Here is a 576,716-nt window from a genome sequence, read left to right as displayed (position 1 = left end):
TAAGTTGTGCGTGGATTGGGCCTATTCTATAGCACTGTGCCAAACTTTTAGGATCGCCCACAATCTGCCCATGCACCTCCCCTGTCTGTGTCCTTTTTCAGATTTGCGTGCTAGAAATGACACATACCATTTTATAGAATGTGCCTACCAAGTTGTGCGTGTAACTTTATTTTTTTTTAATTCTTTATTGATTTTTTTAGTTCAAATATTTTATTGATTTTAATATACAATGTACATTAAGTACAGAAAAAGAAATGTACTACATGGTGGAACACAGTATGCCTCACAATGAAATATGAAAGTGTTATAGCAGAAAAGCATAGATCCATGTACTCCTATGCTAAGATTCTTTATTGATTTTTAATCAAAAACAGTGTCATACAAATGAAAGAACAAAAGATATTCCACATATTACACTATTATCTATTCAGGTAACATAAATATCATTCAATAATTTCATTTTCCTGCATATAATAATATCATAATATATCCTAATGTACAATACAAATAAAGAATAAAGTTACCCAAATATCACTATCAATATCTGTGCGTGTAACTTTTAATTAGTGACAATTAAGTCAATTATTAGGTGTCGATTGCCAATTATCGGCACCGATTGCTCTTCTTAAGTACATTGCAAGCACAAATCAGCCTGTGTGCACTGATTTGTGTGTGCATCTTAAAGCACCTTATTCAGAATTTGGGGGATGGAAGGCAATTTTAGGCACCTATTTTTTTAAATAAAATATTACCATAACAGGGCTGGGGAGGGCTTCAATGTCTGGGAGGGTGTAGATGGACTGGAGTGAGCTTTGACAGAGACTTCAGTAGTTGGTACCTAAGAACAGCACTGGCCAGACCTTTGGATTCTTGCCCAGAAATAGATAAGAAGAAAAAAACCAACAAAATTTTAGATTGAATCAGGTTGGGCAGACTAGATGGACCATTCAGGTTTTTATCTGCTGTCATCTACTATGTTACTATGTAATATGTGCCCAGAGTTTAGGCACAAACACTGATGCCCGCTCTAGGTCAAGAGTGTAAATGTTTGTGTCCAAATCGCTAAAGCACACACAAAAATCTTAGCTAACACACATCAAGCACATTTGCTACATATCTTAGTGGAGTGGGGGCATGGCCTAGTGGATGAAGCGCTTAGCTGGCAACCAGAGAAGGCTGCTTCAAACCCATCTGCTGTGCCTTGTGATCTTGGGCAAGTCATTTAGTGGCCCTTTTACTAAGCTGTAGTAAGCACTAAAGCGTGCTTACCACATGTTATAAACTACTATTGCGGGGTGCGCTCAGAAATCCTGTGGTAATTTGGGGTAGATGTTATTTTTTAACAGTGGGGCATTTCTGGAAGCAGGGAGTAGGCATGTACAGCGCCAGTTGAATAGCAGAGCAACATCACTGCATGCTAACTGATTAGTGTAGGATTAGTGTGTGAGCCTTTAAGGGGAAATTCTAAAACTAGCACCCAAACTTAGGTGCCCTACTGGTGCCTAAGTTAATTGAAGAATGCCGTTAGAAACGGCAAAAGACAGCAAGGTTTGAGTGCCTACCGACGTCTAAATTAAAGGTGCCGGAATCCTACCTATGTAGGTGCTTTAGGCTGCTGAACACCAAAGCAGGCATGGCCAATGCCGGAAGTAGAGTTAGGCGGCCTAAAACGCTTATGTAAGCGAAATTTGTGCCAAGCTAGGCACCCGAAATGTAGGCCCGGAAAACCCTGGCCTAGGTTTCTGGCTCCTATCTTTCCTGTAAGTGCGCTTCTGAAACTGGTGCCAGTGTGTGGTTGGCTTGCGATCGGTGGCCGCACTTAAGGCAGCCAACGATACCGTCGCCGGTTACCGAATCTGGGCGTTACTGCCTAGAAAGTAGGTGGCAGTAAGCGCTCATGCACTAAAGGCCATGTGTTAATGGGGAAATTAGCACGCGGACATTAATGGGAATAATGAAAAATGGGACCATTTTTCCGCCATGCTTTAAGTGGCTTCAGTATGCAAGAAAAATCCGTGCCAGTGCCGGACACAGTGTAGGTTAGTAAAGTGGTCCCCTTAACTATCTATTTCAGTGTATCGCGGTCGATGGTACGGATAGCAGGATGCCCCGACGAAGAAGCCAAGGACAACTACACCTACACAAGAGAAGACGACCTCACAGCCAATAAGGGAGAAAAAGCAGGAAGGGACAACTCAGACACAGGAGGGGACGACCACACAGCAAACAAGGGTGATAACACAGGAGCAGTAAATGATACCGTAATTGAAACTACAGGGACAGCCAAGAGTAGAAGGTCCAAAAAGGTAACACGAAGGGAACTTAGATGTATGTATACGAATGCTAGAAGTCTGGGTAACAAAATGGGGGAACTAGAGACAATAGCAAGACATGACATATTGGATATCATTGGCATAACAGAAACATGGTGGAATGAAGAAAACAAATGGGACACAGTACTACAGGGATACAAACTGTATAGAAGAGATCGAGTAGGGCAGAAAGGTGGAGGTATTGCTCTATATGTTAAGGAGGGAATAGATTCTGTTGAAATGGTTACAACAGAAATGAAAGAGAAGCTTGAGTCACTCTGGATCAAAATTCCTGGTCAATATGGCGCAGATACGAAAATTGGCCTTTACTATCGTCCACCAGGACAGGCGGAGGAAACTGACTCAGAAATGATGGAGGAAATCAAACAAGAATGCAAGACAGGCAATGTAATTATATTGGGAGACTTCAATTTCCCAGGGATAGACTGGAAACTAGCAACCTCCGACTGCGGCAAGGAAGCCAAGTTCCTGGAGGTGCTAGGGGATTGCTTCCTGGAACAAATGGTAAAAGAGCCGACAAGAGGCAACGCCACCTTGGACTTGGTCCTAAATGGCCTCACGGGACCGATAACAGAAGTGGAAGTCATGGTTCCACTGGGAACGAGTGATCACAATGTAATCAACTTTAAACTTGACATCGGGAAAGGGAAACATGCCAAAACCTTAACCACCACCTTGAACTTTAAAAAGGGTAAATACGATAGCATGAGAGCCATGGTAGAAAAACGACTCGAGAAGATGGTGGACAAACTTGAAACGGTTGATCAGGCATGGACCCTACTGAAAAATACTATCACAGAAGCACAAGATCTCTACATTCCGAGGATTTCCAAAGATCAGAGAACAAAGAGCAAAAGAGAACCGGCATGGCTTACCATACAGGTGAAGGAAGCCATAAAAGAAAAGAAGGACTCTTTCAAAAAATGGAAATGCATAAAGACAACCGAAGCCTGGAACAAACATAAAGATGATCAGAAGAAATGTCACAAGGCGATGAGGGATGCAAAACAGGAATATGAGGAAAAAATAGCCCAGGAGGCCAAAAACTTCAAGCCCTTCTTTAGATACGTGAAAGGGAAAAAACCTGCAAAAGAGGCAGTGGGACCCCTGGACGACCAGGGAAGAAAAGGGTACATCAAGGAAGATAAACAAATCGCAGACAAACTAAATTCCTTCTTTGCGTCCGTCTTTACGAAGGAGGACACCTCAACAATACCTGAAGCGGAGAAAGTGTTTGCAGGAGAAATAGAAGACAGCCTCACCACAGTTGAAGTGGACTTAGACCAGATATACTATCAGATCGACAAACTTAAAAGTGACAAATCCCCTGGACCGGATGGGATTCATCCGAGAGTCTTAAAGGAATTGAAGGTTGAAATCGGAGAGTTATTGCAAAAACTTGCAAACCTGACAATCAGAACTGGACAGATACCGGACGACTGGAGGATAGCGAACGTCACCCCAATTTTCAAAAAAGGATCGAGAGGGGAACCGGGCAACTATAGACCTGTGAGTCTTACGTCTGTCCCTGGCAAGATGGTTGAAGCACTGATCAAGGATAGCATAGTCCGGCACTTGGACGCACACGACTTGATGAAACCCAGTCAACATGGATTCAGGAAAGGGAAATCATGTTTGACGAATTTACTCCAATTTTTTGAGACCGTGAACGAGCAAATTGATAGTGGGAAGCCGGTGGACATAATATACTTGGACTTCCAGAAAGCGTTCGACAAAGTTCCACACGAAAGACTTCTCAGGAAACTACAAAGCCATGGCATAGAGAGGGATATACAAAGGTGGATAGGCAAATGGCTGGAAAACCGAAAGCAGAGAGTGGGCATAAATGGGAAGTTCTCCGACTGGGAGAAAGTGACTAGTGGTGTACCCCAGGGCTCGGTACTTGGGCCGATCCTTTTTAATATTTATATCAATGACCTGGAGGAAGGAACATCCAGTGAGATCATCAAGTTTGCAGACGATACAAAACTATGCCGGGCGATCAGATCGCAGGATGATAGAGAGAAACTCCAGAGCGACTTGTGTCGGTTAGAAACATGGGCGGAGAAATGGCAGATGAAGTTCAATGTGGAGAAATGCAAGGTAATGCATTTAGGCAATAAAAATAAGGAATACGAGTATACAATGTCAGGTGCAACTCTGGGGAAGAGTGAACAAGAAAAGGACCTGGGTGTACTGATAGATAGGACCCTGAAGCCGTCGGCACAATGCGCGGCAGCGGCAAAGAAGGCAAATAGAATGTTGGGCATGATAAAGAAAGGAATCTCGAGTAGATCGGAGAAAGTTATAATGCCGCTTTATAGGGCAATGGTCAGACCACACTTGGAATACTGCGTCCAACATTGGTCTCCCTACCTAAAGAAGGATATAAAACTGCTGGAGAGGGTGCAGAGACGAGCAACAAAACTGGTGAAGGGTATGGAGAAACTGGAATACGAGGACAGACTTATAACACTAGGATTGTTCTCCCTTGAGAAAAGGAGACTGCGTGGGGATATGATCGAGACCTTCAAAATACTGAAAGGAATCGACAAAATAGAGCAGAGAAGATTATTTACATTGTCCAATTTGACACGGACTAGAGGACATGTAATGAAGCTAAGGGGGGACAGGTTCAGGACTAATGTCAGGAAGTTCTGCTTCACTCAGAGAGTGGTTGACACCTGGAATGCCCTCCCAGAGGAGATTATGACGGAATCGACCGTCCTAGGCTTCAAGAGCAAACTAGATGCATATCTCCTTAAGAGAGGCATATAAGGATATGGTGGACTATAAATTAAGCCAGGTGTACACCTGGCAGGGCCTCCGCGTGTGCGGATCGCCGGACTTGATGGACCGAAGGTCTGTTCCGGAGAAGGCAGTTCTTATGTTCTTATGTGTGCCACAGCACACTAGTGTGCCCCATAGGATTCCAGGTATGCCCCAAGATGCCAGCGAGGTGGATAGGTGCCAGCTGACTGCTTACAGTATGTGTCACTCGTCTTAGTCAACCAATGCCTGTGTCACCCCCTCCTCACCGACACCTCTGCTCCTTCTCTTCACCTCTCCTTCTGTAGCACTACCCCATCAGTGGTAATAGGAGGCTCATGGCTGCAACTGGAGGCCATCCATGCATGCGCGGACATCGACATCATGATTTCAAACAAGCGCGTGATATCATTGTGTTAATGTCTGTGCTTTACCGGGTGCCCTCCAGCAGCAGCCCCGAGATTAGTGTGCCAGCAGCTTAAAAAGTTTGCGACACACTGATCTATTTCCTCATGTCTAAACTAAACTCAGAATGAAGAGAGTAACAAGAAGATGAGGAAAGCAGAAACCAGAGAAGACAAAGGTAGAACAAAAATTTTCTATTTATTTATTGCTTTAGGAGACATGTGTCACTGTTTCTGTGGTGTTGCATTGTATGCAGAGTCCAGCTTCTTACTGGTTCAATTTAACCTTTATCTATGTATTTCTATTTTATCCTCCATTTTTCAAAACTGTGGAGCATTTTTTAGCGCCAGCCATGGTGGTAGCAGCTCTGATGCTCCGAATTCTATGAGCATCAGAGCTGTTACCACCGTGGCTAAAATCCACACTACAGTTTTGTAAAAGGGGGAGGGTTTAGTTTGTGATGACATATTCCATACTAGGCAAAGGTGTTTTCTGTGTTCTGTGTGTTCGAAAGACATGGTTTTCTGATAGGATTGACGGTGTAGGATTGATCTGTACTAGTCTGGCTTGTTTAGTTTTACAATGAGTGTAATGATGTTGTACTGCTCACTGCAGTATGTAAGATGCCTTTTCCTAGGTACTCATGTGTGACATGTGGCTTGTTACTAAAAATCATGTTTTTCGTACAGATGGGGGGATGCCAAAAAATGATCTGAGACGGTTCCACACGCGACTTTTCCAGATCTTATTTGAAAATTGGTCGCATCCACGTTCATGAAATTACTTATTTGTTTCATGATTCCAAGGACTCCTGAGGCAGGCCTGTTGGCCAAAACATGTACGTGTCGAGTCATTGAATCATTGATTGTACCATGATGATTTTGGAAGAATAAACGATTTGTACATCTACAGATAAATTTGTGGACACTATTTTAGTGCACATCACTCTTTTTGGACAATTCCATTCTCCTTATCTTTCATAAAAACATTGCTCCAAGTTATATAACATCAGGCAACAATGTGTAAAAACAACTAAAAGAATAAATTAATAATGATAATAAAAACTTTATTTTTATATACTGCAATATCACAAGCAGTTCAGAGTGGTTTACATAGGAAGAGACTATATACAGACAGCGATGAAACAAACAAGACATTCTAATTACATTAGCATGGTAAGATTATCTGGAAGCATTTTAAATAACATCAAGGCAGGAATGGAGTCAGAGAAATTTATCAACGGGGTTTTAATTGACTTCCTGAAAGTTTGATAGGAAGGTACGTTTGAAATAAAGTTGGTTATAAATTTGTTCCATTTGCCTGCATAGAATGATAATGATCTATCAAGGAATCTCTTGTAGATACAGCCCTTCAAAGATGGAAAAGCGAACAGGTAGACACTACATGGGCAAGTTGTGCCTGGAAATTCAAAATGGTGAGACAGGTAGATTGGGGATGAACCTGTTATGGTTTTGAAGCACAGGCAAGCAAACTTGAAAATGACCCTTGCTTCCAACAGCAGCCAGTTGCGTCCGCACATGCGCGGATGCCCCCTTCTGATGCGATTTTTACAGGAAGCTTTTCAAAACCCAAAGTGCTGGGTTTTGAAAAGCCATCCGATCCCCCAGACATGTCCTCCAAAACACAATTCTGTGTCAGGTCTGTTTTACTTAAGGTTACCAGACGTCCGGAGTTCCCCAGACATGTCCTCCAAAACGAGGACATGTCTGGGGAACTCCGGACGTCTGGTAACCTTAAGTAAAACAGACGTGACACAGAATTGTGTTTTGGCAGCTAAAAGTTTGCTTAATTCAGAAGGATGCCTATAATCAGTCCTACTTATTGTGACAGGGAAGCTCCTGTCACAGTGAAAACTACTGCTAAAACTCCCCAACATACAGCACAGGGTTCTGTAAAACCCGACCTGGAGCCAGAACAGCTGGCTCAGCCCAGAGAATGCAAGAAAAGACAGGTCTCAGCACAGCTCAAGAGCCAGATAGGAAGGGCTCTAAAAACCACAAATTTCCCCTATCACTCCTTTCCCCAAGGCAGGGAGAAACTTGACACCAATTTGGAAAGGGGTGGAGTCAGTCCACGGAGTTTGCAGGCTGGGAAGCCTCAAAGGCAAAGTCAGTTAGAGTGGAAGGGGGGAGGCTCAGCTGGCTCTGATTGGGAAAGCCAAACAACCCACGGTGATCCTGGCTTCCACACATTGCCTAAGCCCCAGCAGGGACATTTTGCAGGAGTCCAGCCCACAAGGAGAGGCAGTATAACCCACAGGAAGTATAGTGACTTGCCTATTAAACCCCAGAGGGAAGGGCTGGAAGTTTACCCTAATGGAAATGCTACAGGGGAGCTGGCAGACATGCAGAGAGGGGGATGGGACGTAAAGCCTGGAATGAATGTGGAAATGGAAAGCCAGGGTTCCCAAGAGTGTGAGTGGGAAATGTACAGTGACCCTGGGGGTAGTGTGTTTGGTGAGGACATGGATCTGGAAGAGTATAGTGTGTGAGGGTCCAGTATTGTCCTGTGGGAAAAGTTTCTGCTCCGTTTAAACCTGAACTGAAGCAGGGCTGGGGCAGCCCTGCCTAATTGAGTGAAATTGCTACAGTAAATAGCACAGTGTTCAGACTCCCCAGGAGCAGGAGATAAAGCAGATAAGGGTCACATCGGGAGGGCTGGAGACCTTAAACTAAAGGGAGGCGTGACCCTCACAGCCTGGCAGGCAGAGCTGTGGATGTTCCTTGGGAGAACAGCAGAAGCAAAGTTAAGTTTGTTTATACTGGGACTGTGAAGTAGCTGAAACGTGAGAAAGCTGGCACGGGACGTGCTCAGCTGTAAAGCAAGGAACAGTGGTCAGGAGAAACTGATAAACCCAAAGGGGATATGGGACAGTGAAGGTACTGAACTACTGGGGCAATTTTGAGTTTTGGAATTTTGATTATTGTGGTGAAAATGGGCTATCCAGTCCCTGACTTAAGCCCCATATGACTCTCCTGGACTGAACAGTATGAGAGTACGGGAAGTGCCTGGGTACATCTAAGAAGCCAAGTTTGAATGGTTTTTTCCCTTATTTTTATTTGGGACACTAATAAACTTGATGCTGTTTTCCCAAAAATCCGGGTTTTCCTTCACTTAACCATATAAAAGACGTACAAAATTCTTACTTGTGGTCCAAGCCGGGCTTTCTCTCATACTTGGAAACTGGCCCGGCCACATTATCCTCTGTGACTCCTGTGGGTTATTACTGTACCACCAAACAACAGACAGTCCAAGGGCTCAGCTTAGTGCATAGAACCTGTAATATCTCCAATGCTACGCTGAAAACATACAGGCTTTTTTTTTTAATGTGTTTATTTGCAATTGCAGCTTAGATCATACAACCAGCACACAAATACAAGTGAAAACATCGTAACACAAGAAAATGAGAATGAAATAGAACATCTGTGGTACAATCCTGCCACAATTACCAATTTACAGCTTCCAGATACATCACTCATTCCTTCACCATCCTTATCGCAACAGACACTCCCCAAACACTCAATCACCCACACCCATTCTCTCGACTGTCCAGGCTGGAACCCTCTCAGATCCCAAAAGGTATCCCAGGTATTACATATAATAGAAGATAATGCATTTTACAGAGGTAATACATGTCAACTCGATCGGTTAAATCGGGTGTAGTGTAGAAGAAATTACAGTACATTCTAGATCGCAGATAAAAAGATGATATAGGTGGGTATTTCCGAAGTCTTTGATTGGGAGCTCATTGGGTGGTGGTTAGAGTGATGGGAGATATTTTTTGAACAGTAATGTTTTTATTTCTTTGCGGAATTCTTTTATGTCTGTTGTTTTGGTCAGTAATTTTGAGATGTCAGAGTCTATTTTAGCTGCCTGTGTCCCCAGGAGGTTGTCGTAAAGTTTCTTACGACAAGTACCGTTGAGTGGAGGGTAAGTGAAAAGGTTCTGTGTTCTTCTTCTTCTTGGTGGGAGGTAGTGGTGAAAACGGTTATTTAGGTAACTGGGTGCCATGCCGTGGGTTACTTTGAAAATGAGACAGTAGAGTTTGAATTGTGTTCTTGCTTTTATTGGTAGCCAGTGGGATTCAAGGTATGCATTGGTAATGTGGTCGTGTTTGCTGAGTGAGTATATGAGTCTGAGGGCTGTGTTCTGGATGGACTGCAGTTTTTTTATCGTGTTGGTCGGGCAAGGTAAGTAGAGGCTGTTGCAGTAGTCTACAATACTTAGCACAAGGGATTGGACAATGATCCTGAATTGTTCTTTGTTGAAGAATTTTCTGATTTTTCTTAGATTTCGCATTGTGAAGAATGCTTTTTGGGTGATTTTTTGGATTTGTGTTTGCATTGTGCATCGTCTGTCTAGATGTATACCTAGGATTTTGAGGGCGCTCTGTATAGGGTACTTGATTGAGTTTACTTCCAATCAAGTACCCTATACAGAGCGCCCTCAAAATTTACTTCCAATCAAGTACCCTATACGGAGCGCCCTCAAAATCCTAGGTATACATCTAGACAGACGATGCACAATGCAAACACAAATCCAAAAAATCACCCATTCTTCACAATGCGAAATCTAAGAAAAATCAGAAAATTCTTCAACAAAGAACAATTCAGGATCATTGTCCAATCCCTTGTGCTAAGTATTGTAGACTACTGCAACAGCCTCTACTTACCTTGCCCGACCAACACGATAAAAAAACTGCAGTCCATCCAGAACACAGCCCTCAGACTCATATACTCACTCAGCAAACACGACCACATTACCAATGCATACCTTGAATCCCACTGGCTACCAATAAAAGCAAGAACACAATTCAAACTCTACTGTCTCATTTTCAAAGTAACCCACGGCATGGCACCCAGTTACCTAAATAACCGTTTTCACCACTACCTCCCACCAAGAAGAAGAAGAACACAGAATCTTTTCACTTACCCTCCACTCAACGGTACTTGTCGTAAGAAACTTTACGACAACCTCCTGGGGACACAGGCAGCTAAAATAGACTCTGACATCTCAAAATTACTGACCAAAACAACAGACATAAAAGAATTCCGCAAAGAAATAAAAACATTACTGTTCAAAAAATATCTCCCATCACTCTAACCACCACCCAATGAGCTCCCAATCAACGACTTCGGAAATACCCACCTATATCATCTTTTTATCTGCGATCTAGAATGTACTGTAATTTCTTCTACACTACACCCGATTTAACCGATCGAGTTGACATGTATTACCTCTGTAAAATGCATTATCTTCTATTATATGTAATATCTTCTGTAATAAGTATTATCTTCTGTGAAATTGTAGTATCATAACTCATTACTGTTCCTGTAACTTACTCTTATCCTGAAATGTAACTCTACTGGAATGTCCCAGATATTTTCTATATTGTAATCCGCCTAGAACCGCAAGGCACAGGCGGAATAGAAATCCCTAATGTAATGTAATGTAAAACTACCCATGTGGATCACTTGGACTCTGGAGCAATATATCTTTCCACAGGGACACATAATCCAGATGAGCCACCCGTTCTTTGGTGGGAATCCGCTGGATCTCATATCGAGCCACCTCTGCTAGTCTGGCAAGCCAGTGGGAATAGGTAGCGCTCTTGTCAGACACCCAATGTTGAAGCAATAGCTTTTTAGCCACCAAGACAGCCATGTACAGAACCTTCCTCTGAGAAAATGAGAAACCCTCTAGCAGCAAGTTCCTCTGATCCCCCTAACAACAGCAGGCCATAGTCCCATGGGCCTACATCGCAACTCAACCATACTCTGTCCAAACTATGACCCCTTTTATCAAGCTGCATTAGGGTTCTTTATCACGGGCTGCTGAGGTAAAGGCTCCAAAGCTCATAGAATTCTTATGAGCGTCGTAGCTTTTACTACTATAGCCCCCGATTTTAAATAAAAACCCTAACACGGCTTGATAAAAGGGGGCCTATGTCCGTGGAGGTCATCTACATGCAGCGAGAATATAACATCTTGTCAGCATACATACTTGTCAGCAAACAACTGCACGGTTTAATAAAAGACCTTTCCACCATGCACCTCTGGCTTTATGCTTGAAAACCCTCCATAGAATTACCCCATCCCTACCCTAGTGTGAACAGAAGCCAATTTCTTAGAAAATAATTTCAAAAGTGACTAAACTGGAGCCTGCTCATTCTCTTGACAAATTCTCTTTCCAGCCTGAAGTTCCTGGAAAAGGGAGTAAAAAGGAAGTCCAGCCTGGCAAATCAGATAAGGATTGATGTGAAGACACTCTGACAACAGCACCTGAAGGCAGCTTCCATAACATCAGCTCATAAACAAACACATTAATAATCTAACTCACACTGTGCCACAGAGAAAATAATTTCCAATACACACACACACACACAAAATGGAGCACACACACACACGCACAAAATGGAGGCAATTTAAGAAGATTTACAAACCATTTACATGTGTAAAAACCTGATTTATCAATGCTAGTACTGGTTTTCCACTTTATATATTAAGAAGATGAGTTTTTTTGAGAAACGTTTTGTCATTATTTCTGACTCCACCGGTTTTTTGAGTGGGCGTTTTTCAGCATTGTTTTTTACATTATAGATTTAGTCTACTGTACGCTGGTTGACTGGCCCACTGTTTATTTAATGCTATATTGCACTAGAGGAGTAAAATTATGTGATTTGTGGCGATAGAATGAGGCAACCACTCTTGATCTGCCTTAAAGGAAGAGCTGGAGAGCACAGATTATTCACTGGCATCTCCTCATTAATTATATTAATTTATTTTCAGTGTGATGGCCTTCTTGTGTGATTGTCTGAATTCAAGAAAGCATGGGACAGACATGTGGGATCTCTTACGGAGAGGATGAGATAGTGGATACTGCGGATGGGTAGACTGGATGGGCCATTTGGCCTTTATCTGCCATCAAGTTTCTCTGTTTCTTAAATTGGTGTTAATTGGTACTAATTGTCATAATGACATTTACATGCATATCTGCATTTATACTGGATTTTACTAAATGGCAGTAGAGGTTTCTACCATGGGCCGGTGAGGTAAATGCTCCGATGCTCATAGGAATTCTATGAGCATTGAAGCATTTACCTTGTCGGTCCGCGGTAGAAACCTCTACCACCATTTAGTAAAAGGAGCCCATTGTCGCTATTCTAGATGTTGTACATGCTGTTTCCATCACAACCAACATCTAAGGGGTTGTAGACAGTGGGGGAGGGGGCATGGGTGGATCAGAGATATGCGAAGAAATTAGTTAGGCTTGCAGATCATAGAATGTTAGGAGTTTTACATCTAATTGCCAATATTTAGGGCTCCTTTTACGAAGGTGCACTAGCGGTTTTAGTGCAAGCACCGGATTAGCACGCGCTAGCCGAAAATCTACCGCCTGCTCAAAAGGAGGCGGTAGCAGCTAGCGCATGCGGCAATTTAACACCCGCTATTCTGCGCATTAAGGCCCTAGCGCACCTTCGTAAAAGGACCCCTTAGACATGGACCCTTACACCAGCCTTTGACATGGAGTATGTACTCGTGCTTAAAGTTAGGAATGGAACTGTGGACTTACATTAGTATTTAATAGCAATTTCATTCTGAACTGCCATTCGTAGATTTTGCACTTAGTGTACAAGATCCTGGCATCTAAATTTTGGTGCTTTCTTGAATCTAATCCCATGTGTGTGCCTTCATATTGTAAATACAAATGTAAATCACAAATTCACTACAGTTTACTAGAAATATGCCCACTGGAACACTTGCACATAAAAAGAACAATTCTATAATCGGAAGTGCCAAAAAATTAAAGATTATGGAGAAGTGGGTAAATTAATAATTTTAATTCAAAATTACCACTTTAGAAGGCTAAGAGTCTCTATCTGAGGCAAGAAAAAGCCTCAGGTCTCTTGGTTGAGCTAGGTACCTCCATTACCCAGTGGGATGCCTCCAGCCAGTTAGGTTTTCAAGATATCCCTAATGAATATGCATGAGGCAGATTTGCATATAATAGAGGTGGCAGGCATGCAAATCTGCCTCATGCATATTCATTAGGGATATCTTGAAAATCTGACTGGATGGGGGTCCCCCAGGACAGTTTTAAGAAGTCTGTGCTAACCTATTAGCACATGGTTAGTGCGTGAGCCCTTACCACCTATACAAGGTAGCAGTAAAGGCAAATGTGCTAATGCCACGCATTAATGGGGAAATTATTGTGTGGCCATTAATAGGAAAAATGGAATATGGGACTCTTTTCCTGCTGCACTAAATGTGGCCTCAGCGTGAGGGAATGCCCCAAGCTGGAAATAACACTAGTCATTTTTTAGCACTGCTTAGTACAAGGGCTCCATAGAATTTATTTAGTTATTCAATTTTCTATACCGTTCTCCCATGGGAGCTCAGAATGTTTTTTTACATGAATTTATTCAGGTACTCAAGCATTTTTCCCTGTCTGTCCCGGCGGGCTTACAATCTACCTAATGTACCTGGGGCATTGGGGGGATTAAGTGACTTGCCCAGAGTCACAAGGAGCAGCATGGATTTGAACCCACAACCCCAGGATGCTGAGGCTGGAGCTTTAACCACTGTGCCACACATCCTCGGGGCACCTAATTGGAGGCACATAGCTATACAATTCCCCCCCCCGAAGGGTAATTTTATAAAGGGCTGCCTATTTTAAGAGGGTATTAAAGTATCTATATAAGTGCACTTTGGGAAGAACAGTCCTGTTTTCTCTTTATATGCACCCTGGAGCAAGTGATTTTTAAGAACATAAGCAACCATAGTTAAATTGTAAGAATGCTAGAACAGGTAGGGAAAATATTTATCTGATTTTAAACTTACTGTAAACCGCCTTAAGTGAATCACTTCATACAGGCAGTTAATAAACCCCAATTAATATATAAATAATCCAAATATTAGTTACCTTATGCTAGGATCTACTTTAGGAGTCAGCACCCAAGAAAAAGATCTGGGTGTCATTGTAGACACTACACTAAAAAAAATCTTCTGCCCAGCATGCAGCTGTGACAGAAAAAGCAAACAGAATGCTAGGAATTATTAGGAAAGAGATGGGAAATAATATTATAATGCCTCTGTATCACTCCATGGTGCATCCTCACCTTAAGTACTGCACACAGTTATGGTTGCCATATCTTAAAAAAGATAGCAGGATTCGAAAAGGTTCAAAGAAGAGTGACCAAAACAATAAAGAGAATTGAACTCCTCTCGTATGAGGAAAGACTAAAAAGGTTGGGGCTCTTCAGCTTGGAAAAGAGATAGTTGAGGGGGGTATGTGATTGAGGTCTATAAAATCCTGAGTAGTGTAGAATGGGTAAGAGTGAATTGATTTTTCACCCTTTCAAAAAGTATTTAAAAAACAGGCTTATATGGGAATACTTATAAAACCAATAAGAGGAAATAATTTTTTGCTTTATGTGCTTTACCTCTCACTACACTGAGTGATTGTCAGCCAGTTAAATTCTTTGAATTTGTAGCCCAAATATTACCAGGCTGGACTCTATGATTCTTCAACAGGTTTCTTTAATATCAAATTTAAAAACATAGAATAAATACATTCAGAGTTCTGCAGATCTTAAAGCAGCCCTTCTCTCACAGAATCCACACTTCTGGCAACATCCTAGACATAGGGAAAGCCAGGAATGTCTTCAGCACAGACCCTGTGTGCTAGAGGTAATATTGCACCTAACATATAAAGATGTAAACCACTTTGGTTTCTAAAAGCGGTATATCAATACTTAATAAACTTGAAACTAGCTTCTCTCACAAGCTATATCTACTAACAACTTCAAGTTAGGAGGCTAGCAAATATAAAATATACTGTAGAAACAGAATGAAGAAACAATGCCCTCTCTATGCTTTCTCTACAGCATGTGTTGGCTAAACATGGAGCCTGTTTCTTCACAGAAGGGAAGAGAGAGAGAGAGAGACTACAGTCATATGCCACCCCAATGCACTCAGGGCTTAAAGACACATACTCTCAGTTTACATGTCTAAATAAGCCTGCTGCACTGCAGCCATGCACATTAAGAACTGGTGACTCCACTTACTAAGCCTTCAACGGTGTATGCTATTGACATCTTAAACAGCTCTCTGTTCACATGACTATGAGGACAAAACACTTAAAGAATAGTTAAGCTCTGGAACTCATTGCCAGAGGATGTGTTTACAGCGGTTAGCAAAGCTAGGTTTATAAAAAAAGGTTTGGAAAAGTTCTTGGAGGACAAATCCTTAGTCTGGTATTGAAACATAGAGACATGATGTCAAATAAAGGCCAAATGGCCCATCCAGTCTACCCAACCACAGTAACCATTATCTCTTTATCTAGCTAAGAGATCCCATGTGAATTCAGACACAGTCTCTGTCTATCTGTAAACAGAAAGACATGGGAGAATCCACTGCTTGCCCTGAATCAGTAGCATGGAACGTTGCTACTATTTTGATTTCTGCCAGGTACTGCGTTGATACTGTTGGAAAAAGGAAACTGGGCTAGATGGACCATTTGTCTGACTCAGGATGGCTTATATAATACTAGCATAAGTGGCAGAAATTGCACCTCCATTGCAGGCACAGACATTTATACCTGCTTAAATGCATCTGTAAATGTCCATGCCTACATTATTTAATTAAATGCATAAACTAACTTATTTTATAATCTACATGTGTATTTGAGAGCTCCACCCATGTTACACCCATACTCCACCCCTGTGCCCCTGTTAGCAAACCATGCACCACTATGCCATTGTATATACCTTTAAGGTGGTCAGGTGAGCCATATATGTGTAAAACCAATTGCATAAGCAGACACAATCTTTCCATGTTCCTGTTCATTACATTGACATACCTCTCACACAATTTTATAAGAATATTTTTTCTGTAGTTGTATACTTAGAAGAATGCCTTCTAAAATTACCTGTACAAAGCCCATATTTTTTCAAGAAATATTTGGACTTTAATATTTTTGTCTGTGCTTTATCTACACTCTGCCTAGAGAAAACTGTAGTGCAGATTATATAAATTTGTTCCAATAAATAAGCATTGCACAAATTGATTTGAGATAGACTGTCTTCAGGCTATGGCTGATCTGACAAGTATTCTCCTACAAAAAGAGTTTGAAATCTTTCCATACCGCCCAGACAGAAATACAGTTGGAGCTCTGCATGAAATTATGATTCATTTGTGGAGACAAAGATTTGGTCATGTTGGGAGAAGGGTAAAAAGCAATTGTCCAGAGAAATGAACTGCCCTAAGTGGCACTGAGAGAAAATAGCATTGAACAATTGCATTAAGTCCCAGCGAGCTTGACAGAATAAGAGACAAGGACAGCAGGGCAGATTTATCTTGGGCTTTTAAATTAGTAGAAAATAACAGACTAGGAAGAAAGTAGAGAGAACAAAAGAAAAGGAAGGGGAGAGCGTATGATTCAGAGAAGTGAGTAGTACTTTCAGACAACACAACTTCTTTACCATGAGACGCCTACACCAATAAGAAAAGCTAAGTTCCGAGGGTTCGCCTGCTCTTTTCTGTAAAGTTATTTATAGGGCTAGGCGACCAACATTACGGTATACATTCTTTTCATATAGGTGCAGCCACAATGGCTAGCAAGTTAGGACTAACATGAGAGCAATTCATGGAGTTGGGTACATGGAGTTGCAACCAATAGAAATTATACATCAGACCTCATCTGTGTCAGTGACACCCAGTGATAGACAAACTTTGATGCCGTCTCTTGCTACTGTGCTCATTTCACCTCCTGTGTTTCATTCTACAGATCTCCTCACTGTTTGGATATTTGTACATTAATACCTACACTGGGCACAAAGAAGGGTGATGTCCCACCCATTGGGTGAAAGCCTTGGTCTGTTAATGTCAGAGGTCTTACTGATATGGCTGGGACAGCATAGGATGGAATCAGCTTTGGATGCGGTAGAAGAAAGGCTCTGTCAGGGCTGGCCACGAACAGCCTGTTTACAGCACTGCCACTGCTGCTTTGGATAAGGAATGGGGGATTGGCGAGTCAGGATTGCTGCCACTGCTACTGATATTTGGGTGGGGTAGGAAAGAGATGCCTGATTGGGAGTTGGGGCCTGGGTTGGTGAGGAGAAGAGAGACATGGGAAAGTGAACGCCACAGCTGGATTGAGGAAAGGGTAAGGGATCCCTTAACTGGCACAGCTGGAAGGCGGCTTCAGTGAGGGTCTGGGCAGGGAGAGAGACAGAAAGAAAGAAAGACAGCGGGAGAGAGAGAAAATGAAAGAAAGAAAGATAGACGGGGCAGGGAGGGAGACAGAAAAAAAGAAAGACAGACAGACATCTACTCTAGCACCCATTAATGTAACGGGCTTAAACACTAGTATACAATATTACAATATTCCAACTGTCATCATGTGACTGGGCTAAGCAGTCATACCCATCACATATCCACACCCAGGCACCTTGGTTCTCTGGTAAAATACAACAACAGGGTTACATCCATACAGCAAACACTCCATTAAAATCCCTAACCAGGTCTTTGCAACTCCTCCTGTTCAATCCCTGGGTCCTCCATGGACTCCTTCTCTCCAGACTTTTCCTGAATCCCCCTGACCCTTCATTAGCCCTCCAGGTCTTCAGTAGCATCCAGTGCCATAACCAGTCCCTCCACTGGTTGTCACTGTCCCAGCCAGTCCCTCAGTCCTTTGGCCAATGCTCCCAGGGTCATTGGACTCTCCCAGCTTCTTCATCCCTCAGTTATCTTATCCACTCTCCCAGCCCCTCAGTCATCTTCTTACCAATGCATGCACTCCTAGCTTATCCATCGCCCAGTCATGTTATCCAGCACACATGCACTGAGGGCTCTCCCAGCTCCTCCGTTGTCTTCTTGATGAAGAAACATACTGCCCAATCAGTCCCACCTCTGGTTGTCAAGCCTAAGCCCTTCAACTCCAAGCTCTACTGGGTCCATGGCTACTTCTTAGCTCTTTTCCTGCCGGTGTATAGGTCCCAGAGGACCCTCCTATCACTGGGCTTTCTCTATTACAGCAGACCCCCCGTCAGGACTGATCAGCCACGCAGGGCATATCTCTCTCTCCCACAGAACAGGGCTTCCATTCTTCACTGCACCAGCACCCCCCTAACAGGACTGGTCAGCCTGGCCACTTTACTCTACTCTACTGCACTAGGCCTCCTATCAGCAGTGACTTTCAGGACTTACCAGGAGTTAGGCTGAAGCCAGCAATCCTCCTCCTGAGAGTCACCCAGCTCCCAAAGGAGCTTTTTGCTTTCTAAGCTGGGAGCTGTTATTTTCAGCACTACAATCCACTCAGAGTGAGTGGACAGCTCCCAGCAGTACTAGCAGCTGTTTTGCAAATCAGCTCTCCCCTCAGTCTCCATGAGTTCCACGGCTCGGGCTCCCTCTGTTGTCCAGTGATAGGTAATCCATCCTGTCATACCAAGTTCAAAGTAACCAAGGCATAAATAAGATTCAGAACAAAGTGTATCAATATATGAACGCATCTTATGTAAAGAATTAAAAACAAGATCTAACCACAGAAACTGATTGCTGATGAAATGTCAATACAAAATCTAATCGAACCTTCTTTATTTTTCTCTCTCTTTCCTATACCTTGATGTATTTCTTTTCTGTTCTATATTAATTATAATGTTGTAAATTGCTCTGAAGAGTTATTTATATATCAAATGTCACTAAACTTGAAACTTGAACAGAATAACACAATAAATGATGGCAGATAAAGATCCACATGGTCCATCCAGTCTGCCCAACAAGGTGGTCAGAGCAACTCTGTGTGGACCCCAGCCACCCATGCTTAAACACTGATTGTCAATTCTCCATCATGCCAAAAATGAAGGAACTCTTCGTTGTAACAATTTGTCATCTCCAAATATTTCTTACAGTATTCAACTTACCAGTCAAGATGTCATCCTTTCCCCCTGAGCTACACAACACCCTCACTTGCAGCACAAGACAATAAAGTGATCTGTGGTAAACAAATTAATAGAAACGCTTTTAAAACAGAGAATAGTGATTTATCTGGAATACGATGGATTACAGGACCGGAGGCAACATGGATTCACCATAGGTAGGTCTTGTCAGACAAATCTGATCAATTTCTTTGACTGGGTGACCAGAGAATTGGATAGAGGGAGTGCGCTAGATGTGGTGTATTTAGATTTTAGCAAAGCCGTTGATAGTATTCCACACAGACATCTAATAAATAAACTGTGTGTCCTCGGGATGGGCCCCAAAGTGATAGGCTGGGTCAGGAACTGGTTGAGTAGAAGATGACAGACCAGAGGAAGGCTACTAAAATGGCACGTGGTCTTCATCATAGGGCATATGGGGACAACTATCTCACACAATAAAGCCACCCAAACACACAATTGTAGTCTTCTCACTCCATGACTGAAAAGTACTCAGAATCGATGTTGGTAGAACAACCACAACCGGGGTCACACCCCTAAATGTAGCTTTCATAGTCTATCATAGCGCAAAACAGTCTGTATGCATTGAAAACTTGCGTACATTCAACGTATTGAATTAATAAAGTAGAATATCTTACACTTAACTGAAGCAGAATTATAAACACCACACGGGTTCTGACACTTTTCTCTATGTCGGCTTCCTCAGAGAACCCACTTTAACTCTCAATTTAACAAAGTGGTCACCTTTTTCCTAAGAAAAAAACAAAAACAAGCTTAAAAAAACATTCAAAGTTCAGTAAAGCTTCTCTCAGCACCACTGGTAAATACCTCTCATTTTTCTAATGACACTTTCTCTTCCTGTTTATTGGCACTACCCCTTCGCAATTTATCCTGGAAATCAGCCATTATTACTGTCACTCAGAGATACAAGAACGCCCACCACTCAACCTCAGGACTGAAACCAAATGGGGTTACCATCTGCCAGTATATATCTAAGCCTGCTCTTGCTTCCAAAGGTAAGCCGGCAAATTTCAGATTGTCCAATGAATGAGATTTTTCTTTCTCAAATGCTCTGTAATTCCAACTCGAATGGATCTAATGTCCTATATACAACAGATGAGATGGGCACATAATCATGTAAACCACCCCTCTGTTCTACATTCAGTCCCAGACCGCAGAGAATATGCTTTCTTCAGCTGCAGATGCACAATCTCTTCAGTCACTATGGCGTGGTCGCATACGCTGCACTGGCCACACCAATAGTGTCCTCTTTTGTCAATTATAATAGATGTTGTCCAACTGCTGAACTGTGATCAAGTCACTACAGGACCCTTGTATTCTTCCCTCTTGAATAGGCAAACCAGGGGCAGGGTGTCTCTCAAAAATGTCATGATACTGTAGAATGTCCCAGTAGGTTTTGATGACTTTTTTAAATTCTTTATTAATTTTCAATTCGAGTACAAAGTGCAATAAATTTTACATACAATTAATATCATGAACTATATTCGATCAAAGAATAATGCAAAAATTATTTCCCCCCTCCCTCCCTCCCTACCTACCTACCTGGATGTGTGTGCAAATCAAATTGGAAATAAAGGCATTATACAGTCAGAGTTAACAAAATTCATTAATGGACCCCATGTTATTTTAAATAGTTTATTATGATCCAATATTTGCAATCTACTGGTCAATCGCGATCGACCTTTTGGGCACCCCTTAGAGAGAGGAAGAGATAATGGTTACTGCAGATGGGCAGACTGGATGGGCATTTGGCCTTTATCTGCTATCATGTTTCTGTGTTACTATGCAACACTGGAGTTACCAAAGCTTCACCTGTCATTTGCCACTGTGAGATTGTAGAGCTCTGTCCAGCATCAACCTCAGTTCCCTCATTGTGGATTTGACTAGTCTTTTGCCATTTGCAGAACACAGATCATAGAAGTCTGCCCAGCTTTATCTTTAGTTCCCACTATTCTTGCCCAACATAACACTTCAACAGCCTCAGATTTTTTGGTATGTGCCAACAAGACCTCTATGATGTATGACTGGCATGTGCTTACTATTTGCCTCAATTCAGGAAATGAGTCAAGTAGGAATATGCATTTATGAACACACAATCAGTTTATTGGTGCATCTTACATTTTATGCATACTAAATCAATTCAGTGCTTATAAACCTATGAACTAATGAATAGAAAATCAATGGAAACACATTTGAAAGTTCTAACAAACATTACAAATTGTATGAAGCAAACTAAAAACTAAACTATAACTTGAATTTAGACTGGATCATCTTCATCTAATAAAGCTCGACTCGGTTTACAATAAATTAAAAAATTGAAGCACAATAGCACACGCTAAACCACTTGCCATGCTAGCCGCTACCGCCTCCTCTTGAGCAGGTGGTAGTTTTTGGCCAGCGCAGGAGTTAACGCGTGATGAAAAGTCACGCGCATTAACCCCGGTAGCACGGCTTAATAAAAGGAGCCCTTAAACTTACAATTTTGAAAATAACCAAGTTTTTACGGAAGGATTGAAGTGAACCTAATTCTCTTAACCTTAGGGGAATATTGTTCCATATTTCTGTTAGTTAAAAATTAATGAATAGTTTACCAATAGAAACAATGCCTTTAAGGGAAGGAAAAGACAATTTAAGTTTTTGCATAGTCCTAACCAGACCCAGTGTTTGAGACTTCCAGGAAAGAGGAACAAGTAGAGAACCCTCCAGGGTTTCAAGACAAAGTTGGACAAGTTCCTGCTAAACTGGAACGTACGCAGGTGAGGCTGGACTCATTTAGAGCACTGGTCTTTGACCTGAGGGCCGCCGCGTGAGCGGACTGCTGGGCAGGATGGACCACTGGTCTGAACCAGCAGCGGCAATTCTTATGTTCTTATGTTCTTAAAAGTTAAACAGGCACATTTAAAGTGTATCCTGGAAAATATTGGAAGCCAATGAAGTTTAGCCAGCAGTGGTGATACATGCTCAAATTTACCCTTACTAAAAATCAGCCCCTTGAAAATCAGGAAAAAAAATTCCAGAAATGGCAAAAAAAAATACTTGTGTACATCCCGAGGAGAAAGAAATTACAAGGCACGTTGCTTTCACCAGAGATGCCCCTTCCCCATAGAACCAGCTCCCTCTGAACTTCAAGGAACACAAGGTCTGTATGAACTTTAGAAAACAGCTGAAACCATATTTTTATGCACATAGATATTTAAAACCTGTGGAGAATTTATAACCATGTAGGTTGCTAAAGAAGTAATTAGGACTTTGGACTAATGTGGGTAATTGGTTTAATGGGAAGGGGGTGGCAGTTTTATGTATTTTATGATCTGATGTTTTTTTTTTGTTAGGAGAGCAGTAGTCTGTACCCTGCATTTTATTTATAATGTTAATTGTTGTTGTTTTTATAATCCGCCTGGTCCTGGCAGAGCCTTATAATGTGTGGAATATAAGTATGTTATTAAATTCAATTAAAATAAAAGGGATAAGGCATTTTTAATTTCAGCATGTATGTGAGACTTTGCTAATACTTGCATAGCATTTTCTTTCTTTCTAACGATGGTGCTGAGAGAGATCTAAGCTAGAAATGATAGATTTTTTTATATTCTTTTCTTGTTCTTTTCTCTGAAAGTTTCCTCAGGAATTGCATCGTATAACAGCTGTAAGCAAAATAAAAGTGGGGTTTTGACTTCCTTCTCTTAGCTGGAGCTGACATCTTGGGTTGATGATATGAATGCACTAGGTAAAATGCCATGGGCTGTAGGGGCCACCTGCTAGCTGGAAAAAAAATGATGGTGGCATTAACAGTGCTAGAAGGAGTTGAGTGTGGCAAACAATATATTTTCCTCTAGCTGTGCTGCTGTGCCACCTTCTAATATCATAAAACTCTTCCTCCTTGTGGCCCAGCAACAAGTAAAGAGCTAAAATATTTCATTTCCTGCAGCTGCAGGGTCAAAGTCTTACAATAAGAGCCATGAGGTCTCACAGCTTATACTGTATCGTGAGACTTCACCTTACTGTAGCTTGAGATGAAGCACTTAAATTCTTTACATGCTACTGGGCCACATGGGGGAAGAGATTGATGATGAGATTGGGAGGGATCTTGGCAAATGTAGTGCAGCAATATGTGTGATGCACTCATCCAGGCTTCAATGCACAAGTATTATAGCTCCATGGGAAGGGCGAACATTCCCTGAACCTTCCACTGCACTCCTCCCCTCTCTCTGCAGACTTGAAACATCTCCCCTTCACTGCACCTACCAATCCCACATACTTCCTGCAAACCTGGGTATGGCTATAGTTTGAGTAAGCTGGAGGGAGTCATGACTCCCCAAATATTGTGGGTGCTAGTGTTGAATTGTACCCTCTCTCTTCCACAGCCAGTGTGCTCAAAAGCAAGGGTGTCAAACCTCAGTCTTCAAGGGCCATAACCCAGTTGGGTTTTCAGGATTTCCCCAATGAATGTTCATGAGATCTATTTGCATGCACTGCCTCCATTCTTTGCAGATAGATCTCATCTCATCATTCATTGTGGAAATTCTAAAAACCAAGGTTGGACACCTCTATTGTAAAGCATCACACATTCTTTGCATTTGTGTGTGCAAACAGTGCACTAAATAATTTTTTTATATGGTGTGTTAGAGTGGAGAGTGGACATTCTTGTGCTAACCAGTTAGCATATCTACCTTCAGTCGCATAGTAAGGGGGGGTGAGGGGGCCTTCATGCTCGGGGTGCTGGCACCCCTCTTCCTCTCTACCCTCCTCCTCCTGCCGCGCGTACATTCTTTCTCTTCTCCCGTACCTTTTAAACTTCGGCGTGAGCAGCCACCTGCGTCAGCTTTGGCGCTCTCTCTCTCTGATGTCACTTCTGGGACCCGTGCCTAGGAAGTAACATCAGAGAGAGGCCAAAACCAATGCAGGCAATAAGTCGGTGGCTGCTTGCACCGAAGTTAAAAAGGTATGGGGAAGGGGCATGCACATGCGGCAGAGGGGATGGAGAAGAAGGCGGGGAGAAGCACCACCGCCCAAGGCGCCACTCACCCTCGCCACTGGACTGTGCCTGGATAACGCAGAAGCCCTTAGGGCCTGATTTTGGAAATGGCGTCTGCCGCAGTAAGTGCCTGCAAAATGGGCAGCTACCGTGTGTCAATCACCGATAAGCACCGCGTCTAGAATCACATCTATTTTTTGGAAAGATGCCTTTTAAATGTAGACATTTAAGGCATCTGACTCACGCCTACGGAAGCCCTAGGTACGCCTACAGATGCCTAAGGCCACTTCCGGCGTAAGCCATGCCTAGGCCAGCCATAGGTGTCTGTAGGAGTGCCTAGATGCCTCTGTAGGTGCGTGTCAGATGCCTACATGCATCCTGATTAGATGGTGGTAGGACGCTACTGCCGCCTATAATTGGGATGCCATGTTCAGAATCAGGCCCTTATTGCCTACAAAATAGATGGTTGTAAGTACTTCCACGATAATTTTTAAAAATGGCCTCAAGAAAACGGCAACATTAGCACATGAACTAAATATCAGAAAAACCACTGACTTAAGAAATAAAGACTGTGTGGCCAATCTTTAAGCCGTGAAAATATAATCAAAGACAGGGTAGTATGCCTCAGAGTATGGAGCCTTATACCCAATTTGGGGTTTTAACATGAAACATTTTACTTGCTTTTGCTCACGTCATAAGCAACCAACCCCCTGCTAGCTCTTACTCATTATTTCTAATTTATACTTTTATTTCTTCCTTATTTTAATAAATAACTTCAAAAGCATCTCATAAAAAGGCAGAATTTACTCACTCTTGATACTGCCTAGCAAATTCTGCCTTTTTATGGGATGCTTTTGAAGTTATTTATTAAAATAAGGAAGAAATAAAAGTATAAATTAGAAATAATGAGTAAGAGCTAGCAGGGGGTTGGTTGTCTATGACGTGAGCAGAAGCAAGTAAAATGTTTCACGTTAAAACCCCAAATTAGGTATAAGGCTCCATATTCTGAGGCATACCACCCTGTCCTTGATTATATTTTCACGGCTTATAGATTGGCCACAGTCTTTATTTCTTAAGTCAGTGGTTTTTGTGATATTTAAGCCTTCTTTCATTAAACTGTGCTAGCAGTTTTTAGCACGAGAAGCTGCGCTGAATGCCTCGTGCTGCTCCCGATGCTCATAGAGTTCCTTTGAGCATTGGGAGCAGCACGAGGCATTCAGCACGGCTCCCCACGCTAAAAACTGCTAGCACAGTTTAATAAAAGGAGGCCTTAGTTTATAGTACTTTTCAACCACTATAATTTTTTCTGTTGATAACATTAGCACATCTAATCTGATTAGCTTTTTTGACTGGGTTACTAGACAACTGGACGCCGGAGAGTCACTGGACGTGGTATATTTGGACTTCAGTAAAGCATTTGATAGCATCCCTCATCGAAGATTACTGAACAAGCTGAAATCGATAGGATTAGGAGACACTCTAACTACATGGGTTGGGGATTGGCTGAGCGGTAGACTTCAGAAGGTGGTGGTGAACGGTGCCCTATCCGAAGCATCGGACATGATCAGTGGAGTGCCGCAGGGCTCGGTCCTGGGCCCAATTCTATTCAACTTATTCATAAGAGATATGACGCAGGGACTTAGAGGAAGGGTATCACTGTTCGCCGACGATGCCAAACTTTGCAACATAGTAGGCAAAAGCTTATTACCTGATAATATGACACACGACCTACTGTTGCTGGAACAATGGTCGACTACTTGGCAGCTAGGCTTCAATGCTAAAAATGCAAGATAATGCACCTGGGTAAGAGAAACCCGCGTAGAACTTATGTACTAAATGGTGAGACCTTGGTTAGGACCACGGCGGAACGCAATCTAGGAGTGATCATTAGCGAGGACATGAAGGTTGCCAATCAAGTGGAGAAGGCCACCTCCAGGGCAAGACAAATGATGGGATGTATCCGCAGAGGTTTCGTCAGCAGGAGACCTGAAGTTATGATGCCGTTGTACAGAGCCATGGTGAGACCTCACTTGGAGTACTGTGTTCAGTTTTGGAGACCACACTACCGAAAGGACATGCTGAGGATCGAGTCGGTTCAGCAAACGGCCACCAGGATGGTCTTAGGGCTCAAGGATCTCACGTATGAAGAAAGACTAAAGAAATTGCGGCTGTACTCACTTGAGGAAAGAAGAGAACGGGGAGATATGATTGAAACGTATAAGTACATCACGGGACGCATCGAGTCAGAAGATGATATCTTCTGGCTCATGGGACCCTCGACCACCAGAGGGCATCCGCTGAAAGTCAGGGGAGGGACGTTTCATGGCGACTTCAGGAAGTACTTCTTCACCGAGAGAGTGGTGGATCATTGGAACAGACTCCCACTCCAGGTGATAAAGGCCAGCAGCGTGACGGATTTTAAGAGAAAATGGGATACTCACGTGGGATCTTTAAGGGAGTAAACTCAGGGAGGAGGGATACTTGGAATGGGCAGACTTGGTGGGCTATAGCCCTTTTCTGCCGCTTTTTTTTCTATGTTTCTATGTTTCTATGTTTTCTATCCCCAAGAAAACCGAAACACCTAATTTGATTTCAGTGAATACTAAAAAATCATCTTTTTGAGGAAATGTACTCCATAGTGTAACTCAAAACAGACCTATTCTTCTGCTTTCACTTGCTCTCCTGGAATTATAGATAGGAACAGATTTTTCAAATTATGGGGAACTACAAGTACAAGGGGGCACTCGGAGAAATTGAAAGGGGATAAGTTTAGAACAAACGCCAGGAAGTTCTTTTTCACACAGAGGGTGGTGGATACATGGAACGCGCTACCAGAAGAAGTGATAAGCAGGAGCACGCTACAGGGCTTCAAAGAAGGTTTGGATAGGTACCTAGAGGAGAAAAGGATTGAGGGATTCAGATAGGAGTAGAAGTAGGTTATAAGGATAGGATTAGAGGTAAGTTACAAAATTAGTCTGGGACCACTGTTCAGGTGATAGGCCTGATGGGCCGCCATGTGAGCGGACCACTGGGCAAGATGGACCTCTGGTCTGTCCCAGCGGAGGCACCTTCATATGTTCTTAGGCCATGTTCTGTGTATCTATTCTTCTCTTTATTTTTCCTTGTAATAACCTACTCCCCAGTACTTCAATGATCTCTACTCTGTATGTTATTTGCTCTAAACAAACTGCTAATCCCCATATTGTTAATCTCATGAATTGTAAATCGCCTTGAACCTAGTTAGGCATAGAGCGACCCCAAAATTGCAGATTAGGTTAGATTAGATTAGACTTTTTGTACGGTGCTAACTGCAATGTGTAGACACAAAGGAGTGGAGAAGTCCAAATAAAGACTGGTGAGCTCCAGATATTTCATAAACAACCTTCCTTTATTTCTTAATATAACACCGACTCGACATGAACATATTTTGGCCTAACGGCCTGCATCAGGAGTCTCAAAAGTTTGTGTAAAAGTAACCGGATTGGAATCCGATGTATACTTCAACCTCACAAAAGTAGATAAAAATGGAATACAATAAGGATATCGATGTGAAAAAACGCCACCATTAGCAATCTGTACGCGGTGAAAGCCACTATGACTTAGCCAGTCAGCCGATGAATATTGGCTTGGCCAGTTATGTTCGTAAACCGCCTTGATGCTATTTTAACGACTGGTGGTATATCAAGACTTTCTAAATAGAATTACCCTTATATGTTGATAGAATTTTCAGCAAAAAAAATTAAGTTCCTAAGTATGACTGAAATATCTCCTGTATTTATGTGCCTAAGTCTGGTGTTCAGCATTCTTTGAGCATTACCACCAGTAGCCACCATGCTTTTCAGAGCCCCAGCTCCACGGAGTCACAGAGCTGCCACATCTTCTGGCTTTCCTCTTGAAATCCTCTTCAGTGCTTGAATAGTGTCAAGGTGTTTATTAAAATAACAACCAGGATTTGCCGTATTTATTTTATTCCATTCCCTTTAACTTTATCTCATCCATCTCTGTTGAGGAGAGGACACAGTATCAATAACTGATGCCCTGACCCTTAGTCACAATAATTTATAAAACTCTCAGAAGCCAGGGCTGACTGATGAACCCATCAAGTGGAAGAAGGTGATGTGATTTATTCACTTAGTGGATTGTGTTCTTCAACATTTCACCCTGAAGAGGCCGCAATATCCCATTAATCATATACATCAATAATAGAAGTAAATATTAAGCCTGGAGTCCTATGGCAGCATCATCTATTCTCCTAACATTATTTTGTTTAAATGTTACATTTTCTTAGTTTTCTTATTTTATATTTCCTATATCATAAGAAGACTAGATAGAGATGAAGAAAGGGAAGGAAAGAATGCCGCACTTCAACTCATGATACATATTAAACAAAAGGTAAAGAGAGATAACAGAGTCAAGGAGTGGAATAGTGGCTAGAGCTGCTGCCTCAGCACCCTGAGATTGTGGGTTCAATCCTAGTGCTACTCCTTGTTAGCCTGGGCAAATCACTTAACTCTCTATTGTCCCAAATATCATAGTTAGATTGTGAGCCTACGGGGATAGATAGGGAAAATACTTTTGAGTACCTGATTTTATCGCACTTTGGGAGTCAGCAACTTGCGGTATCTCAGTATCACAGGTTGCTGATCCTTGTGGTAAATGAATAATTCTGCTTGTAAGCCAGCTCACAAGCAGCATTATTCCAGTGGCTCAGGAGCATTGAGCCTCAAATCCACATGCCAGAGCTCAAGGGAGCCTCAGTGCCGATCTAGACCCAAACAGTGCTGAGGAGGTCTGCCTGGATTTTTATGGCACTATCCTTTAATGTGTTGCTGAAAATCTTATGATCCGGTCAGTGCTACTTAACCAGATAGAGTCCTCTCCACCTATTTAAGTAGCACTGAATAAATGGCCCAAAGTCTCGATGGATATGACATTTGGCTGATGCTTCAAAGAATCCTTTTCGATTTCTAATATTTTGTCAAGGCTCAACCTCTCCAAACACGTGGAGGGGCATTTCAGATTTTACGTCCAAGTCCAACGGTAGATGTTGTGCTCAAAATATCTAAAATTCTCATCCTGAACAAAGCAATTTTCAAACCGGAAAATCATCTGGTTTTTGTTTTGAAAATGTCCATTTGCCAGATATTTTTGTGCCCAGTATTTATTTCTTTAGACACATTTAACAAAAAATCAAGTCCTAGAGAAAATGTAAAAAAACAAGCTGTGTGGTACTATTTCTTATACACTGGGGCAGCCTAGTGGTCAGTGCAGTAGACAATACATAAAGGGACCCAGGTACAAATCCCACTTTAACATCCTTATTTTGTATTGTGATCCCTCCAGGAACACCTAAAACCCTACTGTACCTAACTATATACCACTACAAAAGCCTTCAGGTCTGCAGGTGTCTCCTATCTATAGGTACGGTTGGTATTTTATGGGTTTTTGGAAGGCTCACAGTTCCGTCACAATTGTACTAGTTAGAGTGGGATACTGATCTTGGTCCCTTTCTCTACAGTCTACTGCAGGGGTGTCCAATGTCGGTCCTCGAGGGCCGCAGTCCAGTTGGATTTTCAGGATTTCCCCAATGAATATACATGAGGTCTATTTGCATGCACTGCTTTCATTGTATGCTAATAGATCTCATGCATATTCATTGGGGAAATCCTGAAAACCCGACTGGATTGCGGCCCTCAAGGACCGACATTGGACACCCCTGGTCTACTGCATTGACCATTAGCCTACTCCTGGCAGCAGCTTGTTGTTCTAATACGGGGGTTGGCAACTCCGGTCCTCAAGGGCTGCAATCCAGTCGGGTTTTCAGGATTTCCTCAATGAATATGCATGAGATCTATTTGCATTCACTGCTCTCAATGCATATTCATTGGGGATATCCTGAAAACCCGACTGGATTCCGGCCCTCAAGGACTAGAGTTGCCCACCCCTGTTCTAATAGGAATGGCCATAATATCTAAAGCTGTCCCAGAGCCTGGCGTGTACCGTCAGTGTCACATCTTTGGGAGGTGGGAAGGGTCAATGGTCACTTGGAGATTAAGTGGAGGTCATACCTTAATCCTTCCAATGTTCAGCTGGTCATTTAGGGCACCTTTTTGTGACCTAGTCATGATTGAAATAGGTCTAGGGTTATCATATTTTCAAAAAAGAAAACGCCGGACACATGACTCTACTGTGTTTCGCCTCCAGCTTTCTGGGGGCAGGGATGGAGGGTGGAACAGAGTGGGGCTAGAGGCGGATCTGGGAAGGGCTTGAGGCAGAACTTGGCAGGGCTGGGGCAGAATGGGGCATTCTGCCCCAGCCCTGCCAAGTTCTGCCTTAAGCCCTTCCCAGATCCGCCTCTAGCCCCACTCTGTTCCACCCTCCATCCCTGCCCCCAGAAAGCCTCCTTTCTTTGCTACAAGCTCCAGCCTTGACTGGAGGGCCTGGAGCATGCATGATGCATGGGACATCATTCGCACAAGCTCAGAGGCCTTCTAGATGCGGCCGGAGTTTGTAGGGGCTTTCCAAAACTCAAACAAACACTGGGACATGTCTGGATTTTCCCTGATTTCTGGTAACCCTAAATAGGTCCAGATAAAAAAAGTTCCAATTTGTACCCTAAGGGGCATTTGGACGATCAGTAAAACAAGTTGTCCAAGTGCCAATATTTGAACCGGGTTTTAGACGTATCTAAAAATGATCTAGGTCTTTTCAATGCCACTGAACGCCCAGAACTTAAAGGGGCGTTTTAGGAGGAGTGGTGAGGGCGAGATTTGGACGGGATGTGGGCCAAGTACTGCAAGTATAACTAAAAGTTTAACGAGGCTGCCTAGACAGAACTTATACGTAACAACTTAGGTGATTGAAAACCAGATCGAAGGGCTCCTTTTACTAAGGTGCGCTAGCGGTTTTAGCGCACGCTTAGTGCGCGCTACAATGCCATGCGCGCTAAACACTAATGCCTCCATAGAGCTTGCATGAGTATTTTTCATTTAGCTCAGGGTTTGCGTTCGCTAATCTTCAACGCACGCTAAAAATGCTATTGCATCTTAGTAAAAGGAGCCCTAAGTGTATTCAAGGCAATGCACAACTCTAAAAACAATTTATGACAGTATACAGGGAAACAAAAAAAATCATACAGCAAATACATGACTTACAGGATAGACAGGACCAGTACGGGATAAGGGATGGAAGTACAATAATCGAAAGCAGATAAGACATTCAAGAAAAACCACCAGAGGAGGGTTTTTTTTTTTAATTTTTTTCTTAATAGAAAAGATAGTTGGATATTTAGCAGGATTTTATAATGTCTTGCAGTCAAAAGCATCTTTAAAAAGAAAGCATTTCAGCTGACTTTTAAATCTAACAATATTTTTTTCCTCTCTCAAATAGATTGGAAGGGAATTCCACAATTGGGGGCAACGACGTATTAATAGTTTTAAGTGAGGGAACGGTTAGCAGATGTTGGTCATTGGACTGGAGTATTCTAGTAGAGGTGTAGGGAATTAAAATCTTATTGATGACCTATAAGGGAGTTGTGGTAGGATGTTTATATGGCACGCGCTTTGTGAAGTTTGCAGCAGTGCCCTGTAAGGTGCCCCACTACTGCGTTGCCATGTCTGGGTGCCCAATCCATCACTTTGGTGGCCCCTCCTATGTCCAAAAGGTCTTGTTCTAGGCATTTTTGACTTGGACAAATTTTTGGACAGGAATGGGGTATAAAGATAGATGACTTAGCGGTCTGGACGATCAAACGGCTGGACTTAGACGATTTTTGAAAAAACAAATTATTATGGACGTATTTTTCAGGAATGGACTTTTGACACTGCCAACTTTGGGCGACTAGCGACTTAGTCCCAAAACAGACTTAGATGTGTTTTTTGATTATGCCCTTCTAAATATTTTATCTTGTTCCATTATCCCCATAAATTGTCCAAATTCTGGTCTATCTAACTCCCACCCAAAACAAGCCCCAGCACATTCCCTTGTGATTTAGATGAATTACAGAGAAAGCTATTTCAAATCTGAGTTTCAAAAACCGAGATGAACATTTTTCACAGGAAAATGTACAATCTGCCACTTTATGCTTTTTTGAGACTTTTTCTCTTTTGAAAATGAGCATTGTAGTGTCTTCCTCTCTCCATCTTTTTAATAGGTTCAACTTCTACTTTTCTCAATAAACGTGCATGCATGAAAACTCATTTTTTTAATTCTTCACCTGAGAAATTCATTGTAATAGTGCTAGAATTTATCTTAAATAGTGGTGTTTTAAAGTATAACCCTTTTAAAAAACCTTGCTAGCGATTTTAGCACTGGTTGCGGCAGTAACAGCTCTGATGCTCCTAGGAATTCTAGGAGCATTGGAACTGTTACCATCATGCAGTTTTGTAAAACGGGGGAATAAGTGTGCTATGAAGAGAGAGAGAGAGTGGTTGAGAGTGATTTAAGGAATTAAGCTAAGTTGAATCTCTTAGGTTTACAAAAAATATATTTTCAGATACCAACAATACTTTCATCTACTCAAGTCTTTCCAAATTAATATAGAACATCTACAGTTTCCTATTTTTGCCACAGAGACATCTTTCCAATAACAGGTGCCTGTTATTTTGAACCGAAAAATTCCTACAAGGTTAAATTTTGTAGAAGTTGATTGGAAATGCATGTGGGCAGGGTGAAGTACCTGCTCTGCTCTGTCCACCACCTTAAAGCTTCGGCATTACTTTGTAGTATAATAAAACCATGCTGCATAATTATCACGTATTTTAAGAAACTTGTAGATTGTCCTGGTGATTGATTATTCGGTGCTTAAGAAAGTGAATTTTAACAAAGCTTTTCAATGAATGCATAAGCAGGGCCTAAAATTGCCTTATGCTAATACCCCTGGCTCCTGCAGTGGATAAACTGACGACACTCTCCAGAAATGAGGCTTGATTGGTGAAAAGGAACCATCACAAAATTAGTGCTAAAAAGCGCGATAGGGGTTTTGTCCAAGATTACTTTGTACATAGGTACTATTCTAAGTCAAATTTAAATTTCTTTTCACTTGCTATAGATTAATTGTATGGACCTGATTTTTTCACCCAGAGAAATAATTTTTCCATGAGCCAATTGACTTGGGTGCAGTGATCTCATTGACTACTCTCTAATTTACCATCCTGCTAAGAAAAGTGATTGATATCTCAGGATAACCCTCAAACCAGTGGCATAGTAAGGGGGGAGGGGCAGGGGGATGGACTGCCCCGAGCGCCGTCTTGGTGGGGGTGCCAGCACCTCTCTTCTCCACTCCCCATCCTTTCCTTCCCCTCCCCTACCACATGCCTATCTGTGACGTTACCACTTTTGTGGACGCTACCAATCATGGTGTCATTTATAGAATCCAGACCTAAGTACTCCCATGCTTAATCTGCATTATCTGAACTCTGTTCCTTTCCAGTGTATCTTACACCTGCCATGATTTATTTTTGCTGCCTATGCCAGTCCTGCACTCAATGATGTCACTTCCTGTTTTTTGTCTGGCAGGACGTGACAGAGAGAAGCCTATGGGGCCAGCATAGGCAGCAAAAATGAATCGCTTCAGGTGCCGGGGACTCCTATAAGGTACACCAGGGAGGGTGGAGTTCAGAGACAGGAAAACAGATGTCAGGATGCCACGGAGGAGGGAAGGGAGAGATGTTGGATGTTGTTTATATCTATGGGAGAGAGGGGGTATGAAAGGGTTCATCCACAATACTGGGTTTGGTTATGTTACTGATCCTGGTGCATTAATGAACCTGAAGTACTGATTTCAATGGAAAGTCAAGCATTATACATAGAATGTCGAATTGGGATTTAGTTCAAAAACAAAACCGGCCAAAACTAGGTAATTTGGCACTTCTGCACTAGTGGACTGAAAATGAGGGAAGCTGGGGAAGTTTTTTTTAATCCTCCATTGCCTCTGGTACAAACCAGAGACATCAAAGGTGTTTGATTAAAATGGATTTTCATATGTTTCTGATAGATGCAGCGTCATTATTGAACCCTTGAAAAAGCCTAGCGAAAGGGCGAAACGGATCCCGTTGGGCTTTGGATTATTTGCTTCTATTTAAGATAAGTTATTGTATTTCTTTGCTGGGTGGAAGATAATTCATTAAGAATATGAGAGAAAGGATCCACCATTAAAAGTATTTTAAAGAAAGAAGTCATATAGAATATAATTGATAATTATAGAGTGTTAAAAAAGGAGGGGGAGGTTTTGAGGAAAATGTGATGGAAACGTGGAACTTGTAAGTCTTGGTCACATATTTATTTGTCCAAGCCGGTTTCTGAGATTCTCAACCACCCTATCTTAAACACTTTATGCTTCAGTCTATGGCAGGGGTAGGCAATTCCGGTCCTTGAGAGCCGGAGCCAGGTCAGGTTTTCAGGATATCCACAATGAATATGTATGAGATAGATTTGCATGCACTGCCCCCCTGAGATGCAAATCTATCTCATGCATATTTATTGTGGATATCCTGAAAACCTGACCTGGCTCCGGCTCTCGAGGACCGGAATTGCCTATCCCTGGTCTTTGGGATTGTGTTTTTCCTGTGTACATTTAGACTAGCCCAGGCAGCTTGTCAGACATAAGCTCCTGAGTCCTGAACTCATCTGACAAGGTCTCCCTAAATCTTTGTGGCCTAGGAACATGTCTAGTTTGTCTGCACCATCATCTGGCTCTGCTTTTAAGTGAGCTATTGACTCAAATTCTTCACCAGTTCATTCACCTAAGAATAGGTCAAGAGCTCAAGCAATGTGTCAAGCTAGATTTCAGAAAGTTGATATTCAGTGCCCTGGCACCGAATTTATGGGGTAACTGTAAGAGGGTGAGTCTGCCAGAGCTCATGAAGGTCCCGGTTGATATTCAGATGGAGCCTGCATAAGGTTTGAATATTGGCCAACACCCACATAACTTTTTTTCTTCAAGGTTGTTTTTATTTTTCACTCTCCCAATTCCCTAATGTGTACTCTCACTCTTCATGAGACACTGTCACTTTTCAGAAAAAGGCACAAACATTCTCTCTTCTATTGCCAAGCTGCTTCTGCTGCTCATGTGCTCATTCACACCCCCAAACAGTTCTGCCCACCATAATGCAATTTTCTTGCATTTGCTACCAGCTTTTTTTCTCAACCTACATCAGCATCCCCCTTACATTTTAACCCATTCCTTTTACATTCCTAGGGTTACTATATAACCAGATGTACCCAGACATGTCCTATTTTTAGAGGACATAAGAACATAAGAATAGCCTTACTGGGTCCATCAAGCCCAAAAGCCCGTTCTCATGGTGGCCAATCCAGGTCACTAGAACCTGGCCAAAACCCAAAGAGTAGCAACATTCCATACTACTACTGTCCAGGTGTCCAGATAGTTTCCTGAACTGGGGGAGTTTGTCAGGTCTTGGCCTCTATCTCTCTCCAGCCCCCACCCCGGAGTCAGGTATGGCTCTTCCCTGTCCCCGTTTACCTCCTCTGCACTGCAGTCTTCCGGCTGCAGACAGTGTCAGCAAGGTGAGCCTGAAGCCTTTGGCCTCCTGCCTACATGGGAATAGAAAGTCACACCAGAGAAAAGGCTTCTGCGACATGTTGAAGGCAGCAGGCTCATCTTGCTGACACTGTTGGCGGCCTGAAGATTGCATCGCAGAGGAGGTAGGTGGGGTACAGAGAACAGTCATACACAGCTCCGGGGTGGGGGACTGGAGAGAGAGAGAGAGAGAGAGAGAGGCTGCACCACTGGTTCTCGCTGGGGGAGATGTTGAGAGGAGAGGAGGTTGGATGGAGAGAAAGAAAGAGAAAAAAGCACCTGTGGGAGAGGGGGAATTGGAAATAGGGAGAGAGAGAAGCACCCGCAGGGAGGAGGAGGGTTGGAAGGAGAGAGAGAGAGAGAAAGAAAGAAGCACCCATGGAGGAGTTGGAAGGAGAGAAAGAAGCACCCATGGGAGAAGGGGTGGAAGCAGTGGCATAGTAAGGAGAGCAGTCCACCCCGAGCATCGTCTTGGTAGGGGTGCCAGCACTCGTCCTCTTCTCTGCCCCCTGCTTTTTCCCACTCTTTTCTCTGCCTTGCACGCACCTTTACTTCCCCCCACCGTACCTCTAGCTCTTTGCCGGTGCGAGCAGCAACTCCAACCTGTTCCTTTCATCAGCATCGGCTCGCCCTCTGTCGTCACTTCTGGGTCCCACACCTAGCAAGTGACGTCAGGGGGAGAGCCAATGCCAACACGGGCAGCAATTTGGTAATCCTGCTCATGCTGGGAAAGTTGAAGAGTAACAGGTAAGGGAAGGGGTGTATGTACATGACCAGGGGGGGCAGGGAAGGAGCAGGAGGCAGAAAAGAGGGCTGGGTAGGGGTGCCACCACCTTGGGCACCACTCACCCTCACTATGCCACTGGTTGGGAGAGAAAGAAAGAGAGAGAGAGAGAGAGAGAGATGCACTAAAAGGATACAAAGGATGGGAAGGGTGACTAAGAAAATGGGTGAAAGGGGGGATGGGGCATGGCCAAGGGTGGAGTGTGAGTGGGGCAGGGCTGGGAGCATGGTTGTGTGTCCTCTTTTTTGTCTTCACAAACATGATAACCTTAAACATTCCTAGCCCTTCTAAAAAAAAAAAAAACCTCCTTCTTCAGGACACCCACTGGTTTTAACAAGCTCTCTCCAAAGCCTCATGCATAACACAGTCTCCCCCATAGCCCTTTTAGTTTAGCCTCTCCTTCCTGTGACTACAGAAGACTTTCCATTGGCTGGATCCTACCACAGTCACTGCAAAGGAAGGGAAGAGGATAGGAGTTAAGTTTGGGGGTTAATCCATGGATCAACACAAATTGTAGGGTTCAAGCCAATCTGAAGTCATCCATTTGAATATTTAATGGACAACTCCCTAAAAAAAAGTTAGTTTATTTATTTATTTATTTAAAAAAATTTGTATACCACCTAAGTTCTAAGCGGTTTCCAAGCAGTAAACATTCATAAATGACTTTCAACCATCTTGTCCAAGTATTTTCTGTAGCCTACATGTAAGCAATAACAAACAGCTTGCATAATAATGTTTCCAAGAATTGAAACACATAAAACTTAATGCAACCTCTGCGTAAGGCGCCAACAAACAGCTGAGGTTTTAATAATTTCTTGAACTTAGCCTAAGGGCTCCTTTTACGAAGATGCGCTAGGGCCTTAACGCGTGCAATAGCGCACGCTAAATCGCTGCGTGCGCTAGCTGCTACCACCTCCTTTTGAGCAGGCGGTAGATTTTTAGGTAGTGCGCGCTCTAGCGTGCGCTAATCCGGTGTGTGCGATAAAACCGCTAGCGCACCTTCGTAAAAGGAGCCCTAAATTTCTCTGAAAGCAACCTCTTTTATGCCATGTTATGATCAAACTGATTATATACAGCCCTTGGAGCCAAAATGCAGGCAGAAATATTAATAGTGCATGCAGTACTAGTTATTGAGATTTTTTTCTTTATATGGGGCAGAAATGTTTGCATAAACAGTAACACAAAGACATTAAATCAGAAGTAATGTGTATAAATGCCTTTTAGTAAATAAATCCTTTTCTCTATTATTAGATTGCGTGATACTATTATTAAATCTAATTCCGACAAGTCCTCTCCTGCTTGAGCAGAAATTTGCTCTCAGCTTTTCTTGAAGATTTTTGAGAATTATATTGTTCTTTATACTTCTCCCTCTGTATTCAAGGTGATAGGGGATTAACAGACCCCCGAATACAGAAAAACCGCAAATAACTTTTTCATATGTTATTCGCGGTTTTCTTTTCTTTTCTTTTTTTTTAATAAATCTTTATTGATTTTTAAACTAAAAACAGTGCCAAACAAATAAAGAACAATAGGTATTACATACAATGCACTATTATCTGTACAGGCAACTTATATATCATTCAGGATTTTCAAAATTCATATATTAAATAATAATACATTTTAACATAATATATGATTTAAATAAGTAATAAAGTTACCTCAATGTCACCATCAGTATTTATTTATTTCCCTCCCTCCCCCCCCCCCCCCATGGATGTGTACAGGAAATGAATAAAATAAATATTATCATACCTCCATAAATTTAGTCAGTGGGCTCCAAACTTTATTAAATACACCACTAAATCCCCTACATTCTGCATTAATTATTTCATATTTGTATGTAGTGCATACATTCACCCACCAAAAAGTGTAACTTAATCTGTCATGGTTTTTCCAATTACTCGTGATCAATTGCATGGCTATGCCCGTCATGATCATAAAAACCATCGTGAAACCGCGAACAACAAAAAAGACCATATTTGTGGTTTTAGTTGAAAACATTTACAGTGCATTTTCATTTGGAAAATCCTGAAAACCTGATCTAGAAAAGGCCGAGGTTGGACACCCCTGTCTTAGTGCATGGGAAAGACACATGCAAAGATGTGCTTCCTAAATTGGAGGTAGTAAGTTTCCTATATTAAGCCCCCTCTTCTATGAAATCGTGATAGCGGTTTTTAGCACAGAGAGCCGCGCTGAATGGCCCGAGCTGTTCCCGACGCTCATAGGAATTCAATGAGCATCAGGAGCTGCGCGGACCATTCAGCACAGTTTTGTAGAAGAGGGAATAACTCCATGCAGGTACCACACACTAATGATATGACCTGAAATTAAATATATTAAAATATTCCCACCAAATATGCAGTATTAAATCTGCTCTTAACATGCAGTAAAATCATGTATTACTGTGCATTAAGCCCAGATTCTAGCACAGTTTGGTAAAAAAATAAACCCTAGAATAGGTACTAGAAATGCACTGGAACTACAGGGCAATAGGATAGCAATAAGGCTGCCCTAAGGGCTCCTTTTACAAAGCCGCGTTTAGGGTTTTTTTCTTGCCAGCCGTGGAGGTATTAGCTCCAGCGTTCTCAGAATTCCTATGAGCGTCGGCGCTAATACCGCCACTGTCAGCTATTTAAAAAAAAACCTAATGTAGCTTCGTAAAAGGGAGTGGGGGGGAGGGTAAGTTTTCTGTAGATACCATATTCAGGTACTGCTACCAAATACTGACGATGTTTATTTACAATATTTGAGACATCGCCAAATTTTGGACCAGCCAAGTCTAAGCAATGTACAGAAACCATAAAATTATAACCCTAGAAGAAAGAAATCCAACAAAAACAGGAAAGGGACTCCCTCAGAGGAGAAGGAAACATTGAGTTCCGTCTCCTGTTTAGGGACTAGCACTGAATGTCCGGGCTTAATTCAGCCAATGGTGGTCAGAGTTTGAAGAATTATCGGTCACCACTGGCCGAGTATTTCCTTTTAGGGCTCCTTTTACGAAGCTGCGCTGGCAGTTTTAGCACGCACTCAGCGCACACTAAATTGCCACATGTGCTAGACGGTAACGCCGCCATTGAGCTGGCGTTAGTTTCTCCGCGTAGCAAGGGGGTTAGCGCACGCTAATCTGCAGCGCGCACTAAAAACGCTACCGCCGCTTAGTAAAAGGAGCCCTAACACAAGCTCTACGGAGGCGTTAGCGTGTAGCGTGCGCTAAAACCGCTAGCACACCTTCATAAAAGGAGCCCTTAGTTTTTCGGTGTGTGTATGCTGATAAATCAGGCCTTTGTGAGGTGGGGGTTTTTTTTTTGGGGGGGGGGGAGGTTCACTAAACTAGAACAAAAGTGAACTATCCAGTTTTATATATCTAGAGCTCTCAGGCATTATCTTTCTATCCCTCAACATAATGAATTGTATTTGAAGTTTAGGGGGAAGAAAATCCCTTTATTTTATTAAATATAAAGCTAACAAACAAAAAAGCTTTTTGTGCTACTAAGGTTGTTTTATTGATTAAAATAAATGCCGGAGCTGCAGCCAGTGAACTGTGAAGAGCAATCCATCTTAGATGGATAATTGATTGTTAAGAAAATCACTGTTCTTTGGCCAAAAATATACCTTTGTTGTTTTATGTATCCCATATGTATTTAGGAAGAGCTGGGTGGTGTCGTGTTCTCACATTAGCCTTTGATCAAGTGAGTAGGTTCAGTTGAACTCTAGAATCATTAATATACGCATTAAACAACTGCAGATAAAGAAGACCCACACGCTCCATCCAGTCTGCCCAACAAGGTAGCCAGAGACACAGCCGCCACTCTGTGCAGGGACAGCCACCCATGCTCAAGTCTCCACCAGGCAGCTAAACATGAGAGTCTCGGCTATTACCATATATCTACCCCCAAGTGCTTCTGACAATATTCAGCATAATGGGCAGGACGTCTTCCCCTCCCTCCTGAGCTGCACATTACCCTCACCTGCAGTTGTGGAAGATTCATCTGTCTCTTGCCTTTTGTGGAACACAGACCGTGGAAGTTTGTCTTGCATCGACTTTGGTTCCCTCCAATTCTGGAATTGCTTGCTGAATCTTCACCAATCTTTTTGCCATGTGTAGGCCACAGACCATAAAAGCCTGTCAAGCACTGGGCTTGGTTCTCCAAATGCTGGAGCTGTCAAAGCTTCACCTGTCTTTGTGGGAATATGTGAAAGAATGTTACAAAGTAGCTCAAAAGCTGAGTATGTTAGCATGGGGATACATGATGTTTCTCTTCTAGGTTACCCACTCAGAATGTGGACACAGAATAATAGTTGTTACTAATATATACCACTATTATACCCGACTAGTATTTTAGCCCCTTACATTAAGGGGTGCTAGAATATGTCTGTGTGTCTTTATTTCTGTCTCTCTCTCCCTCCCGCTGTCTGTCTCTCTCCCTGGCCCCCTTTGTCTGTCTGTCTTTCTGTGTCTCTCCCTGCCCCTGTGTCTTTCTTCTTTTCTTTCTATCTATCTGTCTCTCTCCCTGCCTCCTATGCAGCAGCATTTCTCTCCCCCCACTTCCCTGTGCAGCAGCCACAGCAGGATTCCCTCCCCCTCCATTTCTCTCCCCCCACACCACTTCCCTGTGCAGCAGCAGCATTTCCCCTACCCCCCTTTCCCTTCCTGCGGTCTGGCCGGCTCCCTTAGTCCCTTACCGCCCCCCCCCCTTCCCTTCCCGCGGTCCCGACTAACCTTACGATTCCAGCAGCGTCTGCAGCATTCTACACACTGCTGCTTTGGGGCCTTCAGTAGAAGGCCCCGAAGCAGCAGTGTGTAGAGTGCTGCAGGCGCTGCTTGAATCGGAAGGTTTCAGGACCCGCAGCCCTTGCCGAACCCAAAGCAAGCTCTGGGTTTTTGGTTTTTTTTTTTTACGCGAGCCGGAGCAGGAAGAGAAGCCTGGGAGGCAGCAATTAAAGTCTGTCCCGGCCCCCGCTGACATCGCCCTGGTCAGTTCACATCCTTAAGTTCAGACTGCAAGAGCCGCCGCATCTGACAGGTTCCACGCCGCCACGCACATGCGCATTCCTACCTGCGGGTCCCTACAGCTCACGGAAAACGGGAGCACGCAGGTGAGAGTGTGCATGCACGCTTAGGGATTTATTATATTAGATAATCCATTTTTCAAACACTAGATTTCTCATTTCAGTGCCCAGTATATAAAGATACGAGGGTGAATCAAAAATTAAAGGCAATTGTTAAATTATGCAATAACCGGAATAGAGCTAGTGAAATGCAACATAAGTACTCATACGTTGCCTGTTGGATAGTTCATCCAAGCACAGTGCAGTGCTCACTCTTATGTCATGTGGCAACCACGAGATCAGAAACATGGACACTCCATTGCAAGATCGCACCATTGAAGAACAACGTGCAGTTTTGCGCTTTCTTTGGGCAGAGAGAGTGAAACCTGTGGAAATCACCATCGGGTGGACATGGCACCATGAATCAACGAAAGATTTATGAGTGTATAAAAAGGTTTAAAGCAGGGAGAACAGATGTAACCGACAAAGGTCGTTCTGGTCGCCCATCAACATTGTGCACCCAAGAGCACATTGACAGGATGGATGCCTTGATTAGAGAAGACCGACAGATAACGGTGTCTCAGTTGGCTGCAAATTTGGAGATCAGCTACGGATCTGCATTTGCCATAATGCATGATGACTTGAGATACAGGAAAGTAAGCGCACGATGATTTCCCAAACAGCTTATTGATCTGCACAAGCAACAGTGTATGGAGGTTGCGACCCAGTTCCTGAGGTGGTATGAAGAATATCCGAGTACTCTGGAGAGAATTGTCACCAGTGATAAGACATGGGTTCATCACTGCAACCCAGAGAGCTAAAGACAAAGCATGATAAAGGAAAGCAAGTGGCGTTCACCTGACTTCAGGAGCAGCTGAAAAAACGTCTCTGCAGGAGCTAGTTGAACAATACAACAAATGTGCTGGGTGACAGGTCAAAAACGCGCAAGACAATCGCGCGCGCTGAGTTGTCTTGTGCTCAGTTGCTGGCGCTCAGTTGTCTTGCGCTCAGTTGTCTTGCGCTCAGTTGTCTTGCGCTGAGTTGTCTTGCGCTCAGTTGCTGGCGCTCAGTTGTCTTGCGCTCAGTTGTCTTGCGCTCAGTTGCTGGCGCTCAGTTGTCTTGCGCTCAGTTGTCTTGCGCTCAGTTGTCCCGCTCGTGCTCATTTCGGTGAATAAGTTCCGCTCAATTGTCTTGCGCTCAAATGTCTCACGCTCAGTTGTCTTTGCGCTCACTTGTCTTAACGCTCAATTGTCTTCCGCTCATTTGTCTTGCGCTCAGTTGTCTCGCACCCAGTTGTCTGAGCGATTTTGTCCGCGCGCGATTGTCTTGCGCGCAATTGTCTATGAACCAATGTGCTGGCTTGCACGGGGACTATGTGGAAAAGTATGTTCAGTTGCTCACAGTTATTTCTATTAAAGACGTTAAGGGCTCCTTTTACTAAGCCATGTTAGAGCTTTAATGAGTGCAAGAGCGCTAGACCTTAATGCCAGCATTGAGCTGGCATTAGTTCTAGAAGCGTGCAGTGTAGCGTGCGGTGTAGCACGCGGTAATTTCCTGCGTGCACTAAAAACGCTAGCACACCTTAGTAAAAGGAACCCTAAATGTATTTTGACTTTACTTTTTGATTTACACTTGTATTTTCAGACTTCAAGATGTTGAGGATAAACGGGTTACTAATAATGTATTAAAGATTTAATGTAACAAATATAATGAACTTATATAACAATTGGAGCAGTAGTTGAAATGTCATTTTGGATAAACAAGATTATATTAATCACATCAATCAACTAGAGTTAATGCTTTTTTTTATTTTTTGATCCCATCTCTGTATGGAATAGCTTATCAAATTTTATTTGACTTGAGAAATTGTTCAACTAAGTTTCACATATTATTAAAAACATATTTTTGAATTAGCATTTAACATAAAGTAATCTTCATGTTCCCTGGAATGCAGTTTTGGATTTATGGAGTACAGTGACCAAATCCTGTCTGTAATGTATAATGATTCTTGAATGACTATTGCCCTCTTTTTCAAAGGCGCGCTAAGCATTTTAGCGTGGATTTAGCGCACACTAAATCAATGCACGTTCTAACGCGGCCATAGGATAACATGCACGTGTTAGTGTTTATCGCGTGCTAAAAAGCTTGTGTTTTTTATTCATTTTTTTCCATGGCACACGCAAAATATCTGCCCCATTAAAAAAATGAATAAAAAAGACAGGCAGGCCTGTCAAAAAAATATACCCCCTTACAAACACCTGTGCCTGGTCCCTCCTGCTCCTTCCGAAAAGGATGTCCATCTTCGGGAGCAGGTGGGGTGCCCGGTCCCTCCTGCTCCTTCCGTCAAGGATCAGCGCCAACTTCGGGAGCAGGAGGGGTGCCCGGACCCTCCTGCTCCTACTCCGATCTTCGGGAGCAGGAGTAAAGTCTTCCTGCTCCTGCTCCCCAGGCCGCCGCCGTCCAATAACGGCCTTAGGCCCCGCCCTGGCTCATCATCTGATGCACGGGGAGAGGCCTAAGGCCCTGATTGGCTAGCACGCCTTAATAAAAGGACCCCAAGGTTATTCCAGAAGTATCTTTGACTAAACAAGATGGATATTATGAGTATATTTTAAGATGTATACTTTTTACAAATTATGACAATTGTATTATCTCTATTGTGACCCACTTGGAACTTTACGGTTAAGTGGGATATAAATATGGAAATTAAATTACTGAATCTAGCCACTGGGGGTCAGTGTTAAGTAACATAATGGTACAACTTAGCATTTCTATAGCACTACTAGAAACTAGACCCACGCACTTATTCAGCGCATGTCACTCTGAGACTCCTTTCTCCTAAGATGGCTCCAGCCACATCCTTTCCAGGAAATGGAAGTCTAAATTCAGGAATTTAACCCAGGTTCATGCACACCACTATCACCGAGCCAATGAACTGGCTTAACTTAATATTTTATTTTATCAAAAAAGGATGAATATTTTTTCTTTATTATTGTGAACATTGAAAAAAAAAAAAAAAAAAGTAGTTACATAGTGCACTGAGGCTGAAGTTTCCTTTTAGGACCTGTTAACTTGTCTTACATGAGAATGACTTATGATCAAATAACATCTCTCATGAAAATCTGTGCTCAACCTTTTGCACAATTATATTTTCAGTAAGTGAAACATTGACTATACTTCTTACTGACTGTCACCATAAAATAAACTGTTTCTTAGACTAAATTCCTTTGAAAGCTACCTCTATAAGACAGCAGCTTCTTTTATGCCGTGTTGTGACCAAACTGAATATAAACAACCCATGGAGTCAAAACACCGGCCGGAATATCAATACCCATTCACTTAATCATGAAACATCACACAGCAAGTCTTGCACAAACTCCAGCGCATTTCCAGTGTGACTCATTCAGTTGCATATTGACAGCCTGCTGTTTGGCCAGAGACATTTGCAGGGATTACAGCTCTTTAAAATATATTGAATCTGCCTTTTCAATACCCCTGCCTGATCATTAAACAGCATCCCACGCTCCCATAGTGTCAGACCACATATCTTTCTACCTTGCCCCCCCCCCCCCATTATCTTCTTCCCATGGCTGCCTCCGACAGCAACACTTAAGTACATGGAGAGGGGGGGGAGTTAAAAATGATGAGCAAAATTATTTACAATCAAAGCTGGAGTGGGGGTTAGACTAAAAATGTATTCAAGTTTACAATATACCCCTCCCCTCCTTCCTTCTCTTCACAATCACATGATGTCCCTCGCTGCTCCTTTTTCCATTATGTTTCAAATTCTAAGCCTTCCCCCCTCTGGCTCTTCCTGTGGTCCCATATAGTGTCCACTTCGGTAAGTTCACCCTGTACAAAGCAGTGCAACTTACTTATAGAAAGTCTGCTAAAAGAATAAACTGGATTAAAATAATTTGCTGCACAACAGTTTCATTGTATCTGGTCCTGTTTGTGCAGTGTAATCCTTTTAAACAAATATTTGATAATGAAATTGCTTGTGGAATCAAACTTAGGGAACTGGGAAATGTGATTCTACAGACCCGTTAAATAAATGCTACCTTGGTTTTCTAGTCTAAGCCAAATTCATTATTTGTTTAACAAGTGTTTATACAAGCACCCAGTCATATTCTAATACTGCTAATATATATATATATTATAGCAGTGTATATATATATATATATATACATATATATATATATACACTGCTATAATATATATATATATACACTGCTATAATATATATATATGTGTGTGTGTGTGTGTATATATGTGTGTGTGTATATATGTGTGTGTGTATATATATATATATATATATATATATATATTCTAATACTGCTAATATATATATATTATAGCAGTGTATATATATATTGCAGTATTAGAATATATATATATATATATATACACACACACACACATATATACTCCAGCTATATATATATATATACACACACACATACATACACTGCTATAATTCAATCAGATCAATCCATTCATATTGGAGTGAGCTCCTGGGTATAGTGGATAAATTGACAATTTCCATCACAGGGGGAAATTGTGTCTTGGTAGCCATACATTTGTATTTAAAAAACCTTTTAGGAGAACTGACTCTACAGTTCACAGATCACCTTTGGAGAAAAAAAAGAAGCGTAGCACTGTACCAAATCTGGGAGCAAGACAGCCATCATGTGCCAAAAAGAGAATGATATAATCAACAGATAAAAGGTAAAAAGAATTGTGGCGGGGGGGGGGGTGAATTAGCAAAGTGAGCTACTGGTAAGTGGGGCTAGTTTATCACTATTTTAGGACTGGTTTTCTTTGCATTCAATGGGATTATGTGCTATGATAATAGAACTTGTGGTAAAATAAACTGAGGTAATGGTAGCACACGTTGATAACTTCCCCCCTAAGTATCCCAAGTCACCAAATACCCTAGTCTAGAGAATTAACTCTGTTGCTGCAGGGCTACCACTCGCTCTGGCAGCTGTTAGGAGGGTGATTTTATAAAGTCATTTTTGCAGGTATGTGGCCACATACAAGCATAAATGGCCGTTCACAAATTACCAACTAGCATAAAAGTATGCCCTTTGATATAATGGTAGGTACTGGCTGGTAGGTACACACAGGGGCAGAGTTTGGGCACATCAATGGTGAAGTTCGCAAGAATGCACATAAATAATACAACATACTAACCCCCTCTTTTGCCAAGGTGCGCTAAGCGTTTTAGTGCGTGTTTAGTGTGTGCTAATTCTACATGTGCGCTAACCGCTAATGCATCTATAGACTAACTTGCAAGCGTTAGCATTTAGTGTGTGGTTAGCGCATGCGAATATTTAGTGCGCACTGAAAAGCATATTGCATCTTAGTAAAAGGAGCCCTAAGTTATACACATATTTCAATCATCTAGGTATGGACATTTACAGTGCACCTGCTCAAGATCAATTTCTGCCACTTATGCTTATATTTTATAAATGTACAAGAAAATGGTATACAGGGTATACAGTGTTCCTCCGTGAATTCATGGTTCGCAAATCACAGACTCACTCATTCGCAGTCTGCTCTGACCGCCTCTTCCTGTAGTAAAGTCGAGCTACACCAATCATGTCAAAGCAGCTCATGATTGGTGTAGCCCGACTTTACTACAGGAAGAGGCAGTCGGAGTAAACCGCGAGTGATTTTCTTCACCTGCCGGCGCTCCAGCTGCCCTCTCCTGCCTTTCCAGCTGCCCTCTCCTGCCTCCCCTGCCTTTTGACAGGCGAAAAACTGCATTCACTTTTTTTTTTTTTTTATAATTTGCAGGGGGTCCTGAAACAGAACCCCTGCGAATTTCAGGGGAGTACTGTATACAAAACTTGGACCTTCAGATGGTAGTAATATTTCTATTCAAAAAACACGTCCCTACTAACTAATCTCTTCCCCTTTTGCACAAGCTCTCCCTCTCTGGAATAACACATTAGTCAATTCCTAGAACCTTTCCTTCCAAAAATTTTCTGATTCCTAAATAAGCATCTACCTCACTATCCAATAAACTTCTTACGTCATTGTTAGGTAATTTCTCTTCTGTAACCCGTATATACTGATATTCTCCACTGTATCCTGTTATCACTTGATTCTCTGCTATGTAATTCTTATAATTGAATCCTCCACCTCACCATGTAAAGTACATGAATCACTGTTATGTAATTCTCTAGATAATCTTTGTTACGCAATTCTCTCGGTAATGTCCAGATCTCTTATAACTTGTAATTCGCCTAGAACCGCAAGGCACAGGCGGAATAGAAATCACTAATGTAATGTAATGTAATACCAAGTTTTGCATCTGACTTTTTAATTATCAGGTAAAAGCCACTTCTTCATTGGTCCACAAGGTACTTATTCATGAGACTTCAAATTTTCAATATATTCATTCAAAATTTTTGTTCATTTATCCAAGATCAAATTCTATCCACAAACTGCTTTACCGCTCAACACTCAATGAAGCCCCTAATTGTTATGTTGTATAACTTACATTGTTAGTTGGTGGTTGGGATTTCAGGAAAATGGTCTTGGGATCACATTATTAAGATCATTACAGTATAATCTCGTTATAATGGACTTCAAGGGACCTGGAAAAACAGTTCGTTATATCCAGAGTTGCATTTTTTAAAACTTTATTTAGGTCAGATTGAAACAACGTACAATCAATGAACAACAGTCACTGCACAAGCATATCAGCAATATCAATAACAAAACTCAGCAAAACAAAGGTATGGCACGAAATGATTGCAAAACTAGAACCCTAAATGTCGTACTGAACTGGAAAGAAAAATACTCTGTCATTTTCTTCTGGGCTTCATTTTGATACTATATCACCGGCATGCCATGCGCCTTGTAGGTGGAGCCTGCATGTCTGTTATAACCGAACAAAACTACAACTAAAAGCGGCTCTTGGGGCCAGATTGGTTGTCCATTATATCCGAAAGTACGTTATATGCAAGTGCGCTATATGCGATGATTTTTTGCATGTTTATAAAGGTGCACGGCCGGGACCAGCAGACCTCGTAGATAAGGTTCCATTATAAGTGAGTCCATTATAACGAGATTATACTGTATTGTATTTTATAAAGGCATATAGGCATCTATGTTGTGACCAGTCAGACTCGGTGCCTGCCTTGGTCCCCTTTAAGAGCTGTAAGAAAGGCAGCGCTAGGGGTAAAAATACCACCCAGAAGCCTAGGCTTCACTATCCAGCTAGGTTTACTGACTATGCTGAGGAAACCTTGTCTGAGAATGAACCTTTCCCAGAGGAATTCAGTTAGGAAGAAATGGAGACCCTACCCAGTAGTAAAACAGTAGTGTGCAAACCTGCAATTGTGAAAGTTAAGCCAGACACCACGTGTAGAAAACTTTGTAGTTTTCAGGAAGTCCACTGGGGGGGAGGCAAGAGAGTCCCATACTAGAGCGGGTTTGGGCAGGGCTCACCTACCGAAAAGCAGGCAGTTTTTCCCTCAAAGGCAGGACAAGGGAGAAAGAGGAGTCTCTTCCTGGAGGCAGAGAAGCCAGTTTATGTCAAGATAATGACCTGGAATCCATGGACATTGAAGAGGCTTCCCCAAGCCTTGAAGCAGGAGCCTTAATTCAGGAGGAACCTGTGGAGATTGTGGAACAAGTGGTGTCAGGTCCTGATGCAATGGAAGTAAGTTTAGCTATTGTAACTTACTAGGATAAGCCCTGCACAAGGACTGTGTTTTGTTTGTTGGAGATTTTGAAAGAGACTTTATTTTGCACAATTTTTTGCAACTGAATTGTTTTTGAGATTTTTAAAAAATTATTTTATTTATGCATTTTTAAAACATATCCACTCATTAGAGAAATACAGAGTTATCAGAAAATATGAATAGAAAAATAGAAAGAAGAATAAGAAATACAAAGAAAGAAAAAAGAAAATTCAGTTATAGCCAATTCAACATAATCATTTATTAATCAAACATTATTAAACTCTTCCTTAGACCATAAATCAATATTAGGAGAAACAAGGAAAGTAAAAGATAAGGAGATATCAATACAAATAAAATATAAATTTAAAGGAAAAGGCTTGACGTGTTTCATATATCATCCATCAAATTATAAACTGCCCTAAATATTATTGTTCCGGAGTAAAGAAGATATAATTTATCCCAGCATATCTGATCAAACATTTATAGAGGTAGCTTAAAAGAAAAGTAGCTCCCAAATTTTTTACTTCGTCTCATATTTAGAAATAGTTTCCTTCGCTCTTGAGTTATTTTTGTGACATCGGGAAAAATCCATACTCTTTGACCGTAGAATAAAGATTGTGAAAAGCGGAAAAACATTCTCATTACTGCTTTTAAATCCTGTTATAAAGTTCCAACTGCTGATTTACAAGACAAGCAAAGGTTCTGCTGATTAGCATCTATTTTAGATAATTTCAAGGGAGTCCATAAAGCTTTATGCATTAGAAAAAGAAAAAAAAGACCACATTATACTTGCCAAATGCAGAGATTTAGAAGTAGATACCCAAATCCTTTTCCATTGTGTCTCATTCAGCTTTATATTCATATCAAACTACTATGTACTTTGCAGTCCCTTAGGTCACTTATAATTAATCATTTTAATATGCTTATTCATGATCTAGATGTAAAAGCTGTTAATAAAAGTCTTCACAAATAAAAGCAATGCTGATCAATTGGTAAATCTATTTAACATACAGTAAATAGATTGTGGTGTGGATCCGACACAGTCAGTATTTCGGTTATGAATAACCAAAAATCAATATATGCTAGAAAACTGTGAGTTAGAAATAAAAGCATTGAGCATCCAGAAAACTGTGAGTTAGAAATAAAAGCATTGACAGCATGGAATGCTCCATGCAACAAGACGCATTCACAATGTGGTATAATTGGATCAAGAGCATCGGTTCCACAGTTTTGTTCTTGGCTTGGTTTTCCCTCTTCCCTGTGGAACAATTTGGTGATTTTTCTTTGTTTTGACTTTCCGCTCAAAGTCAGAGATACGCCTTTGCACCCCCCCCCCCCCCCCGGAAGATCCCTGCTCACAGAAACAGCCCACAAACGTTCCTACAGCCACTTCATTCCACACCTTTGGAACCAACTCCCCCCCCAACTTAGACAACAGAACTCATTATTAACTTTCAGGAAATCGGTAAAGACCCTCCTCTTCAACTAAAGATCTCCTCTGTCTTCTCCCCCCCTTACACCTCCCTCCACTCTCCTATCTCCCCCCCAAAACTCCAATATAACCCTCTCTTACTCTCTCCACCAACAAATTGTATCTAAACGCATATAACTTTCCTTAAACTAAACTACTGTATTTCCCCCTTCTCTCTCTCTGCTTACTCTCCCTGTACTTAATTCTCTCCAAATTCTATAAATCCAATGACTAAACCTGTTGTATTACTTATATGTCTATTTACTCTCCACTGTGTATGTTCATATGTAGACCGTTCTGAGCTACTGGGAGGACGGGATAGAAATCCAAATAAATAAATAAATAAATAAATAAATAAATTGTTACAATACATGAGCTTCTGTAAAGGTGTTACAATACAGAGTTAGTGTTTTTTTGAGATGGTTTTCAATACAGACACATTTTATACCATAATCAGCGTGAGGAGAGGGAACTATAGGGAGATTGCTTATACAGTTCAAAGAAAAGCATGGAAAGAGAATTTGAAGAGCGTGAAAGACAGTGGAGCCATGTAAAGCATCCACAAGAATAGGCTTCAAAGCAAGCCTTGTCCCCAAAACCTTAAATTCATTCCTGATGGGAAGGTAGTTTGGACTAACCCCCTCTTTTACAAAGGTGCACTAAGCTTTTTAGCGAGCGCTAGATATTAGCGCACGCTAACCACACGCTAAACGCTAACGCATGCATGTTAGTCTATGGACGCGTTAGCGGTTAGTGCGCATGTTTATTTAGCATGTACTAAATCTGCGCTAAAACGCTTAGCGTGCCTTTGAAAAAGAGGCCCTAAGTGACACAACTAGCCTCAAGTTCTTTGGATCACCAGTTGTTACTGAGTGAAATACCAAACCCAGAGAGGATTACTATCGTTGTAACTACAAAGAGCAGGCTCATTGTATTTCATTTCTATTTCGCAGTCTGTATTTATAAAATGGTATTTCCATGTTGCAGGCTTTTTTCAGTTGATTCCATGGCATCAAACGCTCCCAGGAGGAAATACACCTCCACACACCTCCTGGTCAAGCCCTCCTTCTACAAAATGCCAGAAGACAATCCTACTCCCATTTTTTACCAAGCTATTGGAATCTACTACCACCACAGATAAGATCCATAGAAGGAAGCCTGAACTTTAGGAAAGCAATAAAAAAATACCTCTTCACCTAATCCCTTACCCATTACCCATTAGTAGGAGCAATAAAGGAAAATGGTTACCTATTGCTATATGAGAAACAACAAAGAGAAATCTACAGAACTCTCAAGTAACAACCAAGAGATTCTAAGCGGTTTACAAGGAAAGAGACTGTATAGAGACAGTGACATTACAGAGTACTTACGAATTTACATTGGCATGTTAAGTTTAGTCAGGTTTATTTGGAAGTGCATTGGAAGTACATCAGGTTGAAGTGGGGTCAGAGAAATTTGTCAAAGAGATAGGTTTTTATTGACTTTCCAAATGTTTGGTACGAAAGTGCGTTTGAGATGAAGTTGATTAAACATTTGTTCCATTTGCCTGCTTGGAATGATAGTGTTCTGTCTAGGTATCTCTTGTAGGTGCAGCCCTTTAGGGATGGAAAAGCGAACAAGTAGGTACTGCGAGTATTAGTTGTGCCTGGGAATTTGAATTGTTGAGACAGATAGGTTGGGGATGAACCTGTCATGGTTTTGATGCAAAGGCAAGGAATCTTAAAAATGACCCTTGCTTCCACAGGCAGCCAGTGTAGTTTTTTTTTGTAATATGGGCTTACATGGTCTGATTTCTTGAGGCCATAAATGAGACGTACTGCAGCATTTTGATCGATTCTCAGTTGTTTGATGGGTTTTTTTAGAGATCCCAAGTATATAATATTGCAGTAGTCTAAGGTACTTAAGATCAGGGATTGAACCAGCAGTCGAAAGGAAAAGAAATTGAAGTATTGTTTAATGGTACGAAGTTTCATAGAGTGAGAAAGCATTTTTTGACTTGAACATTAGTCTGATCTTCAAACATCAGGCTTCGGTCCAGGGTGACGCCAAGGATTTTGGTTGTGGGATTAATTGGAACTAGATACTCTGTATAGATCTAATTCAGATGAACAGACTGTAAATAAATCAGCTGTAACCTGTCTTGAATGTATTATATGTATGTTAACCTGTCATGACTATATACTATGTATGTTAATCTGTAACCCGTTCTGAGCTTATTGTGGAGGATGGGATAGGAAATAAATAAAAAGGGTCAGATGTAGATCTAATATTAGATTACTCTATATACACAAAATATATCCCCTCCTTTACAAAGCCACACTAGCGTTTTTAGCACCGGCTGCGGTGCTAAGAACTCCGATTCTCATAGAATTCCTATGAGTTTCAGAGTTCTTACCTCCACAGCCGACGCTAAAAAACGCTAGCGCGGCTTTGTAAAGGAGGGTCCATAAAGAGACTAATATCAAATTTGGATGCATTTTCTAAATAGGAATGGCTTGCTATTGATTTCATGTTTGACTAAAACTGGTCTGCAGAGTGTGTCAGACACCTGTCAATGGAGTGAATAATGGACAAACCTAATGAATGTAGCAGACACTTTCAATATGAGCAGAACATGCCAGAGAAAGAAGACTGCTAATCAAGGTTCAGAGCCATAATTTTAATGCACTGGATGTGATCTGGTACTGATTTAGTCACAGGGTTTCAGACAACTTTATTTTGCAATGAAATATTATCATTCAACATTTTGATTAATTTAGGTTCTCATATAAGTAATATAATTGGCGTGGCAGTACATTATTAGACTGTGGACTTCAGCAAGAAGTAATAGAGGACTAAATTAATTATCCATCGTTCATATTAAATCACAGAAAAACATGTTGCTGTAATAATTCATGAGTTTCTACCTAGTAATGGAAGCTTTCTATGGTAAGAACACTTTTCTGAATCTCATGCAAGTCCACTCCTGACCCTTCTTTTTCCACCTTCCTGAACTATACATCTGGAAGAGCCATCCAATTAAGGAGTATCATTCCATAACTAAATAACTCAAAAAGGTGCATGTAGCACATGAAAAATGATCATGAAAATTGTCAAGCTACTACCGTAAAATATTTCTTTTACTACTGATAATGGGCAATGAACAATAATCGAGACAATCCCACTCAAGCTCTACAATCCCCTCTCTGATGCTTTCCACTACAACGCCCCCTCCCCAATGCTTCTCCTCTACAGTCCTCCCGCCATGTTCTCCAGCCCACTGTCCGATGCTCTCCCAAAAAGCCACAGTGCAACACTGGAGGAAGAGAAAGAGTAATGTAGTTCCCCTGAATTGTGCAAAATATAAAGATAACAGACTTCAAAAACTAATATATTATAGTCATTATACTACAGGTTAACAAATACAAATAAGACGTCAAAACTTCTTTCCACAGGTCATGACAGTGTATAGCAGTTACGGTGCCCTGTTCTGACATGTGGAAAGAGGATTTGGTCTCCAAACATTAATTTAAAAAATGTATTAAAATTAGTCCAATAGAAAGATATCACCTTATTTCCATTTTCATTACTTATTAATGCTTATTAACACAGCTGCTACTCTACTTTATCTATATATATAAAATCGGAGGTATGTATGTGTGTGTGTATGTGCCGCGATCACGCAAAAACGGCTTGACCGATTTGAACGAAACTTGGTATGCAGATCCCTCACTACCTGGGATGATATGTTCTGGGGGTCTCGCGGCCCACCTGCACACGTGGGCGGAGCTACAAACAGAAATTCAGATTTCACCCATTCATGTCAATGGAAAAAATGTAAAAAGCTGCCATTCTCACAGTAATTCAAAAATGGCTTGACCGATTTGAACGAAACTTGGTATGCAGATCCCTCACTACCTGGGGTGATATGTTCTGGGGGTCTTGCGGCCCACCTGCACACGTGGGCGGAGCTACAAACAGAAATTCAGATTTCACCCATTCATGTCAATGGAAAAAATGTAAAAAGCTGCCATTCTCATAGTAATTCAAAAACGGCTTGACCGATTTGAACGAAACTTGGTATGCAGATCCCTCACTACCTGGGGTGATATGTTCTGGGGGTCTCGCGGCCCACCTGCACACGTGGGCAGAGCTACAAACAGAAATTCAGATTTCACCCATTCATGTCAATGGAAAAAAGTAAAAAGCTGCCATTCTCACAGTAATTCAAAAACGGCTTGACCGATTTGAACGAAACTTGGTATGCAGATCCCTCACTACCTGGGGTGATATGTTCTGGAGGTCTCGCGGCCCACAACTCTATGTTGCTTGCTCAAGGGTGGGTTCACCCAAGAATCTATATGTTCTTGCTCCAGGAGGTGAAACTAAAATTGTTGTTTATAATCACGTTTTGTGTTAGTTGTATTGTATTCATTTTGTCAAATATTTCACATTATAATTTGAATATTGTACTTTTTATTAAGCTGTAAAAAAATAATTTCATTCACCACTATAAAGTATCTTTATTTCAATCCATTTACAGTGTTATTGCTATAATTAAATACCCGTGCAACGCCGGGGCATCAGCTAGTCCTGAACTAAAAATAAAATTCATTTTTTTTCTATCTTTGTTGTCTGGTCATTTACTTTTTCTAAATATGTTGGTCCCAGTCTCTGTTTTCTGCTTTCCTTGTTTTCCTCTTAACTCTCTAGCTAAAATTTCCAGTCAATCTGTCATTTTTCTCTTCCTTCTTCTCCTTTTTCACACAACTTTCTTCAATTTATTTCTCTGCCTCTGCCCAAATTTATTTCCTACTACTCAGTCTACAGTCCCCCTCCCCTTTTTTTTTTTTTTTTTTTTACTGTGTCTACCTACAGCTTGCCATCTCTTTCCCTCACTCTGGCTCCCTATTTTACTTCCTCCCATTCTACCCAATATCTGCTACCTCTCCCCATCCAGCATCTGCCCCTCCTCTCTTCCATTCAGAATCTGCTTCCTTTTCCTCTTCTATCCAACATATACCCCTTCTCTCCCCATTCCATCCAGTGTCTGCACCCTCTCCCTCTCTTCTCCCTTCTATTCAGTGCCTGCCCCCTCTTATTCACTTCCCTTCCATCCAGCACCTGAGCCCTCTCTCTCCTCCCCTTCCAACCAACACCTGACCTCTTCTCTTTCCCCTCCCTTTCCACCCATTGCCTGACCCCTTACTCCCCCTTCCATCCAGCATGCCTTACCCCCTCTCTCTAGAGGTGGTAAAACAAAGGTAAAGGCATCACAAGGCCGGTTTATCCATCCTCACAGCTGCTGGCCCCACCCCCCTTTCAGTTCTGGGGCAGAGCCAGTACCTGCAAGAATAGACTGACCCCACAATACCTTTATCTTTGTTTTGCCACTGTAGAAACATCAGCAGTGGTAGCAGGGTTTGGGGAGATTTGGGGGGAGGGGTACTATGGCACCTGTGGCTCCCCCCTCCACCCGTTCTGATGCCCATGGCTTTAAGCATATGTCATGCAAAGACTTTCACATATATCTCAGAAGCCAGCCAAAGTTGTTGAGGGGTATCCACTCTTCTGATAAGTATGCTTTGGCTCGGACTCAGTCACACTTAAATCTGGAAGTTTATGAAAAATAGATTATTGTCTGCTGCCATTTACACAATTGCAATGAATAAATATTTCTTTAGCAAAGGTAACAACCATTTTTATTTTGTCTCTGCAAATCTGGTAATCCTAGGTGGGGATATTCAGCATGCTTAACCAGGCAGCACCACTGTAATTCTTTCTGACTATAGCAACAGCAGCGGCAATTCTTATGTTCTTATGTTCAGTGGGACAGTTCATGGGAGCATTCGGGACAGATCCAGAAGATACATGGGCTCCAGCCGTATTCAGTGCCAGTGACCATATACTTAACTTGGGAGATACAGCCACACAAAAATCAGCCTTATGTTTGCCTAGTTAAGTATGAATATCAAACAACACTCATAGAACTTTCAGGTCTGCCAAATACCTGAATATTGAATGCTGGAGTTGAGACATAGCCCAATAATAAATATCCCAAGGCTGTAGAACCGACGACTCTAGTGGACTTAATATTGCCTGGTATATTGGCACACGTAACCCTCTATTGTCCTAGGTACAAAACTTAGATTGTAAGTCCAAAAGGAACAGAGAAAGCACCTGTATACAATCAAAAATACAATTCAAATTTTACTGTCTACTATTTAAAGTAATGAATGGAGATAGCCTAGTCTACTTGAACAACCACCTTATCCAAACTGTCCCCACCAGGCTAAGGAGAGCCCAGACACCATTCATGCACCCCTTAATCAGAGACATCAAACGCAAAATGTACGATGGCCTACTGGCCACGCAGGCAGCGAAACTTGACCACCAACTCTCCAATCTACTGATCACGACACCAGACTACAAAACTTTCAGAAAAGAAATAAAAACCCTGCTATTCAAGAAATCCATCAAGACAAACTAACTCCACAGGAAGCATTCCAATCCCTCCAAAATAACCTGCTCACTATGTAACTCTTCTGGAATTGTCCAGACAGCATCTTTTGTAATCCACCTTGAACAGCAAGGTAATGGCGAAATAAAAGTCACTAATGTAATGTAATTCTAACTCTATTATATAGCGCTAAAAATCATTCATGGAAATGTGGGTGCATGCAATTTAATTGCCAAATGAAAAATTAACACCAATAATCAAGTATCAGCACTAATTAGCATTAATTCAGGTCCCCTTTTATCAAGCTGTGTTAGGGTTTTTATTGCCAGCTGCTGCGGTAAAAGTTTCAATGCTCATAGGAATTTTATGAGTGTCGGAGCTTTTACCGCAGCAGCCAGCAATAAAAAAAACCTCAAACACAGCTTGATAAAAGAGAGCCTTAACCTTACATGCTCATCTTTAGACCTTGGGATCCATGTGTAAATTTAACACATTGATCAGAAAAGGGAGCAGAGCATGGGAAGGAGTATAGGTGGATTGGGGTGTTCCTGTGATTTGTGTGTAGCATTACAGAATAAAGAAGATCTGTACCCAATTTAGGAATGAGACTTACACCAGGTTTCAGTTGGTGTAAATCCTTTCACTAAACCAATTCCAGGAGCTAATATATTAATTGCTTGTGTTAGAATGATTAATGCAAAAAACTATTACTCCACAAGTCTAATTATTCAAAAAATACAAATGCAAAACAACAAAACAGCTTAATTGTGAATTAAATTTATAAAGTGCTCAGTCACCAACCACACAGTGTCACATAAAATGCCAGCGATGGTTGTAAAGAGGGACCGTCATAGCACTGAGAATCCCTCTTACCCAGAATTCAGCACAGATCCTGGTACAAAATGCAATTCTACAAATGGTGCCCAACTCTGAGAATAAAATAGTGCAAAAATTTATTGGTGTTGATTTTTAAAAGAATTTTGGCCAATATGTAAACCTCTTTGCCAGGTACTTAAGCCTAGAATGAGCACCAGGGAACTACAGAGTCTGACCTCTGTACCGGGAAAGATGGTAGAGTCACTGATAAAGGACAGCATCATTGATCACCTTGACGGAAACGGGCTGATGAGGACCAGTCAGCATGGTTTTAGCAAAGGCAGATTATGTTTGACGAACTTGCTGCACTTCTTTGAGGGAGTAAACAGACAGATAGACAAGGGCGATCCAGTCGACATTGTATATCTGGATTTTAAGAAGGCGTTCAACAAGGTTCTGCATGAACGACTACTTCGGAAAATTGCAAGCCATGGAATTGAGGGTGAAATACTCATGTGGATTAAAAACTGGCTGGAGCATAGGAAACAGAGAGTGGGGGTAAATGGACAATACTCGGACTGGAAGAGCGTCACCAGTGGGGTGCCACAGGGCTCGGTGCTTGGACCCGTGCTCTTTAACATCTTTATAAATGATCTGGACATAGGTACGACAAGCGAGGTGATTAAATTTGCGGATGATACGAAGTTATTCAGAGTAGTAAAGACGCGGGGGGATTGCGAAGATCTGCAACGTGACATAATCAAGCTCAAGGAATGGGCATCGACATGGCAGATGAGGTTCAACATGGATAAGTGTAAAGTGATGCATGTCAGTAACAAAAATCTCATGCACGAATACAGGATGTCCGGGGCGGTACTTGGAGAGACCTCCCAGGAAATGGACTTGGGAGTTCTGATCGACAAGTCGATGAAGCCATCCACACAATGTGCGGCGGCAGCAAAAAGGGCAAACAGAATGCTAGGAATGATAAAGAAGGGGATCATAAACAGATCAGAGAAGGTTATCATGCTGCTGTACCGGGCCATGGTACGCCCTCACCTGGAGTACTGCGTCTAGCACTGGTCGCTGTACCTGAAGAAGGAAATGGTACTACTCGAAAGGGTCCAGAGAAGAGCAACTAAGATGGTTAAGGAGCTGGAGGAGCTGCCGTACAGCGAAAGATTAGAAAAACTGGGCCTCTTCTCTCTCGAACAGAGGAGATTGAGAGGGGACATGATCGAAACATTCAAGGTACTGAAGGGGATAGACTTAGTAGATAAGGACAAGTTGTTCACCCTCTCCAAGGTAGGGAGAACAAGAGGGCACTCTCTAAAGTTGAAAGGGGATAGATTCCGTACAAACGTAAGGAAGTTCTTCTTCACCCAGAGAGTGGTAGAAAGCTGGAGCGCCCTTCCAGAGGCTGTTATAGGGGAAAACACCCTCCAAGGATTCAAGACAAAGTTAGACAAGTTTCTGTTGAACAAGAATGTGTGCTGGTAGGGCTAGTCTCAGTTAGGGTGCTGGTCTTAGACCAGAGGGCCGCCGCGTGAGCAGACTGCTGGCCATGATGGACCACTGGTCTGACTCAGCAGTGGCAATTCTTATGTTCTTATGTTCACTGTTGGAAACTGGATACTAGGTTTGAAGGACCTTCGTTCTGCCCCAGTATGGCAACTCATATGTTCTTAAATGCATGACCCTTATCCCACTCCCTGTTAGATAACAAGACACACTTAACCAAACTGACAGTATGTAAATAAATTCTGATTAAATCCTGAATGTTAAAAAAAAAAAATTACAACTTGAAATTGCATTCTAGATTGAGCCTTTCCTAAAAAACAGATTTCTTAGATTTTTTTTTTTTTTAAGCTTATAAACCTATTTTGATTAGCCCAGGCGCCTCACGCCTTACCTGTGGGCAAGGTTTGAGCCGCCTGGGCCAATCCGGCCCCATTCCTGGGATGGCTGGCCTGCTGGACGGGCGGGCTTGGCACCCATCCATCTGGCCAACGATTTCAGGGTACACAGGGTGGGATTGGGGGTGGGGATTATGGGGTCAGCAGGGGGGTCATGGGTCAGCGGGGGGGGGCCAATCGAGGTCAGGGGGCAGTCGGGGGGGTTGCATCAAGGGCAGGAGGGCCTGGATCCCTCCTACCTGTATTTTAGTGGGGGGTGGGGTTAGAGAGTGTCCCCGGGCCAGGAGGGCTTGGGCTCTCTCCTGGCCGGATCTGGGGGAGGGGGGTGTTGGGGATCACGGGGCAAGAGGGCTTGAGCTCCCTCTTGCCCCAATGTCATCAGGAGGGGTTGGGTTCGCGGGGCAAGAGGGCTTGGGCTTCCTCTTGCCCCGATGTTGTCAGGGTGCTGTTGGGCAAGAGGGCTTGGGATCCCTCTTGCCCCGATGTTGTTGGGGGGGATGGGGATCGCGGGACAAGAGGGCTTGGGCTCCCTCTTGCCCTGATGTCGTCAAGGGGGGTTGGGGATCGTGGGGCAAGAGGTCTTGGGCTCTCTCTTGTCCCGATGTCGTCGGGGGGGGGGGGTTGGGGATCGCAGGGCAAGAGGGCTTGGGCTCCCTCCTGCCCGGATTGTTGTGGGGGGGGGGGGGTTGGATTCTGTAACCGGTGTTGTTTTTGACAGACACCGGTTACAGAATCCAGCTTTTAGGCGAAGGTCTGGCTCCTCCTTCACCTAAAAGCCCTTGTTTTGGATGTTTGGGGCTTTAGCTTTTTTTTAGGTTGAATATATGGTATAAGTTTAGACGTAGTGGTGGTCTGGGCGTTTAAACAGCTGAACATAGAGGCAGGCCATTATAAAAAAAAAAAAAAAAACTCCTTTTGGACGTTTTTTTTAAATAATGGACATTTTCCCTGCTTCTACTTTCAACGTTTAAGGCCTTAGGCCAAAAGGGGACTTAGACGTTTTTTTTTGTTATGCCTCTCCACGTGTGTAACTGGGAGACACGTTCATGCCGTGCCCATCTTCTGCCCATGTGTATGCTCCCTTACAGTTAGGCACTGTAGCCTGCATTCTCAAAACGGTGCCTGACCAAATGGAGCCGGTTACATGTCACTCAAACTGCGGCACTGTTTTGAGAATCACGGTCTATGTCAAAGATATGACTGGAAATGTAGGCCAGGATTTTACAGGCCTACATTTCTGGTACCTATCTTCGATGTAGAATCGCGCTTAGCAGCGCCATACATCAACCCCGCCCATAACCATGCCACTTTTGATGTTCAGCGCTGGTAAGCATTGGCGTAGATGCGATTTAGGTGCCTTTTTGGTAGGCATCTCACAGCGCCTACTTTTTTTCTTAATTAGTTTTTGATTGTTTTTTTAATGGCACAGCCAATTACTGCACCATTAATGACCAATTTAAAAGTTAGGCGCCGTTTAGGTGCCTACCGGTGTCTTCTGAACAGTGCTACGGCAATTGAATAGAATAGAATAATGCTTAGTGCATATAAGCAGTCAACTGTCAATTTAATGGTATCTTTGATGTCTATAGGTGGTGCCTATCTCAAGGTGGAGTCAGTGTAACATTGGCATCTAGAAGAGGCCCAGAGACCTCACTGCCCAAAATTGGAGAGTATCAGAGGAAAAGGAGAATGGATCCCTGATGTGGAGACCTAAATATAATTGTAGAAAGAATGTGGATCCTTAAGATAGGGAGAGGGAATCAATTTCCAAATATTGGCAGCCTTGGGGTAATGGTGGACATGACAGTAAAGCCAACGGCACAGTGCGCAGCGGCCGCTAAGAAGGCAAACAGAATGCTAGGCATAATCAAGGGGGATAGGAAAGGAGTGGTAAAGGAGGAAAAGGAAGTGGCAGACAGATTAAACATGTTCTTCTCGTCGGTCTTCATGAAAGAGGACACATCCAATGTTCCGGAACCGGAAAAATTCTTTAAGGGGGACCAAGAGGAAAAATTATCGTGCATGGAGGTAAGCCTCGAAGACGTACTCAAACAGATAGATAGGCTAAAAATTAACAAATCCCCAGGCCCGGACGGAATTCACCCAAGAATACTAAAAGAACTTAGAAACAAAATAGCAGAGTTACTGCAGCAGATTTGCAGCCTATCCCTGAAAACAGGAGTAATACCAGAAGACTGGAGGATAGCAAATGTTACACATATCTTCAAGAAGGGATCCAGAGGCGACCCAGGGAATTATAGACCGGTCATCTTAACCTCAGTTCCGGGGAAGATGGCCGAATCATTGATCAAGAACAGTATCGGTGAGCACATAGAAAAAAAATAAGCTGATGAGAACAAGCCAGCATGGTTTCTGTACTGGAAGATCTTGCCAAACAAACCTGCTGCACTTCTTCGAGGGGATAAGCGAACATTTGGACAAAGGTGACCCCATAGACTTCCAAAAGCCTTCGACAAGGTACCTCATGAGCGCCTTATAAGGAAACTGTGGAACCACGGGGTGGAAGAGGACATACACAGATGGATCAGAAACTGGCTGGCAAACAGGAAACAGAGGGTGGGAGTAAAGGGACACTATTCTGACTGGAAAGAGGTCACAAGTGGCATCCCACAAGGGTCAGTGCTGGGACCACTGCTATTCAATATATTTATTAATGACTTGGAAACAGGGACAAAGTGTGAAGTTATAAAATTTGCGGATGACACCAAACTCTCCGGTAAGGTTAGATCTGTAGAGGAATGTAAAGAACTCCAAAGGGACCTGGACAAACTGAGTGAGTGGGCAGATAAATGGCAGATGAGCTTTAATGTGGAGAAATGTAAAGTTATGCACATAGGGAAAGGGAACCTGATGTTCAACTACACGATGGGGGGATGACATTGGGAAAAGGCAACCTAGAAAAGGACTTGGGGGTTTTGGTGGATAAAACAATGAAACCGGCAGCACAATGCGCAGCGGCCTCAAAAAAGACGAACAGAATGTTGGGCATTATCAAAAAAAGGTATCACTACCAGAACCAAGGAAGTTATCCTCCCGCTATACAGGGCAATGGTGCGACCGCATCTGGAGTACTGCATCCAGTACTGGTCGCCGTACCTAAAGAAAGATATGGCGATACTCGAGAGGGTCCAGAGAAGAGCAACAAAAATGATAAAGGGCATGGAAAACCTCTCGTATGCTGAGAGGCTGGAGAAGCTGGGGCTCTTTTCCCTGGAAAAGCGGAGACTTAGAGGGGATATGATAGAAACTTATAAGATCATGGAGGGTATAGTGAAGGTAGAGAGAGACAGATTCTTCAGACTGGCGGGGGCAACAAAAACTAGAGGGCACTCAAAAAAATTGAAGGGAGATAGGTTCAGAACAAATTCTAGGAAGTTCTTCTTCACCCAGAGGGTGGTGGACACCTGGAATGTGCTTCCAGAGGGGGTGGTTGAGCAGAGTACGGTTTTGGGTTTCAAAAAGGGATTGGACGAATTCCTGAAGGGTAAGGGAATCCAGGGGTACAATTAGAGGGTTACTATACAAGACAAAATGCTCTTGATCACTACATTGACCTGGGGGGCCGCCGCGGGAGTGGACTGCTGGGCATGATAGACCTATGGTCTGACTCGGCAGAGGCAATGCTTATGTGCTTATGGGTATTACAACCAGAATGAAAGAAGTTATCCTGCCATTGTATCGGGCGATGGTGCGTCTGCATCTGGAGTACTGCGTCCAATATTGTACCTTAAGAAGGACATGGCGTTACTCGAGAGGGTTCAGAGGAGAGTGACGCATCTGATAAAGGGGATGGAAAACCTTTCATACGCTGAGAGATTGGAGAAACTGGGTCTCTTTTCCCTGGAGAAGAGGAGACTTAGAGGGGATATGATAGAGACTTACAAGATCATGAGGGGCATAGAGAGAGTGGAGAGGAACAGATTCTTCAAACTCTCAAAAACTACAAGAACAAGAGGGCATTCAGAAAAGTTGAAAGGGGACAGATTCAAAACGAATGCTTCTTTACCCAACATGTGGTGGACACCTGGAATGCGCTTCCAGAGAGCGTAATAGGGCAGAGTACGGTACTGGGATTCAAGAAAGGATTGGACAATTTCCTGCTGGAAAAGGGGATAGAGGGTATAGATAGAGGATTACTGCACAGGTCCTGGACCTGTTGGGCCGCCGCGTGAGCGGACTGCTGGGCACGATGGACCTCAGGTCTGACCCAGCGGAGGCATTGCTTATGTTCTTATGTTTTCTTTTTCTCTGCCCCCTTAACCCCTGCAGTCAGGTTTCCAAAAACGAGTTAATGTAGGTTACAGGGATAGTGCAGAACATGTCAGGTTACAGTGACTGCATAGCATTTAACAGGAAAATTTAAATGCAGCCACATTCTGTGAATAATTATCTTTCTCCACAGGAAGTAAAACTATTTTAAGGTGTACCTTAAACTAGGCAGATAATCTACTTTTAATCTACTAATCTTAATGCATTTTTTAATATATGGCCCCTTTATCTCATTTTGACACATGGAATTGAGCAATGACATAAGGGCCCCTTATCTACCCTGATTTAGCCTGAGAGAAGGACAATGAGATCTCCTGCAGGTTCAGTTACTTTACAGCAGATGCTGAGGTTGCCTCGCTTCACTTTACACAGCTCTGTTCATACCCTTTGGTTGTAATCAAGTGCCAGTGGTTTTCTAATTGTCGTGTTGCCAATTTCGTTGACGCTCCTGTAAGCGCAGCTCTTCACAACCCAAAGAGAAACCATCAGAATGTAAATTGGCAATTCTGTTTATTATAATATAAAAGTGGAATAAGAAGACCCCCCCTCTGAACACCTAAAATGATCTATTAATGTAACATCCATTCCAGCAAGGGTAGTGAAAACAGTGTTCAGGGACGCACTGATAAAGAACTCAGGAAATGACAAGCAAATAAACAACCAATTTGACTTTGCCAAAGGGGAATCACGTCCATCAACTCTCCCACTTCCCAGTGCGGAGACAAAAGGATTGCAGTCAAGGGAACAGAATGGATTTGATATATTTGTAGTTTTTCAATATCTGTAACTGCTGGCTCATGACTGATTTCTTAGGGAATTAAAAGCGCAGTGCCAGCAGCGGTAAGAAGACATATTAATAACAAGTTGATTAAATTGTAATGACAAGCAGGTGAGCTATACAATATAAGTCAATCTTATTTAATATAATAGAGCCTATTTACTAAGCCATAGTAAAATTTTGAAGTTAAAATAGGTTAGCTGCAAAAGTTAACCTGTGGTAGCTTTGAAAATTCCACAGTAATGGTCGGGATGTTCTCAGCACTTAGAAGGCAGCCATGCCGCAAACATGGAGCAAAGATCACAACCACATCTTAACACGCTCCAACTTCTGCTTTCAGAGCCATAGTGACCCAATGGCCATGAGTGTCATAGTGCTAAAAATAGCTGCCTCTCTCTCTCTCTTCATTATACCATCCTTAGGGAGGGGAAATACTGTAATCTCAGGGACTGTGCCCCACCAAAATAGTCTATATCATATCAAAGTATAACACGTTATTTTATTTCAGTCTTAGCACTGAGTGAAATGGTGTGGTGGCTGTGTTAGTCCTCTCTTCAAGGTAATATGTAGAAATTTAAAAAAAAAACGTAAAAGGAAAACATACCTGTTTTATTTGACTAACTTAAGGCTCTTTTTTACTAAATGGCACTAGAGGTTTTTAGCGCAGGCCAGAGAGGTAAATGCTCCGATGCTCATAGAATTTCTAAAAATCTCTAGTGCCATTTAGTAAAACCTAGGGTTCCTTTTACTAAGCTGCACTAGTGGTTTTAGTGCACGCTGCAATGCCCAGCGTGCTAGACGCTAACGCCTGCATTGAGCTGGTGTTAGTTTTTGGCGCGTAGCATGGGGTTAGCGCACGTTGCAATGGCCCTTGTGCTAGATGCTAACGCCTCCATTGAGCTGGCATTAGTTTTTGGCGTGTAGTGGGTTAGCGCATGCTGCAATGCCCCGCGTGCTAGACGCTAATGCCTCCATTGAGCTGGCATTAGTTTTTGGCGTGTAGTGGGTTAGCGCATGCTGCAATGCCCCGCGTGCTAGACGCTAATGCCTCCATTGAGCTGGCGTTAGTTTTTGGCATGTAGCATGGGGTTAGCGCACGTTGCAATGGCCAAGAGCTAGACGCTAATGCCTCCATTGAGCTGGCATTAGTTTTTGGCGTGTAGCGTGGGGTTAGCGCATGCTGCAATGCCCCGAGTGCTAGACGTTAATGCCTACATTGAGCTGGCATTAGTTTTTGGCGCATAGTGTGGGGTTAGTGCGTGAGGCAATGTAGCGCCTGCTAAAAACGCTAGCGCACCTTAGTAAAAGGAGCCCCTAGTGTTAGTGTAGTTTATGATTAGTTTTCAAAGGTAAACCCCTTCTTCCTCAGATCTGAGGAAGAAGTGGCTAATTTCAAAAGCTAATCATAAACTACATTAAGTTAGTCTAATAAAAAAGGTATTTTTTTCCCTTTATGTTTTTATTTCTACATATTACCAATCTTAGCACTGAATCTTTACTTTGGTCCTTCTAGCATAGGAGTTAAAGAGCCATCTTAGGTGAACTGTAGCATTTCTATTATTTTTGTAACCTTGGTCATAAAAAAATCCCAGGCGACTCCAGCAGCCTCCAAAGTATACCCACTCCTTCATAAAGTAAAATCCCTAATGGATCACTGGGCCACAAACACCTCCTCTCCTCCCTGCCCATCCTGGACCTGTCTGTCTCTTTCAATTAAAAGCAGAATATTGAAGCAATATCTCCCACCAGCAGCAACACCAGTGAAGGACTTCAGAATGGGACTGGATAAAATGCAGACCTCACTTAGCCCATGGGCCTCGCAGATCTTAACCGCACACCCATAAACATTTGCTTCACCTCAGGGTTGAGTGGGATCCGTGAGGTCCACGGGTGTTAAAAGGAGGATCCCTATGGACCCAGTGCCACAGCTGCTTTCTTTTTAAAGCCATGTGCTTGCGCTTTTAGTTCTGTGGGGGTCCACGAGATCCTCTTTTTAACTTTTACCTTTGCTGGCTTCTTTTCTGTTGGTGGTTGCAACTGATGGTACTGAATACTAAAGTGCATGACCTTTAAAAGAAAGCAGTCGTGGTGTCGGGTCCACAGGGAGCCTCCTTTTAACGCCTGCGGACCTCATGGATCTTAACTCCCGCGGACCTCACGGATCCCATTCACCCCCGAGGTGAGCAGACGTTTAAGGATGTGCAGTTAAGATCCACGAGGTTCATGGGCTCCTTGAGGTTCACGTTTTATCCAATCCCCTTCAGCACAGCTAATCGCTGCTTAGAGAGATGCTAATTGGGGATGCTTTGGTCTGGAGAGTGCCTAGACCAGAAATTCCCTGGACATAAAATTCCTCAAATAAGTGAATCTTTTTGGGGGGTTTTCTTTCTATTTTCCTGTTGTAATCTCATACAGTTCAAAAGCAAGAAAGCAAGAAAGCATGTTACCATAGTGGTGTGAATAGTTTATTACTGCTTGCTCACATTATTTAATGTTGCAGTAATTTGCAAATCATTAGTGTACCACATCAGTACTAAAAGGTTTTTTTTAGCACTTTCATTAGGAAACTGCTGCTCAAAGTCCAGTTCTAGCACATGACTTGTTAAAAGAGCAAGAAGCATATGGGATGGTCCTTTGAACAAATACGCAAACCACCTTTGGCATGGAAGTTGTTTCTTTGGTGAATGGTGGAAATGTAAATCCAGTTCCCAATCTAATCTAATCAAAATCTTGGACTTATATACCAAATCATCCCTTACTTAGAAAGGGCTCGATTCGGTTTACACAATTAGATTACAGAGAAAAAAAAACCTTTCCCTCATTGAGACCGTTGCCTAAAAACCGATGAAATAATGTATTTTTCAAGATTTTACAAAAAACCTGAAGGAATAAGCAAGATCTTATCTGAGAAGGTAGTTCAGTCCAGATCGCACTTAATAGATATGGAAAAGAATAGGAAATGTTACTAGTAGACTTTGTTCCTTTTGTAGGGGGAAAGAGAGAACATAAGAATATAAGCAATGCCTCCGCTGGGTCAGACCTGAGGTCCATCGTGCCCAGCAGTCCGCTCACGCGGCAGCCCAACAGGTCCAGGACCTGTGAAGTAATCCTCTATCTATATCCCTCTATCCCCTTTTCCAGCAGGAAATTGTCCAATCCTTTCTTGAACCCCAGTACCGTACTCTGCCCTATTACGCAATCTGGAAGCGCATTCCAGGTGTCCACCACACGTTGGGTAAAGAAGAACTTCCTAGCATTCGTTTTGAATAAATATGAATTGTTCCACTGCCTGAAGATCTCATGGTGTTTAGAAGTAAAGAAATCAAGGGAGAAAAAAGTACGTGTAAGGTTTAAAAACTATAAAGTCACATTTAAACTGAGCTCTCAATCAAAAAGGAAGCCAGTGTAGAATAGAGTCCAAGCAAACTGATCCATTACTGCTTGACCAACTCACAGATGCCATAGCTGGAAAAATAAGAACATCTACCGGTAACTCTCAGGAAGAGTTCTAGTCTTTGATACAATTCAAGTTTCTACACATAAAAATCTGTTGTCTGAAGAACAGCTGGAATTTTCAGAAATAATGCAATAATATTAAACAAAATGATGTCCCCTAATCTGTACTTGTGAGAAATGCTTTTAAAGAAGAAAGTATAAAGTGTCTCTGAATTATCTACTAGCTAGATTTGAGGGAGGGAGTGTATGCTTATGCTATGCATTTCTACAGATGCAAGCAGATGACTTAGAAAACATATTACCATGAACTCTGTGACTTTCAATAATAGACAGTACAACATTTGCTTAAATAGTCAATTTCACTGCTTTATACTTCACTAATCCCTTCTGCTGAAATTGCATATAAATGGCAAACCTATTCAGCAACAAAGTATAGTTAGTTTGAAAGAACAGTTTTTACTAATAATGAGTCCAACAATGACCGCACATATGGAAGAAGTTTCATCTCGGAACAATGTATGTGTGCTTTGTTGTGAAATGAGGTTATTGCATTTAGCGCTTGGTGCACCACCTCATTTCTTGGTAAAATGCCACAGAGAATCTAATATTATAAAAAGCCAGCCAGGGAGCAATTTACCAGAGAATACTATTGGGGGGAGAATGTGGTGTAGTGGTTAAAGCTACACTGCTCCCTGTGACCCCGGGCAAGTCACTTAATCCCCCCCATTGCCCCAGGTACATTAGATAGATTGCAAGCCCGCCAGGACAGACAGGGAAAATACTTGAGTACCTGAATAAATTAATGTAAACAGTTCTGAGCTCTCTTAAGTGAACAGTATAGAAAATTAAATAAATAAATTATCCAGATATTCAGCAGAACTTAGGTTACATTTTCTGCTGAATATCTACTTAACATACTAACATATCCATCTAGTCTGCCCAGCAAGGTATCATGAGTTGAATCTGGCACTTCTTCACGATTAAAACCTGGTATACATGGAGGGGCATAATAAAAAAAACAAAAACATCTAAGTCCCCTTTTGGCCTAAGGCCTTAAACATTGAAAGTAGAAGCAGGGAAAATGTCCATTATAAAAAAAAAACGTCCAAAAGGAGTTTTTTTTAAAAATAATGGCCTGCCTCTACGTTCAGCTGTTTAAATGCCCATTCCACCACTACGTCTACACTAACACCATATAATCAACTTAAAACAAGCCTAACTCCCAAACGCCCAAAATAAGAGCTTTTAGGCGAAGGAAGAGCCAATCCGCCTAAAAGCTGAATTCTGTAACCGGTGTCTGTCAAAAATAACACCGGTTACAGAATCCCCCCCCCCTACAATGATCCTGGCAGGAGGGAGCCCAAGCCCTCCTGCCCCGCGGCACCCCCGATCTACCCAAGCCCTCCTGCCCCTATGTCAGCGGGGGGGGGGGCACGGTTCACCAGGGCAGGAGGGCTTGGGCTCCCTCTTGCCCAATTGTTGTAAGGGGGAGGGCTCATCGCTGCAGGAGAAATGGCTCATCTCTCCTGCCGCGATGATGATCGCCCACCCTCCTCCGAACTGCGGCACTTCAGGGTGAGCATCGCCATCAGGGGAAGTGCCGCGGTTCAGAAGGGGGTGGGCGATCATCATCACGGCAGGAGAGATGAGCCATCTCTCCTGCAGCGATAGGCAGGTTGCTGGGGCCGCTGAGCTGCAGCGATCAGCTCAGCGGCCCCTTTTTCGGCACATACCTGTTTTGACTTGGTCTAAGTCAAAACGTATAAGTGCCGATTAGGCAACCTGTCAAAATCTTTGGTTATACCTGTTGTACGCCTAGGTCTAGGTCTAGGTCTAGGTCGGCCCACCTCCCGCCCACCCCCGCCTTTAAAAACGCCTCTTTTCTCTCTGTGCGTTTAGAGTCAGGGGAAAGGCCTAAGCTGGTTTTAGATACATCTAAAAACCAGCTTTGATTATGGGTACTTGGACGATCAGGCTTTTTGATTGTCCAAGTACCCATTTAAGCCACTTTTTAGACTTTTTTTAAAATTTTTTTTATTATGAGCCCCTTAATCTCTATCTCTCCTTGCCAATTTGGGGGCAGAAACCATAGAAGTCTGCCCGGCACTAGTCCTACTTCTAACCACTAGCATTGCCATCAAAGTCCATTCCAGCCTTGATCCTGATCTGTTTTTGCCATTGACAGGGCATTGCTCTTACTTCCTACCTCCTGAAGCTGTCATCACAGATCACTCCAGTTATGAAGTTACTTAGGTTTTGCTTTAATTTATTTATTTATTCATTCATTCAATTTTTTATACCGTTCTCCCAGGGGTAGGGAACTCCAGTCCTCGAGAGCCGTATTCCAGTCGGGTTTTCAGGATTTCCCCAATGAATATGCATGAGATCTATTTGCATGCACTGCTTTCAATGCATATTCATTGGGGATATCCTGAAAACCCGACTGGAATACGGCTCTCGAGGGCTGGAGTTCCCTACCCCTGGTCTAGATATTAAGTGTCAGGTGCTGAATATCTGCTTCTGGCCACTGCAGGGTATTCAGGCACTGCCAATGTTCAGTAGCTATCCAGGCAAGCTAGGACAGCTTTTCTTCCAGCCTCATTTGCCCAGATAGCTAGTCAGGCACTGGTGAACATCGGTGATGCCCCACCTTCACTCTGCCCCCAAACTACTGCTGAATATTGACTTCTAACTATTTTACTTTTCCTTCCCTATACCTCCAGCAAAAGTTTACCAGGCAAATGGGGGGAAACATTTAAAGATTCAGATATATGCAAATAAAAGCCCAATGTGCGGCGGCAGAGGTTAAAAAAGCAAACAGGATGCTAGCAATTATTTTAAAAGAGATGGTTAACAAGACTAAGAATGTTATAATGTCCCAGTATCGCTCCATGGTGCAGCTTCAGCTGGAGTATTACGTTCAATTCTAGTCTCTTTATCTCAAGAAAGATATAGCGGCACTAGAAAAGGTTCAAAGCAGAGCGACCAAGATGATAAAGGGGATGGAACTTCTCTCGTATGAGGAAAGACTAAAAAGGTTAGGGCTCTTCAGCTTGGAAAAGAGACGGCTGAGGGGAGATATGATTGAAGTCTACACAATCCTGAGTGGAGTAGAATGGATACAAGGGGATCAATTTTTCACTCCATCAAAAATTACAAAGACTAGGGGACACTCGATGAAGCTACAGGGAAATACTTTTTAAAACCAATAGGAGGAAGTTTTTCTTTTCATTCAGAGAATAGTTAAGCTCTGGAACGCGTTGCCAGAGGATGTGGTAAGAGCGGATAGCGTAACTGGTTTTAAGAAAGGTTTGAACAAGTTCCTGGAGGAAAAGTCCATAGTCTGTTATTGAGAAAGACATGGGGAAGCCACTGCTTGCTCTGTATCGATAGCATGGAATATTGCTACTCTTTGGGTTTTGGCCAGGTACTAGTGACCTGGATTAGCCACCCTGAGAACGGGCTACTGGGTTTGCTGGACCATTAGTCTGACCAAGTAAGGTTATTCTTATGTTCTTATGACTTTATCCATATAAATCTGTAAAATATGGAAGCCTGCAGAAGATGCAACTCTGAGATTATCCCAAAGAACCAAAACCTCTGCTCAGATATATTTCACACAGAAATGTGTTTGCAAATATACCACCTCACTCTAGAAAGCTGAATACCCAAATTTGCAACTAGCGTGCAAATTTGCTCATGTTATACGTAGAATAAGGTCAGTTGCACAAGTAATTTAATTTAATAATGAGTCAATAATTATTAATGAGCAATAACAGTAGTGCTACTGCCACTACTCAAGCAGGACTAAGATTATTAGCAGCTTTTTAAAGTATGTAGGTATCAGTGATACAAAGCAATAGCCAACATTTTACGGTATCAAACCGTTTCTTCAGGGCTTTATCCTCTTTCACTACCCCACATATTTGGCTATCACTGATACCTACATACTTTAAAAAGCTGCTAATAATCTTAGTCCTGCTAGAGTAGTGGCAGTAGCACATTCACTTCGGAAGTTTTTTTGGCCAGTGATGTGGGTGGAGGTGGTTTGAGCTTCAGCTCTGCCATAATAATATTTGATGCCTTTTTCTTCCGTTGTGTTAGTGCTCTTTAGCTTGTAAGTGGAGTATTTCTATTTATTTATTTATATGTCTAAAAAACAGCACCATTTAGAGAATCCAGCCTTTCTGCCTGGATAATAGGTGTCAATAAGTGCTGACATGCTATTAGAGAAATTAGTGCATGGCCATTAATAGGAAAAATGGAGAAAGAGACCATTTTACTTCCATGGTAAAAATGGACTCAGCACGTTGAAAAGGGGCATTGCTGGGAATAGTGCTGACCACTTTTTAGTGCAGCTTAGCAAAGGGGACCCTAATTTTAGGTGATAGACACTTTAGAAAGGTCAGCGGTACTTGTTTTAATTCACGTCTACTGCTGTAATTAATAAAAATCTAGTGCCTTTGAAAGTTAATCTTCTATTCCAAATATGAAATTAGAAGAAAGAAAACCACAGATATTATTCTTGATTCTGTTAAACAACAACAAAAAAAGCTAAACTAATTCTGAAGGCCCCACATTTTCCCAGCAAGCCTGAAGGAGCAGGTTAAATAAATGTGGCATTCAGTCTGAGAAGTCCATCTGTTATGGGAGTGTCTGCCTATATGTCATCACAGGACATGAGCAGAGCAAACCATTCACACGCCAGTGCTCCTTATTTTCATGCCTAGCAGCACACAATATTAAAAAGATATGGGATGCTAAGCAGATCCCCTGATGGATTCTGCTGTTAACATTATTGATTATCTGATAGAAACCCTGCCCCGTCTTTAACGTTAGTCTTCCCGGACTGTTGTACCACCAATCAAAACAATGCAATCTTTATAGCTCATTTCCAACAAACTCCCAAACCATCAATACCAGTCCTTCCCCACTTGACTGCTGCAGGAGTGTTTAACATGCTGTCAGGGAGGCTGGGAGAATCTTCATTTAGCTAATGGAGTGCTAATTCCTTTGCAGGGGAAGGGGACAGATCAGCTTTGGCTCATTTACTACACGGAAAAGGGTCATTAAGATGAAGGTGACAGGCTGGGTAGTTAGAGTGAGGCAGATGTGCTAGCAAGCACTTGGTAGGATGCCTTAGTAATCATGGGGAGGGGGAGCATGGAGAAGGTGTGCAGGTTTTGCCATGAAAATATTGTATATCAAATTAGGAGCAGGCTTCCACAAGACAGAAATGAGAGACATTGCACCCCTCCCCCCCACCCGAGATTCCAATTTATCACCCACAAGGAAGTTGACGTTTTCAAGCGGTGACCAAAATATATGTAAGTCCTTTAAAGTCTCACATATTAAAAATATGCCTCATATATTCAGTGAGCTGCTAAGTGAATAATATATCCAGTTAATTTTAATTGAGTGGAAGAGTAGCCTAATGGTTAGTGCAGCGGCCTAAAAATCAGCAGAACTGGGTTTGATTCCCACTGCAGCTCCTTGTGTCTCTGGGCAAGTCACTTAACCCTTCATTTCCCGAGGTACAAAATAAGTACCTGTATATAACATGCAAACCACAGAAAGGTAGAATATTTGGTTCATAGGCAGCAGAACACTTTTTGTTTGGGAGGGACCCAAAAGCCCTATCCCTGACCTCTCTCTCCAGCTCCTGACTCCCCCACATACCTCCTCCCCAGCCGCTGTCATTTTAAATCTTCAGGCAGCCATCAGTGACAATGAGTGAGCCTGCTGCCGTTGGCCTGCCACGGAACTCTTCATTCAGCAGCAACTGGACGCTGCAGAATGAAGACATCTGGGGCACGCTAATGGCAGCAGGCTCACTTGTTGTCACTGCCCAAAGATTTAAAATGACAGCAGCCGGGGAGGAGGCAGGTAGGGGGGGGGGGGGCGGGAGACCATCTCTTCTGACCTCAGATCACCAATTTTTGGAGGGGGGCCATGGCCCCTTTGACCACCTCCATTCCGATGCCCATGATCTGGCTAACCTTAGATGTAAATATCTGGTTCAAATGGCCACTGTATGGCTGCAGTTAGGGGGATAAACTTGTTGGTAAACTTGGCTCTTCCCTCCCTTTCAGAATCGCTCAGCTCTGGAACAGTCTCCCTTCCCCTCTCCGCAATTTGAGCCCCCTTCTACCATTCCGTAAGCATCTGAAGACCTGGCTCTTCTCCAAAACGTAACCCCGTCCCTTTCCTGGCACACTTACACCTAACCTCTCTTCTCTCTTACTTATATAATTCCACTGGAGTTCCGTTCCTTCCCTAACCATGTAAACCGTGTCGAGCTCCATCTGCGGAGATGATGCGGTATATAAACCCAAGATTTAGTTTAGTTTAGTTTAGTTTAGGTGCTGATGTTCAATATTATAGTTGCAAACTAAACTTTAAAACTCCCCCACCAGGCACACCCTGACAGAAGCCCCTTTTAGAGAAATAAGACTAGGAGATGGCAAGGGCAGGAGCAACTGGTGATTGTCCTCCCAGCACCTCACAAGAGAGATTTCTTAAGAGTAGGCTGGGGGGAAGGCTTTGGAAAGGTGGAGGAGTTCAAGACTTAAGGGGGTCATCCAGTGAATAGATACCTTTTGGGTGGGGGGCTTGAGGGGTCTTCTGGTGGAGGGTTTAGCCCATTGGAGGGCATTATTAAGGGCTTGACTCTTACCTTTCATGCAGCCAATGCCCCTTCTCCTATGGTATTTGCTGCAGAAGACGGGACACTACCTTCTCTGGCACAAGAAATGGCTTTGCAGCAAGAAGTTCTGGGCCAGAGATTGAGGGGTCATAGAGAAGCACATAAGGAAGATAGAGCACTGGCATCTTCTGCATGCTCTCTTCTCAAGCCCCTTAGCACTGTCCTCTTCCCCTTCCTGAAGTGGCCTTCCTCCCTCCCCCTGTTACTTTTTCCCATCCCCCCCCCAAGAAAATAAATAGCAATTAATAATCACAGCTGTCCACTGTATTTTTGCTTGAACCTTGTTCCTGTTCCCTCTGTCATGTCCTCACATAGCCCCTTCTCCAAAGCACACCCCTTGTCTCCCTGTGCCCTCCCCCCCCCCCCTTGGTTTTGCATCATTCTCTCTCTCTCTCTCTCTCTCTCGCTCTATTGGTCCAAAATCTCTCCCCTAGTCTTGTATCTGCCTTTCTCTCTCTTTTCTTCTACTCCTGTTCCCCGGATCTAGCATTTTTCCACCTTTTTTCCCCTTTGCTCTGGGTCACTCTCTCTCTCTCCCTTCCCCTCCCTTCTTTCTGTCAGCAGCTAGCTTATTAGGGCAAAAATCTGCCTTGGGAGCCATTGAGTTACCACAACTGAGAGGGCTCCTCCTAAACATTTGAGCCCTAGGGCTCTTTACCTTGGAGAATAGATGGCTGAGGGGAGACATAATAGAGATCAATAAAATCCTGAGTAGAGTGAAACAGGTAAACTCAAATTGATTGTTAACTCTTTCAAAAAGTACAAAGACTAGGAGACATGCCATGGTGGTATTACAGGAGAAAATATTTTCCACCCTTTTCATAAATAAGCTCTGGAATTTGATGCCGGAAGATGTAGTAAAAGCTGTTAGCATAGCTCTTTTAAAAAAATGTTTGGACAAGCTCCAGGAGGAAAAGCCTAAACTGTTATCAAGGTTGACTAAGGGAAAGCAGAATGGCATCTTGCTACTTTAAGGGATACGTCCAGGTTTGTTGAGCTGGATTGGTCACTGTTGGAAACAGAAAATTGGGCTTGATGAACCTTTCGTCTGACTAAGTTTGGCAATTCTTATATTCTTGGAATTGGATTTAGCTCAAGGCAATGTATATTTATTTATTTATTTTCAGATATAGTATTTTTCTGTCCCCAGAGGGCTCACGGTCTAAACTTGTACCTGAGCCAATGGAGGGTTAAATATTTTGCCAAAGACCTCAAGAAGCATTAGTGGGATTTGACCCAGGATTCCCTAGTGTTCTAACCCTTGAATTACTCCTTCATTCTTCCTAGTTGCTTCTGGTACATCAGAGATTTGAGGGGGTGGGGGGAGGTAATTCTAATACAGCTTCAAAATGACTGCCTAGACTTCATGTGGGAACGGTGAGGGGACAGGGATGAATCTTTGTTCCCGTGCAACTCTGGTGTACAGTAAGGCCCTGATTCTATAAATGGTGTCTGAAGTTAGGCATCTAGATCGGTGCCTAATTTTCAAATTAGGATTGGCACTGTTAATTAGAATTATTATTGAAAAGTGCCATTAAAAAGTAATTAAAAATAATTTAAAAAATTATGTGCTAGATGCCTATCACTTCAAAGTAGGCATCTACGGCAAGGTGTCTACCAGAAAGTAGGCATGACTGGGGAAGAATCTGGGCAGATTTGGGGCATAGTTTGACATAGGCACCAGTAGGCACCTAACTTAGGTGCATTCATTTAGGTCAAGAAAACCCTGGCATAAATAAATGGGAGTACACCTAAGGTTTCAATGCTTCCGGCACCTAAGACCACTTAAGTGCCGCTAGGCGTGATTCTACAAACAGTGTCTATTGGATGATTAACAATTGCATTCAACAGTGCCTAGAAGCTAGGTGTCATTTATAGAATCAAGGCCTAAATGTTCAAGGCTAGATCTGTGCATGGTCATGCATACATTATAGTATTAATGATTTGTACATGTACATGTGTGCTTCATCAACACATTCCACCCATGCAAATGCAATGGGCATGCTATCAAAGCATGGTATTCTACTTGGTATTCTAGAATAGATAATTGGTATTCTAGAATAGATAATTTATCATGTATATGCCCACTTAAGTGCAAAAAGGCATAGACATCCACCATTTACACACGCTCTTGCCACCTAAAACTTTTCCCCAATACAGTATATTACATTACATTACATTAGGGATTACATTACATTAGGGATTTCTATTTCGCCATTACCTTGCAGTTCAAGGCGGATTACAAAAAAATTATCCAAGATGTATTACAACAAGAACTTACAAAAAAAAAAAAAAAAATTGGTCATTTTCAAAAAGAGTAAGAAATGGGTAAGGTTATTTGTTTGGGGTAGTTGGCTTTAGTGAGAGGTGGAGTTTGAGACTTGCGGTATTATTTCTTTTTTCAGAGTTTTCTTGAAGAGTATGGTCTTTATTTCTTTTCTAAAAGTCTTGTAGTCGAGAGATGCCGTCAGTAGATTGGCAATTTGGTTGTCTAGTTTGGCTGCTTGAGTGGCCAGGAGGCCATCATATAGTTTTTTCCGTTTGACCTCCTTAATTGGGGGGTATGAGAATGGGGTGTGAGTTTTCCTATGTCTGGTTGTGGTGTTGTGGATGAGGCGGTTATTCAGGTAGTTTGGACTGTCTCCGTATTCATATCCAGAAACAAAGGATGGTTGCTACAAGTCTGAGGCCATCTGAATGACTTGACCTTGGCTAGAAGGGGAACCAATGTTATCTGAGCAAACTGTCTTAGTGTGAAGGATGGGTTGTAAAGTGGAGAAAACCAGAACAAGAAAAATAAACCATAGCTGGTTGGCTGAAAGCTCAAAGTTGTTACAGAGGCAATGTGTGAAAACTTTGAAATTCCATTTAAAAAGTAACCACCCCTAAAAGACTAGTGTACTTAGAAATAACTTCATAGGGAGGGCATAATATGTTACTATTGAGTAGTTTACATCAATTTTTTATTGCATTATTGTTATTGATGGACGATTCACAATACTTCAATTTTATATTGTGCTGTTTGTCATATATCTCACTACTCTGTTGGTATTGGTGTTAGGTTTTTACCTCTAGTTTTCTTTTATTTTTGTATTTGATGAAATTTCATGTAAAAAAAAAAAATAGGGAGGGCATTTCTGATAGAAAGCAGACTTGTATGATGCAAAGTCAGTGATTGCATTTAAATTCACAATATGCAAACATGCTTTGTGGTGCAAAACATCACCATCCTACTGGGAGTCAAGCTCTTCTAGGGAATAGATCAGTAGTATTAATTATGAAAGATACATAGAGACATACCCCTCCCCCTCCTTTTAAAAAACTGTGGAAGTGGTTTTTAATGCTGGCATGCTGAATGCTCTGCGCTACTCTTAACGCTCATAGGAACTCTATGAGTGTCGGGAGCAATGCAGAGCATTCAGCATGCCGGTTTCTGCGGTTTTGAAAAAGGGGGGATAGTGCCTTATTTCCTATTGGTAAGCATGTAATTGGTTAACACAACATATGAATAGATTAGAGCAGTGCTTCTCAATCTTCTGCTGAAGGGACACTGCCAGATTTTCAGGATCACCACAATGTGCACGCATGCTATATTTTTGCATATAATGGATCTATGCAATATGCAAATTTATCTCATGCATATATATTATGGTAATCCTGAAAACTCGACTGGCCAGGTAGGTGTGCTTCCATGGGAAGGTTGAGAATCACTGGATTAGAGGACAAACAATCGGTGCTACCAAAAGTGCTCAGTAAGAGAAATCTGATGAAATTCCATTCCCAAGTCTCCCTACAGTTGTAAGATTTCATCTACAGTCATTCCTACTTAGGTGCACATTTTGGTTTCTTGCATTCATTTTCAATCTCTTGAGTTCTGTTGCCCTCGTTTATTTTTCATTTTGAGATTCTGTAGAGAAAATGTCTTAATCACAGCTGTAGCTTTCAGCCAGAGCTGCATTTCAGCGGCCAATAGCAAATTTCTTCCTATTTTTTCTTGCACAGCATCAGCTCAGATTCTAAGTGCTGTCTGCATATTGTTCACAAGTATCAAGGCAGGCGCATTCAAGTGCTCTCTGACTATGACGGACTTGTAAAGAGATCTGAAAGAGATACTAATGTAACTATTGCCATCATAAGGAAGGAAGGATTTGGTTACATAGTGTCAACCAGTTAGCTTCTTTAATGACCATGAAGATCTAAGAGCTAAAGCATGAAAGAGCAATTATTGTGTCTTTATGACATGATTAACAGCTTTATATGATAATAGCACATGGATAAAATGCAGTAGTCAGACGTATGTCTCAATTCAATTTCTTTTTTAAAGAAAAGTTGTAAGGTAAAAGTGCTTCCCTGTACACAAGTTGTGAATGACTTATGAAGGCTGCCACTTCTGTGACAGTTTCTTGGTGGTTTTCCTTTCCTTTCCCAGTCCTACTACTGCTACTTATCATTTCTATAGTACTACTAGGCATACTGTGACAGGGAGAGTCCTGTCATGCTGGAAGAAACCCTGCAGTGCTCTAAAACTATCCCTAAATCTACCCCTAGAAGCAGTCAGGTTAGGGAAACTGTCCTGCAGAATTTATCCCCAGTGAAAGGTAACCTAAAAGGGACCCGATTATATTTGCCTAGTTCTAGTGTAGGAAGTGCTAAAAGCAAAGAACTACAAGGACCAGCATGCACCAGGCAGGTGAAAGCAAAACCCACAAAGGGATTAGCTTCTGCAATCAGCTCTGCTGGGGGCAGGGTTAATGAGCAGGGGAGCTATCCAGATTCATTAACAAAGCACCAGAGAACCACAGGTGTTTTGAGGGGCAATCAGCCCATGCTAGGGAAAAGGGAGTGTTCTCTAGGCCAAAGCAGGCAGAGGCAGCCACAAGTTTACAGGATACTGACTCCTTGGAGAGAGGCAGACCGGTGCCAGCCAGGATTCAGAAGACAGAAGCCAGCATTCCCCACAGGAAGCAAGGAGTAAACCTCAGGACTGAAACTTCTAATCATTCTTCTGAAGGTAATAATGAATTTGATACAGAATTGCCAGAAGAAATGCTTACAAATGATGTTGAAATGGAACCTGAGGAGTCATGCTTATTTGAGAGCATGATTACAGAGTAAATTTCAAGTTTGAAGTTTATTTAAAATTTCTTAAACCGCCTAATCAAACCTTCTAGACGGTGTACAAAAATGTTAAAACCATCTATTAACTAAAATACAGTTTAAAAACATACAATACTAGGGTAAATACTAACTTTAAAAGACTAATAAACTAAATAAATAAATAAATTTACAAACAGAGACAAGAGGGAAAGAAGGGCTAGAACTACAATTTGTAAAGAGAAGAAAACATGTAAAGTTTGGGGAAAGTAAAAATGCTGTTTCTGATAAGGTGGTGTTGCCTCACAAAACTAAGAATACCAGAAGAGTTAAGAATTACTGCCTCTGATTGAATTAAGAATACCAGAAGGATCAGGAATTAGGCACCTTAGCATTTAGCACGCATGCATCTTTAGCTTGCGCTAAATTGGTTAACGCACCTTAGTAAAAGGACCCCTTACTCAGTTGTGGTACAGGTTTCTACTGCATCCTGGAGTGCTAAATGCTTCGATGCTCATAGAATTCCTATGAGCATTGGAGCAGAGTCGAAGCATTTAGCACCCCGGGCCATAGTAGAAACCTCTACCATGGCTTAGTAAATGAAGGCCTATGTTTTTTTTTTTAATTGTTATTTTAATCTGTTTATAATTGTGTTTATAATTATTAGTGCCAATTAAGCTGTAAAAAAATTGTAAGGCGCCTAGATTAGTAGGCATCTTTTATAAAATCAGGGCCTCGGCAGTAAATGTTCAGATTTATTTTAGCTGCAGCATTAAAAAAAATAATAATAAATAAAATGCTAAGGGCTGGATTCTCTGATTGGTGCCATTTTTGGCAGCTGCCTTAAAAGCAACCATCAATAGTGTGTCAATCACGCGATGGTTACTGAATCGCACCTCTGGCAAAGGTAGACACTGGAAATGTAGGCCAAGGTTTTCCAAGCCTACATTTTTGGTGACTACTTTTGACGTGAATTGTGCCTCCATTGATGCTTTAGGACGCCTAAAGCCACTTTTGTTGTTAGCCACGCCTACAGTGGCAGTAGGTGGCCTAAAGTACCTATGGAAGTGTGATTCCAAGGCCAGTAGGCGCCTTGAAACTCAATTAAAAACATCATTGAAATTTACTGAGCTTGGGCGCCTACCGGCCTGCTGTTTAGAGAATCCAGGCCCAAGTGCCCCAGCCCAATATTGACCTGCGTTGATTTCATTTATACTGTGCATCACTTTAAGTGAAACTCTTTTGCAGAGCTGGCTAACAAATCATAATAAGAGAAATAACATTTTTATATAGAATAGACATCCCATGCAGGCAGGAATATTGAAGTGTTAACAGAATTGCTCAAACAAGGGCACCCTTACACGATTGGCCTTTGATTAATCCCTCCTGGGCTATGATGAGTTCTATAAAAGGACATTATGGGAATATTGATCCCAGTTGATGCAGGAATTATCCTGCTGGACAGAGCGGGATCCTTAATTAGCTATCGTGCATCTCGTAAATTAGCAGATCATTAGCTGGCAAATTAGCTATAACTAGAAAGCAGAGACTGATTTTATTTTATTTTTTAAATAAATATATGCTGAGGTATGAGTATTAATAGGTCATGCAAATGCAGAATCCTAGAGGATTTAATAAAGATACAACTAGGGATTTTTCTATGGTTTGGTAGAGATTGTACAATGGTGTTCTTAAAAAATAATTGTAATGTTCATATATTCTGGAATTGATGAATGCATGCTCAGGATCTTATAAAATCCTATGAGTACAGCAGTATTGTGATCAGGCAGGTGAATTGCAACGCAAGCCCATTTTCAAAATGAAACCTCCCATGGAGTTTTCCCATGAAAAATCTAACTAGTGCAGAGACCTGCATAAGTAAACACCTGCTTTCAAGTTTCAAGTTTGTGTAAATATACCCATGAAAATTTGCCCTGGGCCGGTGAGGTAAATGCTCTGCCACTCGTTCAATTCCTATGAGTGTCAGAGCATTTACCTCACCAGCCTGCGGTAAGACGCTCTTCGCTGTTTAGTAAAACCCAGTGTAAATTATTGGCATGTATTTTTGCTGTTACTGTTAATTTATGGAGCTCTGTTCTATTTTTATCTAATATTTTATTGTACATTGCTCAGATGTGGTTATACCACAATTTAGCAATAAATCAAATTTTTGAAGGTGTTCACTTAAGGCAGTCTACAGCAATTAAATTTTTGCATGCCTTTACCTAGCCATTATTAAATCCTCCTACATAATGAGGGCACCACCATTTAAGTACTATACCGAGAATGGGTTTAAATGATGAGAATATTAGCATGCACAAATATATGCCAGAATGGAATCAGCCCAGAGGAAGGAAGGCCACTAAAATGGTCAGTAGTCTTCGTCTTAAGGTGTATGAGGACAGACTTAAAAATCTCCAAATGTATACTTTGGAGGAAAGGCAAGAGAAGGGAGATATGATAGAGACATTTAGATACCTATGTGGCATAAATATGCATGAGGCAAGTCTCTTTCAACTGAAAAGAAACTCTAGAATGAGGGGGCATAGGATGAAGGTCAAAGGCAATAGATTCAGAAGTTAACACAGAAAATACTTTTTCACAGAAAGGGTGATGAATGCTTGGAATGGCATCCAGGTGAGGTGGTAAAACGAGAAAGTGTACCTAAATTCAAGAAAGCTTGGGACAAGTATATTAGATCTCTAATGGAGAGGAGGAGATAGTAGTTGGCATGGTTAGGCCATATGGTCTTTATCAACCTTCATTTTGTTCTGTCTCTTTTCTGGCTTTGCCCTATTCTAAAGGGTGGGACACGGAAAAGTAGCCCACCTGTAATACCAGTGGCAGAAAGATGGTGTTCTCCCTGGAACATCGAATAGTGATTGTGGAAGGCTATGTGCAAAACGCAAAAAATCTTCATCGACAATACCCAGGAACAAAACCACCAGCTAAACATTGTATTCAGAGTCTAGTTCGGAAACGGGTTCATGAACTGTTTACAGAAGAGCGAACTGTGAGCAAGGGGTTATGGCCACCACATTCCCAGGATTTGTCCACATGTGATTTTAATCAGTGGGGCAATTTAAAGCAGAAAGTATACACCAACAATCCACATACCCTGGATCTACCAGCTCTATGGCTGATGTAAATGACCATGCCTAAATTTGCTAGTATTCTATAAAGGAAATTAGGCACCTGATTTACTATATAGAATTCTGTATGCTCCAAATAAGTGCCTTCTTGGGATCTAAAAAAAGGTGTCCCTTTATAGAATTGTCCTCTTTGTGTTCAGAATTCCAATTTGACTAATCCATCTCATGAGGATTGTTGAATTTCCGAGAATAAAACTTTAAGCTTAAAAGGCTCACTTAACCACTAGGCAAACCAAGCAGTCACCTAGGATGGCAGTGGCAAAGAGCAGCTGGTCCTGACAGCTACATAAAGAAACAACAATGTGCTTTTACCAGCGAGGACTTTTGCAATAGCCCATTTACTTGAATAAATGGATTTTAGAAATTGTTCTCATTATGTCGATATGGATAAAACAAAGTATGATGTCTGTTTTATGCAGCATTATTCTGGGAAGTGTATTGTTGGGCTAATCGAGTTTGTTAAGTTTAATGATCAAAATCTTGGAGGAGTGGAGACAGTGGCGTAGTGAGCAGAGCCTGAGGGAGGGGGTGGAGCCTCTTTCCCCGTCCTCTTTCCCGCTCCCCCCCCCCCCGCCATGCACTCACTTCTCCTTCCGTTTCCCCATACCTTAACTTCTCCGGCATCAGCAGCATGCCCACGTTGGTATCGGTTCGTCCTTTAACGTCACTTCCTAGGCATGGGTCCTGGAAGTGACATCAGAGAGATCACTGATGCCAACGCGGGCAGTAAAAAAGGTACAGGGGAAAACAAGGGGGAGTGCGCGCATGTCAAGAAGAGGAGTGGGGGCAGAGAAGAGAAGGGGTGCTGCACCTTTAGGAAGACCACGCCTGAGGTTGGAACCCCCCCCCCTCCGTACACCCCCTACTACGCCACTGAGTGGAGAGGGGGCTAGGGACATGACAGTTCATTAAAGAGCAAATTTTATAAGAAGCGCCCAAATGTTAGGCACCGCATTAGGCACCATTCAGCGCGATGCAAGTAAAATTGGGTGCTGTTTAGTGAATCACGCTGAGCGGCACCTATTTTGGAGGCGCCTAATAAATAGGCCAGCTGTAGTCACAACTAAAAGTTAGGTGGCCATGTGTAGCGTTTAAGCACGCTTAAGAGCCGTGATTCTGTACTAAGGTGCCTAACACGAAGCCACGTCCATGCCTAACGTGCATAGCGCCTATTTTTTTGAAGGCCGCCTAAATTTATAAAGGCGCCTTGTTACAGAATCACTCTTTCTTGATAGGCGCCTATGTCTCAGGTGGTGCTGATTAAAAACTTAATTGAGCTTTGTTATTCAGTTTAAATAGGCGCCAATCTAGTTGGGCACCTCCAAAACAGGTGCCTCAGAGGCGCCGGTTACAGAATTTGTGAATGGGGCAACTTGATGTTTTTACTAGGGTGCCTTTGCACTGGCTCTGCTAACTCATCACAAGTCGCTTTTCTGTCCATTGCTTTGGGTTTTTGTTTGTTTGTTTGCTCAGATGCATTTTCTCCTTGAAGGGGCCTTAGGAACTGCTTCATATGTTAGAGATGGAGTGGTGTTTATGGTGGATGAAAGAAAATGTTCACAAAATATTTTGTCTTTTGTAAAAAGGCAGATAGAAGGAACACGGTGTTATCCATGCCCAGTGACAACTGGTACAAGATCCACACAAGTGGTAAAATTGTCGATGCAAAGTTAAAACGATGCAAAGCAATGCTCACGAGAGACCCTGGGCTCTCAATTACAGCAATTACCTTATAATTACAGGCAGCACTGTCAAGGGCTTTTCAAAGCACACTTCTATTCTTAAGGAATCTGTCAGCACGACATTTTCTTTCCAGCCGCAATAACACATTAGTATTCATGTTGGAAACAATAAAAGTCAGACCTCCCCAGTGTGGAATAAAATGGGATGAACGGTACTAGCCAAAAACATTAGAGCTGATGAAAGCTCAGAGAAGGCCTGTTGGAAGCCTATGATAAGAAAAGGATAGTGAAGCGTCACCATCTGATGGGGTTCACAATATTACCTCTTTGCTAGAACCTAGAAGCTCAAGTTGCATAAGATATCAGAAAAGAGACTTTCAAGTTGGGACATTTACAATTTTCTGGGGGTATTTTACAAAAGGCTTACTGAAGGACAAAGGGTCATGAGCTTGATATACCTTTTTTTTTGGTACAACCAAAGCAGTTTTCATTTATTATAAGCAGGTTGCCATATTTGACTCCTGTAAAATCCAGACCCATAGCCCCACCGCCAGGCCCACCCAATTCTATCTAGCCCCCACACCATTATGCCCAAGTCATGCCCCGTGATGCCCCAGCCGCACTCCTTCAACCTGTTCTCGTTCTCGGGACCATATCAGGAGGGCATCTGCGCATGTGCGGAAGCAATGTGACCGCATCACACACATGCATACATGCTTGAGACATCGCAGCATTGCATCTGCACCTTGGACCTGATAGGGTCCAAGGTGGAAACTTTTCAAAACCTGGACAAAGTGCTGGGTTTTGAAAAGCCACCCGGACATGTCCTCCAAAAATCCGGCTGTCTGGTAACCCTATCTCTGTCCCTTGTGGACTTACAAGCCCAGATTCTCTAAATGGTGCTGTTGTTGGCAGGTGCCTTAAAAGCAGCCACCAATCATTTGTTACCGTTTAGAGCAGGGGGTGTCCAATGTCGGTCCTTGAGGGCCGCAATCCAGTCGGGTTTTCAGGATTTCCCCAATGAATAGTTTCAAGTTTATTAGGATTTTATATACCGCCTATCAAGGTTATCTAAGCGGTTTTTACAATCAGGTACTCAAGCATTTTCCCTCTCTGTCCCGGCGGGCATGCACATAGATCTCATGCATATTCATTGGGGAAATCCTGAAAACCCGACTGGATTGCGGCCCTCGAGGACCGACATTGGACACCCCTGGTTTAGAGAATCATGCCTTCGGGAAAGGTAGGCGCAGGAAATGTAGGCCAAGATTTTCAAGGCCTACATTTTTGGTGCCTACCTTTCATATGAATCACACCTAAGGCAGCACTTTACAACAACTAAAGCCACTTCTGGCATTAGCCAAGCCTACAGTGGCATTAGGTGTCATAAAGCGATTCTGGTTCCGTTTTTTTAGGTACCAGTAGACGCCTTGAAATTTATTTTAAAAGCACTTTTAAATGACATTTTCCTCTTAACTTAGGCACTGGTAGGTTACCTACCGGAGTCAAAGTTAAGAAGCCGTTTATAGAATATGGGCCACAATCTTTGTACCTGGGCAAAATCACAAGGATCCACAGTGGGAATCGAACCCAAAGAGGAATTCTATATCTGGTGCCTAAATTTATGCATCAGGAAAATTTGTACCAAGAGCCAATTCTATAAAAGCCACTAAACAATATTTATAGAATAGTACTTAGCACGGATTCCCGTGTTCAACTTTGGGTGTGAGGACTTATACCTGCTGAAACCTGGTGTAAAAAGCTGGTGCATGACCAGTGGTAGTTGGGTGTATCTCTTTCTATAACTGCACCTACATTTTCACGACACCCGTGACCTTCCTTGGCCATGCCCCTTTTGAACTGCATATGAAACTATTTAAACATGCAATGTTATAGAATAGCACATAAGCTAATCTGCTTATAGGTCCTAATAGTGCCAATTAATGTCAATAATTGATTAACGGCCCATTAACTAGTTTGCATTCAAGTTTGGGATCAGCATCCAAATTTCAATTACTTTTATATGAGAGTAAATAAAAAATTAAAGGCATGGGAGTGGCCTTAGGGATCTGGCCAATTGGAGTCTTAGGCTACTCCCAGTGCATCCCAGAATGCACTGGGATGAAGGCCCAAGACTCTGGTTGGCCCAGGTTCCCTATATGAGAGGCCTTAGGTGCCTGGGCCAATCAGGCCCTTAGCCCCCTCCACGGTGCATCCTAGGATGCACCAGGAAGAGGAAGGCCCGGCATTCTGGAAAGACAGGTCTGCCAACTGGAGGGAGTAGGTATCCCTGTGGCCGGACTTGCAGAGAAAGGTATGAAAGTGTCCTGATGGGTTTCAGGGGGGTGTTCAGGGGGGTCATATGTTTGAGGGGGTGCCTGAAAGAGGGAGTGGGCATCCCTCCTGCCAGGGGTATTAGGGGGTGCCAGCAGGAAGAAGTGGGCATCCATCATGTCAGGGGTTGTTTCAGGGGTTCCAGCAGGAATGAGTAGGCATCCCTCCTACTGTGAACAGCGTGGGGGAGTTTGAGAGTGGTGGCAGGATGGAGTGGGCATCCCTCCTTGCTGACTTGCGGTAGGGTTCACAGTCGACAGAGAGAACCGAATTCAAAGGGCACCTCAAAGTCTCCTGTATGTGTCCCTTTCTTCCATTAGTGGGTCAAGTAATTCAGCCCTTAAGCAGCAATGAGTTGCCATATAGAGATAGGACAGACTTTTTTTAGGCAGTTTCATTTATGCGGTAAACCTGGACGCTTAAGGGCTGAATATCAACTCTGAAGCAGCCAAGTGCTGACTCTGCTCCCAAAACAGCCTCAACATAGCCTGCTTTGAATTCAACACTAACTACAAAATTCTGTGGCACTTAACTGGTTAAATGCTGTTGAATAATAGCAGCTATCTCTGAGTAAGTGATTTAACCAATCAACAACTGGCTAAAGGGGTGAATTTTATAAAAGGTACCCAAAGATAGTCACCTTAATAAATAGGCACCTAATTTCCCCCTCCCCCTCCCCTTTACAAAACTATAGCATGGTTTTTAGCGCTGGCCTTGGCGGTAACAGCTCCGATTCTCATAGAATTCCTATGAGCAGCCAGCCAGCCTTTATAATGTGGACTTGAGTATTAATATTTTAGTTTGAAGTATTTTTCTTATGCTTTGTAAGCTGCTTGATTTTGTTATGTTGTAACAATTAATAAATTTATAAATAAAAAAAAAAAAAAAAAAGAATTCCTATGAGCATCGGAGTTGGTATCGCCGCAGCCAGCACTAAAAACCACGCTATGGTTTTGTAAACGGGGACTTAATTAGTCAATTTGTTTCAATTATGAGCTTTAACCAGCTCATAATTGAAATAAATAGAAATTATTTGGGCAACAGGCGCGATTCTACAAAAGATAGATTGCACAAGGCACACTTACTTGTCCATGGGTTTGGAACCTGCTGTATGGATCTGACCTGAGGTGAAGCCTATGGAAGGGCCCTGCTACCTATTTAATCAATGGACTTTATTTGTTAATTGATGTGGCTATTGTTGGGATTGTCATTAACCGCCGGAATCTGTAATCGGTGCTGATAGCGAGAGCCGCCGATCACATGACAATTGCGCGTCGGCACCGGTTGCATGAAAGATAAGGGCCAGAAATGTAGACCAGGGTTTCCTGGGACTACATTTCGGACGCCTGACTTTGCATGAATCGCGCCTATACAGGCGCTTCAGGCTGCCTAACACATTGGCCACGGCTACTGTGGCATTTGTCAGCCTAAAGCGCCTACATAAGTGCGTTTCAGGCACCTTTTATTTAGGCTTCTACCTCACTGTTTTTCACCATTTCTAATGGCATTGTTAAATTAACTTCCCCTTAAATGTGTATGTGAGAAGAATTGACCATTTCTAGGTGGCTATTAATGTGTTGGGATCTGTGAGCTATTAGGCGGAATAATTTCCTTTTCTATTGTAACACTGGAGTTCCATTCTATTTTCTGTTTTGTTATGTAAACCACCTTGACCTGTGCTCAGATTTGGCAGGATAGCAAATCCCAGTAAATGATAAAAGGTAAACATTTCAAACCGGCTTACCAGGGTATACTGTGTTGTCCCCCTCTCTCCCACTCAAAGTATACTTGGGCTTCTATAGTTTGCATATCTATAGCTGTTTTAAAAAAGAGGCCACTCCAGGGTTGTGTATATTTGCACTATTTCACTGATCAGCTGCCCACAGAATTATCAGATATGAAGTTTTTGGACTCTCTATACGTACATAGGGAGAAATTCTATATATGGCGCCCAAAACTTTGGCCCGGTTTACAAAAAAAAATGCTTTGCACTATTCTATAAACTATGACAAAAGTTATGCATGGTTTATAGAATAGCACATAGGCGTGATCATTTGCACCAGAGTGTCTCAAACATTTTTCGCTCCGACATACTTAGGGCTCCTTTTACGAAGGTGCGCGTTTTAGCGCACGTACCGGATTAGCGCGCATTATAGCGTGAACTAGCCAAAAATCTACCGCCTGCTCAAAAGGAGGTGGTAGTGGCTAGCATGCACGGCAATTTAGCACGCGCTATTCCATGCGTTAAGGCCCTAGTGCGGCTTTGTAAAAGGAGCCCTAAATGGAGCAAATGTTTTTCGTGGCACATTATAATTGAAATCATAAAATTGCAAAACCAACAAAAATTTACATACACACCCTCCCTTTTACAAAACTGTGCAAGAGGTTTTTAGCAACGACCGGTACTCTGAATGCTCTGCGCTGCTCTGACGGTCATAGAGTTTTTATGAGTGTTGGGAGCAGCGCAGAGCATTCAGCGTACTGGCCGGTGCTAAAAACCTCTTGCACAGTTTTGTAAAAGGGAGGGGGTAAATTTGAGAGTTATTTATTAAAAGTTCTTTAAGCTACGTGTGGGTAATTGTAACATCGGTGAAACTAAAGTAGATAGAACAGAATTGCTAATCAATGTGATGGATGTGCTTGTTTTTGAGTGCAAATTAACTCAAAATGCAGCTCAACAGTCGACAAACAAACACGCATTTCATCATCCACCATCTGCAGTCATTCTCTTTTTTATTTCTCTTCATTTCTAATCAGAACTGAAAATCCAAGTTCACAAAGATAAAAAGATCCAAACAGTAACAAAGCCTTGATTCCTTTCTTGCTCAAGTTAGGATAAATAAAATTACTTGCTGTTTGTTTTCAAGGACTAATCACGTCAAAGAATGATGCCTGTCTGGGTGGTTGTATCCTTACGCACACAGACTCTTGCATACATCTGCCCATGTCATTTATTCTAGTCCATACTTAGGAAGAGAATTTTTAAAAATAAAGTAAAATTTTGGAATCTTTTGTGGCACACCTGTAATCTCTTCAGGGCACACCACTGTGCCTTGGCACACAGTATGAGAGACACTGATTTATACCAACTAAAACCTAGTGTAAATCCCCATGCCTAACAGGCATAGGTCAGTCATATTCTATTATAGTGCATGTGCATTTCTGGAATGTCCATGACCCATCTATGCCACTCCCATGGCCACACCCCTTGTCCATTCCATGCACTAAAGTTTACATATACCTCTTTATTGAACATGCCTATGATGTATGCATAAATTCTAATTAGGGCCAATAATTGCTTGTTAGTGTGCCAATTATTGACACAGATTTGGCTCATTAATCAATTAAAATTGCATATGCAAATTAGGCACAGGCCCAAATTTGTGACTCAAGGTGCCATATACACAGTAGAATCCAGGGAATATTTCATTACAGCTAATTTTCACAGATAAATTACCCAGGTGGTTTCTTTTTGAACATTGGCTACAACAAGCTATGCACATGGAAGTACTTTGTAGGTAGGTGTGCTTTTGAAAATTGCCCCCTCAAAATATTTCCCTGCTGAAAGGGAAACAAAAAGATTTGTTATATTTTAACTTGTCTCTACTCTACAGGAGCCCTAAATTGGAATAGAATAATGATAGGTTATGTGATTGGTGTTTCTTCATCAAGGTACTTGTCTAAGCCAGCCCAGGCATGTTGATTTTCATAACAAAGCATGCAAGGACAGAATCTACGTGGTACAATACAAGCATCTGGAGTGTTTGAAATCTCCTCTTGGGAAGTCCTGACATTTTACAGATGGCAGTTTTTTCTTTTGCAAAAGCATAAGATATTCATATGCACTGCCTTCCAAAGACCACAATACAGCATTCATCTACCCAACCAAGGAACATGTACTGCTTGTAATAACATTATAATCCAAAACTCGATAAAAAGATTTTCAACCTCTATTTCTGGAGGATAAGCCACTAAAATAAATATTTCCCATCCCATCGTTCCCCAACCACAATTCTAACTCTGCGCCAATCACCGAACCTGAAACAAAACCTTATAAGGAAGAAACTCCAATCGAATCCCAAATAGAAGAGAACTTTTAAAAATATTAGGATGTAAATTATGCCAGCGCAGATCAGAGGGTAGGGATGGGCAGCCAGAAATGATTCGTTTTGGATCATTTCCTGTGTGGTTTATGGAATTTTCATTTCATGTGGATTTTGCTGGTCATTTGTCAGTTTCTGCTAATAATGCGCACTATGCGGTACGAGAGCGCACTATTTTAGAAAGAGGGTACACTCTTTTCCGGATAAGATTAGCATGCACTCACAAGTTTGTGTATGTACTCTAGCTTGCGCATGTACAATAGTTGTGCATGCTGGTGTGCCCCCTTTCTACATAGTCTACATCAGGGATCTCAAAGTCCCTCCTTGAGGGCCACAATCCAGTCGGGTTTTCAGGATTCCCCAATGAATATGCATGAAATCTATGTGCATGCACTGCTTTCGATGCATATTCATTGGGGAAATCCTGAAAACCCGACTGGATTGCGGCCCTCAAGGAGGGACTTTGAGATCCCTGGTCTACATAGTCTGCACTCTTTCCAAAACGTGTGCATCTATTATCAGCAAAAAAAACAAAATCCCAAATATCATGGTATGTTTTGCTTTTTTTTTTTGGGGGGGGGGGTCTTGATTTTCTCTTGTTTTCATTTGCTGCCTACATCCAAGAACATAGGATGTCATTGACATTTCCTAAGTCATTGCAAATAACCCATTCTTACAAAATGATTCCTGCCCAGGCTCCACATATGTATACACCCATCTGTAGACTACAAGCTTTGCAAGATATACATCTAGTTTATTTGTTTATTTACTTAAAATTATTTTTAGCCCGCCTATCTACAAATCCACTCAGGAAACAACGTAAACATAGAAAATCAGCAAATAACAAACAACAAAATGCAATAGTAATACACAGAAAAAAAATCATAAAACATCCAAACATCTTTACACAATCATAAAATCTAGAATAGAGCTTATGCAAACTTGTGCCATTTATGAAGGAACCAGGAGAACTCGGTTCAAAACCGACTGCAGCTTCCTGGGATCTTGCACAAGTTGCTTAATTCTCCATTTCCCTAGGTGGAGCCTATCAGGGACAGGAAAATGCATAATGCCTAATTCCTAAAGGGAGTGAAGAGTGGCCTAGTGGTAGAGCTGCTTCCTCAACTCCCTGAGGTTGTGGGATCAGATCCCAATGCTCTCCCTGTGACCCTGGGCAAGTCACGTACTGGAATTCTAAATTGCCCCAGGTACAAAATAAGTACTTGTATATACAGTATATAAACCACTTTGAATATGTAACTACAAAATGGTGGCATACATGTCCCATTCCGTTCCCCCCCCCCCCTATATACCACTTCATGCCAGGGATGGGATCTTGGGGAGAGGAGGCCTTTCTGGGCTTAGTTATTTATGCCACAGGAGGAGTTAGGCCTTGGGGGGATCCACATGATGGTATTTGCCCACACATGGGGGATTACCACAGGGGGAGCTGCTTTGAGAGGGTAAATGAGGGGGGTGAGGACCCATTGTGGGCTTACATAAAGGGAGGGATGTTATTAAGTGGGCATTTGCCATTGGGGTGTTTGCAGGTGGGGGAGTGGTTGCCTTCAAGAGGGATCATTGGTAGAAGATGAGGCTAATGAGAGGGGGTTGATGATAATGGAAGCAATAATGCTGCAGGGGGTCATGACTATTAAGGGCCAGCAATATTGATGCTGCTCCCATGTGTGTGTATGGAGGAAAGTGTGTATTTTTTTTTTCTACATCCAGCTTTCTAAAATGACTGCTCCGTGAAGACATGAACTGCCTGATATTTAAAGCAATTTGAGAGGGCAAGAGAGTCTCCTGACTACTTAAATTGCTCATGGCTACCTCTGAATATCAGCTGTGACCAACCATCTCAAAAATGGGCAGGTCACGTGTAATAGAGAGGGGGGCAGAGCTGGGTAGGAGGCAGCAGGTATGTATGCCTCAGCAATATTCAATGTTAACAACCTATATATAGCTAGCAACCTAGGTATATATAGTGTCTCTTCATTATTTAATACTTCCAATCTGTTTACAGTTTATATTCATAAAAATTCAAATTTTTTTTTTCTTTCTCCGCCTTATAGAAAAAAAGCATTGAGCAAATCTTGCAGACACTAATATTGGGAGCAAAATTTCAGAAGAATAACACTTAGCTAACAACCCTTCGCCTTGGCAATTTCCTCCCATTTCTCTCCTCTCATGAGGCACTGCAGTACAGGACAGTCATCCCTACAAACAGCTCCGTTCATCAGGCAGTAATGAATGCGGAGTGAACAGCAGCAAACATCTGGCATGTCAGAACACCAGAGTCATTAGAGAGCTGTTAACCAGTTTTTCTGCTGATCTAACATGGTTTTGCACATCTTTTTGTGCGTGGAATTGACAGCGTTCAGTGCTGGAAGATTTTTGTTGAGAACCTACATGAACAGTGCATCCCTGAAATGGTTATAAGCCACACAGCACTGGGATTTCCAAACGATGGACCCATCAACTTTTGATGAGTCAACAGGAAATAAAAATCAGGAACATGCCATTAGGCAAGAACTTCCAAGCACATCCAAGTTCACAAACAAAAAAGAACATTTATGAATTACAATTGCAATAACTGGAAACAGGAGAGAAAGAGATCTCCTCCCTAGCCCCCTCCTATCTCCTCTTTACAAAGACAGGATTGATAAGTCTATCAAAAGGTTAGTGCCCAAGGATCCACAGCAGTAGTGGGCTCATTCTCCCCTAATCAGTCATAACTAGTAATATGTCAACCGGATGGTTAGGGGCTCATGACCCTTACTGCCTGAGAGCCTGGATCACTATTAGTCTCCCCCCTGGCCTTCAGTTCCCTCTGTGCTTGAGTTCTTGCCTGTGTGAAGGCATGGGGAAGATCACAGAGAACCAACCATTACAATTCTCATCACAAAATGAGAGATGGATCGTAGCATCTTGCTGCAGAATGAACTAATCCTAGCAGGTTAATTCCCTCTTCAGTTCCTTCTGCCTTATTAAAGCTGGCAGACACCCTGTCAATGCTTCATTACCTGCAATGCTAGAATGAAATACTTTGCCGTAATGAGCTATGGAATTCTGGGGCCCCTGCGGGGTGACCCAGATGACTGCGCTCTTCCTGGAAACTGGGCCTCCCTCCAAAGCCTTGAGCTGACAAAACTCAGCAATTAAAGGAAAACAGTTAACACTTATCCACAATAAATTGGATTTCAGCTCTTCCCAGCTGGCAGGTCTTCTGCTTCATGCCCCCTCATTCATACAGTGTATCATACCCTTACCCTCTATTAGGGCTTTGCTCAAAGATAAGCTTTACAAATGTGCTGATAAATGCTGATCTTTACCTCTAACTTGACCAATTCACTACCACTGGTAATTAGAATTTGTATTATGGCATGCCCTCTCATTTCTCAATTCAGCACAAGTCTGATTCCACTAATTATATACCAGAAATGGCATTCCAGATGGAATAAAGCTAGAAAAGCTGAGCATGAAAGAAACCAGCCTAAAATATTTAGAAGGTAAGAGGATGCTATTGCATGTCGTTCTGCGTTAGTAGCAGAGTTGGCAACTGAGCATGAAAGAGACTCGTATCGATTAAGTGATTTACCTATCTTCAAGGCCCCTGGGTTCCCAGACAAAAAAATCATTTCACGAGCTAACAGTAGATGGAAGCAATAGCCCAGTGAGGCCTAGGCCACCCAGGTGTGATCAGCTAGAGAGAATACATTATTCCACGATGATGTTTATGTGACTTCAAATTATTTTCTGCTGATTTTTTTCTCTATGGGTTTTTGCTTGATATTTTTTTCCTCTGTCTCTTTATTTTACTTTCGATAGAAGAAAAAATGGCAGAGAGACCAATATTCAATGCTATTTAACCAGGCAGGGGAGTTGACTGGGTGACTATCGGCTTGGCCAGCTAGGGCAGACGTGGCTGCGCTGAAACCAGAAATTCAATGCCAGTGGTTGTGTTGCTGTCGACCATGGGAGGTAACTGCACTGCCTCCCGCGGTCTGAATATTGACCCCTTTGTGCCCAAATATTCAGTACCAGTACCTGTATAGCTGCTGGAACTGAAAATTGAGGCACAATGCAGCGGGAAGTACCGTAGTTAACATTTAATGCAATGTTCACTGTCACCAGCTGAATATTACCCCTAAACATTTTTTGTCATCCACAGTCTGCTTAGACATTTTATGTACTTTTTAAAATCTTGTTTTCAAAATTCTAAGTCAACAGAACTGAAGGCTGGAAAAGCTTTTGGAACATATATACAAGAAGAAATACAGTAAGGAAAAGCAATAATTATGCTGCCAATGATAAAATGAGATCTGGGAGGCAAAAACCTCATCAAAGAATAGAAAATGAACTTCCCTGTAATATACAGCACAATAACATTCTGTAACTATGTTGCCCATTAAAGGAAATCTTTAATAAATTAGAAAATACTACCTCAAGATATAGGCTGAATCTTAATTTTAAGAGAAAATAAGTGCTTTTATTGCGTATATGAAAGTAGGAGACTACTTGCACAAGCTACAGACACACCGTGAGCTAATATTTGGATCTGGCACCTACTAATAAATCAAATGGACTAAATATTTTCACCCGGCTCCACCTAAACTCCTCCCCCAAGCGTGACTATGGAAGAATTCTATAAATTGTGCTAGGCACCAAAAACTGGGCATTAAAGGGCTCATAATCGAAACTTAAATACATCTAGAAACCCGCCCAAGTTAGCAACTGGACATTCTAAAAGACAGGTCGTCCAAGTGCCGACAATCGAAACGGCTTTTTGGACGTATCCAGGGCCATTTTAGGCCTCTGAATCCCGCTATGCTCCCAGATCTGAAAGGGGCATTTTTGGAGGAGTGGTTAGGATGAGATGTGGGCCGACCTAGACTCACCCCCTCTTTTACTAAGGTATGCTATGCTTTTTAGCGCACGCTAAGCTTTTTAGCGTGCGCTAAATATTTGCGCGCACTAAACACACGCTAAATGCTAACACATGCGTGTTATCCTATGGATGCGTTAGCGTTTATTGCATGTGTTGATTTAGTGCGCAATAAACACACGCTAAAATGCTTAGCGCACATTAATAAAAGAGGGCCTTAGTCGTCCTGCAGGGATAATCGAATATTTGGCGAGACTGTCTAGGTGAAACTTATACGTTGTGAGTTAGGTGATGTAAAGTCAGGTATAAGTGCTCAAAAGGTAAACACTGCAGAGACAAAGTAAAGACCCCCCCACATACTCCCCCCCCCCAAGTTCACTGACTCCATTGCACCCCCACAAAGTTCAGAATAGAAACATACCTCCAGAACATCAGCACCTGGCATAGGAAAGCCTAGTAGAGCTATACAGAGGTGTCTTAAGTAGTTTTGGGGGTGGGCTAGTGAACCATAGAGAGAAGGACCCAGATCAATAAGCCACTCTAACCACTACATTCATGGTAAAAAAAAATGTGAGCCCCCCCAAAAAACCCTACTGTACCACCATATAGGTGCCACCTGCAGTCATAAGGGCTATTGGGGTTGTAGACGGGTGGGTATAATGAGTTTTAGGTGTGTTTTAGAGGGCTCACTATACCCTATAAGGGAGTTCTGGTGAGATGCTTATGTGGTACCCTTTCTGTGAAGTTCACAGCAGTGCCCTGTAAGGTGTCCCTCTGCTCTTTTGCCATGTCTGGGTGGCCAGTCCATCACAATGTTGGACCCTCCTACATCCATAAGGACTTGTTCTGGGTGTTTGGGACTCGGACAAAGAGAGACATAGTGGTGGACTGGACGATCAAATGTCTGGACACACAGATAGAATATTTTTGAAAAAAATATTTTAGAAGTATTTTTCGAGAATGGACATTTTGCTACTGCTTACTTTGAGCAACTAGCACCCTACATCTGAATTGGACTTAGTTTTTTTTATTATTATTATGCCCCTCTATGCTAGTATTCTAGAATGGCAGAGTTTTATGCCAAATCTGTTATAGAGCAATATCATAAGTCCACAGATAGGCACCAAACTAGGTGCAAACACTTACACCATGTCTATGTTGGTGCTAGACAAGTGAGTAAATATATTGACTGTAAATGAATGGATGACTAATAATAAGCAGTAGTTCAATGTAGCAAAATCTGAGTTTCTGGTGATAACTAGATATGTAGAACTATCAATGGAATTAACTTTAGGAACATCTTCCAAATTGTTAACAGTTAAGACTGTCATCAGAAATTTGGGATGTATGATTGATGCCAGCTTGTCTTTCCAGACATAAATTGATAAAAATAATTTGATCTTGTTCTATTATTTAAGACTGGTAATGAAACTGTCAATGTTAACAATAACTGATTTCAGAATTGTTGTCCAATATCTGGTCCTAACAAGGCTTGACTTTTGTAATTCCTTGTATATTGGGATAGACTAAGTGCTTTACAAATTGTACAAAACATGGCAGAAAGAGTTGTTGAGGATCTATTCTAAAGAAATACCAACATGTGACACCAGTTCTGAAACAGTGAATTACAGAATACAGTATAAAATACTATAGGGTTCACAATCAAAAAACTAAAACAGCCAAAAAAACCTGCCTAAATTGGCACTTGGACATCCTAATCGCCGGGACGTCCAAGTGCCAATAATCAAAATCCTTTTTCTGGAGGTCTAGCGAGACGTTTCTCCCACTGTGCATCCAGAGTTCCAGAGAATATGCTGGGAGGCGTGTTATGGACACATTTTGGACAGGCTAAGGGTGTGCTTAACTTGGATGATTTGCTGTGATAATCAAACTTTTTCCAAGACGGCCTGGATGGAACTTAGATGTTCAGAGCTAGACCTATTTTAGAAGCATCTAAGTACCACAAAGGTACCCAAACTACTAGATACATGAAGGTATAACACTCACACTCCCCCACTGCTCACTAACCCCCTCCAACCCCCCAAAATCTGAAAGAAAGAGTACATACCTGTCTCTAGAACACCAGCACTTGGTATGGGAAAGGTGTCTTAAGTAACCTTCTAGATTAGCTAGTGAACCATGGCGAGGAGCCCATAAGCCACTCTAACCACTACCTTTATAGTAGAAAGTGTGGGCCGACTAAAACCCATCAAAACCCTACTCTACTGCCATATAGGTGCCACCTGTAGCTATGAGGGCTATTGGGGTGATAGATAGGTGGGTCTAGTAGGTTTGTTTTGGAGGGCTCAGCATAAATTATAAGGGGTATATGGTGAGATGTGCTTCTGGCACTCTTTATGTGAAGTTCACAGCAGTGCCTTCCAAGTTGTCTCATTGCTTTTTTGGCATGTCTGTATGGCCAGTCCATCACAATTCTAGACCCTCCCATGTCCAAATGGTCTAGATTTGGTTGTTTTCAATTTGAACATTTCTTTGGTGGAAAATTGGGTATAAAGTTAAGTGATCTAAGGATTGGATGTCTTGGTTTAGACGTCCAAGTAGACAATTTTTTATTTATTTATTTATTTTTTTTTACCATTTTTGGGAGGTCTAGCAGTTTAACTTTTGAAAATGGACATTTCTGTGCTTATGACTTTGGATGTTTAGCGGGAAATGTCCAAATTGGACGTAGATGTCCTTTTAAAAAATGGCCCTCCGCGTATGATTTTTCAGAGTTCATACTGTGATATGCCGAGGTATTTTAAACAGACTGTACAAATGTATGTCTCACAGAGAATACTGTGGGTCAATACTGAAAAACATGTAGTAGTACCAGATTTGTGTCAGATATCTCAAGCCACAACTGTTTATGGCTCATTTTCAATTGTTGGACCACAAACTCTGGAATGCCTTTGCTAGCACACTGCGAGTTTGCAAACAGTACAACAGATTAAATAACATCGGCATTCACATACTTTCATTGCTCATACCCAAAATTAACTTCAGTCAATAAAACTCCACACACTTGTTAAAGTGGATAAATAAATTCTGGCCTCAGCTTTATTTACAAGCAATGCAATAACAATAAACCATGAATATAAATAAATTCAACTTTCCCAGAGCGGTCTTCACCAAAACCCAAACCTACGTCAGCTAGTCGGTAACAACCTAGCTGACAGCCCCCACAAATTCATCTTGTGTTTTCTCAACATTGATCCAACTTTTGCCCCCCTCCCCCATGAGACCTGTGGTGCCACAAGTATCTGCCCTTCCATCAATCCCTGTATCCATGCATAAACTAATCATTGACCACCCGGAATAACCAATTTCCGCCAAAACTGTGACAAACACCCCCCCCAACCAACCCTTTAAACAAATATAATATCAACTCAGAAACATCAACAACCGGCTCGTGAAACCGACAAACCAAACCCCAATTACCCAAACCCCCCACCCCCAACGGGACAGGGTGGGTGGGCAAAATTGTTAATATTTTCCCACTCCCGTCCCTCTCACCTAACTACCCATTCACCAGCACCCTCACTACCCTCTCCTTCCCTGAAATATCATAGCTAAACAATCTAATTCACACAGTCCAAACTCCCGCTCAGCCCTCAGCCAATCCTAAGCCACTTCCATTCCACCAATCACTTACAGATTTTCCCCTAACAACCATTCATTCCTCATTCAACCAACCATAGCTCACCCTACCTTACCTCACATTAACCTCCACCCCTCCTATCCCCCCCTCATCTAACCTGTCACCATTCCCTCTTCAATAGCTCAGCCACTGTTACTGGCCCACTGTTTAATTCCTGGGCCCTTAAACTATCTGAAAACTTGTGCTTTTATGAAAGCCTTCCTAATTGCCTAAGAAAAGCCTCTAATGCAGTGATTCTTAACCTTTCTTGAGTCACAGACCCCCTTTAAGAATCTGATGAAAGCTATGGACCCCTTTCCTCAGAATTATTCACATAAACACAACTTTGCATGCAATGAATATAATGGACTTTATATATCGAGATTTGATTGTCTGGTGAGGGTGGAGTTGGGATCTCTGAAATATGTATTTTTTTTTTGAACCTTCACACTTAACTGCATTTCTGTCCCTAAAGTGTCTCGAAAGGGTTTGAAGTTTTTGAACTCTTAGAAATTAAATTCTGGCTCAGATGTTGGAACTTTGTTTACCTAATATTTTTGCAAGTTTATTTTTCTTCATTCTAGCAAGCAAGGATCTCAGTTATTATGTGGACTTGAGATGGATTAGCCAAAAATGCATTTCCTTTCTAGATATAGATTATGTATTATTTGTTCTTAGCTAATACTTTCTTTTCTGTACAAAATTAATTCTTGAAATTGTATGTTTAAAATTAATAAATAAATAATAATGGACTTTATATATCGAGATTTGATTGTCTGGTGAGGGTGGAGTTGGGATGGAAGAGTTTCTGTTGGGTAAGTTTTGCACTGTCCTGCGTTTGTGTTCCTTGATGCTTCTACTAGAGCTATACTGAATAGCATTATTTACTGTTCGGGCAAATATGAATAACGAAACATATTATTTGACCAAATATGACTACCAGATACAAATAATTGGCATTAAGCTTTAACATAATGAACAATAAATGTGAAATCGGAGATCAATCAGCTATCTCCCGCCGTTGATAGCAAAACTAGAAATTCGGTGACCGGCATTGAATTTCTGCAGAGAATAGCCAGCTATGTCAACATTCATTGGCTGGCCGGCTAAGTTTTAGCATATAAAGATAGACCTGCTTTTCTCCTCATTGAACTTAGCTGACCAGCTGCTGAATATATTGCAGTGACCGACTATGTTGCGTGACATAGCTGGTCACTGGCCAACCTGCCAAATGGAATCTTCAGCAAGAGATGGCCATCCATCTCCAGCTGAATATCAGTAGAGAGCCAGCTATGTTCTCAGTTGTGTAGTGAGGGTAGGAGGCACCCGGGGCAGTGGGGCCATCCTGTGCCCTCCTCTTTGCTCCCAGCTCCTTCCACGCTACCCCATCCCCACTCCTTCTGTGCTCTCCCTTCCCACCTCCATATCTCTTTAAATCTTTGCAGCAGTTTTTCCAGCCTGCTGCTTGTTCCGGCATTGGCTTTCCCTCAGATGTCACTTCCTGGCCCCATAACCCAAAAGCAACATTTTCTTTGTACTGATATATGTGCTGTTCTCTGAGAAAAGAATAAAAATGTTTGGAACTGGAAGATTGCTATTATAAACAGGTATATATCCAGTGGCATAGTAAGGGTTGGGGAGGTGCCTGGGGCAGTGGTGCACTTCCTGCACCCCCCTCTCTTTGCTCCCACTCCTTCCACACACCCCGGTCCTTTCTGCCCACATTCCAAATGTGTGCTCTCCCTCCCCCCCCCCCCCCGTACCTCTTAATCTTTGCCAGCACGAGTGGCTTCTGCAGCATGCTCCTCGTGCTAGCGTTGGATTCCCTCTGACGTCACTTGCTGGCCCTATGACCTTCCAGTGATTCAGAGGGGAACCAGGCTGGTGCAAGCGACGAGCAGAAGTTGCTTGTACTAGCGAAGGTAATACAGAGGTAGGGGGTGGGATGGTATGAGCATGAGCATGGTATGGTGTGGCAGAGCGGGGCAGAGAGATGGCAGCACCCCCACCGACTTGGCGCCCAGGGAGGTCCACACCCCCTTACTATGCCTCTCTCTCTCTCTCTCTCTATATATATATATATATATATATATATATATCGACCTCTTTGGGGCATCCTGAGAGGCTTTATAAAATAGGCACAGGCAAAGCATATATGCCAATGCAGCTTGTTACCACAAGAAATCTGTTATCAAATTATTAGCAGTAGGAGCAATTCTGAACAGCATGCCTACTTCCAACTGTATTTTCATACCGTGTAGGTAAACTGAAAAGGACGCTATTTGGGAGGTGCCTCCTTGAAAATTCCTTCCATCCCTGGGTCCCTGGAAAGTTGTATTTTAAAGAGGAGAGTAAGGCACAGTAGTTAGAGCTACAACCTCAGCACCTTGAGATTGTGGGTTCAAACCCCATACTATTCTTTGTGACCCTGGGCAAGTCCCTTAATCTTCCCCTGCCCCAGGTACATTAGATAGTGAGACCACCAGGACAGATAGGGAAAATGCTTGAAGTACCTGTATGAAGCTGCTTTGAGTGTGGTTATAAAACTACAAAAAGGCAATATATACCGTAACTCAATCAATAGTATGGTACAGCTGTCTGAAATGCCTTCAGAATTACTGCAACATGTCAAACATTAACATGTTATAGGTCTGGTGCACCAGAATTTTTTTTTTCTAGCACAGCTCATTGATGACCAAGATAACTTCTGGCCAGTGGCGTAGCAAGGGTGAGAGGTGCCCGGGCTGGTGGCACCCCTCCCCTTCCTTCTTCTCTGCCCCCTGACCTCTACCTCCACACGCTCCTTCCCTGCCCCCTCCTGCTGCGTATGCCACTTCCCTTCCACGTACCTCTGTAATGTTCGTGGCGTAAGCTGCAACCCCCATGCTGCTGTCGTGCCAGCATCAGCTCTTCCTCTGATGTCAATTTCTAGGTGCGGGTCCAGGAAGTGACATCAGAGGAACAGCCGACACTGGCATGACAGCAGCTTGGGGGTTGCACCACGAACATTACAGAGGTATGGGGGAAGGGAAGCAGTGCACATACACGGCAGTTGGGGGGGGGGTAGAGGAGGATGGGTGCCTGCGTCCTCACCAAGTCGGCACCTGGGGCAGACCGCCTCCCCCCCACACGCTTACTATGTCACTGCTTCTGTCATTCCAAACTAACGCATATCATCATTCAAAAGTCATACCACATCCAAAGCAGATTGATAGCACAGCTTTCCTCCTTCGTTCCCCCCACCAAATCATGCCTGTGAAACGATGGCAAAAGAATAAATGATTTTAAGCAAACACATCAGATGTCTATCTGCAGAATGTGACCCCCCCACCCCCCACCCTAAAAGAGGATGAATTCACCTAGAAATCACAGCCCAACAAAAATAGGGCACAGACTCATCCTTCACATAGATCCAGATTTATTAATATTTAAAACAGGCGCATAGATCTAAAGAGCCTGGTTATTTATTTGTGCAAGGCCTATCAATCACTGTTGTCCCTTCAGAATGCCAGACCTTTAACTACACATCTGTTTCCGCCTGCTGCTTTCCTGTCCCTCCATTTCTTGTGCTTAATATTTCATCCATGTGGCTACCACAGGATTAAGGGGCTGCAGTTTGTATGGACCCTCGAATATTTATCAGAAAAGCAGAGTCATAAAAATGTCTTCCTTTCCTTCCGTTAATGCATAGGTATGTAAAACTCAAAGTTGTTAATGAATAACCTGGGGAAAAATACCTGAACTCATAGTATGTAAAGTGCCATCAACAGCAACGCCCAGAGACATGTAGAGAAGTTGCTCTTTTGAGACAGCAGCTGAAATCAAAATCAAGCTAAGCTATTGCATGAAATGAGTTTGAGGTCTTTTTTTCATATTTCCTTGAGGGATATGAAGTGTATTTCATGTCAGAAGTAGATTTCTTTTTTTTGCTTTAAGATAATTAGCCAGTAATCTTCCCGCTTTATTCGAAGTTCCATAATTCAGAGCTTTATGAGATACCAACTGTTTCCTGGCCAACTGGGAAGAAATTTCATTATACCTATATTTTGCTTTTAGAAGGGCTTGAAAAGTGTTATGATCCCAATTTGACTTCAACTATAACTCCAAATCCTTAATATCCTTAATAGAGATATTTGGAGCATCGAGATAAAACAGTATATTTCTGTGTCTCGTTGGTCACGAATTTGGACTTGGAGATTAGATGTACAGCTTCAGCATCTATGAGACAAACATGGTTATTTTTATTGCATAGGATTTTCTGGACCGCAGTTCGTTTACAAAAAATAGATAATTCTAAATCTAATAGATGCTGGCATTTTCATTAACATAGGGACTTTGGATCATCTGTTGTATTTTTGTCCATTGATACTTGGTTTCTGGAAGTCAATTTGGGGACAAATTAATCTCATTCTTGAATCATCTATCCCCTTGTCATTTGAGGCGATAATATGTGGTACGCTACTTCATATTAAAACTACTTTAGATAAATATAAAAGTTGCCTTTTCCTGATCTTGACAGGAATAGGGATTCAACTGATTACTCATAATTGGAAAAACCATGATAGGATTAATTTTACTTTTTGTTGGGTAACTATGTGTACTACGTATAAGTATGAAAGGAAGATGGCGGAACGTTGGGGGACTAAGTCCTTTAATGATGTATGGAGTCCATTGACTAATTTTATTGCATTATAATTAGAGTTATGTTTCTTTCTTTCTTTTTTCATTAGAGTCCTTGCACATCCAGGGAGGGTGGAGGGGGGGGAAACGTATTTTAAAGAGTTAAATTATTTCATTATAATAGTGAAATCATATCATATATATTATTGCTTTAATAATTAAGATAAGAAGGGGAGAAAATGATTATTTAATGCAATAATTGTATAGTTAATAGTGTGTTTTCATGTAGTTTGTATGATTTACCATTGGTATTGCACTATCAAAGTTTAAAAATCAATAGATTTACACACAAAAAAATGTGAAGGTGGAACCAATGAAAGCAAAAATCCAAAAGCAGATTTCCCTTAATCCTTTAGGACTTTTCTTTAAAATAAAAATAAAAAAAGTAGATTTCTTCCCTCTTTTTTTTTTTTTTTTTTTCAAACATAGCTCTGCTCAAGTACATAGATAATGGTTCATTGGCAGAGCATCAATGTGTTTGGTCAGCTCATCTTATTTCTCCTGCTGCTTTATCAGGGTTTTTAGGTTTTTATAGCACCCAATAAATGCACTCGCACCGCTGGCATAGTGAGGTACCCAGGGTGGAGGCGCCCACATCTCACGCTCTTCTCTGTCCCCCTCCCCTATCAAGCGCACACCCGCCACTTATTTTCCCCTGGACCTGTTTAGCTTCCCCGGCGCGAGCAACATCTCCAAATTGCTGACGGCTTCGGCTCTCCCTCTGATGTTACTTCCTAGTCACGGGACCCAGACATAATGTCAGAGGGGAGCTGCTGCTCGTGCTGGTGAAAAGCTAGAGGTAGGGTGGGGGGGAGAGGAAGTGAAGACACTCACATCGCAGGGGAAGAGTGGGAAGGAGCAGAGGATGGAAAGGAGGAGAGGTGCCAGCGCTCCCACCACGACTGTGCCCAGGGCGGTCCTCCTCCCCCCCCCCCTTACTATGCTACTGGCTCATGCACCTAGTGCAAAAATCCTGGATACAAGGAAAGGACCAGATTTAGGAAATGGCTTTCAAATTCAGGCACTGTTAAAATCCTCAGATTCTGTATATGGTGCTTTGATTTGCGCTGGATGCCTATCGGCGCCTAACTTAAGGCGCAGTGTATAGAATATGGGCCTAAGGGCTAGATTCACAAACCTGTCTGATCGGGCCCGATCCAGGCAGGTCCGATGAATTCAGAAAACTGCAATATGCAGATGGGAGCGATCGGAGGAATGCCCCTATCTGCCTGCCCGGATCGCTCTATAGCGATTCCAGCACATGCGCATGCGTTGGAGCTCCGGGACCAGCATAGTTTTTGGGTTTTTTTTAAGAGCCGGGTTAAAACCACCGGCTTGCACTGGGGCAGGCAGGCAGGCAGGCGTGTTCGGTGCAGGCAGGCAGGCGTGTTCGGGGCAGGCAGACAGGCGTGTTTGGGAAGGAGACATGAAGGAGATCAGACGGGGCTGGTGGCAAGAAGTGCAGCCCCGCTTTTAACCCGCGGGTTAAAAGCACGGGCTCATAGTGAGGCATGGCAGAGGCAAGGGAAGAAGAGAGCAGGGCAGCATGGCGGAAGAGAGGAGAGCGGCAGAGAGCTGTGCGCTTTTTGGATAGTTTCAGGGCTGCAGGGCTGGGATTTCAGGCAGAGAGCTGGACAGTCGGAAAGGTGGTGAGTGACTTGTCCCCAACATTCGCTTCTTTTGATCAGCTAGCCAGTTGGTGTTCCTGAAGTTTTCTTTTTTGAATTACTTCCTTCCTATATTTGCATGCAATTCCCCCTCATTTGCATGCGAAGATCAGATCGGGCAGGACTTGGATCGGGAGTAAGGTTAGTGAATGGGAGCGGGGTCGCAAAGTGATCGGTACACGATCGGTTTGCTTTGTGAATCTAGCCCATAGTGAATAATTATGCACGTAAATGCGAGGAACATCTCCAATCTGCCCATGTCCTTCCCATTTTCATGCCCCCTTTTTGGCACCGCGTGCAAAATTTAAGGGTAGATCCCAAGCCTAAATTTACGTGCATAAATTTAAATTCAATTCAATTAACACTGATAATTGCTTGTTAACATTTCATTGCATCACTCCTGGAACCAGGTGGTAGATTTCAAGTGGCCCTTGTGTTAAATGTCTGATTACACATTGATAGCATCAACCCACCCTTTTGGAAATCAACTTTGTATATAGATTTAAATATTGCATTGTTATGCTCCGTCTGATTTACACACAATTGTCACGCATCAGAATACCATAATCAATTTTGTTTGCATTCAGAGATGTATTATTTGCTTAATATGAAAAACCATGTACAAATGTAATGAGATTTACGCCCCAGTCCATCTATAAAAAGGAGAAAAACAGACATCGCATAATCAAAAGACATGAATAAGGATCAGGTGCCCAGTTACAGAATATAGATCAAGAATAGGATAAGGGTTCAGAAAAACAAAGCAATTTCACCCGAGCTCTCATCCCAAAATAAAGTGGGACCCCTAGCCCTTGTCTACCCTTTAGCATTCTTTATGCACCTTTGTTATGGATACAGGAGAAGCAGGTTTGATGCTGGGATTGGAAGCTGGCTAAGCATTGCATTGTTTAGCACATAGAGAGCTCAATTTACAGTGTGATCTTTCAGAGCAGAATACTTGAAAAGCCCAGTAGAATAATCCCCGTACATCTCTTTATTGTGTGAGGCATAATGAGCAGTGATGGGGATACTAAGCAACCCTTGGGTCCTAAAATGGGAGTAATCTGATTCTCCAAAATCATGTAATTTTTTGCATGACTGAGCGTGCAGATGTAATAAAAATCAAAGGAAAAGTCAGACTTTGAACACATTTCTAACTGACAATGATGAATGGCAAAGGGACTGGCTTGCAGGCCAGCTAACCTGGAACCTTATCCTTCTTTAGCACTGTTAGGGCTGTTCTCTGGACAGTGGTGCAAGGTCCCTGATAATAACAAGCACTTGTTAATGGAGAGAACAATATGGCACCCAATGCTACTGTCTATAGAAATCATTCTGCAGTAGTATCACTGGGAATAACAGGAGTAGTTCCGCAGAGCTAGAAATCGGCTGTAGTAAGGCCGCTCCTGGAAAAAACCCACCATGAACCGAGACAGCCTAAGCAGCTTCAGACTTCTCAAACATCCCATTCATCTCAAAAATATTGGAAGAGACAGGACTCGCACAACTACAACACTTCATGGAGACAAACATCACCCTCTCCAACTTTCAATCAGGCTTCAGGAAACATCATAGCACAGAAACAGTGCTACTGGACATCGTAGATGACTGCTGGGAAATCCTAGATGAGTGAAACGATGCATTGCTGGTATTATTAGATCTAAGTGCTGCCTTCGACACCATTGACCATTCACTCCTCCTGTCCAGGCTAAAGACCATTGGAATCCGTGACACCGCACTGGGGTGGTTCTCCTCATTCCTGAATGACAGATCGCAGAGAGTACTGCTAGGAAAATCCTTATCCGAACCTAAACCACTCCACTGCGGAGTGCCTCAGGGAGTCTTACTTTCACCACTCTTCTTCAATCTCTATGTCAGACCAGTAATGGACATAGCAGAAAATATCAAATCAGGATCCACTTATTTGCTGATGACCTACAACTCTACCTCCCCTTAGGTCAACACCAGGACATACAAATCAAGAATCTCCAGTCATGCTTAACAGAAATAAAGACCTCGATGACCAGGAACAAATTAAATGAGTCCTAGACAGAACTCCTCTTGATACACAAATATCCGTGCACATACCCCCATCCATCCTTTTACTGAGGTACAGACACCCTTACGGCCAAAGATAATGTCCACAGCCTAGGAGTAACACTCGATTCAAACTTATCACTGATGGATCATGTATCCAAATTAGTGTCATCCTCCTTCTACTACCTCCGCCAGTTTAAATGCATATGTCACAGAATCCAAATTCGCCCAACTGCTGTACGCTTTTGTACTATCCTGCTTAGATTATTGCAACACACTACTAGTGGGCCTGCCTGCCAAAACTCTCTCCCACCTCCAAAGTGTGCAAAATGCTGCAATCCATCTCCTGAAAAACCTAGGCACCCGTTACCACTAGCACTACCCTTGCACTAGCATCCATGTACTGGCTGCCCATTCAAAAACGCTGCACCTTCAAAGCCCTGGTCCTCACTTTCAAAGCCTTCCACGAAATGATTCCGCACTATATAACAACTAAACTTCAAATCTACTTCCCAAAGCGACCACTGAGATCCCAAGAAGAGAAATGACTGGCCATGCCACCTGGTCGCTCTCTTAAGACCGAAACAGCCCGCAAAAAGCTCCTACTCGCATTTCATACCCGGACTATGGCACATAATCCCCCCCCCCCCCCATCTTTTAGAACATTAGATGGACTATGGAGCTTCAGGAAGCCCGTAAAAACCTTCCTCTTAACAAACCCAGTGCCTTAATGATATGTGACCAGAAACTCAGCACCTCCCCTACCCAACCTACTGCACACAATCGCCATTCAGAGTTCAATGTAACTGTGCCACCCACTCTCACCCAGATGCTGCATAGTGTTAATATGTTTTATTTTTGTCATGTCTATTTTGTCAATCATGTCTCTAACATATTGTGAATGTACCTTTTAACCTGCTCTGGGCTCCTTTGGGAGGACGGGCTAAATACATGAGCAAATAAATATATAAATAAATAAATATTGTAAGGAGTGGAGGTTATTATAGCTACAAAAAGTCTATGATGATTTAATTAATATTGTTTGGCCATAGCCAAGGAGAGGGTGCTTTGTCACTTACCTCTATTTTCAACATACCATAGGACCACCTCATTTCAGTTCCAGGAAGAAATTTGTTAATACTTACTGCGAGTTTTTGGAGATTCTATAGCCATATTGGCCCTGCAGAAATCCAAATTTTTTGGAAGCTGTGGTACTACTATGGAACATTTTTGAAGCGCTGAAAGGTGTATGCAGCACTGTACATGTGCATCTAAATATAATAGACGGTCCCTTCTGAGAAGAGCTTATTGTTTGTCTCGTTTAGATGGACAAACAGTAGATATAGGGGTTGCTCACAGGGAGAATGGTAAGATGGGCATAGATATCTTATGGGGAGTGGGAGTTACAAGCCGCCTCATAAAAGCGAGCTTTTAGCTTGGATTTGAATACTGCTAGTGATTGAGCTTGACGTAATAACTCAGGCAGTCTGTTCCAGGCATACGGCCCAGCATGATAGAAGGAATAGAGTCTGTAGCTGGCAGTGGGGGGAGAATGGTACGAATGGAAGGGACTTACCTGATGAATGGAGTTCACGGGAGAGAGCATGGGGTGAAGATAAGTGAGGAGAGATATTGCAGGGCTGCCAAGTGAATGCACTTTAGGTCAGTAAGAGGAGTTTGAACTATATTTGGAAATGGATAGGGAGCCAATGAAGTGATTTGAAGAGAGAGGTAATGTGAGTATGGTGGCTCTCGCAGAATATTGGACAAAGTGAAGATGAGAGAGATGGTTGAGTGGAAGACCTGAGAGAAGCAAGTTGCAGTAAACTAAGCAAGGTGTGATAAAGAGTGTGAATAAGGGTTTTGATAGTGTGCTCAGAGATTAGATGTCATATTTTGGTAATATTATAGAGGAAGATGACTCCAAGTTTATGAGCAAACAAGACAGGGAGTATGAGAGTGCTGTCCATAGAAACAGAGAATGGGGGTGAGGGAAGTGGGTTTAGGTGGAAAGATAAGAAGCACGGTCTTAGCCATATAGGCCTAGATTAACTAAACTCCCCTTATGTTTCTGATCCATGGCCGGGCGACTGAATCACAACGAGTCTGCATGCAAATGGATGCAATTGGAGGCACGTCCCACACTGACCCCGGAGCGATCAGGCAGAACGATCTTGACGCATGCGCAGACCATCTTCTTTGCCTGTGCGCTTGCTCTCAGCACAAGCGAGGAAGGGAGAGGGGGGAATTGAGAAACTAGCAGGGGGAGCCGAAGAGCCTGGGGCAGGAAATAGGAACTAATAGCTAGCTTGCTTTTTGCTATTTTAAAAGCTGGGGAAGGAGCAAGAAATTGTGCAGTGCAGAGTCTGGGGAGCCGCAGATGCTAATGGTAACTAGTAAGATGACAAAGGGAGATGAAAATGATTTATCACGCTGAAGTGGCCACTGAGAGAGAAGCTTCCTTACACATGAGTGGAGAGACCCATCCCTAACACATGCTTTTTCTGGCAACTTCAGAAGAAAAAGGTCTACAGCCAGTTTTCCCCTTCCAGCGAGCCCGTGGTTTTAACCTGTGGGTTTAAAGCGGGGCTGCACAACGGCGTGTTCTGGAACAGAACACGCTGTAGTGCAGCCCCGCTTTAAACCCACAGGTTAAAACCACGGACTTGCACTGCAGGGCGGCAGAGAGCAGGAGAGTCGGGGGCGACAGGGACGTGAGCAACTGGTCCTCGGCAGTCGCTTCTGTTTTGATCGGGCAGCCCAGTTGGAATTATTTTTGTGAATCGCTGCCTTCCTACTTTTGGATGCCCTTCCCCTCATTTGCATGCGCAGATCGGATCGGGAGGAAAGTTAGTGAATTAGGTTGGGGTCACAAAGTGGTCGCAAACTGTTTGGGACACGATCTGTGGGCTTAGTGAATCTAGTCCATAGTACATTGTTAAACCACAAGATGGGACCCACTTCATCACCATTCAATACCATGATTCTTATATTGGTGTAGCAAAAGACACACAACCTGCAAGTCTTTCAAATACGATTACATTTTTCTTTTAACAATTCATGTTTCCCCAGCAAAATTCCTTATCAGACTGACTCAATTATTTGCCAATGTCTCTGCTGGATAGGTGCAAAAGAGCTCATTGTTGTTGGGCTGCCTTGATAGTAACACAAAACTCCCTAAGAAGACTCCAGGCAAAACTAGATTACAGGGCAAGCAAGCAGGAGCTCCTTCTTCCCACACTTAACACAAGGGAACACTGCCTAGGAAGAACTGTTCCTGAAAAACCATTATAGCAAACCCTGCAGGGAATGCCTTAGCTGCATGGTTTAAACTTCCTCAATACTCTAAGGTGGTGAGGTCCTGCTGCCATGAGCATGCTGGGATATTCAGGGGCCCAAAGGACCCCCTAATGTTTGTTTAATTGGGTTTGATATACCATCTTTTGGCCAATTGTAACAATGCAATTTGCTATTTATTTTACTCATTCATTTGGATTTATTTACCACCGTTTTGAAGAAACATAGAAACATAGAAGATGACGGCAGATAAGGGCCATAGCCCATCAGGTCTGCCCACTCTACTGACCCACCCCCAAGTCTACTACCCTAGGGATCCCACTCCTGGTGACAGGTTCCCTTGGCTTAACCCTCTAAGGGATCCCACATGGGCATCCCATTTGCTCTTAAATTCTTGCACGCTGTTTGCCTCGATCACCTGCACCGGGAGCTCGTTCCAAGGATCAACCACTCTCGGTGAAGAAATATTTCCTGGTGTCGCCATGAAATTTCCTGCCCCTGAGTTTGAGCGGATGCCCTCTTGTGGCTAAGGGTCCTTTGAGAAAGAGAATCTCTTCTTCCATCTCGATACAGCCGGTAATATACTTAAACGTCTCGATCATATCTCCTCTCTCCCTACGTTCCTCGAGTGAGTACAGCCACAAATTTTTCAGCCTTTTCTTGTACGATAGATCCTTGAGCCCCGAGACCATCCTGGTGGCCATCCGTTGTACCGACTCTACTCTCAGCACATCTTTTCAGTAGTGTGGCCTCCAGAATTGCACACAGTATTCCAAATGAGGCCTCACCTTGGTTCTGTATAATGGCATTATGACTTCAGGCTTCCGGCTGACAAAACTCACCCCAATTGTATAGCAAGTATAACTTGAACTTAGGCAATAGAAAATATAGCAGTAAAAATATTCACGGGTTGATATTAAAGCGATTTAACGGTTCCAGGAGAGAGTCCTGGCCCATTAAATCACTTATGTGGGGCTATTCACTGATATTCAGTGGTACTTACCAATAACTGGTTAGTGCTGCTGAAAAATGGCTATTTTGTGGGTAGTCTGGGGATGGAGTGGTTCAGCACTTAACCACTTAAGTTAACTGGATAAATAAAACATAGTCCTCTCCATATGGTTTCGCTTAGGCAGTTAAGTACTGACTAAGGCGCTTAACCAGATTAAAAATAGCCGGCCATATAAACCTGGATATTCAATGCCAGTGCCTGGACATGGCCTAGCTATGAATATCCAGGTATAATAGTGGCGGCAGTTAAAAAAAAAAAAAAAAATTCTGGCTGTCGCTACCTGAATATTTGCAAAGTCAACACAATATGCAATAAACATAGACAGCATAGGGTGTAAGAGGAGATGGAACCTACAGCCAAATAAGATTACAATAGGGCCTTTCTTGTACTTAATGATGATGGCATGTATCGTGGGTTCTCGGATTCTGGCTTACTTTGAATATGTTATCTGCTCTTGTATAACTTGTGGTATATGCTTTTGTGTTCTTGTATTGTATTGTTGACTCCTGGTTGTTTGTGTTCCCTCACTGTTAATAAACATATATTTAAAAAAGAACAAAAAGAATGACAGGAATTAGGAGATAAAGGTGACTATCCTAAGCATAGTTTGCAGTTGGCATCAGAAAACGTGCGTGTGTGGTAAGCAATACCTGCTATAGCAAGTGCAGCCAATATTAGTCCTTGTGTGAATGGCCAGCTAGTTAGTTACTTCTTGCATTAAAGGCTTGAGAGATGAACCAGCTTCACTTGATTCCTGAAGTAGAGATAATCAAACGTTAGGTGAAGTCTTCCTGGAGTGTAGGGGTTTCAAGATTATCAGCATGAGAAATCAGAGAAGAGCTATGTCTTCAGATCTGTTTTGAATCTCTTATCTGAATACTCCAAAGGGAACCAGGAAGGGAGCTCCAAGAAAAAATGCATTTACCCGGTGGCAAGGTAAAAGGGGGGGGGGGGGGGCGGTCTGCCCCGGGTGCCATTTTGCTGAGGGCACAGCACCCCTCCACCTCTCTGCCCTTGCTTTTCTCCTTGCCACGCATGCATGCCCCTTGCCTTCCCCATTCCTTTTATACTTCCCCGGCGCGAGGATGCTGTCCACGTCAGCATCAGCACTCTCGCTCATGTCACTTCCGGGACCCGAGCCTAGGAAGTGACGTCAAAGGGTGAGCTGACACCAATGTGGGCATGCTGCTTGCTCCAGAGAAGTTAAAAAGGTATGGGGAAAGGGAAGAGGGGGTGGGGAAGAGGGCGGGAAGGGGACACCTCTCACCTTTGCTAAGCCACTACCCCTTAAGTCTATAAATTTGCATGGACAGTTTCAAAATCTGTGCAAGTTATAGAATGCTGCCGGTTGTGCACCTAACTTAATTTTGATTTAGGTGCTAATTGGCTTTGAGTATTGAGCTTTGAGTAGTGTTAATATGCACTAATTTATAATTATGCCTGTATCTGCTCTTTGGCATTATGCTACAAACATATAGGCCTAGATTCACTAAGCTCGCCTTTGTTGTGCGATCTGTGGCCGAATCTTCCCGGACGACCAATTCACTAAGCTTCCTCATGCAAATTAATGTGATCGGAGGCACACCCCACAGCGACCCCTCGGATCTCTGCAGATCGATCCAGGCACATGCACAGACTTTTTTTTTTTTTGCCTGCAGATGCAGTCTGCGCATGCACTGACTCTCCACCAAAGCGAGGTCAAAACAGGAGGGGGGGGCTTTACTGGAACAGAGCACCCTTGAACAGAAAACATCGCAGCCAGGAACAGAACACGTTTTTTAACCCGCGGGTTAAAACACGGGCTCACACTGCAGTGAGGGGCAGCAGAGAGCAGGAGCGTTGGCAGAGCTTGCCTTCTTGTGCAGGGCTGGGATTTCAGGGCGGCAGAGAGCAGGACAGTTGGCAAGGACGTGAGTGACTGGTCCTCAGCAGTCGCTTCTTTTTGGATCAGCCAGCCCAATCGGTGTTCCTTCATTGGTTTAGTGAATCGCTGCCTTCCTACTTTGCATGCCATTTCCCCTCATTTGCATGTGTAGATCGGATAGGGTGCGGATTGGATCAGGCAGAAGGTTAGTGAATCGGGTTGGGGTTGCAAAATGGTCGGGACACGATCAGTGAACTTAGTGAATCTAGCCCATAGTACCTAAATGCTATAGCATGCAAAGGGGGCATGCACATGGGCGGGTCAGGGGTGTGTCTTGCAGTTGCACACATAAGTTCGAGAAAATTATCGCTTATATGCACATTTGGGTGCAACTATTTACACCACGCATTGACATCGTATGCATGCTCATGCCTAAAGTTGGGTGTATAAATGCCAACTTATGCTATATTCTATAAAGGTGTTTACATGTGTTATTTTTGGTGCCTTTTGAGAATTTAATAGACTCTAGCCACGCTCACAGAGCACAGGGAATGACAACTAGGTTTTCCGACTGAGAATGCAAAGAGGGGGAATGGCATATAAGGAATCGGAAGGCTGAATAGATTGAGCAGTAGTACTGTATAAAAAACCAGTTAACCTTCAGCCTGACTATTCCAGGCACAGAGGAGCTTGATTTCATCAGATAGATATATTGATTAGTACATTGAAAAGTCAAGCTACTCGTATATAACAAAAATCAGGATTTGAAAACAAGACTTCAGGTAAACTGTCAAATTATTTAGAGCTCTCTTTGCTTTTCTCCCATATTATTTGATTTTTAGCAGAAGAAGGCTGTGGTAGATGATTCTGATCAATTTCCTCGATTGGGTGATCAGCAGTGTTCCCTCTAAGCGGGCGGGTGTTGTGAGCAAACTTTTTTCACCGTGAGCCAAAAATATCGGGCGCCAGCAAGTTATGAGCCAACTCGCCCGATTCTCCTCTCGCCGCCCTGCCATCTGCCGTACGCCTCTTCCGATCGTGCGCTGTGACGAGAAACGTGTGCGCTGCGATGTAATATTTTGTGCGCCAGCGCACGCCAGCGCAGCTTAGCGGGAACACTGGTTCAAATGGTTTTATTTATTTCCCAAAATTTATTTTTGTTATACGCATTGAAAATATTTGATATTGCGTTTAAATCAAAATCTCAATAAACTTGAAACGAGTGCCCGTGAGATTGTGGGAGGGTTAAATACTCAAAACTTAGAAGTTTTTGCTACGCCAGCTTTCTGGTATCTTTACATACAGTGGCGTACCTAGCATATGTAACATCCGGGGCCCATCATTTTTTGGCACCCCCCCCCCATCTGTAAGAAAAACATGATTTTTAGTAACAAACCACACGTCACACATGAGTACCTAGGAAAAGGCAGCATCTTACATATTGCAGTGAGCAGTACATCAATACACCCATTGTAAAACTAAACAAGCCAGACCAGCACAGATCAATCCTACACCGTCAATCCTAACAGAAAACCATGTCTTTCGAACACACAGAACACAGAAAACACCTTCGCCTAGTAAGGAATATGTAATCACAAACTAACCCCTCCCTCTTTTACAAAACTGTAGTGTGGATTTTAGCTACGGAGGTAACAGCTCTGATGCTCATAAAATTCTGAGCATCAGAGCTGCTACCACCAAGGCTGGTGCTAAAAACGCTTCACAGTTTTGTAAAAGGGGGGATAAAATAAAAATACATAGACAAAGGTTAAATTGAACCAGCAAGAAGCTGGACTCTGCATACAATGCTTCACAGAAACAGTGACACATGTCTCCTAAAGCAATAAATAAATAGAAATTTTTTTCTACCTTTGTCTTCTGTGGTTTCTCCTTTCCTCATCTTCTTGTAACTCTCTTCCTTCCATCCACTGTCTGCCGTCTCTCTTCCCCTATATGGCATCTTCTCTCCTTCTATGCCCCTTCCAGAAACTGTATGCCTCCCCCTTCCATCTCTCCTTTCACCCCATTGGTCTGGCATCTCTCTCCTCGCCTTCCCTCTCCCACACCTCTCCTCATAGTCTGGTATCTCCCCTTCCCTGATTCTCTGGCATCTCTCTCCTTTCCTTTTCTTCCATCTTTCGCTCCCCCTCCATGCTCTCACATCTCCCCCTTCCTTTTCCCTTAGACTGGCATACCTTCCTCCTATGCTCCAAGCCCTGGCATCTCCTTTAATTCCCTCCCTCATCTTCCTTCTCCCTCCAGCTGGGTACCGCAACACTCTTCCCTGCAGCTCTGCACTTCCCCACAATTGCCATGCTTCGGTTCCTCTTCTTCCTTCCTTCCTCCCCCCCCCCCCCGCGGGACCCTGCGGCACCATCAACTCTTACTCCCTCTAATGTCGGCCCTGCAGCTCCAGACTTCCTCGCACCTTCTCCCCTCCCCCTTTGGATCGCTATTATTTTAAATGTTATAGCCGCGGAGCTGTATCCATCAGTGGAGATGTCTAACCTCGGCCTGCCCCGGAACTCTTACTGCAGCAGCCGCCCGTCTAGGCAGGAACAGGAAGTCACTGTTGCAGTAAGAGTTCCGGGGCAGGCCGAGGTTAGACATCTCCACTGATGGATACAGCTCCGCGGCTATAACATTTAAAATAATAGCGATCCAAAGGGGGAGGGGAGAAGGTGCGAGGAAGTCTGGAGCTGCAGGGCCGACATTAGAGGGAGTAAGAGTTGATGGTGCCGCAGGGTCCCGCGGGGGGGGGGGGGAGGAAGGAAGGAAGAAGAGGAACCGAAGCATGGCAATTGTGGGGAAGTGCAATCCCCCCAATGCGTCCCCTTACCTTACCGACGCGTGTGTGCGCTGTGAAGAGAAACTTTGCGCTGCGATGTAATATTTTGTGCGTGAGCGCAGGCCAACGCAGCTTAGCGGGAACACTGGTGATCAGAGAACTAGATCAGGGGATTGCATTGGATTTGGCATACTTGCCTTTGATACAAGTTTCCAAGTTTATTTGTCACTTGATATACCATCTATCAATGAATAACTAAAGAATTGGGAGCACCTTAGTTTTCCTTTCTGGTGGGCGAGCTTATGCTTAACTTATAAGTATGAGAAAATGAATGCTGACTTGCTGGGGCATAATAAGATATTCAAATTGGTTTGGGATCCATTGACGTCTTTTTTAGATTTGTTTTAGTTGCCCTTTATCTTTATCTTTATTTTTGGTTGTTTTGCACCCACACATCCAAGGGAGGGTGGGAGGGGAGGGGGTATATCTTTTGTTTTGGTATTATTCCTGATGGTAATTTTAGATGGGGGAGGAAATTTTATTTTTTGTATAGATTCTGATTGTTTATAAGTGCTTATTTGATTATTATTATTTGTATGTAAATTGTATTGCACTTTTTGTTGGCATTAAAAACTAAATAAAGTAAAAAAAAAAAAAGAATAACTAAATGGTTTACAATAATATTATAATAAAAAATAAAAACATTGTCTAGGGGACATGCGATGAAGTTACAAGGAAATACTTTTAAAATCAATAGGAGGAAATTTTTTTCACTCAGACAATAATTAAGCTATTGTATAAGTATTGATTATTTGATAGGTAAGGGAGGGAAGGGTGGGAGTTAAGTATTTATCACTGTTACCATTGATGATTATTAAGTGATATAAATATTGTTAATTTGTTTGGACATTTTATCACACTTATTGTAAGTTTGAAAATGAATAAAGAATTTAAAAATAATAATAATAATTAAGCTCTGGAACGTATTGCCAGAGGTTGTGGTAAGAGCAGATATCATAGCTGATTTTAAGAAAGATTTGGACAATTTCCTGGAGGAAAAGTCCATACTCTGTTATTGAGAAAGACATGGGGGGAGCCACTGCTTGCATGGAATGTTGCTACTCCTTGGGTTTTGGCCAGGTACTAGGGACCTGGATTGGTCACTGTGAAAAGAGGCTACTGGGCTTGATGGACCATTGGTCTGACCCAGTAAGGCTATTCTTATGTTCTAAATAAATACATGCATACATCAATCCAACACAGGAGTCATGTGAATAACTGAATAATCTGGGATGCGGTGAATGGTGGAGAGGGGTCTTAGAGTGATAAACTGAACTGGAAACGTTGAATCTGTTTGTGGTACTGGCACAGACGCTAAGCCATGGTCTGGCTCCCAACATTTCTCTCCTAGGTTCTGCGCAGGCACCAACAGCACAGAGAATGCAAATGATATTTTTGTTTGGTTTGGTGTCATTTTAGATGGAAAGGGGCAAAAAGCAAAATAAAAACTTTGTTGGTGTTTTTAATGCCATTTTAAATGATGATACACAAGATCTGAAGAAACTGTCCTTTGGTGCCCAGATACTAATGAAAGAGCATGGACCCTGCACACCTGCCAATCATGTGACGGTGCCCTATAGAGAATCGTGCGTCTGCGAAAGACAGGTGCTGGAAACGTAGGCTACTGTTTTCTGGGTCTACATTTCTAGCACCTATCTATGCCATAAATCACACCTACATAGGCACTATATGAATCCTAATGCCACTTCTGATGTTAGCTTATTCACATATAAATACCTCAAAAGACAAGTTCAACCATCTTTTTTGAGACCTCGGCGGTGTTGTGGTACATAGTTCATAAGAACATAACATAAGAATAGCCTTACTGGGTCAAACCAATGGTCCATCAAGCCCAGTAGCCCATTCTCATGGTGACCAATCCAGGCCAAAACCCAAGGAGTAGCAATGTTCCATGCTACTGATACAGGGAAAACAGTGGCTTCCCCCTTGTCTTTCTCAATAACAGACTATGGACTTTTCCTCCAGGAACTTGTCCAAATCCTTCTTAAATCCAGCTACGCTATCCGCTCTTACCACATCCTCTGGCAACGCGTTTCAGAGCTTAACTATTCTCTGAGTGAAAAAAAATTTCTTCCTATTTCTGTGTAACTTCATCAAGTATCCCCTAGTTCAAATACACGCAGACTATACACACTCCAAATCGTCATTGGTCTCAGATTTAAAGTGCTCAAAAGAGCTATTTTTGTATAAATAAATAAGTACTTTTTACTTAAAGATTTTTTAGAATTCCCAACATAGGATACTTATCTTAGTTAGTGTGCAAAAACGCAGCAAAGGGGTACATTTTCTGACATAGGTCTATGTTTCGCCAAAAGGCTGTTTGAAGAAACTCCCCCTTTTTTTCACTGGTGCAATGTGTCCCACATTATCAGGCTTAAAGCAAACCCATGGGATCATTTTTGAACCATGATGAATGATGATTTTCATTTCTGCATGTGGCATTTTTCATTTTCGGCACAGCTGACAAATTCCACTGGGACCTGAAAGTGCTACCTTTGTGGCCCCCATGCCTCCACTGTTCTTGAGCTTTCCATGTTTCAAACAATTTTTTCTTTTGGCAGAGCCATCAAGACAGCATTAGTATCACAGCGGGAGAACAGCGGGCAGACGCAAAAACAGATGGCGAGGCAGTGTTGGTTTCACGGAACAAAAGGCAACCCTCGAAAATGTACTGCTTGCTCTGTCTTTCTCCAGCAGCTTAATCTGCCAGAGTGAAATGGCAGAGAAATACCAGGGGCTCCTAAGGAGCGTCTTCATCAGTACTAGAATGCTTTTGTGACCTTGGACTTTCAAAGGCAAGGTCATCCTTGCCTGTTTCGCTAGTGGTGGGGGGAGACCAGTAGCTGAGAAGCTGTAGATATTTTGTCATTACAAGATCTTTTTCATTCTCGAGATTGGATGGAAAATGAGAGGTTATTTATGTTTGGAGAAAAAGACAAAATATGTGTGCATAGATCCTAAGTGGGTTGGTATTTTTCATTATTTCCTCTTTTATAGAATTTCTTGCAAAATGCTGTTCAATACAATGAGCAGGTCTCTGTGGCTTTCAAGGACAAGAGATCAGAACTGCAGCTGGAGAGGCTAAAACACACCAATCACTGCAAATAAAGCAGGTGGGAATGGCAGGAGATGCAACAAGCAAACAGGATATATTATCTTGTAATTCTCTTAGGACATGATTAATGAATTCTTGATCTTTATTTCCAATATTCTTTAGCTGGCTTCTTTCTTGACTTTTTTTTTAGGTGTGTTCTCAACATGCCTGCTCAGAAGGATTTGTCTGTATGTCTGCCCACCTATCTGGCTGCATTAGGTGATGTGTGCTTGCCATCCAGGTGCTTTTACCGAGGTGCACCCAATGCCCACCTTAAAGAGAAGAAAAATTGCACAGCAGCACAGAAAGAATGTAATGTCTGCAGGGTCCCCAGGTCCCACTGATAGAAGAGTAGACCTACTCGGTAGCACAAAAGGGAACTGCGGGCAGGTTCTCAACCTCAGTCCTTCTGCACCAACATTCTTCAATGCAAGATGTGAGGGTCAGTGGCTGTGTCCATTCATACTCTTGATTCTTTCTTCTCTCAAAGAATGAAGCAGGGACAGAGCCAGTGACAAATTCTGTCACTGTGTAATTCTCCTTCTGAACTCCTGCTGACACAAGAAAAGAACCACATGGCAGCACAGGGAAGGATGAAGTGCCATTGAATTTCTAGGGTAAAGTTCACCACCACGGACTTAGCCAGCGAAGCCAATATTCAGCAATTGACTGGCTAAGACGTAGTGGCCAAAAATAGACCAGTTTTTTACATGAGTCTATCTGGCAGAGTACCTTAGCTGGCAAGCTGCTGAATATTGGCGGTGACTGGCTATGTTGCATGAAATAGCAAGTCATGAGGCTATCTGCTGAATGGTATATTCAGCCATCTCCCACTGAATATTGATGTATAGCTATGTGCAATTTGGCCAGCCGGAAACCATTTCTAGATTGCCAAATAACGTTGAATATTAGCTGGAGAGGATCTGCATAGCAAGAGGACAGAATCATCGTAGAGAGCAATTCTGCTCAAAGCACAACATAAATGACTTTTAGAAAATCATAGAGGAGAGTAACTTGCATGGACTAACAGTTACAACTCTAACCATCTTATTGGGCAAACTACTTGTAGATGGGCCAAAACCCTTGTGCTGAGAGACCACAGCAGGCACTGTAATTTTCCTCTTTGATTCTTACACACCAAATACTTAGATAGTTTACCATCCTGGTCCCCATATAGAGAATGTCACAGGGACAGAATTTGTATCCATCTCCACATCATTCTTTAAGGAGAGCAGGAAGAATCAGAGTATGAATGGGCACAACAACTGAACCTCAAGCCTTGCAGTTGAGATAGATACTAAAGAATGACAAGGGATGGTCACTACCAGCCTTTGTAATAATATATCCACCACCCTATTACTAAACTGCGGTAGAGCTTTCTTCTGTGGCCCAAAGTACTAAATGCTCCGGTGCTGCTCTGACACTCATAGAATTCCTATGAGCATCAGAGCACTTAGCGCTCCAGGCCACGGTGAAAACCTCTACCACGGCTTAGTAAAAGAGGGCCATAGTTTGCAAAACCAAAGAGGCAGTTGACAGAAGTGCAATATATAGTCAAGAAGAATTTTTTGATGAGCAAGTAAATAGGCCTGGTTTTGATATTTTATTCTTCCCTATGAAAATAAATTTATATATATATATATCTACAAACCTCTAATCCTTAATATCCTTCATTCTCCCAGGTTTAATTGTTAATATCTTTTAAAGTAGTCTCCCAAGTAATCACTGAAATGCTAACAAACAGGACATTTTACATAAGAACATAAGAATTGCCGCTGCTGGATCAGACCAGTGGTCCATCGTGCTCAACAGTCTGCTCCCGCGGCAGCCCTTAGGTCAAAGACCAGTGCCCCTAACTGAGACTAGCCTTACCTGCATTTTGGTGCACACATTAGCAAAGAACCGTGGACAACCTGGGAGACTATTTTGAAGGATGTGACCAATTAAAGTTTGTACTTGTACTTTGTTGCTCATGTTGTACACTGTATGCCATAATAAAACAATGATTTCAAATGTCATGTTTTTTGCTTCTCCCCTACTAGAGATTGTTGCACTCATCTCTTATCTAGTGGCAACATTAAGAAGTACATGTCACATACTTTCAAATGTATACTGTATATTAGATTTCCACTGTTGACGTATTATCGAGAGAAATAAATATACATACACACATTCTATATATACTGTATATTTGGCCCTCTGGACTTTGATTACCTCTAGGTTTTCAAACCAGGCATCATTTCACAGACATAAGAAGTGACTTCATGCCTTGGGGTTAGGTGTCGGAGAAGGATGAGAACACATATGATCCCCATTGTCAGGCACAGCCTTGAAATAAATTTTCTGTCTAGTTCTTTGCAAATAATGGGATCCAAGTCTTCCAGAATCTCACCCATATTAAAGAGTACAAGACAGGTTGAACCTATAATTACATTTATAAAGACCCTCTTTTACTGCGCTAGAGGTTTCTACCGTGACCCGGAGCTCTAAAGGCTCTGACTGCTCCATCACTTATAGGAATTCTATGAGCGTCAGAGCAGAGTCGGAGTATTTAGTGCTCTGGGCCATGGTAGAAACCTCTATTGTGGCTTCGTAAAAGGGGGAGAAGTTATCATAGAATGCAAGAAAAATTAAGCAAGTCAGAAAATTGGGGAGAAGAAGAAAAAGTTTTCAAATGGCCCTGGTTATGAATCTCTCCTTTGTGCATATCACTCCACTCACTGTCTAGTTCTTACTAGCATCTACACATCTCTGCCCGTCTCCCTTCCAGATGTGATATGGAATGTCAAAGGGATCCCTGCCAGCTTCTGATCCTCTCTTTGCCTTCTAAAAACACATGCCCTAGAGAAATGCAATTAAAATATTATAATTATTTGTTTCTGAGTGTTTGCCTTTATTATCTCCTATTAAAAAGATGCAAATCTGAAAAGAATTTAACATTCCAGTCAAGCATACAGCATACTGCAGGGAAGGAAATGTTTGTTTGTAAAATGTTCTGTTTATTTGGTTGGACTTTTTATTTTATTTTATAACTTGATAAAAATGGAAAAATATTAAATTAGCTGTAAAACTTTTTCCCTGTACAAACTAGTAAAAAGTAGACAGGTTGATATTTAGACTGTGTAACAAGTAGCTTTTTTAAACACCTGAGTAGCATTTTTTTAAAACACATTTATTCAGAATCTCCATACATGTGGAGGGTCATAATCAAAAACAACAACTAAGTCCTCTTTTGGCCTAAGTCCTAGGCGCACAAAATAGGCAGCATGGAAATGTCCATTCTCGAAAAAAACATCCAAAATGAGGGGGGTTTCTGAGAATGGCCTACCTGTACATTCAACAGTTTAATTGCCCAGACCACCAATACGTGTATGTTTAGAACACATTCCCGACCAAAAAATCACCCACATCCCAAACATCCATAAAAAGACCTTTTAGGCGAAGGAGGGTCAGTCCTTCATCTAAAAGCATGATTCTCTAACCAGTGTCTGTCATAAACAACAAGAGAATCCTGGAACTATTCCCCCCACCCCCTTCCGTCCACAATGATCGTGGCAGGAGGGATGACCAGTCCCTCTTGCTCCCAGCAGGAGAGATGCCCAATCTCTCCTGCTGCGATCCCCTGAACCCTCCCCGAATATTCCCAGGCAGGAGGTATGCCCAATCCCTCCTGCTGGACAAACACCCCGAAACTCCCAAGCAACCTAAGATTCCAGTTGACCCAGGTCCTAAGGCCCATCCTATGGGTGGGTCTTAGGTTCCTGGGCCAATCAGGCCCTAGGTCCCTCCCCAGTGCATCCCACAATGCACCGGGAAAGGGCAGGCTGCCGGCCATCACAAAAAAGTTAGAGGGGGGTCCGGGGGGTGGGGGTGGTCAAGTAGGGTTAGGGGAGGTCCTGATGGGGGTGATGGTGGGGGATCCGGGGGGGTGGTCTGGGTAGTCTGGCAGGGGTTCGGGACAGTTGTCTGGCAGGAGGGACAGGGTATCCCTCCTGCCAGGGAACATTCGGGGAGGGTTCGGGGGATTGCATCAGGAGAGATTGGGCATCTCTCCTGCCACGATTGTTACGGGTGTGGGAGGACGCATTGCATGTGTCACTGAGCTGATCATGGCAGCCACAATCATCTCAGCGGCCCAATTCTGAAGTTATACCTGTTTTGACTTGGTCTAAGTCAAAACATATAAGTTCCATCTGGCAACCTGTCAAACTTTTTTGATTGTGGCTGCCAGACGACTGTCTAGGTCGACCCACCTCTCGCACTATCCACTCCTCCAAAAACGCCCCTTTTCACTCTGGGCGTACAGTCAGTGAAAAGTCCTAAGCTGGTTTTAGATATGTTTAAATCCAGTTTTGATTATCGGTACTTGGACTACCTGTCTTTTTGATCGTCCAAGTACTGACTTAGGCCAGTTTTGAGAGTTTTTTTTGAATGAGCCCCATAGTCAGTGGCCTGAATATACAAACAAACCACTTAGGCACTACTGGCTATACAGATACCCCCTGATATTCAGACAGCAGAAGACAGAAATTTTTTGTCCACCACCAGCACCACCAGAATTGAAAATTCAAGACCAGACTTTATACGAGTTTCACACTGAATATCCAGTTTAAAGGCAGCTAGCACATGACCGATTAACATCCCCCCCTCTTTTTTTTTTTTTTTTTTAATGAAGTTGTGTTAGACTTTTTTACCATTGGTCGCAGTGGTATTAGACCCAACACTCATAGAATAAAATATTCTTTTTTTTTTATCTTTATTCATTTTTAAACTTATAATAAGTGTGATAACATATCCATACAAATAACCATAAATATATCACTTAATAATCAACAATGATACATATAATATTCTCTTATCTCCCTCCTCCCCACCCTTATCTATCATATAATCAATACTTATACATGTTGTATAAGTATTGATTATAGAATAAAATATTCTAACATGGCACAATTTCATTTTGTTCTTCTACAGGATGGTACAGAAGGGAAAAGAGAGCCATGAAGTTTGTTATCCGAAGAATTTGGCAGGAACCCACTGACCACTCAAGCAACAACTGCTACTTTTGCATAATGGATTCTTCCAAATGGCAAACTGGCAAGCATGCATCTGAAATCACATATCCGGACATTCCTTCATCCCTTGCCCTAGTGTTACATTGTCCTGAGCTCTCCCAGAGAGAGAGCAGCTGTCTTCAGAAGAGAGCAGCAAGTCAGAGGGTGATGGAGATCTTGTAGATCCAGTTTACAGAATCAATGGTGCAGCTGATGAAAGAAACCCATGCTATCCAAATTTAAAATCTAAAGGATACACTGGGAAGGCGAAGGCCCGCCATTGTGTAGAGGCAGGCTTACCAGCCAACGGGTGTATATATCTTTGTGGCTGGCCTTAGTACAAATGGTATAGAGGGGTTGGAGGGGTCAGGGCTTAGGGGGTGTTGGGGTGGGGGATTCAGGAGTTTCGGTGGTTAAGAGGTCATGGGTTCGGGGGCTTGGGGTTCGGGAGTGTCAGGGTGGGGGGTTCAGGGTTATCGGTGGTTGGAGTGGGTCATGGGTTCAGGGAGACCTGCAGGGAGGAGGGAGTGAGCATCTCTCCAGCCTATCATGATTGGGGGGATGCTTCAGGGGTTCCGGCAGGAGGGAGTGAGCATCCATCCTGCCAGGGGACTGAAGGGTACTTCAGGGGTTCTGTTAGGAGAGAGTGGGCATCCCTCCTGCTGATGTTGGGGAGTCCTCTGCCGTATGGCTACATGATTTAATTTAGGGCTGAATAAAGGTTGTCTTAATTTAGGCCCCCTTTAATCAGGAATGACTCAACGCTATAAATGACCTCGTCCCTCTCCAGGTCAAGATCAGAGGAAATCACTCTTCAAATCCACCTTCGAGTTTCAAAACCCCAATGAAGAATTGTCACATTAAACATGGATTTCTTGAAAATAACCAATGGGTCAAAAATGCTATTGGGATCCAGTGCATGACCTCAAGGAATACTGATAAAGCCCAGTAGTTTGACTCTAAAAAAAAAATATTGAAGGGTCAGAGCTGCAACCCAAAGGATAGAGAAGAAGGCAATGCAGGAAGTTAAGAAAATCTGAAAGGTATGTGCAAAGAGCAAAAACAGTGAAAGATTCTATGAAAATATGCTGAGAGATTCTATGAAGGGCCAGTAAGGAATGGCAAGTGAGATAATTAACGCTGGCTTTTACTAAATTGCAGAAGAACTTACCGCGAGCCGACAAGGCAAATGCTCCAATGCTCATAGCATTCACTTCACCTGCCTGCGGTAAGAAGCTCTTCCGCGGTTTAGTAAAAGGAGCCCTAAATTTGCAGATGATACAAAACTAACTATTCAAAATTGTTAAAACAAATGCAGACTGTAAAAAAATTGTAGGAAGACCTTAGGAAGTTGGAAGACTGGATATTCAAATGGCAGTTGAAATTTTTTTTAAGTTCAAAATGTTTATTGGTTTTGTATAACAAACAGTAAAATAGCAAGTACAAGCAGAGTCAGTACATTCAACAAGAACAGTAAACAGTCTGCAATACTGTGGACAAATGCAAAATGATACACATTGGGAAGAATAATCAAAATTATAGTTACCAGATGCTAGGGTCCACCTTAAGGGTCAGCACCGAAGAAAAAGATCTAGATGTCATCATAGACAATACACTGAAAATTTCCACCCAATGTGCTGTAACAGCCAAAAATCAAACAGGAATGTTAGAAATTATTAGGAAAGGGATAGTAAATAAGACCAAGAATATTATAATGCCTCTGCATTGCTCCATGGTGTGACCCCTTGTTTATTGCATTCAATTCTGATCGCCATAGCTCATAAACAGTGTTTCTCAACTTGGTCCCTTGCTAGTCAGGTTTTCAGGATATCCACAATGAATATGCATAAACTTGATTTGCATACACTGCCTCCATTATATGCAAATTTCTTTCATGCATATTCATTGTAGATATCCTGAAAACTTGACTGGCAAGGGGATACTCCAGGATTGAGTTGAGAAACACTGTCATGAAAGATATAGCGGAATTAGAAAAGGTTCAAAGAAGAGAGCGACCAAAATGATAAAGAGGATGGAACTTTTCTCATATGAAGAAAGACTAAAGAGGCTGGGGATCTTCAGCTTGGAAAAGAGATGGTTAAGGGGGAATATGATTGAAATCTACAAAATCCTGAATGGTATAAAACAGATAAAAATGAATTGATTTTTTTACACTATCAAAAATTACAAAGACTAAGGGGTCCTTTTACAAAGGCGCGGTAGCGGTTTAACGCGCGGAATACCGTGCGTTAAACCACCTGACGCGCTAGTACCTAACGCCTCCATTGACAAGGCGTTAGGATTTTAGGCTGCCGCGGGGATTAGCGTGTGATGAAATGTCTGACGCGCTAACCCCCGTAGCGCGCCTTGATAAAAGGAGCCCTAAGGGACATTCAATGAAATTACATTAAAATACTTTTAAAATAGGAGGAAATGTTTTTTCACTCAAAGAATAATTAAGCTCTGGAACTCATTGCCAGAGGAAGTGGTAACTGGGTTTAAAAAAGGTTTGAACACATTTCCAGAGGAAAAGTCCATAGTCTGCTACTAAGGCAGATATGAGGAAGACACGGCTTGCCCTGGATCGGTAGCATGGAATGTTGCTACTATCTGAGTTTCTGCCAGGTACTTGTGACCTGGATTGGCCACCATGGAAGCAGGATATTGAGCTAGATGATCCATTGGTCTGACCCATTAGGGCTATTCTTATGACATCTGTTCGTGTTTCATTTGCAAAGTTGAAGGTGATAAGCATTAAGAAGATGGAGTCATGGGGCAATAAAAAATAGGTGTTGGAATGGTAGGATGTAAATGGCAGGTGATGTAAAATATAGGGGTCTAGGTCATGACACTGACAGAAGTTATCAAGGAGCAAAGGTCACCTGATTTGGGAGTAATGTGTATTTTAAATGTTTTATGTAGAGATTTTAAATCATACAAATCAAGCAAACAAATCTCTTACAGCAAAGCATAACAGGAGGCAAAAGAAAAAAATAAGCAACATTATCTCATAAGGTACTATAAGGGTTCTTCATAAAGTTTCCGCACTTTCATATTTTCATGGGAAATGGTTGGGGGTGGGAGAAGTGGTAAGAGGGCGTGTCGTAGAATGTCATAGGAAAAATGTATGAGTATGTGGAAAAGTGATGTAATTTGCTTTTGAGATATTTAATAAATACTGTTTACAGAAATAAAAGTGCAGAAACATTTTGAAGATCTCTCGTATAATTTAATCCTACTCAGTTCAAGTCCTCCAAATTGGAGATCCAGTATCAGAGGAGAAAAATAAGGGAAAAAATATATACATTAAAGAAAACAAAGAAGACCATGTACTAGCTTAAAAAGAGATGGCCAAGTTTCTTTATCTCTGTCCCTTCCCTGGTATCTTCACAGAAAGTCTCTTGTTAGTCAAGAATTAGATTAAATGAGAAGAATGCTAAAAAAAACCCATAATATGCCCAACTAGTCTTTAAGCCCGTTACATTAACGGGTGCTAGAATAGATGTGTCTGTCTGTCTGTGTTTCTTTATCTCTCTCTCCTTGGCCGCTGTCTGTATCCTTCTGTCTCCCCCTCCCCCCCTTAAGCAAAGCTGTCTGCCCCCAGCACCCACCTCCCCCCAAAATGTCTCTCCATGGCCCTCTTCTGTCTTCCCCCCAGAGCAAAGTTGTCTGTCCCCAGCACCCCTCCCCCCAAAGCAGCCCCCTTTCCCTATCTCTCCATGGCCCCTTCTGTCTCCCCACCAGCACATCCCTCCCCCCTAACCCTCTCCCTGTCTCTCCATGGCCCCTTCTGTCTTCCCCCCCCCAGAGCAAAGCTGTTTGCGGGCGGCTCCTTGAACAATCTGCGCTTACAACGGTCCCACACTCGCGGTCTGGCTGCCTCCCCCACCAAAGCCCTTCGTAGCGGCAGCCCCTCCCCCTGAAGACACATTTCAAATCTGACATATTGTAATCACAAAACAGAAAATAAAATTATTTTTCTTACCTTTTGTTGTCTGGTCATTATTCATATCATGTAGGGTTCCCAGGCTATGGTTGGCTTTTGATAACTCGCTTGCCAGAGCCCCTTCTTTCTTCTTCCCTCCCTCCATCCCGGCAGCTGAAGACAGGCACCTCCCCACAGTGGTCTGAGACAGGAGCGAGCATCCACAATGCGCAGATAGTGAGTTAGGAGAGGTCTGAGGTCAAAGAGGGGCTCAACAGCGCACAACCACCTTTCCTTCCCTCCCTCCATCAGGTGCAGTGCAGCTCTACCAATGTTAAAAGGAGCTACGTCAAAATTGGAGGCCTGCCACTGCCGTAGCACTTTCCCCTCTGCCTTGGTCCCGCCCCTTCTCTGACATATGGGACCGCGGCAGAGGGAACGTGTTACGGTGGCGGCAGGACTCCAATTTCAAAGCAGCTCCTTTTAACATAGGCGGAGCTGAACTGTACCTGATGGAGTAAGGGAAGGAACGGTGGGCCAAATTTCGGCAACGGCAGAAATAGTTTGGCGGGTAAGTACACAGGGCCGGACGCAAGAGGAGCTGCCACTGCAAAAAACCCGAGCAAGGGAGCCAGGCGACGGAGAGGGCAGGGGGTGCTAGCCGCCGGCAGCCGCCGCTCTGCAGGTGGAGAGCAGGGAAAGCCAGACCGTAAGCCGCGCATGCGCACTTCCTAGCTACAGCTCACGGAAAACGGACGCACGCATAGGAAGTGCGTATGCGCGGCTTACCGTTTTATTATATTAGATATTCAGCACTATATAACCAGCCAGGAATGGTTCCTGACCAGTTAAATAGCACTAAGCTAGCTAACAGCTAATATTCAGCACCAGATAGCCTCTGAATATTAGAACGTATAGGTCCTTTTACTAATTAGACTAATTAGCGCACACTAACTGATTTAGTGTGCGCTAACTGATTTAGAGCAGGCTAAATGCTAACGTGTCCATAGACTATAATGGGCGCGTTAGCGTTTAGCGCATGCTAAATTGATTAGCACGCTAAATCAGTTAGATTGTGCTAAAAAGCTTAGCACGCCTTTGTAAAAGAGGGGGGTAGTGGCTAGCAAATAGACGAGTATGTCACGTGACATAGCTTGCTATCTGTAAAAATTTAAAGCAATAGCCGGCTAAGTTTAGCAGACAAATCAGACTGTGTACATAGCTGGTCTATCTTTAGCCTTTATAAACTTAGGCAGCCAGCACTGAATATTGACATAGCTGGCTAAGGGATCCTTATACGAAGCCACGTTAGGCTTTTCTGTTTAAATCGCCGGCCACATTGGTTTTCGTTCCGACACTCATAGAATTCCTATGAACGTCAGAGCTAATACCACTGCGGCTGGTGATTAAAAAGCTTAACGTGACTTAACACAGCTTCGTAAAAGAGGGGTAACTTTATAGCGGATAAAAATAAGCTGGGTCTTCAGTGCCGGTCACTGGAAATGGCCTGACATTGAATTTAGTCTCAGTGCTCCAATGGATTTAGCCATAGACCTCAGCAGTATTATTGTGTATATTTGACTGAATACTGTGACGCGGGAAATATGGAACCGGCTGATTAAGGGGGAATTTTCTTGAGACAGCTTTGGCGAAGCATAGTCCTATGTAGGAACACTATCCCTTAGCCGCGTTGACTGAGATGAGTACCGGTATTTGTTCATTTATACTGAACTATAACAGAACATATATGTAAAAGTATAATTTTAAAAATATATTTAAAAAGATTTTTGAGGCCAATGACGATCTTGGTGCAATACTCTGTGTGTGAAAGTCAAATATACACAGTAGCACCGCCGAGGTCTATGACTAAACTTCTTAAGGTGCTGTGATATGAAGAATATATTATAATCTGTACCTTAAATGAGTTGTGTCTAAAAGTTTAGTGCCTTATAAAATTTTTATTTATTGACCAATATATTTAGAGCATGACTGTTAATTCTACATTTACTTGGAAAGCTTAAGAACTCCAGGACAGAGCAAACAAAATTTATTTTGTCGTTTCTGTGTATTTCAGCCTGCATCAGGAAATACCATGAATTTACACCCCCATACAAATGTTTCCCTCTATTCTTAAAATACTATTTAAGTGCCCAATCTCTATCAGAACTACTGCTGAACGTCGCTATCAGTGTTTCATAGGACTATTCAGAATTGGCCACTGGGACTTGAAATAAATCCAAATAATGTACTGTAATTTCTCCCTCTGTTCTTGAAATTACACACCTTTTCACTGGTAAATAAGAGACCCACAAGATAGGTTACAGTCACACTGAGAAATATGAAGGAGAAATTAGGAGAAATTTTGGAAATCCAGAAAAAAATTAATAAATCTCAAGTTAACACTCCTAATTATATTTCCAGCAGCTTCCAATTTGGCTTTAATCAAAGTAGCTTGAACTCCTTGACACTGAGATATTGAACATTCAAGAAACCCCAGCTTCACCTCCAAAGAATTAATCTTTCATATCTCACTTTCTTGTAGAGATATTTTTCTTTTCAAATCCTTAACTTGAGAAGTTAAAACATAAACCAAAGGGAGCATACTTTTTGCCAAATCAGATATTGCGATCCAAATAGAGTCCACAGTCATTACTGGTGGCTTACTCATAGATAATGATACAGTAATATTATCAGCAGCTGTTCACTCCAAAATTCCAATGGCGCCCAGAGATGTCTGGGTAGATTCCTGTGCACGGGGCATTTGCTCTTCCCCGTAGCTGCCTGGGTCCACTCCTGCTCCAAGCTCTGCACTATGTTGAGAGCAGAACTCACTTTACATGGCTGCTGGAATGCGGTCTTTGTGCCTGAGCCATGGGATAGGTTCATCATCATCTCTCTTCATAGGGATTCAGACTCCTGCGGGTTCGTAACCATATTTTCCTGCTGTTCTCCCCCTCATGTCACATAGGCATCAATTATTCCTTCACAGGTATGGCAGAAGACCTGGATGGCTGCCCTATCTGTACATCTTTACTCATGTGATCCTTAATTTCTTGCTAATCTTATTCACGACTCTTCCAAGGAGAGTCCTGTTCATCTCACCAGAATCTTTTGTGTTTTGAGATTTAGTTCCCACCTGAAAATGCTAACATCTTCTATTAAACACATTTGGACATTATACATGTTAGAATTTTACTTTATTAGCAATCCAGAACAGCATTTGTCAATTTGATTTGATTTGATTTCTTATATACCGCTATATTTGTCTTAACAATATAACATAACATAAAATTTTATCTATATACGCCGCAATACATCATGAAGTTCGAAGTGGTTAATAGGGGTTAGATAGAGGATCATACATAAGAAGGGAGGGCATAACGACAAATAACATAGGAGTATAGATAATAAAGGATCATGGTAGATCAGAGTCAAATACAGTATAGTTTATAGTTTCATAGTTTATTTAAATTTTGATTAAACGCTTATCCAAAGGTACAAAGCGTTGTACGAAGTAATTAAAAACAGCTGGGAGATGAATATTTTTAAATTATTAGACATACACCATCTAAACAAACATACTTATGACCTGAAAACAGTGGGAAAACAAAAAGGGAAGAACTACAATTTCTTAGAAAGAATATATAAAAGGAAAATACAAAGGGAAAAATAAAAAAATACAGGAGTAAATACATGTGTTAAAAAATCAACATTAGGCATCTTTAAAAAGCAAGTATTATAGGCTGCTTTTGAATTTCTGCAAGTTTCGTTCAGCTCTAAGATATAGAGGGAGAGATTTCCAAATTAAAGAGGCGGTGACTGAAAAAAATGAGAATAAGACGAGTACCAATTATCTTTAGGGATGGGACGTTAAGGGAGGCGACAAATGAAGAACTCAAGAAATAAACAGATTGGATCTCGGGACAAATAAAGATATGGTAAGGGAGGAATGAGTCTATACATAGAGACTTCCTTTATTTTGAGGAGAATGAGAGACATACAAAGAGGGCACAGGGTTTAGTGCTCTACAAGGAATTTATTGAACAGATATGTTTTAAATTTTTGCCTGAAAAGTTTGTATGATGAGGATGACCCAATAATGGGGAGTAGTTCCCAGATATAGTGAGCTGCTTGATATGATAGTAGTTTAGTCATGTAGGCTTTTTTAGGTTTTCCTAGCAGGGAGGGGTAGGCGAAGATGGAATTGTAGTACAAAAGGCAGGTCAGAGGGGTGAACTCAAATAATTCAGTTGCATAGTTTGGTAGGAGGCCATAGAAAGTTTTGTACATGAAGCAACCAAGTTTGAATATAGATCGGGACTCAATCAGGAGCCAGTGCAGTAGCTTATAGTAAGGCGTGATGTGGTCGGTTTTCCTTAGGCCGAAGATAAGGCACACCACTGTGTGCTGAATTGTCTGGAGTCTGTTATTGGGGCATGAGATGTAATTGAAGTTGCGTTCGTTTAGCATGCTGAGAATCAGAGCTTGGCATAGGATTTGGAAGGGAAGGGTGTTGAAGTAGGAATGGATTGATCATAGTTTCCAGAGTGCTGTAAAGCCTTTGCAGACCACTGCGGCAATTTGGTTTTCCATGGTCATTTATCAGTTTAGAATCACTTCTAGTATTTTGATAGTGGACTGTAATGGTAGGGTTGTACCCCCTGATCATGATGTTTTCCTCATGGAGGTTTGAGGGGCTTGCAAAGAAGAACATTCAGTTTGTGATTTCAGTTTGTGATTCATCATCCTGTTTTCCATTGTTTGGATGATCTCTTTAATTCGCTTGGATTCCTTTGAGGGCAAAGTGGGTATAGGGAGGAGGACCGGGATGTCATCGGCATAACTGTAGCTTTTAACTCCCATGAAGGCTAGGTGGTTCCCAAGTGAGCATAAGTATATGTTGAAAAGAATAGGGGACAGTGGGGAACCTTGTGGGACTCCTCAGGGGGTGGTCCAGACAGGACAGGTTGTTGTCGTGGAAGACTTGATAAGAGCAATTGGTTAAAAAGCCTTTGAACAAGTTTAGGACAGATCCTGTGATGCCTATAGCATCTAGGCTATAGCTGGAAGACTGGGCAAACAAATGGCAAATGTGCTTTAACGTGGAAAAATGCAAGGTCATGCATATAGGGAAAAAGAACCCGTTATTCAACTACAAATTGGGGGGGGCATTGTTGGGAGATAGCAGACTTGAGAGAGACTTGGGTGTGCTGGTGGATGCATCACTGAAGCCATCTGCACAGTGCGCAGCGGCCTCAAAAAAAGCCAACAGGATGCTGGGCATCATAAAGAGGGGCATAACAACCAGGACGTGGGAAGTCATCATGCCATTGTATCGAGCGATGGTGCGTCCACATCTGGAATACTGCGTTCAGTATTGGTCGCCGCACCTCAAGAAAGACATGGCGGTACTTGAGAGAGTCCAAAGGAGAGCAACGAAACTGGTAAAAGGGCTGGAACACTGCCCATATGCTGAGAGGTTGGATAGGCTGGGGCTCTTCTCTCTGGAAAAAAGGAGGCTCAGGGGAGATATGATAGAGACCTTCAAGATCATGAGGGGCATAGAGAGGGTGGATAGGGACAGATTCTTCAGACTGAGGGGGACAACAGGTATGAGGGGGCATTCGGAGAAACTGAAGGGAGATAGGTTCAAAACAAATGCAAGGAAGTTTTTCTTCACCCAAAGGGTCGTGAACACTTGGAATGCGCTACCGGAGGAAGTGATCAGGCAGAGTACGGTACATGGATTCAAACAGGGATTGGAGGAATTCCTGAGGGATAAAGGGATCGTGGGATACTGAGAGAGGTGCTGGGATGTAACACAAGTATAGAAAGCTAACCAGGTAATAAGTATAGAAAGCCAACCAGGTCGTGCATGGGCAAGACCAGAGGGTGAGGACTTTGAAGGGAAGATAGGACTTAAATGAGAAACCAAGGTGGAAAGGGGCCCCTTCTGGTGATTCAGACAGGTCGTGACCTGTTTGGGCCGCCGCGGGAGCGGACTGCTGGGCAGGATGGACCTATGGTCTGACCCGGCGGAGGCACTGCTTATGTTCTTATGTTCTTAGGCCCGAAAGTAGTATGTGGTGGTCTACTAAGTCAAAGGCGTTGCTTAGATCGAATTGTAATATGATAGTGCTTTGTCCTCTGCTGAAAAGTTGGTAGATATCATTCGTTAGTTAGGCTAGTACTGTCTCTGTGCTTAATAGTGGTTGAAAGCCGGATTGGGAGTCATGAAGAATATCATGCTCTTCTAGGTAGGTGAGCAATTAGTGATACACTAGTCCTTCCAGTAGTTTCACAACGAAAGGGATAGAGGCGATGGGTCGGTAGTTAAGAGACAGAAGAAATAGGTTCCTTGTTGTTCTTGGTAATGGAGGTTATCATGATATGCCCTTTGTTCTCTGGGAATGTTCCATTGTTCAGCATTGATTGAGTCCTGTTGAGGAGTAGGCCATGGAAAGCAGGAAGATCGAGTCAAATGATCTCGGGTGGGCAGGTGTCTAATGGGCATCATCCATGCACGTATTTGGTGTAGAATTTCTGGAACAGGTTGATGTCTTGGGAGGGCAAACGTTTCCCAGATTAGATCTGCAGTGTGGTTCTGAGGGGATATAGCACATGGGTGGTTTTCAGGTGTGTTGGAGAGGAGGGTTAAACAATGTGGAGGGACTGGATCTTGGAGCGGAAGTAATCAGCAAGGTTGTTAACTGGAATCAACAAGATTGTTAACTGGAGGTGGTTCTTCCTGGGGGGCTAGAATTAGTTTAGTGGTGTTGGTCAGTTTAGATACTATCCTGAAGAGTTCCTCGGTGTTGATGGAGTGGTCACCCACCGGCTTTGAGTAGCAGGCTTTGCGCTTTTCTTTCAAATACAAAGAGGAAATCCTGCACTGTGATTTGTTGACAAAGGTTCCATAATGTACCATTATCCTGCCAGCATGACTCAGACCTCCAAAGCTTTTATCTCTCCTCTGTGGTGGCTGCCAGTAGAGTATGGCATGGAGAACAAGAATCTTTCTTGTAACTCAAGAACTGAGCAGACTATGCAACTCATATTTCACCAATCTGAGTACTTTTTATAGCAACTTCAACTGACTGCCCAGTTGTCTTCTCTACTTCCAATTTTAATTGCTATTAAAGATTAAAAAGCAAATTACCAAAGCAATCAGATGAGATCCACTTGTATATATTTTACAATAGCTCCTGAGCAGCTTGCAATTCCCTGTCAGCTGGCATTTAATTATCATGCCAGATTTTCAGCACACAATGACAGAGCACTAAGGGCCCGTTCTTTAAAGGGCTATTCTTACCATACTAGAATGCTCTGGTTAATTGAAGAAAATGTATTCTTTTCTTCACAGCAGGGAAATGATTTTCAAGAGGTGGATTTTTTTCCCCTCCTTGCTTCAATTAGATCTTAATCAGTGACATCAAGCAATGCAGGGACTACGATTTCAATCAGTCAGTGTTTGTGAAGAAATATATATATTCTGTGTCTATATTCCCCAATTATCCTTCTAAGATGAGTGGGATCTCACTTTGTCCAGGAGAATAAAAAGGGAGTAGAGTTGCACAGAGCAGAAATGAATCAGATTGCATCAGATCACTCAGCAGGTAAAGCCCACAGACTATGTGCAGGTGTCTACAGGAAACACTGCTCCTTTGCATGGAATTGACCACAAATTAGAGTCAGCTAGGAAATGCTCATGGATTCTCCCTCCAGAAATTTAGCACGTTTTCAAGTAGACTGCAATCAAAGTTAGAAATAAGATTGATCTGAACACTGGAAGTGGTGCAGTGAGTGGGGGGGAAATTGGTTTAGAAGGCATTCATATGTATTATTCTTGTTTGTCTTCTACTCTCTGATATCTAAGATGGATATATATACGAGGATATTTACTGGATCTTTCAATGATGGTCCTGTTTAGTATCATATTTACTTAATTTTTTTAAACTCTCTCACCTTTAATTTTGCATTCCCTCTACCACAAAAGTTATTTATCACCTAGATTACGGTATATATCTTTTAGGCTATAAATTCAGATTCAGGGCCCAAAACAATGTGTTATGGATTTTCTGTCCAGCTTTACTCTGTGGGACCTTTTATTACGGGCATCTATGCAACCAACTCTTCCATCTGCTGTGCACTGGTATCTACCATAAGAACATAAGAATAGTTTCACTGGGTCAGACCAATAGTCCATCAAGCCCAGTAGCCTGTTCTCACAGTGGCCAATCCAGGTCACTAGTACCTGGCCAAAACCCATAGTAGCAACATTCCATTCAAAATCCTAAAGAATAGAAAGATTGTGGAACCCAAAGAGTAGCAACATTCCATGCACAATCCCCAAAGAGTAGCAAGATTCTAGAATCCCAAAGAGTAGCAACATTCCATGCTATCAATCCAGGACGTCTTTCTCAATAACAGACTATGGACTTTTCCTCCAGGAACTTGTCCAAATTTTTCTTAAAACCAGCTACACTATCTGTTCTAAACCACAACCTCTGGCAATGTGTTCCAGAGCTTAACTATTCTCTAAGTGAAAAAAATATTTCCTCTTATTGGTTTTAAAAGTATTTCCTTGTATCTTCATCGAGTGTCCCCTAGTCTTTGTCATTTTTGACAGAGTGAAAAATCGATCCACTTTTACCCATTCTACACCACTCAGGATTTTGTAGACTTCAACCATATCTCCCCTCAGCTATCTCTTTTCCAAGCTGAAGAGCCCTAACCTTTTTAGTCTTTCCTCATACGAGAGGAGTTCCATCCCCTTTATCATCTTGGTCGCTCTTCTTTGAACCTTTTCTAGTCCCGCCATATCTTTCTTGAGATAAGGAGACCAGAATTGAACCACTGGAGTTAACTTCACTGCAGAAAACATTTTCACATACAACAGTCATTAACAAGCAGGTAGACTACTTATTAACAATACATTGAAGCCCACACTAGTTTCTGCATCAACCCTTTAAAAAATTTGTAGCACGCTTACAATGCATGTGCAAAGAACAAATAGGTAAAACAAATGAAAAATATGCCAAAAAATCTGGAAAATTTCATTTTAAACAAGCATGATCTTTTTTTGTCTATGCATACCCCTATTGTGAGCAGAGCATATGTTCTTAGATCTAAGGCAGCTCTGCTCCCTTTTTCCAGATGGACTTCCTGTTGTTAAGGAAACCAATGCATGGGATAGGGCCATCACAAAGTCTATGAGCTCACATACTGAATGCTGGGCCATTTTTGTTTTTTGCCATTACTAGTATAGATCACTCGATCAGCTGGGTCTATGGATCTCTCTATGCTGTAAGATCCACATGGGCAGAATTTAACCCATTGGCTTTCTTACTGTTTTTATTCTAATTCAGAAATCGTTATTAATATTATAATAAAACATAGAGATGTGAAGCTCCATGTTGCATAGATTGTTAGCAAAGGAGCTGAAGACAAAGTAAAGGCAGACCTTCAAGAAAACAGTCTTTATTAACTCTTTAAAATCTCAGGTATCAAATGGGGTTGCCCGACATGATCATGTTTTGCCAGATAACATTGTATCACATATCTTTTCATGTTTTAAAAATCAGACACGCACTATGGTTTCTTTATCCTATTAACTTTTCATTCTTATGGCTTCTCTTAGGCACTTTATAGATTCCTGTACTTAATCTTATACTCTAATACACACCATGGCACTTTTTATTTTCGGCCTTTTTTGGCACATTTTTTTTCCTCTTATGTCTCTTGTCGATGTTTCAAGCCTCTTTATATAGCATGATCACACTTGGCTCAGTTGTTTTAGCCTGCAGTCAAGTATAGACACTAATATGCATGCTCCAGATTGGCATCACAGTCACTTCTTATCTTTCCATCTTTTTATCTTTCTCTTTATCATTACCTCTTCCTTTTAGGACCCCTGAGGAAGGCATGTTCGCCAAAACATGGACCGTGTAGGGTCCGGTTGGATTTTTATCACTGTATTTTTTTATCATTGTACTTTTTAATTGAATTTTCATGTTTTTATATGTCGGTGTATAATAAATTATCTCCAGAACATCTGTATCCACAGTTTTTTGTTTTTGTTTGCCAGATAACATAACATGAATTTGTATTTATATACCGCAAAAGCCTTTCGGTTCTAAGCGGATTACAAGTGAGGTAAGGTTGAGCAGAGTCAGCGAATTGCAACACAAATTGGCAGGCAGATAGCAGAGGAGTTTATAATGTGGTAATAAAACAGATCTTTACAAAGAGGAGGGATTTAGAAAGAGGTAGAGATGGCTGTGAAAACAGGTTAAAATTTTACCTATTCAAGCGATAATGCAACTAAAATATTTATTTTAAGTTGATGAGAAATTCTATTAGAGCAGGGTTATTAACTGGAACAGATAAGCTGTTTTGTAAAGATGTCTGAATGTTCTGTAGGTGTTGGAATGCATGAGAGTGTGCACGTGACAATTCCAAGAGATAGTGTGCATGTGAGCATTCTCACAGTTTTCCAGAGGCAGTTAGAGACAGGATTAGAGTAACAGGATCTGTGTTACATGTGTGAAACACAAGGGGAATTCTTTTGTTGGAAATAAGTGTTAAAATTTGCTGACACCAATTAAATTGTTTAAAGTGAGCAAGTAGCCATTGAGGAGTGTTTTGAGGAACTGTAAAGCAAATATTCTAATATTAAAGAAACGTTTTGTGAAAAAGAAATTTTTAATAAGAGCATGAAGAAGGGTAAAAGAGTTGAATTAGTCTGGGAAAGCTTTGCTGAATAAATTTCAGTGAAGGTTTGAGCAAGGTTAAAGTTGGTTTTTTTTATAATTCATTTTTGTTTGCCAAAGAAGATGGAGCTTCAGAGATAAAGTAAGTGTTTGAACTGATAGCTTCTATTATTAGTACAAGCAAAACACAAAACGCGTTGATGGTGTGTTTAGCAAGAATTCACATTCCTCCAATAAAGCAACAAAAGTAGACAAAAAAATCATAAATAGAAAAATGGAGAAAAACAGACCTCACACATGGACAGCCGGGACTACACTGAACACTAAGCCGTCCGAATCATCACTGGTCTGAAAAACTCCATACATGAAAATTCAATCAATCTTTCATCTAATAAATAGATTTTACTTTTCAAGCTTTTACTCCTCAGGGGGTGTTTTGAGGCATATTTCAGCCTGGAAGCGGACAGACCTGTTCGGTATATATGTAAATCTGTGCTCTCTTTGGATTCCTCTTCTGTCCAATTTCTATGCTATATTTCTGACTCTGTATTACTAAAGACATAATGAGAGGAGCTGGCTTCACTATCGTTTGGTTGTAAGAAGCGGGGAGAGATTTGGACACTGCATGGATCCCCTGAAGTAGCCTTTCCAGGAAAAAACAGAAAGTCTTTTCTGTCGGGACTAGGAGTTTAAAGCCTTTTTTGAAGTTCTACGCCTTCAGATGAGTGTATTTTCTCTGTTATTGTGACTCTTTGCTCCACGCCTCCACAACCACTTACACAAGTGAAATTGAGCTGTAGCCCTCGCTAATAATTTAGTTAAGTTTGGGATTCTGGTCACTCCTTTTTGGATACGAATAATGCATTGAATTTTGTGCACACTGCTTTCACTAAAAAAAGTTTTTGAAGAAAAATGATTCTATATGAATGGAAGTGATTTATTTATTTATTTACATGTATACAGAGTTTTTTTATAAACCCGTGATGATGTGCATAGGTTTGGGCACTTGTGTAGTCCCAGCCTTCCACAATTGAGGTTTATTTTTCTCCGTTATATTATGATTTTTCATACAGTTTGTGTTATGTCAGCAATTCGTGTTTATGTGGCTTGAATGATTCCCTGCTACTAACTATTATCTACAATACGTGTTTGACAAATATTTATTAAAGACATAATGAGCCATTTCCAAAGGAGGAGAAGCTTAAAACTAAATATGACTTTAAATTACAAGGTGGTAGAATCAAAACAATTCAGGAAAAGCAAAGATAGACTTGTTTGGCTGCTAGTTGAAAACATAGAAACATGATGGCAAATAAAGGCTAAATGACCCATCCAATCTGCCCATCCGCAGTACCCATTATCTCTTCCTCCCTCTAAGATATCCCATATGCCTATCCCAGGCTTTCTTAAAATCAGACAGTCTCTGTCTCCACCACCTCTACCGGGAGACTGTTCTATGTATCTACCACCCTTTCCATCAATGATGCATATATAACATATACATAAAACAAAGCAGGCATAACAAGGAATCTTTCAATCCTTTTTCATACTGGACCCCGACACGGTCCATTGTTTCGGCTAAGATAGCCTTCTTCAAGGGTTTATGAATGTGGCCTATAGAACAGAACAGCAAATAAAATATTACATTATATTAGAGATTTCTATTCCACCATTACCTTGCGGTTCAAGGTGGATTACAAAAGAGTAATAGATGGAGGGTTACAATAAAAGATCTCTGGTTATTTTTAGAGAGGGTAAAAAGAGAGTCATATATATTGTCAACAAACATACTGTATATAAACACAATGAAAAGATGGAATTATGAAACATGGATGAGCAGCATTGGATAATAGTCATTTGGGTTGATGAGTTTTGGCAATCTCTCCGTAACATCTTGGATTTTGGTACCAGGCAGACAGCATACCTCTTGGGAGATCATGTCCGGTCTGCAGATGGACCCGTCTTTACCCCTCAGAAGGAAGTCGCCAACCACCACTACCTTACACCTCCTAATGGTCATGGATCCAGCAATTTTTATGATTTCAAGCTTTGGTCCTTCTTCTCCCTGGGATACTCTCACCTCCTTCATTTCCAGGGCACTTCCTTCTCTCTCTCCCAAGCTGGTTCCACCTTGTCTGGCCCATAGACCATATTGTTGGCATGATTGAGGATTCACCTCATTCTGGCATGGTGATAAATTGATTAGTATAAACGTCAATGGACTAAAATAGGCCTCATTTGTTATTGTTTATCATCCATTTTAAAATAATGAAACCCTAATCTTTCCAAGGCTTGCACAATTCTACAATCCAACAAAGAGGCAAAGAAGGAGAAGTGATCAACAGATGACCCGTCCCAAGGAATCCAGCTCCACAACAAATGTTGACAGCCAGCAAATTATGTCCTGAAATACCACCACAGAATAGTAGTATTTACCATACGTATTTCTTTCTCTTATAATGCACTTCATTTTACAAATCATTGACCTTTTCTCTGCATCACTGGTTGCATAAACTTGTCTTGTCACAGAGTCAATTGGCTTGAGAAAAGATTTGAAGCTCACAATCCAGCTGTTGCTAACTTTAAAACTGCTGGACCCAACAGACCTGAAGCATTCACAGAACTGCATGAAGGACTAATTTTTATACAGTTCTGAAGAAAGAGAGAGGGAAAAAAAAAGATTGAAGCCCAGGTCTACGAATGCTTAAGAAACAAATCCATTCAATAAGGGCAAAAATTAGAGGACTGTTTTTCAAAAAATATAGTAGAAGTGGAAATCAAATAATAAATACAGGCACACAAATTTCTAAGAGGTTCTGTGGTACATGCTAGCATGCTCTTACCACAGATTAAAGGGCTTACTGCAGGACATGTTTAGGCATCCTGCCTTAAGTTCCAAATTTGATTGCACTGAGTGCTAAAAATATTTTTTATATTTTTTCAAGGGCAGAGGGTGGGCATTTCTGTTCTAATCAGTTAGGAGGAAATTCTAAAACCGGCACCTAAACTTAGATGCCTAAGTTAATTGAAGAAAGCTGTTAGAAATGGCAAGGTAGAGATGCCTACTGGTGCTTAAATAAAAGGTGCTGGAATTGCGCCAGCTCAGCTGATTGGGACTTCCTCTGCCATGATCGGCTGATGGCAGGCTGTGGACTATTGTCAGGATCTCCATGCAAAGACAGATGCCAGAAATGTAGGCCAGGGTTTTCCGGGCCAAAATTTCTGGCACCTGTCTTGCATGAATCACGCCAGCATAAGTGCATGAGGCGTGATTCTCTAACCGCTGCTGTCACGTGATTGACACACGATCGGCAGCCACTTTTAAAGCTGCCACTGACATCAGTACCAGTTAGAGAATCCGGGCCTTAGTGCATCCATGCTAACCCACAAATTCTATAAAGGGTGCTCAAAATTGGGCACAGATCCCAGATTGGCATCCTAAATAATTAGTTAATTGGATCCAATTATTGAATTATTGGAGATAGCAAGCACTTAATTGACACTAATTATGATTTGGGTGCTGATCTGGCTGTGCGCTGCTCTGTAACAATAGGCATATAAATTGGCTTGTGGCAACTCAAAAGGGAGCAAGGCCATGGAAGGGGCATGAATGGGTTAAGGACATTCACAAAATATGTGCACAATTTTACAGAAAAGCAGGGATCCGTACCCAACTTGTGTGCCATGATTTGCTCCAGGTTTCAGCTGGAGTAAGTCCTCATGCCCAAAGTTGAGCATGGAATTTGGTGCTCAATTTTATTCTGTAAATAGCACTCATCCCGGAGCACCCTCTATAGAATAATGTTGAGTGCTGATTTTTATCGGCACCTAATTTTTGGTGCCATATATAGACTTTACCCCTAACTGATAACTGCAGGATTACTGCAAGAGCCCTTATCACCTATAGGATTGTTAAGCAGGCTGGGCTGTGTAGAAGCCTCTGTTATAGAGGGAAAATATAAGATTGGGCCAGCAGTAGGTTTCTTTTCACAGCTAAAGTTTCTGGATTCAGACTGAAAAGCCATCCAAAAAGACCTGAACAAGGAGGAAAAAGAAGCCAGCCAACATGAGAGAGAAAACCTGGAGATAAGTTTTTTTGTGTGCGCACGCCATTTGGGATGTTTAGGGGTCGTTTTACTAAGGCGTGTTAGCTGATTAACGCACGCTAAATGCTAACGCACCTTAGTGAAAGACCCCTTCATTTTTCTTTTGGATGGAGTACTCAAGCCACAGGTTTAAGCTTGGATTATTTTAAAAAAGGATTCTAAATTGAATTAATGAAAACATCAGACATTTTACTGGATTGACTTACCTGCAGGTGGGGTGATTGCTTTTTGGTGGGGTATCACTGGAGCTGAAAACAAATAAGAAAGATTTATACACAAGGAACCATTTGTTTGGGGTGAAAATTAAAGTACATCTTTTAGAAAATGTAGTAACACTTATCTGATTTTAATGTTGCTTAGTGGGATCTGGACACTGGGGATCTAAAAAAAAAAAAAGAAAAGCACTTTAACACTCAGGTATATTTTTAAATTTTTTAACAATTTTAAATAAGATGTTATAAATGAATTTTTAATTTGAATTTATCAATTGTTTTTAATTGTATTTATTTTAGTTATGTGAGCTGGGTAGAATTAGGGTTATTTTAGATAAAAATATATTTATAAAAACAAATTCTTATATTGTCATTTATTTATGATATATATTAATATAAGATTTTGTCATCCCCATTTTCCTTTCCCTATTTATTAAGAAAATGTTGAAAATGCAACTATTTGTCAGTGCCTTCATGTGCTAATGCTATTTGCTGTTAATGCTTTCCCGTCCTGTAAATATGTTTTTGGGATTTTGTCTTTCCATCTTGTAGGATAAATTTAAAAGAAGGTTTTAATAATATTGTTAGTTAATGTTTTTTTGTGTTTGCCTTATCGAAATATGTTTAGCATTTTTAATATGTGTGCATGTAATCTTGTAAACCGCATAGTTTTTATGCGGTAAATAAATTTTTAGATAAATATGTGTACCCACATTCCTCAGAGCGGAAAAACTGAGATATCAGCCTGTTTTGCGACTACAACTGTAGCAGATACAACTGCGGGATGTGGTTACAATTTGGCATAGTCGGTAAGTGCTACTATGATAATCATTTTTAATGGTCTTACGGCAGTGGCATGGTGATCAATTGATTAGTTTAAAGGTTCATGAACTAAAATAGGCCTCATTTGTTATGGTTTATCATCAATTTTTAAAATAATGAAACCCTAGTCTTTCCAAGGCTTGTCCAATTCTACAATCCAATAAAGAGGCAAACAAGGAGAAGTGATGAACAGGAGTGGTCTAGTAGTTAGGGCTGCAGCCTCAGTACCCTGAGGTTGTAGGTTCAAGCCTAGTGCTTTTTCTTGTGACCCTGGGCAAGTCACCTTATGTTAGATTGTGAGTCCACTGGGACTGATAAGGAGAAATATTTCAGTACCTGAATGCAAACAACTTAGGTTATAAGCAGTGTATAAATGCTAAATAAATAAATGAGTGCATGGCCATTAATTGAAAGAATAGGAAATTGACCATTTTACTGCTGCAATAACAATGACATTAGCACGCAGGAAAAACCCATTTAAGGGCACACTAAAGCCCCCTTTTACCACAGTTTAGTAAAAAGAATAGCCTTACTGGGTCAGACCAATGGTCCATCAAGCCCAGTAACCCTTTCTCACTAACATATATCATTCAAATGAACGGCGTATCGCTGTGAGGAGGCTGTGACACGCTGTGAGGAGACGATCCTATTAAGAGTTGTTCATTTTGAATGCCGTTCATTTGAATGATATACGTTAGTAATGTGAGTTCTATCTCGCCCACACGGTATAAGTAGCTCTGTAAATTCTCATTGGTTCCCTGAGGCAGGAGCAAAACGTGTCTAGGTCACGTCGGAACCTGCAAGCTCAAGATAAGTTTGCTGTTTCAGATCGTTGATTTTGTTATTTTTTACAAAGTTTGGTAGCTTAATGCACCTGAAGTTATGCCATATATCTAACATCTATTTACAACTGGTGCTTTGAATTAAGCGATGATTGGGCAGTGAGGTGATAGTGTTGGGTCCGCCCTGTTATCACCTCCATATCTCTGAGCACTTTTAATTCACTATTAGTTGCATAGTCTTGTTCAATTTGATCTTTATTCAATAGAGTGTTCTTGTTTGATGTATACTACTGCCATTTGATCACTCTACTCTCACTTTTTGAGAGAATTTTGCCCTACATATTTATTTGACCAATCCAGGACAAGCAGTGGCTTCCCCCATGTCCTTCTCAGTAACAGACTATGTATGGACTTTTCCACCAGGAAATTGTCCAAATGTTTCTTAAAACCAGCTACACTATCCGCTCTTACCACAACCTCTGGCAATTCATTCCGGAGCTTAAATATTCTGAGTGAAAAAAAATTTCCTCCTATTGTTTTTTTTTTAATTTGAAACAATTTTTATTAAGTGACAGCAAACAAACAGCAAATAATACAGAGCATTCACAAAAAGAGCAATATACTGAACAACTTCCCCCCCCCCTCCCAACAATCCCTCTAACCCCAGAACCCAGTAAATACTTTCCCCCATCCAAAGAAGAAAGCCTTCAACAGAGAATCCAAAGAAACAAATGGCATGAGAGGGTGGTACTCTTAACCCCCCCATGCAAAAACCAAAACAAGCTCTCCAGCAGTAGACCCCCCCCAGCAACCCTGGACCCCCAGCCAGCATATACTAGCACAACAGATGATACTCTGTTCCCCCAGCCCTCACCCCCAACCACAAAGAAGAAAGGAGAAGAGAAAAAAAAAAAGGAGAAAGAGAAAGTAGAAGATGAAAAGGAAAAAAAGAAAGAAAAACACCAAAATAGGGAAGAGGAAAACCTGCAGATCCGCACCTCCGGCAACACAATGTGGCGCCTTCCAATAACATCAATTTAAAGGGAATTCAAAATGGTACTGCGAGCTTGAGGAGACAAGCATTGAACATAAGGATCCCAAACAGTAAGAAAATGTTGTTTACATTTAGCACTAAGATGAGCCTCCCTACGTTTCAACAGCATATGTGCATGCAAGCGGTTCCGCCAAGCCCAATAAGATATTTAAGCAGGTTCAACCCAAGCCATAAGGATCATTATCTTTCCCAGGGCTCCAACCTTCTGAATAAACTGACGGTGACCTCGTTGAGGAAGCCGAAAGGCTTCATATTTATCTAGCAGAAAACCTGCCGCTGACAGCGGCACTGGATGAGCAAAGAGGGTTTCCACATACAGCAAGAGCCGTCTCCAAAAAGACTTAACTTTAGGACATCCCCAAAAAACATGAAAGAAGGAATGTGGCTGTAAAGCGCACTTCTGACAAAGGGGGGATTCAGCATTACCGGCATAATAGAGTTGACTACGCGTAAGATAGCCTCGATGGATAACCCGAAATTGACATTCAAGGAGCTCAATGCTCCTCCTATTGGTTTTAAAAGTATTTCCCTGTAACTTCATCGAATGTCCCCTAATCTTTGTCATTTTTGACAAAATGAAAAATTGATCTACTTGTACCTGTTCTACACCACTGAGGAGTTTGTAGACTTCAATCATATATCCCTTCAGCTGTCTCTTTTCCAAGCTGAAGAACCCTAACCTTTTTCGTTTTTCCTCATATGAGAGGAATTCCATCCCCTTTATCATTTTGGTCGCTCTTCTACGTGAATTTGATAGTAGTAACATGTCTAAGTTTACTCCCAATATTAGGTCTTATTTGCCTAATGCAGCTTTTTAAGCAAAACCTTAGCCGCCAATGATGGGACCATTAGAACATTAGTTTGCTTCATATGTAAATTACCCCTCCCCCCTTTTATCAAACTGCATTGTCGAGTAGCGCGAGCTAACTGCCAAGCTGCCCATTCTATTTCTATGGGCGGATCAGCATTTAGCTCATGCTGCTCATTAGTGCAGCTTGAAAAAAAGGGGGGAAGAGGTAAATGAGTTGCACATAAATATTTGAGTATCTTTTCCGCTCTATACATTTTTCTGAGTGTTTGTGCAATTGGAAGTTTTTTGGCCAGTGAGGTGATTATTCTGAAAAGTCATTAGAGTTTGGGACTCTGAAGTATTTTCCTTCCTTTTTTATATATAGAAAGAATTGTGACATTTGATTAAAAAAAAAACCACAATTATATGAGCTTTGTGAGATTTCATAGGAATATTGTAACATTGAGGTTGAGAAATAATTTTTGGGAAATTTGTTTGTACCATAAATCAGAGGATCCCAAGACTCAGAATTACTTTTGTCCTCTACATCAAATAGTCCAGAGTTCAAGCCTTCTCATAACCATTGATTAAAACCCTTTCATCCCTTAGAACTGGAGATACAAGGTAATGAGTTATAATGAATCTGACTTCTCAGTTAATAAACGGTTTCTTTTTCCTATCTGGAGTTCAATATTTTAAAGCTAATTGTGTCCCTGTAGTAAGGTATTGACAGATAAATGCAATATTTGTATTCCAAATGCACCCATTCTTCATCTCGCACTGATGAATTACACATTTGTAATAGCTTTTATTGTTCAAGCTTAAATGTTTTAATGAGTAGTATAATGCAAAAGACCATTTCTCATCTTAACTGGGTTTGTTTCACGGCTAACCTGGATTAGGCTATGGCAGACAGGTAGAGTGGTCCCCATTTTTGTTAAACAAAGATTATGAAAAACAAAATAATCAAGCAGCGTGAACGGTTGCACAGCATCATGTCAGCTTAAATTGCGATTTTTTTGACACACAGTCAACATTTCAAGAGCCTCCGTGACAAAATAGTCACTACAAATGCTGACATGTTGATCCAAGTTCACTAGAATTGCATTTGAAAGAGTAAAACTGAAAACATGGTAAGGAAAACAAACAAAAAAAAAGCTTAGAAACTGTCATTATTTCAAAAGAAAGGGATCTTTTATTGTCATCCCTGAATTTAAAGTATTCTAAGCATATCGGCATGCTCCTTTCACTGGACTTTCCTTGCATGAATGATCTGAGGATATGAATCCAAAGCCTGAAAAAGACAATATTCAAAGGGATCAAACACATATTAACTGGCTGTCTGAAGCTTGCTTCCATCAGTGGGCTATGAGTCTCTGCACTGTTCGATAATTTTGGTACTGTTAACTGTACTGAGAGAAGATGTTCTTGAAGGGAGGAAAAGTACACATACAGACCATATTTTCAAATTTTGTCATGTGTACTTTTTCAGCAAAAGTTTTCCCAACCAAAAGCAGGCGCAAGTGGCAGTTTTCAAAGTAAAAGTATGAATACTGCTACACTTTTGAAATCAGTGCATAGCTCAGGGGTAGGGAACTCTGGTCCTCGAGAGCCGTATTCCAGTCGGGTTTTCAGGATTTCCCCAATGAATATGCATGAGATATTTTTGCATGCACTGCTTTCAATGCATATTCATTGGGGAAATCCTGAAAACCCGACTGGAATACGGCTCTCGAGGACCAGAGTTCCCTACCCCTGGCATAGCCTGTGGATAAAATGTGCATATGAGAGGTGCGTGCTTTCTCCAGCTGCAGACAGTTGGAAAATTGTCCCCTATTAGGGCAGCTCTATAACTGGGCACCCACATTTATGCACCATTTCGTTATCATTTATTTGCGGGAAGGGGTAAAACGCGGACCTCACGGACCTGACGGACCTCGCGGATCTAAACCCGCATGTCCTTAAAAATCCGAGGTCCGTGCCACTTTTAGGATCCGTCAGAGTTAAATTGTCATAGAGCTCTGTCAGAGCCAGACTGCAAGTGCGCGGACCTCGGATTTTTAAGGATGTGATGTGCAGTTCAGATCCGTGAGGTCCGCGAGGGAGTCGGGGGCCTGAGCTGAGCTGCAGGAAAAGCGAAGGCAGACTTCAGATCCTCCCGCACTTTGGGTTGAGGAAAGAGAAGCCCCAGTTTGGGTGGATTCATTGGCTTAATGTTGTTAATGGACAAACAATGGACACATCTGTCCTTTCTTTAGCTCATCCTCTTCAATTTTTTTCCCTCGCTCGGCTAATGGTAGAAACTAGTAATCAGTTTTAAAAGAACTAATAACATCTGTGTATTCAGCTAGATGTGCTAAAGACAGGCAAAAAAGGGGGGAGGGTTTCTTTGTTTCTATCATCAGAACTGGCTGTCGGGAGGATCCTCTGAACAATCTATTCGTCCCCTTCAACAAATCGTTCAGGGGTCCTACACAACAGGACCTCACGGATCTGAACATCCTTAAAAATCTGAGGTCCGTGTCCCTGCCGCTGTAGTTTCTGTCGCTGACAGACCTTGATTGAGACGGATCCGTCTCAGCATAGTGAGGGAAAAGTGTTAGGATCCGTCAGCGCTAAAAATCTCTTCAAGGTCTGTCAGAGCCAGAGACTAGTGCTGGAGTTTGGAGACTTCTTTTCCATAGCGTACGTCCAAAACCTATGTCCCTGCTCTCTTGGCTTCTGCTCTGCCACTCCAGCACTAGTCTCTGGCTCTGACAGACCTCGAAGAGATTTTTAGCGCTGACGGATCCTAACACTTTCCCCTCCCTATGCTGAGACGGATCCGTCAGCGCTCAAATCTCATCAAGGTCTGTCAGCGACAGAAACTACAAGCGGCAGGGACACGGACCTCAGATTTTTAAGGCCGTACGGGTTTAGATCCGCGAGGTCCGTCAGGTCCCTGAGGTCCGCGTTGTACCCCTTCCCTTTATTTGCACTTTCTAAAATCACCCTTTTTACAATAGAATAGAATATGAGCGCCCAAATGCTGTCATAGTATAGGCAGGGGTAGGCAATTCTGGTCCTCGAGAGCCACAGGCAGGTCAGATTTTCATGATATCCACAATAAATATTCATGAGATAGATTTGCATCCCAAGGAGGCAATGCATGCACATCCATCTCATACATATTCATTCAAGCAGTTGAATTTCTCCAGCGTTTGTGCTGGGGTAAGATCCTGATTTGGAGTTCTCAGTCGTGGTTGAGGCCAGCAAACAATATACTGTATGATGAAATGTTAGAAACTGTGATTAAATGGAGCCGGTTTTAGTCTTAAGCTCCTGATGACGGCTTAGGGTGAAACACAGAATTGTGTCGAGCTAAAATGTTTTCAAAGATCAAGTTTGATTGAATGAAAGTGGAGGCAAATCCAGTAAACAACGGCGTGCAAAAGATAAACAACTGAGAACTGATACAGATAATAAGATTAGGCACTGAATACAGTATTTTATTGAAGGGATAAACTTTTCATGAATTTTAACTTTTTCTATGTGTCGGATAGATTGGGAGGGCTTCACTGTTTGGGAGAACAATTGTGTATATGTTTAGTATGAAATGATGCTATAACATGTTTTAAAGGTTTTGATGGTGCTATATTATTATAATAAATGATGAATTACTTATAAGCATAAGGAGTAGAATAAAATATAGCTCTTATTTGTGTATTTTGTATACATATTCATTGTGGATATCCCGAAAACTTGACTTGCCTGTGGTTCTCGAGGACCGGAATTTCCTACCCCTGATATAGGCTGTCACTGCATGGCATCAGAATGTCCATTTAATATACATCCTGAGATATGCATATGAAGAGCTATGTAATATGGGATTTCTGCTTGTGGTCGATGTGAAAGGTGGAACTACATACCCTGGCTTGATTCTACTTGCACGAAGTGGTGCTATTACATGATAGGATTAAAAGAAGTGAATAACGAATATTTGAAAAAGAAGAAAATAACAACTACTTACCTCAAAAAGAACTAAGACGTTTACAAATAATACAAAATACAGCAATAAAGAACATAACAAACTCCAAAAAATTTGATCATGTAACACCCCTCTTGAAGAATGCACACGGGTTATCGATTCCTCACAGAATAACATTCAAATTAGCTGTACTTACATTTAAGATCCGTCAGTCAAACCAACCTATTTTTCTTGACAGACTATTGATACCTTCAAGTACACTAACCCCCTCTTTTACTAAGGTGTGCTAACCAATTCCAGCGGTCAACCACCCTTTCGGTGAAGAAATATTTTCTGGTGTCGCCATGAAATTTCCCACCCCTGATTTTCAGTGGATGCCCTCTTGCCCTCTTCTTAAAGGACCCATGGCAACAAGAAAATCAGGAGTGGGAAATTTAATGGCGACACCAGAAAATATTTCTTCACCGAAAGGGTGGTTGACCGCTGGAATAATCTTCCACTGCAGGTAATCGAGGCCAGCAGCTTGCCAGATTTTAAGAAAAGATGGGATTGGCATGTGGGATCTCTTCATGGAGGAAGTTAGGGGGTGGGGCACTAGTGTGGCCAGACTAGATGGGCCGTGGCCCTTTTCTGCCGTCATTTTCTATGTTTCTATGAACGCTAATGCATCCATAGACTAACATGCACGTGTTAGCGTTAGCGCATGCTAAATCGATTAGCGCGCGCTAATCGGTTAGCACGTCTTAGTAAAAGAGGGCCTAAGATCCGCAGATCTGAATCTTCTGTCTATTCCTTCTTTAAAAATTATCAGTACTAGAAGAGCTGACATTTTCTCTTTAACAGCGCCGCAAACATGGAGTCACCTCCCAACGTTCATAAGAGAAGAAGTACGACTAGATAAATTCAAATGCACCCGTAAAAGTTTCCTTTTTAATGACGCTTTTCAGAGTTAAATTCAGGAATAATATTAGATGCAATCACAACTATAAATTAGCTTTATTATAGCTACAAACTAGCCTTAATTAGGCTGTTACCCAATCCTCCTTATCGTTTTTACCTTTATTGTTTCCCTTTCCTATTACAATTGTAGTTCCACCCTTCTTCCCTCGTCTACTAACTGAGTTTATGTCTTAGTACTGTCTTCATGTCTTTACCTTAATTTTTAATCTAAATTGCTTAGAAATATTTTATAAGCGTTTCATCAAATTTTTATTAAAACTTGGAAACAACAAAAAGTTTTTAGCTTAAAGTTGAGGGTGAGGAAGGTGTTTTTTTTTATGCCAATGATCTGATTAGGAGCGAGGTGGTTATACTGCATTTTGGCACCAGCTGGTGCTGTGCCCCATTTCTGAGGCATTTTCCACCTCTTAGAGAGAAAATTAAGTGCAGGAGTTGAGTATCACTAGTCTAATTTCAGTGGGTTTAATATAATAGTAAACATTTAGTTATTCGACCAAGTATTGGTTCTAGATGGGCAGGGGTGAGATTATGACTGTACAGCCCTCTACTCACTTCTTCTTCCTCTGCTTGGCATTCACTTTCACCCCCTCCAAAAAAGAAGACTTTCTTTCTTATCACTTCTGATAGTGGAGTCGATTTTTGTTTGTTTTCTTTCAGATGGAGACCGCTTTCCTTCTGTTGAATTCACACCATCACGTCCCTTTATCTGAGTGACTATAAGGAAACAGGTTTGAGAATGAGGCACAGTATCTTCACAGAAGCTCCAGGGAGAGCTCATCAGCATTTGATTTGTTTTATTTCAGGCCCCCAGCCTGTTTACACAACAAGAACAGGTGGTAGACAAGCTTCAAACTGCATAGATAGAATGGAAAAAATAAGTGGAAGCTTATATGCCCCACTGCTACGAAGATAGTTAATATACTGTACAGTAGCTCTCCAATAGAGAAGACAACAATTCGCAATAGAGCATTGCCTTTTCCATGTGCAAAGCATGTTATAGACAAAGAACATGGTCCTCATAAATTTGATCATGGGTAAACACATATACATTGTAAATGCATAGAAAGAGTGAGATTGATATTCAGCCCACAGTAGAGAGTGACTTATAAGACACTTCTTGCCACAGGTTGATCTAACCCCAAATGCTCAATGCCAGGGCATGTGTGGTTCCTGGCAATGAATATCTGACCTGGAAGTTAATTGGGCACTGGCCGATATTCAGACCTGTGCCCGGTTGGCTCAGTGCATAAAGTTATGACAGATGTTTTGCTGACCTAATTTTTTGCACTTATGTAGCTGGTTAACAGACTGAATATCACTATTAACTGGCTAAGCTGTGGCTCCACCCAAACTCTGCCTCCAGCTTGCCCCTTATTCTAGCCAATTAGCGGTGCTATTCAGCAGCTGTACCCAATTAAGTGCCACTGAATATCAACAGCCAGCTAACTCAGTGGTGTTTAACCTATCAGGAGTCTCTCCTGCCTGGTTAAACTCCTTTGAATATCTACTCCAGTGTGTCTAACTTGTATACCATCTGTCTTCGGCAAAGCAACCATCTGCAGAGGGGTGCTCCCAGGGATATAGCTCGTATGCATGCATGAACATGCATAGAGTACATTCACAAATTTACAGCTGCTTGAGTGCAGGTGTAAATTTGTAGGTGAGCATATGTGCACCTCTAGGACTGAAAGCCTATGTTGCTTTTAGAAAAAAGGCTTGAAATAGGCACTTTTTAAGTTTCAACTTTATTAAAAATTTGATATACCACCTTATCAATTTATTTCAAGGTGGTTATACATTTTAAAATAGGGTAAAAACAAATAATACAAATTAACATAACTTTAACAAAAAAGCATACGCGACAAAACAATAACATACTAGACTAGACAAATGGGTACGAGTGGAAAAAAAGGGTAGAACTACAATGGTTAAAGAAATGTAAGATATAAAGGTATAAACACTTCAACAGAGCTGCCCTATTATAAAATTAGCCCCTAATACAGGGGTTCTCAACCTAGTTTTTGGGACACACCTAGCCCATCCGCCCCACAGCTTTATCTCAATAAATGCCCATGCTCCAGACCACTAATACAGTATTGTTACCTGAGATAAGCACAGGTAGCTATTAGGGTTGTGGTTCTGAACCCGGTCCTTGGAACACACCTAGCCAGTCAGGTTTTCAGGATACCCACAATGAATATGCATGAAATAGATTTTCATGGAAAAGAGGCAGAGTATGCAAATTTATCTCATGCATATTCATTGTGGGTATCCTGAAAACTGACTGGCTAGGTGTGTCCCAAGGACAGGGTTGAGAACCACAACCCTAATAGCTATCTCTCAGGCTCTATTGTCAGCTCACTGGCTGCCCTTAACCAAACATTATGTCTTCAAGGGCCTGATGCTAGTGTTTAAATCCTTGTGCAACATGGTGCCAGGCTACATGATGGCCAAGCTTCCTCTGTACATGCCGAGCAGGTCCCTTCGCTCACAGGATGAAATGTGCCTCAAAACCTCCTCTGGTCATGCCCTTCAATTGCAAACTGCCAAACAATGTCCCTACTCCCACTTCATACCGACCCACTGGAATCAAATGCACCCACAAATTAGATCCCTTGAAGGACTCCTCAACTTTAGGAAAGCAATAAAAACCTACTTGTTCACCTAACTCCCCCACCCACGACCAATAGATTACAAAGAAATGTACATTATTACAAGATCCTCAGTAGGATAAAAACTTATACTATAATTGTGACAAATTTAACCTGTAAAGTGTATATTACAGATATTCGTATTAGATCCCTAGTATGTGTTGAGTTAGGTTAAAAACATGTACCAGAAAAAAAACAACAAAAAAAACTTGTACTGTAACTATGGCAAATTATAGCCTGTTAACTGTTTATTATGTATGTTAACCTGTAGCCCAGGGGTGTCCAACCTGCGGCCCTGTGAAGTATTTTGGGCGGCCCCGGTCAAAGGCGATGCAGTGTTTTCCTCTGCTGCCCCCAGGTGTTTACCGTCTTGCCAACTCCCTCCTCTTGCTGCAGCGTTTGCGCATTTGTGCGGCCCCAGAAACATTTTTTTCGGCCAATGTGGCCCAGGGAAGCCAAAAGGTTGGACACCCCTGCTGTAGCCTGTCCTGAGCTCTTTGGGGAGGATGGGGGTAATTCTATTGTTTGCAACTCTGATTTGTGTATATTGTGGGTATCCGGAAAATTCAATAGAGAGACAATTTTCAAGTGTACATTTTCTTCTATCAGCTACTGAAGCTTCCGCATGTGGCTTAGTAGTTCAGCAAAATATGTGTATTCACATCTATATTCCTATTTGAATGACTGATATCTATGACTGCACTTTCTTTCAGTGCTATCAAATGAAAAACTCTCACATAATATTGTAACTATGTGTGTTTAATGCCAATTTTGTGAATGATCCCTTTAGGTATCATTGCAGATGAGTGTGATATATGTACAGATGTCCAGTTACGACTGTCTATTTGCCACTGTATTGTTTCTGCATGAATGATTATCATATTCAGCACTCCAGCTGCTAATATTTGTATGGGAGAGCCTGAACCAGTAAATTTATAGCTAAAATTTGAGCTAAGACTCAGATCACTAGTGTTCCTCCCTCTGCAGAGAGCTCCCTCCCTTACAGCTCCCTCCCTTACAGCTGCTACAGCTATTTCCAATTTCTTAAAAAGCTGTTGTATGTTTTGAATTTAATATTCAGCAAAGATAGTGAGATTGATTGTATTGTTCTGATGCCTTTTGTTTTCTTTTGAAAAGTCAGAGCAAATAAATAAATAAATAATGACGGGAATAGCCATCCAGATGATAACGCGCAATTGGAAGAGTTATGATCGCCTTAATTATATCTTCTGGTGGGCTAACTTATGTTCTAGTTACAAATATGAAAGAATGAACACTGAAATTTTAGGATATAGTAGTGCATTTAAAATGGTATGGAGCCCATTGACATCATTTTTTGAGTCACAATAGCTGTCATGTATCTTTTCTTTTTAGCTGACTTCCTTACACATCCAGGGTGGGAGGGGGGTGGGAAAGTAATATTATTTATGGTATCTAGTTTATTGAAATTATATATTTCTAATTTTTATTAGTATACATCCAGGGTGGGAGGGAGGGTGGGAGGAAAAGCATTATTGTTTGCTATACCTATTTTATTGAAATTATATATGTATTTCTACTTTTATTTGTTAAGAGGAGGGGGGGAGGAAATGATTATTTTTTGAATTATTTGTATATTTAAAGTTTGTTTCATGATTTGTTTATGTTTAAATTCATTGTATTGCACTGTTAATATTTGAAAATTAATAAAGATTTACAAAAGAAAAGTCAGAGCAAGATTCACTGCTTGCAAAAATAAAAAAAAGCTAGATTAATATTTAGCCTGTTTTTGCTCAAATTTTTATTTTCATTCTAGATTTCTAAAACAATTTTAGAACACTGAGCAAAACTGGGTTGAAAAAGGTACCTTCAGCAAGTTCCCACTATCCCTTGGGGACTTCAGGGACAAGACATTTCCCATCACGCTGCACTGCCAGTCTGTTTTTCCAAAATGGTGCTGGCCAATGGCAACAAGTGAAGAAAATAAAAGGGAAATAATATGAAAATTGACAGAAAAATTCAAAAACAGCCTAAGTAAAAAGTGAATAGATATATATAAATTACGTGGGAAAAATCACATTAACTATCTGCCTCTTTTACAAAGCTGCGCTAGCGGCTGCCGCGCGGCAACAACCCCTTGAAATCTCTATGGGCTTCGGGGCCATTAGCGCAGGGCAGCCACTAGCACGGCTTTGTAAAAGGAGCCCAATATGTTGCAAAAAAAAAAAACTTTTCTATAAGAAGAAAACCATTGTCTCGGGATGCTGACACTGTATTTGAAAATATAGCATTTTCTTGAATGTTGAATCAAGTTTGCTTAGACGACTTATCATTTTTCCTGATTTGATTTATTATCCAAGAATGCTGTTTGACTCCTGATGCAGGCGTTATACACCGAAACACGGCTCATGTTAACATAAGAACATACTAAATATTTGTCCTGTTCATTGAGACCCGTTGTGCTGTTTTCCTTGATTCACAGATGGGCACCATACAATGCCCTACTTCAAGATGAACCTACCATACAATTCCACATTCATTGACTATTGTCCTGCAGACCACATTTGGAATAACTTCACCGCATTAACTGCAACAGAAGTCATTGCACTCCTCACTAAACTATCCACACATCAGCAGCACCTTTGAAAATTTTCCCAATAAACTATTAGTGATTACACCAGATGCCATTAATCAATAGCTAACGTTGCTCTTTATAGGCATAGAGTGATCCACAAATCTTAGATAATAACCCAGCCAATATTCAGAGCAATTTAAGCAAGCAGAAAAGGATCCTGCTTGGTCAAATTGCTCTGCCCATCCCAGTCGCTGATATTCAATGACACTTAACCTGATTGCAGACTCCCATGGTACCCTCTGCTTATTGCCGAAGCAGTCCAGGGCAAAGCTGGGGTAGACATGGAAGTTATCCAATATTCGGTGCCATTACCCAGAAGGTGATTTTGGGGTGGACCAATGGAGAGGTGTCATAGCCAGAAGGAGATGATTTTTGGGAGCACTAATTGGACGGAATGCGTGGGCATGATGCATTTCTTCAACACCTCCTGTGCTCTCCACAACACTTTACCAAATTTGCAACAACTGAGCATGTGTGGGATGCTGGTATCAGCAGCTCAGAGTGTAGATGCTGATTGCTATAATGTATGGCCTGGAAATTTGGAGATCCCCCATCAACTACAGTAGCCGGGTAACTATCTGGCCAGGTAAACTGTACAGTTATCTGGGTGCCAGTAGTGAATACTGAACAGCACTCAGATAGCTCTGGCAGTCACCCAAGATTTGCATATTCAGTGCTGGTACATGGATATTGCTCAGCACTGAATATCTGAGTCTAATTCAACCCATAGCACTGACCACCATAGGATGAAGATATACCTCAGCATCTCTATGCTGTTGGTAATACTTTTTTTTTTTTCACCTAAAGCATAACTTGTTAAGTGGCTTTTAACAAGCCTGTTACATTTTATTAGAAAATGCTAAAAGTGGCTTTGTGTCAGTTTTATTGCATAGGCCTGTAATTGTTTGTAGCTAAAACACCACCAAAAGTCCAACAGGACATAATCTCACAGGTACCAAACAGCAAAGAAAACAGTGCCAGCAGTGTGAAGTAAAATCTTCTTTATTTCAGTCTGGGACGTACAGTGTAACATGGACCCGACACCGCACTGTGTTTCGGCGAACATAAGCGCCTGCATCAGGGGGTCACTGTAATACAGGATCCACAGAACAAAACAACTCCTTTACCAGTACGCGAATCCAAGCCGACAAAGCTCAAGATACCATACGTCCAAAAGCAACTGTAGGTGCTTATGTTCACTGAAACACAGTGCTCTGTCGGGTCCATGTTACTGTCTGTTCCCACTCTTTTCTTTGCTTTTTCTTTATTGATTGTAGCTACCTATGTCTGCAAGTTGTATGTGTATATATTTCTTGAAGGTAATGTTGCCTCCAGACGCAAAGATTCTACCCCTGAGCACTAAGAACTCACCCGCATAGTTTAATTTTATCCTTGTGAATATGGCAAGGTGACTGGCAGCTGTATTTATCTATTTGTGCAAGCAATCAATAGATTAAATGGATGCTTTTAGTATTCTGGAGCAGTCTTCCACTTTGGAGTCCATTTTCTATGCTAAATGGTTTAATACCTTTTTAAAGAGAGACAGATAAACCTGTCTAATTATGAGGGGCAGGGGAGGAAAAACAAGCAATACCATTCAACCTGCTTTAAATAGGAGTGAGCAGACAGCTCAGCTTTGTGGCTCGCTCATCATTACAGATATTGAAAGAGCTGTCAGTGTTGAACAAAAAAATAAAAGGGAAAGATCAAAGACCTGGTGAACACGATCAGAAGTTTCACTTAATGATCTTGCATGTTTCATAGTGTATGGAATGAGTTTAACAGAACCATGAAGGTAAATTAAACGCTCATGTTCCCCTCTATGTACAGGCGAAATCGACCACCAAGCATTTCTTTCCAAGCTCTGAGAGAGAGGGGTGCCTTACTGACACTGATATATGCCTTACAAAAACATTGCCTTATTAACAAAAATATCACAAGCTAAACAGCTAATTTTGTATGCTCGGTGTCTGACTGCTTGCCTTTCTTAGCAAAGCCAATATTATGAGCTCCCACAAGCTTTATTCTACCATAGGTTACTTGACAACCCAAACAGCTGTTGCGCATCGCAACACTCTCTGCTAGTGTCATGGAAAATGAATTTCTCAATTGTGACATCATCAATAAGAAATTTTTTTGGCAGGACCGGGCTTGTTTCAGAACACAAGAACAAACAAATTCAGTTTTGAACACAGAAGAAACAGAATTAAAATGGTGACTGAAGAAAATTCTTGGAGCTCTGACTTGATTAAAGTCTCGTTTTTCTTAGAAGAGATCGTTTCTTTATGGCTGGAAAAAGCATATCTTTATAAGATTGCCCCTTGTTTCTAACATCTCTTCTACATGAGCAAATAGGAGAAAATAATTTTGTCACTCAACACATATATGATAAAAGCAGTTAGCATAGCTGGGTTTAAAAAAGGTTTGGATGAGTTCCTGAAGGAAAAACCCATAAACCATTACTAAGATAGGCCTGGGGAAAGCCACTGTTTATTCCTGAAGGGTAGATAGCATGGAATCTTCCTACCTTTTGGGATTCTGCAGGTATTTGGAATTTGGATTAGCCACTGTTAAAAATAGGATCCTGGCTAGATGGACCTTTATTTTGATCCAATAGGGCAATGTTTATGTTCTTATGTAAGACCAGATTTAATGATGTTTCCATCCTGATGACTGTTAATAAGAAGACATTATTCATGCATATTAAAATATCCCTTGTCTAACAGCAAATGTCTCAGACTTAGCCTCAGGAAGACTAGGGCTGCAAAGTTACCCAATTCTAGGAGATACTAATTTGGCCAGTTCTGGTTTTGAATTGACCTTCCAGAGCAGTGTGGCATTTGTAGTCCCTGATTCTGGCCATTGAAGTCAATTTAGCAGATACCATAATGCATCAAGGTGGAGTTGTCAGAATTCCATGCCTCACCTAAAATCTCCCTCCTGGAACTGGGTAATTTGGCAGCTCTGGGATGCAGATCTGACGCAGTCAATTGGTCACATGGTTGCTAATAATCTTTAACCTACTATCCTACTGGTGTCAGGGCCAGTTGAAAGGGTTATAGTACCCTGAGCCGCACCCCCACCCCCACACACACACATCTCGGTGGTGCCTCCACCCCCAAAGCTTAAGCTTATCTTCTCCCCCCACTTTTCTCTCCAGCCCCTCTTTCCCTTCCTCCTCTTTCCCCCATGGCCCTCTAAACATTACCTTGCTTGCCAATAGCAATAGCAAGCTGCTTTTGGCCAGCCTTGGCTCTTCCCTCTGCCATGTCCTGCCTACAGTTTCCTTTGAGCAGGATGCAGCAGAGGGAAGTGCCAGTGCTGGCCAAAAGAAGAAACTATGCATGCTATTGCTACCAGAAAGCAAGGTAATGTTTAGAGGGCCATTGGGGTAGAAGGAACAGAGGGAGAGAGGATAGAGAGCAATGCCAAACAAGGAGCTGGAGAGAAAAGGGGATAAAATGTCAGCCCAGGTACATCACTGGTTGGCGAGCTGAGGGCCTAGGGATTTTGGTGCCCTGTATCTTTGACATCCTGGACCAGAGCCCTACCTGGTCCAATGGTTGAGCTAGCCCTCACTAGGGTGGAGAATTTCAGACCATGGCCAAGGCTGGAGATAATGTATTGGGAATGGGAATATGGAAGACAGTGTAATTTACAGCAGTTTAGTTAATTAATATATTTTTAAATCTCCTTTTAACTACAGAAAAACAAAGGGACTTTTAGTTGTTTTCCTGAAGAAAAATAAGGACTATATTAGCCTATGCAACAAAGTGGTGGTAAAACCAAGACTGGATCAGGTATCCAGAAAAATATGCAGCTTGTAAGAATGGGCTGTCATTTGCAACAATATGAGAAATATCCACGACATATCCCATGTCACTGCATGTTGTTAAAACCCAAAAATGAGCAGAAAAGTCTTGAAAATGTACGGTTTTCATTTGTCAAAAGAGGGTGCAATAGTTGGAAAAAGTGCACACTCTTTTCCTGGTGCAAGCATATGCGAGAACACTACCCATAGGCATGCTACCAGGAAAGGCCTGTCTGAATAAAGTAAGTGGTAGATATTCAAAGCAATCTAAATGGTCATTAATGGCTCCTGGTCATTTAAATCATTTGTCCAAGGCTAACCAAACGTATTCAGTGGCACTTAACTGGATAGTGCAGCTGAAAAAGCCCAGTTTGCACCTAAGCCAAAACTGGCTACTTTGTGGGTGTTCCAGGGGCAGAGTCAGCACTTAGCCTGTTAAGTGCCAAAATGTGGCACTGAATCATCTAGAATAACCATATAAATAGGACTATATAAAACAGAGTCCTTTTTTTATGTGCTCATCATAGTCAGTTTATATGTGGCTGTATTTTATCTGGTCACATATGCTGATATTCAATGCCGCTGTTGAAACATGTTCCCAGCATTGAATATCTGTGCAAAAAGCTGGAAGCACTGGCTGCTACCAGATGAATATCTACTCCTAGGTTTTGAAAGAAGTCTTAAACGTGTAAATGCTCAAAGGCAATCTATTCCAGAGTGTTGGAACCATTACACTGAAACAGGAGTTTCTAGTATAGTTATATGAACCGTAAGATTCACATAGAAGTGAAGGGTCTGAATTGGAGAATACGGTATACATATATTAAAAATGAAAGAGGTCAACCCATTATAATGAACCTGATAGAGAAGGCTGAGGATTTTAAGAGGTATTCGATATGAAATTGTGAGCCAGTGTTCTTTTACTAACAAAGAGGTGACATGGTCATACTTTTTGGCATTATAGAACAGTTTGACACAGATATTTTGAATTAACTATAGTCTCCTGCTAGTTGTTAGCTTTGAACTTTGGAAAAATCAGATCACATTAGTCCAAAAATGAAAGTACCAAAGAAGGAAGTAATAAAGAGTACTACAATCCAAGATAGAGTGAATATATAACATTTGTTTTAATTTAAAAAGGACGTTTTCACTGTCCCAGAGATGTGTTGATTGAAAATTGGGTGTCTGTCCAGGATTATCCCTAAAGCTTTTATTGAATCACAGAAAGGAATGAATGCACCATTTAGAAATAATGAATATAAGTTAAAAGCTGTATTAAGCCATGGAGAGATGACTTAAAAAGATGGATTTAATATCAGCTCAAATTAAAAATATGAATTCTTAGGATTGAATTAACAATGTTTGGGGAATTAGAAATTTAGTAAAGAAGATTTAGGCCTTAAACTGAGCCTTGGGGCATACCACAAGGCAAGTCATATTGGCTTGAGGTAGATCTGGACCAATGCACTTTAAAAGAGGGCCTGATATATGATGATTTGAGAATCTCTGAAGAAGAATGAAGTGACTGTAGCAGTTTTCCGGGTCTCGCCACGTCTGGGTAGGTAGAACCGACATTTCAGCCATCATGCTGTGAGGTTTGTAGTGTGTCTTTATAAATATTGGGTCTACAGACCTGATTGAGAACAGAGCAGTCTGTGGGTCAAAAAATTTGAATTTTTGGTGGGAAAATTTGTTGGGCTGACCTGATTGCTACAATCATGATGTCAGCCACAGAAACCTAAGAGAACAAAAATGAAGTAGTCTACAAAATCAAATGCTGCAGAAAAGTCTAAAGTAGAACATTCTTACTTTGATCCAGATTAGCTATTATGAAGTCTGTGAGGTCAACAAGAACATGTTCAGTATTGTGAACTGGGTGTAAACCAGTCTACTACAGGTATGAAGCATTAATTTTATCTAAGCAGTGTGAGCCTTGGGCAGTCACAAGCTTTTCTAAAAACTTTAGAAATAAAAGGAAAATATAATGTAGTCCTGTAGTTAGATGCTATTTGGGAGTCTGATTTTAGAGATGAATAAATGTTTCTTTCTACATGTTATCTGGTTTACAGATATACAGTCATGGAATTTAAAGATAAGGATTCTAGAGGAAACAGGAAAACTCTCTTTGTATATAGATTCATGTGAAAGCCTCTGTTTCTTATAGATTAAAGTTGAATTTGCTAGCCACTTTGAGCACAATAATTCATTCCAGAAATTAGGAGAGCATTGGTGGTGCATTGGCTATGAGAATTCTACCACTCTGTGATATGGGGAATATTCCAGATATTCAGTATTGGTACCTGAATTAGGCCCAACACTAAATATCAAGGGCTAATTCAACCCATAGCTGACTGCCATGGGCTGGATATCACGGTGGGGGGGGGGGATATTTTTGTACTCTCAGCTTCTAATTCCCTATAAAAGAAACACCTTCAATTAGAATTTGCAAAAACCTAAGAACAAATGTCCTATGTACAGTCAACAAAGACATGCATAACGTCTTAGGTGAATCTCTTCAAAAAGCCAGTTAATAAATCCCAATAAAATATAATATAATAATAAGATTGTGGGATAGAAGTCTCCCCGAGTCATATTTGAGTCTTTACATAGGATATATCAGCAGCTCAGTTTGTGGAAACTTAATCTTGATTCCAGGTTTAACACCCATACTTTTTGTGAGCCCTCCCAAATGGTTAAGGTCCATGGAGTCAACAGGCTAATATATATTAGGGAATTGAAAGATGCCTTTCTTAGCAATATTGTGTTCATTGACCCTTTATCATAGATTCAGAACTGACTTAAAGTTAAAAATGTTCCTACTCAGATACATATTCCTCTTCCTGCAGCTTCCTCTGTTCTTGACTATCTCCTACCCAAGCTCCAGCCCAGCTTGACCCAAGGCAGCATCCAAAATCTTTTGGTATCAGCCAGGACCCTAGATATAGTCAGGTCACAATAGCAATCAATCCTCCCTGAAGCCCTCTCAGTGTATTCTGTAACATGTAATAACTTGTAGGCCTACAAATAGCTCTACATATGCTTCTTGAGTGAGACGTCAGAGCAATTTCCCTCACTGTCCATCTTGCAAAGAAAGGTTATCAAAAGCAAAACACACTATAAGGTGAAAATTCTAGCAGAAATTGTAGTAAAGACGTGCCAACAGTGAGCTCTGTATAGCCTTGCAGGCATGTATCTCTCCTGTGTTCTATACAATATGAAGCTGGGACACATTCAGGGTGCAAAACATTAGGCAGTGCTCAGTGACATTTTAAAAGAAAATACTTTTCTCCTCACTTCAGCCATAGAAAATCTGATACTAAGCAAGTCCTGGGTTTGCCCTGCTGCATGCACATAGATGTACTTCAGATTTTCTCAAGAAAAACAAGTCTGTTTGGATTGAACCACTTCCACCAAATAAGGTAGTTAGACCCCCCACACACACACACACACACATGCACTCCCCCCCACCACACACACACACACACACAGATAGTACAATCAAGTGGTGTTGGACCAAAAGATAACATTAAGATGCTCCTGAACTGGAATCACACCAACCAAACATTTTTTTCCCAGAGAAAAAAGGGGGGGGGAAAGGGGACTGAATTCATACCACAACATCTCAAAGAGAGATGCCACCATCTCCCAGAATTATCTTACCTATAAGCAAGAAAGTAACCCATAGGCTATATCCCTCCAAAGACAGAAGGATGAAATAAGATTTTAGCCATTGAAGATAAAAGAATATTTTAGCAACCAGGAAATAAAAGCCTTTCTACAACTGCATGCTTTTCAGATCATTGAGAGAATTCCAAAGCAAATTAGTTGGCCTGTTTGTGGAAGAACTCAGCCTCCAACAAAACCATCTTTCCAAGTTTTCTTGATGAGCACTTTATACCGCAGTATCCAATTCATTTAGAAGTTATCATGGGAAACAGATGGGTTTAAAAAAATAATGTAGGAGAACATTGTATTGCAAAAAGAAACACAGCATTCCATTTCTGGTCAGTCATATGAAAAGAAGGTCCATCGCAGCCTCCATGGGTAAATTGTTCTCTCCGGTTCTAAACTAATCAAATTTAGTGCTACATCACGCATGTCATTGGAATTGTAATTTTATCTAATTAATTATTTAGTAGGATTATAACAAGTCTAGCCTGGGCATAGGCAATAAATAATGACAACAATAAAATATTCAAGTAACAGTACACATTATAACATCGTATGCTACTTACTATGTCAACACAATAAACATTAAATCATAATAGACAGCACAGAGAGCAGGAAAAGTGGGAAACATATAGAGAGATAAGATAAAGTAACAGGAGCTGAGGTAGATGAAAAGGGTGACTAACTTGAAGAACAATTGCACAAGAATCAGAAAAGGTGCATGCCCTATCTTCCTCTAAGTCAAAGGGAGATAAATATTCAGCTATGCTATCTCCACAAAAAGATGCAAATGCTGTCTGCCTATTTTATATACTGATTTTCAGCACACTATCTTTTTAAGATAGGACAGCTATTTAGACTTGAGGCTAATGAGAAAGAAATTCCTTTTTGGGACATCTTAATAATGAACGATAAAGGGAAATTTAGCACTAGTATTCACCGGAAACAAACCAATGTTAACCAGCTTGTTGCATTTCAATAGCTGCCAAAGTAGAAGTTTGAAACAGAACCTACCTTACTGTAAGTCATTTGCTAAGGCTGAGATGCCTTTATTCAGCAGACCCAGATTTTATGAGAGAAGCAGATGATATGAATGAAGTATTCTTTGAAAGAGGTTACCCCTCCCCCCTCCAAAAAAATATGCATTGAGAATGGTTTCAGAAAAGCACACTCTAGGAATAGGAATGAACTATTGATGAAGATAGGAAAATGGAAGAAAAGATTTGTTTGTGCTTTGGAATTTAATTGGTTCTCTAGGGATATTGTAAAATATTGAAGAAACATTTGCCACTTATAATAAGTATTGATTGCTGTCTTTGAGAAGAATTTGTTGGTGGCATATAATAGAAGTAAGAATCTAACCCCTCCCCCCTTCCTTTTATGGGGAGTGTGTGGTGCAGTAGTTAGACCCACAGCCTCAGCACCCTGAGATTGTGGGTTCAAATCCCACACTGCTCCTTGTGACCCTGGGCAAGTCACTTAATCCCCCATTGCCCCAGGTACATTAGATAGAGTGTGAGCCCACCAGGACAGATAGGGAAAAATACTTGAGTACCTGAATGTAAGAACATAAGCATTGCCTCTGCTGGGTCAGACCAGAGGTCCATCATGCCCAGCAGTTCGCCCACGCAGCGGCCCATCAGGTCCAGGACCTGTATAGTATTTTTCTATCTATACTCTTCTATCCCTTTTTCCTTCAGGAAATTATCTAATCATTTCTTGAATCCCGATATCGTGCTCTGTCCTATCACACCCTCTGGAAGCTCATTCCAGGTGTCCACCACCCTTTGGGTGAAGAAGAACTTCCTAGCGTTGGTTCTGAATCTGTCCCCTTTTAATTTTTCTGAGTGCCCTCTTGTTCTTGTAGTTTTTGAAAGTTTGAAGAATCTGTCCCTCTCCACTTTCTTTATGCCCTTCATGATCTTGTAAGTCTCTATCATGTCCCCTCTAAGTCTCCGCTTTTCCAGTGAAAAGAGCCCCAGTTTCTCTAGTCTTTCAGCATATGAAAGGTTTTCCATAACTTTTATCAATCACTTCGCTCTTTTCTGAACTCTGTCGAATAACGCCATATCCTTTGTAAGGTACGGCGACCAATATTGGACGCAGTACTCCAGATGCGGGCGCACTATCGCCCGATACAACTGCAGGATAACCTCTTTCGTTCTACTGTAATACCTTTCTTGATAATACCTAGCATTCTATTCACCTTCTTTGAGGCCGCTGTGCACTGCATCAACGGCTTCATTGTCTTGTCCACCATTACCCCCAAGTCCTTTTCTAGGGTGCTCTCACCCATTTCCAGCTGTACTGCGGGTTTCTGTTTCCCACATGTAAGACTTTACATTTCTCTACATTAAATTTCATCTGCCATCTCGCCGCCCACTCTTCTAGTTTGCTCAGGTCCCTTTGTAAATCTTCAGAGTCCTTTTTTGTCCCAACTCCACTAGTTTGGTGTCGTCTGCGAATTTTATTACCTCACACTTCATCCCTGTTTCTAGATCGTTTATGAATACATTGAACAGCAGTGGTCCGAGCACCGACCTCTGCGGAACACCACTCGTGACTCTCCTCCAGTCAGAGTAGTGGCCCTTCACTCCTACCCTCTGCTTCCTACCCGCTAAACAATTTTTGATCCATCTATGTATGACTCCTTCCACACCATGGCTCTTCAGTTTCCGTAGTAGGCGTTCATGGGGTACCTTGTCAAAGGCTTTTTGGGAATCCAAGTATACGATGTCTATGGGGTCCCCTTTGTCCATTCGTTTGTGAATTCCTTTGAAAAAGTGTAATAAGTTCGTTAGGCACGATCTTCCCTTGCAGAAGCCATGTTGGCTTGTTTTCATCAGTTTATTTCTTTCTAGATGCTCATCGATGCTGTCTTTTATCATTACATTACATTACATTAGGGACTTCTATTCCGCCTATACCTTGCAGTTCAAGGCGGATTACAAAAGAGCTAACTGGACATTTCCAGTGAATTTACAACAGTTTGGGGGTTTTTTGTTGGTTTTTTTTGGTTACAAGGGAGGAGAGGTACCTGGATTAATTCTGGAAGAACTTGCAAATTGGATATTAAATTGACCGTACGTTACTGTGTGATATAACAAATAGATTTCAGTTAGAGTACAAATAAGATTACGTAACATTTCAGGGATCTGAATACTTGGTTGGTGTTTTGGGGAGGAAGAGATTATTTAAGTGGAGGTTTTGGGGGAGAATTTATCTAGGAGGAGGGGGAAGGGTCGGGTTAAGATATCTGGATAAATTTTTATCAGCGTTTCCGCCATCTTCCCCGGTACCAAGATCAGACTTACCAGTCTGTAGTTCCCAGATCACCTCTTGATCCCTTCTTGAAGATGGGCGTAACATTTGCTATTTTCCAATCCTATGGGATCTTGACTGTACTCAGGGATAGGTTACAAACCTGCTGTAGTAGTTCCGCTATTTCCTCCTTTAGTTCCTTCAAAACCCTAGAATGGATTCCGTCCGGGCCTGGAGATTTGTCACTTTTTAATCTATCTATCTGCCTATGTACGTCTTCGAGGCTTACCTCCATTGATGTTAATTTCTCTACCTGGTCCCCTGTGAAGATTTTTTTCAGGTTCCGGCATGTTGGATGTGTCCTCCTTTGTAAATATTGATGAAAAGAACATGTTTAGTCTATCCGCCACCTCTTTTTCCTCCTTCACCACTCCTTTTCTATCTCCGTCATCCAGCGGTCCCACCTCTTCCCTAGCCGGCTCCTTCCCTTTAACATATCTGAAGAACAGCTTGAAATTTCCTGCTTCCCTGGCTAGCCTCTTTTCATATTCTCTTTTTGCTCTTCTAACCACGTGGTGACATTCTTTTTGATGCTTCCTTTGCTCTTTCCAGTTCTCCCCGTTTTTGTCCTTTTTCCATTTCCGGAATGAATGTTTCTTGTCTCCTATCGCTTTCTTCACTTCTTTGGTTATCCACGCCGGGTCTCTAGTTTGGTTCTTTTTGCATCCTTTTCTACATCTGGGGATGTACAGATTTTGCGTGTCCTTGAATAGTGACCAGGCTTGCTCTACAGTCTGGGATTTCTTTGAGTTGTTCCTAAGTTTCTTTCTTACCATTACTCTCATCGTTTTGTAGTTATCTTTCTTGAAGTTTAACGTTGTTGCTGGGGTTCTCTTGCCTTTCGATATTCCTACTTCAACTTTGAACTTGATTACGTTGTGATCACTGTTTCGCAATGGTCCCACTACTTCCACTTCCTTTGCAGGTCCTCTTAGCCCATTGAGGATAAGGTCCAGAATGGCATTTCCTCTCGTCGGTTCTCTGACAAGCTGCTCCATGAAGCAGTCCTGTGTAGCCTCCAGGAATCCAGTCTCCCTAGCACATTTTGAGTTTCCAAGACTCCAGTCTATCCCACATTAGTTGAAGTCTCCCATAACAATCGTGTTACCGCTTTTGCATTCTCGCCTCATCTCGGCTTTTACAGCCCAGCAGAGGAGAGGCAGCGTGGGAGCCCTGCTCCGCCCTCTCCCCGACCTGCGAGGGACCCGACTCCACTCCCAGCAGCGCGGACATTTGCTTTTACAGCCCAGCAGAGGAGAGGCAGCGTGGGAGCCCAGCTCCGCCCTCTCCCCGACCTGCGAGGGACCCGACTCCACTCCCAGCAGCGCGGACATTTGCTTTTACAGCCCAGCAGAGGAGAGGCAGCGTGGGAGCCCTGCTCCGCCCTCTCCCCGACCTGCGAGGGACCCGACTCCACTCCCAGCAGCGCGGACATTTGCTTTTACAGCCCAGCAGAGGAGAGGCAGCGTGGGAGCCCTGCTCCGCCCTCTCCCCGACCTGCGAGGGACCCGACTCCACTCCCAGCAGCGCGGACATTTGCTTTTACAGCCCAGCAGAGGAGAGGCAGCGTGGGAGCCCTGCTCCGCCCTCTCCCCGACCTGCGAGGGACCCGACTCCACTCCCAGCAGCGCGGACATTTGCTTTTACAGCCCAGCAGAGGAGAGGCAGCGTGGGAGCCCTGCTCCGCCCTCTCCCCGTCCTGCGAGGGACCAGACTCCTCTTATGCCACCACAAGCCAGAGTCTAAACACACAGGCGATTACCTTCACCAGAGAGGAGAGCGATCAGAATCTCTCTCCATCCTCTTCCGTGTCTGATTACTATTTAAAAAAAAAAAAAAAAAAATACCCTCGAAACCACCAACACCATTGCCACAACTCTAACCAAAGAGATACTAGATCCAAAAAATCTTCCACCCCACAAACAAAATGGAAAATCACACATACAAAATCATACTTGCCCTCCTAATACTCTCACTACTCATTTCAAACTGGCAAACCACAGGATATCACCTATCACCCATCCCAATTCTGACAGCAACCTACAGACGACCACTACCACCCAGAAAAATCCACACCACCAGAACCCTAACATCCTGCCCACTGACCAGCCAAGAACACATTCCCACCGTCTGGGGAAAACGACCTCCACCAAAGCACAAGACCACCACACAAAAACAACAAACACCAGCAAAAAATATCATCTACCTCAATTGCAACCTTAACTCCAACACAAAACACACCTCATTAGCCTGTGCCTACATGAATATAAGATCAATAAGTCCAAAAGCAAATCTAATCAAAGACTGGATAATCAAAGAACAACTAAGCTGTCTCTTCCTAGCCGAAACCTGGCTAACATCCAACTCGGACCCATGCATAACCGAATTCTGCCCCAAAGGTTATAAATTAGAGATGGTATGTCAAGAAAACAAACAAGGGGGAGGACTAGCGATTCTAGTAAAAAAACAATCTCAACCTAAAAGTGCTACACAAACAATCAACCCCTCACTTAGACCTTCTTGCATGCCAACTCTCCGACAACACACTCACAGGCACCTTGAACTATCTGCTATGCTACATCACTCCAGGAAAATGGAACACCTCAAAACTTGATCTCGAAGAATTCTTATTCCAGAACTCTCTAACCTCCACATACAACTTGCTCCTAGGAGACATCAATCTCCACCTCGAAGACCACACATCCAAACAAGCAAACAAAATACTCTCATACCTCGACGCCCTATCCTACCAGATCCTCAATCCGGAACCCACACATGAAAAAGGCCACCAACTTGATATAGCAGCATTCACGCCTCATAACCTCCACACCCCAAATATTCACATCACCAATGGTATCTGGCATCCCTCTCTTTGGTCAGACCACCACAAATACACCTTCACAATCAACTGGCCTCAAAATAGCATAAAACCTATGCCCCAAAAAACAACCTTCAAATCTAGACAGAAAATTGAACCAGCCACATTCTGGGACAAAGTGGACCCTGCAATCGACCCCACTGACCCTACAGACTTCGTAAAACACTGGCGCACCCTAAGTGAAACAACCTTGAACGAGCTAGCCCCAGAAAAAACCAAACACAGAACCTGCAGACCCTCAGACAAGTGGTTCGACTCCGAACTCCACCTATTAAAAAGGCATTGCAGACAACTTGAAAGATCTTGGAGAAAAAAGAGAAATGTCCAAACCAAATCCGCTTGGAGAACCCAAATCAAACTATATAACATCAAACTTAAGGAAAAGCGCAAAACATACTACACTAAACTAATTGGCACAAACAACTCCGACACAAAAACACTCTTCAACTTAGTAAAAAAACTTACGGACACAAACCCATTCCTTGCCACTCAAGACAATAAAACACCAAAAGCTTCCCAATTAGCAGACCATTTCAAACTCAAGATCATCAAAATCAGAACTACCTTCAACAACTCAACTACCATACTCGACGAGTTAATAACAACCCCCACAACAGAAGAAGCCATAACTGCAGACAGAACATGGACCACCTTCCCAACTCTACAATGGCCTGATTTGAACCGACTATATAAAAAATACAGCCACACCTCATGCGACTTGAACTACTGCCTATCGTATCTACTCACAAATGCCTCCCCTAAATTCAAAACCAGCCTCACGCAATGGATACAAAGCACTCTCACAGAAGGCCAATTCCCACAAGATCTTGGAGAGATCATAATCACACCCTTACTGAAAGACCAAAAAGGTCCTGTAGACACACCTACCAACTATAGACCTATCGCTTCGATCCCATTATATGTCAAGCTGATTGAAGGACTTGTGGCTCAATACCTCACCAACTACCTAGCTGACCACAATATACTTCACTCATCCCAATCAGGATTTAGATCTTACCACAGCATGGAAACACTACTAGCAACACTACTGGACATAGCCCGACAATACCTCAGTAAAGGACACAGGATCCTAATTATCCAACTAGATCTTTCCGCCGCCTTCGATCTAGTCAATCATACCATACTACTCCAGATACTTGATGCAATAGGGATCTCAGGGGTGGTTTACAACTGGTTCCAAGGATTCCTTAAAACAAGAACGTACAGAGTTAAGATAAATGATATGAAATCTAACCCATGGTCAAATCCATGCGGAGTCCCGCAGGGATCTCCACTTTCACCCATTCTATTCAATCTCTACATCTCCTCCCTTGGTACCACTCTAGACAACCTAAATGTAACATCATTCAGCTACGCAGACGACATAACTATTCTCCTCCCCTTCGAAACCCAAGACCACACCTCAACAGGACACCTGGAAACAATACTGGACGAAGTAGAAAAATGGATGACAAACCACAAATTAAAACTAAACTCGGACAAAACCAAATTCTTAATGCTTGAAACGGACAAAAAACCATCCATAATAGACCTGGAAATTAAAGCAATCAAATACCCAATCCAAACCTCCCTCAAAATCCTGGGAGTGCTGATAGACAGATGCTGCACTATGCAGACTCAAATCAACAAAACTACCCAAAAAGCATTCTTCACAATGCGCAACTTAAGAAAAATAAGGAAATTCTTTGACAAAGAACACTACAGGATCATTGTACAATCCCTGGTACTAGGTCTTGTGGACTACTGCAATATCCTATATCTACCATGCCCTACAAACATGATCAAAAAACTACAGACCGTTCAGAACACAGCTCTCAGACTAATCTACTCCCTCGGAAAATATGACCACATCACCAACGCCTACCTAGACTCACATTGGCTACCGATTAGAGCCAGAATTCAATTCAAACTATACTGTCTAATCTTCAAAGTATTCAACAGTACTGCACCTGCCTATCTAAACGATCGCCTAAACCGTAACCTTCCACCCAGAATAAGAAGAACACTGACACCATTCTCATACCCACCACTCAATGGCACTCATCGTAAAAAGCTTTATGATAACCTCATAGCAACGCATGCAGCAAAACTCGAACCCTCCATCACCAGATTGTTAACCTCAACATCTGACTTCAAAGCATTCTGTAAAGAAATCAAAACGCTGCTATTCAAAAAATATATACAATCTACCTAATCTCCCTCTCCTCCTCCACTTACACCGACCAGGTTTTGCTCACTCCCTGGCACCATACCCTCAATCGACCAAAAATATATTAAAAAAAAAAAAAATACCTGGAACCTAATTCATCCTACCGAAACCGATTACCTACCAACGTATGGAAACAGACTATTTGATATGTATAGTAATGTAACCTGATTTATCTTCCAATGTTATTATGTCTACACACTCATTCTGTCATTAAGTCTATACCCTCAATCTGTATTCTCCAATGTCATGTACCCTCCTGGAAATATCCAGCTCTCTTCTTATGTAATCCGCTTTGAACCGCAAGGTACAAGCGGAATAAAAAAAAATCACTAATGTAATGTAATTTCTTCGTCGCTTGCTTCGGATTGCCCAGGTGGACAATAGTACAGACCTATCTTTATCTCGGGCCCATTTCTTCCTGGTATTTTAACCCATAGCACTTAGGCTATAGGTGGTATATAAATACTTAAATAAATATAGCTGTGCTAGATGTTTTTAGTGCAAGCCAGTAAGGTAAGTGCTCCGACGTTCATAGGAATCAGTTTTACCATGCCGGCTCATGCTAAAAACCTCTAGTGCAACTTGATAAAATGGACCCAAAAAGAGCTTCTAGTCTCTTCAGTATTTCAAAGTACATGTGTTATAGATGAAGCAACTTAGATGGGCTATTATCCTTTGTGGTCATTGTTCAGTTAGTTATGCTAACACAACGATTAAAACCATTAGAAATATTCCATGTGAGACACTTTTCAAACTGTAGAAGCGAGAAAGTAATCCATGCAGATATTTATCTATGTGGTTTAATGTATAAGGCAGTATGGGGAGTGTGTGGTGCAGTGGTTAGAGCTACAGCCTTACCACCCTGAGGTTGTGGGTTCAGATCCCATGCTGCTCCTTGTGATACTGGGCAAGTCACTTAATCCAATCCACAAAAATAAGGAAAACAACTCCACGTCAAATACTTCAAAGCATGAAAACAAGTGGGGAAGGGACTGTACACATCAGCCTTAGAAACAATAAGGTTTATTAGATATAATCATACATTAAAACATATCTCAGGTGTAAATAAAAGTCCAGTAGCAAAGGAAAAGGACTTTTATGTACACTTATATAGATAGATAGATAGATATAGGCAAGACCTAAATAGCATTAAATAGAACCTTGCTGTGATAGAAAAGGAAGAATCTTGAGAAACCTCTGGTGGAATATTCTGTTCAGTTCAATCATACTTTTGTACTCAATAAACCTAAGACCCCTTGGAGAGCAAGAAACAGACAGTATTCTGTTAGAAATCGAACAAACCAATTATTTCAAAGTCTATGGGAGTTGTGGAATTCATTGACACTACTGGCTCATAGTAGAGTACTGAACCTATAATCACTGTACATAATTTTAAGTTGGTCTATGAGTTTAATCACTGCATAATAATGAAGGAGAGTAGGAGGGTAGGGGGGTCATTGAATCAATTACTTATACAGTATATGATAACAGAAGGCAACAAAAAAAATTTTTCGGAATCATCTGACAACACAGCACATTTTTCTAAATCAGTTTTTCACGCTGATTTCAGATCTGTTATTAGTTTATTTCAGTCACGTAAACTGTTAAAGTCATGGCTAATGTTAGTTTGTAGCGTTTTAGCATATAGGGTTTTAAGAACTGCAGTATCAACTTAAAGAAATGTTGCAGGATCTTTGGTCCAAAGTCAAATAAGCACATAGCATAGCATAATTATACTGGACTGTGTCACTTAGCAACTAATATTTCTTCAAAAATGCATAGAGTATGATTTCATTTTGTGAGTTGTGTCTGGATTGTCACAGCACAACATCCAGCAGTAGACGGCCATCATACGCTCATTCCAGAAACCTTGGTAGTGACGTTTCATTAACTGTATGTCCTGGTGAAAACGTTCTCCTTGCTCATCACTCACCATACCAAGATTTTCTGGGAAAAAGTCAAGATGTGAGTGCAAAAAGCGTAGTTTTGATGAGTCAAGGAGATTCTGAACTCCTTCCTTGTCTAAAGTAAACTTATGGATGCCCAGAAAGTTTTCCACTAACCACTTGAATGCTTCCCAAGCTTCAAACTCAGCTGCTGAGAGTGATTGCTTAAAATCTTCATCCTGCATAACGGGCTTGATCTGTGGGCCTATAAATATCCCTTCCTTCAGTTTTGCAGTGCAGTTTTGCACCTTCATTTCTGAGCCCTCTGGATACAGGTTTTAATGGAGGCCATTACACATGAATCAAACTAAACTAAGCTCTTAAAGCATATGAGGCTAAAACTCTAAAAAAAAGAAAAGAAAACTATCAAGATGGTTGTTCAGAAAGTTCTCATTATTCCTAAATGCATCTTTGAAAATAAAACTGATAGACCACAAAAATAAATTTTCTATGCTAGATGACAGAAGTGCCTCACTTCATATCACAGTGTGTGCATAATTCATAGCTCTCTAGTAATATGCAAATTCTCTGCATTCTAAAGGCTGCTCCAGCTAAACCCTGTAGGAGTTCTTCACTGGAAACTATGGAAGTTGGAAAAAGAAAAAAAAAAAAAAAAGTACCAGACAGGGGAAATCTTATTGGCTCCTTCTTAATTGTATACGTTATGGCAAAGGACTGATGAATTAAACACGAGGCATGGAAGCAAACATGCAGGCTCCGAGCTCAAGTCACAAACTTGTTTATGCGTTCTGCTCTGCCAATTTTCTACTGAAACTCGCTACTCATCAGCGTCATCCACCACTTTCTGCAGAAATAAGTCATGTATAGAGTGAGTCAAAATTCACAGCAACATTCACTCTGATGGCGCGTGAGGAGAAGGTTATGGAACAAAACCATACATAAACTATGGGATGGAGATGTATGCAGGGCAATCTTTTTCAGTTAGTTTGGGTTTCTTTTTGGAGATTTTGATTTTTTGTTTCACACATTTGTTTTTAAAACTTTTTTGTATTAAATCATGTTTATTAAATATTCACGCTCATTAAAACTTTTTCATGCACAATAACCGTCTTAACACGTTAATTCTAATCTAGTCTAATCTAGTCTTCAGTTTATATACCGGGTCATCTCCCGTCAGAGCACGACTCGGTTTCCAAGTGGTCAAAGACCAGAATATACATGAAAGTAAAAAGGTAAGAGAAAAGAGATTAGTTAAATCTATCATAAAAGTAGATATTGCAATTCATAGCTTAATGTATGTTAACTTGATTTACCACACGCTAAATTAAATTTAATGGATGTATGAAATGAAAGTATTAAGGAAAGTGCAACCATATTATGAAACTGGTTCTTATCCTGGTGCTTGGGTACCACCAAAGCAGTCTGGATTTCAGGATATGCACAGTGAATATTTATAAGGGAGATTTGCATGGATTTAAGAAGGATTTAGCTCTGACCTTTTCAACAGTAGGTTAAGGCAAGTTACATTCAGTTTCAGTAGCTATTTCTCTGTCCCCAGAGGGCTTCCAATCTATCTACAAGACTGTTTCTGTTGCATGCAAATCCGTATCATGCATGCCCTTTACAAATAAGAAAACAAGAAGGCAGCCAGTCCACTAGATCCATCATGTGGCAAAACAAAGAAGCAGACCAAACAAGATCCAAATAAAAGGTCTTTATTAAAAATACTCCCGGGAACACACACTTTTTTGTTCTGTCAAAAAAAAAATATGGAACCAAAAAAAGTAGAAAATCACTGGACTAAGGGCTCCTTTTACTAAGGTGCACTAGCGTTTTTAGGGCACGCACAAGATTAGCACGTTCTATAGCGAGTGCTACCCAAAAAAATTACCGCCTGCTTAAAAGGAGGCGGTAGCAGCTAGCGCGCACGTCATTTTAGTATGCGCTAAGCAAGCGTGTGCTAAAAATGCTAGCGCGCTTCTGTAAAAGGAGCCCTAAGTGTATAGCCTTCTATGGAGACTGCCCCAACTTTGTTGGTTGGGCTGAGAACTTTTCAGCGGCCCCTCGTATTCCATGCATCTACCAGCCTTTCCGTAAAAAGCATTGCCTTAGACCAGTCCTGAACTTAGTGGCGTAGTAAGGATAGGAGGCACCCATGGTGGTGGCGCCTTCCTATGCCCTCTTCTCCGCTCCCCCCCCCCCCCCGGTTCCTTCTGCACCACTCACTCCTTCCCCACCCCCAAGCCACACTCGCACTGTCCCTTCCCCCGTACCTTTTAAATCTTTAGCACGAGCAGCTTCTCCAGCCTGCTGTTTGTGCTGGTGTTGGCTTTCCCTCTGTTTAGAATATGCAAAGTAAGGCACCCTCAGAGCACCTATATAAAGGCACACAGTTATAGAATCCCCCCCCTCTCCCCCTCAGTGACTTGTGGATTTCTGGAAACAAAATAGGACCCTAACTCCCAAAAGATCTGGGATTTTACTTATTAGCCACTTTGAAAGCTGATTGGCCAGATAAGCTCCTAGAATTGCGCGTTCCTTTTCCATAGCAAAGATTAAAGTGTCATTGGCGGCTATGTTCTCTCTAAGTGGAGTGTGAACAATCGCTCATACATTTTACATGGTCATTACATGGTCACTCACAAAAATATTGACCCTACTTGACCTTCAAACAAAATTAAACTATAAAAATGTAGCCACCATTTTTAGCACCGGCCACAGCGGTAACAGCTCCGATGCTCATAGAATTCCGTACTACAGTTTTGTAAAAGGGGGGGGGGGGGTTGTGTGTAATTAAACTAAACTAACTCAATTACCATGCATGTGATGGCTTTTTGTGCTATATACAGAAATGCATTGCTAATACAGGGATCAAAACTTGTTGCTCACACACACACACAAAAATTAGCATGCACCCGGCCACTCCTTAGAGCAATGTTCTTCAACCCCCGGTCCATGGATCAGTGTCAGTCCACATAAATTTCCTGCCAGTCCACAGGGCCAGCACGTACATCAGGCCCAAAACAGTGTTCTTCAACCACCGGTCCACGGTGCGATCGATGTGGCATTATCTTCGAGCCAGCTCCCTCTTCCTAATTGATTCAGTGCACAAAGTCACGGGCAGTGGCTCCTACAGGCATCCTGTGCCTGAACTGGAAGCCTTCTCTCTGACGTTGCAACGTCAGAGGGAAGGCTTCTAGATGAGGCAAGGGACGTGCAAGGTGCAATTAGTACTATTATGGAGGCGGGGTCTGGGGTGGACATTGAGTAGAGATGGGCAAGGCCCACGACTTAGCCCAGTGTTCTTCAACCGCCGGTCCACGGACTGATGCTGGTCCACAGAATAATTTTTTTATTTCTGCCGGTCCATAGATGTAAAAAGGTTGAAAAACATTGCCTTAGAGGAAGCATTGCTGGGTGGGTTTGGTATTATTCAAAAGGGAAATGTAGTAAAGAAAGATCTTCATAATGCCTTTTATGTCCTTTTAGTGACATCTTCAATTTTTAAGTTTTGTGCTAGTTTCTTCCAAATTTCCAAGTTTATTTGGGATTTAATATCCTATTTATCAAAGAAATTATCTAAGTGGCTTACAATCTAGTTATAGAGGGGAGGGAGTGTGCGGACAAAACAGGACAGTGGGGGAGAAGACAGAACTACAAAGATGGATATGAAAAAGTGAAGGACAACAGTATTTCATAGAGTTTTCAAAATACTTCCCTTTCTTGTATGTATATTGACAATGAAAGCTCAAATTGATGCTTTGGTCCCAAAAAGTTTTTTTGTTTTATTTTTTAATGTTATGGAAACTGCAAGCTATTAGATCATATTTTGATACTTCTTCTTTTAGACCACAGGTTTCAAAATCGGTCCTTGAGGGCTGCAATCCAGTCAGGTTTTCAGGATTTCCCAAATGAATATGCATGAAATCTATTAGCATACAATAAATAGATCTCATGCATATTCATTGGGGAAATCCTGAAAACCCGGCAGGATTGCGGCCCTCGAGGACCGACAGTGACACCCCTGTTTTAGACTATTGATGCAATCTTTAGTCTTGAGCATTTTGGATTATTGCAATGAAGTTCATCTTGCAGGTAATCACAAAAATCTTTGCAGACTACGTATTATTCAGAATACTGCTCTTTGACAGATTTTTAATCTCAAAAAGACAGACCATATTACACCTTATCTCCTTAAACTACATTGGCTCCCTGTTGAGACAAGAGTTATATTTAAATCTGGTTGTATATATTATAAGGTGTTGCATGGTCTTGCACCTAGTTATTTAATGGATCATTTTAAATTTGCTATTTCAAGACGCTCACAGGGCAAAATTGCTTTGTATGTTTTTCCATCTGCAAAAAAGTTGTTCACATAAAAGATATTTTCAACGGTTATTGTCATTTCAGACTGCAACCTGGGATAAAAGTTGTAGTCATTTGTTAGCTTCCTCATCTTACTATCAGAACTTTAGAAAATTGTTAGAGTCGTTTATTTGTCAGATTTCTAGAAATTTGTTTTGTATTTCACTGACCCTCCCCCCCCCCCTTTACAAAACCATAGCATGGTTTTTAGCGCCGGCCGTGGCGGTAACAGCTCTGAAGTTCATAGAATTCCTATGAGTGTCTGAGCTGTTACTGCCACGGCCCGCACTAAAAACCACGCTATGATTTTGTAAAAAGGGGGGTGGGGGAGTGAGATTGTTCCATTTTTTTTCTTGTTCTGTTAACTACATAGAACTTCTTGGTGTTGCGGTATACAAACTAATTTTTATGTTATGTTATGTCACTGTCACTTTTATTTGTATTCTACTGTTCAACGGCTCCCCCTTCTGCTTCTATTCCTTTCTCTCCTCTCTTCTACCTTCCAAAGTATTTAGATCAATGCTGTCTTGTTAAAATGTTTATTTTATTTTTATTTTTCCTCTAACTCTACTTTTCACTTCTCTATTACCCTCCAGGTACTTTAGTTAGATTGTGAGCCTTCGGGACAGTAAGGGAATTTTTCAAGTACCTTTCTTATTTCTAATCTTAATGTATATTTTCTGTAAACCGCTTAGAACCTAACGGATGTAGCGGTATATAAGAAATAAATTACATTACATTACATTACATTACATTACATTATTACTTTCTTTCTTCTTTGGGGAGGGGTGGCCCAAGACATACCGTTCCCTCTTCATAAAATAATGCCGTCTAACAAAAAGGGATTGGAGAAACTGGTTGAATCTGTCCCCCTGAGAATAAAGATCCTTTCGAGAAAACTGAGATTCATTAAGTATCCAAGAGAGAAGACAGAAGGAACAAGTAGCTGTCAGTATTAATGTTACTTTAATTTTGTAAATTAGTACAGCAACCACATTTTTTTTGCTTTACCTCTGTTTTACCATCTGCCTGCCTTGACTGTAACTCCCACACAAAATAGGCATTTTGCCCAGATAAATTGCTTAATTAGATTTCTGTTGACTCAGACAAACATACCGGATTGACAAGGTCTACTATTAGGAATACATCAGAACGCCCATTAAAGGTAGACAAAGTGTGCGGTAACACAGGCACATAGCTCACCTATGGTTGCAGTGATGCAACGGTCCTATTGAACTCCTTTTTTTGAGGTGCTGCTGTCCTTAACAAAGCAGGAAATAGATCTTAAAGCAAAGTGGCTTGCATGACAACTGCAGAATAAAAAGTGTATCAGTGCAATATTGACTCATATACTGTACACACCCATGGAAACCAGACAGACCCAAAGACATAAAAAGAAAGTAACAGTTTCCCTTTTGGAAACAGGTTAAGGGGTCATTTATAAAAAAACATTTTTTTCCTTCAAATATATACAAGTATAAGTGCATAAAATGGCACATGTATAAATTTAGGACAAAGTATAGGGAACAGAAACCCCATGTACAATCCAACAAAGAAAGAACAAGCAAGGAGTGGAATAGAACACGTCAACCTTGAAACCAACAATCTTTTATTTCGATAAACTCAAAATAAATACAGAAACACATGAATAAAAACACGTGTAAAAAGCCCTATAAATGTAATGTCCTTATATTGAAGGATCCAGTTAATGACCTTTTCAATATAAGGATATTACGTTTATAGGACTTTTTTGAGTTTATAGAAATAAAAGATTGGTCTCAAGGTTGACGTGTTCTATCCCACTCCCCACATCACATATATAAATGTGCCCCTCCCCCATGCAAACATAACAAAAATGTGCAGTTTTTTTTTTTTAATTCTTTATTCATTTTCAAACTTACAATAAGTGTGATAAAATGTCCAAACAAACTAACAATATCTATAATCACTTAATAATCATCAATGATAACAGTGATAAATACTTAACTCCCACCCTTCCCCCCTTACCTATCAAATAATCAATACTTATACAATACTTAACGATGTCTATGTTTGTCTGTAAATTAAGCTAAAAATAGGTGCCTTCTTCACCTCCAAAATTAGACTACCGGTATATGTTATAAAATTACTCTCCTCTTGAGGCCAGTCCTGGTTCATAGTCATGCAGAGGCATGGAGTTTGATTCCCGGATCAGGATTTATTCTCTGGGCCATGTGGGGTTTGGGATGCTGTGAAGGCAGCTGTTACATCCCCTGATAATAGGGAGTCTCTATCATTGTTCAATACTGCCACCTAATGGCTTTATTTAGAAGCCACAAGTGAATAATTTCAGAAGGAGCTCTGGTATTTGGCCCCTGATCACTGACCATCATTGCAAAGATTGTGCTGAATTTGGATGCTATAAAACAGAGAAAGAAAATGTCCAGATAGTTGCTTCTGATTTGAGTTGGAAGCCCAAAAGAGCAAGAGAAACTGATGAGACCCCCCCAAAAAAAAAAAAAATTAAATGATGACAGAAAGATTATATCTGACTAGTGATACGTACAGAACAATTTAAATCATAAAGCTAATCATCTGCAAGACTTTATGGATAAAAAGGAATTTAGAAAGACTTAGGATAAAGGTAAGGATACTGATGAGAAATAGTGAAGGGGAACAGTCTGTTTCAGAGGCTCAGCATTGCCTAATCATGATATACCCCAGGAGCTCAGCTGAGCCGCAGAGAAAAACCTAATTAAACAAGGCATCTCGAGAAGGCGCATCCAGGAATAGGGCTGGAATATAAAACATGACTGCTGCCCATGGATCATGGTGTGGAATTAATAAACTGATGGAAGGGACAGGAGAATCAGACAGTAATATTGATAAAAATGCAAGGCAAAGAGAGAGGAGTCATACAATATTGGATGGCAAAGCTGATAAAAATGCCCGAGGGACCATATCACCAGTTATGAAAAATGGTGGTGATTTGGGGGAGTGGAAAGGGACAGGAGAGTGTTGACACAGCTCAGGCAGGCAAGATTACTGGAGGAAGACTGGTGTGTCCTGATCCCTGTGTGATAAAGAATAAAAAAGCACTGGCTTTTGGGCAATGATCACTATCAAAGCATGAGTTTATCTTCAGCGACATTAACAGTAATGGCTTGGATTTTGAAATTCTTTAACACAGAGTTCTAAATAACTGTATTTTTCCTGTAAAAACCCCCACACAAAATGAAATACTTTTTGTTAACCTAGCACAGGGGTAGGCAATTCCGGTCCTCGAGAGCCGGAGCCAGTTCAGGTTTTCAGGATATCCACAATGAATAAGTATTTGATGGATTTGCATGCACTGCCTCCTTGTGATGCAAATCTATCTCATGCATATTTATTGAGGATATCATGAAAACCTGACCTGGCTCCGGTTCTCGAAGACTGGAATTGCCTACCCCTGACCTAGCACATCAAGGAGGCAATTCTAGAACTGAGCCCCCTCCATTTAGACATCCCAGCAGCATAGTGAGGGAAGGAGGCATCTGTGGTGGTGGCACCCAGAATTGCCATGCCCCATACCCTCTCCCCCCACCCACACTCTTCCCCACCATGCACCTCCCCCCCCCCACCCCACCCTGGTACCTCCTCAAATCTTTGCCAGCAGTGAGCAACATTTCCTAGTTGCTGCTCGCACTGGCCTCAGCTTTCCCTCTGACATTACATCCTGGTCCCACAAGATGCTGGTCACTGCAAGTGAAGATTTCGAAGAGGTACCGGGGGTGACAAGGAGGAGAGGTGCTGGCACCCCTGCTAAGATGGCAATGGGGAATTTAAATAAAAAAGTACCCAGGAATACCGTGATAACGGTAGAACATTCTGCGGTAGTGCCATGGGAACGGGGACTAATATCATGGCATTCCTGTGGTAATGGGGACAAAGGGATGGTCCCACTAAGCCTCAGTGAGCTCCAGGTTATTATTCCTGTTGTCTGCTTCTACCCACAACATTAGGATTCCATGTATGCTGCTGACATTAAAACCCCCCAACAGTTAATTTCTGGCATTGCATGAATCTTGTTGACTTGTGCCATGCTATCTCCAAACTTCCACATTATTCTCATAGGGCAATGGTAGGCAATTCCAGTCCTCAAGAGCCAGAGCCAGGTCAGGTTTTCAGGATATCCACATATATATGCATGAGATAGATTTGTATCTCAAGGAGGTAGTGCATGCAGATCCATCTCATACATATTCATTGTGGATATCCTGAAAACCTGATCTGGCTCTGGCTCTCGAGGACTGGAATTGCCTACCCCTGTCATAGGGCAACTCAAACATGCTGGGAATCACACAATGCTGGAAGTGAGCAGCTGTTCTGGGGTTCACACTGGCAGCCTGTCTATCAAAAGAACCTTAGAAGAGGACATCCTCCCCCAAAGGTTCTGAAGGAGCACCACTGACAAAAGGGCTCCTGTAGCCCCCACCCAAAAAAAAAAAGATGGAAAAGCATGAACAAGAGCTGCGTTCCTTTCTGTTCTTTCATCTCTTCTTCACAATGATAAATGAATATGAGATGTGCAGAGCCAAACTATTACAACCACTTACCAATTCTATCGCGCTACTAGGACATATGCAGAGCTGCCAGCTCATTCTCATATTGGTCTCCCGAGGGAAGGGAAGGGAGTTAACATACTTCAATTTTTTTTTATTTTTCTGTATTTCTGGGAAATATCAATTTCACCAAACATGTTCTCATACTTTTTAATCAACTTCAAAGAGCAACCTGTCTGATTGTCTCTCACAGATTGAATTAGTTTGTGCGACTTCACAGGTCAAGCCTGAAAAGTACAAAGCTGTCGATCACAGACTAAATGAATTAGATCCCAGTTCTATCTCATAGCCACTTGCAGGGCAACTCTATAAAGTACATAGTCATAGTTATGCACCAATTATGTACATATTTGATATACTTTGGGAAGTAAAGCTAGTGTTGGGCAGACTTCTACGGTTTGCATCCTACATATTGCAAAACAGGGCAAACTTGTATGGTCTGTGTTCCATTATGGAAAGACAGATCTGAATGGCTGGAGTGGGATTTGACAGTAACTCTGTCTAGCAGTTGAGAAGCAGGACCAATGCTGGGCGGACTTTTATGGACTGTGTCCTGAGAATAGCAAGGACATATCAAGCATGTGTATTTTATATCGCATTCAAGTCAAATGCTATGAGTGCATCTCAGAGGGGGGAGGGGAATAGATCTTAAAGTTGATAATGCACAAAGGGGTCCTTTTATTAAGGTGCACTAATTGATTTAGCGCGAGCAGATTACGCTAAATGCTAAGGTGCCCATAGAATATAATGGATGCCTTAGTATTTAGTGCGTGCTAAATCAGTTAGCACACCTTACTTAAAGGACCCCAAAATGTTAGCAATATTGTTGGATTGCCAATGCAAATTTCGATAGTAAGGTGTTACATACATACGTAAATACCAAAATTCTGCCTAAGTGTTATTCTGTAAATAAGCATGTCATACAGATCACTTATTTAACAAGTAGGCATATAAAAGTGCAGAGTAAGGGTGAAGCATGAGTAAGATTCACACTTTTGCACTTGGAATTAGATACCTACAGTACATCATCACACTTAGATGATCTAGGAACCTAACTTAATTATTTTTTAAATAGTCTTAATCAGTGTTGATAACAAGTTTAATTGACTTGATAATTAGCTTAAATTAAAATTAATTGGGTAATAGGTACCTAACTTGGTAGGCACTTACTGATTTTGGGTACGCATCTACCAGAAAATGTATTTAAGGGAATATCATGGGCAGATCTTGGGCATGCTTTCCATGTAGGTGTCTAAAATGGAATTAGGCACTGGTATTTAGGCCAAGAAAACCCAGGCATAAATAGGAGCGCCTAAGGTTCAAGTGCCTACTGGTGCCTAAGTCCATTTTAGAAACCGCTAGTGTGATTTTATAAACGGTGCCTAACTGAAGGTTGACAGATGCTATGTGGCACTCAGCCCAGTCCCCAAAGATAAACTCCACACTCTTTGATCCCCCCACCTCCAATCCCCCTCACAAACCCCACATCACCCCAGCCTCTGGTCCTTCCCTACATTGAAACCCTGCTTTTTCTGATCCACACAGCATTCAATCTAGAGGCAGGTCTAGGGATCAGGATTTTACGAATGTAAAATCTGGCAACCCTACATCTATCCATAAACAGCATTTCTTCCATCTCTCTTTCTTTCCCCACCCTTCCATCCCTGTATACCGTCTCCTCCCTCTCCTGTGGTCTGACATCTATCTTCCCCTTTCTTTCTCCTATGGTCTGGGCTTTTTATCCTCTCCTTCCCACAGTCTGGCATCTCTCTCCCCTCCTTCCTTTCTCTCCTCCCTCCTTTGTGGTCTGACATCTCTGTCTTTCCCTTCCCCTCCCCCTGCCTTAATCTGGAATCTCTTCCTCCACCTTCCTTTCCTTTGTGGTCTGGCATCTTCTTTCTCATCCTCCCCCTTCCCCCTCCACCCCCCCCCCCCCCCGACTTCTCCAACCAGTTGTCTGATATTTCTCTCCTTCCCAACTCCCATAGTCTGCCATCTCTATCTGCCCCTTCCCTTTCTTCCCCTGGAGGTCTGGCATCTTTCCTTCCCCTTCCCATCCTCGCAGTCTAGCATCTCTCTAACCCTCTCCATGCTACCATCCCCCTCCCCCCCCCACCCCCCCCGGTGTGGGATCTGGTGCTTGCTCACCTAGCACTGCTTTAACTTTTGGCTGTCGGCAGCATAAGTAAAGCACCTATGTGGGAACAGGAAGTAGTAGCAGAGCGATAGCTTTCAGGTCACTGAAGGGAGCATGTTTGCTTTACTCATGCTGCCGATGGCTAAAAGTTACAGCAGCACTGGGTGAGCATGCACTGGATCCCGCAAGATGGGGGGAGGGAGAACTCTAGATAGATGCGGGGGGGGGGACTTCGAATAGGTACGCAAGTTGCTATAGGATTACTAGATGTCCGGTTTCCCTGGATAAAAGTTGTAAAATTAAAAAGCTTCCCGGACACCTGACGCAGTCGGATCCTTTTACTAAGCTGCAACAAAATGAGGCTTTTCCCGTGCACTAAGGCCATTTTTACTGCAGCTATATAATGGCAGATTCTTTATTTTTTGAATTTATGGCTATTAATGTATGTGGAAGACAAAGCTTGAAGAATAACATCTAACTTTATTTATTCTTTGACTGATCATGCACTAATGCTGCCACCAGTGCATGGCCATTTCTAGAAATTACAGTATAAGCACTTACTGCCATCTATTTTATAGACCGTAAGATCCTGATTCTATAAATAGCACCTACCATTGGACACCTAGATCAGGGCACCTAGCTGATCTAAGTGCCTAACTTACACTGGTTTTTACAAAGCTGCGGTAGAGGTTTCTACTAGAGAATGACATGGGGACCGTTTACCGCGGTATACCGTGATCACCGCAGTAAATCCACAGGAATGGAGACATCTGCAACAGGTTTACCGCAGGAATGGGGACAAGACCTTTCACCGCCCCACAGGAATGGGGACAAGACATTTTACCACCCCATGGGAGCAGTGAAAAGGCATGCTCCTATGGTAAAAAAAATTGTGCCTGTGTCAGACTCGACATCTCCTCCCCAGCTCCTCTTGTGCCTATTTTACCTTCTGGAGCCAGCCATGCCATGATGAAGACAGAAGGAACCCAAACCCAAAGCCTGAGACCAATGTGATTTGAAGAATAAAATTGCCAGCCAACAAAAGGTAGAAAAACCAAATTTATTTTATATTTTGTGATTAGAATATTTCAGTTTTGAAATATGTATCCTGCTAGAGCTGGTATTAGACATACCTAGGGACCGCAAAGCCCAGGCTTTGCTTCTTTAGCTTCCAGCTGGCTTAGGGCTCTCTCTCTGATCAGGGGGCAGTTGCCCTAGTTGCACTCCCCTAACACTTGATTTTTCTATGTAGCATTCTGTAGTAATTTGGTTTTTCAGTTTTCACAATAGTGGAGGGGATATTTGTGAAAGGGAGGGGAGACAGGCGTTTTGTTGATCCTTGCTCTGTTTTATCTGTGTTTCTAAAAAGACAATTCTACAGAATATTGTCTCTTTTTATACTTTAATAAAATAAGTTCAGTATAAAATCATAACTATTTGAGGCATATGCGGATGGGATCTGACAGTTTGCAGGGTGGGACGGGTACCGAGCTTGCGGTGCGGGGATGGGGATTGAGCTCAGAGGGATGGTGTAGGGAAGGGGACTGAGCTCGTGGGGACGGGGCAGGGACGGGGACGAGCTCAAGGGGATGGGGCGGGAACGGTGATAAAACTTTTTTCCCAAGTCATTCTCTAGTTTCTACCATGGGTTAGCAAGGTCAGTGCGCCAACATTTATAGAATTCCTATCAGCGTCAGAGCATTTACTTCACCAGCCCACGGTAGAAACCTCTACCACATCTGTAGCTTTGTAAAAGAAGTCTTTTATTTTTTAATTGGTTTGGTTTGATTGCTGCTCTTAATTAAAAAGCACAATTAGAAAACAATTTTTAATAAATTAACCCCCTTTTACTAAGTCACGGTAGAGGTTTCTGCCATGGCCTGGAGCGCTAAATGTTTCAACGTTCATAGAATTCCTATAAGCATCGGAGCATTTAGTGCCCCGGACCGTGGTAGAAACCTCTACCTCATCGTAGTAAAAGAGAGCCTAATTTTCCAGTTGGCACCTAACTTGGTAGGCACGATGTAAGAGGGGCTTTGAATATCAGACGATTGCAACCTATAATTCTACTTCAGTGTAATACCACAGTACAATGAATTGTAATAATTTAACTGGGGTAAAATAATTGCCTTTGAGGGATCGCTGAAAAGTTCTCAGCCCAAGCAACAAAGTTGATGCAGTGTCCATTGAGGGCTATACACATAGTCCAGCAATTTTCCAGTTTTTTTTTTCATTCCGTATTTTTCCAATGGAATGAAAAAAAGTGGAAAATCACAGGACTAACCCCCTCTTTTACTAAGGCGCGCTAATCAAATTAGTGCACGCTAAACACTAACACGCGCATCTTAGTATAGCCCTCGATGGACACTGCGCCAACTTTGTTGCTTGGGCTGAGAACTTTTCAGCGGCCCCTCATAGGCAATTATTTTACCCCAGTTAGATTATTACAATTCATTGTACTGTGGTATTACACTGAAGTAGAATTTTAGGTTGCAATTGTTTCAGAACACGGAGCACGTCTGATATTCAAAGCTACAAAATATGATCGGGTAACTCCATTTTTAAATCAATTGCGTGGGTTAACAGTTAAGAGAATAAATTTTAAAGTTCTTACATTGATATATAAAATGTTATATGGTATGGGACCAGAAAGTTTATTTAGCAATTTAGCCTTTCCAGTCAACCAAAGCTGGTTTTTAGACGTATCTAAAAACAGCTTAGGCCTTTCCCCTGCCACTAAACACACAGAGAGAGGGGGGGAAAGGGCAGGCAGTGGGTGGGAGGTGGGCCGACCTACACCTAGGCGTACAACAGGTATAACTAAAACATTAACAGGTTGCCTAGTCAGCACTTAGACCTTTTTGACTTAGACGTAGTCAAACCAGGTCTAAGTACCAAAAAAGGGGACACTGAGCTGATGGCCGCTGGCGCCATCAGTTCAGCGGCCCGGCAACCTACCCACCGCAAGCATCGCGGCAGGAGAGATGCCTCATCTCTCCTACCGAGATGCCATCACTCCTCTACCCGAACTGCTGCGACCCGCGGCAGGTAGGATTGCTTCTCGTTTCCTGCATTCTTTGAAGCTCAGTTATTCAACAAGTAAATATATTCTTTTGAAGTCTATGATGCGTAAATTTTTGAATATGTAGGAACTAAACTTTGGAATGATCTTCCTTCTAAATTAAGGAAAGTTTCTTCATATTATATCTTTTGAAAAAATTTTAATTGATTTATTGTAAATTTGCTGAGAACTTCAATGTATTATTTTTAAATATTGTTATCTGTCTAAATGAAGATTACAGCTTTCAATGGAAGTAAAATCCGGATTTTTGAATCTGTCCTCTTTTATCTAGCACCATATGGTAATCCTACCCCTTCCAAATATCTAATTCACTATCTTTTATACATTCACACTCTTCCATCTTCCTTCTGGTTGAAGAAATATCGGTTTATCCAAAAACCTGTGGTATTTCTCTGTTCATTGTGAAAACGATTTTCCAGCACTGGCTGGTGTCATCCTTTTTCTGCATGACTGCACCATTTCCTCTATTGATTTGGTTACCTGAAACCTAACCTATTTTGCTAGATTAGTGCCTTTCTGGGATGAGCCAGTGTGGGAAAATAAACAGGGTACAGAAAGGAAAAGCAATGTTCGGCAGCACACTTTAAACAGAATATCCAGGATATTCAGAGCTTTGCAAGTCATGATTTAAACATGAGATACAGGCAGTAATGGTGTTGTCAGAGCTATAATCTTAACACCAATCAATAATTCACTGATGTGTTGAAAACATGCCTCTAGCATTTTATGGCCGTCTCTGGCAGCAAGCCAAGATTACTCCTTTGCAATCCTTCTAAATCCTTGGGACAATTCACAAGCATCTTGGTCCTCTCAGACAGTGTTGTATGTCTTCATGTACAGGAAGAAAAACTCCTGTTCTATCTTCAACTGACATGGAACGCATCACTCACTGGTCAGCCCAACAACTTCCATTCATAGATGATTTTGATCTCACAATGTTTTCATACTATCGCGACTCCCCGCCTGACCGCGTGTGCAGCGGCCCAACCCCCCTTGGATGCAAACCCCCCCGACGGAGTGGACTCAGATGTTCGCAAAGGTAAGGAACAGCAGTAAAGGGTGGGAGGAAGGGGAGCCGCGTCTCTCTCTCGGGATCGCCGTATCGAAAGGGCGACCTCCCTTCCGCTCACCCGTCCCCTAACCCCCCACCCCCGCTTCTTCGTTGATTGGCCCTTCCTTCTCCTCCCTTCCCCCTCCCCCCTCCCATCCTTTCGCTCCGGCTTCGGCCGATTTGGCCGCGCTCCTCCCTAGGCGGGATCGGAGCTTGTTCTCACTCACTGGTCAGCCCAACAATTTCCATTCATAGATGATTTTGATCTCACAATGTTTTCATACTATCTGTTAGCATCAACTACGCAGGTTGTCAAGGTCTAAGACCTTCTGTTTTGGTCAAATCAAGCTGAACAGTTTTCTTGTGAGCTGTCCCCCTACCCTATTCTAAATTCTAGCTTTTAGGCAAGGCTATCAAACTAGTAAAGTCTGCACAAACACAGGGTGCCCACAAAAACACTCCTTGATTTTAAATGGATACAAAATCAAATCTTATTGGAATATGTTTATAAATAATATGACAGCACATATAAGTCCCAAAAAGCACGATTAGCAAGATCTTACACAATCGCTTGCACTTTCACCCTTATAAGCTGCAATTGGCTGCTCTATCTGAGATCAGAGAGTGTAAGGAGGAGGCAGAAATACATCGCAGGCCTTGCATGAATACCCAGAGGCCAGTGGGGTATTTCTGGCCAATACATGTCTTCCTGCTCAGCAGGGCAGGATTAATTTGTCGAGGGCCCCTAGGCATCCAAGTACACTGGGCCCCCTGCCCTGCCCCACCACACCATATGCCCAGGCGGAAACAGGAAGCTGCGTCAGAGGAAAGTTTTGGGCAAGCAGCACCGCTTGCACAATTACAGTTCCCGTTGCCTTTCTTACCTGTGCTGCTTGCTTGTCTTACTTTCTGTCGATGGGGGGGGCCGCGGATCGGGGGGGCCCACATTGTTGATCGATGCTGGAGGGGCCCATCACCGTTTTGTAAAACAATGTTGATGCCCTCCTTCATCAGGCCCCTCTGACCATTTAGGGCCCTAGGCACATGCCTACTTAGCCTATTGGTTAATCTTGCCCTGCTTCTAAGCAACCTTGTGATCTGGGCCACAAGACTGCAAGTTGAAAAAAACCATGAGTGTCAAATGTTTTACTTAGCTAAAACTGTATTCCCTCTACTGGGTCAACAAGGTGATAGGTGGAAGTATATGTAGATGATACTTCAGAGTGGGAACTGTGAGTGGGTGGGGCGAGGGGCATAGCATGTGGAGGGTAAGACCACAAGAAGGAAGGGGAAGGAAAGATACCAGACCTCCCAATTTGACTCTCAGACTACAGGCAGGTTGATAACAGGATGCCACTATAGAGAATGCACTGGCTGTCTGGTATAGTTTTGCAATAAGTTTAACTTGTTGATTATAAATATAGCTCTACACAGTCAATCATGAACTACAGTACCTACTCTAGAAGAATACTTATATTCACTATGGCCTTATCTGAGAGGAATTCATATACTACAGATGACAAAGCAAAGATCTAGTTATTTATCAGGATTTATTTACCACCTTTTGAAAGACATTTTCCCAAGCGGGATGCAACAATAAGTGAAACATAGGCAATGAACAATTATAACAGCATATTCAACTAACAGTACAGACTACAGCATAGTATGTAATACAATGTCAACATAATTTGCATTAAATCATCTTAATAGACAGGTAAGATAGAGGAACAAGAATAAGGACATCAGAAAAAGTGCAGGAAAGTGATTTTAGCTAGAGTAGAAGTGGATAAGCAAGTCCTGCTACGGGATGTAGAGCTTGTACAGAATGTGCAGATGGCTTATAAGGTATACTTTTATCTCCCTCTTAGTTTAGGTGCATGCTGGGTTTGAACTGGGGTGTCTCTCGGTAGCCACGATCATACAATATTTTTTGCATTTTTATTAATATATTTTGTGTTGTTCTCCTCATTGTATTTGTTAACACTTTGAAAAACCCCATGGAGTGAAGACTTTGCCTGAATTTCCCGAATTCAATTCTTTCCTTAATACCAAAGGAGTAAATTCCATAATTACAGGACCATCCAAATAAATGCTCTGGTTTCAATCGCTATCAACCTCCTCAAACAGAATCCAGAAGTTGCAATAAACTCTGATTCTCTTAATAGATCACCACCGGACACCGGACAATGCCCTGGCCTCACTCCTTGCAGTACAGAGATCACTTGACGGAAGTCACTCTTCAGCTGGACAGTATTTCCTTAGATCAGTTTCTCAACTTCTTCAAGCCAAGTACCCCCTAAGCTTAGTAAATACCAACTGAGTACCCTCGCCCAAGCTCCGCCCCAGATCCATCCAAGCGTTGCCCCTGACTCCACCCCATAATAATAGTACTAATTGTAATGCAATTTCTTCCATCCATTTTTTATATACATACAATATAATCTTATTAATACATAATGGTAGCCACAAAATTAAAAAAAAACACAAAGCAATGTCACCTCAGTAACAACTATAGAAAAATAGACAAAAAAAGTGCAAAATATAGACAGCAGATATAAATTCTCAAAACTGACACATTTTGATCACCAAATCGAGAATAAAACCATTTTTCCTACCATTGTTGTCTGGTGATTTCATGAGTCTCTGGTTTCACTTACTTCTGACTGTGCATCCAATATTTCTTTCTTTCTATTTTTCTGCCTCCTGCATGCTTCCTCTCCTCCAGACCTCATTCCATTCCCCAACCAACATCTCTCTCTGTCCCTCCATGAGTCCGACTTTTCTTCCTCTCTCCTCTGCCCCATTGGCATCAAGTCTCCTTCTCTCTCTCTCTCTCTCTCTCTCTCTCTCACGGTCTTGAGAGATCCAGGCCTCTCTCCCACCCCCTCTACTGCCACATTCAACATTTCTCCCTCTCTCATCCCCCAGATTATGTGCAGAAATTTTCACCACTGCCCACCAGCCCCATGCCCATTAGTCCTTCTATCACCCCTCTCCAACAACATGCCACATCTGTCCCTCCATCACTATGTCCAACATTCCTCCCCCTTGCATCCTCTTCAATCTGTCCCTCTGGTCCCTCTCCATCACCATATCCAACATTTCTCTCTCTCATCCTTCTATTCCCCATGCATCTCTACCTCACTCCTCTCTTTCTCCATGCCTATTTTCCTTTCCTCATGTGCACCATGTCTCACTCACATTCACACCCAACAATTCTCCCTTTCTATTCCCTCCTCCCTATGTCTCAAGTTAGTGCCCCCTTCCTCTCTCTATTCCGTGTCCCATGTTCATGCCCCCCTTTCTTTCTGTGTCGAGTTTGTGCCCCCTCCCCCTCACTGCCTTCCAGCCTTTGTCCCAAAATTAAGTTGCACTGCCAGGGATCCCTGCCTGCCCCTCCCTCCCCCTCCCCCTCCCCCTAAGCCAACCTGTCCACAGAAGCCATCAGGGATTCCTGCCCGAATGCCTGCCTGTCTGTCTGACCCCCCGCCGCACCACCCCCCGCCCCCAAAGCCATCCTGTTACTATGTCAGAGCAAGACTCACTCCATCCTCTCCAAGCAGCAACTCTGTGCAGGAACGGCATGTGCAGCCATTCAGATGCTGCATGTGCTGGCACACAATCCTTCCCTCTGATGTCAATTCTGACATCAGAGAGAAGGTTGCAGGTCAGCTACACAGGGGCAGGCAGGGAAGGATCCCCAGCAACATGCCCCCAAGGTACACTGCCTTAGATTACTCCTGAGCCTTTCACCTCTTAACTTCATTCTATGCCTTCTCATTCCAGAGCTTCCTTTCAAATGAGACTCGACTCATGTGCATTTACACCAAGTAGGTATTTAAACGTCTGTATCATATCTCCCTTCTCCCACCTTTCCTCCAAAGTATACATATTGAGATCTTTAAGTCTGTCCCCATACACCTTATGACGAAGACCATGCACCATTTTAGTAGCCTTCCTCTGGATCGACTCCATCCTTTTAATATCTTTTTGATGATGCAGTCTCCAGAATTGTACTCAATATTCTAAATGAGGTCTCATGAATCTTATACAGGGGCATCAATGCCTCCTTTATCCTATTGGCCATACCTTTCCTATGCACCCTTGCATCACCATCACCTTTTCAACCTATTTTAATTTAGTAACTTGCAAACTTTAATTATGAAATATTGATTTATTTTTTTTTTGAGGTAGTGAGATATATATTTTAGAGGTTTCCAAGTTTTATATATTCTTTCAATTTGTTTTCAATATATTGTGCATTCATTTGGATTATTCAAGCTCTGGCCAGCTAAGTTTAGTGGTCAAATATATGGCTGCTATTTACCAAGCTGCGTTAGGATATATATATATATATGGGGAGTATGTGGCGCAGCACCCTGAGGTTGTGGGTTCAAATCCCATGCTGCTCCTTGTGACCCTGGACAAGCCACTTAATCCCCCATATTTATATACCACTTAGTATATATACCACTTATATATGTAAATGTGGTATATTTATATAATATATATATATATATATATATATATATTTATATACCACTTATAGTCTAAGTGGTTTACATTTAGGTACTCAGGCATTTGGCCACTAAACTTAGCTGGCCAGCGCTTGAATATCTGTGGCTAGCTGGCTAAGTCACACAGCTAGCCGTAAATACTTAGCAGAGATAATCAGCTATTACGAATATTAGCAGATGGTCAGTCAAATGTTATTTAACTGGCCAGGAGCTGTTATTGGCCAGTTAAATAGCACTGAATATCTGGGAGCCACTGTTTAAACATGAATGTCTGTGGCCTGCACAAAGTGGCAGGTGTAGCTCTGGCTTCCTTGTTGGGCAAACTGGATGGATCATGTGGGTCTTTATCTGCCATCATTTACTGTGTTACTGTGATATTTTCACCTTAAAGGTGTTCAAAATTCCTTGCACTGTTATAGCCCCAGGGAGGCCTTGCTCTCTCTCTCTGCAGAGTCCATGACCCAGAAAAGGTTTATTAGTGTCTTCAGCACAATTTAGTTACACAAATATGTATGTCATGGCTCACTGCCCTAAAATCGGCCATTTATTTGCTTCTTAATCCACCATGGCTTAGTTCCCTTTAATACAGGTAGAGTGAAAATAACTCTTCTGAAATTTCCTTCCTGGCATAATCAGGCTGAGCGCTAAACTCCATTTGAAGCACTTAATGATTATTTGTTTCCATCAAAGATGAGAAGATGCCTGTAGTCATAATAATGCCTTATATCTTCCTCTTTTTATCTTTTTTTTTTTTTTTTTTACATCCAGTTATTTCTTCTTGTAGCTTATTCATTGAAAATAAAGCAATAAATCTTGTTGCCCTTGATACTTTATCACTCTAGGAAAGCTACGAGGGAGTGCTGAAAACTTCTCAGCCCAATCGAGAAGAGAACAACGTGGATATGGTTCAAGCAATGATCTGAAACAATGTCAAAGCATAGAATTTTGTTTCTGCAAATTGGCACTTGACTTAATGTGGTGGGACAGTAGAGTGGGCAGACTTGATGGGCTATAGCCCTTTTCTGCCGTCATCTTTCTATGTTTCTATGTTTCTATAAGATAACACCCTTTTCAGCTTCAGTGGCAAAACAACGAAGTTGGTTGGTTGGGCTGAGTACTTTTCAGAGCCTCCTCGTACAATGTCACAACGAGGGCCCTTTCATCCTGCTCTTGAGAAGGGACAGCAGCACTCATGCCTCTATTAAATAATACAGGGACACTTACGAGGTCGATATTCAAAAGGGCTTAATGGGGCTGGAGCCAAGTGAGCCAGCACTAATATTCAATAACACTTAACCGGTTAAGGCCACTAAGGGGGGAATTCATCAACAGGTGCTAAGTGATTTAACGTGTGTTAATGATTAGCATGCACTAGCTGCTAAGATGCCCATAGAAATGTAATGGGTGTCTTAGCATTTAGCATGCTCTAAGCATTAGCTAACATGGTTAACATGTGCTAAATCACTTAATGCCCACTGATGAATTCCCCCCTGAATATCACCACTAACTAGCCGTCCCCTAACTGGACAACAAAACTGCAGTCCTAACTTTATGCACTAAGTTAACCGGGCACTGGTCCAAATATCGACTGGCACCCAGTTAAATTCCAGGACTTCAGTCCTAACCAGATATTCAATGCTGGGAGCCAGGCATGCCCCACCATTGAAGATCTGGGGTTAATTAAGCCAACTGCTTACCAAACTAGGCTGAATATTGACCCCCTAAAGTAATATGCTCAGTCCATTATGCAAGGCCATGAGTAGACACCAGTACTGCATATCAGGGCATAAGTCTGGGCAGCCTGGACGCCCGGAGCTATTGCAGGGCCCAGCCAATATTCTGCCAGGGCCTGTATAAGAGTTATACAGCCCTAGCTGACCATTGGGCGAGGACCATATAAATTTTTTTGCTATTATAATTTGTTTAAAAAAAACATGCCCAGGAGACCCTAATCCCCTTCCCACCCCCAGCCAGTGCCAAATCCTCTCTACACGTGGAAGCCACACTACCAGCGATTTCATGAGGGTGCGTTTTGGGTGGGACGAAAATCTACCTATATATTACCAATACATGGGTACAGGTGAGAGGTTCCATGTCAGTTTCTACACCTGTTCAACAGTATGTAGGTTTTTAAAGTACTCATTTTGGCCAGGGGTTTGCAAAAAGAATTAAGGGAGTCATTCTCCTTTATCCCATGTAGTTATTGTTCATCTCTGATATAAAATCACATTAAAATTGTGGCCTCACTACATAATTGGTAGCACTTAAATGTGTACATCCTTCAGGGTTCAGCCTTGTCCACAATGTTCTCTGGAACAGATCAGAGGTGGTTATCATGCCGCTGTACCGGGCCATGGTACGCTCTCACCTGGAATACTGCGTCCAGCACTGGTCGCCGTACATGAAGAAGAACACGGTACTGCTCGAAAGGGTCCAGAGAAGAGCGACTAAAATGGTTAAGGGGCTGGAGGAGTTGCCATACAGTGAGAGATTAGAGAAACTGGGCCTCTTCTTCCTTGAAAAGAGGAGACTGAGAGGGGACATGGTAGAAACATTCAAGATACTGAAGGGAATAGACTTAGTAGATAAAGGCAGGTTGTTCACCCTCTCCGAAGTAGGAGAACGAGAGGGCACTCTAAAGTTAAAAGGGGATAGATTCCGTACAAACGTAAGGAAATTCTTCTTCACCCAGAGGGTGGTAGAAAGCTGGAACACTCTTCCGGAGGCTGTTATAGGGAAAAACACCCTCCAGGGATTCAAGATAAAGTTAGACAAGTTCCTGCTGAACCGGAGCGCACACAGATAGGGCTGGTCTCAGTTAGGGCACTGGTCTCTGACCTAGGGACCGCCGCGGTAACAGACCGCTGGGCACGATGGACTACTGGTCTGACCCAGCAGTGGCAATTCTTATGTCTTATGTATATTTGTTACCACTCTGTAAAATGTTAAGAGGCCTGGGCCTTAATTTTTATCTCTATGCGAGTGATGTGCAGTTTTTGATTCCCATTCGGCATTCTATGTCTGATGCCCCGAGTGTGCTTCATTGATCATTTCAGGTGATTCAAGAGTGGATGTGCACTAATCAGTTGAAGCTGAATGTTTCTAAAACAGAGATACTTTATATTGGTCATCCAAATCAGTTACAAGCGTTTCCTTCTGAGGTTATGTTAGATGGCGTGTCAGTGCCTGTGTTGCAGCGATGCAGATATTTGGGTGTCATACTGGATTCAACTTTATTCTTCAAGGCTCAGGTAAAAGCGGTGGTGTCAGGTGTATTTTGCCGGCTACGAGTGTTACGTAGACTAAGAGATTATCTGTCTGAGGATAATTTTAAAACTGCAGTTGTGATGATGGTGAATCCTGGGTTTGATGATTGTAATGCATTGCATTTGGGTTTGCCTCAATGTATGCTCAAGGCCATGTCACTTGCTCAGAATGCCACTGCTCGCATTGTGGCACATGTTTCTCCATTTGAGCACATTACACCTGTTTTGAAAGAGCTGCCAATCAGTGTTCGTGTCGAATTTAAGACACTGTGTTTAATATTTAAACTATAGCAATTAGGTGGCTGTTACTTCAGACAGCAACCATTAGAATTTCTCAGTGCCAATCTCTCACCAGAGACTCAAAACACTTTCACAGTCTGTGGCTTTAAGTGTCCTTTCCTCATCGGACTAATTTAGTTTACTGTTTATTTTATTCTGTTTTATAAACTTAACTTAAATGTTATTTATTAAATAGTACTTAGCTTAGTGGTCAGAATACAGGGATCTCGAGCCAACACGTTTCACCCGGTTAGGTTTTTTCAAAGCAATAATTCCTTCCTGCTCCTAGCAACTACTCAAGACCACAGCCATCATCCAAATATCTTAAAGACACTTAAAGCCATGGACTGTGAAAGTTTTTTGAGTCTCTGGTGGTGTCGCTGACTGTGAGAGATTGGCACTGAGAATATAGTAACAGCCACCTAATTGCTATTGATGTGATCTATTTCTCTGGAGGATAGTTTATTAGTAGAGTGCCTTGAAAGTCTAATATTTAAACTATTGAATGTTGATGGGCCTGAGCTGGTGTGGTCGCTGGTGCACATTTACCAACCATTTCTTTGAAGGGGTGAATGAACATGTGGATAAAGGTGAACTAGTTGCTATTGTGTATTAGGAATTTCAAAAGGCATTTGACAAAGTACCTCATGAAGACTTCTGAGGAAATTAGAAAGTCATGGGATAGGAAGTAATGTCCTTTTATGGGTTAAGAACTGGTCAAAAGACAGAAAGCAGAGAAGGCTTAAATGGTCAATATTTTCAATGGAGAAGAGTAAACATATTTATCGATGATCTAGAGATGGGAATAACTAGTGAGATAATTACATTTGCTGATGACACAAAGTTGTTCAAATCGCAAGAGGATTGCGAAAAAATTGTAGGAGGACCTTGTGAGACTGGAAGACTGCGCGTCAAAATGGCAGATGACGTTTAATGTGAGCAAGTGCAAAGTGATGCATGTGGGAAAGAGGAACCCGAACTATAGCTACATAATGCTGGGTTCTATGTTAGGAGTCACTGCCCAGGAAAAGGATCTAGGTAGCATTGTTGAGGATACGTTGAAACCCTCAGCTCAATAAGCAGCGGCGGCTAAGAAAGCAAATAAGAATTATTAGGAAAGGAATGGAAAACGAAGATGAAAATGTTATAATGCCCTTGTATCGCTCTATGGTACGACTGCAACTTGAATACTGTGTTCCATTCTGGTCACCGTATCTCAAAAAAGATATAGCGGAATTAGAAAAGGTACAGAGAAGGGTGACAAAAATGATAAAAGGTTTGGGATGACTTCCTTATGAGGAGAGGTTAAAGCAGCTAGGGCTCTTCAGCTTGGAGAAGAGACGGCTCGAGTGATATGGCGTCTATAAAATACTGAGTGGAGTTGAAAGAGTAGTTGTGAATCGCTTGTTCACTCTTTCCAAAAATACTAGGAACTAGGGGGCTTCTGATGAAGCTATTACCGTGTTTCCCCGAAAATAAGACCTACCCCAAAAATAAGCCCTAGCATGATTTTTGGGGTAGGTCTTAATATAAGCCCTACCCCTGAAAATAAGCCCTAATCGCTGGCAGCAGCGCATCCCCCGTGACCCAGAAGTGATTACAAAGGGGAGATAGGCCAGCATGAGAAGCAGGCCAGAGAATTGCTTGCAGTTATGAAGATTTAAAGATTCATAGTGGGGGGAGGGTGTGAGTGTGGTGTGGGAGTGGAGAGGTGCCAAGGTGACACCTGGGATGGTCCGCCCCCAGCCCCATCTCCACCTTTACTAGCCACTGGCTACTGGGTCTGTGCTGTTCATCTTTTCAACATGTTTAGTTGTAAAATGGCTGCCTCTACTGCAGGTACTGGCAAACAGATGTGCACTCCTGCAGAACCTTTTTTAAAGTACAGACCAAACTAAATGTGTTCCAACCTCGATCTCACAGTTGTGATTTCTTATGTTTTATGTAAAATGGAACTTTTCATCTTTCTAGAATCACAATTATTTTGCCTTTTGGATATTTCTTGTTTCTGGAGATCCTTTTCGTGGTTGGGGGTTCTAAATGCAATGGTGTATTACCTAGCACACAGCAAGAGATAGCAGGATGGACAAAGGAAGAAAAGTCCAGTGATAATTTTCTCACCAAGCTAAAACCTTTTTGACTCTGCTTCTATGCCTCTCTGCCTCTTCATATTTCACACTCTCACAATATTTCTCTTATACCTCTTCCCTTCTTTCTCTTCCCCATCTTACTCCATGTTTGTCTCTAGTATCTAAACTCAGAGCAGGAGGTATAGAAATTCTACTATTTATGGGGAGACAGCACCACCTTGTGGAAAATAGTTGCAAAGCATTTATTCTGATATTCGAAGAATTCCTGACCAATTCTTTTAACGTGACGTAGATCAGCATTCTTATCACCTCACTTTCACCATCTAAAAGGTTAATTTAACATAGAGGTTGATATTGAAAGGGACATATCTAGATAAATCTCACAGTTATCTGAATATTTCCCTTAGCTGAAGCTATATGCTGATATAATTGGAGATCACCTTGAATAAGTAGCATGGAATATTGCTACTCCTTGGGTTTGGCCAGGTACTAGTGACCTGGATTGGCCACCCTGAGTACGGACTACTGTGCTTGATGAACCATTGCTCTGGCCCAGTAAGGCTATTCTTATGTTCTTATTGTCTAAAAGTAAACTCCTCATTCTGTAAAAAGACAACTGCTCTCTCAGTTTAATGTGAATCCTCTGGGATGTTCCTATTATCTCATAATAGTTTTATCTCAGAGTTCTTCTACTTCTAGACTCTATCTTCAACCCTATCCCATATACCTGAAAGAAACTATGAGATAGCTACCATATTAGGCATATGACTGTAAAAGGAAAAGTTTGAGACTATATTTAATAAACTGTGTTAAAGTGCTTAACACACTGTTGGGACATTTTCAAAACACTAAGACATCCATAACAATGGAATAAATCAGCACTTGGATGTTTTTCTTGCCAAAATGTTCAAGTGTCGATTTTTGAAACTGTTTTTCTGGATGTCTTGCGAGGCATCTTAGCTACTGTGCATCCAGAACTAAAGGTGGCATGTTGGAGGTTTGTTATGAGTGAGCTTTGGGTGGGCTTAGATGTGGACGTCTTATAGTAATAATCAAACCTTTCCCAAGACATCCTGACAGAACTTAGATGTTGTGAGCTAGACCTGTGGTGTCAGAGAGAGCTTTGAAGCTGATATGGGCAGCATGTTCTTTGCTGCTCGCACTGGTTAAAAAGTTATGGGGAAGGGGCATGGGTGTGCGACAGGGGGGGACAGGGAAGAGGGCGGGAGAGGGGTGCCATTGCCCTGGGTGCCGGTCACCTTCGCTAGACCACTGTGAGTATGCAACTTTTGGAATGCCCCTGACATTGCTATGCCCTTCTGTGTTCCTATTTTCTCAATTTCTAATATCTCCCCTCTGCATCTGTATACACCCTCCCGTATCCGGCATTGCCCCTTCTGTGTCCATATACCATCCCCATGTATCTCCCCTTTATGTCTCTGTCCCTATGCCCCCATGCACATAATTCCCCCTCTCTTTCTGTGTCCAGATTTCCCCTCTCTTCCTCTTCCACACCAATGTGTCTCTCTCCTCTCCAACCCCATCTAGCTCCTTTCCCTCTTTCTCCCCCACCCCTCCCCTCCCTGCTTCCAGCATCTGGTTCACCTGCCTGTCCTTTTCCCCTTTCTCTTTCCTGCTGTGGGTTCAATATTTGTCTCCCTCTTGCTTCATCTCTTTCCCTTTCACTCCCTCCTTTCTACTATGAGGGAATACTAGTGGTCACGGATTATGCAGTCCAGCAGCCTCATCCCTCCTGCATTCTCTGCCCAGCTTCACTTTGTGCTATGAGAAATGTGCTCCAGATCTTTAGGCAAAGAAACTGTCTGTTGAGCCATTGCTGATTCCCCCTGTGGCATGCTCCCAGCTCCTTCCTTGCGTGATCCTGATCCGGGCCGTGCTCTCCCTGCTTTTTCGGTGTAGTGTGGCTTTTGCAATTAGATGGCAAAGTAAAGGTGAGACAGCGGTGGAACCAAACCCATCCTGGGGGCGCTCCAATGTAGGGCCAGCCTGTGTGGGAAGCAAGGAGAGGGTAGTATGATCCGGCAGGTTCAGGTTTTCTTTCTTTGCCTTGGAGCTCCCTCCCTCCCCCTCACCTTATGTGGCAAATTTCATTTTTCTTCTCTCCCAGCAGCACGCTTTCCACAAGTCATGCGCGGCTGCTTGAGTTGAATTTTCTCCTCTGATGCAACCGGAAACAGGAAGTTGCATCAGAGGAGAAGATTCAACTCAAGCAGCCACGTGCAACTTATGGAAAGCTGGACAGCAGCGATCGGGTGGGAGGGGGCTGCTGGACTGCGCATATTCCCTTACTTCACTGCGGAGACAAGATCATTCACCGTTCCACGGGGTGGTAAATGGCCTTGCCCCCTCGGTGACCACTATTTTTCTCTCCCCGTTTCAGCGGGTTACCCGCGGGCAACAGCCAGCTTGTCATTCTCTATTACATAACTTACATTGTATTATGTAAGTTATGTGCGTCCCTTCTGCATTTATATGCCCTCTGTTATGCCAGGTCTATGACTTGTGTAACTGCTTGCACATACATGTAAAAGCTTGCCAATGCCAGGTTCTGCTAGTATGCAATAAGGGAACACTCAATGAAGTTACAGAGAAATGCTTTTAAAACCAATAGGGGAAATATTTTTTTCACTCAAAGAATAATTAAGCTCTGCAGCTCGTTGCCAAGGATGTGGTAACAGTGGTTAGCATAGCTGGGTTTAAAAAAGGCTTGGACAAATTCCTGGAAAAAAGTCTATAATTTGCTATTGAGACAGATATAGGGAAAGTTGCTATTTGCCCTAGATCGGGCAAATAGTGGCTTTGGGTTCCTGCCAGGTACTTGTGACGTGGATTGGCCATTATTGGAAACAGGATACTGGGCTAGAGTGACCATTGGTCTAACCCAGTATGGCTATTCTTATGTCCTTATGGGGATCAAGGCACCTTTCATCACATGTCCTTGGGGCATCTAAAAGGAAGTACCTAGTTATAGATTTGACCTCATTACATCAGCCCCTCAGAACAGATTGAACCTTTCAGCTTCCATAACTAAATTTATTCGTTCCTAATAAGGAAAAAAAAATTCAGCCAACATGACAATATTGAAATCCCATGTATTCAGCAGCGTCGCTTACAAGTGAATTGGTTGCAATGGACAGTCCAGAATAAAACATGAGAGAGAAATAAAATCCAGAAGTGCCTGTTATCCAGGTCATAGGTGTATTTCGAGTCCTTGAAGAAAAAACAAGAGGTGCATCAGAAAGGAATGTGTCCAAGACAAAATTTAATGAAAATCCTTTGCTTAGGTGGATCTATAGAGATGCATATGCTTGTGTTAGTGGATACAATTCTTGCTCCCAAAAACTGATGCATGACTTTTGACCTTGGGAAAAGCATTCACAAATGTTCACACTGGTAGTAGGATCCTCTATTGATGTCCCTGTTTGTTGAGGGATAGGTGTATCTATCACCCTGTCTTAGTTACTGTTCATTTTATAATTTGTTCTGCCTTATAATTAATTTCTTATTGAAAGCTCTGTACACTAATGCCTCCCCCCCCCCCCCATATATAAGAGGGGAAAGAATGGAAGCAGAGCATTAACCTCCCCCTTTTACAAAACCATAGCACATTTTTTTAGCACCAGCCACAGCGGTAACAGCTCCGACGCTCATGGAATTCCTAGGAGTGTCAGAGCTGTTACTACTGTGGCCGGCGTTAAAAACTGTGCTACGGTTTTGTTAAAGGGGGTTTAAATAAAGATTGTGACTGAACTCTCCTATACCACCCTAGGCAACGTCTGGTGTCATGGGTTCAAGACTAGGAGGAAAGTGAAGGAGGGATAAACATGGAAAAACTTCCTTTGATCCCATTAGAATCCCAGTTCAGACATTTGAATACTTAGTGTTCTGCCCCCATTTTACTTGAACATATGAAAAAAACCGTGGCTAATTTTCAGGTGATTTATCTTTCTGGTAGTGGAAAAGTGAATATGATATGAACTGTGTAGGGTTTTCAGATGATTTACATGTGTAGTAGTGGAACAATGAATCAGATGCAAACTGTGACTAGTTTTCAGGTGATTTACCTGTCTGGTTGTGACAAACTGCTCTTTCATGTGTCTGACGTAGTGTAGGTTTCATGGAGATTGAGGTTAGAAGTCTGCTGCCAATGAGTAGCAGGCAGTAGCTGAGACAAGCTTCAGGAAGAATGAGAAAAGAGTAATCATCAAAATTCTATTAGCACACCTTGTTGAGAATCCTACAGCTGCTTGTACTCGAAAGTAGCATCCAAGTCTCTAAAGTGCATGTATGGATTTACTTCTTGTGTACATTCATGCATAGGTGTCTATTGACTTGCCTGTTGGGAGGGAGAATCCCTCAAATCCATAAAATTCCTTTGGGGATGAAAAAGCCTTTCTTTCTCGGCCTGAGCTCATAGTAACACAGTAAATGATGACAGATAAAGACCTGAACAGTCCATCCAGTCTGCCCAACAAATACATATTATTAATTCATGACTAAATTATCTTTCTTTGATATTTCTGGGACATAGACCATAGATGTCTGCCCAGCACTGTCCTTAGGTTTCATCTTCTGGAGTTGCCATCAAAACCCATTCCAGCCGATCCAAACCATCCTATCATTTCAAATTTATTTAAAATTTTTTAGACCACTTAATCAAACTTCTAGGTGGTGTACAATAAAAAATACCATAAAAACAAATTAAAGATTAGAGATACTAAACAATACCAGGGTATATTAGTAGAACACATGTTGTGACATATAGACTTACTTCAAACAAATGGGAAAAAGAGGGCAAAAACTACAATCTTTGGAGAAAAGAGCACAAAAAAGGAAAAAAAACAATAGGTGAAAGTAAAAACTACAAAGCCTTGTTTTAGTCCTTAAAAGGACAGTTATTGTCCAAAAGCATCCTGGAACAAGAATGTTTTTAACTTGGATTTAAATTGATTTAATGCGGATTCCATGCGTAAATGATTGGACAACGAATTCCAGAGAGAGGGTGCAGTGACCATAAAAGTCTGCCCGGCACTGTTCTCACATTTCAAATTACCGTCGTTTCCATCAAAGCCCTCTCCAGCCCATCCTAAACCAAATAAAAGTCTAAAAGGGTCGTCATTATACATACATTTCTTTTTTGAGGGGACCTTTAACTAAGGTACACTAACAGGTTTAGCATTCACTAACGACTGGTGTGCACTAACTGGAGAACTAATTCATTACCCTATGCTAAATCCATTAGTGCACCTTAATTAAAGGACCCCTTAGTGTATAAAATTGTACCCGCAGGTTATAAAATACTGGCAGTTAAACTTTCAATTGGTAAATTAGGTACTAATGGGTCCTAACAGCTGATAATAGGTGAAATTGGAGTTAATTGGTACCAATTTGCAGTTATGCATGTAACTGCACTTAATTGAAATTTGATAAACTTAGGGCCTAATCTCCAGTCATAGTACATGTGCTTGTCATGTCATTGGTGCTTGCATGCATCTGTGAAGCTGAAGGCTATGCTGTCGATAGTTTCACTAACAGCAGGACCTCCCAAGGCGGATATGTTTCAGTGGAGATGTCAGACTAACGATGTACCACCTATCTGGGCAGCAGCAGATGGGCAGTGTTGGAGGCGGAGGATCGCGTTTGATGCAACAATGGTGACAACATAGAATGTATAGTGTGCAGAAGGCCCAGCAATATGCTTCTGTATTCTACCATGGAAACTTGATGTCATTATCAAGTCGCTAGGACTCAAACACGAGTTGATAGCACCTAGCAGGGCCAGATATTCAAAGCAATTTAGCCGGCTTATGACTGGTTAAATCATTTGGTTGGGGCTAGCCACTAATATTCCACAGCACTTAACTAGCTAAATGCCGCTATATGTCTCAGTCAACCCCAAAGCTGGCAAAGTCATCACTTATCAACTTAAGTGCTGATATTCAGCCCTTAAGTGGCCAGGTTTAGGGCATAAATGGGACTGCATAAAAGTTTTTCCTATTTTTATGTGGTAATCCATGACCACCTAAGTGACAAGTATCAACCTAAGCATCTTTGTCTTAAGCAGCTTAAAAATCACCGGATATTCAAAGCTGAAACCTACACAGGTCCCAGCTTTAAATATCCGGGAATAATGCCATCAGCAGTGGAGAAAATGCTCACTGTCTGACTGCTAAATATTGACTCCTTAATGCTCAAAATCTATAGCACATAAGTGCAAGGGGGCGCATGCACATGGAAGTGGTATGGGTGGGTCAGAGCTGTGCCAAACATTTACATGTTCTGCCTTCTCCGGGGCCTTCCCTCTGCCACCGCGTCACTGATGACATCATTAGTGATGCGGCAGCAGTAGGAATGCCCTGGCAGGGAAGGCAGCAAAGCAGCCTGTTCAGTGTTGCCCCTGCTGCTGCTTTTCAGAACGGAGGTTGGCGGGGTTCTGCTGAGGGATGGAGGATCTATCACGGCCCAGCTGTCAGATGGAGATCAGAGGTTGGCAGGGCCTCGTGGTCGTGCAGGGTTCTGCTGCACTTGGGAGATGGGAGGGAGAGATGGAAAGGCACGGAGGGGATGGGTTGGCGGGGTTGTCGAGGTTCTGCTGCACATGGGGGAGCAGGGAGATGGGTTGGCAGGGTCATCAGGGTTCTGCTGCATGTGGGGAATGGGAAGCAGAAATGGAAAGGTGCGCAGGGTTGGCAGGGTCGTCGGGGTTCTTCTGCACACGTGTCACTGTCTTCCATTGTCCCCAGATGGGATTGTTTGGTTGCAAGAAAACAAGCTCAGGGCTCCCACTGATTCTGCATTATGTTAAGTTGTATAAATTTTATTATGATATTATAACTTAATAATAATAGAAATGTAATGTATATTGTGTATAAAACTGCCCTATGAACCCGCCCCGAATCCTCCCCTCTCCCCCCGGGTCCCTGGAAAAATTTGCTTCTATAAAAGCAGTCGTTGGTGTTAAAAAGGTTGGGGACAACTTCTTTAAACAATCCAAGATTAGAGCCTGAAATTAATGGGCAGCCAGTATTTGCTGATGTGGTCCATTATCCTAGACTGACCGATACCCAGAATTGATATTTTACATCTGATCCCTTTTAGACCTGAATCTTAAGTCTCTAGAAGTAAAATGTTACTGACTGTTATACTAGGAGCTTTTCCTCCCCTGCCTCTCATTCTTTTCTATAGCAATGTACAAGAAGGAAAGCAAAAGAAGTTATGGATGGTCTCACCTGCGTCTCAGATTCTCCAGCTGTTCCAGCAGTGTGGCGCTACTGATTTTTTCAACAGGGTATATCGGAGACAAACTGCCAAACACAGAAGATCCACCAGTTTTATAACATAAGGGATTTTTTGTGCTTATCAATGTTTTCTAGCATTAAAAAGATGTCTTTCTGACCTTCTATGACTTTCTTTGAGATAGTAGTAGTTGCATTAACCAACCGGTTTTTCGTTTCAACACCTCATTAAATAACAAAGACATCGATCTTCATCAATGAATTGTAAAATCTGTTGTATCAAGTCAATTAGACTATTGTAATAGTCTGTACACTAAGGCATATAATCTGTAAAGTGCGCCTAACTTTAGGTGTCCGATTTAAGTGGACAATGAGCGATTTAAGGGTCTTAACAAGCGTTAATTGGAACTTAGACGGACTTAGGCGTCCTTAGAGCACAGATACTAGTTAGGCGACAGAGGGCATCTAAACAGTGTGGACAATGTAGGCATAGGAAAAGCTGGTCTAAGTGTAGTTTTTGCTTCATTTCAATGGAGCTTAAGTTAGGCATGAGATAGGCATAAGTTAGGCATAAGTTAGGCTAAAGTTAGGCATAAGATAGGCATAAGTTAGGCTTAAGTTAGGCATAAGTTTTACATAAATTAAGCTTAAGTTAGGCTTCAGATAGGCTTACTTTCAAAATTTCAACTTTCTGGCAGATAAATGGCATGTGAGCTTGCTCCGCCCCTGCACCTCATCAGACACTGGGCTCTGCTTAAAGCAAAGGAAAAGCTGGTCTAAGTGTAGTTTTTGCTTCATTTCAATGGAGTTTCAGCTTTCTTAGTTGGAGACTTCCTATAGACACAGATTAGGCGTGCTTTCAGCTTTCGCAATGATATTTCCTATAGTGAGTTTGAATATGATTTTTTTTTCTTCTTTCTCCCTCCTAATAGATTTAATAACCCACCGTATCAATTGAGCACATCAATATAAATATATTGCATGGAAAACATAGTACTTTTCTGCTCAAACAGTAATATGATTTACTCATTACACCACCTTTGGCTCTCCTGCTTAAAAAGAACCCCCTTTTTCTCAACAAACAGTGCTGCAATCAGCTCTTTCTTGAAAGCAAAGAAAGAATATGAAAAACATATTATTGCACATATTACTTCATTTCTCAGTGCTTAAAAAGAGAAAAAACAGATACAGACCTTAACATGCATTTTCCCTCATTGCAAAATGGAGCTCTTCAGCTTCACAAAGCTGACCTCATTATGAGATCATCAAGCTGCACCTTCAAGGTAGTATGCCATAATTAAAAGATGTGCTGGGTGTTGCACTCACAACCTCTGTATGATCAGTACAGGACTTTAACCCATAGAGCTACATCAGCTTCTGCGCAGGTGGATTTCAGTGCCCTTTCATATAATAGTTAACTGACCTGCATATGTATCATCTGATTAGCTATCATATCACAATCATCACAAAGAAAGCATTTCTGGTTCACCAGGTTAATACCTTGTTGCACTCTTTCCATCTCAAACTTCCTGGTTCAAATCCCAACTTTCTAAGTTTCCTATTAGCTGTCATAAGAGGGTCTAGATGGTGGACTTTGCTGTTTTTAGCAGCACATTTCCCTTTCCAGGCAAACTTATTTTCTCCTTCCCATGGCTAGGTCATCTTAAGCTGTCAGAAAGGTGTCATTTATGGCTCACCAGGTTAATGCCCCTTGTTGCGCCTTGTTCATCTTCTGAAGCTTCCTGGTTCAAATCCCACCCTCACCTTTACTCATTTGAACAGCATCCTAACAGCTCTCATAAGTGGTGGACTTTGCTGTTTTTCATCAGCATTTTGCAGTTTGCAGGCACAGGTGCATCAGATACATTCATCTTCTCTCTGCCATTGTGGAAGGAATGGATTTCTTTCTATGCAATATCTGCACAGGGCAACAGATAGAAGAGTTTACTAAAACTTCAGAGGGCTTGGACAGGTATTGAAGGAAGGTACATGTTTTTGAGATGTACCCTAGAGACATTCCTGTTGGTATATTCAGCTTGGCTGTGTGTGGTTTCATGTTTGAGGAGTGTGTGTTGGGGTGGGGGAGGGGGTTTAGTAAGAGAGAACAGGCTGCTTTAGACATCTGAGAATTGCTACAGATCATTTTAAAGATCAACTCAAATATGTTTAAGCAAAGGAATGGCCAAAGAGTTTGAAGGTTTTCTGGTAGAAAAATGAATATAAATATTTGCTAACCGCACTCAAGACTCGAACCCCTGACTTATGGAAGATAAAAGTAGCCCCTTAAGGCATAGAGCTATAGAGGGAACTTTGTTTAGAATTTGGTAACCGTGCCTCTACAGACTAAGCAGATGACAAATGGCTTCTAGTAAAAGCTTTGAGAAGGGAAAGAATTGATTAAAAGTCAGGACAGGTGTGTTTGCCCAAACCACACCTAAATCACATCCAATCAGATTAGAAAGTTTTCTAGCAGGAAGTCCAAACAGTGCCTATGAAATCAGACACTACTTAGGCATGCTTAGTATAAGAAGGTCCATCAGAGCAGTATTTTCTCTTTTAGGACACGTATTCTGCGTTAATGCTTATTTTTGAGACTTTATTTTTCTTATTTTTTAACTTTTTCATTCCTATATCTGCCACAACTCTCCATTTCATAGGACCATTAGCAGCTATAGTAATTTGCAATTTTGATGTTTGTCTAACCTTTTTCATCTTTCCAGGAACAAATCTAGGTGAGAATGATATATTGCTAGCTATTTAGGTGTCTTTATTAGATAAGAGCTCAGGCAGAACTGATTTCATCTTTTGGATTCCTTTTGGACTTCTTTTGGTGATTTTCCATTAACTTTTTCTCCCCCTGAAATCTGCCACAATTCTCTCCATTCCACAGGGTCATTAGCAGGTCTGAGAATTAGTGATGATAATAATTGGTTCCAGGAATCTTGGCTGAAAAAAACCCCATGCTGTTTGAAACTTTGGTGCCAGCAAAATGGATATGCAAGTTACATGAATATGTGGAACCTATAGCAGTGCTTTTCCTCATAGAGATAAAGGTAAATCTTTTTAGAGTCATAATTGTTAGGTATCCTTATTATAAAAAAGGAACAGTGTTTCTTTTGCTTCTGTTCATTCTAGCTGTTATTCTGAGACTGTGCTGCACTTTATTTTTCCATATATGTCTTGACTTTTTCCCCCTTTTCTCCTGATTTCTGGTTCCCAGGTCTGTTCAAACTGGGTTCAGCACAAGAGCTTGCACCTGGACAAAGCTCAAATATTAAAACAGATAGAATAGGTAAGAATGATGTACTGAAACCTTTGTTGCCCTTGTGATGAATTATCTACATTTTCACAATACTAACATGTTTCACACTTTTTTTCCTTCAGAAGGGTGTAGTTATAGAAGATTTTCTGAGAAAACAGTCAATTGGTGAGTTTTACAAAGGTACACTAAATCCATGCATGCGCTAACTATTAACGTGTTGTGGCCCACTGTAACTCCAAAACCAGTGTTTAATAGCACACTCAGTGGATAGCCCACAAAATAACACCCCGACGTGTGGCCCGGACTGGAGCCACCCTGCAGGACCGGATTCCAGACAGGAACCCAAGAGAAAAGAAAACCAGAAAGCAAAAGTCAGCACAATTACTTTTCAATATCAAAATAATATCAGCTTTTATTTCTTTTTATCCTCCAGGTAAGTAGACTTTCAAAAATGGATGCCAAACTTATCAGAATGTTCTTTATAAAAAAAACACACCAAAAAAGTAGCAAACCACAACCAGCAAAAATAACAGTCCCAAATAAAGTCATTAACTTGCTCAGCAATATTTCTTTTCAGTTGTGGCAGAGGGTTTGATTGTTCCCCCTCCCAGTCCTAGGGTTGTCTGCTCCCAAGCAGGCAGTTTCAAAAACCCAAATCAAGAATAGTTCATAGCATACATTCAGCACAAGTGCCTTAAAAGTCCTCACAAGCCTCTGGCCAGTTCCATTCACTGCCAGGTCAGGAGAGTGCTAGGTTTTGCCAAACAATGTCCTTAAATAGACTTTCAAAAATTCCCACCCAGGATGTATGCAAAACCTCTCCCCAAAATACAATCACTCCTTAGCTTGTATTCAAAAAAATAGTCTCTCAAACAGTTCATAAGCACAAACAACACTCACTGTTTGAAGGTGGAAGCCAAGTTCACCTGCATAGGCTCAACAATCACAGGAGCAAACTCTGTCAGGCTTTCTTCCAATTCCATGTCCTGTTCTTCTGGAAAATTTAATTCCTCAGCCTGGCCAGCCTCTATCACCTCCATAGGAATAGGCTTGTTGCACCTGCTTGGCTCCCTGGGCTCTCTAGGGAGAAAGGGCTTAAAGTTTCTCCCTAGCTGGCTTCCTTTCCTGTTCTCTGCACCAGGTTTAAATATCTTAGGGCGACGCCCTGCAGTGTCAGCCCTGGCAGTGTTCCAAGGGCCTCTTGAGCTCCCCCGGTGGTCAATGTAATTATCAAGCTCAGAAACTACCTGTCCCTTCCCAATTCCTCTCCGGGATTTCTTTTCTCCTCCATTTTCTTTTGTCCTAACTGGGACCTGGGCAGGGAGGATACCTGGCTGGTCACATACCCCCTCCCTTAAACCTTGCTTATCCCTATAAGCCTGTGGAATAACTGAATTCTCAGGGATACGTGACAGAACATCCACGTTAGTATTCAGACTCCCTGGGCGATGAACCACAGAGAATCTGAAAGTTTGTAAGGTTAAGTACCAACGGGTAAGGCGAGTGTTGTTGTTCCGCATGGTCCCTAACCATTTAAGAGCTGCGTGGTCAGTAACTAACGTAAAATGTTTTTCTCCTAAATAATACTCCAGTGTCTGCATGGCCCACTTGGCTGCTAAGCACTCTAGTTCCACCACAGCATAATTTTTCTCGTTGGGATGTAAATTGCGGCTCAAATACAGGACAGGGTGCTCAGTGCCCTGACTTTCTTGGCTGAGTACAGCTCCTAACCCACACCCAGATGCGTCAGTCTGTAGGACGAGGGGCTTCCTGACATCAATAGCAGCCAACACCGGCTGCCTGCACAGACTGTCCTTTAATCTATAAACGCTTTAACCCCATCCTCCTCCCAGTGTAACACATCCGGAACTTCTTTCTTTAACAAATTTGTCAGGGGAGTGGCCCTAGTGGCAAAGCCGGGTATAAATCTCCTATAATACCCCAATAGGCCCAAAAAACCCCGCAATTGTTTTTTCGTGCCCGGACGGGGATATTCCTGGATACACTTTACTTTGTCTATCAAAGGCCTAACCTGTCCGCGGCCCACCGTGTACCCCAAGTACCTGACCTCACACTGTCCCAGAAAACACTTTTTCGGGTTGACAGTGAAGCCTGCCTTCCCTAAGGATTTCAATACTGCTGTAACATGCTCTAAATGGGTTTGCCAAGAAGGTGAGTAAATTACAATATCATCGAGATAGGCCTCGGCGTAGGCATGATGACCCCTTAAAACCTCATTTACTGCCCTTTGGCAAATCGCAGCTGCCCCAGTCCAAACAGCATGCGGGTGAATTGGTATAACCCATATGGGGTGCTGAAGGCTGTTTTGGGTTTAGCACTATCGGTCAAAGGAATCTGCCAATACCCTTTAGTAAGATCAATGGTAGAGAGATACTGGGCCTGACCTAATTTATCAAGTAACTCATCAACTCAAGGCATGGGAAAAGCATCAAATTGTGACACCTCGTTCACCTGTCTGAAATCTATACAGAATCTCGGTGAGCCATCTGCCTTTGGGACAATCACTATGGGGCTGCACCAGGGACTTTGTGAAGGTTCAATAACCCCTAAAGAAAGCATTTCCTAGACTAGTTCACAGACTAGCTTCTTCTTTTCTTCCGAGAGGCGATAAGGCCTCACTCGGACTACTCTACCCGGACTGGTAATGATGTCATGAGTAATCCCCTTAGTACGTCCCGGGACCAATGAAAATACTTCAGGGAATTGGCCAATAAGTGACTGTATTTGACAAGCCTGTGATGCGGACAACTCTTTCCCCACATTCACCTTCTCGATCTGTCTCAAATCCGCTATCTGGGGTCCTAGATCATCCTCTTGACAACGCTGAGCTATAAGAGCTAAGGCTTCTCTATCCTTCCATGCTTTTAGAAGGTTGACGTGATACGTCTGTTCCCGGCCATGTTCCTTCTTAACCTTATAACTGACAGGTCCTGTTTTCTCCATAATCGTGGCTGGGCCTTTCAAATGGGCTAGAAATTTATGAGGATCAGAGGGCACCAATATTAATACCCTGTCTCCTATCGAGAATTGGCGTTCCCTAGTTCCTCGGTCATAGTAGACTTTTTGCTTCTTTTGAGCCCACTCAAGGTTTTCCCGTCCCAATTTGGACACTTGTGTCAGATTTTGCTTTAACCGAGATAGGTAAGAGATAATGTTCGTTCCCGTCTCTTCGGGAGGGTCCCAACCCTCCTTAATCACATCCAGAAGTCCCCTGGGAGCGCGCCCATATAACAATTCAAATGGACTAACCCCCAGAGAGTCCTGTACTTTTTCCCTGGCAGCAAATAGCACGAAGGGCATGAACAGGTCCCAATCTCTTAGATTGTCCTCTAACTCCTTCTTTAACATCTGTTTTAGGGATTGATTGAACCTCTCCACTAATCCATTAGCCTGAGGGTGGTAAGCAGAGGTTCGGATATGCCTCACTCCAAGTCCCTTCCAGAATTCCTCCATTTCCCTGGACAAGAAATTGCTTCCCCGATCTGAAAGAACTTCCCTCGGAAAACCTATGGTAGAGAATAACCCCATGAGTTCCTTCATCAATACCCCCGAGGTAGTCTTCCGCAATGGAAAAGCCCAGGGAAATCTAGTGGCCACGTCCATTACAACAAAAATGAACTGATAACCTCTAGGGGTCTTCTCTAATGGATCTACAATGTCCATGGCTAACCGCGCAAGTGGTTCTTCCACTACAGGTATAGGGACAAGAGGTGCCCGAGCGGGCTTACTCAAAGTCAGTCTCTGGCATGTAGGACAAGATTTACAAAAATCCTCAATTTCTTGTCTCCATCCCGGCCAGTAGAACCTCCGCTGTATCTGTACCTGAGTGGCCTGAATACCTTTATGCCCCGCTAAGGGTGAGTCATGGGCAGTTTGCAAAATTGCCTTCCTAAATCCCTTAGGAACCACCAACTGTTCCCCCGCTTCCTCCTGGTCAGAGGTATTAGCTCTTCCTTTATAAAGGAGGCCACGTATGATTCTCAAGCCTGATCTAGCCGATTGGGGTCCTGTGGCTTGGATCCACAGTTCCCTCAATGAAGGATCCGTCTTTTGCTCCTGCCCAAATGTTGGGAAGGTATTACTAATCTCATGTGGGAGACTGGGGAATTCTTTTCCTCGCTCAGTTTGTCTGATATTTTTGGCCCTCTGTTGTTGTTGTCTCCTCTTCTGTGCCCTGGAGGACCTAGCCTGTGTTTGCGCTGCCGGTCTAATCACCCCTTTTTTAAAGGGAAAAATTTCTCCCAACGGGGTCTCAGGTTCTGTGCTAGCTCTTCCTTGAGAACGGGTATTCACCAACCCCTGATTGGTCAACAAACACTCTTCTAACCCGGCCCAATCCTGTCCCAAAACTATATCATAGGGGACCCCGGGAATCAAGGCCATCGGCACCTTATATACCCGGTCTCTATGTAGAAGGGTAGTGGGCCTAAGAGTATAGTGAGCACTGTCTCCGTGGATGCATTTAATTCCTACTTTACCTGCTCCAAATGATTCCTTTTCCCCAGGAAAAACCCTCCTCCAAAATGGCACCACCATCATGGACTGATCCACCCCTGTATCAATCAAAGCTAGGGTTTTTTCCCCACCTACAGATACTGGCGTAGTGCATGTAGGCCTCAGGCTCTGTCCTGGGATACCTATTTTGCTCTCCCTCCTTTCGGCTCTGTTCCCTTGGCTGGATAGGTTTACCGTGCTACAAAATTTTTGTGTGAGCCCTGGTCTCCCACCTCTATAATCCTTCTTATTGCCTCTCCTAGTGTTAGGCCTAGGTGCAGGAGTATGAAAATCCTTGTAAGGCTGTTTCTTATTCCAACCCCCACTCATATTCCCGGGACTTTGCCTAGGCCGGTGTCTCTGCACCGTATCTGAACCTTTACCTAACAACTCTAGGCATTCAGTTACTTCTAGGTCAGTCCCTGGCCTCCGGGAACAAAAAAACTCCGCAGGAGCGTCACTAGGCCCCCTCTCATGCCCGTTTAATTGGGTCAGCAAGTTAAGTCCTACCGGAGCTGGAGGTACTATGCTCTGTATGTCTGGCCGCTTTGTCTGTGCAGTCGTCTGTTGGAAAATCTGTGCAAATGTTTTGGCCTGCATTTTCACTGTTGTCATTAGTGCGGCGTACTGCTGCGACATAGCATCTTGGCGAACTTGCCACCGTGCTTCGTTAATCCTCAAAATTCCCTCCATCTCCTCGGCCTGTCTCCGGTCCTCCTCGACCAGCGCTGTCAAAATCTGGGCCTGCTCCATAGCAAACCTAGAAAAAAAAAGCAAGAGAGAAGGAACCCAAGTGTGGCCGCTAGGTAAGAGTGTCTTCCCCCCTTACTAGCCTCTCCAGCTTCCAGTCCTCCCCCAACCAGCACCACTTTATCCTCACCAGCTACCCCAAGATACCCTTACCGGAGGTACTGGTGAGTCTTCGCATTCGTGCTGATTGGGTGCACCGCCCGTGCTGTATCCGGTCTGGAACTGGTTTCCGGCTCGGTCCACAGGTCCCTCGGGTCCTCCTGGAACTAGGCGTTGGAACTTTGGAACTCAGGTCTGGCTCTCTCCACCTTCAACCACGCACTGAGCTCCACGCAGTCCTCCACAGGATATACAGATGTCTTTGATTCCTGATTTCCGACTTCCGGTTAGAAACCCCTCCTCCGAATTGGACACAGGAACTCCAGACAAAGTTTTCCAAAACAATATGCTTTTCCAAACGAAACAAATTTGGTTAATAGTTCAACCATCCTCCTATAACATCCAGGATATATATGTCCAGTAAAAAAAAAAAAAAAATTGTCAAAGCGGGAAGAAAACTTTCTTTTTTTTTTTTTCCTTTTTTTTTTTTAATTGCACTTTTCCAAGTGTCCTGCAGGAGGTGCTATATCCCACTTCTGACACCAAAATTATGTGGCCCACTGTAACTTCAAAACCAGTGTTTAATAGCACACTCAGTGGATAGCCCACAAAATAACACCCCGACGTGTGGCCCGGACTGGAGCCACCCTGCAGGACCGGATTCCAGACAGGAACCCAAGAGAAAAGAAAACCAGAAAGCAAAAGTCAGCACAATTACTTTTCAATATCAAAATAATATCAGCTTTTATTTCTTTTTATCCTCCAGGTAAGTAGACTTTCAAAAATGGATGCCAAACTTATCAGAATGTTCTTTATAAAAAAAACACACCAAAAAAGTAGCAAACCACAACCAGCAAAAATAACAGTCCCAAATAAAGTCATTAACTTGCTCAGCAATGTTTCTTTTCAGTTGTGGCAGAGGGTTTGATTGTTCCCCCTCCCAGTCCTAGGGTTGTCTGCTTCCAAGCAGGCAGTTTCAAAAACCCAAATCAAGAATAGTTCATAGCATACATTCAGCACAAGTGCCTTAAAAGTCCTCACAAGCCTCTGGCCAGTTCCATTCACTGCCAGGTCAGGAGAGTGCTAGGTTTTGCCAAACAAAGTCCTTAAATAGACTTTCAAAAATTCCCACCCAGGATGTATGCAAAACCTCTCCCCAAAATACAATCACTCCTTAGCTTGTATTCAAAAAAATAGTCTCTCAAACAGTTCATAAGCACAAACAACACTCACTGTTTGAAGGTGGAAGCCAAGTTCACCTGCATAGGCTCAACAATCACAGGAGCAAACTCTGTCAGGCTTTCTTCCAATTCCATGTCCTGTTCTTCTGGAAAATTTAATTCCTCAGCCTGGCCAGCCTCTATCACCTCCATAGGAATAGGCTTGTTGCACCTGCTTGGCTCCCTGGGCTCTCTAGGGAGAAAGGGCTTAAAGCTTCTCCCTAGCTGGCTTCCTTTCCTGTTCTCTGCACCAGGTTTAAATATCTTGGGGCGACGCCCTGCAGTGTCAGCCCTGGCAGTGTTCCAAGGGCCTCTTGAGCTCCCCCGGTGGTCAATGTAATTATCAAGCTCAGAAACTACCTGTCCCTTCCCAATTCCTCTCCGGGATTTCTTTTCTCCTCCATTTTCTTTTGTCCTAACTGGGACCTGGGCAGGGAGGATACCTGGCTGGTCACAGTGTGCATAGGATAAAATGCATGCGTTAACATTTACCACACGCTAACGGCGCCCAAACGGTGCTGCTTCAGCACACGGTAAAATTAATTTTACTGTGCGCTGAAGAGGCACCATTTAGGTATGGTTTAGGTGCTGTTAAGTGTGTGGTAAAGGTTAATGCATGCATTTTATCCTATGCACACATTAGTAGTTAGTGCATGTGTGGATTTAGCGTACCTTTGTAAAAAAAAACAGCTTAAAACTCACCAATCAACTCTTAATTTGTCTCAATCCATCTTCCTTTTTCTTCAGCCTGCCTTCTCCTACCAGGAGCAGATTCTGAGACCTTACCAATTCTACTACAGTAACAACTTGGACCTACAAGTGCCTTACTGTGCATACCTGTCATCTATCTCATTGAACTGCAGTTGCTGCTTTCTTGGACTTTGCAATAAAAATCTTATACCGTTTTTCATCTTGTGCTTATTTCACCTTGTGCTTATTTCTATACCGTATTTCACCTTGTGCTTATTTTCACCTTGTGCTTATTTCTATTGAGTAGCAGCCAGGCATTAGTGTTTCCTTAATAAGCACCATATCAGCTCCTTAGTCACATTGGTCTTTGTCTTATCTAGTGTTCCATGAGGCCCAGGCTGCGAAGGGGGGGGTGGCAAACAGGGCAGCTGGCATGTCTCCTGCTTCACAGCCTGCAACTAGCATAATATTTGAGAACATGAGGTGAGATGAGAGGTGGAGAGGATGAACCAGGTGCCTTAACTTGGTGGCTTCTTTCAGTCAGTTTCCTACCCTGACATCTTGAGATATGCTGAACTGCAGCCGATTCTGCATTCTTTGGGTGCCCAAAGGACGCAGAAACAGCACAGTATAATCCATTTAGAATTGCTATGATTTTATGGCTGATTCTGTAGCACAGTGGTTAGAATGAAGGTTGGGGTATGAGCCTGGTCTGGGTTTGACTTCCTCATGTCCTTCAGCTGACAAAATACTCATTTTTTAATAAAAATTGCAAGCTACAGACCAATCACATCTAATTTTCATCTCAAACAGCACAACATTAGCAATACTAGAAACAATCTATTCCAAAAGTTGAGTTTGCATGTGATACAAAACAGCAGTATTTGAATCCACATCACATTTATTGAATCCAACTTGAGATTCTGGCTTTTGCAAAAATGAAAGCAGCGCTTTAAGCCATTGAGCTACCAGTCTTTTGTCTCAGCTAACTTTGAGATGATAGCTAAGCAGATTTTACCTTAGCAGATCACTAAACTATGATATGACAGGGGAGTAAGAGAAACTGGAGTGGAAGGTGCTGTAGCTCAATGAGTAAAAGTGCTGTATTGATCTTCCAGAGGTTGTGGGTTCAACTCCTGGCCTGTCTTTTACTTGTGCTGGTGCACTTTGATGATGTCACAATGAGGTCATCATTGTGCAGCTCCATACCTCCATTTGCAATGAATTAGAAGCCACATTCAGGTCTGTTTTATTCTGTTTTTAAGCTTGGCCAATTGAAGTTATGGGCTTTCTGTTTGCTTAGAAGAATGAGCTGATTGTAGCAATGTTTCATGATAAAGAGAGTTTATTTAGAGCAAGGAATTGCTTCTAAAAACCTCGCTCAAATAACATCTGTGGAATGCCCAGAGAAAGCTGATTGGATGACCTAAATAGCATGCATTGTGCTAAAGCCTTTCTGGAGCTTAAACCACATCTATTTGAAGCCTATATGGAGCTCAAAGTTCTATGCTTTACATTTCTTATAGGAGCCAATGATACCATTGCTATACAAGTTTCTGTGTAGCATAGGAGTAAAGCTTCCCCCCCCTTCCATGCTGATGTTCCCAGATCAACTCCTACTGAAACTAATATATTATAAATATCCTTTTAAACATGTGTTTTTATTATCCTTTTAATGATGGTATACTTTGGGTTAATCATGTTAAAGCTTACAGTCCTGAAATAATGATAACAAATCAGTAAAAACCACCTTTTTATATATAACATCATAGGGACGTCTTTCTGGCGTCTATATGGGGTTTGGGGGAACTTGTGCCTAATAGACGCCTAAGATACGCTTAGTGCATTAGAGACGTCTATACGATACCTAAACAGTGCCTAAATAATGCTGATTGCCACTTGCGCTACAAGGACGTCTATAGCACTCCTAAAGTTAGGTGCACTTTACAGAATTTACACCATCCTAAAGTGGTTCTCAAACTTCCTATGCTCTCGCTTCTACACTGTCAACACAAATGGCACCATGTCCGTTCCTTGAACACCATCTTGCGGTGTCCCTCAGGGATCACCCCTATCCCCTATTCTCTTTAACATCTATATGTCCTCCCTGAAACTCCTCCAATTAGCCCCCCTTGAAACAATCTACACATACGCTGATGACATCCTTGTCCTCCTTGAGACAGACCAGAACCTCACCAACCTCCACGAGAACATTACAGCTTGCATAATGAGACTCCATACCTGGTCCTTCTCGGTACAGATGAAATTGAATGATTCAAAAACAAAATTACTCTGGCTCGGCCCAAAATTAGAACACCTGCCCCCCTCTTCGTACTACCCTTGAGTTCTCAAGCAAGGTCCTTGGCATCATTATCGATTCTTCTCTCTCCCTCAATGACCACCTCAACTCCTTGGCTAAATCATGCTTTTTCAGCCTCCACATGCTGAGGAAAGTAAGATCCTATTTTCGCCAACAACATTTCGCCGTCCTTGTCCAATCCATCATCCTCTCCAAATTAGACTACTGCAATGCCATCTACTTAAGCCTATCAAAATAAGTCTTCAAAGACTCCAGCTAATCCAGAATACTGCAGCCAAGTTGATCTTTGCAAAACGCAAGTCTGACCATGTCTCCCCACTCCTAGCCAAACTTTACTGGCTCCCAGTGATTTCCAGAATCCATTTCAAATGCTCCTGCCTGGCTTTTAAGATCATTCATGACATCCTTCCTCCTTTAATCCCACTATTTTATAACTCCTCGAGTCCTGACCCGCCCAAAGGTATAAATTATCCTTCCCCTCTCTACACGGTATTCGCTATGTAGGCAAACTGGGAAAATCCCTTCTCTTCAGAATCACAGGTCTGCGGAATCTGGGCTCCCTCCAATTATTCCGCAAGCAACTGAAAACCTGGCTTTTCACTCTTCTCTTCTATATATAAGTTCATGTAAACCTTTTTTTTTTCCTTCTCTTCCTATATTTTAAGTTCTTGTAAACCGTGCCGAGCTCCACAACATCCGTGGAGATGATGCGGTATATAAACTTAAGGTTTAGTTTAGTTTAGTTTAGTTTAGAATCTAGGCCTAAATGTTTTTGCAAATTGTATGGCAGGTTACAGACATTACAAAATACAGTGGCTAGGCTAATATATGGAATCAGTAAATTATGAACACGTTACCGTACTGTTGAAAAAACTGTATTGGCTTCCAATTTAATTCAATGTATAATTTTAAATGTGTTATTTGATCTTTAAAATACTTTAAGGACAGGCATCGGGGTATATGAAGCCTATTTTATATATTTATTTATTTAACAACCCCCCTCCCCCTTTTTTACAAAGTTGCGCTAGCAGCTACTGCTGTGGAAACTGCCCCGAAGCCCATAGGGATTTAAAGGGCTTTGAGGCTTTTGCCACTTGGCAGCTGAAGCTTTGTCAAAGAAGGGGTTAGTTATATATCGGGACTGATTAACTATCTTTATGAAGAGATTCACTTAAGGTAATGTAGCATACCCAACTCAATCTAGAAGTTTAAGATAAAAAGAGTAGGTACTGTAACATTTTACAGATGCTAAAAGGTATGATATATAAAAAAAAATGTGCACAATAATTTGTTATTATTTGTTCCATTCTCTGATTTTGAACCCTTTTTACAAAGTAATGGTCATATGAATAAGTTTACACTGGTCGCCTGTACATTACAAATCTAAATTTAAAACTCTTTGTTAGGGAGGAGTTGTTCTGTTCGGAGGTGCCAGAGGTGGTGGACTGAATCGGCCCGGGAGTGCAGCGCTCGCCTGACAGCCTGAGTTGGAGCGTCGGGAGCAGATCTCTGCAGGCACTTGCGGGGGCGGCTGCCCTGACGTCACGCGGGTCCTTTCATTGCCAGTGAAAGGGACGCCGCGACTGCACTTCTTTGGAGGAGTTGTTCTGTTCGGAGGTGCCAGAGGTGGTGGACTGAATCGGCCCGGGAGTGCAGCGCTCGCCTGACAGCCTGAGTTGGAGCGTCGGGAGCAGATCTCTGCAGGCACTTGCGGGGGCGGCTGCCCTGACGTCACGCGGGTCCTTTCATTGCCAGTGAAAGGGACGCCGCGACTGCACTTCTTTGGAGGAGTTGTTCTGTTCGGAGGTGCCAGAGGTGGTGGACTGAATCGGCCCGGGAGTGCAGCGCTCGCCTGACAGCCTGAGTTGGAGCGTCGGGAGCAGATCTCTGCAGGCACTTGCGGGGGCGGCTGCCCTGACGTCACGCGGGTCCTTTCATTGCCAGTGAAAGGGACGCCGCGACTGCGGTGCGCGGCCGCAGGGCGTGGCCAAAGGGGCGTGCCCTAAGGGGCCAGCCCCTTGGGAGCCCCTTGGAGACTCTGGGAGACAAGGGAACTAGCGCTAACTGTATGTATTTGTGAATTACTATGGGGAAAAGAAAGGGGAAACCAAAAGTATCAACACCTAATTTGCCTGGTCCCATAGAGAGACACCTTGTTTCAACCAGTGCCTTGGGCCAAAGTCAGGGAGCTGACTCGCTATCAGGGGCGTCTCTTAGTCCCCCAGGAAGAACTCCACCACCGCCTCCACCAAATGTTCCAGTAGGTTTGGACCCTAATTTAGGTTCCAATTCTCAACCTGTAGGAGTACCTGTGCAACAGGGGTTGTCCTCATTAATTTATGGGGCCATACCTAAAGCCTTATCATTTCAGGATGAGGCTTTACTTGCAAGAGACTCCCAGGTAGAGCCACAGGAAGTTTCGCTTAAAGATCTTTGGCAAATAAATACTAGAGTGGAGGGGTTATTAAAGTCAGTGGTGACTCAAGATGTAAGATTTTCGCAGGAGGTAATTGATAAGTTGGAAAATGTTGATTCTAATTTAAAAATAATGGAAAAATGTATTAGAACAACTGAGTCTCATGTGGTTACATTGCAAGCAGTGACCTCAACAACTGTTAAAGATTCTCATATTACTCATATGAAATTTGAGAAAATGGAAAATTTACAAAGAGCAAAAAACCTACGGTTAGTTAATTTCCCAAGAACTCAATTATTATCCCCAGAAATATTGATTCGGAAATACTTTAAGGAAATATTGGGATTAACTGACGCAGAAAATTTGCTCATAACTAATTTGTATTACATCCCTCAGAGAAAGAAAATTCCCGTAGAAATGGGTGTAGATCAGTTGGAACAAATTGATTTTGATTTAACTGGTTTTTTGGAGGACTCTCAAGATAAAATTCAAACTAGATCTACCCTATTGATAACATGTGCAAGAGAAATTGATAAATCTTTAATAATGAAAGCTTATTTTCGGAATAAGCAAGTGAAATTTTGTGGTGATAATGTATTGATTTTTCCAGACGTGGCCCAAGCCACGCAATTGAGGAGAAAAGCTTTTTTAGCTTTGAAATCAAGAGTGTTGGATTTGGGAGCCACCTTTTATTTAAAATTTCCTTGTAAATGCTTAATTACATTCAAAGATATTGAATATGTATATTGGGACTCAATTCAGTTGGAACAATTTTTACAACTTAATGAAGCTAGGTAGACATCACGCGAATTAATATTTGGAGTTTAAAATATTGATGCACCATTAATGTTGATCCTTGACTAAGGATTATATTTATATTGATTGATTTCCTTAGATTATTAGGACACTGTCTCCCATTAATGTGGACTTGAGGAATTAGTGAGATGTTTAATGTTAGTAATAGTTATGATTTATTTGTGATTTTCCTTTCTTTAATATTATCTGTAAATGATAATGATGAAAACTTGATAAATAAAAAAAAAAAAAACCTCTTTGTTAGACTTTTAAAGCTCTATATTATGTAGCTCCATCATACTAGGCTCCAACATGTACATCATGGTCATTTGACTCTCAGAGACTGATACTTCCTTCACCAAAAATGGCTCATTATGAATCAACTCGTAATTCTGCCATTCATTCCATACTGTTTATTCGAAGTGAACTTTCATTTCTAAAATTTAAGTCTATGGCCCTCTATTACAAAGGCGCGCTAAGCATTTTAGTGCAGATTTAGCAAGCGCTAATTGCTACCGTGCCCATAGGATAACATGCCCGCTTTAGCGTTTAGCGTGCGCCAAAAAGCTTAGCGCACCTTTGTAAAAGAGGGGGTATGTTGCAAACTCATTTTTTCAATTTGGCATTTAATTTGAGGTAATTTTTAGATTGTCAATGGACATAAGAAGACTCCATTCATGAGACCACAACAAAAAGAGGTGTTTTGGGTTTTCTCTCCTCAATATTTAGATTAGGTATTTCTTATTGATTGTGGCACTTTTTTCTTGTTTTAACTGATTTTATTGTGTTTTGTAAGCTGCTTTGATCTGTTGTAAATTGTGGGATACCAAATTTTAATAAACATAAACATTGGGTCAATAATTATAGGGCTTTTAAAAGGCCTATGTTCTAGCCAAGGATTGCCACAGCAAATACAGGACTAGGTGAGCTGGGAGATGATGTAGAACAAGAGAAAAAAATCCCTAGGTAGTTCACAAACAAAATGCAGAGGAGTAGCCAAATTAGGGTTACCAGATTTCCCTAGACATGTCCTCCTTTTGAGAACATGTCCAGGGGTCCGGACAGCTTTTCAAAACCCGGCACTTTGTCCAATAAAGCTTCCAACAAATCGACGTCGGACAGGAGGGCATCCTTCCCCAAGCACTAAAATGCCCAGTTATAGCTCTGAATGCTCCACTATCTCTGTCAGAAATCTGAATGAAACTAGATGAATAGTTCAAAACTTATTGGGACTGGGAATGTACTTGTGGGAGAAGGACAAACAGGCAAATAAGAGTTTTATATAGAGTTTTAAAAATATTTGTATGGTCTGGTATTTGAAATATCTTGGAGAGTGTATCAAAGGGAAGCCAAGTGTCTTATCTAAGAGTTGATTGATAGACCAAATATTAGCCTTCTTCCAGCTGGACCAGTTGAGTGGTTGGCCCTGGATAAGGAAATGAAAGGAATACCATATAGGCATGTGAGTGATAGAAGACCAGCTAGTATCCAGTTGAGCATCTATAAACTGTAGAGCACGGGAAGTGTCCTGAATGTGTTGACGAGATGAACCAAACATAGATTTATTCATAAAAAGAACCATAACAAGTGGAGACTCATCATTTAGAGATTGTTCTATTTTAAAGCCAGACTGGGGCCTGTTCAGGTATCGAGAATTGCAACCATCTGGATCCTTGTCTCAGTAAAAAGGCATCGTGATATGATCTAAAACATGGGAAGTTGACTCCTCCATCAATCTTGGCCCTTTTTAGCTTTTTGAGACCAATTCTAGTGGTTTATTGTTCCATATGAATTTGAATAACAGAGATTCGATTCTTGAGTAAGTAATTTTGGGCTTATAGAAGGGGAGCATACTCAAAGTACAGTTGATCATTGGGGTGATCATCATGCGGACAATTTCAAGTCTCCCCCACCAAGACATTTCAAATACCAGTAAATCGGTTCTTCCATTGGCTCCAGTTAAAGCACTGTATTGCTGAAGCTCACAAAAAATACAAGATAACCGATACAAAACCCTCTATTTTGGTCATTAGTGAAACGATCTCAAAGAAAAGTGGAGAAGCTGCTAACTGGTATAAACTGTTAGCTAAAGCTAACTCTAAGGATATTCTTGGCACCCAAGATATCTGGTGCAAGGATGCTAACTCAGTTAGATAAGGAGCAATGGCACAGCATCTGGCTTCACTCATTCAAACCCTCACATTTTTCAGCCATTACTCAATCTTGTTATTTCATGTTTCATCGCGCTTTTTGGACGCCCTATAAGCTTTCAAACCTGTCTACAGATCTCCAAAATAAATGCTGGTCTTGCAATAATGACGTCGGATCTCTGGACCATATGCATTTTCATTGTCCAGTTATTCACAAATACTGGTCTCAAATTTGGGACTTTATTTCTCAGATATTACCATTGAATGAAAACCTCTCTCTAGCTAAAATCCTTTTTGGTGCATTTGGAATGTCATCAGTCCTTATGATGAACCAAGCACTGTTATTTAAATCACTAGCAATGATTACTATCAAATCTATACTGACGAATTGGAAACATCCTACTAAACTGACATTCACAGCCTGGTGGAACCTGGTCTGCACACTGATATGAAGGAATAACTGCCAAAAAGTTAAGCAGATTTCACAAATTTAAGTGTATATGGGAGCTTTTGTTTAACCATTGTAAATCTCATCTGTTTACTCCTTCATCTAAATCGTTGCCACCAGACATTTAATTTAATTACCATTGTATAGCCTTCTCCTTTTCATTACTATGCCATAGTATTTCTCTGTTCGAACAATGGGAGTTATACTCATATTAATAAGTAGTTTTATCTCAATTTACATCTACTTATGTCAAGTCATTTCAATAGCAAGTACAAACCATGTGTATTATTTTAATGTTTATTGCCTGCAATTTCACATGTTATAGCTCAAATGTATACGTATACATTGCCATAATTGTACAATCACGGTCATCATACCTATTCTTGTTTGTATATCTTTTATCTGATTTCTATTTGTTCTATGAAAACCAATAAAAATATTGAACCCACAAAAAAAAATATTTGTATGGTCTGAATCCTATATCCCAGTGTCCCACAAACTTTTTAAAGCTGCGGCACACTAAACTCGGGGCTGCGGCTGGAGGGCATCCGGAAGTGTGCAGACATCGATGCAATGATGTCACGTGCATGTATGATGTCATCATATCGACGCCCGCATATGTGCAGAGGTCCTCCAGACAGGGCCCTGGGCCTGCAATTGCTATGCCAGTGGAGGGTGCTGGAGAAGGAGGGGGTATGGAGAGGAGGAGAAGCACCATCTGACTGCTTAGAGGACGTGCCTATCATCCAGTTATGGAATTTGTGACTGTTGACAATCCAAAATAAAGTGAGTTTTTAGAATATATCTTTGAAGTATTCTAGAATCAATATTAGTATTATTTTTTTTTAATGTTTAATACCCCAGTCTGAACAAGCAGGTCAAGACAGTTTACAATATTAATAGAACTGAACCTTGCCACATCATCTTCCGAAGAAAACTGAAAACCCATCTGTTCAATACTTAATCTCCTTTACCCTCTCTTCTCTCCCTTTCCCTTCCTTCTCCTTTCTCCCCTTTTTTTCTCTCCCTTTCCTCTCCCTCTTACCTATCCACCTCCTCCCTCTCCCCTCTTACCTCTCTTTACAGTCACCTTGAGCCTGTATAGGTATGAGTGACACATAAATAGAAGATTAGATTAGTATGTGTAAGCTTGAAATGTTTTGGTGGCCCTCACAACTTTCTCATATTCACACTATGGCCCTTTAGATGAAAAAGTTTGGCGACCACAGTTGTCAGCCTTCTGGGGACAGGGAAATACTGTACCAGAATGGAACTCACATTGCGCTACAACTGAAAAAAAAAAAAACCCCAACAAAACCCAAGCACATGAGCTAAATCCAAAACCCCCTTTCTCTTTATTCTATACATAATCTTAGACGCATGGAGGACTATCATAATCCAAGATTTCCTGGCAGAAGTATAAGTAAATCTTTAGTAATGAGGAATTAGGGGAGCAAGCAGGATGTGAAGTTCTGTTGCAGACAGGGATAATTAGCAGCCTTGATTGATCTAGCGGTCTTTCATTTTTGTCAATATCAATGTTTCTATGATTCATCAGGATGATTCTATTAGGACTCATGTTAAGAGATTCATCAATGAGTTTTTCATCTGTTATATCATATGCAAGTTATTCACATGTATATCACAGGAATTTCCACAATAGTCATTCCAATAAATACTCAAATACAGTAAAACCTTGGTTTACAAGCATAATTCATTCCGAAAACATGCTTGTAATCCAAAACACTTGTATATCAAAGCAAATTTCCCCATAAGAAATAATGGAAACCCAGACGATTTGTTCCACAACCCAAAAACTTTAATACCAAATACTCATATTGCAAGAACTCACTCATTTAGAACAGTCACTACCCTCCTGCAATGTCAGAGAGAGAGAAGAACCATCGGCTCAGTTGTGATGTGTTTATACTGTATATACTTACACCCTGAATGGAGAAACTTTAGCAAGGACTACGGCAGAACGAGACTTAGGAGTAATCATCAGTGCTGACATGAAAGCAGCCACTCAAGTGGAGAAGGCTTCATCTAAAGCACGGCAAATGATAGGCTGTATCAAGAGAAGCTTCGTCAACAGGAAACCTGAAGTCATGATGCCACTGTACAGAGCCATGGTGAGACCGCATCTGGAATACTGTGTTCAATTCTGGAGGCCACATTACCGTAAGGATGTGCTCAGAGTTGAATCGGTTCAGCGGATGGCCACCAGGATGGTCTCGGGGCTAAAGGGTCTCCCGTACGAAGAAAGACTGAGCAAATTGCAGCTCTACACTCTCGAGGAGCGTAGGGAGAGGGGAGACATGATTGAGACATTTAAGTACATCACGGGACGGGTAGAGGTGGAAGATGATATCTTTCTTCTCAGGGGACCCTCGACCACAAGAGGACATCCGCTCAAGCTCAGGGGAGGGAAGTTTCGTGGAGACACCAGGAAATACTTCTTCACGGAGAGAGTGATTGAGCATTGGAACGAGCTTCCAGTGCAGGTGGTCGAGGCACGCAGCATCTCAGACTTCAAGAACAAATGGGATACCTATGTGGGATCCCTACGAGGTCATGCCAAGGGATAGGGTCACTAGGACTGAATGAGCGGGTCAGTAGAGTGACAGTATAATTACAAGGGATAGGGTCACTAGGACTGAATGAGCGGGTCAGTAGAGTGACAGTATAATTACAATTATTCTTTAGGGGGTCAGTAGATTTAAGAGGGTGGGTAAATAGTGTGGGCAGACTGGATGGGCTATGGCCCTTATCTGCCGTCATCTTTCTATGTTTCTATGTTTCTATGTTTCTATGTAAGACATTGCTTGTATCTCAAGTTAAATTTAATAAAATGCTTTGCTTGTCTTGCAAACCAAGTTACTTGCAGTCCAAGGTTTTACTGTAATTTTAAATCATAGGTGAAGTGCTCAGACTACCAGTATATGTGCTCGATTAAAAAGGGGCACAGGCCAGTACATGGACCATCATGGCACCTCCCAGTCCCTAACCACTAGGATATTTTATTTTAGAACCATTGTACTTTTAATTTGATATTTCCTCATTACTTATCTCATGAACGTGTCCCGGTGTATTCGTTGTTGTCCACTTTGCCTGTGTTCGACTAAAATCTTTCACTTAATCCCCAACACTGGGCATTGTGCATAGAGCCAGCCCCCCGACTCGAGTTTCACACGATAGCTTCCTCAGGAGGGGATGCTCTGTTTTCTGGCCCATAAAGTAAGGGAGACTCACCAGAAAGTCCTGTGCCCCTTTTTAATCAAGCACATATGCTGGTGGCCTGAGCACTTCACTTATGATTTAAAATGATTTGAATATTTATTGGAACGATTATTGTGGAAGTTCCTGTGATATACATGTGAATAAGATGATAAACAGCACGGGACTATTTAATATAGTGAACTCCTCACAAATTTCTAATATCATATGCAAGGACAGGTTACAGAAAATCAAAGCGTCCCCCTTGATAGATGCTCACCATTCTTCCATAGGCATGGTTTCGACTGTTGACTCTCTGGAACTGCTTTCAAAAGGAGGCTGAAATATTGGAGAGCAGCTGTATGTGCGAGCAAAAACAACAAAAAAATGAAGATGTTATAGGTTTCAATGTGGAAGAAATGAAAACAATTCATAAGATCTGAGAACCATAATGTGCTCCTGCCAATTCATGAAGGATCCAAGCACATATCCAAATTCATCTCTAAAGTATTCATTAATGTAGATTGCAACTTGACAGAGAAAATAACTTTAAATTAATTGTTCATTGCATTAATGTATTGAACATTAAATAGTCAAGTTAGCTTCCATAGATTTGCAATTGTATAGAAATCATGCTTGTTTCATCTTGTACTGCATTATTCTGTTCTCCCCTTGAATTATATTCCCTCTGTTTTTAACATTTCCAAACAGTTTTGTTAAAGATGTAAATACATTTAATCCTCTGCTATAGCACACAGTGCTAGAACTTTACTGAATGTGAGCTTGGTCCACTGGGACACTGTTTGCAGTTGACATTTTTAAGGACAAGTGAGTGACAATTTCTGACGCATGCCCAAGCTTATGTGAAGAAGGTATACAAACTCATCATGGTCATTATCTTAGAGGAAGGGAAGATATTTGTAATTTTTGGCTTCCAGAAGTTATTATTTATTAGCACATGCACAAGCAGTTTATGACACCAGCTGCTTATTAAATGACCATCGGAGAAGCAGTACCCACCACAAAGATAAGTTTATTTTATAGTAAATGGATGTTGGATTGTTATATGGTGGTACAGACATTAATAGTGCCATGATGGTCTGATGGCAACTAGTGTTGGGTGTCTTTACACTAGAACACTAAGGTTGTGGGTCTGAGCACTATTTAAATTATTAATTAATTCTTTTAAATTGTGATATGAATATTGTCATTATCTTAGAGGGGCATGGGCACAGGAAGAAGGTGTCATTCAATTTAGACTTCATTTTCCTTGTCACTTTGGGGCCCTTTGACTAAAGAGCCTTAAGCTCTAACATATTTAGCATATGAGAAAAAGCTTATTATGAGTGATAATATTTTGCCTGTTAACCTGCTAGCTATTTTTTTAATAGGTTTTGGAGAGGGCCATAGAAGTATTACTTGACCTCAGCGCTGCCTTTGACACTGTCGACCACCACCTCCTCATATCTAGACTCTATGACCTTGGAATCAAGGACTGTGCCCTCCAGTGGTTCATCTCCTTCCTTCACCAAAAAACCCAAACAGTCCTACTAGGGACACATAAATCTAACCCCAAGCCTATCAAATACGGCGTTCCCCAAGGCGCCCTTCTATCCCCCCTCCTATTTAACCTCTACATCAGACCTGTCATTGATATAGCCCAGAAGTACAATGTTAAATTCCACTCCTACGCCGATGACATCCAGCTGCTCCTCCCACTAGGCAAAAAACGATCATCCCAAATTGCCAACCTCCAACACTGCCTCTCTGACATGAAAACCTGGATGGCAAACAACAAACTACAGCTGAACGCCTCCAAGACAGAACTTTTATGGATCAGGAAAAAAAGCACCAAATACACACGTCCAACATTATCTTGGGACTCCACCTTACTAATTGCTGCAGATCATGTACGCAGCCTAGGAGTACCGTTAGACGGCCACCTGTCCCTATCCACCCACATATCTCAAGTAGTCTCTACCTCCTTCTACTACCTCCACCAACTGAGAAGGATCAAACTCTACATCTCCACACCTGACCTAGCCCAACTCCTCTATGCCTATATCCTCTCCAGGATGGATTACTGCAACTCCCTATTTAATGGAGTAGCCAAAAAACATCTCAAGCGCCTCCAGCGGGTACAAAATTCAGCAATCCGCCTCCTACACAGCCTCAACTACTACAATCCCATCTCCCCAGCCCTCCACGCTGAACACTGGCTTCCAATTAACCAACGCTGTGTATTCAAGGCCCTGTAATAGCGCATAAAAGAATTTACACCACCACCCCTACCTACATAAAATCCAAGCTAACCCTGTACATCCCCACCTGCCCCCCTCTGCTCAGAAATGGAGAAATGCCTATGCATCCCCCCAGGAAGGTCCCTCCTGTCAGAAACCACCCGCAAACGCTCCTACAGCCACTTCATCCCCCAACTCTGGAACCAACTCCCCCCATAAATCAGACTACAAAACTCATTGATGACCTTCCGGAAAGCGGTAAAGACCCTCCTCTTCAACTAAAATTCAACCACAGTCTACGCCTCAACCCCCTTAAGCCCCCCTACCTTCTAACCTCTCTTCTCCATTCAAAACTTCTACTTAAATTGCTGTACAGTCCATTCTTAACCTGTACTTAAACTACTGTATAGTCCTTGTATTTAAACTACTGTATAGTCTTTGTATTGTTCAAATGTATTTATAGTACTGTATAGTCTTTATATTGTCCAAATGTACTCCACTGTGAATGTTTGCTTGTAGACCGTTCTGAGCTACTGGGAGAACGGGATAAAAAAATAAAAAAAATAAATAAATACTCCCTAGCTAGCACGTTCTGATTACTGCAAGCTAACTGGATAGCACAGAGTTAACGTGGGAGCCCTTAGCACCTCCTATATAGAAGGTGATATTTTCACATTAAGATTAAGGTACTGCATGCTAATGCAAACATATTGCACGATCTGCAAAAAAAAATAAAAAAACACCCTACAAAATTTGTCACAGTAAATATGGAGCACTGGAAAGTCCCATATTAGAATGCATTAAACCCAGATTTTAATAGCTTTAATGAAAGGGCCTCTTAAAGAACAGTGTGCTTGAAACTGTTGTTAGGTGCCATCGACTGGTGCTCGAGTCCTAGTGACTTCATGAATTGCGAATCTAAAAAGAAATCGATTTTGTGCTAGTCTGGAAAGGTCCTCCAGTGGCATCCCCATGATTGTTTACAGCATGTCCAGCCATCTGATTGCAGGTCACCCTCTTCACTGGTTCTTTCAATCTTCCCAAGTATGATCTACTTTTTCATTGATCTCCAGTGATCTCCAGTCGTAACTTCATCATTTGGGCTTCGAGTGACAGCCAGTTTGATCTCTTCCAGAATCGATTTGCTAGTTCTTCTGGCAGTCCACGGCACACCTAAAATCCTTTTCCAGCACCAAAGCTCAAATGAGTCAATCTTCATTTCTCTTGTTTCTGCATTTCTCTTGTTTCGCATCCATAACTGACCACTGAGAAAATAAATGCGTGGACAAGGCTGATTTTCATTTGGAGTGTTACTTCCTTGCCTTTGAATACTTTGTCGAGAAAAATAAAGGCAAGAAGAGGGAGCAAAGATGGCGTCCTGAGCAGTGCACATATTGGAGACATCACTTCAGCAGCAACAATTAGAGATGAAGAACTTAGAGAAAACAACAACTGAGACTAAAAATCTGATGACTAAACAAATTTTAGATCTGCTGCTGAGTTTGGGGAAAGACTCAGCTTGGACGGTGACTTGACGCTGAGCCCAAGAGAACCACACATGCCCCCAATGCCTGGAGGAGCATCGGAAGACCGGTTGCTGTTGGGGGGCTCACCGAGTACAGCGGGTGAGACACTACCGAGATCTGAGGCTGAACCGGAAGTGTTAACATCGACGCTGACCCCAGTCAGGGAGTCACAGCGCTCTGGGAGCATTATGTCTCAAGGAGCAAGTGGTGGGGAGGGCGAGGGAACCCAGGACTCGGCACCTGTAGGAAACGCTGAAGAGAAGCTGGCGGCTGTTTCCCCCCTCAAGCCACTTGTGAGACTTCAGGCAGTTACACTCGACTCCATCTGGACGGCGTTGGAGAACCTGCACTCGGTATGTGCAAACTTGCCAAAAATCCATAAAGCAATGATAGATCCTCCAGGTAGGCCCATTATTTCAGCTATCGGATCCATTTTAGAACCTCTATCAGATTTCACTGACTTTTTCCTCCGACCATATGTACCTCTTATACCCTCATACATTCGAGATTCAGCCCATATGATTAACACTCTGGATGACTTCGATGGAGATCTTGAAGATGTATTTCTTGTGACACTGGACATAGAATCTCTTTATACTAACATTCCTCAAATGGAGGCTATAAACATTATTGAAAAAACATTGAGTAATAGAAACACATCAGAATGCATACCTAATAGATTCATTTTGACAGCTGCCACTATGGCACTCACCCAAAACTATTTTAACTTCTTAGGTCAATTCTATCTACAGATTAAGGGAACAGCTATGGGAGCCTCTATGGCTCCAGATATTGCTAATTTATACGTAGCAAATTTCAAAGAAAAGTTCCTTACCACACATGAATACCAAAATGAGGTCAGACTTTACAAAAGATACATTGATGATGTTCTTATCTTATGGAAAGGAAGTATTCCCAAACTCCATGCATTCTTAGAATGGATCAACACTTGTGATCGCAATTTAAAGTTTAAGATGGAATATCACGAACACCATATTGCCTTTTTGGACATTCTGATTACCAAAACCCGCTATGGCTTTCACACTTCCATATACAAGAAACCCACAGACAAGAACAACTATTTACATTATTCTAGCTTTCATCAACACTCTCTTAAAAAGAACCTTCCTTACAGTCAGTTCCTAAGACTAAAGAGATTGTGCACTACACAAAATGAATTTCAGAGACAAGCTCCACATATGGCTCAGAGGTTTCTCCAGAGAGGTTATCCCCTGACTGAGGTCTCGCAGTGTTATCAACGATCTCAACGCCATAACCGTGAAGATCTTTTGCAAACAGGAAATAAAATGCGTAAGGCACCAGATTTCACCTGTGTTCTCAAGTATTCTCATCTTTCCAATAAAGTGAAACATATCATCAAATCCAACTGGCATATTTTAGAATTACACCAGTGCTTCAAGGGCAAGACACCTCTCATTGCCTTATCACGGAATCGTAATCTCAGAGATCAACTAGTCCCATCAGCACTTCCTACAATGTTAAGAGTCCAGCATCACCATACAGGACACCAACCCTGTACATTATGCTCAGTATGCAAGCATTCACTCCAAACCTCTGTTTTTAAACATCCACGTACTGGTAAGACATACAACTTAAATTTCAGCAGTGACTGTAACACTCAACATGTTATTTATATTATTATTTGTCCATGCAATCTCCTGTACGTCGGTAAAACCAAGAGGATAATTAAAACAAGAATCATAGAACATAGAAGTTGTATTTTAAGAGAAGTTTTAACAGCACCACTGGTTCAACATTGGAAAGAACTAGCCCATACTATTGAGGAACTACGATTTCTGGTTTTCAAGACTCTCAAAAACAACTGGAGAGGTGGAGATATTGACAATGCCCTGCTACGCACAGAACAGAGAACGATTTTTGAATTGAACACTATTATACCATCAGGTCTTAATTCAGAGATAGACTATCGTCCTTTTTTATGAACCATTATAATGATATTATACACTGGTGTGTTATCAAATATTTTCTTATTGCTGTTTCTTTAACCTATTTATATTCATGTTATTATTTAATGTCTATTTTATATATGGCCCAGTTTGAATTTTAGTACTTATATATAACACTGTTTCACTTTTTTACTTATTATTTTTTACTTCTTATATATAGCTATTTTGCATATTCTTTGTATTATCACTATATTTTTAAATTCTATTTCCTGTGTTACATGCAGCCATTTGTTTTTACTTTATGTCATATACAATTATTTCATATATTCATTCTTTCATATAAGGTCAGGCTCTGTTGATTTTTGATATGCATTCTATATACAAGGCATAACACCAATTCATTTTTTCATATACACACGCCCACTCTCCTAGCTGATTGGATTTTCTGCCCTTCAATCTACCCAGTCATACATTTGTATCACATGAAACATGCCCACTTTTAAGTCCATTGGACGATTGTTTTACAACTCCCTTAGTTTCCTGATCGGCATTTTCTGACATTTTTACTGCGTTTTGCTTTACGATTTTCCAGGTTGCTTTACGTCCTCCATTCATTTAAAAGTGTTTGATGCCTTCACAGAGTTTTTACTCTAGCGATTTTTACTATTCACAGTGGCTCTCGGCGTTACATAACATCAGGTAAGCACTCCAGCTTTCTTCCTTACTGCTGCTCTATTTTCATCTATTTCTCTTTATTTTATTGGCTTTTTATATTCCATTTTTAGTTTCATTTAGTTCTTTCAGTACCTTTTCTGGCTCAGTAACGCTAGCCCTGCTCGCAGCCGTGACACTCCCCTACTTTACACTTGAGTATGCTGTTTTGTTTTCTCCCTTTGATATACATACATATCATTAAAATTGTGTACTGGTTCTTTATGGGTTCTTTCCTCATGGCATGCATGTTTAGCCTTGCATACAATCAAGTAATACCATCAATCCTGTTAGATGACGTCTCTATAACCGAGATCTCCTTTTTTTTTTTTTTTTGCACAAGACACTATCTTCACAGATTACTTTCCCACTGTGTTCATAGCCCCTCTTCAGGTTTAATAGCATTGCCTGTAAGGCTCCTTTTACATTAGTTATTTTTTATTAATACAAACCATGTATGGTTGGATTATAGCCATCTCTTACATACATTTTTCTCCGGAGGAGTTTTTGTCATACACACTCCTCTTGGCTGCATGGCTCCATTGCTTTTCATCTTTTATTCTGTGATGCTTATTGCTTACTTATTACGTTTATCTAGAAGAGGCTTTATTTAAATTGGTGATTTATTAACTTGTTTTCCAATTAAGGTACACTATTTAAGTTTTAGTTTTTAGCATATACTCTATTTGGCTACACAGGGCTTTGGATGCATCTACCGCTGATATATAATTATTTTTATATATGATGAATTCATATATAGATTTCTGTGCTCTGATCATATGTCATATTATATGGTATTTTTAGGGGGCTAGGTTATGATATACTATGGTTTATCCTCAGGAGGGTTTCTTTTATATATGATGATCGAATATGATTATTTTACTATTATATTATTATTTTTTATGAATAATAAAACTTTTTTGAGTGTGGTGATTAAGTATTTTCAAATTGGGTCATATTTTTATATATTTTTTATATATTTCTATATGGTTAATTCTTGATGCCCTGTTATGGATTTTTAATATGATTACTTCTTATATATGTTGATGTAATATGATAGTTTTATATACTTATGGGCAACATAAGAGACCTCTATATATATTGATGATATGTCTTTTAAATGTGATGACTTAACATTCACTTGTTTGTGTTCATATAATAGTGGGTCATATGGTATCCCAATGGGGTTAATATTAAGGCTTTGATACGTGATGCCTATTTATGCGATGATCCAATATATTAACTATTTTCTTATATATACATTTTTTTTATTTAATACATGTAATTGATTTTAACTCAATATATTAATTGTTTTCTTTTTTCCTTTTCCTTTTCTCCCTTTCTGTTGTATGATAGTTTGGCTTTATTATATACATTTGTTGTGACATATGTTTTTTCCTTTTTCTACCATGGTATGTATTCTTATATTTATTAATTTTTTTATCAATAATTAATTAATTTTTTCCCTTTTTTCTTCCTCTTTGTTTGTTTCTGTCTTTCCTCTTTTAATTTTTTTATTATCCAAACTTTATGTTATTATTTCTGTATTATCATAGCACCGTTTCCCCTTTTTTTCTCTCTCCTTTCTTTGCACTACCATAATGGCTTTTTATTTCGCTCAACTTTAGCACTAGTAGTCACTTATTTTCGTATTTTGACTGTTTGTTACCTTTTGTGCATGCACTTTAGTGACATTGCATGCGCACTTATCCCCCCTTGTTTTTATAACATATATACTTGTCCTCACGTTTTTTTAGTAATTTATAATTTATGGTCACAAAGACCATCTGGTTGTTTTACCTTTATTTGTTATCTTTTTACCTTTATTATCATTATATCTGTTTATAATATTGTATTTTTAATATTGTGTTTTATGTTATATCTGTACCTAATAGGACCCCTGACGAAGGTTGTCCGAAACATGGACCGTGTTGGGTCCCCTGTTTGGTAAAAAGGTTTTAATATATAGTTTGGTTGTCACAATAAATTTTGCCTACATTGTTGTACACATCTGCAGTTTTGGCTTGTTTTTTCCTGGTTGGTTTTTTCACTGCAGACAAGGTTGGACTCCCCTCTTTTTGTTTCTGTAACTTGGTTTCAATAACACTAAATTCAACTTCTAAGATAGCTCTGTTGGAGACATCACTTCAGCAGCAACAATTAGAGATGAAGAACTTAGAGAAAACAACAACTGAGACTAAAAACCTGATAACTAAACAAATTTCAGATAAAATGTTGTTCTTGAGGAAGATTGAAAACTTGGAGAATCAACAGAAAAGTTTGAATCTGAGACTTTTAAATTTTCCAATAGCCAAGTTTATGTTGCCCCAGGAAACTTTTAGACATTTCATGATAACTACATTAAAGATATCAGAATCTGATATCCCACCATTACAAAAAAATTATTACTGGGCGTGGCTTGGAACAAGATGGAGGTGTGATCACATTGCTCTGCTCCCCCAGGCACTAATTCTGAAGAATTTCGCTGTAAAATAAAGTTTCCTGTATCAAAAGAACTTACTATAAAGTCAGAAGATGGCGACTTCAAGGCAGACGAAACTTGAGACAGCTTTTGTGGGCACTGCTAAGCGCGTCAAGCATGATCATGTGACGCCGGCAAAGACTGCACTCCCGGATGAGGAAGAACTTGATAAAAAAGAAGTGATGACAGCGCTGGAAAAAATACAGCAGATGCTACAAAAGAACACAGATTACATACAGGAAGTAAAGGAAGAGGTTGTCAACATAAATAAGCAGTTGGAATTGGCAAACCAGAGAGTGACAATGTTGGAAAAAAAAATGGAACAGTTGGAACTAACAGAGATTCAGTTTAAATCTGAAAGAAAAATCATTTCAGAGATGCAAAAACAACTGGAAAATTATGAGAATCGTGGACGTCGGAAGAACATAAAAATAATTGGGCTGGCGGAAAAATTGGAGGGAGATAATCCAATAAAGTTTCTGGAGACTTTAATACCAAAGCTTTTTCAGCTGAACTCAAAACAACCTCTTGAAATTGAAAGGGCACACAGAATTCCGTTCCAACGGTCAGAAAGTCAGTCAAAGCCCAGACCACTTTTTTTTAAACTGTTAAGGTTTTCAGCAAGCCTTTGAAATACTGAAGTTGGCAAAAGCAGACAAAAATTTGACATATAAAGGATCAAAATTATTATTTTTGCCTGACTTTTCAAAGAATACAGCAGCATTGAGGCAGCAGTTTCTGCAGTTAAGACCACAGCTTAAAGAGAAAGGATATAAGTACGGTTTATATTTCCCTGCAAAAATGAGGATATCCTATGGGAGTAAATCACTATATTTTGAGGATCCAGGGAAGTTGAAAGACTTTCTGAATAACTCTGAACCAATGACTATGTAAGGAAGAAAAGGTTTAGAAGACAGAAATATATTAATAGGAGTGGAATTAAAAGTAAGACTGGAATAGAATGGATGGAATGCTAAGGATTTATGAAAATGTTACATTTCTTCTTTTATGTATGTATGTAGTGAATATGAAATGGTTTAGAACTCTAATATAAATATATTTAAAGAAGCATATTCATAAATAAATTAAAAGAAATATAGATATTATGCTGTGAAAGTGGGAGGAGGGAGGAATATGAGATGAACTTAAGGAGGATTTATAAAAATATGTAGAGTTTTGAAATGTTCATTTATGTTTGAAAAAAAAAATGAATTAATTTCAAGAGAATTAAATAAAAACTTATATAAGTTGAGGGTTAACAGATGAACATAATAAGTAAATAGTAATGGATTTATGATTAAGAAGTATAATATTAATATTGAATATGGGGGAACTTAAAAGATTTAAAAGAGAATTGATAAAAAGGTAAAGGTGGTATTTGACCATTTTGGAAATTGGGATATATAAAAGTATGGAAAAATAATGAAATAAATGGTTATGTTAATATTTAAAATATGTCATGGTAGTAAGATATAAGATGGGAAAAAGTACATTTATATGTGGGAGACAATGTATAAATGCCTGGGGGATGGAAGTGGTTGCATATCCTATGCGTGGTTCAAGTTTATCCATAATGAAGGGAGGGGTGGGAGGGATATGGGGAGGGGGGATATTTAAGAGTAAGGGGAAAGAATATCTGTGTAGTAGGGGATATTATATCATATTCTTATATTTTATGGATGTTATGGGAAGGATGGTGTCTAATCAATTTCATTTATATAAACTGGAGTGTCAATGCTGGAATTTTATTGAGTTGAAAGATGGAGACTAAATTCTACTCTTTAAATGTCAATGGCCTGAATCACCAAATTAAAAAGAAAAAAATGTTAAATTTCCTTAAAAAGCAACATGCGGATGTATATTTCATCCAAGAGACCAATCTGTCCATAATAGAATCTAGAAAGCTGGAAAGCTGGATTTCAAAAGTATTTTTTGCTCCAGCAAATGGGAAAAAGGCTGGAGTGGCCATTTTAATTAATAAAAAATGTACAGCTGATTTTAAGATGGTAGAAATTGATCCATTAGGAAGGTGGGTGCATATTGAAATGAGCATGGAAAATAATACCCTGGACTTATTTAACATCTACGCTCCTAATACGAATCAGATGGAGTTTTTTAAGAACCTACAACAAATTTTAATGCCACTGGCTGCTTCTAATCTAGTGGTGGCTGGAGATTTCAATGCTGTAATGGATTCAATTATGGATAAAAATCCAAGTAGAGTTATGAAATCATTAGGGCTAGATAATTTGTAAAATCTTGTGATTTAATAGATATATGGCATATTCTTCATTTTAATGATCGGGAATTCTCTTTTTGTTCACAGGTCCATAATTCTTTTTCAAGAACTGATTATATTTTTGTTTCAAATAATTTAGCGAAAAATGTAATAAGAGCTATTATAGATCCTATTCTCTTATCTAATCATGGTGCTGTATGGATTGAGTTAAAGGATGGTGAAAAGGATTATTCTAAGCCGGTTTGGAGATTTGATAATTCCTTGGTAGTAGATTCAAATGTTACTGAAGATTTTAAAATAAAAATGATTGAATTCTTCCAAATTAATGATACTAATGATATAAATATGGAAGTATTATGGGATGCGTTTAAAGCAACCATGAGAGGTAATCATATTCAGCATACGTTAGGAAAAAGTTTACGAAACAATTTATTGATTTGGAAAAGGAAATTAAAGTATTGGAAAGTAATTTAATTAATAGATGGGAGTGGAATACTTTGCAATTATTATTAAAAGCAAAAGTTAAATATAATGAGTTATCCTCTAAATTTGTAAGGAATGATTTATTTTCTCAACAAACTCAATACTATGGAAATTCAAATAAGGCGGGTAGGATGCTAGCAAATTATCTTAAAGCAAGGAAAAGAAGAACAAAAATTGTTGTAATAAAAGATAAAAATGGAAAATCACATAATAAAATTGATCAGATTCTAAAACAATTTTTTAGTTTTTATAAAGACTTGTATTCTTCTGAATCTTACAGAGATAGAGAAAAGGATGGATTGGAATTTTTAAGTTCACTTAAGGGGCCTCAAATTCCTGAACATATAAAAGGAAGTTTAGAAGAACCTATATCTTTAAAAGAGTTAGAAACAGCATTGAGGTCTCTTAGAGTTGGATCCGCTCCAGGTGGTGATGGATATACGGTAGAGTTCTATAAATTATTTCAAAATACTTTGTTACCCTATTTGTTAAAATTATATCAATACCAACTGAATAAAAGTTGTATATCAGGTACTATGGCAGATTCATTAATTATTGTCTTACCAAAACCAAACAAAGATCATACTTTGGTATCAAACTACAGGCCTATTTCATTAATTAATGTAGATGGTAAACTTTTAGCCAAAGTTTTGGCATTAAGATTGGCCAAAGCTCTCCCTTTTATTATTGATACTCACCAAACAGGATTCGTTGCAAGAAGACATTCTTCCAATAATACCAGACTGGCTTTTCATACTTTAAATTTAACAAAAGATATTCAGGATCCGGCATTCTTAATTTCTTTGGATGTAGAAAAAGCCTTTGACAGAGTTGAATGGTCTTTTATGTATCAAGCATTAGAATGGTTTGGTATAGGGACTGGTTTTATTCAAATGATTCAGACATTGTATAGCTCCCCTGGTGCTAGGCTATATATTAATAATAATCTATTGGATAGATTTAGTTTACAGAGGGGGGTTAGACAAGGTTGTCCTTTGTCTCCTTTGCTTTTTGATGTTGTTTTGGAACCCTTGTTGATAGCTATTAATCAGGCAAAGGAGATACAAGGAATTCCGTTTTCAAGTTGGGAATATAAGCTCTCCACTTATGCGGATGATATTCTGCTTTATTTGAGGAAACCAGAGACTACTATTCCATGTTTGCTTGAATTGATTGAAAAATTTGTAAAGTTTTCTGGGTACAAGATTAATTGGAGCAAATCGGAAGTACTACCACTTAATGTACATTGTACCAAAGGATTATTTGATTCATTTACATTTGTTTGGAGAGAAGATGGATTAAAATATTTAGGAATCAATATCAAAAGTACTTTTGAGGATACAGTAAAGGAAAATGAAAAACTTTTATTAAAGAAAGTAACGGAAATGTGTGAGCAATGGAATCCTTTATATTTATCTTGGTGGGGGAGAGTTCAAACAATTAAAATGATGATATTGCCTGTGGTTTGTTATCAAATGAGTATGATACCAGTTTTTTTTCAGGGGTCATTTTATAAAAAGTTGAATGGTATTCTTACTTTGTTGGTTGGGGAAAAGACCTAGAATTGCTTTAGTAAAGTTACAAAAAACAATTGTGGAAGGGGGGGTAAATTTTCCAAATTTTTATAGGTACCATCAAGCCTTTATTTTAAGACAGGGTATGTATTGGGTCCTTCCAGAGCTCATGGAGAATGTCCCAGACTGGTTGTATTTAGAATGGCGACTCATGTTTCCTAGACATTTGGTTCATCTTTTGAGTATACCAATGCCTAATAGATACAAAGGGAATAGAATTTTGATTGATACTTGGAAGACTTTGAGATATGTTACTAAATTATCACCTATTCCAATTTTTAAATCATTAAATCAATCCATTTGGCTAAACTCCAAGATTAAAATAGGCGGTCATAAAATTCTCTGGAAACAATGGATCATTGCAGGAATAAGAACTTTAAATGATGTTATTTCAAATGGTAAGCTGCTTAGTTTTTCACAGCTGCAACATAAATATGGTTTTAATAAGTCACAAAGTTTTAAATGGTTGCAGCTGAAGCAGGCTATTCAGGAGGGGTTCCCTGAATGGAAAGTTCTTGATAATCAATATAGTTTGGAAGTCCTGTGTTTCCAGGCGGATTTCTTGGGTCACCAAGCCGCTAAGTGGTATAAATTGATATATGGTTTTACAAATAAAAAACAAAAAACGGGTCTCAGAGACATTTGGAGCATTGAGATTAAGCATCAAATTTCTGCTTCTCAATGGCCACGAATTTGGTCTTGGAGAATTAGATGTACAGTGTCGGCATCTATGAGACAGACTTGGTTCTTTTTGTTGCATAGAGCTCTTTTGACCCCAGTACGTTTACAAAAGTTTGATAGCTCTAGATCTAATAAATGTTGGCACTGTAATCTAGAAGCAGGGACTTTGGATCATCTAATTTTTTATTGTCCTTGTATTAACGCCTTCTGGAAGTCAATTTGGTCTCAAATTAATTATTTTCTAGAAAATCCAGTTGCTCTGTCATATGATACAATTTTGTTTGGAACAATGATGAGAGCAAAGAGTCAAATTTCAGCAAATAATAATAAATTACTAATGATTATGACAGGAGTTGCCATTTAGAATATAACTAGAAATTGGAAAGATTATACAAGACTTAACTATACTTTTTGGTGGAATTCTATATGTTATATTTATAAAATGGAACGAATTCTTGCTATGCAAAAAGGAAATTATAACAAGTTTAAAAAAATTTGGGGGCCATTGATTGAATATTTGAATGATTAGACACTTTTTTTTTATAGAAGAATAATATGATATGGGATTGGGAGGGTATAATGTGTGAGATTCAAATAAAATGTTGATATGTGTGGAAGGGAAGGGGGAGGGGAGATAATATAAGATTTAATATTATATGAATTATACAAGTGAATTGTATGAATATTGAATGATTATTGTATACTTGTTATGAGATATGAAAATGAATAAAGAATTGGAAAAAAAACAAAAACAAAAAAATTATTACTTAAAGAAAACTTCAATTAAAGAAGGAGAATTAGGAAGAGGTTGAGATCAGATGTATTTAACTGAGATATTACAATCATCTGATATTGAAATAGAGGGTCGGGCTACTTTATTAGTCTCTCTTGTATTTCATCAGGATAAGGAAATGCTGCTGAAATTGTACTTTAATTTGAAACAAGTATCCTATTTGGGAGGAAGAGTACACATGTTTCCTGATGTCTCAAAATGGACGCAATCTAGAAGAAAAGAATTCCTAACATACTGTATGAAAGTGATTTCATTAGGGGCAGTTTTTCAGTTAAGATTTCACTGTAAATGTGTTGTTTCCCTTCAGGGAAGTAAATATGTATTTTTTTGAACCTGCTCAATTAGGTTTCTTTTTAGAAGGTAAGGGGTTCATAATAAAAAAAACAAAAACGTCTAAAAAGTGTCCTAAATGGCTACTTGGACGATCAAAAAGCCTGATTGTCCAAGTACCCATAACCAAAGCTGGTTTTTAGATGTATCTAAAAACAGCTTAGGCCTTTCTCCTGCCTCTAGACGCACAGAGAGAAAAGAGGTGTGTTTAGAGGAGGGGAAAGGGCGGGCAGTGGGCGGGAGGCGGGCAGACCTACACCTAGGCATACAACAGGTATAACCAAAACCGTAGGCTGGTTGCCTAGTCAGCACTTAGACCTTTTTGACTTAGATGACTGCCCCCCCAGAACCCCCGATCGCCCCCCCCCCCCCGGTCGACCTGCCCAACCCGGCCCATGTGCCTAAGGCCCCACCCACAGGAGGGGCCTAAGGCTCCTGGGCCTATTCTGATTGGCTCAGGCGCCTATTCTGATTGGCCCCACCTGTGGGCGGGGTTTCTTCCGCCTGGGCCAATCCGGCCCCATTCTGGACTCGGCTGGCCGGACGGGCGGGCTTGGCACCCGTCCGTCTGGCCAACTGAACAGGTACAACTTTGAACAGGTACAACTGAAGGGGAGTGTAGGGGTCGTGGGGTCGGCCGGGGGGGTCGCGGGTTGGTGGGGGGCTGTCATTGGGGGGAGGGGGGTTGTGTCTAGGGCAGAAGGGCCTGGGATCCCTCCTGTCCATATTGTAGTGGGGGGTGGGGGGTAGGAGGTCACCAGGGCCAGGAGGCCTTGGGCTCCCTCCTGGCCCAATCCAGTCGGGGGGGGCGCCGGGGCCAGGAGGGCTTGGGCTCCCTCCTGGCCCAATCCAGTCGAGGGGTCGCCGGGGCCAGGAGGTCTTGGGCTCCCTCCTGGCCCCTTCGTGTTGGGGAGGGGGGTCACCGTGTCGGAGGGGGAGGTCGCTGGGGCCAGGAGGGCTTGGGCTCCCTCCTGGCCTGCTAATACTCGGCGGGGGGGGGGGGGGGCACAATTGCCGGGGCAAGAGGGCTTGAGCTCCATCCTGCCTGGATCGTTGGGGGGGGGGGTTCGCGGTTCGACATGGCAGGAAGGCTTGGGTACCCTCTTGCCTGGATCGTTGGGAGGGGGGATTCTGTAACCGGTGTTGTTTTTGACAGACACCTAAAAGCCCTTCTGTTGGACGTTTGGGGCTTAGGCATTTTTTTGGTTCATTATGGGCAAAAAGTGTAGACGTCATGGGGGTGTACTTGTATTCAGTAGCTCCATCTTAATCTACCCAGTTTTGGGTTTGCTTATTAAGAAAAATATGGCTATGGATAGACTAGAGAATTTTATTAAAAACATCAAAACAGCCTGCAGACAGGATCTCACCTGTGTGAGAGATGCTCCATCCGATTTTGCATTGCTCTTTCATTGCTTTCAGAATAAAAGTGAGCTGAGGATTGCCTGAAGAAAAGTGAATATGATAAAGATTTACTAAGCCTTGTAAAGCAGGAAGCTGTAATTGACAGTAACTTTGCATACCTTTCATTTTTGCTGCATTCTCAACCACTGCCCATGTCAGAACTGCTATTATAGACTGCAATGGAGAAGCCAACTAAAGTGTCTTAACTTGCTAGATAAATTAGAAGCTCTCAAACAAAATTGAACAGAATGTCCATCAAACCTCTTTGGAAAGCATGACTTTCCTCGGCAATATCAAAACTCTCTATTTAAATTCATCCCCTTAATATCTTGTTCCTGACAGTAGTGTGTGATATCAAGAATTCCACAAAGCATTACTAGGCCTCAATTGCCTGAAAGGAGCAAACAACATTTTGAATGCTTTGGAAAATGGAAGAGCGTGTCAGGAATACAAACTGGTTTGTTTCTCTTCTTATCGATCATCTCATTTAGGTGACCTTAAAATCAATTGTGGGTTTTTTTTAACAAAACATATTTAAATCAGACACTTTACGTTAGCATTTTCTCAAGCTTTTTTTTTACCAAAGAGATTCTGAAAGAGTAGAGAGCAGGGAAGGCAGCCAATTCCTATGATGGGCAACTTACTTGTGTCAAACAAAAGGATACGAGGGGCAGCTGAAAAGTTCTTAGCCCAGCCAACAAAGTCGGGGCAGTCTCCATCGAGGGCTATACCCTTAGTCCAGTGCTTTTCCACTTTTCTCGTTCTGTCAGGAAAATACAGAACAAAAAAAGTAGAAAATTACTGGACTAAGGGTATAGCCCTCAAAAGAGACTGCCCTAACTTTGTTGATTGGACTGAGAACTTTCAGTGGCCCCTTGTATAAGTGAATATATAGTGGTGCCAATGTAGAATATCTACGTTTTGGGTCCATGCGATGCTTAGATATTAAAAATGGACAAACTTAAAGAGCTTTTGCAACCAGATAAGACTGACCATCCATTTAACGTTTGATATTGTAGACAATTGTCCTATTAGACCTCATTTGCATAACATTCTCTCATATGACTTGATAAAATGTAAGGGTGTGATATAATGAAAACCGGTGAGGTATCCATGGAAGATATCTCTTGCCTTCTAACTGAATCCAGACTAGTTAGATCTGATTCTGCTTTCCTCACTCCTTAATAAAAAAAAAAAAATATATATATATATATATAATTTTGGGGGGGAGGGTACTTGCCCTTGTGACCGTGTCTCCTGCATGTATGTGGCACCATGCTCCCTCCTACCTAGTGTAAGCCCCAGATGCATGCTTTCTTTCTGTGATGAAATAAAGCTATCATGAAGTGCAAAACGTACGGAATAAACAGCTTCAGTGAGGCCTCATTCATGTGTGAATTGCTCTTCAGGATTGCCACAGGAGCTTCTGGCTTGCCACTGTTGCTGAATTATTCCCTTAAGTTGTCCCAATTTGTTTTTTTCCCCAAAGAAGAATTCTTACCTCGATAATGGGTTTTCACTGATCTTGCTCTCAAGAGAAATGTTAGTTTGTCTGTCTGAGAAGGCACTATTGACAGTGCGTTGCTAAAAAAAAAATAAGGAAGATTAAATCCAGAGATCAGAGGTGCTCAACCTTTCTGAGTACTCTCCTGTACTGATTAAGGTAACTTAGTGAAAAGGTCTCTGAGCTGCATGTGACTGTTTCTTCCAGATCACATCTGCTTGGGCTGGCACTGGCAGACCACAGTTTGACACATATCTGAAGGGCAAGTCTGTAACTAGGAGCTCACATTTATACACTCCTTGAGGGCGTTAATGTACAGGACACCAGCACTCTGGGAGATACAGAAAGGCACAAAACAAGCCATTAACAATGTCCAAATATTAAAAAGGGGCAGCCAGAGGAACCAGCTAGTAACTAATTCAATCAGGAACTTATTTCAAGTAGCAATGTTTTATAACAATGTGTATTGTGTGCTGTCCTTCCACGTAGGGGTTTCAGTCATCACCCAAAATATTTCAGCAGCTGGACTGCCTGCTTCAGCAGCACATTTCAGTTTTTATAACAGGAACAAGTGACACACCTTGCGAGGGCATATTCGATGCATAAGGATGGCCTAAACTGGACTCCTTGAGGCCAGCGTCAACTGCATCAAAACTGGAGTAAAATCATCGGATGACAACTGAAACACCTATGTGGTAGGACAATTAATTAATAAACTGTTAACAAACAATAATTGGTGTTATTTGGCAGTCATTTGGGTGTAGGCATGAATCTGCCCTGTGCCCTTTTCTATAAAATGTATACCTAAATTTAATAGCATGCAGCAAAAAGGGGCATGGCTACAGGAAGGGCATGAGGGTGTTCTAAGAAATTCGGTGTGATGCTATAGAATAGGGTCATTTAAGTGTCCAACTGCCATTAGTTGTGCACCAGCATTTGCACCTGGGTTCAGCAGGCACCAATGCTGCGCCAAAGTTAGGCCCAAGGTCTGCACTAACTAGTATTCTGCAAAGGGCATTCTGCAAGGAGCACTCAATATAGAACTCACAACTTCATTCATTTGCGGTTTTCATCTGGGTGACCCACCTCCCAGACCTCTTCGCTTACTTGCTTTTCAAAAACCTGGTGGTCTAGCGGGTGAAGCGGGGCAGGAGTGATCTTCCTACGCTCCTGTTCTGTGCAGAACTGGGAACAAAAATGACTGCCGTGAGTTCCCATGGTCTCGTGGGAACGCGTGGCATCCATGTTTGTTCCCGGCTCTACACGGGGCAGGAGCGTAGGAAGATCGCTCCTGCCCCGCTTAACCGCTAGACCACCAGGCTTTAAAAAGCAAATACATTGGAGAGGCAGGAGGGAGGTGAGGGTAGGTCAGAGTTGGCCCTAAAGTTAGTCACGATTTTTCCATATTCACAGGCTGGCTTTGCCCCTCACCCCCGCAAATATGGAGAAATGTGCTATCTTAAGCATGGATCTTCCCAGCACCCAACTTTGGACATCATTTACTGAAATCTGTGCTCAGTGGCATAGCGAAGGTGAGTTGCACCTGGGGCAGTAGTACCCATCCCCTGCCCTCTTTTCCTGGCCCCCCGCTCAAGTTTCAAGTTTATTAAAAATTTGATATACTACCTTATCATGTATTTCAAGGTGGTTGTACAATTAAAGATTAGGGTAATGCAAATAGTATATCAAAACAATTAAGAAACAAAATATCTGGACAATTTATAAAAAGACTAAACAAACAGGTGCAAAAGGGAGAACGACAAAGTAATATTAAGGAAAGAGAAGATGTCAGGAGAAAAACAAGAGAACGGCATAACAACATGTAAGTCCAAAAGAAATGGACCCAAAAAAGTTTAAAAATCCTTACGACAGTCAAATTTGGAAAGCATCCTTAAAAAGTAAAGTCATAAGAGAAGACTTGAATTTCTCAAGTGTTGTTGCCTCTTGCATCAGTCAGCTCTCCCTCTCATGTCGCTTCATAGGCACAGGACCCAGAAGTGACATGAGAAAGAGAGCCGACAACGACGGGGGCAGCAAGTTCATGATGCTGCTCACGCTGCGAAAATGAAAGAGGTATGGGGGGGAATGGAAGGGGCATGCATACACGGCAGGGGGGATCGTGAAGGAGCACGGGGAAGGAGAGGAAGACGGGTGCCTGCGCCCCCACCGAGACGGTGCCCGGAGCCACTGTCTGTTCTATGTCACATACATGCATAAGTGTACCTGTGACAGTGCTATTATTCTGTACATGCTAAAGTGATGCATACATGTAAAATCAGGTACAATCTACACTAAGGGGCTCATAATCAAAACGGAAATATGTCTAAAAACCATCCTAAATCGGCACTTAGACGATCAATGAGACAAGTCGTCCAAGTGCTGATAATCGAACTGGGTTTTAGACGTATCTAAAATTGACTTAGGCCTTCACAGTGCTGCAGTACGCCCAGAGCTAAAAGGGGCGTTTTAGGAGGAGTGGTGAGGGTGGGATTTGGGCGGGACATGGGCATCATAGACTTAGTCGTATTGCATGTATAACTGAAAGTTTAACAACACTGCCTAGACGGAACTTGGACTTTGTGACTTAGGTCATCTAAAACTAGATCTAAGTCACAAGAAGGTATCCAAAGTGACCAGATAAGCACTGCAGGTACAAAGTACAGACCTACACATACTCCCCCAGTGATCACTGACCCCCCCCCCCCACACCCCCACCCCACTGCCATAAAAATCGTAATAACAACTTTACAAATCTGCCTCCAGAACATCAGCACCTGGCAGCCTGGCATAGGAAAGCCTAGTAGAGTTGCACAGATGTGGCTTAAGTGGTCTGGGGGTGGGCTAGTGAACCATGGAGAGGAGGACCTAGGCCCATAAGTCACTCTAACCACTGCAGGCATGGTGAAACATGTCCCCCCCTCCCCCCCAAAAAAAACCCCAAACCCTTATGTACTGCCATATAAGTGGTACCTTTAGCCATAAGGGCTATTGGTAGACAGGTAGGTTTAGTCAGTTCTGGGGTGTGTTATGAGGGGCTCACCAGGCCCATAAGGTTGTGGTGAGATGTGTATGTGGCACCCTTTTTGTGAAGTTCACAGCAGTGCCCTGTAAGGTACCCCACTACTCTTGTGCAATGTTTGGGTGACCAGTCCATCACTTTGCTGACCCCGCCCACGTCCAAAAAGTTTTTTTCTAAGCGTTTTTGACTTGGACAAATTATTGGTCAAAAATGGGGTATAAAGATAGACGATATAGCGGTCTGGATGATCAGATGGCTGGACGTACAGTTAAATGATTTTTGAAGAAAAAATATGTTGGATGGACTTTTCAAAAATTGACCTTTTCCCATGTCTGACTTTGGGCGACTAGTGACTTAGGCCATAGACGGACTTAGACGTTTCCTTTGATTATGCCCCTCCATGCATATATGCTAAACAACTATGATCTGAATGTTCTGGAATGCGTATGTACAATCACATCCCAAAAAACTCTGTATTGTACTAATTAATATTTAAATGAGCACTCCGGGGGATTCACTATCATTGCCGGGGGATTCTCCAAATGAAGCACTGGCTTTGAATGGCCAAAAATTACAGGCCTGTCCAGGGATGTCAGTACTGTGAAAAGTGTGTCTTAGGCACGTTTCTGACTGTGGCTCAAGTTAAAAAAATTTTTAAAGCACACTATTTATATAAATTATAGTAATATAGTGATGGGAAAAAAAATCTCAAAAGCACGCATCTCGAGCACGTGTATTAAAGGTGTGTCTTATTTGTGCTTGTTGAAAGCTGATGATTGCACCTCCCCTCCTTTTCCCTCCATCCAATAGTGCTGGCACGCCTATGATTGACACAACGATATAGCGTTTGTTGATAGTTCTCCATCCCTCCTATCTACCCATGTCTCTTTCCGTGGATTATTCTACACATGTGCCGATTGCTATCACCAGTGACTGGTCTCATGTAAATTTGACGACCTTCTGTGAACCTCATTTGCATGTGCTGTTCTTTACAAATGGCTCATCATTTTTGAAACGTTAGATATGTGGCCGCTACAGCTACCCATAGGTTTTTATCAGTTATATTATAGTATCCGGCTCTAAGATCTTCAGAAACATTCAAGATGGAATATTACTATTGTGAAATGAGCTATATTCTGTATGTTTGGGGGTAATTATGCAAAAGTAATACTAATCCTAATCTTAATCCTAATCCATTGTAAACCACATTGTACTTCACGGTCCTGCAGTATACAACCTGTTGTTATTATTGTTAACGCTGTTACTATCAGATGAACACTGCCATACTCTGTAAGTAGCTGTCTGTTCAGTTTCTCTATTGTAAACTGCCTAGAAGTCGCAAGATTGTTGGCGGTATATAAAAATAAAGTTATTATTATTATTAAGTAGATGCTCCAGCATTTTAAGTTTCATTATTTATCTTTTGCTCTTGTCTATCATTGTTATATTAATTAGCTATATATTAGTTATATATTTGTTATATATTTCTTTATTGCTTATTCTAGAATAAAGCAATAAAGAAAAGATTTAAAGAAATATTAGCTGCCCCAAGGGATTGTCTCTCTATTCTTCAGACTCATCTTGTATGCTGCCCCATTTCACCTCAGGGACACTGTCATGGCCCATCCAAATACCTGAGTCACTGGTGCGAGTTTCCCACTCTTGTTACCCAGTTTCCTCCTCAAAGAATGAGCATTTTCATCTTCTATCTGAAACATAAAAGATTAGTGTGAGGTTTTATCCTGATGTGGCAGGTACTGATGACTCACACATCTATGATTTCAATTGCAGTTATTTCATATTTTACTTTTATTTATTTTTATTAGTGATGCACTTCTTATTGGGTAGAGGCACAGCTGAGTGTAGGCCTGAAGAGGAAGTGATGTTTCTGTGTTAGTAGCCAATCTCAGGAGAATTTCAAACAGAATTGCACTCTGTGACTTGCCCTCTAGCACCCCTGCCCTGTCCACAGTGCCATGGCCACTGCAAGGGTAACAACGGATGGGGAGTGATTTTTGCACCCCATCTTCCTTGTGCCCTTTGTGTTCACATCGCTCACAGAACTCTTGGAATGGGGCCTACGGCCCTGATTAACCCAGGTGCCTAAGGCCCCCTCCCATAGGAGTGGCTTTAGGCATCTGGGCCAACTGGAGTCTTAGGTCTCCTTCTCAGTGCATTCTGGGATGCACTGGGAGTAACTTGACTCCGATTGGCCAAATTCCTAAAGCTATTCTTCCTTGTCTTGTCAGCTCGTAACCTCGGGGTCATCTTTGACTCCTCTCCTTCTCTGCTATCACTTTTTCCTCTATAATATTACCAAAATCTGACCTTTCTTTTCCAAGCACACTACCAAAAACCTTATCCACACTCTAATGACCCTTCGCTTAGATTACTGTAACTTGCTTCTCTCAGGTCTTCTATTCAACCATCTTTCTCACCTTCAATCCATGCAAAATTCTGCTGCATGACTTATATTCCACCAAAGCCACAATACTCACATTATCTAGCTCCTCAAGTCACTTCATTGGCTCCCCCATTCATTTCTGAATACAGTTCAAACTCCTCTTACTTTCTTACAAATGCATTCACTCTGCAGCTCCTCAATATCTCTCCTCAAGTTTCAAGTTTTTATTAAAATTTGATGCGCACGCATTGTCAAATATTTCAAAGCGTATTACAATTCTAAAATGGGGGAAACATTACAATACATAGATACAATAACAAATAGACATACAAAGCTCGGACTGATAAAAATTGAAATGATTATAGCACTTATCTCTCTCTATGCTCCCCCTGTGAACTCTGTTCATTGGGTAAGTCCCTTTTATCTACCCTTCTCCTCCACTGCCAACTTCAGACTCCGTCCCTTCTATCTTGCTACAATATATGCCTGGAACAGACTGTCTGAGTCAATATGACAAGCTCTGTCCCTAGCAGTATGCAAATCCAAGCTAATAGACCACTTTTTGAAGCTGCTTTGAACTCCTAACTCACATGATACCTATCATTCTCTCTGCAAGAAACTCCCCAATAGCTATCTATCCCTTTTTTTTCTGTCTGTCTGTCCTAATTAGATTGAATGTCTTCTGAGAAGGGACCATCTATTACATGCCTTACAGAACTATAGAAATGATAAGTAGTAGTAGTATAATTCATGGAATGGACTCCTGGTTGAGGCAAAAAACTGTATATGAATTTAAGAAAGCTTGGTACAAGTACATAGGATCACTAAGGGAATAAAAGGGATAGCAGATGTCATGGATGAGCAGATTGGATGGGCCATTTATCATTATTTCCTTTCATTTTTCTCTGTTTTTGTGTAAGAACAGGGTGCTACCTGGATAAGATCTGCTCAGAAAGATATCCAGCAGCATTATCCAGATAGTATTGTGGAATATCTTTACAGATCACCATGACACTATCAAAATAGTGTAAGGATGGTCAGGCCGGAGGCAAAGTTATCCAGGTAGCGGCAACTTTACAGTTTAATAAAAATTCCATATACTTCCCATCAATGCTACCTGAGCAGTTTACAAAAACATAAAATAAAATTAGAGTTTGAAAACAAGAAATAGGAAAGAAAAAATTACAAAAATCAATAAGAGAAGAAATAAAAGCAGGGGTGGAGTCAGCACTTGGCCATAAGAACATAAGAATTGCCACTGCTGGATGAGACCAGTGGTCCATTGTGCCCAGCAGTCCACTCACGCGGCGGCCCTTAGGTCAAAGACCAGCACCCTAACTGAGACTAGCCCTACCTGATGATATTCAGTACTTAACCATCGAGATTAACCACATAAATAGCAACACAAAAAATGATTTAGCACTGGCCACAGTCAGCAAAACACTGATCGCCACTAACTGAATATTGACCCCTGTGTTCCCATGTCTGTATGACTAGAGTTGTGTCTGAGCCATACAATTATCTGACCACCTTTGAACTGGGATTAAAGGGCAAATTCTATAAAAAGCGCCCAAAAGTTAGATGCCTATATAGGCACCATTTCACGCGATTCAAGTAAAATTGGGTGCTGTTTAGTGAAACGTGCTGAGCGGCACCTATTTTGAAGGTGCCCAATAAACAGGCCAGTTCTAGGCACAACTAAAAGTTAGGCACCCATGCGAGTGCTTAAGCACGCTTAAGAGCAGTGATTCTGTAAGAAGGTGCCTAACACGTAGCCACGCCCACGCTTAACAGCACACCACCTATTTTTTTAAGGCTGTCTAAATTTTTAGAGGCGCCTTGTTACAGAATCGCGCTTTCTTGATAAGCGCCTATATTTCAATCAGTGCTGATTAAAATGCTTAATTGAGCTTGTACTTCAATTTAGATAGGCACCTACCTAGTTGGGCGCCTCTGAAATAGGTGCCTAACTTTAGGCGCTGGTTACGGAATTTGGGCCTAAGTACATACCAAAGTTGTGGACATACTTCAGCATCGACCACTGCTGCAGTCTTTATACTTACCTTTTTTACCCATCCATCCATCAGCAAATCCAGATCTGGCTCAACCAGTTTTATTTCCTAAAGGGGATGAAATAGAGTTCAGTTTCTTAATTTTAATATTCCTTCAATGCTGGTCTACATCAGTTTCTTAGCTCAGAGCTTCCTACACACATTGTGCCATGGTTTATTTTTCTGATCTGGTGGCTTGCTGATATACAACTTGAATTTGACTTAGCCATGTAAGGCAAGGTTCTGACTGGAATTCCTGGATTGTTTTCCATCCTACAGGTCTAGGCTAATGGTGATAGATTCAACAATATCTGAGGATGAGGGCTTACCCGATAGGGTGAAGGCTAGCTGTCCAAGAACTATTCAATGTGGAAGACACCATAGGGGCCAATTCTGATGTTGGCACCTATGATGGACACCTTCTGCAATCTCAGGACTCTGTCAGTGAGCTAAAAGTGCAGTGCTTGCAGCTGAATAAATAGATGAGTCCCTTGCTACTTCAGCCAGCCCTTTGTCAAATATACAATTCGGGGGGTAATTCTATAACTAGGCATCTATAATTAGGCATCCAGCAGGTCTCTAATAGAGGACTATGTTATAAAAGAAGATAGACACATATTTGTTTGTGGAGAAAACTAGAGTAACAGAAAATAATGTACCTCTTCTTTAAACATGAGCACTTATGTCAGCCAGAGTGTAATTGTGTGCACCTCAGTTCTGGTGATATACATGTAATTACAGGAGCAGTAAAAAAAAAAAAATGGCCCTTACACAGGTCTTTCCCATGCATTATGGCTATTTTTACCACTGGGCTAAAATAGCAGGCTTCCTTTTTTTTATTAATGGCAACACACTAATTTTAAAGCAAAAGAGGGGCTGAAGAAAAAGTAACAGCAAACTTTTACATTAATGTACAATACTCCAGTAAACTCTAAAATAGTATACATCCAGTTATTTAGGCCACTTTTTCTTTTTTACAAAGGGAAAAAAGCCTCGGATGGTTCAAGGAAAATTCCATGCAAAAGGTGTCCATCATAGGTGCCAACATTTTAAAATGATTAGGGATGCCAAATGCATTACATATAACCCTTCCCTGGACACAATGAGTGCTCAGCACCTTCAGAACTAGCCCCTATGGTGTCTCCACAATGAATAGTTCTGGGATAGCTAGCCTTCACCCTATCGGGTAAGCCCTCATCCTCAGATATTGTTGAATCTGTCACCATTAGCCTAGACCTGTGGGATGGAAAGCAATCCAGGAATTCCAGCTAAATCAAATTCAGGTTGTATATCAGCAAGCCATGTGTACTAGCCATTGAGTTAGTGCCAAGGCTTGTGCCTAGATTGCTTTAAAAGAAAGTGTGTATAGTATTGTGTAATTTACATGTTTAATTGTGTGCTTTGCCCACACTTAGTCCAGACTCCATGTGTTTCCTTGCACATCTTCAAAGTATGTGCCACTGCATTTAGCTGCCATGTTATAGAATAGTGCATAGTTGCAATGTTGGTATTTCCACATGTATGCACATTTAAGTACATATCCCCATATTCTAACCAGTGTTCCCTCTAAGCGGGCGGGTGTTGTGAGCAAACTTTTTTCACTGTGAGCTAAAAATATCGGGCGCCAGCAAGTTATGAGCCAAATAAATATGTTGCTTTCTACCACAGAACTTCCTTACGTTTGTATGGAATCTATCCCCTTTCAACTTTAGAGAGTGCCCTCTCGTTCTCCCTGCCTTAGCTACTAAGTCTATTCCCTTCAGTACCTTGAATGTTTCTATCATGTCCCCTCTCAATCTCCTCTGCTCAAGGGAGAAGAGGCCCAGTTTCTCTAATCTTTCGCTGTACGGCAACTCCTCCAGCCCCTTAACCATTTTAGTTGCTCTTCTCTGGATCCTTTCGAGTAGTACCGTGTCCTTCTTAAAGTACCAGTGCTGGACGCAGTACTCCAGGTGAGGGCGTACCATGGCCCGGTACAGCAGCATGATAACCTTCTCTGTCTCTTCAGTCCAGCATCTGCCCCTTCCATTCACTGTCTGTCTTTCCCTGCCATCTCTCCTCCTGCCCCCCCCCCACCCCCCAATTTGGTCTAGCATCCATCATCTTCCTTCTGTTCCCCTCATGGTCTGGCATCTCTATCCTTCCCTCCCCCCTGTGGTTTTTAGCATATCTCTCTTCTCATTTCCTCCACTCAGATCTGATCATTCTCTGCTCTCTCTTCCCTTTTCTTCTCTGGTCTTCCTTCTCTATTTTCTGCCTCCATCTAAATTAAATTCTTTCTTACTATTTAGTCCCGTTTCCCTCTTTTCACTGTGTCTACACACAGCTTGTCACCCCTTTCCCTCACCCCTCCATTATCTTACTATTTTCTTCCCCCTTTATTTATCTCCTCCTTCCATCCAGTATGTGTTCTTTCCCCACTTCCATTCAGCATCTGCTCTCCCTTCTCAACTGACATCCATCTGCCTTCTGCTCTCTCTCCCTTCTTCTCACTTCCATCATCTGTCCCCTTCTCTCTCTCTCTCATCTCCTCCATTCCATCATCTGCCCCTTCTCTCTCTCTCCCCCCCCCCCCAACTTCCATCATCTGCCCCCCTTCCCCTCACCTTTGTGGGTCACTTTCTTTCCCCTGAGGGTGGCTCATGTCACAGGGGAAGCTTTGGCCGAGCAGAACCGCTTGATTGACAGTGGAACTTACTTGATTGATGTCGATGCTGGGGCCCGTTGCCGTTTGAAGGAAAAAAAAAAAGGTGGAAAAAAGGAACCTGTAAAGGCGAGAGGAAGGGAAACCTCCAGGACAGCTGCTTTTTGCCCTCCTTCAGCGGCCCAAGAGTTCAGACCAGCAGCGGCAGCTCTGTATGCTTTTAACTTCGGCACAGAGCTGCCCCTAATCAATAGTTTAGCGCGGTTTCATGAGGCAGCCTCGGGGCCTTTGATAGCCGGCCCGCTTCGATGATGCGATGTGGGCCGGCCTAGCAAAGGCCCCGAGGCTGCCTTATGAAACCGCGCTAAACTATTGATTAGGGGCAGCTCTGTGCCGAAGTTAAAAGCATACACAGCTGCCGCTGCTGGTCTGGAGGTGCGGAGACAAGGCAGGAGGCAAACGCGGTGGAAGGCAGGAGTCCCGGCACAGCGACTGCAACAGGAAGTTGCAAGTCAGCTGACGCCGGCCTTTCGTTGCGGCGGGGACCGAATCCTTCGCGGACCGGCAAGATTTTGTTTGCGGACCGGCGGTTGAAGAACTGTGCTCTACACTGTGTGCGCTGTGACGAGAAACTTGTGCGCTGCGAGGTAATATTTTGTGCGCGTGCGCACGTCAACGCAGCTTAGCGGGAACACTGATTCTAACCATCTGCATGCATTCGTAGTACCTAAATTTGCTACTCTGTTTAGAGAATTGCCCACATATTTTCCAAGATGGAACATATCAATACACTTTATCCTTAGAAAGAGATCATGATTCATCATAATGTGCCTATGTGATATGTAGATGAGTTCACGACGCTAATATCTGATGCTGGCTGCAGTTGTTTCTCAACCGCCTGAAATTATTTTACTGCATGATAGAAGCATGTAAAAGACTCTTTTGTGACCTCTTCTCTAAGATCTGGTGGGAAGGGATAACCAAACATTCTCCTGGTGCAAATGGAAATGATCCAGGCTGCGCCAATCATTCTGAGCCCTGCTCCATGTAGCTACTTCTGGCTTCTGAACAGCTGAGATGAACCCTTAATTCCCCATGGAAACAAAATGAAGTGTGTCACAAATGTAGAAGTATTAAGCATATTATTGCATCACTAAACTCTGATTGGTCAGAAAATGATCATAATGTAATACTTAGAAAAGATTAGTTGGCCAAATAGACAGCGCTATAGAAAATACAAGTGGTGTCTGAACAGAGCTGGAGCAAACTAGGCAAGTGCCTGGTCTAAAAGTTTATGGGAGCCCTGCCAGCTGTAGTGAGAGAATTAGGATTGCCAGTTGTCTGAATTTTTTTCAGGACTCTACAACTTTGTGAATGAACTGTCTCAAAGCCAGAATGATGGCTAAAGTATTTGGATATGTTTCAGATGTTAGCCTTCTACAGCCCTCCTTGCTTCCCCCCTTCCAGTAGAAAGACTATGCTAGGATCCAGGCTCTAGATATGCTGCTTTAGTCACAGGACGGTGGGGCTCAGCACAAGGCCATAGAGTGGAATACGTGAGTGCATTGATGGAGGTGAATGGGGTTGCTGAGAAGGAATAGAAATGTAAAAAGAATGGGGTGAAGTGTGAGGAGACTTGGGAAAAAAAACTGTCAGCAGATGCAAGAACTTTATATTTCCTCAAATGTACAATATCCAGCTTTATTAAGTACCTATACAACCCAGTTGTTTTGGCTGGTGGGGCTCCTGGCATCTCTCTCTCTCCTCCTACTCTGGTGTTCCAGCATCTCAATTTCACCCACCCCTCCTACCTTTCCTGTACCTTTTAAAGCCTTCAGTTCTTTTCTTGGAGCCAGCAGTGACTCATGCTTGCTGTTTGTTCTGGCCCCAAGCCTTTCCTCCTACACAACTTCCTATTGTAATGGGTAATGAGTCGCTGCTTACTGCCAGCAAATAAATGAAGACTTTAAAAGATATGTAGGGGCAGAGGAAGGGGAGATGCCGGGCTGGGGGGTGGGATTCTCATGCCCATCCACTATGAGCTCAAACCCATCCAAAATTGGACGTCTGGCTATGTCCCTGTTATAACAGGCATAAAATGGTGGAGGGGGAGTCCTTTGGCTTTTATGATTTTTAAAAAAAATTATGATTTAAAAAAAAATAGTTCTAAGCTGGCAGCAGAAAATGAACATCTGATCAATCAGGTCTGTCCACATGTGATCTGTCATAGGTCTTAGCTGTCTAATGTGCTTCTGCTTCCCTCTCTGCCATTAAAGGCCCTTTATGTCTCTGTCAGCCATACTTGAATTCTGCCATTGTTTCAGCTCCAATCACATGCACTGGAAGTCTGTTCTAAATGAAAATGTGTTTTCTCACATTTCATAGAAACTTAGAAAAATGAAGACAGATAAAGACTATATGGCCTATCTAGTCTGCTTAACCTTGCCTTCTACTAGTGGCGTAGTAAGGAGGGGGAGGGGTCCGCCCTGGGTGCAGTCTTCCTTGTGGGCTGACACCCCTCCTGCTTTCCGCCTCCCCCTCCTCTTCCTGCTGCACCAGCGCCTCTTCCCCCATACCTTTTTAACGTCAGCGCCTCGCGTCGGCTTTGGCGCTCTGATATCACTTCCAGGACCTGCACCTAGGAAGTGATACCATATAGAGTGCAGAAGCCCATGTGAGCAGCAAGTTCATGGCTGCTCATGCCAGTGATAAAAAGGGAAGGGGCAGGGGCACCACTGTCCCGGGCACCTCACCCCTGCTACGCCACTGCCTTCTACTATCCCTTCCTCTCCCTCCAGAGAATCAATGCACTTGTTTCAAGCTTTCTTGAATTCAGATACACTTTATGTCTCCATCACTTCCACCAGGAGGCCATTATATGCATTCAACACCTTTCTGTGAAAAAGTATTTTCTGATGTTACTTCTTAGCCTTTCCCCTTCATCCTATGCCCCCTCATTTCAGAGTTACCTTTCAATTAAAAGAGGCTCACCTCATGCGTATTTATGCCGCATGGCTCTTGCTGGTTTGGCCTTCTATGGAGTAGTTTCCTATTTTGGAGGGCAGAACTGGCAAGAGTCACCACTTGCAGTGTTCCCTCTAAGCTGCGCTGGCGTGCGCTGGCGCACAAAATATTGCATCGCAGCGCACAAGTTTACGTCACAGCGCACGGCGTACGGAGATGGCAGGCCGCGGCGAGAGGAGAATCGGGCGAGTTGGCGCTGGCGCCCGATATTTGTAGCGCACAGCGAAAAAAATTTTGACCACAACACCCGCCCGCTTAGAGGGAGCACTGGTCACCAGTAGCATGCCCAAGCCTATGCACCATGCCTTGTTTAAGTCTGCTTAAAGCCACAGTGTCAGGGAGACAGCAGGTGAATGAATGGGTGCGGTGCCAGTAAAGGGAAGGTCATTGTTTCCTTTTTTTTTTTGCCGCTGCAGCTATGGGAAGGCAGCGGCTCGACAGGTAGCAGCAAGGAAGGGAAGGCAACATTTTGGCACTGAGTGCCACATAACCCTTACCAGTCTTGTGTACCCCTTGGGGTACATGTACAATGTGTTGTGAATCTATATCCTAAACCAGAGATGGGCCTAAACCACAGCAGTGCAAAATACTTCTCCCAAGTAACCTACTGACCTTCAGTTCCTGGCTCTATGTGCTTCTAGTGCCTCCTCTATATCTGATTAGCAAGGAAGTCCCAAGCTCCCTTTTCCATTCTCTCCTCTCCATCCACTGTGTCATGTCTGTCTGTCCAAGTTAGATTATAAGCTCTAACGAGTAGGAACCATCTATAAATGCCAAAATGTACAGCGCTGTGTATGTCTTTCACCGCTATATAAGTAATAAGTAGTAATAGAGTCATAAGCAGGCAGGACAGACCCTCCATTTGGTCCATACTGCCTGCTTTGTAGATGGTGGGTGCTATACATTTTAATTAAGGTGTGTGACTTTGCCTTGAATGTGATTGGAACAGCTTCCATATGTCCTCTCTCGTGGCTTTAGCCTCCTTTCTTCTGCCCACAGGAGTAATGGGTGTTGCGAGATTATTCTTCTGTTCATAGACAGCGGAATGCTTTTATGTTTGGGGGGGGGGCTGAAAGCTCCGCCCCAGACCACACCCCTATACTAGTACTAATTGTAATTTTTTCCATTCATTTTTCATTTATACATACAATATAGTGATATTAAAAACACATAATGGTTAACCACAAAATCAAACTACACAAAGCACACTGTATGCTTCTCAACATTCATTCCTACCAGAACACATGGCCTTTGTCACACATACAGAACACAGATAACCCCTATGCAAATACGGGACCACAAACTAAAAGTACTAATATATAAAAATGAAACCCTAAGATTCAATATTCTGCATACAATGCAACACCACAGACACGTCCCCAGTGACGCGTCCCCTAATACTGTGCAAAATATGAAGACAGTACATGTAAATTTGAAAAAACTGATACATAACAATCACCACTTTACAAATTAACAAATATAAATTGGACAATTCTAAGTCTAATAGATGCTGCCACTGTCATCTGGACATAGGGACACTGGATCATCTGTTGTTCTATTGTCCTTTGATACTAAGCTTCTGGAAGTCAATATGGGGACAGATTAACCTCATATTGGAATCAACTATCCCTTTGACGTATGAGGCAATTATATGTGGTACTTTGCTGCATTTCAAGCCACCTATGGATCGTTACAAAGGCAGGCTTTTCCTTATTATGACAGGAATAGTGATGCAAATGATAACACACAATTGGAAAAATTGCAACCGCATCAATTTTGCATTTTGGTGGGCTAGTTTATGTTTAGGATATAAATATGAAAAGATGAATGCGGATATGTTGGGGAATAAAAAAGTATTTAAATTGGTATGGGGACCGTTGACATCCTTTGTTAATTCAACATAATTGTCTTTATTTAATTTTTATTTTTATGCATATCCAGGGTGGGGTGGGTGGGGAGATATTTTGTTGGTTTATTTACGATTGTACTGTTTAAAGGGTGGGGTGGAATATTTTTCTTTGTATTATTATTGATGGAATTTAAGTGCTTATGTTGATTATTAATGTTTGTAAAATTCATGGCACTTGTATTAATTTTGAAATTAATAAAGATTTATAAAAAAAAAGAAAAAAGAAAAGAAATAAAACAAATAATGAGAAATAAGAAAATACCATTTCATTGGACTAATCTATTTTTCAATTAGTTTTCAGAGGCTAAATCTTTCTTCAGGACAGTACAGTATACTGCTGTTATGGTATCCTGTACTGCCTTATTTCCGTTTCCTATTTATAAACTTTTATCAATACAGTTACAATACTACTTGATTCTACATAAAGCAACAAAAAATATATATTTCTACCTTTTGTCGTTTCTGCTTTAATCATCTTCTCTTCCATTCTCTTCTTTCTATACAGCGTTTGTCCTCTCTCCCTTCCATATATCTGCCTTCTCTCTTTGTCCCTTCCACCCAGCCTCAGCCCTCTATCTCTACCCCTTCCATCCACTGTTCACCCTCTCTGCCCTTTCCATCCAGTGCCCGCCCTCTCTCTCTTCCATATGGCATCTTCCCTCTTTTATGGCCCTTCAATAAACTGTATATCCTGTGCCCCTTCTCTCCTTTGTACATGATTCATTTCACCTTCACCCCCTCTCCATTTTCTGTCTCCACCCCCTCCTCTATGCTGTGGCATATCTCTCTTCTCCTTTCCTTCCTTCCTTCCCACTCCACCACATGGTCTGGCATCTCTATTTCTTCCCCTCCCCTCCCCGCATGCCCTGGCATCTCTCTTCTCTCTTCTTCTAGCTCCGTGCTCTGGCACCTCCTCTCCTTCCTTTCCATCTGGTCTGGCATTTGTCTCATTAGTTTCCCTTCCCTTACCCATGCCCTGACATCTCTCTCCTCTCCTTCCATCTCCCCCGCCGTTATCTAGCATCTTCTCTCCTCCCCTCCCCAAGCCCCTCCTTTCCTTCTTTCCTTTCCCTCCCATGGGCTTGGCATCTCTCTTTCCTCTCCTCTCCCTTCCCTGGTCTTCCTTCTCCCTCCTTCCCTCTCTAACTGGGTGCAGCAACAACAGAATTTCTCTTCCCCCTTCCCTGTCTCAGCCGTTGGCAGCGCAGCATTCACAACTCACTGCTCCTGCTTGCTTCGGGCCTTCCTCGCTTTCAGATCCCATCTACTTTCTGTTTCCGCGAAGGCAGGACTCGGCAGCAAGGAAGGCCTGAAGCAAGCAGGAGCAGCAAGTTCTAAGCTTCCCTCACTTCCTTAGATTCCCTCGCTAACTGCAAGCGACTTCACCCATGCTCCGATGCTCTAACCCTGTGCTTGCCTCTCCTCCAAAACCAGAAGTTATGTCATGAGGGGGGAGGGAGGAGAAGGGAAGCCGGCAAGCACAGCGTTAGAGTGTCGGAGCATGGGTGAAATCACTTCCAGGCAGTGAGGGAATCAAAGGGAGCGAGGGAAGCTTACAACTCGCTGCTCCTACATGCTACGGTGGAAGATAGTATTTTAACTCCTGCCCTGGAGCCATGGCCAATTTGTGGGGAGGCCCCCTGTGGAACCCCCCCCCCTTTTCCGACACCTATGCTTATGTTTTCAAAAGCAGAAATACAAATTCAGGAAGCTCATCTCTTCTGCCTGAACCATCACATGGTGCAATAACTTTATTGATACAAAACAAACCAAAAGAAATCTTTTCAGGAAAACACAAACTTAAACTGAACCAAAAGAAGAGTACACACACAGAATAATGGTTCCAGATTAGGTGTTGAGGTTTATTTTCTTTTATCAAATATTTATTTATATCAAAATACAAAACATTTCTTTGAAGGAGGGTAATATTACAAGAAGAATCAAATGTTAACATTCAGCGGTTCTAAGAGCTATTGGTCATTTCAGGAAATGGTGAATATTGCAAATCATTGCAAACTATGCCATCCAACCTTACCCTAGGTGAAGACATTCTTCTTCATTCTATGAACATGCAGGGTTAATAGTGATGAAATGGTAAGTACTTTGCAGGCCCTGAAATACCAGCAAGTGAATCTCACAGCTTGACTGGAACTGATGCAGCACCACTGCTGTCTTATTTACAATTTAAATTGGCAATATTTCACTGGTAAGGAAATCCAGCCCACTAATCAAATTTTTGTACAGTACTTGAAGTCACAAAAACTGTACATTATTGGGAACAGCCGTTCTTGAGTGCATAAAATTTTAACTTTGTATTTAAGGTGGAGTATAAGAAAATAGGCTTAATTTGGCAAATGGTTTACAAGAGATATGTGTTAACTTAAAAGCTATTGCTTTGCAAAATGTGACAAACTAGGACATATCAATATAGCAATACAATTAAACAAATCAGTGAAGCAATATTATAATTACTTTATGGGTGCTGTAAGCTCACATTAGAGGCCCTTCTACTAAAATGCATTAAATTGTAATGCCTTTTACTAAGCTGCGCTAGCATTTATAGCGCAAGCTGAAGATTAGCGCGCGCTAACCCCCGCGCTATTTGGAAAATAATAATACCAGCTCTATGGAGGAGTTAGCATGTAGTGCATGTGGCAATGTTGCGCGCACGCTAAAACCGTTAGCGCAGTTTAGTGAAAGGAGCCCTTAATGCACAGCAAGCCCATGGCTGATACTGCATCAACTAGTGTTAATGTTCAGATTAAGGCACAGTGCCTGCTCCTAGTTAATACGGAAGCACTTAGGCCCGGAATTTGTAAACAGCTCTTAAATCGGCTGGCACCTAGAAAACAGCTACCGGCGCCCAAGAAAAAACGTAGGCGTCGGTAATGTAGGCCAGACTTTTAAAGGCCTCCCATCTCCGGTGTCAAGTGTTGGGGAGAATTGTGCCCAGCAGTGCCTAGTGACGCCTAAGGTCATCTCTACCCCTAAACATGCGTTACTAGATGCCATGCTGTAGGTGCGTTTCCGGCACCTACCTTGGTAGGCGCATAGCAGCGCCTACATTTTTAAAAATTTTTTAATTTCTAATCAGTTTTAAATGGTGTAATTCAATTTTCATGCCGATTAATGTTAGGCACCGTCACGCGTGATCTAGGCACCTAACCTTTGGCACTATTTTCGGAATTTGAAAGAGGCAGTAAGGAGTCCCATGTTAACTTTGCGTTAACTAGTTAGCATGAGTAAATGCATTGTGCTAGCTACCGCTTCCACATTTATTCTCTACTCACGCCTTGCTCTCTGACAGAAAAATTCAGTAATCTGCAGTTAATGTGCAGAAACAAATTACCACAAAATCCCTTATACAGTTGCCTGTTTTCATTTGTTAACCGAGCATTAAGGCCCCCTTTTATCAAGCTGCAGTAAAGCATTATTAGCGTAAGCAGGCATAGGAATGAAATAAGCATCAGAGCATTTTTCCTCACCGGCCTGTGCTAAAATGCTTTACCGCAGCTTGATAAAAGGGGGCCTAAGTGTTTAACACCCTTTAGTAGAAGGGCTATATTGGATATGTAGGGCTCACGTTGACCCAATAAGATGAAGTGGATTAGGCTATGTAAGCCATACTGAAATTTCAAAGACGTTTACTTGCAAATAAACTAGAAGCAGTCCAGAGCTCTATAGGGCAAGCTTGGCTTGGTTTCTATGTAGTAATAGATAATGTGGGCAAGACTGCTACACTCCCAAATGCAGGAGAGCTCATGGACACCCCTTGCAAACCTGCACCTTCCCCAAAATATAACCTGGCTTTACAAATTTGTCTTAGATTTCAACAAAACATATCCCCTCTTTTACTAAGGTGCGTTAACCGATTAGCGCGCGCTAATGCGTCCATAGACTAACCTGCACACGTTAGCGTTTAGTAAAAGAGGGCCATAGTAACGATGAAACCATTTCATCTTCGGCCCCAGTAGAAATAAAATCGAATGGCCTCTCTTTGTTGTTGCTGTTCCAAAAATTGAAAAATAAGTGGACAAAAGTCATCAATTTCTATAAAAACAAAGTTTATTTTTCTTTTTTAATGTTTCAAGAAAACATTAGAAAAACTTCCAAATTTAGGTCTTCCATAGTATGTCACTGATTTCATGCTTGTTCCATAAATTCCAGTGGGGGTGGTAGACCACCCAAGATTCGCTTTTCTTGACTGGTATTTCTAGACCTCAACAAGATGGAGGCTGAGTTTAAGACCAAAAAAGGATATACAGGTTCTACTGAGCATATAATATCTATCACATAAGGCTTTGGTAAAGCACCATCATGTTTCTAAACTTTTATTTAATTTTTCTATTTACTTCTAAATCATTTACAGAAAGAAAATGTTTATTGAAAAAATATTGTTTTAGTTTTAAATAATATACCTGAAGTTAAAAAAAAAATCACACAATTAACCCTCTGGTTGCCTTTTAGAATTAATCAGACTATCCTCAAGGTGCAACCCACTGAATATAATCTCTCTCTTTTATTCCCTGCAGCAGCCATTGGCATTTCAACTCTTAACCCAATGGCCAAGAATTGAAAATGCACCAGCCAATGAGCAACGCCACAGAAACTTGAGTGTCCAAAACTAAACCCAACACAGAGATAAAAATAAATTTTTTAGACATCAGATGGACTAGTTTGTTCTTACACTGGCTACTGTTGAAAGAGCACCATAGTGTACTGCAGTGGAAGTACTGCATGACGACACAAGACATTCAAATAGAAACATTTCACGGTAATTCACAGAACAAAAGACTTCAAGTTTGCACCACGTGAAAAACAAATTTTTTTTAAAAAACCAGGAAAACCAAACATATCTTCATTTATTCTCATCTTTGAAAAAATAAGATCCACAGAATCACACATTAACAAACTTGCTTAGCTTACACACAGGTCATTTGCACTCCCTAACATATTTAAAATAAGCCTACATTATTTGACAGAAAAGTGAAATAAGTCATTAAAAAATGTGTGACCAGGAGGCTGGAAATCCAGCTGAAGAAGCAGCCTTTCTGAATGCAGTCCTCTTTTCTTGTGGCCCACCTTAGAATATCTTACTTCCACCCTTTGAGAACTGCTTTGAATTGCTTTCCCAACTAGTCCCAGGAAAATATATTTTAAATTTTTTTTAAAAAAAACAAACAACACTTTCTCTCTCTCTCTTTCCCCAGACTTCCAAGGTTCAAACTGGTAAAAATGTGTGTTAACAGCAGCAGGGTACAAAAGTTAAAGTCACATCATTGAAGGTTAGTTCTAGATTCTACATTGTTGTCAGGTTGAGACAAATGATTTTTTTTGGCATCATGAGGGTTAATATTATTCTAGAAAGTGTGCTTCAAAATGCATGTTTATTACTTTTTTCTGCATGTGATTCACTATGAGTCCCGCCCCTTCCCTCCCCCATAAATTTATAATGAAAAGACTGGTTGGCTCATTGCCCGTTACCAGCACTCTACTAAGGGAACATACCAAAGCAATTTTATTATCATTATAAACAATTGCTATCTACTCTGTATCAAAACATGCTCTGCTTTCCTTTGTATGGTTTGGGATAACTTCTGTACAAAAAACAAATTCACTCTTAGAAAAATATCTTGCATTGGAAACAATATTCCCATGTCTGGCAATGCTTTCCTGTGTAATTTTTTCCAATATATATGCTAGAACCAGGGCCTAGCTAAGAAACTTTGAATTCTAATAAGTTATGAGAAACAGTGTTAAAGTCAGACAATACCATGCCTTGGATGGGGGAGGGGGGAAGGCTAGTGGTCAATGTGTAAGCAATGCTGTTATCATTTTGTATTATTTTGCCAGGACCTCCCAAAAGATGGACATTTTGGTAAGACTGGGGAATACCAAAGCCAAGAATACTAGTCTTCATAAAAAGGACACATCGGTCACAGAATTATAAACAAAGCTGGAAAGGGCTACAAGAGGTTAACTAATTAATTCCCCCTTCCTCCAGGCAGTACATATATCATTCCACACAAATCTTTGTCTAGTCTGTTCTCAGAATCTTCGAAAGGATTCCTTCACTTCTCCAGTGCTTCATTACTCTTAAAGCAGAAAGTTCTTCCTAAGGCATAACCTAAATTTCCCCACTCCAATTTAAGCTTGTTCCTTCGCCCAGTACGAGAAGAATTGGCTGCCATCCTCATAATAGCACAATTTTGAGGCAATTTTTAAATAAATTTTTTTAAAATTGCAAAGAACTTGGGCATTCGTAACATCTAATTTTCAAAGAGGGATAAAACAGCACAGACGCATATAAAAATGTCCTGTGCATGTGCTTTTTTTTCCTCCTCAACCATCCCTAATGTAAATATGTATGTGGGAACTTCTTCAAAGTCTGATTACAAATATACATGCTACGGATGGCTCTGAAAATTGTCCTCTTTATTTGTGTATGCATAGATTAGTTTTGCCTCAGAACTGATCCGGAAGCAAGACCATAGAGCAGGTATGGTGTTATCTCACTTAAACACTAATAATTCTAGTTTCCACCTCCCCCCCCCCCCTTGTCTTATTGCTATCATAACATTGTCACTGGTTCACATTTATATACAGTTTTTCATTGTTATATAGAGATTGCCACAGCAATAAACAGTTTTGCACATGTATTGTGGTGGCACACATTTAGAACCACCAATATTTCTGAAATATGGTTGCACCCACACTTAAAAGGGCAAAGATGCTCTGCAAATCATTCCAGTGTTCAAGTTTCAAGTTTATTATTCAAAATTCTAAGCACTATGAACTAGACATTAAAACAGGATAAGAGGTTTAAATTTTTTATATGAAACTGGGATTCTGAAGACCATATAATTCAGAAGTAGCTGTCCTTTGATCTTATTTATTAAATTATAAATAGGCTTTCCAAAGTAAGGCTGCCCAAGAAGGCAGAAAGCAAACAGTGATGTGAATTTTAAGAACTCATCACAAGTATTTTAATTTCAGCAGCTCTTCTTTGGACTTCTGAGTGTGGCTTGCATAATCCATAACTCTGTTCAGCATGTGTGGCCAGAAGGCCGGGCAGCACAAATATACTTTTGCAGCTAAATTCATAGATTTATCACATCACAGCAGTATAACATGATTTCCAATGTGCTGGTTTTCTTTATTCATAAAAATACTTTTTAGCTATGATCCTAAAATAGTTGATAATAGATAAGATGCAGCTTCCATTGGAGCAGTGAGATAAGAGAATTATTTCTAGCTAGCTATAGAATGGTAAACATGGACTGGCAATGAGTCTCAGCATAAAAATACTGACTATCGATGGAAGGGTGACTAAAGGTTTATATCAGCTTTAGAAATATGCTTGGATATCACAAGTTGGCCAGTTATTATAAAATAATTTGCCCATCTGAAGGGGAGCAGGTCACCATGTTAGCACCCATTTGTAGCCTATGAAGGGGCATTTTCAAAAGGATGTCCAGGACAGAATAGAAATGTCCATATCAGAACATCCCAAACGGATGTCCAACTTGCATGTATTTTCGAGAAGGAAATACTTTGAGATGGATAGCCATGTGTTGGAGGCATCCAGCATGAACAGCCATTTTACAAACGAAATGTCCAAACTATGAATGGGGAAAAGCAAGGGACATAGATGTGTGTATGGCGGCATTCTTAGAAAAAGGCCAGAGAGGGGCAGCCTAGGGGATAGTGCAGTGGGCTATAAACCAAGGGGCCCAGGTTCAAATCCCACTTTATCTCTTGTTTTTTTGTAATTGTGAGCCCTCCAGGAACAGAATACCTACTGAATCTGTACGTACACCACTTCATTAGCTTACAGGCCGAGGCAATTAGTGACACTCTCTGTTTAATGCTCCTAATTATACCTCTTTCCAGCACTTATCCAGTTAGCAGCACCTGTTAATAGGATAAGTGCCTCTGCTTATCTGCCCCAGTGTGTATGCATAAGTAAAATTTTACATAAGATAACCATTAGATAGGATCAGATCAATAAGTAGAATTTACTAATTCTATGACAGTTTGAAACAAAAAAAAAAAGTGAAACTAATATGAAACATAAAAATTGCCGCTGCTGTGTCAGACCAGTGGTTCATCGTGCCCAGCAGTCCGCTTCCGTGGCGGCCCTTAGATCAAAGACCAGTGCCCTGAGTCTAGCCCTACCTGCGTACGTTCCGGTTCAGCAGGAACTTGTCTAACGTTATCTTGAATCCCTGGAGGGTGTTTTCCCCTATAACGGCCTCTGGAAGAGCGTTCCAGATTTACACCACTCTCTGGGTGAAGAAGAACATCCTTACGTTTGTATGGAATCTATCCCCTTTTAACTTTAGAGAGTGCCCTCTTGTTCTCTCTACCTTGGAGAGGGTGAACAACTTGTCTTTATCTACTAAGGGCTCCTTTTGTCAAGCCGCGCTAGCGGAGTTAGCGTGTGCTTTTAATCACACGCTAACCCCCGCGCTGGCCTAAAAACTACCGCCTGCTCAAGGCAGACGTTAGCAGCTAATGCAGCCGGCGGTTTAACGGATGCTATTACGCGTGTTTAAACTGCTAGCGCGGCTTGATAAAAGGAGCCCTAAGTCTATTCCCTTCATTATCTTGAATGTTTCGATCATGTCCCATTTCAGTCTCCTCTTTTCAAGGGAGAAGAAGCCCAGTTTCTCTAATCTCTCACTGTACGGCAACTCCTCCAGCCCCTTAACCATTTTAGACGCTCTTCTCTGGGCCCTTTCGAGTAGTACCATGTCCTTCTTCATGTACGGCGACCAGTGCTGGACGCAGTATTCCAGGTGGGGGCTTTCCTTTAATTCTTTTACTATATAACTATCACATCTCTCTGCCTTTCTTACATTTAACTTTTATTAAATTGTTATTACTATATTTCTGTATACCGCTCTTGTTTACTTACAGTGGATCAATGTCTAGGTTGTAAAAAGTGCTTGTTTTGGCCATCACTTAACAGGAGGGACTAAGGGAGTGTTCCCCCGCTTTTCCCCCTCCAATTTGAAAGCAAATAAAAATTGAGACCTCTGTTGCTAATTAGTCTCATGTACACATGTAAGTTTGCAAAAGGTGAGGCATACAGATGTGAGGGGAAGAGTAACCTAATGGCTAGTGCAGTGGACTAAGATCCTGGGGAACTGGGTTCAATTTCCACTGCAGCTCCTTGTAACCCTGAGCAAGTCACTCCCCCTCCCCCCCCCCTATTGCCCCAGGTATAAAAACTTAGATTGTGAGGCCACTAGGGACATAGAAAGTACCTGCATATAATGTGTATATTTAGTAGAGCTCCAGAAATGATTAGTAGTAGAATAGAAACCTAATGGCTAGATCAGTGGGCTAAGAACCAGGGGAGATGGTTCAAATCCCACTCTGGCTCCCTGTAGTCATTAAGCCCTCTGGGGCAGGTAAATACCTAATCCACCTGAATAAAGAGAAAAACATGCTGATATTTACAAATGTGGACTTCCAACTTCCACATGTAAATGTTGGGACTTACACATGCAAATTACTAAGGGCTCCTTTTACTAAGGTGTACAAGCAGTTTTAGCACACGCTACAATACCACACGCGCTAAACGCTAACGCCTCCATAGAGCTTGCATTAGTATTTTTCATTCCGCGTGTGGTTAGCGTGCGCTAAAAACGCTAGAGCACCTTAGTAAAAGGAGCCCTAAGTTTTCAACATATCTGTTTGTAAAATGGCTGCTCCTGCTACATCTGCAGATCATTTCCTAAAATAATACCGAACTGTACATGACCTGACTAGGACATTTCAATTCTATATTCTATCTAAACTGCAGCCGTATAGGAGTGCATCAAATAAAGTATGCCATTTGATTTCATCCTCCCTTCTCCTGAAGTATGACTTTTTCAATGGCTATGCTCTAATAAAAATAAATTTAAACCAGCTCGGTATTTATGAAAATCTAATTGACTCACTATTCAAACTCAATGCAAAACAGAGTCTTATAGATACAAACTTATAAATAGAAATTCATAGGTAGAATCTTATAGACCTCAGCGGTACCTTCTGTATGAATCCAAACTTTTAAAACATACAGAGTAGCAGCACCCAAATCGTCATCGGTCCCAAATAAATATTATAAATATCTTATAGCATTAATTAGATTTTTAAAGTAGTGAAATACTCATCTTCATCTATGCGGGGGGAGGGGGGGGCAGGCACTCCTTGACATAGAACTGTGTTTCACCCATGAGGGCTTTTCCAAGGAATTCCCCCTTAGAGCGACAGACTCATGTTTCCCGCGTTCATCCGTTTTAACTGGGAAAAACGGTTAAACCTGGTTAAAACGGATGAACTCGGGAAACATGAGTCTGTCGCTCTAAGGGGGAATTCCTTGAAAAAGCCCTCACAGGCGAAACATACTTCTATGTCAAGGAGTGCCTGCCCCCACCCACGTAGACGAAGATGAGTATTTCACTACTTTAATAATCTAACTAAAAATCTAATTAATGCTATAAGATATTTGTAATATTTATTTGGGACTGATGGCTGGGGTCTATAAGATTCAACCTAATAAAAATAAGTCAGTTTACTTTCAAACAAAAACACCCAAACACATTTGTACTATTATATCCATTAGACTTTAGAAGACTTTCATCTGACGGTACTACCATAGAGGTCTCTCACACACACTACTCCAGTAAGAACAGATGAACAAGAGGCAATAATGAACATACAATACCTAACAAGACATCACATAGGTCTCACTGTTCTAGGCTAGTAATACCTTACATCGCTAAGGGCATTAGCTGCTTATAAAGATTAGTTGGTTTGGGTGATGAGAAGCAAAATCAGCAGGTGCTCACCCACACCTCTTTCACCATGCTCGCTAATCAACTACTCTGCTATATTTTTTTTCTCATGGATTCAACTTTACAACCAATGCAGTGACGTCAACACACATTATACAGCACACAGCTGTAGCAGCTCAGTGATCCTGTGATTATAGGGTTGCTGAAAGCAAGACTATGAATGGTATAAAAATAAACCAAACTATATGACTTCATAGCTATATCTGTCTCTACATATATTTATTTCTGTATAATTTAAAAAGCAACAAAAATACCCTCTCATTTTAGATTTAAAATTAGCTTATTTTCTATTGCTCTGATAGCAGCTAACAGCTATTAAAAGACAATAGATTTTATATAATTAAGCAATTTGATAGATTTTTTTTTCTTTTTAAATCAAGTAAATAAAATCTCTCTAAATCTCTCTCTCTTATTATATGTACAATATATAAATCCATAATTTTGTATAGTTATATATCAATAAAGCCTTTACATGGGAATTATGGGAAATACTTCATCAATGGTACTCAGATTTCAAAGCAATCCAGTACCAGAGGTGTGACTCGATGCTGATCACTCACTTAGGGGTCCTTTTATTAAGGTGCGCCAACTGATTTAGCACGCGCTAAATGCTAAGGCATCCATTATAGCCTATGGGCATCTTAGCATTTAGCGTGTGCTAAATCAGTTGGCGCATCTTAATAAAAGAACCTCTTAGGCATAAAAGGTGTCATTCAGGGGCTAAGTTCTTTCAACAACTGGCATGGTTGGTATGTTCATGCTGAAAAGTTGCCACACAGCACCTGATTAACTCAGAATTTTTTTCCCCATAGACACAGAATTATACACACTTATCTACCAAGCGCTTTCACGTGGAAGGAGCAACTCAAGGTATGGCTGTGGAAACCTTGGGCACACTATTCACAACGATTTACACCACTAGAAGAGGCTCCTGGCCATTTAAATCACTTGTCCAGGGTTAACGAGATATTTTCAGTGGAACTTAACCAGATAGTGCTGCTGAAAATGCCTGGATGGTGCTCAAGCTGAAACCAGCTCTTTTGAGAGTGTTCCAGGATGGAGTTGGCACTTAGCCAGCTAAGATAATTGCATAAATAGGACTGCGTTTTTACATGTCCTATTTTTATATGTTCTTCATTGGTGGTCAAGTGCCAAATATTGCACTTGACCTGTTATGGTTTAGATCAGGGGTGTCCAATCTTTTGGCTTCCCTGGGCCGCATTGGCCAAAACAAACGTTTCTGGGGCCGCACAAATGCGCAAACGCTGTAGCAAGACAGAGGAGGGAGCCGGCAAGATGGTAAACACCCAGGGGCAGCAGAGGAAAGCACTGCATTGCCCTCGACCGGGGCTGCACAGAATACTTCACGGGGCCACATGCGGCCCTTGGGCCACAGGTTGGATACCCCTGGTTTAGATGGTTCCCTATACTCAGATATTCGATGGCAGAGCTGAGATATTGAATTTCTGGGTTAAAAGTCTGTGGTGGTCAGCAAAATGCCAATTACAACTAGTTGAATATTGGGTCCCTTGTTTATCGGTCAAAGAAATGCCCACTGAAAGAGAATCCCCTTCTGAATAGGAATGGGCTAGTCAACTAAGACTGAAGGCATATCATCTGAACTCGGCAGTTTCAGTAATCTACTTAAAGCAGTGGAGGGCAGTTCTTTAACATGGTGCCCATTCTACAAAGGAAGGTATGTGCCTACTTTCTTTTACAGAATACTAGTGTAACCGGGTAGATGTGTGCCTACGTGGTTAGGCACAAATAGGTACGCCAGCCATAGAGCTGGGTAAATGCCTGTGTCAAATGCTGAACGTACAGTATTCTATAGGCTATCTGCATAAGTGTGAGTCTCACCATGACTCTGCTTATGCGTATGCCTACCTGCAACATATGCATTATGTAAAATATGTGTGTTTTTACAGAATAATATTTAGGCAACTTTTCAGCATTTCCATACATGCCATTATTGTAATCATTTACACATGTAACTGGTGTTATTAGCTCCTGCTTTATAGAATTATCCCCATAATGGGAATAAAGTTTATCACAAGAAATGAACTCTTGCAATGACTTATGAAATACTCATCAAAAGGCCAGAAGCAGGTCAACAAATTTAAATACCACTTATAAAAGAGGCAGGACGTTTGTTAATAGGCCTTTAAGGGTCATCACTCAGTGAATACATTCGCAAATGGCAAAATTAGTCACAGAGGGTGACTTCAGCTTGTGAAGTACAATGAATGTTTATAGACAGAAGGCACGCAACATGAAGAGCGTGTCTTAAATAAAATAATCAAACACTTGAGAATGTGCTAAAGACTGCCCTGGAGTAAAATCTTGCCATTTATAAAAATCATGTACCAGAAGGCTGAAGATGTTACATTTTGAATGACTTGATATAATGAGATGTGAAATATTAAGAATCTGAGGGTTGGTCATATCTAGAATAAACACTGGTGATGGATGTTCATGAAATAATTTTTAAAAAGAGTCTTATCTGCACTGTATAACAAGACTGGAAAGTGTACTCCTTCTGGTAGTAAAGTGGAAAGCCTGATTCAATCTTTGTGGCAGTGCTGTTGCCCCTGTCCATGCTGGACCCTGAATTTTGGATTTCTTCACATACATCAGTAAATCAGCCTCTCCAGCCATAAAAGGGATCATGGAAAAGCATGGAGTGACGTGTATGTTTATGTGAATTTGTTGAATTGCCTTTCATCAGGGGATAACAAGGTGATTACAATTTTTTCTATTCAGGTACTTAAGTATTTTCCCTATCTGTCCCAGCAGGCTCACAATGTAACTGCGGTACCTGGGGCAATAGAGGGTTAAGTGAGTTGCCCAGAGTCGCAGGGAGCAGCACTGAGATCAAACCCTCAACCTCAGGGTGCTGAGGCAGCAACTCTAACCACTAGGCCACGCCTCCCTGCATAAGTATTTTGTGTCTATTGAGTTAATCGTGGAGAGGCCGGCTTAAGTACACACCTGAACAAATATGGTATCTCCTATGTGCTGTCTGTAGAGCAGGGGTGTCAAAGTCCCTCCTCGAGGGCTGCAATCCACTCGGGTTTTCAGGATTTCCCCAGTGAATATGCACGAGATCTATTAGATACAATGAAAGCAGTAGTACATGCAAATAGATCTCATGCATATTCATTGGGGAAATCCTGAAAACCCAACTGGATTGCGCCCTCGAGGAGGGACTTTGACACCCCTGCTGTAGAGTTACACAAAGAATGCATAAAAAGTAAGATAAAGTCTGTTATCTTTACACTGCACTGGTCAGTTAGTTGTTTTCACCCTGGCACTTGAGAAAGCACCCAAATTATATAAGTTTTAGCAGAAAAAAATTACACACTCTTCAGGGTTTATGTAATAAACCAGCATCCTAGTTTTAAAGCAGCTCTTTACTCTTGCTAACTTCAAACTATTTTCTGGGCTTTCCTTTAAGCCCATGTGTTTCACAATCTCAATATTCTGACAGATCTACAATGGAGTAGACAAAGAATTACAGAGGTCATCATGGTTTAGCATAGGCCTACAAAACTACCAGAGAAGGAATGTCTGATGCCAAGTCATGCAGAAAAAAACCTTTTTGAGTTGCCTAGACTAGAGTGTGGCCTTAAATAATGAGTGCTGCCTTAAGGTTTTCCATCAGTTTGGAGGTATTCAAGTTTGCTCAGAGAAGAGCTCATGTGTCTTTCATAAAGACACTTCACAGTAGGCCCATAAAGCACCTTTTCTGGGGTCCATTTGCTTTCACAGTCCTTTGCTCTTGTTGGTCCCATAGATATTTTTTATTTTTGCTGTTCAGTGTAGCTTACAAATACTAACAATTTGTTATATGTTGAGGTTTTCTGGACAGAATTGCTTCTCTTTCTCTGTATTTCAAAACATGTCTACTAGATCACATATCCCATTATCAACTGCTTTGCAGCAGTGTTTAAATTCCTACAGAGCCAAAATAAATTCCTACCCTAAGGCTTTGGTTGGTAACTTTCAGTCAGATGCAGAACCAAGCAGATCAAAAGGAATCAGCAACACAAAACAAACAGGACTAAAAAGGAAATGCACTGGGTTGCAGATGGAACAAAGAGGCAGAGCCTTGGAGCAGAGGAAGCAAAGTTTATTAAAGGACACGCAATGGCCCATGTTTCGGCAAGGTGCTTGTATCAGGGGGTCATATGGCAGTTTCAAAGACATATAAAGCTTCCTGTATATTTCAGCAACAAGTATATTCCAAATCAGACTAGTGTTATTCTCTGAATTCCAAATCCTGGGTAAGGCTCTTCCTCAACCAGGATTTGGAAGAGTGTGCCCTGAGAAGTCCTGAGAGAAAACCTTGCCATGGGAATTCAGAGGAGAAAGCTATTCTGATTTGGAATATCCCAGTTGCTGAATTACACAGGAAGCGTTATGCATCTTTGAGACCACTCTATGACTGCTGATGCAGGCATCTTGCCAAAATGCAGGCCTTGTCGGGTTCTTTAATAAAAACTTTGCCTCCTCTGATCCAAGGCTCCACCTCTTCATTCCATCTGTGTTCCACTGCATTTCTGTTTTAGTCCAATCAGATCTAGAACAAAAATGCAAAGAACCAAAAACTGAAGCGCAGGAGAATCCATAATGGTGACAACAGTATATCATAGGCAGAGAAAGTATAAACATACTACAGTTACCAAGCAGTCCAACTCCAATACAAAGAGCAAAGCATCCTGGGTAGCACATCAAAGTCAAAATTATCAGCAATTTTCTGATTTATCCTTTTTCCCTAAAAGGATACATTCTTATGATTATCAAGGAGCATGAGGAAACCAGTGTTTGGTTAGATGCTCTCAGTTTGCTCCAAGACTGCAAGATATTTTCAGATGAATTTAGTAGATGAAGCCCTTTCGTGAGCATAAGAAGATCTAATGTCTTCTGGATGAGTGATTGCTTAGCAGCATCCAACCAGCAAAGTTTTCTGCTAAAATGAATTAAAGCTCTTCATATTTGAAAAGGAACTAATACCACAGGGAAAATTGCCCTGTGACAAATCAATGCATGACTAAAGTAAGATGTTAATCTCTTGTTGTCAGTAGAGAAAAAGCTAATGATCTAGTCCCAAAGTATATTAGCCATAAGAGGAAATGAATAGACTGGTTCTTTAAGAAGACAGAGAACCACAGAAACTAGTCAGAAAATGTGCTACACCTTAATGAAATAAATGTAGTCTCTTTTTTTAAAACTATTGTAGATATCTAGTCAACAAGTTTTCCAGCAGCAGTATTACTTAATCATCCTGCAACAGAAAACAATGTGAGTACTATGGCAAACATAGGGTCATCGCACTGAGTTTTGAGGAATCTGTGAACCCAAGGTTGAAATATTTTGCACTGATTTACCATTTTACAACCAAGCAGAATCCCAATAAATACAACACACAAAGAGAGACAACTCTAGAATGCACAGTCAAGTATGCTAAATCATGGTAAGCACTTAAAAAGACAACAGAGAATGAAGAATGGTGGTTCCTACACAGGTACAGTTGAGTAGATAGGCACAAGAGTTACTATAAAGTGATTTGCTCTAGATCTAACTTGTTGAACAGCAAAACAGAGCTTAGAACCTAGGAGACAATCTCTCAGTTATGTGCTGAACTAGACTACCTTCCCAGTCTAAGGGGAAATAAAGCTTCCAGAACCATTTAGGAGGTAATTCCATAATGTATGTCCTAACATTTATGTGGCAATTATGATCGTAAATTATTGGAATAGAATACACATGCAAATGTGTGCACATATGTGTTTAAATGCCAAAAGTACAACCTAAGCACTATTCTGCAAATATGGGAATAACTTACAGAGTGTATATTTTACAGGTGTAAGAGACTCATTGCATGAATAAGTCATGCACATACCTCCGCCATTTAGGCATGCGTACTTATGCCAGCACTATGCTAAATTGTAGGTATGTATTTTTGCTGTTATGTTAGTATTCTATTAATAAAAGTAAGCACCTATGTTCCTTTATATCAGTGTCTCTCAAACTTTTTTTTTTAACTCTGGCACACTAAACAAAGCAAATGTTTTTTGTGGCATATTATAATTGAAATTATAAAATTGCAAAACCCACAAAGAAATTTAATTTGAGAGCTATTTATTTAAAGTTCTTTAAGCTATGTACGGGTAATTGTAACAATGGTGAAACTAAAGTAGATGGAATAGAATTGTTAATCAATGTGATGGATGTGCTTGTTTTTGAGAGCAAATTAACTCATAACATGGCTCGATAGTCAACAAGCAAATACACATTTCATCATCCACCATTTGCAGTCATTCTTTTTTTTACAAAAAATTTTAATTTGTCAAGTTTGCAAAGATAAGAAGATCCAAACAGTAACAAAGCCTTCATTGCTTTGTTACTCAAATTAGGATAACTACTGCATACAAAATAAAAATAGAATTACTTTCTGTTAGTTTTCAAGGACCAATCACATCAAAGAATGATGCTTGTCTGGGTGGTTGCATCCCTATGCTCACAGATGCTCTTGTGTATGCAACGTACATGTCATTTCTAAAAATAAAGTAAAATTCTGGAATCTCTCGTGGCATACCCGAATCTCTTCGGGGCACGCTACTGTGCCATGGCACACAGTTTGAGACATACTGCTTTATATAATTGGCTCTTACCAGGTGCCCTCTGGGTTCCTCATTATAAGTACAGTTATAGAATTACCTCCTTAAAGACAAAAGGTATCCTGTTTAACTGCAGCAATACTTACACCCTTTGCTCTCTGAAAGGCAAATCATACCCTCCAACCACCACCACAAGACCTCTTCTACTGTTCTTAATTCCTAGCACCTCTGACTACCATACAAATACTCAACACACAACCTTTGGAAACTCATATGTGCAAAAAAAACCAACCCAAAAACCCAAACCCTACAACTCATCTCTTCCTTTGTTCTTTTTCTATCTTTCGTCTTCCTATAATTAGTATCTGAAAAAATGAATGTATAAAATCCTTGTGATGTCACGTCTGCTTGGGTTTATAGATCACATTCAGGCAGTAGTACTTCCTAACTTTCAATTTTCCACAAGGAAACGCATTCTCTACTAAAGCAATAGAAACTGCAAGCCCTTCTACCCAGTGGCATAGTGAGGGAAGGGGGAGGACGGACCGCCCCAGGTGAAATCTTTGGTGAGAGCGTAATCACCCATCCTCCTCTCTGCCCCCTCCCCTCGCTCTTTCTCCACCCCTCCCACTGCCACATGTATGCATCACTTCCCTTCCCCTGTACCTCTGTAACATTCATGCCAGCGACAGTTCTTCCTATAAAGTCACTTCCCGGACCCACGCCTAGGATGTGACATCAGATGAAGAGTCGGTGCTTGCGCGATAGCAGCTTGGGGGTTGCTGTTTCTGCCACGAACGTTACAGAGGTATGGGGAAGGGAAGTGGCGCGTGCAAAGCAGGAGGGGTAGGAAAGGAGGTGGGGGTGAAGTGGGCAGGGGAGGGGCACCACCACCCCGGATGCCTCTTATCCTCGCTACGCCACTGTTTCTACCAAGTCATTCTTATATCATAGCAGCTATAGTGAATAAAATTTTTTTAAAAAATCTCTACAATATATAGTACAAATAATTAAAAATAAATGTTCTGTTCTACATTTTTCTATATGCTGTTCCTTGGAATGGGCTATAGGCACACTCTGCTTTTCTTCTATTCTTATGAAAACATCTACCCTGTTTCCCCCCAAATAAGCCCTAGCACGATTTTTAAAGATGCTCCTAATATAAGCCCTACCCCCACAATAAGCCCTAGTTAAGATCAAACCCCAAAGCGCTCCCCTCCCCTCCAAATGTCTCCGGCACTCCCTGACTCCATCTCTGATTTGCTGGAAAAAATCTGACTCATCAATTCAGCAACCCCCACCCCTGCTATTTTAGGAGGCCTCGGAGCGGAGGTATGTCAGTCTCATGGTGGGAGGGTTGGTGGGGTTCTGCTGCACAAGGGGATGGGTGAGAGGGGAGGAATGATGCTGCACATGGGGGGGGGGAAGGAAAGAGGACGAATTGGGGTAGAGGAGAGGAAAGGAGAGATGATTGTTGTACATGAAAAAAAATATATAAGACATCCCTGAAAATAAGCCCTAGTGCGTTTTTTGGACCCCAAATTAATATAAGACACTGTCTTATTTTCGGGGAAACACAGTAGGAACACTCTAAAAAAGCCCAGCAGGTGAGAGTCAAGCTTGTATTCCTGTCAGAGAACAGTACTTTTCCACCAGATAGAATTTAGAGCATGAAAAGACATGGCTAAACTTCTGCACCTTAACATATAAATGCAGCAGCAGGCCCAAGTCCTTTCATTATTGTATTATAAACAATCCACTTCCAAGTAAGAGCAACATGCATTATTATTATTCTTCTCCTGAAGATAAATGAGGGTTAAGTTCAACAAGATTTGCAACTAAAGTTCCAGGAAAAGGAAAACATAGTACATATCCACCAATATTTGGTGGCTATAGAAGCTATTGCATTCCTTGCTGTGCTCTATGTCATTGCTTGCTCGTAGAGAGCATGGCCTATTTCTACACATTTAACACTACACATCTCCCTCGTTATTCGCGGGGGATAGGGGCAGAGCCGGACCGCGAATAGGGAAATACTGCGCATATCCGGCTCTGACCCACCCCCACCTCCCTCCCGCCTTCCCCCAGCATCGCGGCCTTACCTGGTGGTCTAGCGGGCTTTCGGGGCAGGAGCGATCTTCCTATGCTCCTGCCCCATGCAGATCGCCAATAGGAGATGACTGCCGTGAGTTCCCGTAGTCTCTCAAGACTATGGCAGGAGCTCGCGGGAGCCATTTCCTATTGGCGATCTACACAGGGCAAGACCGTAGGAAGATCGCTCCTGCCCTGAAAGCCCTCTAGACCACCAGGTAAGGCTGGGATGCCGGGGGGAAGGTAAAAATATGTTTTTTTTCCCCCTCCCCCCAAAAAAATTGCGATTATGTGAAATCGCGAGTGCGGAAACCGCGAATTGGGAGGGGGAAGTGTAAATTACTACAGTACACCAAGATTTTGCGTCTTATGTACCTTTACAGGAAAGGTTAAGTTGTGTTAGGTGCAAAATACTTTGCAGTAACTGTTGGAAGCATTCCTAACATTTTTGAAAGAGCAGCACCAGTTAATGCAAACCAAGCTATTGCTCATAGCAGATAACACAGAATGCACTCAGCGACACCTCATGAGATTAGCTTTTAAAATGGGGGAACAAACTCCATATTAACTGCAGTTACATTCCCCATTGTCTAATAATTTCCAGGTTAACTGTTTAATGTGGCAGTTAGTGTGTTTGCTGTTAATGCAGTGCTGTCCTATCAGCCAATGCAGTTTAGTAAACGGGTTGAATAGCAAAAAAGAAAGTGGGGAGACTGTTTATAAAATCACTTGCAAGGGACAAATTTAACCTGGGAACTTCCTTTTAAGAAGCATTTGACCTCGGAATCATCTACTGCCTCTGTTGTCTGGGCATACCCCTATGTTTTTCCATTCTGTTATGTATTTTGAGATTCATCGGCAGAGGCAACTACACTATGGGGTTCATTTCCAAAGTTAAAAAAGGTCTCACCACTGACATAAGCACATAATCAAAAAAACAGCCCAAAAATCACCACACGATGCTAGTTGCCAAAATCCTATGAAGACAGGCTGCACAAGTTGCGGCTATACTCTCTCGAGGAACGTAGGGAGAGGGGAGATATGATAGAGACATTTAAGTACATTGAGGTGGAAGACGACGTTTTCCTTCTAAAAGGACCCTCGTCCACAAGGGGACATCAGCTGAAAATCAGGGGGGGGGGGGAAATTTCATGGGGATACCAGGAAGTACTTCACTGAAAGAGTGGTGGACCATTGGAACGAGCTCCCGGTGCAGGTGATCATAGCCGGCAGCATACAAGATTTTAAGAATAAATGGGATGCCCATGTCGGATCCCTACGAGGGTAGCGTAGAGGGCAGCTTGGGGAGGACTGATAGAGTGTAGCTTGGGGGAGGGTTGTTAGAGTGGGCAGACTTGATGGGCTATGGCCCTTTTCTGCCGTCATTTTCTATGTTTCTATGACACGGGGTGGCATCAGGGGATGTGCGTCAGCACAATAGTGGATAGCAAAAGGATTTGTTTGGGCATCCTGAAACACATCCAGATTTAGACCTGCTTTAAACGTGAATAAGTTGAGCAAGGAATTGTCTTTTGACCCACTAGCAATTTGGTTGTGTTGGAGATTGAAGAGCAAGAAGCAAGAGTTTGGCTGATCTACTGGACCACTGCTGAGCACTGTATTGCCTGAATTCCATGTCGGAACCCTCTGCTAACCAATCCTGCTCCTCTGCCTGCCACATCTCTCAACCCACACTCATACTCCCACCTGTTTCCACTCCCAGTCAAGTACCATGCTGCATGTCACTATGCTATCTCTGTGAGTCTATACTCTATGCTAGGAGCTGGAGAGTGAGTGCTGATTGTGTTGTGTGTCTGGAATGTAAGGACTGCTGTTGCTGTGTCTGAAGACCTTTTGCCAGGGCTAGGAGGGTGAGTGCCTGGAAGTCATCAGACAGAGGAGGGGAGCATTACACATGGTAGCTGTAGGTGCACACTGTGGTGTTTGTGGGGATAGTGGGGCGCACCTGTGGCGATGGAGGCACTTAATGCACTAGTGGTGGTGGAAGCTATGCTGCAGTTGGAAGAGAATAGTCAGAGAGGGCCCCCCACAGGAGATACCTCCAGATAAGAGTGTTCAGGCCCCGCTCCTGCTGCCCCAGTTTCTTCCTGCAGTCCTTGATATCCCAGTTGTTATGGTGGACCAAGTTGAGGTGCTCACAGATGGCCATCTACTCTTTCCCCATGCTGCAGGGCCTTCCTGGCTGCTGCACACTGTATTCCCCTGCACTCTGGCCCCTTGAATACTGAGTAAATTCTAGTCTCTCCACTGGCTGAGCACACCTGATGGCCCGCGCCTGATGGGTTACTATGGTGGGACAACAGACATGTATATAGATGATCTCTGCCCTCCTCATGTACATATACAGTGGTGTGCAAAAGTCTGGAACCACTTGTGAATTTTGCATTCTTTCAACTTTCTGAACTTTTAATTTCTTTGTTGACCCAATAGATTTGTCTGTATACCACAATATAAGGGATACATTTCGCTATTAGAATCAATTTTTTAAGATCACGTGTTTCTAATTTTATAATTTTGTTGATGCTGGAAGCTACAATAACTTTTAGAGATCACGCTTCAAAACTGGATAGCACATGTTTTTTTGACCAATCAGGAGGCTGCTTTCATCAGCCAATCACAGTCCACATGTCTAGGTAACAGGGTAGCTATAAAAATCGTAGGCTTTTTGGGTTTCATACACTTTCTGCATCAACCATGAACAAGACTCAGAACCTGACAGAGAAGCAGGTTTGTGTGAAAGTGATGAGCGAGAAAGGATTTTCGTACTGCCAGATCGCCAGCAAATTTGGCTGCAGTTACAGCACAGTAGTAAAGATTGTACAAAAGAAGAAAGTGATGGGTTCAGTGGTAAACAAGCCTTGGTCTGGTTGTCCATGTGCATCAATATCACATCAATACCGCACACTTTGATGAATTTCATTGACTATTGCAAGTTGATCTCACTTCAGCTACTGCATGAGTGGTCAGATGAGCTGACACCGACATGACACTCAAGCTGGACATGTGAAATGTGAGAAAAGGTGCTTTTCAGTGATGAAAGCACCTTCTGCCTGTTTGGTAAGCAGGTCCACACCTACGTGAAGAGATTTCCTGGAGAGGAGTTCATGTCTGAGTGCCTCAACCTCACTGTGAAGCATCCTTTGAAGGTCATGCTCTGAGGCTGCATGACTGCCAGTGGCGTCGGACATCTGCACATCGTCAATGGCATGGTCAGTGGAACTTACAGCACTGTTATAAATATAATCTGTTATCTTCATCTTATCGTAACTTTACATTGCTATTTATCCCCAACAGGTCCTGTCGGACATTAACTACTAAAATGTACATATTACATTTTTGCTTAGCAAATTGTATTTCTATACTATTGCCTCCTGAGGTCTCTGATCTCTGTATTTCCTCTGAATATCTACTTATTGTATTTCGCTGAATGTCCAGCACTCTTGATTGTAAACTGCCTAGAAGTCGCAAGATTGTGGCGGTATAGAAGAATAAAGTTATTATTATTATTAAAGTTATCATCACTGACACACAAAACAACTCTTTTCATGGTCACCTACATGAATACGAAGGATAGATGACGTTCATATGTAATTTTTTGGCCAGCAAAGTACATTACTTGATTTACGCAGAAAAATGATTAATATGGCAACTTTGACAAACTCAGAAATTTAAGGCCAAGCTAGAATAAAAAGTTGATTCTAATAGCCAAAGAATGCAAATTCACAAGTGGTTCCAGACTTTTGCATACCACTGTATATCCACCATCTGTGTATATCACCTCCCCTTCCCTACAATACCCCCTTCATCTGCCCATGTGTATGATTTATGAGATTGTAGGGTAACCTTTTAAAATTGATGTCACATTGTTCTTATCTGTATTTATTGAAAGTGGTATCTGTTAGTATCACCTTTGACGTGATATGATGTTGCAGTTTTATCATCTGTATGTAATCTTTTATAGTTGTATGTTTCATGACATTTACAGCCTGATGTCATGAGTATCATCTCTCTGCTATTGCCAACCTATAAATCTCACTATGAACCTTGTCAAAATTTCAGTATTAAACATTAACATCTACCTTTTAAACATGTCCTTTATTGTAACCTGTTGCTGGGAAGCAGTTGTTTGCACATCTCCTAAAGGCCTCAGCCATGTAGGTTGGGGCACAGAATGCATGCTCAACAGATCTATGCACTCCATTTCCAAATCTGGAGGGTTTGTTCCTCACAGGTTGCTAGTGAAAGATCACAGACTTTTGATCATTTCTCCCTCTGTGGGTTATGTGTGACCAGGAGGTGGGGCTGCTGGGCGTGTGGTTTAGGGGTGGGTGGGTCGTGACCAGCTCTCTTGATGAAAGCAGTGAAGGTCAGGCAGAGATATCATCCAGAGCTTAAGCTAACAGCTAGGGATATGGGCCCCCATCTGGGCCCAGCAGTACATTGCCTAGGTGGCCAGTGAGACCCATGTTTGGATCATGGCTGCAGGCCCCAGCAGACAAGCTATGCAGCACAGCTGCTGTCACACACCATGCAACCCCATCTTCCTCACTTTTCCCTGATTTTCAGCTGCCTGCATGGGTTGTGGCTTCAGGCCTGAGTGTGACCTCATCCCAAGGGCACTATTCTTATAGGTGTGTGCTCTACCTGCCAACCTTGCCCACGATGCTCTGCCAGTGATCTGCTCTGTAGTGTTAGGTCCAGGTCGGTGAAGAAATTATTAGTCCATATTATGTTTTGCAACATTCACCTACGCACCCTTCCCCCATTCCTTGGGGGCAGCTTGAGGGAGCTCTGAGTGGGTTGGCATGTTTCCCACAGCAGCCTGTGAAGCTGACGGTGGTCTAGCCAATGAGTGTGGGATCTGTTTGAGGGACTAGGTATGCTCTGAGGGCCCTCTGTGTCCAGTGTGATGTCCTTCATAGCTCTCTTCTTTGTCAGATTCTTCTGTAGTGTAGGGATTAGGGCTCATGTGCAGCATTACAAGGGTTGAGGGGGGTTCAATACCCACTGTTGATGTTTGTAGAAATGTTTTCTTTTTCTTTCTCCACCTGCTGCAAGGAGCTAGATATGAGTGTGTAGCCTTTTGGATTGCTGGCTGCAGATGGGCAAATGCCTCCCTCTCCCCTGAGATGTATCATGACATCTCATTCTTTGGGAGTCTGAGAGTTGCTGTATGTGGTGTATTTATGTTCAGCCCTGAGGCACAATCTCATGCACCAGATGAGGCTGGTATCTTCTCTGCGCAGAGACTGCGACTCCAGGTCTGTGACTCCAGGTCTCTGTGCACGCAAAGTGCCTGCAAGATACAAGTTGTTGGATAATGGGGTCAGGTTACAGGCCTTTTTGGCTTCACATACATGATTGTTGAGACATGCTGTGTACTGCTCTTCACAAGGCCTCTTTGTATCATGTAGGAGCCCTTACGGTTGTTCAGTTACTTACTGTTTTTATCCAGTTGTTATCTATCAGGTTTTCTTGCATTGATACATCACAGGACCCCTGAGGAAGGAGTGTTTCTTCGAAACACGGACCGTGTCGGGTCCAGCCTTATCTGTCCTTTTGGATACAAACTGTTTTATGGTTTCATTTTTATTTTTGTCCAATAAAGACTTGGCATCCTGTACGCCATCACTGTAGTTTTTGCTTTTGTTCTTGGACCTTTTTGGCTTCACATACATGATTGTTGAGACATGCTGTGTACTGCTCTTCACAAGGCCTGTTTGCAGGGAGATCAGATGGGAGAATATGGCTCAGGTGGGTGGTGAGCTGGGGTGAGTATGGGGCCCCCAGCAGAGTGTAGTGGCCTTTGTGTGGAGCATTTGTATTGTAGATGGGGGGGGGGGTGAAGCTGGTCACTGGGGCAGGCAGGTATGGTTTCTGACTTACTGTACATTAGTGAGATGGCCCCAACATTGCTCTATGTGGGCATGGGACAGGAATGGAGAGTGAAGGGAACTTACATCTATGGGGCCTCTCATGTTAGCAAGGCAAAGGTGGAGCAGGTGGGGGAAACTTGCAAGCTCCTGAAGGCTTCTTGCACAGTGGTGTTTTTTCCTTTGTTATTACATGAGCAGTTAGATATTTGGAGCCACACTCTGCCTGTGTGTGGTGCTTGCACATGAATGCTGCTGTGATCCTGGGAGGCACAGTTTCCCATTCAATTGTATAGACTGCTGCAGATGGCTCTCCATGCCCTCATGGACACACTGAGGAGAAGCAGGTGATGGAGATGTTTGAATATGTGCCTCCTGTAGTGGAGGCACAGGACCAGATTCTTAGTCTCCTGGGGGGGAGTAATTAGGCTCTCTACTACGGGACATTCTCCTGTCCTATCTTGTCCCTTCTCTCTCTTGCCTCTATCTACTTCTCTCCGTCCTATCTCTCTTTCTTACACACACACACATTCTCTTCTGTCTCTCTCTCTCTCCTCTCTGTCTCTATGCTCACTATCTCCACTACCTCTCGTGTACTCTTCTATCTCCTCACTCCCACAAAGAAACATTTCTCCGCGTGAAACGTTTATCTACATATACACATTCAGCACATCACTGGAATGTCGTTTCACTACCGTGGTGACATGTTGGACATCATTGCTGACATTCTCTATGTACGGTACCACTGCAGATATTTTTCTGTGGCATATTTTCAGTATCCAGCAATGTTTAGCAGTGAACAACGATACCACCTCTACACTCCGAGTTTCAAAACATGTCGTACGTTTTTGGTGTTTTTTGATTATAGATGCTGACTTTTGGGTGTCAGACTACATATCAAAAATGCCCCTGTATATGTGTGTCAGATTATTTTTAGTGATAATTTACAGGTGAAAGGCTGCTCCTTAGTCCCTTTCAATTGCTCAACAGATTCAAGAAATTACTAAAAATGTTCCAGAAGAGGCCTTATTAAGCTTTGAGGAAATAGGAAGGTTGCCTCCCACAGCAGGAGCAGATGGCTTGGAGCCCAGATGAGGCAGAACACTGTTTTAAGCATACTGTATTATGCCGAAGAAAACTAGAATTATCCTGGTAAGTTTGCTTCAGTAAAATCTAAAGAAATGATGGACAAAAGTATTAACAATGAAAATACTATATTTAAAAAACACTTGATTGTTATTTGGGGTAAGATGACATCTCATGGGATAAAAATGTCCAGCTCAAATTGCATCAGCTACTACATTAAGAAATAATGTCTTGGAATTTTGAATTAGAGAATGACACGGGGAGAAAATTTTCCCCATCCCTGCAAGTTTTGTCACTGTCTCTGCCCCAATTCATGTAAGCTCTGCTTTAACTGCACAAGCCTCGGACACTTAAGATTTTAAAGTGTTTGAGGCTTATGCAGTTGAGGACAAAGCTTACAGGAATGGGGTAAGGACAGGAAAAGAACTCGCGGGGATGGGACAGGAAAATGAGTTTCTGAGGGGACAGGGAAAAATTTGTCCCCATGTCATTCTCGACTTCGAATGCCAAGTTATATCTCCACCTTGGCTCCTACACTAGAAGTCTTCAGCTTTCATGCTATGTCATAAAATAGGATCTTAGCCCATCACAAAAAATGCCAAACCGCTAAGTTTAGAGATCTAAAAGGTACGCGTAGCATAATTAGATGTTAGCACCAAAATTCCCAAAGAAAGCTTAGAATCCAAACACAACATCCATTCCACCTCTGTATTAGTGTTATGGAAGGAATCCATTGTACTGATCGGCAATATCTGCATTTCATGAAGAGCTAATTCCAAATATTAGTGCAAATGGAAACAAAATGCGCTCTGGTGAATTACACATTTACTAATATCAACATAGGAAAGGGTAGATTCATAAATGGCACCTCCAAGATAAGCATCAAAATACAGGGTACTAAGCACCAGTTCTATAACGGCGGCTCTGCATGGAACTGCTGTTATAGAATACTAGCTTAGCTCCGCATTCTCACACCTAACCAAAGACTGGTGTAAATGCTCACGCTTACATACTGGCATTTAGACACGTAAATGCAAGTATTCTATAAAACTATGCCTTAATTCTGGGTATATTCTTGACCCACCCATGCCTTTTTCAATGACCAAATCCCCTTAGAGATGTGTACTATAGAAATTAGGCCTGATGTTTATAGACTAGGGCCATATGTATAGTTTAAATATCAAGGCCTTGAGAGTTATTGAAGAAATTGGAAAGCTCCGAGGTACTTAACAATAAAACTAATAATTAGTGTCAATTAACACTTGCTAAGGCCAGTTATTGATACTGTAGTTATCACCAATTAAGCGTATTACTTTATGCATACAAGTGACCCTATTCTATGACCACTGCCCAATCACGTTCCTATCTGTGTGTGCCATTTATGGAATCGGGGGCTAAGTGCGTCAACAAATTTTTGATGAGGAAAAAGGAACCAGTTCAAGCTGATGGGAAAAAAAATAGAAAGAGTATGAAACATTACAGAAGACAGGGGAATAGTTAAATGTTTCCAGAAGAGGGAAGGGGGCAAAGCAGGACAGTGTGGGGAGAAAAAAAAGAATAGTGATGACAGGGCACAAAGGGACATTCAGAGATAGCTGGGAAAGGGAGCTAGCAAAGAGTGCTAAAAGATAAGGGCAAAGGAAACAGGAAACAAAGGAAGTGTGGACAGATACAGGGCACTGATGTTTAATAAACCAAATATATTGCTTGAGTACCAATCCCCGAGCAAGTTTCCCAACTGTAGTCATTATATGAAAACTCCCAGTCAGTTGCTCATACTATATCACCTAGAGGCATAGTTACTAACACGTGTTGTTTTACCACTAACTCATGCTATTTAAGCACAGATCCCATGTAATGCAATGAGAACTGGAGTTAACAATAGCCCACAAAAAAAACTACAACCCTTAATGCTGAACGCACATGACTGCTGAGGACTCCCTAAGGGCATGCTTACAGCTTTGCCCTGTAATTGCCATCAACTAGATAAGAACCTCCAGGAAATACTCATGGTATAATCTTAATTCCATGAATTGAGCACGTGGGCTGAAAATTTCTAGGACGTGGGCGCATCTGTTGTCTTACTTAGAAAAGCACCAAAACATTATTGAGAAATGCAGAGTAAAACTACGTGGACCTATTGATCATTGGAGATCTAAATATAGAAATATAGCTCCAGAAATGAGGTCACCACTGCAAATCAATTCCATCTTTGGGATTCAGCAAACTGAACCCCAAGGCTTAAAATGACTAAAGATGTTAGCTTCTTGAAAAGTTGTTAAGAACAAAACGCACCCTGCCCTATCCTATGCCAAAAGAGTGAACTAGAAGCCCCTTGCTATGTGAAGAAAAATGACTTTAAAAGTATTCTTTTCATTTTCACCATCAACAATCAGGTGGACGTCCAGCTCCAGTTGTGGCAATGCAGAAACCTGTTTCATCCACTGGATATAGAGCACAGAGTCAGTCTTTTCAACATAATGGAAAACATAAAAGATGTATTTCTTCTTTTCAAAATCACATATCAGTTCAATTGGCATCAAGACCCAGCTAGATTTTAGGTGGATGCTGAAAACTACAATGACTCCCCATTTAAGGGGGACGAGATCTCCCAAACAACCTATTTTTCAGCACCAACAAGTATATAAACTTTTGCTTCTTGTTGGTGCTACAACAATGTGGCACGTCCACTAGGATCATCGTGGTCCATGCTGGTCAGAATGGCCTTCTGGTCCTCAGCAAGTGGCCGGTGGCAGAGGTCATCCTTCAGTGCAGAGAGGCGGGCAAATGGGTCCTGACGGGAGTGTCTTTTCTTCTTGCGGAGGCAGACAGCTTCCTCAGGCCACAGTACCTGAGAGTTAGGAAGTTGCTGAACCTGGGAGGCAGAATCGTCTGGTGGGGGTGGGAGGAAAGAGAGAGAGAGAGGAAAGGAGGTTGAGAAAAAGAAAGAACACAAATCAAACAGTTCAGACAAAAGTAGAAGAAAACCCTGACTGCTAAAAAAATACCTCATATTTAAAATCACAGAATTCTACAGAAAGATGAGTACACTCATGGAGTCACAGAACTTGTCTATCCTGGTCTTGAAAGGGCTAGAAGTCATGATTTCTAGATGTATTCATAATTAAACCACAGAGTAGGCCCAAAATTATCCAGTTATTTAGGGAAATCTCAGACTGGATGCACAAATGGAACCAGTTACCATATATACTCGAATATAAACTAGGATTTTTGGGCCAAAAATTGGCCCAAAAATGGGGGTCCTGGTTTATATTTGGGCCAGCACTCAGTGCCCACCCAATCCCCTCCAAGACTTATTGCAGGCCTCTGCCGGGCTGCCAGGCTCTGCAACCTGTCCCCCCTCCCTGCCCTGTCTATCGTACCTCCTCTGCCACTGGAATCCCTGGTGATCCAGAGGTGTAGCAGGCAGCAGTGAACTTTCCATGCTCCTGCCCCGCTGCTAACCCGGTCGGTCGCTGCCATGAGTTCCAGCTTCAGCTGCTGAGCGGTACCGAGCAGGAGCGCACTTTGGCACTGCTGCTCGGTGCTGAGAAGCTTCCTGAATAGCTCCCGTGAATTTTTGTGAGAATTTGTGGGAGCCATTCAGAAAGCTGCTTAGCGCCTAGCAGCATCGCCAAAGTGGGCTCCTACTCGGTACCGCTGCAGCTGAAGCCAGAACTCACGGCAGTGACTGACTGACTGACCGACTAGGTTAGCAGAGGGGCAGGAGCGCGGAAAGCTTGCTCCTGCCCACTACGTATCAGTACCACCAGGGATTCCAGCAGCAGAGGAGGTACGATGGACAGGGCAGGGAGGGAAGGGGGCTGTGTGCAGTGCCTGGCAGGAAGGGGGCTGGGTGCAGAGTCTGACAGGGGAGGGAGGGGGCGCTGGGTACAGATCCTGGCAGGGCAGGGCACTTGAATATTAAGCCACCCGACTTATATTCGAGTCAACCATTTTTCCTCTTTTAGGGGAAAAATGGGGGGTCCCAACTTATATTTGGATAGACTTATAGTCAAGTATATACTGTACAGTATATACAGAAATACTGATTCTACATCTCTCCTCTTCAATGGACACACATTATTTTTGTATTTATTTTGTAGCCATTGTTGAGATGGCTTGGAGAAATACACTGCTTATTCCTAGGATAAGCAGCATAAAATCTTGTTTTATTGCTTGGGATCTAGCTAGGTGCTTGGGACCTAGGTTGACCACTGTTGGAAACAGGAAGATGGACCTTCGGTGTGTCCTAGTATGCAAATTTTTATGTTATGTTCTACAAAATTGCATGTGTATCATATATATGCTGCAAACAATTAGAACTTCTAATCTTAGGAGTTCATGAATTGTAAATGTAGGTGTTTATTTTCCAGCTAATTAGAGCTTCTTTGAGACTACAGAAAATCTGCATTTATCAATGTTTATGTGCCACAGGTACAGATGTTGGGTACCTTTTTCAGTGGAATCTATATGTACATTTTGTCACTTAGGAATTATCAGCACAGAATGAATGTTTATAGATTCTCCTATGCAAGAGGCATCCAACAATACAAACTTTCCCTTCCTTCAAAAAAGGACTTAAAGGAGTTAAGAACTTTAGCCAATCTTTTATTTTCAAATTTTCTCAATTAAGGAATGAACTTCCTCTAATTTTTTCACAAATCTTTAAAAACTTTCTTATTTGCTAAACACTTTGGAAATTAGCCCCATTGAAATTCTTGATTGTTTATCTATTTGTATTTTTTTTATTATTGTTAACCGAGTCGAGCTTCCTTTGGTTGATGACCGATATATAAAGCTTAGTTTTAGTTTAGTTTAGCAATGGCCCAAAATCTGAATGGAGGATGTAGGGCAAGCAGAGAGTTAACAGAATCCTGGAGGAAGTTGTGTTTTTCTGGTCCTTATCCAATAATCACCTATTTTACTTTTTTGCATTGGGAGTATATCAGTGTTTATCAGTTAAATCTAAAATTGGAACCTTTACATATAGTATGCATGCAGTACAAATAAGGTGGATGTACATATGAATAGGAGAAAGTATGATGGCACCAGAAGCAATCTTCCCATAGCACCAGTGGCATAGTAAGGGGGGGTGAGGGGGTGGTTAGCCACAGGTGCTGTCTTAATGAGGGCACAGGCAGCCATCTTCCCTCCCCCCCCCAACGTGCAAGCTACTTCCCTTCCCCTGTACCTCTGTAACATTCCTGACGTGAGCAGTAACCTCCAACCTGCTGTCGCAGCAGAATTGGCTCTTACTCAGACGTCACTTCCTGGACCCACGCCTAGGAAATGATGTCAGAGGATGAGCAGACGCTGGCACGACAGCAGGTTGGGGGTTGCTGCTTGTGCCAGGAACATTACAGAGGTATGAGAGAAGGGAAGCAGTGCGCGTGAGGTGGGAGAGGGCGGGGAAGGAGCATGTGGAAGGGGGCGGGAAGGAGCGCCCCCTCTCCAGGTGCCTCTCACCCTCACTATGCCACTGTATGGCACACTTTATTATTCTAACCGCTCTGCACTACAGAACCAGGCACATTCCAACGACCAGTGGAAAACATGAGCTGGTGTGGCTCATCTATTAATCTCATCCAAACCGGGCACTAATATTTACTAAATGCATTTTCCATTCAGATCTGTTAGCAAAGATCGCTAAAGCCCAGTGATCACCACATCAGAAGGAGGCAGCTGAGGTACTACCTGAATGAAGAAAACCTACACAATAGACTGTTTCTTTAGAGAACTGCATTCACTGAGGACTCCATGTGAATGTTTTTCAACATACAGTGGTACCTCGGAATCCAAACTTAATCCGTTCCAGAACCCCGTTCGAGTTCCAAAACGTTCGAGTTCTAAGACAATTTTTTCTATTGAAAATAACAGAAATTGTGGATTAATCCATTCCTTGGTCCCACAAACTCAGATTTTTAAATAAATTTAACAATAAACACACTGGATTTGGCTAATATAGACGGGCTGTGCAGGAATTGGCAAGATTGTGGCAAGATTGGGGCCCCCTGGCAGAGTCAGCAAGATCGGGCTCCCACCGGCATAGACAGCAAGATTGGGCCCCCCAATTGGCATAGACAGCAAGATCGGCAACAGGAACTGCAAGCGGTGCTCAGCCCAAAGCTTCCCTCTGACGTGAACCGCCCAGGCGGAAACAGGAAGCTGCGTCAGAGGGGAAGCTTTGGACTGAGCAACACTCACAATTTCCGTACGCTCGGATTCCAAAGCAGCATTCGGATTCCGGGGCAAATTTTAATTAAAAAAATAGTTTGGATTCCAAGTTGTTCCAGTTTTGGGGCATTCGGATTCTGAAATACCACTGTATACACTTCTATTTTTCACAGGTCAGAGATAAAACAAAGCAGTGGTGTAGTAAGGCTCTGGCACCCATCCTCCTCTCCGCTCCTTCCCGTTCCCCCCTGCCATGTGCATGCACCCCCTTCCCTCGTACCTCTTTAATTTTCCTAGCATGAGCAGTATCATAAACTTGCTGCCGCATCAGTGTTAGCACTTTCTGACGTCACTTACGGGTCCCGCGCCCAGGAAGTGATGTCAGAGGGGAAGCCGACACGACACGGGCAGCAAGTTTGTGATGCTGCTCATGCCAGAAAAATTAAGGAGTTACAGGGGAAGGGAAGGGGGCATGCATACCGCAGGGGGGGGTCAGTGAGGAGCGATAGGGAGTGGAGAAGGGGGCAGGGAAGGGGCGGCACTGCCCCAGGTGCCTCTTACCCTCTCTGCGCCACTGAAACAAAGGGCAGCAGAAATTATTTTCAAATAAAGGCCTACATTAGAATAGTTGTGCTGGAACTGTGAGGGTTTGTAATGTGATCATTTTTTAAATGGAGTACTATTTCATATGCATATACAGGGTACTAAATTTTAGCAGTAGCTTGCGTGAAACTTGTGCACTGAGGTTCCTGAGTACTTGCTAAACCATGTATGAGATTTGCTAGACCTTCTGTGAATGTCAAATGGAATTTGAAGTTTGAAAAGCTATGAATTATAAAACACTGTCATAAGGTGAAAACCTACTTGACAAATGTATTCATGTTTATTATTATTTCCTTGAAGTACTATTCAGTTTTAATAAAGTATATACAATTGTGCGCAAAACTTTAAGCATCCCTAGAAAAATAGATTGTTTCACTGATTCCCTAAGTGAACCAAAGCTAACTAACCCAACCTCTGCATGGTACAGTTAAAAATAAACCTACACTTGGTTCGGTATATGTCCACAAAACAGATCACCATATACTCAAACACAAATTATATGCAATTCACATCACTACTGTGCAACAACAGTGAGGGCTTATATAGGGCCGTAGCCACCTCACCTAGCAAACATTACAACCTTAGTGCCTTTTTTCCACTTATACTGTCTAGCTTGTTTCTGGTGGTGCTTAACAAATAGCACTAACTAAAATACAGGTGCTTCTAAAGCATGTTTCAAGTTCAATGTGATTGCCCGTTTCACAGATGCTTCTTTAATAGTGGATGTCTTAATAGATCCACTTTCCTATTGCTACAAGAAAAAAAATCTCTTTATCATCTATGTATACATTATGAACCCAATGTATAAATAAGATTGTAGGTATGCTACAATCAGCATTACAAAAGACTCATTGCTCTGGCTGATGCAGGACCTTGAACATCCGAATATGCTCAAGGCCTGTCAGCTCTCTTCCCCTTTCAACTTCCAGGGGAAGGGAGGTAAGAAGCTTCACTTTTGTAGTTAGAGGAAGGTAAAAAAATATTTTGGTGGCTCCTCACTTTCCAACATCTATGGAGACTAGCTCGTTAACTGTCACTAAATCTGAACATAAGACTAGCCTTACTGGGTCAGACCAATGGTCCATTAAGCCCAATAGCCCGTTCTCACAGTGGCCAATCCAGGTCATCAGGACCTGGCCAAAACCCAAAGATCAGCAACAATCCATGCCACCGATCCAGAGCAAGCAAAGGCTTCCCCATGTCTTAACAACAGACCATGGACTTTTCCTCCAGGAATTTGTCCAAACTTTTCTTAAAACCTGCTATGTTATCCACCTTTACCACAACCTCTGGCAATGCATTCCAGAGCTTAACTATTCTCTGAGTGAAAAAATATTTCCTCCTATTGGTTTTAAAAGTATTTCCCTGCAATTTCATCGAGTGTTCCCTAGTCTTTGTAATTTTTGACGGAGTGAAAAATCGATTCACTTGTACCCATTCTATTCCACTCAGGATTTTGTAGGCTTCAATCATATCTCCCCTCAGCCTTCTCTTTTCCAGGCTGTAGAGCCCTAACCTTTCCAGTCTTTCCTCATAACGTAAACGTGATTTAGGAGTGATCATTAGCGACGATATGAAGGCTGCCAATCAGGTAGAGAAGGCTTCATCCAAGGCAAGACAAATGATGGGCTGTATCCGTAGGGGTTTTGTCAGCAGAAAACCTGAAGTAATAATGCCACTGTACAGATCCATGGTGAGACCTCATCTCGAGTATTGTGTTCAATTCTGGAGACCACACTACCGAAAAGATGTGTTGAGAATTGAGTCGGTTCAGCGAATGGCTACCAGGATGGTTTTGGGGCTCAGGGATCTCACGTATGAAGAAAGGTTAAAAAAACTGCGGATGTACTCATTGGAGGAGCGAAGACAGAGAGGAGACATGATTGAAACCTTTAAGTATATTACTGGGCGTATAGTGGTGAAAGATGATATCTTCAGTCTTACGGGGCCCTCGGTAACCAGAGGACACTCGCTGAAAATCAGGGGAGGGAAATTTCAGGGTGATGCTAGGAAGTACTTCTTCACCGAAAGGGTGGTCGATCATTGGAACGAGCTGCCTCAGCGGGTGATTGAGGCCAGCAGCGTGTTAGATTTCAAGAGGAAATGGGATATTCATGTGGGATCTCTAGGAGAGTAAGAATCAGGGAGTGGGTCATTGGTATGGGCAGACTCGATGGGCTATAGCCCTTTTCTGCCGTCAATTTCTATGTTTCTATGTTTCTATGAGAGAAGTTCCATTCCCTTTATCATCTTGGTCACTTCTTCTTTGAACCTTTTCTAGCGCCGCTATATCTTTCTTGAGATAAGGAGACCAGAATTGAACGCTATGCTTCCCGTGAGTTCTTTTTCTGCCCCTGCTCCATTCCTGCAAGCTCCGTCCTCATCTGCTCAAGCCTCAAACACTTTAAAATCATAAGTGTTCGAGGCTTGTGCAGTTAAGGCAGAGCTTACAGGAATGGGGCATGGACAACGACAAAACTCACAGGGACAGGGACAAATTTGTTCCCGTGTCATTCTGAATAGGAGATTCCCTACCCAATTAAATCCTTTTAAATATCCACACTTTTTTTCCTATAAGTATTTCAAGTTTGATATTGGGCTAGGTTTTGGATTATTGTCTTGTTGAAGCATTCAACTGCTTTTCAGTTTCAATACCTCCACTGACTATGAGACATTAGTTTCTAAGCTATGTTATATTTATTTGAATTCACTCTTCCTTCCACCTGTTTAATTTCCTGTTCCACTTTCTACCACTCAACACCAAAGCACTACAGAACATCTTTTGTATGCTGGTTGGCAAGTTGTTCTTTTCTTCAATTTATCACCCTTTTTTCCTCTAAAATGGTAAAAGGTCATGAATTTGATATACTGCCTTTCTGTAGTATAACCAAAGTAGTTTACATTCATTATATACAGATACAGGTATCTTATGTGTTTGTGGCCAGTCTAATTTTCATTTCTTCAGTCTGAAGCACTTTCTTAAAACAGGTTCAAGACTTATGTTGCATATTTTAGATGACTTTTGTGAAAAGAATGTAAAAAAACAGTTTCCTTCGGACAAGTCTCCCATGCAGATTATTGCTGCGAAAGCAGTTCTGTTCTCTGGGCAACTATTCCAGAATCAGCTAAGGGCTCCTTTTATGAAGCCGCGGTAGCGGTTTAACACGCGTAATAGTGCGTGCTAAACTGCCGGCCATGCTAGCCGCTACCGCCTCCTCTTCAGCAGGCGGTAGTTTTACGGCTAGCACGGGGATTAGCGCGGGCTAGCACGGGGATTAAAAGTCGTGTGCGCGCTAAAGCCACTAACGCGGCTTCGGAAAAGGAGCCCTAAATTTTTTAGCAGGTAACTTGTAATCTGTGTGTTCTATTTTACAGATCTGATCAGTGTTTGAGCAGTTCTATCAGCTATTTCTCTTGGTCTTCCAGATCTTACCCCGACTTCAACAGTTTCAGTAATTTCCATTTCTTAACTATCCCCCCATCTTTTTTTATGAAACCGCAAGAGGCTTTTTAATCGCTAGCCGCAGCGTTATTAGGTCCAGCACTCATAGGAATTCTATGAGCGTTGGAGTTAATAACGCTACGGCCAGCAATAAAAAAGCCTAATGTAACTTTGTAAAAGGAAGGGGGGGGGGTTATATTTCTGACAGTCAAAATTGTTGATTTAAACCAGTGGTATCAAACTCAAACCCTTTGCAGGGCTACATTTTGGATTTATAGGTACTTGGAGGGCCTTAGAAAAAAATAGTTAATGTCTTATTAAAGAAATTACAATTTTGCATGAGGTAAAACTGTTTATAGTTTATAAATCCTTCCTTTTGGCTAAGTCTTAATAATAATATTGTCATTTATAGCTAGAGAGACATATGATCAAGAAACTGTGTTTATTTCACTTTTGTGATTTTGATAAACATACCGAGGGCCTCAAAATAGTACCTGACAGGCCGCATGTGGCCCCCAGGCTGCGAGATTGAGACCACTGGTTTAAAGCATCAGGAGAATTTTTATGGCTTTTTATGCTTCGTAAACATGAATTAACAAACTCCTCAAATAAATTTTTTTTAAAAACACAAAAATTATTTTCACTTTCAAACGTTCAGGCAGCTGGTCATCGGAACCCATGGTTGTAGGAAGTAGACAAAACAGCAATCACAACTTGAAAAGTTAGAAAGGTCAAAGTAATTGTTGAACTATTGAACTGTTTTAACCTGACTACCTGAAGCCTAATACTTATTATTAACAAACTTTCAAAAAAGTTGTAATGAATCAACTAGAAAAGTGTTCAAGTTTTTGCACCGGCCATATTTGCTTTATATATTACTCAATCCATCGAAACCAGCAAATAAATAGTAATTGCGCATTAACCCTCCTCCTTTTACAAAATCAGCTCTGATGCTCATTCCTATGAACGTCAGAGCTGTCACCCCCACGGCCAGCACTAAAACCTGCACTACAGTTTTGTAAAAGAGAAGGGAAAATTTTGCTCTAAGATGTGTTTAACTTTGTACCATGTAGAAACTGCATCAGCTTCTGTTCGCTTAGGAATTTAATGAAATATACAATTACCGTATTTTCACGCATATAACGCGCACGTTATACACGATTTTACAAACCGTGCATAACCATGCGCGTTATACGCGTGAGCGTGTTTTACAACTTTTTTTTTACATAGTTCCCCCCCCCCGACGTCCGATTCACCCCGCAGGACCGCTCGCACCCCCACTCCGAAGGACCGCTCACACTCGCACCCCGAAGGACCGCTCGGGGGGGGGCATCAGGCTTTCAGGGTGGGGACAGGACTTCAAGGGGGAGAGGAGAGTCGGGGTGGCCAGAGGAGAGTCGGGGCGGGCGAAAGGAGAGTCGGGCGGCGACGGGAGAGTCGGGGCGGCATGCGCGGTATACGAGTGTGTGCTGTATATAAAAATTTCTTTACATAAATTTGTGTTCCCCGCGCGCTATACCCATGTGCGTGTTTTACACGGTTGCGCGGTATATAAGTGAAAATACGGTAGCCAACAAGTACCTAATTTTTTACACATAACTCAGCATACCGAAGTTCTAACAGAAACATTTTGGCAGATTAAATGTCACAAGATACATTGACAATCGTGCTGTATTATCTTTAACACCCACTATTAGAATTCTGTAACATCCAAAATGGCACATCTAGATCACAATGATTTTTTTCTACCATGGGAGAGCACTAGTCTAATGCAGAAAGAAATGTGTCCCTTATTGTATAACCATTACCACTTTTAGAACAAAGAAACTTGGAAATATGTAACATACAGTACTAACTAGGCCCAACTCTGCTTTTCTCAGTCTGAACTCAAGTTCCTTTTCCCAATTTCTACAATTTCCAGTCAAATCATAGCATAAGCCAATAATCAATAAAAAAATAAAGAAGCTAATCTCAAAAATTGGTTATTATAGATAATGGATAAAAACAAAACAAAACTCCAGTAAAGCAAAAATGTACTATGAATATATCTTTCACAACAATGATTGGGGGGAAAAAGGGAGAGGTGGGAGATTGCACTAACCTCTACAACTAGCTAAGGTCAGGAACAATGTAGAAGCAAAATAGGGATGAGACCCAGGATCCTGGGAAATGTATACAGGAAAATAACCAACATAGTTGGTTGAAGCCTGATACCAAAAAAGGGGCTTGAGCAGGGAGCTGAAGAATACAGACCCCACATGGGAAGGAGGGAGGTGCAGAGGAGAGAGAGAGAGGTCTCCCCCATCTCCAGACTCACCGGAGTATTTTCTGGATTTGGAGGAGCCCTTGGTAGACTTTTTGGGCTTCTTAATCCGCTGGTATCTCAGAGCTTCAAGCCTCTCAGGTGCAGCAGCATTCCTGGGCAGAGCCGAACATTCTCTAGAAAGGAAAGAGATAAGTGCAATCAGTGCCCACCACAGAGGCCACCAGAGCTTCGGGTGGATGGGACTGGGAAAGGAAGGGGGATTCAGCCCCACTGGGATGCCACCAAGTGTGGAGGGGGAAAAAAAATAAGCAAGAGTTCCAAGAACAGGACGGCCAGCTGGACTGGAGTTGAAAACAGCAGCAGGAAAGTTCATGAGAACAAGATGCTTTTGTCCATATTGGCTTAGTTTCTTTTTCCCTGCTCCCCTCTGCACTCCATCTATTTCTGCCATTTTATTTCTTGCCTCTTACCCACACCTTCCTGGGTGCCACTAATTTCTAAGACTATTATTCATATTCCAATTGGAAAAACAAGGTGGTGGTATTCTTCCTCTCTCCATATCCGTGCATCTAATTCCACCCCTCTTCTCTCTCAACTTCATAACTGTTTTTGATGCACTCTGAAATTCAACAAGCCCAAACTGCACAGCATCTTCGACTCCAGCTCTGACTGTCCTGTCAGGCATCCTATTTACAGCAGACATCTGAGTCTGCAAAGCAAATCAGGGAGACAGAGCAAGTGTAACAAATTCATCACGTCCTACACCATTTATAGTAAACAATGCCTTCATTTAAAACTGAGAACCTCGGCGTAAACTCATCCATCCAAAGGCATTGTAGAAGCTGATCACGCTACCTAACAGGAGCAAGGAAGGCACATTCGGTGAACAAAAAAAAACCCCCCTTGATGATAACAAATAAAACCTTCTTGCAAAGAGCATGAACTCCAACGGCAGAGGTACACACAAAGAGAAGAGACATAATAGGAGTCTGCATTGTTGCCTCTTATCGTATACTGTATCTCAAGATCTCACAGGAAGGCTTGTTTTATCCACTGAATTTTCTGAGATGCACTGAGACATCTTGTGACACAAGTCTGGGTTGGTACGTTGATAGTGACTGTCGCATCTGTACAACACAACAACCCAAAATTGATCATCAAAACCAAAACCAGTAAAACATAGTTCAAAGTTAAACTAGGTCAGTTTTATCAACGCATAAGACATTTCCCTGTCTCTCCTAATGCCCTGTGTATGCTGGAAATTAGTCACAAGGAAAGTTTTAATGAGGAAAAATTAAAGACATGCTACAGATACAAAGATGTAAAGATACAGAAATGTTAACAGATCCGTTCCCTAGGATACCTATCTTTGTATTTGATGAAATGTACTCTAGCTGGTATGAGCCATTCTACAGTATTGCAGTATTCTGTGACTTTGTTGTGCTTTCAAAACAAATTCCTTTTACTTCCGTTGAATTTATCACGCTGGATCTGTAGCACAGTTATGCTTTTTATCCAGCTATTCATTAGAAAGACTACACTACTTACAAGAACTAAAAAGACTGTTTCTTAAAACTGTCTACCTAATAAAACCAGAAATAATAATCGCACAAGTATCCTTTCTTCCCCCAACAACTGGGGCAAGCATGCCAAGTTGTCTATCCTACAAAAAACTTTTTTCTTGAAGGCTGTTGCCTATACAAGCCAAAGGCACTACAGTCTCTCCATGACATGCATGCACCCTGCTCGCCACGTTAAAAAGCATTAGTAATTGATTGCAGCCATTAACTGGGTCAAACAACTCTACTAAAGAAGTTCTTTACAATTTCAAAAAAATATCACATATTACAATTCATATATGGGAAGTAGTTTATTCAGTCTAATAGAGCTCTACTATACAACCGTGGCTGGCAAAGTAACCAGGTCTCCTCAATATACACTTGAGAATAAATGTGTGTGTACGCATGTGTCTGTGTTTATGTTTCCTTTTTAATTATGAAGACATTCATATTTTGCAACTTCTCCCACAAAGTACAAGAGCACAGAGAATAGCTGCTCTGAAAACTACTTCCACAATCCAGGACAGAAGTGATCATAATAGGTAGCAAAAAAATGTAGATTTTCTCCACTGTATTCTACATTCTTAGAAGTAGCCATTACTTATTAAACAAGGAAAACATGTTTTCTTCCACATCCACGGTCATAAGAATTTGGATAAACATGTCCTATCATCTTCCATTCATGTATACACTGTCTTTCTTGAGAAAATGAGAACCATAAGGCATTATATGCAGAGGACAAAACTAGAATGGCCTCAACCTGCCCATTATAGCCTAGAACAGGGGTGTCAAAGTTCATCCTCGATCCAGTCGGGTTTTCAGGATTTCCCCAATGAATATGCATGAGATCTATTAGCATACAATGAAAGCAGTGCATGCAAATAGATCTCATGCATATTCAATGGGGAAATTCTGAAAACCCGACTGGATTGCGGCCCTCGAGGAGGGACTTTGACACCCCTGGCCTAGAATCTCAGAAAGTCTCCAGGCTCTAATATGCTATTTTAATCAGATTCACAACCAACCTAATAGATACCATCAGCTCTATTATGGAGATCATAAGGCAGCCTTTTCAGACTCTGTGACATGCCTGCTGTGCTATACTATTACCAGTCTTGTCCTCATTCAGCAGCTGAAGAAATGTTCTCCTTACACTGTCCCTGGGGGCACCAACTTGCCGTTTTTCTAACTGTTATGCATGCACGATGAAAAACCGAATTCCTCTCACCATATGGCAAAAGTAGGCTCGTAGCTGGGTTTCTCATCATGAGGCATTCAGAATTCAGTCCTTAAATAAATTTAGGGATTTGAAACAGACTTCATTACGCTGGACTGCAGGTAGATCACTATCAAGGTTAGCCCCGTATGTGGGAATCCAGGGAATGTTAACAATATTATAGCCCAGGTACATAAGACAAGGGAAGATAACTGACTCCCTGGGGGGTAACAAGCTTCAACAAATATAAGGAGATTAAACACTTCTATTGAGCCATTTCCCTTTGATAAAAATCATGAAAAGCATATTCACCTTAGATTTCAAGTTTGGAGCAGTTATTCATGCCACTACCACCTGACCTGAAGATGATCAGTTAGATCAAATCCATTGACTCTTACTCAGAATTCCATAGTTCATTCAAAACTTTTCTGTTTTGCAATGCTATCCTCACTAACCCCACCCCATTCCTCTCTAAAGTTCCTTCATGGTGCTTAGCCTAGCCAACCCAACGCAACCCCTTAATCTCCACCAACCCAACTGTAGGGGCTCTGCATTACAATACATCAGCACAAGGGACTACTCTTTCCGTATAACTACACTTTCCTAATTAAGGGAATTCTCCTTACTTGGATTCTCTCTTCTTTTCCTCTTTAATTAGCTTTCTCTCATGGAATGTAGCTAACCAACCCCCCTCTTTTACTAAACCGCAATAGTGGTTATTAGTGCAGGGAGCCGCGTTGAATGCTCCGTAACAGCTCCCGAGGCTCATAGGAACTCTATGAGCATCGGGAGCAGTGTGGAGCATACAGCAAGGCTTCTTCAGGAATCGCATGGTAAAATGGTAGTGTTATGATAGAGAAAACAACTTTCAACCTGGGCTCAATACTGGAACCCCAAACTTTACAGGGTCAGTCTTAGCTCACTGGATAGGAATTCCCTACATAGCACCCTTTAATTCTAAGTATCTCCAAAAAAGATAACATCTTGCAATGTCTATAAGAGGAAGACCACAAACACAGAACAATAACAGCAGCCACAAAAAGCTGGAATGGAAAACCTAACGGAGAAACATTCAAGACTGCATCACATACAGAACTACCAAAAAACAGGATAACACTGAACATGTCTACATGCCCAATCAGTGTATTTCTTATCTATTATACACACAATACACACAATTAAACCAAGGTACACACCTTAAAACTTGAATCTACTCTCCTTTAGATTTCCAGTTCAATAACCTAAAGAGAACCAATGGTTAATAGCAGCATGCATCAACTGTACAGGGTGGCCTTAACCAGCTTTCATCGGTGTTGTGTTAGAGACAATACCAGTTTCTGCTAATACTACTGTATCAGCTTTCTGACAGAATTATACCTACAGTGTTAAACATGATATGACAATTATTTGGTTACAATTGCTAAACGATAAAATAACTGTATAGTCTGCACCAATTTGCTTAAACTGGCAAATCAGGGTAAGATCATTCAATCAGCAATATGATGGAATGACTAGATCACACACAGGCTTGAGAAAGGATAGGATTAAAGTGATGCTTTATATAACCTGACATCCTTAAGCAGTTACAGGATCAACAGGAGGTAGGAGAGGGGAAGAATATTCCACAAAATTTTGTTTAATTATATTGGTATTATAACTTGCTTTCTGTAAGGTGTATTTTGACAAAACATACATAAAGAAATTATATAAACCTCACGGATATATACATACTCAGATGAGCGGGAACAATTTTAGAGAGGTGTGTAAGGCATGGAGAATAGGTGTGGATGCGCTAACCAACACTATCACTATGCTAACTGGTTAGCACATCTATAATGCAAGAGCCCTAGCACCTCCTAAGCAGTAATATTTTTAAATAGTATTTTAGCCCGTTACATTAATGGGTGCTAGAATATATGTCTGTTTGTCTTTCTTTATTTCTGTCTCTCTCTCCCTCCCGCTGTCTTTCTTTCTGTCTGTCTCTCTCCCTGGCCCCCTTTGTCGGTCTGTCTTTCTGTCTCTCCCTGCCCCTGTGTCTTTCTTCTTTTCTTTCTGTCTCCCTTCCTCCCGCTGACTGTCTTTCTTTCTATCTATCTATCTGTCTCTCTCCCTGCCTCCTATGCAGCAGCATTTCTCTCCCCCCACTTCCCTGTGCAGCAGCCACAGCAGCATTCCCTCCCTCTCCATTTCCCTCCCCCACACCACTTCCCTGTGCAGTAGCAGTGTCTCCACTACCCCCCCTTTCCCTTCTCGCGGTCTAGCCAGCTTCTTTAGTCCGTTGCCGCCGTCGCCCCCCCTTCCCTTCCCGCGGTCCCAACAAACCTGCCGACTCCAGCAGCGTCTGCAGCACTGTACACATGCTGCTTCAGGGCCTTCTACTGCCCTGATTTGCTCTGCCGTGTCTCTGATGATGTCATCAGGGACATGCCAGAGTAAATCAGGGCAGTAGAAGGCCCCGAAGCAGCGTGTGCAGAGTGCTGCAGGCTGCTGGAGTCGGCAGGTTTGGAGTCAGGACCGCGGGAAGGGGGGGGGGCAAGGTGGCATGACGTTGGGAGAACTGACTTACCAATCCTGTGGAGAGCAGGGAGTCCAGCGCTGGTGGCCAGTCATGCGAGTGTAGGTAGGGGCTGGGGACTCGCGCATGCGCACTCCTGCGACTACGGACCTACAGAACATGGAACAGGGAACACGCAAGTAGGAGTGCGCATGCACAGCTAGGGTTTTATTATACAGGATGGCCACGTACTAATGCTAGCATTAGCACATGGTCAACAATAAAACAAATTGATAAAAGCCTCTTGTGGGTTCTTTGGTTTTTTAATATACACACTAGAAATGGGCTTAGTGTGCAGAAAAGATCTGAATAAGGGTGTGCTACGCCCATTTTTTAATGCAGTTTAGTAAAACGGCTCTTTCATTAGGTATTTCATTTTATGTGTATTGTATATTATTGCCATCCACTGAGAGAAAGATGTATTTTATGGATCAACAGGCTAATAAACATTCATGAATTAACTAAATAAAAGTTAACTGGATTATTTCGCTGATTAACCAAAGCGCATCAGATTAATGTTGGCCCCCAAATGTAATGAATGTCTATATAAAGCAGTAAATAAAGTGGCAAAAAATCATCAAGGGCAGATCTAGATTGACAATGTCCAGGGTTATTACCCTGAGCACCGCAGTTTAGAGGGTGCCCCACAGCTGCTGAAATTAGGGCTCAGAAGGACTGTATGATGAGACTGCAGACACTGCTGGATGCCTTACCTATATGACCCATAAGATCATAAGAACAGTCATACTGGGTCAGACTAATGATCCATCTAGCCCAATATCCCGTTTCCAACAATGGTCATGTCACAAGTACCTGGTAGAAACCCAAATAGTAGCAACATTCCATGCTATCTGTCTGTGATGGTACCTTAATGGAACCTTCTCCTGGGCTCCCATTGAAACACCAGATGATAATTCCTTTTGCATATACTCACTTAAATCTTCCCAAGGAAGGCTAGTAACATACGTTCGGATTCTATAAATGGCGCTTCAGGACAGATAGGTGTAGGAAACATAGACCAGGGTTTTCAAGACCTACATTTTTGGCAGCTACCTTTCATATGAATCATGCCTATAGAGGCGCTTTATAATGCCTAATGCCATGCTATCTACAGTGGCTTCCCCCATATCTGTCTCAATAGCAGACTATGGAATTTACCTCTGGGAACTTGTCCAAACCTTTTTTAAACTCAGATATGCTAACCACTGTTACCACATCCTCAGTCAATGAGTTCCAGAGCTTAACTATTCTTTGAGTGAAAAACTATTTTTTCCTATAATTACATATCTCCTAGCCATTTCATTGAGTGTCTCCTGGTCTTTGTCTTTTTTGAAAGAGTGAAAAGTCGATTCACTTTCACCCATTCTACACCACTTGGCATTTTGTATCCCCTCTCAGCTGTCTCTTTTGCAGGCTGAAGAGCCCTAACCTCTTTAGCCTTTCATCATATAAGAGGCGTTCCACCCACTTTATCATTTTGGTCACTCTTCTTTGAACTTTTTCCAATTTCTGTTATATCGTTTTTTGAGATACTGTGATCAGAACTGGAAATACTCAAGGTAAGGTTGCATTGTGGAGTAACCCATTGCTGCTTTTCAGTCCTTTCTGTTCTAGTCCCCCCTCCCCCCAGCTTTCCATTTTTTACAAAACATAATTGAGGGCATGTTTCATGCAGCTTTCCTGGGTACCTATCTAGTTGTGGTCTTGGCCAATACAAAGCAAACAGAACCTCAAGCTTTCAACATGTGGTTGGATACAATGGCCAGAGTCCAAAGAAGGGAATGAATAGATTACAAGTTTGTTCTTTGTTTCAAAAAGTAATATAAGACAGAGATTCTATGTACACAGTGCCTGTGCTGTTGTACTTCAGAACAATGCATTATAACTTACTTGTGCCTTTCGACAATGGAAAATGAAAGGCATTAAAAACCTCTTCCATGTGGTCACCGATGACAGCAAAATGAAGACTTTTGAGGACACGCAACAGGAATTCTCACTATTGTCTCAGGATTATTTTCCATATTTGTAGTTAAAACACTAAAGCCCATATTCTACTATATAAATGGCGCCTTAAGTTAGGCACCAGTAAGTTGAAAACACTGTTTAAAACAAATTTAAAGCAACTTAAAACAAAAAAAATGCCTCCATCACGCCTACGGAAGTGCTTCACAATGCCAAATGCCACTAAAGGCATGGCTAATGCCAGAAGTGGCATTAGGTAACATAAAGCGCCTCTGTAGGCATGATTCACATGAAAGGTAGCTGCCAAAAAATGTAGGTCTTGAAAACCCTGGTCTATGTTTCCTGCACCTACCTGTCCTGAAGCTGCAAATCTATAAATGGCGCTACTGCATGATTGTCACACAATTGGTGGCCAATTTTAAGGTGGCCACTGCCAATAGCGCCATTTATAGAATCCAAACTTATGTTACTAGCCTTTCTTGGGAAGATTTAAGTGAGGATATGCAAGAGGAATTATCATCTGGTGTTTCATTGGGAGCCCAGGAGAAGGTTCCATTAAGGTACCATCACAGACATTTGCAAGATACCACAAATGATTTGATCTATTGACATTACTTGTCAGCTTGGACTAAAGATCTGCAGGTTGTACCACCAGGGGTACCACTCAATAGTAGTAGTAGAATATGTTTTGGGCCTCTGCTCAGTTACGAACAATGCTAACCATTGGGAACTACAGTATACGTTTGCCTTGTGGTTGTACATCTCATCAAATAAGGCCCATAAGATACAGTAGGTCTCCCTTCCTCTTGTCATTGCTTGAAATGTCATGCTCCTGTGGTGACCTTGGGTCACATGTTTTGGACATGTCCTTGAATTTACAGTTTCTGCAAACGATTGCTTCACTACATCTCCATGTTGTGGACTAAAAATGGACCATTTAGTTTCAGATTTTCAGTGTACAATCTCCAGCACCTAAGGGCTTTTCACATTTTTAAAGACATGCAGTTCTGCTGGGAATGAAATCTATTTTTATCTACTGTATAGATAAGAAGCCCCCATCGTTCCAATGTTGGAAAATGGAAATGATAACTTTGATGAAGAAGGCATGGGATAGGCACATGGGATCTCTTAGAGAGAGATAATGGGTACTGCGGAAGGGCAGACTAGATGGGCCATTTGGCCTTTATCTGTCATTATGTTTCTAAATCAGACTTTTATTCTTCCTCAGGATGGAACTTTAAGCGAATATTGGGTACCTTTTGGGACACTTTTACACACAGCAAAAAGAACGTAGATTGATGAATAGTTGAATGTCTCTGCTCAATAATTTTGGTCTGTCTGGTTGGGAACGGTTGGGATGGAAGGGGAGGATAAGCATTATTGTGTTTATGAAATCCGAGTTTTCTGCTTGGTATTTGTATTTTGTTTGACTTCCTAATAAGAATGATTTAAATATAATTACTTGTGCACTTTTTTACTTGTAAAAAAATAAAATTCACTAAAACAGTAAAAAAGAAAAGACTGAGGCTTTAAAAGTTGCTTCTACATAAGAACATAAGAATAGCCTTATTGGGTCAGTCCAATGGTCCATCAAGCCCAGTAGCCCGTTCTCACAGTGGCCAATCCAGGTCACTAGTACCTGGCCAAAACCCAAAGAGTAGCAACATTCCATGATACCAATCCAGGACAAGCAGAGGATTCCCCCTGTCTTAATAACAGACTATGGACTTTTCCTCCAGGAATTCTGTTTTTAAGTCTGCCCCACACTGAAATCAGTCTAGCTAGCACTGCTTTCAACAAAATATTGTGGAATGCAGTCCTCCATTAACCCTCAAAACCTAATTAAGTAGATCCAAAAGCAGTGTTGGTCAAATTACTTAAAAGTATAAATAAATGTATAATTTAATACTTAAGTAAAAGTAAAAAGAACAGGTTAAAAAATTATTTAAGTGAAAGTAAAAAAGTTATTGCCTAATATTATACTTTTTGAGTCAAAAGTAAAAGTACCACAACCATAATGAATGCATCTATTGTTAACATTTGTATCCCAACAACTTTATTGCTCTATAATCCAATCCACTTTGCTTTTAGTAAAAATAAAATTTTTGGAAAATGTCTGTCACTCATGAATATGCATTTCTGCCCCATTAATCCAGCACAAAAAGGTGTTCAACAACTGCACTAGCAGAAAGTGGATTGTTCTGTCTAATAAAAAAGTTCCTTCAAATCATGCCAGGTTGCAGTATCATTGATACCTTCTAAATGGGTCTGTAGGTTGTGAGCAAGGGAATCTCTGAAATACTTGACTTACATGTAGCAAAGAACACTTTATCATCATTATTGTCATTAGCATCTACCTTAGAAGTAGTGCTGACTAATTCATCACTTGCATCTTCATCTTCACTATTTTTTTTTTTTTCAAGATGGCGCCGGGTTAGGTTGCTGTTATAGTTCCTCCCGCCATTTTCTTTGTTTATGTTTTTTGTTTCTTTTCTTATTTAATTTGGTTTTATTATCTACATTATTATTTACACTCCTGTAATTTTTTTTCATTTTTTGTTGATCTTATTGTTTTGAATTTGGAGCCTACTGTCTTTTTTTGGCGGTTTGGCCCACATGCAACGGTCTTAGTGGCCTTCTCCGGTGGTCGAGGTCGGAGGTCGGCAGCGACTGAGGTTTAGCGGCAAGTCATCTCCGTAGCAGCAGCGGCAGCCGAGGGACTTCAGTCACTTGAACCCGCAGTACCTGTCGCCCAAACCCGAACACAACGGCGAGCTGAGGCTGAACAGCCCCGACAAGATACTGTCGCACATGGCCGACGAGCTCTCCGGCCATTGTGGCAGCGCCGCCGTCGTCGTCCACCGCCACTGCCTATCTGCAGGTCACAGCCAAGATCGCTCTGAAGCCCCCCGGGAATCACCTGCTGAGATATGGCGGCGGGGGCTTAGGAAGCGCAGGCTTCAGCGGACTGCCGAGACAAGAGATGGCCGGTCCCCCGGCCCTGAGAGGCTCTGCCTCGCCCCCCTGTGTCCGACTTCGGCGCCCCGTGGTTGGTGCGGACCTCTTTGCCGCCTCCGCCTGTCTCCGGCGTGCCTGGCCCCGATGGCGGCGGCCAGATCGGCGCTTTGCCCGGCCCGGAGACTGGGGGCTTCTGCCCTGAGATCCTGTCGTCCATTGGCCCGGCTTTTTTCCGGGGCTTCTCACCGGTGTTGCGCGGGCCATGCGCTGCGGTGGACGTGCCCGGCTTGGGTGGCCCCTTTTCGACTCGGATCTCGTTGCCTCAGCAGCAGCAGCAAAGCAGGGGTCCCCTGTCAGCCCCCAGCTCCAGCAGAACCAACACCAGCACCAGGCAGCTTTTCCGCAGCAAAGAAATCCCTACAATCACCATCAACCTCTTCTGAAGCAGTCTCCTTGAGCAGCCATCAGGGTAGCGGCTGGAACACAGGCAATATGTCGTTGGGAGGAATACATGGAAGAGACCATTGCAGAGCAGGAAACATGGGCATCCCTGGGACTATCAACCAAATCTCTCCCCTGAAGAAGCCCTTTTTCTGGGAATGTCATCGCTCCTCCAAAAACTTACTTGCTCCACTCCATCACAGACGCTGAAACCGTGGATTGAAGACAATGTTTTGATTTTATTTTTCATTTTCTTTCCAGTTTATGAATTATTTTAATCTCATTCATTGTTTTGCCACTTGTTTTGTTTTATTTTTATCATTTAAACTTCCCCAGAATTCTATTGTTCAACGATGCCTCCCTTCTGTATCTATTCTTATCTCTCCTCTCTTCAACCTTCCAAAGTCCTTTAGATCAATGTAGTCTTGTCAGAATGTTTATTTTCTTATCTTTTCCTCTATCTCTATTTTTCACTTCTTCATTATTATCCAGGTACTTTAGTTAGATTGTGAGCCTTCGGGACAGTAAGGGAATTTCTAAGTACCTATCTTACTTATAATTTTAATGCACCCTAAAGTATATTTTCTGTAAACCGCTTAGAACCTAACGGATTAGCGGTATATAAGAAATAAATTACATTACATTACTATTATTGCTATGCCAGTTACAAAGAAGGCTTTCACAATGTTGGAATCATTGTCTATTGTTGTTCTAACAAATTTTCATCTGATGGCAAACTCTGCTTGAATATCTTCAAGAACATCAAATGTGTGGAAACCTATCATTCTTAAGACCAGACAAGTAGACTTCCTTTCTAAACACTCCATCAATTCAATGGACAGTCACCCCAATGAAAAATTTCCATTGAATGACCAGTAATCTATTGTGATGGAGACATATGCCTGTTCACCATAAATTGCTACCAGTTTCAGCTTCAGTTCCGCTATAAAGTGATCCAACTCATCACTGTCCTGTTTGGCTGGAGACCAGTAACCAACTCAACAATACAGGCAACTCCACTGTTCTTATAAATTATATTGTTGTTGTGCTTTTTACAAACCTATAGTATTGAATTTATTGTATTATTCCCTCTTCCTTCTCTTTTATAGGTAAATATAAGTAATTATTTATTTCATAGGTACTATAGTTAAGATTGTGAGCCTGTTGGGATAGAGAGAGAAATTCAAAGTACCTGATTAGATTTTTGGCCATTACTTAAGTCAATTTAATTGTTTTGTAAACCGCCTCGAATTCTTTGGGAGATTTAGCGGTATATAAGACACCACATTAAATAAATAAAAAATAAATTCACTGAACATCAACATTTTCAACATTTAAGAGGAGATGATCCACTGTTTGTGTGCCAAGGTATGTAATAGCAAAAACCTGTTCCCAGTTTTGATATTTCATTTGATTTACTGAGGAATTGTCATTTACATTTTGTTTCCACTTTCACCATTTACTTTTAACTGCAATGTTTTCCATTTTTAAAAATTTAGTTTCACTAAAAGCAAAGTAGATTGAATTGTAGAGCAATAAAGTTGTTGGGATAAAACATTAACATATAGCAGTTGTGATATTATTAGTTATTACTCAAAAAAGTATTACCGTATTTTTCACTTCATAAGACGCACTTTTTTTCCACCCAAAATTGGGTGGAAATTTCAGTGCCTCTTATGAAGCGAAGGTAACTTTTTTTAAACACCGCCCACCCACCCCGGTGTACCTTTTTAAAATGACCTACTCGTTGGGGGTACGCGGTCTGAGTGCTGCCCGCCTCTGCTCCCCGTCGCCACTGCTCCTGCTCACCGCCGCTGCTCCCTGCTGGCCGCAACTCAAAGAAGGTAAGGTGCAGTGTGCAGCGACTGCACGTCGCCGGCCCACAAGCCTTCTCCCGACGTCAGAACTGATGTCATTTCAGATGTCAGGTGAAGGCTTGTGGGCCGGCGACTTGCAATCGCTGCATGTTAGCCCTTCCCTTCCCTTCTTTGAGTTGTGGCGTTGCGGCGGTGGACTGGGGCCAGAGGAGGAGGAATTAGCGGAGGGTAGGCAGGTTTCAGCGCGTAGGGGGGAGGAAGGCAGTTTCCGGCACTGCAGGGAGGACGAAGGACAAAGGCTGGAAGGCAGTGAGGGCAAGGAGGCATGAACTTGGGACATGGGAGGGAGGGAGAACGAAGGACAAATGCTAGAAGGCAGTGAGGGGGCATAAACTCAGGACATGGGAGGGAGGGAGAACGAAGTACAAAGGCTACAAGGCAGTGAGGGGGCATGAACTCAGGACATGGGAGGGAGGGAGAATGAAATACAAAGGCTGCAAAGCAATGAGGGGGCATGAACTCAGGACATGGGAGGGAGGGATGTCAAAGAACAAAGGCTGGAAGGCAGTGAGTGGGAGGGGGCATGAACTTGGGATAGGAGAGGGAGGGAATAGAAAGGGACAATTCTTGGGCCTGAGTGAAGGAAGGAGACTCATGAAATCACCAGACAACAAAAGTAGGAAAAATTATTTTATTTTCAATTTAGTGATCAAAATGTGTCAGTTTTGATCATTTATATCTGCTGTGTGTATTGTGTGTATATGAAAAATGAAATGAACAGCCTGGCAGGGAAGGGGAGACAGGGTGCAGAGCCTGATATATATTAGTACACAATTTGGTTCAGAATGTTTTTTTTCTGGTTTTACTACTCTAAATCTAGGGTGCGTCTTATGGAGCGAAAAATACGGTATTTTGGGCAATAACTTTTTAACTTTCACTTAGACAGGGACAGATTTTTCAAATTAAGGGGATCAACAAGTACAAGGGGGCACTCAGAGAAATTGAAAGGGGAGAAGTTTAGAACAAACGCTAGGAAGTTCTTTTTCACACAGAGGGTGGTGGATACATGGAACGCGCTACCGGAGGATGTGATAAACAGGAGCACGCTACAGGGGTTCAAAGAAGCTTTGGATAGGTACTTGGAAGACAAAGGGATTGAGGGGTACAGATAAGAGTAGAGGTAGATTATAGGGATGGGATTAGAGGTAAGTTATAAAATTAATCAGGGATCACTGTTCAGGCACTAGACCTGATGAGCGGACCGCTGAGCAAGATGGACCTCTGGTCTGACTCAGCGGGGGCAACTTCTTATGTTCTTAAGTAAACACAGGATGCTCTGGTTATCTAGTGTAGTGTGGGCAGGGGTGACCCTCCTAGAATTCCTAAGATGTTACATTTACAGGCAAGTTGTCTACCATCATTAGCTGATAGAGAATGAAGAATATTCTATGATTTCTTATCTCCTCCTCTCTATTTCCTGATCTACTTCATACCTTCTTAGAGTTGGATAGACTTATGAAGAAATAGACTAACCCTCAATTTTACTGATTTATGGCTTTTTGGATACAGTGCATCATAATATTTATATATGGTCATATAGACATAGTTAACAGCCAATGAATTTTGTAGATTTTTGCATATATTTCAACGGGCTATACCTACTGGCCCACATAGACAACTGGACTAACCACGTCAGGTGTAAAAATTGAGTTAGTCAATTTTTCTATAAGACCATCTAGTTCAAAATAATATACCTAAAGTGGATCGATAAGGATCCATGGAGGTTGAACTCAATCACTCTCATATTAAGAAGCATATATGCTTTAAAAGACATTTACAAGCTTAAAAGCAACCTTAGAAAATCATATGTCCTCACTGCAGACAAATGTACATTCACTGGTCCCAATTCTATAAATGATATCTAAAATTAGGTGCCTAGATTGGTGCACCTCTATTAAACAATTACATTGGTTACCTATTTATTTTCAGATACATTTAAAATTCTTACTTTGACTTACAAAACATTACATTCGGGTATTCCTAATTATCTGGCAATTTTAATTATTCCTTATTCTCCATCAAGGTCTCTCCGATCTTTGATAGATAATAGATTGATAATGCCACATCCCTCGAAAACTAAATGGGAGAGAACCTGAAATTCAGCGGTTTTTGCTGTTGTGCTGGCACTATGGAGTTCTTTACCCGCACATTTACATTTTTTTTTATATTTTTAAATTTTTTATTGAACTTTTTGTAAAACAGAATACAGTGCATCAAAACAGACAAAATACAAAGAATAATATGCCCGATCCCACATAACAGGAAACTAATATATCAAATAGCTCCTTAGTCCAGGATCCCAAACCCCGTGTCTAATCCCACCCACCCAATCATTCCCAATACACTACAAAGTCCCCCCCTCCCAAAGACCTCACATTTACATTTAGAATCTTCATATACTCAGTTTCGTGTACTTTTTATAACTCACCTTTTCGAACAAGCTTTTCTTAATTGAAAAAAATTAGTGGAGAGCACAATTTTGCAGTGCTGGTCTTTGAGTGAATGTTTTTTTACGCTTCTTTTTGTATGAATGAAGTATGCTATCCTATTTTTAATGTAGTTCCATTTCAATTTTAATGATACATTTTACTGTAAACCACGATCGGTTTGCTTAGTGAATCTAGCCCAAAATAGGTGCTGATAATCAGCAATTAACAATTAATAACTGATGTTAATTGCACTTAATTGGATGGTAGGCACCTAACATTGTAGGTGCCTTCCAGTTTGAGGTAGATGCCTTGTCCAAGGCACCTACCAGAAAGTAGATATGGTTAGGGGGGCAGATCATGAGCGTGTTTTTCATGTACTGCAGGTGCTTAACTTAGGCACACTCATTGAGGCCAAGATAACCCTGACATAAATAGGGTATGCTTAAGTTTAGGATGCCTATGCCCACTTTAGGCACCCTAACTTTTATAGCAGGGCTGCCCAAGTCCAGTCCTCGAGATCTACTGACAGGCCAGGTTTTCTGGATATCCACAATGAGCATGCGTGAGAGAGATTTGCATACCAAGAAGGCAGTTCAGGCAAATCTCTCTCATGCATATTCATTGCGGATATCCAGAAAACCTGGCCTGCCAGTAGATCTCGAGGACCGGACTTGGGCAGCCCTGTTTTATAGAATCACACTTAGTGCTACACTATTTAGTGCCTAACTTGTAAGTGCCATTTAAAGAATCAGGGCCACAGTGAGAAAAGGGGGAGGGCTAGGTGGAAGGGGCAGGGGGCAGTTTGAAAATTGCTGCACAAAGAATCCAATTAGTCTATTATAAAGCTTTGTTGGCCTCTGGCTACTGATGATTTTATGCCACAAAATGCTAAAAAAAAAAAATTAGAAACTTGCAACATTATCTATCAGTTTTATTGCTCACTAAATAGAGGAATTTATCATTTCCCATTAGTGATGCATGTGATAACCATCCTACTTACACTCCTTGTTTCACAAGTTCAGTTCAATAAATAGGCCATGATTTTCACATCCAGGGGCCAAAAGAAAAGAGGCCTCGTGGAGTACATTGTGGAGACATCACAAGATAAAATGTGTTAGCTTTTCTCATCTCAGTAGCTACAAATTTGTTAGGTTTTATAGAACAAAAATTTCCAGTATAGAAGGAAAATGCAGTGTCTCTCTCTTCTGTCCTTTTTCATAAATCAGTTCATCATAATTCTCCCTGTGTGGAGCATTCAGGCATTGACTTCTTGTGAAAGATGCTACCACTGCAGACTGGCATCAAAACAAAGCTAACAACCCCTGAGCCAGTGAAAGGGCATTGGTACCTCTAGGCCAGGGGTGTCAAAGTCCTTCCTCGAGGGCCGCAATCCAGTCGGGTTTTCAGGATTTCCCCAATGAATATGCATGAGATCTATCTGCATGCACTGCTTTCATTGTATGCTAATAGATCTCATGCATATTCATTGGGGAAATCCTGAAAACCTGACTGGATCGAGGATGAACTGGTAGCTGCTCCTGCCCTGAGAGTGAGAGGACGTATGAATGAGCGCTCCCCTTGGAACCCTTGAAAAAGCCTTTCGAGGCGAAACGGGTCCCGTCGGGCCTTAAAGTTGGGGCAAGCAATATGTGAATACAATAAAGATAAAGATTTAGAATTACTACAGTTGTCTGTGTGGATTTATGAAAGAGAAGAAACTCTTCATTGAAAATTTTGGAAGATTTACCCCTGATGAGTGAGGAATTGTTTTGGTTGCGAAATCCTGAAAACCCAACTGTATTGCGGCCCTCGAGGGACTTTGACACTCTTGCTCTAGGCAAATCTTCAACGTTATGCTTCCCCTCCCCTTCCAAGCTCCAAGCTTGCACTTGCCCCAATATTTTGAAAAACACAACAAACAAGATCATTCCAATTTCATCCCTCCCACAACAATCCAGGGGAACACAAGTGGGTGAAGGGATTCTCAAAATTTGGGCACCTAATAGAGAATATAGAATTTGGGCACCTAACAACAATATAGCATAGGATCATCCAACTGCCATGAGATGTGCACCAGCATTTACACACATTTTCAACAGTTATAAGTCCTCATACCCAAAGTTGGACACAGGAATCCACGCTAAGCGTTATTCTATAAAGAATGCTTAACCTGGAATGTTCTACATACAATAGCTTTTAATGTGAATTCATCCTGGCACCTATCTTTGGGTCCTGCAAAACTGGGACTAAAATGTTCTTTATTTACAAAGACCCGGCACGGCCAGCATTTCGGCCAGTGGTCTGCATCAGTTGTCTCATATATATTTCTCATCTATCAATCAAGGCCCAGAATAAAGACAATCCCATTTGTGTTCCTTACCATTCATATATTCAGAATTGTCTTTATTCTGGGACTTGATTGATAGACGAGAAATATATATGAGACAACTATACAGATCCTTGATGCAGACCATTAGCGGAAACACTGGCAGTTTCGGGTCTTTGTAAGTAAAGAATATTTTAGTCTATTTACTGAATCTGGACCTAAGTGTGTCACCACTAGTGGGTACCCTAGGGTATGAGCGGGCTCTGAAGGAGTGTCACACAGGTATGGCTGGTACTGAGAGGGAGCTGTAGCCTTCCTGCTATTCTCACTGCTTTCCAGAACTAGCCCAACCTGATCTAATGGAAGCCTTTTCCTATGACAACCTCAATGCTCAGAGTTTCCCCATAAGCTTTTATTGCAGTTAACAGCAAAAAGAAAATACAAGCCTTTATTCTTAGCCTCTTCTCATAGGCTTCCATAATATACAAATTACAAAATAATACTTCCCATTTCTTTACAAACAATAGGACAACCACCATATACCAATGAAGATTTTCTCCTACCAATGCTCCTTTCTGGTTCCACACAGCACACAGTTGCTCTCAGGCACGCCACCCCTCTTCAAGGTTCAGCCAGGGCTATCTCTATGTTTTTAACAGTGCTGCACAAGGACATCAAGTTCTTTCCCTTTTCTCTGCATACTTTTAAAAGCATGTCTGTAGTAAAACAGGAAGCCAACCCTGAAGTAACTGAAATGGTAACTAGTGGACCACTTCAAAAATAAAATCACCACAATCAGATCCACATTCAACAACTCTCAAAACCTCATAGAGGAGATACTAATAAATCCCACAATAGACAAAGCTATCTCAGCAGATAGGATCTGGAACAACTTCCCAATGACACAATGGTCAGACCTTGACTGGCTGTACAAAAAATACAGCAAATCTTCTTGTGATCTGAACAACTGTCCTCCTTATCTACTAGCTATAGCGTCCACTAAATTCATAGCTTGTCTCACGCTATGGCTGCAAACCACCCTCAGGGAAGGTCAGTTCCCCCTGGATCTTGGCAAAATCATAATCACTCCCATACTAAAAGACCCCAAAGGCCCAATAGACAACCCAACAAATTATAGACCAATCGCTTCTATCCCACTTTATGTCAAACTCATAGAGGGTATAGTAGCACAATATCTCACCAAATACCTAGAAGACCACCACATTCTGCATCCAACTCAATCTGGTTTCAGAGCTAATCACAGCACAGAAACACTATTGGTATCTTTACTAGATATAGCCCGACAGCACCTCAGCAAAGGAAACAAGTTACTAATCATCCAACTCGATCTTTCAGCAGCATTCGACCTAGTTGACCATCCAATACTACTCCAGATACTAGATGCCATAGGAATATCAGGTAAAGTTCACAACTGGTTCCAAGGATTCTTTAAAACAAGATCATACGAGTTAAGTCAAAAGATCTTCTATCCGACTCCTGGACAAACCCATGAGGAGTACCACAAGGATCCCCTCTTTCGCCCATACTTTTCAACCTCTTCATAGCTACCTTAGGCACCGCCCTAGACGCCCTAAATATATAACATCTTTCAGCTACGCGGATGACATAACCATCCTCCTCCCCTTCAACATCCAAGACCCCATCTCTAACGGACGCCTGAAAACAACACTGGAAACTGTAAAAAAATGGATGAAGAACCATAAGCTGAAACTGAATGCAGAGAAAACCAAATTCCTATTACTAGAGAAGGAACAAAAACCATCCCTAACAGAACTGGAAGTAAACGCAATCAAATATCCATTACAGAGCAATCTCAAAATTCTGGGAATACAATTAGACAGATGCTGCACAATGCAGACACAAATCCACAAAATCATACAAAAAACATTCTTCACCATGCGAAACCTAAGAAAAATAAGAAAATTCTTTACCAAAGAACACTACAAGATCATTGTATAATCCCTCACACTTAGTACCTTAGATTACTGCAACAGCCTCTACCTACCATGCCCAAACAACATGATAAAACAACTACAGACCGTTCAAAACACAGCCATAAGACTCATCTACTCTCTTAGCAAATTTGACCACATCACTCCCGCCTATGTAGACTCTCACTGGCTTCCAATAAAAGCAAGATCTCAATTCAAATTCTATTGTCTACTATTCAAAGTAACCCATGGTACTGCCCCCAGCTACCTAAATAACCGCCTATACCGCTACCGCTCACCCAGATCAAGGAGAACTCAGAACCTATTCACCTTCCCTCCTCATAATGGTGCCCGACGGAAGAAACTTTACGACAGCCTACTAGCGACACAGGCAGCGAAAATTGACCCCACCATCACCAAACTGATGATCAAAACAACAGACATCAAAGTGTTTCGAAAAGAAATCAAAACAGTTCTATTCAAAAAAACACGTCCTTACTTACTAATCTCCTCCCACTCATACATGCCTTCTCCCCCTTGAATAACACATAAGTCATTCCCTCGAACCATACCTACCAAAAAATATCCAGATTCCTAAATAAGCATCTACCACATGTATCCAATAAACTTCTTCCTTCAATGTTAGGTAATCTTCTTCTGTTACCCGATTATACTCTTAATCTTCACTGTACCCTGTAAGTACTCGAATCTTTACTATGTAATTCCATTGGATAAATTCAGATATCTTCTAATTTGTAATTCTCAACTGTATCATGGAATGTACATGAATCACTGTTATATAATTCTCTAGGTAATGTCCAGATATCTTCTTATTTGTAATCCGCTTAGAACCGCAAGGCACAAGCGGAATAGAAATCACTAATGTAATGTAATGTAATGTAACTGTAAAAGCCTATTTCTGAACTGTCTAATGCAACTCCTGGGACATAATGATGATCCAATGATGACCTTTCTTAAACTTGTAACTATGTTTTGGTTTTTTTTAGTTCAAAAAATTTTATTGAATTTGGTATATTAAGTACAATAAATGTTAACAAGGCAAGAAACATGCGCGCTGCGTGTATGGCTCCGGTGTCTCTCCGGTATTTTTAACAATGACCTAACTGATCTCCCTGTGTACTAGCAACTCTATCGAAGGTCCATGTCAAACTGTTCATTGTATCTGCCTGGGTAACTGACCCAACCTCTTGTAATGTAATCCGACTTGAACTTATTAGTTAAGGGCAGAATAAAAAAACTGATTAAGCTAACACAACACAACATGTGATATACCTAGATTCCCAAACCCTTTCCTCAGTTCAGTCTATCAATGTTGCTTCCTTTAGTTTGCAAAGTACTGCACAAGGAGGTTTCTCCTCCCCTCCCCCTTTCTGCATCCAGCATCAAGTGCTCTTAATTCTTACCATGGCTGTAAATTCAGTCATTCATAATACATTCCTAGGCTCTACTCTTGCCTAACCTTTATATGAGCTACACCTAGGTTCTCCAACCCTTTTCCCTGTTCATCCTACCAAAGCTATAATAAACTTTTCAAGGCTTTCGTCTCCCAGCCAGTGGTATAATAATGGGGGGAGCAGATGCCCCAGGCATCATCTTGGTGGGAGCGCTGCCAGCGCTCTTCCCCCCCCCCCCCACCATGCTCGGGACCTCCCTACACCCACCCCTTTCCTTTTTAAATCTTCGCCAGCACGAGCAACTTCTCTGGCCTGTTGCTCATGATGGCCTGGCTTCCTTCTGAAATCACTTCCTAATCGTGGGACCAGTGTCGCGGGACATAGGGGAAGCTAATGCCAGCACGAGCTGCAGGCCAGAGAAGCTACTCGCGCTGATGAAGATTTAAAGGGGGGGGAGGGAGAGTACGAGTGCAACATGGGGGGAGCACAAGAAGGGGGGCATGGAAGCAGCAGGGGGGGTGGCAGAGAGGAGGGGGTGGGGGGCACCACCACCCCAGGTGCCTCCTACTTTTGCCTTGCCACTGCTCTCAACACTCTGGTGAAAAGCAGCAGAGACCAAGAAAATACGAGGACCTAACCACTGCCATTTAACCTCTCAGAACTAGGGTCAAGATATCTAAATACATGTTTAGGTCATTATAACACACATGGCAAGGTACAGTATAGGTTAACTAGTCTCCTCAATGTTCTCCAGCTACATATGTGCAATAGGGATGCACACTTCATTTCTTTCATTTTGTTTCCTTTATGCGCATAAAATGTTTTGAAACCTACATTTGCTCAAATGCACATAAGTTAATTTTATGAATGAAAACAATCAGGCCAATATGGGACATCAACATTTATTCTCCGATCAGCCTGCAGAGGTCAGCATTTTTTAAAAATCTCCTGGTAGCTGTTGGTGTTTAAAGACCCAGATATTCAGTGCTGGCCTGAACCCAGATATCAATGTTGAATGGTTCTTCGGTGGCCACTGGAAGTTATCCGGGTATCGCCAATATTCAGCGACAGTACTGGTAAAATATGTTAGAGGACAGCTTTTCATCAGAGCTTTTCATCAGAAGATTGGTAGTGCCCATCAGGCACCCTTTTGCGCCACCCTGAACCACCCCAGTATTGCCAAGACAGTCTAACCAGATATTCAATGACATTGTCCAGTCTGGCAGACCCTGTGTTGCCTTGAAGGAGTGAGGTCTCCTAAAAGGAGAACCTCACCCTGGTGATGCAGGAAATGATCCTGTAGCCAGGGCCTGCCCATCAGGAGATGCAATACCTCTTGCACCGAGGATCTATCTCCAGGGGCTTCTGCCCAGAAGAGAGAAGTTAGGACAGCCATTGTAGTGAGAGACTCAATCATTAGGCATGCAGATAGCTAGGTAGCTGGTGGGTGTGAGGATCGCCTGGTCACTTGCCTACCTGGTGCAAAGGTGGCAGATCTCACACGTCACTTAGATAGGATATTACATAGTGCTGGGGAGGAGCTGGCTGACATGGTACATGTAGGTACTAATGACATAGAAAAATGTGGGAGGGAGGTTCAGGAAGCCAAATTTAGGCTCTTAGGTAAAAAGCTGAAATCTAGATCCTCCAGGATAGCATTTTCAGAAATGCTCCCTGTTCCACGCGCAGGACACAAAAGGCAGGCACAGCTCCGAAGTCTCAATGCGTGGTTGAGACGATGGTGCAGGGTTGAGGGATTTAGATTTGTTAGGAACTGGGCTACCTTCTGGTAAAGAGGAAGCCTATTCCAAAAGGATGGACTCCACCTTACCGGGATGGAACCAGGCTGCTGGTGCTAACATTAAAAAAGGAGATAGAGCAGCTTTTAAACTAAAATGGGGGAGGGGGGAGCTGACAGTCACCCAGCATCAGATGGTTCATTGTGGAGAATCCTTGAAGAATACTGGTGATTCAGAACACATAGGGAGACCTAATAGAGAAGTTTCAATAATGGTGAAAGAAAGCCAAGAGTGCTTAAGAGGGAAGAAGAGTAAAGATACGTTATCTCTGTTACCTTCTGAGCACCCTGTAGATACAAGGAAAAAACACAATTTCAAGTGTCTGTAGACAAATGCTAGAAGTCTAAAAAATAAAGTAGAAGAATTAGAGTATATAGCACTGAATGATGAGGTAGATATAAAAGGCATCTCAGAGACCTGGTGGAAGGAGGACAATCAATGGGACAGTGTTATCTGGGTACAAATTATATCGCAAGGATATAGTAGATCAAATTGGTGGGAGGGTTGCACTATATGTTAAAGAAGGAATTGAATAACCTTCTGCATGACATAGATAGACGTGCGGAATCCATATGGATAGAAATTCCATGTGTGAAGGGAAGGACTATACGGGTAAGGTTATACTACCGTCCCCCAACCAGAATGAGCAGACAGACAAAGAAATGTTTTCAGAGATTAGGAAAGCTGGCAAAATGGGCAACAGTATAATAATGGGTGATTTCCACTACCGAAAAACCAATATGCTAGACACTTTATTTAGTCAATCTGGATACTAAGAACCCCCAAAAGAGAACAAGGACACTGTGCAAAAACAGCCAGCAGATACTTTTAAGTTCTTGAGGAGCACCCCAAAAAAATTTTGGAGAAAAAAAAAAAGACCTCAGTTGAAGGGCTTCAAGGGTCTAAAAACAAACAAACTCCAAACTAGGTGCTACAACTCAAAACAGGACTAAACTTGTTCCCAGTCCGGTACTCAATAAGTCGATCAGATTCAAGACCCAGAAGACAGAAGCAGGAACTTTAGACCATTTATTGTTTCATTGCCCATTTATTATGAATTTTTGGAAATCAATTTGGGACCAAATTAATAATTTATTAGATAACCCAGTGGCATTATCCTATGATACTGTGATATTTAGTATGGAAATGAGAAAAAAAAGTCAGATTTCTGCGAATAATAATAAATTACTACTAATAATGACGGGTGTTGCCATTCAGCAAATCACATTTAATTGGAAGGTTTGGAGGAGATTAAATTACACCTTCTGCTGGAACTCTTTATGCCATATCTATAAAATGGAAAGGTTTATTGCATTACAGCGGGGTTATTTTAATAAGTTTCAGGATGTGTGGCAACCATTAACGAAATATTGTAAAGATTAATAAAAAAAAAAATTGTTTCCCTTATATTTTATTAATTTAAGGAGCAGGGAGGGGGGATTTTATTGTTAAATGTTTTATATGATAATGGAATATATGGGAAGGAGGGTTGGGATAGGGGAGGGGATAAAAATTTATGAAATGTGTTAATGATTGTTTGTAAGTGATGTATTTATTGTTTATGTGAATTAATATATCTTAATACTTAATGTAATCTTGAAAATGAATAAAGAATTTAAAAAAAAAATCAACAAAATATCCTAACATCAGCATTTTGAAACTAGATTAGCTTGTGCAAGTGTAGTATTTCACAGCAGCGCTGTTTGAATGTTACCTAACCCCTGACGCAGCTTTGACAAGTGAAACGGGGACTCCTGTTGGGTTTTTGTGAAGAGGAACCTGAAACACAATACCGGAGGAAGCCGGCAGATGATTTGAGACAACGCTGGATCCCAGGTGTGAAGCTAAATACCCCTCAACTGTTCATAGCAGTGCTGATGTTAGAACTGAGGTCTTTTTTTCTCCAAAATTTTTTGGGGGTGCTCCTCAAAGACTTAAAAGTATCTACTGTTTATTTTTGCACAGTGTCCTTGCTCTCTTTTGGGGGTTCTTAGTATCCAGATTGACTAAATAAAGTATCTAGTATATTGGTTTTTTCTATATAGATTGGTGAATATATGCTTCTCATTTTGATATACTATGATTTCAACTACCCCAGCATTGACTGGATAAATGTTACGTGAGGGAGTGCTAGGGAGGTAAAATTCCTAGATGTCATAAATGACTGCTTCTCGGAGTAACTAGTCTAGAAACAGACAAGAGGGGGAGCTGTTCAAAGTTGTTAAAATACATGTTCCAGTGTAAAAAAAAAAAAAAAAAAATGCTGATTATTATGACTGAATATTGACCCACATGATTTTATGCATGTAGACACCAACCCCTGATATTTAGACTGCAGGAAATCGCTGGCGATTTCCTGCAGTCTGTGAAGAACCTGGAAAATCAAAGCCAGAACCATATCCAGGAAGCGGCATTGAATTTCCAGTCTATTTTTGGCCAGTAGAGACTTAGCCAGCTAAGCCTAGACAGTTAATTCTCAATGGCCAAAGTTAGACTATCCTTTTAGATGGCTCTATCTGGCCAATGAACTTACCCAGCGAGCTGCTGAATATTGACGGTGATTAGCTAAGTCACTGGCCAATCCATTATGCTGGATCCTCAGCGGGAGATAGCCATCTATCTCCCACTGAATATTGTGGGATAGCTGGCTATGTGTTATTTAGCTGGCCAGGAGCTATTTCCAGACAGCTAAATAGCGCTGAATATCAGCCTCTAAATCTCCATGTAGAATAAAAAGAAAGGTTGGAAAATAAAGAAAAAAAATGTTAAGCCAAATAAAACAAACAGTACCTATTCTCCTTCCCTCTCCCCACACCTCACATTCCCTTGATAACTACTGACAGGACTGGTGAGACAGATAGCAAGACTCAGCAAGATTTACAACAGCATCACAATAAACAAAGATCTGTCATCCTTACAGCAGCACTTGCTCAGGTTTGAGCCCTTTTCCTCAGGAACACCTTGTGAGCTACCCCAGGGCACTGCCCTACCAGCTTGGATACCTGCTGCTGTGTGAGCATTCACACAGCAGCACCCTGCACCAATGAGAACTCCAGCACAGAGACCCCCAGTCTTCTACCCCCACCAAAAGAAATACCCCGATAGCCTGGACAACAACTGTGTGAGCATCTACCCAACAGTGCCCAGGGCTGGCATTAGAGGAATTTATCCTGGGCTGTGATGCTTCATTGGAAGGTTTTAGGGCACCCCTGCAAATTTCTGGGACACAGACTGTCTAACACTGGCCTTATCAGAGGGTGCACTCTTAGAAATCTCACATTCATACTCTTTAGACATCAGGGCTCATCTGTAGATTGAAAGTCGCAGAAGTCATAGTCTGTGCCTATAAATAACAGAAGGGGGTGTATTCTCACACTTACCCTGAAGTGCATGTGGTTGTTGCTGTGGATTCTGTTTGCAGGATCTCCTCTCCTGTCCTCCTATGAGATGAGATCTGTCCAAAAGTTTCCCGGCTCTCCATGGGTGGAGAAGAACACTGGGATGGATGTCTGGTAATTGATGAGGTGAAAGCTGTGGCCGGCCTATAGCTAGGGCTTCCCCCCCTGCTACTCAGAGCTGGGGATCCTGTTGATGCAGAGGATTTCCTGGAAAAACTGACTGCTCCAGGAGGCTGAAGGGTGATTTCTGACATCTCTGATGGTTGGATTAGTCCCGGTCGAGGCCTAGCACGTGCGGTCAACTCTGGGGAGCCATGATGAGAACTGAGGGGACTTTGGGTCAAAGGTGAAAGACGGGAAGGTTGTAGCACCACCTGATGTAAACTGGACTCTGTCCTTCTAACTTGTCGAGGGCTATACTGAGGTCTGGGCTGGGGTTCATACCACCTGGTATCCAGGCTGAATGTGCTTGTGCCGCTGGGGCCGAAGGTCTCTGACGGCTCTTGGTAAGGCAACACAGGTATGCCCATACCTTGACTGGTATGTCTTAGCTGCCCTTGACTCACCAGTTGCATAGGTTTGCTTTTACTGGGTGACTTGCTAGTCCAACTCTTTGGTGCCTCCAGGGGTAGAATACCAGGGTAGGAGGCAGGAGCCTGGAAGGAGGAGGGAGGAATTCCCCTTGGAAGAATAGCCTTTGACTGCACACAATCAACTAGATCATATTGGTGGTGTTGGTGTGAAAATACCACAGGTGGTGGCTCCAGTCCGCTAAAGGAGAAATCAGCCTGTACCCACTGTTCAGGGGAACGGCCCCCTGTTGGTGTTTGAGTCAGAGCCAAAGTACTGTTGGAAGCGTTCTCACCATTCTCTTCAGGAATTGTAGGGTGTCCAAAAGGTCCCTCAGGAAGCAAAGGTGGTGAGGACATCACAGAGCTGAGTGGACTAACCTCTGGCATGTAAAAGGGTGGGGGATCCATTTCACCAGGGCTGCTACTGAGGTAACCATAAAACTGGCTGTGGTGGAAGCCCCTGGGAGCCAGTGGCCTGGTTTGGCCAGTGGCCTGCAGCCGGCCCTCCAGGATTATTCCCTCCATGGGTCTCTGGAACCTTGGGCTGTATGCTGGTGGCTGTAGGTAGGATTCCTGGCTGGAGGACAGAGGAGTCAGCTGAGATTTGATAGCGGTGATGGAAGAAGAAACCATATGGTCATCATTCTCCTCATCAGACTGGCGGAACTCTGGGTACATATCTGTCTCCTCTACAAAAGGGAACCCTTCAATTCTCCGCGTCTTCAGCGAGGGTTCCATCTCAGAAGGATCCATGACAAAGCGCCCATCTGGCCCACGACTGATGAGTTCAATAGGGGTGGTAGCTTCCGCTTCAGCCTCGGCCTTCGAGACACTGTATTTTTTACTGCTTATTGCTCGTTTGGTCTTTTTGTAGAGAGACAGCTCTTTCTCCTTTCCCTGCATGCCCTGGTCATCAGACGATTCAGAAGGAGCACGCAGAGTCCGAATGCTCTCAGGACTCACCTTTCCAGAGGATAACCTAAGCCACATACCAAGAGGACAGAAAAAAAATAAAAAATAGGACCAATTAATAGAATCACTGCCAAATCACCATCTACCAAACCTCTGTCAACCATATATTTGCAACTACTGTAAATAATAATATAAACATACCTTCTACAATTGCATCTTAACACTAATCCCCTCCCTCCCCCACTTAACAACTGCACCCTGGTGGTATAGATGTAACTCACTCACTAGCTGTGGCATACAAAGAAAGCACATGGCTGGCCACTACTATGATCAAAAAAATGTAAAACCAGAAATGATAAATAAAGGAAGGAAGGTGCAAATCTCCATGGACAGTGAGCAGTCAATGAATGTATGCTTGTTGTGTGTATGATTCACTTCATCAACAAAATCAGCCCCTCAACTATAACTCCTTTAGAGGACAATAATCAGGCTCTGTGCCAATTTGCCAAATCCAAGGTGTAATTTTACTTACGAGATTTGCAGCAATAATGATGCATGGCAAACTTGGCTTTCATTATTGCCTAATTCAGGTCAGGAGCCTAATGAAAAAATAGACTACAGAGGTTTGCACCCACTTTCCCCCAGGGTAATTTTTCACTATACAAAAATGCACATAAGTTTGAATAATCAAAACTGTGCATGTTGCTGCTTTTTTCCTTCCTCGCCCCTGGGAAGGTCTCCATAGTATGCATACAGATTGGCCTCTATTTAGAGCTGCTATTCCCACAGATAAAATGTTTTATAACCCATGCGAATGGCTTTAAATACTGCCCTTACTATATCTGTCATACCTTTTTAACTGCATAATTTCTATGCTGCATCTAACAGAGTGGTTTCTGGTCTCTGGAGAGAGGAACTGTCTGAGGGAGACTTTATAGAAATAATATACAGCTCAACAGCTAATATAATCTTGCAAGGTGCTGACTGATTCATGGCTGATACTTATGAGGACCACAGTGGTCAAGTGCACTTAAGAAGAAAGTGGAACCCTGAATAATATAATTCATATCATCCCTCATCATTGGCATGCAAGCCCCACACACTTTCCGGTCAAATTTATAGCAGCAGAACAGTGGGAAATGCAGGCTGTGAAAATCAGAAGGCCTAAGTAAGATGCATGGAAGGGTGAGGGTGAATTCTGAAAAAGTCTGCGCAGAGAGACAAGCAGAAGGAAAGGCAGAGGCTGCATGGAAAAGTGATAGGAAGGAGGACATATTGAAAGATACACATGAGGCAGCAATGAGGGGAAGGGGAAATGCAAACCAGTGGTTAGCTCAGGTGGGTTCAAATCCCACTTCTTCCATTAACAGTTCTTGTGACCCTGGACAAGTCACATCATCCTTCTTCCTCCCAGGTATAAATTTACGGCTTGATTTACTAGAAACATAGAAACATGACGGCAGATAAAATGGCCCATCTAATCTGCCCATCCGCAGTAACCATAATCTCTTTTCTCTCTCTGAGAAATCCCATGTGCCTATCTCAGGCCCTCTTGAATTCAGACACAGTCTCTGTTTCTACCATCTCTTCCAGGAGACTGTTCCACCCATCTACCACCCTTTCCATAAAAAAGTATTTCCTCAGATTACTCTGGAGCCTGTCACCTCTTAACTTCATCCTATGCCCTCACATTGCAGATTTTTCTTTCAAATGAAAGAGACTCGACTCATGCGCATTTACATTATGTAGGTATTTAAACGTCTCTATCATATCTCCCCTCTCCTGCCTTTCCTCCAAAGTATACAAATTGAGATCTTTAAGTCTGTCCCCATATGCCTTAAGATGAAGACCACATACCATTTTAGTAGCCTTCCTCTGGACCGACGCCATCCTTTTTATATCTTTTTGAAGGTGCAGCCTCCAGAATTGTACACAATATTCTAAATGAGGTCTCATCAAAGTCTTATACAGGGGCATCAATACCTTTTTTTTTCCTACTAGCCATACATCTCCCTATGCACCCTAGCATCCTTCTAGCTTGTGCTGTCACCTTTTCAACCTGTTTGGCTACCTTAAGATCATCACATACAATCACATCCAAGTCCTGCTCTTCTGTTGTGCACATAAGCCCTTCACTCCCTAACCTGTACTGTTCCCTCAGGTTTTTTCAGCCCAAATGCATGACCTTGCATTTCCTAGCATTAAATTTTAGCTGCAAAATTTCAGACCATTCTTCAAGCTTCCCCAGGTCTTTCTTCAGTTATTATTGAGGGTGGTCAGGAAACAGAAATAAAGGACCATTTAGGGGGAATTTAAGAACCTGACTCTGATTTTCATCTCCCCAACTTGCAGACACAGATGGCTATTAAGAAAAGCAGAAGCTTGCTGTCTATACCAAAGTTTTGCTATATACCTCCACCTCTTGGGGACCCACCAGTGTGTCCCTACACACTGGTTGAGAACCACTGTTCTAGAAATTTATGCATAACTGTGGGCACCTGGGTTATAGAATTACCCTTCACGAGATGTCTGGGACAAAAAGTCTTTGCCACATATTTCTGGTTACACTCTTAACCTCCTTATACCACAGTGGTAATCAGAATCTAGCGAAGATACTTACGGAGACTCCACACTTTTCCTGCAATGCGTGATCGAGAGAGGTGGGTCTGAAGGAGACAGAAAGGGGACAAAAGAGAAAAGGATAAGAGAGGTACAAGAAGATGGCAAGAGGATGGCAACCCTTATAGGAAACCTGAGGAAGGTATTTAAATATTTGTTGTATTTCCAAACTGGCAAATCCTATAGCAATCCAATGTTTTGAATGTTTCAAAAGTTTTTAGATAGCGTGAAAGCCCACCGGGACAGATAGGGAAAAATGCTTGAGTACTTGAATGGTATATAAATACTAAAAATGCTTGAGTACCTGAGTGGTATATAAATGCTAAAAAAATTAATTTAATTAATTAATGGATCAAATATGAATTTATTTATATACTTATTAGGATTTCCTTGCCACCTTTTTGAAGAAATTCACTTGAGATAGGGCTGGCACCAGGGGATAAGTGTAGAGCAAACTCAAATCTCCCTATAGTTATAGAGCAGATAAAAGGTCTTTCTGCTGCACACATGACTACAGCCAGCTTGAATTCCTCACTCAGGTTTGATGGGGACAGAGGTGTTACCTCACAAGAGCTTGCCTCTCTGTTTAAGCTAACAACCAACACTGAGGAATGAGTGGCTTCCCTTGGTGGCATTTAACATCTCTCCTTTGGAACTTGAATATAAGCAGGCCACTTCCTCCTTTCTATTAGCTTGTGAGCTAATTACATGAGATGCATTTACACCAGAATATTTTGCAGCTAATAAATGAAACTCAGTATTGGGAAGAGTACATCATTCAACTGAGCTTTCCATTTTTAAACATGCATTTATAAAGCTCTCAACCTGCCACATCACTCAAAAGTGAGGTTTCCTAAGCATTCTATTTGTAAAGAGTGATGCCATTGATGTATATGAAAGAGGATGATATGGTACTGCTCTTTCTATGACAGAATATCATGGAAGACCCATTTACCATACCCATTTCATTTTCTGCTGCAAATATATCACAGATCCTGCTTCATCTACAGAATCCTCTTTATCTCCAATTTCAGGATCCTATATGTTTGTCCCATGCTTTCTTGATTTCTTATATAGGATTTTTCCCCAACCAGATCCATTAGGAGGTTGTTCATGGAACTTGAATTAGAAGGCTGCAGACAGGACAAATGACCTGGGTTCCCATGCTACAATGGGTTCCCAAGCCTACCTTAAGCAGAAGATAAGAGGCTATTGGTGGGCTTTGGGACCCCTGCCAAATTTGTACCCTAGGCTCCAGCATATTTAATGGCAGCCCTGTAAAAGCATTTATTACTCTTTCTTTACAGAAACAATTCCTTCAATAGCTCCTAAGTCCATCTCCATCCAGTCTCATATCATAACCCCTCATAACTGGAACTTCCTTTCCAAAGAAAACTCTTTTAAGTACATGAATGTCTCAGAAACGAGGGTGGAGCCACTGCTATGAGAGGATGCTGAGAGGTAAACACGAAGACATCCCTCCTTACCCTTTTTTCTCTTCAATTTGCGTTTACGTTGTTTGTTGACAAAGCAGGCGGCCAGCGTGCTGAAGAGAACGGCAGCTGCCAGGAAACAAATCGTGGCAACAATCCCAGCCAGGACTGGTCGAGCCAAACCTTCATCCATTATATCAGGTGGGGGGAATATGTCTAGAGAGAGAGAGAGAAGGAGTTCATGCCAACTTTTTCCTCTGTGTATTCGGGCATATCAGAGAAGAAATATACCAGTAGAAAAAAAAAAGCAATGAGAAGATCTTAGCAAAAAATAATGTACATGAAAGCAAAGAAAAATCTCGACAAACTGTTGGATCAGTGACACCACACACAGTTCCTGGTAAAATCAGCTAGGGTTAAGGATGACTAGAAGGCAGGTGGCTGGATATAGAGAAGGGCATTTTCAATATGACATCCAAATCTGATTTTGAACGTTTTGCAAAAAACATCCAAAAATCCAGTGCCAAACATTGTCATTTTTGAATCAGAAAAACATCTATTTTTTTTAAGTTCAAAAATCATCCTATTTTAGACATTTTTGTGCTCAGTTCAACTTTCTTTAAGGGCCATTTCCAAACAACAACAAAAAGTCCAAAAGAAATTTGCACAAAAACATGCCTTTGGGAAGTCTGGGGGTCAGCAGTCATTAGACTGGCCAAATAGACATCCTACAATGCAGTGGGGAAGCCTAGGGGGCACTGAGGTGGACTTCACATAAAAAGTCCCAGGTACACAACACACCTTATAATGTGTGGTGAACAAATTGTTACCAACTGTACACCACTATAATAGTCCTTATGCCTGCAGGTGTCACCTAATTGTGGGTTCCTTAGGTATTTTGTGGTTTTGGGGGCGCTCAAACTCTCTACCACAAGTGAACCAGTTAAAGTGGGATATGGATATGGGTCCCCTTCTCTACAGTTCACTGCACCAACAGCTGGTATTCCAGGAACTTGCTTGCTGCTCTAAAAGGAATGACCATTATATCTGCAGATGTCATAGACCCTGATATGAACTGTTACTTTCAACTCTTAGGGGTGTGGGATGGGGGTCAGTGACCACTGGGGTATAAAGTGGTCATCTGGTTAAAGTTTTAGCACCTTTTTTGGCACTTAGAGCTAGATGCACTAAACAGGATTGGTAAGACTGCGTGGGTCCGCTCCGATCCAATTTTTGGTCGATTCTTAAAGAGCTATTGATACATTAAAAATTTTGCAAGCAAATAATTCACGTGGAGGTTTGTCATAATCCCTGACTCTCCCATTCGATTGATCGCTGTGAAAACGACTCTCATACATGCGCAGAGCTGGCAGGGGAAGGCCCAAAGCAGCCTCCTGCCACTAAGCTGTTCAGGGCAGGAAAGGTTGGTTTTTTTTTAATAGGCACAGATACTGTGTGTGTATGTTACAGATGAACAATATCTGCCCCATTAAAAAAAGAAAAGGAAAAATGCCCTTCCCCCCTTGCCGATGACTGCCCTCCCCGACATCTTGCTGACAAACCAGCACTGGGGACCAACCCCCCTTTCCCCCCGGGGAGGAAAAATTGGCAGGAAGGATGCCCACTCCCTCCTGCCACTGGATGCTCTCCCGAACCCCCAAAACCACTGCAGTACCTTTTTCAGAAGTTGGAAGAAAGAGATAAGCACAGTCCCTCCAGCTCCAAGTTCTATCAATTCAAAATGGCGGGCCTTCCCTCCTCAGTGCATGGTATGATGCGCAGGGAGGGGCCTAGGGCCCTAATTGGATCAGACGCCTAAGACCCTTACCCATGCATCACACAATGCATCAAGGAGGGAAGGCCCACCATTTTGGATAGGTGGGCCTTGTAGCTGGAGGGACTGTGCTTCACCTCCTACTTCCAACTTCTGAGAACGGTATCGGGGTGAGAGTTCAGGAGAGAATCCGGTGGCAGGGGGCATCCCTCCTGCCTTTTTTGGGGGGGGTAAGGGAAGGGGAGGGGTTGGTCCGGGGGGGCCTCCATTGGTAGGAGGGAATGGACATCCCTCCTGCCAATTTTTTCTTGTGCGGGGGGGTGGGGTCAGCATGGTAGGAGGGAGTGGGCATGCCTTCTGTTGTTTTTGTTGCCATGGAAGGTGGTGTCAGTTCATCAAGGGGACATCGAAGAGGGCTGTCATCAGACGGGGGGGGCGGGGTCTCTTATTTTTTTATGAGGCAGTTGTGAAACACATACACAGCCTCTGTGCCCATTAAAAAGAAAAGGGCTGAACTATCAGTGACAGGTAAGCGACTGGTCTTGACCAGTCACATTTTTGGGATTGCTAAATCCTCTGGGGGTTTTTGTGTGTATAGCCAAGCGAAATTGGTGCATCAATCGCTTGGCTGGTTTGCATGGGGTTTTAGCTAATTTGTATGGCCTGATCAGAAAATGGACAATTGAGGGGAAAAACACGCAGTGAGCCGTTTTGTGCATCGGATCAGCAAATGCAATCATTGCTAAAGCAGTCAAAACTGGTTTAGTGACGATCGCTGACTTTAGTGCATTTGGGCCTTAGTCATTATTGAAGCAGGTCTAGCCAAAGGTGTCCTATTTTTTTTGCCCTGGATGTTTTAAAACTGTTCCATTATTGCAGAAAAACGTCCAAATCATAAGCTCGGCCTATTCCCGCCCAAACACACCTCCAATACACCCCCTTGAGATTTAGACAAACTGTATAGAAAAATGTCTTATAAGTGAGTTTTGAGAATAGTGATTTGGATGTTTTTGCTAAAAAAAAAATCCATCTATTACTTTGTGCCATTTTTGGGACTTTTTTTTTCTATTTTGAAAATGAGCCCCAGAATGTATGACAGGAAGTTTCAGAGGGAGTTCTGGTACATGCTTCACAGCCTCAGAGCCACTGCTACAATGACTAGAGTGTTAAAGGTAGGAGGGAGGGGCTATTAAATAGGAAAGTCCCTAGAGAATTGGATATGAAAGTCCAAGGCCCTAGGGTCCTAGAGCTTCTTTCCAAAAATCAAGAAAAGAAGAAGCACTTGGCCAAAAATAATGGAAAGACACACACAATGGTTTCTACTCCTAAGATCTAGAAGACAATGGGGTCAATATTCAGATGCTGGGTAGTGAATGTTTTGCTCACCGTCAATGGTATTATTTCCGGATATTCATAGCTGAGACCCGAGCGAGCTCCAGATTTGAATATCTGGTTCTTTTTAAGCTGACTAACACTTCAATATTCAGCATTTAAATGGCTTTGGGTTACTGCATAAAAATAGGTCAGACTTTTTTTGCAGTCTCATTTATGCACCCCTTGCTAATTGGTTCATTATTCAATAAAATTGCACACACAAATTGGCAGATGCCCAAATTTGTGCATGCAATTTTGAGCACCATTTGGGGTTTGGTGCTCATAGCTTTGGCACCTACTTTTGGTGACCTTTCTTGAATTTAACACCTATCTGGCTCATGAGCTCTCAGAACAGTTTTTCTATTAATCACCTCAGGGGTGCGCTGCTGCTTCATACTTGAAATTCTGGTTGCACTGGCTAGGCTGTATTTGCGAGGATGACGTACTGTCTGGTACCGGAGGTGGGTAAGATGCAGAGTGAAATGGTTATCTCCCACTGCAATACAAGGCTAAGTGATAGCAGCAGCCAGGCAGTGAATTGTTACTACAATGCTGGATTAGACTAATTCGCTTAAAAGCGTTAAATTCAGGGACATTTTGGGCCAAGTCCTAAATCCCCAGGGAAAAGCATTGCACTGGGTGATTTTATTCGCCAAGTCATTGGTCATTTTAATTTAACTGTGAGACATCTGGCTAGCCCAGTTGTTCTGGATGTTTTGTCACTAATGTTTTAGTTCTATGTGTTATTGCTGTATATATTATGGTGTGTGGTGGTGTCCCTTGTACTGTGCAAATACTGCAGCTATGTAAGGTATACTGTTGTCTAAGTTGTGTTAACATTGCCGTGTGCAAGTCACAATCAGTTATGGTATCGCCTGTATTAAGTATTTTCTACACATGGGTCAGACTGCTGCAGTGTGATCTGTACTGTGTGTTAGAGTAACGTTGCGGTGTTGGCTATATTATGTATCACTATGTGTATTAGAAGTCGACTGAAACCAGGATTCTCAGTTTCAAAACAAATAGAATTGGCAGGTGAAATCTACTGATTAGTCCCCTCCCTCCCCCAACAGAGAGTGGATCCTCATGGGTTGCTGAAACTATTAACCCCCCACTTCCCTCCCTCCCCCCCCCCCCACACACAGTGAGAACAGATCCCTAAAGACTCTCAGCAGCCATTTTTTTATGGAGGAACCAGCAGGCGTAGAAGTAAGTGGGATAGCTCCTGCCCCAAAGAGGACACTGGACCACCCGGGCAGTTAAAGGTAAATCCAGGGAAGGCCTTTGAGTGGTGGGAGGGACTGGCTAGATGGAATCCACTCTCTTCAGGGGAGGGGGAATGGGATGGGGTGACTGGCCTAGCCCAGCAAGACTTGCTCTCTCTGGGGAAGGGCCCATTACCAGGAGGATTTGGTCTGGAAGGGAATGCATGCATTTTTAGATGAAGCCTGAACTCGGGTTTTGGACCTGCTTCAATGCCAGAACGAAAACTAAAACTGAGATTTTGTCAGTCTCTTATATATGTGTGTAATGCTATTGTCCAATGACATCTTGTTATTTGGCTTATAAGACTCTACGGTACTGTGCTTCCTGGTGTCACTGTTGTGGTGCCAGTTTTGACTGCAAAGGTGTGAATGCTACATTGCAAAGCCAATGCTTCATTACAAGGAGCTCAAGGAATCTGAAGGTTCAGAGGTTATTGAACTACTCCAAAACACCCTTTACCTGTGCTGGAAACTCCAGCAACATTACTGGGCTCGCTGACCATCTCTTGCATTACTGCCAGAACACGGAATTCATACCAGGTATCCTGTTTCATCAAAAAGAAAAATTGCCATGAACAGAACAGCTGAATTCTGGAACATTAAACAAACAGCTTTCCAGGCCTACCTCCATCACAGGAACCCAGTGGTAGGAATTAAACAGTAATGTGGAATCATGCTAGGAGTGGAGAAGTAGCCTAATGGCTAGTGTCATGATGGCCTATGAGCTATGGGAACTGGGTTCTATTCCCACAGCAGCTGCTTGTAACCAGTCCCTAGATACAAAATAAGTACTTGTCTATAATATGTAAACTGCATTGATTATAACCACAAAAAGGCAGTAAATGGTGTCCCATCCCCTTACTTCTTGGGATTCTTCCAGGTATTTGTGACTTGGATTGGTCGCTTTTGGGAGCAGGATAATAAGCTGTATGGACCTTCCAAGGACCTATAAGCCATAAGAATTATCATACTGGATCAGACCAAAGTTCCAAACAGCCCAGTATCCTGCTTCTAAAAGTGACCAAGCCAAGTCACAAGTGCCTAAGTACTTGGCAGAATCCCTAGAAGCAGCAAGTTTCCATGCTACTGACCCATAAGGATAAGCAGTGGCTTTCTCAGATCTACTGTAACAATGGTTTATGGACTTTACCTCCAGGAATTAGTCCGAACCTTTTTAAAACACAGGTACACTACCTGTTTTTACCACTTACTCTGCTAACAAGTTTCACAACTTAACTATGCAATAAGGGAGAAGATATGTGTCTTTCATCTATTTGTTTTAAAAATATTATTATGTAAGTTTATGGTGGGTCCCTTAGTCTTTGTACTTACTGAAAGAGTAAACAATTAATTTTTGTTTATGCACATACTTTTTGTACGCTGTATCATATCCTCTCATACGATACCAGTGGCATGCGGTTAGGGGATTTGCCCTACCCCCTAAAGGCCCTGATGGCACTGCTCTTAATTTGGTTGAGCAGGCACCAGGCAAATGCTGTTCAGCCAATCAAATTCAGATCAGTACTGTCAGGGTCTTCAGGGGATTCGGAGAATCCCCAGCACAAAAGCCCTGCCTTTTTGTCTTAGTTTTTTTTTTGTTTACTTTTTGTTTGATGCAGTTTGATTGGTTGAGCAGGCTGCCTACGCAATAAATCAAACTGTATCAAGCAAAAAGTAAACAAAAAAATAAAAAAAGCAGTGCTGAAGAGCTGAGGATTTTCACTGAAAGCCCTCACCACATGCCACTGTATAATGCCCACATTTTAGCATGACTTGCATCATATCCTCTCATATACCTGCATTTATGCATATACTTGCTTCTAACTTTTGGCAGCTCCTTACAGAATCCTCTTGTGTTTCTAAGAACGTATAAGCTGAGTCTGTAAGTCCTAGCTCAACTCACCTGAGACAAATCCTTCGCTAACAAGTCATTGTCATCCCCCAAGATGGCATCATCCAAAATTTCCCATTGCTCCCCTACTCGGAACTCCATGACATAACGATCAATGGGCAAACTGTGATTGGCTGGAGGGAGCCATGACAACAGAATTCCTTGCTGCGTTCGATTGGCTATGAGGCACCTTGGTGAGGTAAGCAGCACCGGGGGTTCAGGAGTTGTTATTGGGAAGGCTACAAATAAAGGAAAAACAACATTTTTAAAAAAGCAAAAACAAGATTGGAACACACTCATCTTTACTGCAAAGTAATGCCACTCTCTTTCTCTGGACTCAAAATCATTTATCAGACTAATAATTTAAATTTTCTTTTTTGTCTGGCCTGAGGCACACAGCCATAGATGAAATTTAGACATGAAAAGTAGAAAGGTCTCTACTTGCCATTTCCAGCATGTTCAGTGCTATTATACCAGTAGAATCTTCAGCCTAGAAGACCAGAAGAGTCTCCAACATGTTCAACATCTGTACACTATCAGAGTCTACGGCAACTTAAACATCTGTACCATAAGAATCTCCAGTATATTCAACATCAGTATACCAACAAAGTCTGCAGTATGTTCAGTACCAGTATCTTACTAGATTTCCAAGCATATTAAACACCAGCAGAGTTTCCATCATGTTCAATACCTGTACACCACTAGAGACTCCAGCAGGTTCAATATCTGCATATTACCAGAGACTCTAGCATATTCAATGCCTATATACTATCAGGGTTTCCTGTATCTTGCAATATGCCAAAATTATCCAGTACATTCAACATCAGCATTACCACCAAAGGTGGAAGCTGTATTAAGCTATACATGTCTAAATAATGGGGATTAAAAACGTCTGCTCACATTTGAAAATCAATGTGACTTACACAAATCCCAGGTAACATCTTTCTTTAATTTGGCTACAAGTATAAACACTAAGGAAGCATATGACAATTTTTAGTTAGATAAGGGCAGCAACTTTCAGCCCTACCTATTTACCACTGAAAACTGACCTGTAAATGTACTTACAGGTGATATTTTTATATTAAACTAAACTAAACCTTAAGTTTGTATACCGCATCATCTCCATAAAGATAGAGCTCGACACAGTTTACAGGTAATTCAATAAATGAGGGAAGGACATAATAAGAAATTTGAGGTTATGAAGAGGATAGCTAGCTTTACATTTTAAATAGATAGCTTTACGTTTTGGAGCAAAGCCAGGTTTTCAGATGCTTTCAGAATAATTGGAATGAGCCTAGGTTCCGCAGCGGGGCAGGGAAGTTATTGCAAAGCTCAGTGAATTTGAAGAAAAGGGATTTCCCTAATTACCAATGTAATGCAAAGTCCTGTACAGTTGTTGTTATTCTTGAAACTGAGTGCCCTTGGGATGGGTCCCAAAGTGACGGGCTGGGTCAGGAACTGGTTGAGTGGAAGGCGACAGAGGGTAGTGATCAATGGAGATCGCTCTGAGGAAAGAAATGTTACCAGTGGTGTGCCTCAAGGTTCTGTTCTTGGGCCTGTTCTTTTTAACATTTTTAAAAATAACATTGCTGAAGGGTTGTCAGGTAAGATTTGCCTCTTTGCAGATGATACGAAAATCTGCAATAGAGTAGACATGCCAGATGGTGTGAATAACATGAAGAAAGACCTGGTGAAGTTTGAAGAATGGTCTGAAATTTGGCAGCTAAAATTTAATGCTAAGAAATGCAAGGTCATACATTTGGGCTGCAAAAACCTGAGGGAACGGTACAGTTTAGGGGGTGAAGAACTTATGTGCACGACGGAAGAGTGGGACTTGGGTGTGATTGTATGTGATGATCTTAAGGTGGCCAAACAGGTTGAAAAGGTGATGGCGAAAGCTAGAAGGATTCTAGGTTGCATAGGGAAAGGTATGGCCTCTGTATAAGACTTGGTGAGACCTCATTTAGAATATTGTGTACAATTCTGGAGGCTGCACCTTCAAAAAGATATAAAAGGGATGGAGTCGGTCCAGAGGAAGGCTACTAAAATGGTGTGTGGTCTGTGTGATAATGCATATGGGACAGACTTAAAGATCTCAATCTGTATACTTTGGAGGAAAGGCGGGAGAGGGGAGATATGATAGAGACATTTAAGTACCTATGTAATGCAAATGTGCATGAGTCAAGTCATTTGAAAGGAAACTCTGCGATGAGAGGGCATAGGATGAAGTTAAGAGTTGCAAGGCTATGGAGTAATCTGAGGAAATACTTTTTTACGGAAAGGGTAGTAGATGCGTGGAACAGTCTCCCAGAAGAGGTGGTGGAAACAGAGACTGTGTTCCTGGTGGCCACCAAAGAGCTTCATATTCAGTCCTAGTGCCCAGAAAGGGCCTGGAGGTGAATATCTAGGTCTAATTGAAGACTGCAGTAGTCAGTGTTTAAAGAATAGCTGATCGCTGCCAGCTGAATACTGGCCAGTACACATTTTGATAAGCTGGATGTAAACCATTAAAAATAAGTAATACTGTAGTAATTTGGGGGCAGGTTTGCAACATGTACAGTCGTTGTGAGTAATTTTACATGGCCAGATCATTTATCATCAAAGTTTGATTTCAGTGCTACTGGACCTGTTATGCCTGCTTCATATCCTACCTAGAGTATTCAAGGTGAGCACCTCACTGAATGAACTGGTCCCCAGCTTATTTTGGGCCAGAACACTGAACTGGTAGGCAGTCTCGGGTTCCAGGGTATCCACCAGCAGCCAGTTGGGCCCAGAAGGTACCGGCAGTGAAAGCCAATCATGTGGTCCAAACTGTGCTCTTTTCATCCTGAGTGAAAAAAAGGGGATAAGGCACATATTTTTATAACTCGGGGTTCTTTTGTCAGATGTTAAATAGGACAGAAGAGAAAAAGCAAGAGAGGACAGAGATATACAGAAGACATATGGAAAACAGGGACAGAAAACAGAGACAGAAACAGAAGGGAAACAGGGATAGAGATGCACACAAACATAGGCAAAGACACATAAATAAAGTAAGAGGGGGGGGGGAAACAGAAAGTCAGGTGTGAGTATAAAGAGAGAAGATGACAATAAAATAGCAAAAGAAGACACAGAGAAAAGAGAGTAACACTAAACAAGAGACAAGGAGGAGGGTGGTAGAAACTGTACATACATGACAAAAGATAAATAATGGAGAGATAAGTAGGTAGGGTAGAACTGAGATAAAAGACAGAATAACAAAAGGATTCTTTACACACATGGAATGAAAACAAGGGATGACACAAATATACAAACATAAAGAAACAGTGAGAAAGAATGCTGCACCCTGTAAAAAAAAATGCAAAATGCACAAATGATCCCAACTAGATTACTCCTTGATTTATAATATAAAACAAGTCTATCCACTTGAAACCTTGCAATTCAACCAGCCACATCCAATCCATATCTTTCATGGTTAATCATAAGGTTCACAATCAAATATTCCTTAGGTGCCATTTATAGTGACAAGATCCTTACTAGTGCACTACATGTGCTCTTTAGGTACAATGGCGCCGATATTCAGTGCTGTTTAGACTCGTATTCAGACTGAAGGAGACCGCCAGCGATTTCCCATGGTCTGCAGCAATACTGGACATGCAATGCTGGTGCCATATCTGGCCACCGGCATTGAATTTCCAGTCTATTTTTGGCCGGCCGAGACAAAGCCAGTCACTGCCAATATTCAGCAACTAAGTTCAGCTGCCAAAAGACAACCACCTAAAAGAGTGGTATATCTATGGACATTGAGACTTAGCTGGCTAGCCAATGAATATTGGCATTGCTGGTTATGTCTCGCCCAGTCAAAAATAGACTGAAAATTAAATGCTGGTGGCCGATTATGGTGCCAGCATTGCATTTCCACTATTGCCGTGAACCATGGAAGTTCACCGAAAATCTCCCGCTGTCTGAATATGGGCCAGAATGAGTCTCCAGGAGTATGACACAGACATTGATTTGCCTGATATTCAAAAGGGTTTATCCAAGCAAGAGAGGCTCCTGCCCAGTTAAACTCTGCTGAGTGGCCCAGTACAATATATTCAGTAGCACTTATTCGTTTAATGCTGATAAATAGTGTCTGCAAGTGGCCATCTCCTAATAGGTTAAGGTCAAGCCATATCTGTTTTGCCGGTTAGCGGCAATTCTCATTCAGCAAAAAAGGCTTTCCTGACTTTATGTGCTAAAGTTAACTGAATATCATCTGGTGCCCGGTTAACTTCTGGATGACCACTGAAAACTAGATATTCAACATCAGGTGCCACACATTCCCCGGCATTAATATCGAGGGTCACTTCAGTCCATGGCTGTGAGCAGCTCAGATACCGCTTACAGGCTGAACGTGAGGTGGAATTTGACTACACTACTGAGGGGAAGATTCTCAAATGTTTGTGGTAAAATGCAATGGGCTGCTGTCACAGCCACTACTGTAATGATTTCAAAAAGGCAAGTCATTCTTTAAAAAAATGCACATGCAAATGAAGTTGGTAGAGACTCGTGGAGGGTTGCAAAATTTGCATGTGCCAATCGCTGGTGATAGCTATCGGCATATAAGCAGAATAAATGCACAAAAAAAAAAGACCCCAAATCAAAGATCAGCAGAAGGGATGCCCACTCCCTCCCACTGCCAATGTCAAGCACCCACCCCCACCCCCAGCAGCGGGAAGGATGCCCACTTTCTCCTTGCACCCAAAACTAAGCGTAAATCCCAGCTCTACACTCTATTCTATAACGGGCAGCATTATAGAACACCATTCAGAACTCAATTTGGAATACCATTTACAGAATTCCCTCCCCCTTCCTGTATACAGTGGTCTAGTAAGGTGGGGCAGGGGAGGTGGACCGCCCCAGGCACCATCTTGGTGGGGGCGCCGGCATCTCTACACACCCCACGCCATGCTCCCGCCCTCCTTTCCCTGCCTCCCACCACCAAATTTACCTCTTTAAATCCTTGCTCGCACTGGCCTGGCTCCCTCTGAAATTGCTTCCGGGTCGCAGGGCCAGAAAGTGATATCAGAGGGAAAGCCAACGCTGGTTTGAGCAGCAGGCCGGAGAAGCTGCTCATGCTGATGAAGATTTGAAAAGGTGGGAAGGGAGGGTGCGAGTGTGGAGTGGGAGGTAGGTGGAAAGGGCAGAGAGTAGGAGCATGATGGTGGGGGGGGGCACTACCGCCCTGGGTGCCTCCTACCCTCGCTATACCACTGCCTGTACAGCTGAATAATTTACGACAACAAAAAGCGAGTCTTAAATTTATCCATAAAGCTAAAGACATCTGTACAGTGGCAGTGCTCACTACTGTATATTTTCAGTGCCGACTCTTCCACAGCTAGAACATAAACTATTAAAAAATGCTGACCATGGCATTTGAATATTAACCCATTAGAAGTTTGAGTGACTTACATCACTGCCACCATAAATGCTTTCCATTTCATCCCTGTTTTTCTTCTCCTAATTAATTTGGCTTTAAGAATGAGTTCCATAGAATTGATTGGACTGGTGACCTGGAGGAATATAGCAGGCTAGGAATGTAAATCAATCAAGTCAACGTTCAGACAATGTTCTCATTGGAGGAGAAAGGAATGCACTGGAGGCCTTGAAGTCATAACGCGCTACCCGCAACTGTCCTCAAGATGTCCTTCTCTCTTCTTCCCCATCCTCATGCTGAGCTCAGCACTACAGGGCTATTTCCCCACACATTAAATACACACACATTTACATATTAAGGAGATAGCAGTCAAAATCTTTTATGCAGGTCAACTCATCTTTAACCACATAAAGTCAGGTTTGATTATTTTCCCCTGGATATTCTGTTCTATTCTATTTTCTTCTATTCTGCTCTTAACTCTAGGCTGCAGAGCGGATTACAATAAAGCCACCACATAAGGCTGAATTAAACAATTCACAGATAAATTACTCTAAAATCAAAACAAATTAAATCAACAATATTGATCTGAAAACAAATATGTTTTCAAAGCCATCCTAAATTGAACATACTGTATAGAGGAACTTGACATACAGTGGTACCTTGGAATCCAAATGCCCCAGAACTCGAACAACTTGGAATCCGAACTATTTTTTAAATAAAATTTTGACACGGAATCTGAACGCTGCTTTGGAATCCGAACATATGGGAACTGCAAGCGTTGCTCAGCCCACAGCTTCCCCTCTGACGCAGCTTCCTATTTCCGCCTGGGCGGTTCATATCAGAGGGAAGCTGTGGGCTGAGCACCGCTTACACTTCCCATTGCCGATCTTGCTGCCTATGCCGGCAGAGGCCCAATCTTGCTGTCTCTGCCCGGGGGGCCTAATCTTGCTGAGTTTGTGGGACCAAGGAACGGATTAATCCAGTTTCTATTATTTTCAATGGGAAAAATTATCTTGGAACTTGAACGTTTTGGAACTCAAACGGGGTTCTGGAACGGATTAAGTTCAGATTGTTCCAGACTTTTGTGCATTGAAAAGTAAACAATTTGTACCAAATTGATTTATAACAAATATTTTTCATGGTTGGAAAATCTAAATCCAACCTATGAAGATCTCATTTGTAGACCGTTCTGAGCTACTGGGAGGACGGGATAAAAATCCAAATAAATAAATATCTTTTAACAGAAAATAATAGAAGCTACACATTTTCCAGATTCGAGCAACTTGGTTTTTATATGCCATGCAAGCTATTTTAAACTTAATCCGGGAATCTATTCTAAACCAATGTAATTTGTTTAGCAATGGAGATGCCTCACTAACTCTTCCCCCCCCCCTTTTTCTAAGATAATCAGCAGTAATCATACGGAAGCCCATTGGAAATTAATGGGCTTCGGTCCCGTTGCCGCAAGGCAGCCAATAGTGCAGCTTTGTAAAAAGGGGTGTGTGTGTGTGTGTGTGTAAATAATCAGCCATGCAGCTGTATTTTACAAAAACTGTAATTTTCCTCACAATTTAATTGAAAGCAAACAATAAGGTACCAAAACTGCCTATGCTAGTATTCTGAAGTACTCCTGGCTAAAATTAGATCTTACAACTCTTAAATGTCGCAGAGGAAAGAAAAATCTCTTAGTAAGCTCCTTTAATTTTGAGGTGTCCCAGCTCTTTCCAATCTTTCTGTAAATCTTTAAAAACTTTTCTATTTGCTAAACATTTTGAAAATTAATCCTCTTGAATTTTAGCTTATTTTTTAACTTATTGTTAACCGCGTCGAGCTTCCTCTGGTTGAAGACCCGGTATATAAAGTTAAGTTTTAGTTTAGTTTAGATCTGAGTCGAGAATAATGCCCAAAACTCTAGACTTGTATCTTAAGCGATTCACCTAATGAAAGCTTAACGGAAGATGTTTTAGAACTGTTCTCCAAAGTACGATTCTGTTCAAACTGATTTACTCAAGACAAAGATCCTGCCTGCCGCTTGTAGAGTCTGCATACTCACTTAGGGAGGCAAAGGGAAAGGAAGTCATATTGACAGCAGAAGCAGGGAACCTGCAAATCCCCCTCCTCCTCCATTCCCACTCCAAACTACATCTATGTTGTCTCTATTCCAAATGGGTAAAAAAAAACTAGGGTAAACAGACAAGGAAATTAGGCAAAGGTGAACTACCTGATGGAAGGGACGGTAATCCATCATGAATCTAAGATCAAAATGGGAACCTGGACATTCAGTATGTGCAGCTAATTAAGCAAAGCCAGTGCAACAGGATTGCATCAGCCACTACAGCTTTCAGAAGAGCCAAGTTGGATTGAACACAAGTCAACCCTGGTCTGTCAACACTTTCTGCAGTAGAGTGGAGATTTTGGAACTGCTGGAGACCTGCATAGTTTGGCTCCAAACATCCGGCTTTTCAACAATAAAACCTTCCCTGCTTTTTGCTCTTCTCCATAAACTGGAAGGGTAGAGCAGGAGTCTGAGCATGAGCTGAAGATGGACTTTAGCCAAACCCAGGATGGCCAATGCCTCGATCATCTTAGAGGTTCTCAGCCCAGTCCTCAGGGCACACCTACCAGTCAGGGTTTCAGAATACCCAGAAGGATAGCGAAGTGGAGGTAGCGCGTGCAAATTTGTCTCATACATATTTATTGCGGACACCCTCAAAACTTGACCAGCTGAGTGTTTATCAAGGATTGGGTTCAGAACCTTTATCTTACAGAGGCCATCATTTACGACCTTAGGGATTGATAGTCAAGGTAATTTAACTGGTTCCTGCCCAGTTAAATTGCCTGTATGAGGTTATCCACTGATATTCAGCGGCACTTTACCAGATGGTGCCACTGAATATTAAAACTGGCTATTCAGTGGGTGGTTCTGAGTTGGAAATGGCACTTGACCAGTTAAGAGCTGATATATGCAGCCCATAAGCAGTTAAGTTAATCACATAGTCCTATCTTTGGCTGGTTTAACTTAACCATTTAAGGCTGGATATTGGCACTTAGCTGGCTATGGGTTGTTCATCCGCACATACTCGGATATTCAGTGCTGGTGCTCAGACATAGCCCGACATCAAATACTGGGCATAAAGCTAGTATCAGAAAAAAAAAAAAAAATCGCTAAATGACACTGGCTCAACATTTATACTTTATTTACTATAAGGTCAATTCTAGAACCTAGGTGCTCACATTTACACACACATTACACATGTAAATATTTAGAAGGCTAGCATTTATATGTATGCAAAGAGGCCCACACTCTGTACATAAGAACATAAGAATTGCCGCTGCTGGGTCAGACCAGTGGTCCATCGTGCCCAGCAGTCCGCTAAAGCAGCGGCCCTTAGGTCAAAGACCAGTGCCATAACTGAGACTAGCCTTACCTGCGTACATTCTGGTTCAGCAGGAACTTGTCTATCTTTGTCTTGAATCTCTGGAGGGTGTTTTCCCCTATAACAGCCTCTGGAAGAGCATTCCAGTTTTCCACCACTCTCTGGGTGAAGAAGAACTTCCTTACGTTTGTACAGAATCTATCCCCTTTTAACTTTAGAGAGTGTCCTCTCGTTCTCTTTACCTTGGAGAGGGTGAACAACCTGTCTTTATCTACTAAGTCTATTCCCTAAGTTGCACGGACAAATCATAGCTGATTTGTGCACAATGTAATTGTTTAACAAGCCAATTGGCACTGATAATTGGCAATAAACACTTAATAATTGAAGCTAATTGGTACTCATTAGAAGTTATTCACAAAACTCAAAAGGGAGCGTGACCAGGAGAGGCGCATGGGCAGATCATGGGCATTCCTAAAAGTTATAGAAGATGCCTGAAGTGCACACAACTTAGGAACAGGTATTGAGATCTGGTTTTACTTGGCCTAAATGGATGCGCCCAAATGTTATGTCACCTATAGCCATTAAGTGCAATTTTATATATATATATAGTGGGTATCTTTTATAGAATTGTGCTAAGTGCCATTCTGATCGGTATCAATTATTTAGACACCATATATAGAACTTGGGCCTTACTGAATGCATGCTAATATAGCACCTAAGGACCATTCTGCAAATACCTGTTCAATTTACATAGAGCATACTTGAAAGGGGTGAATACAAAGGGTTGGAGCATGGGTAGAATATAATGAGGCTCATACTTATGTGGCTAATTTTATTGTAAGTTACGCGAATACCTGTTGAACTTAAGCGCACATGCTTATACCAGCATATTGATAGCCAATTATGCTAATATTCTATAATGAAACTTACTGTAAATACTCGAATATAAACCTAGATTTTAGGGGCAAATAATGGCCCAAAAATGGGAGTTTTGGTTTACATTCGAGTCTTACCACTACTACTACTTATCATTTCTATAGCACTGCTAGACGTACGCAGCCTTGTACATTAAACATGTAAGAGACAATCCATACTCAATAGACCTTACAATCTAATTAAAACTAACAGGACAAATAAGGGTTAGGGAATTTCTCAGAAGCAATGATAAACCAGACATGGACCCGTCGCAGTTCTCTACCTTAATCCCTGCTGGTCCAGTGGCGAGCCAGGGCATGAGCCATCTTCCTATGTTCCTGCCCCATGCAATCTCACTACTTAAAATTGCTGATGCAAGTTCCCAAAGAAACCTCATGAGACTGCAACGAGTTCAATTTATATTCGAGTCAACCTTTTTTCACCCTTTCTTTGGGGAAAAAGGTTGCCTCGGTTTATATTCGGATGGGTTTATATTTGAATATATACAGTAAGTGCTTAGGTTCCATCACAGAATAGGCTCCTACCATATGCCCTCCAGGTGCCTAATTGGAAGACTCCAGTTGTAGAATTGCCCCTAAGACAAAACAAGTTGAGTCCCTAAATTTAGGCTGAATTCTGGAATCTAGCTGCCCAATATTCAGCACTATTTAACCAGCCAGGAACGTCTCCTTAGCCAGCTAAGTTCTAATATCCAGCATGAGATGGCTACTGAATATTAATGGCTATCCTCTATCCAGCTATGGCAGGTGATTCAGATGGCTATCCATAAATTTAAAGTATGGGCTATGTTCAGTAGCCAAATCAGGTGCTTGAATAGTTGGTCTAACTTTGGCCGCTACAAACTTAGCTAGCTGGCAGTGAATATCGACATAGCCAGCTAAGTTTACAGTGGCCAAAATAGGCCTGATATTCAATGCTGGTCACTAGAAATAGCCTGTCATTGAACATCTGGGCTCAGCGCTGACTATGGGATTCAGCCCAGTTAACTCCTGTGGTCTGAATATCAGGAGATAATTCACCTAAATTTGGATTCCTAAATTTGGAACAGAGAGGCTCTGTTCTTCTCTATCTTCTTGTGGAGAGACAACATTTACATAGGGCAAAAAGTGAGAGGTGGTTTCCACTGGTTGTATGAGACACCTAAGAGCTCTGTCTACCTAGGGTTACCAGATTTTACTTTAGTAAAACCCAGTCCCCTTAGACCCACCCCCAGGCCTGCCCAGTTCTTCCCATCCCCGCCCCATTTTGCCCTAGCCCTGCCCCTAACCCCACCCCCGGCAGCCTACTCTCCTGCCCGATGCGATTTCAAGAAAGCTTTTCAAAACCTGGACAAAGTGCCGGGTTTTGAAAAGCCCTGGAGATGTCCTTCAAAAGAAGGACCTGCCCGGGGAAATCCAGATGTCTGGTAATCCTATGTCTACCAACTCTCAATGCTCCTATAATGTTTGCTATTAAGCGAAGACTTTAGGGCCTCGATGCACAGAACTCTGGCAATCCAGTGGAAAATACCAGGTTGGGAGCAATTTCCATTTGCCATGCCGTGAAAGAGGGAGAAACTGTGCCTGGTAACTGCGCATAAGAGCTGAGCAGTAGGCGCTGCTCATGAGCGCAGGCCCACCAGAGCACAGGGCTGTGATCACCAGAGCTCCTAACTGAAGAAAGCAGAAGCCAGAGGGAAAAAGCACAACTTTTCAGTTACTGCCATAGCAAAGAGGCTTCGGCTGAAATTCAGAAGCTTTTTTTTTTTTTTTTCATACATCTGTTATGCATGTTTTATGTGCGTGTGTATCCCATGCCTAGGGCTAGGATGCAGCTGTTAGGTGTGAGACACATTCAAAACATGAACAAACAGCTCCTGATTTCCAACAAAATGCTCCTGCCAAAGCTACCCATAGCTCCAGACCTGCCGGAAAAAGTTTCATGGTAAAAGGTGGCAACTAATCTCACTTCCATGGTACTCTTTTGAGCATCAGGGCCTAGATATCCCTCTCTCCCTACCTGAAACTTGTCAGGGAAGAAGAACAAGACAAAGAAAGTGATGGAAATGATGAGGGCTGCCCTGAAGGGGATATCTGAATGGAAGGGCAAACCAGCTGCTTTCTCAAGGACACATTTGTGAGGCCACAGCACTGCTGGAATTGAAAAACTTCATTCTTCCTTCTCCCTCTCTTTTCTGATGTATATCTTTATTGCTACTCTTGCACTGTATTCATTGTTCTTTCTTTGTCCTCTAATCTGTTTTACCTGCTCTCATTTCTCCCCTTCATTCTTCCTTTCGCATATTTGTTTCTGTTTTCCCTCTTTATCCCTCCTTTTATATCTCTGTTCTCAATCTTACCTTCCTTTTTTTATTCACCCTCTTTATTCCCCTATTCTCCTCTTGCTCTTCTGATTTCATTCCCCTCCTATCTCTCATCCAGCCTAGTCTTTTATATGCCCTCCACCCTCTCTCCTTTCCTCCTGTATTTCTTGATTCAGCTTTCCTCTTTGTGCCCCTCCCCTCCCCTTCCTGTCTACTTCTAACCCCCCTGTCTCTGCAGAGGTCTGATGCTGCCCTGTGCCTGAATCAGCTTGAGCATCCATATGTGAAGCAGGTTTTCAATCTCTCCTCTATCAGTAGTGCTCCATCTGGCCAAATTAAGGGGGGGGGGGGGAGGAGGGAGAAACAAAGAAAGAGGGTGGGGGGAAACCCAGGCTGAGATCGGGAAGGTTGCTGTCACCTTTTACATTAAAAGATTACAGACAAGAGACATGGGACAGAATGAGAATCAGGCTAGCTTCCACAGTGAGGCTTTGCTCTTTAAGGCAGCTGCAATGCACAGGAAAAGAATTTTCTACATGGATTCCTCTGCACTCCCAGCCAGATGTAAAGGCATTTTATTATTTTATTGGGATTTATCAACCAACTTTTCATGAAGAGATTCACTCAAAGTGGTTTACAATACATTGAAGAGTAATTAGGTACTCTAGGGTATTTTCCCTATCTGTCCCAGCAGGAATACAATCTACCTGCAGTATCTAGGGCAATGATGAGTTAAGTGACTTGCCCAGAGTCACAATGAACAGGCTGAGATTGAAGTCGCAGTCTCAGGGTACTGAGGCAGCAGCTTTAACCACTAGGCCACACTCCCTCCCATCATTTCCCTACTGGAGAAATCCTGAGCACATCAGACCTTCTAAGCCTTTAACGTTAATATTGAGGCCTGTAGGACTGAGGCATTGGCCTGGTATTCAAAGCTCTTGCCCACATAAATCATACTTAGTGGGCCAGCCACCAATATTCATTGATATTCAACCAGGCAGTGCCGCTGAATATCAGCTTTAACTGTCAATTTTGAAAGTGGGCAGGAGAAAGATATTATAGGGAGCCAAGTCGACAAGGAGCCGACTGATTTTTTCAATGCTTCTCTAGAATCGGGAGTGGTACTAGAGGACTGGAGAAGGACGGGTGTGGTCCCTCTCCACAAAAGTGGAAGTAAGAAAGAAGGAGGGAACCACAGACCGGTAAGTCTGAGTTCTGTGGTATGTAAATGTATGGAAACACTTTTTAAACAGAGAATAATAGTAGTAGTAATAGTGAAGTTTGACGGATTCACTAGAGCAGTGCTTCCCAACCAAGTCCTGGAGGACCCCCCAGGCCAGTCAGGTTTTCTGGATAGCCCTAATGAATATGCATGAGAGAGATCTGCACATAATGGAGGTGCCAGGCATGCAAATCTGCACCATGCATATTCATTAGGGCTATCTTGAAAACCTGACTGGCTTGGGGGGTCCTCCAGGACAGGGTTGGGAACCACGGTACTAGAGGCAGGTCTTGTCAGACAAATCTGATCATTTTCTTTGAATGGGTGACCAGAGAATTGGATAGAGGGAGTGTGCTAGACGTGTTGTATTTAGATTTTAACAAAGCCTTTGACAGTGTTCCAAAGTGACAGACTGGGTGAGGAACTGGTTGAGTGGAAGGCAACAAAGGATAATGGTCAATGGAGATCTCTCTGAGGAAAGGGATGTTACCAGTGGTGTTATCTCAAGGTTCTGTTCTTGGACCTGTTCTTTTTAACATTTTTGTATGTAATATTGCTGAAGGGCTGTAAGGTAAGATTTGCCTCTTTACAGATGATACCAAAATCTGCAACAGAGTAGACTCCCATGATAGTGTGAATAACATGAGGAAAGACCTAGCAAAGCTTGAACAGTGGTCTGAAATTTGGCAGCTAAGATTTAATACTAAGAAATGTAAGATCATGCATTTGAGCTACAAAAACCCGAAGGAACAGTACAGTTTAGGGAATGAAAAACTTTTGTGCACGAAAGAGGAGCAGACTTGGGAGTGATAGTATGTGACGATCTTAAGGTGGCCAAACAGGTTGAAAAGATAATAGCAAAAACTATAAGGACGCTAGAGTGCATAGGGAGAAGTACAGCCAGTAAGAAAAAGGAGGTACTGATGACTCTGGTGAGACCTCATTTAGAATACTGTGTACAATTCTGGAGATGGGAGTCAGTCCAGAAGAAGGCTATTAAAATGGTCAGTGGTCTTCGTCATAAGGCATATAAGGACAGACTTAAAGATCTCAATATATACCGTATTTTCACGCAAATAACACGCACCCGTATAAAACGCGCACACGAATATAGCGCGCAGAAATCACGATGATTTGCACAAAAACTTTGATATACCGCGCTCACGGGTATACCGCGCATGCTGCCCAACGCTCCTTTCGCCCGCCCTGACTTTCCGTGCGCTGTCCCGACTCTCCGTTCACCCCCCCTGACTTCCGTGCACTGTCCCCCCTTGAAGGTCTGTCCCCATCCTGAAAGCCTGATGCCCCCCCCCCGACGTCCGATACATCCCTCCCCCCCCCCCGAAGGACCGCCGACTCCCCAACAATATCGGGCCAGGAGGGAGCCCAAATCCTCCTGGCCACGGCGACCCCCTAACCCCACCCCGCACTACATTACGGGCAGGAGGGATCCCAGGCCCTCCTGCCCTCGACGCAAACCCCCCTCCCCCCCAAGAACCTCCGACCGCCCCCCAGCCGACCCGCGATCCCCCTGGCGACCCCCACGACCCCCCCACCCCCCTTACACCGCCGACTTCCCGACTTCCCGACAACACCGCCGACTTCCCGACAATATCGGGCCAGAAGGGAGCCCAAACCCTCCTGGCCACGGCGACCCCCTAACCCCACACCGCACTACATTACAGGCAGGAGGGATCCCAGGCCCTCCTGCCCTCGACGCAAACCCCCCTCCCCCCCAAGAACCTCCGACCGCCTCCCAGCCGACCCGCGATCCCCCTGGCGACCCCCACGACCCCCCCCACCCCCCTTCCCCGTACCTTTGGTAGTTGGGCCAGAAGGGAGCCCAAACCCTCCTGGCCACGGCGACCCCCTAACCCCACCCCGCACTACATTACGGGCAGGAGGGATCCCAGGCCCTCCTGCCCTCGACGCAAACCCCCCTCCCCCCCAAGAACCTCCGACCGCCCCCCAGCCGACCCGCGATCCCCCTGGCGACCCCCACGACCCCCCCACCCCCCTTCCCCGTACCTTTAGTAGTTGGCCGGACAGACGGGAGCCAAACCCGCCTGTCCGGCAGGCAGCCAACGAAGGAATGAGGCCGGATTGGCCCATCCATCCTAAAGCTCCGCCTACTGGTGGGGCCTAAGGCGCGTGGGCCAATCAGAATAGGCCCTGGAGCCTTAGGTCCCACCTGGGGGCGCGGCCTGAGGCACATGGGCCCAACCCGACCATGTGCCTCAGGCCGCGCCCCCAGGTGGGACCTAAGGCTCCAGGGCCTATTCTGATTGGCCCACGCGCCTTAGGCCCCACCAGTAGGCGGAGCTTTAGGATGGATGGGCCAATCCGGCCTCATTCCTTCGTTGGCTGCCTGCCGGACAGGCGGGTTTGGCTCCCGTCTGTCCGGCCAACTACTAAAGGTACGGGGAAGGGGGGTGGGGGGGTCGTGGGGGTCGCCAGGGGGATCGCGGGTCGGCTGGGGGGCGGTCGGAGGTTCTTGGGGGGGAGGGGGGTTTGCGTCGAGGGCAGGAGGGCCTGGGATCCCTCCTGCCCGTAATGTAGTGCGGGGTGGGGTTAGGGGGTCGCCGTGGCCAGGAGGGTATGGGCTCCCTTCTGGCCCAACTACCAAAGGTACGGGGAAGGGGGGTGGGGGGGGTCGTGGGGGTCGCCAGGGGGATCGCGGGTCGGCTGGGAGGCGGTCGGAGGTTCTTGGGGGGGAGGGGGGTTTGCGTCGAGGGCAGGAGGGCCTGGGATCCCTCCTGCCCGTAATGTAGTGCGGTGTGGGGTTAGGGGGTCGCCGTGGCCAGGAGGGTTTGGGCTCCCTTCTGGCCCGATATTGTCGGGAAGTCGGCGGTCGTTCGGGGTGGGGGTGCGAGTGGTCCTGCCGGGGGGGGGATGTATCGGACGTCGGGGAGTCGGCCGGGCAAGAGGGCTTGGGCTCCCTCTTGCTCCGATCGTGGATGCGGGTGCGGATGGGAGCGCGTGCGAGCGGTCGTTCGGGGTGGGGGTGCGAGCGGTCCTGCTGGGGGGGTGAATCGGGCGTCGGGCGGGGTGGGAACTATGTTTTAAAACTTTGGTATACCGCGCTCACGCATATAACGCGCGAGGGGTATGCGCGGTAGGTAAAAACGCGTATAACGCGCGCGTTATATGCGTGAAAATACGGTATATACTTTGGAGAAAAGGTGGGAAAAGGGAGATATAATAGAGCGCTCCGTAATGAGAGGGCATAGGATGAAGTTAAAAGGTGTAGTAAGTAAAAGGCTTAGGAGTAATCCAAGAAAATAATTTTTTACAGAAAGGGTGGCAGATGTGTGGAATAGTCTCCCGGTAGAGGTGGTGGAGACAAAAATTGTGTCTAAATTCAAGAAAGCATGGGACAGGCACATTGGATCTTTTAGGGAGAGGAGGAGAGAGTGGATTCTGTGGATGGGCAAACTGGATGGGCCATTTGGCCATTATCTGCCATCATGTTTCTATGATTGGACTAAGGCCAGTACTGGGCAGACTTGCACGGTCTGTGTCTGTATATGGCCATTTGGTGAAGGATGGGCTGGGGAGGGCTTCAATGGCTGGGAGGGTGTAGATGGGCTGGAGTAGGTTTTAACGGAGATTTTGGCAGTAGGAACCCAAGCACAGTACCGGGTAGAGCTTTGGATTCTTGCCCAGAAATAGCTAAGAAAAAAAATTAAAAAATTTAAATTGAATCAGGTTGGGCAGACTGGATGGACCATTCGGGTCTTTATCTGCCGTCATCTACTATGTTACTATGAGAGTTTTGCGGGTGCAAGCAATATTTGGTGCCAGTGCCTGAACAGCTAACTGGGCATGCAGGTCCACATAAATAGGAGTCCCAACTTTGCTTGGTTAGCTATGTCTAGTTCTGGCATTGAATGTTGGCTGGCACCTAGATAGCTGTCAGTTGTGGCCTGAAGCTCATTGCCTCCTGTCCCCCTCCATCCCTACAAGTTCTGATCCCCATGAATAACATCCAGTCCTCCTTCTTTCCTTCTCTTGGGCTTACCTATCAGCCATGGTAGTCTAACATCTAGTGATCCTCGGGACAAGGGTAAACCTCACTTGCTCCTGTCCCTTTCAGATTCTAGGCAGAAATGGCTGCTACAATTTCTAGCAATACTTTGACAGAACTAGACATAATATCGCAAGACTACCACTAGAAGTTGAAGTAGCCATTTTCACTGAGGAACCATAAGGGGTAGGGGCAAGTAGAGTCCATTCTTATCTCAAGGACCACTAGGCACTAGACCACCAGGGCTGGAACATATGCCTGGGGAGGGGGGATGGGGGGACAGGATGGAACTTGAAGAGAGAGGGGGATATGGACTCTGTTTATAGAGATCCTGGCCAATATACAACAGAAATCTGTTTAAGTATCTTATGTGAGTCCCGGTTGAATATTGGCTGTGATCTGCATAGGTTCCAGTGGTTAGCTTCAGTGTGTTCAGGCCTGGATATTCAATGCTGGTGCTTGAACATGGCCTGACATTGAATATCTGGGGATAATTTAGTGGCGACAGTCAGCATTTAAACAGTTGCCAAAATCCTAGCCTTAATACAGCAGTTCTCTGAGGCTCATAATGTGAATTCCAACATCTGTGCTCCAGAAGGACAATTCTATAATCTAAGCGCCTGCATTACATGCGTAAATGTCAAAAACCCTGGCACTTATACATATACCTGCATAACTGTCAGCAGGGCCTCTAGGCACTATTCTGCAAATACCCATTTAATCTGCAAAGAGCATATTTGCAAGGGGGCTATGCACAGGGGTGGAGGATGGATGGGAATAGGCAGGGCTCCCACTTATGCTGATAATTTACAGAATACTATAAGTCACATACATCCCTGCTATATTTAGGTGCCTGTAGTTATATCAACTCAGCTTGCCTAAATAGAGCCACCCAGTTTCAGAATTGCCCCCCAGGTGCAGATGTCCTGAAAGAATGCTAAGGGCTGATAATCCTTATTTGCTCTGCATCAAGTCTAAGGAAGCAAATCCTGTCACAAATGTGTTAATAAATGGCTCTGGCTGCTTTGCAGGCTGAGATTATGATTCCTGTCATTAACACACAGGTTTATGGATCCTACTTGACTCGGAGGCTTTTAGCATGAATCATGTTTTTCGCGCACTGGTGAGTCCTATAGCTGTTAGAGGATGAATCAAGCTTCTCCTCAATTAAAGGTCTGTACTTTGAACCTATTTAAGAGAGTTTGCTTTCCTAAGTGATCTACCTATTACCATGTAAAATAAATCAGAACTGCAAATGCAAATAGGGTGACAATGCTAAGAAACATCTACATTAGTAAAAGGATATTAAAATTCAGTAGAATCTAGCTGCCCAATATTCAGCATGTCACTGCGTTACGATGTCTTGCTGCTGAGATGGTAATGCCAGCTATGGTCGTACGCTTTCATACCAAGCTGCTGTCTGGGATAAAGATTTTAATCAACTACTTTCTGTATCTGTTTCATACTTGGATTTTAGAAGGCATTTAAAGACTTATTTGTGTTCTAGATTCCTGGGTAACTAATCTCTTTAAGAGTTTCATTTGTGATATAGATTAATGTTTTGTAAACCGGATAGATCCTAACGGTTATGCAATCTATAAGTTATGTTATGTCAGCTTTATAGCCACAGATTCCTGGGTCACTGTGATAACCATTTTAGGGGAGGGGGAATCTAACTACAGTGTCATAGTTTATTTGCAGCCTAGCCCTAATCCTGAACTTTTTAATTCCAGTTTCAGAACACTAGGTCATAGACACCACAATTCATTTTCTGGTTACCAGGTTGATGTAAGGCTCTGGTTTAATATTGTTGTAGCAAGCCACTGAGAGCTATGTTCCCCTTCATCAAGTCAAGACACCGGACTTGAGAGAGACTTGGGTGTGCTAGTGGATCCATCCATGAAACCATCCACAGTGTGCAGCAGCCTCGAAGAAAGCCAACAGGATGCTGGGCATCATCAAGAGGGGCATATCAACCAGGACGCGGGAAGTCATCATGCCGCTGTATCGAGCGATGGTGCGCCCACATCTGGAATACTGCGTTCAATATTGGTCGCCGCACCTCAAGAAGGACATGGCAGTTCTTGAGAGAGTCCAAAGGAGGGCAACGAAACTGGTAAGAGGGCTGGAAAACTGCCCATATGCCAAGAGGCTGGATAAACTGGGGCTCTTCTCTCTGGAAAAGAGGAGGCTCAGGGGGGATATGATAGAGACCTTCAAAATACTTAGGGGCATAGAGAGGGTGGACAGGGACAGGTTCTTCAGACTAAAAGGGACAACAGGTACGAGGGGGCACTCAGAGAAACTGAAGGGAGATAGGTTCAAATCAAATGCAAGGAAGTTTTTCTTCACCCAAAGGGTCGTGGACAAATGGAATGCGCTCCCGAAGGAAGTGATCCGGCAGAGTACAGTACAGGGATTCAAACAGGGATTGGACAGATTCCTGAGGGAAAAGGGGATCGTGGGGTACTGAGGGAGGTGCTGGGGTGTTGCATAAGTATAGACAGCACACCAGGTCGTGCAGGTGCAAGGCCGGAGGGTTAGGACATTGATGGGAAGATAGGACTTCGATGAGAAACCTAGGGGGCAAGGGGGCCCCTTCTGGTCATTAAGGCAGGTCATGACCTGTTGGGCCGCCGCGGGGGCAGACTGCTGGGTGGGATGGACCTCTGGTCCGACCCGGCAGAGGCACTGCTTATGTTCTTATGTTATGTTCTTATGTGTAAAGATGATGGTACCCCAAATACATTATGGGAGCAATACTATAATTGCTTATATTGGCGCTAACTCTGTAGATTTTTTTTACCCGCAGGGTTTATACCAATACTTAAATCAAAATTAGATTAGAATTTTATCAAGAAATATGTGCCTGGCATTTTTGGTATGCTTTCTAACTCGAAGAATGTACAATGTTTTGGGACTCAAAAATGACTTGCCGAACCCCCAACCTAACATTCCTGCTCTTTAACGTAACGTAACATAACACTTTTATTTACCTGTTTACAATTCAAAGAAGCTGAAACAAACTCAGGAAATACAAATTTATATACATTGTCAAATTCAAATCTGTTGTACAGGGTGACCCTTTTTCAAAAAGCTCATTTCCAGGGGTGAAACTCTGTTTAACCTATGTACATAGCTTTGCAAATTGACCACTCTATTATCCAATAGAAAGGTCTTTAGTGCTACATCTTTAAGAGGATTAAAAATGGTAACCAGAACACTTCATCCATAACACCAAATAGTCATTTCTCTCACATTTCCATCTAGTCTGCATAGAGAGTGGATGCTGAAAAGCAGGAATGAACTAATCTCATGGCATGGACCAAGTTTGGTAGCAAATTAAATATTGGATCACAATTGGATCACAATCTCTTTAAAAGAATTCCTAAAAATTCTTTACAATTTACTTTACTTATTCAGCACCAACATATTATACATACTTTCAAAATTGCAGAATAAACATTTTCTCACATTCCCTTTCCCCCTTTGTAAGTCAACATGACCCCTCCCCACCTCACCCCACCATAATGGTCCTTGCCCACTTTGAATGCTGATTGAACAGAAAAGAAAAAGAGGCAGAGAGCAAAGCATGCTGGGATGACTCACAGAGGTCCATACCAAACTGAGAATGTCTGCTCGAATCCGCCATCATAGCCAGGCTCCCAAGACACATTGGCAGAGGTCATTGAGACCAGTACACGGATGTTGGTCGGAGCATGGGGACTTGTGCCTAAATATGGAAGAAAAATCAGTGATGGGGAAAAAATAAAAATAAAGAACTGTACAATCAACAGTTAAAAATATTCATGCAAGACTGTGTGTCACTTGGGCTGTTACCAAGAGCTTAGAGAAGTAGGGGGAGGGGGAAAGGGAGAGAGAATGATATTTCCACTATAAAAGCTGGGAAATAATATTTCCACTATAAAGCTAAGTCTGTCGATCTGTCAGTTTGATTTCAAAGAATCAGGCAAACAGTAGAATAAAAGCTCATATCATTATATCTTATAGGGATTTGCATGGGGAAGAAAGTTTGTTTCATATTTGTATTTTTGGCCTTAAAATTTTCTAATTTTTAGACTTTTTCCATTTTGTTTTAGTAAAAACATTTTAGCACACTTTAGAAATTAACATGTATTGTTTCATTACGAGGTCAGCATTAAGAAGTGTTTGATTTCCCCCAATATTCAACACTATTTAACTCCCTGATAGCAATAGCCATGTCACATGACTTAGCCAACTAGCAGAGAAAGGGATGGTAAACAAGACTAAAAATGTTATAATGCCTCTGTATCGATCCATGGTGCGACCTCACCTTGGGTATTGCATTCAATTCTGGTTGCCTTATCTCAAAAAAGATATAGTGGAACTAGAAAAGGTTCAAAGAAGATCAACCAAGATGTTAAAGGGGATGGAACTCCTCTCATTTGAGGAAAGACTATAGAGGTTAGGGATCTTCAGCTTGGAAAAGAGACAGCTGAGGGGGAGATATGAATGAAGTCTACAAAATCCTGAGTGGTATAGGATGGGTACAAGTGGATCGATTTTTTACTCTATCAAAAATACAAAGACCACAAGACACTCAAAGTTACAGGAAGATACTTTTAAAACCAATAGGAGGAAATAATTTTTTACTAAGAGAATACTTAAGCTCTGGAATGCATTGCCAGAGGATGTTGTGAGAGTGGTTTTAGATCATTGTCTGCTATTGAGACAGATATGGGGGAAGCCACTGCTTGCATTGGAGTGGTAGCATGGAATGTTGAATATTTGAATTTTTGCTTGTGACCTGGATTGATCATCATGAAGACAGGATACCAGGCTAGGTCTTATGTTCTTATGAATATTGAAGCACTAACTGGCTATGTCTAGCAGCTAAATTGGGCCGCATAAATAGCAGGCCTATCTTTGGCCACTATTAACTTATACCCCTCCCCCCTCCCAAGCCGGCACTAAAAACAACTTTTGACATTTTGAAAAAGGGGCGGGGGAGTTAACCGGCTAATAGTGGCTTAAAAAAAACAGACATTCAATACCGGTCACTGGAAACAGCCCAGCATTGAATATCTGGGCTCACTGCTGACCGCAGGGCTTAGACGAGCTGCATCACCCAATCTGAACATCGGCCCCACTATAATTAAGGCTTGCTAATGAACCAAATGCATGCTAATATTTTGCATACATCCTTAATATTTTGCATAACATCAGGTAGTATTGTAAGAAATAAGGTGGAAGGGCCAGCTGAAGTTGATCATAACTCTTCAGATCAGTCTCTCCTAGCAGGAAGCATGTAAATATGATACAGGAGACCTGACTGAGATATAGATGAGGTTGAGTATGCTGCAATCTGGAATTTAGGCTTCTCTTCTTCTAATTGTTTAGAGGTTGGGGGAAGCAAGGACAGTACTACCCAACCATAGAAACATCTGTCTTTATCAACAGAGCTATCCTAGGGGCTAAATGTTTTATGTTTTACTAATGTGCAGTTTCACTTTTCTCTCAGTAGTTAAATCTAAATGTTAAATGAATTACAAAAATAAGAAAGGAACAGGAAAGGAAATTTTCAAAGCCATTTCCCTGTGTAAATCGAGTAAAAAGGGCTCTTTGACAATTGCTCTATTAACAGAGGTAAAATTGTGTACCTTCTTCTATGATGTGGGTACTTTTTACCCGCACTGTCTATAGGCATTCCTGCTGGCAAGGGACTTTCAAAATTACACGTGTTCTTCAGCTGTAAAGAGTAGCCACATCAAAAGCAGTTGCAAACTTTTTTAAAGTACTTTTCGCCAAGGTAATATTCAAAGGGAAAGCAAGCTCGTACTTTAACTTTGGAAACTGATGCAAAATCCAGGGGAGCAAATAGACCCCCCTAATAACTTACAAAGATATCAGCCAATCAGGCATAGCCATGGTAACAGGCAGTGGAATGGGGTGGGCCACAGGGCGGGAGCATAGACAACCCATTTGGAGTGGGCCTGGACCCCAGTTGGGTGGGCAAAAGATCCCATCTCTCCCTCTCCCATCCAGGTGATGAAATCTGATCCTGTTCTGTCTCTTCCCCACCACTGCCACTGCCTATCTTTCAAAAAGCTGATCTTCGCCAGCAGCAAGCAGCCTGACTGATACAAGCTGCTTGCACCGGCTCCACAGAATTCCTTTTGATGCACTCCACGTTTGCAGAAACAGAAAGCTGCTTCAGAAGGAAGGCTATGGGGCCAGGGTGAGCAGCATGTATTGGTCCCACAGCTCGCTGCTGGCAAAGATTGGCCCTTTAAAGGCACACAAAGAGGTTTTGGGAGTGTTTTAGCTGGCCGGGCTTGGCGATCCCCACCAGCTACCTCATGGATGTGCTGCTACTAAGTAAGCCTGAGCTCAAAGAGGATGGGACCTGGGCCCACCTGTGGCTACACCACTGTCGCAGGGGCCATGGCCCCAACATTATTTTGCCTAACACAGCATCAGCAATTAGACAAATTTGAAATTGATTGGTTTGGCCCCTCCAGCCCAAAAATATGTTTAACTGTTTCTGGCCATAGATAAAGCCATGTGGTGTTTTTGACCAACCATGACTAAATGGCACACTATCCAAAGTACTGATAGTTCTGCTTATCTGCACATTTTTCTTACCCATAGTCTTTGTACTCATTTTTACAGGTGATGAATAAAAGGACTTTTACTTTGAAAGATGCTATAGGTGCACATGATATTTGCTTTTTGTGCAGGTTAAATTTTGCTTGAGAAGTATCTGCATAGAACTAAATATGCCATCTCCAAATACACACTTCCTACCTCTGACCTAAACACAGCCTTAGGATGCCTTCCCTCAACTCAAAAAAAAAAAACCCCACAAGCACTGCGATATGCGTACAGCTTACTTTTAGCTGCAACAAGGGAGAGCAGTTTGCAGGTGGATTTATGTGATTAAATTACTATTTACTGTACCTTGCATAAATGGCTTTGAGAATTGCACATCAAAAGCACACATTTGCAGGAAGCAGATCTTCTGTTTCAAGATTTCTAATCAAACGAACATAAAAATATGGAAGATCTGATTTCTGCAAAATTGCATTTTTGAGGATTTAGTTATGGAAAATTCATAGACTAAATAAGTGATGCTGCATTTATTTATAGTCTTTGAAAATTGCCCATCATATGATATTACAGTCAATAAGAAACAAGGGATGTCTCCATATCTGAGGCTTTCTATTAGATATTTTTAGTTACTCTTGTTGTGGTTCCTCTCAGCACAAATAGTCTCCTGAACATTCACTTAATTCCTCTTTGGTCTTACAAGGAAAAGAAATTGGCAGGTAATTGTACCAGTATTGAAAGGGAAAGGATGCATGTACTTTCCTTTTGAAAACGGTCCTGGGAAAATGTTGCCCACCAATCCCCAAATTCTATAAAGTTGGGCAGCCAACTTCACATTTAACGCGCAAAGTTGTGCATGCAATTTATAGAATAAGGTTTAATTAGATGCTAGTCGACTTTAATAACCAATGATTATCAATTATTTATGCTATTTGGCATAAATTGGCTTTAATTGACAGGTAGGTAACTGACCTTAACTGGTATTGTTTAAAGTAAATATGCAATTTCCATAGCATGGAACTACAAGGTGGGGGGGCATCATGGGGTAAAGACCTAGAACAATTACTTTTGCCCACTACTTATGAGGAATTTAGGAAATGTCTAAAAACACACCTGTTCCTAAAGCATCTAGACAATTGATCCACTCATCTCTCTCCCCCAATAGCGATTAACTTGTCCTATTGATCACTTTTTCCTCAACAATGAATTTCCTGTCCTATTAATTCTCTTTCTTCTACCCCTCTTGAAGTCAATCAATTTGTACCTTTGCTTAATCTTTTGTAAACCGCATAGAACTTCACGGTACTGCGGTATATAAGCTGTTATTATTATTATTATTATGGGAGGGCCAAGATGTGCCTAGGAGTTACACATAAAGCTTATAGAAAACCAGCAGTTATAACATAGTAAATGATGGCAGATAAAGACCCAAGTGGTCCATCCAGTCTGCCTAACCATATAAGCTCCAGAAATTAATTTAGTTTAAATGGTCCTTTTTCTTAGATATTACTGGGCCAGAAACCCAGAGCCCTGCCCAGTAATGTGCTTAGGTTCCATCTACTGGAGTCTCCATGAAAGCTCACTCCAGCCCATCTTAACCAGTTATATACCTAACTGCCTAGGTGTGAGTATACCAGCCATTTGGCTAGCCTATGTGTTTGTGCCTAAAGTTCGTCATGGAACAATGTACTTAAGCTAATATTCTATAATGGCAGTGCCATATGGAGCTGCTGTTACAGAATTCACACTTAGAATGCATCATGCCAGGGCCTAAATGTCAGTCATCCTTTAGGAAGTTACCCCTAAGAGGGTAGTTCTTTTCAGGTCACCTAAAGTTAGGTACCAGGATGCTGTGTGCTAAGTACAAATTCTATATCAGAAGTTATGTATATAATTGCCGTTATAGAATATTATTGTAGTCCGCAGTAACTTTAGATGTGAGTGTACTATATAGTGGAATTGGAAAAGGTACAGAGAAGGGCAGAGAAAATGATAAAAGGGATGGGATGACTTCCCTATGAGGGAAGGGTAAGGCAGCTGGGGATCTTCAACCTGGAGAAGAGACGGCTCAGGGGAGATATGATAGAGTTTTATAAAATACTGAGTGGAGTAGAACAAGTAGATGTGAGTCGCTTGTTTATTCTTTCAAAAAAATACTAGGACTAGAGGCCATGTGATGAAACTACTAAGTGGAAGATTTAAAACAAAACTAGAGAAAATATTTCTTCACTCAGTGGGTAAACTCTGGAATTCATTGCCAGAGAATATAGTAATAAGTTTGAATAATTTCCTAAAAGAGAAGTCCATAGGCCATAATTGAGATGGTTTGGGAAAATCCACTGCTTATTCCTAGGATAAACAGCATAAATCTGTTGGGAACTTGCCAGGTATTTGTGACCTGGGTTGGCCACTGTTAGAAGCAGGATACTGGGCTTGATGGACCTTTGGTCTATCCCAGTATAGGAACTCTTATGTTCTTATAGTGTAAATGCTTGTGCCTAACTGCTGTATTCTACATCCTGAGAGTGTTAAGAGTAACCCATGCTTCTCCCATGTTCACATCCCCTAGCAATTGTGCATGAAAAGAATTATAGAATACACTTCTCCCTCCGTATTTGTTGCGATAGGGGATTAACAGACCCGCGAATACAGAAAAACTGCGAATAACTTTTTCATATGTTAGTCGCCATTTTCTATTAAAAACCATCGTGAATATGGGGAAACCGCGAATAACATGGTGGGAGGCCTGGCCTGTTCCTGAAGGAGAGGTAAAACACAGTGAAAAAAGTGCAAGGAATCGGCGATTTTCTCTGTAAACGCTCGGAATCAGAGATTTCTCTATGCAAGCTGATGTAATTTTGGGGGAGGAGCCAGCAAACTAAAAACCGCGAATAATCAAAACCGCGTTTGCTGAAACCGTGAATACAGAGGGAGAAGTGTACAGACTAGAAGCAGTCATGCAGGCAACTGCAAATTAGTGAGAATTAGCACCCATTAACTCCAATTATGACCAATAATTTATGTTGGTGCCATTGCATGTGTAACTGACACTATTGTATAACTAGCACACACAACTTTACATTCTACACATAAAATTGGGTGCAAAAGTTTAACGAATGAGGGGATAAAAGGGCAAGTCTATGCAAGAGTGTCTAAATTTGCACACCACTTCCGATTGCAATTACGGAATTCTAGCACTTTCATGGATATGTGTCCACGTTGATTCGCATTAGAGAATGACACGGTGACAAAATTCATCACCGTTCCCGTCCCCGCGGATAACCGCGGGAAATAATCCCATGTCATTTTCTAGTATCTATTTCAACCTCAGTCCTTCTACACCAGCATTCTTCAAAGCAAAGCTTGCGGGTCAGTGGTTGTGCCCAATTATACTCTGATTCTTCCCTCTCTCCTTAAAGAATGACATGAAGATGGTTTCCCGCGGTTATCCGCGGGGACGGAAACGGTGATGAATTTTGTCAAAACTCTAATTCAAATCTAATTCTCTAATTCACATCTCACTTTCTCAGCTCAGGTTTCAAATGTTGTAAAAAAAACCTGGTCTTTAAGCATTAAGATCTTTTCGAGCAGTTATATCTTTCATTGATAATAGTTTTCATACTCCGATTCATGCATTCTTCGTGTCAAGACTCGGCTATTGTAATATCGTTTACGCCGGTTTCACAAAATTTAATATCAGACGACTTCAAACATTACATAATACTGCCATTACATTGTTAGGGTTTAAGAGTAAGTTTGACCACATAACCCCTCTTTTTCTACAATATCATTGGTTACTGGTAAGTTTTAGAATTCAATTTAAAATATTAGTACTTACTCATAAAGTACTTCATACGATGGAGCCTAGTTATCTGAACTTACTGACTATTCCTTATACTCCAGGTCGTACATTAAGATCATTGCAAGATAATAGAATGGTCCTGCCAGCAGTTTCAAGAACAAGATGGGAGCTTACTCGTCACAAGGTTTTCTTTTATTTATAACCCGTAAATCCACAATTCTAAGCAGGTAACAAAAATTGTACATACATAATAAAAGCATAAAACATACACACAGATTCATAAAACAAACCCCTCCCCCTTGACAACAAACACAATCAACAATAAAACACACAGAATACCTTAAAACAACAGCTCAGCAAAAAAAAAAAAAACAACAACAAAAAAACCTGATCTCAAACTGCTTACAGCTCACTTTATTTATTTAGCTCCCAGTCTCTGGAACCAACTTCTGAATAATATTCGTTCTGAAGCAAATTTTATGACCAAATTTTATGAAAACCTATTTTTTCAGCTAGCTTTTGGAACAGACTCTTTTCCAATTGACCATATCCATTAATTGAGAGCTTATCAGGCATCCCTTACACACAGGATATACTTGTTTACATGTTTTTATTTTTTTGGTATGATTGTATCCACTTTTAGAACTATCCTATTTTTTTCATGGTGTTCCTTTCTCTCACTTTTATTTTTATTTTTTTTCCAAATCTTTATGCATTTTTACATCTCACAACAAGTGTACAATAATATAACAATTGATTCATATAGATCATTTGAAAATCTTTTCTATTATCATCATACATACATAGATTTAAGTCCCTCCCCCACCCTCCCCTTCCACCAACAATATAATTCAAGTATATTATACATATATTATATTCAAAGATACTGAAAAACCAATAATATAACTATACATCCCCCCCTTTTTCTCTCACTTTTATTGAATTTTGTTGTTATGTATAACCGCTGAAAACATGAACATACTTACACGCATAAGTGCTAGCAGGTGCCTAAGCACTGTTCGGTAAGGATGGATGTAGGTGGCACAGTGCACATATGCAAGAGAGTAAGTCACATGAGTGCAGGATGATCAAGTTCCCACTTAATATGTGTGACATACAGAACGGTGTAAGATACACATGCCACATTTACATGACCACAGTTGTGCCAGATCTGTGGCTGGTGTAATTGCAGGCACATCAATGTTAGGTGCACCAATTCCAAGATATATTAGTAAGTGGCATAGCTACAGGTGGGCCTGGATGGACACAGACCCACACATTATTGGCTCAGGAAGTTAGTAGTGGCTGCTTTTCTCCTCTCTCTCTCTCTCTCCCACAACTGGATCCAGCATTTGCCCTGCTTGCCAGCCCACAGCCCAGCAACTCCCCCCGCCCCTCAACTCTAAACATCCTTCTTCTCAGTGTACTTCATCAACCCTTGCAGGTGGGGGTAGCGACACACATCTGCTGTCTGCACCAGCCCCGCAGACTGCCCTTTCTGTGCCCCGCCCTCACTGATGTCACTTCCTGTGTCTTTCTGGTGGGACACCGCAGAGGGAAGCCTGCGGGGCCAATGCAAGTAGTGGGTGCATGTTACTGCTGCCACTTAGGAGTTGAGGTACACTAGGAGGGAGAGTTGCTGGACCACGAACAGGAGAGGGTAGCAGCAGTGCCAGATCCAGGGGCAGAACAGATAAGATGAAGGATAAAGTCTGTGTTGTTGCAGCTGTTTAGAAAGTTTAGAAAGGCCTGCCCAACATAACTGTGACCCCACCCAAAATAACTGATGCTAGTATTCTATCATGGAATCCAGGCACCAAATGCCACTATAGAATAGGCTCTCACCATGCAGCATCGAAGTGCCTAAAAGGAGGCAGAAAGAACAAAACAGGGGAAAACAAAACCACAACCACAAATGCAGAAAAACCAAAACGGAATTGTCCAAATCAGAATGATGTGCACTAAAAAAGTGTCCTCCAATTCATCTGATAATGTGAAGATCTTTATTCCTCTATAACTCAATGACTTGACATGTACATGTTTTGGCCAACAGACTGAGCTCAGCAGCGAGATGTCCGGCACCAGTAAGCTATAGCTGTATACACACGCTAAAAGATTCTTCATTGGAATTTTGGTCAAATCTATGTATATCATCATTCGTGATTCTTAAGACTCCTGAGACAGGCCTGTTGGCCGAAACATGTACATGTCGAGTTATAGAGGAATAAAGATCTTCACATTATCAGATGAGTTGGAGGACACTTTTTTAGTGCACATCATTCTGATTTGGACAATTCCATTTTGGTTTTTCTGCATAAAAGGAGGCACCCCCTTATAGAATTGCTTTGTAAGGGAACTGTTCTATAACTTGGTACGTCCAATTAAACATCTGGAGGGCACATGATAGGAAATTACTCCAACCTAGGCACCTAGGTTATTACAGAATACTAGCATAACCAGCTATCAATGCAGCTCACATTTAGGCACTTGCACTTATGACAGCCATCGGGGTGCACCCTTTGGACCAGCTAAGCATAGCATAACTTATTCTGTAAGTTGCATATGTAAATGGGGTCTATGCCTATGTTCTTCCACTATATACACCCCAGCACTAAGTTAAGCAGGTATAGTGCAGTCTTGATTATCTGTCGCAAGTGGGACCAAGCCATTGTCGGATAAGTGAAAAATCGCATAACACAAAAAAAACAATGGTTATGCCTCAAACAATGCATTAACAAGGCAGTAAAAGCAGGGTCTTGGGTTACAACAGGGCTATTTTGCAATAAAAATAGGGTCCTGGGTCCAAAACAAATTGTTTCAGGTGAAAAACGTTCCACTGTGCTGTGCCAGAAAACAGAAAGAGAAATCACATTTCTTAATAAGTACCTGTCTAAAATATGTAAACTGCTTTGATGGTAATTGCACAGAAAAAGAGGTATATCAAATACCATCCCCTTTACCCTGTAATGGTGACGAAATAACATCACAGCTTTCACCAGTGTTAAACTTTTATTGAATTTTATTGTTATGTATAACCGCTGAAAACTGTTGTAAGATTTGGTGCGATATCAAATTTTTATAAACAGAGTGTATTGGATATGCTGGATGGTTCGATTAGCAAAGGCCAAATAATTGAGACTGTACTGTATTTGCAGAATAATGCTTAGGTGCCATACTACATAAATGCTAGTATTCTAAACATTTACATACATGACAGGTATGTTAAGGGCAATTCTACACCCTACTGCCCAAGAAAACCAGCATGTCTAGTTTGCAAAATCCAAAACTACATACGATGTTGCCTCTCCCAACTTCACCTACTATTTGCTAAAATTAAAGGTCCCCAACCCCCAACAAAATACCCTGCCATGAAAAAGGTGATCAAAAGATATTGTGGACAAGGTCACTATGCTCTCCAAGGTACTGGGGTATGAAGTGGTTTACAGCTGCAGGGTGAACAGTAATGAACTTGACAATAAATATTGCCAGAGCTTTATCCCCTGGCAACGTTTCACTCAAGACATCGGCTTTTTGTTAACCCTGGAGACATAGCCAAAATTAAAGCACTGAGATTTAAAAAGACAGAGGTACTGGAGTGTGAAATTAGAAGAAAATATTGCTCCTCTTTTACTGTTAAATCTCCCAGACTCATTTATGCCTTTTGAAGCAGCTTTCACCAGTGTTAAACACCAATAAGCTGAGGAGATCTGTAAGGACCACTTATCATAAATAATTCCCAAGGCAAAAAGTTCTCTCAGACAAGAAGAAATGGATTAAGACCATGTATACTTCCATGCAGTACCCAACCAAACCTTCAAAGGGGCAACAGAGGAAAAAGGAAGAGCAAGACGGAAAGGAAGGACTAAAGGAAAAAGGTGAAGGAAGGAGAGGGGGGCAGAGGAAGAAGGGAAGGACAGTCTAGAGGCAAAACAAGTATGAAGAAGTCCCAGCTCATTGTGGCATATACAGAAGGCAAATATTCCATGACTAGAGAATGAGAGGCAGTTCAGGATGGGCTCTCATTCTGTGGAAAAATATCAGCTTATGCAAAATCACTTCCACAAGCACCACAGAAGGACATGAAGATATAAGATGGTGAGATCACCAGGGCATTTCTGTCTAATTCTGCCTCCAGAGCTTGTTTCCCAAAGAACTTTAACAATGGCAACCCTTAATTTCTCAAAGAAAATAGAAAGCATCACCACACACCCAAGACTGCATTTGGACGGACTTGAGACAGCTGATATTATCCCCTAGAGACCTTGAAGACCCACTAGCTACTCTAATCCACAAGGGCGGCAGCTCTTGCTTTGTATCTTCTCGACCTGCAGGTAGCAGGTTGTATTATTGCGTACCTATGACTGTAAGGTGAGTGCTGGCAGTGATGCTTGTGACTACGTTGGTTGCGACACACTCCCATTCCCCGTGGTCCTCCTTGCTGAGGGATTTGAATTGTAAGCTGCCGCTTGGAAGGACGTTGTGCTTGCTTCTACTGGGCTTCCCTACCTTAGACAGAAACACAGAGAGGAGAAAAGAATCATGATGCAAGGTAGCCTGGGAAGTTCAATGCCAACTGGTGCCCAAAATCAATTATGCCAACTCCCAACGGTGCCAGTGAAGTATCCCTGCCAGTGAAAAAGCACTGGGTAACCCAACTCCACCTCCTCCCCCCACCCATGAGAAAGAAGGATAGGATCAAAAGGTGGGAGAATGGGGCAAGACCAAGAGAGACTTATTGAAAAAAAGGAGGCAGGAAGAGAGAAGCAACATTGGAGGAGAGATAATGAAGGAAAAAGAGAACCACAGAAAAGAGATATGAGGAAGAGCAGAGAATGAAGATGATATATGAAAAGGAGAAACAGAAACTTGACATAGACAGAATGCAGAAGAATAGATAGAAATAGGTAAGAGGGAAAATAAAGCCAAGCGTAATGAGGAGAAAGGAGAGAAACAGGGATTGGAATGATGAAGAAAAGAATCAGACACACACACACATACACACATGCACACGAAAAACTCCAGTCTTCCACTGGCAGGAAGCAAAATTAATCCTTTAGAAAAAAACAGAATAAAAATGTTAACACCTCAACATTTCTTAGAAGTTTACTAGCTTTTTATAGTAGAGACTTTTGAAAGATGGCTGTACTTGTGAACAGCACCATGCTATGAAGAAATTTGGTAGATAAAACAGTAACATATGCCCTATGTCAGTTCAAGTATCCCTATTTCGTCATTATTGAATTCTTTAAACCAGTGATCTTGAATCTGATCTATGGGTACACACTCAACGAGGTCAGCCTTTCAGAATATTCACAATTAATATATATGAGTTAGATTTGCATACAATGGATACAGTATGTGCAAATCTCTCCCATGCATAATCTTTGTGAATATCCTAATAAACCTGTCAGATGGGGTGCATCCCGGGAATTGAGTTCAGACAGGGCTGGCATTAGGGAAGCTCCAGGGGACCCCCATGGGCCGGGAGCCTGTTACCATATGTCTGGGTGTCTGGATGTTTGTTTTTTTTTTAATGGGGAGTTTGTCCAGGTTTAGCTTATTCTCTCGACTACCCCACCTAGCTCCTCCCCAGCCACTGTAATTCAATGTTTGGGCAGCCGGCAGCAGAAATGAGGTTAACCTGCTGCTGCTGGCCTGCCCCGGAAGCCACCTCTCTGCAGGTCCTGCCTATACGGAAACAGAGTCACTGCAGAGAGATGGCTTCCATAGTAGGCCAGCAGCAAATTCACCTTGTTCCTGCTGCTGGCTGCCCAAACACTGAATTACAGCAGCTGGGGAGGAGGTAGGAGAGGGAGTCGGGAGCTAGAGAGGTCATTAGGGAAAGCAGCATCAGAGGAGGGAGGGGTTGGGGTTGGAGAAACAGCATGATGGTGATGGAGAAACAGCATGGAGGGAGGGCTGGAGATAAGAGCATGGAGTAGGGAGTGCTGGATGAGAAGGGAAAGACAGAAACATTAGGCGAGGAGGTTGGGAGAGAGCGAGCGAGAGAGGGGCACCCACGGGGGGTGTTGGGAGTTGGAAAAAGAAAGAAAGAAAGACGCATAGGAGAAGGGGGTTGAAGGATAGAGAGAGAGAGAGAGAAGCACCCTTGGAGAAGGAGAGTTGGAGGGAGAGTTAGAAGCACTTAAAGGGTACAAAGGATGGCAAGGGGGAGCAAGGAAATGAGTGAAAGGTGGGCAGGGCTATGGGTGGAGTGTGGGCAGGGTCCATATGTCCTTTTTTTTGTCTAAACAAATATGGTAATCTTAGGAGGGAGGGCTGGAGAAACAGCATGAAGGGAGAAGACTGGAAGGAGACAGCAATGTGCTTGTCCTGGAGTGAGAGGGGGGCTGGAGAGAGATGTACTGGACCTGCCAGGAAGGGGAAAACAAAAGGGGAGAGATGTTGGACCCAAAGACAGAGAGAGAGGGAGTAATGCCAGGTGAAAGAGGAAGAGAGAGGAGGGACAGGGAACAGACAAGAAATGCTGGGCATAGTGTAAGAATAGAGACAGGGACACAACAATGGTGGAAAAGAGGTAGGATGGGAACACCAAGGGGTATTTCAGATCACAAGGGGAAGGACAGGGACACATAGAACAATGCTGAATGTAAGGAGAGGATAGGGACACTAAAAGAAAAGATGCTGAACAGGAGGGAAAGAAAGGAACAAGGACAATGAGGAGAGATGCTGGGGAGGACCTAAAGAGAAGATGGGAAGGCAGGAAAAACAGAAAAAAGCAGGAGAGAGAGAGAGAACAAATTGAATGGAAAAATAAAATGCTTAGACTATAAAGGTAGAATTTTTTTAAAAAAAATTTTATTTATGAATTGGACCATGTTAGCTTTGGGAAATTTGCATCTCTGGTATCTTACATTTCCATTTCTGTTTCTCTGTTATTGCTGAGGGTGGGAACTACTGGAATGAGCTGGGAAGTATGTGCAGGTGGAAAAGATAAAAAAACTGGAGAGAATTCAGTTTCAGGAGGGAGTCCTCATTGGGAAACAACTACTGAGTGGGGCTGGGTGTGTATGCCATAGGAGGGGTATATGGCATGGTGACTGACAGATTTATGGTTGTGTGCATGCTGGGGAAAGGCAGAGAGTTATGGGTGGGTGGGTGTACATATGCATGTGTGTGCTGGCTTGTTACAAGTCTCACTTCTAGACTTTTGGGCTGGTTCCTAGATCCTAAGAAATTCTGTCAAGCCGTTCATTAAGTGTTAACCTGCCATGTTCAATGGGAGAGAACTGACTATCTCCTGATGAATATTATCAGTTAGCTGGTTAAGTACCATTTAACTGGTCAGGAGCTGTTCCTGGCTGGCTGCATGGGTTTAAATATTGGGCAGTTAGTGTTTTATGTATTTACTGGTGACTATTGCACTTCAGCTCAGTAAGTTATAGATATTGAAAATGTTCTTTAGGTGAGTTTCTTTGGGCTAGAAAATATATGCATTTCCTGATGTTTTTATGGTGCATACATAAGAGCATAACATAAGAACATAAGCAATGCCTCTGCTGGGTCAGACCAGAGGTCCATTGTGCCCAGCAGTCCGCTCAAGCGGCGGCCCATCAGGTCCAGGACATGTATAGTAATTCTCTATCTATACCCTTCAATCCCCTTTTCCTTCAGAAAATCATCTAATCCCTTCTTGAAACCCAATAGCATACTCTGTTCTATCACTCCCTCCAGAAGCATATTCCAGGTATCCACCACCCTTTGGGTGAAGAAGAACTTGCTAGCATTGGTTCTGAATCTATCCCCTCTCAATTTTTCTGAATGTCCTCTCGTTCTTGAAGATTTTTAAAGTATGAAGAATCTGTCCCTCTCCACTTTCTATATGCCCTTCATGATCTTGTAAGACTCTATCATATCCCCTCTAAGTCTCCGCTTTTCTAGGGAAAAGAGCCCCAGTTTCTCTAATCTTTCAGCATATGAAAGGTTTTCAATACCCTTTATCAGTCATGTCGCTCTTTTCTGAACCCTCTGGAGTATCGTCATATCCTTCTTGAGGTACGGTGACCAGTATTGGATGCAGTACTCCAGATGCGGGCGCACCATCGCCCGATACAACGGCAGGATAACATCCTTCGTTCTGGTTGTAATACCTTTCTTGTTAATACCTAGCATTTTGTGCGCCTTCTTTGAGGCCGACGGCTTCATCGTTTTATCAACCAGTACCCCTAAGTCCTTCTCTAGGCTACTTTCACCCATTACCAGCCCTCCCATCGTATAGCTGTACATCCGGTTTCTGTTTCCTACATGCAAGACTTTACATTTCTCTACATGATTGATACCAATAATTGGCAGTTACAAGTGTAACAGTGCACCTAAACTGCTTAATGTCTAACTGTTGAGGTATGTGTCTTGTGCTTTGTTGGTGTGTGAAGAAGTCATTTAAAGTTGTTTTATGCAATAGTAACAGCAGGTAGGGAGATCGTGGGGGGGGGGGGGGGTCGGCAAGAGAAGAGGAGATCAGGGGGTGCCCTCCTTAATTTCTGCCCTGGGCCCCAGCATGGCTAAAACTGGCCCCAAGTTCAGAACCCCCACTTTACAAAGTAATATTATAAAGGATTGCAGAGAAAGAGCCACATGACTCTGTAAAGGAAGGTCATTGGGGTAATATCTGCTGTGCAATGAAGGTTACTTCCCCATGATTTCGTACATGTGCATAAGTCATTACATAGCTAAAGTGCACTTCTAAGTGGTTTAAATCCTCTTTCCTTTTATGGATCCTCTGTGTACAGTATATCCCATTCCTTTATGAATTCTAGCACCATTTTTTCTTCTGCCATCAATTTCAAAACAAGAAAATAAACAAAAAACACGCTTAGTGTAATTGCTGTAACTTCTTAAAAGTCCTCTTAGAACTCCATATTCCTTATACTGTAATCAGTGGATAGATTGTGCTCAGAGACATGGAGGAAAAAGGCAATCAATTTCAAAACAGCATTCCAGGAATCCACTACCCTTTCAGTGAAAAAATATTTCCTGATGTTGCTTTTGACGCTAACTCCCTCTAGCTTCCTAGCATGTTTAGTTCTAGAGCTTATTTCTCATTGGATAAAGGCTTCCTTGTTCAGAAATTCCTTAAACTGCTCCCTAGGAAAAATGTTCCACATTCCTCCAAGTGAAGTAGGATCTATCTGCTTCATGGAGAGAACAAGTTCCAAAGTGATTTACTCAAGATACATTATCCTGCTGAAAACCACCCTCCTCAGAATGATTCAAATACAGGTGGGATTGACAACATGCCACTTTGAAAGGGGAAATTACTGGAGGTACAAATTACATGTGCAAAATGGAATTTTCCGATCTTTGTACGCACCTTTAACCCTTTTCCTATGTCCTCAAAAAAAAAAAAGAGATGCAACATTCAAGGGCATTTATCATCCAGTACCTGTGCAAGTGCATTTTCAAAAGAAACTCCATGCATGTGGGTTTGTTTGAAAATTTCCTACTAAATCCATAATTGCCCATTGACTTGCTACCTCAGTTGGCTACTGAAAACTGCCCCCTACAACTAGATCTGAATATATGAAAAGTTTCATATGGAATGTGAAGTTTACATTTTAGCCCCACAGGAGACTCCTCTGAACTTCAGGAGGGTTTAATGACATCTTCTATAAGCCTTCTGCTGTCATGTGTTAGCCCATACTACAACAAACTACATTGGTTGCCAGTGGAGGCCAGAATTATATTCAAACTAGCATGTTTATGTTATAAAATGCTGGCAGGACTTGCTCCCACTTATCTTATTAATCACTTTATACTCTCTACGAACTCTCAACCCAAGCAGAAAATCTCTTTGTTCTCTTTCCCTACGCTAAAAGGATGTACTGCAAAAAGGTTCCTGGACAAAACTTTATCTTACCAGGCCAGTACGTGGAGCAATACCTTAAGTAGTCTATTTGTGAACTCCTTCTGCATTCATCTGCATCTGGCAGATTCTCTTTGCTGTAAATCACTCTGAACTGTCAAAGTATAGCAGGTTATAAATAAATTTGAATTAACCTGAGCCCTGAAACTCTGCTTTTCGGATGGCACTGTGCCTGTGATGTGCTCTTTACAGGGGGACTGGCATTTTCTGACTGTCATCTATTGTACATAGACAGGGCCTGCAGGGTGTGGTACCTTTCTCCAAGCGATGATGGGAAAGGGATCTCCTGCAGCGGCACAAGGGATTAGCAGCTCCCTCCCAGCTTCCTGGCGGTATTCCCAGCCTGGTAGCACCGTAAAATAGGGTGGGTCCTGGAGAGAGAGAAAAAAAAGATCAGGAAAATTCTACTACTGGCCCTCTTGCATATGCATGTACATGTGTCCATAAGTAAGAAATGGTGGCAGAGCCATAAACTACTGGAAGATCACACCTGCAAGACTCATGATGTGAGAAAATTTTAATGAGGAAATGTCCAATCTCGTCTGGAATTTTTCATTGAAAATAAATATTAACAGGTCAATATTCAGCCATCATAGTCCAGATTTTTAACTAAATGCCAGCCATGGCAGTCAAAAATTATCCAGATAATGTGGCTAGCATTAGGTCTTATCCAGACAGCAGGAATCTTCAGCCCAGCATCAGGAAAATGTATCTAGAAAACTCAGGACAATAAAAAGCCTGTCCTAAGTAAGCCAGATAGCTGACTGAATATCGCTTCTCTCCAATAAGTTCCAGAATCACCCTCGCCCTGCCCATGCTCCATCCTCGCATATTCAGATAGAGCCACTGAATATCCTTACAGATTGCTTTTGCACTATCTAGACAGCCCCTCTAAATATCTTAGTCGGCTACACATATTTGGAGAGCAACTAAATACTGTTAAAAAAAAAAAAAGCCTTGTGTTCCCTGAAAATTGGTGAAATTTTTTATGGTCTTTATAGGAGAAGGAAGAGAATTATTTTTTATACAAAGCAAACCAGGAAGAATAGAAACTTACCTTTAGCACCAGTCGGGCAGGGGGGGACTGACCCATGGTACCTAGGGCATTATAAGGCACACAGGTGTAAGTGCCGAGAGATTCCTCCGTCGCCTCCTCAATTCGAATAGAACCGTCTTCCAGCAGAGTCCAACCGGAGAACTGCCGGCAAAGAAGAGTAGCAGTTCAATGCAGAGCCCCCCTCTGTGCCATAAGTACCCAACAGGCCCGCATCTTTCCAATCCCTCTCAGCCCACATGGAGAGGGGGGAAAGAATGGGACTAGTATACCGATTTTTTGTGGTTACACATTCAAAGCGATTTACATATACAGTATACAGGTACTTATTTTGTACATGGGTCAATGGAGGTTTAGGTGATTTGCCCAGGGTCACAAGGAGCAGTGCTAGGATTCAATCCTACAACCTCAGGGTGTTAAGGCAGCAGCTCTACCACTAGGCCACTCCTCACAAGTTCCAAAAACCATTTACTTGGGGTAAATAGGCTGCCTGAAAACTTCCCACCTAATGAGCAGGTAGACGTGTGCATGTGGACATACATAGTTTGACTCACAAGAAAAGCAGATTGATACAGAAGCAAGGTTAGGTTTTGTGAAGTGACGACACACTCAGGTTTTTCAAAATCGCACTTTGCTTTTTCATAGGGAAAAAGTGTCCACATGAAAAACAAGTAGAAATCTCTGCAGGCACAGGGAGGGGGGGTGAGGGGGTGGAGGGAATAATTCTATAAAGTATGCACTAAGTTACATGCTTATTATGCATGTAAATCATTTTAATAATGGCAAATACATGTGTAAATGCCAAAAATCCTCCTAAGCAGTTCTCTGTAAATATGTGCGCATCTTATACAGTGCATATTTTACAGGTAGGCATACAGCATAGACAGAGTATGGTTGGCATATGAGAGGAACGTACACTTACATGTGCTGCTGCTGATAACTGCCCTCCTCAGAATGAATAAAAATATAGGTGGGATTGACAACATGCCACTTTAAAAGGGGGTTTTCCTGGAGATACAAATCGCATGTGCAAAATGGAATTTTCCAATCTTTGTACACACCTTTAACCCTTTTCCTAGGTCCACAAAAACCAGGTACATAATTCATGGGTATTTATCATCCACTATCTGCGGCAAGTGCATTTTCAAAAGAAACTCTACGCATGTGGTTTTCTTTGAAAATTTCCTACCGAGTCCATAATTGCCCATGAACTTGCTAACTCTGTGGGCTACTGAAAACTTCTCCCTACAACTAAATCAAAATATATGGAACTTACAGAATACTGTAAGTTATGCACATATCTCTAGAGCTTAGGTGTGCTCACACCAGATCTTTGCCTGGCATAAGTACTTGCACTTAAATTAGAGGCATGTATTTCACCAGCTGAGCTAGTATTCTACAAAGGGGGGTAGGCGCTGTTACCAGCACCCTATGAGCACCTAATTATAGGTGCACAGATTTATAATTACCAGCATCACTGCAGTTTTCAAAGAAAAAGTAAGCATGCAAAACTTATGCAAAATGCACACAGAACTTTGCATCTAAACACAACATTGAAAATGTCTCCCTTAGTTTTTTTTCAGTTTAACCCAATTAAATTAATTCCACTTGATATTAAGCCCATGGCAGAAAAATGGTGTAAATCTTTGTGTCCGCCCTGCTCTCCTCCGAATCGCCGCCTGAATCTCTCCTGCCTGCCACCCTGCTCTCCCCCGAATCTCTCCTGCCCTTCCCCGCACAGTGAGCCCGTGGTTTTAACCCACAGGTTAAAAGCGGGTTAAAACCACGGGCTCGCTGGGCTAAAAAGTAAAGTTTTTTTTAAAAGTTGCGGCTCGGACGGGTTTTAGACGCATGCGCAGACCATCTACACTAGCGATCCATGCCAGCAGATGGGGGCATTCCTCCGATCACCCCCATTTGAATATTAATGATTGAAGAATCCATCGGACCTGCCCAGATTGGACAAGGATCGGTCATGATCGGGTGAGTTAATGAATCTAGCCCTAAATTAAGTGCAGATCCCCCTTATTCTATAACCACATGTAAACTGCAGGAATGCCCCTGATCTGCCCATGACCCTCCCATGGCCCTATCCTCTTTTTGGAGCTGCATGCCTAAAAGTATACACATGTAAATTTCTATTAATTCCATCATCACCAATAATTACTTGTTAAGATCCCAATTATGAGCACTAATTAGATTGTTACCCAATTAAATTGCATGCACAAATTGGGAGTGCACCAAAATTTGCACACCCAAATCAAAGCACCATATATAGAATTTGGGGGTTAGTGGACTGAAAAACTCCGCTAACTAAGTTCAAGCTCTGCACATGCCCTGCTCCCAGACCGCCTCTAACCTGGCAGGTTAGGAATGGCTGGTTAGTGGGAATATTTTCAGCAGTATTAATTATATATTAAGAACATAAGAATTGCCATACTGGGACAGACTGAAGGTCCATCAAGCCCAGTATCCTGTTTTCAACAGTGGCCAACCCAGGTCCCAAGTACCTAGCTAGATCCCAAGTAGCAAAACAGATTCTATGCTGCTTATCCTATGAATAAACAGTGGATTTCCCTAAGCTATCTCAATAATGACTTATGGACTACTCTTTTAGGAAATTATCCAAACCTTTTTAAACCCCACTAAGCTAACTGATTTCACCACATTCTCCAGCAATGAATTCCAGAGTTTAATTACACATTGTGTGAAGAAATATTTTCTCCAGTTTGTTTTAAATCTACTACTTAGTAGTTTCATCGTATGTCCCCTGGTCCTGGTATTTTTGGAAACAAGTGATTCACATCTACCCTTTCCACTCCACTCAGTATTTTATAGACCTCTGTCATACCACCCCTGAGCTGTCTTTTCTCTAAGCTGTACTATAAAATTTCCTTTTGATATATTTACTTTTTCTTAATATAATTCTTTATTAATTTTCAAGTCAAGTTCAAAAGTGCATTAGAATTTACATACAAATATTATCATAAACATCACTTACATTCAATCAATAACAATACAAAATACATTTCCCCACCTCTCCCTTCCACTATATCCAATCAAAATAGAATACAAAATATATCCCCCCCCACCCTCCCTGGATGTGTGTGCAAATCAAATAGAAAATAAAGGCATTATACAACTAATCAGAGTAAACAAAATCTGTTAATGGACCCCATGTTATTTTAAATAATTTATTATGACCCAATATATCTGAATTCATTTTTTCTTATCTATAATATAAACATAAAGTTTCCCACCAAAAGGAAAAATTAAGCCTGTCCCAATTTTCCAATTCTTGGTAATCATTTGCATGGCAATCCCTGTCATAATAATTAAAAGCCTGCTTTTATACATTTGATATATTTATTTAATTAATGTTTCATTTCATATGTTAAAAAATTCCAATAAATAATTTAAAAAATGAAAATGAAGAGTCTTAGCCACTTTAGCCTTTTCTCAAAGTCTCTGCATCCCTTTTATCATTTTCTTCTCCCTTCTCTATACCTTTTCTAAGGGGACTTCCCATTGGTAAGGAGTTCAACCTATCCCCTCACCAGAGAATGGTGATTTTTAGGAGATCATGAGGTATTTCCTCTCCTCTTCCCCTTCCTACCTTAGATCCTCAAGACACACAAGCTGAAGACATCTTTAGCCTGAGTCCACGGGCCGTTAGAAAACACCTTCACCCTGCACATGCTCAGTTATTACGTGTGAACTGAGCAAGTATAAGAACTGAATGTGCATGGGATGCCATCTTCAGCAGCTGAATGCGCAGCTGCTCACTGCCATAATCTTTTAATGGCCTGGAAGTTTGGGATGAGAATATCTTCGGTTGGTGGGGTTTGGGGATCTCTTTCAGCTATACAGTACATATTAATGGTGTGCGCACTGCTGGACGAGCCTGAGCCAAAAGTGAACAGGTTTATGCTCACTCAGGCTTGACTGTGTCTATGCCCCTGATCTCTACACTCTGTTGTCCCACACACCATTTTTCTCAATGTCTTTCTTACCCTTTCAATTCTTAGGGGCCGGCCATCCTTGTTCCACTTCACCATGGTTACAGGAGGCTCTGCTTCCACTGGACAACGGATATACCCGTGTATACCAACTGGGACGTAGATAATCGCTGGCATGTTCACTACACGGGCTGGGTCTAGAAACAGAGAGAGGAAGAAGACAAAAAACAGTTTGCCAAGTTTTCATTTGCTACCCGAGATGCACAAACAGGCCATGCCGAGTAAATGAGAGGCAAAGATCCAACCAACATCTTCTTGAGCAACACCTGACTACAGCTCCACCCTTCTCTAATTTCTAGTCATCCCCAGTCATTATCCAGTTCTCTGGAGGGGATCATGTGAGATTTTTTTTTTCATTTTTGTTAAAGGATTGTGCATCTGTACACATTTCAGCTGGCACTCACACTGCACTGTCAGGAAGGCGGAGGCGGATGGTGAGCGCCCCAAACTGTTGCTAGGGGAACAGGTGTATTTCCCAGCATCCTCAGGTTTGACCCGGAAGATAATCAGTGTTCCATCAATCAAAATCCGAACTCGCAGTTTGAGGTCGCTATGATGGGGAAGGGAGTAAAAAAATGAAATTAAGAAAACAGATCCAGCTTTGATCAGTAATAAATTACTGCATAAAGTGAACAGAAACAGTAAAACCCACTGCATCAAATATCTATCCCCCTATATCCTGTTTAGCAGCTAAAATAGGCTGCATTTAGAAGCAGGCCACTAAAAGTTAACCAGTTAGCACTAAATATCGGCATAACCGACTAACTTTTTACAGTAGTATCCTGCAAACTTTCTCGAGTCGCAACACATTAAATGTAGTGGCCACGGCTCAAGACATCCAGAAGTGCACAGACATCGCTATGATGACATCACGCACATGTCAACGTCCGCACATGCGCGAAGGCCCTCCAGACAAGCCCTGAGACACCAGTGGGGAGTGTCAGCAGGGAAGAAAGCCAAACAGGAGAGGCACTGGCACCAGTTGATTGTCTACAGGAAGAGGGCCAGAGAGGGGAGGCGCTAGTGCCAGCTGATTGCCTACAGGATGTGCCTCTTGCCACGAGAGGCACAGCCTGTAGGCAGTCAGCTGGCACCGGCACCTCTCTTCCTCCCCAGTGTGCCTCAGCGCATCTGAAATCTCAGGACACACAGTTTGCGATACACTGTTTTAGAAGTTTAAAAAAAACTATTCAATACCAGTCACTGGAAACGGCCAAGCATTGACACTGGACAGCAAAAGCGCTGCCTGCCACCAGCTGAATATCAGGCCCACAAAGCCCAGTTACAGGCTTTAATTACTGAAAATACATAAATGGATATATACCATTATTATCTTAAATCATATGCAGATATGTGTGTCCACAAATCTTTTATAATGTATGAGTGCATTCACTTCTCTGCATGCAAATGAGTTACAGGTATATACATAAGGAAAAAGGGGTGTAACCGCACAGAAAACATGTTCGGTATATATATGAAAACATGACTGAAAGAAAACATGTGCAAAACACGTGTAATCATAAAACAAATGTTTGCATTATGTCTCTTAACACATATTAGAAGACTGTATGCACCCTTGTGTATGAACCCGAGTGTGCATGACTTGTGGTATGTGTGTGCAAGACAATACATGCAGGAAATATTCATGCATGCACTCCCAAAAGGCCCCCTTGAGCTTACTTCTTAAAGAAGACATTTTCATCCTCCCAGTACCAGATGTACGTTAGGTTGCCGGGATACGCCTCCGCCTGGCATGTGAACAGAGCATCCTGGGATATGTTTACAGTGATGTTCTCTGGAGGGGAAACGATGAAAGGAGGTCCTGGGGGACAGGAGGGAATAAACAGTTACCTCAGCAGACAAAATGAGTCAATGAGATCACCCAGAACATGTGGCTTTGTACTGTTTATTGCCAGCAAGGGACTTTTGAGCCAACGTACACCTCAGCCGCTTCCATTATCCTTATATTACCCTTCCAAATTCTGTTCTGTTGGATGTCTGAGCCCTTCACATCATTTTTAGTGTTATATTACCAAAGGAAGCTTCAAGGTGGAGGGAAAATGAGGTGACGATAGAGTAAAGAAATGTTGTGCCCCCAATCTGCAATCAAAAGCAAAAATCCCGGGTGATGACACCCATCCAGTATATCCAATTACATAATAAGAAGTGGCAATAACAAGATAAATGAACAGTAAACAGTATATCAATCATGTTAGTATGCACAGCTCTTCTTTTTGTACTTATGTTTTTTATATTTTCCAAAAACCAATAAAATTTATTTTGAACTGAAAAAAAAAAAAAAAAAAGCAAAAATCCCTGGTTTTGGAAGAGGCACTGTGGGACTGAACTCGCTGTACTGGGTTTTTTTGTTGCTTTTTTAAAGTGGCATTTGGATGCCATGTGTGAGAGATAAACTACAGGTTACAACAGGAGACTGAAAACCTGGGAAGTCAAGAGTTCAGATTCTGCTTCTCCCACTGAGGTTTCTTAGTGACCTGTTGGCAAGTCTCTTCACCCTCCTTCGCCTCTTAGATTGTAAGCCCTCTTGAGAAGGAGCCTATTACCCATACCTGAATTTGTAGCTTGCTTTGAGCTCAGATTTGTAAAAGGCAAATATCTAAATCTAAAATCCAAATTCTGTACTAGCAGAGCCACAGCAATGTATCTGCAGCTGGTGGATAGGGCACTAAGGAGACAAGGGCACCAAGACTGCACCCTCTATGGGCACTACCTTCCCCTCTTTAAATGTTGCAACACAGAGTGTCTCCATCAACTCTTCCTCCCTTTCACCATCACTCTTAGAATCGACCTCTCTTCATACCTTCCTGTCCTGGATAGAGAATCACATCCAAAACAAAATAACAGTACTCTTCAGAGCCTCCTGTTCCTGCTTATAGTGAGGCACTAACAGGTTGCACCCCCTTTGATGCACACTTCCAGTTGCTGTGTGGGTAGGATCTGGCTGTACCTCCAATCATGCTAGAACGAGAGGCTCTTCGAGTCTTTGGAGTGTTGCTGTGCATTTTGGGCATGATCCTCTAGCTGGGAAAGGAAGGTTTGAAAAGGGGGATTCTGGGAGTGGGAGGAAGGAAAGGGAAAGATGGAGAAGTTGCATTATGTGTTTGGGAGGAGAGGAAGGGACAGAAGAGAGACACTGGTGGAAGCACTCTGTGCTGTAGTAGGGAGACTTTGAGGAAGAAGATGGATGTGCTTGAGAGAGCAACTTCAAGAGGAGAGGTTTCATGGGGCTTCAGGAGGGGAAGAATGTTCTAGGAAGTGCAGGGGGTGCCATGTAGGTGAATGCACAGTGTAAAGTTCATGGTGGGGAAAAAGGCACTCCTGCACAAAATGCCATGCAATTGGAGGGGGCTGATAGCCTGATTTTCAGGCTGGTATATCAGAGATTGCATGTAATCTGTCTGTTTGCAGTTCTGGTCGCCGTATCTCAAAAAAGAGAAGGGTGACAAAAATGATAAAAGGACAGGCTAATGCAGCTAGGGCTCTTCAGCTTAGAGAACAGATGGCTTAGGGGGTGATATGATAGAGGTCTAAAAATAATGAGTGAAGTGAAAGGGTAGATGTGAATCGCTTGTTCACTCTTTCCAAAAATACTAGGACTAGGGGGGCAGGTGATGAAGCTACTAAGTAGTAGATTTAAAACAAACCGGAGAAAATATTTCTTCACAGAATGTGTAATTAAACTCTGGAATTCATTGCCAGAGAATGTGGTGAAATCAGTTAGCTTAGAGGGGTTTAAAAAAGGTTTGGATAATTTCCTAAAAGAGAAGTCCATAGGTCATTCTTGAGATGGCTTGGGGAAATCCACTGCTTATTCATAGGAAAAGCAGCATAGAATCTGTTTTGCTACTTGGGATCTAGCTAGATACTTGGGACCTGGGTTGGCCACTGTTGGGAACAAGATACTGGGCTTCATAGGCCTTTGGTCTGCCCAGTATAGCAATTCTTATGTTCCTAACAGTTGTCAGTATTCACCAACTCTGCATCTGTGTTTTTATGAGAGAACCAGCAGGCTGTATAAATCTGAAAGTGTCCCTGAAAAACAAAAATGGGGCTTTGGCCACAGAAAATTTGATAAGCACCTGTAGGTATTCAAGTGAGTGAGGAAGACAAATGCCTCCAATATTTATTTCATTACAACCAGAATTTCTGGGTCTAGGAGAAAGTGCCTGCTCTCTCTCTCACACACAGTCCCACCCACTTAATTTCCTATTTTTCTTAATAGTGAGGCAACAGTTCAATTTTTACAAATTTACCCAATTAGATAAATCGGTTCCTATTTTCAATTAAACTACATTGATTAACACACTTTGCAATATTCAATCTTTTCGCTGATCTCCCCAAACACTTAACTCTGTACTGACTAGACTGTAAGCTCCTGGGAGCAGGGGCTGTCTCTTACGTGTACAGTGCTACATACACCTTGTAGAGACATGTTGAATACTAGTAATAAGTAATCAAGAGATATTCAGGGGAATTCTATAAAGATGTCTAAAATGAATTAGGTACCAAACTTTTGGCACGGCAATGGGACTTAACGGATGTTAGTTGCCGAAACAGGGCTAGAATGGCAGTTAGATGCAAAATTATACTTAGGCACTGTTCTATAACTGGCATCCTAAGTGTGCTCATGTGCAACTGCGAAGAGGGTGTGGGCAGGTCATGGGCATTATGACTATTTTGGCACATGCATTATAGAACCAGACCAACTGCGGAATTTAGGCACTAATAATAACAGCAGCCATACACGCCGCATAAGTGGTCATGCCTAAATGGAGGTACAAAACTGTAGACTTATGCTAGTATTCTATAATTGATTTGGTGCCCAACACAACTGTTATAGAATACTAGCTTAGCGCCCAGGATTTTGGGACATAACTGTAGGTGTTTATAAATGCTGAAGACATATGTATTTGGTGTCAAGCCAATCCAGGAAGTGGCACCAAATATCCAGGTCCTGGGCAGCTGCCAAAATCATTCAGGTACCAGCTGATATTCAATACTGGCACCAGATACTTGTCCAAGCATAGTTAGAACAGTTATTTGGCAATATAGTACTCCTGGGGGAATTCTGCCCTACTGCAGAATTTGCGTCGAATTCCCCACTTCTGTCCTTCCCGCACAGAATTCTGTGTGGTCTGCTTTTGAGGTACAGATATTCCCTTTCCATCTGCCTCCCCTCCCTTCCAGTACACTTACTACTCAAGCTGCTTCCCCTTCTGCCACCTTGGTCCCCAGTGGATCCTTTAAGCTGCACAGATGTACACAGGCCCAAGAGGCTCGAAGGAACAGTCGGGCCTGAGATGGCAAAGGAGCAGGAAGTAGACTGATGTGCAGCTGTGCAGTTCCTCCTCTTACCACCTTGGAGAAAAGGGTGCAGGGAGGAAGGCAGGGAGTGGGGTGGAGTGGAGGAGGTCTGGAAAAATGTAGATGGAGTTGAGTAAGAATGGGATGAAGGTCTCCAGGAAGGTATGCGGGAAATTCCTGGGAGGGGGGGATATTTTATGCCTGGAAGGAGATGTCATCCCTTATAATGAGAGAATAATGCACACAAAAATTACAAAGTATGCAGTTTTCAGAATTTTCAATTTTCAGGCATAGAATTCTCCCAGGAGTAACACAGGTAGTGCCTAGATAACTTCTGGGTCCACGTGTTCCACTACTATTATACAAACTAAGGACAGAAGGGCGATTTATATCAATAAATAACTCAGACACAACCCCACACAGAACAAACGAACATGCTCAGCAACGCTAAAAGGCCTAAGCAAACACTCACCCAGCCAACCACAGCAGGAGAAACACTCAACCCAAAAAAAACACAAAAGACGTGGAGAAAAAAGCCTCAGTTCAGCTTCATATGGCAAAAAAACTCCACTTCACACACTCCTACACAAACAAACCGGTAGAGTGAAGAAAGCACGATAATAGCTTGCAAAGTCAATGTTCAAATGCACCAGGAGTACACAACCCCACACGTGAAAAAATGTGGCAACAGGGCCCAAAGGCACAGCGATCCGAAATCATAGCATTAGGCCAAAGAAAAAAAAAACACTTAGCTGCTCTCGTCCTTCAGATATGTCTCAATCCAAGCACAGTAACACAGCAGCTCGTGGACAACGTGTTCCACCCCAGATTGCCCCAGCACCAAACAAAGAGCACCATGATAGTCTGCACCGATAATCAGCAGCAGTCTCTGGTTAAGTGCCACTGAATATACCAGTGACTGAGTCAGGCAGAGTCATTTATATGAGCAGGGGCCTTTCCTGCCTAGTTAAAATCATTCTAATATTGTCCAGTATGCATTCTGTTCATCTATTTTACCTGCAAAATGAATATAATGCAGTAATGTTTAGTAACTAGATGTGGCTCCAGCCATTCAAAGGACACTATGAAAAGATATGTAGCACACCTATGCAAATCAACAAAGAGGATTTGACGCAAAATCCTCCCCAATGTGCACAGACTGAGAAGATACGAGTAGGATGTGCAGTACCCCGCTTCGGCTCTCCACATCTCACTGCAAAAAAGGAGGGGAAGAAAAGGTGCAAACGAAGGGGGAGGGCAAGGCAAGGAGGAAGGAGAAAAGGAAATACTGTGAAGAAGAGGACCAGGAGAAAGACCCAATAAGGCACCGACATTGCAGAGAAACTGCAAGGAAAAGCGCCATCAGCTGCCTGCATTCTTCATGTCCTTCCCGTCCTTCTTTCACTCCCTCCCCTAAAAAGGGCAATTTTAATCAAACCCACAGCAAGGGCTCCACAGGCTTCAGCTAATTATGCATGAAATAAATGCTCAAAATTCACTCTGCTGTATGCCCTTCTCTTCCAGTGCAGGGTAGAGGGGGAGGGGAAGGGAAGACGAGAGAGATGGACTGAATAAAAAAATAGAGACAGATTGGGGGTGGGAAAGAAGGACTGAGGGTTGAGAGCAGACAATCTAACAGTCAATTTTGGTCAGTGTCACAGACCTTCATGGATAGTCAGCCTGGAAGGAAGGGATTCTGACAGACAGGGACTTTCTCCGCCTACTTGGGTCCCTCTTTAGTTAACATTCAAGGCAGGCAAATATGTGGATCAGAGTGATGGGGGGAGAGAGAGAAGAAAGATTGCCTCTGCAATTCCTTCTGTTCCCTGAGCCTTGTTACTTAATTCTCTCTCTATTGAAACACAATTTCATAAACCAGATGGCTTCAAAGCTGTTGCTGCTATTGCTGCTGTAGCAAATGAAAAAGGAAAAGTTACAGATAAAAAGAAAACAACTATTTGTACCTTCCACCTGCAAAAAAAACAAAAAACCTTTCTACTTTCTACCAGTTCCTCTGCTGTATTACACCAACTGGGAAACAGGAGAAGAGATCTCAAAAGGGATCCAATCAGGTAATTGGGAAGTTAGTCATCTGTTATCATTATTTATTTGTCAGAATGGTGGTCATATAAAAGGCCATCAAGGCAGCTAATAAACTGCTTAAAACAACCATTAATACTTGAAAATCAAGGACAATATGTTAAGACAAGACAGCTGTAGAAAGGTCACCGGTCACACCCTAAAAAGAACCGGGGGTGAGAGGTAAATATTCTGCTGGCAACGATAAGCATTTTGCTGATTGCTGCCAATGTTATTCCTGGATATTAAATGCCAAGCCATGTCCAGGCTTCGGCACTGAGTATTAGATCTTTGAGGAGCCGGCTAACACATAGCCCATTAAGTCGATATTCAGGGCTTAACCGGCCAAGGGTACAGCATAAAGATAGGACTATATTTTTTTTTGCAATCCCATTTATGTGATTACCCTGCACAGCTAAGGGCTGATTCCACCCCTGTAATGCCCCCCTCAAAAAAAAAAAAAAAAGGCTGGTTTCACTTAGGTGAAAACCACTAATTTTTTCAGTGGCAAAACCCCCCCCCCCCCAAAAACGGTTAAGCACCGCTGAAAATTAGCAGATGTTTCCAAACTAGCAATTTAACCAGTTGGCGGCCATTTCCAGCCAGTTCAATCATTTTGAATATTGACCAAAGGCTCTTCAGGTGCTTCTTAAACATAGACAAGTCAACATTCAAAGTGATTTAAGTGGCCAGGAGAGGCTCCCAGTAGCACTTAAACGGCTAGTGTTGCTGAATATCACCACAGACCACCAAATTAAAGCCAGCTGTGGTGTGGGGGCAGAATCACCACTTATGTGGTCAAGTGCTAATACTCAGCATTTAATCACCCAAGTTAAGTGGCCAAATCAGATGGCATAAAGTCAGTCCGATCTTTGGAGCAGTGTCACTTAGGCGGTTAAGTGCTGAATACTGCACTTAATTGCATAAGAGACAGCTGGCCGCATAAACTCAAGTATTCACTGCTGGTGCCTGGGCATAGCCTAGCAGTGAATATCCAGGGATAATGCTGCTCACTGCCGTAAGCCAAATATCTATGCCTGAGAAATTTCTATACTCTCCTGGATAGAAACTACACCCCAGGTAACACTTAAAAGTAAAGGCGTTCCTGAGGACCATAGTTAGCTGTTTTTTATTTTTATTTATTTCAAACTTACTATATGGCTTTTAACAATGGTAGTAGAGCAAGGCAGTGCAAAATCTACAACTTAAAACACTGGAAATGGATTACAAATCTTTATAAGGTAGAACAGCCATACTAAGGATACATGCATGCCAACACAATATACAAACAAGGGGAAAAGGAAATTGATACAGAGATTCTGGGAATCGTAGCCGTCAGATCCCGAGGGACCACCTCATCAGTCCCTGAAAGCATGCTCAAATAACTGTGTGTGTAGATTTGAGCCTTCTTGTATTCCCCCCCACCCTTTAGAAACCACAGGTGCAAGGTCACGGTCCACATTTCCTGTTATACTGCCATGGGTTATTTCATTTTGGAAAAGTAGCTGTAAAGCAAACAGGTTAAAATGTATCTACAGACCTTACACCTAGATGAGCTAGTAATATTCTCCTATCCCAATATGTGCTTAGTGGGGTTTTAAAAAAATTTGGATAATTTCCTATAAGAGAAGTCCATAGGCAATTATTGAGATGGTTTGGGGAAATCCACTGCTTAGTCCTAGGACTGGAGGATAGCGAATGTTACACCTATCTTCAAAAAAGGATCGAGAGGCGACCCGGGGAACTATTGACTGGTGAGCTTGACCTCAGTTCCAGGAAAGATGGCCGAATTATTGACCGGACAAACTACACCCCAGGGTGCTCAGGGAGTTGAGTGACGTCCTGGCGGAACCATTATCCTTGCTCTTCAATCTTTCCCTAAGTACAGGAAGAGTCCCGTTGGATTGGAAAATGGCTAACGTCATTCCACTCCACAAAAAGGGATGCAGGACGGAGGCTGAGAATTATAGACCGGTGAGTCTCACATCGATAGTGAGTAAACTTATGGAAACACTAATCAAACACCAATAGGATACGATCCTGAACGAGGAGAATCTACGAGATCCCCATCAACATGGTTTTATGTAGGGAAGATCCTGCCAATCAAATCTGATCAGCTTCTTTGACTGGGTAACAAGAAAGCTGGATATAGGGGAGTCCCTGGACGTCGTGTACTTGGATTTCAGCAAAGCATTTGATAGCGTCCCACACCGCAGGTTATTGAGCAAGATGGGTTTGATGGGACTGGGTGAAACATTAACCACATGGGTTAGGGACTGGCTTAGAGGTAGACTTCAGAGGGTAGTGGTAAACGGTACCCTCTCTGATACGACAGAGGTGATCAGCAGAGTGCCGCAGGGCTCGGTCTTGGGCCCGATCCTATTTAACATCTTCGTAAGAGACTTGGCTGAGGGGCTTCAAGGTAAAATTACATTATTCGCCGATGATGCCAAATTATGCAACATGGTAGGCAACCGCACAACAGATGAAAGCACAGTGCCCAACAAAAGCTCAATGCCCGATAGTATGATGCAGGACCTACTCCTGCTGGAGCATTGGTCAAAGACTTGGCAACTAAGTTTCAATGCCAAAAAATGCAAGGTCATGCACCTTGGCGGCAAAAATCCATGCAGGACTTACAACCTAAATGGTGAGATCCTAGCAAGGACTGTAGCAGAACGTGACTTGGGGGTGATTATTAGCGAAGACATGAAGACTGCCAATCAAGTGGAGAAAGCTTCATCCAGGGCTAGACAAATCATGGGCTGTATCCATAGAAGTTTCATCAGCCATAAGCCCGAGGTCATAATGCCGTTGTACAGATCCATGGTGAGACCCCATCTGGAATACTGTGTACAATTCTGGAGGCCGCATTATCAAAAAGATGTGCGGAGAATTGAGTCGGTTCAGCGAATGGCCACCAGGATGGTCTCAGGACTCAAGGATTTCCCATATGAGGAACGACTGGGTAAGTTGCAGCTGTACTCACTCGAGGAACGCAGAGAGAGGGGAGACATGATCGAGACGTTCAAATATGTCACGGGCCGTATCGAGGTGGAAGAGGATCTCTTTTTCCTTAAAGGACCCACGGCAACAAGAGGGCATCCGTTGAAAATCAGGGGTGGGAAATTTCATGATGACACCAGAAAATATTTCTTCACTGAAAGGGTGGTTGACCACTGGAATAATCTTCCACAACAGGTAATTGAGGCCAGCAGCGTGCCAGATTTTAAGAAAAGATGGGATTGGCATGTGGGATCTCTTCATGGAAGTAGTTAGGGGGTGGGCCATTAGTGTGGGCAATCTAGATGGGCTGTGGCTCTTTTCTGCTATCATTTTCTATGTTTCTATGTTTCTATGTATCAATGAGCTTAAAGAAAAAAATAAACTGATGAGAACAAGCCAGCATGGTTTTTGTAAAGGAAGATCATGCCAAATGAACCTACTGCACTTCTTTGAGGGGATAAGCGAACAATTGGACAAAAGTGACCCCATAGACATCGTATATCTGGATTTCCAAAAAACCTTCGACAAGGTACCCCATGAGCGGCTACTAAGGAAACTGTGGAGCCACGGGGTGGAAGGGGACGTGCACAGATGGATCAAAAATTGGCTGGCGGACAGGAAACAGAGGGTAGGAGTAAAGGGACACTACTCTGACTGGAAAGGGATCACGAGTGGTGTCCCACAGGGGTCAGTACTGGGACCGCTGCTGTTCAATATATTCATTAATGACCTAGAAACAGGGATGAAGTGCAAAGTTATAAAATTCGCGGACGACACGAAATTCTCCAGTAGGGTTAGAACTGTTGAGGAATGTAAAGAACTACAAAAAGACCTGAACAAACTGAGTGAGTGGGCAAAAAAATGGCAGATGAGCTTCAATGTAGAGAAATGCAAAGTCTTGCACATAGGGAAAGGGAACCCGATGTATAGCTATACGATGGGAGGGATGGTACTGGGGGAAGGCAACCTAGAAAAGGACTTGGGGTTATTGGTGGATATAACAATGAAGCCGGCGGTACAATGCGAAGTGGCCTCAAAGAAGGCGAACAGAATGTTGGGCATTATCAAAAAAGGTATCATGACCAGAACGAAGGAAGTTATTCTGCCACTGTATTGGGCAATGGTGCGCCCGCATCTGGAGTACTGCATCCAATACTGGTTGCCGTACCTTAAGAAGGATATGGCATACTCGAGAGGGTCCAGAGAAGAGCAACAAGGATGATAAAAGGCATGGAAAACCTTTCATATGCTGAAAGGCTAGAGAAGCTGGGGCTCTTTTCCCTGAAAAAGCTGAGACTTAGAGGGGACATGATAGAGACTTATAAGATCATGAAAGGCATAGAGAAGGTGGAGAGGGACAGATTCTTCAGACTAGCGGGGAAAAACAAAAACAAGAGGGCATTCAGAAAACTTGAAAGGAGACAGATTCAGAACAAATGCTAGGAAGTTCTTCTTCACTCAGAGGGTGGTAGACACCTGGAATGCGCTTCCAGAAGAGGTGATAGGACAGAAGACGATATTGGTTTCAAAAAGAGATTGGATGATTTCCTGAAGGAGAAGGGGATTGAAGGGTATAGATAGGGGGTTACTACACAGGATATTAAATGATTAGGGAATAAAAGGTTTAGGTGAAGGATCACTTACAGGTCATGGACCTGGGGGGCCGCGGCGGGAGTGGACTGCTGGGCACAATGGACCCCTGGTCTGACCCGGCAGAGCCAATGCTTATGTTCTTATGTAAATCTGTTTTACTACTTGGGATCTTGCTAGGTATTTGGGACCTGGGTTGGCCACTGTTGGAAACAGGATACTGAATATCAGTGTGTAAAATCCAAAAACAGGCCAAAAGAATGGAGAGAATTGTTTTTTGTGCACATCTCTCTAATATATGTACAGGATAATTCTTAGGTTGGCCCCTTGAAAGATATAACAAACTGCAAAGACCAGATCATTGTGAAAGTTTTGATATGCTTTTAAAGGAAATCACAGAAAGCATGTCAGTGCGCATTATTATGTGCACCCAAACAGTCCCACACACCCTTTGTGGGGAGATGGTAAGGGAACAGGAACTCTGGAAAAAAAGCACATAAAAGTACCAACCAACAAGAGTCTGAAGCCACTAGCACTCTTTGCTGTTCACTCTGCTAGGCCAATGGGACTCAACCCAGTTCTCAGGGCACACCCAGCCAGTCTGGTTTTCAGGATATCCATAATGAATATGCATGAGATACATTTACATACATCGGGAAGCAGTGCATACATAGCTATCTCATGCATATTCATGCTGGGAATCTTGAAAATCTGATGGACTGTGTCTGCCCCTAGGACTGAGTTGAGACCACAGTGCTAGGCTGAAGGCTATGGTTTCTAAGAGGTTGAAGCATGTTGATATCAGAGAGCAGATAAGAGAGAGAGGAAGTTACCTTGTACCAGTAGACGTGTGGTATATACTGCCTCTCCCTGAACACTGTGTGCACGACAGGTGTAAGCACCTCTATCATCTCGGTCAATGGAAAACACCGTCAAGCTTCCATCACTCACCTGGAAAGCAACAAGACCAGAAAAAAAACACTCAGTGCCACATCTCTTAAGTCAGTGGTTCTTAAACCTGTCCAGGGGCACCCCCAGCCAGTCGGGTTTTCAAGATATCTCTAATGAATCTGCATGAGTGAAATTTGCATGCCTACCACCTACTTTATAGGCAAATCTCGCTTATGTATATTCATTAGGGATATCTTGAAAACCCGACTGGCTGGGGGTCCCCCAGGCCCAGTTTAAGAACCACTGTCCTAAGTGATCAAAGATGTTGGAGAATGGCTAGCTGAATATCACCCCCCAATGAAAGATAGCTGGAAGACTTCTCTGGTTTTCTTCAAGAGGATTTTCAGTGAGACATTCTGAGTTCAAGAAGGACTAAACATTTTTACTTTATTCAAGTTTCCTGAATCTCCCTGCAGAAGCTACATGCTTATGTGATTTCAGCTCTTGCCTTTAAGTACATTTTTGCTTTAGTTTTTAATTTAATGCATCTGTTTGCTAGTACTGAATGCAGGTGGAGATGTGGCCAGAAAGGCTAAAAAGCCTTTAATCATGGGAAGTAGGGCACTGAATGATGAGCACAGAAGGGTGTTCTCAGAGGGTTCAACGAAATAGTATCAGACACCTAGGCACTTCAGCTGGAAAATCAAAAAGACGACCCTGGAAAATGAGGAGACTGCAACAGAGTGCAGCCAAGTTTTTAACATTTATCTGTTGAGTCATGGCTTATTATTATTTTTAGGGTGTTTTTGATAAGTTTTATGTTATATTTAAAATTGCTGTTATCTTTATTTTGAATTGTTACCCATTCAAACAGAGGTATAATAGTAATAATAATAATTTATTTTTTGTATACTGCTATATCAAAAGTTCAAAGCGGTTCACAACAAAGTAAAAAAATACTTACGATCAATATATATTAAGTATAATAAAACAGTCAAAAAATGCATCAATTAAAAGTAGAAAAGCAAGAGAAGTAAACAGTGCCACAACTAAGACGTAAACATATTAAACAGGCGTGTCTTTAGCAATTTTCTAAAGTCAGAATAAGAAGTAGCCTCTAGTATAGGTTTTCCCAGCCATGTATTCAATTTAGTGGCCTGAAATGGTAACATTCAATCAAAAAAATTCTTATAGTGACATGATTTTAGAGAAGGGTAATTAAATAAATTTATTCTGCGTGTATTTTTGTTAGAATAATTCAAAGAAAACTGAGAAGCAAGATAATCTGGTAACATCCCAAATACTGCTTTGTAACAAATGCAGGAAAACTTGAACAGGACTCTGGACTCTACTGGCAACCAATGTGGAGGCACTGGGTGCCAAAACTACACTCTGACCGTGGGTATTGCTCCTCCCCCCAAATGTTGCAGCATAAAGTGCCTCCCTCCCTACCCTTTCCTCCTTTCCAAACAAATAATGCAGCATCCTCACCAATTCCTTTCCTCCTCTCCTGGAGTCCCCCCTCTCTTCAGACCTTCCTGTTCCAGCTAAAGGATCATATAAAAAAAAAATAAAAGCACAGCAAGGCTCTGTGGAGCCTCCAGCTCAAGCAAGTTGGGAGGCAGTGCTGGGTTCTGCCCACACAGCAACAAAGAGGGTAGGACCCAGCAGTGCCTCAAAACACACTGGAACAGCAGGTTCTGCAGACCCCTGCTTCACAGGCAGAAGGAGAAAGAGATTGGGACTTGTATACCACCTTTTTATAGTTACGCAACCATACTCAAAGTGGTTGACATATATACAGGTACTTACTTTGTACCTGAGGCAATGGAGACTTAAGTGACTTGCCCAGGGTCACAAGTGCTGGGATTCGATCCCACAACCTCTGGGTGCAGAGACAGCAGCTCTACCACTAGACCACTCCTCATCTCAGAGATTAAATTGATGGCATCCAAAATATAGCTATGAAAGGGGATGAGATAATGGTTACTGCAGATGGGCAGACTGGATGGGCCATTTGGCCTTTATCTGCCATCATGTTTCTATGTCCTTGGGGTGTCTAAATGGAGGGGGCCCAGTTGTAGAATTGCCCCATAAGAGCTTTTTATCATGGGGAGAGGGGGGACTGATCTTAGGCAGATTTCAAAGTATCAGACATATAGGCACCCCAGTTGGAAAATCAATAGGTTACCCGGGAAAATGGGGAGATTGCAACAGCAAGTACAGCCGTGCAGAAAAAATGCAAAGTCCTGCTACATGAATCCCACCTCAACGAACCAGCACTTATCATTGCATGAACCACAGTATCAAATATAGGCAGTCCCTGGGTTATGAACGAGTTATATTTTTAAAGCCCTTAAGTGAGATTTGTATGTAACTCAGAACTTGCAGATTTTAAGATTCTTGCTGCTTACCTCTGCTCCCAGATGACAAAAGGGCCAACACTCCCTACCAGTGTACCCTCTAAGGTACCTTCCTATAATCTTTATGTATATAGAGAGGAAAGCCTCACACTTCTTTACAAACGTCAAAACAATACAATAGCGCTGGATGTGTCATCAATATTGATCTTTTGCTCTTTCCCAGTCAAATTCAGCAAAGAGAGTACTTCATGGGAATTCAGATTTCCACCCTTATCACACAGATGCAGGTGGTGGGGTTCTTCATAATTCCCAGTACTTCATTTACTTTTCTACTTCTTTTTCATTTTTTATATATATTTTTTGTGTTTTTTATAACTTTTTTATATTCATTATATCATATCCTAATTTTATTGATAAATATATAAATAGTATAACTTTGTTTTTATTAGGGTAAAAATGGGATTATGATGTTGATGATTTTTTACCTTTTGCTCTTTGTTTTATAGATCCCCGACCTTGAGAAAGCTAGGCGAAACACGTCGGGAAGGGGAATGGACTATTAACAAAAGCTGTCTTATACTGATATTTTACCTGAACATTACAGCTTAGCTTCTCCTATTATGATCAGCCGGCTGCGGTTCAAAGATGGCCACAGCGTTTTGAGCCAGCACTAAAGTACACCTTCCCTAGCGATGACGTCATGGCATCACCGTACTGCCTAATAAACTATCCCCCAATCAAAGAAAAGAAAAAAAGAAAACTGACTGCTAAGGAAACCAGAAATCAAGTTAGTTATCAACTTGGGCCATCCAGTCCGAGGTTTCATTAAGACCACTTGGGGCCATAGTCTGGAGTTCAAACATCCATCTAAGCTCCCTAAGGTTCAATGTACGCTCTATATCTTAGGGAGCTTAGATGGATGTTTGAACTCCAGACTATGGCCCCGAGTGGTCTTAATGAAACCTCGGACTGGATGGCCCAACTTGATTTCTGGTTTCCTTAGCAGTCAGTTTTCTTTTTCTTTTTTTTGATTGGGGAATAGTTTATTAGGCAGTACGGTGACACCATGACGTCATCACTAGGGAGGGTGTACTTTAGTGCTGGCTCAAAACGCCGTGGCCATCTTTGAACCGCAGGCGGCTGGTCATAATAGGAGAAGCTAAGCTGTAATGTTCAGGTAAAATACCAGTATAAGACTGTTTTTATTTGGGTAAAAATGGAATTATGATGTTGATGATTTTTTACCTTTTGCTCTTTGTTTTATAGTTCCCCCGACCTTGAGAAAGCTAGGCGAAACGCGTCGGGAAGGGGAATGGACATGGACTATTAACAAAAGCTAAGTTATACTATTTATCAATAAAATTAGGATATGATATAATGAATATAAAACAGTTATAAAAACACAAAAAATATATATATAAAAAATAAAAAAGAAGTAGAAAAGTAAATGAAGTACTGGGAATTATGAAGAACCCCACCACCTGCATCTGTGTGATAAGAGTGGAAATCTGAATTCCCATGAAGTACTCTCTTTGCTGAATTTGATTGGGAAAGAGCAAAAGAACAATATTGATGACACATCCAGCACTATTGTATTGTTTTGTCCCTCTAAGGTACAGCATAAACAACCTCACACTATTCTTAATGTTGGCCATGCATCATTCCTGAATCTGCTGCAGAAAAAGTGTAGGAGTCTATGCCCCTGGAAATACTGCTCCGTGAAATCAAATGAAGCTGCGACGGCGTTCTTAAGTGGGAGTCGTACTTAAGTCAGGCATCTATAACTCCAGGACTGCCTGGACTCCACATTAAAACATCAGTGCTTGCTAACATGTGGCACAATGCACTTGTGCTGCCATTAGAGAGGGAAGCCTTTACTGTTATAAGGGTAAAGACCCAGTAGGATTTTGGAGGGGGGGTTGTTTTCTCCCATTCTACAACAAACCATGATTCTAGGAGAATTAAGTTAGAGACAAATGGCTGGGGAAGCCATTAAATCCTCCACGTGCCTCCTCTTCATCTGAACCACTAATTGAGTGTTTTTCAAAGAGGCATCAAATTTGTGGTCAAGGGCACAACAAGGAGAGAAGGAGAAATGTAGAGAGAGACATTTTCTCGCTTCTGAATTATTACAGCTATTTATTATTCAAGCAGCACCATCAATGTACATGGGGTTAAACCTACAAAGAGATTATAGGATACTAAAGTTAAATTATAAATCTATTAATCTTGTTTTATCTGTATGGAAAAAACTTACCCCGAAGGCTAAAGGAGGATATTTAAAAAATAAAAAAGCAACTGATGTAGTGGCACAATATGGTCCTTGGATTACAATACAAACGATCTCTTTGGAGGGATTTTCTCAAACCTGTCACCATAGGATGAGCCGGTGTGAACAGCAGTGAATGTACTGTATCAATATTGTGGTTGTACAGTGGGAAGATACCACCGGCAACTCAGTCCTCGTGGCTACAGCGAAAGTTAGGATCTAGCAGGCAATGAGCAAAATATCCCCTTTCACCCTGCCACACCATATGGCACCATATGACCACTCTAACACCCCAAGAAGTATTCAAATATCCCGGAACTGTATCACCCACTTGTTAAGAGAATACAAAAAAAAATGGAGAAAAGACCTCAGTGTTCCCAGGGATTAGCAACACCTGTCAGTTTCAAAGGCTGTAATAGGCAATACATCCGCGGTCAAAAAACTCCATAGACTATAAAATTCTCTTAATTTCAATTATACTCGCTTGGTCTTTATAATATATTCTCAACAAATTGCTTCAAAATTATCCAAAGTCATCAAACCAGCAAAAAGGAAAAGAACCAAAAACTTATCTGCGAGTGTTGTTTTAGTTTTGCCAGGCTAAGTCACTGCAGAGATCAACAGAATGGAAAACGCATTCGGTATCAGCTGAAGACCGCTTTTTACATAATCAATAGATTTCCCAACAAGGCCCTATTTCGCAATATCGCTGCATCAGGGGAAACTGTCATAAGAAAAAGAGCTACCGCTGCACTGAGCAGGATGCGTGGCTTACCTTGTACTTCCCGTTCTTTGCCAGTTCGGCTCCCTCTTTTTTCCACGTGACAATGGGTTTGGGGTTCCCAAAAGCAGTACAGGTCAAAATGATACTACTGCCCTCCTTGGCCTCCACATACTGGGGGGGAGTTTCGATGAAGGTTGGGGGAGCTGTAAAAGACAGATGACACCCAGTTACGATACCACTTAAAGTGTTCTTCTCTCTCTTTCTCTTCCTGACCTCCACCTGGATCATCTCCTTCTACAGTCCTTCTTTCCTCCTTTACCTTTAATCCAGTGCTTCTCAACCCAGTCCAATAAGGTATTCAGGATATCCACATTGAATATGCATGAGAGAGATTTGCATGCACTGCCTTCTTGGTAATTCAGTGTAATCCTGAAAAGCCGACTGTGCTAGATGTGCCTCCAAGAGAAGGGTTGAGAATCACTGTTTTACCATACTGCACAGTCTCCTATTGTGATTTCCACCACCTATCCCAGCAGTATATATTCATAAGGTCCAGTCTGTAAGATGAAAATATCCATTTGCAAAAATGAACCCAATATTTTACAAAGAAGCAAAGGAGTAGGGGGTCTGACACAATGTCTTCCAGCCAATGAAAAATTTAATAAATTTAAGTCTTTTTTTCAATGTAAAGTTTAATCAGATCAAGACTCAACGTGCAGCTGTGTTTCAGCAGACACCTGGCTGTATCAGGAGTCACAAATTCTTATATCACTAGTCTTTAAGCCCGTTACTTTAATGGGTGCTAGAGATTCCTCGGCTTCCTCCCCCCTCCCTTTCCCCTTCCCGTCCCGTCAACCCCCTTGTTTCCCTTTGCACAGTCTCCCTGCTTCATCCGCTCCTTCTCCTGCGTGGGCCACCGGAGCAGAGAAGACTGGGCAGAGAGGGCTGCCAGCCGGGGCCGGCGGAGAGGAGCTAGGTGGCTGGAGGAGTAGCAGCAGCCGCTGCCAATTGCAGCCTCCGTCCCGCCTTCGCCTCCCTGGATTTGCTAGAGCAGCCTGCAAGGTTCGCTACAGTGGCTGGCGAACCTCAGCAGGCCACTTTGAAGAGGACCGGCAGTGGGAGGGAGGAATCGCAGGCACATGCGCTAGCGCAGGCGCCGTGAGCACTGGCACAGAAGCACAGCTCACGCCACCAGGACTCACGGATTTTTGACAGCGCATACGCGCTTAGCCTTTTATTATTATGGATGTAAAACCTAAGGGGCTCATAACAAAACTACGTCTAAAAACCCGCCCAAATCGGCACTTGGTTGACCTAAAAGACAGGTCATCCAAGTGCTGATAATCAAAACGTTTTTTTTAGACGTATCCAGACACTTTTTAGGCTTCTGAATCCTGCTGTACACCCAGAGCTGAAAGGAGGGTTTTTGAAGGAGTGGTTAGGGTGGAATGTGGACGGGACGTGGGCTGACCTAGACTTAGTCATACTTCAGGAATAATCGATAGTTTTACAAGGCTGCCTGAACGGAACTTATACATTGTGATTTAGGCAATCTAAAATCAGGTTTAAGAGCCCAGAACAGGGATCTCAAATTCCCTCCTTGAGGGCCGCAAACCAGTCGGGTTTTCAGGATTTCCCCAATGAATATGCATTGAAAGCAGTGCATGCACATAGATCTCCTGCATATTCATTGGGGAAATCCTGAAAACCCGAATGGATCGCGGCCCTCAAGGAGGGACTTTGAGACCCCTGGCCCAGAAGGTATCCAAAGTGACCAGATAACCACTGTAGACACAAAGTACAGACCCCCACACACTCCCCCAGTGATCACTGCCCCTCCTCTCAACATAAAAATCGGAATAAAAACGTACATACCTGCTTCCAGAATATCAGCACCTGGCATAGGAAAGCCTAGTAGAGCTTCACAAAGGTGGCTTAAGTAGTCTGGGGGGGTGGGCTAGTGAACATAGAGAGGAGGACCCAGGCCCATAAGTTGCTCTAACTACTGCATTCATGATGGAAAATGAGTCCACCAAAATACCCCCAAACCATACTATACTGCCATAAAGGTGGCACCTGCAGCCATAAGGGCTACTGGGGTTGTAGACAGGTGGGTATATTGGGATTTGGGGGTGTTTGGGGGGGCTCACCATGACCAGCAAGAGAGTTGTGGCGAGATCTTTATGTGGCACCCTTTTTGTGACATTCACAGCAGTGCCCTGTAAGATGACCCACTACTCTGTTGCCATGTCTGGGTGGCCAGAGAATCACTTTGCTGGCTCATCCCACATCCAAAAGGTCTTGTTCTGGGCATTTGGGACATGGACAATTTTGGGGACGAGAATGTAGTATAAAGATAACTGTACTAGCAGTGTGGATGATCAAAAGACTAGACGTAGAAGTCCAAAATTTTTGAGAAAAAAAATTTTGGATGTATTTTTTGAGAATGGGCTTCAGACGCTGCCGACTTTGGATGACTAACACCCTAGGCCCAAAACATACTTAGATGTTTGTTTTAATTATGCCCCTTAGGAGCTCCTTTTATTAAGCCACTAGAGGTTTCTACGGCAAACTGGCAAGGTTAAGTGCTCTGACGGCTAGTAAAATCCAATGTAAATAATCCCAATAAAAACAGGAAAACCAATTTGAAAATCACTGTGCTTCACTGATTTTATTCAACTTTACATTGGCTGGAAGACATTGTGTCATGATATAAGAATTTGCGACTCCTGATTCAGGCAGGTATCCGTCAAAACACAGCCCCGAGTCGAGTCTTAATCTAATTAAACTTTACATTGAGAATAGACTTGATTTTATTAAAATTTACGTTGGCTGGAAGACTGTGTCAGACACCTACTCCCTTGCTCCTTTGTTGGTTTTGCGCAGGGGCGATATTTTTTTACCCTGTTGGGGTTTTTTGCTCTTCCAATATTTTACAAACACATTACTTTTTTATGTTGTCGGTGCTATCCTTGCTTGGAGTACTGGACAGATCACATTTTCATCAAGCTCCAAGTCAAGGTAGCCACAGAATATCAAAGTGAGGCCTGTTGTAAAATGTTTTATATTACAGTAAAACCTTGAATTGCAAGTAACTTGGTATGCAAGTGTTTTGCAAGACAAGCAAAACATTTTTTAAAATTCTAACTTGATAAACAAGCAAGATCTTGCAATACAAGTACATACAGTATATACACATCAAATCATCACACCTGAGCTTCACTCTAGAGCAGGGGTAGGGAACTCTGGTCCTCGAGAGCCGTATTCCAGTTGGGTTTTCAGGATTTCCCCAATGAATATGCATTGAAGCAGTGCATGCAAATAGATCTCATGCATATTCATTGGGGAAATCCTGAAAACCCGACTGGAATACGGCTCTCGAAGACCGGAGTTCCCTACCCCTGCTCTAGAAAATGACATGGGGAAAAAATTTGTCCCCGTCACTGCCCCACCCCCGTGACCACTGTCCCCGCCCCATCCCCGCAACCACTGTCCCCACCCCGTCCCTGCGACCACTATCCCCACAGCATCCATACAAGCCTCAGTACTGCAATATTTAGCTTATTCCTTCCTTATAAATCAAAGTTCTGGCTGCTGAACTAGAGAAAGAGATGTTCAGCTGGCAGGGCTTTGTTTATAAATTTTTATCAACACAACTAATATACTACTTTATTTTTTTCTACCTTTGTTGTCTATTTTCTGCTTTCCTCATCTTCTCATTCAACTCCTTCCATCCACTGTCTGTCTTCTCTCAATGTCTTCCATTTGCTCTGTTACTGTGCCTCTCCCTTCACCCCCCCCCCCAATTGGTTTTGCACCCATCTTCTTCCCTCCACTCCTCCCATAGTCTGGCATCTCTGTCTTCTTCCCTTCCAGCGTTTTCTCCCCACTCTCTGTTCCCCATTTCCCTTCAGCGTCTGCTCCCCACTCTGTCTTCCCCTTCAGCGTCTTCTTTCCACCACCACCACCACCACCCTTCCCTCTCGCCAACTCACCACCCTTCAGCAACCCTCGTGCGGCCCGAGAATCTCCCTCCCCCTTACCTTTGCGGCGCGCATTAGTAAAGTAACTCGTTAAAGCCGGCCGAGCCTGCTTGCAGTCACGTGTGTGTGGGCGGAACCTTCTCCTCTGACGCAACCGGAAGTTACGTCAAAGGAGAAGCTTCCGCCCACACACACACGACTGCAGGTAGGCTCGGCCGGCTTCAGCGAGTTACTTTACTAACGCGCTGCAAAGGTAAGGGAGGGAGATAGTTTCGGTAGATAAGAAGGAGTGAGGGGCCACGCGCGTTCTCTCCTTTAACTGCGGGGACAAGGCCATTCACCACTCCACGGGGCAGTGGATGGCCTTGTTCCCGTGCCTGTAGTGAGCATCCCCCCCCCCCCCCACTGTTTTGGCGGGTTATCTGTGGCTAGCCGCAGGTAACAGCCACCGTGTCATTCTCTACTTCACTCTCTGACACTGCAGGACTGTAGTGACAGTTCTAAACAAGCAAGGTCTTGCAATATGAGTACATACAGTATTCACGCGTCACATCATCACAACTGAGCCGATGGTTCTTCTCTCTCTGATGCTGCGGGAGTGCAGTGACTGTTCTAAATGAGCGAGGTCTTGCAATGCAAGTACGTATAGTATTTTGTATTCAGGTTTTTGGATTGTGGAATGAATCGTCTGAGTTTCCATTATTTCCTATGGGGAAATTTGCTTTGATAATTTGGGGGGGATATGGATACTTGATGTTCTCTTATGTTTAAGGACAATTGTTGGATATGTGGGAGGGAGGGATATTGGTTGTGAATTATACTTTGATAGAATATTAAGTGATTTTAAAGTGTAAAATTATTTTATCTTGTACTACACTTATTGAAAGTTTTAAAAACGAATAAAGAATTAAAAAAAAAAAAAAAAAAAAGATATACAGTGTTTTGAATTACAAGCATGTTTATGCTCTGGGACAAAGATCCTGTGCTCAGTCAAAACCCTTACTTCCAAAACCCTTATCCACGCTCTCATCACCTCCCTTGCTAAAGACTACTGCAACATACTTCTCTCAGGTCTTCCGCTCAACTGTCTCTCTCCCCTTCAATCTGTTCAAAATGCTGCTGCATGACTTATATTCCGCAAGAGCCACCACGCTCACATTATCCCTCTCCTCAAGTCACTTCATTGGCTCCCCGTCCATTTCCGAATATAATTCAAATTCTTCTCACTGAATTACAAGTGCATTCACTCTGTAGCTCCTCAATATCTCTCCTCACTTATCTCCCCCTATGCTCCCCCCCCCATAAACTCCGTTCGTCGGGTAAGTCCCTCTTACCTGTACCCTTCTCCTCCACAGCCATCTCCAGACTCTGTCCCTTCTTTCTTGCCATGCTGTATGCCTGGAACAGGCTGCCAGAGTCAATATACCATGTCCGTCTCTAGTGGTATTCAAATCCACTCTAAAAGCTCACTTTTTTGAAACTGCTTTCAACTCTTTACTCACTCACTCACCTTTACCCATCGTATCATTCCTTCTGCTAGAAACACCGCAATCCTGAAATGTCCTTTCTGTCTATCTAAATTAGAGTGTAAGCTCTTCTGAGCAGGAACTATCTATTGGATATTAAATGTACAGCACTGTGTACGCCTTTCAGTGCTATAGAAATGATAAGTAGTAGTAGTTGTCAGTCAACAACATGTCTACCTACTTTAACCATTCTTCATCTGAATTAATTGGGAAATGCTAGTTGAAAAAATGAGTTTTTAAGGCTGATCAAAATCTTGTGCATATAAGAGGAAACAGAATGTAAGGGAAGTGGAAGGGCATGATGGTACCAAAAAAAAAAAAAAAAGAATGCACTGTGCCTAGTGGATTCCCGGCAAGCTCAGGAGGGGCCATGTAGTATTAGTCTAAAATTATTTATAGAATGAAGAAGGCAGGTGGGAGAACAGGGGATGGTAAGGGATTATAGAGAACTAGCCTCCAAGCTCAAAAGTATTACAAACTACCCAAAATCCATTTTACCCGAGAACCAATATGTCTACTAAACTTCTGTATTAACAAGAATAAAACTCGGTTTTCTTATTTTCACTCAAAAAGGGATATCCGTGTGTTCAAGATTTGATTCTAATCATGACAAATCAATTCAGACTTCTATTTTTCTTAGGGATATCAAATCCATAACTGTATTCACGAAGTGGGGCTAAACCAATCTATTTGGGCTGAGCAGGGAAATTGGCAATCCCATTCATGAACAGCTCCAAACTCTTCAATGAAGTCCGTCCGTCCGTTCCCCTCCCCCTCCCCCCTATGGCTATCGCATTGACAAAATTCTAAGCAAACCTGACTTGGAAGCCCTGCCATATAGTGAGTGATTTCCTACTTTGCTTTCCATGAAGTGCCTTAAATTCATGACAAATTTAACTTTATCATCCAAAGAGGCGGGAAAGCAGTTTTCAATCAGTTTTGAACTGCAGGAAATGAAGTGCATGGGTGTGTTTTGAAGGTGGCGTGAAACTAGTTTTGAACATGCCAGAGAGACTCTGCACGAGAACCTGGTATTTATCAGCTAGGCAGGCTCAAGATTTCAGCTTTTGTATTCTGAAGCATTAGCGCTTTGAAACTTGAGTCATAAATTACTCTCCATCCTGCTGAGGAACATATCTTTATTTACTGATATCACAGATAATACCTTTTATCTCTGAGGTATCACCACCTGGAAAATGTATATAGAATTCTTTCTTCTTGTTAAATTTGTGACCTGATGAGTCATCTTTTCTCCGTCCCTCCACTTCTTCTGAGCTGTCAAAATCAGAGATGTGTCATCTCAAGCTGCAAATCTTATTTCTTTTTTTGTCTCTGAAGATGTTTTAGTTTTGCCTGATCAGACAGAAAGAGAGGCAGGCATCGGAAAAGACAAAACAAGCAGAGGTGGGGTGAAGAGGGAGGAAGGGAGGGGCATGCTGCTGGCAAGGAGACTGCTGGTTGGGGGAGGCTGACAGTGGGTAGGCTTCCATTCCTGCTTCAGCTCCCTACCCATTGGCCTGATATATGCAAGACCCTGGAGCTCACCTTCTGCAGCATCTTCAATCCCAGCTTAACCAAGAGGTGAAAGGCCTGAACCAGGAACTAAATTCAATACCCTTCACTTGGCAGTGCACAGCACTAACACTGAGCCACTGGGCCAGTTCCAAAGCAGCCATATTGTTTGCTACCCGATTTTTTCAGTGAAACAAGGAACCATAGATCCATGTCGTCTCCCACCTACAGTTAAGGTTATCAGATGTCCAGATTTACCTGGACATGTCCTCTTCTTAGAGGACTGTCTGAGTGTTTGGACGGGTTTTCAAAACCCGGCAGTTTGTCCGAATTTTGAAAAGCATTGAGCTCAAGGCCACATCTGAAGGGCCTCTGCGCATGCGTGGATGCAATGCAATGACATCATGTATGCATATATGTGATGCTCCAGATGCTGCACTGAAGAGACAAGGTTTTGGGGGGGAAGCTGGGGTTGGGGGGGAGGAGTGAAACAGGCAGGATTAACCAATAGGCCCAGTAGGCACGTGCCTAGGGTCCTAAATGGTCAGGGGGGCCCAATGAAGGAGGGCATCAACATTGTTTTTTCCAAACGGCGATGGGCCCCTCCAGCATCGATTGGCAATGCGGGCCCCCCTGATCGGCAACGCGGGCCCCCTCTCCCCGATCAGCAACTCTCCCCCTATCAACGGAAAGTAAGACAAGCAAGCAATGCAGGTAAGAAAGGCAACAGGAACTGTAATTTTGCAAGCGGTGCTGCTTGCCCAAAGCGTCCCTCTGATGCAGCTTCCTGTTTCCGCCTGGGCACATGGTGGGGTGGGGCAGAGCAGGGGGCCCAGTGTACTTGGGTGCCTAGGGGCCCTCGACGAATTAATCCTGCCCTGGAAACAGGGCAGAGCTGTGGGCAGAACAGGTCAGGGACAGGGGCTGAATGGAGTGGGGCTGTGCACCCTCTTTTTTGAACAAAAAAATCTGGTAACCCTACCTGCGGTCAAAACAAGTTTTAAATAAAATTATTCAAAAAGGGGCATGGGGTCATCACCTAGAGGGCCCAGTTAGGTTTGGGCTGTTTTTAGTCATGCCTGAGGGCCTGCCCACTGTAATACTTTGGTGTCTTCTTTCCCTGCCTGCTCTGGCTGTGAGCGACAGTTTCGATAAAGTAGAAAGACAGACTAGGATAGCCAGTCATGAATCTGATATCACCTGGGTCTGCTACTAGTAGCATGCAGCCTTTTGGAAAGTTTGTTCTAAAGCCTAAGGAAACAATAGGATTGATGAGCATTCCTTTTAAAACCCTACTCTCTACTGCAGGATGTGACCATTATAGCCAAACTATTTTGTGGCATGTGGCAGGAATGGGAGCAAAACTAGAAAAATCCCTAAAGTCTTGCAAGACAATCCTTAAATGATAAGCAGATGGAACAAAGAGAGAAAAACAGGTCCTACAATACAATAATTTACCCTGCCTACACATTTATATAGCAGTACTTGCTCAAGAGCTAACATATGGATAGTACAAATTGTTTCTAAATATATGCAGTAGAAAATATGTTCATTTTATAAGTTTAGATGTTGGTTAAGGAAATATAGTCATACATTTGGGAAGCAGAAGCTGTTGCGAGTACTGCATGAGATGGCAATATTTGGCAAGCAGAAGGATCTGGTGAAGATCATATCTGACAATCTCAAGGATGTCAAATGCACAATGGGATGTTGGATGCATAGGAGAAGATGTAACCAGCGGAATAAGGAAGGCAGTGAAACCCCTGTACAAATCATTGGGTGAACTTTGACTGGTTGTCCCTTCCCCCTCTTGTCACTTCCTTCTCCAGCCTGGCCTGACTGAAGACCTAAGTGATGTCTAGGCCAGTCTTATAGAAAGAAGGGGCAGTAGCAACTAGGCAAGACTCAGAAGCTTCTGTCAGGGAAATCGTTTTTCAGTGGACATAAAAAACTGAAGAACCTTTTGTAAAATACAAGGGAATTGAGCATATCCTGATTTTGATGTCTCAGTTCTGATCCCTATGATCTCTCTAAACAAAGGAACCAGCGGGGTGGGAGGGGATATACACAGATGGATCAGACACTGGTTGGCAGGCAGAAAGCAAAGGGTTGGAGTGAAGGGCCAATACTCGGACTGGCAGAGAGGGTCACGAGCGGTCCGCAGGGGTCAGTGCTGGGACCGCTGCTGTTCAATATATTTATAAACGACTTGGAAACAGGGACAAAGTGTGAAGTTATAAAATTTGCGGATGACACCAAATTCTGCATCAGAGTTAGGACCACAGAGGAGTGCGAAGACCTGCAAAGGGACCTAAGCAAACTGGAAGAGTGGGCAAATAAATGGCAAATGCGCTTTAACATAGAGAAATGCAAGGTCATGCATATAGGGAAAAGGAACCCGATGTTCAGCTACAAAATGGGGGGAGCATTGCTGGGGGAAAGTAATCTTGAAAAAGACTTGGGTGTGCTGGTGGATACAACAATGAAATCATCGGCACAATGTGCAGCGGCCTCAAAGAAAGCAAACAGAATGCTGGGCATCATTAAGAAGGGTATCACAACCAGGACGAAGGAAGTCATCATGCCGCTGTATCGTGCGATGGTGCACCCGCATCTGGAATACCGTGTCCAATATTGGTCGTCATACCTCAAGAAGGACATGGCAATACTTGAGAGGGTCCAGAGGAGAGCGATGAAAATGATAAAAGGTATGGAAGACTGTTCATACGCTGACAGGCTGGACAAGCTGGGGCTCTTTTCCCTGGAGAAGAGGAGACTTAGAGGAGACATGATAGAAACTTTCAAGATCCTGAAGGGCATAGAGAAGGTAGTCAAGGATAGATTCTTCAGACTACGGGGAACCACAGGTACGAGAGGGCACTCGGAGAAACTGGAAAGAGACAGGTTTAGAACCAATCCTGGGCATTCACAATGCATATGAAACTAAACGAGTCCAAAACAAAACTCCTTTGGCTCGGCCAAAAATTAGACCATCTACCTTCCTCCATCCCATTGTCCACCGGCCCCCCCATTACAGCTCGAGTTCTCAAGCAAAGTTCTGGGTGTCACCTTAGACTCTTCTCTATCCTTCAACGAACATCTCCAATCCCTGGTGAAGAAATGCTTCTTCAGCCTTCACATGCTAAGGAAAGTCAGACCCTATTTTCACCAAAAACACTTCGCAGTCCTAGTACAATCCATCATCCTCTCCAGATTGGATTATTGCAATTCTATCTACCTCAGCCTAACCAAGAAAAGCCTCCACAGACTTCAGCGGATTCAGAACGCCGCAGCTAAGCTTGTTTTTGCGAAAAGCAAATTTGATCACGTCTCACCACTCCTGTCTAAGCTCCATTGGCTCCCAGTAATCCCCAGGATCCACTTCAAATGTGCGTGTCTGGCCTACAAGATCCTACATGGCATCCTTCCTGCCGTTATCCCTCTATCCTGGAACTCCCCAACCCCTACTTCCTCCAGATCCTCCCAAATTTTTAAACTATCCTTCCCTTCCATAAAAGGTATTTCCCATGTAGGCAAACTTGGGTCATCCCTCCCCTTTAGAATCACTGAGATCTGGAATAACCTCACCTCCCCTCTCTGAACCTCAAGCTCCCTCCAACTCTTCCGCAAACACCTAAAAACCTGGCTATTCTCAAAACTGTAACACTTTCCCCCTCTTAGGCCTCTCACCTTCCCCCTTTACACCTAACTCTTTAATCTCTCCACTGTAGTTCCTCTCTCATCTTTCTTCCTGTAAACCGTGCCGAGCTCCGCATTCGTGGAGATGGTGCGGTATATAAACCCAAGGTTTAGTTTAGTTTAGTTTAACCAATGCCAGGAGGTTTTTTTTCACTCAAAGGGTTGTGAACACATGGAACGCGCTCCTGGAGGAGGTGATCAGGCAGAGAACACTACGGTGATTCAAAGAGGGATTGGATGGATTCCTGAAGGATAGGGGGATTGAGGGGTACAGAGAGAGGTAGATAGGGTATAGAAAGAGTATAGATAAAAAAATAAGGGGGCTATAGGGCTAAATCAAGAAAACCTGACAGGTCATGGACCTGATGGGCCGCCGCGGGTGCAGACTGCTGAGCACGATGGACCTCTGGTCTGACCCAGCGGAGGCAACTTCTTATGTTCTTATGTTTTAGGCTTGCCAACCATCTCCAGATTTTCAGGAGAGGTTAATCCAGTCCTGGTTTTACCCCACTTGAATGCTGGGGCTTGTAATTTTCCAATTGCATCATCTAAGTAAAGTCTCACTAAAGTCCCACTGGATCAGCCTGTCCTGAAAATCTGGAACCAGTCAGCAACCATAACCAGACAGGAGAAACTCAACTCCATCAAAATGCGGTAGGGTAGACTAACAGTTAATACAGTGGGTTGAGAAGCAGCAGAACCAGGTTAGATTTCCTTTATAGCAAATTGTGCCCTGGGCAAATCAGTTATCCATTCATTTCCCTAGATACAAAAATTTACCTCTCCTTCCCCTTTTACTAAACTGTGATAGCGGTTATTAGCACAGGGAGCTGCGCTGAATGCTCCGCGCTGCTCCTGATGCTCATAGAGTTCCTGTGAGCGTTGGGAGCAGCGTGGAGCATTCAGCATGGCTCCCTGCGCTAATAACCGCTATTGACGTTTAGTAAAAAGGGGGGTTAGATTGTTAGCTAGTAGGGACACAAAAAAGTACCCGTATATAATAAATGTAAACTGCTTTGGTTATATCACAGAAATGTGATATATCAAATGCATTACTATTACACCTAATACAGTTTTATAGTGGCAGGCTATGAGGAAGACGATCCCAGTGATTTGGTACAGAGAAAATGATTTCCAAACAGCATTCCTAAGTAATTAATTAGACACAGAGCAGCATGAAGACTGTCCCTCTTCTGTTAGTGACACCATTATTAAATACCTTGATAGATGCATTGCAATAATCCTATCATTGTCTTGACTATGAATCTCACAACAATTCTTCATGCTCAGTCAATGGAAAAAAAATTGCAGACATTTATTCAAATTCTTGGCATATATTATTTTTCTGGAATTTCATTACTATGGTGGGTGGGGAAGAAATAAGCTTTTTCCATATCTCCAACGTTAGCTAAACCTTATCACTTATCACTTTCAAGATAACCTGCATCATATTCGATACCCTCCATGCCAACTCCCCAGAGCAAATGTTACAACTCTTCTCAAAATCCCAATTCATTTCCACCAGGATCCATGCCAAGAATCTACTAATGTCCCCACCAACCAAAGGAGTCAAATTTAAAAAAAACATAGCTCCTGATTCACCCACATATCCACCAAAACTTGGAATAGCCTACCAACAACCATTAGGACTGAACCAAACTACCTCAGATTTAGAAAAAAATTGAAAACTTACCTATATGACAGTGGCGTAGAGGCACCAGGGGCGGTGGGGCTCCCTCTCCCTGCCCTAATCTCCACCCTCCCCCACTCCATCCCCGATCCCCCACTGTCGAGCGTGTGCCCCCACACCTCTAGTCATTCAACGCCATGAGCAACAAGAACTTCAACGTACTCCTCTCAACGCTCTCCCTCTGAAGTCACTTACTATGCAAGGCACCCAGATGGCGTGGTCACAAGAAGCACATTGAAGTTGTTGTTCGCAGCGGTGAACAACTAGAGGTACAGGGGAAGGGAAAGGGGTGTGCACATGACAAGAGGAGGAGTGGGAAGAGGCAGGGGGCGGAGAGGAAGAAGGGTGTCAGCGCCCCCACCAACATAGCGCCCGGGGTGGACCGCCTCTCCCTTACACCTCCACTGCTCTATGATATATCTCAGCAATATACTACTCATCCCCCTTTGCAGATTCCACGATAACATTCTGTCACATTCTCTGTTTCTGAACTTTCACTAAGGGCTAGATTCACTAACCTGCTTTCTGTGTCCGATCCATGCCCGACCGCATGCAGGCCGACAAATTCACTATAGGCCTGCATGCAAATGGGGGCGATTGTTGGCACACCCCCCACCAACCACATGGATCGCTGAAGAGTGATCCTTGAGCATGCGCAGACCATCTTCCTAGACTGTAAATGGTCTACGCATGTGCTGGTGGTCCTTTATGACCGTTTTTTTTTTCTTTTTTAACTAATTTTTTTAACTTCGCGAACCCATGGTTTTAACCCGCTTGAAACCCACGGTTTAAAACCACGGGCTCACACTGCAGGGAAAGGCAGGCGAGTCGGGGCTGAGCAAGGCTGGAGAGTCGGGGCAGAGAGCAGGGTTTTAGCACAAGTGATTGGTTCTCACTAGTCGCTAGTTTTCTGATCGGCCAGCCAGTCGGTAAGTTTAGTGAATGGCGTCCTTCCTGCTTTGCATGCCAATTCCCCTCATTTGCATGCATGGATCAGGATCGGATCAGAGGAGAGGTTAGTGAATTGGGTCGGAGAGAAATCAGTACATGATCGGTTTGCTTAGTGAATCTAGTCCTAAGTCTTGAAAACGTGTATGATTCTATGTACTCAAATGTTCTTACGCATCTACAATTGTACACTAATTTGTAATTGTCGTGTAATTCCCCATAACAATATATTGGCCTCTTCTCATGTTAATCACCTGCAATCTGTGTTTTGATTTGAGCAATTCAGGAATTCAAATTAGATTAGATTAAGTTATAGGAGAGACAGTCAGGGGCACCTCATTCATTAACCTACTATAGGAAGCATGAGAAAGAAGTCTGCAGTATAAAAAGCAGTGAATGAGCAAAGCCCCAGGCAAACCTCAGCAGAACATCGAAGCTGCACTCAAATTTCAAATCCCCCAATATAGCCTATCAAAAGAACACGTTTCCCCTGATATTCAACTGGCTGCAATCAAAAAAAAAAAAAAAAAAATGTTTACCGTCGCCAGCTGAATCAGATCCCAGTATTCAGTGCTGGGCCACATCCAGGCATCAGCACTGAATACTGTGGGCTAGGTGAGAGCGGACAGGCTGCCAGAGCTTATGCGGGCATGACCAATATTCAGCCAGGCCCACACAAGGAAAGTTACATGCCCAGGGCTGAATATCAGGCCGAGATTGCATAATTGTGTTTTTTTTTTTTAAATCCCTTCCTGGCCCCCCTGTTGATATTCCAGCCTTCCCCCCCCCCCACTACACACACACAAACACGTACCAAGTCCCCCCTCCTCGCCCTCCTCCTGAATGAATCAATCCCCCATTCCCCCAACCTGTGTACCTTATGGTCCAACAGGTGTCTTCGGGGGCAGGAGCATGTCCCACTCGCTCCTGCTCCCTCATGGCTGCTATTCAAAATGGTCGCTGCGACCCCTCACGGTAGCTCGCAGTACTCCCCAGTGCTGCCACCAGCACCGCCCCTTACCTGCCCACTTTTTATTTGGGTGGTCTAAGGGACTATTCAGCAGCAGTCTCCGATTAAGTTCTGCTGAATATCCTTACTTAGGCAGATTCAAGCGATTTGAGAAGGCAGGAGAGATTCCTGCCCTCTTAAATCAGTCTATCGGCCCCATATGTTCAAAACCTGCAGCCATGGCGTGGTGTTAGTGTAGGGCAGTGACTCGCAAAGTTTTCCAAGCTGCGGCCGGAGAGTCTCCGCATATGCGCAGACGTTGATGAGATGACATCACACACGTGATGACATCATCACATTGATGTCCGCACATGTGCAGAGGCCATCCAGATGGAGCCCTGAGCTTGTTAACCCTGAAATGACTACACCAATGGGGAGGTGTGGAGAGCAGGAGAGGCACCGGTGAGGAGAAGAGGTGCCGGTGCCAGCTGACTCGCCGACACAACGTGCCTCTCGCAGCATTCCTGGAATCTCGCCACGGCACACTACTGTGCTGCGGCACACAGTTTGCTATGCACTGGTGTAGGGGCATTGATAGACAGATACATTCAGAAAAAGCAGAGAAGAAAAACGTACAGGATATGAGGAGGAAAAGCTGCCACTCACCATTCACAGTCAGGTGCACCCAGCTTCCGTTGTGAAAGGTATCGTACTGCTGGTCAAGCATTAGAACTTTACATTCATACCAGCCCTGATCTTCAGAATGCACTTGCTCGATCCGCAGAGAAGCCTTGTCATGCAAACTGGCACGACCTGAAAAAAGAGACCAAGGGGAATCAGCACCTGCCAAAGCCTTTGCTTCATTAGTTAACATCTGTGCAACGAGGTGGGAGGAGGAGACAAGACAGGAGAAGAGCTCCTGCCCTAGGCTCAGGTTTCACCAATCACAACAGACTCGAGTTTGATTCCATTCATAATAAATTGATAAACCAAATTCCAACTCCCCCTCCACATCAGAAATTGAAAGAACATAAGAATATAAAAATTGCCGCTGCTGGGTCAGACCAGTGGTCCATCGTGCCCAGCAGTACGTTCACGCGGCGGCCCTTAGGTCAAAGACCAGTGCCCTGAGTCTAGCCTTACCTGTGTACGTTTTGGTTCAGCAGGAACTTGTCTAACTTGGTCTTGAATCCCTGGAGGGTGTTTTCCCCTATAACAGCCTCCAGAAGAGCGTTCCAGTTTTCTACCACGCTCTGGGTGAAGAAGAACTTCCTTACATTTGTGCGGAATCTATCCCCTTTTAACTTTAGAGTGCCCTCTCATTCTCTCTACCTTGGAGAGGGTGAACAACCTGTCTTTATTTACTAAGTCTATTCCCTTCATTATCTTGAATGTTTCGATCATGTCCCCTCTCAGTCTCAGTAACATAATAAATTGCAGCAGATAAAGATCTGTGTGGTCCATCCAATCTGCCCAAAAGCCACATCCATTTGACCAACAATCCCCCCTTCCCCAGATAGGTAAGGCCTTTACTTGGATGATATGAATGTGGTATAAAATAAGCATACATGCTTCTGACCTGTCTTGCCATATATGGGACACTGGGATGCACTGCACTTAAGGGAATTTACACAGACCTCAGGAGGTACAGCATAGGAATGGTAAGAAACAATCAGGGAGTCCAAACTGGCAAACTTTAGAAACACCAACACAGCCAGCAAAACACTTTAACCCCCAACAAATAAACAAAAAACGACGTAAATTTAGCCTGAAAAGAAAGGACCAAGGTGTAGAGTGAGTTTTTTTAGTCTGATAAATCCTTCAAATGCAAAAGGCATTGTAATGAGAAAGGAGATCAGCTCTCCACAGCAGGACTTAATTTGGGGTGGGGGGGAATAGTCTGGAAAGCAGTTCCACCGCTTGTTTTCAGACTCAAGCAGGGGAATTCTGCTTTATCCCCTTTCTTCCCAGGTAACCAGCAGGAATGAGAAAGGGAGGCAGTGACCCTGGAGCAGAGCAGGGAACAGTCACTACTCCCTAATCTAGCTCTTTTGTGCCTGTTGCTCCTGACCCACCCAAGCAAATCTGCCATATTGAGCCGGAGACTTCTGCTTTTGTGTGTCACCTCCCACACTCCTGCTCAGTGGCATAGCAAGTGTGGAGGGGCAGGGGTGGACTACCCCAGGCACCGTGTCGGTGGGGGCACCGGCACTTCTCTGCTCCGCCACACCACACCACGCTCATGCCATCCCTCCCCCCCCCCCCCCACCCTATACCTCTGTAGATCTTCACAAGAGCAAGCAACAGCTCCTGCCTGTTGCTTGTGCCAGCCTGGTTCCCCTCCGAATCACTTCTGGGTCACGAGGCCAGGAAGTAACATCAGAGTTAAATCCAACGCTAGCGCAAGGAGCATGCTGGAGAAACCACTTGCGTCAACGTAGATTTAGGCGGGGGAGTGGAAAGGAGAGCACAAGCGTGGAGTGGGGGGGGAGGGAAGGAGCAGGGGAGCACCACCACCCCGGGCACCTCCTACCCTTACTACGCCACTGCTTCTGCTGGTAAGCCAGGATCTCCTGCTGAGCAGTTTCTCCTTCCAGTGGCAATAGGAAATGCTTTAATAAAAATATTATCTCCTGCTACTGTAGGACTAGATTCATGATAATAGCTTTGGGATTGGTCCTGTGGCAGAAGGAGATGATATTTTATTAAGGCGTCTCCTGCTGCTGGAGATCTCCTTCTGGAAAAGCTGGACCCCTTGGCAGCTCTGCCTCAACCTCTCCCAGGGTCCACAGTTCCACATCCTTTTTGTCTACAAAGTCCTGCTCCACAGTGGAGATGGAAACTGAGCAGTAATGGGCTAAAACGCAGCAGGTTAGACATTAGGGGAGTGTGTGGTGCAGTGGTTTAAACTACAGCCTCAGTATCCTGAGGTTGTGGGTTCAAACCCATTCTGCTCCTTCTGACCCTGGGCAAGTCACCCAATCCCCCCCCCCATTGCCCCAGGTACATTAGACAGATTGTGAGCCCACCAGAACAGACAGAGAAAAATGCCTGAGTATCTGAATAAATTCATGTAAACCATTCTGAGCTTCCCTGGGAGAACAGTATAGAAAATGGAATAAATAAATTAGGAAATACTTTCCAAATGTAAGGAACGTCAAACAAATGATTAGAGAATGACACGGGGACAAATTTTTCACCGTCCCCTCGGGAACTCATTTTCCTGTCCTGGCAAGTTGTTTTCCTGTCTCTTCCCCATTCCTGCAAGCTCTGTCCTCATCTGCACAAACCATAAACGCTTTAAAATCATAAGTGTTCGAGGCTTGTGTGGTTAAGTCAGAGCTTACAGGAATGGGGAAGGGACAGGGACTGTGATGAAACTTGTGGGGACAGGGCTGGGAAATTGAGTTCCTGCGGGGACAAATTTGTCTCCATGTCATTCTCTACAAAATATCTAGTAGAAGAATTTCCATGCTAAGAAATTTTTTTTTACCCCTTTCAACTCAATCAGAATCAGAGCTAGAGTTTAGAACCATAAGCCTTTATCTATAGCTACTCAGGGAATTTTTTTCTCCTATATTATATCCTTACCCAACTTACTTTAGTCCAGTCATTGAAGTAACAGTTTTGACTAGGAGCTAAACACCAGAGGGCTCACAATCGAAACGGAAATACGTCTAAAAACTGGCCTAAATCGGCATTTAGGTGATCAGTGAGACAGGTCATCCAAATGCCGATAATCAAACCGGGTTTTAGACGTATTTAAAAATGACCTAGGCCTTCACAGTGCTGCTGAATGACCAGAGCTAAAAGGGGCGTGTCAGGAGGAGTGTCGAGGACAGGATTTGGGCGGGAAATGGGCTGTCCTAGACTTAGTTGTACTGCATGTATAACCAAAAGTTTTACAACACTGCCAAAATGGAACCTGGACGTTGTGACTTAGGCCATCTAAAACCAGGTCTAAGTCACAAGAAGGTATCCAAAGATAAGCAATGCAGACACAAAGTACAGACCCCCACACACTGCCCCCCCACCCCCACCCCCATAAAAATCATAATAAAACTTTACATATCTGCCTCCAGAAAATCAGCACCTGGCAGCCTGGCATAGGAAAGCCTAGTAGAGCTGCATAGAGGTGGCTTAAGTGATATTGGGGGTGGGTTAGTGCATCATGGAGAATTGGACCCAGGCCCATAAGCTACTCTAATCACTGCATTCATGGTAAAACATGTGCACCCCTCAAAACCCTTTTGTACTGCCATATAAGTGGCTCCTGCAGCCATAAGAGCTAATGGGGTGGTAGACAGGTGGATCTAGTCGGTTCTGGGGGGTGTTTTAGGGGGCTCACCATGACTTATAAGGTTGTTGTGGTGAGATATGTATGTGGCACCCTTTTTGTGAAGTTCACATCAGTGTCCTGTAAGGTACCCCACTACTCTGGTGCCATGTCTGGGTGTCCAGTCCATCACATTTCTGGCCCCTCCCATGCCCAAAAGGTATTTTTCTAGGCGTTTGTGACATGGATGAATTTTTGGACAAAAATGTGGTATAAAGATGGACGACTTAGCGGTCTGGGCGATCAGACGGCTGGACGTACAGTGGGACGATTTTTGAAAAAAAATGTTGGACATATTTTTCAAAAATGGACCTTTCCTCGTGTCCCAACTTTGGGCGACTTTTAGCCCCAAAATGGACTTAGTCGTTTCTTTTGATTATGCTCCTCCAGGGATCATTCTGGAACTGTGCAACCATAAGCCCTAAACCTGGCCACTAGGTGTCAGCATTGCTTAATGACTATAACTCCATCTTCCTATCAGCAGAAGACCTGAGCGAGAAATCAAAGTCAAGTTTTTCTATATGACCATTGTCATCTTCTTTTTGTCTACTCAATGCAGTTCACTGACAATCCTCTACATATGGCAACAATAGGTAGGGGGGGGAGAAGAAGAGTAGAGGCAGACCAGACAAATTCCAGCACAAGGGTTTTCCTGTAGTACTGACACTGTCTCTGCTGACCTGCTGCTTTTTGCTCTGTGCATAATAGTTTTCACTGTGGCATTGATAATTATCCTGCATGCTAAATACTCACAACTTTGGATACAGCTTGTTCTTGTTTCTACAGTTCATCTGTATGAATCTTGTATGCATCTATACCTAGGGTTACCAGATTTTTCATTTTGAAAATCCGGACCCCTAGACCCGTCCCCCAGGATGGCGCAGTTCAACCTCTCCCCACCCCCAATCCAGCCCTAGCCCCACCCCAGCCCCACCGCTATCTGCTCTTGTTGGGCAGGAGGGCATGTGCGGATGCGACGCAATGACATCACGCACACGGGCGGGTGCGCTTGACATCCTTGCGTGGCATCCGTGCATACGCTCCTGCCCAACAGTGATTTGTTCCAAGCTTTTCAAAATCCAAGTGCCGAGTTTTGAAAAGCCGTCCGGACCCCCCGGACATGTCCTCAAAAGAAGAACGTCTGGTAACTCTATCTATACCTGTTTATAGTGAATTGTTGACTCCTGAGGCAAGGGCTACTGTGCTAAAACACAGATCTGCATTGGGTCTTTTATAAATAAACATAAGAACATAAGAATAGCCTTACTGGGTAAGACCAGTAGCCCATTCTCACGCTGGCCAATCCAGGTCACTAGTACCTGGCCAAAATCCAAGGTGTAGCAATATTCCATGCTATCAATACAGGACAAGCAGTGGCTCCCCCCTTGTCTCAATAACAGACTATGGACTTTTCCTCCAGGAACTTGTCCAAACCTTTCTTAAAACCCTTGTGCTGGAATTTTTCTGGTCTGCCTCTTCAAAACACTCTTAAATTTCTGAATTTCGGAAAGCATTCTAAAAGGTCCAGTCAAATTATTCCATAAGAGGCTCCTACCACTGATATTATTGAGGCTCTCATTTTTGCATAACAAACACTAACAAGCTCTTCACTAACCAATCTTAACATCCGATAATCTTGGCCAGAAAGTGCTGAAAATTGCCAGTTATTGTGCGATATAGCCAGTTAACTTCTAGCCACTAACCGTGAACATTCAATGGAGATAACTAGTTATTGCATGCTAAATATTTCAGATTTAGCTCATTAAGGACTATTTAACCAGTCAGCATCATTTCTGGATGGTTAAATAGTGCTGAATATTGGCTAGTAAAAAAATACCAACCAAGTAGCTTGAATTTTCAACAGAGATACAGAAGTATTACAAGTTCACATAGAAGGCTGACAGATTGATAGCAGATCAAGGGGATGCCTAGAGAATTGCATGGGGACAAACAGGCTCTATCTTCATCCCCGTTCCATCCCCATGAGTTCTGTCCCTGTCCCATCCCTGCAAGCTCTGTCCTCATCTGTACAAGCCTCAAACACTTAAGGACAGGGCTTGCAGAGATGGGGCAGGGACAGGATGGGGATGAAGATAGATCCCACAGGGACGGGGACAAATTTGCCCCCATGTCATTCTCTAATTGCCAGCCAGTCAGCCTGCTTCCCAAAGGAATTGCTGCTCCTCACCTTTAAACATGCAGCCACAGTGATATCTCAGTTTATGTGCTGCTCACTCAAGCCCCCACTCTCCAGAGAGAAGCTCTTGTTCCATCACTGTTCTTTTCCTATGTTCTACTGAGCTTACTGAAAGTGCCTGAAATGAACAGGGAAACGGGGAAGGGCCTCATTAGCATGCAATAGAGACAAGCAGAAAGTGAGAGGATGCACACTGGCCCTCTTCCTAATCTGGAGCTGAAGAGCCTAAAACTAAATTAGGTAACAATGCAATTGAAATGCTATAATACACACTCCCCCACCCCCTTTTACAAAAGCATAGTGCAGAACTGTTACCACCGCGGCTGGCACTAAAAACTGTACTATGGTTTTGTAAAAAGGGGGGGGACGTATTCAGAGACAAAATTATTTGGTAGCCATATTTTGTTCAGTACTCAAGCATCATTTGCGCACCATAAAAAAATACTTTGACGACTCCTCTTTCCGCCTTCTGGTACAGTCCTCCGTTCTCAGCGTACTAGACCATTGCAATGTCATTTATCTGAGCTCCACAAAGAAAACCCTTAGGAGACTAAAATTGATCCAGAACACTGCCGTCCGCCTCATATTCGGCCTGAACAAATGGGACCACATCACACCTTTCTACCACCAACTGCATTGGCTCCCTTTCGAATCCAGAGTCCTATTCAAATTCGCCTGCTTCTGCTACAAAACAGTTTTTGGCCTATTACCTAGATACCTCAATCACCATTTCACTCTGAATCTCACCAACAAGAAATCCCACAGAATCCAGCTGTTTGCCTTCCTATCCCTAAAATTATGTAATTTCAAAAGATTTCTCGACAAAACCTTTGCTTACCAGGCGGCCAAGCTGAACCCTTGGCTTGCCCAAATGATACTCGAGGCCCCCTCTTACCTTAGTTTCAGAAAACTTCTCAAAACGCACCTCTTCCGCGAACAGGCCTTTTAATCCCCCTTGCCCCCTATTTTCTCCCCTTTCCCACACTACCCCGTTCCTTCGGCTCTCCCTCTTCCCCCCTCCCCTGATTTTATCTCTCTCTCGCTATATCATACCTTACAACCCTTCCTTCTGTATTACCGCTACCTCTGCTTAATCTCTTCAAAGAGTTCCCCCCCCCGCTTCATTGCCTGTAACTTTGTCAAAATTTTGTAAATCCGTGTGTCATCACGGACCTTAATTAATGGATGTGAACCGCCTAGAACTTTATGGGTATGGCGGTATACAAGAATAAATTATTATTATTATTATTATTACCGTACGTGCCAGGAGTATCACCATATATATTTATTGCTGAAAATACCAAATCAAATGTCAAAGCAAATGGCTCTATGAGTCTTTGTATTAGGAATCCATCATTTCTGTAAAGAAAGTCTCTCTTTCTTAGAGTCTTCATTGTCCTTTTACTTTCAGATAAACAATATGTACAAAAAAAATATATTTTTTACACTCGAGCAACTTGGATATATCGGCTCTTACTTTTACGAGAATCATTTTATCTTCTTGGTTCAATATATGATACTATCACAATTTGATTATTGCAATGAGATTTATTTTGGAGTGTCAGTTAGGATTTGGAAGAAACTTCAACCATTACAAAAAATGGCTCTTCTGACATCACTTCCTGGACCTGCGCCCAGGAAGTAACATCAGAGGAAGAGCCAACGCTGGCGCAAGCAGTAGATGGGGTTGCTGCTTGCACCACGAATGTTAAGAGGTACGGGGAAAGGGAAGGGGCCCATGAATGCACATGTGGCAGGAATGTGTGAGGATGGAGGCATAGGGGTAGGGTGGGGGTGGAGAAGAGGGTGGGGGAGGGGTTCTACCATCCCAGGCGCCTCTCACCCTCACTATGCCACTAAGTAGCATCTCTTTTCTAGTAAATTCACCCTCATCACATGTCCAAAATAGGTCAGTTTCTGTCTTGTAATCTTGTCTTCCAGGGACAATGCTGGGTTTTTACGATCAAGAACAGCAGAATCCTACAGTAAAATCACAGACCCTGCTTGATCTACACCAGGCTTGTCCAACCTATGGCCTGTGGGCAGAAACCGGCTCACCAAATCCTGCTATCTGATGCACACCTGGCTGGCTTCAGCTGTATCAAAACCATACAACTCTGGCTTCCCCATGACTCTACCTCTCTGTAAGTTTGAGCTGTGTGGTACAGGAAGTTCATGTTGGTCCCTGCAAGACTTGAAACCACAGGAGCTCCCAAACTTCAGTGGAGTTGTGCCAAATCCAGCTGTAACCGGGACACTTGCCCATCTCATGTTATGAATGGTTAAATAGACAACCGAGCCTGGGTTGTTTTCCTGAGCAATTGGGTAGCAGTGTACTGATGCCTTTTCCCATATTCCCAAAAGGTAATTATGTGAGAGACCATCAACTACTGGACATTTGCTTCCATCCCACTTTTCATTAAAAACATGGAAGGTTATGTTACCCAGCTGATGGAAAATTATTTGGATCAATATGATATTTTGCATCCATTTCAATATGGATTTCGAAACAACCTTAGTATTGAAACAGTAGTAAGGTCTTTTATTGCCCTAGGGAAATCTTTTTCAAATTGTGGTCAGAATTCCATAATTCAGTTTGACATCTCATGTGCTTTTTGATCTCATTGATCATAACCTTGTGTTATCAGTGTTGAGTGAAATAGGTATTCAGGGTAAGGTCTTTAATTGTTTTTCTGGTTTTCTCTCTACAGAATAACACGGGGACAGAATTTATTCCCATCCCCGTCCCTGTGGATAACTGTGGGAAACCATCCCATGTCATTCTTTAGTGTCTGTCTCAACCTCAGTCCTTCTACACCAGCAATCTTCAATGCAAGGCTTGAGATTCAGTGCCTGTATCCATTCATATACTCTGATTCTTACCTCTCTCCTTATAGAATGACACAGGGATGAAAAAGGCAGGAACTCTATCATCTCTATGGCAGATTAGTTGTGGAGTTCCTCAGGGTTCCCCTTTTTCCCCTATTGAAGTAATTTTTTTTATAAATGCAGATATTACTTTGCTGTTCCCTGTAACTGAAGAGTAAACAATGTGGAAAATCTCAGTGTGTAGTATTGATAGAAGACTGAATCATATCGCATTGACTCAAATTGAACTGTAATAAGACCAAATTGTAATGGATAGGCTCTATTGAGCATACTTGGTTCACAAAAAGTTTTACCATCGATTCAGATAAATTTATGTTTGAATCTTCATCAAGAAATCTGAGAGTAGAGGTGGATAGTTCTCTATCCTTAAAGCCCCAGGTATTGTCCACATTTTGTCTTGTCAGTTTTTTTTTTGCCTTGAATAAACAGTTTATACATAAAAAGCCCCAGGTAAAGTCCTTGGTGAGAAGTTCTTTTTACATCTTAAAGAAACTCAGAGCCATCTAAACTAAACTAAAACTTAGTTTTATAAATTGGGTCACCAGCCAATTTGGAGCTCAACTCGAAATGCAAAAGAACTAGATGAGAAAAGAACTAAAAGCAGGAGAGGTAGAAGTAGTTAGTTTCCAAAGTGCTTGACGAACAGAATTGTCTTCAAAGCCTTCCTGAAGGATAAGAAGGGGCCTAAGCTTCTTAACGAAAGCAGCAAGTTATTCCAGAGCTTTGTCAATTTGAAGGAGAAAGAATGACTAAATTGCTTAATAGATTTACTTTTACCCCTAAGAGAGGGAAAGGAGAGTTAATTTCTGAGAGCTTCTGGCCAGGTGAGATCTACACACATTCCAATCCAAAGGGACAAGAGTAGTAAAGAAGCCAAATAAAATTTTAAATGCAATACAAATGCATTTAAATTGAATTTTCAAGTGAATTGGGAGCCAGTGCAGTTCTCCGAGCAATGTGGACACATGGTCAAACTTACTCTTGCCAAAAATGAGTCTGGCAGTGGTATTCTGTATCAGCTGGAGTCTCTGCAGACTAGCCTTGGATAAGCCCACGGTCATTGAGTTGCAGTAGTCCATGTGCTAGAATGATTGATTGAACCAAGATGGAGAAATGCTGTTGATGAAAAAGCGCTCGAACTTTCCGCAAAACATGGAGACTGAACCTGCAAATACTTTGAGTTGAATATATTCAAACTGTTAGTTCAGGCCTTAATCTTATCTAGATTAGACTACTGTAATGTCATTTATGTAGGCTGGTCAAAAACTCTGGATTAGATAACTGCAGATTGTCTAGAAAACGGAAGTCCATTTGATCTATTCAGCTCACAAGTATAACCTGTGACCTATATGGAACTGTACTGGCTTTCTGTTGAAACCAGAAAACAGTTTAAGATGTGTACTATCACCGTTCAATGGCAAACCACTCCTATACTCTACCTTGAAACATCACAGGAAGGTTCCTCACTGTGCATGCAGCCATCGGTCAGTCATTGACTCGAAGGCATACACACACTATCACCTTTAAAATTTTATATGGTCTTGCACCTCTTTATTCCCCCCCTTTTACTAAACTGCAATAGTGGTTATTGGTGCAGGAAGCCACACTGAATGCTCCAGACTGCTCCCTACGCTCAGAATTCCTATGAGCATCGGGAGCAGCTCGGAGCATTCAGTACAGCTCCCTGCACTAAAAACCACTATTGTAGTTTAGTAAAAGGGGGGGATATATGATTGAGCTGGTATCCCTACTTCGCAAAAGTAACTTGCATAATACACAATTGTTACTACGGACTCCTTTTACGAAGGCGTGTTAGGGCCTTAACGTGCGGAATAGCGCACACTAAAATGCCGCATGCGCTAGCCGCTACCGCCTCCTCTTGAGCCCTATGTTTCCCAGCGATTAAAAAGAAAATAACCAATTAAATATTAAATTCTTCTTTTTCGTATCAACCTGTTTTGTCTTGGAATTCATTATTTTTAATCTATAAGAGCACTTAATAATTAAGAATTTGTAGCTCCTGGTATATTGATTAACCAGTTGCTTTTGATTCTCTAATCTGCGCAAAACTTATGGTAGTCGTGGGATAGAAGCTTGAAGTAACATAACAGTTGTGAGGTTTTGATGCAACTGAAGTCAGTCAGGTTAGAGAGAGGCTGGAGGTTAAACGAGAGAGAGAGAGAAACTGGATAAAGGCTGGGGGAATGATACAAAATAGTACATAAGAACATAAGAACATAAGAACTGCCTTCTCCGGATCAGACCTTCGGTCCATCAAGTCTGGCGATCCGCACACGCGGAGGCCCTGCCAGGTGTACACCTGGCGTAATTTATAGTCCACCAAATCCTTATATGCCTCTCTTAAGGAGATATGCATCTAGTTTGCTCTTGAAGCCTAGGATGGTCGATTCTGTCATAATCTCCTCTGGGAGGGCATTCCAGGTGTCAACCACTCTCTGAGTAAAGCAGAACTTCCCGACATTAGTCCTGAACCTGTCCCCCCTCAGCTTCATTACATGTCCTCTAGTCCGTGTCAAATTGGACAATGTAAATAATCTTCTCTGCTCTATTTTGTCGATTCCTTTCAGTATTTTGAAGGTCTCGATCATATCCCCACGCAGTCTCCTTTTCTCAAGGGAGAACAATCCTAGTGTTATAAGTCTGTCCTCGTATTCCAGTTTCTCCATACCCTTCACCAGTTTTGTTGCTCGTCTCTGCACCCTCTCCAGCAGCTTTATATCCTTCTTTAGGTAGGGGGACCAATGTTGGACACAGTATTCCAAGTGTGGTCTGACCATTGCCCTATAAAGCGGCATTATAACTTTCTCCGATCTACTCGAGATTCCTTTCTTTATCATGCCCAACATTCTATTTGCCTTCTTTGCCGCTGCCGCGCATTGTGCCGACGGCTTCAGGGTCCTATCTATCAGTACACCCAGGTCCTTTTCTTGTTCACTCTTCCCCAGAGTTGCACCTGACATTGTATACTCGTATTCCTTATTTTTATTGCCTAAATGCATTACCTTGCATTTCTCCACATTGAACTTCATCTGCCATTTCTCCGCCCATGTTTCTAACCGACACAAGTCGCTCTGGAGTTTCTCTCTATCCTCCTGCGATCTGATTGCCCGGCATAGTTTTGTATCGTCTGCAAACTTGATGATCTCACTGGATGTTCCTTCCTCCAGGTCATTGATATAAATATTAAAAAGGATCGGCCCAAGTACCGAGCCCTGGGGTACACCACTAGTCACTTTCTCCCAGTCGGAGAACTTCCCATTTATGCCCACTCTCTGCTTTCGGTTTTCCAGCCATTTGCCTATCCATCTTTGTATATCCCCCTCTATGCCATGACTTTGTAGTTTCCTGAGAAGTCTTTCGTGTGGAACTTTGTCGAACGCTTTCTGGAAGTCCAAGTATATTATGTCCACCGGCTTCCCACTATCAATTTGCTCGTTCACGGTCTCGAAAAATTGGAGTAAATTAGTCAAACATGATTTCCCTTTCCTGAATCCATGTTGACTGGGTTTCATCAAGTCGTATGCGTCCAAGTGCAGGACTATGCTATCCTTGATCAGTGCTTCAACCATCTTGCCAGGGACAGACGTAAGACTAACAGGTCTATAGTTGCCCGGTTCCCCTCTCGATCCTTTTTTGAAAATTGGGGTGACGTTCGCTATCCTCCAGTCGTCCGGTATCTGTCCAGTTCTGATTGTCAGGTTTGCAAGTTTTTGCAATAACTCTCCGATTTCAAACTTCAATTCCTTTAAGACTCTCGGATGAATCCCATCCGGTCCAGGGGATTTGTCACTTTTAAGTTTGTCGATCTGATAGTATATCTGGTCTAAGTCCACCTCAACTGTGGTGAGGCTGTCTTCTATTTCTCCTGCAAACACTTTCTCCGCTTCAGGTATTGTTGAGGTGTCCTCCTTCGTAAAGACGGACGCAAAGAAGGAATTTAGTTTGTCTGCGATTTGTTTATCTTCCTTGATGTACCCTTTTCTTCCCTGGTCGTCCAGGGGTCCCACTGCCTCTTTTGCAGGTTTTTTCCCTTTCACGTATCTAAAGAAGGGCTTGAAGTTTTTGGCCTCCTGGGCTATTTTTTCCTCATATTCCTGTTTTGCATCCCTCACCGCCTTGTGACATTTCTTCTGATCATCTTTATGTTTGTTCCAGGCTTCGGTTGTCTTTATGCATTTCCATTTTTTGAAAGAGTCCTTCTTTTCTTTTATGGCTTCCTTCACCTGTATGGTAAGCCATGCCGGTTCTCTTTTGCTCTTTGTTCTCCGATCTTTGGAAATCCTCGGAATGTAGAGATCTTGTGCTTCTGTGATAGTATTTTTCAGTAGGGTCCATGCCTGATCAACCGTTTCAAGTTTGTCCACCATCTTCTCGAGTCGTTTTTCTACCATGGCTCTCATGCTATCGTATTTACCCTTTTTAAAGTTCAAGGTGGTGGTTAAGGTTTTGGCATGTTTCCCTTTCCCGATGTCAAGTTTAAAGTTGATTACATTGTGATCACTCGTTCCCAGTGGAACTATGACTTCCACTTCTGTTATCGGTCCCGTGAGGCCATTTAGGACCAAGTCCAAGGTGGCGTTGCCTCTTGTCGGCTCTTTTACCATTTGTTCCAGGAAGCAATCCCCTAGCACCTCCAGGAACTTGGCTTCCTTGCCGCAGTTGGAGGTTGCTAGTTTCCAGTCTATCCCTGGGAAATTGAAGTCTCCCAATATAATTACATTGCCTGTCTTGCATTCTTGTTTGATTTTGTTACTATTCAATGATCTACACTTTCTTGCTTTTCAAGAGTCCCATCTGCTTACACCATAAAGCCTTCACAAATTATAACATTATTTCTTGCTCCTCCCCTCCCCCAGATCACCTCCAATGTACAAAACTCAGCAATACATACATGCTTTCAAAATTCCCAACAGCAAAAAAAGCTTACAGTAGATTTATTTATTTGGATTAGCTCACGCCTTTTCACTGGTAGCTCAAAATCAGCTACATTCACATAGAGCAGATATTTTCCTGGCTCCTTGGAAGCTCAGAATCTAAGTCAGCACAAGGAGATAAAGTGACTTGGCCAAGGTCACATAATGAGTGGCAGGTAGAAGAATTAAAATTAAGGAGAACAAGTTCTCCGATCTTTAGCCCAGTCCTTATATCACAGTCAGTGACTGATGAAACATTGTTGTTTAATAAGACTACATGCACAACATGTGTTTAAGTCATTGCCCGTGATACCTGCATTCTTGTTCAGAAACTCTTAATTAACCAGGGGGCACAGATCGGGAACTGGGTATTACAAGAATCACCAATATCAGCACAAAAAGAGTATAACCCTATGGACACAACAGTTGCCAATAAGTCCAATGTACAGTGCAATCTATAATTGGCTTAACTTATTAATACTAGAAGACAATATATATTCTCTGTTACTGCTCCACAAATTTGGAATTCTTTGCCAATATACTTAAGGAAAGAACATGATATTGAGAAATTTAAGATTAATTTAAAAACATTCTTATTTAAAGATGCTTTTGACTAACAAGTTCTTCCCTGAATTCAATAATGCTGTTTTTGACAATTCTTTGAACTCCCATCCTTTTGTTTTTCCCTACCTTCTTTTCTATTATAAATTGTATTTCATTTCCCCTTTTTCCCTTCATTCATGTTTGTTAAATTGCATTTTATTTTTTATTTAATGATTATATATTAATTATTGTTTTATTGTTAATTTTAAAAATGCAATTTTATTTTAAAGTTGTAATTTAAATATTTTCTTTTATGTATGTACATCGCTTTGAAGCAAGATTAAGCGATTAATCAAAATTTTAATAAACTTGAAACTTGAAACTTGATTAAATCCTCGTGGAGAGTATTTGACCTTGAAAAAATAGAAACCTATTTTAAATATTATAAATAAGCGGACATCAGTATGAGCTCTCAAACTATAAATGAGGGGATTTGAGCTCAGGCAGCAACCAGCACCAGACATAAGTCTAAATAAGCACTGCCTCATACATCATTTCGTCCTGAATGTGCAAACCACGCAAATGGATAAAGTGCTAGTTAAATTAAGGTCAAACAGTCACACCGAGGAAAAAATACACTCATATAACAGGAAACACCGTGCACAGTTTCATCTAAAGCAAAACCAAACTAAACACTGCCGCACTGTGTCATTCGGCCTGGCAGAGGCTGGACACTGCAGCATTTATATTCTCTAAGGCTTAATAAAGGGTACATGGGGGTTCTAGCCAGATATGCAACTGCAGCACTTACTGGTTAGTTCACAGGGATGTATTCATTCAGGTCTCTGAAAAGTACAGCAAGCCCATCTCTCTCTACTAGATAACTGTCATGATGGTTAGGCTGTATCAGGGAAGTGAAATTTAAAAAGGAGGCGGGGGAACCTTGAATAACCCATAAGCCAAACTTTATACAGTACTGCCTGAAACCCTCTGTTATTAATGGAAATAAAAAGAACTGGGGCAGGTTCCAGATGAAACGGAAAACCAAGAAAGTGGGGGTGGAAGCCTGCACACACACACACTCTCTCTCTCTCTCCAAGTGTCACTCACACATGCGCAGTGCATGGGGGGGTCACACAATATGCCAAACCATATTGCTCTATTTTAAATAACGTTCATCAAAAGTCTAAGAATACAAACACAAAATAGCAAAAATGGTTCCCTGCCAATATTTTTCCTTTACACTCTCGGCACAGCCGCTGACACAAGACAGACGTTCCTGTCTGAGCCAAAACAGAAAATCAGGACCACAGCCAAAAGCACAGTAAGGAAAAAGAAAAAAAAAAAAAAAACACTACTCAGAGGCTAAAAAGGAGGGGGTCTCCCTCCCCTACTTCCAATAAAAGGAAAAAAAAAAAAAAAAAAAACCAACCCACCTGCCCTTCTTTGCCGAGACATACTCTCAGCTCTGCTACCATCAGCCCTGCTTCCTCGAAAGTACTACTATTAATAATAATCATTTCTGTAGCAGTACTAGATTCACACAGCACCATACAAAATTATATGCTGGTACCTTTTGTGTCCCTAGTGAGCTCACAATCAAATTTTTTTTTGTATTGGTGCAATGGAAGGTTAAGTGTCTTGTCCAGGGAGAGTGTGGCGCACTGGTTAAATTGTGACCCTGGGCAAGTCACTTAGGGCTCCTTTTACAAAACCGCACTAGGGCCTTACGGAATAGTGCACGCTAAACTGCCACACACGTTAGCCGCTACCGCCTCCTTTGGAGCAGGCAGTAGATTTCCGGCTAGCATGCACTATAGCGCGCGCTAATCCAGTGCATGTGTTGAAACCACTAGCGCAGATTTGTAAAAGGAGCCCTTAATCCCCCCATTGCCCCAGGTAAACCGTTCTGAGCTCTCCTGGGAGAACGGTATAGAAAATTGAATAAAGAGCTACAGTGGGAATGGAACCCAGTTCCCCAGGATCTCAACCTACTGCACTAACCATTAGGCTATTCCTTCTTCTCAGCTCTGCTACCACCAGCCCTGCTTCCTCAAAAGACACTTTTAGTTCTAGCACTACCAGTCCCGCTTCCCCAAAAGACACTCCCAGTTCTGGTACCACCAAACCCTTCTTCTTTAAGAGACACTCCTAGCTCTAGAACCACCAGCCATGTTACCCTGAGACACTCCAAGTTCCATTATATCTACTACTACTTATAATTATTTTTAAGGTGCTACTAGATGCACTCAAGCACTGTACATTAAACATGCAAGACACAGTCCTTACTCAAAAGAGCTTACAATCTAATTATGACAGATGGGGGATTATGCCAAGGAATTGTCTGGATGGGAACATCTGGAAGAAGGAAAGCAGTGAGCAAAACTGAAACGAGCTATTGTAAGGGCAACAAATTATTTTGTAAGGAAAGTAAGTAAAAGAAAAAGGAAAAGAAGGCCACTTTGGTTCTCAACAGTAGCAGCTGAGAAGATAAGGCAAAAGAGGTTAGCTTTCATAAACTACAAAAGAAAGCAGACAGAGGAAGACAAGAAAACTATCTGGAAAGGTTAAGAGAGTCTGGTCAAGTAGTCAGGAAAGCAAAGATGCAAATGGTAGAAACAATAGCTAGCATGGTAAAATGGGGGAACAAGACTTTTTAAAATATATTAGTGATAGGAAAAAGTGCAAAAGTGACACTGTGAGACTCAAAGGTGAAGGGGAAAATATGTAGAAATTGATAAAGATAAGGCTGAATTGCTTAACAAATATTTCTGTTCTGTGTTCACAGATGAAGCGTTGGGAGTAGGACCGCAGAAGGCAAATGCATGTAGGGATGGAGGTGTGATAGACCTTGATCGATTTTCAGAGGATTGTGTTTGTAAGGAGCTAGCTAAAGGTGGACAAAGTGATGGAGCTGGATGGTGCACATTTGAGGGTACTGAAGGAACTTAGGGAAGTTCTGGCGGCTCCACTAGCTGACCTTTTTAATGCTTCTCTGGAGCTGAGAGTGGTACTGGAGGACTGGAGAAGGGCAGATGTGGTTCCTCTACACAAAAGTGGAAGTAAGAAAGAAGTAGGGAACAACAGGCCAGTAAGTCTGACTTCTGTGGTAAGCAAATTAATGGATTACAGGACCCGAGGTAACATGGATTCCCTAGAGGTAGGTCTTGTCAGACAAATCTGATCAATTTCTTTGAGTGGGTGACCAGAGAACTAGATATAGGGAGTGTGCTAGAGGTGGTCCTGCTGCCCGGGATATAATACTTGCATAGGGGAGGGGAAACCTCTTAATCTATTATGCTGCTATTGAGACAGACATGGGAGAAGCCACTGCTTGCCCTAGGATCGGTAATATAGAATATTGCTACTATTTAGGTTTCTGTAGAAACAGGATATTGGGCTAGATGGACCATTGGTCTTATGTTCTTATCCTTGGCATTAGGTGCTTGCTGTTACATATACTTAGCTAGGCTAGCATTCTAAAGGAAAGGAGGTATTTATATTATTTTAAAGAGGCTCTTACCAGATGTCTGTTATAGAACTGCCTTGTAGGTGTCTAAACTGGGTAAATGAATTGTGGCACCAAATTAATAAGAACATTTTGATATTATATTTGAACTGGTTAATATGTGCCTCTCTTCCCCCAATAACTTCTCTTCCATTCTCCAATAATCTCTGTGTGAGCAAAACTCAAAAATTTGCCAGGCGTACGCCCAGTGATGCGCACAATAGCTTGTATGGTTCAGACCCTTCAATTTTTGTCTAGACTTACTGCTATGCAGTCAACGGTAATGTCAGACGTGACAGAGACTGGCTAGCTGCTGTACCAAAAACACAAAGAAAGGGGACAATGGGTTACATAACCAAGCTTTTAGGCTCCTGCAAAGCTTTCTCACTCAGCTGAGATTAGAAAAAGGGAGGGGAGTTGCAGGGACAGTGTTTTAATGATGCCCTGCATTTACTTTGCTCTAGGTTAATGCTGCTGTTTTCCATGACCAACTATTTATTTATTTATTCATTCAATTTTCTATACCGTTCTCCCAGGGGAGCTCAGAATGGTTTACATGAATTTATTCAGGTACTGAAGCATTTTTCCCTGTCTGTCCCAGTGGGCTCACAATCTGTCTAATGTACCTGGGGCAATGGGGGGATTAAGTAACTTGCCCAGGGTCACAAGGAGCAGCGTGGGTTTGAACCCACAACCTCAGGGTGCCTAGGCTGTAGCTTCAACCACTGCGCCATACTCTCCGCTGCTGCCATGCAAAAAGAAGCACATCTGCCATCTCTCCAGAATAAAAGGGGGGCATGGACAGAATTGAAAACATGAACAGAAAACAGAATTGAAAACTCTGAAAGAATAAACGCGGAGTGCTTGGGTTTTAGTAATGCATTTAATAAAATATGGAGCCCATTGACTGCATTTGTTAATACGCAATAATAGTAATGTATTTTTCTTTCTTAGATTTCCTTACACATCCAGGGGAGGGGAGGGAGGGGAGAGAAGGATATTTTGAGGAGTTAATGATTTGAGTATAATGCTATATAAATAATATGATTTAATGTATTCATAATTGAGAGGGGGTGGGGGAAATGGTTGTTTTTGCTATTCTATTTGTGTATTGTGGTGCATTTTATGTAATCTTCTAATGTTATATTATTTGTAATGCATTGTTAAAGTTTGAAAAACAATAAAGAATTTATATAAAAAAGAAAAAAGAAAACTCTGGGTTCTCCCCCCACCCACCCCCAAAACAAAATGATGCAATAGCTAAATGTATAACGATGACAGGAAAAAATTAGGAATGTCTTCCAGATATGACTCCCCCCTCCCCTCCTAGGGACTCAAATTGCCATGTTTGCAGCCCTAAAGGTCCCATTGTGCCCCCTTTTCCCCCAGGATGCATAGATGTATCCTATAAAAATTCCAACAACAAACCAGGAACAGAAGAGAGTAAATATACAAACAAAAAATGAACTCTCCCTAGAAAGTTACACTGGAGACATTGTGCACTGACCAACACCCTATAAATTAAAAAAAAAAAATTATTTAATAAGAGGAGCTAATAGTGAAACGTAGTGCTCTCCAGCACAACTTAACAGACAAATTCTAGAGCATATAGTCTCTGTAGACGCCACACTCGCATCATTTCATCCTCTAAACAAAATTAATGATAGCTTATAAGGGGCATTTTTAAACACTAAGGACTCCTTTTAAGAAGGCGCGTTAGGGCCTTAACGCGTGAAATAGCACATGCTAAATTGCCCCATGCGCTAACCACTACCGCCTTCTTTTGATCAGGCGGTAGATTTTTGGCTAGTGCGTACGCTAAAAACGCTTAGCGAACCTTCGTAAAAGGAGCCCTAAGATGTCCAATGAATGGCATAAACCGGCACTTGGATGTTTTTCTCACCAAATTGTCCAAGTGCCAATTTACAAAGCCGACTTTCTGGACATCTTGCTAGGCCTCCTAGCCACTGTGCATCCAAAATTCAAGGGGGGGCGGTCATGTTGAGGCATGTAATGGGTGGGCTTTGGGTGGGCTTATACTTGGACATCTTGCAGCGATAATCAAACCTTTCCCAAGAAGTCTGGACGGAACGTAAATGTTCAGAGCTAGACCTGTGTTTTAAAAGCATCTAAGTATTAAAAAAAATACCCAAATTGACCAGATGGCCACTGGAGGGATTAAGTAATGACCCTCCCATACTTCCCCAGTGGTCACAGACTCCCTCCCACCCCAAAAATCTGAATGAAATAGTACATACCTGTTTCTAGAACAGCAGCACCTGGTATAGGAAATCCTAGTACATAGTGCTACACATGTAATTCAAAAAAGGTAACAAAACAAGCTCACCCACTAGGCCAGAGTTTCTCAACTTCTTCAAGCCAAGTACCCCCTAAGTCTAACAAATATCAACTGTGTATCCCCACCCAAGCTCTGCCCCAGACCTGCCCAAGCTCTGCCCCAGGCCTGCCAAGATCAGTCCCTGACCCCACCCCCAAGATGCATTGGGAGGGGCTGAAGGCTCTGATTGGCTCAAAATGGCACATTTTTGATTATGCCCCGCTACCTGTTTTGGGTACTTGGGTATGATTGACTCTGTCCTATTTAACATTGTAGTTCTTTATTTTAGCTAATTTTTATAGTTTGCAAACCACTTTGCTCTACAATCGTAGTTAAATTAGGTAAACTAAGTCCTCAATAAATAAATATATGCTCTAGAATTTCTCTCTTAAGTTGTGCTGGAAAAACACTGTGTTTCACTGATACCTCCTCTTATTAAATAAAAATATTTTTTGATTGTGCTGAGCACAATGTCTCCAGTGAAACTTTCTAGGGTGAGTTTGTTTTTTTGTTTATAGATTTCTCTTGTAGGTATCACCAATTTGAAATCCCGAGCACCTTAGCTGTAGCCCTGCCCAAATTCCCAAGGAGAGTCTCACAGCATATCATAAACTCTTAGTCTCGTATTCAGACTTAAAAAGATCGCCAGTGATCTACCACAGTCCATGATGATACCATAAATTCAATACTGGCACCATATCTAGCCACCGGCACTGAATTTCTGGTCTATTTTGGACCAGCCGGGACATAGACAGCTATGCCAATATTCAAAGACTAGCCAGCTAAGTCTCAATGGCCAAATATATGCCACCCTTTTAGGAGGTTGCCTTTGGCTGCCAAACTTAGCTGGCGAGTTACTGAATATTGCCGGTGATCGGCTATGTGTTATTTAGACAGTCAGAAGCTATTTCCAGCTGTCTAAATACCACTGAACAGTGGGCTCTCTATGTACAGATCTGCTGCCAGTCATAGACAGACAAAGAAAAGAATATAGAGCTAGATTCACTAACCTGGCCGATCGTGACCGATCCATGTCCGATCCGAGCAGTCCGATGGATTTAGAAACTAGCAATATTCTAATGGAGGCGATCAGAGGAACGCCCCCATCCGCCAACACGGATCGCAAGTGTGCGATCCAGATGCATGCACAGTCCATCTGCTTTCCCTATAGATGGTCTGCGCATGCGTTCTTGTTCGTTTCTGCTCCATTTATTTTTGTTTTTTTTGGGGGGGCCCTGACTCTCTTGAAGGGCGATCCCCAGCGGCAGCAGCCTCTTAAACTCAGTGGCCCTGACTCTCCTGCTCTCTGCTGCCTTCTCTGCAGTGCGAGCCCGCAGGTTTAAAGCGGGGCTGCACTGCTTTAAACACGTGGGCTCATATTGCGGAGAAGGAGGCAAAGAGCAGGAGAGTCGGGGCAGCAGAGATCAGGGGGAGTTTGGATTCGGGGCAGAGAGCAGGACAGCGAGTCGGGGTAGAAAGCAGGACGGCAAGAGGAGAGGCGGGGCTGAAAGGCAGGAGAAGGGCAGAGAGCAGGGCGGCAAGAGGAGTAAGGCAGCGAGAGCTAGGCGTGCAGAGAGCAGGGCAGAGAACAGGGCTACAATGGAGCTGGAGAGTCGGAAAAGACGTTTGCGACTGGTCCCCAGCAGTCGCTTCTTGAGTTGATCGGCCAGCCCAGTCGGTTCGCAAAATTTGTTTTGTGAATCGCATCCCTGCCTACTTTACATGCCGTTCCCCTCATTTACATGCGTGGATCGGAATCGGATCAGCAGAGAGGTATGTGAATCAGGCCGGAGTACAATCGGGTCGCAAAGGAGTCACAAACCAATCGGTTTCCTTTGTGAATCTAGCCCATAGTTTCAAATGCTTTTCATACAAATTTCATCCCCAAATACTAGAGCCACCCTTAGTGGGAGGTGCTGACACTAAAACATGTCAGAAAACAACCCATAAACAAGAGAGTAAAGGAAGCTTTTTTTAAAAAAAGAAAAGATGATTAAGGAAAGCCTGAAGCAGGGGAAGGGGTGAGGGCAGTAGCTAACGCAAAGAGGCTGCATGACAAGATCACAGTGAGTATGTGAGGATGGTAGAATTCACACTATTCTTCACAGCTTCAGGTTCTCGGGTGCCTGCTAGGAATAGAAGCATCACACCTCCAGAAGGAGAAATTGCTAGAGTAATGTTTCTTCCAAAAGGATCAAGTGAAAGGCAGAGAGGTCTTGGAAAAAAGAAATCTTGCACAATAAAAATAGTGTGAAAGATGAAGACGCCGGGGACTATTAAGGCATGATAAGAAGAAACTAGCCTGAAAGATATTTGGAACATTGAGATAAAACAGCAGATTTGTGTAACTCAATGGCCACGGATTTGGACTTGGAAGATGAGATGTACAGCGTTCTTTTTGTTACACAGAGTTTGTATGACCTCTGTTAGACTGCAAATGTTGGACAGTTCAAAGTCTAATAGATGCTGGCACTGTTATCCTGATGTAGCGACACTGGATCATTTGTTGTTTTATTGTCCTTTGATACTCAACTTTTGGAGATCTCTATGGGGACAAATCAATTTGATTTTGGAATCTTCAATTTCGCTATCTTATGAGGTTGTTATTTCGGTATTTTATTGTCACTGAAACCTCCTTTGCATAAATATAAAAGCAGATTATTTGCTATTATGACCGGGATAGCCATGCAACTGGTGACCAAAAACTGGAAAAATTGGGATCGACTCAATTTTTCCTTTTGGTGGGATTATATATGTTTATACTACAAATATCAGAAATTGAATTCTGAAATGCTGTGTAATGATAAGTTATTCAAATTAACATGGAGTCATAAGAACATAAGCAGTGCCTCTGCTGGGTCAGACCAGAGGTCCATCATGCTCAGCAGTCCGCTCGCGCGGCGGCCCATCAAGTCCAGGACCTGTATAGTAACCCTCTATCTATAACCTTTTATCCCCTTTTCCTTCAGAAAATTGTCCAATCCCTTCTTGAACTCCAATACTGTACCCTGTCCTATCACACCCTCTGGAAGCGCATTCCAGGTGTCCACCACCCTTTGGGTGAAGAAGAGCTTCATGGCATTGGTTCTAAATCTGTCCCCTTTTAATTTTTCTGAATGCCCTCTCGTTCCTGTAGTTTTCAAAAGTTTGAAGAATCTGTCCCTCTCCACTTTCTCTATGCCCTTCATGATATTGTAAGTCTCTATCATATCCCCTCTAAGCCTCCGCTTCTCCAGGGAAAAGAGCCCCAGTTTCTCCAATCTTTCAGCGTATGAAAGGTTTCCCATATCTTTTATGAAACGTGTCGCTCTCCTCTGAACCCCCTCGAGTATCGCCATATCTTTCTTTAGCTACGGCGATCAATATTGGACGCAGTACTTCAGATGTGGGCGCACCATCGCTCAATACAACGGCAGAATAATTTCTTTCGTTCTGGTTGTAATACCCTTTTTGATTATACCTAGCATTCTATTCGCTTTCTTAGCGGCCGCTGCGCACTGTGCCAACGGCTTCATTGTCTTGTCCACTATTACCCCCAAGACCCTTTCTTGGGTATTCTCACTCAATGACAGCCCTCCCATCGTGTAGCTGTACCTCAGGTTTCTGTTTCCTACGTGTAAGACTTTACATTTCTCTACATTAAACTTCATCTGCCATCTCGTCGCCCACTCCCCTAGTTTGTTCAAGTCCCTTTGGTAACACTGATTAGCAGGATTATTCCACTGATTTTTTTATTTTCACATCCAGGGCAGGTGGGTGGGAGGGTGGAGGGTTATCATATTCTGATGCTATCCTTGATCAATATGTTCAATATGATCTTCATTATGGGTTCCTTTTAATAAGGTGCGCTAGGGTTTTTAGCGCATGCAGGATTTTAGCACGCGCTAAACCCATGCTACGCTTCTAGAATTAATGCCAGCTCAATGCTAGCATTAAGGTCTAGCGCTCGCTATTCCGTACGTTGAAGCCCTAACGCACCTTTGTAAAAGGAGCCCTATATGTCTGAAATAATGCATTTGGTTTTCGGTCTTGTAATGGGGTGGGAGTGGAGGAGAAATGTTTTGAAGTATTTTCTGACTGATTTAAGTGCAATTTTTGTAGTTAATTAATATGTATATGTAAATTTTAATGCACTATTTTTGAATGAAAAAGCAATAAAGATTTATTTAAAAAAAAAAAAAAAAAGGCATGATAAGAAGCCTTCTCTGAAACTTATGAACTGGCAGGACTTCATCTCTACAACTGGTAATGGATCAAGGAGAGCAGCTAGGCTCTTGCACGGTTCCAAATATGGCAATGAAATGGCAACCACTCCTCTCCTGCTATGGACAAAATACTAGGGACTGTGAGTGGAGGCAAAAAAAAAAGGGGAAATTTGGAGAGAGCAGAGAAAAAGAGGGACGTTTGAACTCTATAATCCATCACTAGCTGTATCACTTCATCAATAAATGTTTTGACAGGTTCATGTCTGTCAGGGTGCCCTTCACAGATGCCCCCTTCCCATCCATTCTTCAGCACAACTCATAGCAGTTTTCAGGTAATACTCAAGACAGGCTGATGCTGAAAGCTGCACATTAAAGCATGGTTTCTAACGTAAGATTCCTGCAAATAATTTATGGTGGGATGCAGTAATCAATAAGCATGCAAATCACTGCAGTAATCTTCAGCTCATTGCAAAATGTCACTTTTCCTGTCAGTAAGAGAGAGGCGATTGGCCCATGCACCGACAGGAAGGGGACATAAAAACAAGCCGTTGGCACATGCATTGCCCCCCTTTCTTCCTCTCTCCTTGAACTGAACCCCCAATCACTAGTGTCTAGTGGCATCACACACATATTCTGATGTGACCCCCCATGTCTCTCTGCCTAACTCAATTAAAACCATTGCCTGGTGTCTAGAAGCACCTCCTCCTAGGTCATACCTTAAAGGGTCTCTGTCCAAGCTACTAAATAAGGGGGGAAAAAATCCTTATTTGGCAGGCTGACTCCACTCGATGCATCCCAGGATACACTGCACAGGGTTAGGCACCACCACTTTCAAGATGGCAGAGCACGAGGCCACTAGACCCCAAGGAATGATTTATTTGAGTAGGGGAAGGAAAGGAATTCATATGGGGGAGGGAGGGTGTAGCAAGACACCTGGGATTTTTTAAGTAGTGGGTGGGTCAGGTCGGGTGGGGGACTCAGGGATGGCAGGTGCAGTAGACATCAGGAATACTTTTTTAAAATATCAGGGGGGGGAACAGTGGGAGGGTGGGTGATTAGGTAGAGTCAGGGGAGTGGTTTGTTGGGACATTTGTTCAGTGGGGCAATGCAGATGCTTTTTTGACCATGGGATCTTCTACAGCATCTCAGACCTGGTGGTACATTTATGGCATTGTGTCATCACAGCTCTGCATTACTGCAAGGTGATTAATAATCTCTTTGTCATGAATTTTAATATGATGAGCACCGTCTATCATAGGAGTTCATGTTTATAGTTTATTTATATCCACCTTTATTCAAGGCGAGTTACAACCACACATACATAAATTAAAAATACAGAAGCAAACCATAAACACAGTTAACTTCAGCGCAGAAACCCTCTTGACATACTATACAACAGCCATTAATTGTTAACAGCGCATTGCAGCCTGCGATAGATTTCTGCATTGGCCCTGAGTGCAGTAAGGAAGAAAATTCATCCAACAGAACTACAAAGAAATTCCAGTGTTTGCTTGGCTTCCTGGGTAGAAAGGAACTCTGGATTACCTGAGGCGATATCCCAGTTTTCTACTTTGCGCTTACTCACTTCATGCTGCCTCTTGTCTCATGTTTCCATGTGACATTCTGTTCTGTTACCATTTTCCAGAATGTTTCCGCATTTCTCGGTCCAGTCCCACTCTACTCAAGCACTAAACTCGAGCAGCTAGTCTAGTCACCTCTCACTTGAACTACTGCAGCCTCCTCCTCATGGAGCTGCCCCTAAGTCGGTCCAATAATTCATTAGCACATTTATTAACTATCCATCAAAATTACTTTGAACAGTTTATCTTCTTTCTGTCCATCTTAATCCTCTCCTTATGGCTCTACATTGGCTGCTCATTTGCTTCCGTATTTGGTTCAAGCTTTCTTCTCATCTACAACTACTTTCACTCTGCAGTACTACACTCTCTCCCTCCCCCACATGTATCTCTTTGTGGCCTCCATTCAACAGGCAAAATGTTCTAATGCAAACTCCAGACTCCATGTGCCTCTAATGATCTTCATGACTTGATATACTGTATATTGCTTCATCTCCGATTGTGTTCAGGTACCAAAGACTCATTTCTCTGATATTGCTTTGAAATCCAAAAACCCTGACTTTTCCTGATCTTCACCCTCTCATTAGACATACCGTGTTTCTCCTACAATAAGACCTACCCCGAAAATAAGCCCTGGCTTGATTTTCGGGGTAGGTCTTAATATATGCCCTATTCCTGAAAATAAGCTCTGTTGTAGGCAGCTGCACTTCCCCCACCCCCGCCACGCAGCCAAACTGCCAAATCTCTGTTGACCCTCCATCCTTCCCTCCCAACCAATTCCCGTTGACTGCAACCATAAATACCTAACGACAGAGGAGCGTCGGGCCAGCAGCACTCACAGGCTGCTTTGTGGCCTTCTCACTGGGGCCTTCTGTATACTGATGGTAATTATGAGAGAAGATTAAACTTCAGAAAACAACAGTGGATATACACCCTTAACACTGTTACCCCGGACCGCCTTAATATGGAGATAGAATGGATGTCTTTGATCCAAGTCTTCTATTGGCTGTCATCCGTTTTGAATTCCAGCTGAGTGGATATTTAAATATTTGGGTAGACGTCGTGGCCATCTTTGAACAAAAGACTGAATCGGGATGGTGCACGCTAGCAATGAAGAGGTATGCATTGATAGGAATCAAGTTTTATATTACTTTTTCCAAAAAAAAGATCTTAAAGTTTATCTTCATTGAGCGTTTATGTGTTGTCCGCAGGGGGCTGTTCTTGAAAAAGCTATGAGCGAAACATGTTGACCAGTCCCTTCCAGGTGCAGATGATTAAATACAACGGAAGTTATAAGCTGACAGAGCAGCGGCGATTAAGCTAAGTAAAACAAAAAACTATTTGAATGGTTTTCTTAGCGATTAAATTATTGGTGTTAAAATTATTGAGAAGAAGTTTTTTAAGACTTTAATTTGCACATGAAGCACAAGAAGCATAACAGGATGGAGGGGGCATATCTGAAAAAAAACTGCTAAAAATATACAAAAATATATAGAATCACAATATTTTATAATTTTACTGCTTGGTTATGGTTCTTGGATCATCAGTAACGTGGCACACAAAAGGCCCCAGCGAGAAGGTCGCGAAGCAGCCTGTGAGTGCTGCTGGCCCGACGCTCCTCTGCCAGAAGGTATTTATGGTTGCGGTCGGCAGGGATCAGTTGGGAGGGAAGGATGGAGGGTCAGCGGGGGTTTGGCGATTCGGCTGCACAGTAGGGGCGGCGGCAGTTGCTCAAGGATTCTGCTGCACAAAGGATGGAAGCTGGGCAAAAGATTGTGCTACACGAGGAATGGGAGGGAGGGAAGGATGGAAGCTGGGCAAGGGTTCTGCTGCACAGGGGGATGGGAGGGATAGAGGGATAGAAAGATGCTGCAGAGGGAAGGCACAAGAGGATGGGTAAGAGGGGAGGAAAGATGTTTCACATCTGGGGGAAAGGAAAGAGGAAGAATTGGGGTGAAGGAGAGGAAGAGAGAGATGATCATGTACATGAAAAAAACAAGTTTTTTGGGCCCCGTATGAATATAAGACACTGTCTTATTTTCAGGGAAACACGGTAATGTACTGGAATACTAGATTATTTGAAGCCGTGTGTCTAAATTAGATAGACCCCATTCCATGCAGTTTATGATATCTGTGCATCTATACAATGCTGCAAATGTAAAATGATGCTCTATGTTTAGTAGCCAAAATATGACAGAACCAAGAAACTCAGGCTACAAATCTATATCTACTATAATAAAACGCTAAGCGCGCATGCGCACTCTTATCTGCGTGATCCGTGATCTGTAGGTCCATTGCCAGCAGGAGTGTGCATGCGCGCATGCAACGGTCCCTCATGTCCGAAGTTTATTTTTAAGTGGGAGTACATGCCACCATGGATATTGCCTGCCTGCCTGCCTGCTTCCACCTAAGCCACTACCGCCAGGGATCCCTCCTTCCTCCCCGCCCCCCTCCGTCAAAGCCAAGCCAACCCAACCCTAGCCCCCCACTCCTCTCAGCTGGATCCGACCTCTCCCCAGTTCCCAATTCTCCCACCTACCAGCTCCCCACTGCTGTATTAAAAAAAATTTTGGGCAGCCAGCGGCGCAACAAAACCAACCTCCCGCCATTTGCCTGCCTCAGAAGTGTTCTTTCTGCAGCCTATGTAGAAAGCTGCAGAAAGAACACTTTCGGGGCACTGGCAGGAGGAAGGCTTTGTTTCCCATTCCCCCATCTACAAGCTCCCCGCCACTGTATTTTAAAATCTTCAGGCAACCAGAGGCGCAAGGAAGCAAGCAGAAAGAACATTAACAGGGCAGGCAGATGGCATGTTAAGGGCGAGCCTCACCTTTGTCAGAGAAGGCTTCCAACGCAGGTGGCAATCGTAAGAGAAGCTGGCAGGAGCCGGCCAGACTGCGGGAAGGGGAGGGGGGATGGCAATAGACTAACGGAGCAGGCCAGACTGCGGGAAGTGAAGGGGGGTAGGGGAAAATGCTGCTGCTGATGCACAGGGACGTGGAACGGGAATGAAATACCGCTGCTGCTGCTGCTGCTGCACAAAGAAGTGGGGTGGGGAGGGAAATGTTGCTGCACAGGGAAATGGAGGGAGAGGGAATGCTGCTTCAGCTTCTGCATTGGGTAGTGGGGGAGGGAAATGCTGCTGATGCACAGAGAAGTGGAGGGGGAGGGAAATACTGATGCTGCTGTTGCACAGGGAGGTGGGGGGAGGGAAATGCTGCTGCACAGGGAAATGGAGGGGGAGGGAATGCTGCTGTGGCCGCTGCACAGGAAAGTGGGGGGAGGGAAATGCTGTTGCTGCTGCACGGGGAACTGGGGTGGGAGAGGGAAATGCTGCTGCACAGGGAAATGGAGGGGGAGGGAATGCTGCTGCTGCACAGGGAAGTAAAGGGGGGCCGCCAAGACACTAACGGAGCAGGCCAGACCGCGGTAAGGTAAGGGCGAGCCGCACCTGCATCAGAGAAGGCTTCCGAAGCAAGCGGCAATCATGAGAGGAGCCGCCGGGAGCTGGCCAGACCGCGGATAGGGAAGGGGGACGGCAAAAGACTAACGGAGCAGGCCAGACTGTGGGAAGTGAAGGGGGTAGGGGAAAATGCTGCTGCTGATGCACAGGGACGAGAAAGGGGAGGGAAATACCGCTGCTGCTGCACAGAGAAGTGGGGTGTGGGAGGGAAATGTTGCTGCATAGGGAATGGAGGGAGAAGGAATGCTGCTTCAGCTTCTGCACAGGGTAGTGGGGGAGGGAAATGCTGCTGATGCACAGAGAAGTGGGGGGAGGGAAATACTGATGCTGCTGTTGCATAGGGAGGTGGGGGAGGGAAATGCTGCTGCACAGGGAAATGGAGGGGGAGGGAATGCTGCTGGGCCGCTGCACAGGAAAGTGGGTGGGAGGGAAATGCTGTTACTGCTGCACAGGGAACTGGGGTGGGAGAGGGAAATGCTGCTGCACAGGGAAATGGAGGGGGAGGGAATGCTGCTGCTGCACAGGGAAGTGGGGGGGGGAGGGAAATGCTGCTGATGTACATGGGGTGCATGGGGAAATGCTGCTGATGCACATGGGGTGGGGAGAGGGAAATGCTGCTGCACAGGGAAATTGAGGGGGAGGGAATGCTGCTGTGGCTGCTGCACAGGGAAGTGTGGGGGGTAGAGAAATGTTGCTTCTGCATAGGGGGCAGGGAGAGAGACAGATAGAAAGAAAGACAGACACACAGCAGGAGGGAGAAATAAAGATAGACAGCGGGAGGGAGACAGAAAGAAAGGAAGAAAGACACATGGGCAGGGAGAGAGACAGAAAGACATTGGGAGGGATATATACAGAAAGAAACAAAGAGTCAGACAGACATATATTCTAGCACCCGTTAATGTAACGGGCTAAAAGTGTGTGTCTGTGTATGTTCCAGCATAACTCTGAAACACAGGGTTTTTGGATTTCAAAGCAATCTCAGAAAAATTAGTCTTTGGTACCTGAACACAATCGGAGATGAAGCAATATATAAAGGTTTAAAGGTACTTTGTCAGTAGAGTTGCAATCTGACCAAGGCTAACAAACTGAACCGAGAAATTGGAGTTATAACTCCATCAATGCAGTAGGATAAAGTCAGGACTGGTTCAGTTTGTTAGCCTTGGTCAGATTGCAACTCTACTGACAAAGTACCTTTAAACCTTTTTCTCTATGAGAAGCAGGAGAATGAGTCCATGGGGCAAAACTGGAACTGGATGGTCTGGATCACAGGTTATCCCAATTGACTGGGTAGGGTGGAAGAGGTAGGTCCTAGCTATGCTAATGTCAACTTACCTGCAGACAATTGTATGCTGCCAGAGCCATCACAAGCATTAGATTTGCCTCTACATCCCCAAGAAAATAAAGAAACCCTATAAAAGGTTTGAAACCCCAAGTTGAGTTGGATAGGTTGAGTAGTAAACTCAAACCTGAGACCTCAATTTGATTCTGATGCTCCTGAAGAGATGCCCTTTGAAAGATAAGCTGGAAGACGCAATCATCCTTTAGCCCAACCCTCAAGGGTGTTTGTGTGTGGAAATGTGTATAGGACATCATATAGAAACCAAAATATAATGGCACTCCCAACATCTATCTGTCTAGGAGAGAGCACACATTTTAGCATCATTAGTAAGAAAACCAGAATAAGAATACGGCATCCCTTTGGTCCCACTCTCTCACCTGAATATTCTGGATCCACGTGTGGTGGATAAAACCCAAACTTGATGAAAATGGGGATGGGAACTCCGTACTTGAACCACTCCACCACGTAGGGAGGTGGCTGCCCCGTAATTGGATGGATCACGTCGCATCCCAGAATGACACTCTCTCCAGCACGAGCTGTGACAAACTGGGGCTCCTCTCTTGAGCTGTGGGCACCTGGGAGAGTGAAAACAAAATGAAGTGAGATTTCATCTACATCAGGGATGACTTTGACCTGTATCAGTTACAGTCTTCTTGTAAAGAACACAGGTGGTACTACCATGCCGGTCACTAGCTGACAGAACACAGCAGCAGGTTTCTCCCAAAGCTCTGCTCCCTCCTCTCCTCACAGTGCACTGCACCACTCATTCCATGACATGACTTAAGTATCTATTCAGTTATCCAACTTAGACTATATAGTTTACTCGGGATATCTCATTCACAACTCAGTATAAATATGCAAATGTATACTTTTAGCAGTGCATATTTAATATTTATCCCTACTGTCAAGTTTATTTTCCAACTCTAAAGAACCTTAGCAACACCACTCAAAGCTCGTCTTCCATTGCTTTAAGCTTCACGTGTCCGCTGTTCATCAGTTCTTTACTAAATGGCAAATTTGTCCTCACCGTTCTGACTTATTAGTTCAAAATACTTTATATTTATTATTCCATCTTATTTTCTATCTGTTACTTAGCTTTGTGGTTTCATATGCCAGGGGTATATGTAGCCAACATGTTTCACCTGATGCTTTATCAAGGCTTCCCCTATTTTCCGTTAACCACCATCCTGTATGTCTTCCTTTAGATCTGTGAGATGTTGGCAGCATTCTTCTCATTAACAGCCTCTTTTACAAAGCCGCGCTAGTGGCTGCACTGCGCTAATTTCCCCAAAGCCAAGGGCTTCGGGGCTGTTGCCACATGGCAGCCACTGGCGTGGCTTTGTAAAAGAGGCTGCAAATTTTAATTACAGCACTGGCTCTAGCTGGTCTGTCACGTCATCACAGATGGAATAATAAATATAAAGTATTTTGAACTAATAAGTCGGAACGGTGAGGACAAATTTGTCATTTTGTAAAGAACCGATGAAGAGCGGATACATGAAGCTTAAAGAAATGAAAGACTTGAGTTTGAGTAGTGTCGCTGAGGTTCTTTAGAGTTGGGAAAAAAAACATGACAATAGGATAAATATCAAATACGCACTGTTAAAAGAATTCATTTGCATATTTATACTGAGTTGGCATCTATTCAGTGGCACCCCACTTTTCTGCAGTGCTGTCAAATGGAACAAAAAAAAAGAAGTGGGGAGTGGAATAGAGCACGTCAACCTTGAGACAAACAATCTTTTATTTCTATAAATTCAAAATAAATACAAAAACACATGAACATATTGAAAGGATCCAGCTGATGACCCGACACGGTCCGTGTTTCGGCCCCTAGGTGGAAGCCTGCCTCAGAGGTGGGTCTATTGGTCTGAAAAGAATACACTTGCATTCTTTATTTTTATTCATGTCAAGTGTATTCTTTTCAGACCAACAGACACACCCCTGAGGCAAGCCTCCACCTGGGGGCCGAAACACAGACCGTGTTAGGGCTTCAGTTGGATCCTTTCAATATGTTCATGTGTTTTTGTATTTATTTTGAATTTATAGAAATAAAAGATTGTCTCAAGGTTGACAAGTTCTATCCCCCCCCCCCCACTTGTTCTCTTTTTGTTGGATTTTACGTGGGGTTTCTATTCCCTTTACTTTATTCTATATGTGCTGACAAAATGGAACATAATTGGAGCCAAACACCTTCCAAAACTGGAAAACACAGGCACCTGGAACATCTCTGTCCTCACACTGGAGAAATGGAAGTTAGAATTCATTTTCCAATGAGCTACAGAGGATAGCATTTATATTTCTCATTAACACTCAAAAGATCTTACATATGGCGGGGGTTTCTTCTCTTCTGTGTCCTACAGGAACAGTTTTTGGATGTGTGGCTTTGAGTTCTGGCATTCACTTCCAGGTAGGGTGCCACTATTCCAGTTGGTTATTAAATCAATATTTAAGCAAGTTATCCAACACCCACCTCCACTCCCACCGTAGAGATAAAGCTTTAATTATATTGCAGAATATGCGACTGTCTCTGGGAAAAGGTGACTAAAACATCAGATCTAAAATTTTGAAAATGGTTGATTTTTAGCTTAGATTACACGCTATACTGCCATATGGGAAATCTGTCACAGTAGTTTGCAATACAATATTTTAACACAAAAAAATAAACAATAGATACAAAATATACATAACAAGCAGTCTGAATACTTAAATAAAGAATTTTAAAAAAACCAAGCAGTCTGAAAAGGTTACACATTTGTACGTCTGTAACTTTTTTTTCACATAAAAGGATGGGATTTTAACTGTTGTATTACAAATTGTTTGGTTTAACAGAATTCATTAAAACCTCTTTTTTTGCTGTTTCTGGGGACTTTTTGTGTCCTTTATCCCAGAGATAGATACATATGGGTTACTTTCAACCAAAAAAAAAAAATCATAATCAGACCCAGCAGCTCGACAAATATCACATTCTTCCTCTTTCCTTTCAGCAATGATTCTGGTCTCTAAGCACCATACAGGTAGTTAAGAACCCCTTTTACAAATCTACGGCATCGACTCCCGCACAGCAAGTGCGATGCAACCTATTCAGTTCCTATGGGCTCCATCGCATTTGTTGCTCTGGTACTCGTTACTTTGGCTTTGTAATAGGGGCACTAAATTTCAGCCCAGCACTACTCTTGTGTCCCTGTGTACACTGCACTCCTCTCCCTCCCTATCTCTTTTAAAGGAATTTCTTGAACAAGTTAGAAAATTGCATGAAGGTGGTTTACCAAATTTGCTCTGCATTAGAGAATGACATGGGGAAAAAAATCTGTCCCCATCCCCGCGACCATCGTCTCTGTTCCCGTCCCGTCCCGTCCCCACGACCACTGTCCAAGCCCGTCCCCATGACTACTATCTCTGCAGCATCCATACAAGCCTCAGTACTGCAATATTTAGCTTATTCCTTCCTTATAAATCAAAGTTCTGGCTGCTGAACTAGAAAAAGAGATGTTTAGCTAGCAGAGCTTTGTTTATAAATTTTTATCAACACAACTAATATACTACTTTATCCTAAAGCAAAAAAAAAAAAGAAAGAAAGAAAAGAAATAAATAGAAATTTTTTTCTACCTTTGTTGTCTGGTTTCTGCTTTCCTCATCTTCTCATTCAATCCCTTCCATCCACTGTCTGTCTTCTCTCTGCGTCTTCCATATGCTCTGTTACTGTGCCTCTCCCTTCACACACACCGCCCCCCCCCCCCCCCCCCGCTCTGCCCAATTGGTCTGGCACCTTTCTTCTTCACTCCGCTCACCCCATAGTCTGGCATCTCTGTCTTCTTCCCTTCCAGCGTCTTCTGCCCACTCTGTCTTCCCCATTTTTTCAAGGTTTATTAAATATTTGATGAATCGCTATATCTTTATACAAAGCGATGTACATAATGATAAAATAAGTTAAGTTAAAATACATACGATATATATAAACATTAGAAGTCAGACAAGACAAACAACAATTAGAAGGGAAGGAGGGGAAAAGTTACATCTGTTATATTAAGAAAAACAATTAAGGGAAAAAAATCGAGGAGCAGGGGGATTCTTAAAAACGGAATTCATAAAATAAAGTACATAAGAACATAAGAACATAAGAAGTTGCCTCCGCTGAGGCAGACCATAGATCCATCCTGCTCAGCGGTCCGCTCCCGCGGCGGCCCATCAGGCCCATTGCCTGAGCAATGGTCTATACCTATCTATACCCCCCAATCCCTTTTTCTTCTAGGAATCTATCCAAACCTTCTTTGAAACCATTTAATGTTTTCTTGTCTACAACAGCCTCTGGAAGCGCGTTCCATGTGTCCACTACCCTCTGAGTGAAAAAGAACTTCCTAGCGTTTGTTCTAAACCTGTCCCCTTTCAATTTCTCCCAATGCCCCCTTGTGCTTGTGGTGCCCCTTAATTTGAAAAATCTGCCCCTGTCTACTTTTTCTATGCCCTTCAGGATCTTGAAGGTTTCTATCATGTCTCCTCTAAGTCTTCGCTTTTCCAGGGAGAAAAGTCCCAACTGCTTCAATCTGTCAGTATATGGGAGATTTTCCATTCCCTTTATCAGTTTGGTTGCCCTTCTTTGTACTCCCTCAAGTACCGCCATGTCTTTCTTGAGGTACGGCGACCAGTACTGGACACAGTACTCCAGATGCGGCCGTACCATTGCACGATACAGCGGCATGATGACTTCCTTTGTCCTGGTCGTAATACCCTTCTTAATGATACCCAGCATTCTGTTTGCTTTCCTGGAGGCTGTGGCGCATTGCGCCGATGCCTTCAGTGTTGCGTCTACCATCACTCCCAGGTCTCTCTCCAGGTTACTAACCCCTAGTGGTGTTCCCCCCATTTTGTATGTGAACATCGGGTTCTTTTTCCCCACGTGCATGACCTTGCATTTCCCCACGTTGAAGCTCATCTGCCACTTTTCGGCCCACTTTTCCAGCTGCGTTAGATCCTTTTGGAGATCCTCGCAGTCTGCCTTGGTTTGAGCCCTGCTGTATAGTTTAGTGTCATCTGCAAATTTAATGACTTCACACTTAGTTCCCGCCTCTAGGTCATTTATGTAGATATTGAACAAGAGCGGTCCCAGCACCGACCCCTGCGGAACTCCGCTTGTGACCCCTTTCCAGTCTGAGTAGTGGCCCTTTACGCCAACCCTCTGCTTCCTGTTTGCCAGCCAGTTTTTGATCCATCGGTGGACCTCCCCTTGTACCCCGTGGTTCCATATCTTTTTAAGCAGCCTCTCGTGTGGCACCTTGTCGAAGGCTTTTTGGAAGTCAAGGTAAATGATGTCTATAGATTCCCCTTTATCCACCTGGCTGTTCACTCCCTCAAAGAAGTACAATAAGTTTGTGAGGCATGACCTACCCTTACAGAAGCCATGTTGACTCGGTTTTAGCTGCCTCTTTAAAAAGGAATGTTTTCAGGGATTTTTTGAAGGAAGAAATGTCTTTTTCAATTTTTATATATTGGGGCAATGAATTCCACCATTGGGGACCCACTACAGAGAACATATCTGATCTTCGAGTACCTATTATTTTTAAAGAGGGAACAACTAATAGGTTTTGGAAAGATGATCTAAGTGCACGTGCGGAACAATGGGGAATTAACATTTTTGAAATGCACTGAGGTTCATTGAATATCAAAGTTTTAAATATAAGTAGCAAGACCTTAAACTGTATGCGCTGGCTAATAGGGAGCCAATGAGCGTCAATGAAAAATGGAGTTACATGATCGAATTTCCTGGCATCATAGATTAATTTAATAGCAGTGTTTTGAATGATTTGCAATCGGCGTTTTTCTTTTTGAGTGATATTGAGCAACAAAGAATTTTAATAGTCTAATTTTGCTATTACTAGTGAATGAATTAATATATTGCGAGATTTGGGTTCAAGGAATTTGGATATTGATCGAATTAAGCGTAATTTATAGAAACAGACTTTAACTATGTTGTTGATATGGTCTTTAAATTCTAATTTTTCATCAATTATAACTCCTAAGATTTTTAATTTCCCTTCAGCATCATCTCCCCACTCTGTCTTCCCCATATTTTTCCTTCAGCATCTTCTCCCCACTCTGTCTTCCCCATTTGTTCCCTTCAATGTCTTCTCCCCACTTTCTATTCCCCATTTTCTTTCAGCATCTGTTCCTCTCTACCACTTTTCAGTGTCTGTTCCTTTCTTTTCCACCATCACCCTTCCCTCTCACCACCTCATCGCCCTTCAGCAATCCTCAATCGGCCCGAGAATATCCCTCCCTCCCCCTTACCTTCGCGGTGTGTTATAAGTTACTTTCCAGAGTAACTTGCTCAAAGCCGACCAAGCCTGCCTGCAGTCGCATGCGTCTGTGGGCGGAAGCTTCTCCTCTGATGCAACCGGAAGCTTCCGCCCACAGACAAACGCGACTGCAGGCAGACTCGGCAGGCTTGAGCAAGTTACTTTGGAAACTAATGCACCGTGAAGGTAAGGGGGAGGGAGGGAGATAGATTTGACCGGTAGGTAGGAAGGAGGGAGGGGGGCCACATGCATTTCCTCCCTTAACTGCGGGAACAAGGCTATTCACCACTCCACGGGGCGGTGGATGGCCTTGCCCCCGTGCCCACAGTGAGCACTTCCCCTCCCCCTGTTTCGGCGGGCTACCCGCGGATAACAGCCACCGTGTCATTCTCTTCTCTGCATTCATTCAGCCTCTGAGAGCTCTGACCAGCAGCAGCAAATTCCTGAGAAAAATACAGAGGTAGGTTTCAGATACCTGCCCCGGTTCCCAAAGATGACCACACCAAATTCTTCTAGGTAACAAACCCATCAAGACACCAGCACTGAAACTTGCTAGCCACCGTGACTTCATGAGCTGTGACCATTTTAAGCAGATGTTGCCTTGCAGACAAGGCAACAAGGAGCAACTCAAAAAAGGAGAACAGGAGAGAGGGCTTTAGATCAGAGGAAGTGGAGGTACTGAGAAGGAAGAGAGGCATCTCAAACCAAGCATGAAAAATTGAGAGCAGTTTTTCAGAGAGGAAGTGAAAAGCAGAAAAAAAAACCTGAAAGATTTCTGCAATTTCTAGGACCTGTAACATGCTGACAAAGAATGAGATTCACCCAGGGTCAGGCCATGACTGATTAAGAGTTCAGAGCAACAGCAGCAGAGATGGTGCCGATTTGCTGGAAGTGACATCACTGTTTTTCACAAACAGAGTGTAACATCACCAGTTATTTTTGACACTGCAATGAACATTAGCTTGTAAATGGCCCCAACAGGAATTGATCAGGCCCCTAGGGGTCCCGAAACTAGCTTACAATTAAAGTCTCCTCAGAGCTGGGGAGCTAACTTCAGAACAGGCAAAACATTTCCCAGTCAGTCACCTGCTCTCGATGCAAATGCAAAACCAATCTGTGGATCAACCCTGTGAACCCTTCAGGTTCTGCTGTCCCTCTCACAGCCATTCTTTAATACCACCAATCCCTGGATTACCCCTAAAAGGAATATGACAGAATCTGCTGCACACCCCACAACTACCATAAGATTCTATAGGCCTTATACTCATCCAGGGATTAGTAAGGTTAGGGAGAGAGAGCTGTAAGAGGAACAACACATCCCTTACATAAGAATATAAGCACATAAGCATTGCCATTCTCAGTATTCTGTTTTGAACAGTGGGCAATCAGGTCACATGGACCTGGCAAGATCCCAAAAATTAAAACAGATTTTATGCTGTTTATCACAGAAACAAGCAGTAGATGTTCCCAAGTCCATCTTAATAATTGCTTATAGACCTTTCTTTTAGGAACATGTCCAAAACCTTTTTTTAGACTCTGCTAAACTAACCATGGGTATGAAGATCTTGTCAGTGACAGCATTTAAGGACCTCCAGGGGTATGGCGAGGACAGGATGTCAAGTCAGCACACACAGTCATTACATGATGTTCTCTTGAAATGGTGGGGGGCCCCCCCAATACTGTTCACACACATACAGTTGATTCATTTTCACCTCCCTATACCTCATTCTCGCTGCATTCAAAACAAGGCAGAACCTTTACACTTTCTCAATTGAAAACATGATTTCATTGCCGTCAGCAGACACAGTTTCCCAAACATTTAACTCCTTACATGCATATATACAGTATGCCTACTGTTTCCAATTCACCTCCACCTGCCACCATAATATTATGATCACTCAGTGCAAAAAGCGGAGACAAATCTAGTCAGAGGAGGGGAAAAAAAAAGTAAGACTCCAGGAGCAGATGGCAAAGGAATGAGAATTACAAACCGGTCAACCTACCTGATCGTATAGCCACATAAAAATCAGATTTAAGGAACACAAAAAGCCTGCAAGTCAGTTTCCTCACAAAACATTTTTAAATAAATGTTCTTTGGCCCCACAGATACAAAATTTCCTTCAAATCTTGGAAAGGGAAAAATTTTGCAGAAGTAAAGAACACAAAAAAAGAAAAACCCACTCATGCAAACAGTCCTGCTAGATTTCAGTCTGGTCCTCAGACAAAATTGTGTAACTGCCAAGTTAGTCCTTTTTTAAAGGTTAAAAAAAAACCCCAGAAAGAGAAAAGAAAAAGGAAGGTGATATCTTTTTATTATTATTAAACTAATCTAATACATTTTTGATAAGCTTTTGAAAGCAGAGTTTTCCTCTTCAGGCTGATAATAAGCAAAGATGGCTGGTCCTCAAAATTGTCAAGCAAATGGCCCCCAGACAGTGGTATAGTAAGGGGGGATGGGGGATCGCCCATCCCGGGCACAGTCTTCCTAAGTGTGCAGCACCCCTCCTCCTCCTCCCTCCCCCACTCCTCTCCTTGTCGTGCGTGCATGCCCCTTGCCTTCCCATGTACCTTTTTTTTACTTCCCTGAGGTTACTGCTTGTGTCAGCATCGGTACTCTCTCCCACATCACTTCCAGGACCCGCGCCTAGGAAGTGACGTCAAAGGACGAGCCGACACCAACATGGGCATGCTGCTCACACCGGAGAAGTTAAAAAGCTACGGGGAAAGGGAAGGGGGCGCACGTGCACTGTAGAGGGGGAGGGGTGACACCGCCACAGGCGCCGCTTACCCTTACTACGCCATAGAACTTTATATAAAATGTTGCTAGAGAACAGAATGGTTTACATTAGTAAAATGCAAGCTAGGTCTCCTCATACATACAGGCATCTACTCCGCAGAAGGAAACGAGAATAGTGAGTGAGATTTTCTAGAATGTTTAGAATTAGTAATAATGAAAGATTCCATAAGATACTCTGGGATTAGACCTGTTAATGTTTGTTTTAAGGCATTAACAGGTCTAATCCCAGAGTATCTTATGGAATCTTTCATCATTACAAATTCTAAACATTCTAGAAAATCTCACTCACTATTCTTGTTTCCTTCTGCAAAGGGATGCAAATATAAGAAATCCTACACAGCATCCCACTATCTTGGAACACTAGGTCCACCCATAAACTTAAACTATCCTTTCCCTCACTAAAAGGTATCCTCTATGCGGGAAAATTGGGAAAATCTCTCTTCTTCAGAATCACAGGGTTTTAGTTTAAGAAATTCCAGGAACAACTGTTGTCCTTCCAGGCAGCCTCATGGATTAGGGATCTGACTCATATATTCAAATTGTATCAACAATTTTGACGTGCTTTGAAGACACAACTTTTTACAGAATCTTTTGGAAGTTAGATACTGGTTGTTTATTCCTTTGTACTGCTAATCTCTATGAACCGCATAGAACTTAATGGTATTTGCGGTATAAAAGTGAGTTTTTATGTTATGTTATGTTCCCAATAGAGAGAGCAAGAAATGACCTAGGAGCAATTGTGATGGCACTGGAAGTCTACCCTGTTACCAGAAGTGACAATGTTACACAGGCCAAATGACTCTCTGTTAACAGGAAACACTCAAATTCCACTACAATGTGCAATTTCAGGTAGGAGACCCTCCTCCTGTCTGGCTGTGATTTTTTATAGGTTGGCATCCCAATGTCCTAGTACCCAGAGACAGCTGGACTGTGAAATCCACCGCTTCATCTTCAGACACACACTTCCAAGGTAGTGTTCTCTGGCAAACAGGGAAGCTTGAAGTCCCACCAAACAGCTGGGAAAGTTGATTCTCATGAACATGCAGCTGGACTCCTGACAATGCAAGGAAGGCTTGATGCTCCTTGGAACAATCCCCAGCTCTCTTATCTGCAGACAGCACGAGGCTCCCATTCACTACAGAAGGATAGCAAAAGTTACTGGGAGCAGAGGAGGTAGACATGCTTGAAAGAAAGGGGATGGCAATTTTCAAGTCATCTATGGGGTAAATGGTAAACGTAATTTGAAAATTGCCCTTCCTCAATTTAGCCGACAGCATACACACTTTTAGAAGTATAAAAAAGTAATTTCCCAGAAGCATATTTTGGGAAAGATCAGCAAGTAATGTGCATAGATTCTATTTTCAAATCTACAAAATATTTTTCAGAAAAAGGGTGTTATTATTGATACTGTTTTACACTATAAGCAAAGCAGTGGCTATCCCTAGTGGGTGTAGATTGGAATTTTGCTCTAGGCCAAGGGTAGGCAATTATGGTCCTCAAGAGCCGGAGCCAGGTCAGGTTTTCAGGATATCCACAATAAATATGCATGAGATAGATTCGCATCTCAAGGAGGCAGTGCATGCAAATCCATCTCATACATATTCATTGTAGAGATCCTGAAAACCTGACCTGGCTCCAGCTCTTGAGGACCGGAATTGCCTACCCCTGCTCTAGGCCATTGTTTTATATTCTATAATGTTTTCACTGTTAATTTTGTATTTTATCTTGCATTCATTTATTTTGCATTTTGTTTTTGTATTCTTTATACATTTGTATCTATACTCGGACTGGAAGAACGTCACCAGTGGGGTGCCGCAGGGCTCGGTGCTTGGACCCGTGCTCTTCAACATATTCATAAATGATCTGGAAATAGGTACGATGAGTGAGGTGATTAAATTTGCGGACGATACGAAGTTATTCAGAGTAGTGAAGACACAGGGGGACTGTGAAGATTTGCAACACGACATAACCATGCTCGAGAAATGGGCAACAACATGGCAAATGAGATTCAACGTGGATAAGTGTTGGTATCAAAAATCCCATGCACGAATACAGGATGTCCGGGGCGGTACTTTGGCAGACCCCCCCAGGAAAGGGACTTGGGAGTACTGATTGACAAGTCGATGAAGCCATCTGCACAATGTGCGGCGGCAGCGAAAAGGGCGAGCAGAATGCTAGGAATGATTAAGAAGGGAATCACGAATAGATCGGAGAAGGTAATCATGCCGCTGTACCGGGCCATGGTACGCCCTCACCTGGAATACTGTGTCCAGCACTGGTCGCCGTACATGAAGAAGGACATGGCACAACTCGAAAGGGTCCAGAGAAGAGCAACTAAAATGGTTAAGGGGTTGGAGGAGCTGCCGTACAATGAGAGATTAGAGAAGCTGGGCCTATTCTCCCTTGAAAAGAGGAGATTGAGAGGGGACATGATCGAAACATTCAAGATAATGAAGGGATTAGATTCAGTAGATAAAGACAGATTGTTCACCCTCTCCAAGGTAGAGAGGACGAGAGGGCACTTTCTAAAGTTAAAAGGGGATAGATTCCGTACAAACGTAAGGAAGTTCTTCTTCACCCAGAGAGTGGTGGAGAGCTGGAATGCTCTTCCAGAGGCTGTTATAGGTAAAAATACCCTCCAGGGATTCAAGACAAAGTTGGACAAGTTCTTGCTGAACCAGAACGAACGCAGGTAGGGTTGGTCTCGGTTAGGGCACAGGTCTTTGACCTGGGGGCCGCCACGTGAGCGGACTGCTGTGCGCAATGGACTGCTGGTCTGACCCAGCAGCGGCAATTCTTATGTTCTTATATACTTGCCTGATTGTAAACCATATTTGGTGGTCTTTCGGTAGACCAGAAAGGTGGAATATATACCTCGTATTAGATTATATGTACAAAAAAGTTATGTGCAAAAATTTGCAGGTACTTTATGCCCATGGAAGATTTCAAAGGGGAAGCACAGTCATCATCTCGTACCAAAACAGACAGTTTGAAAACTGGACCCAGACAACAGGAAAGGCAGGCACTTTCTTTGAAAGGGGAAGCACAGTCATCATCTTGTACCAAAACAGACAGTTTGAAAACTGGACCCAGACAACAGGAAAGGCAGGCACTTTCTTTGATCTCTTGACACTGAACAGCAGACATAGTTGGGTAGATTGTCATTTTTTCTAAAAAATGAAAACAGGAAAGGCAGACAGGTGCTGTCTGTGATCTCCCATGACAGGGCAGAGAGTCAGGCATTGCCTGTGATCTTGAAGACACTGAAAGAAGCAGGAATTATCTAAAATAGGGATGTGATACGCCTCACCTAGAATTGTGTGTCCATTTCTGGAAGCCACACTTCTGAAAGGATATAGATAAACTGAAGGCCATTCAAGTCTGCTCTGAAAGCCATATAATATGCGATAAGGATCCTAGAGAAAAGAGATGTGACCTTTTTTTTTTAAATAGAAAGGATGTTCTAGAACAAGGAATCATGAAGTGAAGCTTCAGGAAGGAAAACTCAGGAACAATGTCAGGGAATATATTTTCATGCCTGCAATGCTCCCATGCAGTAAAAACAATAATGAACTTCATGGAGCTATGAGAGAGGACACCCAGGATCCATAGCTGCAAGACAATAAAGAGACAGTGGATGCACAAACAAGTTATACAGCAGACTCAGGGAATAGCCAGGGTGGTACCACAGACTAACTCTCCAGAACCTAGACAAGTCAATGCAATAAGCTGGTGGTGATGAGGTACTGTTAGAGAGGAAGGCTGAACCCAAGCAGGCCAGTGAAAGTTTGTTTGGATTTGAGCCACTCCTTCAAGTTTCAGGCTCAGAAACAAATCATACAGAAGATATAATGGAAGTATTAGAACATAAGAATACCTTACTGTGTCAGACCAATGGTCTATCAAGCCCAGTAGTCAGTCCTCACGGTGGTCAATCCAGGTCACTAGTACCTTGCAAACAAACCAAAGAGTAGCAACATTCCATGCTACCGATCCAGGGCAAGCAGAGGCTTCCCCCATGTCTGTCTCAATATGGACTTTTCCTCTGGGAACCAGCTATGCTTTCTGCTTTTTTCACAACCTCCAGCAATGTGTTCCAGAGCTTAACTATTCTCCAAGTGAAAAAAAAAAAATATTTCCTCCTATTGGTTCTAAATTAGGAATTGTACGAAAAAGGAAATGCATGCACTGAATTAGAATACATAGGATGAGATGGGATCTACTGATACCAACTTTCACATATAATAGGACTACTGCAACTCTGCATCTCATTCTGATTCTCTTAGGTTGATACAACTTTGCAGTCTGCAAGGTAGTCACACATGTAGCATCAAATTAAATAAGCCTTGGAGAACAGCTTCTTTCCACTGATTGAAAATTGTCTGAACAGACGTCATTCAACAAGAGAAATGGGCAAGAAAAAGAGAGAAGCAAAAAACACAATTGAAGACAAGCATGAAATGAAGATTCAATTAACAGCTAGGTCTGTCTGGCAGACTGGAAGTACAGGAATACCAGGTCCTGGAGGAAACATAAGCAGTCACAAAGCTCTAGCTGACAGCTCAGGTGACATAGGAGGTTGGATGTTTGGACAACAGATTCATGCTTAGATAAAGGAAGAGATGGATGAAGTGTGCTAATTAAACAAGGGATCTCAAATGCTCATCTATTCAAGGCATTAGACAGCTAAAGATAAAGACAATTTTTAAAACTGTATTGGATAGTGAGTGACATTTTTACAAATTGTAATATTCTATGGCTGGCAGCTGAGCTATATCCTTACTAATGTGGACAGAAATAACCGGAAATGCCGATGGTATGTTAGTCTTGTTTCACCATTATCTATTATGTTACTATATGTCAGACACTGTTTGTGATCTCTAGACATTGTGACTGACAGCTAGGAAACACCCACAACTCAACAAGTCCATTTTTATCTCCTTTTAATTCTCTACTTTAAATTCCCACTGCAGCTCCTTGTGAGCAAGTCATTTTAATCTTCCACTGTCCCAAGTACAAAACTTACCCACCCACCTCCACCCCCCTTTTACAAAACCGCAAAAGCGGTTTTTAGCACCAGCTGGCATGTTGAATGCTCTGCACTGCTCCCGATGATCTTAGAGTTCCTATGAGCGTCGGGAGCAGCGCAGAGCATTCAGCGCACCTGACTGCAATAAAAACCACTTTTGCAGTTTTGTAAAAGAGGGGGGCATGGTTAGATTGTAAGTCCACTAGAACAGAGAAAGTCCTTGAATATAATAAGTAAAACTACTTTGGCTGTACTACCAACCCTTACCCTTACCGTTTCATGGCTTCTCCAAGCAAAACTCTTCCTGGTGCTGAATGTGGAGGTTACCAGCACATGATAAAACAGCAAACACTCAGAAGAAAACAGGAAGGGAAGCACTGGGAATCTGATTCTGTAAACGGCGCCTAGCAGTGCCTGTCATTGAGGCGCCACTCAGCGCAGTTGTCAATCATCTGCTAAGCGCCATTTATAGAATCATGCCTAGCGGCACCTAAGAAGACTTAGGCATCACTAGGCATCCTAAAGGTAGGCAGCACTCAATTAGGCCAGGTTTTCATTGGCCTAATTTACCGGCGCCTATATCAGACATCTAACAACACCTAACTCAACCACGCCTATTCTCTGCCCTTAACCATACCTTCTTTTTCAGGCAGGCATTGGTAGGCATCCTTAGGCGTCACTAGGCTGCCTAAGAGTTTGGCACCAAACTCTTATTTAATTAATAGAGGGGAGGGGGTTATTGATTCAACAAAACAAAAGAAGACCCAATGTTCCACAGTAAAAATAATCCAAAAATATGTGGATGTTCTGAAAGATGATTTATTATTCACTCATCACAATAAAAATACAAATAAAAGTCTGAATTTGTAATACACGCATGATTGTCCTGCCGGACCCTACACGGCGATTTTACGCGTCACTCTGCTTGTTTCAAGCCATTTTCATTTTTCTGCTCAAAGACACGCACATTGTTTTTTAGCTCATATTTTTTATCTGTGTACCCTACATCATCTGGACCCCTGAGGAAGGCGGTCTCACCGAAACACGGACCGTGTAGGGTCTGGCAGGACAATCATACAAATTCAGACTTTTATTTGTATTTTTATTGTGAAGAGCGAATAATAAATCATCTTTCAGAACATCCACATCATTTTTTTTAATTGTCAGAAAACCAGCGCGATCAAATTACCATACTGATTAAGCCAATTTAAAAAAAAAAAAAAAAAAGTTCTGCACAGATCCCGAACTTAGGCGATGACAGGTCAAAAGCGTGCGACGACAAAGGCGCGACGACAACCCAGTGCAGACAACTGAGCGCAAGGCAGAAGCGCGCCGAAGAAAAACAGTATTTTAAAGGGCTCCGACTGGGGGTTTAACTTTACTTAACAGAGATCGTGCCGGCATTGTGGGGGGTTTGGGGGGCTGTAACCCCCCACATTATACTGAAAACTACACTTTTTCCCTAAAAAAGAGGGAAAAAGTTAAGTTTCCAGTAAATGAGGGGGGTTACAACCCCCCAAACCCCCCACAACGCCAGCGCGATCTCTATTAAGTAAAGTGGGGGGGGGGTTCCCCACCAACACCCCCCATCAGAGCCCCTTAAAATACTTTTCTTCGGCACGCTTCCGCCTTGCGCTCAGTTGTCTGCGCTGGGTTGTCGTCGCGCCTTTGTCGTCGCACGCTTTTGTCTATGAACCACTTAGGCATCGCTAGGCAGCCGCAATTAGGGCGCCTAACAGTGCCTAATGTAGAGGTGCTATGTAGAATCAGGCCCTGGGTTTTTCTTCCCTTGCCATTTCCAACTTTTCTCTTTCAGCCCTAATCTTTCTCCTTACCACCTTGCTTCCTCCATCTTTTCTATCCCTTCTTCTCTGTTTTCTAATTCTCCCCTTGCTCTCTCCCTCCCTCCCTCTCTATCTGAGCACAGATTCCAATTAAGCAGAGTTTCATCTGTCCCCTCTCCCCCAATCCCCGAATTATATTCTAACTACAGAATACTATTATCTCTCCTTCACTGACAGAGTCATTTACTGGAACCCACTTCACATTTCCTACTGAATTTTAATCTCCATCTGTTCACATAAAGCACTAACCTAAAACTCACTAGACTGAGAGCAGAGATGCCCAAGATCAATTCGGGACAGGAGAAAAACTATCTGGAATAGACTGAGGACAACCCCTCCCCAAAATATGACAGCAGAGATTGTTGCATGGGACAGATTGGGAGTACTCCCCCCTGAGTGTGACAGCAAAGATAGGCTTTGAATATATCTTCTGCATGTGCCCGAGACAAACTAGGGACACCCCCTCACGGATGTGACAGTGAGGGAAAGAGTGCAACCTGAAATAAAATAGAAACATTCTTCATGGATTTAGCAACAAAAGATTATCTAGGATGGATGGGAAACACTGCCCTATGACTGCAACACTCAGGGATATAATAATAATAATAATAGTTTTATTTTTATATACCGCCAAACCATCAGTTCTTGGCGATTTACAACAAGTAATTAAAATTCAGATCCAAATAACGATGTCTTATAAAAGAAAGTAACACAATTCAATAAAAGATACTGACTAACAAAATGCAACCCTAACTTATTCAAAGTAAAATATGCACAATACAAATTATTTATACTAAAATAGATAAGAAACTGTAAACATTATTCCATAAAAATAATTTTAAAAATCCGCTTATCATGATAATTTTGAAATCGATTAAATATTGCATTGTTTAAACAGATAAGTTTTAAGATCTTTCCAAAATTGATAATAAATGAGGGCTGGAGAAACAAGAGCATTCAAACATGAATTCATTACTCCTGCTTGAAACGCCAGAATCCTATCTAAGAATTTCTTAAAGCAGCACAAAACATTTTAGTGTTGTTTTCAGTTCAGTTGGTCATTTTTCCTGATTTTCAGACATTTTTCTACTTCACATCACATGCATATCCATTACAGTAATTTTTTTTAACATGCATTAAAACAAGCTAATCAACTTAATGTTAAATCTGTAGATTAATACATGCTAAATCCCTAAAGTTTTTCAGGCACAGTAACCAATGCACATCTCTAGTAACAGCCACGTGGGATGCACTGCTGCCCAGCACCCTCACCTAAAAGAAGAAAATACCCAGCTGTTAAAGACGCATACAAGCACACCAAAAAGGAATAGATGTGGAAAATACAAAATTGAAACTTCAAGTTTCAAGTTTATTAAAATTTTGATATAAACGCAATCCTATATAATAAAACCTTAGCTGTGCATGCGCACTCCTATCTGCATGCTTCCATGATCCGTAGATCTGTGGCCACAGGAGTGCGCATGCGCGAGTCCCCAGCCTTACACCTACCTACACTCGCCGGCAGGACTCGCTGCCAGCGCTGGATTCCCTGCTCTACAAAGACGGGGGTCGTAGGAGGCCCGAAATCGCCCGAACTCAAAGCCACATACCGGCACAAACCTCCCTCCAGCGTTGGCAGCCGCAGCACGCTAAACAGGCTGCTTCGCGGCTTTCTCCTGCCGGTGAGTCTCCTGCTGGTGACATCATCAGTGACGCAACAGAAGGACTCAACTGCAGGAGAAAACTGCGAAGCAGCCTGTTTAGCGTGCTGCGGCTGCCATGCTGGAGGGAGATTTGTTAAGGTCATGTCGCATGGGAGTGAGACATGAGAGTCACCGTGGGTTGGGCTGGGAGGGTAGAGAAGTGTCTGCTTCGGGTGCTTCAGGCAGCAGCAGTGTTTACAATTCACTGCTGTTGCCGGCTTCGGGTCTTCCTCTCTGGCGGGTCCTGTTGAAGAGCACGGGTCCAAGCACCGAGCCCTGCGGCACCCCACTGGTGACGCTCTTCCAGTCCGAGCATTGTCCATTTATCCCTACTCTCTGTTTCCTATGTTCCAGCCAGTTTTTAATCCATGTGAGTATTTCACTCTCAATTCCATGGCTCGCAATTTTCTGAAGTAGTCATTCATGCGGATCCTTGTCAAATGCCTTCTGAAAATCCAGATATACAATGTCGACCAGGTCGCCCTTATCTATCTGTCTGTTTACTCCCTCAAAGAAGTGTAGCAAGTTCATCAAACACGATCTGCCTTTGCTAAAACCGTGCTGACTGGTCCTCATCAGCCCGTGTCCGTCAAGGTGATCAATGATGCGGTCCTTTATCAGCGACTCCACCATTTTTCCCAGTACCAAGGTCAGACTCACCGGTCTGTAGTTTCCTGGATCTCCCCTTGAACCTTTCTTGAAGATCGGCAAAACATTCACCATCTTCCAGTCTTCCGGAATCTTTCCCGATTTGATCAACAGATTGGCTACTAGTTGAAGCAGTTCAGCTATGGTCCCTTTCAGTTCCTTGATGACCCTAGGATGGATGCCATCCGGTCCCAGGGATTTATCGCTCTTAAGCCTATCAATCTGCCTACACATCTCCTCTAGACTGACCGTCAATCCTGTCAGCTTTCCGTCTTCGTTTCCAGCATATACTCTGATGGGTTCCGGTATGCTATGTATATCTTCTTCGGTAAATACAGATGCAAAAAATGTGTTCAGTTTGTCAGCGATTGCTTTGTCTTCCTTTAGCGCTCCCTTTATTCCATGGTCATCCAACGGTCCCACCGCTTCCTTCGCAGGTCATTTCCCCTTAATATATCGAAAGAACGGCTTGAAGTTCTTCGCCTCCTTGGCTATTTTTTCCTCATAGTCCCTTTTGGCTGCTTTTACTGCCTTATGGCATCTGCGTTGATGTTGTTTGTGCTTGTTCCAGTTTTCATCTGTTTTTGACCTTTTCCATTCCTTAAACAAAGTTTTTTTGTCTCTGATCGCTTCCTTCAGCCAAAGGAAGGTCCCTTAGCAGGCCTGTGACATTGCCTCTTTGTCAATGAAGCTTCTAAGAGGCTGGTAGGCCCGGAGCAGGTGGCACAAAGGGGCCAATCCCGAAGGGGAGTCACAGGTTGTTTTTGGAGGGGTTTTTGCCATTTGACCCATGATTGTGAGGGAGGAGAGGGGCCATTGGACCAGTGATCGTGGGGGCAGCTGAACCTGTGATTGGGGGGGGAGGCTGCTGCTGCACCCGCAAAGGGGGAGGGGCTTGCTTGGATTGCTGGACCGGCTGGAGCTGAAGGGAAGGGAAACAGGTGCTGGATCTGGTCTGGAGATTGGGGGGAAAGGAAAGAGGTGCTGGGCCCATGTGGTGGAGGGAACTGGAGCTGGAGGGAAGAGAGAGGGACCAGACCCACACCTGGGCACTGAAGGGGATAAAGGTGTTGGATCCATGGGAAGGAGGCTAGAGGGAAGGGAGAGAAGTGCAGGACCTGCAGGGAAGAAGGGAAGGGAAATAAACAAACTGAACCAATGAATGAAGGAAGAGTGAGTGAAATATTGAATATAGCGGAGGTAGGGAGGAAGGAAAGAGAGAGTGTGAGAGACACATTGATGTAAGGAGTAAGATAGGAGAAGCTGGACATGGAGACATACAAAAAGAGGGGAGTTGGTGGGCATGGTTGGGAGCATAGGAACAGGAACAAAAAAGGGTAATGCCAGACATGGGAGGGTATATGGACACAGAGAGATGGCTAGACATGGAGGGGAATAAGAATGAAGAAAGAAGATGTTGGACTTAGAGGGCATATGGATCTAGAGGAGTGATACCGTACACAGGGGGAGGGGGATCATAGAATGGTGAGATGATGAAGGCAGGGAGATTGGCATAAGGGAAATACTAGAAAGGGATGTATAGGAGACATAGAAAAGGAAGATGCTAAACTAAACTATAACTTAGCTTTGTATACCGAGTCTTCAGCCAGAAAGGAGCTTGACTCGATTAAAAGTAACTAAAAAAATACTTTAAAAGTTAACAATCAGAAAATATTAATATGACTAGTTTCCAAAGTGTTTGGCAAATAAAATAGTTTTTAAAGATTTACAAAAAAGTTGAAAAGGACCAGGACCCTTAAAATAAGAGGAAGTTCATTTCATAGTTGAGAAAATTTGAAAACCAAGGATTGACTGAAATTCATGACTTCTTTGATTCCTTTCACTGAAGGAAGGGAGAGTTTGAATTGTTGGGTGCCTCTTGCACAGGAGAATCTATAAGCATTCCATAATAAAGGGACAAGAGGGATGAAGATACCATATAAAATTTTAAAAGTAATACATGCACATTTAAAGTGAATCCTGAGATAGACCGGAAGCCAATGAAGGTTTAAAAGCAAAGGAGAAACATGGTCAAATTTACTTTTTCCAAAAATTAATTTTGCAGCAGTATTTTGTATCAGTTGGAGTCTTTGAAGGCAGGTCTTTGTTATGCCAAGATAAATAGTGTTACAGTAATCTAGTTGAACATGCAATTTCATTGCACTAAAGCCAAGATCGTATAAATCAGTGATATTCAACCCAGTCCTCAGGGACCACCTGGCCAGACAGGTTTTCAGGATAGCCACAATGAATATGGATGACAGAGACTTTGAAAATCCGACTGGCCAGGAGGCTCCTGAGGACTGGGTTGAATACCACTGGTATAGATTATAGTGGTTGTTATTTCCAGGTGCGACACGCAAAGTTACATCATATTAGAGCCATATTACAATAAGACCATACAAGAAAGAGAGACTTATCTCTAACAGTCTGATCAGACTTTTCAGCTGAAACACATATGTGTCTAGTCCCTATTTGAATGAATAAAGCACCCTAGCACCTTCACTGTCTTTTATAGTTTCTCCACAGGGAACAATACATACACAGAGATAGAAGATGCATGGTGAGTAAGGAGAAAGAAGAAATGGCAAATGGTCAGGAGACCCTGGCAAGTAAGTTAAAAGAAGACAAAAGAAAACAAAGACCAGCGCCTAAGACCAACATGATTTGAAGAATAAAATGGCAAGACAACAAAAGGTAGAAAAAAATAATTTTATTTTCTATTTTGTGATTAGAATATACCAGATTTGAAATAAGTATATTGCTAGAGCTGCTGTTAGGCATAACTGAGGACCACAAAGCCCAGGCTGTGATTTTTTAGCTTCCAGCTGGCTTAGGGCTCTCTCTGACCAGGGGGCAGTTGCCCTAGTTGCACTCCCCTAACACTATTCCTGTCATGTGTGACTGAAGTATTCTGTTAGCTTGATTTTTCTACATAGCATTCTGTAGTAATTTGGCTTGTTCGGTTTTCTCAATAGTGGAGGGGATATTTGTGAAGGAGAGGGGAAAGGAGAGAGAGGTTTTGTTGATCCTTGCTCTGTATTATTTGTGTTTATAAAATAACAATTGTACAGAATATTGTTTCTTTTTATACTTTAATAAAATAAAATCAGCTTACTGTTGATGCATAAGATGGGCTGAGATCTGAGATATTCATTCCTAGTTATATAAGGAAGAAGAGCCCCTACAGATTCTCTAGAGTCTTAATGCTTTCCTCCCCCTTCAGTGTTTTTCATCCCCATATATCAAAACTGTTAGTGACTTTACAAACAGGAGACAAAATAATTTCTTAGGAATATCACAACATGCTAGGGCAGAGGTGGGTGACCTGCAACCCTTGAACCAAATATGATCCATCACTGAATTTTATACAGCCTGTGAGACCATGAGAAACATACAAAAAAACATCAATTACCAGAGTTTGGGTCATTTAAATACTGTGTTTTGCAAATATTTTCAGAACTACTCTAGCAGTCTGTTTCCATTTATTTTTTTACTTATTTCCAGTTCCAACATTATGTAATATTGTGGTCCGCTAGGATAGTACTGATGTTTAAATCTGGCTTACAGAATTTTTTGTTTAAAGATACATTTACATAAGATTTTCTATATAAGAACCTAACCCTCCAAAGTTATTAATAAGCAGTTTGGCAAACAATGAAAAGATTCTGGCTTCCTCTCAGTATCACCATACATTTAGAACTTAATATCATAATTGCCATACTGGGACAAACTGAAGGTCCATCAAGCCCAGTGTCCTGTTTCAAACAGTGGCCAACCCAGGTTTCAAGTACCTGGCAGAAACCCAAATAGTAGCAACATTCCAGAATTGAGATTATGATGTCATAATGCCTCATTCCACCAATGCCTAAGAGCCAAACTCATCAGTGATGTCACAATGGCTTGATTGTCCTATACTTGGCTCACGTAAGAACACACATTACCATACTGGGACAGATCAATGGTCCATCAAGCCTAGTATCCTGTTTCCAACAGTGGCCAACCCTGGGTCCAATCATAACTATTCGAGGCTTGAGCGGATGGGATCAGATGTTTTGCAGGGACGGGGACCGAGCTCACTGGGATGGGACAGAGCTTACGGGGACAGGAAAGGGCAGGGACAGGGACCAAGCTTGTGGGGACAGACATTTTTCCCCACGTCGTTCTCTACTTTAGAGCAAGTGCAACATTATGCAAGAGCATTTTTGCACTCATGGAGATTATTGTAAGAACCTATTTTATAAAACTCTAAAACTATTCTATGTTTGTTTTATAATGGCAAAATGCACACATCAAGTCAACAGCTTCTTTGAGTTTTTTTATAGGTGCCCTGTTATTAAATTACCCCATAGAGACCAGGAGTTCTGAACAAAGTAAAAACCATCATTTTCAGACCACAAGGAGGCCTTAGATGCTGTCACTCTCCCTTCTACCTTACTCTCTCTTCCTCCCTTCCACCCTCCTCCTCTTTACAAGCCCCCAAGGCCTAATGCATTCTTATAGTGGAGCGCCCTGCTGAACATGAAGAGAGCTGGCTAAAGCTTTCACTAAGTAGCCATGGCAGATCTATCATTATTTATGGTTCATCCTAAGGAGGTCTCCTAGCAGAACAGGGAAAGGAGAGGAAATAAAATAAGACAGCTGCCTTTTAGAAAGAAGGCAAAGAGGAGTTAGGTACTGCAAGTTTAGAAGTCAGTGCAATTCACTTATATATAAGGTGCATCTGCTGAAAGCAGAATTATTACAGCACAAGAGAAAAAGGGGTTAAATACCAAATGCAACCAAGAATATACTGTGTTTCTCTCAACAGCACATTTGGGTACTGCGCCAATAACAGGCACTTAAGTCCAAAGCCAAGACCGTCTGCACCTCGCCACATGGAAAAGTGCAATCAATTAAGGCTGAAGGATCATCTTTCAATGCTTGTCTTCTGCTTCTTAAATTCAGTAAAGCATTTCATTTCTGAGGATGATTTTTATTTTTTTTTAACTTTTAGGGTATGGAATGAATCCAGAGGCCACACGGCGTGAAGCTACTGCCAATGGAGGCACCTCACAACACAGGGCTGTAGAAAAGCTGCCAATCGCTCTCTCTTCTCTGATTTCAGGAGCTTCCCCAGGACTCTGACACCTGTGCTCTGTGTGAAGCACATGAAAAAGCTGTTTTATACCAGGAAGTGTTTCTTGCTGGAAATCTGCACTAGCCAAAGATAGCTGGAGTTGACAGCCCCTAACATTGCCTCATCACTCAGAGTCCCATTAGTGCATGCCTCAGTTTATGCATACTGAAAAATACAAAGGGTGGACCACCTGGTTAGGAGTATCTTATCCACTGTCTAGGACAGGGGTTCTCAATCCAGTCCTCAGGACACACCTAACCAGTCAGGTTTTCAGGATATCCACAGTGAATATCCATGAGAAATTTATATGGAAATCTATCCACATTCTATGCAAATCTATCTCATGCATATTCACCAATGGGTTCCTGAAAAACTGATGGCTTGGTGTGTCCCAAGGACTGGGTTGAGAACCCAAGGTCTAGGACAGTGGTTGGCAACCTTTTTACAGCAAAGAGTCAATTTATCAGAAATGTTTGTCCCAAGATTTACAAAGAGCCGCAAGGTGTAGCTTCTCTCCCATCCAACTCCTTGCAGGTCTCTGTACCTCTCATCCCTCCCTCCCCCAACCTAGAACCAAGGTTCTCTCCACTCTCCAGGCCCCGACCCTTTAATCTCCCTCCCAACACCATGATTTACACACCCCGGGCCTACCGAGGTACCTGAATGTTCAGCGGCAGTCTTTGAGGCGGGAGCGTGGCCATATCGCTCTTGCCTCCACGAAGTTGTCTTCTAAAATGGCTGCCATGACCTCTCACAGCTGCTCACGATACTACAGGAAATGCGAGCAGCTTCGAGAGGTCGTAGCAGCTATTTTAGAAAGCATCTACAAGCAGGCAGGAGCAAGAGGGCCACGCTCCTGCCACAAAGACCTCCGCTGGACCACCAGGTACATCGGTAGGCCCGGGGGGGGGGTGATAGTGGGTTTCAGAGGGCGATCAAAGGGTCAGGGTCAAGAGATCTGTAGTCACATACAAGAAGAGCCACATGTAGCTTGCGAGCCACAGGTTGATAACCCCTGATCTAGGAGAACAGCCATTATTCAGGCAGCTTACAACTGATGCACAGGATGGGCTGAGATCTGGAAGAAGGAAGAAGAGCCCCTAAGGATTCTCTAGAGCACAGTTCTTCAACCGCCGGTCCGCGGACCGGTGCCGGTCCGCTGAAAATTCCTGCCGGTCCGCGCAGGACCGGCAAGATGAACGCTGTTAAATTTCCTGCCCTGGTGATGTTCGGGGAAATCTTCTGTTCCTCCCAGCCTCGGGCGATCAAGACAGGCTGCTGACGTCAGCCATTCCCTCCGAGTCTCGCCTATGCGGAAACAGGAAGTTGAAACAAAATAGGCGGGACTCAGAGAGGGAAGGTTCCGATGTCGGCAGCCTGTCTTAATCGCTGCCCCGACCGAGTCGCCGAAGAGGGCCGCGGGGAAGCTGCAATTAGAAGGGAGATGGTCAGCGTGCGCGGTGGGGGGCAGCGTGTGGATTGGGGCCATCAGCAGTGTCTGTGCTGAGATTCTGCCCACGTGCAGGATGCGGCGGATAGGGGCCTCCGGCTCGTCTTGGGCGGCAGGGCCTGCGGTGCAAAGCTGTTTTTGCCCGGGGGGGGGGGGGTCACGAATGTGCAGGGAGCCTTCAACAGTGGCTGTATCCTCTCCTAGCAGCTCTGTACTTACCAGGGCAGTGATTCACTTTGGCAACTTCCCCTTCCTCAGAGGCAGCAACGACCCAAGGCTGCCTAAGGAAATCACTGCTGCAGGCAAGTACTGAGAGCTGCTGGAAGGAGAGGAAGCCACTGTTGGAAGCTGGGAAGCTGCTGGATAAAGGGAGAGCTGCTACTGCACCTGGAGGTAGAAAGAGAGATGCTGCTGGGAGGGGAAGAGGGAAAGGGATGGGAAGAGAGCTACTGTTGGATAGGGAGGAGGAGGGAAGGGAGAAGGAAAAAAGGAAGGAAACAGCTGGCAGGGAGATTAGAGGAGGGAAAGGGGAGAGACAGGAATGAGAAAGTAGAGAGAGATTGATGCTGGAAAGGGGGTCAGCAGAGAAATGAGAGCGGGATAAATATGCTAAATCTGGTGTAGGAGAGATAAAAATGAAGAAAGCAGTGAAGCTGGAATGAATGATGTAAAAAGGAGAGAGGAGGCACAGGCTGGATGGAAAGGAGAGAGGGGCATAGAAAGAAGTCATATACATATGGAAGGAGGAGAGGCCAGACAGTGGATGGAACGGGCAGACGCTGGAAGGAAGAGTGGAAAGAAGATGAAAGCAGAGACCACAAAAGGTAGAAAAAAATCATTTTATTTCTATTTTGTCATTACAATATATCAGATTTGAAATATATATCCTGCTAGAGACATAACTGGGGACTGCAAAGCCTAACACTATTCCTATCGTGTGACTGCAGTATTCTGTTAGCATGATATTTCTGTGTAGCATTCTGTAATAATTTGGCTTGTTCAGTTTTCTTGATAGTAGAGGGGATATATGTGAAGGGGAGGGGAGACAGGGGTTTTGTTGGTCCTTGCTCTGAATATTTATATTTATAAAATGACAATTGTACAGAATATTGTTTCTTTTTATACTTTAATAAAATACGTTCAATATAAAATCATAACTGAGGCTTGTGCAGATGGGATCAGATGGTTTGTGGGGACCGAGCTTGCGGAGACGGGCGAAAATGTGTTTTTTTATTTCGGTCTTAGTAGTTTGCCGGTCCACAAAATAATTCTTTTATTTCTGCCGGTCCACGGGTGTAAAAAGGTTGAAGAACACTGCTCTAGAGTATTGATGCTATCCTCCCCCTTCAGTGTTTTTCATCCCCTTACATCAAAACTGTTAGTGACTTTACAAACAGGAGTCAAAATAATTTCTTAGCAATATCACCACATGCTAGGGCAGAAGTAGGCGACCTGCATCCCTTGGACCAAATATGATCCATCACTGAATTTTATGCAGCCTGTAAGACCATGAGAAATATACAAAAAAAACATCAATTACCAGAGTTTGGGTCATTTAAATACTGTGTTTTGCAAATATTTTCAGAACTACTCTAGCAGTTTGTTTCCATTTATTTTTTTACTTATTTCCAGTTCCAACATTATGTAATATTGTGGTCTGCTAGGATAGTACTGAAGTTTAAATCTGGCTTATAGACTTTTTTGTTTGAGGATGCATTTACATAAGGTTTTCTACATTAAAACCTAACCCTCCGAAGTTACTAATAAGCAGTTTGGCAAACAATGAAGATTCTGGCTTCCTCTCAGTTTCACCATACATTTAGAACATAATATCATAAGAATTGCCATACTGGGACAGATCGAAGGTCTATCAAGCCCAGTGTCCTGTTTCCAACAGTGGCCAACCCAGGTCCCAAGTGCCTAACTAGGTCCCAAGTAGTAAAACAGATTTTATGCTGCTTATCCTAGGAATAAGCAGTGGATTTCCCCAAGCCATCTCAATAATGGCCTATGGACTTCTTTTAGGAAAGTATCCACACCTTTTTTTAAACCCTGCTAAGCTGATTTCGCCACATTCTCTGGGAACAAATTCCAGAGTTTTATTACACATTGTGTGAAGAAATATTTTCTCCGGTTTGTTTTAAATCTACTACTTAGTAGCTTCATCGCCTGCCCTCTCTTCCTAGTATGTGAAGAAACTCAGTAAAGGGGTCCAATTAAATAATTGTTTTTACCCCAGTAGTAGCTTGTATGGGTCATCCCAAAATGTGTTTTATCACCCAACTGCTCCATTATATCATGCGCTTTACCAAGTGTGTCAAGATGTGCAATAAACTGTGATACTTAAGTCACTTGTAAGTGTACTGCTTAATGTGTTCAATTTAGAAAATCAAAAGAGAAGACTCCACACAAATTTGAAGATTCAAAATCTATAAATACTGTGTTTCCTTGAAAATAAGACCTACCTCGAAAATAAGCCCTAGCATGATATTCGGGGTAGGTTTTAATATAAGCCCTACCCCCAAAATAAGCCCTAGTTAAAGCACTTCCCCCTGCCCCCCATGCACCCTCCCCTTGGCGACCCTTCCAACTCTCCCTCCCCACACCGACCGCGAGACTGACATACCATTATCTTCTTCCAAATGGTAGCGTCGCGGCAGCAATCTAAACGCACTGCTTTGTGCTTTCTTCCACCGGGGCATTTCTCTGCTGTCTCACTGATGATGTCATCAGCAATGCAGCACAGCAACACACCGGCAGTAGAAGGCCTGAAGCAGCCCGTTTAGATTGCTTCCACGATGCTGTCATTTGGAAGAAGGTAATGGTATGTCGGTCTTGCGGTTGGCGTGGAGAGGGAGAGCTGGAAGGGTCGGTGGGGGTGGGGGGGGGAAGAGATAGAAAGATGCTGTGGGTTTGTGATTGGGAATCGTTTCCCCAAAAATAAGACCTAGTGGATTTTTTGGGCCCAAAATTAATATAAGACAGTGTCTTATTTTCAGGGAAACACAGTAGTTCCATTATCACAGTAAAAGTAAGAAATTTAGCTTATCTTAATAGTCCCTTGTGTGATGTGTCCCATGCCTAACAAAGCACTGTGTTTCGCTGCTGCTTCAGGGACAGAGGTAAAATTATGTCATCCATGGGGAAAACAAGGCAGTAGCTGTTTCCCCCATTAAGGCTAACTAGCCTGTATTGATCCCTGCTCCTCCTGTACATGGAAGTGCCAGTTGTGGAAGCAAAACCACTGGATCTATTACTGACTTTTCTATATATTGTACTATGTAAATTGTCATTTCTTTTCATTTTCTCATTGTCCAATAATTGTAATTTATACACCGCTCAAAGGGATTTCTAATGTGCGATATAATAAGCATTAAATAAACTTGAAACCTGACATTCATTTGGCCTTCTATGTACAAAGATTGCCGACCTCTGTACTAAGGCCAGGCAAAATCTCCAGTGTCACTTCTGTATCTTTTTAAGAGATAGGATGAGGTTTTTGATGAATTTTTGCCTTGTACCGAATCTATCCTTTAAATGTTCAAAATTTGCTTGATATCAAAATGGCACAGGCAAAATTATTGGCTCCATTCCAACACAAGGATTCTCATCATCTCATCGTAGAGCAGTAGAAACTTGTACAGTATTAAGAAGGATCATACACTTGGCTCAAATACAAGTTGGTAGCACTAGCACAAGCACTAGCACAAGCAGCCACAGAGGGAGAGAGGCAAGAGAGAGACTTGGAAGGCAGGGGTTAGGAGAGGAGGAGAGCCAGGAGGGCACAGGGAGAGTGCAGAGCGAGGGGTAGCGGCGAGAGGTAGCTCCGCCCACCCCTCCGAAGTCGGACCTCGGAGCTCCGCCTTAAAAGGGGCGGAGCCAACGCCAAACGAGTCCAGCTTGCCTGCAAGCAGCCACAGAGGGAGAGGGCAAGAGAGAGACTTAGAAGGCAGGGGTTAGGAGAGGAGGAGAACCAGGAGGGCACAGGGAAAGTGCAGAGCGAGGGGTAGCGGCGAGAGGTAGCTCCGCCCACCCCTACGTCGGACCTCGGAGCTCCGCCTTAAAAGGGGCGGAGCCAACGGCGCACGGCCATTCGGCGCTCGCCTTAGCGAGAGCGCCTTTGAGAAGGACTTTGAGAAGGGCCAGGGCACTACACCAAGGTCAGCACACAACCGGAGGCAGAGAGTGAGTGTGGGTGAGAGGTCACAGCAGCAGCAGGCAGAGGGAGAGAGGACACAGCAGCAGCAGGCGGAGAGTGAGAGTGGGAGAGGGGACACAGCAGCACCAGGCAGAGGGAGAGAGGACACAGCAGCAGCAGGCGGAGGGAGAGCGAGGGAGTGAGGACACCAACAGATCAGAGGAGACCAGAGTGGTGAGAGCCAGAGGAGAGAGCAGAGAGGAGAGAGCAGAACAGGCAGACGAGAGAGCGGAGAGCAAATAGACGGACCAAAGGAGCAGAGCGGAGAGCTGAGGGAGACCGGAGAGCGGAGCGGATAAGATAGAAATGGAGGCAGCCGGAATACACCAGAGCTTTCCAGTATACTTCATGGGGTGCCATATGTACGACTACCTCCCCTCGGGAAGGCGGGAGTACATATGCGGTCGGTGCCGGGAGCTGGAAGGCCTGAAGTATGAGGTCGCGAGATTGCAGGCCAGGGTTCAGGACCCGGAGGGGCTGCACGCTTCAGAGGAGCCATGCCAGGCGTCTGAGGATCCAGACAGAAACAGCTCCATTGAAGATCAGGTGAGGGACCTTGAGAGATTCATCGAGGAGAGCTACAGGAGGGTCGAGGAGCAGTACCAGCAGCAACTCAGACGAGGTGTCATCAGACGAGAGCCAGGACCCACCGGAGGATGGACCTAGTGGAGAGGCCAGTGGAGAGGCCAGGAGGGCAGAGGAGGCCAAGGACCCCGAGGGAGGAGCGCCCAGATTCACCATGGACACAGACCTGAGGCAGAGGAGGCTCTTGAGGAAGGGAAAGACTGCAATTGTTGTGGGAGACTCGATCCTGAGGGAGGTGGACAGTCACGTAGCCAGAGGTCGAGAGGACCGGCTGGTGACATGTCACCCTGGGGCCAGGACAAAGGACATTGCCGACAGAATCGAGAGGATCTTGGACGGAGCCGAAACGAAGGAGACAGCAGTAATTGTCCACGTCGGAACAAATGATGTGAGCCGGAGGAATTTCAGCATGCCTGCGCTAACAGACCAGTTCAGGGTCCTGGGAAGGAAGCTGAAACGGAAGTCACAGAGGATAGCATTCTCGGAGATCCTGCCGGTCCCGAGGGCAGATGCAAGGAGGCAGGCCGAGCTCCAGGAGGTGAATGCGTGGCTGAGGAGGTGGTGCAAGGAGGAGGGCTTCCACTTTGTGAGGAACTGGTCGTCCTTCTGGGGAAAGAGCAAGCTCTACAGGCGGCATGGCCTGCACCTGAGCACGGCGGGAACAAGAATACTAGCAGCCAACGTAAAGAAGGAGATCGAGAGGGCTTTAAACTACAGAGAGGGGGAAAGCCGACAGCTGACCTGATGACGCTTCGGACAGCAGTATCAAGAAAAGATGCTGAACGGGCTGACTGCAGGGAGGAGGACGGGGGTCCGATGGAACTCGCGATCAGACAGCGAGGGAAACACCAGGTAACTGCAACTTGCTGGGAGAAGCCTAAGGGGAAGGGAAAAACAGGGGATTCAGGGGGACAAGATGGCACCAGGGTGCAAACAGAAGGCAATAAGGTGGAGCCACAGGGCAAAGGGGAGACACAAGGCAAGGGGGAACAAACTAAGGCCCAGGGGACGATAGCACGGGAGGGGGCTGGTACTCCCCGGGGAAAAGTGGGGAGGTGTGGTGGAGGGGACATGGGGAGGAAGAGAGTTGTGAGGGTAAAGGCGGAGGGCACAGCAGAGGCACCGGGAGCGGGAAAACGGCCCGAGACCCAAGGGAAGGCGGCCCAGGTAAAGGCAGAGGTGGAGGACAAACACCGGGACCTACAGTGCTTATACGCAAATGCAAGAAGCCTCATGGCTAAGATGGGTGAACTGGAAGTCATGGCCAAGGGGAAGGACCTGGATATAATAGGAATTACAGAAACCTGGTGGACAGAGGAAAATCAATGGGATGTGGCGCTGCCAGGGTACAAGCTCTACAGGAGGGACAGGACCCACAAGAAGGGGGGAGGCATAGTGCTGTATATAAAGGACTATATCTACTCGATTGGGATCGATACGGCAACAAAGGCAGAGGAGCTAGAATCGCTATGGGTCAAATTGCCGGGAAAGAAGAGTGCAGACATAAAGCTGGGGCTGTATTATCGCCCGCCTGGTGCGTCAGAAACAATAGGACACGACTTGGAAGCAGAACTGAGACAGGAATGCAGGACTGGAAGTGTAACAGTGATGGGGGACTTCAACTACCTGGGTATAGACTGGAGTACGGGACACTCCAACTCCACGAGGGAAGCAGGATTCGTAGAAGCTGTGAGGGACTGCTTCATGGAGCAACTAGTCAAGGAACCGACGCGAGGGGATGCTACTCTTGTACACAGATGGATCAAGCACTGGCTGTCAGGTAGACTACAGAGGGTCGGAGTAAAGGGCCAATATTCTGACTGGCGGGGAGTCACGAGCGGTGTGCCGCAAGGATCGGTGCTGGGGCCGCTACTCTTCAACATATTTATCAATGACCTGGAAATGGAGGCAAAGTGTGAGGTTATAAAATTTGCAGACGATACCAAACTCTGCGCCAAAGTTAGGACCAGGGAGGAGTGTAAGGAACTGCAAAGGGACCTCGATAAGCTGGAGGACTGGGCAAACAAATGCACTTTAACGTAGATAAATGCAAGGTCATGCACATAGGGAAAAAGAACCCGTTGTTCGAGTATAAAATGGGGGGGAGATTGCTGGAAGACACCGGACTTGAGAGCAGTGGCGTACCAAGGGGGGGGCGGGAGGGGCGGTCCGCCCCGGGTGCCAGCCCTGAAGGGGTGCTCCCGGCCTTGCCGTTCAGTCCCCCCACACCCCCGAAGGACCGCTCGCCCCACTGACCTTCCTGCACCACCTGTGAAGCAGCAAGCAGCAGGATCGCGAGGTCAGCTATCCCTGAGCTGCTTGGGCGCTGCTTCCTGCGCCGCGGTCCCGCCCCTCCTCTGACGTCAGAGGAGGGGCGGGAACGCGGCGCAGGAAGCAGCGCAGGGATAGCTGACGTCGCGATCCTGCTGCGGCTGCTTCATAGGTGGTGCAGGAAGGTCAGTGGGGCGAGCGGTCCTTCGGGGGTGGTGGTGGTGGTGGGGACTGAACGGCAAGGCCGGGAGCATAGGTAGTGCTGCTTCATAGGTGGTGCGGGGAGGCCAGGGGGGCGAGCAGTCCTTCGGGGTGGGGCGGGTGGGCAGGCAGGCAGGCATTCAAGGGGGAGGGTGGTGACAGGCAGGCAGGCCTTCAAGGGGGGACAGGTCTACAAGGGGGGACAGGCCTACAAAGGGGTGGGCAGGCCTACAAGTTTCAAGTTTATTTACATTTGATGTATCGCTTATTACAAATTTCTAAGCGATGTACAATTTAAAAACCAGCAGATTGTGGTAATACATACAATTTTACTAATTTGGACAGTTGACAAAACAAATTTAGACAAACATGATTGAGAAGGAAGGAAGGGGAAAGTTACAGTTGCATTATTTGTTAAAATTTACATAGAGGGGAGAGTACAATAGGTATAAATAGGGAAAAAAAAAAAAAAAAAAACAAGGGGGTGGGACAGGCCTTCAGGGGGGTGCAGGCCTTCAGGGGGGTGCAGGCCTTCAAGGGGGGGACAGGCAGGCAGGCCTTCAAGGGGGGGGGACAGGCCTACAAGGGGGGGACAGGCAGGCAGGTCTTCAAGGTGGGGGGACAGGCCTACAAGGGGGTGGGACAGGCCTTCAGGGGGGGTGCAGGCCTTCGGGGGGGTGCAGGCCTTATATGGGGGGGACAGGCCTTCAAGGGGGGACAGGCCTTCAAGGGGGGGACAGGCCTACAAGGGGGTGGGACAGGCCTTCAAGGGGGGGACAGGCCTTCAGCGGGGTGCAGGCCTTCGGGGGGTGCAGACCTTCAAGGGGGGGACAGGCCTTCAAGGGGGGGACAGGCAGGCAGGTCTTCAAGGTGGGGGGACAGGCCTACAAGGGGGAGGGACAGGCCTTCAAGGGGGGGGGGACAGGCCTACAAGGGGGTGGGACATGCCTTCAAGGGGGGTGCAGGCCTTCAAGGGGGGACAGGCAGACCTTTAAGGGGGGACAGGCCTTTGGGGGGGACCCTGGTTTAGAAGTACACAAAGGGAAGGGGGTGTTCAAAGAGACGTGCATATGCCAAACTTTGGGGGGGGATGAAGAAATAATGGGTCTGAAAATAGAGGAGAGGGAGAGAAATGATGGACCATGGGATTTAGGGAGGGAAGGAACTGAAAGGGAGAGAAATTGGACACAAGGGATGGTGTGGAGGAGGGATAGAGATACTGGATAGGAGGGTAATTGGGAAAAGAAAGGGAGAGATGGTGGACTCTGGGGTGGTGGGGAAGGAGGGAGAGATGCTGGATGAAAGGGTAGTTAAGAAAAGGTGGATCTGTGGAGGGAGATGAAAAAAAGGAAAGATACCAGACTTCCTGGGGAGGGAAGGGAAATGGAAAGGGAGGACAGAGTTGGCAGATGGATGGTTAGCAAGAAGAAAGAAGGAGACCCTGGCAAGCAAGTTATCAGAAGAAAACCAGAGCCTTGGACCAACAAGATTTGAAATATAACCAGACAACAAAAGGTAGAAAAATTAATTTTATTTTCTGTTTTGTGATTATAATATGTCAGATTTGAAATGTATATCCTGACAGAGCTGGTGTTGGACTGCAAACGTGAGCTAGGATTTAACAGAGAGAGGAAAAGTCCTTTTTGTTTCTTTATTTTATTTACACCACAGCGCCAGTGTGGTTAGGAGAAGCCAAAGGGGGTGAAAAAGCTATAAAACCCACCAGGAGTTTTGAAAAAAATCACCCAACTGGGCAGGAAAATCGAATTGAAAAACCAATTCAATAGGCTGAATCGAATCGAAATTTTTTTTCCTGAATCTGGCAGCATTAGTTTGCGCTACTGTCTTAGACTTTAGGACCTGGGATTGGGGAGCGATGGCATCCTCAGTACTTTATAATGCAAGTGAAACGAGGATTTGGTCAGACTTTTGAAGGGTCTGCAGAAAAAAAATATTGTTTAGGCCGGGGACATGAAACAGCAGGAAATGGGAACTTTTCTTCCTTCTATTTTTGTGAATGGAAAGGCTGAGGATGTCAGAGAGTTCAGTTAAAATATGTGCTTTATAAGAAAATATAATAATGTGTTTTATAAAGTTTATAGCATAGCTGGCCTACCCAGTGAGATGTTTCTAGTAGTGGTGGTGGCAGCGTGTCAATGTGTTGAGAGGAAGAGGTGGTCTGGGAAATTCTACTGAGCAAACTCCGGGCCCATTTCCACCCCCCAGTTAGTCCACTCCACTCAACTGGTTCACACACTGAGTGGGTCATTGGGTGTTGTGTTGGGATCTCTTCCAGTGGTTTATCAGTATCTCCTTCTGGTCCAAGGAAGGAAACTTTGTTATCCTTAGCATTGACCTACAGAATATGTTTGTAACAGCGCTGCTTGTGTGGCATTAGGCTATGTAGTGATCGAAAGAAAAAAACAGACCTTTGCACATTTTTGCACTATATGGTGGGTGTATGAGGAGATTCACATTTCCTGCACAGCTAAGTCCATGTGAAGTTACCTTGTGCTGTATTTGACATCTAGCAAGGTCTCTGTTTGAAAGGAAAGATCTAAACTTAAAAATGAAGTGGCCAGAAGTTATGGTAAAAGCAGATAGTGTAGCTGGTTTTAAGAAAGATTTGGACAAATTCCTGGAGGAAAAGTCCATAATCTGTTATTAAGACATGGGGGAAGTGTCTGCTTGCCCTGGATCGGTAGCATGGAATGTTGCTACTCTTTGGGTTTTGACCAGGTATTAGTATCCTGGATTGGCTACCATGAGAATGGGCTACTGGGCATGATGGACCATTGGTCTGACCCAGTTAGGCTATTCTTATGTTATATTCTCATCTGTAGGGGCCTTTGTTTTCACTTCTTATTTTAATGTATTTTTTTTCTGGGAACTTATCAGTGTTTTTTATAATGGGAACAAAAATGGAAGAGAATTAATGTGTGTGGGATGAGGGGGTAACTAATTTCTTCAGCTAAATAATTCAATCCACTTCAAACAGACATAGGAGAACTCACGCACCATTCACACACCCTCCAACCAAAAACGTCAAAAGAAAAAAAACTGTTCGACAACCTCCTAGCCATTCGAGCTGCAACACTCGACCCCCAACTCTACAACCAATTGACATCGACCACAGACTGCAAAACCTTCAAAAAGAAATAAAAACCCTTCTTTTTTTTCTTTTTTTTTTAATTTATTCGAGTTTTATAACATTATTACATATACATAATAATAAAATAAGGAACATAAATAAAATTAATACATCAACCACAAAGCTATCACATAAATTCCTCTAGTCCTCATAACTATGGGAGGGCAAGTACTATATATTCTAGCAAATGTCACATAAACATGATCATATAGACCAAACATATTAGTGTTTAGAAATTCAAAACTCCAAATAATTAATTATGTGGTAGCAGAGGAAATACTAATGGATTCTTGATGTTGCAAAAATTGTTCTAATTGAGTTGAGTCCCAATAAACATAATCATTTTCCTTGAATTTAATCAAGCATTTACAAGGAAATTTTAAATAAAATGTGGCTCCTAAAGCCAACACCCTAGATTTCAAAGCTAAAAAGGATTTTCTTCTCAATTGTGTTGCTTGGGCCACATCTGGAAAAATCAATACATTATCTCCGCAAAATTTAGTCTGCTTATTCTGAAAATAAGCTTTCATTATCAAGGATTTATCTATCTCTCTAGATCAAGTTATAAGAAGTGTAGATCTAGTTTGGATTATATCCTGTGAGTCTTCTAAAAATCCAGTTAAGTCAAAATCAATTTGTTCCAACTGATCTATACCTGATTCTGTGGGAACTTTTTTCCTCTGAGGGATATAATACAAATTTGTCAAAGGCAAATTTTCTACGTCCGTCATCCCCAAAATTTCCTTAAAATATCTTTTAACCAATATTTCTGGAGATAATAAATGTGTTTTGGGGAAATTAACTAGACGTAGATTTTTTGCTCTATGTAAGTTCTCCATTTTCTCAAATTTCATATGAGTGATATGAAAATCCTTAACTGCTATTGTAGAAACTGCTTGTAGTGTAACCACTTGAGACTCAGTTGTTCTAATCGATTTTTCCATAATTTTTAAATTTGAATCAACGTTTGCAAACTTTTCAATCACCTCTTGCGAAAATTTTTCATTTTGTTGAACCACAGATTTTAATAACCCCTCCATACGAGTATTAATTTGCCAAAGATCTTTCAAAGTAACTTCCTGAGGTTCAGTCGGAGGCTCTCAGGCAAACAAAGCCTCACCATGAAAAGATAAGGCTTTGGGCATCACCCCATAGACTAATGAAGGTGATCCCACCTGCCCAGAGAGTTCCCCCGACTGACTATTGGAGCCTGTCTTAGGTTCCAAAACATCAGGATTATTCGGTGGAGGGGGAGGAGTTCTACCTGGGGGGCTAAGGGATGCCCCCGATAGCGAATCCGCTCCTTGACTGTGACCTAAGGTACTGGTTGGAATAAAGTGCCTATCAATGGGACCTAATAATATCGGTGTGGACACCTTTGCTTTGCCTTTCCTTTTCCCCATAGCAGTGAATGTTAATACATACAGTTCCTCCCGTTCCTCCCAGTGTCTCCAAGGGGCTCCCAAGGGGCAAACGTGCCCCTTAGGGCACGCCCTGCGACCACGCCCTGCGGCCGCGCGCCGCAGTCGCGGCGTCCTTTTAGCCCCGGAGGAAGGACCCGCGTGACGTCAGTGCTTCTGTCTCCGCGGGTGCCCGACCGAAAACCAGCTCCGACTCTCCAGCTTCAAGATGACAAAGAAGCGCTGCAGTCCAGGGCACACTCAAAGTCCACCAAGATGATAACACCCGAAACAACCTGCCTCTCCGGTCTCCTGCAGTCGCGGCGTCCTTTTAGCCCCGGAGGAAGGACCCGCGTGACGTCAGTGCTTCTGTCTCCGCGGGTGCCCGACCGAAAACCAGCTCCGACTCTCCAGCTTCAAGATGACAAAGAAGCGCTGCAGTCCAGGGCACACTCAAAGTCCACCAAGATGATAACACCCGAAACAACCTGCCTCTCCGGTCTCCTGCAGTCGCGGCGTCCTTTTAGCCCCGGAGGAAGGACCCGCGTGACGTCAGTGCTTCTGTCTCCGCGGGTGCCCGACCGAAAACCAGCTCCGACTCTCCAGCTTCAAGATGACAAAGAAGCGCTGCAGTCCAGGGCACACTCAAAGTCCACCAAGATGATAACACCCGAAACAACCTGCCTCTCCGGTCTCCTGCAGTCGCGGCGTCCTTTTAGCCCCGGAGGAAGGACCCGCGTGACGTCAGTGCTTCTGTCTCCACGGGTGCCCGACCGAAAACCAGCTCCGACTCTCCAGCTTCAAGATGACAAAGAAGCGCTGCAGTCCAGGGCACACTCAAGTCCACCAAGATGATAACACCCGAAACAACCTGCCTCTCCGGTCTCCTGCAGTCGCGGCGTCCTTTTAGCCCCGGAGGAAGGACCCGCGTGACGTCAGTGCTTCTGTCTCCGCGGGTGCCCGACCGAAAACCAGCTCCGACTTTCCAGCTTCAAGATGACAAAGAAGCGCTGCAGTCCAGGGCACACTCAAAGTCCACCAAGATGATAACACCCGAAACAACCTGCCTCTCCCAATAAAAACCCTTCTATTCAAAAAACACATAAAACCGAACTAACACAATCAGAACTGTCCCAAGCATCACCTGCAACTACTCCATATGTACTTCTGATGTCATGACAATTCAAACATAATTTATGTTATGTTTGGAATATAAGAAAATTTTCACTGCCTGTTTCTATTCTGACCATTTATTCCGTTTCATGGTCATTACAAAAAATATTTTTTTACATGGGGGGGGGGTGTCAAAAAATGATGGGCCCCGGGTGCCACATACCTTAGGTACGCCACTGCTTGAGAGAGACTTGGGTGTGCTGGTGGATCCATCCATGAAACCATCCGCACAGTGTGCAGCAGCCTCGAAGAAAGCCAACAGGATGCTGGGCATCATCAAGAGGGGCATATCAACCAGGACGCGGGAAGTCATCATGCCGCTGTATCGAGCGATGGTGCGCCCACATCTGGAATACTGCATTCAATATTGGTCGCCGCACCTCAAGAAGGACATGGCAGTTCTTGAGAGAGTCCAAAGGAGGGCAACGAAACTGGTAAGAGGGCTGGAAAACTGCCCATATGCCGAGAGGCTGGATAAACTGGGGCTCTTCTCTCTGGAAAAGAGGAGGCTCTGAGGGGGATATGATAGAGACCTTCAAAATACTTAGGGGCATAGAGAGGGTGTATAGGGACAGGTTCTTCAGACTAAAAGGGATGACAGGTACGAGGGGGCACTCAGAGAAACTGAAGGGAGATAGGTTCAAATCAAATGCAAGAAAGTTTTTCTTCACCCAAAGGGTCGTGGACAAATGGAATGTGCTCCCGGAGGAAGTGATCCGGCAGAGTACAGTACAGGGATTCAAACAGGGATTGGACAGATTCCTGAGGGAAAAGGGGATCGTGGGGTACTGAGGGAGGTGCTGGGGTGTTGCATAAGTATAGACAGCTCACCAGGTCGTGCAGGTGCAAGGCCGGAGGGTTAGGACATTGATGGGAAGATAGGACTTCGATGAGAAACCTAGGGGGCAAGGGGGCCCCTTCTGGTGATTAAGGCAGGTCATGACCTGTTGGGCCGCCGCGGGGGCGGACTGCTGGGCGGGATGGACCTCTGGTCTGACCCGGCAGAGGCACTTCTTATGTTCTTATGTAGGTCAGTCCTTCGGCACCTTATGATCTTGGGCAATTCACTTAACCTTCATACCTCAGGCATAAACGTAGACTGTAAGCTCTCCAGTGCAGGGAAATCCTTATTGTGTTTCCTTGAGCTACTACTGAAAAAGGCTTGAACTAAATTCATAATCCCTTCTTTTTCTTTCCCTTTAATCTGATCTGTATTTCACTGAAAAGAGTGGCACAAGCAACCAATTTCAGACAAGCCAGGATGCCTCTCGAAATCAGAGTTCGGACTGGTCTTCATTTTGAACGTGTAGCTAAAGAGCACTTAGGCTGTGACCTGATACAACCTTTTCCTTCAAAGCTCCAGTTCTCTGCCAGCCTTTGGCATTTTTTCAAGCTTTTAGCAACTTTAATTGGCTCCCGAGTCTGACTGGATTGTATTTCCAGTCCTTCCCTGCAGACACACCAAAGGAAGAAGTCAGTCACTCAATATCAGCTTTGGTCTCTAATGGCCTCTTCGCAAGAGAGCCTGCTTACATTCCTCTCTTGGTACCAGGCAGGCAGGAGAGTATATATCCCAAACACAGCAACCACAGTACAGCTCTTCCCAAACTTATCCAATATAATCCCATTTAGCACCTGAAATTTCACAAAATCCCAGATGGTGACCAAAATAAGGCCCTAGACCTCCACATTTGTCCTCTCAATCCCGAAAACCCAAAGCAAAAAAGTAGCAGTGGTAGCTATTGCCTAGCCTGTAAGTCAGTATTTTCTTATTTCTACATGACAACAAAAGGAAGCTACAAAATTGATGCAGGAAGAAGCAATTGACAGCATCTACAGGTCAGAGGTTCAAATCCTATGCAAGATAGTAGGGACCAAAAAAATTATCATCCAAGAGCCATGTAGCATGAGTTTCGTCTATGTTTTGAGCCATTTGGTGCAATCCCTTAGGGCTCCTTTTACTAAGGTGCGCTAGCGTTATTAGCGCACACAAACCCCATGCTAAATGGAAAATACTAACACAAGCTCTATGGAGGCGTTAGCGTCTAGTGCGCGTAGCATTGTAGCGTGCACTAAAACCACTAGTGCACCTTAAAGATGCGTATGGATCCTAGGATAAAGAATAACCATTATCGAGTTTTCTATTTTTTTTTTTATTTATTTATTTTTTTTTTTTAAACAGCCATTATAACCTACCTTTTTGTTTTTCCCTTTTATGTTTTTTCTTCTCTTCTATCAAAATTGTAACTATTCCCCTTCTTAACCACACATGTCTTGTATGTTTTACCCATAAAATTATTTTAAACTTATATTTACACTCAGTTTGTAAAGTGTGTTAAATTTTAACTAACAACAAATTTGTTTTTATGTCACCATTAATATTGTACTTGTTTCATTCATTAATACATGTTATTATTATTGTACATCACCTAGCAATTTAAATAGGCGATTCATTAAGAATAAATAAACTTGAAACTTGAAACTTGAACCCTTAGTGTTTGGTGAAGACTGCTTATGGAGAATTAATGTCTCAGCCCTTGATAAAGCTGGAGGAGAAACACGGCCACTTTTGGGCTTTCCTGTGAATGTGAGATAAAAAAAAAATACTGCTGGACTTTGGTTTCTTTCAACTGTTATGGTTGGGAGCTGTGAATGATATGGGATTGTGTCTATAAAAATTATGTTTAAAGACATATTTTTGTTATTTTTTTGAAGACTGCAATAGAGTGATATAAAGTGGAGTTTTTTTGACCAATGACTGGAGAAGCTCCTATATATAAAATATATTCAGTCTCATGAAGTTGGGACTTTTGGAGCAAGATACCTGAGGTCTTTCTTCTCCACTATTTGAAACTTGAGCAGTCTCTATTGATATAATTGCTAATGTGCTTAGCCTGTTTTCTGGTGTTATACTGCAATTCACTAGAAAGTATTATAAATTATTTACATAATTGCAGAAGATTATATTGTTACAGTCAACATAAGACAATATACCACAAATAAGCTATATAGAGAAGGAAGAAATGTAGGACACGATAAAATCCAAGACAATGGACAACATAAGAGAGGAAAGAAAACTGGACTGGCTGAATTATAATGAAAAAAGCTAGGTTTTCAAAGCTGCTTGGAATTTCTGGTAGGAGGGTTCCCTACGAAGATCAATGGGTGGAGTTCCAAAAAGAGTGAGCTAGATAAATAAAAGCAGAGCTTCCAGAGGCATTTAGATGGAATTAGTGGGCTCAGTCCAGTTCCTAATGGCCCATGTCCACACAGCTATTAAAAAAAAAAAAAAAAATTACTACACCTATTCACCGGTTGGCATTATTTGGAACTCTCATTGTCAGTTTCAACAGATGCCAAATAATCCTCTAGACTTTAATTGGAAGAGCTCCCTCTAGAACAGAGTTGAGACATATTGACAGAGCCCTATGAGGAAGTCTGAACTGAAGCTACTGATGCTGGAATTATATGTTTCTACCAGTCCCTACTTCTGTATTACAGAGAAACATGCTCCTGGGGCCCCGAGGGCTGAGCCAGCTTTACATTTATTCACACATCAGTGCCTAACAGAAAGAGTACAGACTTCAGCTGCCGGTCCACTGATTTCACAAGCTATGAAGGAAGGAGGGAGAGGCAGAAATAGGAAGGTGGTAGGTCAGTATTATCATTCTTCTCAAGATGCCATGATCTGACACTCAGCCCTTTCTACCTTCAGCTAGGAAGCAGTCTGTGACCAATTCTGCAAAGATTATACTGTGTCTCCTTTTTATGCCTTGGTAACAAACTGAAATAAATGTCTCTCAAAGAATAAGATGATTGTAAGAGTCAAATTATACAACCACAAAACCATGTTCAAAGAACCCTACTCCCAGAGCTGCCAACTAACCTGGCTCCAGGAGGGAAATGCTTTCTTGCTGCTTTATTTTTGAGCTTTCATTGCAATGCACTAACAGGGCAATTCTATAAACTGGTGCCTCAGTATGGTGTGCTTAGTGCCAATTCTAACACAGCATCTAGGCACCAAGATTCTATTATAGAATACTAGCGCAAGATTGGCCCTGGCACACCCATGTATAGGCACATCCTCTTAAACCATGTCAATGGCAGGCATATTTTGGCACGCCTAGGTATTCTATAAACTATGTGTAAGTACTTGGGAGACACGTCCATGCTCCACATTTCCTTCTGTCTTGCAAAAACAGTGGTACCTCATCCCTAGCAATGTGGACTATGATAAGCATTGTTCTCTCTATGGTACATAGCAGCTTACTATTTGGGTTCATACTGTCAGGATAGGTGCAGTAATATCTTATTTTCAATCACCAAGCAAGCAGGGCTTCTGGGATTCCTACATAATTTGCCTGCCCCTTAATATTAAAACCACAAAGTTCCTACACAAAGCCTAATGGTAGGAATGTAGACAAATGATTCCCAGGCACCTTAGGAAGAGTGTTGATGATCAATGCTTATCACTGAGGAGTTTGATACATCTGAACAGCATTTTCATTCAGAATTCATCCAGATACATTTTTTAAAAATACAATGAACTGGCCACAGTAGTCTCAGTCTGTAATGAGTTCCATAAAACCTGGAGCCCTTTCAATGCAAAGAAGTGTCTCCTCTGAATGGGTTTAAACAGCTTTTCATCTCGTTTGAACTGAGTTCCCCTTCATGTTAGCCTGGCTCTCTTCCAACCAGCAACAAACACCAACTTGGATAAGCAGCAACATCCTGCAAGTGGTCAAATTTCTAAGGCGGGCAGCTGGGACAGATTCTTAGCACTGTAGGAGTGGAATAACTGGGCAGTGTGGATAGGCCAAATGGCCTTTATCTACCATCTTTATAAAGGGGAAGATCTTCAACTGCAGCTGAACACCCAACTTAGCCAGCCAAACCTCGGACAGCTAGATTACAGTTCAATTTTAGCTGTAACCTAGCCAGCAAGATTTAAGGATTCAATAACTGTGCTTGGGTATGGTTGAGTTAGCCAGCTAAATTATATCCCCCATCTAATTCCACCCTCAAGGCCAGCATAATGCCCTTATTTCTTTAGCTTTTTTCCCCCCTGGGGGATAGGAGGATTCTAAAGGAATTTTCTGCAATTAACAGGTGATTACTGAAAGAGATGGTCCCTTTCAAACGTCCTCTTGCCCCCACTCCCGCACGCACACACAGGTAAATTTAACAATTTTGGGAAAAGAATTAAAGCTCAATTGACATTTTTTAGATATATCAGTGATAGGAAGAAGTGCATAAAAGTGGCATTGTGAGAATCAAAAGTGAAAGGGAAAAATATGTCGAAGCTTATAAAGAAAAGGCTGAATAGCTTAACAACTATTTCTGGAGCAGGTCCAGAATAAGGCTACTAAAATGGTGTGTGGTCTTCGTGATAAGGCGCATGGGGACAGACTTAAAGATCTCAATCTGTATCCTTTGGAGGAAAGGTGGGAGAGGGGAGATACGATAGAGACGTTTAAATACTTACGTAATATAAATGTGCATGAGTCGAGTCTCTTCCGTTTGAAAGGAAATTCTGCAATGAAAGGGCATAGGATGAAGTTAAGAGGAGATAGGCTCTGGCGTAATCTGAGGAAATACTTTTTTACGGAAAGGGTGGTAGATGCGTGGAACAGTCTCCCGGAAGAGGTGGTGGAAACAGAGACTGTGTCTGAATTGAAGAGGACTTGGGATAGGCATGCGGGATCTCTCAGAGGAAGAACGAGATAATGGTTACTGCGGATGAGCAGACTGGATGAGCCATTTGGCCTTTATCTGCCGTCATGTTTCTATGTTTTTATCATGTTTCTATGTTTCATTCTAGTTAAGAGATGGCAGACATCTGAATGATGCTTCCTAGGTCCATAGACTGCATGTGGGGACTGCAGGTGAGATGGGTACTACTAGGTCATATTTGCCCTGTCTACATGTGATATTCTTTCTCTATGCCTTTCACAGTCCCCTTCCAATCCCGCTGCAAGTAGGTACTAGTAATGAGCCTGTAGCTCATCTGCAAATCTACCTATTTTATGCATGGATATAGTTTTCAGACATATCTGTTTTCCTAATGCATCCAATCTGTTGGCACTTACCACTCTAGGGAATGCAGCAATCCTGTTAAAAACATCCTCTGCAGTGTCTCAGGTCCTCCTCATCTTTATATGGTCCCTCCTCCTGCCAGGCACAGATAACAATTTATGCTTCTTTCCCAGAAATAGCTTGCCATAAAAAGGATGTCCGACGGAGGGTGCACCATCCGACAAAGAGAGATTATGCATATCGATATAAGGCCCATTCTATATATTTTTTTTTGTGTGTACAGATTACATTCTGCTATCATAAAGCAATTTTGGGAGTGTAAGGGGTCAGAACAGGGTTCATGGAGGTATCAGATCTTCACATGTTATGGATGGATTGGGAAGCAAAGTCTCAGAAGAGTGGCTATGATATTTTATATGGAAAAGAGGAATGTAGATGTGAATGTTGATGTTTGTGAGATAAATTATTAACACATGAACATAATCCAGTTATGTATGGTTTATTTTGTAACCTGCCTAGGGATAGGCGGGATATAAATATTTTAAATATATAAGATAAAATACTGTTCTTAGAGAATGATCCAAATTTTCAAGAATATTTGGAGAAGCAGTAGAATGATTGTGTAGAGTTTAATAAGAAGTATGTGGAGAAACCTGTGATATTTTGGGAGGCAGGGAAGGCAGTCCTAGGAGAAGCAGTTAGGGGCTGATTCTGTAAGCAGCGCCTGCTGCAACAGACGCCTACAAAATGGGCGCCTGCCACATGTCAATCACCGGCAGGTGCTGGCTTCCAGAATCACGGCTTGACGAGACCCTAGGTGCCAGACATTTAGGCCTACATTTCAAGCACTTAGGGTCCTGTCAGAATCATGGCCAGTGGCGCTGAAGGCCAGCACCACCCCTAACCACGCCCACTTCCAAGCTTCAGCGTCACTATGCACCGCTAGCTGCCAGGGGCCTAGGTGCTGGTCCCTGAGGCCTCGTAGTGGTGCCTTTTTTTGGTAAGCACTTTTTAATTAGTCAATCTCTGCATCACTTAGCGCCAATTAAAACAATTAAGTTAGGTGGCAGTAAGGACTGCCGGGGTCCAAGATGGCTGCGAGCAACTGAGAGGAGAAGACGCTCTCAGGATATCGTTTTCTTTATCTTACCCATACCTACAGAGATGCTGAAGAGGAGGGGAAAAAGCGCTCTTGGAGCCTCGAGGCACTTAAGAACCCCGTCGCAGGCAACTATCGAAAATCTCCTGAGGCGTATTCAGCAGGAACCGATTGCGTCCAGGAGTCGCCCGCTGGAACCGTAGGCTACGAGTGAAGCCGCCGCAAGTTTCCCTAGGCTGGAGTCCACCATGAGCCCAGACGCCAGAATCCCGCCTCCACAGCCGCAGAGTGCCAGCTCTCCACGGGAAGACAGTCTTTCCGAAGTGGCGGACTCTAACTCGAACACATAACCTTAGGATTTTGAATTTCCCCAAAATTTCCTCAATATCAGCTAAATAAATGTTAAAAAATACTTTCATGAAATTCTTGATATATCAGAAGAACTGTTTCCTCCTTTCTCAAAAATTTATTATCTTCCAATAAAAGATCAAGAGGGGCAACAACAAGATCAGAATCAACGCATGGATTTTTCAATTTTGTTGGATACCTCTTTGAAAGAATTAGTTAGACCAGCTACTTTGTTGGTCACAGTAGTATTGTTGCCTGATAAGAATTGGATTTTGAAATTATTCTTTAAGAACAAGACATAAGGAGTTCCTGGGTCAAAAAATTCAAGTTTTTCCAGATATGACAAAAGAAACCTAGAGATGCAGAAAATAATTTTTGTTGTTAAAACCAGAGGTGACTGCAATGGGGGCTGTTTTTCTTTTACGATATCCATGCAAATGTGTTATAAAATATAAGTCTAATACCTATATATTTTTTTGAACCTTCTCAGCTGTCAGGATTCTTAACTATGAAGAGTCTTGAAGGGGGAATTCCACAAACAGCTGACCGCCTATTCTGCGAAATAGGATATGTTTTCCTTTTTTCTTTATTAAATTTCACTCATTAGAATCTTGGACCTCATCAATATGGGACTTTAAATATTGATTAAGTGAATAATTATATTTTTCCTTTTTAATTTAATTTCCTTTGATAGGAATTGTATAGCTTATTCATTTCTGTACAAGAAGTGTATTTCTTGATAAAGTTTTAAAATATAAATAATTAAAAAAAAGTTAGGTGGCAGTAAGACACCTACCGTCACCTGACTTTCAATGTCCCAATGAGAATCCGAGGTATATAGCCTATGTAATTAAATTTATAGGGGGGAGGAAGGGAGCAAAGCAGACATGAGGGTTTTTTTGTTAAACTAACTGCCAACTTTACAAGCAGAGCAGCGTGAGTGACCAAATACCCATATCTTATCTGGAGATATAAATCCACATTAAAAGTAACAAACCATGTAAAGTATCCAGACCTGACGGCTATTGTATTGAGTGTGCAAGTCACTTAACCCTCCATTTCCCCAGGTACCATAGATTGAAAGCCCCCCCCCCCCCCCCCCAATGAGACAGATAGAAAAATACTTCCTTACTCTTCAGTGTATTGTAAATCGAATTGATATCTGTAGAGGAAAGGCAGTATATCAAATATAGATAACCATAACCATGTTGTAAAAATCATACTACTCTAGTATTACAGAAAATGTCTGTGAAGACTGAGTCCAGGGAAAAGGAAAGACGGTACCAAGCCTCGGAACAAAGCAGAGCAAACAGAAAAAGAGGCACTGGAGATGTCAAATCCAACCTGTGGTTACAATACTTTTTATCAACAGTTTATACCAAACTTGCTTGAAATGCTAAAACAAAGTCCCAACTACGATCCAAGTTTCAGTAACAATAGTGAACTAAAAAAAAAACATAAACAAATAAACATTTTGAAGACTCTGAACCATACTACAACCCATTGGAAGCGACTTTTTTTCACATAAGCCAACAACTTACAACTCACCAAATATTGTCATAGTTCATTATTACTGCAGGTTAATAGACAAATTCATATTTAAACAATTTTGAATGTTCAGTACATACCGTATTTTTCGCTCCATAAGACTCACTTGATCATAAGACAAACCCACCTCTAGAGGAGGAAAAACCAAGAAAAAAAAATTTTGAACCAAATGGTGTGCCCTATCTCCTGTCCCTCCTCTGGTGGTCTAATGGTAGGCTGGGACAGGGTACAGGGCACATCTAGTGGTGGGCATATCTAATGGTAGGCAGCACCAAGCCAGCCCCCCTCCCAATACCTTTTTAAATCCTGCCCACCTATCCCCTATTCGTGGGTCCGTCGGCTCCAGTCCATCCCCCTTGCTCATGGGCCCAGCAGCTCCAGCCGGCTTTCCTCCCTCCCTTTCGCAGCACCTACCTTGCAGACGGTGCTCACAGCCTTCGATCTGCCGGACTCCTCCTTATTTCCCGGCCAGCAGTGCACAGATCAGCGGCATGGACATCAGGAGCAAGCTTTACGCTCTCCCACTCGGCCCCGCGCTGCTTTCCGAATGGCTGCCCTAAGTTCTTGCAAGTCCCGTGAGAACCTATGACAATCATTCGGAAAGCAGCATGGGGCTGAGTGGGAGACTGTAAAGCTTGCTCCTGATGTCCATGCTCCTGATCTGTGCACCACTAGCTGGGAAATAAGACGAGGGAAGGACATACGCTGGACCACCAGATTAAAAAGGGGCGGTGGCGGAGGGTGGGTGGGTTTAAAAAGGTGGTGTGGTAGCGGCGGACGGGTTTTACAATGGTACGGGGGGTAACAAAATTTGTACCTTCGCTTCATAAGATGCACTGAGATTTCCACCCACTTTTGGGTGGAAAAAAGTGTGTCTTATGGAGTGAAAAATACAGTAGATTATATTTTATGTTAAATATGGAAATATACAGTTTTTGAAAAGAATAAACTTATCTGATAGTAAGATTACTAAATGACAGTATATTTACTATTGAATGATAATGAACTGATGTTAAGTCAACAACTGATGGCTCATCAAATCTTATGTGAAGAGAGTCACCTCCGAAGGTTCAGGTTGTATTTTGTCATAAAAAATAAATAAATTATAAATGTTTCCTGGTGCTGGGATGTAATATATTATTATTCTACTGCCCCCACCTGTTAATGAGATTGTTTACACTCAACAGTAGTCATATGAAGACTCTGGGAGCAAGGTTCCTTCTTGAGCATACTACAAGTGCACTGATAGTGGTTATTCCTAACCGAAAAAGAGATTGGATACCTCATATCCTATCATGCTATTTCTTTGCATAAATTTTGATATTTAAATCGGCAAGAATCTTGGCTTGCTGGGGCGTATTTCTTCTGAGTAGGTAGGCCTTGGACATATTCCTGGTAACAAAGTTCCATTAACTTTGAAAAGCCACCATTTATCCTTAGGATTTTATTGTATGGATTCTTGCCACATTTTGGGACTCAGACAGGTACCTGTAACTTGGACCCAGTAAAGTAATTTCATGTTCTTTGTAAAGGAGTGGACAGCAGCAAGGAATACTAGTAAACTGTTGATTAAAATGGGGCAGATTATGACCCATGACCTCTTTTTTTATATAATTTTGAAATTTTATACAAGCACTGCTCCCCCCTTTACAAAACCATTGCATGGTTTTTAGCACTACCAATGGCGGTAACAGCTATGACACTCAGAATTCCTATGAGCATCAGAGATGTTAACACTGCGGCTGGTGCTAAAAACCGGACTATGGTTTTGTAAAAGGGGGGGGGGGGGTAAATTACTTGCGGCAAAGATAGAAAGGAGGGTGCAGGAAGGAGTGCATTGGGGCATTGTAGGGGCACAATTCTGGGACAACAGTTTGAAGGCAGGGAGGGGGAGGGAGCACAAACAACTCAGCAGGAAAGGAGGTGGCATGAATATGGGACACAGAAGGGAGGGAGGAAGGAAGGGGGCACTAACTTGGGACATAGACAGGAGGGAATAGAAAGGGAGAATAGTTGGGCATGAGTGTGTGAGTGAGAGGAAAAGAGATGGTGGCACATGGGGAAAAGAAAAAAGAGGAAAATTGGGTATAGAGATGCATGGGGAAGTCATTACAATATAAGGCTCTTGTTTTTCCATGTATTTCCCCATATTCTTATGTACCAAAAGCCTTCTTGATGACACCAGGCGCTGAGCCACCTATTGACGATCTCAGTATTCAGTACTCTTTCAATTTCCATCAGTACTTCTGAAAAAGCTACAGTCTTTACAAAAGATTTTAACCCCTTCCCCAGCTCTCAAAAAGCTTTCCATGCTGTAAGTGGGGTATTGCTGGCTATATCGTTTGTTCCCAAGTGGATAACAACATCAGCTTTAGAATTCTTACCCCCTCTTTTACTAAGGTGCGCTATGCTTTTTAGCATGTTATCCTTTGGACACGTTAGTGCTTAGCATGCCTTTGTAAAAGAGGGCCTTAATTTCTTCCCTAATTATAGTATGGGTCAGATTCTATAATTGGTGCCTAAAGTTAGCTGCCTATTGCATGTCAGTTAAACTTAGGTACCTATTACAGAATCACACTTAGCAATGCTTAACTTAAAACTTAGGCACCAGGGTTTTAAAGGCCTACATTATAGGCGCCTAAGTCCTTTAGAGAATCATACCTAGCAGCACCTAAGTGTTTCTCTACTCGTAAAAATGCCTACTTTGGTGTTAGGCACTTATCAAATGGTGCCTAACAGTACCTATCATTTGTCAAATCACATCTAAAAAGATAGGCACCTATTTCCCAATTAAATTTTATTTTTTTCAATTGTGAGCTTGTTAAAGCTCATTATTGAAGCCAATTAATTAATTAAGTTGGGTGCCTAACTTCAGGCACCTTTTATAGAATTTCTCCCTATATATTTGGTACTCCTACTAGCTGAGGATACTAGGAGACATTTCACTATTTTGGGCTCCTTGATTTGTGTTCCAAGGTTAATGCCTCTGATGATGGAATTCCCTAACAGCAATAATTTTCTGGTTTGTGTTTTCTTATTTTTCCTTTGAGAGTGCTTTTCTTTTAGAGTTATCTTCACTGGTTCTATTTTTTTTTTCTTGAACATTGCAATGCTCTAATAGAGCAAAAGAATTCTGTAGGGTTTGTTTGGGTTTTTTTTTAATGTTTTTACTAGCTGAAAGCAGTGTAGAAGACTGAAGTACAAGCAAAATCAGAAATACACAATTCAGGATTACTTAGCTCTTAGAGAATTGCTGTGCTATCAGCACATGTTCCCGCCAAGGCTTTCTTCCAGGAAATGCCTTAACCCCTCAGTTTGGACATCTTTTTGGCCCTTATTCATTTTTAAAACAGGTCTAGCCCCAAATGTCTAAATGGTACTCTAAACATTTTGTTACAGTTTGATTATCCCTGCAGAATATCCAAGTCCTAAGCTCGCCCAATATACACCTCTAACATGCCCCCTTAAGATTTAGATGCACTGGAGACAAAATGACCAGAAAGACATCTAGAAAGTCAGTTTCAAAAATGACCACTTGGACGTTTTGACTAGTAAGATGTCCAAGTATCGGTTTATGCCGACACTTTTGGACATCTTTTGGACATCTATCTTTTTTGAAAATGAGCAAACTTTGCCCCATATTGGTAACATGGTTGCCATTCGCAAGCACTTCAAACACTCACTATAATTACCACAAAAGTTTGCAACATCTGCATTTTAACTGCAAAATTTTAACATGATTTAGTAAATAAGGGTTTCAATGCATCCGCAATTTCCATGAGTAGAATACTAGTTTATTATTTATCATTTATTCAGACTTGTCATACTGCCTTTTTTTGTCAAATAAGTCAAAGTGGTTTACATGTAATAAAACCAAAATGAAAGGGGCTCCACTTTAAAATAAGAAACAATCAACCCAAGCATCAGTTCATACAATTGACCGTGGTCTCTGATCTCAGCCCCTTGCATCTTAGTTTCTTCTCAAAAATCAATATTTGAGCTCTAAATTAGTACAATCAAAAGCTCTCACAAACAAGAAGGTTTCAAGTGCTCAGCAAAAATTTATGGTTAGAATATAAATATATGCTCCCATATTTTCCCTATGTTACTCATGAATCCACCCCCTCATATATTACAACAGTGAGAATGACATTTTGTTGCAAAATGCTGATCACAACCCTATAGAGACATATACCTTTATCCAGATTTCACTTTTCCTAAGATTTCTATGAGTCTTCAAGAAAATACCTCCAGCTGTCAAGACACCACCCACCCACTGTTTCTCATTCCCCAAACTGTCAACCTCCTTCTACAGTTAATATTAATCTTCTGTAGGCAGAAACCCACAAGGCAGACAAAGTTTTGTAACCATTGAAGATTTGCTCAGGTTCCGGTATGTTGGTTATGTCTTCATTTGTATAAGAACATAAGCAATGCCTCCGCTGGGTCAGACCCGAGGTCCGTCGTGCCCAGCAATCCGCTCATGCGGTGGCCCAACAGGTCCAGGACCTGTGCGGTAATCCTCTATCTATACCCCTCTATCCCTTTTTCCAGCAGGAAATTGTCCAATCCTTTCTTGAACCCCAGTACTGTACTCTGCCCTATTACACCCTCTGGAAGCGCATTCCAGGTGTCCACCCCACGTTGGGTAAAGAAGAACTTCCTAGCATTCGTTTTGAATCTGTCCCCTTTCAACTTTTCTGAATGCCCTCTTGTTCTTTTATTTTTCGAAAGTTTGAAGAATCTCTCTCTATGCCCTTCATGATCTTGTAAGTCTCTATCATATCCCCTCTAAGTCTCCTCTTCTCCAGGGAAAAGAGTCCACCTCACATTATAACAGAAAAAAACAAGTAACACAGAGAATGGCAGAAGACGATCAATTGAGATTTCTTTTCAGGTTTCCTGCTTCTTTTGGTATATGAGCATTGAAATCATGCGCATTACCAATACCACAGCCTTCTTAAAAAGCCTAACACTATTGCACCATTGCAGTTTAGGGTTGCACCTTTGCTTGTCTGGGGGTTTCTCATTTTCAGTTACCCTCAATTATTTTAAGAGTTAATTACTGGAAACAAACCTCCCTCAGCAGCTTCCATGTGAACATTCATGCAAACAGTCCTGCTCTGTTCATCCATATTTTGGATACCGATAGAATTCTCTGTTTTCTCTAATTTCCAAAAAAAAAACAGAAATTGATAGGAGTCCCCCACCCACTACACATATACACACACACACTTTCTTTCTGCTTTTCTATAACTTACAACATTCTCTCTTCTATGTCCTTACAAGATGCCCAATACGATACCCATCCTTGTATGTCTTCCCTACCAGTAACCCTGATGCTAACATGCTATTTCTTTTTCCCCCCATCTTGATAAATCTTTCCCCCACATCACACACATTTCCTACATTATGAGCTCCCTTTTCTGCTATGCGATCAGCCATGTCTCTACCACAGTGAAGGAAGCATTGTACAACAGGAAAAGCAGGAAGTACAGAGTAAATAAGAAGCTAAGTTTAAGAGAAAAGAAAAATACAGCTTCAAAATCCTGTAATGGTTGCACTGTATACACTGGAGGAACATAGACTGAATCATCACACTGCCTCTCTGAAGGACAACCTATTATAACTAACCCAGGCTGTAACACTAGAGGAAATTCGGTTCATAGACAAAAGCGCGCGCCGACTACCCAGCGCAGAAAACTGAGTGCAAGGTGGAAGCGCACCGAAGAAAAACAGTATTTTAAGGGGCTCCGACGGGGGTGTGTGGGGGGGAACCCTCCACTTTACTTAACAGAAATCGCGCCGGTGTTGTGGGGGTTTGGGGGGTTGTAACCACCCTCATTTACTGGAAACTTAACTTTTTCCCTCTTTTCCCTCTTTTCCCCACATCCCCCGTCGGAGCCCTTTAAAATACTGTTTTTCTTTGGCGCGCTTCCGCCTTGCGCTCAGTTGTCTGCGCTGGGTTGTCGGCGCGCCTTTGTCGTCGTGCGCTTTTGACCTGTCACCGTAAATTCACTCTTCACTTGCTCCAGCTCTCAGGCCTCTAAGGATTTTTTGTCAGCTGAAACAGGAGAAAAACTTGATTTCCATACAGGCCAGACATGGGTTAACAATCACTGAACCATCTTCCCACATATGTGCTCTGCTATTTGCACATACACCCATATATCCCCGCTATGCAAGCAACTCCTCCTGATACAATGGTTAGTGCTATCAGACTTACATTCAGGTCCCACTTAATATCCTTGATCATGGGGTCATCCAGAATAGAGATTTCAAGGCAGTCTGCAATCCCTGTCCACTGGACAAGAAAAGCAGGATGTAGTGTGCAGTAATTAAAAGCTACAGCCTCAGCACTCTGAGGTTGTAGGTTCAAACCCAAGCTGCTCCTTGTGACCCTGGGCAAGTCACTTAATCCCCCATTGCCCCAGGTACAGACAGGGGAAAATGCTTGAGTACCTAAATAAATTCATGTAAACCATTCTGAGCTCCCCTGAGAGAACAGTATTAAAAATTAAATAAATTTAAAAAATAGTTCCTGAGTGGTCAGAGCTTTACCCTCTCTACTACAAGATACAACCTGAACCTCTTATGAATGAAGAGTAATAGGAAAAAATGAAAAATAGGAAAGTTCATAAGGCCGTGAAAGAGCTTTCACTCCCTTTCCTTCATCTCCTTAAGTATCTAAAATATAGTATATTGGCTGCGATAAAAAAAAACCCTAACGCAGCTTAATTACAGGAGGAGGGGTGAGTGCTGCTTCAGTAGCAGCCCTAACCCCCACAACTTAAAAATTGAAGTCTCATCACAAAACACTACTGTATTTTCACGTAGATAACGCGCACCCGTGTAAAACGCGCACAAGGGTATAGCATGCAAAAAACACAAATTTATGTACAGAAATTTTTATATACCGCGCACACCTGTATACCGCGCATGCTGCCCGACTCTCTTTTCGCCCGCCCCGACTCTCCTCTGGCCACCCCGACTCTCCTTTCGCCCGCCCCGACTCTCCTCTCCCCCTTGAAGTCCTGTCCCCACCCTGAAAGCCTGATGCCCCCCACCCCCGACGTCCCGATTCACCCCCCCCCCGCAGGACCGCTCGCACCTCCACCCCGAAGGACCGCTGGCACGCACCCGCACCCCCACCCCGAAGGACCGCTCGCACGCACTCCCAACCGCACCCGCACCCCCACCCTGAAGGACCGCTCGCACCCCCACAGCCTCCCGACCCCCCCCCCATCATGTAGAAGCTCCTACCGATGTCCTGCTGCTTCCTCTTGGCCGTCCCGACTCCCCGACACAATCGGGGCAAGAGGGAGCTCAAGCCCTCTTGCCCCAGCCAACCGCGTCACCCCCGACACGATCGGGGCAAAAGGGAGCTCAAGCCCTCTTGCCCCAGCCAACCGCAGCACCTCCGACACGATCGGGACAAGAGGGAGCTCAAGCCCTCTTGCCCCAGCCAACCGCGGCACCCCTGACACGATCGGGGCAAAAGGGAGCCCAAGCCCTCTTGCCCCGCCGACTCCCCAACTCCCCGACAATATCAGCCAGGAGGGAGCCCAAGTCCTCCTGGCCCTGGCGACCCCCCCCCCCCGCTAGTTGTTCGGGCCAGGAGGGAGACCAAACCCTCCTGGCCACGCGACCCCCTACCCCCACCCCGCACTACATTACGAGCAGGAGGGATCCCAGGCCCTCCTGCCCTCGACGCAAACCCCCCTCCCCCTCAATGACCGCCCCCCCAAGAACCTCCGACTGCCCCCCCCAGCCAACCCGTGACCCCCCTGGCCGACCCCCACAACACCCCCACCCCCCCTTCCCCGTACCTTTGTGTAGTTGGCCGGACAGACGGGAGCCAAACCCGTCTGTCCGGCAGGCAGCCAATGACGGAATGAGGCCAGATTGGCTCATCCGTCCCAAAGCTCCGCCTACTGGTGGGGCCTAAGGCACCTGGGCCAATCAGAATAGGCCCGGGAGCCTTAGGTCCCTCCTGGGGGCGGGGCCTTGGGCACATGGTCGGGTTGGGCCCATGTGCCTCAGGCCCCGCCCCCAGGTGGGACCTAAGGCTCCCGGGCCTATTCTGATTGGCCCAGGTGCCTTAGGCCCCACCAGTAGGCGGAGCTTTGGGACGGATGGGCCAATCCGGCCTCATTCCGTCGTTGGCTGCCTGCCGGACAGGCGAGTTTGACTCCCGTCTGTCCGGCCCACTACACAAAGGTACGGGGAAGGGGGGTGGGGGTGTCATGGGGGTCGGCCAGGGGGGTCGCGGGTCAGCTGGGGGGGGCGGTCGGAGGTTCTTGGGGGGGGCGGTCGTTGAGGGGGAGGGGGGTTTGCGTCGAGGGCAGGAGGGCCTGGGATCCCTCCTGCCCGTAATGTAGTGCGGGATGGGGGTAGGGGGTCGCCGTGGCCAGGAGGGTTTGGGCTCCCTCCTGGCCTGAACAACTAGGGGGGGGGGTCGCCAGGGCCAGGAGGACTTGGGCTCCCTCCTGGCCCGATATTGTTGGGGAGTTGGGGAGTCGGCGGGGCAAGAGGGCTTGGGCTCCCTTTTGCCACGATCGTGTCGGGGAGTCGGGGGGGCAAGAGGGCTTGAGCTCCCTCTTGCCCCGATCGTGTCGGGGGTGCCGCGGTTGGCTGGGGCAAGAGGGCTTGAGCTCCCTCTTGCCCCGATCGTGTCGGGTATCGGGACCGCCAAGAGGAAGCAGCAGGACACCGGTAGGAGCTTCTACATGATGGGGGGGTCGGGAGGCTGTGGGTGTGCGAGCGGTCCTTCAGGGTGGGGGTGCGGGTGGGAGTGCGTGCGAGCGGTCCTTCGGGGTGGGGGTGCGAGCGGTCCTACGGGGGGGGTGAATCGGACGTCGGGGGGAAACTATGTAAAAAAAAATTTGTACAACGCGCTCACGCGTATAACGTGCAAGGGTATGCGCGGTACATAAAAACCACATATAACGCGCGCGTTATATGCGAGAAAATACGGTAATCATGTGAAATTTGGAGATGAAAAAAATTTTGACACAAGAAAGGCAAAATAAATCACTAGCCATGCCATACTGAGATGAAAATTTTCAAAGCTACAGTAGATTCTCAGTTAACCAGCATCGATGGGGATTGATAGATACCGGATAAATGTAGTTTCTGGTTGCTTGAGAGATACCAATAAAAATAGGCCTAACTAATACTATACCCAATACTATGCCATACCATAAACTGTTCCAGACAAACTACCGGACATGTAGTAGGCAAAGCGTAGGCGTACTCGGGTATGGCTGCCAAGTTTACACTTAAATTTCCATCAGAAATTGATTTTGTTTTCATTTAAAGTATTAAAGTATTTCTTAGATTTTTTTTCTGGTTGCTTGAGAGTTCTGGTTAATTGAGTTCCGGTTAACAGAGAGTCTACTGTTTCTGGAAATTATCTGAAAAGAGAGAAAGAAAAAGTAAAAGCATGTACCTCCATTTGCATGCACTTTTCTGTGCATTTAGTGGAGGCATTTCGATTTAGGGTATAAATACAAAAATACTGATATTGCTGCAAATATCAAAAGAAGGCATGTTCTGGTTGGAAAAATTAAGCACATAAAAAGGTACTTTTTCCTACTGCCCACATAACTGTAATCCATAGCCCACAGGAATACACTATACAGCCATAAGCTAGTTCCTGGAGAGTGAATTATGGGTATATACGAATAGCCCTGATTCATGCCTTGTCCAAGGTCCTGAATCAGTATTTCAACAGCACTTACTCTAGCTCTCAAAGATATGCTTTGTTTGAAGTACTTAGCTACTCTAAAAAAAAAAAAAGGCAAGAGCTTTGTTGACATAAACATTGTCCACTATCTAAAATAAATACCTATGAGGATGTCATTGTCCACTATCTAAAATAAATACCTATCAGGCAGAACTACTTTATTAAAGATTTCAGTATAATCTTCTATCCATGGTCCTGAAAAAATTCCAATTACTTATGAAAATAATAAGAGCACACTTAGAGGGGCATTTGTGATACAACATCCAAATCTGAGTTTGGACATTTTTCACAACATACATAAAAATCCAGTAATGAACATGACATTTTCGAAACAGAAATACACCTATTTTTTGTTTCAAAAAATGGTCATATCTCAGATGTGCCTGTCCTCAGTGCATCTATCTTTTTGAATCATTAAAAAAAGACACACACACACACACACACATTCAAAAGAAAAACACACAAAACAAGCCATTAGATGTAGGAGGGGGCCAGCAGTTTTAGTAGACTGGCCACACAGACATCCTAGAGAATTGGGCCATCTTAGGGGGCACTGTAGTGAACTTCACATAAAAATGCACAGGTACACATCCCTTAGTGTATGGTGAGCCCTCCAAAACCCATTCAAAATCTACTGGACCCAATGGTACACCACACCAATAGCCCTTATGCCTATAGGTGTCGCCTATATGTAGGTGCAATGGGATTTGGATGGCTCACATATTCCACCATAAGTAAATGTAGTAATTAGAGTGGGATATAGGCCTGAATCCCCATCTCTATGATTGATTACACTGCCCACTAGGTTTCTCCAGGAACCTGTTTGCTGCTGTACTAAGACTGGTCTTAACATCTGAAGCTATCATACAGGCAGGAATGTACTACTTCATTCACATCTTTGGGGGTTAGGAGGAGGCCAGTGACCATTGAGGGAGTGTGTAGGGATCATGACTTCATCCCTCCATTGATAATCTGGTCAGTTTGGGCACCTTTTTGGCACTTAACAGGTCTGGCCTCAAACATCCAATTGTGCCCTGGATTGCAGAAAAATGTCCACATCATAAGCCCACCCTAATCCCACCCAAATCACATTGGGGTGGAGGGTTCAGGTCTGGGGAGGCGACTGGCAGGAGGAAGTGGGCATCCCTCCTGCCTAGCGGGGGTGGGGGGTTCTTTCATGGGTTCTGGCAAGAGGGAGTGGGCATCCCTCCTGCCGGGGGACTTCGAGAGGGGGTTTGCGGGGTGGCAGGAGAGATTGGGCATCCCTCCTGCCGCGAACAGTGTTGGGTGGGAGTTTGGCAGCAGGAGGAACTGGACATCCCTCCTGCCGGCTGACTTGCAGTGGGGTTCAGGGATTCCCTGCTGTAGCCGCTCAACTGATTGCATCAGGGGGAATTCCCTTGCTGCGATCAGCTGATAGGAAGGAATCAGGCACGATTCTCTAACCAGTGCCTGTGACATGGGCACTGGTTAGAGAATCGGGCTAGTTAGGCGGAGTTGGGTTCTGTCCCTTAAGGAAGACGCCAGTGTGCGATTCTCAGTCACTTCTTAGGTGACTGCAGAAGCCAGAATCCTGTTGATCGATTTTGTTTGCATGCAAAAGGGACTATTTGACTAGTACATATATACATAAAACAGGGGAGAGAGAGAGACACATGAGTAAAAGCTATATTAGTATCAAGATCTGGAACATCTGTGCATTATATGAGGTCCAATAATCTATTTTACATAAGATATTCTGATGTCTCTCTTCCTTCATTTTTAAGAAAATTTTGGTTTGATAAAAAAAATCTGTTATTTGGAACACAATGCTGATTATAAGTGAGTTCTTTTCACTCATCCCCTTTCTATGATCTATAAATGTTTTTGGGAGAGTGGTATATTTGAGATTTTCTACCTTCTGTTTTGGTTATTGTCCCTACATCATATCACTAGCACATTTGAATCTTTCCCATGAATGTTTTTAGAGCCGGAGGTGTGAGCTTGGTCAGTCGGCAGCAAACTGTACATAAGGTTAAACTGTAATCACTTGGGCCTAATGAGGACAGTGGTCTGATTATGTTCCTGGCCTGATAACTGTTTCCTCTGCCACATCCCGTTACTTGACACTTCTGCCTGGGAAACTGCATCCAGGAATTCATTGAGCATCATCTGGCAAATTTAAGAGTGGCCCAGGTTACAGTCTCCCGGGGATATTAAATCCTGCAATGCCACATATTGCCTTACAAGAATCTCAGACACAGTACCATCAGGCCATAAGATTACAGTGTCCCAGTTCAGTGCTAGAGGCCCTGGTCTCTCATAGTACTTCAACCCATGCACTTCAAAAATGCCATTTCATTCTTAAAAATCAAGATGGGTTACATCTAAACAATTCAAAAAGAGGAAATAAGAATAATCTAATATAAATACCCAAAATATAATCTTCTTTCTATGCCAGATATAGCGAGCAAGAATACTCTTAACAAAAGTATGATTTGGAGAAAAAGGCCTTGGCGCACCAGGCCAGAACTAGAAGCCCTGAACTAGAGAATGACACGGTGGCTGTTACCCACGGAAGTTGCGTCAGAGGAGAAGCTTCCACCCGCAGATGCACGCGCCTCAGGCAGGCTCCGGCGGCCTGCATAAATTACACTAACACATCACGAAGGTAAGGGGGAGGAAGGGAGATGTTCGGAACGTGCGAGGGGTGCTGAAGGGGGGTGGTGAGAGGGAAGGGTAGTGGTGGAAAGGAATGGAATATATGCTGAAGGGGGGTGGGGAGGAACAGACGCTGAAGGGGGGTACGGAAAACAGAGTGGGGAGAAGACACTGAAGGGAAATGGGGAAGACGGAGTGGGGAGAAGACGCTGAAGGGAAATGGGGAACAGAGAGTGGGGAGAAGACACTGGAAGGAAGAAAACAGAGATGCCAGACTATTGGAGGAGCAGAGGGAAGAAGATGAATGCCAGACCAATTGGGGGGGGAAGGGAGAGGCACAGTAACAGAGCAAATGGAAGATGCAGAGAGAAGACAGATAGTGGATGGAAGGAATTAAATGAGAAGATGAGGAAAGCAGAAACCAGACAACAAAGGTAGAAAAAAAATTTATATTTATTTATTTATTTTGCTTTAGGATAAAGTAGTATATTAATTGTGTTTATAAAAATTTATAAACAAAGCCCTGCCAGCTGAACATCTCTTTCTCTAGTTCAGCAGCCAGAACTTTGATTTATAAGGAAGGAATAAGCTATATATTGCAGTACTAAGGCTTGTATGGATGCTACGGGGACAGTAGTCACAGGGACGGGGACAGGGCAGAGACAGTGGTTTCCGGGCTGGGTGGTGGTCGCAGGCACAGGGCAGTGAGGGGGACAAATATTTTCCCCGTGTCATTCTCTACCCTGAACAAAAGAACCCATCATCACAGTTCCTAAACAACAACAAAAAAAAACCCAACTCCAATATATACAGTATATTAGTAAGATGTGTCACATATAATCTCAATTCAATACTTCATGGACATACATCTTATAGACTGTTATATGTCACAGCTTTAGAAATCCAAAAAGAGAGATTATAATGCCAGATAAAGAAAATAAGGCCCATTTAGACTATCCAAAGTATTCCCTGGAGTCATAGCATACACTCCAGTCAATCTGGCTTTTCCCTTCTCTCTCTCACAAATAGGGAGCTTCTATGCTTACCCCAGATTTTCTTGGATCCTGTTAGTTTCTGTCTACACCATCTAAGTCAGGAAGCCACTGCATGACTCCACTACCACAAAAACACTTGCTCATCATTTTTGTGAATTTACCATCTTTGAGCTTCATATATCAATCCTTGTTCTAGGAGCTTCATTTCCATTGAGAAGAGCTTACATTGTGTGCATTATTTAATTCCTTAGGGTATCTGAATGTCACTAGCAAACTCCTGTCTCCATACAAAGGACACACTGGAGGGATTTTAATCAACAGTTGAAACTTAGGTACCGGAAAAATTCAGTACTAAACACCACTCTATAAAAGGCATGTGCATTACATATGTAGAATAACTTTTAGTGCAGATCCCACACCTAACTTTTGGGTGCTAGATTAATGCCTGCTGAAACCTGATATAAATGCCAGTGCCCAAATTAGGTGTGCAACTTTTTAGAATACCCCAACTCATCCATGACAACACCCCCTTTTGAGATACACGCCATGGCAGTTAAGCATTATGACTTATAGAATAGCACACATCCAGATGCATGTAGAAATTTTAATGAGAGCTAATTAATATCAATAATTAGTTGTTAGCACCCAATTATTATTGGTTCAGAGTTCATTATCCAATGTATTTGCATATGCATCTCGGATTCCATATGAACGTAAGGAAGTTCTTCTTCACCAAGAGAGTGGTAGAAAACTGGAACGCTCTTCTGGAGTGTGTTGTAGGGGAAAACACCCTCCAGGGATTCAAGACAAAGTTCGACAAGTTCCTGCTCAACTGGAAAGTACGCAGGTGAGGCTGAGCTCATTTAGAACACTGTTCTTCAACCGCCGGTCCACAGACTGGTGCCGGTCTGCAGAAAATTCCTGTCGGTCTGCACAGGGCCGGCGAGATCAATGCGGTTAAATTTCCTGCCCCGGTGATCTTGGCGGAAATCTGCTGTTCCTCCCAGCCTCGGACGATCAAGACAGGCTGCCGACGTCGGGCATTCCCTCTGTGAGTCTCGCCTATGTGGAAACAGGAAGTTGAAACAAAATAGGTGGGGCTCAGAGAGGGAAGGTCCCGACGGCCCCTGCCGAGTCACCGAAGAGGGCCGCGGTGAAGGTGCAGGGAGAAGGGAGATGGTCAGTGTGTGCGAGGGGTCAGCGTGTGGATTGGGGCCATCAGCAGCGTCTGTGCTGAGAGTCTGCCCACGTGTGGGATGCGGCAGGTAGGGGCCTCTGGCTCATCTTGTGCGGCAGGGCCTGCGGTGCAATGCTGTTTGTGCTTGGGGGGGCCGTGAATGTGTAGGGCGCACAGGAGCAAGATCATGGGGAGCATTTGACAGTGGCTGACTCCCCTCCCAGCAGCTCTTGTACTTGCCAGAGCAGTGATTCACTTCAGCAACTTCCCCTTTCCTCGGAGGTGGCAATGGACCCAAGGCTGCCTAAGGAAATAACTGCTGCAGGCAAGTACTGAGAGCTGCTGGAAGGAGAGGAAGCCACTGTTGGAGGCTGGGAAGCTGCTGGATAAAGGGAGAGCTGCTACTGGACCTGGAGGGATGCTACTGGGAGGAGAGGAGGGAAAGGTATGGGAAGAGAGTTAATGTTGGATGGGGAGAGGAGGGAAGGGAGAAGGAAAAAAGGAAGGAAACAGCTGGCAGGGAGATTACAGGAGGGGAAGGGGTTCAGGGGTCAGGGTGGAATGGAGAGATCAGATGCTGGAAAGGGGGTCAGCAGAGAAATGAGAGAGGGATAAAGATGCTAAATCTGGTGTAGGAGAGATAAAAATGAAGAAAGCAGTGAAGCTGAAATGAATGATGTAAAAAGGAGAGAGGAGGCACAGGCTGGATGGAAAGGGGAGAGGGGCATAGAAAGAAGTCATATACATATGGAAGGGGGAGAGGGCAGACAGTGGATGGAACGGGCAGATGCTGGATTGAAGAGACAGGGCAGACGCTGGAAAGAAAAGAGTGAAAAGAAGATGAAAGCATATACCACAAAAGGTAGAAAAAATTAATTTTATTTCTATTTTGTCATTAGAATATATCAGATTTGAAATATATATCCTGCTAGAGACATAACTGGGGACTGCAAAGCCCAGGCAGTGCTTCTTTAGCTTCCAGCTGGCTTAGGGCTCTCTCTGACCAGGAGGCACTCCCCTAACACTATTCCTGTCATGTGTGACTGCAGTATTCGGTTAGCATGATATTTCTGTGTAGCATTCTGTAATAACTTGGCTTGTTCAGTTTTCTTGATAGTAGAGGGGATATATGTGAAGGGGAGGTGAGACAGGGGTTTTGTTGGTCCTTGTTCTGTATATTTATAAAATGACAATTGTACAGAATATTGTTTCTTTTTATACTTTAATAAAATACGTTCAATATAAAATCATAACTTTGGCTTGTGCGGATGGGATCAGATGGTTTGTGGGGACCGAGCTTGCAGAGACGGGCGGAAATGTGTTTTTTTATTTCAGTCTTAGTAGTATGCCGGTCCACAAAATAATTTTTTTTTATTTCTGCCAGTCCACGGGTGTAAAAAGGTTGAAAAACACTGATTTAGAGCACTGGTCTTTGACCTAGGGGCCGCCGCATGAGCAGTCCGCTGGGCATGATGGACCACTTGTCTGGCCCAGCAGTGGCAATTCTTATGTTCTTATGTCCAACTTTGGGTGCCTTTAAATAGAATCCAAGGGAATGCACAGAAGCTCATACAATCCCACATTCTACACTAAAGAGAAAGAAGTTAGCAAAGTAGCCAGGTTATTGAAGAATAAAACTGTGCTAGACTAGCTGTAGCAAGTGCTGTAAGGATGGAAGAAGACAAATTTATAAAGCAAAAACAAGAAGTGAAGATCTGCCAGTCAAACACAACTTTCTGTTCTACTTACCATAGCTCCTGTGAGAGTCCTTTGATAAAGATTTTCTCCTGACTTCCCAGTTAATTTACTCTCCACAGAGTCACAAAAGTATAAGCCAAAATCTCTAGTTCCTGCAGCTGGCTGCCAGGTGTCTGATCCCTAAGACCTCTGGCTGCAGCAAGCCAACTTGATGCCAAGAGTTTGCCAAGAAGCAATGGCAGGAGCAGAAGAATTTGTCTGCCCAATATTCCAAAGTCTTTAAAATGCATCTCTCAAACAAAAATAACTTGATTCATCCCATAAAACACAGACTACAGTGTACCCCACAAACCACACACTCATCTGCTAAACTCCTGAAGGATACAAACCTGCTACAAAGCATGCTGCTTTTTTTTTTTTTTTTTTAAGTTATGCATGCTCCACAGGAAAAGCAGGAATATGCAATCAGAGAATGATTTACTGTGTGAATTTATAATAACCAGAACAGTCATGGAGTCATCTGGCCAGGCAAAGGATACATTAAACTCATAGCAAAGAATATCATGTACTTATTCAGCCCCCACACGTATTAAAGTGCAAAACACACTATTGGATATAACAGATAATGCCAAAGAACAATGATACGATGCATACCTGCAAAACAGACACCAGAAGACAGAACCTAGCACAGGATCAGTCAATCATAAAGGCTAAAATTATCTCACACATCATAAAGATTAAAGATAGGTATGTTTCCAGAACATGTGCTCAGATCCACATACAAGTTTTATGTGCATATACAAACATGTACATGCACTGACATGTGGACATAAGGAACAGGTCACTGCACACAATAGATACAAAACTGAACATGTACACTAAAAGGCATGAAGGACTGGCTCTTCCACTGGGAGGACTAGGTACAACAGCAAAATTTGGGGCAGCAAAGTAACAGGTGAACACTTTAATGCTATGTGCTGATGTGGGGTCTTTCAGTACTGGCCTGCATGCCAAGCACTGAAGTGCCCCACTACTTCTGAATCACTCTTCCCTCTTACAGTCCTAGGTGAGGGTAGAGTGGTGGTAGTGGCAGCAGCAGGTCCAGCAAGGGGGAAGGGAAGAGATGGAATATGCTAGATACAAGGGGGAAGGGAAGGAGAGATGAGATGCTGGGCACAGGGAAGGAATATAAAATGGAAGAAGAGATGCTAGGCTTTGGGGAATGGGGAAGAAAAAGGAGGTAGTGGACATGGGAAAGATGAGTAATAGAAAGATGCTAGAAGGGGGAAGTTAAGGGAAAGGAAAATGCTAGACTAAGGGAAGGTAGCATCTATATAGATGGCTCTGTGGGAGGCACACAGTTGAAGGTTCTCCTAGGGCATCATATACCAGTGGTCTCAAACTCCAGCCCTTTGCAGGGCCATATTTTGGATTTGTAGGTACTTGGAGGGCCTCAGAAAAAATAGTTAATGTCTTATTAAAGAAATGACAATTTTGCATGAGGTAAAATGCTTTATAGTTTATATATCTTTCTTTTTTGCTAAGTCTTAATAATAATATTGTCATTTATAGCTAAAGAGACATATGATCAAGAAACTTTTATTTTACTTTTGTGATTATGATAAACATACCGAGGGCCTCAAAATAGTACCTGGCGGGCTGCATGTGGCCCCCAAGCCACAAGTTTGAGACTACTGCCTTATACAGCTTTGAGCCCTGCTAGTATAAATGTCCATATACATTTCGCACAGGAGTGTGCGGCGCAGTGGTTGGAGCTACAGCCTCAGCATCCTGGGGTTGTGGGTTCAAACCCCGCGCTGCTCCTTGTGACCCTGGGCAAATCACTCAGTCCTCCATAGCCCCAGGTACATTAGATAGATTGTGAGCCCACCGGGACAGAGAGAGAAAATGCTTGAGTACCTGATTGTAAAGACCGCTTAGATAACCTTGATAGGCGGTATATAAAATCCTAATAAACTTGAAACTTGAAACTTAAACCACCATAACTCACTTCCCCCCCCCCCCCAAAAAAAAAAAAAAAAAGAGCTTGTCTGCATACTTAACATAAATTTTCAACATGCAGACACTCAGGTAACCCATGTGCACACAAAACATGCCAAACCATGTGGGAAAAGAAAAATGAACTTCTTTTCCCATGAGTTCAGGTTGCATTCCAGCACTGTTAGCCTTCCTCTGCAGAAATGGAATCTCTGTTCGCCGCCATGCAATTTCAAGCAGCAGGTTTCTCTGCAGAGAATGCCAATGCCTTACTGATCATAGAAGGGCAAATCAGGCCACGACAGCAGACGCTCTCTCTACACAAGTACAGATTTGATGGCAAAATGTACCACTTCACAAGCATCTGATTTTATGTGATTGAGATGGGGGGGAGGCTGAACATTTTATTCTGCTCTAAATGCATAACTGCACCATTAACATAGATACAAAATGTATGGGGGGGGGTCTCTGCTGAAGCATTATACAGGAAAATCTATGGCATGCATAAGGATTTTTTTGTTTTTTAAGAATATATTTTTGGAGTAATTTACAACATAGAACCAGAGATAACCTCAGCAGATTTGAGAGGCTCAGTTCAGTAAGGAGTAGGTGTGTGTGTGGGGGGGGGGGGTCATTATGATAAATGAAGGAAACCAGCAATTATCAGCTGCTTGCCCAGAGATCATTCACCTGAGAGAAATCAAAAGACATAATGACAGGCATACAGAACAGAAATGGTCAGCCCAAATAGGAGCACCACTGAAAATGTTTCAGCCTCATTTCCTTGTTAAACTGAAAAAGTAGATGTCGGAGAGAAGTTGGTTGAAGTGAAGTGAAAATTGCTACTGTAATAAGGATTGTGAGAAAACATGTTGAAAGCTGTTGCGAGTGCTACGCCACACTGAGACAAATCTTGAAATGTACACAAACCCCCCATTTAACTGCTGCGTGCATTTCGTTCCCACACTGATTATGCCACTAACTCATTCCCAGGCCATCAGTCTTCTCCAGCCGTTCAAATTCCCTTAGCGATGAACATGTACTGCAGTGTCACGTTAAAAGCTTACAAGGACTCAAACAAGGTCAAGAATGGGCAGCCTCCCCACTTCCTAGATGCTCTTGCAAGAGTGCAAGGCTCTCTAGAACACCAGGGCATTGAGCATTGCTCATCTTCTTAAATCCAGCCATGTAAAATCGAGGATCAAAGTAAGAAAAATAAGGTCACTGACAATTCTGCATCACTAGAGGAATAAAGCACAGTTGGGGGAGGGGGGCAAAGGAGTAAAGGATGATACACATTTCTGTTCCACACCAAAAGCTTTTATAAATCAATAGAGAGATACCAAAGTATGCACTGCTCGCATTTCCCTGCCCCCAGACAACTTACAATTTTAAGTGATTTGCCCAAGACCACAAGGAATGTCAGTGGGATTTAAGTTGACCTTCCATCGATGTCAGCCAGGTGCTCTGACCACTAGATTACTCCATACGAGTTCTGAAGTAAGCTGAGGCTTCTATAGGCTTCGACTATCATTTATTAAACCAGCAAGAGAGTTATATAAGGATGCTTTTCCACAGAGAATCTGTGTGGCTTTAGTACTATATCATCGTTGGATAAGTCTTATAAAGATCCAATCAAAGATTATCACGGCTTGCTGCAAAATATGCAAATTTATACAACTCAGACTGCTCAAAAATCCCTCCTCCCCAGAAATGCCAGCTTTTCAAAACCCTCTTCCCACACCTATCATCAGTGAACTACTCCTTGAATCTTCCCTAAATCATTTCCCCCCACCCTCCATCTAGAGAATGCTTTCAAACCACCATAAACCACAGGCCAGACACACAATAAGGAAAATGTCATTATTGGCTAATGTTTTGTAACCATCAGGCAGTCTCACAGAGAGGTCATTTAGAAAAGATTTTCACTTTTATTAAAATTCAGGGGGGGGGTAGATAGCTCCTTTGCTTGGCTTTCAAAGCTTTTAAAAAAAAAAAAAGGGAATAAAGAGAAAAAAAATGTTGTTTGGCAGCCAGGATCTGGAATCATTTGAGCCCTAGAGGCACTTAAGAAATAAATAACTGCATTTGTAAAATGAGTCAAGCATGATAGACTTTACTATCAACAACGTAAATCAGGAAGAGCCAATCGTACTTGGCAATGAATTATCTAGGACAGAAGGCAACTTCCTATTATTTAGCTGCTGTGTGGACTCTCAGCAAATGTCAGCTGTCTGCATGAGCCTCCATAGGGTACATCTTCTCAAATGCACCATTTCCTTTTGAAAGTTCTACACGGACACTGAGCAAAGGAGGCTGAAAACCTACAGTCTGAAAATTATTCCCCAGCTTGTGCTTTCCACATAATTATTTGTCTGGATTAATGTAATAAGGAAGGAAATGGTTGCAAATGATTTTGTCAATGGCACTTGGAATAAATGAGGTCTCTAGACTAATAAAAGCATCAATTATATTCCAATACAAACAATATCCAGGTTCTGGGGACAGCAGGAGAGGTGGAAATAGGTGGCACCAACTGGTATTTGTCCCAGACTGCAGTCATGAGGCAACTCAAAATCAAACGTTCTCCTTTGGCCTTCCATACCAACCAAAAAAAAAAAAAGAAGAAGAAGGGGGCGGTGCTAGGAATATTACACACAGCATTTCCATTTATACATCTCATCTACAAGTCATCCACGTTTCACTGCACAAGGATTTCAATTTTTTATGCTGAAACCATCTTCAAACTATAGTCAGTGCAGTCTACTTTTTGCTTTTCAAATCTCTGCTGTACCCGATGACCCTTTCATTCTGTACATGAAAGAATACCCTTTCGTTCCCCAATCTGAATAAATAGATCTCTCTCCAGCAAAGCCCCCCCCCCCAAGAGCTGCTCAAATTTACAAGTTTAAAAATCCTAGAATATCTTCCGAATGCAATTTAAAAGGTAGAAACTACCATACTAACACATCAAAAATGCAGCTTAGAGTAGAAAAAAAATTTCAAAGTGATGGATTTGTTTATAAAGAGAGAGGATTACAGTTCAGTACAGAAAATAAAGCAGGAGACATTGCACTTCAACTCACCTTGAGCTGCAAATCTTCCGATGCTGATTACACTTGCTACCAAAGTGGCCACATACCAAATCATAGTATTACTGACCAACAGCGAGGACCCTCTTCATATCTGAAAAGTGTCCTTCTTCCCGCAGACCTTTCATTGCCAGGCCTCTGGGTGCTGGAAGCAATCCCTGCCGGTTCCTTTCTCATACCCCGGGCTTTCTGCTCACTGCCGCCTCAGCTCCCGGTTTCCCATCCCTTCCCCGCTAGCGCAGCCCTTCTTCAGACATGCAGCAGCACCTGCGCTCCTAGGAAGGCAGAGCTCAAGTGAAAGGCGCAACCTACCCTGGGTCTTCAGCCTATGCTCGCAGCCGACTGGCCGAAGAGATAAAGCGTGGGCGACCATTGGCTCTGCGCGCCGCCAGTCTCCGCGGGGAGGGGGGACCGTCCGGTCAAGCCCCGTTTCAAGGTGCTTTAGAGCGTGCAGGGCACAGAGCCGCAGTATCATGCGCACTGACGGGGCGAAAGCGGTTCCTGGCAGGGCCGGAGGTCCCCCCCCCCAGCCCTCGCACCTTACCCCCAAATTAAAGGAGGTTCGCGTGCCGGCGCTTTGAACATCGCTAATGAAAAAGAGACGGAGCTGCTGCTGTCGCCGCCGCAAAAACGCAGAACAGAAGAGAGCTTCATAGGCCAAAATGATGCTGTTTTGTTCACCCAGCGATCTAGCTAAGAAGGATCTGAAATTAAAATTCAGCACAGATGTGGATTCATTCAGCCTTTTCGTTGCTACTTGGGCCCGGAGGGAGCAAGGAAAGCCAGTGGATGTAAGTTTATGCTGGGCCTTCCCCATGATACGTGATGGATGATGGAAGAATTGGAGCTCTACGCTTTTGGCTTTCCGGAAATCATTTGTAGACTGCAAGATTTTTGAGGGGTGTATTTAAAAGAACAAACTGACACAAAATGTGATCATCTGATTCAAGCAAATAGCCTGAACCTTAGGTTAAACTACCTGTTCCCGGGGGATTGTAAAATGTCATCTCAAGATTTCACCTGACACAGCAAACTCTGCTCTCCCATGAGCTCCAGTAACTGCAGAATTATTGCTCTAATGGGCCATCCAGTAGCTCAGATAGTAAGTGCTGAGTACATTAAGTAGATTTCCATTTGATTCCAAGGTCCGGATGTCCATTGCTTGGTTGGACTAGTGCTGGGGATGCCATTGAGGTAGAGCTTAAGGCGGGAAGGGATACTGCAGGGCCCAGATTCAGTGCAAGGAAAAGTTATCTAAGCTCAAAACTTAAAGGGGGAATGGGGCAAAAATAGCTAAATACAAACAAAAGAAAGAGTGTGGGTGTCCTCCTTTCCCTTCATCCACCTGGGGAGGGTGATGGATGCTGGAGACAGCATAATAACTGTAGTATCCTGGGTAATACAGTTCTTAGCCATGGGTCTGGAACATTTTTGTATAAGAATGAGGTCTAAGGCTATTAGGGCTAGATTCACTAAGCAAACCGACTGGGTACTGATCGGTTTGTGACCCCTTTGCAACCTGATTTTCCTCCGGCCTGATTCACTAACCTCTGTGCTGATCATCCTCCAATCCGCACATGTAAATGAGGGGGATCGGCATTCAAATGTAGGCAGGCAGCGATTCACAAAACAAATCTTGAAAACCGGCTGGGCTGGCCGATCAACAAAAGAAGCGACTGCTGGGGACCAGTCGCTAACTGCTTTCCAGCTGCATCTTGCTCTCTTGGCATGGATTCTCCTGTCTGCTCTCCTGCCCCAACTCTTCTCTGGCAACCCTGCTCTGCTCTCCTGCCTCGACTCTCGTCTTGCTGCCCTTCTCCCCTCCCCTACCCAACTCTGCTCTCCTGCTGCCCCGAATCTCCTCCTCTCGCAGCCCCGACTCTCCTGCCATTCCCCACACTATGAGCCCGTGGTTTTAACCCGCGGGTTAAAATCATGGGCTCAAAAAGAAAAAAACCAAAAAGTTTAAAAAAAAAAGGTTGCTGCTGTTTAAGCATGCGCAGACCATCTGCAGATAGTCTGCGCATGCTCAAGGATCGTTGTTCAGCGATCCGATTCAGTCAGTAGGGAGCGTGATTCCGATCGCCCTCATTTGCATGACAGCGATTGGTGAGTCAGCCCCATGGACACGGATTGGATCCCTCACGGATTGGATCCGATCCGTGCCCTTAGTGAATCTAGGCCTTAGTGTTGGAGGCAGAAGCCATGGTGGAAAGGCCAAAAATAATGGCTTCAGTGACCTGACAAGACAAAATCATCGTTAAAATCCTTTGTGTCACCGTGGGGCCGACAAATTCTCCTATTTGAAAACGGATCAATGTTCAAACATCTTCGCATGCAAATGAGTTTTGTGGAAGTCTGCCGTAATACCATCCGATCAGTCGTTGGAAAAACGATTTTTACACATACCCAAAGCCAGCAGGGGAAGCCCTGAAGCAGACTCCTGCTCCTCGGCTGTTTGAACACAAGGACATAAGAATTGCCGCTGCTGGGTCAGACCAGTGGTCCATCGTGCCCAGCAGTCCGCTCATGCGGCGGCCCCCAGGTCAAAGACCTGTGCCCTATTTGAGTCAGGGGCAGGAAGACTTTTTTCTTTTTTAAAATGAGCGCAGATGCACTATGAACATTACATAAGATTTGCCATTGCTGGGTCAGACCAGTGGTCCGTCGTGTCCAGCAGTTCGCTCATGCGACGGCTCATAGGGCAAAGACCAGTGCCCTATTTGAGTCTATCCTTACCTGTGTATGTTCTGTGCCAATAGGAACGTATCCAACCTTTTCTTAAATCCCTGAAGGGTGCTTTCCCATATAATATCCTCCGGAAGAGCGTTCCAGATTTCTACCACTCTATGGGTGAAGAAGAATTTCCTTACGTTTGTAAGGAATCTTTTCCCTTCTAACTTTAGCGAGTGCCCTCTCATTCTCTTTACCTTGGAGAGGGTAAACAATCTCTCTTTCTCTACTAAGTCAATTCCCTTCAATATCGTGAATGTTTCGATCATGTCCCCTCTCAGTCTCCTCTTTTCAAGGGAGAAGAGGCCCAGTTTCTCTGGCCTCTTATTGTACGGTGACTCCCCCAGTCCCTTAACCATTTTTGTCGCTCTTCTCTGGACCCTTTCGAGGAGTACTATGTCCTTTTTCATGTACGGCGACTAGTGTTGGACGCAATATTCCAGGTGGGGGCATACCATGGCCCGGTATAACCTTTTCAGATCTGTTCGTGACCCCCTTCTTAATCATTCCTAGCATTCTGTTTGCCCTTTTTGCCACCGCCGCTACACATTGCACGGATGGCTTCATTGACTTGTATACAAGTACTCTCAAGTCTCTTTCTTGGGGGCTCTCTCAGAGTATAGCACCGACATCCTGTATTCGTGCATATGATTTTTGTTACTGACATGCATCACCTTGCACTTATCCACGTTGAACCTCATTTGCTATTTCGTGGCCCATTCCTCGAGTGTATTTATGTCTCGTTGTAGGTCTTCGCAATCCTGTGTCCTCACTACTCTGAATAACTTTGTATCGTCCGCAAATTTAATCACCTCACTCGTCATGCCAATTTTTAGGTCATTTATAAATATGTTGAAGAGCACCGGCCCGAGCACCGAACCCTGTGGCACTCCACTCATGACGCTTTTCCAGTCCAAGTATTGTCCATTCACCCCCACTCTCTGTTTCCTATCCTCCAACCAGTTTTTAATCCATGTGAGTATATCACTCTCGATTCCATGGCTCGCAATTTTTCAAAGTAGATGTTCATGCGGGACCTTGTCAACCTGCCATTTTGAAGAGGCGGGCCTGTCAGTAGCATCCCTCCTGCTGTCTTCTGTATAACGTAAGGGGGCAGGGGTGGGATGGGGTGTAGAGGTCCAGGGGCCCAAGGCAAGAGGGAGTGGACATCCCTCCTGCTGATGATCTTCGTGAGGGGGTGTCGGGTGTGTGGGAGGTCCAGGTGGCTGTGATCTTCACAGGGAGGAGTCGGGAGCATGGGAGGTCCAGGTGGCTGCAATGTTTGTAGGGGGCTGGGAGGTACAGGTTTCCATGGCTGACAAGAGGGGCACACATTAATCTAAAAAAATCTAAAGTCTAAAAAATCCTGAGTTGAGTAGAATGGGTACAAGTGGATCGATTTTTCACTCTGTCAAAAATTACAAAGACTAGGGGACACTCAATGAAATTACAAGGAAATACTTTTAAAAACAATTGGCGGAGATTTGTTTTACTCAGAGAATAGTTAAGCTCTGGAATAGTTAAGCATTGCCAGAGGTTGTGGTAAGAATGGATAGTGTAGCTGGTTTTAAGAAAGTTTGGACAATTTCCTGAAGGAAAAGTCCATAGTCTTCCACTGCTTGCTCTGAATTGGTAGCATGGAATGTTGCTACTCCTTGGGTTTTGGCCAAGAATTAGGGACCTGGATTGGACACCATGAGAATGGGCTACTGGGCTTAATGGACCATTGGTCTGACCCAGTAAAGCTATTCTTATGTTATTAGACCTGTCGGTAATTTCGGGTCATTAGAAGTCAATGCTAGATTTTGTGCATGCCTGAGCAATGTTAGGGCATCAGAGTGCTTGTTTTAATATTAATGACCTTGTTTTAATACTAATGAGCTCGTTTGCATAGCAAAGTGGGAGGGTGCAATGAACCCATGAAAAAGCCTGCAGTGAGCCATTGTGTGCATCAGTGGGTAAATTACTTTGACATTAAACCAGTTCAAACTAGTTTGCCAACAGTCGTTAAACGCACGGTGAGTTTAGTGTATCCTGGACAGAGTATCTTGAAGGTTAGGGATATGAAGGATTTTATGTACCTTATTTCAGCAGGAAAAAACTGTTGAAAAAAAAATAAAATAAAATAAAGCTATGTTCAGCTACATATAACACAATCTTTATTGTTCTTTTATCAAAGATCAATTTTTTTTAAAATGGACTAATGGCCTAGCACGTGTCTTTCCATAAGAACGTCATGCACCACATCCCAATGCCTGGCATTTGCAATGATTTTCCAGGAGACAAAATGCATTTTGTAAAGCATATCTGAAAATCAGTATAGAATCAGAACTGCTAATGAAAAGCTGCAGCTAATTATAAGATCCCTACCGCTTGGATACCATTTCAACAATCCAACGGAAACGGCAATACGCTATTTGGGTTGGAACCGGAACTTTTTCTTTAGTCACAGCACTTTCTGCAGGCAGGAAAATGTGCAGATTTGGGGAGGTTTTTTTCCAAGTTTCAAGTTTATTATTTATTCTTGATTAATCGCTTTCTCTAATTCAAAGCGATATACAAATCAAATTTAATTAAAAGAGAACAAACAAACAAACAAGCAAAACAAACTGTTGGGAATCACAATGCTTAAAAAGGTTAAAACTTATTATACAACATTGGGTAAAAATAGGGTAATGAAATACATTCGTTATATAAAAGAGTAAACATAGGAAAACACATTAGCTTCTGTCGTTTGTCTGGAACTCCCTTCTTTAAATTCAGGTTCCCCAAACCAGAGCTTCAATCATTAGAAATGTTTGTAAATCACTCTCTGAATAAATACCCTTCCAGAGATGATGGGGGGGCAGTTCTCTTATCGTGAATACTATGTCTCATCGGCTCCTGGTGTGGAAGCCCTTATGTTATTCCTAACTATGTTAACATAGCTGCCATGTCACAAAAAAATCATAGAGGAGTAGGCAGTTATAAAAAGTATTACAGCAATATGCCAATTATGCACATTTGACAGCATCTCATATGTGCAAAGACAAAACAGATATAAAGTAACAAAGATTGTTTTACCCCTTCAGTTCAGACGGAGCTAAGGTGCAGTAACAGAAAACTCACTTTTGATCATACTGCCTCTGCCGGTCTCCACCAGCCCAGGAGAATTTCCTAACAAGGTCAGAATCAGAATGGATCCAATCACCTAAAAATATTTAACTGACAATAGTATTGAGTGAGGCATTCCGAATATGTTTATTTTATCAAACATATGGAGGGGGATAGGTCCTTCTCTTCCACGTCTTTGAACGCTACGAAGCTGGCATCAGTGAAATAAAACAGTGCATTTGTGAAAATGAGTCAGGCATAACAGATTTTGCTATTAAATTCCTAAACTGGGGAATCCCATTCGTACTTGGCAGTGGATTATCTATGACAGAAGGCAACATTCCATTGTTTAGCTTGCTGTCTGAACTCCTAACTTCTGTCTGCATGCGTCTCCAGGAATGCACCATTTCCTGTTGAAAGTTTCAGGTAGACATTGACCAGAGGAGCCTAAAAATCTCCAGCCTGCAAATTATTGCCCAACTTGTGTTTTCCATATAAGAGAGTTAGTCGTTGGAAAGAAATTGATGAACGGTGCTTGAAACAAGTTTCCAGGTAGGAACGTGTTTCAGATTATAATTAAGAGATCTCCGAGGACAAGATTCTCTTCTGGCCCTCCATTCCAAGATATAAAAAAGGGGGTGTCTGAGTATTACAATTTTAAACACTATTTCTTAAAAAAAAAAAAAAAAAAGCATCTCATCTACAAGTTACCAAATTTTCATTCATAGCTGGAGTCATTCCCTCTAAAAAGAATACACCTTGTCTGCCTCGCTTACCTGATCTGAATAAACACTTCTCTCATGCAGAGTCTTTCCGCCTTCACTGTCTCCCTTTTTTCCTATTCAAATGAGCTGCTCAAAGTTGAAAGCTGAAAAATGCCAGTAGGTCTTGGAAGTACAGCTTAAAAGTAACAGCTGCCACCACACAGCTTGTCGGTGACAATGGTGCCGACTTTTGGAAAATGATTTGGGGGAGGGCTACTAAACACAAAACAAGTTACCCCTCCTTGAGCACAATAATGCAGGATGTTCAGTATTGGTGGTGCATGGAATCCACTGCATCCATAGAGCTGTCACCTATGGAAAGATATGTATGGATCTACATGTAGAGTAGGAACAACCAACCCCCTCTCCCCCCCAGTGTATTGCATTTGATTTAAAAGCATAGATGCAAAAACAAACCCTTCCGTACAGAGAATTGAGAGGAATATGCTGCATTTCAACTCACCTTGAGCTGCAAATCTTCCGATGCTGATTACACTTGCTACCAAAGTGGCCACATACCAAATCATAGTATTACTGACCAACAGTGAGGACCCTCTTCATATCCGAAAAGTACCCTTCTTGCAGACCTTTCATTGCCAGGCCTCGGAGTGGTGGAAACAATCCCTGCTGGTTTCCTTCTTATTCATCGATCGCTTCTCCCCCCTGCTTTCCATGTCTTTGCTGTTAGCGCAGCTCCTCTCCAGACATAGAGTAACAGAACCAGCTCTCCCGGCAAGGCAGAACCTCAGCAAGAGCAAGGAGAAGCCTAGCCTGGGTCTTTACCAGCTTGCACGGCCCACGCCTGCAGTCGATTGGTCACTGGGATGCCATGTGGGCGGTGAATGGTTCTGCTGCCAGTAAGCGGGCAGGACGAGCCCTGTTTCAAGGTGCTTTGGAGTGTACGGTACCTAGGCTGGCTCTCAGGCTATGCATCCCTAGGGGAAGGGGTAAAACGAGGACCTCAGTCACGATCTCTACCACACGTCCTTAAAAATCTGCTCACCTCGATTCTGACTGTTGCACTTGCTGCGCTTTCTGAGAAAAGAGATGGAGGGAGGGAGTAGTGGAGGGCTGATTGCTCTAGAGATTTACTGCATCTCACTGCATCCTGCTCGAGGATCTGCTCTCCGGCTGTGTTGGTGGTGTTCAGTGACAGAGCCCACCCCCCACTTCTCCCTGTGCCTGTCCCTGTCCCTGTTGCTCCTGTCCATTTACTGGGACTCCTCCCCCATCTCTCGCACACACTTAAATTGTCTAAAACCTTCTTGATAATGCCGGTGGGCTAGATCTGTGCCTGAGTTGGAATACCTGTCAAACTCCCAGGGGGTGGCAGAGAGTATGTATGTCCTTCATTAAAATTTGGCTACAAACCCCACTCTTGGAGGCCCGTTGTGCTTTGTTGTTTGGCTTCGGACCTTTTATGTAGGACAGTATGCTCAAGCTCAGTGATGCTCTGCAGTGGTTTACTTGTTACCCCATTATTAAAACATCTGATTGTAATTAGCCAATTAAGTCCAAGGGCTTAATTTACTATATCACAAATAATAATTGTGAATTAATCTTTTATTCATATTGTTTACATTATTATATCTTGAGCAGCATGAAATTGCTTAATTTATATCCTGTATATTGCATAGAAAAAAAAAAATGGTTTCAAATAAACAAGGATTTTGTATTAAGAACTTATAATTCACATTATTTTGCTTGAGGCTGACAAACTTTTTTCTCAGCACTTTAGTTAATGTAATTTGCCTTACATCCCCCAAAATATGATTCTTTGTTTTGTTTGAATGCAGATCAGTTAACATCTCTTGGTTTTTATTCCATTACTGTGCACTTTTGCAGGTCACTTAACTTACCACCGACTCATGTACAAACATGGAGGGCAATTTTATACGCAGGCCTTGTTTATAGAATAAAAGCATTTATGATTGGCACCGATATTTGACCAAAACAAAACAGAACAATCCTCCACACAAAGAAAAAAAAAAGACAGTGGAGATAAGATCAAAGAAAAGGAAGGTGTTACAGTGTCTAACAAACTTTTTTTTTTTAGCTCCGACAAATGTTTTTCGTAGTGCACAAAAAGGCCCCGCCCTATTCTGCCCACAGCCCTTCACTGTTTCACCCCAGCCCTGCCCCACTCTACCCATAAGGCCCGCCCCCACACAAACTTCGTCTCTTCCCTGAGCTCGGGGCTGCGTCTAGAGGGCCTCCGAGCATGCGCAGACATGGTCGTGATGATGTCGCATGCATGTGCGCTTGCTTGTGACATCGTTATGTTGACATCTGCGCATGCTCGGAGGTCCTCCTGATGTGGCCCTGAGCTCGCATGCTGGCGAACGTTTACAGAGGTACGGCCCGGGTGGCGAGGAGAGGCGCCAGTGCCGGCAGTGACAGACTCGCGTATATGTCATCTATTCTTGAATCCTTGGCCGCACATCTGAAATCATCTCTTCATGGCACATTGTGATAGAGAGAGGAAGAGATAATGGTTACTGCGGATGGGTAGACTGAATGGGCCATTTGGCCTTTATATGGCTTCGTGTTTCTATTCTATAAGTGAGTGGTATGATGTACAGTTTGTAGTGCATTAACTATATCACCAGGTGGGTTGGCACTTTATTTTGAAATCCATCTTAATGTGTATTATTATTTTAGACTCCTGATCATGTCCTTTAACTGAAACATAACCTGGGTCGAGTCGAGTGAAGATTGTAATAAAGGATAGTGATGCACCTTCCTTTTCTTTGATCTTATCATCTCCACTGTCTTTTTTTCACTTTGACACTAATATTTGGCAATTATATGCATGAATGCTAGGTGCCAGTCTATAAAGGCTTACAGCCTGGCTTCCCTGAGTAGGCCTGCTCTTACTATTGGAAGCTAAGCAAGGGCAGGCCTGGCAATACCAGGCAGTGTAGGCTGAGGGGCCCTTTGTTGGGCAACAGCAACGGTGGAGCCACACACTGTACAGGAGAAGGCAATGGCAAACCTGTACTCTACCATGAAACATCACAGGGTGGATACCTCACTGTGTGTTGCCAGGGGTTTTGTAGCTGACTCAGGCTGGGATTCTCAAAAAAACAGTGTTAAGAATCAACAGGCTGCTAACACAGCCATTTTGATAGTGAATCAAAAAAAGTGAGACAATCTAAAAAAAAATCGCACATACAAATGAGGTCAGCGGACAGCAGCGAAGATTCACTAAATTTGCATGCACAGAAAAACACAAAAAGAATAAAAAAAATGCAAAAACAGCAGGAGAGATGTTCAATCTCTCCCTCTGCCAACCAACAAACTCCCCCTTCTTCCAACAGTGGGAGAGATGCCAATTCTCTCTGATGCCGATTCCCACTGCCAAGTGAAACCACCACCACCACAAATGCCGCCCCCCCCCCCCCGCAGCAGAAGAGATGCCCACTCCCACTACTAAGAAACCACTGCCGCCGCCCAGTTGTGCCCCCCTGCAGCAGAAGAGATGCCCACTCACTCCCTCTGCCATACAACACCCCCCATCTCTGACACCCCCCTTACCTCCATGTAGATCTGTGACCTGAAGGACGCAGATTCCCTTCACCCAGCTGGCCCGTATCTTTCAAAATGGGCCTTCCCCTCCTCGGTGCATCCAGGGATGCACCAGGGAGGGGCTTGAGGCTCTGTTTGGCCCAAGTTGTTTAAGGCCCCTCCCATGGGAAGGGCCTTATACAACCATGGTCCAATCAGATCCTCAGGACCCTCCCCGGATGCACTGGGAAGGGGTTATAGGAGGGGCTTTAGGTGTCTGGGCCAATCTGAGCCTTGGCCCCTTCCCGGTGCATCCGGGGAAGGGCTGAAGCTCAATTGGCCCAGGTTGTATAAGGCCATTCCCATGGGAAGGCCCATTTTGGAAGATGCGGGACAGCTGGTTGGAGGGAATCCGCGTCCCATTGGTCACACATCTACATTGAGGTAATGAGGGGCGTTGGAGATGGAGGGGTGTTGTATGGCAGCGGGGGAGAATGGGCATCTCTCCCGCTGCAGAGGGGGGTTGTTGGTTGGCAGTGGGAGAAAATTGGCATCTCTCCACTGCAGGGGGGGGAGGTGTCACCACCACTGCTAGGGAGGGGTGTTGTGATGCAAGGGGAGAGAATCCATCCATCCATTCATTTTATGAAGAGTGTGCCTAGATTGCTTAGCACACAACTGTTGAATGGAGCATGGGTATATAACAGGCATGTTGCCAAATGATGTGGACAACTTATAGAATGCTATCAGTTGTGCATATGGTGTGGCACACTTGGGCACCTTCCGCTCACACAAGCATTGACTTATCATAAGTAGGCATGCCTAATTTTCAGCATACCAATATGGATTTGGAGTGTGTGGCGCAGTGGTTGAAGCTACAGCCTCAGCACCCTGGGGCTGTGGGTTCAAACCCCACGCTGCTCCTTGTGACCCTGGGCAAGTCACTTAATCCTCCATAGCCCCAGGTATGTTAGATAGATTGTGAGCCCGCCGGGACAGATAGGGAAATGCTTGAGTACCTGATTGTAAAACCGCTTAGATAACCTTGATAGGCGGTATATAAAAAAATCTTAATAAACTTGAAACTTGAATTTGCTCTAATATTCAATAGTGGCTTAGGCACCAATTCATAAAGAACTACCTATTGAACTAGAATCTAACTTGCTATAAGAGGTGGTGGAGACAGAGACTGTGTCTGAATTCAAGAAAGCCTGGGTAGAGAATGACACAGGGACAAATTTGCCCCCATCCTCGCAGAAACTCAATTTGCCCATCCCGTCCCTGTGAATAGTGTTGCTGTCGCTGTCCCTGCCACATTCCTGTAAGCTCTGCCTTAACCACATAAGCCTAAATCATAGTGCGTTTGATTTTAAAGTGTCTGAGGCTTGTGCAAATGAGGATGGAACTTAGGCATTGGTGGAATGAGGCATTATGACATCACAATCGGAGCTCTAGAATGTTGCTACTTATGATTTTAAAGTGTTAGAGGCTTGTGCAGATGAAGATGGAGCTTGCAGGAACTGGAAAAGAATTTGCGGGGATGGGAAAATGAATTCCCATGGGGACGGGGAAAAATTTGTCCCCATGTCATTCTCTAAGCCTGGGATAGGCACGTGGGATTTCTTAGAGAAAGGAAAAGGTTATGGTTACTGTGGATGGGCAGGCTGGATGGGCCATTTGGCCTTTATCTGCCATTATGTTTCTATTAATAAGTAGTTCTTCGCATTTTTATGGCAAGAGAACTTTTGTTGGATGTTGAATAGTGCTTGCCATTAGCCTGTTTTAATAGTCTAAGAACATGAGGCATGAGGGACGTTGGCACACAAATGTTAGAGAGCGAGATGAGTCAACGTATTTGGCTCCAGGTGGACTTTCTGTCTCGTTGTTATGTAGGAGGTCTTTAAGCTTTGCCATGGAAAACTAATGTAGGCTTCTTGGTTGCTGCCACCATTTAATGAAATAAGCTCCCCTCACTTATAGAACAGTAACGGGTATTCCCTACTAGAATTTTGCTTTTAGTAATCTAAAGTGGGTTTTGCAGTTTAGGGCCACCATCTGTAACACCATATGCTTACAACGGAGCCAAGAACAGCTGAACTCATCTCGTGTTATTTTTATATATCTTGCTGCCATGAAATGTTAAATTCATGATTCACTTTATCTTGCTTAAAGCCCTTGCACTATGATCACCCACTCATGCTATGCTGACTCTTTCCCAAGTGGAGACAGAAAAATAGCGTGGGATCATATACTCAAACCTCAGTGGAGGAGAACATCACCCCCACCCCCCACCCCCATGGCCAAAGGAAGCTGACTAAAACAGCTTTTCACATCCATAGGTCACTGAGGAGCTTCAGGGACCTCTACCAGCCAGCTTATTTTATTTATTTATTTATTCAATTTTCTATACCATTCTCCCAGGGGAGCTCAGAACGGTTTACATGCATTTATTCAGGTACTCAAGCATTTTTCCCTTTCTGTCCCGGCGGGCTCACAATCTATCTAATGTACCTGGGGCAATGGGGGGATTAAGTGACTTGCCCAGGGTCACAAGGAACAGCGTGGGTTTGAACCCACAACCCCAGGGTGCTGAGGCTGTAGCTTTAACCACTGTGCCACACTTCCCCCTCCCCCCCCCCCCCCCCAATATCAACATGAAAGTGTAAAATTGGAAATGGGAAAGCACCGGCAATATCCATGGAAACAAAGTCTGTGTGGATATTAAAAATAATTACCTGTTTCTCTTTGATATCTGGTTTGCAAATAAACTGCAAACATAAAACTGATGCCAATTCCTACTGATTTGTTAGACTGCTTTCTTTTGAGGGAGGGGAGGGGGGTGTTCCTCATGGTAGTATAAACAGTGGCAAGAGGTGGACTTAATGCTGTATTCCGGTGTTCCGGAGGAGATGCTTCCTGGCGTAAGGGAGACTTGGGAGGAGGGGACACTTAATGCACTATCATTTTTTTTTACAGTGGTTCTATTTTTAGATTTAACTAACCAGATAAAGGACCTAGCTGCAAAGCTAGCAAGTGGTGGGAGTTTTCCTTCAGAAGATCAACACTTGGTATCTCAGACTTTACCCACTCTGCTACTTGGCATTAACCCCTTGGTGGGCTGGCAATCTGCCCGCACAGAACAAATGAGTCTATTTGTGAAAGGAGCTGTGACTTGTGACTAACTTGATGTTGCATTAAGCCGAAACTGAGAATAGAAGGCAGCTGTTAATATGTTTGCATTGACACACTCATTAGGAGTCACTGGACTTCTTTTTTGGGAGCTGCTATTAATTTGTCACCAGAGCAGCTGCTAGGACCTCGCATAATCGGGGTAGCATTTTTATAATCCCCGATAAACAGGTGGTGTGAAGTAAAGGAATGTGAAATAAATTCTCGAAAGATGGAGCGATGAACATCTTGCATCCATCGGACATTGAGCACTGGCATGAACTCGGGATCCATTGAAGAGAACCCCAGTCACTTTGACTCTGTTTGCATCCTTAGGATCTCCCAAGGGCCAACAGAAAGTCCTATCCTTGACTGTGGCATGCAGGAGGCTGGCACATGTTGACAGCTCCTGTTCTGCTGGTGAGCAAGCATGAAGTCACTGATATGCCCTTGATATGGACGATGCATTGAAGGGGTAAAATGAGGATCTCGCAGATTACTTGGGGGTAATCGTCAGTGAGGACATGAAGTCTGCCAATCAAGTGGAGCAGGCTTCGTCCAAGGCAAGACAAATCATGGGCTGCATACGAAGGGGTTTCGTCAGTCGTAAGGCGGAAGTCATTATGCCATTGTATAGATCCATGGTGAGGCCCCACCTGGAATACTGTGTGCAATTCTGGAGGCCGCATTATCGCAAGGATGTGCTGAGACTGGAGTCGGTGCAAAGAATGGCCACCCGGATGGTCTCGGGACTCAAGGATCTACCATACGAAAAACGGCTTGACAAATTACAGCTATACTCGCTCGAGGAGCGCAGAGAGAGGGGGGACATGATCGAGACGTTCAAGTATCTTATGGGCCGCATCGAGGCGGAGGAAGATATCTTCTTTTTCAAGGGTCCCACGACAACAAGAGGGCATCCGTTGAAAATCAGGGGCGGGAAACTACGAGGTGACACCAGGAAATTCTTTTTCACTGAAAGAGTGGTTGATCGCTGGAATAGTCTTCCACTACAGGTGATTGAGGCCAGCAGCATGCCTGATTTTAAGGCCAAATGGGATCGGCACATGGGATCTATTCACAGGGCAAAGGTAGGGGAGGGACATTAAGGTGGGCAGACTAGATGGGCCGTGGGCCCTTATCTGCCGTCTATTTCTATGTTTCTATGTTTCTATCCTGCGGCCTTCTACTGCACATCCTTAAAAAAATCTGATCACCTTGGTTTTGATCACTGCAGTTGGGGTTTTTGACCCCATGGATCTCTGCTGATATGCTTAATAAATTTATTTCCCTTTTATGAAACTGCATTAGGCTTTTCTTATATCACTGGCTGCAGTGGCATTAGAATTCCTATGAGTGTCAAAACTAATGCCACCACTGTAGGCCGCCTAATGCGGCTTTGTAAAAAGGTGGGGGGGTAGTTAATTTGAGGAAACACTTCAGCTGTAGGTGGTTCCCACACACTCTTGCTTGAAGAGAGCAACAACACCTGCAGACTTCACAGATCCCATTCACCCTTACCCTTCCCCCTCCCTCCCCCCCCCCAGCAGATTCCTCAAATCTGTGCAGAAAGTGTTAATTAATCTAAGTAATTTGAGGAGAGAGGAGAGCAACAAGCATGGCATGGGGAGATCGGGGGCAGATTGTTACCTCTGTACATCGGGTACCCAGAGGGAAAAGCTTGACAACTTTTCCCTGCAAATTGCTTTGCTACTTGAACTTGGGCACTCTGCTTCATTACTTATTCCAGTAAACTAAGGAAAATGGGGATGCCTGGTGATAGCTTCTATACTACAGTGGCCCCCAAGAATCTACCCACCAGGCCCACCCCTCCTCCTTGTTCCCCTATCCAGAGGCCTCAATTGGTGTTCAGTGGTCCCAAGCAGGAGCAGTCCTACTTCCTCCTAGGCCTGTATAGTAAAGACGCAGGGGGATTGCGAAGATCTGCAATGTGACATAATCAAGCTCGAGGAATGGGCATCGACATGGCAGATGAGGTTCAACGTGGATAAGTGTAAAGTGATGCATGTCGGTAACAAAAATCTCATGCACGAATACAGGATGTCCGGGGCGGTACTTGGAGAGACCTCCCAGGAAAGGGACTTGGGAGTTCTGATCGACAAGTCGATGAAGCTGTCCACACAATGTGCGGCGGCAGCAAAAAGGGCAAACAGAATGCTAGAAATGATAAAGAAGGGGATCACGAACAGATCAGAGAAGGTTATCATGCTGCTGTACCGGGCCATGGTACGCCCTCACCTGGAGTACTGCATCCAGCACTAGTCTCCGTACATGAAGAAGGACAAGGTACTACTTGAAAGGGTCCAGAGAAGAGCGACTAAGATGGTTAAGGGGCTGGAGGAACTGCCGTACAGCGAAAGATTAGAGAAACTGGGCCTCTTCTCCCTCGAACAGAGGAGATTGAGAGGGGACATGATCAAAACATTCAAGGTACTGAAGGGGATAGACTTAGTAGATAAGGACAGGTTGTTCACCCTCTCCAAGGTAGGGAGAAAAAGAGGGCACTCTCTAAAGTTGAAAGGGGATAGATTCCATACAAACGTAAGGAAGATATTCTTCACCCAGAGAGTGGTAGAAAGCTTGAACGCTCTTCCAGAGGCTATTATAGGGGAAAACACCCTCCAAGGATTCAAGACAAAGTTAGACAAGTTTCTACTGAACAGGAACGTGTGCTGCTGGGGCTGGTCTCAGTTAGGGGGCTGGTCTTGGACCAGAGGGCCGCCGCATGAGCGGACTGCTGGGCATGATGGACCACTGGTATGACTCAGCAGTGTAAATTCTTATGTTCTTATGTTCAGGATCCAAAATAGCCACCATAACACCTAGCAGTAGTTTTGCAGTACTACCACTAGAGGTCATCCTTCCATTTTAAGAATGTCCCCAAACAGTAGTGTTGTAAGACTATCACTAAAGGTAAAGGTAATGGTTACCATTATAGATCCTGACATGGCCCAGACAGGAGCAGTGGGGACCACTCCAATTCAGGACCACTGAAGTAGATCCTAGTGGGGGTCAGAGGTGAGAGAAGGGGTGGACTTTGAAGGGGGTCCTTGTGCTCAGAAAGGTGAGGTTTAGGACAGGGATGGGATTTCAATCCAGAAGTCATGAGATCAGATACTGTAGGGCAGTGTTTCTCAACATGCGGTATGCGTACCCTTATGGGTACGTGAGCCGCGTGGGGGTATGCAGCACTGCATGGGTATCCATCCCCTTTCCTCCTTAATGGCCAATGCCACCATCAAGGATCCCATTCCCTCCTTATTGCCTGCCCACCTACACGTCAAGAGTTGCTGCCCGCATGTCCCTGCAATAAGTGCCACTGAAGGCAGAAGGGGCAGCCCAGCTGGACAGCCCTGAAGGAAGCGAGTGTAGCCCTGGAGCGAGCAAGTAAGGGAGATAGGGGACATGATCTGAGACAAAGGGAGAAAAGGAGAAGGTGCACATTGGGACATGGGAGGGGCATGATTTTGGGGCAAAGGCTGAAAAGCAGGGAGGGGGGCATGAACTTGCTCAGCTGGTCCTTAATCCAGAAGCAGGAAGGAGAAAAAGAGTTTAGAGAAGAGATTCGGGTGAGAGATTGTGAATATCAGGTGCCCAAAAGATTTTGATAAACAGGGAGTTCAGCAGAGGTTCAGAGAGAGCCACAATACCTAAAGGAAGAGATGGAAGGTGTCCCAGAAGCATATAGAAAAAAAGATCAACCACATATTCTGACTTTCTTTTGGATTTGTAAGAAGCTGGCACTTGTCTTTGAAGAAGCTTTTATTTAGTAAAGACACATTTTAGAACACCATTATGTCGTCTGAATTGTCTCCATGAACTTTAAGGAGGTAATTTTATACACAGTAGCAGACAGTAGATAAAGACAGGCATAATCTATCTAGTCTGCCCAGCAAGATGACTAGAGTCGTGCCTACAGCTCTGTGCAGAACATGCAGGTTGCTTTCTCTTCGCTGGAGAAAATGACACGGGGACAAATTTTTCCCCGTCTCCATGAGATCTAATTTTCCCGTCCTGGAGAGTTCTTTTCCTGTCCATGCCCCATTCCTGCAAGCTCTGTCCTCATCTGCACAAGCCTCAACTACTTTAAAATCATAAGTGTTTGAGGCTTAAGGCAGAGCTTACAGGAATGGGGCAAGGACAGGAACAGCGACAAAACTCGGGATGAGACAGGGAAATTGTGGGGACAGGGAAAAATTTGTCCCCATGTCATTCTCTATGCCAGACCATGGCACCAGTCAAGCAGGCCGCATAGTGGGGACTTTTTTAATGCGTTTTTAATTGGGTTTTAATGGTGCAACCAATTGTTGCGCCACTTAAACCCAATTGAAACAATTAAGTTAGGCAGCAGTAACTTAGCAATTAAGTTAGGCCGCCTAACTTAAAGTGCCATGTTGAGAATCTAGCACTTAAGGGCAAATTCTATAAGAAGCGCCCTATTTAGGCACTGTTCAGTGCAATTCGAGTAAAATTGGGTGCTGTTTAATGAATCACGCTGAGCAGAACCTATTTTGGAGGCGCCCAAGAAATAGGCCATCTCTAGGCACAACTAAAAGTTAGGCGCCTACCTGAGTGTTTAAGCACGCTTAAGAGCAGCAATTCTGCAACAAGGTGCCTAACATGTAGCCACGCCCATGCCTTACGTGAATAGCGCCTACTTTTTTGAAGGACGCCTAAATTTTTAGAGGCGCCTTTTTGCAGAATCACTCTTTCTTGATAGGTGCCTAACTTTCAATTATTGCTGATTAAAAAGCTTAATTGAGCTTGTTACTCGATTTAGATAGGCGCCGTCTAGATGGGCCTCTGAAATAGGTGCCTAATATTAGGCGCCAGTTACAGAATTTGGGCCTCAGTGCCTTCTTTACAATTTTACGTGCTCTTGGAGCCTATAACACAAATGCGCTTCCCATGGAAAGTCTTTGGTCAACCGCATGGGAACCCAGAATTTTTGCTAACACTATGCCATGATATTTAGTGGCCACATATACAAGTAATTGACTTTTCATAAAATACCAACTGGCATAAAAGTATGCATCGTAATATGATGGTGTACATGAATAAGGCAGAGTATGGGTGGTATATAGGCGGAATTAGCATATAAGTACACAGATTATGAAATACTTTGTGTGCACATGTGTAATGTACACACCTTCATTTACACCAGCTCTCAAATAGGAATGATTGTGGCTGTATTCAAGGCACGTTCTTTGCTATACAGTATATGCTAGCATTTTAGAATGACAACTAGGTGCCTACCTATCTTTATAAAATAGTGTCTATACAGTTTATGCACCCTGTTATAAAGTACACCTTGGATCCTAAAGTGGAGAATTATTTTCCCCACTGGAGAATTCATAACAGGATTTAAAAAGTTTTGTGGGACTTATACTCAAAATAAGTGAGCTCCTCGCCAATAATGGATGCCTCAAGGAGGAGCTGCTTAAAAATGGCACCCAACAGGGGCTTGAGGGCATAGGAGGTTTTAAATTGGGTATTTTTGTGTTTAAATTTTATCTGGAAACATTAGAACATTAACACAGTTTGGAGAAAACCAACAAACTATACCTTTAAAATGGTCACTGTTCCCATTAGGGGGGCAGGAAGATGAAGGAAGCACACAAAACTCTGGAGGGCAGTTTGTATACATCCTTGATATTGCTGTTAATGTGGAAGGTGTAGAATCAACTAGTGTCCACATAGAGCATTTCTGTGTATACAAAGCAGCATCTGCAGCATATAAGCAAGGTCTGCCATGACTTGGATAATGAGCACTGAGCAGCTGAGGAGTAGGCCTCAATGGAGACTTACATCTGCTTTAAAGGTGGAGTCTATCAGGATGCCACACTCCTGGGAGTTCAAACATTCTCAATAAGTAAACCATGGGGATTCAGGCCACAGCCATCCTTGTGCCATCTGGAGAGGGAGATGGCAATATGTTTCATAATCTGCATACAGCTGAGTACAGGTGAACATGACTATAATGACATCTACAGACAGTACTGTCATGGATCCTGGGAGAGACACCAATAACCAGAGCAGAACATCCTGTACAGTGCATGCAGGCCGACAAATTCACAAAAAGCCTGCATGCAAACGGGGACGATCATTGACATGCCCCCCACCCCCCACCCACCCAATGCATGGATCACTAGAGATCGATCCCGACGCATGTGCAGACCATCTGTAGATGGTCTGCGCATACGTCTAAGATCTGGAATTTTTTTTTTTTAAACTTTTACTTTTAAACAGCCCAGCGAGCCCATGGTTTTAACCCGATTTAAACCTGCAGATTAAAACCACAGGCTCGCAGTGCAGGGAAGGGCAGGCGATCAGGGCTGAGACGGGGCAGAGAGCAGATCGGGGCAGGCAGGAGATCAGGGCTGAGACGGGGCAGAGAGCAGATCAGGGCAAGCAGGAGATCAGGGCTGAGGCAGGGCAGAGAAGCAGGGCAGCAGAAGGCAGGGCAGTCGAAAAGGACCTCAGCGACTGGTCCTCAGCAGTCGCTTACTTTGGATCTGCCAGCCCAGTTGATGTTGCTTTTTTTATTTTTGTGAATCACTTCCTGTCTGCATTTGAATGCCCTTCCCCCTCATTTGCATGCGCAGATTGGAGAATGATCGGGACAGAGATTAGTGAATCAGGTTGGAGGGAAATTGGGTAGCAAAGGGCTCGCAAACCGATTGATACACGATGTAGCCCATAGAGTCTGTATGTCAGGCTGTTTTTTTGTAATACTTTTCATTCTGGATTGTTTGGGTAAAGTCATTTCTCTCTGTCTAATAAATTTAGCACCTCCAGAGGAAAAGAAGAGGGTGTCAGTCTTTGTCTACTGAATTTGAAGAAAAGGTGGTGGAACTGTTAGTCACTGAACAATTCAAGGTTTGAAATGTGGATGAGGTCATTGGTCCTGGACATTGGGGGTTTTTTTAGTTTTGAAGTGTGATTAAAGTCATTCCACCTGATATTCAGAGTGCAGCAGACAGTTGGTTGTCTCCCACAGTCCATTGCAAAACTGGAAATTAGATGCTGGTGCCATATCTGACGACCAGGTTTGAATTTCCGGTTTACATTTGGCCAGCCAAGACATAGCTGACTAAGTCCTAGTAGCCAAAGATAGACCTCCTTTTTTAGGTGGGTTTCTCTGGCCACTGATTTTAGCCATTGAGCTGATGAATACTGACAGAGCCTAGCGATGTCATAACTGGCCACCTGGCTATACGCTGAACAGCTGAATATCGGTGGATAGACAATTATGGGCTATATAGGCAGCTGGGAGCTGTTCTCCGCTGGCTAAATAATTCTGAGTATTGGGCCAATTGTTACTAGGCATTGACATTTTTGCCAACTTTCCTTTTCCATGAATGGTTGCCAGGCTTTGCTATGTTGAGACCTAAGTCACTTCAATGATTTTGCTTAGACTAACCTCCTCTTCTACGAAACCGCGCTAGCAGTTTCTAGTGTGGGGAGCCGCGCTGAAAGGCCCACACTGCTCCTGATGCTCATAGGAACTCAATGAGCATCGGGAGAAGCGCGGGCCATTCAGCGCGGCTCTCTGCACTAAAAACTGGTAGCGTGGTTTCATAGAAGAGGGGGTAAACGTGGACATGAGTAATTTCTAGCATGCATTCTTTTATCTTATTAGTTAACAAGATTTTTTTTTTTTTTTTAGAACTTTGCGTTCTTGGTGTTGTTTAACCTATATTATGCCTTGTTGTATTTTGGGGGTAGACATGTCTTGTGGATGTTGATTTACAAATGAAGTTCTAAAACAACTTCAAGAATAAGAATTGGACAAAGAAACCATGCATAGCAGCAGTTCAGATTTTGAGTTTGATAAGGTATATATGCCTAATCCAAGAATTTTGCATAGTGACAACAGTGAACAATCTAAGTCTTTTTGTAAGCAAGGGATTAACTCAAGGCCCTTATTGATGGGAGTGGCATATAAGTACGGACATCTAAGAGAATCAGTTGGGAATGATATCCACAAAACCTTGGATGATCTTCTCAAGTTCTTTGACATGTTTGGACAAGCTGAAGGATGACATAACATATCATATATATTCCTCTCCAGTCAATGCAAAGTCAGCTGATTCTGACAGAACTATATGGAAAGTTATTGATAGCACATATGTTCTGGGAAGACATGCCCAACTAAATATACTTTGAGAAATTCCTGGATTGATAGCTTATGCCAAAAGTGAAATAAAATAAGGCAGCATGAAAACACAAGGCAGTTGCTTATCAATGAAACTATCCATGCTATGTAAAAAAAAGAAAAAAAAAATACATTGAAAACTGAATTAAGGAGACAACTCCAAGATGACAACTGGACAATTACTTATGAGGAACTCAATGCCTTCATTACAATTTTACATGCCCTTGGAGTAGAGAGTTGTGCGGGGACAGAAATCAAACCTGTCCACGCTGGAATCAAACCCATCCCCACCCATTTCTGCAAATATTCTCTTCCATCCCCACCAACTTCAGAAGCATTTATTTCATTTAATTATGCTACTGAATTTGCAAGATGCATCCTTTACAGATTTTCCTTTGCAAGAGGCATCCAACAATTCAAACTCCCTTCCTTCTAGAAAAGGAATTAAAGGAGTTAAGATCTTCAGTCAATCTCTGGCTTTTAAACTTTCTCAACTATGGAATGAACTCCCCTTAATTCTGAAGAGCTCCAGTTCTTTCCAATCTTTCCATAAACTTCTAAAAACTTTTCTTATTGCTAAACATTTTGAAATCTCTTTGAAACTTTTGCTATTACAGTACTTTCTTTAGTTTTTATTTAATCATTGTAAACTTTTTTTAGTTTTTATCTAATTGTTGTAAACCGAGTCGAGCTTCCTTAGATTGACGACCCAGTACCAGAACATAAAGTTAAGCTTTAGTTTAGTTTAGAATTAAAGGCTTTGGTAGACACCCATTTACAAATATGCAAAGATGCTTTATTAACTTGGAAATATTAATTGGAAAGAATCCATACTTTATAAATGGGTCTCTTCCAGAGCCTCTAATGTAAATATAAAATATAAATAATCCAGCTGATGAGAACCCTCAAGCTAAGTCAGCTGAAGACTTCCTCTGAAGGTGGACAAAAATCCCTTTTACCAAGCTTGACAGGCAGCAGTTACATCCCTAAGCCACAGTTGCTCAGTGGCTCAAGGATGCTGCCAGCATCTACACTTGGTAGAAGGAAGTTCTGGACACCTTTGGAGAAGGTCCTCAGCTGATGGTACTTGGGGATTTCCACCAGCTACAGCAAGGGTCAGCAAGTACTCCAACACTGGAGAAATAAAACCAGAAATGCATTTCTTTTTCTGTTGAACATAATACAAAGACATCTGCTATATACTGTACATTTCCCAAAGCTAACATATTTCAGTCACTAAATTCCTTTTTTTTTTACCTTACCAGATTTTTTTTACCTTACCAGGAGATTTATTTTTCTATCGAGTTGGTTCCAGTTTCTCTTTTTTCTACTTTCATGTCTTCTGCAAATTCTTCTTCAAGTGGTTGCTGTCTATTGGTTCCTCTTACCATGGTCCAGCATTTCTCTCTTTCCTCCCTCCCAATGTACAATATCCTCAGTCCCTTCTACCCTGGATCATTCTCCTTATTTTCCCCTCCCCACTCCTGCACATTTCTTATTCTCTCCTCCACCCCCAAGTACAACATGTCTCCCTATCTTTCTCACTGTCCACCATCTCTCTTTCATTCCATCCAGGATGCATCTCTCCCACCCTCTCTACTGCCACATCCAAAATTTCTCCCTCTAATTCCTGGACATCTTTTGCCCCATGCCCATTTCTCCTTCTATCACCCCTTTCTAGCACCATGCCACATCTCTCCCTCCATTTATTCCACCACCATGTCCAACATTCTTCCCTCTTGCATCCCTGTCAATGTCCCACTGTTCCCTCTCCACAACCATATCCAACATTTCTCTCTCTCATCTTTCTCGACCCAATGCATCTCTACTTCACCCCTCTCCTTCCCTATGCCCAACAATTTTCCTCTTTCTATTCCCTTCCCCACCTCAGCATCTCTTTCCCTCCTTCCCTCCATCCTGTGTTCCAAGTTTGTGCCCCCTTCCTCCCTCCCTTCTGTGTGCCCATTCTCTTCCTTCTGTGTCCAAACACACTCCTGCCCTCCCTTCTGTGTTCCAAGTTCAGGCATCCACCTTCCTTTCTTCCTTTCAGCCTTTGTCCCGAGATCGTATTCCTCCCATGTCCCAATGTGCTCCCTCCTCCTCCCTTTTCCTTTGTCCCAAGTTCATGCCCCCTCTCTCCCTTCCTTGTCCCAATGTGCTTGCTCATTCCCTCTCTCCTTTCTGTGGCACAAGTTCATGCCCCTCTCCCATGAGTGTTTACCAGAGCCATCCAGGTAGACCTTCTTCTTCCTGCCTTCCAGCCGCACTTGCTTCTTCACAGGGCCGCAGCAGTGGTTCCTGCATGCTGCACATGGCTGACCCAGAAGCCTTCCCTCTGATGTCAACTCTGATGTCAGCGGGAAGTCTTCCAGATTAGCTGTGGATGGTGTGTGGAGAGCGCTGCACATGGCTTTGTGGAGGGACGTATTCAACTGGAGGACAGGAAGAAGAAGGCGCTGCTTGGATGAGCGAAGTAACACACTCATGGGAGCCCTTGGGATCCCCGTGGGATTTTGGTTTTTGGTATCCCCGTGGGATCCCAAAAAACCCAGAGGAACCCCCAGGATCCCTGAAGATTCCATGGGATTCCCCTTCGGCCCCATTCCTGTGCAGCTATCTTGGAACCTACAACACAAATGGCTTTCTCATGGAAAGTCTTTGATCGACTGTATGGAAACATAGAATTTTTGCTAACACTCTGCCATGAAATTTATTTCAGGAAATGTTATAATATATGCAGTTTGACATAAAATTGACAAGATCAGCTTGGTAGAAAACAGATAAATTTGCATTAGTTTTAGAAGTCTGGAACCATTTAATTGAGGATTGCATTGCTTGCTACAAGCCAGGAGACAACTTGATGATTGACAAGCAGATTTTTTGTACTAAACCAAGGTGTACATTTATCCAGTACATTGTGAACAAACCTGATAAATCAGGAATCAAATTATGACTCACGACAGATGTCATTAACCAAATACCTTTTGAATGGCTTCCCATTCTTATGTAAAAGACAATCACTGACTGTTAGTATCTTACATAACATATCATCCTCAAGTTACTAGATTCTTTCTTGAACAAGGGAAGAAACGTTACTACTGAGAATTATTTTACTTCAGTGAAACTAGCCAAGAAAGTTGAAGACCATTAGTATGAGCATCATGGGAGTAGTGAATCGGTCATGAACAGAAGTTACACCATTAGTGAAAAACTCCCAAGTGAATCTTTACAACACCATGGTGATGAAGTATGAAAATGACCTTTCTCTGCTAAAAAGTGAGTGCAATTGAAACAAAAATATTCTGATACTGAGCATCTTCCATTCAGATGTCTTCCTGGAAACTGTCAGAAAGAAGATATTTAAGACAGTAGCCTTTCTGAAGACAAAATTGGAGGTCAACACTTTGGATCAATTAGTTTAAAAGTATTCCAGGGAACCAGAAAGTCACAGATGGCCACTACAAGTTGCCCACAACATTCTTGAGCTGGGTACAATGCTGTTCCCAGCAAGAAGATAAATCAATGCAAGTTTATTCTTCACATATTTTTACATACAAAACTAGTTTAAATTAGAGTCAAAAAAGGTTCCTTTGGTCATTCTAGGCAGGGAAAACTGTTAACAGTTCTAGTATTAATCCCATCCCCAAAAGCATGTCAGGACAAAAATGTTTTTTTTAATGTTAGATCAGTGAATTCATCACTGGAGAGCAGGACATCTGAGATTACCAAAGCTAGCAATCAACAGAGTGCTTGAGAGTACTATGGCCACCAAGTGCTCAGTGAAGGGCCTCATTCCCATTCCAGTGGAGCTCATGGAGGTCTCTGTTTCAGTGGACCTGATGCCACCATTATTTTTTTTATTTTTAAGGATTTTAGCCCACAACATTTTCAGCTTTTTAGATCAAGGTAAGTTACATTCAGTTAACTAAGTATTTCTCTGCCCCTGGAGAGTTTACAATCTAAGTTTGTACCTGAGACAATGGAGGGTTCCGTGACTTGTACAAGATCACCGGAAGCTGTAGTGGGATTTGAATGAGACTTCCTTGGTTGTTAACCTGATTCTCTAATAACTACTGTTCCACTCCATCTGCCAACAGACTTCCCACCTCCCTCCCCTCACAAGGATAATATGAGGTTTGTCCATTTGCAAGCAGTGCTAGGTCAGAGGTTCTCATGTGCCGCATTAGGTCTGCATAAGCCAAAGGGAGACACCATGGAAAGTCATATGAGAAGTAGGCAGCAAAATGCACCTTCTGCTCAGAACTTGAAGTATCCACCTAGTACACTGCCATCTACTGGTCTTATAAAAAGAACTGTGCCATAGTGGTGGAAAGACAGATCAGCCCCAGAAGAGGCAGAATGCAATTGGTTAATCCAGTACTCAGTTTACTAGTAAAGAGCTAACCACTTACAAACAACGGCAGTATTTCACTCACACATTCACAAACTAGGGTACAGCTCCCACATATCCACCTATAATAATATTTCTCATAAGTGGAATGCTTGTTCCATGACATGTCACCATCATTGCTGGAGGTTCCAGTTTTACCTGGCACCAGCCATGTCTCTGTGTGAAGGATGGAAGTGAAATCTATTCTATGAGATTTAAAGAAAACAGAGCAGACACAGAGATACACAGGAAGCAATGATCAAAAGGCCTGAATTATCATTTACAAGACTTTTAGGAGCAGTTTCAAAACACTGAGACATCAAAAAAAAAAAAAAAAAAACACAGTATAAATTGGCAATTGCCAGGACATCCAAGTGCCAATTTTTGAAACCATCTTTCTGGACGTCTTGCATGGGGTTACCCTATGGCTCTAGAAAAAGGAGGATGGATTAAGACATCCAGGCTTTCCTTCTATTGAAAGCAATGGAAGTAAAGAGGACTTCAATGGAAGGAAAACCCAGATGTGTCCATCCATCCTCCTTTTTCTAGAGCCATAAGGTAACCCTATTTATCCCCACTTTTGGTTTCATAGTGAGATAACAGCAACATAACTATTTTAAAAAATACTAATTTTATTCAGGATTTTTATTTCACCAAACTACTCCTCCTTAAGGAGGTTAGCAGCCCTCTCCTTGGTCTCACATTCATAGCCATGGTCTCCTCAGGAACTCAGTGAGAGCCACATCCTGAAATAGGGTAAAGTAAGGGTTTGTGCCTATGCACATTTCCAGCAGAATATCATTTACTCAATAACTCCACATTTTTACATTTCCAGGCTTCCAGAATTTTCAACAACGTACTGACACACCAGGAAACCTTTTAAAGCAGTCTGTTCACAAAAAATTTATACCATTGCTGTCCCTGGAAGAATAACTGCAGTTTGCACGGCTGGCAAAGGATTTGCTGGTGACTCACCTCCCATCTCTCATTATTAAGCGCTAGTAAAAAAGTTGTGCGTTGAAATTCAGCTAAAGCAGCATTACTAGCTCAAAAATGTCAGACAATTTAGCTGGCAGTGAAAGCAAAGGCAACAATCATTTTTGGTTCTGATTTCTCTGTAACTTTTGAAGAAATTGCTCTCTGAAATTCTTTGAAAGCTCCTGCTTACTTGCTCCTACTACTGTTTTGAATTTAATGTAATTGTAATTTAAAATGCATTTATAGGCTCTTTCTATCACTCACCTATTCACATCAGGTAACAAGAGAAAATTTGTAAAGAATTGCCTCTTCAAAACATGTTTAGGTTTGTTATATCCAAATGATAATGCCAATTAGGGAGGCTCTACTCATCTCTCTGTGTGAATGTTTGTGCATATATTATATGCACAAAGATTCACACAGATACACAGAAGTGCATATACAGGCAGTCCCCGGTTTAAGAACACCCAACTTACGTCAAACTCGTACTTATGAACCAGGGTCCTGCCTCTCCTTTCCTGTGCCAATGTGCCCCTTCTTTCTCCCTTATGTCTAAACACGTCCCTCCTCCTCCCCAATCCCAACACGCCACTCGTCGTCTTTCCCTCCGTTCTGCATCCAAAATTCATGCCTCCCATGGGTGTTTACCTCCTCTGCCAGCTCTCTCTTCCCTGTGGCACTTCTCTTCATGAAGCCACGGCCACTGGTTCCTGTACACGGCTCACGACCGGCCTGGAAGCCTTCCCTCTGACGCCTCCCGTCCTCACTATATCACTGGACCATTTTACAAAGCTGTGTTAAAACATGGCCTTAGCATACTCTTATGTGGGTCTTTCCTGAACACCAAGGCTACTTTTTGCTACAGCGGGAAAATGACTGATTTTCTGTTTTCAGCATTATGGTTATGGTTATCTTTATTTGATATACTGCCTTTCCTCCGCAGATATCAAAGCGGTTTACACTACATTCACTAGTATTCAGGTACTCTAAGTATTTTCCCTATCTGCCCCAGCACTTGGGTTCTTACCTCCACCCATTTTGTAGGTGGTAATGGCTCATGTGCTAATCATGTACCAGTTAATTAGTATGTGGCAATGTGGCTGTGCTGATTAGCATAGGCAGCATGCCCTGCAGTAAACCCTTTTAAGTTGTGGTATGCATGCACTGCTTACTACTGCAGGGAGATAAGCGAGGGGGTGCGGTGCGTGGGGCATGAGGGATCGGGGAAGAAGCGGGGGGAGAGAGTTGAGGGTGGGAGAGAGAGGCACCCCGGGTGGCTCCCACCCTCGCTACGCCACTGCATGTTGCCGATGTAGAGGTGTCAAAACAAGCAAAAATGGGAAGACAAAGTTCATGGTTCATAATGCAAATTATCTTCTTTTTTTAATCTTTATTATTTATTGCAAGTATATTTTTACATGATGAAACACAATTATACAGAAATAAGCAGTGCAAGCAATCTAATAGGAAATATAAGAAAATTATATATATCAATTATACGTTGCTAATTTAGGGGTCCTTCTACTAAGGTGTGCTAACCGATTTAGCGCACGCTAAAGATTAGTGCACGCTAAATGTTAAAGTGGCCATAGAATATAATGGACACCTTAGCATTTAGCGTGCGCTAATTCAGTTAGCTTGCCTTAGTAAAAGGACCCCATAGTCCAATATCTTGGAGGAGTGCTATAAGAAAAAGCGGAATTACATTATCATATCAATTGAAATATAGGAAAAGATAGAGCCTATAAATGGACCTGTTATATTAAGGGCCCCTTTTATCAAGCAGCGCTAGCGGGGCTAACGTGCATGATGTTTTATCACGCCTTAACCCCCGCACCAGCCAAAAACTACCACCTGCTCAAGAGAAGGCAGTAGCGGCTAGCGCGGCTGGCGATTTAACACACGCTATTACACGCATTAAACCACTAGAGCGGCTTGATAAAAGGAGCCCTAAGTCGAAGATTGTGGTTGCAAATTGGAAGGGGTACTCGATGGAGCCACTATTTTCCATGAAATAAATTTAGACAACTGAGAAGGCTCAAAAAAGTCATATCTAACTCTTTGTAATATTATCAAACATTTGCAAGGATATCTCAAGAAAAACGTTGCAGCCAACTGCAACAATAGGAATTGCCACCTCTTCTTCTGGGCAGCTTGAGCTACATCAGGATACATGCAAATTTTATAGTTCAAAAACAAAGCATGTTAGTGCTTGAAAAAAAAAATTTTCATCAACCAGTCCCTGTCAGAGTCCAGAGCCAACTGTAGCAACAACATTGTAGGTACTACAGCCTCCATATCAGATCTCTCCAAAAAGTTAGTTAGGTCCAAACTGACTACTAAGAGACCTTGCTGGGCCAAATCTTGGAGATCGGAGGATATGAGAATCTTTTAAACATATCAACAGCTGGTATCGAGTATGTTTTAGGAAAATTTATTAATCTAAAATTATGTCGTTGGACGGTGTTTTCTAGGATCTCCAATTTGTAGTGGACATTCCCACTGTCTCGTATCCAGGTTTGACCCTGTGTTTCCACTGTTTCTAATCTAGATGTGTGAACCTCCAACTTTATTTTTCCAAATCTTTCACTTTTCCTTTTTGCAATAGCTGACTGATAAGATTCTTCTACAGCGAGACGATATTTGTTGTATTTGAGTTCCCAAAGAGAGCTGCAAAGCCAAAATAGCCTCCCAAATTGCTTCCAAGTTAAACACAGCTGGTCTCTGTGCAGGAGTAAGTGTCATGATTGAGCCAAATTTGAAAGTGCTCACTGAATCCAGCGATGCTTGTCGTTGCTCTGCTATCGCCGTGGGCTTTTCATTCACCTCACAGTTCTGAATCAGAGCAGTTTCGCTCCCTACTCCTGACGCCAATAATGACGCAGTGGTTGATTCAGCAGGCTTCGATCATCTGGTGAGAGGCTAACCACCTCGATTGAGGCCTGTTGATCCTCCACCTGACTCCCGCCGAGGACATTTCCTCCAGGGGCCCAGGTCCACTTTCCACAAACCGATCTATCAGGCCAGATAATACAACTTCAGACACGGGTTCAGATGGAAAATCCTAGGTATATGACTTTCTTTTTGTAACCATCAAACTCCTTTTACAGCGTGACGGCATTGCAGAAACCTCCGGCCGCCATCTTGTTCAAGATTCTCCTCCCCCCCCCCCCTTCCTCCTCCTCAGGTCCATTGTACAGATTTTCCTCAGAGAAAATAGGGGTCAAGAGAGGCAATTTGCACTCCAGCTCCACCCTGGGAGCTCTTTGTAGCATGCACAACAATATTCTCTTGCATATACTGTATACACAGATACTTATATTCAGGTATTCTAAGTGCAGCAATGAACTGAAATCACACCACACATATAACTCCAGCTGGCAGGAAGCCAGTCATGAGAAAAGGAAAAGCAATGCCAGAAAAGCAAACCATAAATAAAGCAAACAATCCATTCACTGCTTTCAAGAAAGAGAAATATGAACCTCGGGGGGTGAAACCAATTGATGCAAATCCAAACTGTACTACCTGTGAATCCCTTGCAGAGCATCTCTAGAGTAGGCTGTGCGACTTTACTGGCACACATACTCAGAGCATAAAACCGTAATGGCCAGCAGGTGGCACTGGCAAAAACCTATTTATCAAAAAACCCCAAAATCAGCTAAATCTGCTTAGGAAGGACAACTGCAGATCCCCAGTATTTTAATATCAGCAACTGACAGATAAAAAGGGGTAGAGCTGCTGTCCAAATGATAATCCAGTCACCAGAAAATGATGGACTTAATTTTTGTCCTACAATTGTGATATTTTTTATTTTTTTTTAGACCTGTAAACTTTTGCAGGCTTCCTGTATGGTTGTACAGCCTGTCCATTTTAAGGTCTTCTGGTTTTGCTTTTTCTGCTGTTCCCAGAATTCTTTGAGATTACATTTAAAGAAACCGGGTCTCTATGAGCCTCATGTGGCGTTAGCCGTGAAGTGGGTACTATAAACAAGGTCAGACTTGTGCTCTTGACCAAATTGCTTTCCTCCCCTGGGGATAGTTTACCCAGCAGTAGAGAATGACACGGTGACCAAATTCATCACCGTTCCCGTCCCCGCGGATAACCGCGGGAAACCATCTTCATGTCATTCTTTAAGGAGAGAGGGAAGAATCAGAGTATGAATGGCCACAACCACTGACCAGCAAGCTTTGCTTTGAAGAATGCTGGTGTAGAAGGACCGAGGTTGAAACAGACACTAAAGAATGACAGTCTCTGGTATCCAGAGCAGATATTGTGATGTCATAATGCCTCATTCCACCAGTGTCTAAGAGCCAATCACATCAGTGATGTCACAATGGCTTCACATAAGAATCAGAGTATGAATGGCCACAACCACTGACCCACAAGCTTTGCTTTGAAGAATGCTGGTGTAGAAGGATTGAGATTGAAATAGACACTAGAAAATGACATGGGATTATTTCCCGCGGTGATCCGCGGGGACGGGAACAGTGATGAATTTTGTCACCGTGTCATTCTCTACTCAGCAGCACAATTCTGGACCGCCCCATTTCCCCCCCCCCAACAAAAATACTGGAATTTACTAGTTGACACAAACTTACATCCCTCTCCAATAGGATTACCAGACATCTGGATTTCCCTGGACATGTCCTCCATATAGAGAACATGCCTGGGCGTCCGGATGGCTTTTCAAAACCCGGCACTTTTGAAAAGCTTCCAGCTAGGAGCGATGTTGGGACAGCATCTGCGCATGCACGCCAACGCATGTACAGATGCTGTCCCGACAAGTGAACAGGTTGAGAGGGCAGGGCTGGGGTGAAACGGGGTGTGATTCAGGTGGAACTGGGCGGGCAGTAACCTCCTAAAGTGTTTTGCAGTTTTCTCAGCAACCACTTTCAATTTCTATGAGGAATTTTATGTACGGTACTTAATTAGTCATCATACTTATAAATTACTGTCAAACAGCATTTTTTATATATAAGGTTACCAGGTTTCTTCATTAAAAATGAGGACACATGGCCCCGCCCCTTTCCACCCCCCAATCACATCTCATTCTACCCTGGCCCCACCCTGTTCCATCCCCAGCCCCACCCCCACTCAAACCTCATCTCTTCTTCCCTGAGCTCGGGTCACATCTGGAAGGCCTCTGAGCAAGGATGAATGCAACGTCATGCTTGGAAGCTCTCCAGACGCAGCCCCGAGCTCGAGCCTTTCCACAACCCGGACAAACTGCTGGGGTTTTGGAAATCCAGCCAGTCCTCTAAAGAGAGGACATGTCCAAGTTTTCCCGGACATCTGGAACTCTATTTATATATCTTAAGCTATGCTGGTGTAGCTGACATTTTAGCATTATTACCAATGTTTGAGCTAAGACACACCTTATTCACATGATACAATTAACAATGTATCAGAATTCTGCAATCACTGTGAATGCTCAAAGTGTCCACCCCCAGCTTTAGCACAGACCTTTAGTTGCTTTGGAAAGCTCTTAACTGCCTCGTTGATCAGTCCCTGTGGCAGGCTGTGGCAGACAACTTGCAGCAATTGTTTACAGCTTTGGGTGGGGTTATGGTAGGCCTCCAACACTGCTCCCCAGACAAAATTCTATGCCATTGTGATGTCATTAATAGTATGCTGGTACCCTTTTCTTTTTTTTCTTCTTCAAATAATGGTAATTTTACAGCGTAAACAATTTTGAACATGCAAAAATCGCCAAAAAGTCTGTAACTTTGCTGTATGATAATCTCATTCCACTCAGCACAGAAATGCAGATAGTAACAACAAATAAAGCTGTAACATTTCACATTGAAATGTCAAGTAGTTGCTGAGAAAACAGCAAAAACCTCTAGGGAGTAACTTTTTTTTTTTTTTTTTTGCCTCACACTGTTCATGCTCATAAACTTTACACACTGTCCCCTACATGCACACTGACAAATGTTCTTTTTCTCATGCACCTGCCACTAGTAAACCGCCTTTCTTTCCTCTAGGTGTCTGGTTCCATCAGCTTAAAGTTTTGCACCTGTGCTGCTTTGGTTAGCGTTCCTTTCCAACATGTGCAATCTACAAAGCACTGCCTCTAATGTCTTACAGCCTATCAGGATGCCTTAATGTTGTTGCTGCTGCTGCTGCCGCCTCCTCCTTCTTCAGCATATGAACTTAAGAACAATCATGTTTAGTCAGACCAAGGACCAAACAATAAAAAGATCCAACAGGGTCTGCAGTACAGTGAATATGTACAAGATGCAGGCTATATTTACTGTACCAAATATTAATGCAGTTACTGATTTCACCTTATTACAAACCAAGGGACCAGACACGGTCCTTGTTTCGGAGAACACGCCTTCTTCAGGGGTCCTAATAAGCATAAATAATAAACCTGAGGAAGTGCAAATGATACATCATAGGTACAAAATGGTGTGCATAAGTGACAAAGTGATACCCTTTATGGGCTGATAAGCAAGTGATATGATACTTTAGCTTCATACCATTTTTATTGCGGTTTATTTTAAACCTTATCAACCATGGTAGGTCCCCTTATGCCCACTTTACTTATCCGATTGCGATTTATGCTGTGATTCACGTTGAGCATGCAGTACTTCTTTATATACACTTGAATGGATATTAGCACTTTAGAACCTTTATTATTCTTTGTATCTTTTTCCTTTTTCACTTTTTATCTTGTACTTCAGATCACTTAAGTATCCCTGTTTACTTCCTATTTATAATATTACAACTTGATCTTATGTATTCTGCTAGTTCACACTATCTGCACCTACTCAAGTATCATATCACTCAGAGAGACTGAGAACTCGAAGGCCTTGAGCATGCGCAGATGCTCAAGGCCCAGCAAAAAGGACTGCAGATCTTCGGGCACCAGCACTGGCATGTCCTGTGCGTTGGTGCCAGTGCCGGGTGCCAGATGGAGGGTAAGCGAAGTGTTCGGGTGGGTGGGGGTGCCGGATCGCGTGAGGGATGCTGGATAGTGGCGGGGGGATTCCGGATCACGCAGGGGGGCCTTCTTGAGCGGGGGGGAGCAATGCCGGTTCTCGGGGGATAGAGCAGTGCTGCTGGCCTCGGGGGTGGGGGGTGGGTGGGAATGAATCAAGCGAGTTTCCCTTACTTTCTATGGGGAAACTCGCTTTGATATACAAGCAATTTGGTTTACGAGCATGCTTCTGGAACGAATTATGCTCGTAAACCAAGGTTCCACTGTATTTAGTACAATAAATATAGCCTGCATCTTGCACATATTAGTCTACATTTTTCTTTTGTTTTTAGTCAGACCAAGGTCCATCAAACCCAGCACTGTGTCTCTGATAATGGCTAATTCAGGTTACAAGTACCTGAGAGTTCCCATCCAAATAGATGCTTGCCCTGTGATGATTGTAATTAATTTTTAGGTTAAATGCAATGTTTTGTTTGACTGTGGCTTTTCTATCAAATTTTGGACTTCTTTTCTTTTTCCTCTGTAGTATGTATACCACCTTGGCTTGTGTATCCAATAAGACAATATAGAAAATTAAATTATAAATAATGCAAATAATGATACCCACATTGAACAAAATTGAGTCTTTCTGAGAGGAGAGGAGGATATATTTCTCTCTGAGAGGAAAAGAGCGGACATATCTTTCAGAGAGGTGAGGAGAGGAGACAGGATTTTTCTCTGGGTAAGTATACTTTATTTTGCTCTGAGCTTTGCTAATTTGGGATAAAAGCTAAACTGTAGGTTCCTTTATAAAGATAGTTTTAGATCTTAAAAGAGCAAGCTTTACTTAGCTAATTTCCATAAAATAAAAGCCTGTTATAGTTTTAAAACTTGAACTTTCTGCTAGAGATAGTCTGTGGCAGGCAGATTCTGACTTAGTCTATATTCCCTCACACCCACCTATCCCTAGCTCATTTCCTTTACTTATAGTCTTAACTAGCTGATGCCCCGGCGTTGCACGGGTATTTAATTATAGTAATAACACTGTAAATGGATTCAAATAAAGATACTTTATAGTGGTGAATGAAATAATTTTTTTACAGCTTAATAAAAAGTACAATATTCAAATTATAATGTGAAATATTTGACAAAATGAATACAATACAACTACGCAAAACGTGATTATAAACAACAATTTTAGTTTCACCTCCTGGAGCAAGAACATATAAATTATTGGGTGAATCCACCCTTGAGCAAGCAACATAGAGTTGTGGGCCGCGAGACCCCCAGAACATATCACCCCAGGTAGTGAGGGATCTGCATACCAAGTTTCGTTCAAATCGGTCAAGCCATTTTTGAATTACAGTGAGAATGGCAGCTTTTTACATTTTTTCCATTGACATGAATGGGTGAAATCTGATTATCTGTTTGTAGCTCCGCCCACGTGTGCAGGTGGGCCGCGAGACCCCCAGAACATATCACCCCAGGTAGTGAGGGATCTGCATACCAAGTTTCGTTCAAATCGGTCAAGCCGTTTTTGAATTACAGTGAGAATGGCAGCTTTTTACATTTTTTCCATTGACATGAATGGGTGAATTCTGATTTTATGTTTGTAGCTCCACCCACGTGTGCAGGTGGGCCGCGAGACCCCCAGAACATATCATCCCAGGTAGTGAGGGATCTGCATACCAAGTTTCGTTCAAATCGGTCAAGCCGTTTTTGCGTGATCGCGGCACATACACACATACATACCTCCGATTTTATATATATAGATTTAAATAGTCAATTATCCTACTTAGGACAACAGGTGGACTGGTTATTACATATTCTTATTACATTTCATTACTTGCTAAGACTCAAACACTAAATAAAGCATACAAATTATCTTAAGGCTCTCTATACCAGTCTAACATTTCCAGTATCATAATAGGATTTAATTAAGCAGCTCAATAATAAGATGCAAACAGTAGTCCAGCTGATTTGTTGTTGGTAACCTGTCATTAAAATTGTCTGTAGTACCTGAAGATTGGAGGGTGGCCAATTTTATGCTGATTTTTAAAAAGGGTTTCAGGGGAGATCCAGGGAATTATAGACCAGTAAGCCTGACCTCAGTGCCAGGCAAAATAGTGGAAACAATTATAAAAAATAAAATTGTGGAACATGTAGACAAACATGATTTAATCAAAACGAGTCAGAATGGGTTCAAGCAAGGGAGGTCTTGCCTCATCAATTTGCTTGACTTCTTTGAAGGTGTGAATAAACATGTGGAGAAAGGCGAGCCAGTTGATGTAGTGTATCTAGATTTCCAGAAAGCTTTTGACAAAGTTCCTCATGAGAGGCTCCTGAGAAAATTAGAGTCATGGGATAGGAGGCAAAGTTTAATTGTGAATTAAAAATTGGTTATTGGTCAGAAAATAGAGGGTAGGATTAAATGTCCATTTCTCTCAATGGAGGAGGGTAAACAGTGTTGTGTCACAGGATCTGTACTTGGACCAGTACTATTTAACTTATTTACAAATGATCTAGAAATTGGAACTACGAGTGAGGTGATTATATTTGCAGATGACACTAAACTGTTCAAAGTTGTTAAAATGCATGCGGACTGTGAAACACTGCAGGAAGATCTTAGGAAATTTGAAAACTAGGCATCCAAATGGCAGATGAAATTTAATGTGGACAAATGCAAGGTGATGCACATTGAGAAGAATAATCCAAATCATAGTTACCAAATGTTAGGGTCCACCTTGGGGATTAGCACTCAAGAAAAAGAAATGGGTGTCATCATAGACAATACATAAGAACATAAGAATTGCCTCTGCCGGGTCAGACCAGGGGTCCATCGTGCCCGGCAGTCCGCTCCCGCGGCGGCCCCTCAGGTCCATGACCTGTAAGTGTTCCCTACCTAACCTAAAACGTCCATACCCTGTTTGCTTAATGTCTTGTAAGGTAAACCTCTATCTGTACCCTGTTATCCCCTTCGCTTCCAGGAAGTCATCCAGTCCCTTTTTGAACCCCAGAATTGTACTCTGTCTTATCACCTCTCCGGGAAGCGCGTTCCAGGTGTCTACCACCCGTTGAGTAAAGAAGAACTTCCTTGCATTCATTATGAATCTGTCTCCTCTCAGTTTTTCTGAATGACCTCTTGTTTTTGTTGTCCCCGCTAGTCTAAAGAATCTGTCCTGCTCCACCTTATCTACGCCTTTCATGATTTTATAAGTCTCTATCACGTCCCCCACTGAAACATTCCACCCAATGTGCAGTGGCAACCAAGAAAGCAAACAAGATGCTAGGAATTATTTAAAAAAAAGGGATGGTATTCAGATCAACTGACCTCTCCTCCTGTTGGCGACTCTCCCGTTCACAGTTCTCCCTCTTATTGATGAAAACCTCAGGCTCCACGGGGCTCTCCAAATGGGAATCCAGCTCCAGACTCCCCTCTCTGATATCCAAAGCCTCCTGGGATAAGAGCTCACCGCCTTCCGATTGCTCCTCCACTCGTGGGGAGCTGGCAGTCTGAGGAAGAGAGGGAGGTGCTCTGGTGTCAGGGCTCAACGTGATCTCCATTCCCAGGGAAACCACCTCTGACTTGCTACTGAGTGCTTCCAACGAGGATGCCAACGCTGCTACCGACACTTCCTGCATCCAGCGCAGAAGTTCGTCGATATTGCCGAATCTTGCTGGGCCAGGACGCCGCAAGGCTGCAGCGGCGCTACAGCCTCTTTTCGGCATTGCAAGGTAAAAAATTTCTTCATAGAAACAAAATAATCAAGTACTCGCTCGAACGTTTGTGCTAGGATGCTCAGCTAACCGTCCCTTCCGCCATCTTGGATCCACCTAAAGGTCCCAATCCTGAAAAACTTTCTATAATAGAGAAACCCCGAGATGTATCCCTAGATGCTATTTGGGATCTTGTGGCAGATCTGGCTAAATCTATTAAGCGTCAATTGTGTTAACTAGAACAAAAATTAAATACTCATGAAACATATATTAAAAATCTTCAAACTTGCAAGACCTTAAAAATTCAAATGTTGCCTCTAAACAGATTACAGAAACATTAATGAGAGATAATATAAATCTGAGAAGGAAATTAGAATCATTAGATAATATTTCTCGTAACAACAATCTCAGATTAATTAACTTTCCTAGAGTTGCAACAATACCTCCAAGAGATATGTTAAAATGTTATATGATGGAAATATTGGAAATTTTAGAAGAACTGTTGCCACCGTTTACCCAGGTTTATTATCTACCTACACGAAAAAAAGAAGGACAACACCAAAAACTACAAAAATTACAAGATGATCAACAGCCACTAAACATTTCAATGATGTTGGAATGTTCAGATAGGGAAATGGCGACACCAGCAACATTACTTCTTACAGTTGCCTTAGCACCAGATGAAAACTAGTTGCTGAGACTTTTCTTCAAAAATAAACTAAAAGAATTCTTGGGATACAAAATACAAATGTTTCCAGATCTGGCACGAGACACTCAAAAACATCGTTGTGAATTTTTTATTTTAAAACTGGGAGTTATTGCTCTTGGAGCAACCTTTTTTTTTTTCGTCACCCATATAAATGTGTGATATTGTATCAAAGGCAAAAATACGTTTTCTTTGATCCTACCCAACTGACAACCTTTTTGTCGGCTGCATGCCTGAAAGCAGGGACAACATGTGCTTAATGTTTAATTTGGACACTTTCCTCAGTTGATTGAATTCCCTGTTTCTTCTCCTTTTTATTTCTCTGATTTATATTTAGCAATGCTCACTGATCACACTTCTTAGATCTATGAATTGAGGACTTGAGCTGAAGTTAAGCTTTATTTTCTTAAAAAATTCTTGATTGTGGTTATATATAATTGGTAATGTTTTATTCTTTAATTAACTTCATCTTTCTGTACAAGTGGATACCTGATATTTATGGAAAATATGATAAATAAATAATTTTTAAAAAGGGATGGTAAATAAGACTAGGAATGTTATAATGGCTCTGTATTGCTCAATGGTGTGAACTCACCTTAAGTAATGCATTCAGTTCTGCCTCCTTACCTCAAAAAAGATATAGTGGTTCAAAGAAGAGTGACCAAGATTATAAAGGGGATTGAACTCCTCTCGTATGAGGAAAGACTAAAGAGATTAGGTTTCTTCAGCTTGGAAAAGAGATGGCTGAGGGAGATATGATCAAAGTCTACAAAATCCTGAGTGGTGTAGAACAGGTACAAGTGGATCAATTTTTTTTACTGCATCAAGATTTACAAAGACTAGGAGAACACTCGATGAAGTTAAAGAGTAAACCAATAGGAGAATTTTTTGACTCAGAGAATAGTTGAACTATGGAACGCATTGCCAGAGGATATGGTCAGAGCGGTTAAGGTAGCTAGTTTTTTAAAAAAAAAAAGGTTTGGACAAGTTCCTGGAGGAAAAGTCCATAGTCTGCTGTTGAGACCAACATGGGAGAAGCCACTGATTTCTCTGGATCAATGACATAGAATGCTGCTGCTATTTGGATTTTTACTAGGTACTTGTGGCTTGGATTGTCCTCCATGAAGGCAGGATACTGGGCTAGATAGACCATTGGTTTGACCCAATAAAGCTATTCTTATGTTCTTACTTTCAGAGCCAATGCAAAGGCACATACCCTAACCAAGCTCCTAGCTTGCAGTCTCTACAAATCCCTAATGATTAAATTCAACAATCATGATCATCACACAAACATCCTATGAAAAAGCATTACTGTGACAGTTAGGACCTATTGTTTTGATTTGACTGTAGCTAGGAGATCCATCTCTGGTTGGGCCACTTACTTTTACCCATTCTAGTTTATCTACAGAAGATGACTCTCTGTGTTGCCTTCCCAATGTCAGTGTTCCTCAGCCCTCTTCTGGAGGTATATCTAGCTAGTCAATTTTTCAGGATTATCAAAATGAATATGCATGAGATATATTTGCATATATTGAAGAGCAATTATTTGTAGGGCTGGTGTTAGACATACAGGGGCCCAAAGCCCATTTCAGGCTATTCCTCATTCAGCTTTAGGTAGGCATGGGGTCCCAGGGCAATTGCCCTGGTTGCTACCCCTTATGCCAGCACTGTTTATATGCACATTACTTCATGCAAATGCATTGTGGTAATCCTAAAAACCTGGCTGACTAGCTTCTATGAAAGGTTTGAGGAGATTTGTTAACCAGTCCTAGCTTTGAATTTACTTCATGTAAGCAGTGTGATATTTGTAATAGAGAATGACACAGGGACAAATTTGTCCCTGTCCCCATAGGATCTATCTCAATCCCTGTCCCATCCTCTCAAGTTCTGCTCCTGTCCTTCCCCATCCCTGCGAGCTCTGTCCTCATCTACACAAGCCTCGAACACAGATGACAGAGCTTGTAGGGATGGAGCAGGGACAGGAGCAGAACTTGAGGGGATGAGATGGTGATGGAGATAGATCCCAGGGGGATGGGGCTAAATGTGTCATTCTCTGAAAATCTACCCATTGGTTTCAGTGCTACAGGTCCCAAAATGTATCAGGACAGGGTTGCCTGATATACAGGACTAGTCTAAAATCTTGCCTCTTGGAACTGGGTAACTTGATAGCTCCCTGGCTGCAAATTGATGTTTCAGGCTCTCACCAGCACTGCTGATCTCTGTTCACTCAGCGGGACTTCTGCTACCCCTTAAAAGGAAAGTTTATTCTTAGCTCTGTGTCTGCAGGGAGCCATGTGGGGGAACCTGATGTCTGCTTCCTGGGAGTTCCTGTTTGGATCCTATTTTTCTAAAGAATCTATAAAGATGGTCTTTATCTTTTCTCTTCTTTCTTTGTTTGAGTTGATATACTGTTTGCATTGTTTCAGGGGGAGAGGGGTTAAGGATGTTATTTTTACAGACTCAAAGGTTTTGGCTCTATTACGTTAAAGAAATCTATAATAATAATAATGGGGCTGATATTCAAAAATTCTGAATTCCTAAATTTGTGCTCTATTTTTAGCCAAACATAGGTACTTGACTTTTCAGCTAAAATTTAACTTTCTATGTTTCTAATTTAGGTCTAAAGTAGTGCAAAAAAAAAAAACCTCTAAAGGTAGCTGAGAGTCTACTCAAATGGAAGAAAAAGCCTCAGGTTTCATTGGCAGAGCTCAAGCTCAAACCACCACCTCCACATCAATGGCACAACACTGTCACTCTGTGAAGATGCAAGCAAGGTCATATTAGCCCTGAAGAAACGGCTTAGTGCTGTGAAACGTTGGCATTTTAACAGACTGCTTTAAATCTTCACAGTGGTTTCATTTGCAAAATGTCCCAGTCCTCAATTATTTTAAACCTCAACAGCGAGTTGTCACTCTATGGAAGTTTTATAACCAATGATGATGGTGGTTTGAGCATGAGCTCTGCCGATAACACCGGAGACTTTTTCTTTCATTTGAGTAGACTCTCAGATATCTTTATTTTTTTTAAATCCGACTCTCAGATATCTTTAAGTGGAATTTTTTATTTATTTATTTTTTTGCACTACTTTATTTATATTTCCCCACTTCACCTTTTGCAATATTGTAGTTATCTAATTTAGGTCTGACATTCATTTGCCTAGATTTGAGCCAGTGGTGTAGCAATGGGTGGATTCTGGTGAGTCCAGGCACACTCAGCAGTGATACAAACTTGCTGTGGCTGGTGGGAATCCACAAGTCCTGCCAATCAAAGACTCCCAGCATCTCTCCCTCTCCTCCCCCATTTGCGATTTGACATCTCTACCAATCTTTCCAAACCCCGGCCCCATTTAAAAAAACTCTTCACCTTGGGAGATTGCAAGCAGTGAATCATCCCTGTGACGTAGTCCCATCTAGGCAGAAATAAGAAGTTGCATCAGAGGGAAGGCTCTAGAGTTGGTACAAACAGCACATATGAGTCACTGCTCGCTGCTCACTATTGGTGACCTCTGGGAATGAAGAGAAGTTTTTAAAAGGTACATGGGTGGAAAAGGTGGGGGTGGAGAGATGCTGGATTGCCAGTGGGGGAGGGGAGGGAGACAGTTTGGACTGCGGGCAGGGGCAGAGAGAAAGTTTTGTGGGGGATCAAGCCCACTCAAAACTGGCTGCCTGGCTACGTCACAGATTTAAGCTTAATTTATAAGCCAAGTACTAAAAATCAGTGCTAAGCTCTTTCTTTTCCTCACTTAGATCATCCACTCCTGTTGCCATTCACTTTTTATGTTCCTAAATTTAGGAGTTATTGAAATGGTAAGTATAAATTTAGGCAAATTTTAGAAACACAACTCTGTCACAAATCCTTTGAATATCAGGGCAAATAACACCAACTTCAGAAATGCTCTGAGAGTTGGGCATCTCTGTCTGAATACATTAGCGCAAATAGAATGGGACCTGTGGTTCCCATCCTGGAGGGAGCAGGTTTTAAACTAGCCTTTGGGCTATCCCTTTTCTGGGAGAGGAATAATCTAGCAAGACAAACAAAGCAGGAACCTAAATTTTTAAAATAATAATAATAAGAGCATTATAAATTCAGAGCAACTGGTCTGAACCAGCCCCAGTTGTGCCTTATTGCGTGCATGCTGGTCTGGTCTGATTGTCAGGGGAAACAGAACTACCGTACATCTTCTGACACAGGTGACGCTGTGAGACGGTAGCAGGTTCTTATATGAGTGGTTCATAGCTGCTGGTTCTCTCCTGTAGGCCCAAAGACCACCTCAATAACCCTCGCACCAGAACACGATGATTCCATTCATTTGCATTTCTCTGATTCTGTTTTATCCTTTTACAGCTATTCAGAGGAGGTGGTTGAGCTTGTAGTGTAAATACTAATCACAAAAAAGAAAGCGTTGATTATATGTATATGGAAAAAAAAATCCCCTCATTGCGCTAAGAATGACTTTTCAGCAATAAGCAATTTGGAGGTTTTATGCTGCTGTTAAATAGCTAATTATCCAGAACTCTAAAACATGAAACATAATTTATTAATATATTGCTACATGATTATTATTATTATTATAATCATCATAATTCACTATAGATTAGCTTGACAGCTTTATCCTAAGTAGTTAGAGCTTAATAACCAAATCCACAGCCCAGTATGAAACTGGACAGATATTTATCACCAGTGTTTACAGTAACATGTTTCTCATTTCAAACAGTTCTAGTAAGAGGGAATGGGGACTTGTATATTGCCTTTTTGTTGCTTTGGCATTTTCAAAGCTGACATTCAGCGTGGTGGGTACTGGAAGATTAAGTGACTTGCCCAGGGCCACAAGGAGCAGCACTAGGATTTGATCTCACAACCTCTGGGCAGTGGCGTACCTAGCATGTGTGACACCCGGGGCCCATCATTTTTTGGCACACCCCCCCCCCCCCCATCTGTACGAAAAACATGATTTTTAGTAACAAGCCACACGTCACACATGAGTACCTAGGAAAAGGCAGAATCTTACATACTGCAGTGAGAAGTACAACAGCAATACACCCATTGTAAAACTAAAGCCAGACTAGTACAGATCAATCCTGCAAGTCAATCCTAACAGAAAACCATGTCTTTCGAACACACAGAAAACACCTTTGCCTAGTATGGAATGTCATCACAAACTTACCCCTCCCCCTTTTACAAAACTGTAGTGTGGATTTTAACCATGGTGGTAACAGCTCTGACGCTCATAGAATTCTGAGTATCAGAGCTGCTACTACCACGGCTGGTGCTAAAAAACACTCCACAGTTTTGTAAAAGGGGGATAAAATAGAAATACATAGACAAAGGTTAAATTGAACCAGCAAGAAGCTGGACTCTGCATACAATGCAATACCACAGAAACAGTGACACATGTCTCCTAAAGCAATAAATAAATAGAAAATTTTTGTTCTACCTTTGTCTTCTCTGGTTTCTGCTTTCCTCATCTTCTTGTTACTCTCTTCCTTCCATCCACTGTCTGACATCTCTCTTCCCCTATATGGCATCTTCTCTCCTTCTATGCCCCTTCCAGAAACTGTATGCCTCCCCCTTCCATCTCTCCTTTCACCCCCATTGATCTGATATCTGTCTCCTCTCCTTCCCCCCTGCTCTGGCATCTCTCTCCCCACTCCTTTCCTCCTGTTCTTCCCTGGTCTTCCTTCTCAATTTATTTTCTGCCTCTGTCTAAATTCTTTTTTACTATTCAGTCCTCAAGTTCCCTCTTTCACTGTGTCTACCTATAGCTTGTCACCTCTTTCCCTCACTTCTTCCAGTAACTAACTCTATCCTCTTCCCTCAATCCTGCATGTGCCCTTTTTTTCTTTCTCCTCCCCACTTCCTTCCAGCATATGCCCCCCTTTCCCTCACACTTCCATTCAGCAGCTGTCCTTCCTCTCCTCCACACTTCCATTCAGTGTCTGTTTCCTTCTCTCTTCCCCTTCCATCTACTGCTCACCCTCTATCTCGCCCCTTCCATACACTGCCCTCTGTGCTCTTTCTATCCAGTGTGCACCCTCTCTCTCTCTTCTATATGGCATCTTCCCTCTTCTATGCTCCTTCCATAAACTATCTATCCCGTGCCCCTTCTCTCCTTTGTACATGATTGATTTCAACTCTGTCGCCTCTCTGTTTTTCTCTCTCTGTCACCAACCCCCTCCCCTATACTCTGGCATCTCCCTCTTCTCCTTTCTTTCCTTCCCACCTCACGGTCTGGCATCATCCCTTCCCTGATTCCCGGCATCTCTCTCCTTTCCTTTTCTCCCTTCTTTCCCTCCCCCTCCATCTCTCCCTCCCCCTCTGACAACTCCTCCTTCCTTTCCCCCTTCCATTCCCATGATACCTTCCTCCTTCCCTCCATGCCCTTGCGTCTCTTCTTCCCTCCAAGCCCTGGCATCTCCTTTCATTCCCTCCAGTTGGGTACAGCCACACTCTCCCCAATTCTCTCCCCCTCTGCTCCCTTTCCTCCTTCTGTCACCCAAGGCATTCACAATTCACTGCTGTTGCCTGCTTCAGGCCTTCCTCTTTGTTGGGTCCTGTCTTCATGAAAACAGGAAGTAGGCAGGACCCGGCAGAGAGGAAGGCCAGAAGCCGGCAACAGCAGCGAATTGTAAAAGCTGCTGCTGCCCGAAGAAGGTAATGGCACCAGGCCTTGGAGCATCGAGGCAGACTGCTTCTCCCCCCTCCCAGCCGAACCCCTGCTGACCCTCCTATCTCTCCCCCCTCCCCCCCCCAAGTGAACCTTTCCCACCCTCCCAGCGAAAGCAGCAAACCTCCCTCCAGTAGCGTTGGCTGCTTCGCGGCTTTCTCCTGCAGGTGAAGCATCACCGATGACATCATCAGTGACACGGCAGAGGGAGGAGAAAGCCGCAAAGCAGTGGACACTACTGTAGGGAGGTTTGCTGCTCTTGCTTGGAGGGTGGGAGCGTGATAGGGACCGGGCCGGCTATGCACCCCCCTAAGGCTGCACCCGGGGCGGACTCCCCCTTTCCCACCCCCCTTGGTACGCTACTGCCTCTGGGTGCAGAAGTAGCAGCTCAAGCAGTAAACCACAGCCCTTCCTCCATGGTAGATAATTCACTTGTCAAGTGAGGGTGCAAAAATCATTAAGGTCTACCTTTTCTGATCTGATTTTATTTTTTTTCTGAGGACAGAGTGGCATTGAAAGTTGGAATTGCTGAGGGCATCAAACTGAATAAATGTTCCTCCCAGATCATTAGCTGTTTTCTTGCATGAATGATGCTTTTTGACTACCTCTATCTATTCCACAGGGGTCTATATTGACCTCTTTTTTTTGGTCAATTTTTTAATTGCTCCTCATGACTTTAGTTCAAGAACTAGAAATGTCTAGTTATATTTATATACAAGATACTCAACTTTTGATTGCTCTTGACTCCTTGCACACTACATTTCAACATAAGTTATATTATTAAGCACAAGATTAATCAATCCTGAAAAGTCTGAGTCTCCATGGTCTACTAGGTTTCATTTACCACCACCTTTTCAGCCCATAATAGGCCCTACTGTAACACCGTTTAAGGCATCTTTGTTGCTCTTAGCAGCCATTTTGATGACGGCTCTGCACAGGAGCTAGGCCACCAGGTAAGGTCTGGGGAAGATCTGGGACACAGGAAGGAGGAGGGGGTGGGTCAGAGCCGACCCTAAAAATTATCCGCAATTTTTTAATATTCGCTGGCCGGCTCTGCCCCTAACCCCCACGAATATTGAGGGACTGTTGTATATGAACAAGACTCAACATGATCGTGTTTCAGCTTAGAGAGCCTACCTCAGGAGTCTAAATATTGGTTGTAGGGATATCAAGTGGTATCTCAAGAAATCAATGCTCGTAGAATTTGTGTAACCTTATTCTATTGGAGACATCTTAGTTGAAGCAACGGTGAATAACTGGATTAAATTAAATAATGTACTGCTTCCAAAATGCTGCTGCACTCAACAGTACAAAACGCACGTCTCTTGTGTCAGTGTTTGTTGACTGTTATCTGCACAAAGTGAAAGTTATCCAGAAGCAAAACCACATTTGTCTGCATGCAGTGGAAGAACACCCAGGACTGGTTCAGCCTCTTAGGCAGTAGCCTTAATATTGATTGCGGTCTGACTACTATTGTTCCATGATTCACCCATTCAAATTCCTGGTAAAAATTTCAGCCCTGGCTAGGGATATGCTGGAATCTCATTAGACAGACTGGTTCATAGAGCCAATGTTTACACATACAGAGGCCCAGGACAAAAACTGGGAAAGAGGGCCCAAAGTCCATCTTCAGGTTTAGGCAGGCTTAGGGCCCCCTGTGGCACGGAGGCCCAGGGCAATTACCCTGGTTACCATCCCCTAACATCAGTCATGCTGGTCCACAAAAGGAAAGACCAATGATATTTAAATATTGTAGGAGAAGGCAAGGCCCAGCAGAGAATCAGTATTCTTGCCCCCGCCTCTGCTTTCATTTATTCACATTCCTCCAGCCCTGAAGCATCACTCCTCCATCCCAAATAGATTGAAATTTCTGCATTAATGGTGCTAAGGCCATTCTGTTCAGGGCCTTAATTCAATCTTTCTTTGGAAAGCATCGTAGAGCAAGAGGAGTGGGAGTCTGAGCTGAATGGCACACAACCCAGTCTGTGAAAGCTGAACGAGGAATATTAAATCTTGGAAGAAAATAGGGGGCTACATAAATTTTTCCCACTGTCAGAATCTCATTTCTCCCACCAGGGCTGTCACTCAGGTCTTACTCCAACATTCCTATAAATTAAGGCAGAGATGGATGTTTTGGAGATTTATATTTCAGAGTCCATTTCCATTTTTTTTTTTTTTTTTTTGAAGGAATTTTGTAAGAATTGTAAGTGATGTTAAATGAAATTGATATTTCCATCCTTTCCCATTTTACTGAGACTTACACAGTGCTGCTTCTTGTCCTGCATTGTATAGACAGGTATCAGCTCCCCTTCCTTTTCCCTATCAGTTTACTGTCATATGTACCTTTCGCCTCCTGGCTTTATATGGATCCATTGTTGATAAGACACCAAGGGACTGATAATCAAAACAAAAAAACGTCTAAAAATGGCCTAAATCGGTACTTGGATGATCAAAAAGCCAGATCGTCCAAGTACCGATAATCAAAGCTAGTTTTAGACGTATCTAAAACCAGCTTAGGCCTTTCCCCTGCCTTTAAATGCATTGAGCGAAAAGAGGCATTTTTAGAGGAGGGGAAAGTGCAGGAGGTGGGCCGACCTAGACATAGGCGTACAGCAGGGCATCTCCCCTACCGGCGATCCACACCCCGAAGTGCCACGGTTCAGAGGGGGGTGGGCGATCACCATCACAGCAGGAGAGATGAGCCATCTCTCCTGCAGCGATCAGCCCGCCCCCCCCCCCCCCCCCCCCACACATGATCTGGGCAGGAGGGAGCTCAACCCCTCCTGCCCAGCGACACCCCCCCTACCTCGACAATGATCCGGGCAGGAAGGAGCCTTAGGCCAAAAGGGGACTTAGACTTTTTTTTATTATGCCCCTCTAAGTGTTTTACAACAATAAAAATAGGGTAGGATCAAAATTAGAAACAACAGTAATGAACAGTCCAAATTTACTCAAACACAAAACACAGGATAAACGTACTGAGAATGAGCAGGAAAGGGGGGAGAACTACAATAAATACAGGAAAGAGAACGTATATGGGGGGGAAAAAAAAGGACTAAGGGTATCAATGAGAAAAGAATAGTGGGATCATTAGTCAAAAGCATCAGTGAATAGGAAGCTTTTTAAAGCTCCTTTAAATTTGTCTAAATTTTTCTCTGCCCGAAGATGAGTAAGTAAATGCATTCCATAGAGTAGGTGCAGAAACTGAGAACATTGTTGATCTACGGGAAAATTTGGGGCATGTCCTATTTCTGAACTTACATCTCAAACTAATGTGGCATTTGTAGTCCCAAAGCTGCATGTCTCATGATGCATCAGGATAGGGTTATCAGAAATCCAGGACTGCCCTTAACACTCCTATCTAGCAGAGCAGAAACAAGAGTTTCTGACATCGCCCCACGACGCGCCCCTCCATTGGTGAATACCCCCCCTACTGTTTACCACCCCTTTGGTATACCACTGCCATCACCACTACAGCCATGCGCCTCTCACGGTGAACAGCCCTGTCCTCCTATTCATTTTCTAAAAATTAATATTAGTCTGTATTTAAAACAAATTTATGACTAGGTCCAGCATCTCTCCTTCTTTACTCCTCTCCTCCCCCCAATGGGTTCTCTCTCTCTCTCTCTCTCTCTCCCTCCTTTACCCTCACCCCTGCCATCCAACATTTCTTCCCCACCCAGTCTATTAAGTAGAAATTAAGTGGGTAACGTTCCCTAACCTTTTGTCTCTTTACTTATCCTTTTTCATTTATTTTGGAATTGTATTTACTCCAATTTTTTTTTTAACCCCCCCCCCCTCAACTGCATCATTATGTTATAATTATTTTTAGTGTCCCGTTTGTTGGAGTTTTATTTTTATTTTTTAATCTTTGTAAATTGCATTGGATTTGGATATTGTGATCATATCAAATATTTTAAATAAACTTGAAACTTTATCTATTTATTTCTATCTCTATCTCTTCCCCCATATTTATAGCTTAGCATCTCCATATCCCCTTTTCCTTCTACTTCCCCCAACATTGCAGTTTCTTCCCTCTCCTACCCCTCCATTACTGCAGCATCTCCCTCTCTTCTCCTTCCCATCATAGTCATCTTTCCCTTTTTCCCCTTCATAATTAGCATGCCCCTTCTCCCTTTCCCTTCCTCCTCCTCCCCCCCCCTAGTTAGCATCTCCCAATTTTTTCCCATTTCATATCAGAATCTCCCTGTCTGTTCCCCCTCCCTCATCTCCATTTTCCCTATCCTTCATGTCCAGTATCTCTCTTTCTCCCCTTCTATTCAGATAAGTGTGCTATCCACCATATTCAGCAAATAATGCCATGGAATATTCTTACAATCCACCTTGGCACCATCCAGATAGGGCTTGGGCAGACCATGGATGGAATATTATTCTGCCTTACGTTATGCATAGCTGCGATACTGAGCCATTATTTAAACAGCTGTTTGGATAAATGTAGATCAACAATATTATGTAGGAATACATTAATGAATTATGTTTTGAGTTTGGGATAATTAGCTATTTAACTGTAGCTCCAAATTATTAACATTGAAAAGTCATTGTTAGTGCAATGAGGGTTTTTTTTTTGTATACATATAATCAATGCTTTCCTTTTGTGATTAGCAGTTACACTGCATGCTCAGCCACTTCCTCTCAATAGCTGTAAAAGGATAAAACAGAATTGGAAAGCTGCACGTGAGCAGAATCTGCATGCTCTGGTGTGGCACAAAGCCACCGGTGGTCACCACTCTCTACATACCATATATTGTGCATTGCTTGCTATCCGGATAGCAGTGCTAAGTATGTGGAATAGATTTAAACACCATGGCTAGCATTCTGAAAAGATGCTGACTGCAGTGTTTGACTATCGATCCTTTAGTCTCCGTGCTCCACTAGTTTAGGACATCACTCAGATATGGCTGCAAAAAAAGAGCTTCTTACCCTTCCAGTGAACATCTGCCCTCTTTAACAAATCAACAAAGAATATCTGGGTCTGTGAGTCTATGTAATAGTCTAGCTTCATTCATTTTTGAGATCATCCCACTGTTGCCAGACATTAAAAATAAAGGGGTCAATATTCAAAGCAAATTATCCAAGCAAGAGAGGTGCCTGGCTGGTTAAATCACTTGTCTGTGTGTATTTGCTGATATTCTGCACCCCCAAATTGTATAAATCAGGGGCGTCCAACCTCAGCCCTCACCAGGTTTTCATGATTTCCCAAATGAATATGTATGAGATCTATATGCATACAATGGAAGCAGTGCATGCAAATGGATCTCATGCAAATTCATTGGGGAAATCCTGAAAACCCGAATGGATTGCGGCACTCGAGGACCGACGCTGGACAACCCTGGCATAAATGGAGTTTTGCGTTGTGCGTGCAAATATGAACCCGTACCATTTGGGAGCATAACTTAATTGAATCACAATCCAATTAACACTGATAATTGGCTTCTTAACCAGCAATTATTAGCATTAATTAGTTTTAATTTAAATGTCTGTGTGTAAATTTAGGTGTGGGGTCACTGCCTAAAATTTATGTGTGGTGTCAAAAAAGGAGCACAGAAATAGGATCGTGGGAAGATCGGGGTGGGGGAGGGGAAGCATTCCTCAAAGTTACATGCATAATGATAGAATAAGGGACATTCACACCTAATTTTAGGCACGAGGTTTTCTACCACACTTTTGTTGGTGCAAATAGTCATGCCTAACGTTAAACATGGCTCCCGGGTGTAAGTGCTGTTCTATAAATTATGCCTAACTTTAGTTGCTAGTTATTGATTAGCAATGAGACATATTTTTCAGTGCTGATTTGTTAGGTGCAAGATATAGAATTCAACCCTAACTCCATAGCCAGCAGGTCTAGGGACAGAATCAGAATCGGCACTTATGTAGTTAAAAGTAAGTGCCAACATTCAGCATGATGGGTTTCCAAACAGCTTACTGATCTGCACAAGCAACAGTGTGTGGAGGTTGCAACCCGGTTCCCGAGACAGTGCGAAGAAGATCCGAGTATTCCGGAGAGAATGGTTGCTGGCAACGAGACACGGGTGCATCACTGTGACCCGGAGAGCAAAAGTCAAAGCATGATGAAGTAAAGGAACTAAACTAAACCTTAAGTTTATATACCGCATCCTCTCCACGGAAGTGGAGCTCGGCACGGTTTACAAGAACTTAAACTATAAGAAGAGAAAGGAAAAGGTTTACATGACCTTATATAGAGAATTGAAGAGTAAGGGGGGAAATAGAATTACAGGAGCAGCCGAAAAACTTCTCTGCAGGAATGCAGAAGCTTGTTGAACAATACGACCAACTTGGAGACTATGCGGAAAAGTGATATGTTCAAATGCTCACAGTTGCTTTTATTAAAGCAATTGAATGTATTTTGCCTTTACTTTTTGATTTATCCTCTTATCAGTCAAATGAAGAGACTCTCTAAGTTGTTGTAGATTATTGATTCCCTCCCGCTTTTTTTTCTGTACATTCGGTTTTTTTTTCAGTTTTATAGGTATAGAATGTTATATACAGAATATTACACAAGTCGTAGTCTACACAGTACTATAACGCTAGAATAGGATGAAGTCCTGAAAGACCCTTAGAAATCTAGAATAAGTTCCCCAGAAGAGAAGCTCCTCCCTCTGCTCCATCCAAAAAAACTTCAAACTGATTAGAGGCTTCATTTAGTCAGCCGCTAATAATATCTCTCTATCTCACTGTACCTTTGGTACACATTGTCTCTGGTTTTCTAATTACTCTTCTTACATTCATGCAGCAGTCCTGCTGATGAAATTACAATTGATTCTTTACTCTGGTCCAATCAATGGGATTGACCTAACACTCAGTAGGACAAATCTATAGGTAGGCAGCCTTTGAGCACTCAGTGCTGTTAGCCTCTTGCGTACACTTCGGGGCAGTTCTATAAATTGGTACCAGCATGCAGGCACCACAATGAGGTACATTTAGTGCCAAATCTATACCCAGAGAGTGGTAGAAAGCTGGAACGCCCTTCCAGAGGCTGTTATAGGGGAAAACACCCTCCAAGGATTCAAGACAAAGTTAGACAAGTTTCTGTTGAACAAGAACGTGCGCTGGTAGGGCTAGTCTCAGTTAGGGTGCTGGTCTTAGACCAGAGGGCCGCCGCGTGAGCGGACTGCTGGGCATGATGGACCACTGGTCTGACTCAGCAGTGGCAATTCTTATGTTCTTATGGCATTTAGGTGCAGCTGATTTATTATAGAATACATGTGCAAAACTGCATTGGCTTGTCAAACTTTAGGTGCACCCGTTTACAATGGGTCAATAGCTGATGTAAGCTGGCATGCCTATGTGCACTGTGCAACACGCACAATTGATAATATTCTGTAAGACGCTTGTGTCACTTGTCAACATGTGCATGGTCTGCCCATGCTCAACCCACAAGTACTGTATGTCCCCCTTGTAGTTCTGCTGTAAGCAATTTTGATACATACTTTATAGAATATCCCCTAACACATATGCATAAATGCTCATTACTGGCACCTCTGATGCATATACTGTGTTAGCATTAAATAAGCTATGTGCACTTATAGCTGCTAAGTTATAGAATGGGGATTAAAAAAGAGTGGCATAGCTATGGGTGGGCCTGGATGGGCCCATGCCCAACTATTCTTGGTGCAGACCCACCTGAAGCAAGTCAGCAGCAACCACCTTTCTCTTCTCTCCCTCACATCTGGATCTAGCAAGTTCTCTTTTTTCATTTTCTGCTTTTGAGTGATTTGGTTTTTGGCAGCGGCTCTTGGTGTAATACACAGGCATTTGTTGTTACCTTCATTTTTTTGCAGTACATTGTATACCTTATTTACCATGGTCCCCTGATGAAGGCGTGTTGTCTGAAACATGGACCGTGTTGGGTCTCTTGGTTGTAAAAAGGTTTTTTATTACTGCATTTTAACTTTGTTACAATAAATTTTTGCCTGCATCGTGTCTGCAGTTTTTGTTTGGTTTTCCTGCAGATTCGGTTGGATTTCTTTTTTTGTTGTTCTTTTGTCTAGCAAGTTCTCTCCCACATTTGGATCTAGCAAGTTCCCCTTTCTCTAAACCTCCCTCTTCCCGGTGTAGCTCATCACCCTTGCAGGCGGGGGAAGTGACTTCTCTCCGCTGTACCCCATACTCACTGATGTCACTTCCTGTTTTCTTTCCGGCAGGATGTGGCAAAGGGAAGCCTGCAAACTTGGTGCAAGTAGTGGATGCACGGCGCTGCTGCTGCTGTCCATGAGCTGAGGCACACCGGGAGGGACAGTTGCTGGTTCACGGGCAGGAGAGGGTGTCAGCAAATGCCAGATCCAGGGGCAGAAGGAAATGAGGCAAGATTCAGGATAAAGTATGTGTGGTGGTGACAGCGGTAGTTTGGGATGGCCTACCCAAAATAACAAGTCTGACTATGCTACTGGTGTGCCAAGCCCTTCTCAGACACACAGGGATCTCTTTCTGGGTAAGCCCATACCAGCCTAGCATCATGTAATGTTCAGTTAGTGAAAAGTCACTATGACTGGCTACCAAGCCTTCTCACCCCAATTTTTATAGAAAAGATAAGAGAAGCCAGTAGTCAGGAAAGCAAATGTACAACTGGAAGAAAAAAAATAGCTAGCATGGTAAAACAGGGGGACAAGACAATTTTTAGATATGTTGGTGATAGGAGGAAGTGCAAAAGTGGTGTTGTGAGACTCAGAGGTAAAAAAACTGATAAAGGCTGAATCGCTTAATAAATATTTGTGTTCTGTGTTCGCAGCTGAAGGGCCAGGAGCAGGAATGCAGAAGACAAACACAAATAGAAATGGAGATGTGGCAGACCCTGAATGATTTTCAAAAGACTGTTTGTGAGGAGCTAGTTACAGTAAACTAAAGGTAGACAAAGCAATGGGGCTGGAAGGCGTACAGCTGAGGGTACAAAAGGAATTTAGGGAAGTTCTGGCCATTCTGCTGGCTGACCTTTTTCAATTCTTCTCTAGAGTCCAGAGAGGTACCAGAGGTCTGGAGATGGGTGGATGCCATCCCTCTTCACAAATGTAGAAGTTTGTGAACCACTGCCTGCATGTCCCTGGAACCACCCCACCCCCCACCCACCACCACCACCACCACCACCACTGACCCAGAAGGCTTTCCTCTGACATCGGAGGGAAGCCCTCTGGGTCGGCTTCGGTGGATGGGGGCTGGCAGGATGGAGGTATCCACAGCAGCAGCTTCAATGGAGGGTGGAGGGCAGAAAGGAGGGATCCCCAGCAGTGGCTTGGACAGAGAGTGGAAGGGAGGAAGGAGGGATCCCCGGTGGCAGCTTTGGTGCATGGGCAGGCAATATCCTCAGCAGTGGCCAGTGCCGTGTACCCCCAACAAGTGGCTCACGTACCTATAAGGGTAGATGTACCACGTATTGAGAAACACTGCTATAGGGCACAGTGAGAACTAACATTGGTGTGGGTGTTCCATCTAACTCTATGAATAGTTGGTGATATATGGATTTTGGTTGAATACCTTTGCAATATATTTATTTGATATTTTTTTAGCCCGTCGTCCCAGAAGAACCCAGAACAGGTTACAAGTAATTTAAATCAGGTGTAGTAGCCATTCTCCCCAACAGAAAAACTCCAGTGTTACCAAAATTTAAAAATGCCCAAACCCATCTAGACTTGCTCATACACCACTCCCTTTTTATCACTGACTCTTAAGGTTTATTCACAATTAATATACAGTATATAAGATAAATGTGACTGTACCCTATCCCTGAGAGCTGATAAAGCCTGAATGGAGCAGAAATGATTTACAGGCCTCTCTTTACAAGTGGTGCTGTCTAATATCATTGTATTAGACTGTGCTGCAAACACAACATAACACCCCTGCACACCACCAACCAGTGATGCCCTCAGGGCTGTTTGGTGCTATTTGAAATATGGTCCTGGCAGGACCTGAGCGACTGAATCTTTTCTGCACCATTTGAACTCTGGCAACATCCATAGATAGGGTAAGATAGGAGTGTTGAGTGTGGGCAGGCTCACTGGGGACTTGAAGTTTTAAAATTATGCAACATTGCAGTTTTTGATGGGAGTGGAAGTGAGAGATGAGGGTTGGTGGTTGGTGTCACAAATGAAAATGAAATAGACTCAAAAATTGCAATAAACATTTGGAAGATAAAGTGCAAGTATGCCTGATATATGTTAATGAGACTAAGGTGTCAACAGCCTGACCAGTAATCTCTACAATCTGTTCTTGGCAATCCAAATGAAGCCAATTCTTGGCCAACCAAGCTCCCTTCAAGATTTTCAAGTAACATTCAATTATCAGTTAAAATTGTCTGACCAATATTCAAAATGATTAAAGTGAGCAGGAAAGGCTTTTGCCCACTTAAATCATTTGTTTGTGATGATTCTATCTATCTTCTGAATGTCATCTTCTTTTGCAGCGAATTAGATCTGTTTTGCTTTGTTGTGAAGTAATGGTAGTAGATGAATGGCTGAGAGGTAATCTATAGGTTCAGATGATATAATCTTATGGTGTATACTGATGTATGTGACTTTTTAAGATGTTCAAACCTGAATTGTGTATGTGATACTGTGAGCTGCCTTGGACAAAGGCGGATTAGAAATGTTTTAAACAACCACCAATATTCAGTCAAAACCAGCTAACGTGTGGGCATTCCACAGGCAGAGCTGGCACTTTTGCAGTTAAGAGCCGATGCTCAGCCTTTGACCAATGGTTACTGCGGATGGGCAGACTAGATGGGCCATTTGGCCTTTATCTGCCATCATGTTTCTATGTTTCTCTAATTATAAAGCTCTATGACATCACAATGCAGGCATAAAGAGCCTTAGCCAATAGGAAGAGGAGATGCAAATGTTAAGAGTCTTGGCCATAGGGAGAGCAGGAGATAGTGGATGCTGCAGATGGGCAGACTAGATGGGCCATTTGGCCTTTATCTGCCATCATGTTTTTATAAGATAACCACTTGAATTGGGCCACATAAGTAGCAGTCCTGTCTTTAAGTGGTTCAGCTTATACGATTAAAGGCTGAATGTTGCACTTAACTGCATAAGCTTTAGCAACCATCCTATAAACAGATATTTAGTACCAGTGCCTGGACATGGCTCAGCACTGAATATTCAGGAATACAGATGGCAATGGACATAACACTGACCGCCATGAGCTGAATATCGGCTAGTGTGTGCCTAAAAATGCTCATTGGGGAAATAGATCAAAACCAACAATTTAATTTTTAAGAGCAAAAAGAGACATAAAAAGAGCAGAGAAAGAGAGAGAAATGGGGACAGGTTGTTGAAGAGAATAGAGGCATGAAGAAAAATATATAGGCGCACAGCATGCAGAGTAAAGAGTTGAAATCAATAATTAATCAGAAGCCTCTTTAAACTGCAACTCATTGAGAGATCCACATAAAATCCTTGAGATAACGCTAAACAACCTACCCTCCAGCAAAATCCATTTAGACATGTGAGATGAGGTTTTAGAAGCCAACACACATTCTAGTGTGGACCACCACCTCCTGGCAGGTCTCTCTAGTTCTCAATCTAGTGCAATCCTTTTTACAGCAATTCAAACTTTGTTCGGAGTGTGTTGGAAAAAAATAGGTCTTATTAGGCTTAGAAACAAAACCCAGTAGGGAGATAAGATAGGAAATGATGGGACCAGGAGGTTAGGGAGGTGTGGGGATCTGGATGGGGTAGGCTGGAGCACAGATGAAGAATTAATGATTGGAGAGACACATGAAAGCAGGGGCAGACTGACCATAAGAGCAACTGAGCGAAGCCCAAAGGCCCAGAGCAGTTGGGAAGCCCAGGACTTCCTGCCAGTTGTCTGCTGCTGAGTTTGTGGCCTGTTCTCAACTCATCCCACCCCCTTTCAATATAACTTCCTGCTTCAGCAAGGGTGGGAAGCAGCAAAGAGCAGGCTATGAGTTTGGCAGCTGAAGGAAACCACATCCACTGCCTTTTGCGACAGCAGAGGAAAAGAGATGGCTGGATATATGGATAATAATAATAATAATAACTTTATTCTTTTATACCACTAAAACCAAAAGTTCTAGGCGGTTTACACTAAAAAGAGCTGGACAATCAGCGAAATACAATAATACAGTAAAAAATACAAATATTTATAAAATATCACTCTCATTCTATCACTGGCCATGTTACAAATGTTTCTTTGCAATAGAGCTATTGTAACCATTCCTGTTTCTTGTAACCACATTGCTACTGTTTGCTGAAATAGCAGCTTAAGTTTGTTACTGTATCTACTCTAGGCCCACACAAAACACACACTGTAATCTCTTCAAACTGTTTATTGCAACTGTATCAATAATTAAAACATACCCTTTTCAAAGAAATGTATCTTTCTTCTTTTCAGAAAGAGAGGAGCACAGGAAATACTGAGCCCTTGCACAGAAGCTAAGCCTGAGGAACCAAAGTTTAATTTTATGAAAACAGCAGGGAAGGCCACATTTAATTATCTTGTTCAGTGGTTTCCAAACCTGTCCTCAGGGACCCTGACTGCCAGTCAGCTTTCTAGGATAACCCACTCCGAATGTGCCTGAGATGTTTCTGCAGGTGAAAGAACATTTATGAGGTTACCGCAGCATTTCTGTATGGCTGACTATTCCCCCAATCAAGGAGCTCTGCTACACTCGCAATATGATCTTCGCTGCTACAGCGTCCACACTTTGGAATTCTCTCCCACCTGACATCCGATTTGAAGAATCATTTGAGAAATGTAAGAGCAAACTCAAAACATTCATATTCCGAGACGCATTTCTGACATGAGATAAGAACACTTCTCCCACCCTTCCTCTGATCAAGGAAGAGATTGGACTGCTTTTAAGAAGCTCCTTGTTTCCTTTCCTCCCCTTTTCACCTTCCTTTTAATTTCTTTTTTACTTCAATGCAGTTATTCTCCCATCCTAACCCATTACCTTATATATCTAACCAGTCTAAGTCCTGTCCGTTAATTAACATAAGAACATAAGAACTGCCATCTCCGGATCAGACCGTCAGTCCATCAAGTCTGGCGATCCGCACACACAAAGGCCCAGCCAGGTGTATACCTGGCATAATTTTAGTCATCCATATCTCTCTGCCTCTCGTAAGGAGATGTGCATCTAGTTTGCTTTTAAATCCTAGAACGGTGGATTCCACAATAACCTCCTCTGGGAGAGCATTCCAGGTGTCCACCACTCATTGCGTGAAGCAGATGATATTTGTCTTGGACTTGTCCCCTCTTAGCTTCAGTCCATGTCCTCTTGTCCGTGTCACATTGGACATTGTAAATAAGTTTGTTTGTTTTTTGTTCTATTTTGTCGATTCCTTTCAGTATTTTGAAAGTCTCAATCATATCTCCTCGCAGTCTCCTTTTCTCAAGGGAGAACAATCCCAGTCTCTTAAGTCATTCCTCGTATTCCAAGTTCTCCATACCTTTTATTAGCTTCATTGCTCATCTCTGCACCCTCTCTAGCAGTTTTATATCCTTCTTTAGGTTGGGAGACCAATGTTGAACACATTATTCCAAGTGTGGTCTGACCATTGCCCTATAAAGCAGCATTATAACTTTCTCCGATCTACTCGTGATTCCTTTCTTTATTACATTACATTACATTAGTGATTTCTATTCCGCCATTACCTTGCGGTTCAAGGCGGATTACATCCAAACTAAAACAAGAATTACATTCAAAATTTGAAGGAATAAAATAAGCGATGACATAAAATTTTCAAGGTAATGAAATGTCGGGTAAAAAGAGTTACCAACGGGAAGTAGAAGTCTTTAGGAGACAGGAATAGGGTGAAATGTGGGGATTTTTGCACCAACGGTTTCAGGGTTCTATCTATCAGTACACCCAGGTCCTTTTCTTGTTCGCTCTTACCCAGAGTTGCACCTGACATTCTATACTCGTGTTCCTTGTTCTTTCTGCCTAAATGCATTACTTTGCACTTTTCCACATTAAACTTCATCTGCCATTTCTCCGCCCATTTCTCTAACTGACACAAGTCACAATGGAATTCCTCGCTATCCTTCTGCGATCTGATTGCCCAACATAACTTTGTGTCGTCTGCAAACTTGATGATCTCACTGGATGTTCCTTCTTCTAGGTCAATGATGAAAATATTAAATAAGATGGGCTCAAGTACCGAGCTTAGTGAATGACCTTTTTTTCCCCTTTTGTTTTAGAACTTTATTTTAATTTTAAGATTGTAATTTACATTGTAATTTTACTCTGTAAACTGATCAGATACTTGCTGATGGTCCGTACAGTATATCAAATGTAGAATAAACTTGGGGTTCCTTTTACGAAGATGCGTTAGGGCCTTAATGCGTGGAATAATGCACGCTATATTCCGTGCGTGCTAGCCGCTACCGCCTCCTTTTAAGCAGGCGGTAGATTTTTGGCTAGCGCGTGTTATCTTCTACGTACGCTAAAAACAGTAGCGCACCTTTGTAAAAGGAGCCCATGGAAACTTGAGAACCTTCCCGCATGCAGTTGTCTGCTCAGTGTTCATTCATCTATTATTTTGTATGGTTATTTAGAAGTTTAATGGTAAGTCATATGCCTATTACTCTTATAAGGGGATTTTTTTTAGACCGATGTGATTACATTATATGTAAACATATCTTACATACATTCGTTGAAGATTGAAGTCCTGGAGGCTACAGAATCTCTAAAGACAGTTTAAGGAATCACTGACCTAAATTTAATAACATCGGTATCTGGAAAGGCCCCATTGGCCTCGCAACCCCCACACCTATACTACCACCCTCCCCCCCCTTGCATTTTTGTCTTCACTGTGCCTCTCCCCTATTTCCTCCTACCCACCCACTCCAACTTGATACCATATGTATCATTGACAACATATAAGCCGTAATCAAGACACAGATGCTTTCTGTTAGGTAAAAGCCAGGCCACAGCTCTGTTTATTGGACACCAAATATGGTATGAACATTAACAGCAGAATAATAACTCCTGAGCTACTGCTCATCGTTAGATGAGCCCAGTACCCAGTAGCTCAGGATCACTGCTGTTGCAACATCCTGAGCCCCCATTGCCCATCAACCACGCCATAGAGAAAGAAGGGCGGGAGGGAGAGAAAGCCATTTCTGAGGATCAGGAACAGGCCCTGATCCTCAGAGGCCCCGGCCTTTTATTCCCATCCCAGGACCCACTGCTCTCATTTCACCCCGCTTAGTCAATCAGTTTAGAGTCACAAGGTGGGAAGCCAGTCTTCCTGTTTGCGCCCTTGCCTACCCTTTACTTCTTCAACAATACCTTCTACAGTTTACCAATTAATCCCCCCCCCCTCCCCACACACAGACACACACATGGAGGGCCCTATGCCACATCTCAACCTGCGCCAATGGGGCCTCCCAGCCTCGTATTATTGATGCCCGTCAAGATGAGCTCTCAGGCTCTTATAAATATATATTTTGTTTACTTACTTTAAAGAGTGTTTAAAAGAGATGTAATCCCCATCTCTCATCCTCCAGGTCTAAGACAGGTCCAGTCTTTGTGATACCCATATTGAATTCATAAGCTATGTTTGTTAGACAAAGGAAAAGGGGATAGGATTTGATATACTTCCTTTCTGTGGTTACATTCAAAGCAATTTACATATTAAATACAGGTACAGTGGTACCTTGGAATCCGAACACCCCAGAACTCGAATGCCTTGGAATATGAACTGTGTTTTCTTAATTTTTGCCCCAGAATCTGAATGCTGCTTTGGAATCTGAACTGCAAGCAATGCTCAGCCCAAAGCTTCCCCTCTGACACAGCTTCCTCTTTCCACCTGGGAGGGAAGCTTTGGGCTTGCAGTTGCTGTTGCTGATCTTGTTGCCTATGCCGGTGGGGGTTCTGATATTTCTGCCTGTGCCGGTGGGTGTCCCGATCTTGCTGTCTGTGCCGGTGGAGGTCCTGATCTTGCTGTCTGTGCCAGTGGGCGTCCCGATCTTGCTGCCTGCGCCAGTGGAGGTCCTGATCTTTCTGCCTGTGCCGGTGGAGGTCCCGATCTTGCTGTCTGTGCCAGTGGGTGTCCTGATCTTGCTGCCTATGCCAGGGGGGGGTCCTGATCTTGCTGACTTTGCCGGTCTTGCTGGCTGAGTTTGTGGGATCAAAGAACGGATTAATCCAGTTTCTATCATTTTCAATGAGAAAAATTGTCTTGGAACTCGAATGTTTTGGAACTTGAATGGGGTTCTGGAATGGATTGTTCAGATTTTGTACCTGGGGCAATGGAGAGTAAAGTGATTTGCCCAGAGTCACAAGGAGCTGCAATGAGAATATACTTTAATTTAGTCTAAGAAACATGTTACAGATCTCCCCTTCATGTTTGTTGGAGTTAGGGGCACAGCTCCCTCATGAATTTTTTTTTTTTTTTTAAATCATGAATAAAATTAGGCCTTCCACCCTGACTCCCTCCCACCACAGCTTACCTTTATAGCTCTGGTGGTCCAGCGGTGAACTGGGGCAGGACAATCTTCCTACACTCCTGCCCCATGCAGATCTGCTATCAAAAATGGCTGACTCAAGTTCCCACATCAGTTTTGTGAAACCATGAGAACTCATGAGACCCTCACAGGAACTTGAAGCAGCCATTCCTGATAGCAGATCTGCATGGGGCAGGAGCTTAGGAAGATTACTCCTGTGCCAGTTC

General features: G+C 42.7%; 1 protein-coding gene across 5 annotated transcripts; it reads right to left on the bottom strand.

Moving 5' to 3' along the window:
- Window positions 1–290,653: 290,653 nt before the first annotated feature.
- Window positions 290,654–515,634, bottom strand: IGSF9B (immunoglobulin superfamily member 9B). 5 transcript variants are annotated; one of them, XM_033917419.1, is made up of 20 exons: window positions 515,535–515,634; window positions 447,359–447,556; window positions 416,322–416,468; window positions 401,400–401,551; window positions 395,935–396,052; window positions 384,782–384,923; window positions 383,506–383,651; window positions 383,096–383,238; window positions 379,086–379,226; window positions 378,283–378,399; window positions 372,501–372,651; window positions 361,362–361,485; window positions 343,142–343,317; window positions 340,503–340,729; window positions 339,060–339,144; window positions 334,241–334,402; window positions 332,755–332,800; window positions 328,633–330,201; window positions 302,816–302,937; window positions 290,654–293,168 (listed from the first exon to the last, which is right to left on the bottom strand). In XM_033917419.1, exons 1-20 carry the CDS (start codon window positions 515,593–515,595, stop codon window positions 292,945–292,947), a joined length of 4,251 nt encoding a protein of 1,416 aa, XP_033773310.1. In that variant the 5' UTR covers window positions 515,596–515,634; the 3' UTR covers window positions 290,654–292,944. The 5 variants fall into 5 exon arrangements, with proteins under 5 accessions (XP_033773310.1, XP_033773309.1, XP_033773312.1 ...); XM_033917418.1 differs by lacking the exon at window positions 515,535–515,634 and adding an exon at window positions 515,217–515,443; XM_033917421.1 differs by lacking the exon at window positions 515,535–515,634 and adding an exon at window positions 515,217–515,443 and having other exon boundaries at window positions 361,374–361,485.
- Window positions 515,635–576,716: the final 61,082 nt, after the last annotated feature.

This window comes from Geotrypetes seraphini, chromosome 13 (assembly GCF_902459505.1).
Source record: "Geotrypetes seraphini chromosome 13, aGeoSer1.1, whole genome shotgun sequence".
Lineage (NCBI taxonomy): Eukaryota > Metazoa > Chordata > Amphibia > Gymnophiona > Dermophiidae > Geotrypetes > Geotrypetes seraphini.
Note: the sequence above shows the minus strand (reverse complement) of the source record. Positions and strands in the feature narration are given on the sequence as shown.

What these genes read in the sequence shown, in the direction of transcription:
- IGSF9B (XM_033917418.1), bottom strand. Translation starts at nt 515,280, where the DNA reads ATGATTTGGTATGTGGCCACTTTGGTAGCAAGTGTAATCAGCATCGGA. An exon ending in GGTGCACCTGACTGTGAATG is followed by an intron (nt 401,552 to 416,321) that starts GTGAGTGGCAGC and finishes TGTCTTTTACAG; the next exon opens with CTCCCCCAACCTTCATCGAA. An exon ending in CAAATTGAAGAGAAAAAAGG is followed by an intron (nt 332,801 to 334,240) that starts GTAAGGAGGGAT and finishes TGTCTCCTTCAG; the next exon opens with ACCCACCTCTCTCGATCACG.